Below are 576,716 nucleotides of genomic sequence, written 5' to 3' on the forward strand. Positions count from 1 at the left end.
AGCTCGGTTTGTCAGCATTTTGAAAAACCCTAACTTAACTCTGGTGCCGTGTCACATATAGAAATTTTTTGATATTTGCAACCATAGTAAAACAAAGACTTATATTTTTGATATTCATTTTATATATTTAAATGCCATTTAACAAAGAAAAATCAACCAAAAAAATGAGTTTGTGTGTCACCTCTGACACGCGTGTCATAGGTTCGCCATCACTGGTCTGCCCCCTTGCGAATACAGCAGACTAGAGCCGCTAGCAGCCCGTGATTCTAGCACACAACTGTGTATAAGACGTGCTTTGATTACAGAAGATAACACAATCAACGAAGTGCATTTATTAGGAAGATAACTCCAAGTCATCACGAGTGGCGACCGCACAGGGAAAAGATGCCTGACAGAGTCCATGGATTTCGCTTACACCACAAAAGGAGTTTTAAGGCAGTTTACTTCAACGCTGCAAAAACTACATCTGTGACAGAAACCTAACACTCAAATGTCCCCAATGCCAACAAATCTCTGAACCAGTCAAGCCGACAGCCACTGTCAGGGGCAGATAAACAGTTTCAAAAGCCACTCAACGTGACCCCGACCCAGAGGGGCCCAAACCTAGGTGGTTAATACAGATGGACCACAGCGCCACCTGTAGGCCTCCCCACACACGGTTCTATTTCACATGAACATTACATTTACATTGTGTCTTAGGAAAGCAAATGCACATTAGGTGAGAGAAAAACAGGTGTCACCATCTCGAACCACAAACAGGACTACAGAAAACACGGGGCCAGAGGCGGCTACACTGAGATACGCCGACTTTTCTGGCAGGCCCCTCGCAGGCACTGAGAGGAAGCTTAAAAATACGCGGGGGTAAGTTCCGTCTTCCCCTCCGTCGTCACCACCTGGATCAGGCTCCCTGAGCTTGGCCGGTTTTTCTCTGTGATCCAGTCATGGAAGGTTCTAGAACAAACAAGAAAAGCATTACATTTTAAAAGCAAAAATCTAACATGTGCTTATATTCCCATCAACGGCTTGTAGTCCCATCAACAGCTTGGGAGCTGCCATGAAAAGCCACTAAGGCAGTGGTCCTGAACCTTCCTAATGCCGCGGCCCTTTAATACAGTTCCTCATGTTGGGTGACCCCCAACCATAAAATTATTTTCGTTGCTACTTCATAACTGTAATTTTGCTACTGTTATGAATCGTCATGTAAATATCTGATATGCCGGATATATTTTCATTGTTACAAATTGAACATAATTAAAGCATAGTGATTAATCACAAAAACAATATGTAATTATATATGTGTTTTCCGATGGTCTTAGGCGACCCCTGTGAAAGGGTCGTTTGACCCCTAAAGGGGTCGAGACGCACAGGTTGAGAACCGCTGCACTAAGGCACCCCGGACACATAACCAGGTCCCCATGATTTCAGCACTTTACTCCTTCTACTTTTCGAGTGGCAGGAGCTGGCAAGATTTGAAGGTTCATTTTTGTATTTTCCTGCATTGTTGGAATATGTTATAACACAGTGGTATGATTTTACGTAATTTAAAAAAAAAGCACTTTAGCCCTGACCGGTTTGGCTCAGTGGATAGAGCGTCAGCCTTCGTACTAAAGGGTCCCGGGTTCGATTCTGATCAAGGGCATGTACCTTGGTTGCAGGCACATCCCCAGTAGGGAGTGTGCAGGAGGCAGCTGATCGATGTTTCTCTCTCATTGATGTTTCTAACTCTCTATCCTTCTCCTTTCCTCTCTGTAAAAAAATCAATAAAATATTTTTTTTTTATAAAAAAAGCACTTTAGTTCATACGCTGCTATATTACCTTCCCAGAAATTTGAAACAGAGAAAGAAGAAACTCATTTTTTTTTTTATAACAAACATATAAGGAACACCTACAACTGTATCAAGCAATGGGAAAAAAGTACAAAAAATGGACTTTTACAATAAAATACATTAAATGCTAGAACAGGGGCATTTACTAACTCTGTGTGGGGAGGGGCAACCAACCCTACTTGAGGGTGTCAGGGAGAAAAGGCATCAGAAATCCAGGAGGTTGAACACAGAGCTGATGCTTTTTAAAACCTCTCCTGTGGCTGTTGAGTACACCATCCCTCTACCAGTCCCCCATCCGGGACTCTGCACCCCTTTAACCGGACAGCACTCAGAGCTCCTGGGACATTCCTGAGTGCCAGGCTGGGCCTTCTGGACCAGAACTGAAGTTCAACTGCCATGTCTCCGGAGCTCCACCCTGAGTGTCGAACAAGCCCGGGGAAGGGACAGGATCCAAAAGCCAAGCGCCACTGCAACTCCCTGACATCTGCGATAGGTCATGCCCCTGTCTCTGGGGGCGGGGCAGGGCTGGGACACTCTCCCGGCCCATGGACGCCCCCCCAACTGTGTAAGATTCACACTGATGTACCAGGTACACTCAGAGGCCAGTGAGCTCCCAGGCCACCCGTGTGGCTATGCGCAGGGGCACAGCGAGGGGCTGGAGCCGCCCGGGCACTGGCATTAGTATGTCTGTGATACTCACTCCACGAGGAAGTCCAAGGGCGTCCAGGAGCTGAAGTCGGCCTCGGGCATGGACTTCCTGTTCATCGGGGTGTCGAGGGTAATCCTGCGGTGCAGAGATAAGCCTGTCATTGGTATCTCCCCTCGGTAGCCCGGCCTCCTCGGCCAGGAGAACACACCGAGAGCCCCCAACACCACGGCTGGCAGCATCGCACGTGGAGGTATCACGTGGACAATCAGAGCAAAGCCAGGAAGCCGCTGCACACACAGAGGTCAAGTCCGAGTGCAATTCAGGGAGGCGCTTTGTGAAGCCCCCATTACGAAGACAGGAACCAAGTGGAAGACCCACATTTTGCCTTATTTTGTTAAATACAGTCTTCCCGACCGGCATGGCTCAGTGGTTGAGCACTGAGCATTGACCGATGAACCAGGAGGTCACGGTTAGGTCAATTCCTGGTCAGGGCACGTGCCCAGGTTGCGGGGGGTGTGCAGGAGGCAGCCAATTGATGATTCTCTTTCATCATTGATGTTTCTCTCTCTCTCCCTCTCCCTTCCTCTCTGAAATCAATAAAAACGTATCTTTTTTTAAAAAAAAAAAAAAAGACAGAACTACAAGTATTCAAATAAAATGTGTGAACTAAGCTGAATCAGGGAAAAGGGGGAAACAGATGGGAGGAAGGAAATAAAAACAAGAAAGAGGCAGGACAGACAGACCCGCCCATCGGCCAGTCCACCACTCTGGCCGCCAGGCTCACCAACACCAGAAGAAGGCTCTTCAGGGGTGAATTTTAGAGCCAAGGTGAGGGCACACACGCGTCCCTGGGGAAACGGCTCCAGGCCACGGGGACTCTAGGCAGAGGTGGGCAGGGGGGGCAGAGCACTTACGGGAGCACCGCGATGGCCGCAGCCCCGGGCGGCATGCCGCTGTTCTTCCCCGCGAGGCTCTGGCACAGCTGATGGACGGCGCCCTTGGCCATGCCGTAGCCGATCATCCCTGGGAAATGGAGAGAAAACGGTTCCGTGAGCACTGGCCACCGCTGGTGTGCCCGAAGGCCACCACGCCAGGGTCCAGAGGAGGCCAGGAAGAAGGGCAGGATGGACATCTATGGAGAGAGCATGGAAGGCACGTAACGTTTCAAGTGCACCGACTGTCACCTGACAGTTAACGTTTACCACAAAAGCTGTAAGTTGAGCCTTTTTATTTTTACTGTTGAGAACATCAAGGCTCAGACAGGGTAAGTGACACGCCCAAGCTCACACACACACACTTGCACTGACGCCCGCCCCCACCCACCCCCACCCCCCAGAGGTGAAGGGCCAGTCAAGAGCTGGGTTCTGAACCCCCAGATTGTTAATTGCTTGTGAGCAAAATCGAGCTGTCATTTGGAGTCAGGCTGCACAGGTTCAAATCCAAGCTCTTCCACTTACCACTAAAGAAATCCTGTGCTAGTTCTCATTGCCTTGCTAGCCTCAGTTACCTCATCTGTAAAATGGGAATGAAGTACTTAATTCTGAGCTCAGCACACAGTAGGTGCTCAATAAATGTTTCCCATCAAATTCATAGAAGTAACATGCCCAGGCGTCCACCTCCCTGGGTAAAGTGTGAGCAATGCTGACATACGTATACAACGCTGCCCACTAGTCTTCGTTTGCCCCCACTGACCAGTGAATGCTTGCTGCCTGAACAAGGCGCGCCTTTCCTTAGGCCAGGTTTCCGCCTGCTCTGCAGACATATGGCAGGAGCAGGGTCTCTCCTCTCCACAGTCCCCCACACACCTAGCTGTGGACGCTCACTAAATGCTGTGAACACCTCTCCTCCTCCACAAAACTTCTTCAGGAGTCAGCAGCCTCTTTAAAAGCTCCCGGCAAGCATGCTCTTGAAAGCAAAACAGCTGAGGAGGCAGCAAAGGTCCAGAGGGAGGTGGGGATCACATCCCTGCCGAGGAACCAATCACTGAACTGCTTCCACAGCAACCTCGGATTGCAAAAGCAGGTCAAGGTCTCAAACGGTTATTTAGAAGCATAAGCAGAATATTTCACCATCCCAGGCTTCTCTGTTTAATCAGGGGCCGGGGGCCACCAGTGGTAGAAAGATCGCACAAACTCTGCAGGGGTTCAAAGCATATGACTCTCATTCATCCAGCCCCGACCCCAGCACACTCCAGCGCTCACTCTTCATTCTATTCGAACAACCTGAGAGAGGATCTGATGAAGAAAGAAACAAGCGCCCAGCTGGCGTGGCTCAGTGGTTGAGTGTCGACCTATGAACCAGGAGGTCATGGTTCGATTCCCAATCAAGGGCACATGCCCAGGTTTCGGGCTTGATCCCCAGTAGTGGGCATGCAGGAGGCAGCCTATCAATGATTCTCTCATCATTGATGTTTCTCTCTCTCACTCTCCCTTCCTCTCTGAAATCAGTAAAAATATTTTTTGAAACAAGCAACCCGCAATCCTAATGGTTTAATTCTACAGAATTCTACACAATGCAAGTAAGGACATCATTTGCAAGAAATTCTGGAAAAAAGTATTTTATAAGAAGATAAGTACTTTCTTCCCAATTATAAAATGATCAAGGTAGTCAGTCCCTCAAGACTGATTTCCAAACACAACAAAACAAAAGCGATCACTAGCATTTAACACAGTTTATCCTCCAGAAGGTGACCTACAAATACAGCCTTGGAAATAAGAGGGTGGGTTTTCTCAGTATGTTTCCGTTTTTGAACAACTTTTCTTGGGTTTAAAGGATGACAGCCTCTTCGTCATTTACTTTCAAATTATACATAGATTTCCCCAGATTTTTCTAGGGTCTGAACCAAAGCTGAAAAATTTCATGACTCAGATAAATTTAACAATACCTAACTCAGAACTTAAAGATGAACACAGTTATGAACATCTGCAGCAAACGTAGCTGAGCAAGAGTAAGTCTGAAATAATCATGCCAGTTCACTTTTACCACTGACTCCGTCATACCTTTCTAAGCCATTCACATCCATTAAGGTGTTTGCAACTCCTAACTGCCACATAGAATATTTTATTATTTATCCCCATTTTACAGATGGCACTATTGAGCCTTAGAGAGGTTAAGTAACTTGCCAAATATCACACAATAGGTGGCAAGATCACCAGAGACATCCAACCTGTGCAGTCCCAGAGCCTGCACTCTTAACCAGTATCCAAAACTATGAACAAAAAGATATTTACAAACCAAAGGAAAGTAGGAGAGTGTTCTGTCCTTCAGAAAAATTAGTCTTTCAAGTCTTGGGGTTTTTTCTTTTTTAAATGTCAAGCTGCTACTCATTTCGCTACTTACTTTCCAGTGCCTGTTCTCCGTCACCTTTAATAAAAACCAGAACTCAACCAAGCTAGCATCTGACATTTACACAGCTTTAATGATTGCAATAGACATGGACGGGTGAGATCATAGGCTCTGAGACTCGTAGTAAAAAAAACAAGAGACAAGAAATTGTTGGTTCCTAAGAGCCTCGCAGTTCAGCGAGTTGCATTAAAATGGAAAAAGGTGCCCTAGCTGGTTTGGCTCAGTGGATAAAGCGTCGGCCTGTGGACTGAAGGGTCCCAGGTTCGATTCCGGTCAAGGGTATATGCCTGGGTTGTGGGCTCGATCCCCAGCGGGGGGTGTGCAGGAGGCCGCCAATCAATGATCCTCTCTCATCATTGATGTTTCGATCTCTCTCTCCTTCCTTCCTCTCTGAAATCAATAAAAAATATTTTTTTTAAAAAAAGTGGAAAAAGGTGCTCAAGCTCTCCAGCACACCAAAGAGGCCGAAAAGCAGCCCCCGCTTTTATTAAAGAAGAGTTCCACTTAGGTAGTAGAGGTGGACACTTTCTGCCTCTGGGCTGTCCCCCGCAAACCGGCACTTAAGTTCCTTTAACCCTACCTGAAAGGGAGTATTATAGGTTGAATTGTGCCCCCTAAATTCATATGTTAAAGTCCTAAACCCCCGTACCTCAGAATGTGACTGTACTTGGAAGTGGGGTCTTTAAAGAGGTCATCAAGTTAAAATGAGGTCATTAGGGTGGGTGCTACCGGTGTCCTTATAAGAAGAGGAGACTGGACCCAGATGGGCACAGAGCATGCAAGGACACAGGAGAAAGACAGCCATTGACAAACCAAGGAAAGAGGCACCAGGAAGAAATCAAGAAATCGACCCTGCCGAAACCGGTTTGGCTCGGTGGATAGAGCGTTGGCCTGCGGACTGAAGGGTCCCAGGTTCGATTCCGGTCAAGGGCATGTACGTGGGTTGTGGGCACATCCCCAGTGGGGGATGTGCAGGAGGCAGCTGATCGATGTTTCTCTCTCATCGATGTTTCTGACTATCTCTCTCCCTTCCTCTCTGTAAAAAGTCAATAAAATATAAAAAAAAAAAAAGAAAGAAAGAAAGAAAGAAATCGACCCTGCTGACACCCTGATCTTGAACTTCCAGCCTCTAGAATTATGAGACGAGTGTCTGTTGTTTAAGCCGCAGGGGAACTTGGTTATGGCAGCCCTAGGACTAACACCAGGAGCAGAACATGCGAACAGAACTTGGATCTGCCTGATGCACTGGGAAAAGCACAGTTTAGAAGTGATGGGTTCTGGTTCAAAGCAAGGTTACAACTTACTTACCGCAGAAACCCAGGCAAGTGAATGAACCGTGCTCCGCTCTAGCTCCCTTACCTACAAACTGAGAAAGATCTCGAATGCCATCGGCCCCAGGATCCCATGAGAATACACGGAAGTGAACTGGCCTACGAGAAACTGGCCCTGTGCTGGGCACCTCGCACCTGTTAAGGCCTCCAGCGCTTACAGCTGCTCCTCAAGGCCGACGCTACTGTCACTAGTTACAGCGACTCCGGCAGAAATCTGGTCAGATACGGGATTTGTTCAAGGCCACCCATCTAGGACGAAGAATGCACCCCGGCCTCTCTTACTCTATCACCCACACTATTCTCGGGGGCCGAGCTGCTTCCCTGGGACACATAAGCACAACGTGATGGCGATAATACATGTTTATGATCTAACTAGAGGCCCGGTGCACAAATTTGTGCACGGGGGGGGGGGAGGGGTCCCTCTGGGTGGCCTGCAGGGATCGGGCTGAAACCCGCACTCCAATGCCGCCTGCGGCTCCTACCTGCCGCTCCCGCTCATCCCAGCCCCACTGTGCCTGCCGCAGGCTGGTGCCCAATCAGTCCCGATAGGGGGAGGCTCGTGCTGCCACAGCAATGCTCACCAGCCATGAGCCCTGCATCTGGTGCCCTCCCAAGGGGAGTGGCCTGCTGGATCAGGCTGAAACTGGCTCTCCGACATCCACTGAGGGGTCCCGGATTACGAGAGGACATAGGCCAGACTGGGGGACCCCACCAGTGCACAATCGAGCTGGGGAGAGACCATGGGAGGGCTCCAGGAAATGTCCAGCCCATCTGGCTAAATCCTGATTGGATGGACCCCAGCAGCAAGCTAACCTACCAGTCGGAGCATCTGCCCTCTGGTGGTCAGCGCACATCATGGCGGCTGGTCAATAGGTTGACTGGCTGCCCCCTGGTGGTCAGTGCACATCATAGCTAGCGGTTGAGCAGCCTTAGCATATCATCAGCATGTTACACTTTGATTCGTTGTTTGGTTGTTCTGCCGTTTGGTATATTTGCATATTACCCTTTTATTATATAGGATTTGTACTTACTCCAGCACCATTCATACCCAGAGTGGATCATGGATAAATAAACCAGACTGGAGGGGGGTAAAGGGGCAGATGGCAGCATTCCTTAACCACCAGGAAGATGAGGAATTCAGGAAGCAAAGGAAGCAAAACCCACCCACACAAAGCACCCCAGAAGGGAAAGGGCTTCAACATTCCCCGTGTCATCGAAGTGCCCCGCAGCCCCAGCGAGCAAGCACTAGCACTCCCATTTCACAGAGGGGGAAATGGAGGCTCACCAGGAGTCCCATCCAGGGCGGCCTTGGCACCCGCCAAGGTCAGGAGGCCTCCATCCTTGAGGTGCTTGGTGGCCAGGTGGCTGGAGATGGTGGACGTCCACATGCTCTGCTTCCACATGAGGTCGCAGTTTTTGAAGAGAGCTGAGGGAGGAAACACAGGTGGGCTCAGCCTCGGCAGGAGGAGCCTGACAGCTGAGTCGCTCAGGGCGCAGACACTGGGGAAGCACCAGCCTCTCCCACCCCGACAGGGTCTGGTACGAGCAGCAAGGGCTCTGAGGTCAGAGACACAGGTTCGAATCCAGGCCACCAGTCCCAGCTTACTCACCTGGAAACTGGCCACATTTCAGCCAGCAACTGCAGACTGTGAACAGTCTGCAGGACTGCCCATCAGAGAGGGTCCTGCTTTAGGTGGGCGTTAGGTTTGTAATAGAACCTGCATGCCTAAGTCAGGTTTGACTGATGATAAAAAGCTGAGGGGCCATTACCACAAGGACATAGAGGGCTTTCACAAAGCTACATCATTTTCAAGGCCAAAAGTTTAATGCTGACTTTAAAGACCCTTTAAAAGAAAGCTGAGCCCTGGCCAGTGTGGCGCAATAGTTAGAACGTCAGCCCACACACCGAAGGGCTGCAGGTTCGATTCCGGTCAAGGGCACATACTTGGTTTGCAGGGGTGCTCCCTGCCCCCGGTTGGGAGGCAACCAGTCGATGTGTCTCTCTCACATTGATGTTTCTCTCTCTCTTTCTCCCTGTCCATCCCTCCCTCCGTTCCACTCTCTCTGAAAAGCAACAGAAAAAATATCCTCAGGTGAGGATTAACAAAAACAAAAAAAGCTGAAATGATAACATTTCACACTTACTTTAACTCTCTGGCCTCACTAAAAATGCAAGAAGAAGCAAGTAGTGACGTGTAACTTTGGCAGCTGGGCGGGCGGCTGTCCCCTTCCCCCCCCACCACAAGGCACAAAGATCCCAGTGAGGCTGTGCCCATGGCCCAGGAAGGAAGCCCCCATCCAGCGGGGGTCTTCCCCCAGGGACAACCAGGGATCGTGTTTCCCTGCAGAAAAGGACTAGAAAAAAACTGATGGACCCACACTTACCACTCCTTGTCCCCAAAATACACCAAGGGCCACCAGGGTGTTTTGCCCAAACCCCACAAAATATCAGTTTCACATCCTGCCGGGAGCCGGTCCATGCTTGCTGTTTCAAGGGACCTGGCATATATGGCATACTGTTCTTAATATGTTTGCTCACCTTCTTGGCACTATGTGTTTTAACCAAGGTCTCTGAGAAAGGTTGTTTCCCCAGGTAGGGATTTTCCCCTGAAGTTAGGGAGGGAATAAAACCTCTTAACTAAGTGCCAGGTGGGTAATTAATCACTTTAACTACGAACAATTGTGCTTAAGCTACATAATCTTTACTCCCTGGAATGAAGATAAGAAACGCCCTAACCTTTGTAATAGAGATTGATAGGATTGAATCAACTGGTATAAATACAGATGCAACAAGACAGCAAGAGACAGAACTCAGAACACAGGACTTAGAACACAGAACTTAGAACACAGAACTAAGAAGACAGAACCTACACACAGAACTCAGAAGACAGAACCAAGAGAAGACAGAACCTACACAGAACTAGAGACAGAAGAACTTCGCTGGAGAGAACATGGCAAAAGATCCTGGACTGAACCTGACTACAGAAATGGGCAAGAGAACCTGACTAGAACCTGGTGACTGAACCTGGCTGGAGAACCTGGACTGAACCTGGCTGGAGAACCTAGCAAGAGAACATGGACACAGAACCTGGCTGGAGATCTGAAGCAGAACCTCTCTGGAGATCCAGACCAGAACTTGGCTGGAGATCCTGGCTGGAGATCCTGGCTAGGCTGCTGATCAACTGAACGCTGCCTCCATGTCATTCCTTCTTTGCCGACTCCGTCCACACCTTTGGGGACCCCTGGACCCGCTGGGGTTGGACCCCGGCAACATCCAAGTGTGGTTCACAGAAAATCAATTCCTTTTTACACAGCTTTGGCTAATACATGTAGAAGGAATGACAGAATTAGGACACTACCATTCTCCACCCCCGTCTGGAATCACTGACTCGGGCAGGGATAATCCATAGATGCTTAACACCCTTGGGTTATAGAAATCTGGGATTCGCAAGGTGTTTGGGAAGAGGATACTTACACACGATGCCAAAGCACAGTCCCCCGGGTTGCTTACTAATTGCAAACAGAAAACAGACCTTTACAATGGAAGCCTATCAGCGGCCACCTTAACCCATTGGCAAACGGGGCATCACTGGGGGTGATAGGGCCATCTGACATGGCGACAGTCCCACTGGGATTAGTAAGAAGTACACATGACTCAGGAAGAATTCTCACCTCCAAGATGCTTAACCTGATCCTAAGCAAGTCCCAGACCTAAATTCCAGTGCACCGGAAATACTCGGGCTAGATGAACTAGGTAAAGACACCTTAGAGAAACAGTGAGATACATTCATATGAAAACTGCCCTGCCTCACCAAGTGTATCACCTGGGGGGGAAAAATTCTACATTAAGAGACTAAAAACAACAACAAAAGGAGGCATAAACCCTGATGTTTAGGGGGGGAAAAACCCTCTAAAAGCTCTGGAATAAATTGGGGAATTTGAATGCAGGTTAGATATTATTAATCTTACAGAATGACTATTACTTTCCTTAGCTATGATAGCAGTATTATGATGATGTAGGAAAACGAGCATATTCTTTGGAGATGCATGCTGAAATCAGCAAAGTGTTCATTTACTTGCAGCAAGTGGTTAACAAAAAAATGCCCACACAGAGCACCCCTGCGGAGAGCCAGGGAGCACGGACAGCAATGTCAGCAGTTACCGAATCCAGATGGAGGGGGTGGGTGCTCCCTGAACTCTTCTTCCAGCTTTTCCGTGTGTTTGCAAATGTTCATAATAAAAAGTTGGAAAATGGCCCTGACCAGTTTGGCTCAGTGGAGAGAACGTAGGCCTGCAGACTGAAAGGTCCCAGGTTCAATTCCAGTCAAAGGCATGTACCTTGGTTGCGGTCACATCCCCAGTAGGGAGTGTGCAGGAGGCAGCTGACCCATGTTTCTCTCTCATCAATGTTTCTAACTCTCTATCCCTCTCCCTTCCTCTCTGTAAAAAATCAATAAACTTTAAAAAAAGAGTTGGAAGATGTACTCAGCATTGATACAAGCTCAATGTTGAGTCCTTCTGACATGTGGAAGGATCTCTCCAAGTCATACACATCCCCCGATCCCCAGGAATAAGCCCTGTGAGATTAGGGCGGGAACAATGCTGATTTCATCCTGCCTTTACACCTCCAGCTCAATGTCCGCTCCCCTAACCCTGTTGATGGGGAGTTGCTTCTCCAGCTGTGAAAAGGGGTAGTCGTCCCTACCTCACAGAGCTACTCTACAGCGTCTGGGAGACACGCAGGGAAACATCTGGCCTGGCACACAGAACCGACCCAGTCCCCGCCCCCCGGACAAAGAGCAGAGCGGAGTGAATGATCAACTCGGAAAAGGACTCACACTTGGACTTGGCATTGCCCCCGGCCCAGCCTCCAGCCACACAAAGGATTGCGTCCACCTTCTCTTCACCCAGGAGCTTCCCGACATCAGCAGTTACCTGAACCGAAAAGGACGGAAAGAGGCGTAAATCGCCCGGGAAACCTAAACAGGCTGACGCCTTCAGACACATCAGTTTATTTTTCACTTTCTCCGAAGACGGGTAACAGCACCTGGCAAGGAACACTTTGAAAACTAAATGTAGGACAAACCTACGATGACCATTTGGGTTAGTAAAGCCCACCTACATTTCAATGTGATTTTTATAAAGCAATCTAGAATCTTCTTTTTAATTTTTATTGATTTCAGAGAGGAAGGGAAATAGAAACATCAATGATGAGAATCATTGATCTGCTGCCTCCTGCATGCACCCTACTGGTGATTGAGCCCACAACCCCAGCATGTGCCCTGACCAGGAATCAAACCGTGACCTCCAGGTTCATTGGTCAATGCTCAACCACTGAGCAACACCGGCTGGGCCCTCCCTCCATTCTTAAGCCTTGTCCTGTTGCCAAGAGCCCAGAGCCCAGAGCCCAGGGGCTGGAAGTTGGATCACCTCCCCTGACATCTGTTCTACTTTTTAGGAAAGCAGGAAGCCCACAATAACAATGCAACTGTTTGACTTTTTTTATTTTTTACATCTAGGCATTTTTAAATTCCTCCCCCTTAAATGTTGCTTTCTGCCCAAGTTTTCTATAAATAAATGTCATGCCTTCCTGGCTTCTGCATCTCTTCACTGTCACTAGTGAACTGCTGCCCAGGGGGCCAATTTTATATGTATTAGGGTTGAATTTCCTCTTCTAGAGCTTCACAAACAAAAACTAGATGTTGTGCTATTGTCCAGAAAATTCCTAACTGGGGGATGGAGGGGGGAGGAAGAGGAAGAGAAGTTAAAGAGTTTAAAAGTTCTGTAGAGTCAAGTCTCAGATACAAGCAGCTTCACATTCAAAAAGCACAAAGACATCAGCATCCGCAACTAACAAGAGCAGAGGAGACACTGACTGCAGGAACCACTCTGCCAGCGGCTCTCAGAGCCCAGGGCTCCCTTGCACTTAATTCCAGCTTTGGTTACTTTATTCGCATGGAGCTGCTTTGCTGCAAGGAAGGCAGCTTAGCATGCAGTTAGGAGAGCAGGCATCCAACCCCCACTGCCCGGTTCAAATCCTGGCTGTGCCACCTCCCATCTGTTTGACCAGAGCAAATACCAGGGCCTCTCTGTGCCTCAGACTCCCCATTCCTAAAAGGAAGATAAATTAGAAACTTTGTTCTGAGGGGTTACAGACATTCAGCAAGTTAATGTGAATAAAGCCCTCAGAATGATGCCTGACACAATGCCATGTCCATTAAAGCCAATAGTGCAGGAAACATCGGGACCAGGTTATGGAAAGTAAGGAAAGAGGCCTTGGCCAGTGTGGCTCAGTCGGTTGAGTGCTGTCCCAGGCACCTAAAGGTCTCTGGTTAAATTCCCAGTCAGGGCACATATCCAGGTTGTGTGTTCAATCCCTGCATACAGGAGGCAACCGATCAATGTTCCTCTCTCACATCGATGTTTCTCCCTCCCCCTGCCTCTTTGTCTAAAATCAATAAAATAAAATAAAATAAAAACGTATTTTAAAAAGAGAACAGTAACAGCAGCAAAAATCTACCTTCTGGAATAAGGCAGCTGGCTTTTTATATTCTAGCCCCGTGGTCAGCAAACTGCGGCTCGCGAGCCACATGCGGCTCTTTGGCCCCTTGAGTGTGGCTCTTCCTAAGCCTTAGGAGGACCCTAATTAAGTTAATAACAATGTACCTACCTATATAGTTTCAGTTTAAAAAATTTGGCTCTCAAAAGAAATTTCAGTCGTTGTACTGTTGATATTTGGCTCTGTTGGCTAATGAGTTTGCCGACCACTGTTCTAGCCTATGTCAAACCGATGCTTTAGAAAGACGAAGTGAGCAGGACAGCATGCTCATGGGTTTATTTTAAATTTATACATGTGCATGTCTGGAGCAATGGACTGAAAGGAAATCTCACAACACGTTAACTGCATAATGGGACTAGACACGATTTCCCCCTTCTCTTTATTTTACTCTACTTCCTATATCAGACATGCATCACTTGTAACATTTTTAAATGTGTTATAAAAAATGGCTAAGGAAAAAAAAAAAAAAAAATGGCTAAGGACCACAAAACCTCCGGCCCGCAACCGTGTTTAGATTACTCGGGAAAGTGCAACTAAACAAAAAACAGAGCCTGGACTTATTCACGTTGTTCATGAGTCGTTCACAAGTCTCTTGTTGGGCGATTCATGCTCCTCCACCAACCAAATAGCGTATGTATCTGAAACTCAGTCCCTTGGCTGTAAAGGGGGCTGCCACCCCTGCCGCCTGCCTCACAGGGTGCCTGTGTAAACACAGCCCATCACACGAAGAAGGATGTCACTTCCTGGGGGATGTGGGCTGGAGCCCTGGCGCCAGGACCCCAGAAAGCACGTCCTTCGGGCGGTCTGTGGGAGCCACTTACGAGCATCTCAGCTACTGATACCTACACATCCATCGAGCTGCTGAGAGAGCTTCCTGCTGGGGAGGAACATTGTCTCAGGGTCACAGGGGGGAGTGCACCAGTGACTGAAATATTTACAGTTTTTGTTTGATTTCTTGGTTATGATAAGCACATCATTGTATAATTCAAAATAACCTGTTTCATTGGTATTCTTGCTTTGAACTAGGGATCTCCACTTTTTTAGAATGCACCCTAAATAAGTAATCAGAGATGGGGACAAGGATGTTCACCACTTGTTAATGGTAAAAGTAAAAAATTACAAAAATGTTAAATGTACATGTGGAAACTAAAAATTGTGGCCAATCCACAATATAAAAAAATTACATGTTGACACAGAGGGTTTTTATTTTTAAGAGATTGAAGAAGTACTGAAATGAAATAAAATGTTATTTAAAAATGTTAAAAGCTGATCATAAAATATCAAACACAAGATGATTTCAATCTGTAACACTAATAGGATCCATAGGAAAGACAAGAAAATCGGCCCAAATGTGAATACTCAGCTAGCTAGACATAAATTATGGGTAATATATCTTCATTATATTTTTTCCACTTTTTCCAAATTTCCCTCAATGGGTACACATGGCTTTTGTAATTAGAGAAATAATACTCGAAAAAGGGAAGGACACATGGCCAGTGGAGACCTATTCCCAGGGCTCCCCCGACACAGGCTTGCGGGGGGGGGGCCTTTTCTGGAATTACCTGGTCAGCCTGCTCGGTAAACGAGTCTGTCATTCTAACGATGACACTCGCGCTGGCCTCTTCATTCTCCACCACGTCGATGCTGGCCACCCACTGGAGTGAAGAAGGAAACAGCTTTGGTCAGAGACAATAGTTGCGATTCCTTTAAAGATCCATGCCCAGAAATGGGGGCTGTGGGGGCAGGTGACAGGCTTAGAGGAAAACCCACTAGAGAAAGGATCCAGCTACTGACCTCTCGCACATACGGGGACGTCTGACCTAAGCCAGTCTACCCCAGCCCAGCTCAGCCCAGCCCATTCCGCCTCCGAACTCCTCATCTTCCTCTACTTCCACTCTCAACTCTGAAAGCCAAACCCTGAACTTCCAGAGAACCCCCCGCCCAACCAGGGTCCGCAAACTTTTTCTGTAAAGGGTCAGAGAGGAAATATTTTCGGCTTTAATGGCCCTATGGTCTCCGTTGCAACTGCTCAACTCCTCTGTTATAACGAGAAAACAGCCACAGGCCACAGGCGAACGAATGAGCGTGCCTGTGTTCCAATAAAACTTCAAGTGCCAAAGTATGAATTTCATATAATTTTCACACGTCACAGGATATTCCTCTTTTAACCTCTTTTCAACCATTGAACAATGTGAAACCAGTCTTAGCTCTTGGGCGGTACAAAAACAGACAGCAGGCTGGATCTGGCCCGTGCAGGGCGAGAGTTTTGGACCCCTGCCCCCAGCACAGAGGGAGGGAGATCAGGCAGACCAGGTTTGAATCCTGCCTCTGTCATACAGTGGCTTTCTCCAGCTCATGCTCTGCAGAGGGTCCTCGCCTGCACAGTGGGGTTAGCAATAAACTTGGTTAGTGTGAGAATTAAATGAAACAGAGAAGGCTGCAGCTGCCAGCCCAGGTACACATGGCTCTTACTCGGAGAGGGCCAGGGCCCTGAGGCCTGAAGGCCCGGAGATAAAGATCTCTATCAAGCTTTGGAGAACACAGCTTCCATTCAAGAACACTCACCACTTCTGTCACCAGCATGGGAGAGACTGACACAAAGACAAGGTTCCATCCCAGAGCTCCCAGGAATGAAGGGAGTGGGGACAAAGGTAAATCAGTTCACAAATCAAAGGTAAAGCAGTGCCTCCATCAGGGGGAAGTGCCCCCCCACCCCGAAGGGGAAAGCACAGTCCTCGCATCTGTAACCCGTGGATACCAACAGGACTACGTAGTAAAATTACTGCACAGAATAAAAGAAACGAAGAGGACGTAAGGGATCTGGTATATAGGAACACAGTGCCTGGCCTGGCTGGAATCCTTAAACCTTACAATGGTCACCACCTCCCATCTATGCAGACTTCCTAGCTTCCAGAGCAGGTGTGCGGCAGGAAGGGGTGGTGTGTTTAGAATTCCTTAGAAGCATATTCCTATACCAGAGTCTGAGCCAGAAGAAAACCCTGGGACCCTCTCTCTCTGGCCCCAGGGCACCCTCACCCAGCAGCTGCTGCGGCTGTGCTAACTGATCCCTCAGGACAACTCCCCAGAGCTCCAGCATGGACTTTGAGCGAGTGACAGCTGCAGCAGGAAGACACAGGGCAGTCTCCACTGGGAACGCACTGATCCCCGCTGCGAGGCTGGGGTCAGGGTTCCTGGCCTGCGACCAGCTCTGTTCCTACATGGCCACCTTCAGGGAGTAAACCTGATTTGCAAAGTAACTGAAATCGGCTACTCATCAAAGAAGCTTCCTGTGTTTGAAGGGCTGAGCCTTCGCAGTACCAGGTCCAATGGAGCTAAAAGAGCAGGAGTCTAGATCAGTATCTCAATAACAGAGGGGAGAGGAACTGCTCTCCCCTTCTAGATTCTTCCAGCTGGCCTAATAATGAAATCAACATGAGATAATAACAAGGGAAAATAACTAAATTTAATTGCATATGTACATATGGGAACCCCACACAGATAAGGGCAGAAACAGAAAGTTAAAATGAAGTATAAGTTACATTCTGAGCTAAGGATGAGGCTACGGTACCTTGGGGACTCAGAGCGGCGAAAGGTCATTCAAAGGACATAAGAAAAGCAGATGTTCAGTAATCAGAAGTTTGCACTGCCCTATACATTGGTCCTAAAAAATATTTTTCTGGTGATGACTCTTATTACGAGCAAGGCCCCTAATTTAAAATTTTTAAGGGAGAGGTAAAAGTTTCTCTTGAACCCACAGGGTCTCTAGCCTTCGGTTCAAAATAATTCACGTGCCAAAGTGACATATCTTGGGGAAGCCTCTCGTGAACCCCTTCAATATACAAAATAAATATACCAATAATAGCTAACATTTAAACATCTTTTACCAGGAGTCAGGTAAATTTACACGCTAGGGCACCAATGACCTCATTTCATCCTCACAACTCCCCTAAGGGGCAAATACTATCATTATCCCCATATTACAGACGAGGAAACGGGTTCGTGGAAGTTAAGTTCACGGTAGCAGGACTAGTAACCAGGATCAGGCGGCAGAGTTTCCCAATCCTTCCTTCTTCTCTCTCCCTGGCCCCTCACCTGCGCTCCTCTTCCTCCGGCTCTGCAATTCTCCCCTGAGTCATGCCGGGCTTCCCGGGACCGGCGGCGGCGGAGACCCAGGGGCAGCCGCCCCCACCCGCTTGGCGCAAAGGCCGAACCCACGGCCGGGGTGGGCGCACACGCGGAGGCCGGAGCAGACGTGCAGACTTGTGTATGCACTTCCAAGCACCCGTGTGGGGGCGGGGGGGCACATGGACCCCCAGCTTCCTCCAGACCGGCCTCCCAGGATGCACCGGAAGGCCCCCGGCACCCCAATCACCATCGCCCCCGACCGCCACCCAGGCCGCCCCTCCAAGGCACAGCCCGGGCGCCCCGCCCGCGGACTCACCCAGTTGCGGGCCCGGAACGCCTGCACGCAGCGGGAGCCCAGCGCGCCCCGGCCGCCGTACACCAGCACCCGGCGCGCCTCGCCCGCCGCCGCCGCCATCCTGCGCCTCCCGCGGGTCCCGCTGCTCCGATCGCCCGAGCCCGCACGCCACGCCCCTGCGCGCCCCGCCACGCCCCGCCCCGCCCCGCCCCGGCCGGCCAACCAGCCGAGAGGAACCGCGCCCGCGCGCCCCGCCCCGCCCCGCCCCGCCCCGCCCCGGCCGGCCAACCAGCCGAGAGGAACCGCGCGCACACCGCGCCCGCGCGCCCCGCCCCGCCCCGCCCCGGCCGGCCAACCAGCCGAGAGGAACCGCGCGCACACCGCGCCCGCGCGCCCCGCCCCGCCCCGCTCCTCCCCGGCCGCCCAACCAGCCGAGGGGAGTCGCGCGCGGCCGCGACCCGCGTGGCGCCCGCTGCTGCCGCCTAGCGCGCGTCCTGGCTCCGGGAGGAAGGCGACCCAGAGGGGCGGGCGCTCTCGGCCGCGCCCCCAACCCGGCGGGCCCGCCCCGGACCGGTGCGTCCGCTGAGCCCTGCAGCCTGCGGGTAGGTGCGGGGTTCTGGCGTGCAGGGCGCGGGGCTAAGGCCGGAGCGGTGGAGAGCAGGAGGGCGAGAGTGGGATGGCCCCGGCCGTCATCTCAGGATCAGAGAACGGGAGTCAACTGGCGAGAGAAGGCAAACCACGGGTGAGAACATATGTAATACCTTCATCAATAAAGAAAGAAGAAAAAAAAAGTACGAATTGACAATTACAAAATAGTCCTGAGGATCTAAATAAAGTACATCATAGGAAATATAGTCAATAGTATTGTAACAGCTATGTTGTACACCTGAAACTAATAGAATATTGTATGTCAACTGTAATTAAAATATTAAAAATTGAGTTAAAAACTAAAAAAAAAAAAAGACAAACCACGAGTAATACAGTTTTCCTCTCAGAAGGAGTGAAGGCTACTGCCTGGCCACCCTGCTTAACAGCCTCAGTCTCCTCGCCAGTTAAAGGGGAATATAATGGCCTAGCTGCCTTTGGTTTCGGAAAGGGTTTTAAAAGCTGGTACTACAGCTGTGTGGCTCTAAATAGTAGCAGGAGTTCAATAAATGCCGATTGAGCATTAGTAATATTGACATTTTTGCCACCACTTATGTTACAATTCATTGGGCCTCTTCGAGATTGTGAGTTCCAGGCTTCTTGCATTTTGGGAGTAAGGGGGCTATTTTAATATCAATTTGGGGGGCATGTTTAAGCATTAAAATTTACCAAACCAATGATACAGAAATTGTAGCATACTGTAGTTTAAGTGTTTGTATCTCCCAAATTAATAAAAATAAATACTGCTTGCTTAAAAATATGAGTACGTAACAGGCCTCTGGTCTGATAGGAACACAAGGCCAGTGGTGTCAAGTCCTATAATATTATCCTTAGACCTCTGTGACTGTGTGTAAGCCCCACCAAATGGTACCACCTGCCTCACCAACAGGCATTTTCTCTCTTGCAAATAGTTCACTCTGTGCCCCTCATACAGGGTTTCTCAATCACAGCACTGTCGGTTCTGTGCAGGCCATGGGTTGGGGTGGGCGGTGGGCGATCTGTCCTGTGCCTTCTAGGATGCTTACCGCATCTCTGGTCTCTACCTCCAAGAGGCCAGGAGCAGCGCCCCACACCCTGGTCATCACAATCAAAAATATCACCAGGTATTTCCAAATGTACCCTGGGAGGTGGGGGAGGCAAAATCACCCTTGGTCGAGAACCGCTGTCCTAACTCTGTTGTAAGCTTGCCAGCAGGATCCCATATCACACACCTTTGTGTCACCCTCCACACAAACACAGGGCCCTGTACCCAGCACACACGCACCTTTATGCAATAAACTTGTGCCAGATACGGCATGCAGGAATACGTCATGAGGGAACAGGCTGCATCCTGTAACTCGTTTTATTATCAGAAGCTTCATTACCGGCAATAGAATTACTGGGAGACTGGCTGGGGCGGACACCAGTTATTTAGGGCCCTCTATATGCCACGCACGTGCTGAGTGATCTGCGTGGGCCATTTCATGTGACCTCGCACCGCAGTCCTATGACAGGTTAGGAAACGGAGTCATGAGAGTCCCGGACACTTGCCCAGAAGAGTAGGAATTTGAACCCAGGCCTTTAATGGTTCTGCTCAACCACATCTCCAATGTCATGCCAAGGGCTTGTTGGGAGTCAGTTGTTTCACAGAGAGTTTTTCTAAACAGAACGGCTTCACCTCTGAAACATCAAAAGTTGACAGAGGCACATCATTTGGGGCCAGAATGTGATGCAAAAGCATTGCGCATGTCCTGCCTCTCAGAGCACGCTTCATGTTAAAACAGAATGTCATTATTGGCAAAGTATCCATGTGTCAAGAACTCTTTTTTTTCTTACTTTATTTTAAGTTTTATTTCCCAATTACAGTTCCCTTTCAATATTATTTTGTATTAGTTTCAGGTGTACAGCATAGTTTACAAAATGTCCCTCCCAATATTTCCAGTACCCACCTGACACCATACATGGTTGTTACAATATTATTGACTGTATTCCCTATGCTGTACTTTGCATCCTCATCACAATTTTCTAACTACCAATTTGTGTTTTTTTAAATAAATCTTTATTGTTGAAAGTATTACATATGTCCCCCTTCTCCCCCCATTGGCCCCCTCCAGCCCCCCACCCCCCAAGCACTCTTTTATATGTAATTTGTAATTTATTACCAGAAAAACACTATTTTAAGGTCATTGTGATGAAGATGAGCTATTGCAGGTCAAAGACCTGACCCTCAGTGTTCTCAGGAGAGAAATGGCTGGAATAGTCAGTACATCCCCCGTCCCGCCCCACCCCCACCCCGCCTCCCACAGAGGATTACGGTGCATCAGGGTGGGCAAGCCCTGGGAAAGCCCTTTGCAGGTGGTAGAGCTCTGCAGAAGCTTCCAGGGCGGGGGGAGGGGGGGGCTCTTCTTTGTGTTCGTTGTAGAGACACCACAGACGTGAACCCCAGTTATAGGGAAGGGACCTGGCTTTCCATTCTCCTGTCCCGCTTCCCCCTCGGCACTCTCCAGCTGAGGTCCCCGAACCTCCTGTTGGTTAGCAAGGAACCCCCCTCAAGACTTCTGTGACCAAAAAAGAATTTTTCCATGACGCTTCTGCCCAATCTTGCTCCCCAAAGCCATTGCCAGTCTCACAAGACACTTTTTTAAAATATATTTTATTGATTTTTTACAGAGAGGGATAGAGAGTTAGAAACATTGATGAGAGAGAAACATCGATCAGCTGCCTCCTGCTGGGGATGTGTCCACAACCAAGGTTACATGCCCTTGACCGGGATCAAACCTGGGACCCTTTAGTCCACAGGCCAACACTCTATCCACTGAGCCAAACCGGTTAGGGCTGTCTCACAAGATATTAAGGTAACATTTAAGCAATAGACCACAAGTCAACATTTTTAAAGCTACAGTATAAGAAATAAGGTACTTTCTGCCCTAACCGATTTGGCTCAGTGGATAGAGCGTCGGCCTGCGGACTGAAGGGTCCCAGGTTCGATTCCGGTCAAGGGCATGTACCTGGGTTGCGGGCACATCCCCAGGGGGGGGGGGGGGGGGGTGCCGGAGGCAGCTGATCGATGTTCTCTCTCATCGATGTTTCTAACTCACTATCCCTCTCCCTTCCACTCTGTAAAAAATCAATAAAATATATTTAAAAAAAAGAAATAAGGGACTTTCTTTTCTAGTGCCTGCAAATTAAAAGAAAAAGAGAGGAAGAGCCCAGCGGGGGGATCATTATTTGCTAACACGTTGGAAAATCACGTTCCTTTCCCATTTCAGTGATGCTACAGGCAGGAGGCGGAAGAGAGGACTGTAGTGCGGGACCCGGGCTGCAGTCTTACCCATGGCGGATTCACCCAGGGATACATCCAGGAGCCACCGTAAAGCCCAGTTTACACACGTCAGTTAAACGCCTTCGGCACAGGAGTCATCCCACGGTATTTCTGACAGCGGTGACATCTTAGAGGAAGAAGTGCCCTGCACGCATCGGAGTGATCGACATTCGATACCATGTATTGTTGGCAATATTCAAGGGCTAGTCATGCCACTTTCTTCCTTCCGCTTGGGCATTTTGGATGATTGCTGGTGTCCCTTTATAGTCAGGTCTGCCTGGTTTTGCCTGCTAATAACATCTTCGTCACGAAGAGGTCCACACCAGGGTTATTTAAATACTTAAAACGAGGAACAATTAAACCCTGGGCTGAAACATTAGTCTAGTGGGAGGGATAGGGTTACTTCCTTCAGTAACACACTCATCTACCCTCTCAGGTGAAGACCGTCTCTCAGAGGCTCAGGGACGTGGTTGTAAACACCGGCCGTGGACGCAGGCGCTGAGGGAGGACCGGGGGATGGACTTGGGATCTTGAAATGGTGGGTTTTGAAGAGCCGACCTCGGGCCAGAGGGTCATCGAGTGCCCGGAAGATGTCAACAGCCCCCGCTGCGGCTCAGACGCCTGGGGGGTGACCCGCACCCACTAGGATGCCCGGATGGTTCAAGAAGGTGTGGTACGGGCTGGCGTCTCTACTCAGCTTCTCCTCCTTCATCCTCATCATCGTTGCTCTGGTGCTGCCCCACTGGCTGAGCGGGAAGATCCTTTGTCAGACGGGAGTGGACCTGGTCAACGCCACCGACCCAGAGCTGGTCAAATTCATTGGGGACATTTACTACGGGCTCTTCCGAGGGTGCAAGGTGCGGCAGTGCGGGCTCGGGGGCCGCGAGTCCCAATTCACGAGTGAGTACGTTCGGGGCAGGAAAGATGCTTTAGATTCTAACACTTATTTTTCCAAATCGGGAAGGGTGCTTCTGTCTAAATGTGGAGTTTGACTTCTGCCTCACCCTGAGACACAATGACAAAGTCCACACTCACCCAGGGGTTCTTGTTCGGCACTAAGAAGAGACCTTTTTTCCCCTGTGAAGGCTCGTAGAAACATTAGAAATAGGGATTTGTATTCCTTTTCGTTTACCACTATTAATAATAGCTACTAAAATATTGAGTGCTTACATGTGGCAGACATTCTGCTAGTGCTTCACACAGCTGGTCTCTTAAGCCTTACAACAAATTTATTAAGAGGGAATTATTAACGATCCCATTTTGCATAGGACTACACTGAGGCTCAGAGAGGTTGCATAACTTGCCTGAGGCCACCCAGCCAGGAAACAGCAGAGCAGAGAGGGACTTCATGGCCACACCCTCTGCCTCAGGCTCTCTCAGCCAGTCCCATAGGCAGGTGAAATAGGCTGCCGGCAGAAACCAGCCATCAGGGATCGTGGCAACTGCTTCTACTTCTGTTTATATAAAAGCTTGGTAGTCTGCCTGGCTGGTGTGGCTCAGTGGTTGAGTGTTGACCCATGAACCGGGAGGTTATGGTTCAATTCTTGGGCAGGGCAGGTGAGGGGCATGCACAAGGCAGCCGATCAATGATTCTCTCATCATTGATGTTTCTATCCCTCTCTCCCTCTCTCTTCCTCTCTGAAATCAATTTAAAAAAATTAAAAATTTTGTAGTCTGAGAAAAGCAAATGGGCTCTGTGCTGGGCTCTGGAATCAGACTACCCCGGTTCAAAGCCTAGCTTGCATGTTTGCTGGCAGGAGACCTCAGGCAAGGCTTCTGGCCATGAACGTGGGCGGGCACGAGCATCGGCTGACAGGCACTAGTGCTGGCTGGCATCCAGTGTCACGTCAGAGCTGCTCTGGATGTAAATAGAGCAGGACTCCATGACTGGTCTTCTGGAAAGAAAAAACAAAAACAAAAAAGGCAATATCCTGAAAGCCTTTGGAGTCAGATTGCTGGTGAGAACAGCGTTCTACAAAATACAAAATCAAAATTACTCAACATATTGCTGAGAATAAAGAATTTTATTCATTATTTGATTTTATATTTCAAAATTGTAGTTCTTAAGAACCTGATCAGGGTTAGTATCTTATTAAATGTATAAAGGCAGAAGCTGGGCCATTGACAAATACTCTAATACAAATTGACATCATTTAAATACCTGAAGGAAATACATATTTTGTTACATGCATTCAAGAAAATAGGAATAGTTGCATTTACCTGGCAATTAAATTAGAATGGGATATTGAGGATATTGGAATATATAGCTCTATTAAAAACATAACATAGCCCTGGCCAGATGGCTCAGCTGGTTGGCATGTCATCATGTACAACAAAAGATCAGGGGTTCGATTCTAGGTCAGGGCACATACCTAGGTTTCGAGTACGATCCTCAGTCTGAGCACGTATGGGAGGCAACTGACTGATGTTTCTCTCTCTCAAAATCAATCTTTAAAAAACACCCTAGGGTGAGAATTTAAAAAAAAACAAAACATAACATAAAAGGCTGAACACACACACACACACACACACACACACACACATGAACAATGAAATAAAAATAAAGGACAAGTTAAAAGGAAACGCCCCAGAGAACCAATTTCCAAACCAATCATAGAGAAAACCAAAGAACTATATGGTTGACCCTGGAACAACATGGGGGTTAGAGGTGCCAGTGCCCCACAACTGTAAGTTGATGCCATCTGTTTACAAGATGAAAATGGTCAGCATGTAAGTGGACCTGTGAAGTTCAAATCCATGTTGTTCAAGTGTCAACTGTAGCCCTGGCTGGGGTAGCTCAGTTTGTTAGAGCCACGTCCTGATACGCTGAGGTTGTGGGTTCCATCCCCAGTAGGGGGCACATACAATAATCAACCAATGAATGCATAAATGAGGAGAACAACAAATTGATTTATCTATCCATCTATCTATCTAAAATCAATCAATCAATAAAAATTTAGGGGGAAAAAGCCAACTGTATATTACAACCAGTTAAGATCCTTTTTCATACCTAAGGACACATGACGCAATTTCATCTTTTGATTTTTCTCCAATCTTTTGCTACTGGAATGAATATCCAATATACTAGTATACAGCTTTGAACATATGTGGGTGTGCTCTCGTGAAATCACTTTGATAGAGTTACCAAATTGCCCTCTCAGGAGAGTAGAAGAATTACCAAATTGCCTTCTCAGGAGAGTATATGAATTAATATTCTACACTGTTTGACACCTTTATCAACACACTGTATTAGCAAACTGTTTTATCTTTGCCAATCACATAGTGATTCTTTTCTACTTTAAGTGTTTGGTGAGGATTGCGATGCTAGTCATGTTCTCAGGATTGCATTTCAAAAAAAGAGATGAGTCCAGCGGCGTGGCTCAGTGGTTGAATGTCAACCTATGAACCAGGAGGTCACAGCTCTATTCCCGGTTGGGGCATATGCCCAGGTTGCGGGCTCAATCCCCAGTGTGGGGTGTGCAGGTGGCAACTGATCAATGATTCTCTCTCATCATTGATATTTCTATCTTTCCCTCTCCCTTCATCTCTGAAATCAATAAAAATATATTTTACAAAGGAAGAAAGGGATAATGAAACAAGTAGGTAACCAGGCATAGGTACTATGTTTGGAATAAAAAAGGGCTGAAAGTGTGAAAAGAAAAACAAATGTATATTAGGGGTACTGAGGTGGGAAGGAAGGAAAAGGGAGCGAGAAGCCTTACGCAGGAAAATCCCTTGGAAAGGAGTTTATTTTCCAGGGTACGGTTTCCAGTGCTGATCTGATAACCTGGTGGAGATAACTGTAAATGGAAACACTCCCAGACAGGAAGTTAGATCAAAACTAAGGACATAGACATGGAGTGTCTGGAAACTTCTGAGTGGAAAGGACACTTTAAAGGAAGAAGGACCCAAAACGCTCACTCTCAGGCCTGGGAGACACCCACCTTCCATGAATAATGGGAGGCAGTGAGCCAGCAAAGGCCCCAAGGGGAAAGGAATGGGGTTGTGAGGTGAGTGGACCCAGGAGAGCTTTGAGTCCTGGATCCTGAGGGGGACAAAGAGGTGCTGGTCAGTGGTATCAAATGATGAAGGAGGGACTTTGGAGTTCAAAGACAGACCCCAATTTGACCGGGAGGTATTCAGTAGAAACCCTGGGATAGTTGCAGACGAGTGGGTCTGCCCATTTCTTTAGTGTTCCATCATTTTGAAGTCTTCATGTATAACTACAGAAAATAGTGATCTAAACTCTGTAGGCTACACAAGACTATAATCCTGTGTGTAGAGTTCAGGGTCACCTTCCCCAAAGATAAGGGAGTTAATGTCTCCAAACCTGTGGGGAAAAGGGGTTCATAAAATCAACCACATATCCTTGTCACAAGGATGGAAGGAGAGAACAAATGTAAAATGCTCAGCCACTGACTAATGCTCAGTCAATGCTGATTACCCCCAATTCATACACTATGCAGGTATCATTACCCCCATTACACTGATAGGAGACAGGATCTGCAAAGTCAGAGAGTAAAAATAGCAACTGCAACAACCACAGCCACCTTTTTGGGGAACTGACTTTTTCCCAGGCAATATTTAAATTATTCTGTTATGATACATGCTTTAATCTTCACAGCTAGAACATAGTGGCAAATATAGAGAAAACAAATACCAATACTCAATTATCCTGCCACATGCATATGGACATTTTCAGAGTAGTGTGCAACGTAATTGAGTGTCCACCAGACATGGGGAAATAATGTCTACCTTGCTGAGTCATTATGAGGGATGCACAGTGATGCTCCTTGCTTCCCATAGTGCCCACTGGTGGGCGCTATTATCATCCCTACACACTTCACTTGATCCGCTGGACAATCTTGTAAGATGGGTATGAAGGGCAGGGTTTAGAGCAGTGGTTCTCAACCTGTGGGTCGCGACCCCTTTGGGGGTCGAACGACCCTTTCACAGCGGTCACCTAAGACCATTGAAAAACACATATATAATTACACTAGAGCAGTGATGGTGAACCTATGACACATGTGTCAGAGGTGACACGTGAACTCATTTTTTTTGGTTGATTTTTCTTTGTTAAATGGCATTTAAATATATAAAATAAATATCAAAAATATAAGTCTTTGTTTTACTATGGTTGCAAATATCAAAAAATTTCTATATGTGACACAGCACCAGAGTTAAGTTAGGGTTTTTCAAAAAACGCCATCACTGCACTAGAGGCCCGGTGCACAAAAATTTGTGCACTCGGGGGCAAGGGGGGGCCCTCATCCCAGCCTTTGCCCTCTGGCAGCCTGGGAGCCATCGGGGGATGTCCACTTGCCAGCCGGGAGCAGGCCTAAGCTGCAGTCGGCCATCCTTAGCGCTGCTGAGGAGGCAGGAGAGGCTCCCACCTCCACCGCTGTACTGGCAGCCGTCAGCCTGGCTTGTCGTTGAGCAGAGCTCCCCCTGTGGGAGCGCACTGACCACCAGGGGGCAGATCCTGCATTGAGTATCTGCCCCCTGGTGGTCAGTGTGTGTCATAGTGACCAGTCATTCCCAGTCATTCTGCTGTTAGGGTCAATTTGCATATTACCCTTTTATTATATAGGATAGAACCCTGGTGCATGGGTGGGGGCCAGCTGGTTTGCCCTGAAGGGTGTCCCAGATCAGGGTGGGGGTCCCACTGGGGTGCCTGGCCAGCCTGGGTGAGGGGCTGAGGGCTGTTTGCAGGCTGGCCACGGCCCCTAGTCCCAAGCTCCCAGTGGAGGCTGGCTGGAAGCAGGTATCTGGGATTTATTTATCTTCTATAATTGAAACTTTGCAGCCTTGAGCAGAGGCCACAGCCGGCCAGGGCAGGCTGAAAGCTTGGCTTTCTCCATTGCCGGGGCAACCAAGCCTCCTGCTTGCTCCAGCTCTGTGGCTGCCAGCCGCCATCTTGGTTGGGTTAATTTGCATATAGTCGCTCTGATTGGCTGGTAGGCGCGGCTTGGGGTGTAGCAGAGGTACAGTCAATTTGCATGTTTCTCTTTTATTAGATTAGATATTGTTTTTGTAAATAATCACTATGCTTTAATTATGTTCAATTTGTGACAATGGAAATACATCCTGCATATCAGATATTTACATTACAATTCATAACAGTAGCAAAATTACAGTTATGAAGTAGCAACGAAAATAATTTTATGGTTAGGGGTCACCACAGGAGGAACTGTATTAAAGGGTCGCGGCATTAGGAAGGTTGAGAACCACTGGTTTAGAGGATCCTATTTGACAGTTGTGGCAAATGAGCAAAGCTGAGATTTGAACCCAGATCTTTGGGTGCCAGATCTAGGCTTCACTCGGCTACATCCTGCTACCCTCTTCACACATATGCCTGAGACCAATCCTGATTTAATGAAAGCAACTCTCTTAACACATATTCAAGCTTTGCAATCGTCCCTCTTTCAGTGACTCTCTTGCCAACCTCTTTTGCCAAAGAGACGCCTTCTGCCCCACCTGTGTGGCTCAGTCCTTGAGCATCCACCCATGAACCAGGAGATCATGGTTCAATTCCTGGTCAGGACACATGCCCAGATTGTGGACTTAATTCTCTCTCATCATTGATGTTTCTATCTCCCTCTCCCTTCCTCTCTGAAATCAATAATCCTATATAATAAAGATGTAATATGCAAATTGTTGTTACGTAATGACAGACCGAGTAAGGACTAGATCACGGATCAGCAGGAGGGTGGGGCAGCGAGCTACAAACGGGCAGCAGATAGCTACAGGAGGGGACAGGGCAGCAAGCCAATGAGAGGGGGGAAAAAGCGGGGAGGGGGAAAGGGACAGGGGCAGCTACAGGAGGGTGGGGCAGCAGCCGGAGAGCTACAGGAGGGCAGCAGTGAGCTACTGGCACACAGATTCATGCGCAGGGCTACTAATATATATATATATAATGCCATCTGGGTTTATATGCACCAGCTCACACCAGACCCCAGGGCTGTGCAGTCAATGCACTTTAAATTGCCAACAGGACACATTTAGAGTTTGCATTCTCCTCAAGGAAGAGAGGATGGTTGGACAACTAACAAGTGGCAGACCCGGAGGCCATGACTAGCTCCAGCTCTTTGAAAGCCCAGCACTTGCTGCCCCGCCCTCACACCCTCTAGTAAAGCCTCCGTGGTATGCAAACTTGGGCCCTACGAACTTGAGCTGAGCTCTGATGTTGACATAACGGCCGTGTCCTCTCCGCAGTCTTCCCACAGCTGGTGAAGGAGCTCAACGCGGGCCTGCACGTGATGATCCTGCTGCTCCTCTTCCTGGCCTTGGCCCTGGCTCTGGTCAGCATGGGCTTTGCCATTCTCAACATGATCCAGGTTCCCTACAAGGCGGTCAATGGCCCCGGGGGCATCTGCCTTTGGAACATCCTGGCAGGTAAGGAGGGCCCCTGGGGGAGAAACTCGTGTCTCACCGTCACTAGGCTGAGTTCCGCCTTCACTTCCCTGGGTCTATAGCCTTCCTGACGGGCACGGATATCCTCCTTATTAAACGAGGCAGAGTCTCTGTCACAATAAAGGACCAAATGGTTAGAGCGCATGACTAGGGGCTGCTGCTGGGAGGAGCCCTCATGGATGACAGGAGAGAAGAAACCTGGGGATTTCACCTGCCTGTTTTGTTTAAACCTCACAACCTCCATGCAGCGGTTGCCAACCTTTCGGACCTCACGGACCACCAGTTGGCGACCACTGAATGAAGTATTATTAGCCCCCTGTTTACAGATGCGGAGCCCGAAGCTCACGCATAAGATCACACAGCAGTGAGTAGCAGAGGTGGGATTCCACCCCAGGTAACGCTGAGGCCAAGCCCTTTGCCTTTTCATTAATCCTTGGTCTCATTGATGACCATTGCGCCCTATTTTCCAAGCCAAACACCAATACAAAAGGAGTGTGTGTGTGTGTGTGTGTGAGAGAGAGAGAGAATTTGGGCGTATATTGATACATAGACATTAATTCACATTTAGTTCTAAACTTTAAAAAATCATCTGTAATGAAAATAACAAAATCCTGAGAAATGAGGGCCATCTCAGAAAGCCCAGGTCCCATGGGCAACGTGTTCTAGCAATAATCTGCTACCTTTACCTGACAAGGGTGACCATGAAGTACAAAGACAGATACTGTTGTTTGACCCTGTATTAGAATGCATTGTCAGTAAGTCAGTTAGCACGTAGTTGCCTGTGTCTGAGACTGTGGCCATCCTTTAGGATCACTTCTATACATGCTTGACCCCCTACCTGGGCTACAGGTGTCCCGTTCACCTCTGCATGAACGCCCACAGTACTGGCGTGGAAAAGTGCTCAGTCCTGCTTCCTAAGTAAATGCTTATCTCTGTCAATTTCCTTCCTCAGAGAGACAATACTCTCAAGCTCCACTGACCAGGGTACTAAAAAAAGGTATTTTGACAAAACTTTAGCATCAAAGGGCATAAAAATATGAATATCGTCGTAGCTGGTTTGGCCCAGTGGATAGAGCGTCGGCCTGCCGATTGAAGGGTCCCAGGTTCAATTCCAGTCAAGGGCCCATGCCCAGGTTGCAGGCTCGATCCCCAGTAGGGGCCGTGCAGGAGGCAGCTGATCAATGATTCCCATCATTGATGTTTCAATCTCTCTCTCCCTTTCCCTCTCTGAAATCAATAAAAATATATGTTTTTAAAATATGAATATATTTTTATGAAACAATTCCAATGGGAATTTTTGCTAAGGAAATAACTGGAAAAGATATTCATAAGAAGGTGTTTGCTGCAGTGCTTTCTAATATCAAAAATTAGAAGCAATCTAGGTACCCAGAAATAAGATCACACTTAATCAAACTGAATTAAATTAACTAAGCATGTTGCTAGGATAAAATACTATGTACCAGTGTAAAGTGGTACAGTAACAGAATATTTGACAACGCGGGGAAATGTTCAAGTAAGGGGGGAAATCAAGTGTAAAACGGTTAGAGTGCCATAATACTGATTTTGTTCAAGAGAAAGAAATCCAAAGAAATACACTAAAATGTTTAAAGTGTTTATACCTGGCTTTTAGGATAAAAGTACATTTGTATTTTCATCTTTCTGATTTTTTCTGGTTTCCAAATTTTCTTCAATGGAGATGTAATAATCTAAACAAAAAGCATAGTAAATGTGTTTTTTTTTTGAAATACAAATAAAATCAAGGCAGTAGGAGAGAGAGAGAGAGAGAGAGAGAGAGAGAGAGAGAGAGAGAGAGAGAGAGAGGGAGAGGGAGGAAAAGAGAGAGAAAGAGAAGTTAAAGTTTGAAGCAACAGGTCGGAAACATATGAAGCTTGGAGTCCTTTCCGTTTCCCCTCTACCGTCCTTTCCTCCTTTTCTCATCTCTTCTTAATCTAAAACATGGGAAGAGGATCATTAAAAAGCAGAGAGCAGTCTACCCTCTGTGGAAACCCCGATCCACACATAAGATATTCTTTTTTGTTATTGTTGTTAATCCTCACCCAAGGCTATTTTTCATTGATTTTTGGTGAGAGTAGGAGAGAGAGGGAAAGACTGAGAAGCATCACGTGAGAGAAACAAATCAACTGGTGGCCTCCTGCATTAGCCCAACCAGGGCCTGGGCCAGGGAGGAACCTACAATGGAGGTGGATGCCCTTGACCGGAATCTAACCCAGGACCCTTAGGTCTGCAGGCCAACACTCCATCCACTGAGTCAAACCGGCTAGGGCCGTGGTCGGCAAACCGCGGCTCGTGAGCCACATGCGGCTCTTTGGCCCCTTGAGTGTGGCTCTTCCACAAAATACCACGTGCGGGCGCACATGTACAATGCAATTGAAACTTTGTGGCCCATGCGCAGAAGTCGGTATTTTGTGGAAGAGCCACACTCAAGGGGCCAAAGGGCCGCATGTGGCTCGCAAGCCATGGTTTGCCGAGCCGCAGTTTGCTGACCACTGGGCTAGGGCATTTTCTTTTTTTTTTCTTTTTTTAATATGTTTTATTGATTTTTTACAGAGAGGAGGGGAGAGGGACAGAGAGCCAGAAACATCGATGAGAGAGAAACATCAACCAGCTGCCTCCTGCACACTCCCCACTGGGGATGTGCCTGCAACCAAGGTACATGCCCTTGACCAGAATCGAACCTGGGACCTTTCAGTCCGCAGGCCGATGCTCTATCCACTGAGCCAAACCGGTTAGGGCTAGGGCATTTTCTTATATCTTCCCACATCGCCCTCAGGGTCTACATCCTAATCCTAAACAATTTAGAAATTGAACTAATCCAGATGTGCACACCCTAGAAAGAACGGCACTGGGCAGGAAAAAAATTAGAGGGGTCAAGGGTGAAAGCCCATCTGATCTGAAGCTTATCCTCTTTCTGCAACATCGCTCACCTCTCACACCGTGTGGGCTATCTGCCGCTTTAAAGAGCAATTTAAAATTTGTGTCTCCCTAAGGGCTTTTTTATACATCTGTGGGGTTTATTTTTTAATATATTTTTATTGATTTCAGAGAGGAAGGAAGAGGGAGAGATAGAAACATCCATGCTGAGAGAGAATCATGGATCAACTGCCTCCTGCAAGTCCCCCACTGGGGATCGAGCCCACAACCTGGGCATTTGCCCTTGACCGGAATCGAACCTGGGACCTTTCAGTTCGCAGGCCAACGCTCTATCCACTGAGCCAAACCGGCTAGGGCTCCCTCAGGGCTCTTTTAAACCCAAAGCGAGTTTGTTGCCTCAGAAATGCCACCTCCCATAAAGTCGTTACGACTGACGAAAGGAGCTGTGAGTGAGGGCCACCTTTCTGGGTTGCAGGTGGCGTCGTGGCCTTGGCCATCACCAGCTTCATGGCCGCCGTGAGATTCCACGACCTGACGGAACGCATCGCCAACTTCCAGGAGAGGCTCTTCCGCTTCGTGGTGGTGGAAGAGCAGTACGAAGAGTCCTTCTGGATCTGCGTGGCCAGCGCCTCCGCCCACGCTGCCAACTTGGTGGTGGTGGCCATCAGTCAGATTCCCCTCCCAGAGATTAAGACCAAAATAGAAGAGGCCACAGTCACGGCCGAGGATATCTTGTATTAATAGCCTTCTCCTGGCCGCACCCTCTCCTCAGTCAGTCTGGTGCAGGGATGGAGGCCTCATCTTTGTTGCAGGCTTCGCCATCCAGAATGTCCATGATTTTGGCAACGAGAAGAAGGCGATGGGAGGAGGGAGGCTGGTACCTAGGCCAGAAGAGGAAAACGTTCCCGGATTCCTGGCAGCTCTGTCCTTCTCTCTCAATGACCTTGGACTTGAACTTGAAAACTTTGCATTTGCCAGCTGTGTGACATTGGACAATTCATTTCACGTCTACTTCTCAGTTCCCTCATCTGTAAAATGGGGATAAGAATGACCTCACCTGATGTAATGGGGTATAATGTTGCCAGGCTTTGGATATTTTAGAGCATTTCACGAATATAAGACACTGAACACTCTAACAGATGCCTGTAGACCCTGGTCTATTCCATGCATTATGGCGGGGGGGAGGTTTGTTGCTGTCCCTGCCCTCCAGAAACACTGGATCTTTCCACCTGACACAGGAACCAGAGAGAAACAATAGCATTAAGAATGAAAATAACTGCCTTTTCTTAGTGATTACTACATGTGGAAAATTATTCTTAGAGTTTTAGGTACATTAGGTTCCCACTACAACCATAGATTGTCAGTACAACTTTGTATTTCCATTTTTATAGATGAGACTAAGGCACGGAGAGCTTGGGTAACTTGTGAGGTCGGGACTTGAACCCTGGGAGCTGGAGCCGGGTTTGCATTCGGAACCACTTCGCTAGGCTGTCGTCTGACGTGTAAGCAATTGCAGCGCAGTGTGTGTGACCAGTGCTGTCACAGCACAGACATAGAGGGTCGAGGACGGAACGAGTTCCTCGGGAAGGGAGGAAGGGATGTGGGATTAAAGGAAGTGTCACACCGGAGACATTGGATCTGAACTCTGAAAGGTGAGCAGAGTTTTTCCAGTGTTGAAGGAAGCAGGGCTGGGCAAAGGCATTCCAGGATGTGTCCGTGATGAGGGGAGGCACAAGGTATGAAATTACAAGGGGAACGAATTCACCGGTTGGATAAACCCAGCTGTTTTGTGTTGGGTTTGGGCTTTCCTACATGGTATTGTGATGGTTAATTTTATGCGTTGACTTAGCCAGGCCACAGGACCCAGATGTTTGCTCAAACACTATTCTAGATGTCTTTGTGAAGGTATTTCTGGGGTGGGATTTACAGTTAAATTAGTAGACTTCGAATAAAGCAGATTGCTCTCCATGTGTGGGTGGGCCTCATCCAATCAGTTGAAGGCCTTAAGGAAAAAGACTTTCCAGTCCCAAGGGAGAGGGAATTCTGCCAACAATCGCCATCAGACTTAAAATGCACATCTTTCCTGGAACCAGCTCACCTCACAGATTTTGGTCTTGCCAGTCTCCACAATCATGTGAGCCAATTTCTTAAAATCTCTCTCTCTCTCTCTCTCTCTCTCTCTCTCTCTCTCTCTCTATATATATATATATATATATATATATGCACATACATTCTATTGGTTCTTGTCTTCTGGAGAACCCTCACTCATTCAATCGTATTAATTTATTAATTCCTGGGGTGGATCTTTTCCCAGGTCTCCTGTCTTCATGCCAAGTAAAAGTTATCTAATCCCCCAAATTAGCTCCTTCTTACATGACACCTGATTTGGACTCTCTCTGCCTTTGCTTAATGCGAAGTGTCCATGGCATTGTTCTGTTCTAATTGCTTATGACCCCCTATGGGGCCCATCTGTCTCTTCCAGCCCTCAATCCCCATCCCAGACACAGCTGCAGTCCTAGTTAGTGGACTGATGTCACTCATCAAATATGCAGATGGCACACGGCTGGAGTGGATAGTTAACTCGATAGGTGATGAATCCAAAAGATAGTGGCAGACTGCAGTGCTGTCTCAAAACACATGGAAATGTCAATGTCCTACTAAGTTTAACGTACAGTCCTGCTGACAGTTGAAAACAATCAATAACATAAATCCGGGACACTCAGGCAACAGGTTATAATGATCTGTACTCTCTCTAAACTGTAGTGGTGTAAGTGCTATAGACAACATTTTTATTTGACTTTGATACTGAACTATGCAATTGGATTAAATGGAAAAAAACCCACCCATGTAAACATATAATAAATTGAAATTTTATTAGAAGGCTGAAAATGAATGATTTCACGTGGACACAAAAAGAGTAGTGATAGATCAGGTCCTATTATCATGTGCCTGAATGTAAGAGAAAATAGATGGTGAATGGTATTTTTTAAAAAGTCAGATGCCAAGTTCAAAGATGTATAATATTGTTTTAAAAAATGCTCACCCATGCCCAACCGGTTTGGCTCAGTGGATAGAGCATCAGCCTGCGGCCTGGAGTGTCCCAGGGTCCCAGGTTCGATTCCGGTCAAGGGCATGTACCTTGGTTGCGGGCACATCCCCAGTGGGAGATGTGCAAGAGGCAGCTGATCGATGTTTCTCTCTCATCGATATTTCTAACTCTCTATCCCTCTCCCTTCCTCTCTGTAATAAATCAATAAAATATATTTTTAAAAAAATGCTCACCCTATTAATTGGTTATCTTGACAGTTTAGGACTGAATATTCCTAATGCAGTGAAAACTGTATCCAAAACTGTATATTTTTATTGATTTCAGAGAGAAATAGAGAGTGCGAGAGAGATAGAAACATCAACGATGAGAGAATATATCATGGATCAGCTGCTTCCTGCAAGTCCACAACTGGGGGTTGAGCATGGAAACCTGGCATGTGTCCTGATCAGGAATCGAACCATGACCTGCACCGGCCAGACTAAAAATATGTTTTTATTGATTTTTTTTTTTTTGAAGTGGCAAGTTCTGCTTTTTTGATGTCTATAAATCTCAATAATTGAATATTGTAGAATTATGTAGATCTCAGTTTCTGACAGCAAGTGAGGCTATAGCAAATAAAAGGCGGCTTTTATCTTGAAAGACTATTGAGGATGTCTGAAGACTGGGCGCGCATCTGTCCAATACCTGTCCATCTTTTAGTTCAGCTTAGGAACTTCAGGACCCGAATTTTGTCCCATTCTTCTCTGGAGTCAAGTATTGGAGAACAAGTGGTACAGACAGGTAATCAGGGCCACTTGAAAGAACTAAGAGATCATCATGATTTTTCAAAGATTAATGAATACTGCCTGCGTGTTATGGTCAATTTCCTATTTGAGAAAATTTGTGGAGGACTTACTAGTATGCCTAATGTGGTTTAACACTATACCTGAGATTAGAGAATGGACTGCAGTCATTCTTATTGATATTTTTTTAAGAGAGAGAGAAACATTAATCAGCTGCCTCCTGCACACCCCCTGATGGGGGATGGAACCCAGAACCTGGGCATGTGCCCTGACTCAGAATTGAACCCGTGACCCTTTGGTGCAAAGAATGACGTTCAACCAACTGAGCCACACCAGCCAGAACCAACTAGAATATAATAAATCTGAAGACAGTAATGGGGTGTAATAGTAAAGTTCTAAAAATAACCAATGATTAAACTAAACAAAGAACATAAAAAACAAAAATCTGAGATACCACCCAGAGATGAGGGTCAGTATTAGATCAACTATCGTGCTCATTTTTTGTACTGTAAGGGCAGTCTTGGAATAGAAAATAGGTGGGCATTACAGTTTAAGAAATGAAATATATCACCATTACGTTTCTGTTTCTTCAATTTTCATTCCCTCCTATGAAACTTTATCTTTGTTCCCTACCGAGTGTACAAAAAAGATATTGATGATATTTGGAAATGTATCAAGAAGACAAAATCATTCGTATATTTTAGATATCTCTAAAATTTGACTGCACTGTTGAAATGAAATGCATCAGCATGTACATCTGAGATGATGATGATGTCCTTAAAGTCCAAACTCCCATAAGAAAAACAATGCTGAGAAATCTCCAGCTCAGAAACATTGATGAATCTAAGATTTTTGCTATAATTTAGCATAATGATAATGTAACTGATCAGAAATTTTCTGGAAGGGGGCTATTTTCATGTTCTAAATAGCTGATTGATCAAATTTATCTGATTTATAGAACTGTAGTGCATTACAGTTCAGGACTAAAGGAAATTTATATATATATATATATATATATATATATATATATATATATATATACACACACACACACACACATATATATAATCTCCCACGTTCAAAGGCTGTTAAATCGCGTTCACCCATATCTTCAGAAAAAAGTCACTTCTACTGTTGTGGTAAACAACCCGCTTCCCTATTTATAATGGTCTGGCCCTCTAGCACTTCAGTGTGAAATTATAGCTAATTTGCCTGCAAATGTCAGGTGGTCATAATAATCTGGCCACTCAGTGTATAGTAAAGTGTGATATTTTTAAAGCAGGTAATAAATTTACTCAAAAATGGCTTTTCAGCATTATGTATCATTTTATAGTTAATTAAGGCATCTAATCATTATGACTTCAATTACAAATATCTAATTAATACAAAATTATTTAGAATATTAAATTAGAAAATGTATGTTACTTTTGTTACATGTTGGTAATTTATCATTGAATCGGTATTTTACAACCCTACTAGTATATTGGATTGTTTATTTTTGTTTCAAAGTAAAAGAATAGCTTTTTGGCTTCCAAATGGTCAAATAAATCATGAAAGTGTTAATTTGCCCAGCAATTTATATCTATACTTGATACTGTATAAGAACTCTAGAGATGTGTTTATCAATTTTAGGTAAGTAATAGTGAACTTGATGGATATTTATGGTGGTGTCTTTGAAGTAATGACCCCAATTTGCTCACACCTTTCTGTATCCATGCCATTTGTTAGTGTCCTCCAGACTTTGGACTTGGTCATCTGATTTGCTTTGGTCAATGGGACAGCAACAAGCACATATAAGGCAGCAAAGACTTGAAAAGCACTTGCACATTAGTGCTTACGCTCTTGCTGTGTTTGACATGCTGCCACTATGTAAATAAGCTCTAGCTAGCCTCTGAGTGATGAGATGCATGAGACACATGGCTCAGTCATTCCCATTATTTCAGCACAGAGGAGCCAAACTCCAGACCAGAGTGAAGCCTTCCTAGATCATGCAGTTTCCAGCTTAACAATCCCAGGCAAGATCAGCAGAACCACCCATCTGACACATAGAGTTTCCAGCAGTAATCTTTTAAGCCACTAGGTTATGGATCAGCTTGTTACACAGCAATCCTATATAATAAAAGGCTATGCAAATAGACCAAACAGCGGATGACGAGTCACTATGACATTCACTGACCACCAGGGGGCACATACTCAACACAGGAGCTGCCTGCCCCCTGGTGGTCAGTGCGCTCCCACACGGGGTGCGGGGAGCGCCCCTCAGCCAGATGCCCTGAGCCGGGCTCATGGCTGGCGAGTTCAGCGGCGGTGGTGGGAACCTCTCTGCAGCAGTGCTAAGGATGTTGGACTGACAGCCATCAGTCGGACATCCCCCGAGGGCTCCCAGGCTGCGAGAGGGTGCAGGCCAGGCTGTACACGAATGTCATGCACCCAGCCTCTAGTAAACAAATGATACACTATATATAGGAAATGGACTGCAGAACAAAAACATCTTTCCAAAGAATAGTAACATTTCCTTTGAGAGTAACTAGATTTGCAGTGTAAGAGACAATCTTGAATATGACCCTCTTCTATCCTTAGATTTGTGGATAGCTGACCTAGAAATTCTAGAGATACTATATTCATTAATTTTGTTCATTAACATTTCTATTCCCCTTTCTTTTAGGGAACATGGTAACATTACCCTTTCCCATCTGCAGTTGATTACAAAAGTGGCCACAGATTATTTTTTCCCCTCTATCCACACCCTTTTGCAATGTGACTGGCAACTCTTCTTGTTAAAAGGTACTTACCCTCATTGACTCTGGGCTTGGCCATATGATTGCTTTAGCCATTTGGACTGGAGCAAATGTGACCCAAGCCAAAGCTTTAAAAGTGCCTGTGCATTAGGGCTTGCTCTTTTACTGACCTTGGAATCCATGTGAACAAGCCAAGGCTAGCCTCTTGATGATACGGGACTATTGGCCTGCTTGGCCTGTTGTCCCAGGTGACGGTCAGCTCACCCTCAGAAACAGAGTTGCCTCTCTAACGGGAAGCTAATCACAAACATCTGAGTGAGCACAGCCCAGGTAAGTTGAACTATCCAGCTGAGACCAAACAAATTGTCACTCCATGGAATTATAAGCTAAATCAATTGTTGATGTTTTAAGCCAGTGGTTCTCAATCTTGGCTGCACATTAGAATCACCTGGGAATCGTTTTAAAATTCTGATTTCTGGGCCTCATCCTCCGGAAATTCTGTTTCCTTGCTACTAATGTTGTTGCCCCACCCCATAACAAAGAAAAACAATTTCTGGAGGATGAGGCCCAGAAATCAGAATTTTAAAACGATTCCCAGGTGATTCTAATGTGCAGCCAAGATTGAGAACCACTGTTTTAAGCTATTAAGTTTTGGGGTAGTTGGTTACACCTGCAAGCTATCCTATACAATAAAGAGCTAATATGCTAATTAGACCAACCATCCAACGACCTTCCAGATGAAGCCAGGCTGTGAGGGCCGAGGCAGCCAGGGATTTGAGGACCAAGCCCCTTAAACAAATTTCATGCATTGTGCCTCTAATTATATATATGTATGTGTGTGTGTGTGTGTATATATATATATATGTATGCCAAGCGACCAGAATGTCCAGAATGACCAGTTGCTATGACACATACTGTGGCAGCCAACCAGCCCTGATCACGGCCCCCCCCCAAACCTCCCTCGGCCCTTCCCCCTGGCCGGCCCTACCCCCAATCAGCTTTCCCCCAACCCCGATTGGGGGATCAGGGTAGGGGTGACCAACCTCCCACATCTCCTCCCCCCAACCAGTGTGGCCTGATCAGCCCCTATTGGGGTGGGCCGGCCAGACCCCACCTTTACGTGAATTCGTGCACCAGGCCTCTAGTCTGATATATTACTGTCTTAAAGTTAGGCATGACCATTTGATTTGCCTTACCTAGTGAAATATGTCACTTCTGGCAGAAGCCTTTAAGAGCTGGACAGTGATTTAACATCTTTTTCTTGTCATGGTGACTGGGGAGGTTCCAGGTGGTGGTGCTCCATAAACCTGGGTCCCTGAATGGGCATGGAACAGTTCTCCCCACCCTCCTTCACACTGATTTTTGGAGGACATGGACTTTAAGTAAGAACTAAATCTTTGTATTAAGCTACTGAGGTTTTGAGTCTCTGTTACTAGAGGATAATCTAGCCCAGTCATCGGCAAATTCATTTGTCAACAGAGCCAAATATCAACAGCACTTCTTCAAAATAGACTCGCCCAGGCCAAAAACCGACTTCTGTGCGTGGGCCACAACGTTTCAATCACACTGTACGTGCGCCTGCACATGGTATTTTGTGGAAGAGCCACACTCAAGGGGCCAAAAAGCTGCATGTGGCTCACAAGCCGCAGTTTGCCGACCACGGATCTAGCCTATTCTGACTATGTAGACATTGGTGCCCGGAAGAGGTAGAGTTATGACAATGGAAAACCTAAAATATGTGGCTGTGACTCAGAGGCTCAATGGGTGGTGGCAAGGAACCTGTTAGAGGCCTGAAAGTTAGTAGTCCATGTTAGCTGTGGTAAAATATGTGAGGCTCTCATTCCTTACCTTTACCGTGGTTATTCTGACTCTGTCCCCCCACTGTACATTGAGTGTGTGTGCGTGTGTGTGAGTGTGTGTGTGTGTAAGTGTTGTACCCAGATTTCAAGATTCCCAAGAACCCACAGGGAGCCAGCGAGTCCGATGCAAAAGCAAAGAGTCCCTCATTTCGAACTAGTTCGGCTCCCCGACCACACTCCCCGATGCAACGGTAGCCCAGTGGCTGAGAGAGAGAACTCTGTGTGGAGAGAGGTTTTATAGGGGGTTGGGGTAAGGGGAGGAGAAAGGACTGTGGGCCCTGCCGATTGGCCAGGCACAAGTCGGTGTCTTGTTACACAGGATGTGGTCATATCTATGGTGACTTCCCTTGACTATCATTGGCCAGTCCAGAGAAATCCTGGGCATGGCCAGCAGTGGCTTGGCTTCCGGGAAGAAGCCTTGCTGAGCACATGGCCAAGGTAAGATGGAGGGCATAGCCCTTACCCTGGGGCAAGGTGGAGGGCGTAGTCCTTACCCTGGGGCAACGTGGAGAGCGTAGTCCTCGCCCTTTCATAAGCAGAGAGGGATGAGTCTTCATCTTTTGAGGTCTCTATATCAATAGAAGCTTATTCCTGTTCTAATATAGGGACCATCAGCCATCACCCAGAGAGCTAGACTGAGATAAATGCCATTACTGAATAGAATTTTTGGATTGTCTCACTTGTGACAGGGGTGAATATATTTTGTAGTGTAAAGAGAGTGAACTGTAAATTGGTGACTAGAAAGATGGATTGCAGTATTGTCTTCACTAGCAGAGAGGTGTGGACAAGGAACCCGGAAGGCCGGTGACCTGGCAAAGGTCAGGGCTATGCACCCCCTGTTTAGTCCAGACAATGGTAGCTGAAGCAACTTCCCCATCTATTATCATGTAAATCCTTGCTGATGGGGTAGTCTTCCTGTTACTGGAACTTGCCTGCCTAAGGGCTATGGGTGGATCCCAAACCGAATAAAAAGATGGCGAGGCCTGAGCACAAGTGGAGTCCATCCTCTTGGGATGGGCTCTCGCCTGGCCCCCCAATCTTGAAATTATTATTTCTTGTCTCATCTCTTTTCATTTGTGTGGGGCCCCTCTTCCAGATCCTGAACCCTGAACCACGTGGGACGTGCGGGAAACAAAAATAAACACATTACACACATTGGTGCTCCTCACCAGTAAATTTTGGTTATCTTCCTTCTGGAAAAACAGGATTGCACTTCCGAGCTCCCTTGAAAAATAGGCATGCCTGTATAATTTGTTTTTATCCAAGAAACGTGAATGGAATTCACTTGTATCACTTTCAGGAAGAACCAATTTGTCATTCATCTTCCTTGGACCTATCATGCAAGTGGGGAAGTTACACTGATTGGGGCTCTCCTAAATGATCAGGTTGCTTGGTGACAAGGACCTGCTCTGAAGCTCCACCTCCCACCACCCCCAAAATTTTGGACCCTTGGTTAGGGCTTGTCGCTGCACCTTAAACTACTAGACCATCCTCACTAATGTCAATTACTGTGAAAGTGATCAGAAAGCTACAAATGCTGATGGTTGGCAATTATAAGTGGGATCAGTAATTGAAACTATCCACTGATAATTCCTAAAGCACCTTCACAAGTGATGTTACTTACTTCTCCAATTGTGACCATTCTAGAAAGGTGATTATGAGATTTTAAACTTCATTTTCTTAATCTGTGAAAATGTAAAACTACATCTTCAATGTTGAGAGGTAGTGATGAGCAATGAAATACTTCCTTGTAGGAAAAAAAAAAAAAAGCAAGGAAAGGTGGATGAGGATAAACTACAAAACAGGGAGGGTAGTACTGAACTCAGAAACCAGGAGTTTCCAGGAAGAAGTGAAACATATTGCCCACATACTTGTGCATAAATTTGCAGTAATACACAGGACTTCTTAGTAAATTTTGGGTTCGGCCCCCTGCACATATACAGAAACACATGCACAATTGCTGTGGTGCAAAAGTCAAAAGTGTCACTGAAGTTTATTTTAAATGAAAAGCTCATTCTGAAGAAGAAAATATATTTTCTCTAGCATAGTGTAGCATTCATTCCATAACATTTGTAAAGTGCTAAATACCACGCCACTCACTGTACTAGGTCAGGCAAGTGAAAGATGTCACGGTACAGAAGTCTCAATGGTCGCTGTCCTCCAGGAGTTTACATTTTGCAGAGGGTAAAGAGTTTCCTCTTTGGGGGTTTTTCATCCAGTCACACCCAATGCCCTCCGTAAATAATTTTCGGTGAAAAGCCCCGCATCTTTCCCTTAAGCCTTACACATGTTCACACTTTCCGAAATCTCTTCGCGCTGGAAACTGATGTTAGGGCGGGATCGCTCTGGATATTTCGCAGTTGTTTGGGATGCGGCCCCATGACCAGCTTACTTTTTCCAGGCAGTGGCGGGATGACAATGAGCACTCCCCCCCCCCCCCCCCTCCGCCCGCCCCTCCAAATTTCCAGCACTTAAAGCACAAAGTGCAGCTTGAACCATCAAGAAGCGGTCGACCTTGCGGTTTGCACCGCCCTTCTATAGCAGAACCTAAAGAAGTTGAGGCGGCTCGGTCAGACCGGGCAACGCGAGTAGAGCATTGCTGGGCGCAGGGCGTCGGAGGCCAAGTCCACCAGAGGCGCAGCGCAAAGGAGTCCAAGGCCGGTCTAGAAGCCCAAGTGTGCAAGGAGGACTGAAGAGTGCCCATCCCTGCGGGACTACAAGGACCAGCATGCATGGTGCCGCGGGGTCCAGCTCCGCTCTGGGACTCCGGCGCAACGGAGCCTGGGAAGTGAAGTCTCCGCGCAGCCCCAGTCGCTTCGGGAAGGCTGAAGGGAGGAGTAGTTAGTCCGCTCCATCGCACGCCGGTTCCCGGCCGGGCTCGGAGCCTCTAGCTGTCGCTCGGGGATTTCGCGGGCGGCGGGAGCAGGATGGCTCGCTGGAGTAAACTCCGGGGGGAGGAGGCGGCGGCGAGGGGATGGGGAGGCGGGGTCAGCGGAAGCCGCAGGTTGCTTCCTTCTCCTCGCGCTTCTCCCAGTGGGAGCGGTGGGAGGGGGAGGGCCGGGCCAAGGAAAGGTAGTGACACGTGTCAATCAATCCCCCTCCGGGGGGCGCGCGCTGCGGAGCTCGCGCCCCAGCCTCGCGCCTGCGCCGCTCGTATGTAAATGAGGGCGCGTGACGCGGGACGCAGATGGACCAGGGAAGAGAGGATGGACTCCGCCGCCGTTGCTCAGTGCGGGAGCCACCGGTGCGCGGCGGAGAGGAGAGTATTCCGGCGGGAACTCGACTCCTGGCGCCACCGCCTCATGCACTGTGTAGGTAAGAGAGACCCGGGCTGGGCCGCGGCTCCGCGCGGCGGCGTCCGCCGCGACCCGAGGAGTTTGGGGCTGAGGGGCTGAGTTGAATCTCCCGTTCGGGTCAGTTCAATGGGGGAGCGAGCTGGGAGCGGCGGCGGCGCGGCGGCCCGGGCTCGCCTTTTGTCTGGGGGCTCCCGGCCCGGCGCGGTCCGCGCTCCTTCCCCTTCGGAGCTGTTGGGCTCCCCGGGAACTGTTAGTTCGGACCCGCTCGCCCAGCCCCCGGGGGAACCGCTCGCTCGCGCCGTCCCCCAAACTCCTCGGCGCCTCTCGCCGCCCGGCGTCCGCCCGGTCTGGAGGGAGGAAGCGGCCCCGCGGTCGGCGTCCGGGCGGAGGGGAGCCGGCGGGAGAAAGGCGGGCTGGTCCGCGCCCCCACCGGGCGCACACACACCCCCTTCTCGCCGCCGGGGGCCGGGCCGGCCGCCGCCACCGAGTTCCAGAGGAGGGCATCCCGGGCGACCCCCCGCCCCGCGGCGCTCGCGGGGCCGGGACCTCGGGGGGCCGGCGGGGGGCTCGGGGCAGCGGGGGCGGCGCCCGAGGGGCGGGGGCGCCCTCCTCTGCCCTCGCGCTCGGCGGCGGCGCGGTGTGTGCCCCTTTAAGAAGGAGCCGCTGGAGCGCTGACGGTTGGGATTTGAAGTTCTTCCTCCCTCTTTGGAAGTCTGGACGGCGGGGAGCGGGGGGACTGTTGCCATAGAGATGACACCCGCACCCCCCTTCTCTGTGCGGACGCCCCGGCGACTCTGGTCCTCTTTCGCTGTCATGTGATGGACCCGTCCCCGCACTTACCCGCACGACACCCTCCCCGCCTCCCTCCCGCGTCCTGCTGACCGTCCGTCTTCCCAGTCGGTGGGGTCGGCGTCGTTCGTGCTGCTCAAACTTCTGGGCTCGGAGCTGTCATTCTGCAGGTTGCCGGGGGCGGCGGGAGGTGGCGGGACCTCCGGACCTTCGCCGCCGGCGCTCGCTTTTCTGTCCGAGTGGGACGTGTGCTGGGAGCTGTTCTCCCGCAGGTTGGTGTCCTGGGCAGGAAGGGGGCGACGCGGGGACAGGGACGAGGGGTGCTGTGCGCGTGTGTTTTGGAAGGGGATTTGGGGTGAGAGAGGAAGGGAAGAAGTGTGGGTAGTGGAAGCAGCTGGCTCGGTGGGCGATTAAATCTTGGCACCTGGAGTGGAGGCACTAACCTTCTCTTACTTGTTTCCATCTGTTCTTGCGCCACCTCGAGCCGCCCCCCACCCCCACCCCCACCCTCACCCCCACCCCCACCCCGGTTTGTTCGTTTAGCGTCTGGAGGAAGATCCTTCTTTTTGGCTAGTGAACAGGAGGTCGCAGTAGGATGAACTAGTACAACTTCAACTCAGAGGCGTGCACTGCAGAATACGATGGACATAGGAACTATTACTAGGTGCACTTTTATGTTTAAGCCACTTACTGTTTACCCTTATAAAATAGGTTTTGGTCTTATCTAAGGAGACATTCTGGAAAATAGCTTTGATGGAGTTCTCATAAGTGATTTTAGTTTAAAAAAGTGTAGGAAAACACACACGGTATTCTTTATATAAAATTTTAAAGGTAAGTGTTATTAGTGCTTCCAGAATACAAAATGGACCCGTTTTTATTGGAAAGATCTCTTCTGCCGATAACCTGTTTAGAAATTGGGTTCATTGAATTAGGATCAGGGTAACGGCATTGTAACACTGGCTGGAGACATTGTGCCAAGTTTTCCCCGAGGCACACAATGATTTTACGATGTTTTTGGTCAATTTTAAGTTTTTGAATCCTTTGAGGTTTTTATCCCCTCATCTTTTTGCTTATGTGGGTACATTAAGTATGCTCTGTATTTAAAAATATATGTGATTTTGAAAAATAGTCAAATTTTAATTAAATACAAAATTAATTGAATTTCATGGGAAAAAGGACTTTCTGCCTTACCTACTTGGGTACTGAAGTAGGATTGGGAAACATTGAAAATTGAGTTCATGCTGTTATGTCTAACATGCAATCTCTGTATTACATTTTTAATGTAATATATAATTATACCATATTAGAAAGGAAATGTTTAACTGGGCTCTAACTATATTGCGAATTTTCCCCCACAGTCCCAGCCTTAGTCAGGAGACCTAGTAAGACCCGTCTCATACTTTTGTTTTTGCATTGTTATTTTTATTTTATTTTTTTAATTTTTTAAATACATCTTTATTGATTTCAGAGAGGAAGGGAGAAGGAAAGAGAGATAGAAACATCAATGATGAGAGAGAATCATTGATTGGCTGCCTCCTGCACATCCCCCACTGGGGATAAAGCCCGCAACCCAGGCTTGTGCCCTTGGCTGGAATCGAACCTGGGACACTTCAGTCCGCAGGCTGACGCTCTATCCACTGAGCCAAACCAGCTAGGGCGCATTGTTATTTTTAAATAAACAATGAAACTCTCTTAAACAAGAAATTCACTTGTTGCTTGGGTTTTTGTTTTTTTCAGTACCCTATATGTGAAGCATCTATTCATAGTGTGAATTGGGATTACATGTAGTTTGTGTACTTATTTCAATTTATCTTTTGCTATTAATGTGCTTACATTCAATATTTCACGTTATAAACATTTGCAAACCGACATTCTTTTTCCTTTGCATGTTTGTATCTGTGTGTATATATATGTGTATATATAAATTTCCGTATTGCATATCCAGTGCTCTTACGACTTGAAATCGTTTTTATAAAATATGATCCTTTCTGCCATTGGGGGAGAAAATTTTTCAAAAGTGTTATTTTTAAATAAGGAAATTGTAAGCAATGTCTTAGGATTGTACCACAAGTTAGTATTAATCCAGTCGTAATGTTTTAAATCTCAATTCCTAGAATAAGTCTTTCATTTGATTCACTTATAACATATATAATATTCTACTTTTATGGGGGGAAAGTTCATCATCCTTGTAGTTAGCCAAGATGTACCAAAACACCACATTTCTGAATTCAGTTGAGTTAGCCACACTTGGAGTTGGAGAGGCTTCATTGATAGAGATTAAGATACTTCAATTGTGTGGCACAAGTACCCCAGGCATTTCAAAACAAATAGATGTTAATGAGGAATGGTATTATTATAGGTGCTTTTTAAGAAGACCTAGAATTTTTGAGCCAGGCAAAATAAGGAATGGAGAAGGAAAAGAAGGAGAAGCCTATAGAGGCAAAGAAAAAGGAATGAACAGAGTGTTTTGGGAATAGAGTTGAGACAGTTGAGACAGCCCTCTCTACCTTACTGGAGTAGAGGGTATACTAGTGGTAAAAGAAGCTATGTAAAGTGGAATAACCTTAAAATTTATTTTTTTAGTCTTTCATTTTTAAAAATAGTATTTCTTCTAATTTCTACCTGTACATATAGAAGTTGATTTCACCTATCAGGGAGGGGATTAAGATCATCTGATAAACTCTTTTATAAATCTCATATTTATATGAACACTAGTGGCCCGGTGCATGAAATTTGTGCACATTAAAAGGGGATTAATTAGAGGAAATATTTTAATATTGCTATTTGCCCTTTCTCTATAATAGAAGTGTCAGAGATGAAAGAAAATTAGTAAAATGTATATGAAAATCCTCCTCTTGTCAGAGTCTGGGGCACACTGCGGGACTCAGAGTCAAGTCCCTGCACACCCGCGGCGCCTTAAAATTGCGCGAGACCCAAACCCAGCCGGCCCCACCCTTGTCAAGCCCTGCTGGGAGTGGGCACAGCCTCAGGTCCCCCGTCAAGCCCCATTGGGCAGGACGCAGCCTCAGGTCTCCCAGCCCAGCGCTGAGTGGGGGGGTGCAGCCTCAGGTCCCCCGGTGTACACGGGGCAGGGAGCACAACCTCAGTTTCCCCAGCACACCCTCAGGTCCTCCGGTGCTGGGGCGGGGGGTGCAGCTTGAGGTCCCCAGGCCCGAGCCAGAGGGCGTGTCTTGAGGGCCCCTGGCCCAGTCCAGGGGACATGGCCTGAGGTCCCCTGTCAAGCCCCGCCAGGTGGGGGGCGCAGCCTCAGTCCCCTGACCTGGCACTGGGGTGGGGTGTGCGGCCGGAGGTTCCTCGGGCCAGGGCAAGGGGGTGCGCCTTGAGGTCCTCTGTCAAGCCCTGCATATCGGGGGGCACAGCCTTAGGCCCCCCCGGCCTGTTGCTGGGGCAGGGGCGCAGGCTCAGGTCCTCAGTCTGGGGCGCGGGTTGCAGCCTCAGCCCAGAACCGGGGCCAGGGGGCTGCACCCTGAGTTCCCCCTTCAAGCCCTGCCAGGCGAGGGGCACGGCCTCAGATCTCCTGGCCCGGAGCTGGGGTGGGGGTGTGTGGCCTGAGGTTCCTCAGCCTGGTGCCGGGGCCAGGGGAGCAGCCTGAGGTCCCCTGTCAAGCCCCACCAGTTGGGGGACGCAGCCTCAGGTCCTTGCTGATTGCTTGTTAAGGCTCTTTATGGGAACTCGGCCTCCACTGTGTGTGCTGCCATCTTGCGTTACTGAATCCCTGCCTCCCCTGTGGGCGCAGCCATCTTGACCATTATGGCATGACAGCAATTTGCATATCCCTTTATTAGATAAGATATCACATTTTCCTTATATTTGTCTCTTTATCCTTTTAGTCTCAAAAGCGTTTTTTCCCACATACAGTTTTTCTGTGTAGTCTGTATCATGATTTTGCTTTCAAATCATTGTTCTATCCGATACAAAAAGCTTTTTATTTTTGAGAATCGTGGAATTTTTATTATGCTATGAGCATGTAGACAGCTACAGTGGGCCCTTGACTTACAAATGTCCTGACTAACGAGTTTTTCGAGATATGAGCCATCTCTTGGCCAATTTTTTGCTTTGAGTTGTAAGTTAAAATTCGGGTTACGAACCAGCTTCAGATACCCCACCGCTAGTTGGCGCAGTGAATGTCACAGTGACCGCCACAAATTCAGCCCAGCATTCAATTCATTGTGATGGTGAAAATTGATTTGACATACGAGTAATTTGAGTTACGAGCTCCGTCATGGAACAAATTAAACTCATAAGTCAAGGCACCACTGTAATTACCTTTCTTTTTTTTTTAAGTAGAGCTAAATCGTTTTGTTTTTTTACTTTTTTTTCTTTATTGATTAAGGTATTACATATGGGTTCTTATCCTACTATTGTCCCCCCACCCCACCCCACCCCACCCCACCCCACTCATGCTCTCACCCCCCGGTGTCTATGTCCATTGGTTAGGTTTATATGCATGCATACAAGTCCTTTGGTTGATCTCTCCCCCTCTCCGCCCTCCCCTACCTTCCCTCTGAGGTTTGATGATGCTTCTCTGTCTCTGGATCTGTTTTTGTTCATCAGTTTATGTTGTTCATTGGATTCCACAAATGAGTGAAATCATGTGGTATTTATCTTTCTCTGACAGGCTCATTTCGCTTAGCATAATGCTCTCCAGTTCCATCCATGCTGTTGCAAATGGTAAGAATGCCTTCTTTTTTACAGCAGCATAGTATTCCATCGTGTAGATGTACCACAGTTTTTTAATCCATTCATCTGCTGATGGGCACTTAAGCTGTTTCCAAATCTTAGCTATGGTAAATTATGCTTCTATGAACATAGGGGTGCATATATCCTTTCTGATCGGTGTTTCTAGTTTCTTGGGATATATTCCTAGAAATGGGATAACTGGGTCAAATGGGAGTTCCATTTTTAGGTTTTTTGAGGAAACTCCATACTGTTCTCCACAGTGGCTGCACCAATCTGCATTCCCACCAGCAGTGCACAGGGGTTCCTTTTTCTCCACATCCTCGCCAGCACTTGTCATTTGTTGATTTTTTGATGATAGCCATTCTGACAGGTGTGAGATGGGACTGCATTGTCATTTTGATTTGCATCTCTCGGACGATTAGTGACTTTTAGCATGTTTTCATATGTCTAATTACCTTTCCCTATTAAATTTACTGATGACTTTGACACCTGAGTTTTAGTCTTCCATCTTTACTCTAAACCCTGACCATTATTCATGATTGACTTTAGTTTGCTTGTTTGTTTTTTTAAGGATGAACCCTTCAAGTCATCTACTGACCTTTAACTTTCTCTGCTGCAGAAACTATCCGTTATGCCTTTTCTTTAAAAAAAAAAAATTAGCAAGGTTTATTAACATATAATTTAGAGAATACAATTCTATGAGTTTTAACACACAAACAATTGGATAACCAATTTCTCAATAAACAAGATATAAAACAGTTCCATTATCCCTAAAAGTTGTTTTGTGATTCTTCATAGTTATTTCTTTCCCTACGTAACGTGGCACTAGCAACCATTGGTCTGCTCTGACTCTATAGTTTTGCTTTTCCCAGAGAATAAATAAGTGAAATCATTAGGTATATGCTTTTGAGTCTGGTTTTTTCATTTAACAATATGCATTTGATATATATCCATGTTGTTGCATGTATCAGTAGTTTGTTCCTTTGGCTATGTAGTATTCCATTATACCAGTTTGTTTTTTCATTCAATGGTTGAAGGACATTGGATTGTTTCCAGTTTGGAGTAAATATGACTGAAACTCTATGAATACTTGTGTATAGGTGTTTGTGTAAGTGTAGTTTCCATTTCTGTTTGGTAAATATTTAGGAGTGGGATTGTTTGATCATGTGGTAGTGCATGTTTAAATTACTAGAAATTGTCAAACTTTTCTAAAATGGTTGTGTCATTTTGCATTCCACCAGCAATTTATGAGAAATCCAATTTAGTAAACTTGTATAAGGTTAGGCTATATATTTTGTTCAATATACAATAGAATGACATCTTAAAATAGTTTGTTTGCATTGTTAATTTTTGGAGTCCATTGATCACAGCATAATAGAACTAGATTATCTTAGTAAAAGAAAGAGATTTGAGGCTTTTTCGCTCTGAGGTTTTACCCAGTAGGAAAGTCTTTTCGATAGTGTTCTTGAAAGTGTTCTCTGGTTCTAGTTCATTTACTTTTCTGCCTGGAATGTCCACTCATGAGAACTAGTACTGAATCATTTCACAAAGATTTTATTAAGTGCATATTTCCTAAGTTCCATGATAACTACTTTGTCAAATCTAAGACATCATAAGTTACTAGGGGCCCAGTGCACAAGTTCATGCACCTGAAAGGAACTGTGGACCATGAGGCTGTGGTAGGCACAGGGGTGGGTCTCAGCCCATCCTCTGTGCCCCCGCCCAGCCCCTCCTGCCGTGGCCCCCGGTCACCTGTCTGCCCACAGCCCCACTCCCACCGCCACCACTCCCACACGCTGATGGCACTGGCCCTGGTCATACCTGCTGAAGGCACTAAGCAGTTGGGGCCGGCTCCAGCAGCAGGTGCAAATGGCAGCTGCTGGCCTGATCACCCCTCAGGAGCAGGGGGAGGTGGAGAAGCCGTGAGGGACGATTGGTGCCGGCAGCTGCCAGTCACTACTGCTGATGGCACCGAGCGATCGGGACCTGCGCTGGGTGCTGGCAGTGGTTGTGAGCAGCAGCTCTGGCGCCAGTCATGGGTACAAGCGCCGGGCGGGACCACAGAGCATGGGAGTAAAGAATTTTCAGTAACCACCAGAGGCTCACCCTCTGCCTTAGTCTGGCGCCCCTACTCACCTGCTCCACCATCCCGCTGCAGCTGACAGCCACCTGTTCTGCACACACCCCCTGGTGTCATAGGGACCGGTTGTTCCGCCATTTGGTCTATTTGCATATTAGCCTTTTATTATATAGGATAAGATGTATCATTTCTTCATGTTCTATGTCACTTTTTTTTGTTTTGTTACTCTGACACATCGACTTGAATATGCATCTTGATTATAGAGATGTTAACATGTCTTTTTAAAGCGTGATTTATGGAACATTTCTAGAGTAGTATTTCTGCATTTTTACAATTTAGGACTATCACTGAGAAAATATCCTTTATCTTTCATTTTTCAGATCTATCATTCTACTTTAATATTTTCCCTCCCTAATTTAAGCATTCTTTAAGTAGCTCCTTTTCTTAATTTCCCAGTTATTTTGCCATTCTGGTCATTTTCCTTTGGATGCCTTGTAGTTTATAAAAAAACTGCTTAAAATTTAATATAATACAGATTTCAAAAAGAAAATTGCAAAATCTTAAAATTAGTATATCCAGAAAGTAGGACACTATGTAAGTTCGTGAACGAGGTTTTTAACTTGACAAGATTTTCAATAATTTTTTAAAATAGTCCATACCCATGAATAAATTATTTTCATGATTTTTACAAGTAGGTTAACATTTTATACCTTATATTTTTTTTAATCCTCACCCGAGGATATGTTTGTTGATTTTAGAGAGGGGTAAGGGAAGGGGGGGGAAACAGGGGGGAACATCGATGTGAAAGAGAAACATCACTTGATTGCCTCCTGTAGGCGCCCCTACAGGGATCAAACCCACAGCCTAGTTATGTGTCCCAACCTGGAATTGAACTGCAGCCTTTTTGGTGCCCTGGATGATGTTACTACCAACTGAGCCACCTGGCCGGGGCCATCATACTTTTCATAGCAAGAATTTCTCTCCACTGGCACTCATTTACTCATTTTGGTAATTGAGGTTCAAGATGCTACTTTTTATAAACTAAAATAGGTTGTTAACAAATATAAACAGAATTATACATCTTTTCTAGTTATTTTTCTCCTCTCGACAAAATTATTACAAAAGAAATCTGCCCAGAATAATTTAACCTGGGAATATTTCTAAATGACAAAAATGTTTACCTGTTTTAGTAGTGAACATTTACATTTGAATGTTTCTTTATAATCATGTAATTTCTGATAGTTATTATATGACTGTTTATTATGTTATGTATTTCCTAGTTCAAATTAATTCAACTAAAGGAAAAATGACACCTTATAGTATGTTAAGTTTATAATTTGCTGATTCCTATAGAGTTTATGGTTTTTTGTTATTGTAAAATTAAGCTTTCTTTCATAGTTAATATTCTTTTCTTTCTTTAATAACACAGGTTTTGAGAGTATTTTAGAAGGGCTTTATGGACCACGGCTACGAAGACACCTCAGTTTATTTGAAGGTAACGTTTTATTTCAAAATTTTAACCTTCTGTCCCATTTAACAAATGAGAAATGGATGTTCTACACTAACTTTATACTAAACATGAATTTGTGTTTTGTTTAATTAAAAATATTTTAAATGAATACATAAGTGATCCAAATATTCCTATTATTACATAATATTATAATCTTTAAAAATTTTAGATACTGATTCAAAATTGTAAATGAAGTTTGTTTTGGCTCAGTGGTAAAATTTGATTTTTGTCATTTTATACATTACATTCCCTGACTTATTCTTAAAGAGGACTTAAAAGGATTCAGTTGCCTGTTGCTTATGATACAGGCATTCTAGAACTTAGATTGTCACTCTGAGAAATCCTGCCACATATGTGTTCAGAGTTTTCTATTTATGTGTAGCCTCCTCTATTTATTATAGCCCACCCTTCCAAATATTGTTGCATAAATCCTGGTATAAGATTTTGATCTGTATTATAATTGCTGTGGTAGCATAGTTTAGCTGTTTTACTGCTTGCTTGGAAACCTAGAGCACTAGGAGAGAACATTTTTGTAGGCATGCGAAAGTTTATAGTACAGTTCATTTACAAAATGGGTAATGCTAGAATAGATTTTCTAGTTTGATTTTGATTGAATTATTTCTGTATCTTGTCACTTTTCAATGCTAACTCTTTTACCTTCTGCCCTACTCTGGTACCTTTCTTTCTGTTAAGACCAAAGTCCTATCTAGTAGACTTAAAGGCCCTTCCCTCTGTGTATGTAAGTCTGTTGAGTTGAGGTAGTTACAGTGATAGTTGGTGTAGTCAAAAGTTTTCTGCTCATTCTTTGTTAATGTTGAGGAGGATGATTGAGCTATGAATCATAGAGCTGACAGTATCTATGCAAGATCATTTGTCCCAACCACCCATCTTCAATCAGATGAATGATATCCATGCAGAACATGACAATAAGGATCAAGATTCCAAAATATTCCCATTCCAATATTTTATCATTCTTATGGCTAAGATCTTTATCTTCTTATCTTTTAAACTTTCAACATCTCTCACTGTGTCATAGCTTAACACTGAATTAAATATTTTTACCTGTTATAAGCAAAACTGACTATAGTTTCACCTTTTTTTTCTGAGCTTATAAATAAAGGAAAAATCTAAGAAATAAGAGTTTAACCTATGCTTGGTATTTCTCCAGCCTGCTGTTTTTCATTCATGTCAGAAGGCAGCATTATACTTAATTGCTTTCTGATAACCCAAAGTCCAGCTTGTGATTTTTAGCCTCTTGCTTTCATTTATTTACATATATAGTTCTGAATATATGTATGAATTTATGTTCCTTCAGAAATTAGTTATTACACAAAGGACAGAATGTTCTAAGGAAATAAATACATGTATTGTGTTTTTTGACGATTATTTCTTTTGTGTACAAATAACACATGTTCATTTTAGGAAATTAGAATATATAAATGAGCCCAAAAGTAAAAAATCAGTCCATGACCCACAGATAACCTTTAACATTTTTATAATTAAGTTTAAATGTAGGTGTGATGCCGGGAGCCGGTCCATGCTTACTGTTTCAAGGGACCTGGCATATATGGCATACTGTTTTTAATATGTTTGCTCACCTTCTTGGCACTATGTGTTTTAACCAAGGTCTCTGAGAAAGGTTGTTTCCCCAGGTAGGGATTTTCCCCTGAAGTTAGGGAGGGAATAAAACCTCTTAACTAGTGCCAGGTGGGTAATTAATCACTTTAACTATGAACAGTCATGCTTAAGCTACATAATCTTTACTCCCTGGAATGGAGATAAGAAACGCCCTAACCTTTGTAATAGAGATTGATAGGATTGAATCATCTGGTATAAATACAGATGTAATAAGACAGCAAGAGACAGAACTTAGAATACGGAACCAAGAGAGCCAGAACTTAGAACACAGAACTTAGAACACAGAACTTAGATTGAGAGAACATGGCAAAAGATCCTGGACTGAACCTGACTACAGAAATTGGCAAGAGAACCTGACTAGAACCTGGTGACTGAACCTGGCTGGAGAACCTGGACTGAACCTGGCTGGAGAACTTGGACAGAACCTGGCTGGAGAACCTAGCGAGGGAACATGGCTACAGAACCTGGCTGGAGAACCTGGACTGAACCTGGCTGGAGAACTTGGACAGAACCTGGCAGGAGATCCTAAGCAGAACCTCTCTGGAGATCCAGATCAGAACTTCGCTGGAGATCCAGACCAGAACTTGGCTGGAGATCCTGGCTAGAGATCCTGGCTAGGCTGCTGATCAACTGAACGCTGTCTGTGTGTCATTCCTTCTTCGCCGACTCCATCCACACCTTTGGGGACCCCTGGACCTGCTGGGGTTGGACCCCGGCAGTGTGATAGTACAGGAGTTAAAATAGACTGGTAATTCTACCTTGTTAATAGCTTTTGCATGATGTTTGTAGTTTATTATTTCACTTTTTTTTTCATTTGATCCACAAATAAGTTAAGTAATGGTGGGATCCTTATTTTATAGGTGTGGAAATTTAAAAAAACAAAACTTTACGGCTTGACTATTTACAGCTAGTAAGTTCAAGTCCTAGATTTTCATAGACTTCAAACACAGTTTTCTTTCCTTTATTCTGTACTGGATCTTATGTTCCTATTTGCTGCCTTTTCCAAGTTCAGATAAATAGCAGGAATATTTCTGGACCACTGCCAAAAATCAAGGGAAGCTATCACTACACTTTATATTCCAAAAATTATATTGTCTTCTATGTATTATCTTCAAATGTGTGTTTGGATTGATGCAAGAGTATTGTAAGGGCTGATTCTAACTAAATTTTGCTCATAATCACTTCAAAAACAGATAAGTCTATTTTCTGTCTAGTTTACCAGAAACATGTTAAACTTCATTATGTATTCAAAAGTATGAGAGTAAATTACTGTGGTACACCAGTGCTTTTCAAATTAGTCCTAGTGTAACTGCCTCAGATTGATAATGGTTGCTTTATGGTTTGAGGCTCTTCATATGAAGTTATTTGGAAAAAGAAATTGGCAGGTGGCGGGGGCTGGGGGGCAGTTCTTTTACAGGGAGTAAGTTTCAAAAATCACTGTCTGTACTAAGTATAGTTGGGAGGACAATGTTATATCTTCAGAAAACCTTTCATCACAAAATGTTCGTTTCCCACAAATATTCTATATTATAGTAATCTAATCTAATAAAAGACAAACATGGTAATTAACCGTAACCTCCGACAGGCTTCACATTGGCTAATCAGGGCGATATGCAAATTAACTGCCCAGAAAGATGGCGGTTAACCACCAAAAAAGATGGCAGCACACATAGGCGCAATGCTGGGAGGCAAACTGGGAAGGACGGAAGAAGCTGCCTGCTGCTGACGGTTATTGGAAACCAAGGCGGCAGGCAAGAACCGGGCAGCCTTTGCCCGGCCCCCCAAGCATAAATGGAGAAGCGGGGGCCTTTGCCCCGCCCCTCAGGCATGATCGGAGAAGTGGAAAAGCCGGGGCCTTTGTCGGGCCCCCCCAGGCATGATCGGAGAAGCGGGGGCCTTTGCCCGGCCCCCAAGGCATGATCAGAGAAGCAGGGGCTTTGGCCCGGCCCCCGAGGTGTGATCGGAGAAGCAGGGGCTTTGGCCCCGCCCCCAGGTGTGATCGGAGAACTGGGGCGCTTTGCCCCGCCCCCCAGCATGATCGGAGAAGTGGGGGCCTTTGTCCGGCCCCCCAGGCGTGATCGGAGAAGGGGGGGGCCTTTGACCGGCCCCTCAGGCGTCATCGGAGAAGAGGGGGACTTTGCCCGGCCCCTAGGCAGGATTGGAGAACCGGGGGGGCTTTGTCCCGCCTCCCAGGCGTGATCGGAGAACCGGGGGGCTTTGCCCCGTCCCCCAGGCAGGATCGGAGAACCGGGGGGCTTTGCCCCGTCCCCCAGGCATGATTGGAGAACCGGGGGGCTTTGCCCGGCCCCCCAGGGTGATTGGAGAAGCGGGGGCCTTTGCCTGGCTCCCCAGCCATGATCAGAGAAGCGGGGGCCTTTGCCCGGCCCCCCAGGTGTGATCGGAGAAGCTGGGCGGGGCAGGGAAGAGGCAGCACTGACACCTAAGTAGATTGCAAGGACCTTTTAAACTGTGCGGGTAAAACCCCGTGAGACCAGGTCCTGATGCCCACATAGATTGAACTGCAAACCCCCTGAGACCAGGTCCTAGCTGCCACATAGATCGCGAGCACCTTGCAAACTGCACTGGTAAAACCCCATGAAAATAGGTCCTGACTACCAGGTAGATCGCGAGCACCTTTCAAATGCAAACGCCATGAGAACGGGTCCTGGCTGCCATGTAGATTGGGAGCACCTTGCAAACTGCATGGGTAAAACCCCATGAGAATGGGTCCTGACCACCAGGTAGGTAGCGAACATCTGTCAAACTGCAAACCCCATGAGAACAAGTCCTGGCTACCACCTAGATCGCGAGCACCTTTCAAATGCAAACCCCATGAGACCAGGTCCTGACTGCCACGTAGATCGCAAGCACCTTTCAAACTGCAAAGCCCATGAGACCGGGTCCTGGCCGCCATGTAGACCTCGAGCACCTTTCAATCTGCAAACCCCATGAGAACAGGTCCTGACCGCCAGGTAGATCGCGAGCACCTTGCATACTGCACGGGTAAAACCCCATGAGAACGGTCACATTTGTAATACCTTAACTAATAATAAAAAAATAATAAAAATAAATAAATAAATAAAAAAACAAACAAACAAACAAAAAAAACCCCATGAGAACGGGTCCTGACCACCAGGTAGATCGCGAGCACCTTTCAAACTGCAAACCCCATGAGAATGGGTCCTGACTGCCAGGTAGATCCTGAGCACCTTTCAAATGCAAACCCCATGAGACCGGGTCCTGGCCCCCACGTAGATCGAGAGCACCTTGCATACTGCACGGGTAAAACCCCATGAGACCAGATCCTGACCGCCCACGTAGATCAAACTGCAAACCCCCTGAAACCGGGTCCTAGCCACTACGTAGAAAACTCCATAAGACCGGGTTCTAGCCACCACTATGTGGGTAAAACCCATGAGACTGGGTCCTGGCCTCTATGTGTGCTGCCACATAGATCTTGGGGGGCCAGCAGCTGCCTCTTCCCTGCCTCCCTCCTCGTGTCCCACGCCGGTGATCAGAGAAGTACCTGTATTTTTTTTCAAAGTACCTGTATTTTTAATAATTTCTTGACAATGTAAAAGAATTTTACATTATGACCCAAGGGTGGTGGGGTGAGGAGAAGGAGCAGCAGAAAAATCCAACAAACAAAAAGGGAAACAGAAATGCATGGTGGAAGGGATTTGAAGGGTGGGTAGGGGCATTGCCCAACTAAAATGCAATTGGTTTGTTACTGAGTACTATTCATGGGAAGACAGCATCCTGACTCCTTCTCTATACAGAATATTGGGAGTAAATATGATGCATCCAGGTGGGAATATGATTGGGGGTTGGAAGACAGACAGGGAAAGAAGTCATAAATAGACACTAAGAGAGTTACTGGCTTGCTGGATGCAAATACTGAGTCTCCAATAGTGATAGAATAAAAAAGTGGGGGATATCTCTGGAAGATTCAAGAGATAGGGGGCAACTCTTCTGTGGTTTTGACTTGCCCAGCAGATTTCCACATACACACATGTACACGCCTATGTTTGCATGCACACACATATACACATAACCGACTGACCTCCCTGGAAGCACAGAAGAAGAAGCCGCCCACCTTTGGTCCTGGCGCCAGCACCTGCGGCTGGCTGCAGCCCAGGAGACGGACAAGCCACCCACCTGAGGTCCCAGGCTGCAGCCACCCAGAGAAGCTGCCAGCCCTGTGGTCCAAGGCACCAGCGCATGTGGCCAGGGAAATAGGTTCCCTCTTCTCTGACTGCAGTCATTACTTCAATATTCCCTTTCTGAATTTCTCTCCTGTGCTGCAACCCAACTCCACTTTTCATCAGAAGGATATGGAACAGAGAGAGCAGTGTTAAAAGCTTACATTTTTAAGCCGGTAAGGTTGGTACTTAAACATATACATGGAAAACTAGAGTCTTCCTTAAGGTCACAAAGGCTCCAAAGGACAAGGACAGCGCATGACCTATTACATCCAGCAATCCATATAGGGACTGAAAACTTTGCAATGATGACAATTACTGAAGATATGAATCAACTAAAATAGTTGACAGGGACAATTCTTCCATCTTTGAAAATATCTACATCAAATCTGTTTAAATAGATTTGCATCTGCATAACATAACACATTCTGACAAGACCACCACCACCACCACCAATGTGGTCAGTGTTGTGCCAATAAATGTTTAATAACTGAGGGACACCACCCCTCCCCGAGTGCACAAATTTTTGTGCACTGGGCTACTAGTCCTATATATTAAAAGAGAAACATGCAAATTAACAGCCCCTCTGCTATGCTCAAGCCACGCCCACAACCCAATCAGGAGCAAGTATGCAAATTAACCCAACTAAGATGGCGGCGGCCACAGAGCTGGAACGAGGAGGAGGCTTGGGTTGCCCCCGGCGATGGAGGAAGCCAAGCTTCCCACCAGCCCTGGCCAGCCCTCACCTCCACTCAAGGCCACAAAGTTTCAATTATAGAAGATAAATAAATGCCAGGGGGGGAAAAAAGGAGAGGCTGGGAGCTTGAGTCGCCGGGAGGCATGGCCAGCCTGAAAACAGCCATCAGCCCCTCACCCAGGCTGGCCACACCCCCATGGGGTGAGGGTCCCCACTGAGGGGCTTGGCCAGCCTGCAAACAGCCATCAGCCCCCTAGCCAGGCTGGCCAGGCACCCCAGTGGGGACCCCCACCCTGAAGGGGGTGTGGCCAGCCTGAAAATGGTCCCCAGTCCCTCACCCAGGCTGGCCAGGCACCCCAGCGGGAACCCAACCCTGATCTGGGACACCCTTCAGGGCAAACCAGCCAGCCCTCCACCCGTGCACTAGGCCTCTATCCTATATAATAAAGTTATATAGGATAATAGTAATTATCCTATATAATAATATGCAAATTGACCCTAACAGCAGAACGACTGGGAATGACTGGTCACTATGACACACGCTGACTACCAGCGGCAGATGCTTAATGCAGGAACTGCCCCCTGGTGGTCAGTGCACTCCCACAGTGGGAGCTCTGCTTAGCCACAAGCCAGGCTTGTGGCGGGAGCCTCTCCCACCTCCTCAGCAGTGCTAAGGATGTCCGACTGCAGCTTAGGCCTGCTCCCCGCTGGCAAGTGGACATCCCCCGAGGGCTCCTGGGCTGCCAGAGGGATGTCTGATTGGCAGCTTAAGCCATCAGGTGGACATCCCCCGAGGGGTCCCAGACTGCAAGAGGGCACAGGCCGGGCTGAGGGACCCCCCCCCCCCACCCCTCCAGTGCACAAATTTTTGTGCACTGGGCCTCCAGTTGAATTATAAAGGACCATTCTTCTGGGGGGGGGGGGAAAGTCATGTTGTGTGTTGAATAATATAACTTGTTTACCTGGTTTTTGCTCTAACTCTTGCAACAAGCCTTTAAACAATGTAATAAAAATCTGGTCTGACTTTTTAGCTGTGGATTTCTACTTTTATCTTGGACAGCATTCCATGTTCTCAAATCTTTGGGCTTTTCTGGTGCTTTATTCCATTTCTGTTTTTTATGTTGTCTTTCATAATATGCAGAATTTATTCCTTTCCCCCATATTTCTTTGTTCTGATTTATTTCATAGTGAAAATAAAAAATTAATAGGCAGTGATAAATTGAATCTTGCAGAGGCTATATGAACCTTATTGCTAGAAAATTAATTTATAACCGGCTCATTGTTCTTGCTACTTTATCCCCTAATAGTGCAAAAATACTCTCCTTACAGCCTTCTCTGTTTATTTCTTTCTAGATGTCACCAGTTTAATTTAGGTGTTTTCCCCTTACTGTTAGTAGCTAGTTTTTTTACATGAGCCATTGCTCTGGAGAGTGGTATTTTTATTTATTTTAATAAAGTTAGTGTATTTAATGAATATTTTTCCCTCTTTTAAAGACTGTGAGCCAGAAGAACTGACTGACTGGTCTATGGATGAAAAATGTTCACTTTGTAACCTACAAAGAGAAGCAGTCAGTGTAAGTTTCAGTGCTATGAAATTATTTCTAAACTATTTGCACAATTGTAACACAATTTTTAAACTTAATTTGTTTTGAAACTTTGTGACTTATAGTAGAATATAAATACTTGATTTTTGGTAATGAGAAGAAAATTAAAGTCTCATGTTAGAAGTCTAACATTTAGCTTATCTAGTAGGTGAAAATCCCAAACTACTCATCTTTCTTGCTTATTTCACATTTCTTTCTCATAGCTCCCTAACTCATGAAATCAGTTCAGATCTGTTTGTATTTTCATAGACAAGGCTGATGATCTTGGAGGCCTGGTTTGGTCTGAGACCATCCTACAGGCTGATTTCTCAGGAATCAGTAGTTGGAGGATAATGTGGTACTACATTTTAACTTTCTTCTTTCTCTTGAAGTCTTTTGGGTATCGTAATCATCTCCTGTGTAAATTATTAAAATATTAGTGTCTACTCTAAACAGGGTATAAACTAGACAAGCAGCAGCATCTTGTATGGTTGGATCTTAATTCTTTACGTACTGTTGTGAGAGGGCTGAGAGGAAATGAGAACTCAAGAACCTGTACCTATTTTGGTCAGATTAGTAGGTAAACATAACTGCTTTGTTGTTAAAATTCTCATTGCTGGCATGTTATATAGTGAAATTATTCAGCAATATATCTTATCTGCTCTTCCCTCTTTTTTGATTATAGTTTTGCTAAAAAATAAGGCTAAGTTGGCCCTCTGTTAGAGCTAAATTTCTTTTTTCCTGACTCCTGTTTCAAATTTAATATTCTCTATACAATTTGACATATTTAAAAGATAGAACAAATGAGCATTTAGAGAGTTAAATTTTTGCCATTTTTAATGGAATCCCACAGTTAAAAAGTGATTTTTTTAATGTTGGTGTTTTTTTATATATATATAATTTTAGGATTGTATACCATCTCTTGATTCTTCACAGTCAACACCAACAGAGGAACTATCATCTCAGGGCCAGTTCAACACTGAAAAGATTGAATGCCAAGCAGAAAATTACCTAAATGCACTCTTTCAAAAGAAAGGTAATGTTGGTACACATTTTTTATGCTTCTGGTGTTCCTTATTTTGTTGCTGTTTTCAAGACTTCAGATGTTCTTTCATGTTTAATAAGTGATAGATATATTACATTGCAAAACTATCTTTAGAATAAATTAAGCATTTATCAGCTGTTTCTTTGGTAGCTTGAGTATGCTTACTTGACATTAAAATGTCAGTATTCTTTTTAATCCCTGTTTATCTAAACTATATATAGTGGGGCCTTGACTTACGAGTGTCCCGACTAACGAGTTTTTCGAGATACGAGCTGTCTCTTGGCCGATTTTTTGCTTTGAGTTGCGAGCTAAAATTCGGGTTACAAGCCAGCTTCAGATACCCCACCGCTAGTTGGCGCAGCGAACGTCACAGTGAACGCCACAACATCAGCCCAGCATCACGTGTCTCACTCGTTCACTTTAAGCGGTTAGCTCTTAGTTGAAGCATCAGTGTTGTGCTCGCATTTGTGCTTGCAGTTATTTTGCAAAACTTCGTTTTTTCAACCATGGATCTGAAGAAAGTAAGTGCGAAGGACAGTGCTGAGAAGAAGAAGCGGATGATGTGCATTGAATTAAAGAAAGAAATTATCGAAAAACATGACCAAGGTGTGCGTGTAATCGACTTGGCGAAGCAGTACGAGCGCAGCACTTCTACAATCTGCACCATACTGAAGCAAAAGGAGTCGATACAGGCTATAACTCCAGCCAAGGGCGTTAAAATAATTTCTAAACAGCGGACATCTATCCATGAAAATATGGAGAAGCTGCTAATGGTGTGGTTAACGGAGAAGCAGCTCGCAGGAGATACCGTGACGAAGGCTATTATCTGCAAGAAGGCGCGAGCTATTTACGCTGATTTGCTGCAGCAGACCCCAGGCACGTCAGTGGACGAGGCATCAGGCGAGCCATTTAAAGCCAGTCGGGGCTGGTTCGAAAATTTTAAAAAGAGGACTGGCATTCACTCCGTTGTCAGACATGGTGAGGCAGCGAGCGCGGATATAAAGGAAGGTGACATCAAGGAGCTCATCGAGGAGCACTCTGAGGAACTGACAACGCAGGAGCTAAAGGAGCTACAGACGCAGCAGCACACGGAGGTTTTGCAGGAAATAGATGACACGGAGGAGGAGGAGGAGGAGGAGGAGGAGGTTATCTCTATAAGTGAGATAAAGGAAATGTTGGGAATGTGGGAGAAACTTTCAGACTATTCAAAAGAAACACCCAGAAAAAATTGTAACTGGGCGTGCTATGGAGCTATTTAATGACACTTGCCTAACTCATTTCAGAAATATTCTGAAAGGGAGGATGAAACAGATCTCATTGGACAGGTTTTTATTGAAAACTCCTGTAGATGAAAGTGATGAAAGCGTGGCGAAAAGGGTAAAAATCAGCAAATAAGATTCAGTTATTCAGTTCAGCCTTTCTCCTCCAACTCCATCAGCATCTTTAAGTTGTTTGATCTCCAAGGTAAATGCTGTACGTTAAATTTAATAAAACAAGTTTATTGCACTACATTCTATTCAGTATTGTGTTTTTATACAATATTCGTTATTTTTAAATACATTTTTCTTATTTAAAAACATTTAACAAAACATTTGCGGTGTTTTTTGGGTGTCCAGAACGGATTAATGGCATTTCAATTCATTGTAATAGTGAAAATTGATTTGACATACGAGTAATTTGAGTTACGAGCTCTGTCACAGAACGAATTAAACTCGTAAGTCAAGGCCCCACTGTAAACCAAATGAGTCTTGTTTCATTTGTTACTTTACTTGCTACACATTATCAGGCAGAAGTAGCTTTACATCTTCGTTACCTGGGGAAAATATAGAAATATAGAATCTTCCATTTTTTGTTCTTGGCCATTTCTACAGTAGTAGAGTGTCTTAATTTTCACCACATAGTAAGTCATGGTGTAGAGCAGTGGTCGGCAAACCGCGGCTCGCGAGCCACATGCGGCTCTTTAGCCCCGTGAGTGTGGCTCTTCCACAAAACACCACGTGTGGCGTGCACGTACAGTGCGATTGAAACTTCGTGGCCCATGCGCAGAAGTTGTTTTTCGGCCTGGGCGAGTCTATTTTGAAGAAGTGGCGTTAGAAGAAGTGGGGGGTGTCGGTCAGTCGGCGGGTGGGCGAGGGGAGACGCAGCTCAGGCGGGCCGTGGGATACGCTGCATGGGGGAGGCGCGCGCAATTCATGCATGAGTTGAGTGAGCCAGTCAGTCAGCAGTTGCATCCTTAAATCGCGCGTGGGTGACAAAAGTACCTACTCGAAGCATAAAGTTACCTGTATTTTTCCAACCAGCTGCAAATCCTACAGGTATTTTTGTCATCAGTTTAAGAATTGTAATTATTTTGTGTTGGTGGCTTTATTATTATAAAATGAAACATTTTTTTAGGTGCCCTGTTTGACATGGCTACAAAGAAGAAGCAAAGAAAAACGGAAGACGAAAACCGTGAATTTAAAGTTGAATGGACTGAGACTTTCGCGTTTATTCAAAACTTAAATGGTCTTCCGACCTGTCTTATTTGTCAGGAAAAATTGGCGCATAACAAGAAATCAAATTTGGAGAGACACTTTACAACTAAACACGAGTCATTTAGTACTAAATATCCTGTTGGTGATGCAAGGAAGAAAGCAGTTGAGGAACTTCAGAAGAGTCAAGAAAAATCAAGTTCTGTATTTAATTACTGGATGCAATCTTCCAACAATGTTAATATTGCAAGTTTTGTGGTTATTCAAGAGATTGCTAAGAGAGGAAAACCATGTACAGACGGCGAATACATAAAAAGTTGTTTTATAAATGCATCTGAAGAGCTATTTCGGGATTTTAAGAACAGAGCAGATATTCTTAAAAAAATTACAGAGTTACCATTGTCTGCTAAAACAGTGAAAGATAGAACAGTCCAAATGTCTTCACATATAACCAACCAGCAAGTCGAAGATCTTAAATTGGTTTCAGCTTTATCAATAGCAGTTGAGTCTTGTGACATAAATGATACAGCGCAAATTTCACTTTGTGTACGATTTATTTCATCTACAGGTCCTAAAGAAGAACTTTTAGGATTATTGCCACTCAGAGGTCAAACATGTGGAGAGGATATAGCAAATGCTGTAATTGAGTGCATTGAAAAACATCATATTCCACTCGATAAAATTGTCTCAATTTCAACAGACGGGTCGAAAAGTATGACCGGCGTAAGAAACGGGTTTGTTGCTATTTTGAAAGAAAAAATTAATCACGAGATACTTACTTACCATTGCATCATTCATCAAGAAGCGCTTTGTGTGCAGACATTTCCAGAAGAAATTTGCAAAGTTATGGAATTGGTGATTAAGATTATCAACTCCATTATAGCTAAAGCTCTTAATCATCACCAATTTAAAGAATTTTTAGTTGAAATGGAGAGTGAGTATGCAGATCTTCTACTGCATAACAAGGTACGTTGGTTATCAAGAGGAAATGTTTTAAAACATTTTGCTTCCTTATTAACAGAAATTAAAGCATTTCTCCTTGAGAAGGGTGTTCACTATCCAGAACTAACGAACGATCAGTGGATCCAAAAATTTTATTTCATGGTAGACATTACATCTCATCTAAATCAGCTTAATCGTAAACTACAGGGGAAAGGAAACACAGTTTTTTCGATGTTAGAAGAAGTTATTTCATTTGAAAACAAATTATCTCTTTTTGCTGAAGATTTTGAAAGAGAAACTTTGATTCACTTTCCAAGCCTGTTGAAACATCGCCAAGAAAATAATTCTGATATTGACATCTGCTATTTCAAAACAACACTTTTAAATATGAGGGAAGCTTTTCTGAACAGGTTTCAGGAACTCAGAAACAGCAAAGCAACGTTAGCCTTTGTTAAAAAACCTCTCACTGCTACTGTAACAGAATTAAATTTTTCTCCCTTTAATATTGACATTGGCAACTTTGAAATGCAATTGCTGGATTTAAAAAATAGAGAACTGTGGAGCTCAAAATTTGAACGTCTTTGTGCTGATATAGAAATATTGGAGAAAAACAAATGTGAACTTATTTCACAGCACAAGTGGTCTGCTTTGAAAGACCTGGAGAAGGAGGACATGTTGATTTTTAACACCTGGAATAGTATTCCTGACACATATAATCAACTGAAAAAACTAGCGTTTGCTGTTCTTTCCTTATTCGGGTCTACATATTTATGCGAACAATCATTTTCAAGCATGAACCTTATGAAGACTAAATTGAGAGGTTGTCTTATTGATGAGAACCTGGAATCGTGCCTAAAGTTAAAAACAACAACATACAAACCTGACTTACCCAAACTTTCCAAGGAGATGCAAGGCCATTGTTCACATTAGTGTTTGTCAGTCATTGTCATGATTTAATTTTATGGATATTGTAAGGTAAATTGTAAGGAATTTAATTTTATCAATAAATATTATCGTTATTAAGTATGATATCAAGTTTTATTCAACGTACCTATAGTTTAACTAAGACTTAAAACTTTAACTAAAGTTTATTTAGTTAATTTTAGGGAACGTTGTGGAGTGAAAGAAGATGTAGTGTCGAGGATTGAGAAAGGTATGTTGAGATGGTTTGGACATAGAGAGAGGATGAACGAAAGGAGATAGACGAAACAAGTACACAAGACTGGTGTGGATGGGAGAGTTGGAAGAGGTCAACCTCAGCGAACGTACCTCAATCAGATTGAGGGCGTTTTTAGCAAAGGCCAGCTTAGAAGTACCCTAATTAAGTTAATAACAATGTACCTACCTATATAGTTTAAGTTTAAAAAATTTGGCTCTCAAAAGAAATTTCAATCATTGTACTGTTAATATTTGGCTCTGTTTACTTAGTTTGCCGACCACTGGGTTATATGAATAACATCTGAGGATCTGGGCACATTTATTCATTCAACAAGTATTGGAACTGATCTAGGTGCTGGGAGTAGAGGAATGAGCGAACAGAAAAAAATCCCTGCCCTCCAGAGATTTCCTTCTCTGAGCAGCTGGGGATAACGTGCTGAGAAAGTGTGTGATGGAGCCACTAAACCCTTAGCCCAGCCAAACTCTCACCCTGATGGTGACCTCAGGCATGTGCAGACTGTCACGAAGAGACGGTGAATTTGCTTTTGCTCCCAATAGCAGAATTACGTTATCAAGATGGTAACCTTGATCGGATGGAGGTGTTCCAAGGAGCCGAAGGGCAGGCTTTTGTTCAAGTGTGTGTATTTCTGGCGAGAGAGTTCACAGCTTTCAAAAGAGTTTCAGAAGTGTCTGTAGCACCTTAAGAGTTTTAAACCACAACCCATCAGGGCCAGCTGCAAAGTCGCCAGAGCTAATCAGGTCAACACAGTTCACTCGCATGGTCACCCAAGTGTGGAGAGAAAGTGTAGCTCCTTTAGTTTGACTGTAGCTAATGACCTGGTCATTCATACGATCTCTCTAGGGAATGCTAAGCCTCCCTGGGATACAGCGGCTATTCCATCACTTGCCTTCTGAAGGTGGCTCTCAGGTTATGGAAGAGGGAGGCACCCACGCACATACTTCTGGCCTCCTGCTGGCTCTGGGACGTGCACTGGCTAGGTTCACTGGGCTCCTGACTCCCTGACTGCCACTTTCCCTGCCAGCCTCCCCAGCGCTGTCTGAAGCTGGAATAATTCGTGAACGTTCTTTCAACTGGTCCGAGTCTAGTCACTGCCTGAAGGCTTGTCCTCATCTTGGATCCTGCTGGCCATAGACACCTGAGTGGCCAGCAAGTCCTCGCTCACTCCAGCTCACCTGTCTGCTGGTCCATGCCCAGGCTCTGCTGCAGAGTCACCTACCTGCCTCAGCAGCCCAGGAGCCCTGCTCCCAGGCATGGGGGGGGGGGGGGGGGGGGGGGGGGGGGCGCGTCCTGGGCTCCTCTCCATTTCCTCTTACAAAGTAATTAAGGTGATTCACAGACTATTAATCTCCCCTCGAATTGCACTTAAGTTTCCTGCTGCTAATATGATATAGTCAAATATGAAATAAATTCCGTTTTAAAATTTAAGTCTCCAGACAATTAAAAATTCAAAAGTTAAGTCACAGAATAGTCTGTAAGTGGTATGAAATAGTATATAATTGGTATGAAAGTAAAATCTCACACTCAGAGCCCATTGAGATGGTTATATTCCCCCCACACCTGGAAGAAACTCGCGGAACTCACTTCCTGCCTAGTGCTTCAAGAGGTCTTGACACTAGCCGCAGGTCCATAGGGGAACATGGTCCTGTGCCTTAGGTGCTGCCCAGCCCTTTTGGGGTCACCGTTTCCTCATTCGGAGAATGAGAAATCTAGACTGCATGCTAATGACCACCTAGTGTACTTTACGTACTTCCTTCCTGTGTCTGACAACAGTTACTCAAGATACATAATGCTATCTTTATTTTACAGACTCCAGCGAACTTAAGTAGCTTGCTCAAGACACATCCTATATAATAGAGGGAATATGCTAATTGACCACCACGCCCTCACAAGATGGTGGCGCCCACAGCCACAAGATGGCAATGCCCAGTCCCCTCAGCCCCACCAGGGGGATCAGGTCCTCCTGCATGCCCCACTGACTGAGACTCAGGCAAGCAGAGCCGGCCGAGGCACAGGCAAGCCTCAGATGGTGGCTGCCCAGCCACCCAGGGCCAGCCTGAGGCGCTGCCGGCAGTGGCAGCAGCAGAGGTGTGATGGGGGTGTCGCCTTCTCCTGATCCCCGGGTCACCTCCTGCCCCTGAGGGCTCCCGGACTGTGAGGGGGCAGGCCGGGCTCAGGGACCTCCCCCCCACCTCCAGTGCATGAATTTTCATGCACCGGGCCTCTAGTTACTAATAAAGAATGGCTGAAGGATTCAATCCCCATCTGCATAGTGTCAAGACCACCATTCTCCCACTATCCCATGCTTGCTTTTCCTGAAAGATTCAAGAAACTCCTTCCAGGGTTTCTGCAGATGGCCGTGCAAGTTGCACCTGCCCAAGGGGTATCTGCTCAAATCAAATCCATGTTCCCCTGGCTGTCATGGCCTGAACGCTCTGGGATGCTCCCACCCAGAGAGGAAGTCTCTTCCTTACGCTCACCAAGGTGTCTACTAGGCTCATAGTGCTTTATCCCCGTCCGTGTAAAGTCCAAATGTTCATTATAAAGATTAGTTAATGACATGGATTACAGCATGATAATGATGATGATTACTTTTCATATGTCCCTTAGAAGTATCATATCATTGATAGATTATCACTCCCCATTTTCCTTTTAGTTGTGCTTGTTAAAGTAGGAGTAGGGCTTCGTAAGAAACCTATGTTATCATGACCCACATGAAATTATTGCCGAATAAATTAGAGTTTATGCTCTCCCTTGCTCAACTGCAAGGCACCAGTGAGCCAAAAGGTCACATGCCAGGCTTTGTGCTGAATTCTCCACACGAATCCTCTCATTTCATCCTCACAAAAACCTAAGTAGTTACTCTGATCACTAGCTATTGAGTTAAAGAATTAGAAACCTAGTTTTCTCCCTTGTAAAATAACCAGCTTGAATAAGATGATCTCTGATTTTGCTTTTCACTCTAAAATGTTTCTTAATCTTATTTTAAAAATTGATTTTAGAGAGAAAAAGGGGGGAAGAGGGGGGAGAGGGAGAGAGAGAGCTTGCCTTGAGGGCTTCCATCCAATTCCAAAGGCGGGGACACTAGGGTACGTCTCAGGGGAGGATCTCAATAGAATGTTCATCATTTTCTCAGGTGTGTCCTTTCAAGGTCATGGTCTGGGGGTCATTAGTCAGTGCACCTGGCTCTGAGGTCAGCCACTAGGACAGTGATGGCGAACCTATGACACGCATGTCAGAGGTGACACATGAACTCATTTTTTTGGTTGATTTTTCTTTGTTAAATGGCATTTAAATATATAAAATAAATAACAAAAATATAAATCTTTGTTTTACTATGGTTGCAAATATCAAAAAATTTCTATATGTGACACGGCACCAGAGTTAAGTTAGGGTTTTTTAAAATGCTGACACGCCGAGCTCAAAAGGTTCGCCATCACTGCACTAGGACCTAGATGTACTCAGAGAACAGACCTTGTGAAGACCCAGGCCGTCTGCAAGCCAAGGAGGCAGGCCTCGGAAGAAACCAGCCCTGCTAACACTTGGTACTCAGACTTCCAAGCAGTGAGACATAAATTTCTGATGTTTAGAAACTAGGATTCTGAGGTTGAATGACTTTTTAAAAACTGAAGCGGTGTGATCACTTTTCACCACTAGGGGGAAGCAGTCCACTGGCTCTCATTGCATTGTGTCCTGGGCTGTGACCATTGGCTGGACAGGAGACCTTGAATGGTTCTTCCAACTCAGATTCAGTCTGATTCTAATATGCAATTCCAAATTTCAATCAAATAGGAAAAGCCCTTTTACATTTTAAATAAAATTCCTGGCTAATTATTATGGATGTCATTTCTCAGGGGGGTATTGCAGGACCCCAGAAGATAGAAACTGCTAGAATGTTAGAGGTCTTCTATCTTCCAGTCACCTGTAAAGTCACAGCCACAAAAGGTTTTCTTTTTAGTCCTCTAGGGGCACAACAATAAAATGCTTGGTTAACTGATAACTTATCCTATCTAATAAAAGAGAAACATGGTGATTAGCCGTACCTCCGCTACCCTTCCCATTGGCTAATCAGGGCGATATGCAAATTAACTGCCAGCCAAGATGGCGGCCAGCAGCCAGGCAGCTTGAAGCGAACATGAGGCTTGCTTGCTTCAGTGACGGAGGACTCCAACGTTCCCCGCCTGCCACTGCCGGCCTCTGAGCTTGCAGTTTGAAACATTGTTACAAATATAGAAGCTAAACAAAACCCCAGAAACCTGCTTTCAGCCAGCCGGGATCTCAGAGCTGGAGTTGAAACAGTGTTTCGATAATAGAACCCAAACAAACCAGATACCTGCTTTCAGCAGCCGAGGCCTAAGAGCTGGAGCCAAGCCTCAGAGCTAAAGCTGGCCCAGAATAAAAAGAAAAAAAGGAGCGATTGGGAGCTTCAGTCACCCGCCAGCCTGAAAACAGCCCTCAGCCCCTCACCCAGACTGGCCAGGCACCCCAGTGGGGACCCTCACCCTGAAGGGGGTGTGACCAGCTGCAAACAGCCATCATCCCCTCATTCAGGCTGGCCAGACACCCGAGTGGGGACCCCCACCCTGATCCAGGGCACCCTTTAGGGCAAACCAGCCGGCCCCCACCCGTGCCCCAGGCCTCTGTCCTATATAGTAAAAGGATAATATGCCTCTCAGCACCGGGATCAGCAGAGCCGCGAGGCCTCCCGGCACTGGGATCAGCATGATGGGGCAGCGCCCAAACCCCCTGATCGCCCTGCGGCTCTGTGTGTGACAGGGGGCGGGGCCACAACCTCCCTATCTGCCCTGCTCTGTTCGTGACAGGGGAAGGTGCCCCAACCCCCTGATCAGCCCTGCTCTGTGACTGATAGGGGGGAGCTCCCCAACCCCCTGATCGCCCTGCGGCTCTGTGTGTGACAGGGTGTGGCGCCCCAATCCTCTGATCGGCCCTGCTCTGTGTGTGACAGGGTGCGGCACCCCAACCCCCTGATTGGCCCTGCTTTGTGGGTGATAAAGGGCAGCACCCCACCCCCACCCCCCGCCCCCTTACAGGCCCTGCTCTGTGTGTGACGGGGTAGAGCCATAACCTCCCCATCGGCCCTGCCCTGAGTGTGACAGGGGGCGGTGCCCCAACTCCCCTATCAGCCCTACTCTGTGAGTGACACGGGGGAGCTCCTCAACCCCCTGATCGGCCCTGCTCTGTGCGTTACGGGGGGAGCTCCCCAATCCCCTGATTGACCCTGCTCTGTGTGTGACAGGGTACGGAGCCCCAACCCCCCTGATGGGCCCTGCTCTGTGAGTGACGGGGGGGCAGCTCCCCAACCCCCTGATGGGCCCTGCTCTGTGAGTGACAGGGGGCGGCGCCCCAACCCCCTGATTGGCCCTGCTCTGTGCGTGACGGGGTGGCGCCGCAACCTTCCCATCGACCCTGCCTTGACTGTGACAGGGGGCGGTGCCCCAACCCCCCAATCAGCCCTACCCTGAGCGTGGCTGCGGGTGGCATCGCAACCTCCCCATCTGCCCTGCTCTGTGCATGACGGGGCAGCGCCCCAACTCCCCAATTGGCCTTGCTCTGAGCCCGACCAGGGGCTGCACCTAGGGATTGAACCTGCCCTCTGTCACCCAGGAGCAGGCCTAAGCCAGCAGGTCGTTATCTCCCGAGGGGTCCCAGACTGCGAGAGGGCACAGGCCAGGCTGAGGGACCCTCCCTCCCCCCTGAGTGCGCAAATTTTTGTGCACCGAGCCTCTAGTCAAATATAAAAAGAAAGGGGACAACCCTGACGGGATCAATTTTTTTTTTTTTAATCTGGAAAGGTTCACTCTTTAAAAGTTATAATAATACAAACCAAGAAAATTTGGAAAACACAAAACTATGAGAAAGCAAATAAATATTAACCCAATATGGATATTTTAATTTATTTTCTTAAATGATTGATACCTTAAATCTTTTCTGGAATAATGAAGCAGATGGATGGATGATTACACAGGAAACATCTCAATAGTTTCTAAACCTGAGCTTTAAAAAACTAAATAAGAATCTACTGGGGACAGGGAGGAGAGAGGATAATAGATTCGTGTGTGTGTGTGTGTGTGTGTGTGTGTGTGTGTGTGTGTGTGTATGTTTTTTCTCTGAGTTCTCTAGTTGAAAGTTTAGATGTGGCATTTGGAAACTACTGATGTACTCGAGTTTGTGGGTGGTGCCACAGAAAATATTCAGGGCCAGCAAGGTTAAGTTTCACTAACCCAAATTTCCGAGGCCAAATTGCAGTTAAAGTAGTTTTTTAAAAAAGAAATGGTTTTGCAATAGGAAAAATTATAGAAGGCATGTATTTCACACATTGACACCTAATGATACTTCCTTTTTTTTTCTTTAAAAAAATATATTTTTATTGATTTCAGAGAGGAAGGGAGATGGAGAGATAGAAACATCAATGATGAGAGAGAATCATTGATCAGCTGCCTCTTGCACGCCCCTCACTGGGGATCGAGCCCGCAAGCTGGGCATGTGCCCTTGACCGGAATCAAACCTGGGACCTTTCAATCCTCAGGTCAATGCTCTATCCTCTGAGCCAAACTGGCTAGGGCGATACTTCCTTTTTTAAGTCAGCAATATTTATTAGAGGAAGGCGTTTATCTGAAACCTCCACTACTCAGAACAGTTTGCCGCTGGAGGTATAAAGAGAACAAACTGCTGAACAAGGGAGTAAGCGCTATCACTCACTCATGACCTTCATTCACATTACAAGGAAGATTATTCCCCAAGAAGATCAAGGTCAGGGGATTATTGAAGGAGGGTCCCAGACCTGATAGTGGTGAGAATAAGAGAAGACGATTCATCTTTACTCTTAGCTCATGGAGGCCGGAGAATGCAAGGAAACACTTTAAAAGGCATGTGGGCACACCTTCAAGTATAAAGACCTTTAGATTCGGTTCTTGTAAGTAAGCAGGACTAGATTCCCTTAAGGCTGGATGACAGGGGAGCTGGGAGGGGGAGGCCAGTCACCCCAGGTGAGACTCTTGCCAAAAAAGGATATTAAGACCAGAAGTATCATCTGGCCAATTTGGTTCAGTGGTTGAGCATCGACCCATGAACCAAGAAGTCATTGGTTCAATTCCTGGTCAGGACACATGCCCGGTTTTCAGGCCAATCCCCAATAGGGGACGTGCAGGAGTCAGCCAGTCAGTGGTGTTTCTCTCTCATCAATGTTTCTACCTCTCTATCCCTCTCCCTTTCTCTCTCTCTAAAAATCAATGAAAAAAATTTAAAAAAGACCTGAGGAACAGAAAGTTCAAGTGGGCTTGAAAGCTAAGACAAGAACTACCTGGTTAGAAAGACTCATAGTTGAGACCTGAGTCAGGTAGAGACGGGAGACAGGTATGGAAGGGAGAGGACTGTTATGATTCACTGGCAGCCAACATGGCACTCACATCAGGAGCTGCTGAGAGCAAAGTCCACCTGCCTGGGCCAGCAGCCTGACTCAGAGGTACCCAGGGACCATGGAGCCTCAGAAAATCCCCTCTGGAGGTCAGAAATGAGAAGGTGCTTAAGTGAGACTGCTGCTCACTGGTTCACGGGCCAGCAGCATCAGCATCTCTCTCTCCATCTCCCTTCCTCTCTGAAATCAATAAAAATATATTTTTTTTAAAGAAAAAAAAAGGAAGTATCATTAGGTGTCAATGTGTGAAATACATGCCTTCTATAATTTTTCCTATTGCAAAACCATTTCTTTTTTAAAAAACTACTTTAACTGCAATTTGGCCTCGGAAATTTGGGTTAGTGAAACTTAACCTTGCTGGCCCTGAATATTTTCTGTGGCACCACCCACAAACTCGAGTACATCTCTAATCACCAGAGAGCTGGTTAGAAAGGCAGAATCTCAGGCCCTACTCCAGAGCCATTGAATCAGAAAGTGCACTTTTACAGGACCCTGGGGCCATTCTAAAACTCGAGGTTAGGAGTTCTAGACCACCCAACCTTAGTGGTGAGTCAATGGCACCAAGAGTGGCCACTGCAGACGCATTCATTCATTAACTTAGGAAGACGTCCGACCTGAGGGGTCCTGATGCAAATGCAGAATTAGCAGAATCAATAGGTTAATGACGACACTCCGTGCAGATTAGAAGAGTACGGGGATCTTAGACTGCTCAGGGTACAGAAGTGTAGCATTACATTTATATTCACTGGTAGAATTGATAAAAATGAAACAAATCTATTTCTTGTGTATTTCACTTGTCAAAGGCAAGTCAAAATATTGCCTTAACTCTAGGAAACTCACGACTACAGGTGTTGCGTGCTCACGATGCTTCAGGCATTCTTTCTCGCACTTCACAAATCTCCTCGTCCTCGAATTCAGTCCCTACATAGATTCAACTGGCCTCCACTTCCACAAACTGCATTCCGCTGCAATTGTTGGGCATTGGTTTTCTAACTCTGGAACTAGATTCTGTGGGACTCAGAAACACATTTCTACAGTTCTCACATTTCAGAATCAGCCGGTTAGCTTTTGAAAAATACAAACTTTCAACTCACCCTCTTCGAGATTCTGAGTCAAAGAGTCGGGGGTGAAACCTGGAGCGCCCGTCTCTAGAAGCACCCCAGGGAAATCTTACACACATGGGCCACAACTGCGCCCTGAGACACATGGGTCTAGTGACTAATGATCGCTTCCTACCCAGAGGCCTCCACTTCCCCGGATGTGAGGGGGCGTTAACTAGAGCAGCCCCAGAGATGCGCTGGCTTTACAAGCGCCTCTGTTACACCAGTGATGCCAATGAAATCGGGTTGAAACAGGGCAGAACTTGGACTGACTCACCTGGTGATGCTTCACTGGCAGGATGGGGTGCCTGGAACTTGAGCCTCTGCCACCTGGAGAGAACAGTGACTTAGGTGAAGCCTAAGAGGTTAGGGATTTTGTATTCTCCAGCAATTCTCTCAGAAAACTGTCCCAATATAACCCCGCTAGAAGCAGCAGATTGCACAATGATAATTTTTTTTTTATTTTTTAAATATATTTCTATTGATTTCAGAGAGGAAGGGAGAGGGAGAGAATTAGAAACATCCATGATGAGAGAATCATCTATCGGCTGCCTCTTGCACACCCCACACTGGGAATCGAGACCGCAACTAGGGCATATGCCCTGACCAGGAATCGAACAGTGACCTCCTGGTTCATTAGGTTGAGGCTCAACCACTGAGGCATACCTGCGTGATGCTTTGATTTTTATGTAAGGGGATTAGAAAGGTGTCGATATTTTTGGGTGAAGGAGAGTACAGCCATGATCCTTGCAGGTCAGTTAGGCAAGAATGCCTCCCAGTTACTATGGGAGGGTAGGTCCTATTTAATGGGGAGGCACCTCACACTCACACGCATGGTCTCTGCACTAGGAAATGCGATGGCAGGTACATCTGCGACAGTCACTCTGATGAGGAAAGTATCTAATTTCTCTGCATCAAGCATTCACCTTTGAAAATGCAGGGGGCACAGAAGAATTACTAGCCTTGGTTGGACCCTGTCGATGTATAAACACTCTCCCCAAAGTGGTTATCTCTACTGATCAATTTAATTCTCACAACAGCCCTTAGCGGTGGGTACACAGAGGAAGGAGGCAGGGAAGCATTGAATAATGTGCCCAAAGTCACAGGGTCAGGTGGCTCTGAGGGGAGCAGTCTGGCGCTCGAACCCAGTTTACTACGACAGTGTCTGTCTGCAATACATTTATGGCATTTATTTGTTCTGGATTCAAACCCTTTGCTGATTCCACGGACTGCAAATATCTTCTCCCAGGCTCTAGTTTGCTCTTTTATTCTTGATGTCTTTTTCTTGAACAAAAGTTCTCCATTGCAATGGAATTGGATTTATCTATCTTTTTTTTTATCTTGTGGTAGTTTTTGGTTCCCTATTTAAGACAGCTTGACCTACCTCAGGTTCACCAAAATCATCTACTGTGTTATCTCCTACACCAGTGATGGCGAACCTTTTGAGCTCAGCATGTCAGCATTTTGAAAAACCCTAACTTTACTCTGGTGCTGTGTCACATATAGAAGTTTTTTGATATTTGCAACCATAGTAAAACAAAAACTTATATTTTTGGTATTTATTTTATATATTTAAATGCCATTTAGCAAAGAAAAATCCACCAAAAAAAATGAGTTCGCGTGTCACCTCTGACATGCGTGTCATAGGTTCGCCATCACTGTCCTACACACTGACTTGGAAATGAGTTTTGTGTTTGATGTGAGGTAAGGGTTGAAACTCCCTTTCCCCCTCATGGATATCCAGCACAACCAGCTTCATTTATTAAAAAAGAGTGCAATAACACAGCTCCGCAATACTACCTTTAAAATAAATCCAATGTTCAGATAAGAATGCTAACTCACTTTTCAATATCAGTTTGGCATTAACTAGTGCACAAAATAAATGATATTGGAATACGTTTTCAATTTCAGGAGATTTTACTAAATATCTGATCACGATACTCTAATCCCACATGTATTTAAATTTAGATGTATGCCTCCACTGGTGAAACTCCATGAAGGTTTAATGCACCTCTATCCTATCCCAGAGCTTTCCAATGTTGTGTGAGGAGAAAATTGTTCTCTCGGGGCGGTGGGTGGAGGGTAAGGGAGAGGTTAGAAATGAATGCAGAGAGGAAACATATGAATCCTTCACCACATAAACTCATTTGTTCAGGCCAAAGAAAATCACCAGTTTCTCTCCCTCCCCCCACCCCCCACCCTGGATTTTTCTGGACTTGTAATGTGCTAACACCTAGGGAGCTGCATTAAGAAGCATTTCCCATATTCATCGGACCACAAAGTCTTTTGATCTCAGATCACAGGGCCTCCATTCTGTTTAATGAGGAGTAGAGAAGCCATTCTGTTCCTGCCCCAAACCTGTAAAGTCACCTGCGTCTGACCTCATTCCTTCCCTCCTCCTCTGTTCCTGGGGCTCACCCTCCAGTCTAGGATTGTTGTTGTACACTGGGGAGAGCTTGTACTACATGGTGGCTGAAGCAAGGGAGAGAGGCAGAGAATTCCCATGCTGTTAGAGGTGGAAGCAAGATGACTTGGTGATGGGCTGCGTTGAAGAGTGAGGGAAAGTGAAGATTTAAAGGTGACGCCTAGCCCTAACCGGTTTGGCTCAGAGGATAGAGCGTCAGCCTGTGGACTGAAAGGTCCCAGGTTCGATTCCAGCCAAGGGCATGTACCTTGGTTGCGGGCACATCCCCATAGGAGGTGTGCAAGAGGCAGCTGATCGATGTTTCTCTCTCATCTATGTTTCTAACTCTCTATCCCCTCTCCCTTCCTCTCTGTAAAAAATCAATAAAATATATTTTTAAAAAAATAAAAATAAAGGTGACGCTTAAATATCTAGCTTGAGCAACAAAGTGAATGTCCTGCTTTAAAAAAAAATTTTATGTTTGTTTGTTTTAATATATTTTTGTTGATTTCAGAGAGGAAGAGAGAGGGGAGAGAGAGATCAAAACATCAATGATGAGAGAGAATCGTTTACCAGTTGCCTCCTGCACAACCCCTATTGTGGACTGAACCCACAACCTGGGCATGTGCCCTTGACCAGAAACAAACCTGGGACTCTTCAGTCCATAGGCCGACACTCTATCCACTGAGCCAAACCAGCGAGGGCTGTTTGTTTTTTTTAAAATTGATTTTAGAGAGAGAGAGAGAGAAAAAAAAAACATTGATGTGAGAGAGAAACATTGATCAGTTGCCTCCTGCATGCACCATGACCAGGTAAACAGACACCTGGGTATGTGCCCTGACTGGGAATTGAACCTGCAACCCTTTGGTGTATGGAGGACACCCCAACCAACTGAGCCATATTGTCCAGGGCAGATGTCTTGCTTTTAACTGAGATGGAGGACACAGAAGCAGAAACAGCCCTGGTGGGGATTAAGGAAAGAGGCAGCAGAGCAAAACGGTCCCACTGTACACGAGTTGAGTTTGAAGGACTTTGAAACATCCAAGTGGAAATGGGCACTAGGCAGCTGGATGTATGGGTCTGGAGCTTGGGTGAGTCATCCTGGCTAATGATACCAGTTTTGCAAGCAAAAGCGTATAGCTGGAATGTAATTAGGGGGATGATAAGATTGGCAAGTAGGGTATTTATGCTTGGATGATATGAGCACCACATACCTAATCTTGACGAAGCCCTATCAGACAGAGGAAAAGAGACTGGAAAGGTGTGGCCTCAGAGGTAGGAGATAAAGATACTTGTTAGAGGACAAGAGTGGTCAACAAGCTAAAATGCTGTTGAAAGGCCAGTGAGCAAGAATAAGGACTGAGGAGAGTCCAGTGGATTCTGCAAAGTGGAGATTACTTACCTTGACAAGAGCAATTTCAAAGGTCATTTCCATCTTCACCAAATCTTGTAAAAATGGAGGTTACTCATGTCACTCCTCTGCTTTTCTGATTTACAGTATCTGAGAAGGGATCTGGTCTCTTCACTTCCAACCAGTCATTTCCTGTCCTACAATTCTCTGCTCCTTTCACACTTGCCTCCTTGTTGTGTCTTTAAAAAGCCAGGAAGGCTCCTGCCACAGGGCCTGTGCGCTTGCTGTTTGCTCTGCCAGAAGTGATGCTCCCCAGATTTCTGTCAAACTCACCCCTTTGCTTCCTTCAGGTCTTTGCTCAAATGTTACCTTTCATTGAGGCCTTACTTGACACTCCATTTAAATCACTTTTGTTTCCACTCAAGCCCTTTCCATAGTTCCTACTTTATTTTTCTTCACAGCACTCATCACCATTGACATGCTATCTATTTAATTGACTGACTTTACTGTCAGTCATCCCATCCTCCTTCAAAAGTAAGTTATATGAGGGAAGAGATTCTGTCCACTTGTGTGTCCCCAGAACCTAGAACAATGCCTATAACATAATGGGCACCTACAAATATTTGATGAGTAAATTCACTAAAATTTTCAGCTGATGAAACTGGTTTATCCTGATATCCCCGAGGGACCTTTCAGGAAAGGTTGGTGGACTGAGGGCTGCTCATTTCTTTTGAGCAAAATGAAGAAGAGCTGCCCCCATTTTCTTCCATGATCTTGGTTCAAACTCCTCTTCCTCTTCCTGTGTCACCAGGACCTGCCCATCCAAGGTCTTCGAAGTCACACATTGTGTCTCTGCACCTTCTCCTTTCCTTTCTTGCTGTTACTACCCCGTTTCAGATTCATGAATGGAATAATGATGCAGGAAAAGGTAAATATGGAGAACATAAGCTAGAGAAAATGCTTCAAATAAGTTTGGCTGTAAAGAAGCAGAGAGAGGCGGTTCCTGGTGGGGACTGTGGGTGCCAGGGAAGCTGAGATGTTTTTGTTTGTTTGCTATTTTTCCTTTTTTTCTTAGCTTTTTACTTTACAAAAAGTATTGCTTCACAGAAAATTGGAAAGAGAGTACAGCGAGGTTCTGTTTGCTCGTCACTTGGTTTTCCTACAAATACATAACCACAGCACAATATCAAAACCAGGAGATCGACGGTGGTGTAACCTGCCTGTATAATTCCTTGCTACTCTGTGACATGGGCAGAGGAGCAGTTTGCTCATCAGATCAGTCATGGGAAGGACTAGGGCATTGTTTCTGGAAGCTCTTTTCTTCGGCCCTCATGCCTCCCTTTTATTACACCCTTCTGCTGAATCAGCCACAGTTGGCTTTGCTGCCAACAGCAGCCTCTGTTAGCCTTTCAAAATCTTCCTTAATCCAGCATCACTGTCTTTTATGACCACCTTTTATTCCAGGCCTAACCCCTTCACCCCAAGCCAAGCCAACACCTTCGCATACCCCTCCATATCCTCATGTCCTCCTTAATCATCTGCATTCTTTTCATGCTACTGGCTCACTTCACGCTTTTTAATATTTTGCATTTATTATCTGAAGGACACAAGTGGGACCTATCCTGTTCTTTAATTGTCAGTGTCACATCTGTTAGACCTTGATCATGCATTCATTCAAACATTTTATGAACACCGTGTTTGTGTGTGTGTGTGTGTGTGTGTGTGTGTGTGTGTGCCAGCCACAGTCTAGATCAGGGGTGGGCAAACTTTTTGACTCGAGGGCCACAATGGGTTCTTAAACTGGACCGGAGGGCCGGAACAAAAGCATGGATGGAGTGTTTGTGTGAACTAATATAAATTCAAAGTAAACATCATTACATAAAAGGGTACGGTCCTTTTTTTTTTTAGTTTTATTCATTTCAAACGGCTGTAGTTTGCTCACGGCTGGTCTAGATTCTAGATTTAGAGATAAAAGTCAGGGCTCCCAAGAGGCCTCAGGGTAACAAACAACGGTCACACAGGTGATTAGCACTTTGAGACAGGCTGCTCTGGGGGCAAAGGAAGGGCACATGACCCAGATGTGGAATATCAGTGAAGGTTTCCTGGAGGACATGTGATAGATCTTGGTCAAGCAGTGAAGGGGGCAGAAAGAACTGGAGCATACACCCAGGTAACTGTATGAACACTGTCGATTTTTATCTCTTTACTAGAGGCCCGCTACACAGATTCCTGCACCGTTGGGATCCCTCGGCATAGCCTGTGGGGATCGGGCCGAAAACCACAGTCCAACACCGCCTGCTGCTCCTGCTCATCCCAGCCCAGCTGTGCCTGCCATGGCCACTGTTCGGTAGGCTCGCTGCTGCTCCACTGCGGTCTCCAAGCTGTGGCGGCCAGCTGTGAGCCCTGCGTCTGGCATGTGTTGGTCAGCTGAGTGGTGCTATTGCTGTGGGAGCGCGCTGCCCCTGGTGGTCAGTGCGCATCATAGAGACTGGTCGACTGGTTGTTCGGTCGCTTAGGCTTTTATATATAGAGGTAGTCATCCTGTATCATGTCTCTACTAGATCATAAAGTCTTTGAGGCCAGGGACACAAATTCTGTTGTATCCCACAGTTTCCAACAGAAAAATACAGTAAATACTTTGTACTTAGAGTTTGATGGATGACTAACTTTTACATCCCAACGTGTTCAATATAATTCTGTTCAGTAAGGACAAAAGTTTTTTGGACGCTGTGGAATTTCTTTCTCCCATATCCCATTAGGCACATGAAAATGCACATGCTGTGGTCCTTGAAGCAAATGAGGGTATGCCAGGAAGCAAGTTATTCCTTGTGGGAGCAGCAGACAAGTAAAATGAAGGGAACACACTCAGTTGAGTGGAGATAGTGACAACTCTGCACCATGGTCGCCTCTGAAGTTGACAGACAAGGTTGGGAGACAGGTTTTAGCCCTTAATTTTTGGTTGTGGAAACTGCAGCTTGATCTCATTGAAACTAGAGTTCTAAAGTGATTACAAAGATTTCTCTCTGTTTAAAGAGAACATAGGGGACTTCTGGAGAGTTTGCTGAGTTTATGATGCAACTCTTCTTTAACTATCTGAAGGAGGTGGAAGCCAAAGAGGACTGTCATTCCTGACTCTCAGGAAAGGACAATCACATCTCTCCGGGGCCAGCCCTCTTCTAGACAGTCTCTCCTTTCTGAGACTCAGACCAAGGCAGAGACTGCGCACTTGGGTTCTGTACCCGCCTACCCGCCCGCCCTGAGCTAGAGCCAAAGACCCAGTTAAAACTAGGATCAGGTGTAACATGTAGGACGGCCTTCGGATGCCTCCTTGAGCTTCTCATGTTCTCTGAATTGCATTCAGCCGTGTACATTTTTACCACACAATATTTTAAACACCGTTAAAAAAAATAAAATGTATTAAAACATTGAGCACTATTCACAAAGCTCCTGTCTTCAAAACAGTACTTGGGGTAACTGCCCTACAAAGTTACACCTTTGGACCAGATGTAAGTTCAAAAAAACTGAAGAAAACAAAAGGGCAGGAACTAAAAAAACAACTCTGTAGGAGCCTCATTCCTACAATAAGACCTCTACTGTACAGCCACGTGCATTTCCTATTTCCCGGTGTTCCCCAGAGCCCCCCTTCCATCCCGGCGCCTCCTTGCCTGAGAGCCGAGACCCCGCCCCCGCTAGGGCGCTGGGAGGAGAGCCCCGCCTTTCCGAGCCCCACGGCACGTGCACGCGCACGATGGCAACCTGATCCCAGCCACGGCCTCGCGCCCATCTCCCCGGACCACCCAGGCTTTCGGGGCAGAACCGCTCGCCCCGCCCCCATGTACCCGCTCCTCCCCTAAGGCGCGCCCCCCCCGCCCGAATTAGAAAGCCCCGCCCCTAAACGCCCTCCAGCCCCGCCCACTCCTTGGTACCTGCCCCGCCCCCTGAGCGCGCGCCCGCCGCCCCGAAAGCTCCGCCCCCAGCCGCGCGCCCGCCCTCCATTCGCCACGTGCTCGCTGAAGGGCGGTGCTGGGGGCCGAGCCGAGAAGATGTTCTTGCTGCCTCTTCCGGCCGTGGGGCGAGTCGCCGTCCGACGTCTCGGGGTGAACCGTTTCTGGAGCCGAGGTTTCGGCACCGCAGACATGACGAAGGTGAGAGGCGGCGGCGGGATCCGGGGCCGCCCCAGGATGCCCTGCCCGCGGGCGACGGGGGCTTCGGGATGGGTCGAGGTCGCGGTGAACCCGGCTTCACCGAGTTGCCAAAATGGGCACAAAAGAAGAGGTCCCTCCCTTGGCAGAGCTCAGTCTGGGCACGGCCAGGGGTGGGGGCTGCGAGCACCCCGCGCATCTCCAGCCGGGCTTGGGTGCTGGGGTCCGCACTCCGGGCGCGCGAGCATGGCCCCAGCTGCCATTTCCTGGGCTCCCACTGTGTCATGCCCTTACTTCATTATTTGGGTAGTCCTCGCAGTAACCCCGGAAAACACGGTGCCGGTGTTGTTCCCCCCTTAGCTAGGAGGGAGCCCAAGTTTGCTGAGGCGAAAGGTCATCTAAGGTCCCAGAGTTGGTCTGGGCTCACCACCCGACCCGGTCCTCCGCTGCTGAATTCGGCCGGGAAAACGTGGGTAAGCTGCCTGCAGGGTTTTCTACGGGGACACAACGCCTCTAGGGAAAAGGGCTTTGCAGAGAGACCCATCTCTGCGTGAGATTAAAAGGAGAGGTCTCCGGGAAGAAACGCCTTCTGCACCCAATTGAACTCCAATTGAACTGGAAACGATTACGAAGATCACTGTTGGGCTGTGGAGGACCTGGGAAGGGGAGTTTATGGGTGGGAGGTGCACAAGATTGGGAGTCCAGAAATAAGCGACTGTCCCTGGCGAGGAATGTTCTAGAAAGGGCTTGAGCTCGGGGCTCAGGTTGTGTCAAATGGCGGGGGGACCAGACGCCTGTCCATGCTCTTTCCGGTATCCCACGACCACGTCCTCCCCAGGTAACACCGCCGTCCCTTCTCCAGTTCCCCACTTGGCTCCATGGGATCCCAGGAACAGCCGCCCTAGGAAAGCTAGAACCTGCAAAGGTTACCAACACCAAGGAAGCCCGCTTTCTTGGATGAAAGGACACGACTTGGTCTGAGTGCCAGTGTGATTTTGTAGAGAGGAGGGAGGCTGAGAGGAAGGTGTCAGGGTTCTCGCAGAGCTCAGTTGCACCCAGGCTAGTATGTCAGACCAGGTTTTGGTTTCCTCCTCTGTCAGGTGAGAAGACTGCACATTCTTTCCATCTCTCAGAGTTGCCTCCAGGCAGAAAACGTGTAAAGTCATAACTTGCCGGGCAAAGGCAGATAGCGGTTTCTGTGTTTACGTCCTCATTTCACTTACCTGAGGCCCGAGGGGGTGAGTTGCTTGGTGTTGGGCAGGATGCTCTGCTCCTGCCCCTCTCTGAGAAGTTGCATCTTTTCCCTCTTTCAGTCTATGACAGTGATGGTGAACCTATGACACACGTGTCAGAGGTGACACGCGAACTCATTTTTTTTGGTTGATTTTTCTTTGTTAAATGGCATTTAAATATATAAAATAAATATCAAAAATATAAGTCTTTGTTTTACTATGGTTGCAAATATCAAAAAATTTCTATATGTGACACGGCACCAGAGTTAAGTTAGGGTTTTTCAAAATGCTGACACGCTGAGCTCGAAAGGTTCGCCATCACTGGTCTATGAGCTGGGCCAGAGTTCTTAGTTTTGGCAGGTGCAGCCATTGGCTGTCCTGGGGTAGCACCCCTGCTTATCCGAGATTTGCCTTTGAAGGTTGTAGGAGAGGGAAAACTTCCTTTTGCTCTCCTGGATCCTGTGGCTGGACCGAAGAATTGAACAGACATCAGATGAACAGGAGAAAAGCAAACAAGTTCTGTTTGGTATTTTCGTGGATATGGGAGTCTTCGGGAGGAAAATAAAGACTCCAAAGCCTTTAGGCCCCCAAATGGATATACCTTTTTAAACAAAGAATGAAAAATTGTGGGGCAGTGATAGACAAAGGGGCTTGGGCTAGGGCAGTGCAGTGTGACACTGTGACTAGGAAATACATGTGGGGAAAGTATTGGAAGAGAAGGGTGATTTTAGTAGGTTTGTTTATACAGGTCCATTCTGCTGTCGACTCCCAGTCTCTGGCGATAACAATGTCCTCTTGCTAGTACAGAGAGAGCACCTTTCCCCTGGGAAATTTCATGGCCTGCTTTTGGGTAGAAAGTGGGAGGTCAGAGAACCCTTCCTATGTCTGTCTCCCGGGTACTGGTACCTGCAGCTCAAAGTAATATGACAAGTTCGGCATATTGTGGAGCGGCGTGTTCTGAACCCCTCTGACCTGGTTGCAGATGGAATTGGCTTTTTTAAACAAAACACCTTTCTGCTCTTATTTGACCGTGAAGGAAGGCCTTTATGTTGTGAGAACCCCTGGGAAAGGACCATGAAGCCCCAGGATACATAGTAATTCCAGTCTTGCTTGGCAAGAATTGGAAACATGTAGGCAGCATGTGAGTGTAGCTGACTCCCAGTACTACCTGCTTTTTTGGTTTTGTTCTCTCTGATGGGGACACAGTTTGCATGGAATTATTTGCTCCTTCCGGAATTTGGGGACCCAGATTAAGTCCCCCCCCCCCCACTCTTATTTTCAGGGACTTGTTTTAGGAATCTACAGCAGAGAAAAAGAAAATGATGTGCCACAGTTTACAAGTGCAGGAGAGAATTTTGATAAACTGGTGTCTGGGAAGCTGAGAGAAATTCTGAACATGTAAGTATTTGCCTACAGGTTCCAGGTTTCAAAATGCCTTGAAATAAAATAGGGTATTTCTTCTGTGCTCTGTTGTTAGCAGATGAAAATTCTCGGAAGCATGCTGGGCACTGTCGGTCATTGAAAGTGAAAGCGGGTGCCTCTGGAATGCACTTTGGTTCCTTGTGCTTCAGTATGGGTGGGTCTCCAGTGCTGGGAAGTCAGGCCACTTCAGCCATATTGCAGAGTTACTGTGAAAGACTGACCCAGAAGGGTCTGGAAAGTACCAGATTTCCTCAGTCCACCGTCCGGCCTCAGATTCACTTCCCCCCACCCTCATCCTACCCCCCACCCTCATCCTACCCACCAGGTCGCCTTCCCACAGCCTCTCTTTCTTCCTTTAGTTCCCCTTTGCTTATGGGAGACCTGGGTTGCTGGACTAGTTCAGAGCAGCCTAAGGGGGCCGCACCCTGCATTGCTTATCTGCAGTTTAGGGCTTCTCAAATGTGAGAGTACATGCCGGCCACCTGAGGGTGCGACGAGAATGCAGGTTCTCATTCAGTAAATCGGGTGGTCCTGAGATTTTGGCCTCTCTCGGATTCGCCAGCATCTAGAGAAGGTGGAGAAACACTGGGGTTTCCCAGTCCCGAGCTGCACGAATAGAAGTGTCAGCATAAGCCTCTGCAAGTACATCTTGTTCAGATCATAGATAATTTCTTGCATCTAATACATGTAGTCTAATAATGAGAGAAATTGCCTGATCATCGGATAACAGAATTCGCACCCCCACTTAATTTTTAGCAGTCACCCACTAGCGGACAGCCTTCCCCTGTGCCTTGATGAATTCATTAATCCCAAAGCTGACCTGTTAGAGTGCAGAACAGCCTGGCCTTCCTGATCGATAACTCTCAGCATTGCCACCTGGTTGGTTTGGAATACCACTGCCTGGTATCCCATTTGCAGATTAGCCCCCATAAATGACCTCCCACCAAACATACTGCAGTCAGCCCGGCCCCTGAGGCTGATGTCTTTATTAAAAAGAATTACGATTCTGCTCTCCTCTGCAGCCACGCATTGTCCATCCACGGCATTGCTTTCTGTATTTGTTTTCAAATAAGTTGGTGTTCACTCTAATAATCTATATGCTAAGTAGTTTTTGAGCTAGAATTAGAAGTGCTGCATCTGAGAAATCTGGCCCGAGAAAATTCTGTATTTTGATAAAAACATAAGTGCAGCAAATTCACAGAAGCAGCAGAGTATTATTTTTAATTTAAATTTTTATTTTTATTTTTGGCAGCAGAGTATTTTAATAATGTTAAATATATGCAGTTGAAAATTCTCGGAAGCATGCTGGGCACTGTATATATCACTTCTCAAAGGAACAGAGCAAACTAATGTTTTAAACAACTATTTCTTCTTGTTTCAGATCTGGACCTCCGCTGAAAGCAGGCAAAACCCGAACTTTTTATGGTCTGCATGAGGTATGAGATGAAGATAGGTTTGTCAAACCGTTAGTGAGCACCTACTATATGCCAAGGACTGTGACTGCATGGCCGGGCAGAAAATGTTGTATGGGATTGTGTCCTAGTATTAAGCCTTAAGTATTGTTTAAGATTGTATAGAGGTGACTTGCTGTCAGAAAGTATCGCCTCTCCTGTATCGCTTAATCTGTAGTTTCTTTTGTTTGCTGTGGGGGTTGGGGCACTCTTACATAGTAGAATTATTTACAGGATTGTCCTCACCCTCTACTTTTCAAACACACTTGTTATGAAATTTAAACAAAGTACAGGACTCAAAAAACCCAGCAATCAAATTTGACGCTGATTTTACCATGTGCTAAGGTTATGGTAGTTGACCTCAGAGACCATTCCCTGTGGAAAAGAATGCTTTAAAGATATAAAGTGGCAGATTTTGTGTGTTTCTGGAACAGGACTTCTCCAGTGTGGTGGTAGTTGGCCTCGGCAAAAAGGGCGTTGGTGTGGATGACCAGGAAAACTGGCACGAAGGCAAAGAGAACATCAGAGCGGCGGTTGCAGGTGATTTTCCTTTTAAGGTTTGATATTGGTGGAGATTCCTAAGGACCTACTCTTTAAGATTACTCTGTCTCCCCTCTTTTGGTCCCCAGACCATCACCACCCCTACCACGTTCACAGAGAAATAACTCATCTGCATGCGCAATTTCCCTTACCCGGCGTGCTCGGCCTTATATTAGATACAAACGGGGAGCTTGTGGAATTTTATTTTTCTGTTTCTTTAGCTTGTGTTTGGAGGTTTCACGGCCATTTGTTCATTCCCACAGAATTGACCTCAGAGGTTTTATTTTACTAGAAAGCTCTGGTGTGTTGATTTTCCCCCCCTTTTCTAATGCAACTTTAAGCCACACGGAGTCATCATATTTACAAATCAGAGAAAATGGATGCAAAGTGTGGGGTGCTTGTTTATCACTAGTTGCCAAAGGCCCCAGCTCCTCATGTGGCTGGTTTAACCATTGAGGTAGGTGCCTTTAGTCCCTGCAGAGCTGAGTGGCAGGACGAGGCCCTCACTGCAAACGCTGGTTAAGAAGCTGTGAGCAGCATTGCTGGGGTGGGGAGAATTAACTCCATTGGTCTTTGGCCCCCTGTGTACCATACATGCTTGTTCAATGTACTTTCAAAGTTCATGGTGACTGGTGATGTCATCCTTGTGATTTGGGAGTTTTGCTGACCTGATCTTAATAAAGTGCTGCGTTAATAATGGACTTTGCCCAGTCCCTTGGATGTAATTTCCATCTCATCACTTTGTCATTTTTAATCTGGCAAGTTCCTGGTGACTAGGACACTTCGCTTCATCAGGAAATCCTGGTGTTTCAGAAGTAATACTAGTTAGTAATCAGAGTAGCTCTGTGAGGAGCCAGACCAGTCATTTTATCCGTCAGCCTGTCCTCCCTGACCTCTAAGGTGTGTGCACACCCTCCTTTTATCTCAGAGGCATGGAGGCTCACAAAGGCCAAGTGTCAGAACTGGGATTCGAAGCCCGGTCCTGGTGTTTTCTCGGCACACTGCACCGTGCCTCTGCTATTCACGTTGTCTCTGACTGACTCCGATTTTCTGGTTCCTCTGTCCTTACGAAGCGGGGTGCAGGCAGTTTCAAGACCTGGAGATCTCTTCTGTGGAGGTGGATCCCTGCGGTGATGCCCAGGCAGCTGCGGAAGGAGCAGTGCTTGGTCTCTATGAGTACGATGACCTGAAGCAGAAGAAGAAGGTGGCCATATCAGCGAAGCTGCATGGAAGGTGAGGGAGCGAACCAAGATTGGGGTTGCATTCCTGGTGTCCTGACAGCCGGGCCTCCTGGACATGAGCTGCCTGCCTTTCAGTATCAGGCACTGCTGCATGGCCTGTCGCCATCTCCGCCGTCACCTTGGCCATTTTAAGAGTATGGTGCCTGTCCCCACGTTCTGCTCCTGGCTTTCGTCATGTGCGTGTCCCCCCATTACTCCCTGGCCCCTCCATGCTTGCTGATTACTAGGAAACCACACTGGGTTGGCTGCCCAAAGAGGAGGGAACAAGAGACCAGGTCCCAGTGGGTTTCAGCCCAGACAGTTCCCATTTCACCAGCACCTGCTGGCACTGTGCTCACCACCGGAGCTACACAGATGAAGGGATGCAGTGCTGGCCCTCGTGGTCTCCCGGAAAAACTCACCTCTCAGGAGATTATTGAGAACCTACCACCTTCCAGCTCTGTTCTGGGTTTTGGGAAACAAGGTCCCTGCTGTCAGGAACGGACCATGTGAGCCCTTCAGGAGATGGTGCTGTGGAGTGGGGATCTTGGCACAGCCTGGTGGTTGGCAGCTATGCTGTCGTGGTTAAGAGTGAGGGTTCTGCGACCCATCAGCGTGGCTCCCTCACTTACTGGCTGGCACCTCAGTTCCGGGCCCAAAGTGTCTCAGTGCTCCGTTTTCATTTGCTGAGTGGCATCGTAATTCCGATTTCATAGGGCTCATGACGATCGAAAGGCACAGCTGGCGAGTAAACCCAAACGAGCTCTTGGTCCAGCCTTGCTGCTCACATGAATTCCTACTGTGCACAGGAAGAGCTGGGGTCGAAACATGGCCACATCTTCTCTCTGTTAAAGCTGATTCTTGCCCTCTGGTGGGTTGGCGTTCGGAGCCCTTCCCAGGCAAAAATTAGGCAGAAAAGCCTTCAGTTCCCCATCAGCATTGAGCGGTACGTCCTCTACAGTTAGCACTCAGAGCGGCGTCACTCCTGATGCAGAGAAGGGGGACAGAATGGCCTTGCTGTGGAAACCTCTGTCATCAACTTGAGTGGTGGATCAGGGCCTCCAGACCCATCAGTCCAACCCCTTTTTTTATGCTGATGAGGATTCTGGGGTGACATGCTCACCTGGATCTCCCAGCTCGCACAGTGGGGGCCATGTTTTCTAGCTCTTTGCACGCCCCTATCGGCCACCCTGGGTCAGATCCCGGACAGTGAACCCAGTCCCCCGGGTCCACCATCTGTGTAGGCTTCCTATTTTTACAAGTTGCGACATGTCAGTGTCTCTATAGGTTGTCTGACAGTGACCCTGTACTTCCTTCCGCCAGCGGTGACCTGGAGGCCTGGCAGAAAGGGGTCCTCTTTGCTTCCGGGCAGAACCTGGCACGCCAGTTGATGGAGTCTCCTGCCAATGAAATGACACCAACCAAATTTGCCGAAATCATTGAGAAGAATCTCAAAAGTGCTAGTAGTAAGACAGAAGTCCACATCAGGTACTTCAGGATGATGTCTCAGACTCACAGGAAGCTACAGCCAGGAGGAGCAGGGGTGCAGAGACCCCCTTGGGAAACCACAGGGAGCAAAGGGCAGCCGGCCAGAACCAGGGAGGGACAGGTGGGCGTAGTCTAACACATTAAACTAGACACTGCGCCAGACCCACTCGGGTGTAGGCGTGTACAAACCAAGGAAGTACAGTGCTTCCAGGAGGGCAGCCCTTTCATAAAACATCCAGGGCTGAGTTTGTGAGTAAAAATCCCCATATGATACATGTAGACTTGCTTCTTTTGAAGTGGTTTTTTTATTGCCATACCTCCCATTTTTATATTCTTTTTTTTTTTTTAATATATTTTTATTGATTTCAGAGCAGAAGAAAGAGGGAGAGATAGAAACATTAATGATGAGAAAGCATCATTGATTGGCTGCCTCCTGCATGCCCCACACTGGGGATTGAGCCCACAACCTGGGTATGTGCCCTGACTGGGAATCGAACCCTGACCTCCTGGTTCATAGGTCAACGCTCAACCATGGAGCCACACTCGCTGGGCCATTTTTTTATTCTTTTCCCTCTGAAATTCGGTGGCCACCTCTCCATAATGCAGTCCTACTTTAATAGTTTCAACGAGTAGATAAGCAGTCAAGAGGAGCATTCCTTGGATATGGCTACTGCTGGTCGGCCTGAAGGGGTGTAGGATTTCCCCCGGCCTAGTTACAGTGGATAGAAGGCAGTACAGAGCCCTTTTGTACCCCAGCCCGGAAGAATAGCGATGTGGCCTCTGCGGTCTGATTGGCACACAGGACTGTTCCCGTTCTATTACCCCTGTTGGTCCTGTGCTTGTGAAGTAATAAGTAATTAGTTTCTCTACTACAATCAGACATCTGGAACTGGGATTGAAATCTGAGAAATAGTGTGACAACATGGAAAAGACTGGATTCCAGCAACTATAAAAACACAAAGAAAGAGGATATATTTATATAAACAGAAACAGTAAAGTATAGCTTTGCTGTGTTTTTTGTTGTTGTTGTTGGTTGATTGTTTTTGTCTTTTTTTAGAAATACCAAAAAGTAAAGCAATGGACCCCTAACTATCTTTAAGTACCCTTTATGGTCTCAGCCTTATCTGTACACTAAAACTTTAAAAATATGTGAGTAGGTGGGGGGGGGGGGACCAAGTAATTATTTATTGACTATGCATTATTATCTGACATTATATTATGTACCAGGGATGAATTCTCGTAGTAATTCTGTAGCTGATCTTTTGAGGGAGGTGTAATTGACCTAATTTTATAGATGAGGAAACAGACTCAAACAAGTAATTTGCCCAAAAATGAGAGCAACTAGAACATGTTAATCGAAGCACTGATGTATGCATATTTTAACAGCTTGTACATTAGACTTTGTTAAACATGGATGAGCTTTTTCTGAGTTATTTTGAAATAGAGACAACAAAGTGTATTTACCTTTTCCCCTTTCTATCCTGTAGACCCAAGTCTTGGATTGAGGAACAGGAAATGGGATCATTCCTAAGTGTGGCCAAAGGGTCCGATGAGCCTCCAGTCTTCCTGGAAATTCACTACAGAGGCAGCCCCAATGCAAGTGACGCGCCTCTGGTGTTTGTTGGGAAGGGAATTACCTTCGATAGGTAGGTCTGTATGGTATCTGTGCTTTGTGTTTTGGTGAATGCTTTGCATGCACGTGTATTATTTGATGTATGGTTGGTTCGCTTCCAAAGCATAGTGTTTGGTCATCTCGTATATGTTCACTTTGTTTTTTGTTTTTTTATTTTTATTTTTTTCATATATGTTCACTTTGAATGTGTTAAGTTGCCATTTATAAAATGTTTACTGTGTATCAGAGACTGTGAGGCATTTTACATAGATTAGCCCTGACCTGACCCCTAGGAAGTAGGCACTGCGGACCTTCTACAGGTAAGAAATGTGCTTATTGGTCATTGGTGTGTCTTTAGTGCAGTGTCTGTCAAATCTTTTGCTCTTCTTAGAAACGTTTTTTAATAAGTGTATTCTAGATGCAAGTTCTTTTTCAGATGTATACATATTGAAAATACAGTTTTCCTATTCTGAGGCATGCCTATTCGTTTTCTAAGTGGCACCTTTCAAAGAGCAGTTTTAAATTTTGATGAAGTGTAATTTATCCATTTTCAGTTTTATCCATTTTCATTTTCAGTTTTATCCATTTTCAGTTATAGTTCCTGTTTCTTTTTACATTTAAGAAATGATTGCCAAAGTCTGTGTGTGTTTTTCTGTAAGTCTTATGGTTTTAGCTTTTAGGCTATGATCCATTTTGATTTTTTGTGTATGGTGTGAATGCATTGAGGCTCTTTTTCCCCTTTTTTCTTTCTACATGGATATTCATTTGTTTTAACACCATTTGGTGAAAAGACTATCCTTTCCCCATTGAACTCTGCCAGTACCATTTTGAATCAATTGACCATATAATCGTTGGTCTATCTCTGTTCTGTGTCCTTCCATCAGGACCTTGTGACCAAGTATCTTGATTACTGCTGCCCTGTCCTGAGTCTAGTAATTGAGTCCTCCAGCTTTGCTCAGCTATTTCAAAATGACGCTGGCTGTGTCCTTGGCAATTTGCATATCAGTTTTAGAATCTACCATTTTTTTATACACATCTGCTGGGATTTTGATTGAGATAGACTTTTTATAAAATAAAAATTTGGTAGTTGTATGCGTAATGAAATGAGAGGATAAAACTGATATAAGGAGACCTGAGTATGTAGGGCCATGACACACATCTGAATGACAGACAGTGGTAGCCTCAACTAGGATGGATGCAGTAGAAAAGAAGTGGATGCATTCCAGAGAGATCTAGAAGATGAGCAAAGATAACTGCTGCTCTTTGGTTACTTTATTTTTCATTTTTTAAAAATATTTTTTTATTGATTTCAGAGAGGAAAGGAGAGGGAGAGAGATAGAAACATCAATGATGAGAGAGAATCATTGATTGGCTGCATCTTGCACATCCACTACTGGGGATTGAGCCTGCAACCCTGGGCTGGGAATCGAACCATGACCTCCTGGTTCTCATAGGTTGATGCTCAACCACTGAGCCACACTGGCCGGGCTGACTGGTTACTTTAGAATGAGAGTCCTACACATAGAGATTGTAATTCCCAGAACAGAAGTGGTCTTGAGAAAAAAGTGGCGTGTAGGTAGGACACCTGATGAACCAGCGTGCTCCCTTTGCCCCCAGGGGGCTATTCCTGTACTTCTTGGACCAAGAATGTGTTTCTTATTCTGAGTCAGTGGGTAATCATTAATTCTAGGTGTAAGCGACAGCCTTCTAACTGTCAAGTGCTTCTGCGGTGAGTGAGAATTAGGACCTGGTTTGTTATGAAAGAGACCTCCATGCAGGGAGTAGACCATCCAGAGTCACCAGGGCGTCAGCAGCAGATCCCAGAACTCGAAGTCGAAACCCCAACTCTGCCCAGCGTGCAAAAAAGCAAGTGCTTTCTGAGTTCATGCATCCAAAGCAGAAAGTCACTAGTTAATTATAGAGGCCTATTTGGGAAGTGGTTTCGGTTTCTTGCTGATTGAAACCCTTGTCAGCTCTCATGTGTGAGCGCTGTCCTCAAGGCTTTGGGTCAGCACCTTCCTTTGCTGGTCCTGGTTCCAGTTGCATTTTGCCATTAGCAGGACCTAGCACACCTTGGGGTGTTGGAGGGAATTGTTCTCCCCGTCCTTCTGTGGGGTAAGACCCTCCCAGTCTTCTATGAGCTTGTCGGCTCTCCTTAATAGGTGGTGACTTTCAGGACCAGTGAGTTGATTTGAGTCATAAAATTTGCTGAAGAGACAAATCTATGTGGGGCCAGGAGTTAACGAGCCAATACTGAGGTGGAATTTGAGTTGCGTTGATGACACGATGTAGTGTTTTAGGGGCACCATTTAAATTTAATTCAAATAGAAACAAAATGAGCTAAGACCCCCGTCTGTAGTTTTATAAAGACGGCAATATCATCTTTGAAAATGTTGCAGTCATTCAGATTCTCGATTAGAAATTTGAATTTCTCTGCCAGGTAGATGGTGCCTTTGTGTGGTAGCTAACCCTCAGTGTATGCACTCTTTTTTAAGACAGTGGCCCTCTTCTTTGTGTTAACATCACACGTTGTCCGTTTCCCCCATAGTGGTGGCATCTCCATCAAGCCTTCTGCAAATATGGACCTCATGAGGGCTGACATGGGAGGAGCTGCCACCATCTGCTCAGCCATCGTGTCCGCTGCCAAGCTCAATCTGCCCATTAACCTCATTGGTGAGTGGGCCAGGGGGTGGTGGGGGGTGTCCTGGAAACGAGTCCAGTGGTAGAACTGAGATAACACACATGGTTTCCTCTCAGCCGAACAGATCAAGAAACGGTTTTGAAATAGCTTTTCATCAAGCAGAAGCTATTTAGCTGGAATAAGTCTTTCTTGTCTGGACTGATTGAGTTAACTGTACTTTGCAATCATGGGCTGTAGCTAGAATAGATTTGTTTTACTTCTGCAAAAAGTGGTTAGCAGTCAGGGGCACATCAAGTCAAGTTTGTGGTTTCCTCCAGCAGAAGGTGCCCAGTCGTCAGGGTGGAAGGACATGGATGATCATTTAGTGATTACAGCATAGGGTTGTGGCCGATTAAAATGCCACAACACACAGGAAATGCTTGAAACTGAAAAAGGGCGCTGTACACGCAGCTCTTGGTGCAGTGCACGATGCCAGAATCAATGCTGGGAGTCTGCCGTGTTTCAGAGAAGTGGGGAGGAGGGGAGACCTGCCCAGTGTATCACCTCCGTAGCACGGAAATTAGAATGGGATCCAGGTCTGTCTGACATCCCCCAGCCCCCTTTAATATCACAGTCCCCTTTTTTTGCTAAAGTATAAGTAGCAGACATCCTGACTTATCACCCCTGAATACTTCAGCTTGTGCTCTTAAAAAGGACATTCTAGGTAATGACAATATCATTATTATTTCCAAAGACTGATACAGTAACCTAATTCAAATTTCCCAGTTGTCTAAAAAATGTTCATTGTGTGTGTATGTATACACACACCTATTTATTTTTTGAAAACTAGGAGCTAGAGAAGGCTCACACATTGCCTGTGATTGCCATGTCTCTTTAATTTTCTTTAATCTAGAACCCTAACCTGCCCTTTTTCCCTCTCATGACATTGGTGGTTTTGAAGGGTCCAGGTTCCAGGATTTGGATTAATTTGGTTGTTTCATGATAGAATCAGGGTAGGTGATGTGTTCTGTTGCTGATAGGTATGTCACTTGGGTCATGGATGATGCTACATTTGATCACTTGGTTAAGGAGATATGACCTCCTTAGAAGCCTGCAAGTTAGAGTAGATCAGTCCTTTTCATGGATTTTTCTAAAGATATAATTTACCTGCAAACACATCAGAGTAAAGTAACGGCTGTAGATGAATGACGAAATTTAAGAGTGGCATGGCATGCCTCCGATGGCCCGCCAGGGGCATCTCTCCTGTGGGTGGCATATTTGGATGCAGCACATTCCACGTTCCTTCATTTGTTTTTTTCCCAATAGGTTTGGCCCCTCTTTGTGAAAACATGCCCAGTGGTAAGGCCAACAAGCCTGGAGATGTCGTTAGAGCCAGGAATGGAAAGACCATTCAGGTTTGTAAATGGAAGACACAGCCCTCCCCATTCTGGCGTTCCTAAGGGAACCCCCAGCAGCCTCACAAACGCACCGTGAACGGGTGCAGAGTGCAGACTCCATGTAGGGGGGAGGTGTATTCATTTCAAGAGGCTTTTCATGCAAAGTCAAAAGTATTTCTTTATGGGAATTCTAAGAATGTTTTCCTACCTTATTCCTTCTACATCCTGTCAACTATACACACAGAATACCGTGAATTTGCAGTGAGCCCCTCAGAGCACAGCAGAGCAGTGAAAGTACAGCTGTTTTTTTTAATGCACCTGTGCCATGATCAACTCTCTCCATGTAGGTGTGTGTGGGGAGGGGGGAGGACACTGTCCTGAGTCATGGGCACTGCACTTCTGGGTACATGGGTGTACACACGCTGCCCATAACCATCGGGCCTCTTTGAAAGAAGGGAACCTGTATATGTAAAGTTGTTGAAGCGACAGAGTTCTTGGGTTTGGAGGTTCAGGCTGCCACCTCGCTGTCATTTTCTTAAACGCTTCAGCTTATTTGTTTTTGGAAATCCTGAAATCTTTACCCCTTCTGTTAGAAACTTGTTGATATAATGGACCAGATACTTTCTATTGATTTCAGCTTCCAGAGTCATCAGCTCTGGTACAGGGGCTATTAACTTATATTTGCTCCTCAGATTAATCATATGCCTTATTCTAACTGAAGTAGAAGCATGTTTTTGAAGCTCGGTGAAAAACATCGCACCAGCTCTTTCTCACTTTTGAGTTGAGTGTCTAGTTCTGATGTCCGTGCTTGTGCTAACACTCTCTTTTACCTTCCTCTTTGCAGGTGGATAACACCGATGCCGAGGGGAGACTCATCCTGGCCGACGCGCTCTGTTACGCGCACACCTTTAACCCAAAGTTAATCATCAATGCCGCCACCCTAACAGGTCAGACAGCCTGCTCGCCCTGCCTTTGTGTGAGGAAAGTCTCCTGTGTTGGCGCAGAGCACACGCTGTGCTCAGGGCAGGGTTTACTGAAGTTTGCATTCAGAGATCTTTCACCAGCGCAGTTGTGTGGCAGTTGTAAACCGCTTTGAACGTGCCAGACTGTAGCTTTAAAACAAGAACTAACAAGTGGGTCAGATCAGCCCTTCCAGAGTGATATCTAAAAACAATATTGAGAGACGTTTTGTTACGACGACCATTTGATACAGATCTGAAAAGATAAATCCCAAAATCAACAGTTTTTTGAAATTAATCATGATGTGTCTGATGGCACTGAGCTCTCTGAACTTTTTTTTTTTTTTTAATATATTTTATTGATTTTTTACAGAGAGGAAGGGAGAGAGATAGTGAGAAACATCGATCAGCTGCCTCCTGCACTTCTACTGGGGATGTGCCCGCAACCCAGGTACATGCCCTTGACCGGAATCGAACCCAGGACCTTTCAGTCCGCAGGCCGACGCTCTATCCACTGAGCCAAACCGGTTTCGGCTCTCTGAACTTTTTGTACTAGACGTTATACAGAAATAAAAACATTGTGGGGGCGGGGGGGGTAGCAAGATCCTCATTTAACGTAGGCAGGGCTATGTGTTGTGAAGCAGGTTGGCTTTAAGGCCAACCCAGGGTGACTCCCAGCTGTGCCCCTTACTAGGCCGTCAGCCTTGGGCAAGTTACTTGACCCCTTGAGCATCAATACCTGAGGGCACATTTGTTTGCCCAATTGTGAAGGATCAATACCTGAGGGCACGTCTGTTTGCAGAGTTGTGAAGACTGGAGGGAGTTTTGGGCAAGCCCCTTTAAGATAGCGCCCGCATAGTGCGTAAAATCCTGAGGGGCTGACAGCGGGCCTGGCCTTATTGCAGAAACCCTGTGTTCATACTCGTTCATCCAACAGTTCTCTTTCTGGGGATTCATTCCGTCTGTGCCTCTTTGAAGATTAAAATTCAGAACATTTTTCATCCTTCGTTCTTATTCTTCCCCTGGTCATGTGAGCCTGCACTTTAGCAGAGCTCTTCGCCCTCTGTGTGGGTCTGGCAGTGGTGCACAGATGTACTGCTGAGTCCTTTCTAAAGCTGGCATTAAATTATGTAACTTCCTAGTCTTTGTTTCCCTGTTCAGTTCAGCCAACGCTTTAAGCTGAATGATGGAGGTGCTGGGGTGGGTGTTTGGGAGCCATGATGAGGTGGGTGGTAACACATCTTTCTGTAAATGAGGAATCACAGCCCCCTTTCTTTCCCAGTCTGAGGGTTTAAGAAGGTTTGAAATTGAAAGTTGGCCCAGGTAACTAAGGACAACCTAATGGGTGAGCCCTCAGACCTCCTTGGCCATTGCCTTGGCTGAAGGCTGTGTATAATTCACTTCAGTGCCCCAAGTACTCACTGAGTTCCTTGTAAGTTTGAACTGGGGTTAAAGGGGAGAATGAGAAACAGTTTCCAACCCCGAGTTCATGGCAGAAGGAAGTACATAGTCTTTAGAGAGAACGAATCTGATTTTAAAACTTACTCTCTTCTTAATAGCATGCAACTTTGGACAGTTACCTCATCTGTAGAAGAGGTATAATAGCCCCTTGTTCATAGAGGGGTTTCTGAAGTATATCTAAAATCATCTTTAGAGCCCTGGTCCCAGTTGGATCATCCTATATATTAAAGAGCTAATATGTTAATTAGACCGAACAGCAGAACAACTGTGCGGATGACGTTCTGGATGAAGCCAGGGCTGTGGGGGCTGAGCCCCTTGCACGAATTTGGTGCATCAGGCCTCTAGTATTAAATATCAAGTTATCATTTTCTATTCCTTTAAGAAAACATATCATGTTCTTGTTTGAGGTTAGTGCTTATCTTTCTCTGAGACATTTAAACACTGATGCAAAACTTTTGGGGTGGATAGGAATGTTTTGAGGACAAATGTATAAGTATGGAAAAACCACTGACTTTAAAACTAAAGTATTAATGAGTGTGTGTACCCCAAGTCACATAGGCAGGGATTAGCCAACACCTGTCATAGTAACTGGTATACAGCGGGTACATATTTAACTGTTAGTGGCTGGGGTTAGAGGTGGGCCAGAGCAGATGTGAGTGGCAGTCAGCAGATCCTCTGACAGCTGAAGTTGCAGGTGACCAGCATAAGCAGCTGAGTTAAAAGGTGCGTGGGAGCCTGTGCAACTGGGGATTTGAAGGGCTGGGAGGTCAGGCACCTTGTCTGAGAAGCACTGGGGTCTGATGGAGGAGGCATCACCGAGTGGAAGGAAGCGCATCCCAGCAGCCAAGAGCACACGTGTGTGGGGGCTCATGGGGGCAGCAGCGGTGAGTGGGATGGAGAAGAGCACATTTTGGCTGGGGGGTGCGGTGGGTGACCCATGAGGCCGACGTGCTGATAGGTGCCAGACCCAGGCTGGCCTTGGCGTGTTGCAGGGTTCTGTCCTGAGCCAGTGCAGTAGGAAGTACTGAAGAGTGTTAAGCATGGAGACAGTAAGGTCATGTTTGTACATGAAAGGGACCCTCCTGCAGTGTCAGAGCGGATTGGAGAAGGGCCATTGGGCTACTGAGCGGTGTGTAGTTGATCCCTGTGGATGTGTAAATGTGTGTTTTAAAGATGAATATCACAGTATCTACGATTGGCTTCAAAATCTCTTGGGTATGGGGTGTAGATGAAACAAGTCTGCTATGAGTTGATCGTGTTGATGCTAGCTAATGGGTACCTGTGTGTTCATTATGGTATTCTTTTTACTTTGTGTATATTTGAAATTTTCTACAAGTTTTGTTAAAAGACTATTATAATCTAGAGGTAGCAGTCGTGGTGGAGGGAAGTGAACATAGGTTTGAGAGAATTGGGAGGGAAAGGGTAACAAACCTGAAAGAACAAATGGCCCAAACAGACCCAAGTTGCCAAATGTCCTGCAGAAGGCACAGGGGGGTCAGACACTGAAGGGCTGCTCCCTTCCCTGGAAAGAGACAGTTTAATCACTGTGGTGCTGTGTGTGGTCAGTGCCATTAACCACATTCACAAAATGAAATGATGGCTCTAAACTTTATTTCTGAAGTCAGCCAATAGGACATAGCATTGTTGGAGAAGAAAACAAAGATGAAACAAATGAATATGATAAAATAACAGACTTTTTTAAAAAAAGGCATCAAACTCTTGTAGCAGATACTTACTGAGATGTGATTTGAAATATTGAAAAATTAGAGATGCCTCAGTACCCAATAAGTAAATTTTGGTATTTCTACTCAGTGGACTTTTGAAATCATTAAAACTACGTTCAAACATCCTATATAATAAAAGGCCAATATGCAAATCAACCAAATCGCCAAATGACCGGTCACTATGATGCACACTGACCACTAGGGGCACATGCTCAATGCAGGAGCTGCCCCCTGGTGGTCAGTGCATTCCTGCAGGGGGAGCACTGCTCAGCCAGAAGCCCAGAGCCGGGCTCACAGCTGGTGAGCACAGCGGCGGTGGTGGGAGCCTCTACCACCTCTGCTGCAGGCGGGCAGTAAGAAACGAGGGGTCCTGGACTGCAAAGCCCCGGACTGCGAGAGCCCTGGACTTCGAGAGCAATGTCTGACTGCCAGCTTAGCCGGGGTCCTGGACTGTGAGAGGGCGCAGGCCAAGCTGAGGGACCCTCTTCTCCCCCCCCCCCCCCCCCCCGCATGAATTTCGTGCACCGGGCTTCTAGTTTGTTTATAAAAGAGGAATGAAACTTTAAACATAAAAGGAAGAACATGTATTTGGACATATACAGTGTGGTCTTAATTATGGTTTTCTTTGTTTAGAAAAAATCTGAAAGGAAATATTAAAAAATGTGATGGTTATCCCTGAGATGGGGTTATTGGTGATATTTAATATTACTTCTTTTGCATTTTTCTCTAATAATTGAAGGTGAATTGTGGCTTGAGAAACTGGAAAGCTATATAGTGTAAGGATTTCCTAAGGTTATCTATTTCTGGAAATGAGGGGGACATTTAATAGGGTTAGAGCTAAAGTTTTGGTGGGAGTAGCAGAGAGACCCATCGTGTGTGAAGAGACGGAACATTGACCCAGAATATGTGTCTTGCAGGTGCCATGGACATAGCTTTGGGCTCTGGCGCCACTGGGGTCTTTACCAATTCATCCTGGCTGTGGAACAAACTATTTGAGGTAGGAATAATACATAGAGACCTAAATTGTGGAGATGGTTATTCTAGCCTTAGAATGATAAAGTTCTTCAATCACTGTGTTAGAATGATTTTTGTGCCTTTGAATAGAAAATGCAATAAATTTGATTCATTATGCTTTGGGTTTTCTATAAATGTCTCAAAATAATGGGTATGATACCACCCTCATCCTCTCCTCCAGTAGCCTCACAATGACGTGACAGTAACTCCCAAATACCATGGCCATAGAGTCTCTGAGGTAGAAAAGGTAATGCGGGCAGCTTTGTAAAGGAAGTGGCCTTTAATGAATGAGTGTCATGAGCAAAGTAGGCAAGCATATAAACAGGGCTCGCCTGGTCCATGAGTAGGGGTGATAAGGATGCCTCCGGCTGTGCCTCCTCTGCGCCTTCACAGCCAGCCTCCTCCAACAGCTGTCTCCTGTCACCACCACCCCTGTCCCGGCCCCCGGCTTTCACTCACTGCCATCAGCTTTCCCCTGCCAGCCTCACTCTGTTAGCCTCGCTTAGACTGTGCAGAGGCCGCGTGTAACGCTGACCTTTTGGTGACACCCCATCTTGGCCTCTGTGATAGTCTCTGGTCCCTTTCTTCACTGACTTCTCTGCCAGTGTTTTCCTTTGTCTACCCCTTTGGTGGGTGTTCAGTCACGGGCCACCGGCCCTTCCTGCTGTCCACGGTCCGCACTGGAAGCTCATCTGTTCCGGGGCTTCAGCTCGCCCCTCCGATGATTAGTCCCATCTCGCTCCCGAACTCCAGGCCCTGCATCCACTTGGCTACCAGGCAGCTCCATGTGGCACCTCATTCTTTCAACAAGTAACTGTGCCAGTAGGAGCAAATACAAAATGTCCCTGACTACATTCTTGATGTTGGTTTAAGGTCCTAAACTTCTTTTCACCCTGAACTGCTTCCTTTTCATCTTTGTCTTCTCCCCATTTGTGAACCCCCACCCCCTCCTCCATGATATCAGCTCAGTTGTCTCCTCCCAGGCTGGGCCGTGGGCCTCCCCTCTAGCCTCCCCTGCATCCAGTGTCTCTATCTTAGCACCCACGACACTGTCAGGTTTTTAAAAATATGTAGGCAACTTTGAAAAGAATCAAAGTGGTATGTGCAACATTATTTAAATAACTGAGACCCTTAATATTAGTCTGATGATATTAGCAAATGCCCTACAAATTTGTGGGATTGTTTTATAACATACTTGTTTCTTCTTATAATTCTTAAGTAAATGTTTTAATTAATAATAAAATGATTGTGGAACCTGCTATGTAGCTTGATGTTCTAGAGCAGTGGTTCTCAACCTTCTGGCCTTTAAATACAGTTCCTCATGTTGTGACCCAACCATAAAATTATTTTCGTCGCTACTTCATAACTGTAATGTTGCTACTCTTATGAATCGTAATGTAAATATCTGATATGCAGGATGGTCTTAGGTGACCCCTGTGAAAGGGTCGTTCGACTGCTAAAGGGGTCGCAACCCACAGGTTGAGAACCGCTGCTCTAGAGTAATAGGTCAGAACAGCTCTTTTCTTCCTGCATTGAACACCCACATTCAGAGCCACGTTTACCTAATCCCTTACATCATCCACTCTTCCAACTTGTGCCTGTTCCCTCTGTAGGCCAGTGTTGAAACAGGGGACCGTGTCTGGAGGATGCCTCTCTATGAACATTATACAAGACAGGTTGTAGACTGCCAGCTTGCTGATGTGAATAACATTGGAAAATACAGGTATGTAAATGAGCTATAAAAGTGCATTTTCCCAACCAGCATTGGTTGCCAGCGTGACCATTTTCAGTTTTAGTTCTGTTCACAAAAGGTTTAACTGTCCAGTTTTCTTTTGTAGTGCTCATAAGCACTAATTTCTAATGTCTTTAATTTTAAGGCATTTCCCAGTTGGTTCTCAAAATTTTGCATATTTTCAAATCTAAAGGTCATTTTTGACAAATGGTAAGGGAAAGAGTTGGATAATATAGGAATTCATTGCCTTGGGAAAAGGGATATGGAATTTATCCTTTACTGCTTAAAGCTATGTCTAAAGCCCTGGCCAACACGGCTCAGTTGGTTGGAGTGTCATCCTTGCACCAAAAGTTTGCAAGTTAGATTCCTGGTCAGGGCACATACCTAGTTTCAGGTTTGGCCCTCGTTTGGGGCACATACGAGAGGCACCCAGTCAGTGTTTATCACTTCAATGTTTCTCTCTCTCTGTCACTCTCTCTCCCTTCCTCTCTCTAAAATCTATAAACATATCCTCAGGTGAGGATTTAAAAAAATTAAATCTATGTTTGAAGTAAGTATGTGGAAGTGATTTCTGGGTTAACTTCTTAATAGGTCTCATAAGCTTGACTTTTGCTCTCTGGTCATAGACTCTCCTTAGCAAGAATGGAGGATCTTAATAAAACGTTCTGTGCACGTGCAGATGAGGTAACAACCATTTCTGTCTTTTCAGATCCGCAGGAGCATGCACAGCTGCAGCGTTCCTGAAAGAATTTGTGACTCATCCCAAGTGGGCACATTTAGACATAGCAGGCGTGATGACCAACAAAGACGAGATCTCGTATCTGAGGAAAGGCATGACCGGGAGGCCCACGAGGACCCTGATCGAGTTCTTGGTTCAGTTCAGTCAAGACAGTGCTTAGTTCAGATACCGTAAAACTCCTTCATTCCATCTTAAGTGGGCAGTTGAGCTTCAAAATATTTTGCAATGAATGAAAATCTTTTAAAGGAAAAAAGGATGCTGTTTAAAAATGTAGAACAAAATGAAATTTCTATGCCTTGATTTGTTTTCTCATTTTTATGCAGAGATTTTAAAATGTAAAGCTAGTATCTTGCTTGGAAAACATTTTTAAGATAGCCTATATATGATGATTGAATTTTTAAAAAACTAATCACTTTTCAGAGTATATGTTTTTAATTGAAGAGCAAAGTTGTATTTCAGATTTGTGATGCCAGGAACATGAGTTACTATGAAGTTGTCAGAAACAATAAATCCAGCTTTTTGCGCTCCTTGGTGTGGCTCTGATATTTCCTGACGTATTACTACTATAAACCCAGTGATGACTGTAACAGAACCCATCTCTTTGGCGTTGTTATGTGAACTAAGTGAGTTGAGGCACAGGGATAAAGGTGTTATCTCCATGTTAATCGTCACTTTAGGGCACTCTGTGAGCTTACCAGTTTATGACGAGGTACTATCATCCCCATATAGCAGATGAGGAAAACGAGGCACCGAGAGTGAACAGCCCGTTCTGTGCAGACTTTGAAGACAGCTCTCCTGTTTTATTCTGGCAGGGGGTGAATCAAATCACCATGAATAGGATGTGTGCCCTTTTTTTTTTTTTTTTAAGACTTTGAGACATTTGTCAGGAAAAGCTGTTTATGGAGTTACAGTCCTTGGGTTACATCGGACTCGACGTACATTGTTTTATGGTTACGCCATCTCCCATTTATTTATTTAAAAAAAGTTCCATCATTTTGACATATGTACATATGCGCTTTATGCTTTTTATTACTTATTTACCACAAGTAAAGGTCAGGAATTGTTATCTTTTAAATTTTGTTTACTGTTTCCCTTCATTACTGCTGTGTCTGTGATCCATGTGAGTGACGTAGGTTCTTATGTAGGTGGGTTCCGATTTACGGCAAAAATCCCGTTACGTCGCCGTAGGAACAGATCTCTGACGTAACCCGAGGACCTACTGTATTTTTAATATTTTAAAAACTTGACATCTAAGATGAAGTTGTGTCTAAACTGGTTTACAGACAGGGAAAGGAAATGGCCATGCATATTCATGCTATTAGAGTTAAAACCAGGCAGTAAAGGTCTTCCTCCAGGTATCCCTGTACAGAAAGGTGGAACTACCAGCTAGTGAAAAGAAACTGAAATCATTTAGATTCCTTCTGGGTGACTGAGAAGGCCAGGCAGGGATATGATGGAAGGCTTTCTATCAAAGGCCTTTTAGAAATAAAAGAACAATGGAACCCCTGTGTTTACTCGAGTGTGAGATACAGAAGGCTAGGCACAGCCCTGGGTTCATGTGCTTATCTAATCTGGTTGATGCCCATGCATCCAGCTGCCGGCATTTCACAGACCCTTGGCTGATCCTCAGAGCCACGACCGGAGGCAGGTGGTATCTGAGTCGGTTTCAGTGAGGACTGGCTGGGCATGGCTGTGGGGAGCAGCAAACCCAAAGCAGCAGTAGGTTAGAACCATAGTGTTCAAAGGCGGCTGAAAAAGGGAATCCAAAACAAGCAGCCCCACAGGCTGGAAATGTGCGTCACCACCAGGCCTCAGGCTCCCTCAGTCCCAGGTGGCTGCAGGGACAAGGCTGCAAGAAGATGAGGAAGGGGGGGAGCAGGGATGAACGTATTTTAAGGAGCTTTCACTCAAGTCCCACATAACATGCTCAGATCATCAGCCAGAGTAAGTCACGTTACGCCAGGGATTTGGGGAGACGATTAGCTGATGAAGGAAGGGAAAAGAGGACAAGAGACTGGCCACTAACAGTCTGTGACACCACTGCGGAGATGAGGAAACTAAATCTAGTGAATTGCTCATGTTTGTGAACTAGAACGTAGAAAAAAAGGTTAGAACCCAGATCAGTGGATCTGCAAAGCCCAGTATCTGAAACCATACCCTGTCACTTGGTATGTCGGTTAGCATTGGGCTGGCCACTTCCTTGGCCCTTTCTCTACTGCCCACCATATTCTTGAACTTTGGGCTGGCTACTCCCTTTCGTCACTGAGGAAATGTTGGCCTAAACCCCAGTGATGGTGAACCTATGACACACGTGTCAGAGGTGACACGCGAACTCATTTTTTTTGGTTGATTTTTCTTTGTTAAATGGCATTTAAATATATAAAATAAATATCAAAAATATAAGTCCCTTGGGTGTGGAGAGAGCAGAGCGCCTGAAGAACAGCTTCTCTGTGTACAACACGTCCAGCAGCAACTTGGGCATACTCCCCACGGGTGGCAGAACACTATGGCCTCCTGTGACATTACGCCCTATACATAAAAGAAAAACAAAAGAAAAGAAAAGAAATATATAAGTCTTTGTTTTACTATGGTTGCAAATATCAAAAAATTTCTATATGTGACATGGCACCAGAGTTAAGTTAGGGTTTTTCAAAATGCTGACACACCGAGCTCAAAAGGTTCACCATCACTGGCCTCAACCCTGATACTGTACAAATCACACTGGTCTCTCTGTGTGTGGACTACCAGTTTACTCTCAGGTTACTGCCTGATTACTCCTGCCTCCATTTGCTTACCTCTGCTTCTATACTGGGAGAGGCTATTTTTAAACAAATTACATCATGTCACTTGTCTTTTCTCACTGCAACTCCCTACACACATTATCTCTTCTCAGTAATCTTTCCAAGGTAGTGTTCTCCCATTTTTTTACATGAGGAAACGTGTTTTCAACAAAATCCAAATGTGCTCTATTCTGGGGTGAATCCAAGAGAGGTACCACTAACCATTGAGGCAACTTACTCATGGTTAGGTAAACAATGGGTACAGTGTTTTGAGCCAGACGTTTAAGGATTTATACTCTAAAATAATATTTATGTTGCCCAGCTGGTGTGGCTCAGTGGTTGAGTATTGACCTCTGAACCAAGAGATCAAGGTTCGATTCCCATTCAGGGCACATGCCCGGGTTGTGGGCTCGATCCCCAGTAAGGGGCATGCAGGAGGCAGCCAATCAATGATTCTCTCTCATCACTGATATTTCTATCTCCCTCTCCCTTCCTCTCTGAAATCAATAAAAATATATTTAAAAAAATATTTATGTTAATATGTAATGCTTTTAAATAAAATTTTTAATTCTTAGTTTTAATAGGTAAATATTTTACCAATTCTCAATTTGAATAGGTAAATATTGGCCGACATCATCCATATAAGCAAAAACATTTGGAGTCCCCAATAAAATTTTGGAATGTAAAGAAAAGGATCCTGAGATCCAAAAAGTCTGAAAACTGCTGAAGTAGACTAGTTCCCTCCTGGGATTCTATTTTTGTTCATTCAATCAACAAAAATTTATGTCTATTTTATGCCAGACACAGTTCTAGGTGTTGGGAATCCATGTGAAGATAGGCAGGCCCTGATTTCATGGCGCTTGCATTCCAGTTGGTGTGTGTGTGTGTGTGTATGGCAGCTTAGTCAATGAAGAAGAAAACACACAAGTAATTGCAGGTGATGTGTAATGGTGAAGTGTCTGAGAGTGTGGGTCTAAGACTGAGGCTAGGAAGATGACCTCTGACCTGAGTGATTGGCAAAGGGAAGCCCCTGTCTCTGACCATTTCTGCCCTGCCTCACTCACTCTGGCCCTGCTGGCTTTTCTGTGATTCCTTCAATATGCCAGGCAGGTTCCTTCTTCAGGGACCCCTCTGTCTAGAAAGTTTCCTGGCTGAATTTTGTCTACAGCCCACTTCTCCCTGGAGTAGCCTTTTCCAACCACCTATCTCAAATCCATCACTACTAGCCATCTCCTGGCCAGGATACATTTTTTTTTTTGCCTTAGCATTTATCTCTACGTGATATTGCCATATATATATATATATATATATATATATATATATATATATATATATATATATATATATATATATAATATATATAACCTCCCACAAAAACAATAGTAAACTCCATAAGGGCAGAGACTTGGAGTGATCGCTATAACACGCAGATCATCAAATGTTATCTAGGACATGGAGGGCTCAATAAATGTGTTGTATGATCACATATATAACTAAAATTAAACAATAAAAATATATTTACCTTCTGAAAAAATGAATAATCAGCTGTTGGAAGCAAGTTATTAAAATAGTAGCACAGTGACTTTCTGGTGTCACGATAAGGATCTAACGGAACAGTGCCAGGCACATAGATAGGGAACCTCAACAATGTTAGTCATTTTTGTTACCTGTCTCTCCCCAGAAAGAACTGTCCTCGTTATATCCACGATGGCTGGATTAGTAGCTGGTGCACAGCAAGCTCTCGTAAATATTTGTGGAAGGAATGGGTACCTCCAGCTGTTTGCAGCGGGTAAACAGAGCCCATAGACCAGCGGTTCTCAACCTGTGGGTCACGACCCCTTTGAGGGTCGAACGACCCTTTCACAGGGGTCGACTACGACCATCAGAAAACACATATATAATTACATAGTTTTTGTGATTAATCACTAGGCTTTAATTATGTTCAATTTGTAACAACGAAAATACATCCTGCATATCAGATATTTACATTACGATTCATAACAGCAAGATTACAGTTATGAAGTAGCAACAAAAATAATTTTATGGTTGGGGGTCACCACAACATGAGCAACTGTATTAAAGGGTCACAGCATTAGGAAGGTTGAGAACCACTGCCAGAGACTCTTGGCCAAAGTTACTCCAAGCGTTAAGGACAAAGTCCGGCCTCGACCCGCAGCATCGTGACTCCCGCGGGAGAACTCAGTCCAAGGAATGTATTCTCTTCTCTACTCAGCTGTGTCAAATGCGGTCAAAGCCCTTGATTCTCAAGAAAAAAAAAGAAAGGAAAAAGCCAGATCCGGCGCGCGGGGAAGGAAGAGGAGACCAACCCCCAACAGCCCGTTTCCCTGACGCCCAACCAACACCTGCCGGTGCGGGGAACTGCCACGTGATCAGAGGCATCACGTGATTCGCGGACCAGCTGCTGCGCAGGTGCACTAGGCCCCTTCCGGCCATTTCGGAAATGGCGGCTCCGCTGGGAGGTATGTTCTCCGGGCAGCCACCCGGTGCCCCGCCCCCGCCGCCGGGCCTCCCGGGCCAGGCCTCGCTTCTTCAGGCCGCGCCAGGCGCTTCGAGATCTTCTCCGAGTACCTTGGTGGATGAGTTGGAGTCATCTTTCGAGGTAAAAGGAGCCGTGGGAGGTCTATGTCCCATCCTCCCACCGTGCCTGAAATGTAAGCTGCGCATGCGCAGGTCATCTCCATCCGCCATCCCCGCACCCCGCTTACAAACGGGGAGACTGGCTCCGAGACTGGAAGTCGCTTGCTTTCGCCTCCACAGTGAGTGGGACCCGTGCTCCACTCGGGGCAGCTGGCGGAGACGCGCGAACGAGCCGTTTCTGGGGGCACGTGGGCTTGAAGCCTTCCAGGTTCCCACCGGCTGGTCCGCCCCTCCCCGCACCCCTGCGTGTGTAGCGCCGGCCCGCCCTCTCGGGGGCGCACCGTTACCCGCCGCGTCCTGCGCCCTTCCCGCTGGGCTCCACCTCGCAGCGACGCTGCAGTCGTGGGGCCCTTGACCTGAAACGGGCCGATTTTAAAGGTGTGCGGAGCTCGCTGCCCGGGTCGGGAGGCGGGGCAGCTGGGGGTGAAGGAGGGCGGGGCCCTGGCCGAGATGACCCCAAACAGGAATCGGGCCCAAGGAGCACCCTGGAGCCCCAACTCCAACAGGAGCCCTCATTCAGAATGTCCCACAGGACGGGGGGTCTTTTTCTGATTTATTGAACGGTTACAGGGAATTGCCTGGGGGGATATTGTGATTTTTCTCCGTTAAATCAAATGGTGGCACCTGCAGGCAGAAGGGCCCGCCCATCTCGTCCGTGGCCTCAGTGTGGGCCCAGGTCTGCCTGCCTCCTGCCAGGTGCGCGTGCTTCGTGCTGGCAGGGCCCTGCTCTCCCGGGGTTTGGGGGTTCCTTTCTGCCCCCTGTGCCCCCCCCCCCCATCCCGTCCTCTCTCTGGCCCCGCGGCGGTGTTAGGCCCTCTGAGTGGACAGCTCCCCGGCTGAGGCACACACACACCTGGATCCGGGGCCCTTCAGGGAGGACTCCCTCTTCGGGGCTTGTTTTTCCCCTGACGCCGACCTGGCTCTTCTCCTGGGCCCTCCAGTGGGTCATTAGCGTGTGTTTATTGAGCGCCGCTTCGTGCCGAGCACAATCCCTGCGCATGGTGAGCAAGGCAGGCAGTTCTCCCGTGGGGGCAGCTGGTAATGGACTGAAAGCAGGGGTGAATGGCAGTGGGAAACAGGACGGCGGGGCTTGGTGGTGGAAGAGGAGAGGGAGAGGGCCTGCCCCAGGAGCTGGTGGTTTACCCGAGTCCTGAGTGGGTGGTGCGGGTCCTGTGCGCATCGGAGGGAGCAGCCGCGGGCAGCACTGGAACAGGGTTCCGGGCCCTGGTGTGGAGTGAGCGAGTGGGGAGAGCAGTGGGGGGCAGGAGAGACCGGATGGGGTGCCGACCGATTCCAGCCGCCTCATCCGCCGGCGCTTCCTCCCTGGGCCCAATCGAGTCAGTTTACCACGTGTCTTCACTGGCATGATGTCTGGTGTGCAAACCAGATGCTATCAGCTCATTGAATGGCTTCAGGGGGAGCCGTATCTTACCCTAAAGTAGGGTTTTTGATGTGCGAATGACATTTTTTTCCTTCTGTGATATGTTTTGGTCACACAGGCTTGCTTTGCTTCTCTGGTGAGTCAGGACTATGTCAATGGCACGGATCAGGAGGAAATCCGAACTGGTAAGCATGCCCTCTTGTTAGACCTGGTTCTGATGGCTGACTTTACACTTGGTGCGTTTCAGTCCTGCTGGTACCCTCAGAGAACTGTTGTGGGGACGATTTATGCAAATTGCTCATATACTGCTGGTTCTCTGTTCAGTTTATTTAATTGACATCTTGTCATTCATGACGAACCATTCACGATGAACTTTTCATAGCGGCATTAGGACAAAGACCAGTAGTGCGTACTGCTTTTAAAGTAAGTGTTGTTTAGTGTTTAAATAGGTGTGACAGTCTCCTGTGCTTCCTCCTCGCCCAAGTCCTGTCCTCAGAGGTGACCAGTGGTTCTGGTTTCTTTGTACTAGATTTTACATGTTAGGTTTTAACTGGAATCATGCTTCTTGCTGGATCTCTGGATCGTTTTTCTTAAGAAGTGTGCTGTAGTAAGTCTCTTATTTACCTGATAAAAGTACAAATTATCTGCTATTTAATGTTGGCTAACGCGTGGAAGGCTGGGGGTATCATTGCTGTGGCCAAATTTAAAATCCCAGATTACATCTATGAGAAGGTGATGTTTTGATATTCGGACTGTTCATGTATGGGGAGATATTTGTGTCGAATATTTTTTTTGACTTAATATTTTGTGTGTGTTTTTTTAAGGTGTTGATCAGTGTATCCAGAAATTTCTGGATATTGCAAGACAAACAGAATGTTTTTTTCTACAAAAAAGATTGCAGTTATCTGTCCAGAAGCCAGAGCAGGTTATCAAAGAGGTATGACCTCCGTTATCTCCTCACCTTTCGAAAGAGCACACGTTGTCAGGGTTCCGTCTCTGCTTTAAATGAAATCCCTTTTCCATTAGCTATGGTAGGTCTTTATAGATTGAGTACAAATGTTGCTCGTTGTCAGTGTTCGTGACAACCTGGACAAGTAGTGGAGGAAAGGGGGTGGGGGAATCAGGGCTTCAAACAGCATTTTCATATGCTGGCTGTCATGGAAGGTGTTTCTTAAAGGAAAGGTACTGCTGCTTGAAAAAGGTCGGAAAGCCAGTCATGGGACTCACTTCGGACAGGAGGTGTGATCTGTGCAGCCCCAGGTGCCCATATACAGGAAGGGCTTCGCCCGGCTTTGTCCAAGGAACCCCAAATCAGTGTTCCGGCCCAGGCTCCTCCAAGCTCAGGACTTCATTGTCTCAGTCGTGTGAAGCGGGGCATTTGAAGTGTGTTGGGGTGGCCAGGATGACTGGAGAGCTGCAGTGGCATGTCGTGTGCTGGGCCAGGACCTGCCCCCTGCAGTGGGGAAGAGGGAAGACTCGTCCGCCCAGACGGCCAGTGGTGCCTCTAATGCGAAACACTCAATTGAGATGAACGTTTTGTGGGCAGGGTTTGAGTAACTACTTCCACAAGCTGACGAATTAAAGTGTTTTTATTCAATGATATCCCTGTTGAGAAGGTGAATGGTGAGGGGATACTCTCATAGTTCATTACATCAGATCAGTTCCTGATTTGAATACTTCAGTAGTAACATAGGGGTGTTCAATAGTAATTGAATAGGTGTAAGTAACAGTTTCCTGTTACTAGCTTTATCTCTTGATAAAGAATTACAATGCTAGTATTCACTAAAAAAACTCCTGAAAATGAGACCTTAACACTTCCTAATATGAAATGTTAGAATAGCGATTGTGGATTCTTTTAAACAGTTGTTCCTATGTGTTTCAGATTCTCACTGTCTTTCAGGTTCTCAGCAGTAGCCTTTGGACAGAGATATTGAATGCCTGGGACCAGGGTGGGGAAGAGACTGGTTTCTTTTGGCTGCTCTTTGATACTTTGGAATATTATAACTTGGGAATTACTTATTAAAAGAAAATGGATTAAGAATAAAAACTCTCCATGTTAGGCAGACATTTGCCATTGGAAGAGTTGCTTTGGGTTATTCAAATAGTGGAGCCAAGCAGAGTCATGATTGGGCGTGGTGTGGTTTAATAGATTTTCTTTGTTTTGAATTTACTTCTTAGTGCTCTTAATTATGCAGGGACTGCATTTGCTTCTCACGAGGTTGCTCTGACTTCGTCACCTTCACTTGCAGGATGTCTCGGAACTGCGGAACGAGCTGCAGCGGAAAGACGCCCTGGTCCAGAAGCACCTGACCAAGCTGCGGCATTGGCAGCAGGTGCTGGAGGACATCAACGGGCAGCACAAGAAGCCCGCCGACATCCCGCAGGGCTCCCTGGCCTACCTCGAGCAGGCGTCGGCCAACATCCCCGCGCCTCTGAAGCAGAACTGAGGAAAAGCCGCAGGAAAGGGCGCTTCTCAGCGGCATGGCATTTTGGAAGAACTCCGCCAGAGAGTGGGGCGGTCTCCGCTGCACGCTCCCGCCTAAAACGCTCCCGTTTTTGTAAGCTCTTACCTTATTACTACTTTATAGAACGCGCATGGCTTTGGTAAACCAAGTACATGTTCGTGTTCCGGACAAAACGCAGACTGTTGGTGCGACGCCCACCGCTAACGTTCCTTTCTGTTTCTTTTCCTGCGTGTTTTATTTTTTAAATGTTCGTGTGACTTAATCTGTTTGCATTTTCAGTTTTAGATTAGTTTGTATCATGAGGGAAAAGCTGGTCTGGTCTGTGAATCAGAGGATGAGGATTTGGGTTGCAGGCCTTTTATCTTAATTAACCCCCAGTGGCAGTAGGCACAGATGTGTAAATTTGCCACCTTTCCAGACTGTGAACTACCTCAAGAAGAGGAATCTAATACAGCAATGTTTGTAACGCGTCCAGAGCTCTCAGAATGGGATCTTTCGTAAATACTCGGAAGAGGATTGTCATAGCCTAGGTTAGTGCAGTGATATTACAGTAGGATCCTTAAGTTGATGTTGACTTTTATTTGTGGTAAGTTTATATTTTGTGTGATGCCTGCTTACTTTTTGGGGTTGGGAGGCTGCAGGAGGAGCAGTGATGCGTAAATTTTGTCACATTGTGCAGTGAAGCATCAGTCTGAATAGCAGACCCCCTGGGGCAGAGGTGAAGTGTGAGGGTTAGTCTCCCTTTGTTTTGAGTTTTGTTTGCTTGTGTTGTTTGTGTCTTGCTTTTGTGGAGCAGAAATCTCCCATAAGGAAGGTTCTTGCTGATGGGTGGTGGTGATAACAGGGGACAGGGCCTGGGTGGGGGGGGGGAGGGGGGAGCGGCCTGCAGGGTGACCCTCGGTGACTTCCTCTCCACAAAGAGCATGTGGAGCCTCAGCATTTGGGAAGGTGCTTTACCCTCTCGGTGGTCACACGGGCCAACACGATTCTTTATGGAGACGCTGCTGCTGAGAAACACCCCGAGGGCTGTGTCTGGCTGTCTCTGAACTAGGCTCTCCTGTCTTGGTTGTTCAGTCTCTGGCTAGATTACATCCCCTTACCCCCAACAAGCACCACTATCTCCTGAACAGGCAGTGCCTCTGGGGCTCGGTATCTTGACTTGTTTTGTTTTCTCCAGCCTTGAAGGCCCCTCCCCTTAAGCACTGACATCTGCTTGTCGTGCTGGATGCTCCCTGAAGCCTCCAAATGCCCTCCCTGCTGCCGCCGCCCCCCCCCCCCCCCCCCCCCCAGGAAACAGCACTTCCTGTCTCCCATCAGTCTTGCTTGGTGCTCCCTCGAGGGTTAGTAATTTGTATGTGTCTCTGTGCCCCTCGTGAGAATTAGGCATTATTTTCCTCTGAACATGCAGAGATCATGTATTATCTCTTCTACATAGTACTTGCTACCCGTTGTTGTTTGTGCATGTGTGGTATACAGCCTGAGGCCACGTAGTCCCCTCACTGAACATGTGTGAGTTAAACAAAACTTTAAACGAATTTTTTTTCTCAGATAACATGACTTCAGGGTTGTTAACCTGGCCAGCTCATGCTGATTAGAAGCGCTGATTAGCAGCTTTGGATTTCTTCATTAAAAAACAAATTAAACATTTAGGCATCTTTCAGTAATAAAGCGGTTCTTGGTGACAAGTTCAGGAACTGTCCTCCTTGGTGCTTAGTGAAAAGACTTTGAATTAATGTATGTATCAGTTATTGCCATTTTTTATTAAATTCAAAAAGTTTCTAGCAAATAAATAATTTTTCAATTTTTTCTGTTTGTAAATATCATTTTCCTTTTAATGGCATCTTGCTGGTTGGTTGATGAACATAGAAATCCCTCCTTCAATGAGAAATAAGCCATCAGCTGGGAGTTCCCTTGTCTCCTCATTCCCATGATGATAGAAGCATGCAAAAATTTAGTTAACACACATGTAATGATTGGGTAGGATCTAGAAATTTAACAAATCTTTTTCACTCACCTGCAACAAGAAAGGAGTCCAAACAAATGCAGAGTGTTGAGTACAATCCTGTCCCTGCAGCAGGTGTTACGCCGAGGTATGGGACAGCAGAATGAAGGGAAGCCTGCTTTGCTAGTCATCAGGAGCTGCAGGGTGGGAAAAGGTTGCAGTCAACAAAAGTAGAATTGTGTGCAGTCTTTAAAACAAGATACAAAGTCTTACAATGCTCACTCTGAGCAGGAAGCAAAAGACAACAATATATTGATACTGAAAAATAATACGGTACGTTACAGGTATGGTAAGTATTTGCAGTTAAAAAATTATCTTATTGGGGCCATGTGTTTTGATTAGGTAGTCAATTTACCTTTAAATTAGGAGTTTTGAGATGTAATGCATTTCTCTCAAAAGGACATAAGTATGTAAGAGGCCACTTTTTATTTGAAGATGATCCGATTGAGGTCATTGTGAACTTTCCATTTCTAAGTACAGTCTTCATCAAATTTCACCCTTCTTTTGGAAAATCAATACAAGTCATAACCATTTTTATCGCCCAGTTGTTTAAAGTTTTATTCAAAGAGCAAAGATTTGACAGTGCCTAGAATAAACAACTGTTCATGGGCCACCTTGCTGGGCCAGCACCAGAGGACAATACATTTTGCCCATTAAAAGATGTATTAAGTTTTGTCAAATCACACTGCTCCTTCAGAGGGTCCGACAGTTCAGTGTGGGCTGAGCAGGTCAGCACCGTGGATGGCCACTACCTGTCCCCTTTAACCTACCAAGCATCCATGCAACGGGGGTGCAATGCATCATGAGGCAAATGGCCCAAACCCAGAGACCAGAGGTTCAGTAGATATTTGACTTGAAAGAACAGATAATCTAGAAACCTTCACAAATGGCCAATTGGCATTGCAGATTGAAACGGGGGTATGACGGGGCGGGGCTCAGTTATTCACAAATCCTGGCAGTGCTTAATTCGAATTCGTGATTGGGATCATTGCCATATTATGTTGCTTAATCCTCATAAAGGCCCCTTCTGAGGTAGGTGTTATCCCCTCTATTAGCTACTTCACGTCCAGAATTAGGAAATCCAAGTGTCAAGGTCTGTGGCTGTTCAGTCCTAGTAGCTTCGATTTGCTTGTTTTGTGTTTTAATTGGCTTTCCTGGTTGTTCGGAACTTTGTTTTATTCCCCTTCTTAATGAGGTTCGCTGTGCATCTTAAATTACATCACTTACATAGGAACACTTTTCAAGTGGATTTGAGTTGCATCCTCGAAAATGAAATCCCTTTCAAAGCAGGCCGCGGAAACCACAAAGCGGAGCGCAAGCTATGGACACGAAATACTACAGGCAGGCCGTCAGTAACATTCACATTTTCCGATGATGTTTTCGGGTAACACGGGCTCCTTTTACCCTGACGCCAAGGGTTTTTAATGAGCCGGTGCCACAATGAACAGTATGAAATGTCAGTGCCAAGATTTGTTTAGCTATTGGATGCAAATCATATTACAAAGCAGGTTATTTGGTTGATTGATTTTTTAGTTCATTCCCTCAGATGTTTTAAAAGAAATTTTTTTTCAAATGTCCTTTCTGTGATGGGTCCCAAGGATCACTTTAGAAAGAAAAGTACTTGGTGAACCATTCCTGGTGGGCAGAGCCCTGTTTCTGCTGGACTTCTTTGGGTTGGGCTGTTTCACCATCTTGTGTCCTAAACAAAAAACAACAACAAAAAGGATTAGATGGTTTTGCAGTTTTGAAAATTACTCAGAAAACATCTTAAAACCCCACCATCTTTTCAGGGGACGATAACTGCTTCCTTGCTCTTCAAAAAGTGCTGGAACGTGACTGGCCAACATTAGCATCTGGAAACCAGCTGTGAAGGGAATGTCTAATTCAGATTTGAAGACCAAAGGTTCTCCATTATTTCACTTAAGATCATGAGGCATATTTGCAACATTTATTCCAGGCACAAATCTACATATATAAAACCCTAATATGCAAATAGATTGAACAGCGGAACAACCGAACAATCAAACAACTGAACAACCAGTCGCTATGATGTGTGCTGACCACCGGGGGCGCGCACAGAACATGGTGGGCGTCAGCAGCAGGCAGCAGAGCACGGAACATGGCGGGCATTGGCTGTGGCATGATGGTGGAGCAGGTGACCGGGAGTGCCAGACTAAGGCAGAGCACCGGTCGCTGTCATCGGAGTGAGCCTCTGGTGGTTACTGAAAATTCTTTGCTTCCACGTGCCATGGTCCCACCCAGTGCTCGCACCCACAGCCAGCACTGAAGCTGCCACTCATACCCACTTGCCGGCGCCCTGCACCGATCCCGATCACTCAGCACCATCAGCAGGTGCAAGCGGCGCCTACCTGCCCCAATTGCCCCTGAGGGCTTCTCCACCTCCCCCTGCTCCTGAGGGATGATTGGGGTCAGTAGCCGCCGCTCACACCCTCTAACAGCGCTGGTCTGCTCGCACCCACTGCTGGCATCAGCCCCAATGGCTCTGCACCGTCAGCGGGTGCAAGGGGGGCCAGCACTGTCAGCATGTGGGAGCGGTGGCAGCAGGAGCAGGGCTGCCGGCAGACGGGACTGGGGACTGCGGTGCAGGAGGGGCCAGACGGGGGTGTGGAGGATGGGCCGAGACCCACCCCTGTGCCCACTGCAGCCTCGCAGCCCATAGTTCCTTTCAAGGTGCACGAATTCGTGCACTGGGCCCCTAGTTAATAAATAACACCCCTCCCCCCCACCACCACCAAAATAAAAGGGTAAAAGAGGAGCATTTGAGATATTGCTCCCTAGCATATGTTGTCAGTTTGGTTCAAATAAACCATAAAAATTCTCTAAAGGAACAAAAGAAAAAGAAGAAAGAAATGGTTGATCAACACAGCATTATAATTTATGGCTTCTTTAAAAGTTATCTACTGTGTTCCAGCATCACAATGAGGCTGTGAAATTAGCCTCATAAATTGAAAAGGGGGAATAGTTAGCAAGCAAGTATGGTGTACACTGGATGAATGGTCTCTATCTGCAATTTTGGCGCTTCATATACAGCAACTAGAGCCCTGGTGCACAAATTTGTGCACATTGAAAGGAAATTAATTAGAAGAAATATTTTAATATTGCTATTCGCCCTTTCTCTATAATAGATATGTCAACCAAATTCACGATCGACAATGACAGATGGAAATGCATGTGATTGGCGCCGATATATATATATTGAGAGAGAGAGAGAGAGAGAGAGAGAGAGAGAAACTTGCTTAATTAGACCTGCTTTCTGGTTTAGCTAAACTCTTTCCAGCCCAGGGAAGCACCCCAACTTCTCTTTCAGGTAATTATCAGCAACACAGCAGTAAATATCAACATGAAACAGATTATTATTGTAGATCAAGCAGGGAGAAAAAAGGATGAAATATTTAACTGCAGCAGTGTTTGACTATATTCTGCGCAGTGAGAAAACTTTAAGTTATTTTCAAGGTCCACCATTTCTTATTTCTTTTCAGTCCGGTCAAGTTTCTAAGCTTTCTAAATCTCTGTTTTCCAGCTAATGAAAAGAAAATAGGATTCCACCAAGTCTCCTATCTACCTGCTCCAGGAGTTCTGTGAGGATCAAATGAGATGAGGCACAGGAAAACGCTTCACAGACATTTGGTTAAAGTGTAAAATGTTTGCACCTGGCTATAAAGCACGTCATGTTCCTGGGCTGAAGAAACGCCAAGGAGGCTAGTCACTAGGGAGAAGAAGCCGGGCGCTATGTGACGTCATTACCCAGTGCCCACAGCGACTGTTCCCTGGCTGGGCTGGGCTGTGGGCTGCATTATGCGCCCTGGGGTCTCGGCAGCATCAGCTGCGATTTGGTGGGCTGTCCCTCTGGGGTGTGGCGGGGCCTGTGTCCCACTTGGGAGAAGCTAAGTGCTGCTTTGTGGGCGCCAGGTCCGCGGCGCCGTTTCTCTGTAAATGGCCAGTATGAGTCATGGCAGCTCTTGCATTGAGTGTCTTCCTCCTGGTGGTCAGTGCATGTCATAGCGACCAGTTGGACGGTCGGACACTTAACACATTAGCTTTTTATATATATGTAGATGGGAAGATAGCCTTAAACACAGGTATACAAGTATGAGATGAACCCGGGAGGTGGCTCTAGCAGTTAATACAGGGATGTGCTGGGGGCTCCAGGCCTCAGGTTCCCTAGCTGTGAAACAAAGGGCTGGCCTCATTCAACGACTGACCACCTGGAGGTCCTTGCAGGCCAACACTCATCGAGATGCATGCCGCCCCATTTGCCCAAACAGCCGTGGGCAGGCAGGGCCTTAGGAAAAGGAACATTTTAGGAGTGGCCCTTTCTGAAATGCAAACTTCAAAGCCCAGAATTAAAAATTTTGCCTCTGAATGGATTCAATGCCTCATCTATGAAAAAAAAAGGGGTGTGTATATGTGTGTGTCGGGGGTGGGGGTCCTGGAATGTGGTACCAGAAATAGTCCCTCTTCTAAAGAATGGCACATTCTCTGCCTTACACAGTCTTGCCGGGACTGCCATTTTCCCAGGCAGGCCTTGACCTGCTGCTCTTTGTATCTGTCCCAGTGCCGGGTACTGCACAGGTGCCAGGACAGAATTCCAGTTTTCCTCCTATTCCGGGAAAACGGGATCACAGCGCCTGCCCCTACCTGGTGGCCGCTTTCACGTCTAGAGACTGGGTGGGCTTGTAAGGCCGACCAGGCCCGGGGCTTGGGTCCAAGCTGGGGGACTTAGTGATTGGCGGGGCGTTGATCCGGGAGCTCAGGTCACCGCTCAGAAAGTTCTTTGCGTAGGAGGCGAGGTTGGGCACGCTGACCACTCGGCTGGGCACGTCCTCCATCTTCTTTTTCTGTTTGTGTTAAAGGACAGGCCTCTTAGCGTCGCCCCAAAGAGGTGTTATTGTAAGAGTCAATAAGACCCACCCAACCAAAACAGTGCCCGTGAGGAGGCAGTGCTTTTATTTACGTACTTCCATATTATTTTTCAAAGCATTTTCCCCTCTAACCTATTTTGTGTTTTAAAAAAACACATGTCTGCCGAAACCGGTTTGGCTCAGTGGATAGAGCGTCGGCCTGCGGACTGAGAGGTCCCAGGTTCGATTCCGGTCAAGGGCATGTACCTGGGTTGCGGGCACATCCCCAGTGGGAGATGTGCAGGAGGCAGCTGATCGATGTTTCTCTCTCATCAATGTTTCTAACTCTATCTCTCTCCCTTCTTCTCTGTAAAAAATCAATAAAATATATTTAAAAAAAAAAACAAAAAAACAAAAAACACACATGTCCACCCACAGTCTCTTCTCTGAAATTCCTGGGGACAGATGTGTTTTGTAATTCAAAGACCTTTGTTTAGATTTTAAAAGGCCACACAACACCCCCCAGCAGGGGCTGGACCCATCTTGTCCTCAAATGCATGACTATTTCTGAAGTGAAACTTACATTTTGTCACAGTAAGAAGGATATGTAAAAATCATAAGTGATCTTATCTCAGGTCAGCTGATACTAGATTTATTGTTCTGTGAGCCATTAAAAAATACTACTTTTTTTGAGCTTTTAGGATTTGTGATAGCAAATGAGAGATTTGGTGAATATTTTTATTGTAACAAATTCCATAAGTATATAAGGAAAAAAATGTTAAGAAGTGGAAGATTCCTGCTCTTCCTACCACCAATTACTGTTAGAGCCACTATTAATAGTGACACATTTATTTACAGAAAATTTGGAAAAGACAAAAAAAAAACAACCCATAAAAAATAAAAATACACATCATCTTCCTAGCCAGACATAAACACTGTTTAAGCATTTGGGTTATTTTCTGTGGGTCCTAGTGAGTCTTCTTTTGACCGTCTCCCAGCCATTGGTAAATACGCTGCAGGTGCCTTGGGAAAATGAAACCAGCAGATTGTGCAATGCACCCGAACCAGCAGAACCGACCTACCTTCATGGAAGGGGTCAAATACCCTGGGTGAGGGTTGAAAGAGAAGGACCGATTCCGGTGGGACATTGCGCTGGGGAACGCTGCGTAGTGAAATCTCCTCTCCTCCTGGAAAAAACAGCACGACTGCGTCTAAATGAGCCTAACCACAGGGCCCTGGGCGGCTGTGTGAGGGTGGAAGACAGAGAGAAGGAAAGTCCTGGGGAGGGGAGGGAAGCCAGGCGAAAGAGATGCCATCCAGGGAGCTGTGAGGAAGCGCCTTTACTCCTGGGGTCTCTGTGTCCCGGCCCCTCTTGTAAAGCAATGGGCCAGCTTATTTGGAATGCCTTAGGGAAGTTAGAGACGCAAGTGCTATCAGCACCTGAGAAGAGCACTGCAGGAAGTTAACAATTAAAGTGCAGAAAGTCAATAAGGAGGCAAAGCAAGCAGGCCCCCTGGTACAACCTCTGTCTGGCTAATGTTGTTAATGTGTGCCACTTTTTCTTTCCATCTGTATTATTTTTAAATAAATGGCTACGAGGCCGTGGTGGATGCCTGATACAGAAGCAGAGGGAGTCAAAGAAAGCTTTTCCCTTCAAGGGACCCAGGGGGTGGCTTTGCTAACTGGAAAACAGGTGGTCATTTTTACAGAAGATGGATATAGAGTAATTGGCTTGCTTGAATCTGCTGAAATTCAAACCTAAGGCGAGCCATTCTAGATCTTCCCAAATTCTGTTGGCTAATAAAAAAGAGTGATATCCGCCATGGGCAGATGCTGTGGGGCCTGGGAGCAGAGAGACTTTTTTGCCTTCTATTTTCCTGTGTTAATTTTTTTTTAGTGAGTATGAATTCTTTTGTAGAAAAATAACCAAGGATCTTTTGTAAGGTGGTTTTATGGTTATCATCATTAACACTTGAGGTGCCCAGTGAAATGCCAGGTGCAGGGGAATGCCCCTTCCCTCCCCCCTCTTCCCCGAGGAACTCTCAGGCACCCGCGCAGGGCCCCCTGGTAGCCAACAGCCTCACCGTGAGCTGCTTGATGATCTCCTCTCTCTCCTTCAAGCGGGTCTGCAGGCGGCCTATGAGCTGCACGTCCTCCGGCCTGGACTTCTCTCCGGAATCCTTCAGTCTGTTCCAAGCAGACATGCAGTTAGCCCCTCACTGCGACTACTCAGCCACGAGCAGGGGGAAAGGTGATGACGTGGTAGGGACGCCACTGGTGGTCAGCCTGGCCAGAAACTCTCTCTGTGCACAGGAGGGGAAACTGAGGCCCAGAGAGCTTACCCAAGATCACCCAGTGAGCTGGCTACAGAGCTCGGGGTGAAGCCCAGGACCCCAACTCCCAGTGTGACCTTTGTGAGTCCCCCCCAGGGCTGCAGGGCCCAGGAACCAATGGTGAATGTATGCACACAGATGCTGCACACAGTGGGGCTTCAAGAACCAGGGATGCTTGGGAGAGGAGGCCTCAGCAGGAAAGGGCCCCCACCTGGCAATGCCCAAGGCTCTGCTAATACCGACGTGGCTCTGGCGCCATCTGCTGGCCGACAGGGAGTGTGGCATGTGCAGAGCAGTGAGGGCAGCTGGTACCCATAACTCTTTCAGCCTGAAGCTGAGAAAGAACTCTCTGGATGGTGGGGAGAGGGAGGGTTAGGGCTGCAGATGACCCATTGCATATGGTTGATAAGAGGCTAGGTACAGCGGTTCTCAACCTGTGGGTCGCGACCCCTTTGGCGGTCGAACGACCCTTTCACAGCGGTCGCCTAAGACCATCCTGCATATCAGATATTTACATTACAATTCATAACAGTAGCAACATTACAGTTATGAAGTAGCAACGAAAATAATTTTATGGTTGGGTCACAACATGAGGAACTGTATTTAAAGGGCCAGAAGGTTGAGAACCACTGGGCTAGGACTTTGGGGTGAGGTGAGTTGGGCTCTAATCCCAGCTCTGTTTTTTTTCCAGCTGTGAACTTGGGTATGCATTTCACCTGAGCCTCAGTTGTTCCTTTAAAATGGGCGTGACATCGGGTGGTTGCTAGGATTCAATGAATGACTGGCACGTGGTAAGTACCCATTAGAGCGGAAATTCTGTTTCTTTGTTATGGGGTGGGGCCACAACATTAGTAACAAAGAAACAGAATTTCTGGAGGATGAGGCCCAGAAATCAGGATTTTAAAAAGATTCCCAGGTGGTTCTAATGTGCAGCCAAGGTTGAGAACCACTGTCTTAGAGAGAAGATGGTAAAAGCTTCCGCTCCAGATTTCGGATGATCTGCTTTGTACTACAGACAGTGGAGGACAGTTTTTAAGAGGGCAAGCCAGGGCCCAGGCAGGGGACATTTAAATTCACTTGGTGCTGCTGGACCTGGTCTCCCTGATGCTAGTACCCAGTCCTCCAGTCTCTTAGCAGCCACAGAAAGTAAGTCAGACGATGTTACTTCTGCCTAGAGCCTTGCCATGGCTTCCCAGTGTGTTCTGAATACAGTGGGGACTTGACTTACCAGTGTCCTGACTAACGAGTTTTTTGAGATACCAGCTGTCTCTCAGCAGATTTTTTGCATTGAGTTGACAGAGTAATTTGAGTTAACGAGCTCCTTAACGAGCTCGGTCTCAGAACGAATTAAACTCGTAAGTCAAGGCCCCACTGTATATCCAATCTCCTCCCTGCTCACTGTAGCATTTCCTTCATCCCTTGGAGTTACTCCACCAACCTCAGGTTCTACCACTCACCCTCTCGCTCATTCCACGGAAGCCACAGGGCCTTCTGGTTGCTCAGGCTTATGAAGCAGACCCCGGGGCCTTTGCACTTGCTGTTCTGTCTGCCTGAAATGCTCGTTCTCCAGATGCCTCTCTCATTCCCTCGCCCCCCTGTGCGTAGATGTCACCTCCTTAAAGAGGCCTCGTTGCCCACTCTTGCCACTCTCTAGAAACTGATGCTATTTTTTCCCCAGCACTTTCACTACCGATATGAAGTTAAATATTTGTTTATTTCTTGTTAGCATCCCCATCATTTGTGAGTTCTATGAGAACAGTTTTTGTTTTGTTCCCTCCATAATCCAGAGCCTAAAACAGTAAGCCCTGACTAAACATTTGTTGAATGAATACATTAATGCCTTTTGTATTATCCATAATAATAAAAGCATAATATGCTAATTAGACCAGACAGCCGAACAATCTTCTGGACGTCATTCCAGACACCCTTCCGGACAAAGCTATGGCGGCGGGGGTTGAGGCAGAGGTGGTTAGGGGTGATCAGGCAGGGAGGCAGGTGAGTGCTTAGGGGAGATCAAGCAGGCAGGCAGAGGTGATTGGGGCGATCAGACAGGCAGGCAGAGTGGTTAGAGGTGATCAGGCAGGCAGAGTGGTTAGGGACAATCAGACAGGCAAGCGAGTGGTTAGGGGCAATTAAGCAGGCAGGCAGGCAAGTGGTTAGGGGTGATCAGGCAGGCAGGCAGTGTGGTTAGGGAAGATCAGGCAGGCAGGTGAGTGGTTAGGGGAGGTCAAGCAGGCAGACAGAGGTGGTTGGGGCGATCAGGCAGGCAAGCAGTTAGGGGTGATCAGGCAGGCAAGTGGCTAGGGGCAATCAGGCAGGCAAGCGAGTAGTTAGGACAGGGGTGGGCAAACTTTTTGACTCGAGGGCCACAATGGGTTCTTAAACTGGACCGGAGGGCCAGAACAAAAGCATGGATGGAGTGTTTGTGTGAACTAATATAAATTCAAAGTAAACATCATTACATAAAAGGGTACGGTCTTTTTTTTTTTTTTTTTTAGTTTTATTCATTTCAAACGGGCTGGATCCGGCCCGCGGGCCGCAGTATGCCCATGGCTGGGTTAGGAGCAACCAGGCAGGCAGGCAGGTGAGCGGTTAGGAGCCAGTTGCGAGAGGGCTGTCGGACATCCCCCAAGGGGTCCTGGATTGTGAGAGGGTGCAGGCCGGGCTGGGGGACCCCCAACCCATGCACAAATTTTGTGCACTGGGTCTCTAGTCTCTCTATATAAAAGCCTAAGCAACCCTTACAAACTGGTCAACTGGAACAACCGTAATGACTGGAACGACCAGAATGACTGGTCACTATGACATGCACTGACCACCAGGGGGCAGATGCTCAATGCAGGAGCTGCCCCTGGTGGTCACTGTGCTCCCAGAGTGCTACTGAGCGGCGGCGGCAGGTGCAGCGGGGCCAGGATGAGCGGGAGTGGTGGGGCACCTGGCCCCGGCTCGGGCTCCTCCCCAGCCGCCTGCCGCTTTGGCATTGGTACATCCCTCGGGGGATGTCGGGCTGCTGGTTTCAGCCCGATCCCCAGTAGTCTGACATCCCCTGAGGGGTCCCAGATTGTGAGAGGCTGCAGGCTAGGCTGAAGGATCCCACCCATGCACGAGTTCATGCACCAGGCCTCTAGTCTGTCCATAGGAATAATAATTTCCACCTTGCAGGACTGTGTTGGAAGAGGGCCAATGCTAATAAGAAAGGTAGCCTTGATCCTTCTGCTTTCTTCCCAGTGTGAGGGCCAAACCAAGCCCATGAGGCAGTCTTACTCCTCACAGATTCCCAGGGCCCTGCACGAAGGGGGACTGCAGTGTCATAACGTGACAGGTGACCAACCATCCCAGTTCCTCCGGGGCTGAGGTACTTCCTGGGACTCAGGGTTTCCAGTTTTAAACTGGGAGAGTCCCCTCATAAATGGCACCTCGACTCTTTCCCCCCTCACTTACTCGGTTTCCAGGGCAGCCAGCTGGGCCTGAAGCCGGGCTTGAACGCTGCTGAAGTCGGCCACCATAGCCTGCATCTCCTGCCGATGTTCCTGGCGTAGCATCTCCACCTCCCGGGCCTGCTGGGCTTGCTGGTCCTCCTCCAGCTGCCTGCAGTGGATGGAAGCACAACTGGGCTGACCCAGCTCTAGGGACCCCCCTTTTGGGCGCTGGGGTTTTCTCCCCCTTCTGCTGGGTGGCCAGGTTTGGAGACGATGGGTCCAGGTAGGTTATGCATCTGAGGTCAGGACACCGTGGGAAGGAAGCCTGGGGTGTGTGAAGTGTGGGGTCCAGGATAAGCCCCTTCTCTCTTGTGGAGCCCCTTCTCAGCACTCCCACCCCAGCATTCCATGAGGGAGAAACCTCCTCATTCCATGAAGAACAGCCTACAGGGGGCAGGAGTAGGAGGCAGCTCTGGAGGGGAGCCCTGGGAAGCATTTTCTCCACTCGGGGCAGGTGGGGAGGCCTGGATGCAGAGATTCTGTATCAGAATTACTGAGAGTTGGACTCTGAGACCTCGGAGATCCCCAGTCCAGGTGGAAAGGCAGGGTGGGTGGGGTCAGGAGAGCAGCGTGTAGAGCCGGGTGCCATGTCTGTCTGCCGCCTCCTCCATCATTTCCTAGCTGTGTGACCTTGGGCAAGGTATGCCCGGCTCAGTGTCTTCATCTGTTAAGTGGAGGTGACGACTGTGGCTACCTACAGGGCCAGTGCAAGAATGACCCTGTCCATACATGTCCAGAACAGTCTGTAGTCCAAAGCAGGTGTCCAGGCATCAGCCATCACTTTGCTTTAACCTAGGTGTGGGGCCCCTAAGGGGCCTACAGACAAGCCTCAGGGGTGTGTCTCCCTCAGAAAGTAGGTGCATATTTTTGTGTGATACATTCTTCTCCCATGGGAGGGACCATTGTTTTCTGAACTGGAAGGGGCCATCCCCCAAAATGGTGAGGAGTCCTTACCCTGCTCCCACCTCCTTTTCCAGTGTCACGTGGTGAGTCCTTAACTGAAATCGAGGTGTCTCACCTTAGCCAGGTGGGCCCATATCTGTTCTTAGATGAGCATTTCACTGGCACAACTACTTTCACTTGAACAACTGAGATACAATCCTTGGAAAATATGAACTGACAAACCTCCCTCAAGAAGAAACAGATAGCCTGAAAAGTCCTATAGCTATTAACGAAGTTAAAATTGAACTCATGAACTTTCCAAGAAGTGGGGGAGAGGGGAGGGCTGTGAATTCAGGACTGATAATGAGCTATCCAATCTGGACTAGGTAATGGTAATGCCACAGGTTACCGAGTGCTCCCCCAGGCCAGGGGCCTCTCACATACAGTGCCCTGCCGTCTGCAGCAGCCCTGCGAGGTGGTGCCATCTCCACTACAGAAGAGGACAGTCTTGGAGAGGTTAGCTGACTCGCCCAAACACAGCTAGTTAAGGGCACACAGCACTGTCTGCCTAAGGCTGGTTTTGAGGATACCTGTGGTATCGTTAGGTCTGATTCCATAAATTCCCTGATTTATAGAGAAACTGAGTTCCTGCCTCTATTTCAGGGCTAATCCCTGCATCAAGGGAGTAATGTCAGTGAAGTGCTAGCGGATTAGGGAGTATTTTCTTTGGGAAGGTGCTCTGGGGGGAATCCCAGGCTCCCCAAGCGGCAGTGGAGGGAGGGAAGGGAGTGAGAGAAGCCCTGAGGCCCGCAGACAGACCTGTGCTGGTCACGGAGCTGCAGCGCCTCCTGCTGGTGCTGTTCCACCTCGGCCTGCAGCTGCCGCACCGTGTCCTTGAGCTGGGAGTTCTCCCAGAGGAGGCCACCCTCGCTGGGAGTCTGCTCAGCGGTGCCCTTCGGGGAGCCTGTGGGGCCTGGGCCGCCCCCACCCTGGGGAGAAGGTAGCCAGGAGAGATGTTTTCAGGAGGCGCAAAGGCGGACATGGCCCAGATGTGCTCCTCCCAGCCTCCAGCCTCCACAGCAGTAGGGCGCCACTGAGGGCGACATACAAATGCACTTTATGAATGCCTGAAGCAGGACTGGGGAGAGAGGTCTGGGCTCTTAGGAGGTCACTGTGCTTCCCAGCTCGGTGGGAATCATGGATGTGCAAGCAGGGGCCAAGGGGCCAATGGGCCATGTCTGACCAGGAAGCTCATGGAGAGTGGGCCCTGAGCTGGGGTGACAAGGCTGCTTCCACCATGGGAACAGGGAGGTCTAGACGGGGAGAGGAGCTCAGAGACATCCCCCTGCAGACCTGAACAGTGAGTGGGGGTTGGGGGGGTGGGCACGGACTGGCCATCTTTAAGCTCTGCCTGGTACCAGCACCCTGAGAGGCTGCTGTGTCTGAATTAAAAACATGTAGAACTTGAAACCTGTGTTTTGCTTTACGAAGAGGGGAGTCTGCAGGCTCGCCAGGGACCCCCTAGCAGGAGGAGACGGGTCCTCCCCATTTCAGACAAGTACGCGGGCCTCTCCTTTGGGAGTTTGCAGTAGCCTTCACTCCTTGGAGAGGGGTGGGGTGGGTGGGCCAGGGCGCTGACCTCGGTGGTGTTGGCGTGGCCCTCGCTGTCCCCTGCACACGGGGTGATGGGCTGCCGCCTGTCAGAGCTGCCCAGAGCCTTCAGCTCAGCCTGCAACGCCTCCAAGTCCTTCTGGTGCTCAGAGCAGGCGGCCTTCTGCTCCCACAGCTCCTGCCTCAGGGACTCTGCCAAGGAAGAGCAGCGAAGGTCAGGTGTGTGCAGCGAAGGTCAGTGAAGGGTAGGCGCACTCAGCAAAGGTCAGGCGCACGGGGAGGCTGACGTCTGTCCTGGGGTAGGCGCTGCTGAAGGCTTTGGGTCAAGTTCTCCAAACTTATTTCAAGATGACAGTAACAAGAGTTCCATCTGCGGTGCTAAACCCGGGCAAACTGTTCACAGAAGCCCTACAACCATCCTATCAGTACTACCCCTCTCCTTTTCATGGTGTGGAACCCGGGCCTCAGAGAGGTTGAGCGAGGAGCCCAGAGCCACACAGCTAGGAAGTTGTGGAGTCAGGATTCCACGAGTCCAGTGGTTCTTCCTCCCTCTGCACCACCTTGGAGACACTGCCAGGTGTTAGGAAGGTGGCGGGTTCGGGTGGGACAGCCTGAACCAGCGCTGAACCCTGAGGCAACACTGGGCCTCAGCCCCAAGTCCACAGACCGAGAGGAGAACAGGGAATTACCAATGACCAGGGCCTCTTCTGGGGTTGCAGGTCTCCAAGTCTGAAATTTTGACATTTATGCCAACCCTTAAGGGGAAAGGACATGGGTTCCCCTTCCCCTGGGTGTGAGGTCTTGGCTGGAATGTGGGGGCAGGAGCTGGCATGTTATCCCAACAGAACCAAGTAAAACCAGAATCATCCGAAGAAACAGACATGCCCTCCTCAACTCAGGGCAGGTACAGCCAGAAACTCCCATTTCTCCTGAGGGTGATGCTGATTTCCAGGGGTGCGCTGCCGTGATTGAAAGTCAAAGAAAGCAAGCCTTTCAAAATGACTATTTTCTGATAGAGCACACGCTACTCAGTGACCTATTTATTTTTTTAAAAAAGAAGATAATTTTTAAGGACTAGCATATTTAATGCTTTTCTATTATGGACTTTTGAGACTATATTTTAGTTATTGCAAATGACTTTTGAAATATTGTTCCAATAATTCCTTAAGCTATAAGATAAGCACCCGGCATGGGCCTCAGTACGTAGCAAGTGCTCAACATATATTTGTAGAATAAACAAATGATGTTTAGAGTGAAAATCAATGATATTGTGAAAATGTATTAGTTGTGAGAGGTTTCCCATATACCTACTAAGCTTCTCTCAAAGGTATAGTATATTAAACACATATAAGAGCTTAATATATTCTGATGACATTATGCTGAAAAACTTACTTGGTCATGTTTTCTCCCCAATAGAATTTTAATCAAGCAACTTCTCTAGCTTCTTTTCTTAAAAAAAAAAAAAAAAAAAAAAAAATCCAGACACTGCCCCATTTTTGCCATTATCACAAAATGGCAATAAAACCCTTTAGCAAAGCATGAACTGTAGTGTACTCACTACTCTCCCCTCTTCTCCCACCACTCACCCAACCATCCACTTATCCATCCATCTGTCCATCCATCCATCCATCTACAAACCCACCTATCCAACTATCTACCCACCTGTCCGTCCATCCATCCATCCATCCATCCATCCACAAACCCACTTATTCATCTATCTGCCCACCTGTCCATCCGTCTGTCCATCTATCCCCCACCCATCCATCTATAGATCCGCTCATCCATCCATCCACCCATCTATCCAGCATGTCTGGGTCCCCACCCCAGTGTATCACTCACCCTCTCAGCCCTCGCACACTGACCTACACTGCAGGTCAGGTGTGTCTCACACAGACAGTGAAGGCCTCAGCTCCCCAAACTTGCAGAAATCTTCAGAATGGAATGAGAGGTTGAGGCAATCCCAGAAAGTCCCGATATGTTCAATAATAATGATCATGATCATTCACTGGGCTCATGCTATGTGTTACGTGTTTTATATTTAATATCTCACCAAATCCACGTTACAACCCTATGAGGTAGGGCAATTGTAACTCCATTTTATGAAAAAGGAAGATGAGGCTGAGAGCGACCCACCCCAGGTCCCCAGGTCTCACAACTAGCTGCTGGCAGAGCCAGGAGAGTCGCCCTGGCCTGTGTGCCTCCTCCCCCTGCCCCCTTGTTGTCCCCCTCCCGCTGCCCGCCCCCCCCCCCCCCCCCCCGGCTTCCCACTGCCCCTGGCTCCCCATGCGGAGCCCTTAGGGGTGTGGCTGGTGTATACCTAGCAGCAGAGCCTGATGAGCCTGCATCCTCGCCTGCTCCCCCTGGACCTCTTGTTGGACCTTCTCCTCCACAGCCTGGCCCTCCACCCGGAGTGCCTGCTGCTGGATCTGGAGGCCGCGGCCGGATTCCTTTTCCAAGAGCTCTTCGGTGGCCTGTGGGGGAAAGTGGGAAGAAGGAAGCATGAAATTGGGCACAGCAGGGCAGACCTGTCCCCTCTGCCAAGTTCCTCCTCCGAGCTGGGACTGGTGGAGCACTCACCACTCCCTGGTCAGGGCTTACCAGTCTCCTCCCCGACCTGCCTGGGATGGCGGCGAAGGCCTGGCCACAGCAGCCATCCTGGACCATGTGAACCCAACCCTGGTCCACAGCTGACGGGACTAGAGGGCACCCCTGGTCCAAGCTGGACCGCTCACTGGGAATTGGGTGTTAGGAGGCAGGAAGAGAGAGAACAAGAGAAAGAAACAGACAGACACCGACTAGATGCCTTCAACATGAACATTCTCAGGAAAACAGCCCTTTCAGCACCTGATGTTAGTTAGGACTTCTGACCTCCAGAACCGTAGGGTAAGAGCTGCGTTGTGTTAAGCCACCAGTTTGTGGTCATTTGTTACAGCAGCAATTGGACACCAATAGAGTTTCTTTCTCTTTTTTTGGCAACAGAGAGTTCCAATCCATACATTTTGAAACGAGAAACTGAGGCTAGAAGAGATAAACCCGCGTTTCCAAGGTCGCACAGAAAAGATGCAGGAATCATCACCCCCTCCTCCTCTCCTTTTCTTTTTACAGAGGAGGACACGGGCTCAGCAAGGTGAAGTGACCTGCCTGACGACAGGGAGACAGGGGGTGGTGGAGCAGGACAGGGTGGAGGCAGGATGGCAGCCATGGGCTGCAGTGTCTACTCCCTCATGCAACCTCTGGGAACAGTGAGAAACGGGATTTCCACCTGAGGGGACAGAGCCTTCCTGGAGCCTGAGGCAGCTGACCGAATGCCGCAGCGCCTGGCCTTGCCGATCCCCAGCAAATGGGGAGACGCGGTCTTACTCCTCCCAGGGGAGGCTCAGTCCTCTGGGGTGAGTTTATTGAATAAGGCAGCAAAGGCTCCCACCATTCAAACTCTCTGATTGTTCCTCCTCTTACTGCAAGACTCACAGAACTCCATCCCCAGTGAAACAGGAACGGAGAGACGGAAGCAAAGCTTTGCAAAAGACCTTGTTGGAGAAGCTGATGGCGGCAGCTCGCTGGTGGAGTCCGTCTCTGGGTTGTGTGAGCCAGAGCTGGTCCATAGTTACTGGTGAAGCGGGAAGAAGCCTCCACAGAACAGGTGAGACCCCGGTGGGTGGTGCTCAGAGAGCACGGGGCACCCATGCAGGCGTGAGGGCTGGAAGGTGTGCTGTCATCAGAGACCCCCGGAAGGTGGTCATTGTGTTTGGGCCAGGACTTTGAGGTCACCATGAGGTCACCGAGGCAGAATATAACCTGATGTCCACACACCACTGCACAACTGCGCAGCAGAAGCCAGAAACAAAGCAAAACGTAGCTGCCAGAACCAGAAAGAGAAGCCTCCTTCCTCCTGAAAGGTGCCTCCAGCGCCCTCTCCTGGCAAAGCTTAACACTGTGCTCTTTGCAAAGGAGCAATGCTTCAAGAGTCCAGAGCAGCCGTGGGCAAACTACGGCCCACGGGCCGGATTCGGCCCGTTTGAAATGAATAAAACTAAAAAAAAAAAGAGACCGTACCCTTTTATGTAATGATGTTTACTTTGAATTTATATTAGTTCACACAAACACTCCATCCATGCTTTTGTTCCGGCCCTCCAGTCCAGTTTAAGAACCCATTGTGGCCCTCGAGTCAAAAAGTTTGCCCACCCCTGGTCCAGATCATGACCGCAGGACAGGCGCTGCAGCGTGAGCTGGGGTCTGGGAGGCAGTACACTGAGAACAGAAGGCAAGTCTAGTATTGGATAGGTCTGGTGACTTTTACTTCCCGGTATTTGATGTCTGGTGACTTTTATTTGATTCTCACACCGTGCTGGCAGTCGCCTGCTGCCAGAATCAAGGCCTCAATGGGTGTGATTTCAAGCCGTGTTGTCACAAACCTGCTGCTGAGAAGCATGTACACAACAGACACTCGAAGCCAAGCTGGGAGATGAAGGCTGTTTCCACGTCACCGGGGAGGTGGACTCAGGAATCCTGTTTCTATTCACTGTTTCCAGCCGCCAGGACACCAGAGACGGGGCGTTCTTCTCACAGGAGACGAACCCCCTCCCCCCGGAGTAACGAAGGACCCCAGTGTGCGTCTAAGTCCTCCTCCAGCCAAAGCACACTTCTGAAGGAGTTCCACATCTAACCTTCAGCCACCAGGACTCAAAGTGGCGACTCCGTCTACATGTGCAGCTGTCACATCAAGAATCAGCTTATGTATAGCAGGAAGTGCTAAACATCAGCCACAGGCAGGCGTGTGAGGTGCAGGAAGGATTAAGGTGAATAAAAAACAGTTCTTTATTTTAACAAACTTGTGGTTCAGTGCGGGGGACCAACAGGCCATGTAAATGACAAAAACAACCCCCCTCCTCTCTCTCCTACACATTGTTTACCTGGCATTTTGGACCAAAGTACATCATTTAATATACATTTTATTGATTTTTTACAGAGAGGAAGGGAGAAGGATAGAGAGTTAGAAACATCGATGAGAGAGAAACATCGATCAGCTGCTTCCTGCACACTCCCCAACTGAGGATGTGCCTGCAACCAAGGTACATGCCCTTGACCGGAATCAAACCTGGGACCCTTCAGTCCGCAGGCCAACGCTCTATCCACTGAGCCAAACCCGTCAGGGCAAAGTACATCATTTAAAAGGAGCTGGGTGCTATTTAAATATTTCCCAATGGCCCTAGTCGGTTTGGCTCAGTGGATAGAGCATCGGCCTGCGGACTGAAGGGTCCCAGGTTCAATTCCAGTGAAGGGCACATGCCCGGGTTGTGGGCTCAATCCCCAGTAGGGGGCGTGCAGGAGGCAGCTGATCAAATATCCTCTCATCATTGATGTTTCCATCTCTCTATCCCTGCCACTTTGAAATCAATAATATATATATATATATATATATATATATATATAAAATAAATAAATAAATAAGTACAGTGGGGCCTTGACTTACGAGTTTAATTCGTTCCGAGACCGAGCTCGTTAAGGAGCTCGTTAACTCAAATTACTTTGTCAACTCAATGCAAAAAATTGGCCGAGAGACAGCTGGTATCTCAAAAAACTCGTTAGTTGGGACACTCGTTAAGTCAAGGCCCCACTGTAAATGCTTTACAAATGGACTTGACCGTGGAGGTCAAGAGTTGGCTAAAAGAAGGCTTTCAAGCCCATCAATCCTTATTTCAAATGTGCACTCTGCTCTGAATTCCAAATGGAACCGTCCTCCGTCTAGCAGCTCCTTTTCTGGTTATTTGCTTGGGACCCTCCCAGGGAGCTCCCCCCAGGGCCAACCCTGAGTGTCTCCTGAGTTACCCACCCCTAATCCGCACACTTGGGTACCCGCCCCCCCGCTCCCCTCCACCCCAGGCATTTTCTCGGGTTCAGGTCAGCACTCTCTCTAGTGGTAAAGTGACCTGGGTATTAATTGTGCACAGAAAAATAAAGAGTGCTGCTTCTGCTCCAGCCACCCACTGCAAAAGCCTCCCCCTACTCATCCTGAGCAAACAGCTGGCTATTTTCAACCTGCGTTCACGGCGGGTCTTCGTCTTTCCTCTTCCAGGCAGTTCACCTCTTCCAGATTGCTTCTATTTTAAAGGGACGCCCACACGCAGGAAATCCCCTCGAAGGGGGTATTCAAAGTCATTCTCAAGGTCAGCTGACCACCTTTCAAAGGTGCATTACGTACATCTGAAAATAGAACACCTAATGCACTGGGCTTTGGCTGAGTGGTTACAGGGGGCTGTAATAGATGCTATAAAGTCACTTCCATTTATAGAATGTTTAAGAGTTTTGAGAAGTGCCTTCGCGTGCTTTCTTCAGTTCGTCATCACACGTCTGTGGGGAGTGGAGGGCGGGGATCATCACCGCCACTTTCCTAACAGGAAGCAGTATAGCGACATGGCATACAGCACAGGCCCTGGTGCTGCTCTTGGTGCCTCAGTTTCCCTGTATGTGAAACAAGGGTAATGATAACACTTGCCGGACAGGATTGTTGTGGGATTTGGGGAAAGCACTGTGGGCCTGGCTCACTGTTAGAGCCTTCTGTGTGATGCCACAGGGGTACAGGGGAAACTGCTCTCAGACAGGTGTTCGGACCTGAGGTCCCCACGCAGGTGTGGGGTAGAGCTGGGGTGGGATCCATGTCCTAACCCTTCGAGCGGAGCTGTGGCCCTCCCCGTGCTGCCTTCCTGGGCTCCAGCCTGGAATCTCCCCAAGGAATGCATCTCCAGGGCAGCCCACCGTGCTCCCTGTTGGATGGGACCGGCCCCCTCAGCCCACCGTGCTCCCTGTTGGATGGGACCGGCCCCCTCAGCCCACCGTGCTCCCTGTTGGATGGGACCGGCCCCCTCAGCCCACCGTGCTCCCTGTTGGATGGGACCGGCCCCCTCAGCCCACCGTGCTCCCTGTTGGATGGGACCGGCCCCCTCAGCCCACCGTGCTCCATGTTGGATGGGACCGGCCCCCTCAGCCCACCGTGCTCCCTGTTGGATGGGACCGGCCCCCTCAGCCCACCGTGCTCCATGTTGGATGGGACCGGCCCCCTCAGCCCACCGTGCTCCATGTTGGATGGGACCGGCCCCCTCAGCCCACCGTGCTCCCTGTTGGATGGGACCGGCCCCCTCAGCCCACCGTGCTCCATGTTGGATGGGACCGGCCCCCTCAGCCCACCGTGCTCCATGTTGGATGGGACCGGCCCCCTCAGCCCACCGTGCTCCATGTTGGATGGGACCGGCCCCCTCAGCCCACCGTGCTCCATGTTGGATGGGACCGGACCCCTCAGCGCACACCAGATGGAGGGTAGCAGCCCTTTGTCGTCTAGGGACACTCAGGGTGTCCGTGATTAAGGGCTCAGTGATCATTTGTCTGCTGACCCCCAGGACCCTGACACCCTCGATTCATATGGCCCCCGTGAGCAGGGGACGCTTCTCAGGCCTGAGGGAGCTTGGGCAAGCCCTGGGCTCCCTTCCCACTGGCCTCAGGGTTTTCGCCTCGGGACTTTCACTGTGTCCTCCCCTGCCATGTCCCTTCCTGGTGAAGTCCTGCGCCACCTCAGTGTCCAGGCACAGGCCAGCAATGTCACTGTGAGGCTCCTGGGTTCCCTGGGCAGAACCTCCCTCTCCAACAGCATCTTCCCGTCAGTATGAAGCATGTATCACACCAGTTGTTAAGGACACCCATTCCCCCACTTGACATGGGGCTCTCCAAGGCCCAGGCCCAGGCTCATTCCCCCGGTACCCAGCCCCTGCCTCGCAGAGTGACCGCTCACATCCGTGCCCAAGTGAAATGGCCTGAATGATCATTAGCACAAGTGACTCCCCTTTTTCTCTGGAGCAGGGGCAAGCAGGGGGATCTATGAGAACCTCCACCACCTTTGCCCCGAGTTCTGTGCGACCAGGCACCAGGGGAGTCTTCCAGGAAAAAGTTTCCTTTCGGAGTTACCAAGGCTGGACTGGCTTTCTGGAAACCAGTGAATAAAACGATGACCCCGAGAGAATCAAGGGGACGAGACAGGAGAGACCAGGACAAAAGGCTCAGGGACGTCGCCGCTAACTCTGGTGGGACGGAGACACACTCAGGCTTGGCAGCCTGCCCTCGGCAGCGGGCAGCGTGTGTGGAGAGCCAGTGAAAAGTCTGCTCTCGGTTGGCGTCATTAGTTAAATCCTTTCTGACTCACGGAAATGCGGTGGCAGAACAGCTAAGGGCCTAAACACCAACTCCCGAGTCTTGAGGAAGCTTTAATGTCGCAGCGCCCGATCCGGCAAGGATGTCACTGGGAAGCTGTCCTTTTACACCCTGTTCGGATGTCCCTGTTTCCACCCCAAGATCAGCCATGGGTTGTTCAAACCCCACTCAGCCTCCTCCTTTCAGACTGACCTGCCCCTTGCGATGCCCGGGGTCGGGCTGCTCACACATCATCTGGTGAGTGACCCTGGGAACTTCTCTAGGACTTTGTATTTCCAGGGCCCAGGCAAAGCTTCGGCTCACTGGGCTGGCATGTCGGCTTGCCGCCAATATTTTTAAAAAAATATATTTTTATTGATTTCAGAGCGGAAAGGAGAGGGAGAGAGAGATAGAAACATCAATGATGAGAGAGAATCACTGACCGGCTGCCTCCTGCACACCCCCTTGCCCTGGGCATGTGCCCTGATGGGGAATCAAACTGTGACCTCCTGGTTCATGGATGAATGCTCAACCACTGAGCCACACCGGCCGGGCTTGTCACCAATATTTGAAGAAATTACAAACATCCTCCGATTGGCCAAGCTCAGAAAGTTTTGTAGCTCAGTGTTGGCAAGGTTGTGGGGCCACAGCACGCCAGAAGGCAGAGTGGCAGGCCTATCGAAGTTAAAAATGCACGCACCACCCCTGGAAGTAACACAAGGAGTGCTGAATGTCAGCTGTAATTGACAAAGAAAGACGTCCACGTGCCTTGGCCCCAGCAAGTGCTACAACGGAAAGAATTAGCACCTGCTGAGCATTTGCAGGGGTAGGTGTGCCTCCAACACTGCGGCACAGTAATTCACTTAGTCCTCACAAACCCTCAGAGGCAGGCGGAGCATCCACCCATCTCACAGACGAGGCAGCTCCAGCAAGTGGCCTTCAAACCATGTGTCCAAGGTTCCCCTGCCAGTAAGAACACAGGTGCCTGGTTCGGGGGTGAGCTCGCTTAACTACTGCACTGCACGATACCCCTCCACAGTTCTGTACTATCTGTTACCACTGAAATATTTATTGTCTATAACAGAAAAGCTAGGGTGGCCCAAATATCCAGCATAACGGAGGGTTAAATATACTGTGGTTTTTCTGTTCAGGGGAACACCAGACAGTTGTTGTTTTTTTACAGAAACCCATAAATTTGATATTTGATATGGAAGTGTACTGATGGGTTACAACCTTGAAGCTAGAGAAGTGTAAGTTAGAAAAAGCAGAGTGCAGGAGAGTATCCTAGCATTTGTGGGGGGGAAATGCCTGCATATGCACAGTATGGCTCTGCAAGGAGAAATTAAAGTAACGAAGAAATTTTAAAAAAGCGAAACAAGTAGACAGGGAGCTAGGGGGAGGGGCGTGCTTGTCGCCGCACACCTGCCACACCTGCTGAACCCTGCACCAGGTACGGAGTGGATTACCTATTTGAAAAGAACAAAATAAAACTGATTTAAAAGAACAAACGACACCTGCAAAGTGCATCCTAAAGGCCTAACAGAAAACACAGCGCCGGAGATGCACTCTATCACTGCATGTCCACATCGTGTTAACGCGGTCTGTGTGTGCGTATTTCTTCCCTGCACCGGCTGCTCGGAGGGGCCAGCCTAGGACTCCACAACCGACTGTGGAAGGAACGAATAGCGCGATGCTAAGTTGAACCGCGTGGACCTGACATTCATGAGGTTGCCCGCAGCCCTGAGTAGCCCAGGGGTCTGTGTTTCCCTCTGGAAACTGAGCTCCGTGCGGACGAGCTGGGAGAGGCGTGGAGCAGGACCTCCCTCGGAGCCCCAGGAGGAACCAGCCCTGCCGACGCCTTGATTTCGGGCTTCTGGCCTCAAAGTGTGAGACAACAGGTTTCTGTGCTCTAAGCCACCAAGTGGGTGATGGTTTGTGATGACAAACCAGGAAGGGCATACAGCCACCGGAGCCGAACAGAGACTCACAGGCACCAGTTTCTGCCCCGGAGCAGCATCCCTAGAAGGGCAGCGAGTGAGCTAGCATGGGAGCAGCTGATGGCAGGGAGGGGGAGGGAGGTGGCCTGGGCATTGTTATGACTCTTAGGCTTCGTGCTGAGCAGAACCAAAGGCCCCCCTGGGCCCAGGGCCCCTTTCTCTGCCGGGCAGGCTGCTCTCAGCGGAGAGAAGAATCACCTGACAAGCCTGCTCTTTTTCACACCCCGTGGAGAACTGCTTAGGACTCTGTTTTGTTCCTGGCTTTTACAGAAGGATTTTGTAGTGATTTATTTTTTTCCAGGCGTTTTGGCAGCTCTGAGGGGGACAATAAAAAAGCCCATTAATGCCAGCATGTGCCACCAGAGACGCTGGAGTGCTGACACATCCTTAATTAAAGCCGAAGGAGCCGGGGCTCACCTGGGTCTCCAAGTCGCCGCGGGGCGGGTAGTTCGGTTCCGGGGGCCCGTCCTCGCCTCTTCGGGGACATCCCTTATTCTGTTGGATGAATTCTTCCAGCCTTAAAACCTAAAAGAGAGGAACAGAAATGCTTGGCAATGACACCCGTCTCCTGGACGTGGCCCTTATTTGGGAGTTCCTTCTCCTGGGTCCATCAGTTCTGGGGACAGTGCCCCATTAGACAAGTTCAAATATGCTTCCGGAAAGGCCATTCCTTTTTTTAAAAAAATATTTTTATTGACTTCAGGGTGGAAGGGAGAGGGAGAGATTGAGCCCGAAACCCGGACATGTGCTCTGACTGGGAATCGAACCAGGACCTCTTGGTTCCTAGGTGGATGCTCAACCACTGAGCCACAGCAGCTGGGCCAGAAAGGCCATTTCTAACCAGCTGGCTGCGTAGCGGTCCCAGAAGAAGCCGAGCCTGCAGGTTTGCAGGAGTCCACACCTCCCTCACGTGACTTACATGCGCCTGGCTACACTGGAGCTGCTTTTCATTGGCTTCCACACCATTTCACACCATTTCTTTTCTTTTTTTAAGTTCATTGGTAAAGAAAAGAAACAATATGTAATAATTATACAGATAAATTGAGAGAAGAGTAGCTGGAAGGTGCTATTACATTATAAAGCCTTAATTACGATAATTATTATCCACTAACTAATTGTCAAGTGTCAGTTTAACAGGCTGGCTTCGCAGCCTCAGACTTTGAAAGGAATGAGGCCAATAACCATAAAGGAAACTCAGACACCGCTAACAAGTCTTCATAGAAAGCAGAAGACTCTTCAGGCACCGTGCTAGGTACGTGGAGGGGAGAGGAAGGGAGTGAGAGCAAAATGGTAAAAAAATATCATCCCTGCCATCAAGAGGCTGTCATTTTACGGCAAAAGCAGATGCATGTTTCTAATCACAGCACACATACAAAATAATAACAGTACAGTGGGGCCTTGACTTACGAGGGTCCTAACGAGTTGAGATATCAGCTGTCTCTCGGCCGATTTTTTGCATTGAGTTGATAGTAATTTGAGTTAACAAGCTCCTTAACGAGCTTGGTCTTGGAACGAATTAAACTCGTAAGTCAAGGCCCCACTGTACCATTAATGGCATGTTGGCTCTGTGCCAGGCCAGGACCTAAGCATTTTACAGTAACAGCTCTTCTAATCTTCACAGCTACTATGAGGTAGGTACTACTGGGTACTATTACCAAGAACTTACAACAATACACTCTGTCTGGGGGAGTCGAGGGCAGCCTGGGGGGCAGTGAAGGATGACTAGGAGTCCATCAGTGGCAAGGGTGAGAAAAGGCATTTTGAGCAGCAAAGATCGCAGGTGTAGGGGTAGAGGGTGGGTAGGATGTGTGTGAGGACTGGAGGAAGGTTCCATGTCAGAAGGCCTCGTACGAAGAAGTAGACAGGAGGGGGCAGAGTCCTGGGGGATAGTGATGGTAAGTTAGGTTGGGTCTGAACTGTGAAAAACATGAGAATTAAAGATTTTAGAGGCCTGGCTGATGTGGCTCAGTGATTGAGAGTCAACCCATGAATCAGGAGGTCGTGGTTCAATTCCCCATTGTGGGCTCAATCCCCAGTGGGGGCGTGCAGGAGGCAGCCAATCGGTGTTTCTCTCTCAACGTTAATGTTTCTATCTCTCTCTCCCTCTCTTCCCTCTCTCTGAAATCAATAAAAACATATCCTACTAATATGCAAATTGACCGAACAGTGGAATGACCAGTCACTATGACGTGCACTGACCACCAGGGGGAAGATGCTCAATGCAGGAGCTGCCCCCTGGTGGTCAGTGTGCTCAGCCAGAAGCTGGTCTCACAGCTGGCGAGCACAGCAGCAGTGGCGGGAGCCTCTCCTACCTCTGCAGCAACACTAAGGACCCCTCAGGGGATGTCCACCTGCTGGCTTAGGCCCACTCCCCCTGGGGCTCCTGGACATCCCCTGAGGGCTCTTGGATTGCAAGAGGGTTCAGGCCGGGCTAAGGGACACCCCCCTCAAGTGCACAAATTTCATGCACTGGGCCTCTATTTTTTAAAAATTATTTTAGGGAAAGAGGAGTAGACCTTGAGCAGACTAGGGTTTTGGAGCACTAGTTCTGGAATCGGCTGACCTGGCAGAATGGGGAGGCGGGCCATACAGGGCAGGCTCTCAGGAGACTCTGCAGACCATCCAGAAGAACTGCAAGGCCATCAGAATGTCTTCTCGGCTTTACATAATGAATATTTGGGGGAGGGATATTTAAAGGCTATGAAACCACTTACACTGCATCTTGCGAAGGCTTATGACATATTTAAGGGAGCTCTGTGAGATTTGTTTACAAGCAGGTAAAGAAAACGGAGCCTGGGCGAGTCAGTCTGAGGGTCTTAACCAAGGCATTGGTGTAGAGAGGGGAGAGGACCCAGGGGCTTTCGTGGAAGGACCCACAGGACTTGATAACCTGACTGGATGTGATGGTGGGGCAGGGTGGGGACTCAGGCTGAGGACAGCAGAGCAGGAGAGTGGATGTGGTCAAGGTGACCCTTCCATTCCTGGCTTTGGTAGGTGGGTGGATAATGACACCATTAAGGTGGCAGAAGAAATGGAGGTTGACGAGCAGCCTGAGGCACTCTGTCCATGGGCAGTCTCCGGGCCATGCCCAGTAAACACTCAGGTTCTGAACGATGCTCGGCATCACAGAGGCCACATGCTCCACTAGAGGGAGTATCAGCACAGTGGTCCACAGTGGGGTCTTTAGAGCCCCATCACCCGGATGAATCCCAGATCCACTACTTTGTTACCTGTGTGACTCCGAGGAAGTGATTCACCTTCTCTGTTCCTCAGTTTTCTCCTTTGTAAACCGGAGATACTAACAGTACAATGGTTGTAAGGTTTACTAGTACGAGTTAGTAGTGTAAACTGCTTAGACAGTATCTTAACTGAGGAGGTGCTTAACACAGGTTCACCGTTGTTATTGTAAACGGAGAGGTCCTTAGGGGCATTCTGAGAAACAGGCAGGTGATGGTCCAGGTGTCCAAGTCAGAAGCAGAGGGGGCTGGTCCCACACACATATGTGAAGCCCTCCCGAGCTCTGCAGGGCGGGGTGGTCCAGGTCCCATATGAAGATGGCAGTATAGGTCAACAGGGAGGGAGGGAGGGAGGAGAGGAAGGAAAGGAGTGAGGAAGGGAGAAAAGGAGGAGAAAGGAAGAGCGAGAAATGGGCCTCTTTGCTGGGCAGCCCACCTTGGGCTGAGATGGAACAGAAATCTCTATAGCAGAGACTTTCCACCAAGACCTCACCTCTAGAGCCCCTGACATACCAAGTCATGTCTTGCTCATCTTTTTTAAAATATGCCAATTTGTGAGATAGAAAAATGGTTAGAGCCCGGCTGGTGTGGCTCAGTTGGTCACCGGTTCAATTCCTGGTCAGGGCATGTGCCCAGGTTGTGGACTCGATCCCTAGTAGAGGGCAGCCGATTGATGTTTCTCTCTCATCCATGTTTTTTCTCTCTCTCTCTCTCTCTCTCTCTCTCTCTCTCTCTCTCTCTCTCTAAAAATACAATAAAAACATATTTTTTAAAAAAGAAAAAGGTCAGAGAAAGAGTGTGTACTCCTCACTCAGCTGAAGGAACCAACACATCACAAATACAGAGGCAGCCCTGTGTTTCTCCAGCCCATCAGCCTTGCTCCCTTCTAGAACTAACCACTGCTCAAGCCTGGATGCATCCTCCTCACGTGTGTCTCTGAACTGAACTCCATTTCATGTACCCTAAACATCGTAATGGTTTTGGACATGGCTCTGGATCCGTCAAAGCTCCCCCGGGAGGCTGTGATGCACGGCCTGGGCTGAGGAACCAATTTCACGGGCTCCTGTGGGGTGGCAGGTGCAGGGCTCGTCTGGAGGGTGTGAGGGAGGGCAGGGGAAGGAAGGAACCCTCTTCACAGTTTCGTTTTTGTCTAATCAGGCTCAGGGGTGAACTCTGTTTCCAGCCCCTTCTCCTTAGTGACATGGCAACCGCTCTTTGAAACTTTGACCTTGGTCTCTGGGTGGTCTGGGCAGGTGGGCCCATGAAGCAAACTGTTGTTCATCTGGTCTACATCCAATGCCTACCCCTTTCTCCCTTGCCTCCCTCCACCATGGAGGCCTGGCAGCTGAATCCATGCTCTCCCAGGCGGGCCACCTGGCACAGGTGTTACCCACGGGAGCAGGAGTCCGCTGGGCTGCTGCGATTGCTCTCTGCTGCCTTCTGGCGTGGGCAGGCCTGGTCACCAGTGCTTCCGTTTCCTGGTTGAAATTTGGACCTGACAACGGGTGTGGCAACAGACACCAGGAATCTGAGCCGACTTCTCCATTTGATGCAACAGGCTCAGTGCCCAGGGCCCACGATATTTTTAGGGGCCATGAAAATATTTTAATTCCTTTCAAAATCACAAGAAAAAAAAATATAGCCTGGCTGTATTCGTCTTTATAGGAATGCAGTCATAAAAAATAATTTTTAATTTCTGATCAAGGAAAGGAGCCATGACAGCAGGCATGTCTAATGCCCACAGAAGTGATAACGAAGCCAGGGTGTGAAGGAGCGATCAGCACCGCAGCTTGACCAGCTTGGTATCATTTGGCCACAGAACCAAGACCAGCAGCCTCCTGCCTCCTTCTCTCATGTGAGACATTAAGTGCCTCTTTTATAAGCCTCCATAAATCAGGCTCTCTGCTAGCTGTGGCTAAATTTATGCCCTGAGACAGCTTTCTTGTTGTGCTGAGTCCTTTTGTTTCTTCCGAGGATGCTGAATGTGATAAGGTCGGGGCAGCTCCCTGAGATTCCCGGCACCTCAGTTAACCAGCAGCTCCGAGGACCCAGAACCCCCCTCCCACACCCTGCATTGATTCGAGACTTACCTGGAGCAGAGAATCCTGGAGCTTCACATTTAGGGCCGCTTTCTCTTCTTCTAGCTGCTTTATTTCATTTTCTGATTTCTTCTTCACTTCTTCCAACTGTTCTTCTACTTCCTAAATGGTGATGAGGAGAGTTAGCCACACAAGGCACAAAAACATGGACTGGACACACCCTGCCTGATTCCCAAAGGGGTCCAACGAAGCTTATGAGAGTCATAAAATACTGAAAGGAAAAACAGCAATATGGTAGACAACGATAATCACATTAAATGTAAATGGTCTAAATGACCTCCAAAAGTCAGAGGTTGTCAAAATGAGTAAGACCCAGCTATACCATAAAAGCTCTTTGAACAGAAAGATATAGGTCGATTAAAAGTAAAGAAAAAGATTAAAACGGACCATGAAACACTGACTATGAAAACAATAGAATGACTATATTTGTATCAAAGTAGACTTCAGGACGGCAGTATTTCACAAATGATTAAAGGGCCAATTCATTCAGAAGACATAATAATCTTTATCTAATAAATAAGTCTGACTTTACATAAAGCAAAAGCTAAGGAGAACTATAAAATGTGACAATTTAAATGTGAGATTTCAGTACTCCTTTCTCAGTAATCAACAGAACAAGTACAGAAAAATTAATGAGGAAATAAAATATTGAGCAAGACTATTCAGCACTTATAGAACACTCCGCCCAACAGCAGTAGATCCATATTCTTTTCAAGTGCACAAGGACCATCCATCAAGACAGACCATATTTGAGCCATAAACAAGATGAATAATTGAAAAGGAATGAAATTATAGAGTCCATTCTTTGACCACAAGGGAACTGAATTAGAAAGCAACAGGAAAGGTCCCAATATTAAGCAACATATTTCTAAATAACCAAGAGTATTTTTTGGAGTTGATAGAAACAACAAGTTGGGAAAAATTTTTTAAGAAAATTATTCAAATTTATAATTATTAGTAAAAGTAGAAAGCAGAGGTCTAGAAAGGTTTGGGTGATTTCGTCAAGGTCTGACAGTGAGTCCGTTTCCCCAGACTCAGCACTTCCTACACACGGACTTGAGTCTATGTTTGAGGGCATGGAAGATGGTAAGTTCCTTGAAAGCATGCGTGATTCCTCTATCTCTGCACTGCTCAAAGCACAGGGCACACGTTCAATAAATGGTAAACACACAGGGAGTGGACAGTGGCAGGTGAGGACCTGGGGCTGCTCCCCAAGGCCGGGGCAGTGTGTCTTCCGTTACACCACAGAGGACACATCTTAGTGTCTTCGCAGTCAGGCAGGCTATGTGACTCTCAATCACCTAATCCCCCAGGCTCCTCATCTGCGCAACAGGAAAACCTCTGCCTCCAGGGCTGAGATAAGGAGGGACCCATGGAGCGGAGGGCTGTCGTTCCTTTTGGCTGCCCAGCACCCGATTCTCCTCCAGGTGTTTGGGATACATCAGAGCCCTCCTTCCGCCTCAGACCCCGAGAACACCAGACCTACCTTCCCAGGCTTCACATTTAGGGCTGGTTTCTCTTCTTCTAGCTCAGTGGTTCTCAACCTTCTGACCCTTTAAATACAGTTCCTCATGTTGTGACCCAACCATAAAATTATTTTCATTGCTACTTCATAACTGTAATGTTGCTACTGTTAGGAATCGTCATGTAAATATCTGATATGCAGGATGGTCTTAGGCGACCCTTGTGAAAGGGTCGTTTGACCGCCAAAGGGGTCGCGACCCACAGGTTGAGAACCGCTGTTCTAGCTGCTTTACTTTGAATGAAGCCAGAGATACATACAAGTGGGAGGCACCTGGATCTGGCAACTTCAGTTTCCAGGGCGGCTGGACTGGTCATTCGAGAGCAGCACTGACCACTGGAATTCTGTGGTGATGGGTCTAAAATAGACTATCCAACATGGCAGCCACTAGAAACATGAGCACTTGCAGTGTGGCTAGTCCCACTGAATGTCACATTTTATTTAATTGTGATGAATTTAAATGTAAACAGCCACGTGTGTCTAGTAGCTACTATGTAAGACAGCATGGTCCTCTAGGCCATGTCCAGGATCCGGTACAGGTGGTGTCAGCAATGAAAACTGCAGGTCTGGGCTCAGAGGTTGGGGGCTGGGGGGTGGGGGGAGTGTACTCACCAGTCTCTCAGTAACTTTGGATATTCCTGGCTGGGTAGCTGCTCAGTTTCCTGGCCTTCCAGAAACCTACTCATTACTGCCCATTACTAAATTCCTTTTCTGCTTAAACTCCCCAGGGTGGGTGTGTGACACTTGCCACCGGGAATCCTAAGCTATACAACCAAGATGTGGAATGCAACAGGAGCTAGCACAGCCCAGGAGGCATTCAGTAACACTCTCCCTACGAATCGGTGCAGGCAAGTGCTTATTCTAGGATGTATGCTCTATTCTGTCTGTCAAGATTACGTGGTCATAGGATGTAATTCTGTGGACGAGGAAGACAGGCAGTCCTTCGGGGGCAACTCCAGCCACCTGTAGTGTCTTCCTCAGGTTAGGGTAGCATTCAGAATACACAGTACACCCACAGCAAAGGCCTCAGAGAAATATTGCCCTCTTAACTCTAGAGGGGAAGACACTATCTATTTTTAGTCCATGAACCCTAGATTTGGGGCCTCTTCAAGGTTTTACCTAATCTGCATGGCCTAATTTATATAATGTATATCCTCAGTTTATAGAAAATACCAAAAAGTTAAAAAAAAAACCTGGCCCCCCTCCAACCCAGGAGGAAACACAATTTATTTCTACATGATTCACTTCCCAAATAGACTCATGACCCCTGATTAAGGCTGAAGTGGGATTTCTACACTCAGAGTCAGGCTTGGCTGATGGGTTACCAGGGCAACCTGCAGCTCCCGGAGAGCTACTGTCCCTCCCACTGACTGGGGCTCAGGATGGAACGACTGTGAGTCTGAGAACTGGATTTGTGCGAACAGTCACCGCTTATGGGGAGAAAAATGCTTTCAAAACAGTTGTTTCCTACCCAGCACAGGAGTGGGAAAGCATGGGCCCTGGAGTCAGGCTGTCAGGGTTTTTTGTGTTTTTTAAAAAAATGTTTTTATTGATTTCAGAGAGAGGAAAGGAGAGGGAGATCAAAACATCAATGATGAGAAAAAAAAACACACAAAAAAAACATCAATGATGAGAGAATCATTGATGGGTTGCCTCCTGCACGCCCCCTACTACCTACTGGGGATGGAGCTCACAACCCAGGCATATGCCCTGACTGGAAATCAAACCATGACTCTTGGTTCATGGGTTGACTCTCAATCACTGAGCCACACTGGTGTGGCAGGTTTTAATACTACCTCTATCACTCACTGTCTGTATTAAGCCTCAGTTTTCTCACCTCTAAAATGGGCATATGAACACTCATTTTGTAATATTGTTAGGGAGGATTAAGTGTGTTAACAAGAATTTAGTGCTTTATAATATTACTAGAGGCCTGGCGCACAAATTCGTGCACGGGTAGGGTCTGGCTGGCCTGCTCAGATAAGGGCCGATTGGGCAGGGCCGACAGCGGGTAGGGGACTCAGGAGGTTGGCCGGCCGGCCCCGCCCCCAATCGGGGTTGGGGGGGCCGATCAGGGGTGGGGCTGGCCCGGGGGAGGGGCCACGGGTGGTTGGGGCCGCAGTGCAAGTCATAGTGACCGGTCATTCCGGTTGCTTGGCTTTTATATATATAGATCAGACATGACGTCACACAGTGCACATGGTAACTAACCATAGCCACTGTTTATTGAACTTTCACTACATGCCGTGCACTGAGCTAAGAGTTTAGACATAATACCACATTTAATCCACATAACAAGCCTTCAAAGTATGAAGCCTTATTTCAAAATCAGGTTTCAGAGAGGTTAATGGCCTGTCCATGGTCATACAGCTAGTGGGAGAGTCAGGACTTGGACCCAGGACTAGTCTGGGCCTTTCATGAGTTCATTTATTTATCCAACACATATGTACTGAGCACCTACTACTCTTAACCGTCACACAACACGGCATTCCTGTGACATATGATCATCTTTCAGGGAAAACTGAAATTGATGGTAGGCTCTGGGGTATAAAGAGGCTTTCTTGTAATACAGTTGTCTCCCTTTATCTGCACTTTCGCTTTCCGTGGTTTCGGTCACCCACGGTCAACCACAGTCCAAAAATATCACATGACAAATTCCAGGGCCCTAGCCGGTTTGGCTCAGTGGATAGAGCGTCGGCCTGTGGACCAAAGGGTCCTGGGTTCAATTCTGGTCAAGAGCATGTACCCTGGATGCAGGCTCCTTCCCGGCCCGGGCCCTGGTTGGGGCTCGTGTAGGAGGTAACCAATCGATGTGTTTCTCTCACATCAATGTTTCTCTTTGTCTTTCCCTCTCTCTTCCACTCTCCCTAAAAATCAATGAAAAAATATCCTTGGGTGAATATTAAAAAAAAAAAGACTCTTTGCTCTAGCCGGTTTGGCTTAGTGGATAGAGCATCAGCCTGCAGACTGAAGGGTTCCGGTTTCGATTCCGGTCAAGGGCACATACCTAAGTTACAGGCAAATTCAACTCCACTCAGGCAAATTCAAGACCACTAGTAGCAACTATGGTAAACAGTAGCTTGGGAAAAATATCCTTGGGTGAGAATTAAAATAAAGAATGAAGCCAGAGGTATCACACTATATGACTTCAAATTAGAAAAAAAAAAAAATTCCAGCAATAAAACTATTCATGTTTTAAATCATGTCCCATTCTGAGTAGTGGGATGAAATCCTGCACCATTTCACTCTGTTCTGCTGGGACGTGCCTCATCCTTTGTCCAGCGTCTCCAAGCTCCCCGCCCATCAGTCACTTAGCAGCCGTCTGGGTCATCAGATCCACTGCCATGGTATCACAGTGCTTGTGCTCGAGTCCCCCTTATTGTACCTAATAATGGCCCCAGAGCCATCCACATAACTTTTATTACAATATATTGTTAAATTGTTCTGTTTTATTATTAGTTACTGTTGTTCATCTCTACCAGGTCTAATTTATACATTAAATTTTATCTTAGGTATGTGTGCTCAGGAAGAAACAGTGTATACAGGTACTATCCACGGTCTCAGGCATTCACTGGGGGTCTTGGGATGTGTCCCTCATGGGTAAGGGCGATGACTGTAATTAAAGGTCCACCTATGTTCACAATAACATTTACCGTTTTCCTAAAACATTCACGTAGGCTATTTGCTTTCCCAGCAAATGGGAGAGACGAGGCTTTGCGTTCCTCCTCAGCAGAAAGCCGTCCCTTTGCTGGGAGGTCGGAACAGTACCCAGAGGCTGAGAATCCCGCACACTGCCAGGCCTCCACGCAGTACCTGCACCCATGCTGTGCTTATGCAGCCCCAGGCTCTAGCATGTGCTTTGCTTTTTTCACATGGATCACCTCATTTAATCCTCCTACTCTATGGGGTGCTGTTTTCATCGTGTTTTATACATGAGGAAGTTGAGGCTGGCAGAATTTCTCTCTGAGGGGGCCCAGGTTAAATAACCGCTCTGGTCATGGAGCTAGAGGGTGACAGGGTTGGGATTTGAGACCAGCTGTCAGCCAGGCCTGAGTGTTTGCTTCATATTACTTCTCTCTGTTTTTGCTGAGTGGAGTTGAATCTGCCTGTTAAACGCTCTGATGACACAATTGTAGCCCATGTCAATGGCTCCAGGCCCACTGTCTTAGGGTGTGACAGGGGGGACTTATAATCTAATAAATAGAGCACCTGTATTAGTCTGCAAAGTAATCATATTATTTTAAATCTTAGAACACATATATATGTGAATAGGGGGTTACGTTTTTCTTAAAGTTTCCTCTTCATGTTTAAACAAATATTTTTATTGAATTCAGAGAGGAAGGGAGAGGGAGAGAGATGGAAACATCAATGATGAGAAAGGTTCATTGACTGGCTGCCTCCCGCATACCCCCCACTGGGGATCGAGCCTGCAACCTGAGCATGTGCCCTGAGCAGGAATTGAACCAATGACCTCTTGGTTCCTGGGTTGATGCTCAACCGCTGAGCCACACTTAGCTGGGCTTAAAGTTTCCTTCTCAAGGCCTGTGTGAAGCCATTAACTGAGCTGTGAATTCAGCATGGTCAGGCCGACCCACCAGGAATCAAAACATCATCTCACCAGCATCATTTCATCGCCTGATGACTAATTTTAATAGCTGACGTCTGCGGACCCCCAGGCCTGCATTCCTCACCCCATGCCCTTCCCCTTTATAATCCTGTCCCCTGAATCTTGCTGGAAGGCAGGATTTGATGCTGGTAAGGGCCCTAATGTCTTCTTGGTTGGCTGGCCTTCTCAATAAATGCCTAATATGAGTCAACCCTGCCTTCGTTATTGGACACAGCGACAGGCAGCCCGAGCCCAACGGGGGGTTTCCCGGTAACAGGTGTCCCATCCCCTCCAAAGACCCCAAACCTCCTTTGGACGGAGAACTAGCTCAGATCTGCACACAGCAGGAGCTCAGCAAACAGGAAGGAAAGGGGAAATAAAAGAGGAAAGAGGGAGGGAAAGAAGAGGAACCGGAAAGCATCCGTGAGAGCGACCTCACCATCTGCAGCCGCTTCCTGTCGGCCTCCGCGGACGAGCGCACCGACTTGATTTCCGCCTTGTGCGTCCTCACCAGGTCCTCCAGGCGCCGCACCAGCTGCTCTTTCAGATGCTTCTTCTCCTCCTCCGTCTGCTGTTTGAGTTTACGAAGGTCCTGTTCGTACTGTTGCTTCAGGTGTTCCGTCTCCACACCCGCCTCTTTCTCCGTCTATAAAAAGAGGGCCCCGTAAACCTGCGAAGCGGGGTGATGAGCAGGGGACCACTGTTTCTTTTCTGTGCAACTTTTACAGTGTTTATGTACTGGTTTACAGCCTGTTTCACAAGATGCAATAAAGTTTATAAGACTATATATTTGATATTGGTAAGAGACTTGACTTTATGCACCATCGGAAAAGGGCTCTTCGGAATAATAGTGGATCTATTGTCACAGGCTCAGACAGGCCCATTACATAGAGCAGGGGTGGGGAACATCCGGCCCACGGGCTGTATAAGGCCCAAGAAATCGTTTGGTCTGGCCCTGCCAAGGCCTGAGGGGTGAGTTAATTAAATGTTTGACCAAATACAGCAGGCTAATTTTTAAGCTGAGAATTTTGTATGGCCTGCGAATGGTGTTATAAATATCTAAATGGCCCTTGGCAGAAAAAAGGTTCCCCACCCCTGCTGTACAGGTTCCCAAAGAATGCTTTCTTTGTTTGAACTAGGAACATACAGAGGGGACACTAAGCAAGTTTCCAGTTTCCCAGGAGTCGATGATAAGGAGTTTGGAGAATTCTGCTACATTCTCAGTCTCCTAGTTTTCAAATGCCATGAAGTTGGTGGGAAGTTGGCTGGAATCCAGACCCACACACCCACCCCTGGAACCATGGCACCTGCTGCTTCCTGATCATCGTGGTTAGGGATTGAGCTCTCACCTGAAGCTCATTCTAGCAAAGCCCCGTGTCCCCACCCCCAGGGCTGGCTCACACACACCTGCGTGTCTGTGCCTCCTTTCGTACGCGGGCACTCCGTGGGAAGGTTCTCATCCTGCTGAGGACGGGGACTGCGGGCTTCCACGTCGTTTCCTTTCCCTAAGGCCTCATTCTCCGAAATTCGCTCGGTCTTCATGTCATCTACGAGCAAAAGGTTCATCATCATTTGGAATGCCCTTGGCCTTGACCTCAGTCTGAGTCTGAGGCCTTCCGCCACTGAGTGCCATGCTGCTATTCAACCCTTTTGCCCACCACTCCCTACGTAACCCCTGCTCCTCGGCCTCCCGACGCTCAAGCACGGTCTAGTCCAGTGATGGCGAACCTATGACACGCGTGTCAGAGGTGACACGCAAACTCAGTTTTTTGGTTGATTTTTCTTTGTTAAATGGCATTTAAATGTATAAAATAAATATCAAAAATATAAGTCTTTGTTTTACTATGGTGGCAAATATCAAAAAATTTCTATGTGACACGACACCAGAGTTAAGTTAGGGTTTTTCAAAATGCTGACACGCCGAGCTCAAAAGGTTCGCCCTCACTGGTCAAGGTGGTGATTGCCACCTTTGCTCGAGCAGCACCCTGGGCTCAGATAGTTGTTCTGCTCTCCTTCTTAAACTACTCATCTTTAATTTTTGTGATTGTTTTCCAAAAGTTAGAAAAACTGAACATGTCCCTGGGCATATGTACATTCAAAGGTTTTAAGCTAAAAGGAATTTAAAGGATAAGACAAAAAATAAATATAACTAAAACTGCTCATTTTCTTCCCCTGTTCCCCTAGGTACTCATTCCCCACTTCAGAGACCGCCGCTCTAAACCCTCCACACCCTCTGGTTCCTGCTCGGACCTCTCCTCCTCTGCGCCTTTCCAGGCCTCCGGGACTCCTCCTTCCCCGACACTGCCTTCTCCTCCTGCCTGGGCCACGCCCCGGAAGCCAAAGCCTGGGCTGGAATGTCACCGTCCTCCATGCCCCCTGCAGGCAGAGCCCCTGCTGTGTGCCTTTGTTTTCTCTCCCAGCCAAGCTGGTCACACTGTAGGTATTAGAGAACTTTCTGAGGACGGAGCCCAGTGGGAGGCACGTAGGAATCAGATATTCTTAGACACAAGCACCAGCGCTATCACCAACCAGTCTGGCTGGCCCTGACCTAGCCGTTTTCCCTCTCAGACTCAGTTCCTCAGCTGTAACATGTGACGCTGACACCACCCAGCGCACAGAATTATGGGGAAGACTCAATAAGTCACAGTGTGAGATAATGCTAAACGGGTAATGTGTATGGTGGTTACCAGAGGAGAAGGGGGTTCGAGGGAGGATGAAGAGGAGAAAGGGGGATGAAGAGGGAAAAGGGGGTCAAATATATGGTGACAGAAGGAAACTAGACCTCAGGTGTTGAGCACACAACAGAGTATACATATGCATTAATGAAGTTGTACAACTGAAATTTATATAATGTTATTAACCAATATCACCTCAATAAATTAAAATATTAAAAAGTATAGTGTTGTCTAAGTGTGGGGACAAAGCCAGTGCTGAGAGGTGCGGGCACGGTGGTGGGCTGGTGGGGCAATATTTGGGAGCAAGGGGTCCTTTCGATTCACACCTTTTAGAGGTCTGGCCTGCAGCAGCCTGAGGTGCTGGCTCACCTGTGTCCTCCATGGACCGGACTGGCCCACCAGGTGGGGCCGATCAAACTGCCCTGCCCCTCCACTCCGCTCCCAACCTGGCGGCTAACCTTCCCCCTGCAAGGAAATCGTTCCAGGGTCTCACCGGTTTTCTGTGCCCCGTGGCACTCCTGCAGTATTAGTCTGTCTTTGGCCATGGCCAGCTTCTCCCCAAGTTTCTTGGCAGTGCTTTTCAACTCCGAGTTCTCCTGTCGAGCCTCCTTGAGCTGCACATCCAGGTCCTAAACAGACAGATGGTCTCATTCTACAGTTCTGGGTAGAGACACCCTCTGCACACAGAGCCAACATCAGGTCTGAATGGTGGGGACGCCCTTAGTCTCTGGAATTCAGTGGCCCAGGGCTCAACAAATCCCTACTCATCCTCTGATTGGCTGTGTGACCTTGGGCAAGTTACTTAACCTTTCTGTAGTGAGGATCAAAAGAGAGGAAGTGTCTGGGACAGAAAAAATACTCAGGGAATATTAGGAATAGCAGCCTCTGCTACTTTTAGGGGTAGGGGTCTGTAAGTCTGTGGGGTTCACATAACTGATTTAGTGGTCTGGCTCTCTACAAATACAAAGCCCCAAGGATTTTAGGGTAGGCAGGTTGTTATGGGTGAGCAGGGTCTTTAGAATTAGGCTGACCTGAGTTCAAAAACGTACAGTGGGGCCTTGACTTACAAGTTTAATTCGTTCTGAGACTGAGCTCGTTAACTCAAATTACTCTATCAACTCAATGCAAAAATCGGCCGAAAGACAGCTGGTATCTCAAAAAACTTGTTAGTCGGGACACTCGTAAGTCAAGGCCCCACTGTATTGGCCATGTGCCCAGCTAGGCCAGCCCTTAAGACTCTCAATTTCAGTCTTGTCTTATCATCTGTAAACTGGAAGTCTAAGCTCTCTGAAGTCAGGGGCCAACATTAGCTCACCTCGTGTCTCCTGCCCATAGGCCTGGCCTGGCACATAGTAGGTGTTCAATAAATACTTGCTAGATACATGTGGTTGGACTCAATGGAGATAATAAAGCTCACTTCGGTAGAAGTCGAGTGCTCCTCACAGTGCCTGACACATAGTAGGTGTGCCTGACACATAGTAGGTGTGCAGAATTAGGGGCTACGTTTATGCTCCCCTTGGGCAGGTGGGAGGGGATCTTGCTCTACCTGGATCCTTTCCTTCAGCTTCTGGGCGTACTTCTTCAGGTCACTGATCTTGCGGCCTCGGTGCTCCAGGTCCCCTTCCAGCTTCCGGACCTGGGCCTGCAGGGCCGACTCCTGCACCTGGAAGTTCCTGCGCAGGTCGGTCTCCTTCTCCTGCCACTGCCACAGGGCCTCGCTCACCGACTGCTGCATGGCCTGCCGGATGGCCTCGTTCTCCCGCTCGTAGGTGGCCCGCAGCTCCTCGGCCTTGCGGGCGTAGTCCTTGCTCAGCTGCTGGTTCTCCCCTCGCAGCCGCTCCACTTCCAGCAGCACCTCCCGCATCTCGGGCCCGGAGCTGGGCTCTGCCTTGGGGTCAGGGCCCTCGGGCGGGAGCCGGCCCCACGGGGGCGCCTCCTGGCTCATCAGGCGGCGCAGCCGCTTCTCGTAGTCGGCCTTGAGCTCCAGCATCTCCTTGGACAGCGAGAGCACCCGCTCGGCGTGCTCGGCCTCGGCGCGCAGCTCCCGCTCCTTGGTCTCCAGGCGGCACGAGGCCGACTGCGCCAGCGCCTCCTGCGTCAGCCGCCGCTGCAGCTCCAGGGCGCCCTCCAGCGCCTGCACGCGCTGCCGCAGCGCCTCCTCCCCCGCGCGGCCCTGCTCCTGCAGCAGCCGCGCCTCGGCGTCCGCCACCGCCTGGCGGAGCTCCGCCTGGTGGGCCTCCCGCAGCGCCTCCAGGCCGGCCTCGGCCTCGTCCTGGCGGGTGTTCAGGGCGTAGATCACCTGCGGGAAGAGCCGCAGAGCCAGTCAGTGTGTGCGCGCGCGGGGACCAGAGGAATCCTAGACGCAGGCGGGACCCCCAGAGTAGTACCTGGGAAGAGGGTGTGTGTGGAAGTGATTTATTAGAAATCGTGCCCAGCCCTAGCTCAGTGGACAGAGCGTCCGGCTGCGGACTGAAGGGTCCCAGGTTTGATTCTGGTCAAGGGCACATGCCAGGGTTGCAGGCTTGATCCCCAGTAGGGGGGTGCAGGAGGCAGCCAATCACAATCAATGATTCTCTCTCATCACTGATGTTTCTATCTCTTTCTCCCTCTCCCTTCCTCTCCGAAATCAATATAAAAGAAATTGTGTCCAGGAGAAACCTGTAAGGGAGCAGGGAAGTGGGACAGGGTGGACGCAAGAAGGGGGTGATAATACAGAAAGGGTGTCCATGGCAGTGTTCCCTAGGGACTTCTGCAGTGCTGTGGGGATCAGCTGGGCGTTCAAAACTTTAATTTGTTCAGAAAGAACACTTGGGATGCAAAACACAGAACATAGAATTCAGCTATACATAGAAAGGATTCTACCCCAGATCAAGGGGGAATGCACCTCATACACCATAGTAGGTACTCATCACAGTAGAAACTCATACATAGTAGGTACTCATACATAGTTGGAACTCATACATTGTAGAAACTCATACATAGTAAGTACTCGTTTCCCAGTAGGTACTCACACACAGTAGGTACTCATACACCGTGGGTACTTATACACAATAGGACACATACACTACAGTAGGTACTCACACACAGTAGGTACTCACACACAGTATGTACTCATACTCAGTAGGTTCTCATTACACAGTAGGAACTCATACATAGTAGGTACTCATACACAGTACTCATACACCGTGAGTACTTATACACAATAGGACACATACACTACAGTAGGTACTCATACACAGTAGGTACTCACACACAGAAGGTACTCATACACAGTAGGTACTCACACACAGAAGGTACTCACACACAGCAGGTACTCACACACAGCAGGTACTCACACACAGAAGGTACTCATACACAGTAGGTACTCACACACAGAAGGTACTCACACACAGTAGGTACTCACACACAGAAGGTACTCATACACAGAAGGTACTCACACACAGTAGGTACTCATACACAGTAGGTACTCACACACAGAAGGTACTCACACACAGTAGGTACTCATACACAGTAGGTACTCACACACAGAAGGTACTCACACACAGTAGGTACTCACACACAGAAGGTACTCATACACAGAAGGTACTCACACACAGAAGGTACTCATACACAGAAGGTACTCACACACAGAAGGTACTCATACACAGAAGGTACTCACACACAGAAGGTACTCATACACAGAAGGTACTCACACACAGTAGGTACTCACACACAGAAGGTACTCATACACAGAAGGTACTCACACACAGAAGGTACTCACACACAGAAGGTACTCACACACAGTAGGTACTCACATACAGAAGGTACTCATACACAGTAGGTACTCACACAGAGAAGGTACTCATACACAGTAGGTACTCACACACAGAAGGTACTCACACACAGAAGGTACTCATACACAGCAGGTACTCATACACAGCAGGTACTCATACACAGAAGGTACTCATACACAGTAGGTACTCACACACAGAAGGTACTCAAACTCAGTAGGTAAGCCTGCCACATGAACATCAAACTCATTTGTTTATAAAAAATGCTATTGTTTATTAAAAATCTCCACTTGAGTACCTAACGTGCATCTCAAATTTAACCATGGATTTTTCCTTCAAAACCTGCTCTTCCTACAATATTCTCCATCTCACTTCTTCCAGTTGCTTAGCTCAAATTTTAGAGCGGACCAATGAGCACGTGGAAAGATGCTCAGCATCACTCATCCTTAGAACCACAGTGAGATACCCCTTCACGTCCATTTGGATATTTATTGTAAAAATATAATAAAATTAGCCTTGATGAGGATGTGGAGAGATTAGAACCCTGTGCAGTGCTGGTGGGAATGTGCAATGGTGCAGCTGCGGAAGTGATATGATGATTCCTCATAAAATTAACCACAGGATTACCAATAATCCAGCACTTCCACTTCTGGAATTTCAGTTCCAAAACAACTGAAAGAAGGGATTAGATCTGTACACACAAGTTCACAGCATGATTCACACTAGCCAGTAGGTGGGGACAACTCAAGTGTCCATCAACAGATGAATGGATAAACAAAATGTGATATATACACACAATGAAATATTATTCCGCCTTTAAGAGAAAGAAATTCTGACACATGCCACTACACGGATGAATCTTGAAGACATTATACAAGTGAAATAAACCAGTTACAAAGGGACAGATATCATATGATTCCACGTATATGTCCCTACAGCAATACAATTCACAGAAACAGAAAGGAGGACGGTGGTTGCCAGGGTGTGCAGGGAGGAGGGAATGGGGAGTTCATGGTTAATGGGTACAGTTTCCCTTTAAAGATGAAAAAGTTATAGAAATGGTGGTAATGATTGCATAACAATATGACTGTAACTAACACCACAGAACTGTATGCTTAAAAATGGTACATTTTGCCGAAGCCAGTTTGGCTCAGTGGATAGAGCATCGGCCTGCGGACTGAAGGGTCCCAGGTTCGATTCCGGTCAAGGGCATGTACCTGACTTGCGGGCACATCCCCAGTGAGAGATGTGCAGGAGGCAGCTGATCGATGTTTCTCTCTCATCGATGTTTCTAACTCTCTATCTCTCTCCCTTCCTCTCTGTAAAAAATCAATAAAATATATTTTTTTAAAAAGGTACATTTTATGTAATTTATATTTTAGCGCAATAAAAAATTGTCTAAAAATTTATTGAAGTCACTCACACCCGACATCCACTCCATCAGCCAATCCCAACTCTCTCCACTTCTCACCATTTCACACTCCCCTTAATCTGGGCCATGAGCACCTCTCACCTGGACCACAATGGCCTCTTCATCCTGTTTTCTATCTTGCCACCTAGAGTCCGCTAAAGTCAGTCACCTGTGTCCCATCACTGCTCAAACTCCCCTGATGGCTGCACAGTGCACTCAGGAACAGCCAGAGCCCTGGGCTGGGGAGTGGAAACGCCCGGGAAGTGCAAAGGTCATGTGGTTGCTGTCCCTTCCTGTATGGAAATGGCTCGGAACCCGGCCCACACGAGGCTGGGCTCCTGCAAGCAAATGGGCTTGGAATGGATTTCTCGATGGAGTCCAAGACGCTAATTAAAATCTCACATCACCCATCAGAGAGCTGTTGCTAGGCGCTTGGCTGCACCAGGCATCGAGCTGTGAGGCATTAGCTTCTGAGTAATTGAAGCCCAACTGTCTCCCAAACCAAGTTCGATGGAGAAGTAGCTGAAAGGTGAGGGCTGTCTCTCCACAAGGCTCTTAATTAGAGCCCCTCCTCTTACCAGCCGAGGCGAACACTCACACAGACAGAGGCCAGCCTGCCTTCCAGTGAGTTTCAGCAGCAGCAGATGCGGGACCTGGAAAGGGACCGGCTTGTCTTTCTGATCTTGAACGACTTGTTTGCAGCTTTGGGAAGACAAAGACTAGTCACAGCTCCCTCGGTTCATCAATCTGATCAGTAGATATGCATGGGTGTTAGTGATGCTTCTTCTGTGAATAAAACCAGTACAGAGGAATCTTAACGCCTCTCACAGAAAATATTTTAACAGGGAAGTAATCCAGGTGGGAGCCGCAAAATCCAGGAAGGCAGGCCGGCCTGTGTCCCTGTGAGTGTTCGCCTCGGCTCTAAGTAAGGGCCTTGTGGTTGAACATCAACCTATGAACCCAGAGGTCACGGTTCGATTCCAGGTCCTGACACATGCTGGGGTTACCAGCTCGATCCTCAGTTGCAGGGAGGGAGGGGGGCATGCAAGAATTCTCACTCATCATTGATGTTTCTATTTCTCTCTCTCTGAAATCAATTTAAAAAAATTGCGTGAACTCAAAAGCAGAAATAGCCACTCCTCAAGTTTACCAGGCTGGCCTCCATGTTCCAGTCTCACCAGACAGACAATTAAACAATAATTGTTTTTGCCCCAACAGTTGGCCACTAAGTTCCTTTATTATTATTATTATGCTTGAAATTTGTGCACGGGGCGCAGCCCTCGCAGCCCCGGCTTTGTCCGGAAGGTCGTTTGGCTGTCCGTTCTAATGAGCATATTATGCTTTTATTATTATAGATTATTATTATTATGCCAGTTGATATCCCTCATCATTTATTTTGGGATGTGCTAGGCCCAGGAGAACAAATGAGGACGGAGCTCAGGGCTTCCAGCTCCTTCTATGGGCAGTCAGTGCAGGCAGGTCCTGCGGGTGGATGGGGGTGGGGGGTAGGGGGGTGGGGGGGGAGTGCACTGAGCAGAGCAAGGAAGAGCTCTGGTCAGACCTGGGCCAAGGTGTGCGGGGGAGCGAAGGATGCCACGGGAGAGCTAGGAGAAATACTGATTTAAGCCTCAGAGAGCAGATCTCAGCATACTAGTGTAGTTATTTTTATGTGGTCGAATTAGAGGGGATTTTAATTGTTAAAATTTTTATTTTGCGCCCTAACCGGTTTGGCTCAGTGGATAGAGCATCGGCCTGTGGACTGAAAGGTCCCAGGTTCGATTCTGGTCAAGGGCATGTACCTTGGTTGCAGGCACATCCCTAGTGAGAGGTGTGCAGGAGGCAGCTGATTGATGTTTCTCTCTCATCGATGTTTCTAACTCTCTATCCCTCTCCCTTCCTCTCTGTAAAAAATCAATAAAATATATGTTTTAAAAAAAAAAAAATTTTTATTTTGCTGTTTTGCATTTTCTAATTTCCTACAAAATATATATTACTTGGTAAATTAAGATGATCAAAGGAAAGGGAAATTATAAAATATTTTTAAAACCTCAAAATGATATGAACAATTTAACCATGAGACTTTTTTTTTCTTTATTGATTAAGGTATTACACATGGATCCTTATCCCCCCATAGCCCCCCCCACTCATGCCCTCACCCCCCTGGTGTCTGTGTCCATTGGTTAGGCTTATATGCATTCATACACGTCCTTTGGTTGATCTCTCCCCCTCACACCCACTCTCCCCTACCTTCCCTCTGAGGTTTGACAGTCTGATCGATACCTCTCTGTCACCATGAGACTTTTCTATATTTATTATTGTATTTGTTAAAAAGGGAAACGTATTCACATGAATGGTAACTTCGAAGGCTTCCTCCTTAGATGCCTGTCATTGGCATTCTTTCAATAACCAAAGAGCCAATGTAAGGGTGACAGCTATAAAAATAAACCCTTCTCAACTTAGCGTTTCATTTCCCCGCGTTGCTCCTGACCTCAGTTCAGGCGCTCTGGCCCCAGGGAGAGTGCTGAACTTGCAAAACCATGGGCACAGCGAATGCCACGCTCAGTCAACCTGCAGATGACGTTACAAGCAGCACAAATGCAAAAGCAGCAGGTGTCTTTAGGACACATACCCATGCAGGGTACTGAACTCATCGTGTGTCAGATGCACAGAGAATCTCAGAGCGCTGAATTCAGGATGAGTTCAGAGCGCTGTATAAGGATGACTATTCTTACAGTTTCCAAAATGTGGGGTACTCAGCAGCCACTTTTAAAAAGGTATAAATAGCCACAGATGGTTTGGCTCAGTGGACAGAGCATAGGCCTGCAGACCAACGGGTCCTGGGTTCGATCCTGGTCAAGGGCATGTACCTTGATTGCAGGCTCCTCCCCAGCCCAGGCCCTGGTCAGGGCTCGTGCAGCGGCAACCAGTCAATGTGTTTCTCTCACATCGATGTTTCTGTCTTTCCCTCTCTCTCCCACTCTCCCTAAAATCAATGGAAAAATATCCTCGGGTGAGGATTAACAACAACAACAACAAAATAAATAAATAAAAAATAAATAAATAAATAAGTAAATAAATAAACAAACAAACAAACATAAATAGACGATGATGGTGGTGCTGACAGTGAGGACGATCCTGATAATACTGACAATGGCAACTAACTCTTCCTCAGAGTTTACAAGATGCCAGGCACTAGGCTCACAGCTTAATACACCCTCTCTCATCTGATTCTCACAATAATCCCATAGCAGGTAAGTCTCATCGTTGTCCAGCTTTACAGATTGGCAAAACAAGGCATGGAGTGGTTGGGTAATGTGACTGAGGTTATGGGGCTGGTTAGCAACCAAACCAGGACTCGTTTCCATTATCACTCTGGACCCTGTGTTCTTAACCACTGTGTAAACCATCGAAGGAAAACAGGAGTGCCAATTAAGTACTAAAAGTAAATCCTAATGTTGTGATTGGTAGGATATAGGCTAAGCTGATACAAAAGACTCCCCCAAATACAGAGGGTTAAGTAAGGTGGAATTTATTCCTCTCTTTCTCATAATAGTCCCACACCTGGTGCTGGTCAGATGTGGGTGGGAGGCTCTGGTCGCTGATCACTCAGCTCTGCCACCTTCAACGTTCATCAGTCCTCAACCTGCAGCTTCTGTTATCTGGGCCCAAGGCCACTGTCATGTTTGTTGACTTTCCCACCAATAAGAAAGGGAGATAGAGGGGGTCCAAGGTAATCAGCTTGTGCTTAGGCTGGGGATGGACTGGTGCATACATCACCCTTCTCACCTCCCATTGGCCTGCACTTAATTCCATAGCTGCAAGGGAGGCTGGAAGATGCAGTCTCTGACTGGGCTGCCATATGACCAGTGAAAGCATAGTTGTTTCTATTACTAAAAAGAAAAAGGGAGACAGCCTCTTTCCCCCATTCCAGTGCCTTAGAAAGTTAGAGCTAGATCTTGCCTTTCACCCAATCTACACCAGCTGTATTACGTGTAAATGACAAAGCTGAGGCTCAGAGAGTTTAGGCCAGTGATGGTGAACCTTTTGAGCTCGGCATGTCAGCATTTTGAAAAACCCTAACTTAACTCTGGTGCAGTGTCACATATAGAAATGTTTTGATATTTGCAACCATAGTAAAACAAAGACATATTTTTGATATTTATTTTATATATTTAAATGCCATTTAACAAAGAAAAATCAACGCAAAAAATGAGTTCACGTGTCATCTCTGACACGCGTGTCATAGGTTCGCCATCACTGGTTTAGGCCACATCCTTCATCTCCTCAGGGCAGAACTGAATCTAGAGCGTGCCCCCTGATTTCTAATCCAAGGTTCTTTTATTCTAAATTGAGTCTTCAGATTAAGTTGAAAAGGTTACCATCACATTTCTAACTTACTCCAGTAAAACGCAATGACCTTTAAAAAATGATACATGACTGTGACATTGCTCAGACATTGAGCTGAGTTTCAAAAGGAGTCAAGAAATGTTAAAAAGAAAGGTGATATATTCATAGAATTTTAAGATCGTATGCACGATATCACCAAGACCATATCTTCCTCATTTCATAAATAAGGCAAGTTTGGCCCCAGGAGCCTACTGATTTCTACATGGTCACACAGCTTCTGTGAAAGAGCCACAGTTGGGCCTTTATCTCTTCATTTTTAGCATTCCCTCCACTGAACCTCTAAGTCCCTCATGAGAAGGATAAAGGGCCTCAGAACACCCTACAATTGGAGCCCCTAAGACTCCCAGGAAACCCCACTTCTATCTCCTTGGGCATTAGCTACAGAATCTTTTGTCCTTTGAACTGGCTCATATTCAGAAACCAGCTAGTTTCAACTCATGGAGGTTCTTCCCTTCATCAAGTACCATGCTAGGGGCAGAGGGATGCGGAGCTACAAAAGCCCTGGTCCTTGCCCTGGGAGCTTACAATTTAGTGGCAAATACATAAAAACCACCATGAAGATGTGTAAAATGACATAGTGGCTGGATATAGCATGGTGGCTACTTTATTTATTTTCCCAGAAAACACTAATCCATACACCATCAGTGACGGACTCTGTGAGTAGGTATTCTTGGCTGGGCTGGTGATAGAACCCCAACCAAAGTGATTGACACCTGATGGGTATATGATCCAAGCCAGGCCAAGCAGAGTCCTCCCTGGGACTTTATTCAGTTTGGAGAGAATCTCTCTAGCGGATTGGGTCTGAAGATTGAAAGGATGTGAACTCAGAGTGACCTGTCATCTTCTTTTCTATAACATGCTAAAAGCCAATTAATAGGAAAGAATGAATGACTCTGCTATACAGACCAATGCAGAGAGATGAGGGGGAGAAAGAGTTAAAGATATCCACTTTCTGTCCGTGGATTCATTCTTCGCTTCTGGCAGACAAAGAATCCGGGTTCCAGTCCAAAAATTCGGTATCATCACCATCACCACATCCTCATTATCACCACCACCACCATCTTCCTCCTCCTCCTCCTCCTCATCAGAATTAACATTTGCAGTGTTTACTTTATGCCAGGAATGGTAATGGCTCACAGCATTGCCTGGGGGGCTCCCCACTGCCCACTGGATAAGAGGGTGCTCCTTAGCCCCACATTCAAGGCTCCACACAAGCCAGCATCAGATCCTGCCACCATCCTGTCAGGCCCCAAGTGATGGCGACATTGGGTTACACGCTGGTGCCTAAACAAACCGCACACGTTCAGACCCTCCCACTTCTACTCACACTTCTCCCTCTGTCTGCCCCCCATGCCATTCTCTCCCTGGTGAAATTTTCTTCCAGTTCCTGATCCAATGTCACCTGCTTTCCAAAAGCTCCTCCCCAGGGGATTATTCATTTACTTAGTCCCTCAGCACACAGCTGGGCACCATGAGCTCTCCCTCCTAACCAGAGGACAGGAACAGAGATGAGCATTCTCTTACTGGTATTACTTTCTTTTCTCAAAGAGATTGGGGGTAAATGTAGACTCTCCTCTCTGCTCCCCCATGTCCATTCCTCTTGTGGCACCAGATCCTGTTCTGTGGCAGAGATGATTCACGCTGGAAAGGCAGTCTCAGACATGCAGTCTTTCCATCCCTGTTTGACACATAAGAAAGGGCTTTGGGCCGGGAACAGCTCCTTACCTAAAGACCAAGGGCCCACAGAGCCTGGGCAGGGTTTCTCACCTGTGTAAACAGATCTTTCCCCGTTTAGGTTTAGGATCAATGGGTGATCCTTAGTTCTGCTGAAGCTGGGTGTCCATGGCCCTCAGGCGTGCTCCCAGCTGTCAGTATTCCCGACTCCAGGAGGGAGGGAGGGTTAGGGATTGTCCTGGCTGCACAATGGCCATGCTGGCTGCTGGAGCATTCCCTGGACTGGAGACCCACACACACTGCTGGAGCTGATCTTTCTCACTAAAGCATTGGCTGTTCGATGCAGTGCTTGACTGAGCTGTGTTTTCCTTGGCAACTCCAACAAGAGGACTTCGTGGGCAGAAGTGTTTGGACTTCTGTGCCTGGTCGCCGGCAGAGTGAGGATCTTTGCTTTCGTCCCCGGCACTGGTAACCAGTGAACGGCGTTCTGCTCCGCAAGCTGCCTCTCCCTAGAATCTCAACTTTTAGTTGATATCCTGCTAATAGACTCCATTTTCTAGAGTCTCTGGCAGCTGGTTGTGGCCACATGGCTGGGTTCTACTTAAGGAAATCTTAGCAAGAGTATTCTGTTGGGCCCTAACCGGTTTGGCTCAGTGGATAGAGCATCGGCCTGCAGACTGAAAGGTCCCAGTTCGATTCTGGACAAAGGCATGCACCTTGGTTGCGGGCACATCCCCAGTAGGGAATGTGCAGGAGGCAGCTGATCGATGTTTCTCTCTCATCGATGTTTCTAACTCTCTATTCCTCTCCCTTCCTCTCTGTAAAAATCAATTAAAAAATATATATATATTTTAAAAAAAGAGTATTCTGTGGGCCTCCAGGAGGCCTCCTTGAGTGGGAGGGGTGGTGTACCCTTCCCTCCGCCCCTTTGTCCCAGCAGAGTGGAGAGTGGGCGCCATGGCCGGAGCTCCAGCAGTTCTCTTGGACCATGAGGTGACCTTGAGGAGGCAGCCTTGCAGCTGGCACAGCAGAGCAGAGAGATAGAAAAGCAGGAATCCTCCACCACACCCGGAACTGGGCACCTCTTTTCCGTGAGAGAGGAACGCACTTTCATTTGTTTGGGTTTTTCTGTTGTACGTAGCTGAGCCTGACGTGAAATAATAAAAAGTCCATGTTTTGTCTTGCTCACTTTTGTAGCTCCTGTACCTTGCACGGTGTTTGGCACAAACAGAGGCGCTCATGAGAAATGTCTGATCAGTCGTAAACAAATTGGGTATGTGTTTAATGGCCCACACCACAAAGACAACAGGAAATGGGTATTATGCCTGCGTATATACAGCATATGTAGATATTTCTAGTTCAGGGGACATTTAGGGGTTAGCTAGGCATTTTCCACTGTGGCTCTTAGGACCCAGCTGGGCTGCTGTTCACACTCTTCACTTCTTGAGATAACACACCCCTTGCTTTCCCAGGAGCCCTGCTGCCTGGCGGGCCTCAGTCAGGTCACACCAGACAGACAGGAGGAGTGGCCGCAGGAAGCTGCCTGGGGGAGGTGAGGGAGTGGTTTCAGGATGATCCTTATTTAATTGTTACAAAAATAACTGTCACCAGGAGCCAACCTCCAGGTCCCCGGCGCTTTGTAACACCCAGTCTTGTGGGGACCTGCGTTTTATATCATGTGTTTCTTTTCCAACACAGCGGGCCCCACTGTGACTCTGCATGCACAGCCGGCTGTGAAACCACGCTGTCCCCTGCCCTGCAGTTTTGCAGCTAGTGAGGACAAACAGCCAACTGACGGTTTTTTCTTAAAAAATATATACCCACCCCCAATTTCTTTTAAGGAGAAATTGCTCTTAGGCAGTGAAATATCTCTCTCCGTATGCACACATTCCCCTTTCATTCAATCATTTAGAGAATATTTGCAAGAACCTGCGATATGCCCGGCACGGTTCACGGAGGTGAGGGTACCAGCACAGACCGAAATCCTTGTGCCCGCAAAGCTTAGCACTCTGGTGAGTCAGACAATCAGCATGTGAAATAAGTAAAATAAACAATTTGTTAGGTAGTGGTAAGTGCTAAATAAAAGAATAAAGCAAAGAAGGAATGTTGAGGGGGTGGAGTCAGTATTGTACATGGGGCCCGAGGGAAGGCTTCATTAACGTGTGAATGAAGGTCTGATGAGGATGAAAGAGTGAATGATGAGGGTCCAAGGGAAGAGCACTCCAGCCAGAGGAGCAAGAGTCCTAGAGGTGTGTGTGTGTGGGGGGGTGGGTGGGGGTGGGGGGGGGAGGGTTCAGGGGGAGGGGCGGTTCCTGGATTAGCAAGGAGGCCAGTGCAGCCGGGGCAAAGTGAGCAATGGGAGAGCAGCAGTGGTGAGAGAGGTGGGGCCAGGTCATGGAGGTCCCATAGGTCAGTGGTCGGCAAACTCATTAGTCAACAGAGCCAAATATCAACAGTACAATGACTGAAATTTCTTCTGAGAGCCAAATTTTTTAAACTTAAACTATATAGGTAGGTACATTGTTATTAACTTAATTAGGGTACTCCTAAGCTGGCCTTTGCTAAAAACGTCCTCAATCTGAGGGGTCGACCTCAGTGAACGTACCCCCACTTCTTCTAATGCCACTTCTTCAAAATAGACTCGCCCAGGCCGAAAACCGACTTCTGCGCATGGGCCATGAAGTTTCCATCGCACTGTACGTGCGCGCCTGCGTGGTATTTTGTGGAAGAGCCACACTCAAGGGGCCAAAGAGCTGCATGTGGCTCGCGAGCCGCGGTTTGCCGACCACTGCCATAGGTCATCGAAGAACTTCGGTTTTTACCATGGGAAATGGGAAGCCCTAGAGAACTCCGGGCAGGGCAACGTGATCTGATCCCATTTTCTAAAGATCACTGGGCTGCTGTGTTGAGAATGGGTCCACCTTCCACCAGCCACTCCCCACCTTCTCCCTCTTCGTTCCTTTGCGGATCTTTTCCCCAGGCCACTGCAGAGCCGAGAGCCATCTTGTGCTCCTTCCGTCCCCATCAGAATGTATTTTTGGACTGTGCATGCCTGGTGTCTCTGAAGCTGAGTTGGCAGCCAGTACCCCCCCTCTGAAGAGTGTAGGGTTGCCAATAATCACGTGGCATCTTATGAGCTGCACGTCAGGGATGCTGATTCATCTACGGCCTGTTAGCACATGGAAGACTCAGTAGGACCTCTTTTTGCTACATTCTTTGAAAAGCAAGCTAAGGTGAAGAGGGACCATGGAAAGCAATTCCTAAGATACCCTAAGGATGTGAGAGTGAAAGCTGCCTTCCGGTGATTGAGAGGCCTGAGATAGATAACTGGGAACCGGCATTCAAGCTCTGGAGCAGGGGTTCTCAACCTTCCTAATGCCGCGACCCTTTAATACAGTTCCTCATGTTGTGGTGACCCCCAATTTCATGTTACAAATTGAACATAATTAAAGCATAGTGATTAATCACAAAAACAATAAGTAATTATATATGTGTTTTCCGATGGTCTTAGGCGACTCCTGTGAAAGGGTCGTTCGACCCCCAAAGGGGTTGAGACCCACAGGTTGAGAACCGCTGCTCTAGAGTCTGCCCTGGAGTTGGAGAACCAGCTAAGCAAGCTCCTGCTAGACCTGAAGACCATAGCTTCTGCCAACCAAGTACCTGGATGAACAGAAGAATGAAACAAACTACCGGCAACGCCAGCATGTATGTCATAAGGAATTAGAACAGCAGGCCTGGGAGGAGGAAGCCCCATTGGAAAAGCCTGTGGAAGTGCTAGGTGAATAGACCCCACACCGGAAGGCAGCAAAGCAAGTCTTCCCCTTGTAGTAGGTCCCAAATCAGCCACTTAAGAATCTCAGTCATCTCCATTGGACAGAAGATTGCCTTCCTTTGTTGGTGTGTGCACAAATAAATTTTTTTCGTATTTAAAAAAAACGTACTTTTGGATTCTTCCATCATAGTCAGCAGCAGATGGCATTGGGAACAGATTCATACCCAAGAAAGCAGATGAGGTTGTGGACATTCTGTTTGTTATTCTGTCTCCCACAACTACCCCAACAACTCTCTTCCTTCTCTTTTTTTTTTTTTTTATTAAATATTTTGATTGATTTCAGAGAGAAAGGAAGAGAGAGAGAGAGAGAGAGAGAGAGAGAGAGAGAAACATCAATGATGAGAGAGAATCATTGATTGGCTGCTTTCTGCATACCCCACACTGAAAATTGAGCCCACAACCTGGGCATGTGCCCTGACCAGAAATCGAACCGTGACCTCCTGGTTCATAGGTCAATGCTCAACCACTGAGCCATGCTGGCCAGGTCTTCCTTTTTCCTTCTTAACAGGCCCCCAGTTATGTTTAAGCAGCTGCTCCCCCGCACAGTCTGGGAGACGCAGGGTAAGCTGACCCCAGGCCGGCTCCACTCCAGCAAAGGGTGTCCGTGGGTTTTGGCCATTTGATACAGAGCAAACACAACCCTAGACTCAGCTCTAATCTCCTCCCTCATGTTTACTGAGGCTGTCCCCGGACAATTTGATAGGCTTCCTCAGGACAGGCGGGCCCTGCTCCAGGGCCTGGGACAGGAATAGCAAGTCTGGGCGGACGCACTCTGGCAGCCCGAGGAGGAAAGCTTTGCGAGATGAATGGCGGCAGTGTCGCTGGCTCTTCCCGCTGTATTAATTTCTCCTTTAGACGAAAGCTGACCCATTTTTCCAGCCCACGGCTCTAATGGACTTTTTATTCAGAGGCCATCCTTCCCGCATAAAGACCTGCATTGTATTTAATGATAAGCCTTTTAATGGAATTTGCTATTTCTGGGTCTCTGGGAAAATGCCATTAACGAGCTTGCAAGAGCGAGGGCTGGCAGATGTCTGAGGGGCGCGCTTCTCAAGGGCAGACTGCCCTGGCAGGAAAAGGAACAAAACCCAGAAGCAGGTTCTTTTTCACTCCTTGGAACTGGTTTGGCTTAACGGCAACGGTGATGTGGGCACATTTTCCAAGACAGATTGATCTCCCCACAGCAGGGCTCCTCACCTCACACTCCAGTTTCTTAACAGGCGCTGGCCCACTGCAGGTCTGTGGGGTGGCCGATGTCAGCCTGCTCAGGGTGCCCGGGGGCTTGGCCTAGCTGTGCACTCTGCTGATGATTTCACTTGGACTGGGATACCGGAAGCATCTGTGGATGACAGCCCAGTAGAAGCATGCATGGAGGACGTTGTGGGGAGGGGGTGTAGCATGAAGAGAGCTACATACTCTGCACCATACTCTATCTTTTCAATATATTTTTACTGATTTCAGAGAGGAAGAGAGGGAGAGATAGAAACATCAATGATGAGAATCATTGATCGGCTGCCTCCTGCACTTCCCACACTGGGGATCAAGCCTGCAACCTGGGCATGAGCCCTGAGTGGGAATCGAACCGTGACCTCCTGGTTCACAGGTCTACGCTCAACCACTGAGCCACGCCAGCCTTACTCTTTCTTTTATTGCTTGGAGCAATACAGTTCTGCCCCCAAACCCAGCAGGACAGAAGCTTTCTGGTTAACCAGTGGTGCCCTCAGTCACAAAATACTTCATTGCTCATCTCGTTACTCCACAAGGTCCTTCCAAGCAGCACCTCCACCTGGGAATGGCTCGTGGAACCACATGGAGTACTTCTCTTAAGGTGGGTTCTGCAATTTTGGCATCATCCCTGGGCATTTGGTGTGATGTACTGGCACCCAGCAATTCGTTAGCATCCTTATAGATGCAACTTTGCTGGCCCACCCAGCATTTAATATGTCTCCTAATGGCACCCCCTTGTGACCTGGCACTAATGGAGGTGCTAAGATATATAAATAAGGTACAAGGTGAGGTCCTTGTCCTCAAGGAGTAAACAGTTCAAATTAATCCAGCTCATATTATTGAATGTTAATGGGAACAGGGTGCTATGTAAGAAGCACTTAAAAGTTCAGAAACGAGGAAGGCAAAATAGAATCCGATTATCTTTTTGTTGTTGTTAATTCTCACCCAAGGATATGTTTCTATTGATTTATTTTTTAAAAAAATATTTTTATTGAATTCAGAGAGGAAGGGAGAGGGAGAGAGAGATAGAAACATCAATGATGAGAGAGAATCATTGATTGACTGCCTCTTGCACGCTCCCTACTGGGGATCAAGCCCACAAACTGGGCATGTGCCCTTGACTGGAATCGAACCCGAGACCCTTCAGTTTGCAGGCCGACGCTCTATCCACTGAGCCAAACCAGCTGGGGCTCTATTGACTTTTTAAAAAAGAAATTTCTTATTGAATTTTTAGAAAGAGAGGAAAGGAGAGGGAGAAGGAGAGAGAGAGAGAGAGAGAGAGAGAGAGAGAGAGAGAGAGAGAGAGAGAGAGAAACATCAATGTGAGAGAGAAACACTGCTCAGTTGCCTCCCATTCCCACCCCGACTGGGGATTGAACTTGCAACCTGGGTATGTGCCCTGACTGGGAATTGAACCCACTGAGAACTTTCAGCAAGGGCTGGTGGTCCAACCAACTGAGCCACAAGGCCCAGGGCAAGCCCCAGTTTGGCTTGTTCAGACTGGATTCCGCAGCATCACCTGCACTTGTTTAGAATGCAAATTCTCAGGCCCCACCTTTGACTGAATAAATGACAAATGCTGCAGGTGGACCTAGCCATTTGTGTTTAACAACATTTGAGCAGAACGAGCCTACAGAACTTCTAGAAAAGTAGAGGAAATAAGACAAACACACAGTCCCTCGGCTACCAGATAGGGTGATGGACCAGGAACTATCACAGACACCGTGCGAGGGCCAGGGGCCTGCAACAATAGTTTTGATTAAAGTCACAGTCACCAGTGGAGTTTTGAAAATGCATAGTTGCCTCAGCTGCACCCAAAGGTTTGAATCCACTGGTTTTAATCCCTGTTAAAACTGTTCCTGAGGTGACTGACAGCTATCAGAGGAGAGCACCCCAGTAGGGGTCTGAGAAGGAAGAAGCCCTTCGTTAAGCTCTAGAGCAGCGGTTCTCAACCTTGGGTCGCGACCCCTTTGGGGGTCGAATGACCCTTTCACAGGGGTCGCTTAAGACCATCGGAAAACACATATATAATTACATATTGTTTTTGTGATTAATCACTATGCTTTAATTATGTTCAATTTGTAACAATGAAAATACATCCTGCATATCAGATATTTACATTACGATTCCTAACAGTAGCAAAATTACAGTTATGAAGTAGCAACGAAAATAATTTTATGGTTGGGGGTCACCACAACATGAGGAACTGTATTAAAGGGTCGCGGCATTAGGAAGGTTGAGAACCACTGGTCTAGAGGATGTTGTGATCGAAAGTCAGCGCATTTGATTCCTGTGGATGTCATAACAATTCACCACAAATGCATGGTTTAAAGCAACAGAACTCTACTCTCTCACAGTCCCGGAGGTCAGAAGTTCAAAGTCAGGGTGACTGCAAAGCCTGAGGCTGTGTGCGGGGGGAGCACCTGTTCTTCGCCTCTTCCAGCTTCTGGTGGCTCCAGGTTCCATGGCTTGTGGCCGCATCACTCCAATGCCTCTGCTTTGGTCTTCACACAGCCGTGGCCTCTTCTGTGTCTTTTCTGTCCCAAATCGCCCTCTGCCCTCCTCGTAGAGGTAGGAACACAACCAGATAACACAAGCAATGTCACCCACACACGTAACTCAATCATCTCTGCAAAGACACTTTTCCAAAGACGGCAGCACTCACAGGTTCCGGGGACTCGATAACTTTGGGTGGGGGTGGGGGTTGGGGGTGGGGGGGTTGGTGGTCTCCCACAGCGACGATCAAGAGAAGACAGCATTTGCCAAGTGCACAGTCAGCACGAAGCAGGAAAAGGCAGAGCCGTCTCCTGGGCTTTGAAATTTTAAGAAAACAAGAGCCAGGAGTAGAAGTGTTATGGTAGCTGCTCAGGATTCGCAGGCAGGGCCACATCTTTTCAGGAAGATCTGACACCCGTCCTGCCTCAGAAGACGGGGCACAACACTATTTCTGACGATGATGTCAAAGATCCGCGGCCGGTCTTTCTGCTGGCTGTGCTGAAGGCTGCACAGCTAAGAAAAAGGCTTCCTCGTGAGACAGGGACAAGACGGGGGAATCGCTGGTGTGCTGTTGGTACCCCTGGACCCTGAGCTGGGAGAGAGCTGCCGGTTTCGCTGATGCCTTGAGCAACCTGGGAGCACTCCCCAGCTACATCCTCCTGCCCGGAGGCTCCGAATACAGCAGTAGCTTCAAACAGGTCCATTACACAGTCATAATGGGAACTGACAGCCTGAGCCCGGGATTATGTCACTGCGGTTTGAAAATAATTACCCCATTGTCTCCTTAACGATGAGAGTTCCTCCCACAAAACTGTGCCAGTGTTTGGATTGTAGGAGAAAAGCTTGTAGTAAATGCCTTTTAAGAGGGCAGGCTTTGTAGTTCACAGCTCAGGACCTCAGCTCATCTTGTCTGTGAGGCTGTTTTCAACTGATCGCTAAACACTCCTTGCCGGGAGCCGGTCCATCCTTGCTGTTTCAAAGGACCTGGCATATATGGCATACTGTTCTTAATATGTTTGCTCACCTTCTTGGCACTATGTGTTTTAACCAAGGTCTCTGAGAAAGGTTGTTTCCCCAGGTAGGGATTTTCCCCTGAAGTTAGGGAGGGAATAAAACCCCTCAACTAAGTGCCAGGCGGGTAATTAATCACTTAAACTACGAACAATCATGCTTAAGCTATATAATCTTTACTCCCTGGAATGGAGATAAGAAACGCCCTAACCTTTGGAATAGAGATTGATAGGATTGGAATCAACTGGTATAAATACAGATGTAACAAGACAACAGGACACAGAACCTAGACACAGAACCTAGACACAGAACCGAGACACAGAACCTAGACACAGAACCTAGACACAGAACCTACACAGAACCTAGACACAGAAGAACTTCGCTGGAGAGAACATGGCAAAAGATCCTGGACAGAAACTGGAGACAGAACCTAGAGACAGAACCTAGCGAGAGAACATGGCAAAAGATCCTCCACAGAAACTGGCCACAGAACCTAGAGACAGAACCTAGCGAGAGAACATGGCAAAAGATCCTGGACAGAAAATGGCCACAGAACCTACAGACAGAACCTAGCGAGAGAACATGGCTGAAGAACCTAGAGACAGAACCTGGCTACAGACCCTGGATAGAACATGGCAAGAGAACCTGACTAGAACCTGGTGACTGAACCTGGCTGGAGAACCTGGACAGAACCTGGCTGGAGAACCTTGCGAGGGAACATGGTTACAGAACCTGGCTGGAGAACCTGGACAGAACCTGGCTGGAGAACCTAGCAAGAGAACATGGACACAGAACCTGGCTGGAGATCCTAACCAGAACTTCGCTGGAGATCCTAACCAGAACTTGGCTAGAGATCCTGGCTAGGCTGCTGATCAACTGAACACTGTCTCCGTGTCATTCCTTCTTTGCCGACTCTGTCCACACCTTTGGGGACCCCTGGACCTGCTGGGGTTGGACCCCAGCAACTCCTCTCTCCAGGTCTCTCTCCTCCAATCTCTCTGATATTCTTTCTCAAGAGTCTATCTGTAACAAAGGTGAGCGCTGTGCACGGAAACTTATCTGAAGGAAATAATCTAGCAAGTGTGCAGGGATGCCGCCTCAAGAATGCCCATCAGCATCCTATATAATAAAAGCATAGTATGCAAATTGTCCCCTGGACCGGGAGTTCCTCCGTGAGTTTAACCAGAGGGCGGGGCCAGCCTGGGGGAAAGGAGGGAGGCCCCACTGGCAGCCAGCAGTCATTAGGGACCATACCAGTGCACAAATTTTGTGCACTGGGCCTCTAGTGCTGATTATAATAATGGGAAACTGGAATCAATCAAAATGCCCACCAGTAACTGTCCCTGCCTATCTCAGGGAACCTTCCTTGATCCCTCAGATTGTTCAGTGTGTTCATATTTCTCGCTTGGCAGCACATCAATATGGCAACTCACCTTTTTTTAAAAAAATTCTCACTCGAGGATATTTTTTTCCATTGATTTTCAGATAGAGTGGAAGGGAGGAAGAAGGTGGAAAGAGAAGGAGAGAGAGAGAGAGGGAAAGAGAAACATCCAGGTGAGAGAGGCACATTGATTTGTTGGCTCTCTCATGTGCTGCAACCAGGCCAGGGATTGAACCCGCAACCAAGGTATGTGCCCTAGACCAGAATCAACCCTGAAACCCTTTGGTCCTTGGGCCTATGCTCTAAATAACCACTAAGCCATCGGCCAGGGCAGTAATTCACTTTTTGTATTAAAACAGTAGAAGCTCTTGTAACCAATCTCCATTCAACCAACATGTGGATAACTTAATACTCTTCCTCCTTCCGCTGGAAAACTACCACACGTCTGCTCACATTAATGATCCCCTGTTAATGCCAGTGGTATTGCTATTGTAATTATGTAATTCAACACCGTACTAGATCAATTATATATGAATGTCAAAGTAAGGTGCTGTTCCTATGGAAACTGGGGTGAATGCTTTGGGAAGACTCAGTCAAGGTGATACTAAAGAAAAAAACATAGTCCCAAGTTAGGTGTGACAGAGAAGGGAAACTTTTAAAGGTTTGGAAGGATTCAGAACTCAGGTTTGAATTACATAAGACTTTCACATGTAACAAAATATTCTTCTTCTTTTTGACATTTTTTCAAGCATTTAAAATTGTAAAAACTGTTCTTGATTCACAGCCATACAAAAACGGGCAGTGGGCTGGATTTGCCATCTGGGCTGTAGTTTGCTGACCCCGCTTTACATTAAGAATATATACATTATGTTTTGTAAGTGTTAGGTTTTTCTTTTATGATTTTCATTTTTAATTATTCAAAATGTTCAAATGACATTTAAACAAGAAGGCTGCTATTTTGTTTGGTCATATCCTTCCTATTTCTCTTGCGTGTAAGATCCAGGATAAGGGTTTTACCTGGCACATAACAGGTGCTGCAGAAATGTTTCCTAAATGAACGAAGTGAAATTATTCAATAGTCATACAATGGGGTACTCACACAACCATTAAAAACTAGGTCAGAGCCCTGGCCGGTGTGGCTCAGTGGATAGAGCGCCGGCCTGCGGACTGAAGGATCCCAGGTTTGATTCCGGTCAAGGGCATGTACCTTGGTTGCAGGCACATCCCCAGTGGGGTGTGCAGGAGGCAGCTGATTGATGCTTCTCTCTCATCGATGTTTCTAACTCTCTATCCCTCTCCTTTCCTCTCTGTAAAAAAATCAATAAAATATATTTTTTAAAAAAACTAGGTCAGAGAGTTCAAGATTCATTGTGAAGGGAGGAAAAAAAAAAACAGGTCACACAATAATATTGCATAATATAAGCCTATTTAAGAAAGCTCTACGTCTATATATGTATGGGAAACAGGATAGTAGGATATATTAAAATGTTATTAGTTATAGAACTATAGTTATAATAGGTTGGAGGATGCTTTAGAATCTTTTCCTTTTCCCTTACCCGTATATTTGATTTTTCTTAGATAGGTATTTTCTGTGTATAACTGGTCACTGTTATTTTTATTTTTCCTTATAACACTAGTGTCCTGAAGGAATTTGCATCTGACCAAATGGAGGCACCAGTTTGGTCAAGCCCTGCGTCTGTGGTCAGGGGCTGGATGACCAAGTCCGATGTTGGCCTGGGAGGGGATGGGGGAAGCTACCCGCTTGTCACACGGGTCCTTTTCCACTGTGCTCAGAAAACCAGGAACTCCTGAGCCCTGGCCTGAGAAAGGGGGCTCCCCACTCTCCCACAAGATGACCGTGCGCAGCCACGGTTAAAGTTTGGCGTTTTATCCGAGGAGAGACAGGTGGTCCCAGAAGCGTTTTGGTCATTAGCCTCTCAGTGACCTGGGTACCAGCCTCTAACCAGGCCCTGTGTCAGGCACTGGAGGTTCAGGAGAGAACAAAGCAGACAGAAACCCCTCCCCTCATGGAACTTCCTCTGGGGAGAGGAGAAAGCAATAACCAGATAGCGGGGCAAAGGGAACAGCAGGGGCACCGAGGAACTCTCAGGGGGCAGGGGCCCTGTCTGAAGAGACGTGAGCCAGGCCCAGTTGGCAGAGCCAGGATCCCGCAGAAGAAACCAGGAGGACGAGGTCCAAGCAGCACGAGCCAGCCACACGCAGGCCTGAAAGAAGGCGGGTGTGACCCGGAGATGATGCCAAGAAGCGGATAGCAGCCACCTCGAGGGACCATGACAAGAGGATTCATTCTAGGTGGACAACGGCAGTCCAGGCGACATGGCGGCCACGGTGGTTTTAAACAGGAAAACGAGATGCTCTGATTTATAGTGTAAAAGATCATTCCTGTCCCTGTGCGAGAGGGCAAGGGTGGGCCACGAGGCTGCCAGGGCCACGGCAGGGACGAAGGGGCCTGGACTAGGATGGCTGTGCAAATGGGAGAGGGAAGGTGGGCCGGTGTAGTAAACCACCTGACTTGTTTCAGAGCTGGATTTAAACAGGAGAAAGACAAGATTCAGCTTGTTTATTTCATTTTAATTTTCTCTACATAATTTTTATATCTGTACCATACAGTTTGCCCATTTACTGTGTACAAGTCCACGGGTTTCAGTTTACTCACAGAGTTGTACAGCCATCACTGCAACTGACTTTAGAATCTTCTCATTACCCCCCCAAAACCCCTGCGTCCCCTAACCGCTCTCCCCACCGTACTTTCCACCACAGTTATGTACCCATTCAACGGATGGACATTTAGTTTATTTCCATTTGGGGGCTATTATGGATAATGTTGCTGTGGAACCTGTGTAGCAGTTTTTGTGCAGGTGTATGTTTTCATTTCTCTTGGGTGTGTACCTAGGCATGGAGTTGTTGGTTTCTATGACAACTCTCCGTTTTACTGCTTGAGGAACGGCCGCACTGTTTTCCAAAGCAGCTATGCAACATGGTACATTCCCACCGGCAGTGTCTGAAGGTTTTAATGTTTTGTTGTTGTTGTTGTTGTAATGTTTTTATTGATTTCAGAGAGAGGAAAGGAGAGGGAGAGATAGAAACTTCGATGAGAAATACTCATCAGCTGCCTCCTGCATGCCTCCTTCTGGGATGGAGCCCATACCCCGGGCATGTGTCTTGACCAGGAATTGAACCTGGTGACCTCCGGGTGCATGGGATGACGCTCCCACCAACTGAGCCACACCAGCCAGCTGGAGTCAGTGTTAAGATCACACTGGCTGCTGTGTGGAGAACGGACTGGAGGAAGGCCGTGTGGGAGTGGGGGGAATGCAGAGACCGGAATGGTTACGCAAGTGGTGGCATTTCAGTAGGGTTCAGAGATACCCAACTTAAGGTGTTCTTCATGCTGTTTATGGCAAAAATATTTTTGCGAGATAGCCATCTTTGCATCATGAATCACATTGTTAAATTAAAAGATTCCAACGGAGAGGACTTGTTAAAACAGATCTGCAGTTTTCAAATCTAGAATCCTAAGGCAGACTGGTACAGAACAGCTTACCCACCTCCCCAAACAAGCTCCTGCAAGCAGCTCAGGGAGTCTGGGTGCAATAAAACCTCCACACCTCCAAGCCAGGAAAACACGGGCGCAAGTGGCACCGGCTGCTGAGGACTCCAGCGGCGGCAGGGAAGGGCTGGCCTCGCTCTAGGCTGCTGGTTTTGACAACTGGGCAGCTTTCTGTCCCTCATAAGTTCTTCCAGGTCAGGGAGCAAAGGCACACCAACATCCATCAAGCTCACCATGTGCCCGGCCTGGGTGAAGTGCCCCACTTACACTCCTGAAGTCTGCGAAACCTCACAGCAAGTCACCAAGGAAGAAAGAATAACTGTTCCCAATTACAAGGTGAGCCCTTTGGACTGGAAGGTCATAAAGGCCTCTCTGAAGAGAAGGCATCTTAGCGGATACCTGCCATGTGAGGACCAGGCGGAAGAGCATTTCAAGGTCAACCCCAAAATTGTCCATTAGCTTTCCAGGCATCTTCACTCTTATTCACAGGTAGTTTTAAAAAAATGTATTTTTATTGATTTCAGAAAGGAAGGGAGAGGGAGAGAGAGATAGGAACAACAATGATGAGAGAGAATCATTGATCGGCTGCCTCCTGCACGCCCCACACTGGTGGTCGAGCCTGCAACCCAGTAATGTGCCCTTGACCGGAATCGAACATGGGACCTTTCAGTTTGCAGGCCCACGCTCTATCCACTGAGCCAAACTGGCTAGGGCCACAGTTAATTTTAAATCTGTATGTTTAGAACAAATAAGAGTAAGAAGTATCCCTCTAGAAATACGTCAAGTTTAAATTCATTTAAGAGGTAATTTCAAGCCCAGCCAGAGCGGCTCAGTGGTTGAGCGTCATCCTGTGCCAGTTCGATTCCAGGTCAGGGCACATACCTAGGCTGTGGTTTTGATCCCCAGTTAGGCCAGGTACAAAAGGCAAGTGATGGATGCCTCTCTCTCACACTGATGTTTCTCTCTTTCTCCCTCTCTCCCTTCCTCTCTAAGCATGTGCTGGGTGAGGATTTTTTTTAAAAAAAGGCAACTTTGAGTAGAGAGTACAGATCTTTTTCCTTACTATTTCTAATTTTATACTCAGTGCCTTTTCTCCATAACAATACCCCCTACTCCTTCTCTACCACCTCCTTACCCATCCCTACCCACCCCTCATCCCCTCCAATACCACTGTTTCTGCTTATTATATGTCTTGGTTGACATTGGCGAGGTTCTGGGACATGGCAGACACAGCTCCCTTGATCTGGTTGTGCTGGAAACAATGGCTTCAACCTCCAGATCTCCCCCTGAAAACAAAAGCATCTACGGATACAGGAGCCCCCCTTATCCATGGGGGTTATGTCCCAAGACCTCCTGTGAATGCCTGAGACTGTGACAATACCAAACCCTATACATACTATGCTTCTTCCTACGCATGCATACCTGTGATGAAGTTGAACTTATAAATTAGGCACAGTAAGAGATCAACCACAGTAACATAATGAAGTAGGACAACTGTAACCACAGGCTGTAATAACAGTTGTGGGAATGGCTCTGGGGTCAGCATTACGTGAAATCAGGGTGACTTGGACACCAGCAGTGGCAGGTCAGGCGACCTCAGAGCCTAGACAGCTCTTAAGTGGCTAGCGGGTGGGGATGGATCTGGAACCCCCTGTTGTCCTAAATGACTCCTCTGTGCCCACTTTACAGCTTAAAGCTTCAGTTGTTCTGAAACAGTGGTTCTTACGCTGTGTTAACGTTAAGAGCTCTTTGGGGCTTTGGAAAAACAGGAATGCCTGCCACCACTCTCCCCTCTCCCTCTGAGATGGGGCCTGGCCTTACATGCTTTTGTTTTTTAGAAATATTTTAAAACATGGGGGAGTGGGGGGGGGGATGCCAGAAAAAAATAGTACAGTGAACGTCCACACACCCTTTACCCAGATTCATCTATTTTTTTAAAAAATATATTTTATTGATTTTTTACAGAGAGGAAGGGAGAGAGACAGAGAGTTAGAAACATCGATGAGAGAGAAACATCGATCAGCTGCCTCCTGCACATCTCCTACTGGGGATGTGCCCGCAACCCAGGTACATGCCCTTGACCGGAATCGAACCTGGGACCTTTCAGTCTGCAGGCCGATGCTCTATCCACTGAGCCAAACCGGTTTCGGCCAGATTCATCTATTTTTTAATAAAATGCTTGAGAGTAAGACATCATATGCATCTCCTTAAAAGACATTTTCAATGTGCATTTCTTCACAATAAAGACATTTTCTGCCCTACCCGGTTTGACTCACTGGATAGAGCATTGGCCTGCAGACTGAAGGGTCCCGGGTTCGATTCTGGTCAAGGGCACGTACCTCAGTTGCAGGCTCCTCCCAGGTCTGGGCTCTGGTCAGGGCAAGTGAAGGAGGCAACCAATCGTGCTTCTCTCACATTGAAATTTCTCTCTGTCTTTCCCTCTCCCTTCCACTCTCTCTAAAAATCAATGGAAAAATATCCTTGGGTGAGGATTAAAAAAAAAAAAAAGACATTATCTTACAGAGCCACAGTGTAGTTGTCAATGGGGGGAAGTTTAACATTGGCACAAACACTTGTACTTTCTCTCTATCATCATATTCCAATTTCTCAGTTGCCCCGGTAGCATTTTTCCATCTAGCACAGAATCCAGTCTAGGATCAGGCATGAAGTGTGGTTGCCGTCTCACTCGTGTGCTTTCAAAAGCTCTCCAGGTGGATTTAAAATGTGTCCTGGTATTTATTTACTTGCACGAGGTAAACATGTATTAGCTGTTTACCACGTGCAAAGTATCATGAATAAATTAAGGAGTTTTTTATTTTAAGGGCTAGACTATATACCAGCAATTTTCAACCTTTTTCACCTATCAGAGATACAAGTAAAATAAAACTTATAGAAAGTTTAAATACGAAGAGATGACAAATACAAGATAAGTAATCAGTTACCAAAAGAAAGGTGGTGTTTCAATAACAATATCAAAAATGCCTAATCTAAACAATTAGCATGAAAATGGTAAAAAGAGGCACAACAGAGTAAGAATCAACTGTGGTTTCCAATGCAGAACATACTTTGAGACATGCTGCCTCCTACGTGCTAGGGACCATGCCTGCTTTCTTCACTGCCATATCTTCAGTGCTTGGCACACAGTAGGTGGGCCATACATATTAATGAGTGAACTGATTGCATTCTATTCAAATGCTCTGTTTATGTGTTTGTCATACCACAAGGGGAGGGGCCCTGTCTTACTCAGTTTTATGCCATCAATACTCAGCACATAGTACGCATTCCCTAAATTCACACTAAACTCAAGGTTCACCTCTCCCACAAAACCTCTCTGAACTGTTCTTACTCATAATGACTTTGTTTATACTTCTATAGAACCGATCATTTGAAACGCGCAATTTAGCAACTGATTATGCAGTAGTGTCTTTTAGTTTTTTATTGTCTAAAGCTTTACACATGTCTCCTTTTCCCGATGGACCCCCCTCCCGTGTCTTTTAGTTTCTGATCCAACCTTGTTTCTCCAAAAATATTTTAGAGAGGATGACTTACACTTTTTTTTTTAAGATTATTTATTTATTTTTTAAAAATACATTTGTATTGATTTCAGAGAAGGGAGAGGGGGAGAGAGAGAGAGATAGAAAGATCGTTGCCAGAGTAGAACATGGATCTGCCGCCTCCAGCACACGCCCCAGTGGGGATCCAGCCCGCATGTGCCCCTGACTGGGAATGGAACCGGTATCCTTTCAGGGCACAGGAAGATGCCCAACCAAGCCATGATGGCCAGGGAGCCTTATACTGTTTACAGTACCTTGAATCAAGAATATCAATACTGCCCTAGCTGGTTTGGCTCAGTGGATAGAGCATTGGCCTGTGGACTGAAGGGTCCAGGGTTTGATTCCGGTCAAGGGCACATGCCTGGGTTGCAGGCTCGGTCCCCAGTGTGGGGCATGCAGGAGGCAGCCGATCAATGATTCTCTATCATTCTTTCTATCTCTCTCCCTCTCCCTCTCTGAAATCAATAAGAATATATTTTTAAAAAAGAATATCAATACTTTTGGGGGTTGATATCACTTCCCGATGAATGTAGATTAGGTCGGTGGTGCCAGCAGCACCTGCCATGGCCTCCAAGGAGTATCTCCGCGCCCCTTTTCCATCCTTGACTAAAGAGATCACTATTTAGAGACAGGCACATGTGTAAGAGTGTGGAGAAGTTAACATGGGAGCTGGGGGGCGGGGAGAGAAGGCAGCTACTGTCCAATTCCTGGTCTCTCCCCACCTGGCAATATGGGAAGGAAAATGCCTGCAATCCTACAAAAAAGTGGGCGTGGGAAGTGGGAGGGAAACAGGGAAGAGGACAGAGCCTGGTCCTGGAGTTTGTTATGAGATCAAGAGGAAACCCCAGGGGAAACAACTCAATCCAGGCTCTGGGGGCCTTGGGTAGAAGGCAGAGAGGGATGTTGCTCATCTACCCACAAGGCACAGCGGGGGACCCACCACAAGGAGCTCCTAATCGGGAAGCCCCAGGGGCTACTAAAGGGCAGAGTGGTATCTCCTTGCTGGGCTTCTTAAGGAAGGCACCACAGTCCGTGGAGGTCAACCAGGGCCCTGGGATGAGGAGAGGAGATGAGTTGGCTGACCTCCCAAGGTCCTTTGTAATCCCACAATTAAATGGTGAATCCTGCACTTGCTTATTTATGCTCCCACACACATCCGCACCCAGTTTGATAGTAAGTCCCCTGGGCTGCCTTCCAGGTTTAGTTAGGGCGCGACGCAAGCTGATGGCACTCAACAAACGACTCAAATATTTGTTGTAAGAAAAAAAAAAAAAGAATCAAGTGTTTAAATAGGGCGCACATGGCCTCCGCGACTGTAAAGTACAGCGATGAATAAAATCACAACATTCCAGGCACGATCACTTGAGCAGAGCGGGCAAAGGGAACACACACACACACACACACACACACACACACACACACACACCAGCACTGATTCAACCGGATTCGCATCCCCACCTTGGGAGCAGACCACCTGCTCAGCGCGCAGGCTGTGGGAGTTTCCTTGCCAAGGAACCTCTCTGGCAGCTGCTTTAGGTTGGTGCCGCCAGAAGGTCAAGTCACCAAGATTTAGGACCGCTTCCCTTCCAGGGTGGCCTCCGAGACAAAGTTTCCACCTGGCTTAGGCCTGGGCCTCCCCTGGGCGCGTCCGCACCCCCTCCGGACCGGGGAGCCCCTAGAGCGCAGCCAGCCTGCTGGCAGGCTTCCCCTTACCTTGGTGAGCTGCGCTATCTTCTTGCACATTTTCACGTGCATCTCGGGGTCGCAGTCCATTCTCCCGCAGGCGCGCCCGTGGGCATCAGCTTTGGAGCCCGGGCCAGTCCCGGGTGCATGAATTTTGCTGTTGACCGCAGAAGCCATCGCTGAAACGCGTCCAGCGCTCCCGGCCCCCGCTCGTGTGCTCGCGGCCCACGGTGTGCACGTGCGTGCGCGCGCGGGCGTGTGAGCGTGTGAGCGTGTGCGGGCTTTATCGGGGAGGTGGCACTGCGGTCCGCCCGCCCGCCCGCACCGCCGCGTGGCCCCCGCTCCCTCCGCCCGAGTGGCCGCCTGCCAGCCACCCGCGCGCCCGCTCCCCCTCCTCCCGCGCTCTCTCCCGCTCGCGGGCTCTGCGGGCACCCGCACCCTGCGGCGAGGCGCCGAGGACCCGCACGTGCCGCTCGCAATGTGCGCGCTGCTCCCGGCCCGCGCGGGTTTTGCTGGCAGTGGTAGGGCTGCCGGACCGGAGACGCCGGCCGCGCGGGTTTTGCTGGCAGTGGTAGGGCTGCCGGACCGGAGACGCCGGCCGCGCGGGTTTTGCTGGCAGTGGTAGGGCTGCCGGACCGGAGAGACGCCGGCCGCGCGGGTTTTGCTGGCAGTGGTAGGGCTGCCGGACCGGAGACGCCGGCCGCGCGGGTTTTGCTGGCAGTGGTAGGGCTGCCGGACCGGAGACGCCGGCCGCGCGGGTTTTGCTGGCAGTGGTGGGGCTGCCGGACCGGAGACGCCGGCCGCGCGGGTTTTGCTGGCAGTGGTAGGGCTGCCGCGACCGGAGACGCCGGCCGCGCGGGTTTTGCTGGCAGTGGTAGAGCTGCCGGACCGGAGACGCCGGCCGCGCGGGTTTTGCTGGCAGTGGTAGGGCTGCCGGACCGGAGACGCCGGCCGCGCGGGTTTTGCTGGCAGTGGTAGGGCTGCCGGACCGGAGAGACGCCGGCCGCGCGGGTTTTGCTGGCAGTGGTAGGGCTGCCGGACCGGAGACGCCGGCCGCGCGGGTTTTGCTGGCAGTGGTAGGGCTGCCGCGACCGGAGACGCCGGCCTGGGAGAGCTTTGCGCTGGCGGGGCGCGGCGCTCTCGGACACGTGGGTGTGCCCGGCTCTAGACTCAGCGGCGACGGCCCCCGCCCGTGGTGGGCATCCCTGGCTAAGAAGGGAGAAGAGCCGGCCGCAGCCTCGGGCAGCCCGTGCGCACGCTCAGGGAGGAGCCCCTGACGATGTGCTGCTGGGTGAAGGGGGTGACGAGGACCCGGCACCTTCCCCAGCTTCCTCAGCCAGAGGCTCTGGGGCCTTGGACCCTCGTCCGAGGGCGGAGGTGGGGGGCGCGATGCCCAGACAGGTGCAGGGAGGTGAGAGCGAATATCTGGAACGAGAGGGGGCACGGGGGGCCGGGGTGCACGGTGTGGCCCCCACAGGGGCTGCAAATGGGTGTCCTCACCTCCCCCATCTTGGGGAGGAGCCGGAGCGTTGCGGGAGGATTGCCAGGGATCACCAAACAAAGGGTAGAAGGCAAAGCGGGGGGGGGGGGGGGGGGGGGTGGGACGCACAGTGCGGGAGGCAGGAGGAGCGCAGAGAAAGTAAGTGGAAAGGTAGGAAGGATGGTGGGAAAGGAGGCGGTGAAGAGGAATGGAGGGACTGAGTAACAGATGGAGCTGAAAACCTAAGTAAATCAAGCCCAGCGAGAGTGAAGTGACTCGTCCTGATCCATGACCCTGGATTGCGAATTTGTTCGCCGAGTGGAGAGGGGAAGGGGCCACATGTCTTTGTGGCTCGCTTTCTCTGGTTTCAAACCGTGGGCTTTTAGGGAAGTGACAGCACCCCATCCAGATTCTCCGAAAGTGTGAATAATAGTGTCATCATCATAATAAGCAATTAGCATGGTTAATATATTTCCTTTTACAAACTGCCTTATACCAAGAATTTTAATCTCGACAAAGCAAGCAAGCTTCAGAGTCTCACAAACCACAACCCCATGGCTTTGCATTTCTGTGAAACATCTATATAATTTTATTTTTTAAAAATATATATTTCTTTATTGATTTCAGAGAGGGAGGGAGAGGGAGAGAGAGAAACATCAATGATGAGAATCATTGATCGGCTGCCTCCCGCACGCCCCCCCCCCACTGGGGATCGAGCCCACAACCTGGGCATGTGCCCCTGGCCGGAATCGAACCCGGGACCCCCCAGTCCGCAGCCAACGCTCCATCCACTGAGCCAAACCGGCCAGGGCTAATTTTATTTTTGAACAATACAGTTTTGTTAAACATCTTTTTGAGTGAACAATTCAAGAAATGAATACACAGTTTAAGTTGACACTATGCTTTTATTGTAATCCTAACACACATTAACTAGTACTGAGGTTGCAGTATATCAGGTCTTCCATCTCATCTGCACAGGAGGAAAATAAACATGAAACATACCAGCATGCGCACGGAGGTTATAGTATGTCGACATGAAACCATGGAACATGGCATTTTGGGATACAATGTTTTGTGGCAAAATTATAGCCAGATTATCGTAAACATTAATATAATTACCATGAGCTCCATAATGCGAGTCTAAGAACTCTAGCATTGACAGTCTTTTTTTTTTCTTCATATTCCTACCTAAAATTCTTAGTGGTAACAAAGGTGTGAAACAGGCATAAAAGGGGGGGTACATGGGCTAAGAGCAATGGCACAAGCAGTCTTTCCAATACCTGAAATATTTAATGACCAACTTGCAAAGTACGTTAGATTTCACCTTGGGGTTAACAGGCAGGGAATGAATCTGGCAGCTCAATACTGTTGTCCCCTGGTCTTTCTAGAGTCCAAAGGTAATTAAATCATAGAATTCTCCAACATTCAAAAATGAACGGAACAAAGCTTTTTAACTGTTTATTACAAAGCAAGAGTGTTCTGTACTTAGCAACCTCACATGGTTTTAACTGAATTGAATTTGGTAATATGGATGACCTATGTATGGTTGAATATTTCAACAAAGCCATTTCTCAATTTCCCTTTCTGGAATGGACCACTGCTCTCTTTTTAAAAAATTTAAATCACTTACGGTGCTCATGCAATACAAATCTAAGTATTGTCCAGAATATTGACATGGAGCTAGGACTCCTCAAATTTTGCTAAACATAAAAATTATCAGGAACTTGTTAAAAATATTTATGACTCCCCACATCAGAAATTTTGATTTAGTGTGTCTGGGTAAGGCATTTTAAACAATTGCTTCAGTGATGCTGTTGTGGATGGTACCAGACCCCACCTTGAGAATTGCTTTAATGGTGCAACCAAACCTTGTCATGTCCCTCTATGTATTTTTGCTTTATAATTTATGCTATGACACGGCAATTTGACTCCTACCCAAGAGGGATGAGTGCACATACCCACCAAAAAACACAGGTATAAGAATACTTATTGCAGCTGTATGTGTAATAGCCAAAAGTTTGAAAGAATAGTCAACAGCAATAAAAATATGGACCACTGATACATGCAAACACCTGGATGAATCACAAATGTTACATTGATGAAAAGCTAAGCATAAAACAATACATGATCTCATTCATATGAAGTTGAGAACAAGCACAACTGATGGCTGTTTAAAAGAGTGGCTATTTCTGGGGGAGGTACAGACTGGGAAAGGGTGCTAATGAAAAAGAAACGTTTTGCTCTTTGATTTCAGTGTATACATTGTGATATGAGTGTATCCATATGTGAAAAAACATCATGTACACTTATGATTAGCACACTTTATGTACTTCACTGTAGGTTTATTATTCCTTACTTTATAAGAAAGGCAGAAGGACAAATTGGTCTGGCATGGTTTCCTTAATGGATTTTTGTTGTTCTTAATCCTCACTCAAGGATATTTTTCTATTGATTTTTTTAGAGAGAGTAGAAGGGAGAGGGAGAGAAGAGAGAAACACCGATGTGAGAAAGATTAGTTGCCTCCTGCACGCACCCCAACCAGGGCCGGGGAAACTGCAACGGAGGTACATGAACTCGACTGAAATCAAACCCGGACTCTTCAGTCCACGGGCTGACGCTCTATCCACTGAGCCAACCATCTAGGGCTCCTTAATGGATTTGATGACAAAGAAAAAAACACATCACCACACAATCATATGCAATTAAATCAAAATTTATTCTGAGAACACATAATCCTATATAATAAAAGCCTAATACACTAAGTGTCCGGTTGTCAATACAACCAAAGTGTAATATGCTAATGATATGCTAAGGCCACTCAACCACTCTCTATGACATGCACTGACCACCAGGGAGCAGATACTCTGACCGGTAGGTTAGCTTGCTGCTGGGGTCTGGCCAATTGGGACTGAGTGAGACAGGCCAGACCGGCTCTGGAGCCCTCCTGCATTCCCTCCCTGGCTGGCCAACATCCCACGTCCCTCCCCGGCCCCAATCATGCACTGGTGGGGTCCCTCGGTTTGGCCTGTGCCCTCTCACAATCCTGGTTGAGGGACCCCCTCTCCCAGAGTGCATGAATTTTGTGCACTGGGCCTCTAGTAATAATATAACAAAGTACAGAAAAAACCTCAAACATAAAACTCATAGGAAAAAAATCTAAAGTGCTATGTAGGAGTATATTATGGATCTGTCACTGGATTTAACTATATTTTGATGGCAAAAATAGTATGGAAGATAAAAAACTATGACACTTCAAAATATTATTTTTAAAGATGTAGATAATTCATTATGCTTTTGACCCCAAAAAGGTAAAATCGAAATGAAAAACTCGTTGAAATGACTGCTGTAGATTATGCATCATTTTTATAAACATTTTTGAGACTTGCCTAAGCAAGGGACAGTTTCTTTTACAAAATAAATTATTAAATAATATTTACTTTCTGAAATTTCTGCAGTGCACACCTTATTGGAAAGTCAGCACTTATTGCAACTGTGGTTTATGATGCCTAAAGGATCAATTTGCTGACACTACATTTGTACTATATTTTAAAGTGACTACTAAATCTTCCTACTAAAATTGTAATAATTACATTTAAAAAATAAAAATTTCAGATTTTTGTGACAGTGACACCCATCCAAACATGTGTATTTGGTATATTTCTAATTGTCTCATTTTATTACTAACCTAGTTTTCTATGTAATTATCTTTTTTCCCTAATTTCCCAATATCTGTCTCATTCTTTTCTACATTTTCCATATACTCACTTTGTCCCAAGTTTTCTCGAGACCTACTTCCTGAAACCCCATCCTACTTACTTGACACAATAGTCATCCTGGGATTTTTCCTTCATTGTATTCCTTTGTGAGATCTTATGTTTTCAGGATCCCACGCCTTCTTTGATTACTCCTTTGTTTTGGGGAGGCACATCCTCCAGTAGCCTAAGAAAGGGTACAGGGTAAGGTAAAATTCTGAGACCATGCAAGTCCTGACCTTTATTTTAGCCCCATACTGGATTGGCTGGATATAGAATTCTAGATCAGAATTTTTAAATTTGAAGGCCTTACTTTCATAGTCTTCTAACACCCAGTGTTGCTACCAAAAAGTCTAAATGCCATTCTTAAAACACCATTTTCTGTAAACCTTGTTTTCTCCCTTGGGAAAGCTTTAGGATCTTTAACCCTGGGATCCTAAAATATCATGATGTGCTTTTGGATTTTTTTAATTCATTGTGATGGGCACTCAATAGATTCTGTTAGTTTAGGAGACTCATGTCCTGTTTTTGGGAAATCTTCTTTTTGTTCTCTATTCATCTTTCTCTGTTCTCTCATTTTGAGGCTATCAGAGGTTGCTTCCCATTCTGATCTTATTTTCCTATTTTTCATCTCTGCCTTTTTATTCTACTTTCAGAAATTTCTTCAGCTTATCTTCCAACACATCTACTGAATGTTTAATTTTGACTTCCCTATTTTTCCCAATACTTTTATTTTCCGATTCTTCATTTTTTTATAGCATCCTGTTATTTCATGGAGGCAATTTATTCTCCTAAATTTCTGAGAATATTATAGCTTCTTTGGGAGTTTTATGTTCCCTGCACTATTTCCTGTTTTTTCCCCCCAGGTTCTTTTGTTTTGGTACTCATCTTTCATTGTTGAAGGTATCCTCAAATGTCTAATGATTCTTAGCCACCAATTCATGGTGAGTTCAAGTGACTGAAAGCCGTGTCTGAATGAGCAGGGTTTCACTGCTACAAATAATCAAGTGGCCAGTTGTTTTGTTTCTTTTTTAATTGTTAATTTCTGGACTGGGTGGACAGGGCTGGGTGCAAGCCTGGCTACCAGATTATGTAGCTGGTGGACAAAAGGGACTGATGGCTCATAATGTTCAGAATACATTCTCTCATCTTCCTGTTTTCAGGATAGTACCTCACTACCACTGTCCCCCAGGTCCCAGTTCTTAGTCTAATTGGGACTTTGGTTCAATTTCTCTAGAAACAAGCCTCCAATCTTTGGCTAGAAAGAGGTATAGTCACCTGGCTACAAAAGGAGGGCACAAATAAACTTTTCAAATAATCCCCTTGCTTCCAACTCTGCTCCTCACCCTCACCTTTCCGGGTACCTTGTGCTTCAAATCCCTGTGTCTTTTGGGGGCTCTGGTAGGAAAAGATAGGTGATCCAAATTTGTGGACTTTTCCTGAAATGAAGAAGAGCTGCCAGAACTGTGCTACTTATCAAGTATTAGAATTAAAATACTTAATTTTCCCTTCATTGCAAAGAATGAGAAAGTAACTCTTTTAAACACACAAAACAAGAAAACAACAAACCCAATCTACTACCTTTGTATGCCATTGTCTTGTGAACTTAGCATACACAACCTAAGTCTGTGTAAAATATCTATTTACTTTATATCCTTAGCTGATTTTCCCTTGCGGGGCTTAACTATTGGAGTGTACCTTCACATGAACTTACACATTTGGATGGCTGCCCCGCTTTAAAACATTTTAGAGCCAGTATACAGATTAAGCTTATTGAATATGATCAGAGAACAGAAATAGTATCAATAGCCAAATGATTTGGGATAATTTATCTTGGCTCAATATATTTTAAAACAAATATCTTATGTATATAGTATCTTATTTAATTTTGCACTCCCAGTATCTGGATTATAATTCCTAACATAATTAGATGAATGACCAAATTTCTAACTAGAGATATTTAAAACTAACGGGTTGTCCCAAAAGATAATGAGTTCTCTAACAATGGAGCCAAATATCAGATAATCATTTATTAAAGATGTAGGAGTATTATGCATATATGTATAACCCATGGACACAGACACTAGTGTGGTGAAGGCCTGGGATGGGCTAGAAGGGGTCAATGGGGGAAAAATGAGACATATATAATACTTTCAACAATAAAGACAATAAAAATTTTTTTTAAAAAAGGAGTATTTATGTATCAATAAGAAAATAACCCAAGTGACTTCTAAGGTCCATAAATTGCTCTAACAATCTACTCTAACACTGTTTTCATGAGAGCAGTTTAGTTGGATAGTTGTGATAGGAACTCCGGAGGATAAGCCCCCAAAGCTGACCTAACATCTGTCCTCCTCCTGCAATGCATTGATGTTTTTTTCTTAGGAAGCTGATGGGTTTAAAATACATGATGTGGTCTTCTGGGCTCAAGGTATTTGGACAACGTCAACAAAAAGGAGGCTGCCTATCTGTTCTGTGAGAGAATACCTTTAACATTAATGTCCACTGGTTTAGAAATCCTGTTTCCTTAGTCCTTTGATAAGTATTTCTATAGAGAATAAATGTGCCCTTCTTTATCCTAATTATGGTGACTGCACTTGACCAAAGGCACATGTAGGGTGAGTATGAAAGTGGTAAATTCACCCCTAACCCCACATCCATGACACACAAAAAGAAGTGAAGGATTAAGGCTTATTCGGGTGCCTATCCTTTTGTGCAACCTGGAATTACTTAATGTGTAAACAAATGGGTTCAAATGTGGGTCTTGACAACATCTCACATTATCCTCTTCAAGTATGTTTCTTTCCCAGAGTTGCCAAGTCACCTCCTATCAGAGACACTGTATAGACACAGGCACTACATATACTGATTTTACTTAGCACTTAGTGAATGTTGAATATGCCTTAAGCACAGCAGGATCTATTTCATTTGTTGAGAATAAATGACCATACTCTGTTCAGCATGTACAAAGCTGTTGGTTTATTCAGCTGCAAAGTTGGGGAAAGGATTCCTTTAGGAGTGAATAGCAAAAACGTGTTTATGAGCAAGGCATTTTTATACATACACGCACACATGCAACACACACACACACACAGAGAAAAAGGAACATATATAAGTACATAAACATCAACATATTTTTAGATTTCTCTATCTTTCCCACCTCCCCTTAAAAAACAGATTGTAACATTTTAAAAACCAGTTTCACAGGAAACATCTACATAGGAACAGTTTCTGATACATTCAGTTACACTAACAGTATGATACGGTTTCAGTTCAATAATTTTCCACTACCAAACATTTTTTCTAGCCCCTCCTTTTTTTTCTTGAAGACAACTAAGGCTCAGCAGAAATACCCATTAGGTTATAAACATCCTTCTATCTCCTAAAGTTGCTACACATTTATAGACTTTGTGATTCCATTAATGCTTTAAGGTTTTGATGCCATAACTGTAGACAGTTATGGAGAATAGGAAAAAGCAAAACTAAAATAAGGGTGTATAAGATAAATCTTTAACAATCTATTTTCTGAATCCTTTAGATGCCGTCAACCAGGATCATACAGTTTTCAGTCTTTATGGTGTGAAAAGATCTAACGGTCTCATGCATTTTATTTATGTTGACTTCTACATTTTGACTCATCTAAATAAACACTGCAAGGCCCATTTACAAGAGTACATATACTTCCTTGTTCAGATAGATCTAAAGCTAATCTGTAGGAAAACAATGAGACTAAAAAACTCTAACTTCAGGCTATATTAGGCTGAGACTTTCCATAGTAAGGTTCTTTACAGTTAGAAGCGATCCTGGAAAGTTTGCAATGGATGGGAAAGTGCATTAAGTGCTGCTCCAGGAAACATACAGACTGAAACACTTTAACCCACTAGCAGTTAGTATAGAAAACATAAATGCTCTCTTAATAATCCTTTCTCTTTGGTCTTTTGGAATGTATTTTATTTCCTCTTGACTAAAGTCTGGGTGCCAAGACGCAGGAAATATATTTCTTATAGAACAGGTGCCTGTTTAATGCCATGTGCAGACCTATCTATATAAAAGCTGTGAGATAAATCATATTCCCACCATTTTCTTTTGTAGTTATTCAATTTTAACTACCTCCCTAAAATTAATGTCAGAGAAGAGTATGCTTAGGAAGGTACTATTGGGAGTAGCTAACCTCCCACTTTCCACAATGGCTGTTGTGAAGGCTGGGTAAGAAAAGAGAGAGTAGCCTACTCTGTCCTTCCCATTAATCATTAGTTAGAGTCTATTCAGTCAGGCAGAGTAAATTGGGGGGAGAACTGAATGAGGAGAATAGTCAATTTATTTTTTGCAACAGTCCCTTTTTACGAATTCTCTATTGAAGTTCTTGTTTTATCCACAGGGTCTGTCAAAGTGAGTGCTCACATGCATATTTTCTGTAGTTGACTGACGGGCCTCTTGGATAGATATTCAGCTTGTCAGGACAGGGCAGTTTGGTTGAGAAGGCATTCCTTTCTCAGCTCTGGGCTGTGTAACTTGTACTACTTTCTCAATCAGAAACATAGGACACCAGAGCAAATGGTGAATCTTTACAGTGATGCAGTTAGGAGTTTGTTAACTGCCTTTTGGAAGTCAGTGTAAGAGTAAGTGGTGTTGATGGGTTCAGTGCGGGTTGTTTCCTTAACTGTTTTAGTTAACCAGCCACAGCAACAACCAGAAACACATGAATTAGGGATCTGTTTTAGAAATTCAGGGATGGGAGTGGCTCTACTCAAGGTTCGGCTTAACTGTTTGGTGGCAAATTGCAGTGCTCCATTTAGAGTGGCGTGATCTCTGGAAAGCCGGCTGGGACTTGTCAGCGGCTTTTGAAAAGGTGGGACTCCACAAGAAGCCAGAGGTGGCCACTCAGGAATCGGCTCCAGTTTGGGTACACAATGGGAGCAATAGGAGAGTCTTAGACCTATCTCTCGAAGTATATGGACCGGTGTGTCCTGATCTAAGAGTCTAGCATGATATAACCAGGAATTAGGATTTAAAGGTCTCCAAGTAGTTGAATATTTTAAAAGGCACTTAACCTGCCAGGCAAGACTCTCCAGACGTGTCAGGTTGGGCACCACAGGGTCCTCTTCTTCAGAGTAATCCCAATCTTCCCCAAAACTCTCATTTAGGTAGTTAGCACTTTCTTCTTCCTCACTTTCTGATTCTGTTAAGCGATCAGGAGAGGGAATTCTGGGACCCATAAGGATAGGAAAGAAGGAACCAGAAAGAAGTAACAATTGAAGCCAGCAAAACACTAACACTGGCAAATAGAACAAAAGATGAAAAATCCTTTCACCAAGATTAACTTGCCTGTTTCTGAGTCCGTTACACACACAGTATGCCTTTGACTTGCACCACTATGCAGTTGGAGATTATGTTGTATAGTCTTCACTTACAAAGAAGACATCTCGGTTCTCAGGACCAGTTCAGTGTGTAAAAGTTAGTCACTTACCAGCGGCACAGGTCAGAGTCTCTCCTTTAAATCCTGGCTACCCAAGAAGAGAAGGGGTCCTCATATAGGCAAGCTGATTTTCTTAGTGTGGTCTCACCTGGCTGTGATACTGTGAAGAGACACTTGTGTCCTCTGTTTTGTTGTCAGGGATATTATATCTACTTGGTAATGAAAAGAAGCTCAGTGGTCGGCTTCATAGTCTGCTGGTGCAGCAAATTTTGTGCAGGGGATGGTGGGATGAGTTGTCAAGGACATCTCCTATGAACGGATCCGACGTTTTCCATAAGTGGTACAAATGCCCTTGGAAACTGGTGACTTAGCTGTTGGACTATCTGGAAAGGTAGCCTTCACCTGTAAATGAGAAGACTAGACACGTGATATTAAAGCCTGAAAGCACTAGGTAACATTACTGTCTGTCTAGCTATGAGTATCCAAGAACATGGATGCTGAACAAGAAATCTTCTTAACTTTCCCATCTCTATTTCATAGGCTTAGGCAGATTTTCCTATTGGGAATGGTTCCTAAAATCATAAAATTGGGAAGGAGAGCCTAGGCCCATTTTAATCCTTTGTTGGTACATATCTGGGCCAGTTTTTTTTTTTTACATATGCAGTTCTAGCCCAGATCTTCCACAAAGCAGATCCCTTATGTCCCACACTCCAAGTAGAGAGCTATAAAACTATTTTACATTCTTTTGCCTTTAGATATGCTTGGTGGGATTAGTTTTAAGATACGTGTCCTGCTTGTACAGCTGCTAGAGCAGTGGTTCTCAACCTTCTGGCCCTTTAAATACAGTTCCTCACGTTGTGACCCAGCCATAAAATTATTTTCGTGGCTACTTCATAACTGTAATGTTGCTACTGTTATGAATCATAATGTAAATATCTGATATGCAGGATGGTCTTAGGCGACCCCTGTGAAAGGGTCGTTTGTTTGCCACTGTGCTAGATATTAATTAGGACTTCTGCTGGGACCCAGAGGTGGTAGTCATGTGACCCCACTCTACAGATATGAGAAGATGGCAGGTATAAATCTAAATATAATAGGAATTACACTGAATGTAAACAAGTTAAACTCACAATTAAAAGGCAGATACACTGAATTAAAAAAACGAAACAAGACTCAATAATATGTCGCTAACAAAAGACATTTTAAAGCAAAAAAAAAAAACCACACAAAAGAAACCACGCAGAAAGGTTAAAAAAAATGATGAAAAAATATAGCAATTTTAACATACAACAACAAGAAAAGATTTTAAGCCAAAAATTATAAGGAACAGAGATGGATGATAATATTGGTAAAAGAAATTAAATAAAGTGATATACAGTTAAATCCTCACTTAACGTTGCTAATAGGCTGTGCATTTTTAAACAAAATGATGTTACCATAGGCTAATTGATATAAACAAGAGTTAGGTTCCTATGGCATCTCATCAACATTATAAGGAAGTGACCTTGAATGAAACGATGTTATTCAATGTTACTGAGGACTTGCTGTTCTTATCATATATTCACCTGAAAACACATACTCAAAATTTCTCAAGTAACCACTGATAGAACTGAAGGGGGATATATAAGCAGAGATACAAAAAGCATTAAAAACAGTTAAAATATTAACATACTTTGAGTATTACATAAGTAAACAGAACAATACCAACCAATACAGTGGGGCCTTGACTTCAGAGTTTAATTCGTTCCGTGACGGAGCTCATAACTCAAATTACTCGTACGCCAAATCACTGTGACGTTCGCTGCACCAACTAGCGGTGGGGTATCTGAAGCTGGCTCATAACCCGAATTTGGCCAAGAGACTCGGCCAAGAGACGGCTCATATCTCAAAAAAACTCGTTAGTTGGGACACTCGTAAGTCAAGGCCCCACTGTAGGTATTTGAGTATGCACACACACAAATAGATCATGCATAAGGTTATAAAGTATAATTAGGGTCATTTCATTCAGACTAAATCTCTGACCACAATACAAAAAAAGCAGATATTAAGTGTTACTTAAAAGTAATCCCCTGGGAAGGGCGGGTTCAGGGTGGAGGTCAATGGGAAAAAGACAACAAAGGGACATCTGTAATACTTTAAATAATAAAGATAAATTAAAAAGAAAAAATAATCCTATGCTGAGACATAAATGATTCAGGGGTTAAAATGGAAATTATAAAGGATATTAAAAATATTAATACCGAATAATAATATAGACTACCTGCAAGGCATAATTTATAGGACATGGCCAAACCAGTACATAAAAGAAATGTATAGCTTTGAATACACTGATGAGAAAAACAAGGAAATTTAAATATCTACAAGTTTAAAAATAAATAAATATCCACAAGTTAAGAATTCAAGATAATGCAAAAGAGCAACAGCAAAATAAGGCAGGAAGGAAATAATAAAGGCAGAAATGAAATTAGTATATAAAATAGTAATAAAGACAGATAAAACTAAAATATTTTCTGAAAATATGAAATAAAAAACAAAACTGGCAAGACTTATCAAAAACGTTTAAAAATAACAAAGACTAAAAAACAAACAAACAGGACATACTAAAATAGGAAATTCTAGATGAAATGGCTAAATTCTAGAATAAAACACTGAAATTCATACAGGAAGAAACAGGTAACTTTAATAGAATAAATTAGTAAGTATTAAAGAAAGGTAAAAACTACCTATTAAAAATATCAAGACCCTATGGTTTTATAATGGAGTCCCACTAATTCCTAGAAGATTCATATCTATTTTACATAAATTGTTCCAGAAAAAAAGAAAAATATGTATAAACTGACTAACTCCTTTATGAATATAATAAAATATTAATTCTAAACCTAGATATGAACCAAATAGGAAAAGTATAGGCCCATTTCACTTGCAAAAATTCCAAATATTACCCAACAAGACTAAATGTGTATTAAAGAAAAGAAAAATATGTTATAATCAGATAGAGCTTATCCCAGGAAAAGACTTTCCCAACTTGGGAAAATTTCTAAAATAAGTCAATAAAGCAAACAAATAAACAACAGATAAATTTATCAACTGTGGATATTTAACCTTTGTTAGTTCCTGATCAACACCTATTCATGCTTTAAAAATCAAAGTAAAACATTCTTACCAAACTAGCAAAAGAAAGTTACTTTCTCAACTTGGTAAAGGTTATTAACCAAAATCTTTTAGCAAATAAAGGGTGTCCCAAAATTCACGCAAGAAGTAATTTTGATAGAAAATACAGGTTTATAATTAAAAATTGTAAATTTCTTATTGATACAGTATAGGGTTATGTATGGAATAGCATATCAGGTAAATGGCCTCCACAGCTTTGCTGGCACATACCACACTCTTTTGTTGAAATTTTCCATGACCGTTTTGCATAAATGTGGCTGAATTTCGTTGATACAGCACTCAATTTCCTCCTTCAAGGCATGGGTGGTCGTGGGCTTGTTGGCATAAACCTTAGACTTCAAAATACCCCAAAGAAAAAAGTCCAATGGCGTTAAATCGCATGATCTGGGCGGCCAATTCTGATCACCAAAATGGGAAATTACACAACCAGGAAATGACTCATGCAGTATTGAATTGTTTCTCGGGCTGTATGGCATGTGGCACCGTCTTATTGAAACCACATGTCGTCCACATCCATATCTTGCAATTTAGGTACAAAAAACTGGATTATCATGTCGTGATAGCGAGCACCATTAACTACTGTTGCCTGAACAGCCGCATTTTTGAAGAAGAATGGTCCGATGATGCCTCCAGCCCAAAATCCACACCAAACAGTGACACGTTGTGGTTGCATTTGTTTCTCAACAATCACTCGTGGATTTTTCTGAACCCCAAATGCGACAATTTTGTTGATTAACCAAGCCATCAAGATGAAAATGAGCCTCATCGCTGAAGATGGTTTTGTTTGAAAAATCAGCATCCACTTGCTGTTGTTCCATAATGCATTCAACGAACTCTCTTCGCTGTGCATGGTCAGTAGGCTTCAGTTCTTGAGTCAACTGAACTTTGTAAGCAGGGTAATGCAAATCTTTCGTGAGAATACGCTGTAGAGAGCTTTTTGAAATGTCCAATTCTTGACCACGGCGCCGAATTGATGTCCCTGGACTCTTAGCAACACTCTCACGAACTGCTTCGATGTTTTGTGTTGAACGACTTGTTGAAGGACGGCCAGGGTGTTTAAGATCACTAATTGATCCAGTCTCCCTAAATTTTTTAATTAATCTCTTCACAGTTGATGAAGTTAAATCACTATTCCGACCATATTTTGTACGAAAATTGCGAACTGTGGCTGCCAAACCTTCATTATTTTTAAAATATTGCTCAACAATGAAAATGCGTTGTTCTTTTGTGTAGCGCTCCATTTTTAATAACCCTGAACTGTCAGCTGTCACGCTTTTTTTCCCGTTGGCAACACTTTACGGCACAAATGGCGTAAAATTCAAATCTTGCATGAATTTTGGGACACCCTTTATTATCCTAAGTGAGAAACTTTAGATATATTCCCTTAAAAAAAAAAAGAAATTAGATAAGGATGACTATGAAGATTGATAATGACAAAGAACCAAAAGTTCTAATCGATGTTATAATAAATTTAAGACTAACATGTAAATAATTAAAGCTAATAAAGAGCTCAACAAAGTTTCTGGATCTGAGATTAACCATGTATGAATAGTCATTAATTTATTTATATAGCACATTATTTGCTACATACTATTCTAGAAACTGCTTAAATGTTAACTTGTTTTAAAATCTCCTACAAACCCTATTAACCCTTTTCGGTCCAACGTCGAGGCTGACTCGACACACCAGGTGCTAGGAGCAGGTCCAACATCGAGGCTGAAGTCGACACCGCAAACCGGTTCAACATTCAATCCTGTCAATTAATTTGGACCAGACTGTTTGAATTCCAAAAATAAAATTGGACTGCAAAGGGTTAAGATAGGTACTTTTATTGTCCCCATTTACACACGGCTTAAGCTACTTAGCCAAGGTCACACATCTACTGATAGTCAGAATTTGAGCCCAGGGCACACTTAATTTCTATACCAGTAATACTAACTAGAAAATGCATCACAGAAATACCTTTCACAAGGTAAATTACAAGGTCAAAAAAATATGAATTTAATCACATCAAAATAAGAACAAAGTTTACAAATCAACAATAAGAAGTAGCAACTTCAGTAAAGAAATGGGCAAAGGACAAAAACATCCCATTTACAGAAGGGAAAAGCCACAAGTTCTTAGCCATATGAGTAAAGGGATACCACTTTATTCCATTAGTTTGGCAAAAAATTAGAAAGCTGGACAATGTCAGTGAGGAGACTAAAGGGACCCCCTTTAGAAACCAACAATTATAGGTTGGGAGAACCTTTCTGAAGAGCAATTGGCAGCACTACTTAGCCAAACTATTTACACACCTCATGATCTAGCAATTCTACTCTTGGGTAAATAAAGCAAAGAAATTCTCTTAAGACCAACATGCATTCTGGTGCTTTATCTTTGATGGTAAAGAATTAGAAGCATTCTAGGTTTCCATCACTGGAGGAGTGGCTAGGTAAAATGTGATGAAAACACATTAAAGTATACACTGCAAATGGTTGGACTAAAAAGCATAGCTCTAAATGGAAAAAGCAAAACCCAAAATAGTAAATCCCATTTATGCCATTCTGTAGGAGTGATTTAAAAAATGAGTCAGTAGGCATCTCCAGTTTCAAATACACACTGAGTTGTAGTAATAAGGTTATATAGTATGGTTTCATGTCAGTATTAGTCCTTTAAAAAAATATTTCTTTGGCTTCTATACATTCTATTTATTTACTTCAGTTCCCAACAGTGTCTGGTACATATTAGGGACTTAGCAATCTTTTTGAAAAAATTACTGAGGGAATGAAGAAGGGCTGCTGTAACTGTATGTACAAATATGTTCAATTTTTATTTGAGGGAGCCAAACATTCCCAAATTATACTTAACTGACTTGTTAATATGTTGGACAAAAATACATTAAAGTTTTTTAAAGCAAGATCAACAAAGATGATGCTACTAAAGCAATATAAAGGAAACTGTTTATAACTTCATCTTTAAGAGAAACAATGCATACAATTTCAAGTTTACAATATTACCTAGTTCAATCTGAAAAAGAAAAATTCAAAACATACCATAAGTCTTTATTTTATTGAGACAGGAGAAGCTGTTGGCTTTTAATTCTTCTGTCCTCTTGTATTTTTATTATTTTCCTTCCAACCAAATTCCATCTGCAAGATCATTGAATACATTTCAGTTAATTGCATTACTCAAAACATGCTGTAAAAGGCTCACTCAAGTAGAAATAAGACAATAAGACAAAGTCTTTTTGCAGGCATATGTAAATTCTAGAATGAACCCATTACTGTTTTTTTCTTTATATCCCATGTGCAGAGTTTTCCCATATCAAAACTGAATTACCACACCTATTCTATATATGCTCATGTATAATTTACCTTTAAAGATTGGGTTTTCTGTAATTTCAGAACTAAACAGCCTTACCATACAAATTCTTTAGTTTTGTTATTTCTTCAACTAAGTTTCCCAAGGACAGGAAAAGATTTATTCCCAAAGTTGCTATTATTTGTTCTTTCCCCCCATAGCACTAAAAGTAAAATTCAAGAAATAGGTTAAGCTTCAAGACAATGAAACTATGGTGTTTAAATTGTGATGTAGCTTTTTTTTGTTGTTTACCAGCTTTATTCAAGTATAATTGACAAATTAGGTATTTTAACATGATGTAATATTTTGATAAATGTACTCACTACAATTACCACAATCAAACTAATTAACATTATCACCTCAGTTACCATTTTTTGTGGGTGGTGAGAACACTTGAGATCTACACTTTTCAAGTTTCAACTACACATACTAATTACTAACTATAGTTACCATGCTGTACATTAAATCTCCAGAACATACTCATCACTGAAAGTCTATACCCTTTGACCAGGATCTCCATAGTCCCTCCACCTTCCAGCTACTGGTAACTTCCATTCTACTGTTAAAGAGTTTGAATTTTTTAGATTCCACATATAGAAGGATAATGCAGTATTTGTCTTTCTATATCTGCATTATTTCATTTAGCAGAATGTACTCTCGATTGATCCATGTTGTTGCAAATTGTAGGATTTCCTTCTTTTTAAAAGACTGCATATTCCATTGTGTGTATCTCACATCTTTATCCATTCATCCATTGATGGACACTTAGGCTGTTTCCACATATTAGCTACTGTGAATAATGCTGCAGTAAATGTGGGAGTGCAAACACATCTTTGAGATAGTGACTTTATTTCCTTTGAGCATATATACCCAGAAGTGAGATTGCTGGGTCACATGGTTGCTCTATTTTTAATTTTAACTGAGGTGATAATGTTAATTAGTTTGATTGTGGTAACTGTAGTGAGTACATATATCAAACTATCACATCATGTTAAAATATCTAATTTGTCAATTATACTTGAATAAAGCTGGTAAACAACAAAAAAAATGCTACATCACCATTTAAACACCATAGTTTTACTGTCTTGAAGTTTAACCTATTTCATACTATTTTCTAAAACGGCTGTATTAATTTACATTCCCACCAACAGGTATAAGGTTTCCTTTTTCTCACATCCTTGCCAACATAGTTTTCTTTTGACTTTTTGATAATAGCCATCATAACAGGTGCCATGTATTATCCTATTGTAGTTTTGACTTGCATTTCCCTGATAGTTAGTGATGTTAAGCACTTTTCATATACCTGTTGGCCATTAATATGTCTTCTTTGGAAAAATGTCTATTCAGATCTTTTGCTCCCATCTTTAATTATTTTTTTGATATTGAGTTGTATGAGTTCCTTATATATTTTGGATATTAATCCCTTTTGGAATAAATGGTTTGCAAATATTTTGTCCCACTGCAAAGGTTACCGTTTCATTTTGCAGTCTATTATCTTTTAAAAACGTTTCTAGATTATAATGTTCAAAAAGTACTGAAAATGTTATTAATCCTAAAAAAAAAAAAAAAAAAAAAAAAAAAAAAGAAAAAAGAATTAAAATATAGTTAGGCTGACCTCTGGTGGCCAGATGCCTCATCCTTTGGTAACTGACAAAACTGTATGAAGTTGCCCCTGGCTAGTTTGGCTCAGTGGATAAGTGTACACCTGTGGATTGAATGGTCCCTCAGACTGAATGGTCCCAGGTTCAATTCCGGTCAAGGGCAAGTACCTTGGTTGCGGGCTTGATCCCAGCCCCGGATGGGAGACAAACAAACGATGTGTCTCTCTCACATTGATGTTTCTCTCTGTCTCTCCTCCTCCCTCCCACTCTTTAAAAATCAATGGAAAAATACTCTCGGGTGAGGATTAACAACAAATGAAGTCATTTCTCATTTGTGGCAAGACAGCCAACTAAAATACAGTAAAGGAAATAATATTGTTAGAAACTTCAAACAAAGCAACGAAGGTAGTAGGCACCCAAAGCATAAAGAGAGCTGAGCAAGTAAAGGCCATACAATAAGAAAATGCCTCCAAATATTAGTTTGTTCTAGTAAGTTTACCAGTTGATTGACTTTACATAAAAAACAAATGGAATATATAGAGGTTCTCAAAGTAAGAATAGTTCTGTACTATCCGATACTAGATTCACTTGCTCTAGGTATCTACTGAGCACCTGAAATATGGTTAGTGTAAAATAATGCCCAATTTCAAAGACTTAGCAGGAAAAAATGTAAATTATCTCATTAATTATTTATGTTGATAACATGTTGTGGGGTTAAGGAGTGAATACCCTTTCTAGGCTTCTTTCACCACAACTTTCTGGGCAGTCTACATTTAAGCTATAGTGAGTTTATAAATGTTATCAGTATCCATGCATTCTTAGGCCTCCACATGTTTCCTCTAACTTAAGTAAAAATGCTTTTTCAGGAATTAGACACCTTGATAATTTTGAAATTATGGGCAACCCAAATGCTTTCACATTCACTACTTTGAATACCTAAAACAGAGGTCCTCAAACTTTTTAAACAGGGGCCAGTTCACTGTCCCTCAGACATTCCACACATGCACACTGTGGGCCCGGGATGAGTCAGCTACTAAGCAGGACAGGCAGCGGCAGCAAAAACACCCAGCGAGCTGGATAAATGTTTTCGGCGGGCATATGTGGCCCACGGGCCGCAGTTTGAGGACCCCTGACCTAAAATGTTTAAGGAATTAGGAATATGAAGAGAATGGATGAATAAATTATAGCATATTCATATAACAGAATATTATAGCAAACTGTGCCTCAGTTTCCTCATCTTAAAAGAAGATAAAAGTTACTTCACAAGGGTTGTTTGTAAAGATTAAATGAAATAGAAACCAAGATGGCGGCATAGGTAAACACCGGAAATTGCTGCCTTGCACAACCACTTCAAAAATACAACTAAAAGACAAAATGGACATCATCCAGAACCACAGGAAGGCTGGCTGAATGGAAATTCTACAACTAGAAGGAAAGAGAAAAGCACACTGAGACTCGGAGGAGGTGCAGAAGTGAAGAGGTACGGAGGTGCTGGAAAGGGCTGGCAGCTGAGGACATGGTTGTCTTTTTCAATTGGGAGGGAGTCTCAAGCTCCCGACTGCTCTGAACTCGTTCCAGGTGAGTCTTTGGGGACCCAGACTCATATGGGGAGAAACTGGACTGTCTGGCATTGGTCAGAACTTGAGGGCGGCTTTCTCTCAGAGGTGCTTGCAGCGAATACCGGGACACTGAGAAGCAGGGCCTCTTAGGAGAGGACTGAGGAGCAGCCATAGCTGTTTGCTCCACCCTGTTGATCCCCTGAAACCCCACCCCACCCAAGCTGTGCACAGAGGCTTTTGCATATGAAAGGCCTGGCCCTTTGCAATCTGAAATTACCTGACAAACTGCAGCTGGATCAGAGAAACCCAGAACATCCAAAAGAAGGCCCAAGGCCCCAGAGCAGCTTGCATTGCTTCACAGCTGGGCTCCTGCTGGGTATCCTCAGGCAGAGGCTAAATTAGCACCTCCTTAGATCCAAGAGCCAGAGTACCCAGTGGTCAGAGTGGGACCATCCAATTACAACTCCTCAGATCCATAAGGGACACACTCAGGGGGCAGATTCAGTGAGCACCAAAGCCCCACTGAAGCAAATCTTGCCCCAGAAGAGTGTCTCCAGCACAGAAGTTCTCCCACTGCAGACACAGCTGATTCTCACAGTCAATTGGCCTGGAGGTCAATTCCTCCCAGTGATCCTACAACAGCCAAGGCTTAACTACAACAAGACTGTGCACAAAGCCCACAAAAGGGTGCACCAAGAGTGTCCACCTCCGGTAATTGGGGAGGCTGACCCACTGGGCCCTATAGGACACCTAGCACAGAAAGCCACTCTATCAACACAGGGAAGCAGCCAAAACGCGGAGACAAAGAAACAGGTCACAAATGACAGAAATGGAGGAAAGCAAACTACTGGATATAGAGTTCAAAACCACACTTTTAAGGTTTTTCAAGAATTTTCTAGAAACCGCTGATAAATTTAGTAAGACCCTCAATAAGTCTAGTGAAACCGCCGATAAATTTAGTGAGACCCTCGAGGATATGAAAAAGGACCAACTAGAAATTAAGCATACACTGACTGAAATAAAGAATATTATACAGAATTCCAATAGCAGACTAGAGGATCGCAAGAATCAAGTCAAAGATTTGAAATACGAAGAAGCAAAAAACACCCAACCGGAAAAGCAAAATGAAAAAAGAATCCAAAAATACGAAGATAGTGTAAGGAGCCTCTTGGACAACTTCAAGCGTACCAACATCAGAATTATAGGGGTGCCAGAAGAAGAGAGAGAGCAAGATATTGAAAACCTATTTGAAGAAATAATGACAGAAAACCTCCCCTACCTGGTGAAAGAAATAGACTTACAAGTCCAGGAAGCGCAGAGAACCCCAAACAAAAGGAATCCAAAGAGGACCACACCAAGACACATCATAATTAAAATGCCAAGAGCAAAAGACAAAGAGAGACTCTTAAAAGCAGCAAGAGAAAAACAGTCAGTTACCTACAAGGGAGTACCCATACGATTGTCAGCTGATTTCTCAACAGAAACTTTACAGGCCAGAAGGGAGTGGCAAGAGATATTCAAAGTGATGAATAGCAAGAATCTACAACCAAGATTACTTTACCCAGCAAAGCTATCATTCAGAATTGAAGGTCAGAGAAAGAGCTTCACAGATAAGAAAAAGCTAAAGGAATTCATCACCACCAAACCAGTATTATATGAAATGCTGAAAGGTATTCTTTAAGAAGAGGAAGAAGAAAAATGTAAAGATACAAATTATGAACAACAAATACACATCTATCAACAAGTGAATCTAAAAATCAAGTGAATAAATAATGTGATGAACAGAATAAATTGGTGAATATAATAGAATCAGGGGCATAGAAAGGGAGTGGACTGACTATTCTTGGGGGGGAAGGAGTGTGGGGGGGTGCAGGAAGAGACTGGACAAAAATCGTACACCTATGAATGAGGACAGTGGGGGGGGGGTAAGGGCAGAGGGTGGGGTGGGAACTGGTTAGAGGGGAGCTATGGGGGGAAAAAAGAGGAACAACTGAAAAAAAAATATTAAATGAAATAAAGTGCTCACACCAATGTCTGACACCTAAGTGTCCACAGATGTAAGTTCTTATTATGAAAATATCAATATGAATAAACCTCAAAAACAGTACTGATTGAAAACGGGAAATTGCATATTTGAATATTCATATTAGAACATGACAACAATTGAGTATACTTATTCAGAGATGGATTATAAATTATTAATATATAAAAATTAACAGTGAATTTAGAAAATCCATTACTACTGGCTCTAACAGTAAAGTGCTCACACCAGTATCTGGCACATAAAGGTCCACAGATGTAAGTTATTATTATGAAAACTAGAAGCCTGGTGCATGAAATCCATGCACTCGTGTGTGTGTGTGTGTGTGTGTGTGTGTGTGTGTGTGTGTGTGTCCCTCACCAGGCCTGTGCCCTCTGCAGTCCGGGAACCCTCGGGGGATGTCCAACTAATGGTTTAGGAGCAGGCCTAAGCTGGCAATTGGACACCCTTAGTGCTGCTGTGGAGGTGGGAGAGGGTCCTGCCACCGCTGCTGCACTCGCCAGCTGTGAGCCCAGCATCTGGCTGAGCGAGCACACTGACCACCAGGGTGCAGCTCCTGCGTTGAGCGTCTGCCCCCTGGCGGTCAGTGTGCATTATAGTGACCGGCTGTTCTGCCAATCAGTCGATTTGCATAGTAGCCTTTTATTATATAGGATATCAACATCAATAAACCTCAAAAACAAGACTGATTGAAAAAAGGAAATTAAATACTTGATTATTATTAGAACACAAAACAATAGAGTATATTTATTCAGAGATGTATTATCTATTATTAAAACAAAAATTCAGTGAATTCAGAAAATCCGTTATTGCTGGGTAGGGAAGGTGATTCAATAGGAAAAAAGATGTTTGGGCAGCTCTGTAATCTACTTCTTTCTTTATACATATATTTTTCATTGATTTCAGAGGAAGGGGAGGGGGAGGGGAAGGGAGGGAGAGGGGGGAGAGAGGGAGGGAGGGAGAGAGAGGGAGAGAGGGAGGGAGGGAGGGAGGGAGGGAGAGAGGGAGAGAGAGAGAGAGAGAGAGAGAGAGAGAGAGAGCGAGCTCAATGATGAGAGAGAATCACTGGCTGTTTTCTTGACGCCCCCACTGTGGACTGAGCCTGCAACCCCGGCATGTGCCCTGACCTCCTGGCTCAGGTGGAGGCCGGCTGTAATCTATTTCTTTAGATGGCTGAGTACCGAGATACTCACTCTGGTTTGATATAATTCACTTTTTTTAAAAAAAGTTTAAAGGCCTAGTTCCCCCCGAACGCAGCGCTCCAAATTTCTTTATCTCAACGACCCTGCAAACTTCGAGCCATTCTGCTCTCTCCGAGCACACGGTCGCTACGCACTTGGTGAACGAGGCCCGGGAAGCTGGCGCGCCTGGAGGAGGCTGCCTCAGTTAAATGTGCCTGTGTTCGCGGGGTGCCCCGCCCGCGCCCCTCCCCGCACACCTCCCACCGGCCGGGGCCCAAGGCTGGAAGACAGCGGCCCGCCGCCAGGAGGGGCCCTCGGGACGGCGCCCTCAGCCCACCCGGAACGTCTCCCTTCGCGGCAGAAGCCAGGCCGCGGCCCGGCCCTCAGCACCCGCTATCTTTCCCTTTTCGACGGAGCTCCAAACGAGTCCCTCCTCCCGGCCTCCCCTGCTGTCCTCCCGCTGGATTCCCCTCAGCAGACTCCCGTTCTCACCCAAGGAGAATTTTTTTTTTTTCGCCTCACGCCCTGCCGCACAATCAGGCTAAGCCCAGCGCCGCCACTCCGCTCGCCCTCTCCGTCGGGTACTACTTCCGGGCGAGCCTTCGCCCCGCCTCTTCTGAGAAACGCCACTTCCTACCCGAAAACGGCTGGAGAAACCCTGAGCGCACGCGCCTCAACCGCCATGTTGGAGGTGTGTGATCGCTCTTCCCGCTCCCGCCTCCCGCTGCCGGCTCGGCAGTCTCGCGACATTTCCCACTCCCGCGGGAGTTGTTTAAACGCTCTGGCGGTAACCACGCCCCGCGAGCTCCGTGGCCCGCAGCGGGGAGTCGGAGAGGACTCTGCGGACTGGGCTTGCGGTCAGTGGGTCCGGCTGCAGCCGAGCGCAGGCAGGACTGGTCCTCGCGGAGTCGCGCCACCATGGGGGCCGAGAAGAGGCTGCTGTCCATTAAGGAGGCCTTCCAGCTGGCGCAGCAGCCGCACCAGAACCAGGCGAAGCTGGTGGTGGCGCTGAGCCGCACCTACCGCACGGTAAGCGCGCCCGACCGACCCGAGGCCCCTCCGGACTCGGCGCGCTGCCAGCCCCACCTCCTTAAACCTCGCGTCCTGCGGGGATCCCCCCCCCCCCCTCCCAGCGGCCTCCGGCGCGGACCGTTATCCTTTGTAGGCGGCGAACATGGGAGAGAAACGTTTGCGGGCACCGAGGCGACCTGGCACCTGTGTTGGGTGGATACCGAGCTGCGGTTCACCCCGCCGACCGTCACTCCACCCATTCCCACCTCTCCCCATGGTTACATGGAATCAAATCGCCAAATAGCAAGTTCATTATCAGGGCCTGGCTCTTGCTATAAATGTATAAACACTTTGTTTTGAATGGAGCCGTGAGAAGACTAGAACAATGAATTTCGGGGAAATAAAGTATTTTTGGGGGGGGGTCCAAGAAACATTGTAAGTCAATCTAATAGGAGTTGAAGATGTGAGACAGATGTGAAAGTTATAGCAAAAGGAAGTTTCTGCGCAGCAGGAAGGCTAAATAGGATCAAGCATGAAAGCCACTGGTGATCTTGAGTTCACGAAGCATATGTTTACTAAACTGGTACCCAGGCATATTGAGAATGAAAGGATGTTGGGGTGCGGGGGGGGGGGGAGGGAAGGACCCCTTTCATTGTCAAAAGTCATGATTCCCCCCCCCCCCCCGAGAAGTATTTAATTTCTCAGGAGAGAAATTCATACACATTTATTTCCCTTTCGATGGTTTGGCTAATGCAGAGTTTTCTACATGACTCAGTTTGTCTGAGTTATGGCTCATGCATTGAGCATTCTTAGAGTAATGTTGGTAACATAAGGATTTTATCAGTGCAGTTTGTGAAGGTTTCTTTTGTGCTTCAGATGGAGGATAAAACAATTTTTCACGAGGAGTTCGTGCATTACCTGAAGTATGCTATGGTGGTCTACAAACGTGAGCCAGTTGTGGAGAGGGTGATAGAATTTGCAGCCAAGTTTGTTACTTCATTTCACCAGTCAGATGTGGAAGCCGATGAAGAGGAAGACGGTGGACTTTTAAATTACTTGTGTACTTTTCTGCTAAAGGTATTATGAAAACTAGAACTTGGGGGAAGTAATTGCAGAAAATTTTACTCTATTAAAAGGGCCAGGGGAGTTTGTATATTTTAGAGATTGACATACCTGGTAAATGACAAAATGCCTGTAAAGGAATCTGCTTTTTATAGGAAACACTAAAACTGTTGTTAAGATAAAAAGGTGGACCTTTTTAAAATTTTTATTTTATTGGGGTGACACTGGTTAACAAAATTATACAGGTTTCAGGTGCGCAGTTGTGCAACACAAAATCTGTACACTGCATTATGTGTTCACCACCCCAAATCATGCCTCCATCCATCATCATTCCCCCCCCCCCCCCACGCAATGCCCTATAAAAGGTGGACTTTTAAAATAACACCAGCATTAAATTTTTAATGACCTCTCTAAACCAATTCTTCCATACATTTAAATGAGTCCTCTACTTTAGAAGTAAAGTAAGAGTTCCCTACAAAGAGGAATATGCTCTTCTAATTTAACAAACACTTCAGACTGTATTTTTGAGAATTTATATGTTTTTAGTATGCATATGGATCAAGGGAACATAGTTTTTCTGCAAGTATTGAATTGTTGTAATTTCTTGAATTCTAAACATACAGAGTTCAATGATATGTGATTATTTAGTAATGGTATGTGACTACATTTTGGTTTGTATCCATTTCAGTCTCATGAAGCAAACAGCAATGCTGTTAGATTTAGAGTATGCCAGCTCATAAACAAACTCTTGGGAAATATGCCAGAAAATGCCCAGATTGATGATGATTTGTTTGATAAGATTAATGAAGCCATGCTTATTAGATTGAAAGATAAAATTCCAAATGTGAGGATACAGGCAGTTCTGGCTCTTTCAAGACTTCAGGATCCCAAAGATGATGAATGCCCAGTGGCTAATGGTATGTGTTGCTACCTAAATTCTTTTTCAGTTTTGTTGACTTTGTTAAATTATCAGTAGATCAATTTTTTATTATGAACTATATATATGTGAATGTATCCTATATAATAAAAGCCTAATATGCTAAGTGTCCAATCGGCCTGTCGGCTGTTCAACCAATCAGAGTGTAATATGCTAATGATATGCTAAGGCCGCTCAACAGCTCCCTATGACATGCACAGACCACCAGGGGGCAGATTGTCAACACAGGAGCTGCCCCCTGGTGGTCAATTTGCTCCCACATAGGGAGCCCCATGCAGCCAGGCTCATGGCTGGCGAGTGCAGCAGTGGTGGCGGGAGCCTCTTCACCTCCATGGCAGTCGGACATTCCCCGAGGGCTCGCAGACTGTGAGAGGGTGCAGGCCGGGCCGAGGGACCCCCTTCCCCCTTGAGTGCACAAATTTTGTGCACCTGGCCTCTAGTATGAATATAAATGATTAAAAAAGAAAAAACAAAACCCGCCCTAGCCCGTTTGGCTCAGTGGATAGAACGTCGGCCTGCGGACCAAAGGGTCCCGGGTTCGATTCCAGTCAAGGGCACATGCCTGGGTTGTGGGCTTGGTCCAACATGCAGGAGGCAGCCAAACAATGATTCCCTCTCACCACTGCTGTTTCTATCTCTCTCTCCCTCTCCCTTCCTCTCTAAAATCAATAAAAAAATATTAAAAAAAATAAAATCAATAAAAATATATTTAAAGAACACCCAAGAAGATACCACCCAACTTAAAAAAATAGAGCATTATCAATAACTTTGGAATCTAACTTACGTCCCACGCCACTTACATCACTCTCTCAGAGATAATGATTATCCTGGATATTTTGGTGTGAAATGGTACACATAATAATAGTGTGTAACACACGTTTAATAAACATGTACTTGATTATGAGCCTGGGGAAAATTTGAGATGTAGAGGTAAATACATATTTAAATTCAGGAATGGATTTTGTTTTGGCGAGTAAAACCAGAAGTTATTTCTTTTCAGAACTCATTAAAAATCAAAATAGTAATGGTTCTTCATAAAGCCATATTAGTTAGTTTTCCTTTTTGTTTAAACAATTAACTACATGTGCATATCTAAGTAATGTTAAGCTTTGCCTATCATTTTGTATGCTATATGTGTCATACTATATTTTTCTGTATTCTTTATTTTTAATTGTAGCATTCATTCATGTTGATCTGTATATTTGCTGTTTTATAGAATGCTGTGGTATGAACATAACACAGTTTATTATTTCTAATATTGATGGACCTTCTAGTTTTTGGTTATTTTGCTTTAAAAAACTTGTTTCTATGAACTTACATGTGGTTTTTAGTGGACAGGTTAGAGTTTTCCTAGGGTATATATGTGCATTCAGCTTTACTAGACAAGATACAAGTGTTCTGTAAAATAGTGTACCAATTAATAGTCCCAATAAAAGTCTTCATTGGTCTATATCCTCTCCAATGTTTAGTATTGTCAGATTTAAAATTTTTTATTTATCTGGGTGTGTGATATACTAGTATGTCATTGTTATGTATCTTTTTGGAAATTAACAACCAGTATTTCTTCTATTATATAATTCCTGTTAATGTGTTCTCCCTACTTTTCTGTTGGTTTGTCTTATTGATTTATTGGAATTCTTTATACTGTGAATTGTAGATCTCTTCCTATTTTAGATGGCTTATTGTTTCACTCTTTTGGGGATGTCTTTTGTTGGACAGAATTCCCAATGTCAAAATTATCACTCTTTTAATGTTTTGCACTTTTTTAAAAAAAATACATTTTATTGATTTTTTACAGAGAGGAAGGGAGAGAGATAGAGAGTTAGAAACATCAATGAGAGAGAAACATCGATCAGCTGCCTCCTGCACATCTCCTACTGGGGATGTGCCCGCAACCCAGGTACATGCTCTTGACGGGAATCGAACCTGTGACGCTTCAGTCCGCAGGCCGACACTCTATCCACTGAGCCAAACTGGTTTAGGCTGTTTTGCACTTTTTATCTTTAAGAAATCTTTCTCTACTTCTGGGCTCATAAAGATAGCCTAGGTATATTTTGGGCACTCTTCTGTTCATTTTTCTCTTTGTCCCGGTTACTAGCTTTATAATCAATTTAGATAACCAGTGATAGTGGATATTTTTTGGTGTGAAATGGTACACATAATAATAGTGTGTAACACACGTTTAATAAACATGTACTTGATTATGAACCTGGGGAAAATTTGAGATGTAGAGGTAAATACATATTTAAATTCAGGAATGGATTTTGTTTTGGCGAGTAAAACCAGAAGTTATTTCTTTTTAGAACTCATTAAAAATCAAAATAGAAATGGCTCTTCATAAAGTCATATTAGTTTAAAAGTAAACTGCCTACTATACTAGACATTCTTCTAAATCTTGAAGAGTAGCAGAGACATAATCCTGGTGGTGGATTTTCCATGTTCTGTAAGGCTGTTTGTTTTTGGTTTAGCCTTCATGCTCAATCCATTGAGTAATTTCCTATTCTGTCCTTATTAAGGGAAGTTGACAGAAGAAAATCTTAAGCTAGAATAAATATGTCAGACTAAAAAGTGATATTTTTATCATTTTAAAGATACTATGCAATATCAAAATGTGTGATATGACTGTGGTTAAAGAAATATTTCTTTAATGTACTAAAATATATTGTTTTATTTTTAGCATATGTTACTTTGATTGAAAATGATTCAAATCCAGAAGTTAGGAGGGCAGTGCTATCATGTATTGTACCATCAGCAAAGACTTTGTCAAAAATTGTAGGACGCACCAAGGATGTGAAAGAGGCTGTCAGAAAGCTGGCTTATCAGGTAAATAAGTTCAATATCTCTTGTAGGCATATTCTTAAAAGACAAAAAGCCATATTTTTAAAATACTTTGAAAAATATTTGGCAAATAATAATGATTTCTTTAATTGAGATTTTTATGTTCGGAGAGCATAGGTAATTTAAGTAGAATCTTATTGCATTAACTGCATTACCAAATATTAATTTTTTGGAGATTTTTGCGTCATTTTCTTAGATGAAGGTGTTATTGCTAGTTATGAAATGTAAACTATGTTGAGTTTAATGACCATTTTAATATTATCTCTTTAAGGTTTTAGGTGAAAAGGTTCATATGAGAGCCATGTCCATTGCTCAGAGAGTAATGCTCCTTCAACAAGGTCTTAATGACAGAGCAGGTAAGATAGACATCTTCATATACAAAACTTGTAGATTCTGAGTTCAGACTTAAAAAATTTAGGAGACAGGTTTCCTAAATTAAGTCAAATAAGCCTATTATCTCCACAACCTGTAAATATTCATCTTGGTGTATTGTATATAAAACATTTTCTAAAGTTAGAGATCTTGATACTTAGAAGGAACAAAGCTTGTTTCAGTTTTCCTGTGTTTTACAGATGGAGAAACTATAGCTTAAGGCTATAGAGCTAATTTATATCAGAAATAGGGCATGATCTCTTTTTCAACTCTCCTTTATTAAAATGCTATCTTGCCCTGGTCTGGTGGCTCAGTTGGTTGGCGCTCCCTCCCATACACAAAAAGGGTTGTCATTGGAATCCCAGTCAGGGCACGTAGCTAGGTTGTGAGTTCTCCAGGGAGTTGGGGGTGGGGTGGGGGTGGAGGAGCAACCGATTGATGTCTTTCTGTGTGTGTCTGTCTCCCTCCCTCCTGCCTTCCTGCCCTCTAAAAATCGAATGAAATCATATCCCTGGGTGAGGATAAAATAAAAATGCTATCTATCCCCTTTGTGGGTATCTTGATATGAATGTTTTCTGTGCATTAGAAACAACAGTCAGGAATGGTCATCCTATATCAGTGATGGTGAACCTTTTGAGCTCGGCGTGTCAGCATTTTGAAAAACCCTAACTTAACTCTGGTGCCGTGTCACATATAGAAATTTTTTGATATTTGCAACCATAGTAAAACAAAGACTTATATTTTTGATATTTATTTTATATATTTAAATGCCATTTAACAAAGAAAAATCAACCAAAAAAATGAGTTCACATGTCACCTCTGACATGCGTGTCATAGGTTCGCCATCACTGTCCTATATAATAAAAGCCTAATATGCTAAGTGTCCGACCGTTTGACCATTCAACCAGTTGCTGTAATGCACACTGACCACCAGGGGGCAGACGCTTCCACTAGTAGGTTAGCTTGCTGCTGGGGTCCGGCTGATTGGCACTGGGCGAGATGGGCTGGACATATCCTGGAGCCCTCCTGCGGTCCCTCCCTAGCCCCAATCATGCACCAGTGGGGTCCCTCGGCCTGACCTGTGTCCTCTCGCAATCTGGGACCCCTTGGGGGATGTCAGAGAGCTGGTTTTGGCCTGGTCCCCGCAGGCCAGGCCAAGGGACCCCACTGGTGCATGAATTGGTGCACTAGGCCTCTAGTACTAGTATAATTTTCTTAGGTTTTTTTGTTGTTTGTTTTTTTCCTCTTCCTCTTAAAACTAGAGAGTCTGTTTATAGGAATGATGAGGAATAATCTAGTTTAAATTTCCAATCTGTGTAAGAAGGCTAAGGTAGCTTAATTTTGCTCTAGCAAGAAAACCTGAGTTTGAAAACATTTTTATGTCACAGGACTAATGATTAGTATGACTTTAAAAATTAATAGGTTTGTTCAGTGGTATATGCTTGTATGATTCACTACTGGAAATAGCCGCATGTGTAATAGATAAGTCAGTTAACAAGTGAAATAATAGGTAGTATTATGTAGTCTAGACTAAGACCTGAAGCTTACTGGACCCAGGGAAGAAAGAATACAAGATATGATAATGGTTGTGTATTTGATTCTAACCCTTCTCATTTTTATTCAGAAATGGGCATCATAGTGATTTTCGCAATATCATTGTACTTCTGTTTTTTTCATTGGCATGCTTTATTCTGCTTCTTAGTTTCTTTCTATTTTTATTGTAAATGTTAACTTTATGTTAGCACTGGTCTGATAAATTAATTAAAATAGACAAAATACAGGAAATGGAAGCTAGAGGGAGCCTCTGTTCATCTGTGTTTCAAATGACTTAACAGAGGCTGTGAAACAAGCAACACAAAAGCATCTTCTGCAAGGCTGGCTGCGTTTCAGTGAAGGAAATATATTAGAGTTGCTTCATCGGTTGGATGTGGAAAATTCTTCTGAAGTGGCAGTCTCTGTTCTCAATGCCTTATTTTCAGTGACTCCTCTTAATGAACTGGCAGAAATCTGTAAAAATAACGATGACAGGTATATAAACTATTCATTATTTGAAATGTGAGACTGATGAACTTCTATAATGAAAATTAGTTCCCTCCCCCATTACTTCAAATTGCATCAATACTTTTTATCCCTTTTATTTTTTTTTTTTTTTACTCTGGTGGACATCTCCTCCCCCCCTTTTTCCTCCCTTGTGTAAGAACTCACTACTTTTTCATAGACTACTTTAGCTGCATTTTTAAAAAAATTTTTTCCCTTTATTGATTAAGGTATTACATATGTGTCCTATCCCCCCATTGCCCCCCACCCCCACCCCCGCCACTCATGCCCTCACCCCCCTGGTGTCTGTGTCCATTGGATAGGCTTATATGCATTTTAGCTGCATTTTTTATTGTTTATTTTGTTACTTTGATTTTTGCATTAACCTACCATGGAAAGTTGAACAACATACATCCTATAGTTTGCTCATTTGATTTTTATTTATTTTTTTTGTTTAAATATTTTCATTCTTTTTTTGTGATAACTTAGTGACTTTGCAGTTTAAAAGGATAGTGGTTTCAAATCAAGTTTGCTTCTTATTCCTATTTTTATATTCAGTTCAGAATTTTAACTGGATATTAAGATCATGCTTCCTTTTATTTTCTCCCTTTTAAATGAAGGAAATTGATTCCAGTGGAAACATTAACTCCTGAAAATGCTTTGTATTGGCGTGTCCTTTGTGAATATTTGAGGTCAAAAGGAGATGAAGGTGAAGAATTTTTAGAGCAGATTTTGCCAGAGCCTGTGATATTTGCAGAGTATTTACTCAGGTAAAAATTTTTCCTTTGGAATGTACTTGTGTTGCCTCCATGTCAGTCTCTCAGCTCCCTCCCTCAAAGGCAGGCTTGATTGGAAATAAGTTGAAAACCATTTTTTTTTTGATAGACAGAGATAAATAGGTAAGCACATTGAGTCTTTCTGAAGAAAGAGTAAAGTCAGTATGTTTAGGGATATTTTCTGATAACTTAAGATGTGATTATGTACATTTTTCCATGAAATTGATGATGATGTGTTACTCTAAAATTGGTTAGAAACCTTTTCTAAGTGCCAGATAGCAAATATGTGAGAGTCTGTGGGCTCTGCTGTCTCTGTCACAGTGACTCACTTCACTGTGGCAGTGCAAAAGCAGGCAAAAACAAGAGAGAATGAATTAGTGTGACTGTTTTTCGGTAACACTTTTATCGATTTTATGGATGCTGAAATTTGAATTTCATCTGATTTTCACATGTATATATTTACACATGTATATATTTTCACATATATTAAACTACTATTTAAAAATGAAAAAATCTTAGCTTGCAAGCTATAGAAAAAAACCAGTAGGCTGTATCTCATGCATGGGCCATAGTTTTCCAACTGACAGGGTAGCATTTGTGGCCAGTACTTAAGACTGTAAGCGTTTGGCTTTTGTTTTCAATTTTTTTTCTTAAATTATTTAAATTACTCTAATTTTATTTATTTTGCATTAAAATTATACAAATAAAATATGAATTCATTTTTGTCAAAATTCCAATACAGATATACAGTATATATGTGTATATATATATATATACATATATATATATATATATACATATATATATATATGATAAAAATGTGGAATTTCCTCTTTTATCTGCTAATTCCTCAATCAGTGATTTCTTTGGGTTAACAACTAAACAATTTGGGGTATATACTTTCAAACCTTTCTCTACATTTACATACATGTATACTAAATGCAGAAATGCTTTTTTAAAATATAGCGCACTATACATAATTTTTTTTGTTTTTTTTAACTACTGGTGTCTGAGATCATTATATGTTGGTGCATATAAATATATCACAGTCCTAACAGCTTATCACTCCATAATGTGGTAGTGTCGTTTGAATTTACTCCTCTGTTAATGGACATTTTATAGGCATTTACAATTTTCACTGATGTTATAAGTGTGTTAAACTTCTTTGTACATTTTTATGTATGTTTGAGATTTTGTGGGGTTGATTCCCAGAGTGGAATTGCTGGGCCAAAGATTATATATATTTTCATAAATATTGGTGTATAGATTTTTAACCTTATGTTTTGATGCATTTATAAAAGCTTCTATATAATATGAATTATAGAACTGCATTTTCTTTGCATAAAACATACTATTCTGCTTTTGATTATAAATGTCTCACATATAAATTAGGGAACAAAGCTCTAAATGCATTTGAGTCTCATATGCAAAATATTAAATTCAGGACAAATATTTTAAATGTGAGCCAATATGAAAACTTAACAGTTTGAGCTCATAGTAACATCATGAAAAACATGTGTAAATTTACTAATGGTAATTATTTCAGGCTTTAACATTTAGTCAGAATATTCATTATAATGCTGTTTGGATCGTGTTGAAATGTTTCCAAAAGAAATGCGTTTAATGTAATGCTTATTAATATGTATTAATATAGAAGAAATAAGTGCTTATAGAAGATATAGAATATATTAAAAATATGAGAAAATGTTAAATATTTAAATAACAGGGGAAACCTCATCAAAGACTGCTTCACAAATTGATTAATTCTTAGTTCATATTCACATGTATAGAGCGTGGTTACTTACATTTCCTTTGTCATTTAATCTGTGAGTTTTGAAATAACTTCAGTCAATTTGTTTTTTTTTTACCTACAGAAAAGAAAACTTTAAAAGTTGTATTTTAATTATTATTGAAAGAATACTTAAGAAATAGAATGCTTTTCTTTTTGGAGCAAAATTACTAGGTAGGATTAATTTACTCAAGTAAAGAAATAAAATTAAGTGGAAAATTGTTTCATGATAGTCTCAAGAATATATATTCAGGCATTTTGTAGCAAGAAGAGTTAATTACTCAAGGGTAGTTGATGGTGCTACTCAGTAGCACCTACACTAAAATAAAAACAATACAGAGATTAGTAGAGCCCCAAGCAAGGATAATACAAATTCATGAAGCTGTCTGTATTTTCCTGATTTTTAAAAGGTCATTGTATTCATGGATTGCTTGTGTAATTACTATTATTATTACTACTATTCTTTTAAACAAAATAGTGGTTAATTAGGGATGATGGAAGATCAGCTCTTTATGAAACTGGATTTTGGAAAATGGATTCAGAACTTTAAAATTGAGAATACTAGTGACATATACCTGAAACAAATATAAAATACTGAATATCAAGTGTAATAGAAAAATAAAAAGATTAAAATAAAAAGATTAAAAATACATTTGATGACAAAAGAGTTCGTAGGTCAGCAATTGATTCTAATTATCAAGAATACTGTTGACATTGAAATAGTTATCAGATTGAGAGAACTAAAATATGTACCGCTTGAAAATTTCCCATAGTAAATTTGAATCTTCAATGAAAATACGTTTTTCAAATTCTGTTGCTTCAAGTCAATAAATTTCTGTGCAAAAAAATTCAGGATGATAGCATTGGAATTTACTCTGTAAACCAAATTAGTACCACATGGTATAAACATCCATATATTTGGATTACTGTGAACTGAAAAAAAGACTCTCGTCACCTAATGGGGAGCTGTTTAATGTTTCTTAATACATCCTACATTTATTAATTTTCTTGTTTTAGTTATATTCAGAGCATTCCAGTTGTTGATGATGAACGCAGAAATGATTTTTCTTACATTGGACATTTGATGACAAAAGAGTTCGTAGGTCAGCAATTGATTCTAATTATCAAGTCTTTGGATACTAATGAAGAAGGAGGAAGGTATGTCTAAATGTTAACTGTAGAATTTGTTCTAATTCTATATTGAAATATAGCCTTGTTATAATATAATTAAATATACAGAGTGGGCAAAAGTAGGTTTATAGTTGTTCCTATGGAAAATCAGTAAAAATACAAGAATAAACTGTTTTGTGTACTCACAAATGTAAACCTACTTTTATCCACCCCTGTATTTATCCTAGTTCTCTAACATGTTAAAAAAAGTATTCTCTCTCCTCATATATATGTAATATATAAAAGGAAACATACTCTTCTCTCTCTCTTTGTCTCCTCCCTCCCCTGGAGTGTGTGTGCATATAAAATATGTGAGGTCTTTTTTTTCAGGAGGATTCTTTATTTTTTTGTTTACTTTTAAATTTTATTTTATGAGGTCTTAATTCAATTTCTTTAGAATAAATCAATGAAATTGCAGGTTTATGCATAAAAATATATTTGTCTTCATGACAGGGCTAGTAATACTATCTAAAAGGTTTTATTCACTTCTGGTATTTTGTCATTTCATTATGTTGATTTATAAAAGATTATAAGGCCATTTATGATTTTTTTTTGCAGAACATAAATTTTTGATCTAAAATCTCCATATATTTTTTTGTCTGTAGTGATAAATGTAACAAAGAACTGAGACAAATGTGATTTAAGTCTGCAGAAGAGGAGAAAAGTTAGAGATAAAATGTGTTTCTGCTGTCATATTTAAATTAAAATAGTTCTTTTTGAATGCAGGAAACGACTGCTGGCCATTTTACAGGAGATTCTTACTATACCCACAACCCCAATGTCCCTAATTTCTTTTCTTGTTGAGAGACTGCTCCACATCATTATAGATGATAATAAGAGAACACAAATTGTAAGTAATTTTCTTCATTGTTGATAAAATTAGGAGGTTTTGGTTAATGACTGAGGATTGTCTTTTTTTTCCCTTCAGTACTTTTGCTTTGTCTTTAACTTTTAATTTAGTCCTCTCTCAAATCAAATCAAATCTCTCTCTCTCTCTCTCTTTCTCTCTCTCACACACACACACACACACACACACACACACACACACACACACACACACAAATATCTCCTCCTCTTAGAATACTTACCATTGTGTTGTATCAATTTGAAATGCAGCCCGTTAGGGAAGAGGTGACTTTGGGCATGGTCACTAGAGTATTTGAGAGCTGGCTCAAGTTATACATACCTGGGTTCAAGCCCCCTCTGACATTTTCTGGCTTTGTGATTTTGAGCAAGTTATTTAATTAAGATTTTTTATTTGTCTGCGAAATGGAATAACAATCAAACCTACCTTTCATGAACTGCTTTGTAAATACAGAACTAAATGTTAGTATAATATTACTGTTGCCAAGTGTTATTTTCTCTGGGGTAGCCAAAAAAGACAGACCTTTATTATTGCTTTTTGTAAAATCTTAAGTTAATTCACAGGTTGTCTTTTCCAACCCCTTCCTATAAATACATACTTATACATAAATCCCTTCTACGACATTCCTAGTTAGTGGTTATCCAGTGTCTGCTTAAGTACCCTCATTTGGGATGTAGCCTTTTCCTGAATTGGCTAACTCCAATAGCTCTGAAAGGAAAGTCTTTAGTTATGCTGTTATTATTTATGCATTGTATATCCAGAGGAACAATAGGAGTATTCTATTTCTTATATTTAGCTCCCATGAAACTGAATAAGGGAGGGAGGTGAAAATTTTAAGCAGAGAATTTTAGTTTTATGCTACCTAAGGTTTTAAGCACAATATTCATTTTTTCTGTTTCGCAAGCATTATTTGAGAACTTATCTTCAGTATCTGTGTGCCTGTTATCTTCCATAATAATTAGTTTTTAGTCCGATGTATTTGGTAATTTTTTTCTAAAATTGTCTAGCAAATAGAATGTGTACCATTTTTACGTGTATATTTTGCTTTATTTTTCAAGAGATTCTGGATACTAATGAGTTGTATGTCATTTTCTGAAATAGAGCATATATTACAGCGTGTATGCTGAATTATAACTTTACTTACCAGGTTACAGAAATTATCTCAGAGATTCGGGCACCCATTGTTACTGTTGGTGTTAAAATTGATCCAGCTGATGCAAGAAAGAAAGAACTCAAGGTAAAATCTCTTATGAATTAAAGAAATGCTTGAATATACTAGTAATGTAGTTCTGCAAGTCTTTTATTCCCTCTTGCTGTACATTTTCAGAATTGTTCTCACAAGGTAAAATTATTGATTAACCTATATAATAAAAGGCTAATATGAAAATCGACCGAACGGCAGAATGACCGGTCGCTATTACACGCACTGACCACCAGGGGGCAGACGCTCAAGGCAGGAGCTGCCCCCTGAGGGTCATTGTGCTCCCATAGGGGGAGTGCTGCTCAAACAGAAGCTGGGCTCACGGCTGGCAAGCGCAGTGGCGGTGGCGGGAGCCTTTCCCGCTTCCACGGCAGTGCGAAGATTGTCTGATGGCTTAGGCCCGCTCCCCTTAGGGAGCGGGCCTAAGCCGTCAGTCAGACATCCCCTTAAGGGTCCCGGACTGTGAGAGGGCACAGGCCGGGCTGAGGAAACCCCCCTCGAGTGCACGAATTTCGTGTACTGGTTCTCTAGTTAAGCTATAAGAGTATCTAAAATGTTGTCAGATTATGTCAATCAGAAAGATTTGCAGGTCTCTATTTCAGGAAGACTACAACTTTGTATATGCCTGGCTTAACTTCTGGGACATTGAGATGTTATATTGTACTCTTCAGTTTGCTACAGATTTTCATATTAATAGTTTTTGTTTGGTATTTACACAATCAATTTATATCTTTCCTAGATGGCTGAGATAAAAGTTAAACTTATTGAGACAAAAGAAGCTTTGGAAAATTGCATTACCCTACAGGATTTTAAGCGAGCATCAGAGTTAAAAGAAGAAATAAAAGCATTAGAAGATGCCAGAGTAAACCTATTGAAAGAGACAGAGCAGCTTGAAATTAAAGAAGTCCATATAGAGAAGGTATAGATAACTTCTTTGTACAAAATTTCAGCTGATTCTTATCTCAACTAAACTGGTTTTTTTCAACCCAGAAAGCTGCCAGAATATATTTACTTTGGAGGGCTTTTTCACAGTACCATGAATTAATATGAAAATATTTTTTCCCCTCCTGTTCCTTTCTATTTTGTACTTTGAGAGGCCTTAATTAACTTTAATTATTGTAGCTAGGACTTTATTTGCCCCCTCATGTGCTAAAGTCTTCTTCTGCCCTGGCTGGTGTGGCTCAGTTGGTTGGAGCGTTGTCCCATGCACTGAGAGGTCATGGCACATACTAATGCTGAATATATTGTGTTTCATTTTTAGAATGATGCTGAGACACTACAGAAGTGTCTTATTTTGTGTTATGAACTGTTGAAACAGATGTCTACTTCAACAGGGATAAGTGCAACCATGAACGGCATCATCGAGTCTTTGGTATGTTGGTGGCCTTTGAAGCTTTATTTTAGTGCACTCCTTCCTCACTTTATAAGTAAAATTTTCTCTGGGGTTTAAAGGAATGAAAGGATGACCATTTTAAATATCTGGTAAATATAAATGGTAAAAAAAAAAATGGCAGTGGTTGCAATAATGTTGTGAAGATTAAAGGATCTGGTATATTGTTAATTCCTTTAAACATTGTGAAAAAATTAATTTATGCTAGAAAGAGATATTGAATATTTTAATTCCTTTAGTATTGGAATCTTGCTATATAGTAAGAGTAGGAAAAGATACATGGTGAGCCCTGTGAAAGGAGTTTTTTTATTTATTATATATTTAAGAGACTTTTTATTAAAGTAGCCCTTCATAGGGAATCTCCATTTTACTGCGCTTAGGGACATAAATACTGCAAGAATCTAGAACAGCATTGTCTGATAGAAATATCATACAAACCTCATGTGACTTTAAATTTTCTAGTGGCCATGTTTAAAAATAAAAAAGGAACAGGTGAAATTAATTTTAATATCTTTAACCCGATCTACTCAAAATATTATAACTTCATCATTTACTCAGTATTAAAACTATTGAGATATTTTAAATTCTGTGCTGACATACTAAGTCTAAGAGCACATCTCAGTCCGAACTAGAGACATTTCAAGGCTCAGTAGTCATATGTGGTTAGTGGCTACAGTCGTAGACATTGCAGCTGTGGAGTCTTCTTTTTTAGTTGTGTACTCATCCAAACAAATTTTGGATGTGTTTAAGTTCTTCCAGGATTCTCCCAAAATTGTTTTTATTTGGGATTAGTGAAAAACAGCTAATGAATGTGATCTAAAATTCAGATTTTGGGTTGTCATGAGTTTCTTAATTCAGCAAAGAAGACCAATTACTGTTTATAACAGTTTAGAGCTTTTGATTAAAACTAGATTCTATTAAACCATTAGAATTTATTATTATTTTTAGTGAAGCAGATGTCATCAGTGAAAAGTGATGCTTTTAAGGTTCTACTTGCATACTTCATGTCTAGTAGTAATTGAAGTAGTAAATATATACAATGGTGAGGGAAGAAAGAACACAAAATTGAATGGTCATAAAGATTTTAAGTATATAAACCAGCTACATGTGGTTATTAAAAACTAGTTTAAACTGAGATATGCTATTAGTATTAAAACATTGGGTTTTGAAGACTATAAATTACCTTAAATTTTAAGTATTGATTACATGATTTATGATAATATTTGGGTTATATTGACTAAAATAAAACATGCTAAGATTATTTTCACTTGTTTTTACTTTAATATGGCTATTAGAAAATTAAAAATGACTTACATGGCTTGCCTTATAGTTCTACTGGACAGCACTGAGTGGGAGGCATCACAATCAGACCAATTAAATAAGCGAGAGCAAAGGGTAGCATAATATAAGATGATACTGAGGAGTTCACAGTGAGAAATTTTATTTGTCCTGTTAAGGAGTTTTATCTTCGTTCTCTGAGCATTGGGAAGCCATTGAGAAAGTTTTAGCAGGTGGAGGAGGAGGAATCTCATGATCAGATTATTTCACTCGGGCTGTATTCTTCTGTTTAGCAATTTAATATTTACCTTTTCAATTGGAAATTGAATTCTTTGAGTTAATATGGAAATGTTGGTATACAAAAATCATACAAAAATTATTTTGAACGTTTTTAATATAATATTGTAAACTTCTTGTCCTGGTAAAAATTATAACCTCTAATTCATTTTAGATTCTTCCTGGAATAATAAGTGTTCATCCTGTAGTAAGAAATCTGGCTGTTTTATGTTTGGGATGCTGTGGACTACAGAATCAGAATTTTGCAAGTAAACACTTTGTATTGCTCTTACAGGTAGGATTTATCTTGTGACAAAATCTTGATTGTTTTTTCTAATATTCAGAATCTGTGATGATAATGCTAGTACTCTAAATTTAATATTATTGAAAATGATGATTATGGTGACTTTTAGAGACTCAATTTTTATCTTTTGATTTTTTTTATTCAAACATCTCTGTAGAAAAGGGGTGAAATGTCAGTTATTTAAGGATTTTTAAAATTAATCATACAGTAAATACTTATTGAGTGCAAGTTATATGCCCAGCTTTATTCTAGGCTTAGAAAAAAATAGGGTGGTACATTTTAGAAGAGAAAATACAATGAAAAATAAACAATATATAGTACAGTAGGCATCAGTGATTCTGCTAGTAATTCTAAAGGAAGTTCTTGTTTACTGTTGTGAAATATAATGGCTTTTAGGTGACCAGGAAATAAAATTGTACATTTTTAAAGAGGTTTTGCTAAGAAATTAGAACAGAAAATTCTCGACTTCAGTTTCCTATATTTTTAGGAGTTTAGGGTCTTGAAGTGTTAGATTGACTCTGGTCATTACTTTTTTTTTTTTTTTTTTACAATTAAAAAAAATTTATTGGGGTGACATTGATTAATAAAATTATATAGGTTTCAGGTGTGTAATTCTATGACATATCATCTGTATATTGCATTGTGTGTCCACCACCCAAAGTCAGATCTTTTGTCACCATATATTTGACCCCATTTACCCATTACTAACCTTCCCTCCCCCTTTTCCTCTGGTAACCACCATACTGTTATCTGTGTTTATGAATTTTTGTTTGTTTGTTTTTCTTGTTCATTTGTTGCTTTCAGTTTTATATCCCACATATGAGTGAACTCATATGGTTCTTTTTCTGAGTTATTTCACTTAAGCATGATATTCTCAAGATCCATTCATGTTGTTGCAAATGGCAGTGTTTCATCTCTTCTTATGGCTAAGTAGAATTCTATTGTATATATGTACCACATTTTCTTTATCCAGTTGTCTATTGAAGGATGCTTTGGTTGTTTCCATGTCTTGGCCCCTGTGAATAGTGCTACAGTGAACAAATGGGTACATGTACTTTGGAAATAAATGTTTTCAAATTTTTTGGATAGATACCCAGAAGAGGGGCTGCATTTTTTTTTTTTTTGAAGTGAAAGAAAAAATCTTAGTAGAACATTTGATAGTGAAGGGTTCATTTATGTCTAACTTATGAAATAGTTCTTTTTGGCTCTAAAACTGAGGTAAAACATTCTTTAAAAGGTCCTATATACCATTGTGAATGCTGCGAAAAATTGTAAGTTGTTGTAGTCAAGTTGGAACCCTGACAGAGGAGATTGACAGTTATGCAAAATTTCTAGTACGGCAGCAAAGGAAATACCATTGAACTCTTTAAAAAATATTTATGTTCACTTGACCTTTATAGAGGAAATGTGAATTTTGATCCTTTTAACTTTTGTTGACATAATATCAGTAATAATAATAATGTGGTTTGGTCATTTCAGACAGAAAAAAATGGAGTATGAATGTAATGCTCAAGAGTGCCCTGGAGTATTTTGTAGTGATTTAATACTAAGTCATCCCTGTGAGAGCGAGCGCGAGCGAGAGCGAGGAGTGCGCTGTGGGAGCCTTGGTTCTGTTTGCGCCTGTATAATATTCTGTAGTGAAAAAGACTTGTCAAAATCACGTTGATGTGGAAGATAAATGAATATTTCTTATCAAGACTATTCCACAATTTTAACTTCTTTCAAATCAAACCAGTCAAGAGCAGCCTAGTCATGGAATTAAAGTTTTATTTTAATTTAAACAACTTTGATCTCTAAACTTACTTTTTTCAGGCATTTGCTATTAATATTTGCTTGAATAAAATAACTATTTTTTAAATTAAAAACGTTGTTTGTGAATGCTGTATTCAAATGAAATAAAATGAGTTACATGTGAAATTTTGTACATTCTAAAAGTAATCAATATAGTCAAGCAGTTTATCACTCACCAAAACTTAAGTCGTTAAAGATTATAGTAAATCTCTTTATAATAGAAATATTCAGCTCTATTTGTCATGGTTGTGAGATTTGTTATGTAAGAATTCAGTTTTCTTATATCAGGATAGATCACACAAATTGCCAGGCTTTCCAGATCACCTCCAGTCCAGTTCACTGAAAATGGAATTCACTGTTAATGAAATCTGAAATTAGCTAAGAAGAGAAAATCAGAGTTGAACATTTTTTAAAAAAATAAAAGGAACAAATAATATAATTCAGCCTGACACTAGTTCCAGACTTTTTTGACTGAAGATGAACTTCTTCTGAAGAAAATATAACTTATGGTACAAATAAATAAAAACAATAACCAAAAAATGGAAATTTCAATTGGTTTTGAAAAATCTTCTATGTAGGCTTGACACTGTTCTGAAATTAGACTGAGAAAATAAGATACATGTTAATTTTACGCAGCATAACCAAAGTTTACTGAATTCCCTTTTTTTGTTGGGGGCTGTTTCAATTTAGGTTTTGCAAATTGATGATGTGACAATAAAAATGAGTGCTTTAAAGGCAATCTTTGACCAACTGATGACATTTGGGATTGAACCATTTACAACTAAGAAAGTGAAAGCCGTTCAAAGTGAAGGTGTAGAAATAAACACTGATGAAGAGCAAGAGTCAAAAGAAGCTGAAGAAGTGACTGCTACAGCCAAGAATGTTCTGAAACTTCTCTCTGATTTCCTAGATAGCGAGGTAGGAAATCATCACAGCCCTGTTATTCCGAATTGTCATTTTCAGCATGTATGTTTATGTTCCTTATAATGTTTAGGCTACAGTTTAAACTTGGCTGACATTTAAAAATTTTGCCTTTTGACTGTCATAATTAAATTCTACTTTCACTTCCAGTATACCTAGCTCCTTGCTATCAAATTCCATGTGCCAAGAACTGCAGTGTAACAAAAATGAAATGACTATTGGAAGGGGTTGCATTCATATTTTCATCTTTTTCCCTGTCTTTGCGATTTGTGACTTAAAATATTTTTCCCCCAAGAGTCTTAAGAAATATTGATTTTTTTTTTTACTAAGGTAAAATTGACATAACATGAACTAACAATTTTAACTTGAACAATTTATTGGCATTTAGTACATTCACAATGTAGTACAAGCACCACCTCTAATTTTAAAAAAATGTTTTCATTATCCCAAAAGGAAAGTTAACCCATTAAGCAGCTAGCCTATTTCCCTTCCCACCAGCCCCTGACAACCATGAATCTGCATTTTGTCTCTACAGATGTAACTATTCTAGATATTTCATATAAATGGAATTATATACAGTATGTGACTTTGTGTCTTTCACTTAGCTTGTCTTTGAGGATCATCTATGTTGTAGCTTGCGTCAGTACTTCTTATAGCAGAACAATATTCCATTTTACATACACGCCACCAAGAGTTTAGCTGTTCACTACCTTTTGATTATTGTGATTTGATAGTTCTGCCTTTAACAAATTCATAACAACATGAATGATTTTGGATAGTTCAGATAAAAATATTGTAGGACAGGCTACATTTTAAAGCTTAAAAGGAAATACAAATAAAACATTTCTTTTAATGAAAATCATTTTTATTAGGTGTCTGAACTCAGGACAGGCGCTGCAGAAGGACTAGCCAAGCTGATGTTCTCTGGGCTGCTGGTCAGCAGCAGGATTTTGTCTCGTCTTATCTTGTTATGGTACAATCCTGTGACGGAAGAGGATGTTCGACTTCGACATTGTCTAGGCGTGTTCTTTCCCATGTTTGCTTATGCAAGCAGGTATTTATTCAGCCCTATCACTGAGTCAGAATCTGATTTGAAGTTAAATTCACATTCCCCAGGATCATATCTGTAGTATTGTTTTGTTTATTTTTCTTCAGTGTTAAGTGGTGAAATAAGAACTTACTAGAGTTTATCTACCTGAATTACTTGGTTCTTTCCAGATGAAAATGCACTGTGACTTGATGGGTTGAATTTTATACATAATACTAGAAGCCTGGTGCATGGATTCATTCATGGGGTCGGGGCTCTCAGCCTGGCCTGCCCCCTCTCCCAATCCAGGACTCCTCAGGGGAAGTCCGACTGCTGGTTTAGGCCCCCCATTCCCGCAGGCCTAAATAGCAGTCAGACATCCCCTGAGGGATGTAGCTGTGCACCAAGTGGCAGGCAGCCAGGGAGGAGCCTGAGCCGGGATCAGGTGCTGTGCCGCTTGCACTCATCCCAGCCTGCTGCGCCTGCTGTCACTGCCCAGTAGTGCTGCCGCGGGGTCAGGAGAGGCTCCCGACGCCATGACAGCTATGCTCCCCAGCCGTGAGCCTGGCTTGTGGCTGAGCAGTGCTCCCCCTGTGGGAGCACACTGACTACCAGGGGGCAGCTCTTGAGTTGAGCATCTGCCCCCTGGCTGTCAGTGCGCATCATAGCGACTGGTCGACCAGTTGTTCCATCGGAATGGTCACTTAGGCTTTTATATAGATACTAGAGGCCCGGTACACGAATTTGTGCATGGGTGGGGTCCTTCAGCCTGGCCGGCTATCGGGCCGTCTTGCCCAGACCCCATAGGGCCCAATTGGGGCTGGCTGGGGTGAGGGACTGTGGGAAGTTAGACGGCCGTGGGAGGTTGTCTATGGGAGTGCACTGACCACCAGGGGGCAGCTCCTGCATTGAACACCTGCCCCCTGGTGGTCAGTGCGCATCATAGTGTTCAGTCTACCGGTCGTAATGATCACTTAGGCTTTTATATATATATATAGATATTTTTAAGAATCATGTGCTTTTTCTTTGAGAGTATACTTTCAAATTGTTTTTCAATAGGACTAATCAGGAATGTTTTGAAGAAGCCTTTTTCCCAACTCTGCAAACACTGGCCAATGCCCCTGCGTCTTCTCCTTTAGCTGAAATAGATATCACTAATGTTACTGAGTTACTGGTAGATTTGACAAGACCAAGTGGATTGCATCCTAAGGCCAAGAATTCCCCAGATTATCAGGTGGGTGTGAATATGTCAGCCTATGGATGGTAGGGCTGATTAGGATGCAGGTCACTGTTTTTTGTTTTTTTTTAAATAATCCCTCTGATGCCTTGAATAGAAGATACATTTTGATCTTGAGATTTCTGGGAAGAAATATGTTAAATTTGGTTTTAGACATTTTGCATTTGGGATGATGGCAGATAATTAGTTGGAAATGTTTGTTAGATGTGTAGGACTGTAGTATAATCATGCCATTTTCAATTTACAAAGATTTTTCTCTTGCGTTTCCAGGCCTTAACAGTTCATGACAATTTGGCTATAAAAATTTGCAATGAGATCTTAACGTGTCCATGTTCACCAGAAATTCGGGTCTATACAAAAGCCTTGAGTTCTTTAGAACTCAGTACCAATCTTGCTAAAGATCTTTTGGTTCTGTTGAATGAGATTCTGGAGGTAAAGTAGTTTCTAAGTACTCTTATGTATATATTCTTATCAAAGTAAAATTATACATGTTAGCATACTGTGACTTTGCTCATTTGAAGTAAATATTTTCTTCATAGTTTAATAGAATTTTAGAATGTCTTAAAACAACTTGATACCAGCATACAGCTTTTTTGCAAGATTAGAAAATGCTGTATTTAAAAAATGTTAATGTTTTCTATTATAGCAAGTAAAAGACAGGATATGTCTGAGAGCTTTGGAGAAAATCAAGATGCAGTTAGAAAAAGGAAATAAAGACTGTGGTGAGCAAGCTGTGGCAGCACAGGATGCCAGCACAACCACGACTGTGTGTGAAAACGAAGAGGGTAACAGCAAACTAACCTGAATAAGATTCTGTCCTTCTCATCTTTACTGAGACACATTTTTTTATCTTATAACATGTGGTTGGGTTTCAGAAATGAAAAGGAAATTTTTCTAATTAATCCCCTTGGGAAAGCATATAACTGCTAAGTGTTTATTCTACTTTTACAATTTTTTGGTGTACATTTTTCACCATATGACTGGGAGTTTTGCTTACTTGCCACTATTCACATCTTTTGGAACACTGATTTATGATAAATTTTCAATAGCTGCTAATGGGGCTGGTTGTGATTTCTGTTTTATGAAAATTTGACTTAGACCATTTAAAATATTTCATGAGGCTATTTTTTATTTACATTGTTGCATATTTCCTGTAATAGAAAAGAATAAAGAAGTATGTGTAACTCCTCTCAAGGATGTAAAAGCAACCCGAGCGCCAAGATCCACTCAGCGGAAGACTGTCAGAGGTAGTGCACGGATGAACTAATTTTATAAGACAACTTTCCAAGTTGTTTTCCAATGAACTACTTACTTTGCAAGTTTCCTTATCTTTGTTTCCATAGGGAAAAATGTCTTAGGTATTCTTTGCTTTTTAATTCTTTCAGCTGATAATTAGGTTTTGCTTTGTCATCTAAAAGATGGTCAGTGTTGCTCCAAGTGCTTTGGTATGAAATATGATGCAAAAGATCATATTGTAAAGGATTATTTGGATTAAGGTGATTTTTATCAGTAAATGATCAGTGATGATTTTATATTATTAGTTATGTTCTAGTCTTTATATGGTTAAGCAATTTTGTATCTTTTATTTGCCTAGTATTTTTCTGAGTTTCTGTTTTCCTTTTTTCCCCATTTTATTTTTCCCCAACGTAATTTATTTCCCAAGGGATATCCATTAGGGGACTTGTTGGAATAATGTAAATGTTGACTATTAGGGGATCACTTGGGAAAAAATCTGTAATTCAAGACTTTTTTATTGTTTTATTATGTTATTACAAAAGCAATGCATGCTTATTACAGAAAATCAGGAAATACATCCAAGCATACCAATATAAAGAACACTAATAATACCACCCATGAGCCAACAACATTTTAATCCTTGAAAATGTTTTTGAGGTCTTTTTCTTATGCATTTTATATTTTTGTAAATAAAATCTGTCCATAATATTTTGTAGCTAGTCAGTTAATTAAGTGTTAATTGCTGGGTGTCCCAAATTAGTCCCATATTGTTGGATATTTTCTTGGGGATAGTTACATTAGAAGTTTAAAAGCAAATACGTAAGGTTTATTGGTGAAAAACCAACAAGTCTCACATGAAAAAGTAGGGTTTACAAATTTCAACCAAATAATCATATGAAAAATATAGTTTTAATAAGATTGCTTTTAGTTAGATACTATCCCATTAGACTACCACCTTTTTTTTGACAGCTCAAACTTTAAAAAATGTATTGTTATAAATGGGGAGCATCCCAGGCTAACCTTTGTCTTCTTAACCTTGTAAATTTCTAGCAAGTAGAATTTTTGCAACTTCCAAAAACAACGAAGATTAATTTTTATACTGAAATATGTTTTAGAACATATTTGGATTGGCCATGTATATGTTTGAATATTTTCCAAGAAGCCATTACTTTATTGATTCAAGTTCTGTTTCTTTAGGACCTGTTATGTATGGGCTTAACCTTCCTACCTTTCTGCTTTAATTTTCATTAGCTTCTCCATACACTGTACTATAAGCATAATAGAGGTTCTTTCTTTACATAACATGTTTTTCACATGCGTCTTTCCTCATTATTAACTGAAACTTGCCTATTTATAACTTAATTTCCCCTTGCCTATTATCAGAGCTTATAAAAGAAATTAATAAATTAATAAATTTTAATCTTAAGTTCCTTTTCTCTGTTGATAATTGGTATCAAGGAGGAAATGTGTTAAAGAGGGAAAATAAAGGACTTAGGTAGCCCAGAAATAGATTAAAAACAATTAAGCAATTGATAATTTTGATAACAAACTGTCTTTAAGGACGGAGAAAAGTGACAGCTGCAGCCAGGATTAGCAGGAGACGACAGACTTCTGAGGCTGACTCGGCAAGGTATGTTATGCATGTGTAGAGTATGTAGAGGTCTACTTTTTTTTTTGGTCTAGAAGTAGAAAAAAATTGTATGGTGCTTCTACTGGGACAGAAAAACTCAACAGATAACAAGATAATCAGTGAAAACCATACATGGCTATGTCTTGGACTCCACTATCAAGAGCATTTGACTTCCTATGGCTTATTTGCTTTTTCTATTAGTTGGCATGGCCTTTACTACTAGGTAGTCATCTTTAATATGTTCGTTCAATTTATATTTCCATGTATTCTTCTAATTACATGGTCATGTGTATATGACTCCTCTAATCTTGAATTAGCAACTCTTGAGATTTTAGGTTTGGGTTCTCTACATTTATACTTACAGAATAATTCTGCCTATAATTTGGGTATATTAGTATAGGGCTTATATTTGGTTTCTGCCAATTAGCCACTGTTGGAAGCCAACAGTTGTAGCTCTCTTGCATTCATTTATTCATTGGTAAAACTGTATACTTTCAGTATATACTTTCAGATTAAGTTTTGACTAAATTTAAAAATCTTTTGGGGAAACATGCTGTTTACAGTGTTTTAGGATTTTATTGCCTAAATCAAAAGAACTTAATTTTTTTCTTCCATTTCTTAAATTCTCAAAAAAACCCTCTTTTGGGCAGTTGTTATGGTCCCTGTTTAACAACAACCTTCACTACAAAAGTTTTTTTTCCTTTTCCTTATGTATAACACCAGGTTCCACATAGATATAAAAAGAAATTAGCTACGTTTCCCATACTTTCAGTTTGCTGGATAGCCAGTCAAAGTGTTTTGGTTTTGGTTGAGATTTTAGTTTTAAGCTTACTGGAATCAGGATATCAATTACACACTGTCAGAAACAGAAAACGTTTTATTTACAAATAAACTGTGGTTTTAAAGCTTGTATTTAAATTGGTGTATTTTCAAAATCTGTTTAGTGATCATGAAGTTCCAGAGCCAGAATCAGAAATGAAGATGAGATTACCAAGACGAGCCAAAACAGCAGCACTAGCAAAAAGTAAACTGAACTTGGAGCAACTTCTCAATGAAGATATAAATTAGGCGAAGAGATGATGGAGGTGGAGTCCTTTTACAAATGTCTTTTACAATTATTTTAGTTCTTTGTTTAATAAACTTAACCCTTGTGTCAACATTAGAAAAATTTTGCCTGATGTCTTATAGGACTTTCTGCCATGTGATTCCATGTGACTTTGGCCTGTATGAAAGCATCATGACACGTCTGTCAATGCGCTCCACAAGCCATCTGCATCAGTCACAGGGATTCCATCAGAATCTAAAGTGGGCCCAGGAACCTGGTTTTTAAACTGGCTTTCCAGATGATGCCTATGAACTCTCACATTTAAAATCATGGCATTGTGGGCAACTTTTAAGTGTAACTAGCTAATAGTTTGCATTTGAGAAACTTATGGCAGATCAAACACAGATGAAACCATTTCCAATCTCAGAACACATTTAAAAAACAACACCCCAAGGGCAAGTGAAGTACCACAAACTTGCTAGAAATGAGCTCACTTTCAGGGAGGAGGGCTAGTATAATGAACCAGAGTCCTCATCGTCCAAGTTCAACAGTTCCCATTTTGATTTTGTTTTGCATTTCTTATACTAAACACATTTTTGATATGCTGTCTGAATGGGTAATTTCTTTTCCTAAAATGATGCTGTTCCCTGGGCTGGGGAGATGTTCACATGTACATTTTAATCATATACTTGCTTTCTGTTTTTTTTGGCATAATACTATTGTGGATAAAAAATACTAGTGGGAAAATAATGTGACAGGAAGTCCTCTACATACTAATTTATGGGCGTTATTTTTTCATTATCAACTTATTTTCTGAAATTGGCACTTGCCTAACTTATGAAATGTACTGTATGAAATCAGTCCTCTTTCCTCAGGCAACACCCAACAAAACACCTTTTCTTATCCATCTGTTAATTGCCTTTTCTCTTTATTATTCAGAATAGAAATGCCCTAACTTTGGATCTGTTTTAATAATTGTGCTTTATTTATCAGAGGCCATTTATTTAAAGTGATGTTCTAAGATGGAGCTGAAGATTGTTGTGCTTTTTAGAACCAAATTGCTATATTACATACATATATATGCGCTTTATAAAACTCAAAAATATAAAAGGAGCCTGAAAGTTACAAAGAATGCTTATTAAGCAAAAAGCATGATGATAGTGATATAAACAATGAAAAATAGGTGAGTTCCATTCTGTTGGCTCTTTTTCTGTGCTTCAGATTCTTTATGTAAGTCTTCTTTTGTTAAATCCCCATTTAAAAAATTTTTGTTTGGGGGCGTGTGGAGTAGGGAGAAATAAGGACTTAAAATGTCCACAAATTAAATTCCATTTACCTCATAGCCAGGCTATCAAAGAGACTACCATACTTACATGGACCACCAAATCAAAGCTTTCTTTATCTGGCTGGGGGAAAAACAAATTAAGCACCAAACCTTTAGTATTCTTACTGTTCAAGTTTTAGACACAATCACATAAGCCATTGCTGAAGCTATGCTTTTGCACTTTTAGAGTTAAAGGTAAGGAATATCCTGATTTAAAAGAAAAAATCCCTTTCCACTTTAAAATAAATGGCTAAAATACCATAAAATCAGTAGATGTAAATCCATTTACCATTTTTCTTTCAAAAGTGGTAACTTACAGAAACCAAATAGTATTCTTGTCTGTAAGGGGCACACATTTGCTGAAGAGTAAATGTGCAGTTGTGCTATTGTTCTCACAGACTTGAAAGGTTTAAAAATACAGAGAAAGAAAACTGATCAGCTCAAATTCTATGAATGGAAACATGCTACTTGATAAACTGTGATCAATTTCTCTCTATATATATAACGTTGAAAATGATATACTTCTAAGAGAGACCTTTGCCTTTCACCAATTCGAGGTAGTTGGTATCCACCAGCTTTATAACTGTTCATGGGTCAGGTCATCATCACGAATCTTTACACTTCCAAATCACGCAGTACGTCATATATTAAAACTTTGTGCACAGAAATAAAATTGGGGACAACTATGTATTTAAACTTAGGGCATACAAATTTCACAAAATACCATTAAAGAGAAACATCAAAATCCATCTGTACTGCAAAATTCCACAATGGTCTGATGTAAAACATGTAAAAAACATACAAAGAATATAATCAAAGTGATTAATGCTAATGATATATAAAGACAAATCACAGGACTAGAAATATTTCAAGATCAATTGGTAAATGCTTATTGTTCAGCAGAAAGAATATTGACGTACAAAATAAGGATAGTGCAAGGAGAACTGCAATCTATTTCTCTTCACTTGTGAGATTTTGGTTTTGAACTGTACAGCTTGCTAGAGATGCTGTCAAATTCAGATTCCATTCAGTGGGATGATTAAGGCACATCTTAATGGGGTTCAAAGGGCTACTTGCTGTATTCCCATCAGACAAATTCAGTTTCTCATCATTTTTCATTTGTAGCATGCTGGAAAAAAAAAAAGTGTAAAGCATTTCAGTTTTACTTCGGTTTCAAAGAAATTATCAACCTTGTAAAAGAAAATTTAGTTTTATTATTGGGACCTCTAAACATTAGAGTGGATAGAGCATGTATTATCCTGAAAGTATTTTTTTGTTTATAAATAAATCCTGCCTCCTTACTGAACTGAATACACAATAAGCCAGGTACTTGAGAAGTCAGTCACTCAGATACCACTGGATAAAGATCACTGCATTTACAGATTTCGTCAGTATATTTCAGAACTGAACTTGGCAGGATTCGTCCCTTTTAACTTGTCCTTCAGCCTACCATGAATCAGAGCCACTTTGAGACAAGAAGGAATTAACCTTTGTTGAATGCCTACTAGGCACATTCACATGTATTATCATTGAATTTCATAACAAGCAAGGTTAGTATATTCATCCTCATAATAAATGATAAAAGTCAGTCTTGGAGACTTATGTACAAATATGCCTGAGGTTATGAACTGGACTACAGTCCCTGCTCTTGCCATTATGCCTGCCTACTAGCTCTCTGATGAAAATCTTTAGACTCACAGAAACTTGAGTGTCCACTCGACATGCAATGCACATGTAATCCTGAGCCTTAATGAGTCAGTTCACATCTTCAGATGTGAACATTGTTTATAAACTAACAGCTCACTATACATTAGCTGATCCTCCTTAAGCTTTATGTAACCACACAGGTCTATGATCCTGTTAGTAAAGACGAAAATGAGCTGTGTAACTAGTATTAAGTGACTTGGAGTTGGTAAATGGCAGCAGCATCCAGACTTCAGTAGCATTTCCTGATGTCATTTAAAAATAGTAAATCAGTGTTGGTGAAAGTCAGAGGTGGGGTGAGAGACTGGTGGAGGGGGAGGAAAGGGGAGAAAATGGGGGACATCTGTAATCTCAACAATAAAAATAAAAAAATATAGTAAATCACTTAAGCCAAAACATAGAGATGTGAATAATAGGATTCTATTTAAAGTAAATCATGGCCTGATATGTGACAAATCAGAGATCCAAAACAACATCTTCATTCATATCAGAAATTTTAACTGATTTTTGATAATATTTACATTGGTTACTATTAGACTGGTGTGTCCGCATGGACCTCAAATTCTTTTATTTTTCAAGTTGACAAAGCTCAGATAAAGCAGTAATGTTTTCCCTTCCTCCAAGGACTCTAGTCTTCAAATTTTTATTATTTGTGTTTACAAAACAAAAAAATCTGATGTACACTTCTCTGAGAAACTCTAAGGCAGGCCATGAAAATACAATTATATTAATTGTGGTAGATAAGTACATCAAGTATCCAACAAATCATGGTCATAAAAACCTTGTTTTCCATTAAGTTATTTGACTGACAAAGGTGTATTCATTACAGAAGAATACTTTAATAACCACAGGATTCTTTGCAATACTGTAAAGACAGTTTTTTAAAGAAAACTTCTAGAGAGTGTAGTCTAAATTTGGGCACACAAACTCCAGGAAGGCACAAAACTACATATGCATAGGAAGAAAAAAAATGTTAGTGCTAATACAGATTGACATGTATAATTAACAAATATACACTTAAACCTAGAATTCTGTCAAAATCTCAGCAATGTTTACAGTAGCATTCTTGAGAGTAAAGATTTAGGGGAAAGAATGTAAAGACCCGGATTCTAATTCTGACACTAATAATAATCAGTCTTATTCACCTTGGACAAATAACTTTAGCCCCTTTCAGTTTAATTTTCCTCATCTGTAAGAAAAAAAAAATGACAACTTCCCTGCTTACCTTCTATATTCCTGATGATCTAATGAGAGCCCATTAACATGCTCAAACCACACAGAGCTATAGAAAAATGCGAAGGGTTAGTTAACACTGTATTTTGGTGAGAGGAGGAAGAAGCTGGAAGAGAGGCTCTTACTGTAAACTAGATGGTAGGTGAAAACAAGGGCAAGGGGTGTAGAAATGCTTATCTCAGCATCTGTTTTTAATGTCTCAGGGCTTTAATCCACCCTAAATGACAGCCTCTATACCATTTGAATGGAAGCTTATAGAATACTAGAGGCCAGGTGCACAAAAATTTGTGCACTCAAGGATGGGGAGTCTCTCAGCCCGGCCTATGCCCTCTTGCAGTGTGGGACCCCTTGGAGGATGTCCACCTGCTGGCTTAGGCCTGCTCCCTGGGGGATCAGGCCCAAGCTGGCAGTCAGACATCCTCTGGAAGCCCAGCAACCTTCAGTGGATGTCCACTTGCCAGCGGGGAGCAGGCCTAAGCTGCAGTCGGACATCCTTAGTGCTGCTGAGGCGGGAGAGGCTCCCACTACCACTGCTGTACTGGCAGCTGTCAGCCTGGCTGTGGCTGAGCAAATCTCCCCCTGTGGGAGTGCACTAACCACCAGGAGGCAGCTCCTGCATTGAGCGTCTGCCCCTGGTGGTCAGTGTGTGTCATAGTGACTAGTCATTCCCAGCCTTTCTGCTGTTAGGGTCAGTTTGCATATTACCTTTTTACTATATAGGATAGAGGCCTGGTGCATGGGTGGGGGCCGGCTGGTTTGCCCTGAAGGGTATCCCGGATCAGGGTGGAGGTCCCGCTGGGGTGCCTGGCCAGCCTGGGTGAGGGGCTGATGGGTGTTTGCAGGCTGGTCACACCCCCTTTAGGGTGGGGGGGTCCCCACTGGGGTGCCTGGCCAGTCTGAGGGGGCTGAGGGCCGTTTTCAGGCTGGCCAAGCCCCCCTGGCTACGGAAGCTCCCAGCCTTTCCTTTTTTTAAATTTTTTTTTTTTTATTCTGGGATTTATTTACCTTCTATAATTGAAACTTTGTAGCCTGGATGGGCAGGAGGGAAGCTTGGCTTCCTCCATAGCCAGGAGCAACCCACTCCTGCTCGCTCCAGCTTCGTGGCCACGACTGGCTGAAAGCAGGTACCTGGGGTTTATTTACCTTCTATAATTGAAACTTTGTTGCTTTGAGTGGAGCTCAGAGCCGCCGTGGCAGCTGGGAAGCTTGGCTACCTCCATCATTAGGACAACGAAGTGTCCTGCTTGCTCCAGCTCGTGGCTGCTGTCCGCCATCTTGGTTGGGTTAATTTGCATATAGTCGCTCTGATTAGCTGGTGGGCGTGGCTTAAGGCATAGCAAAGGTACAGTCAATTTGCATGTTTGTCAGTGTAGACTAGAGGCCCGGTGCACGGATTCATGCACTGGTGGGGTCCCTCGGCCTGGCCTGTGGGGATCGGGGCCAAAAATGGCTCTCCAACATCCCGAGGCAGTGGTCGGCAACCTGCGGCTCGTGTGCCACATGCGGCTCTTTGGCCCCTTGAGTGTGGCTCTTCCACAAAATACCATGCAGGCGCGCATGTAGTGTGATTGAAACTTCGTGGCCCATGCACAGAAGTCGGTTTTCGGCCTGGGCGAGTCTATTTTGAAGAAGTGGCTTTAGAAGAAGTGGGGGTACGTTCGCTGAAGTCGACCCCTCAGATTGAGGATGTTTTTAGCAAAGACCAGCTTAGGAGTACCCTAATTAAGTTAATAACAATGTACCTACCTATATAGTTAAGTTTAAAAAATTTGGCTCTTAAAAGAATTTCAATCGTTGTACTGTTGATATTTGCCTCTGTTGACTAATGAGTTTGCTGACCACTGCCCTGAGGGATCCTGGATTGCGAGAGGGTAGTCCTCGCGTGACACACCCCAGAATCAGGCTCCCTCCTCCCTGGTTCCAGGTGCGTCACCTGAGAACTGCAGCTGCTAAGTCACCGCAGCTCGGCAGCTCCTGCGTTGTGTCTGCCCCCTGGTGGTCAGTGCGTGCCATAGCTACTGGTTGGAAAGTGTGCCACCTGGTGGTCACTGTGCATCATAGCTACCGTTTGGACGGTTGCTTAGGCTTTTACATATATAGATATGCATTTGCAAAGTATAAGAGATGAAAATCTTTTGTGGGTCATAGAAATACAGTTATCATTTGTGACTTAATGGTTACTGGTAATTCTAACAAAAAAAATGTTTTAAAAATCCAGCTCTAATAACAAACTTGCTTTATTACTGGAAAAATGTTATGGTTCATACAGACAACACACTTTCATGCAAGCTAGTAACTGTAGGAAACAATAAAGTTTAGTGTGATTAAGGTCTGAAAATATTTATGGAGCAGTTGCTGTATGTCAGGCACTATGCTAAAGGTCTTTTTTACATTACCTCATTCAATTCTAACAGCAACACATTGAGGCTCAAAGAAGTAAAATGACTTATCCACGTCACAGAACTGGAAAGTAGAAGTCTTCAGGACCTATGATCTATGACTGTACCCTGCATACTAACTCTTGGGTTGTAATGTTTTCATGATTCTCCATGTTAATATCCATTTATATACTACTTCAAAAATACTTAAAATATGGTAAGTGTCTGATCTGCAGATTTCAGACAGAAAGGTATCCCAAAGGGCTACAGCGATAACTAACTAGGTGAGCTATATATTTAGAGTATGAAGTTTCCTCATATTTAACTAAATAAGGAGCTGCTAGTCATATCTTTCAGTTTCTCAAGGTAAAGAAAGAAAGTGTTAAGGCATAAACTAATATTTTTGAAAGCTACCATTTAGGTTGGGTTTCACAAACATATTGATCTTTTCAAAGGGAGAAAGAAGTCAGTTGTATGCGGGGGAGAAACTGAATTCTGTGTTGGGACTTGGAATTGCAATAGCTACTAAAGTAACTGAAACCATTGAATTTGAACTCATCTGAATTTTAACTTCAAATTCTGGAGTTAGGTTACTTTGATGAGTTACTCTATTCTTTTGCTATCACCATTTTCTTCTTATTCCTAACCCACTCCAATCTGGCTTCTAGGTCTTTCACTCCATGGAAATAGCACTTACTAAAGTGACCAATGATGTCTAAGGTATGATGTTTAAATCAACTTTTTTGCCTTCCTAACATTAAACACAGTTGACCATTTCTTCTACTATGGACTTTACTGTGTATCTCCCATGTTTACATGTTGAAGCCCTAACTCCCTATATGAAAAGATACAGGGCCTTTAGGAGGTATTTAAGGTGACCTGAGATCAGAGGGTGGGTCACTATTCTGATGGTATTGGTATGTCTCTAAGTCAGAGGTCTTCAAACTTTTTAAATAGGGGGCCAGTTCATTGTCCCTCAGACATTCCACACATGCACACTGCAGGCCAGGGACGAGTCGGCTGCTAAGCAGGACAGGCAGCGGTGGCAAAAACACCCGGCGGGCCGGATAAATGTTTTCGGTGGGCCGCATGTGGCCTGCGGGCCATAGTTTGAGGACCCCTGCTCTAAGTGGAGGATACACCAAAAAACAGGAAGGTGGTCATCTGCAAGCCAGGATGAGAGCTCTTATAGAAAAGGAACCCTTCAGACCTTGATCTTAGATTTTCCAGCCTCCTGAACTGTGAGAAAATAAATTTCCATTGTTTGCCACACAATCGATGGTTTTATTTATTAATTTACTGTTATTTTTTTTATGGCACCTCAAGAAAAGTAAGACAACCTCTTTCTTGAAACATTTTTTTTTTTTTGGCTTTTGAGACAAAACACAATATTGGCTCTCCTCCGCCTCTTGTTTCTACTGCAGGTCTTGCTCTCCCTGGCCAAGGAATGTTGAAATTTCTCAAGGCTGAGTCTATCTAGGCTTTCTTTTCTCCTTATCCTATAATCTCTTAGGGGTTCTCCTCCTAATCAGTTTCAGTCAGCAACGATATCCTAGATGTCTCCACCCCACCACCGCTATGCAATACTTCTTCAGAAAGCATTTTTCTGAGTACTCAACCTAAATAGCTCCTCTGAGAAATTCCTTAAATCTTCTGATTTCATTACCAGAATTTACCACTGTCTTGTGTTTTCTATTTTATTTTTCCTCCCACTAAAATACAAACTTGGTGAAAGTAAAGATGCTTGCTGGTCATACTATTTTCAGCACCTAGCATATAGAAACTGGATAAATATTTATTTATTTATTTAAAAAATATATATTTTATTGATTTTAGAGAGGAAGGGAGAGAGAGAGTTAGAAACATCGATGAGAGAGAAACATCGATCAGCTGCCTCCTGCACACCTCCTACTGGGGATGTGCCTGCAACCAAGGTACATGCCCTTGACTGGAATCGAACCTGGGACCCTTCAGTCCGCAGGCCGACGCTCTATCCACTTAGCCAAACCGGTCAGGGCTGGATAAATATTTATTAAAAAAAAAATCTGGGACTTCTGGCCACGAAGAAGAACTGAATTTTATTGTAAGTTGCTCACCTTAAGCAACTTACAAAAACAGACACAATATATGAAATACTGTTTTTTGTTTGTTTTTAAGACTGGGTGACAGAAATTGCAAGATGACAGTGATCCCCGAAAGCAGGGATGCAAAGGATGTTAAGTGCTGAATTTTCTCTGGCTACTGCTTGGCGAGTTTCCAGGCCCCAGTCTAGGGAGAGGAACCCAAAATAGCTTAGTTTGGAAATCTTCCTGAAATGAGAAGACAAACTTTGGAGGTGAGGGAGCCCACGTCAGCTAGATTTTGTGGGTCAGTACAGGAGAGAGAGCTGTACAGAAGGAGCTCCAGAGATCTATGTAGGGTTCCCCTGGCTTCTGTAGATACTGATTTGTGCATGATTGTTTCCCAAGGCTTTGAAAAAAAAACTACTGAAAAGGACCAGGCAGAAAATCCCTAGATAGAGACTTTATAGGATTAGATATAATCTATGTTCCCACCAGCAAGAATGGAAAGACCTTCTAATACACGGGCAGGATACAGTCTTCAGGTATTGGTATTGCCTACCAGGTGGCATAAAATTAGCTCTAGGACAGGGTTTCTCAACATTGGAACTACTTATATTTGGAGTCAGATGATTCTTTTTTTTAAAAAATATATTTTATTGATTTTTCACAGAGAGGAAGGGAGAAAGATAGAGAGCCAGAAACATCGATCAGCTGCCTCCTGCACACCCCCCACTGGGGGCGTGCCCGCAACCAAGGTACATGCCCCTGACCAGAATCGAACCTGGGACCTTTCAGTCCGCAGGCCGACGCTCTATCCACTGAGCCAAACCGGTTAGGCAAGTCAGATGATTCTTTATTGTGGGGACTGTTTTATTATACATTGTAGAATGTTCAGCAGCAACCCTGGCCTCTACCCTTTAGGTGTGGCAATAAAAAATGTTTCCATACATTGCAAAATATCCTCTGCAGGACAAAATCATCAACAGTTGAGAAACACTGTACTAGACTAAAGGCTATTCTGGCTTTGCCTAACAATGCTCAAAAGCAACATTTGAAAGAATAAAAATGTTTCTCAAAAGTTAATGATGCCCAGAATAGAACCCTAATACATTTAAGGCATTGAAAAAAAAAATCCAGCATACAATGCAAAAGTGACAATGGCTAGCATCAAATCAAAATTTCCAGGCATGCAAAAAACAGGAAAACATAGTCCATAATGAGGAGAGAAGTCAATCAATAGAAACTGACAACACAGGCTGTAAAATCAGCACACAAGGAAGTTAATGCACGTTATTTTAAATAGACTCCACACAGTCAAGAAATTGAAGAAAGCACAAGTATGAGGAGGATGTATATGGCAGATACAAAGAATACTAAATCTAAATTTCTGGAGGTGAAAATACAAGCGTATGAAATGAAAAATCCCCTGGAATTTATCAACAGCAGATTAGACAATGCTAGAGAAAAGGTTAATAAACTTAAAAACACAGAAACAGTATAATCCAAAGTAAAACAAAATAAATGGACAAAGCGTATTTTACAACCATAACTGAATTAAATTATAAATCAGGAGACATTTCTGAAAGAATAAATTAATGGGGGTCTAGATTTCTATATTTATATAACATAAAAACAAAGTTAGAAACAAATGAATTTTCCAGGTTGCCTGAAATTGGAATTGTGGGGAGGTAGAAGCCAAGGTTTTGTTTAAAATTAAACAAACAAACAAACAGAAACACAAGATAAAACCTGGCAGGATGAAATCATTCAGATACCTAGTCTGCTTTTATTTTTGTAATTAAATGACAGGTACATTCAGCAGACTTAACGTTGTAATCACAGAGTGCTCAGCTCCACCACAAAGAAAACTGTAGAAAGCCTAGGAAAGTGAAGTGGGGAGGGATGGCAGCCAGTAGAGCTGAACTAAGATTCTGAATTCCTATATGAAGAAATAGAAAAGAAAAAAGGGGCAGAAAAGGAGAGAAGAGAACACTTGGGGAAGAACATAAGGTGTGAAGCACCAAGATCAATCTCTTTCCAACAGGTGGTAGGGCCTGGTTAAGGAAAAGAAGGATGACCCTTGAACTTACCTCATATAGACAAAGCAGGTCTGGAGGCTGCAGGGAGAGAATAAAGATTTACAAAACAATAAAATTGGCACTCATGGCTCCCCTAGCATCACTGCTGGATGCAGACAAGTCCTGTCCCATAGAGAGAAGGCAACACTACCTGCCAGAAATACACTGCATTGTATGGGAGGAGGGAATGGAACAGGAGGGAGTGGATGGTGTTGGGTATGAACTGGATATAATAATCTACTAAAAAAAATCCAATGACTTTTTTCTAGCCACGCATATAAAAATTCTATTGATATAAACAGGGGTAAGCACACTTTTTCTGCAGAGGGCCAGGTGAATATTTTAGGCTTTGGGGGCTCTATATGATCTTTGTTGCAACTACTCAGCTCAGCTCCTGTGGCACAGAAGACGTGTCTATGAAAGGGCACAGTGGTGCTCCAACAGAGCTTCACTTACAAGTGTGCCATGGGCCAGACTCGATTTAGAGAATTATCTTTGAAAATAATTTTATACTCCATACCCACTGGTATGGAAAATCAGCCACATTATCTTTCTTTAATTTATACTTAATTATGTTGCCAAAGTAAAAACAATTGGAAATATTTGTTGATTGAAGGGAATGGTTTTCCATGAAAGACATGGAGCAATTAGTGAAGCAGGATATCCTAAAATAACTCAATGATGGTTGACAAAGTAATGGGATATAAGATATTCAAGAAAAAGTCTAGAAAAAACACCAAGACAAGGAATTCTCAAAGTAGCTGATTTATCTATATATATAAAAGCCTAAGTGATCGTTACAACCTGTCGACCGAACACTATGATGCGCACTGACCACCAGGGGGCAGACACTTAATGCAGGAGCTGCCCCCTGGTGGTCAGTGCACTCCCATAGCCAACCTCCCACGGCTGGCTAACTTCCCGCAGTCCTTCCCCCAGGCCAGCCCCTATCGGGTCTGGGCGAGATGGCCCCAATAGCTGGCCAGGCTGAGGGATCCCACCTGTGCACGAATTTGTGTACCAGGCCTCTAGTAGTTTAATAAATATTATGGTAAAAATCAGAAGCTTTTCATGACCTAAAATTCTTCTCTTTACTCAGTTCCTATGAAAATGACAATAGGGAAAAAATTAAATTGTAAAGAGAATAACTTAAAAAATTCCTGATTTCATTATAATACTTTAAATAATGGAATAAAAGTTTTAATAGTTTTACCTAAGGCACTGGCAATTAGCAAAGTGGTAATACGAAGTCCATATAAAAATGAATGTCAATGAATTTACTAATTTTTACATTAATCCTACCAGACCTGAGGCCCTGAACCTAACTGTCCCCTATACCTGGGCTCCTGAGCATTAAAGAGAAAAAAACCAACATGATATAGAAAAATGTTAGTTACATGCAAACAAGTGGTTAGAATAAGATGGAACTTGGAGACATTGTAGAAAATAGGTCTACCTTTCATCTACCTTTCATCTAGTGCCAATATTCCACCTTTGTGTGGAAATTATTGAAAAATCAGTACAGCAGTCTGGTAGGGTTAAAATATCTCTCTTCCTTTCATCTAGTTCTGACTAAGTTAAAATTGTGGATTAATTGAATTGAGAAGACACTGATCTCATATTTAAATTCACAAATTATTTTCTCATGATTTGCAATACCTACAGTAAAGCCACCTGAATGCACTGCCTCCACACTCTGCCTTTAATTCAGCACTTAAAATCCTATACAATAAAGAGGTAATACGCAAATTGACCATCACTGCAACACACAAGATGGTGGCCCCCAGGTGGACACAAGATGGCCACCACAAAATGGCCAGCAGGGGAGGGCAGTTGTGAGCGATCAGGCCAGCAGGGGAGAGCAGTTGGGGGCGACTAGGCTGCAGGGGAGGGTAGTTAGGGGTGACCAGCTGGGAGCGACTAGGCCTGCAGGGGAGGGCAGTTAGGGGCGACCAGGCTGGCAGAGGAGGGCTGTTAGGGGTGACCAGGCTGGCAGGGGAGGGCAGTTAGGGGCAATTGGGCCGGCAGGGGAGTGGTTAGGGGGTGATCAGGCTGCCAGGCAGAAGCGGTTAGGGGCAATCAGGCAGGTGAGCGGTTGGGAGCCAGCAGTCCTGGATTGTGAGAGGGATGTCCCATATTGGAAAGGGTGTAGGCTGGGCTGAGGGACACCCCCCCCCCCCCCCCGCATGAATTTTGTGCACCGGGCCTCTAGTCCTATATAATAAAAGGGTAATATGCAAATAGACTGGACAGCAGAACAACCGAACCAACCAAAGTGTAATATGCTAATGATATGCTAAGGCTGCACTCTGTGACGTGCACTGACCACCAGGGGGCAGACAGTGGACCAGCCGACCAGTCACTATAACGTGCACCAGGGGGCAGATGCTCCCACTGGTAGGTTAGCTTGCTGCTGGGGTCTGGCCAATCAAGACTAAGTGAGATGGGCTGGACACACCCTGGAGTCCCCTCACTGGTCCCTCCCAGCCCGATCGTGCACAGGTGGGGTCCCTCAGACTGGCCTGCACCCTCTCACAATCTGGGAACTCAAAAGAAAATAACTAAAATTAAAAAAGACTACATTATTATTTCCAATAGTCATATTCCATTATCACCTCAAAAATCATGTCTTGTAATTAGCCCTTCACGTACCCCATTTTGTGGTCCCCCCTCAAATATATACTGCATGCTATTAGAAAAGACTCTTTAGAATTACACCTTGATCATATAGTTTCTCATTATTCACTGAATGAATTCTTGGCTTGATCTCTTTGTCCTTCTATTATACCCACTTGGTGGTCCCAATAACTATCAAACCTACGGGTCCATCTTTCTCCATGCTTACACTCTGGCTGCAGAGATAAAATCACAAAACTGTTCAATACTGTTATTTCTTGAGACAGTATTTTTAATCTTATCCACATTATCAACATCCATTATAGAACTCTTGATTCATAGAAAATAGACTCAAATATCCTCAATATTTTGCCTATCCTATATAATAAAAGCCTAATATGCTAAGTGTCTGGTTATCCGTTCAACCAATCAAAGCGTAATACGCTAAGACCACCCAACTGCTCGCTATGATGTGCACTGACCACCAGGGGGCAAGACACTCCAACCAGTAGGTTAGCTTGCTGCTGGGGTCTGGCCAATTGGGACTGGGTGAGACGGGCTGGACATGCCTTAGAGCCCTCCTGTGGTCCCTCCCCAGCTGGCCAACCTCTGCATCCCTCCCCAGCTGGCCAGCCCTGATAGGCTCCAACTGGGACTTGGCGAGACAGGGCTGGACATGCCCTGGAGCTCTCCCGTGGTCCCTCTCTGGCCCTGATTGTGGGGTCCCTTGGCCTGGCCTGTGCCCTCTCCCAATCCGGGACCTTTCGGGGGATGTTGGAGAGCCGATTTCAGCCTGATCTCGCAGGCCAGGCCGAGGGACCCCACTGGTGCATGAATTTGTGTGCCGGGCCTCTAGTGAATTTATAGAGTGTTTTATGTCCTCATACATACCCCACTCTTCTTATGTTTTAGGAAAGAAGTGACCCTGATGGCCAAGGCTAATCTCGCTAATGATGCCTCATAACATCCAATAATCAACTCAGGGGCTTCCACCCAACTTTCACTGCTTGCCATCTCATTTTTGTATCTTCAACCTTTTATTTTCCACTGATCTTCCTATTAGCATTTAACATTTTTTAAAAACCTGCCTTTAACAGGGCTTCCGTTTCATTACTTCCCTATCTCCTCTCCAATCATAGCCATTTACAGTTTCTGTGCTAATTTCCTTCATTTCTTCGTCCTGCATGTACTCAATCATTAGGTTCCTTGCTCTGTTAGCCCACAAAAACTGCTTCCTCCCAAGTCAGCTATAATTGATCTGTTATCAACAGTCCACACTGCTATTTTCTCCACTGTTGTGACACATTTCCTTTTCATCGCCCTCCCCTGGTTCCCTCTCACCTCCTGACTAATCTCATCAGTCTATTGTACACATCTTTTCTTTTCTCCATATTTTGGGGCTCTGAGATCCTAGGCTCTTCTCATTTCACCTGAATAATCTCTCCCACTCTCATGGCTTCAATGACTTGCTGATACCCAAATCTTTATCTCTAGCTCAGACTTCTCTCCTGAGCAAAAAGGCCCTATTAACTAATTGCTTTCTAAACACCTTTTCTTGGGTATCTCACTGAATACCTCAAATTCCTTATGTCTAAAATCGAATACCCTGAGTGTTCTTATACCTCAGTGCAATTACTATCATTTGTCCAGATACTTAAGCCAAAAACCTGGATGTCATCCTTTATTCCTCTACTCTCTAAGATGTATTGATTCTACTTCACAGAACTTTCTCTCAAATACATCTATTCTTCTCCATTAATGTCACTATTAGGGCTCAAATCATTTTTTTTTTTTTTATGAACGTACAATTTGGACGAAGCTTCCCTAGGTAGCTTCATCTTTTGCCATTTTCCCATTCACCCCCTGCCCCATCCTTAATCCCTATTTTATGACTCAGCTATTTGGACAAAATTATGTAGTGTTCCAAACAAGCCTTTTTTGTCACCCTGATTTTCCACAAGCATTTTGCTTTGCTGAGACACTCTCCCAACTTCTTTCTACTACTTTGGCACCCTTCTAATCTCAGCTTAGATATAACCATATAGGAATCCTTGCTCAATTCTCCAAACCTGGGTTCAATTTCCCTCCCATGTGCTCCTACAATCCACCTCCCCTGCAATCATAGCACTCATCTTTCCACTGGAGTTGCCTATTCACTGTTCCCCAAGAGATGATGAGCTCCGTGAAAGAACAAACCATGACTTTAACCCTTTAGCCATTAAAACATATACTATCCCTCTTAAAACATAAAATACACTGTATTTGTTGGATAAATAAATGATGTCAGTCTTGTTTATCTACTTAAGTAGAAAGAGAACTTTTTGAACCTGCTGCATGCCTAAGAGCATAGTGTAGGCATTCATTAAATATTGAACAAAGAATAGAATGGAATTGTATTTCTTCTTCCTCCTTTCCACGTCTACAGATATATAGCAATACAAATGTAGTAAAGTATAAATCTTAAAACTCCTATGTATTAAACTATATCTGAACAGTTAATTTTGAAATGTACAAAAATAAGACATTCATTCATGGTAGAAGCAAAACTTTCCATCAATAGAAATAGTCTATAATACATTATATACACTGAACTAGAATCTTTCTAGAAAAGCCCTATTGTTAAAAGTCTCTCAAGTCTCCACTCACTAATTATTCTATGAAAAGAAGAACACATATAAAACTAATAATGAATTTTAGTGTCATTTCCAAAAAGGCAAAAAGAAATATGAAATACCAAATATCATGAGCAAAAAAATAATATTTCAAGAAACATTTAAAAATTAAATATAACAAATATTGTGTCAAATACAACTCTACAAAAATGTCTGATTAAAAAAAGAATGTTAAAAAATAAAGAAGGAAAGTTATCAGTAAAGGATAAATAAAACTTTAAGCAGAACAGGAAAATAGTACTAATAATTTTTAAAATGTAAAAACAAGGCTTGCTCTAATACTAATTTTCTTTTTACATAATACAAAATGATTTTGAACTTAATTTGAAAAGTAATAATTAGGCATCTTCCATCTTATTTTTCTAGGGTAACCTAATATTTAGTGCGATGAAGAATCATATTAAAATAAATTTTATACTTAGACCTTAGGAAGATACAATGGCTAAGAAGCTGAAAGGACAAAATACAGTTCTTTTGTAAAATGAATTAATGCAAACTACCTTTGGTAAACTCAAACAGCATGAAATGAGGATGGTATAAAGAATTAAAAACGAAACACTACTTTATTCTCCACTCATGACAGTCTTTTAAAAAGATGTGTGTATATTTTTAGGTGACTTTTTTAAAAAATCACTATCAGGCTTCCCTTTTTTTCCTGACATACTATTTGTTATGATGTTATTTTTAGTTATCCTGAAGGTAAAAAACAAAGAGTATAACTTTAGATTTGATTCTTGTTTCAGAATGGGGACTAATTTTAAAATTTTAATCATTGAATTTAGTTAAAATTTTTAATCACTGCATGTTAGATATTATTGAAACAGGTATTTTAAAGTTACCTCTTCAGTTAAATAATTGGCTCTAGGGGGCCATAAAATTCAAGTTTAATTACTACTTTTAATATTTTAATGTAAGATCTGATAGTACTTTTTTCACTTATAAAAATGTTTTAAAAGGTAAAAATAAAGTCACCGATACCTCCCCAACCCCCAGAAAAATCCCCTAAAGTATACAATGTAACAATGCAATCACATGAAAAAAATCCTTAAATTTCCAGTGTAACCTGGCACTCTTTCGTGTCAAGAAAGAAATCTACAAGCACTACCATACTTGTACTGATCTTGAATTATCAATAAGCAGAGTTAGAAGTGGCTACATTAGCAACTAGTGTTCATGGCCCATTTCTGCTAGGTTCTAAGAGTAACAGTTTCCCTGAGGCACCAATGTCAGGTTAGTATAACAGAGAAAAGCATATAGCTGCTTGATGAAGTAATTTCAGTTTGCATTACCTTAAAATTATCTATATATGACTTTCTCCCTAGATAGGCTATGGATTATCTCTTGAAATAAATCCTTATCTTTATATCCATGCAGTCTAGTTCAGAGTCTAATAGGAATAAATCTATTCAACAAGTTTGATTAGTTGAAAAAAAAATTTTGTTCCTTGACACTATTTAAATAAGCTGAGTATTAAAGTGGTTCACAAAGCAGTACCAAAGGGCATAATGACTTAATGGTGAATGTGAGACTGATATCCTAGAATTATTATATATGTTATAGCCTTTATTAATTTAGTAATGAGACAGAGTCTTCTTTCCACATGTCTGATCTCAAAGCTATTATCAGATGATAAACATAAATTAATCTGTAGTATAGTAAGTTTTAGATTGTTACTTGGGCATATTTATCTATCAAATTGTTTTCTGTATTTTATATTAGATTATATTAGATAAAATGCAAAAGTAGATAATATAACTTTTATATTAATGGTACATGCTTAGAGACTTTCTATGTCTCTACTAAATATATTTTAATTTGCTTGAAATACTGAACACATTATATGTGGGGAAGTGCACTGGTACATTTAGCAGCACCTAATTTCACGAGTTTCATACTAGGTGCCAAGAAATTAGGTTGTCCAAATATTTTGGAAATAAATGAAAACTCAATCAGCTGTTTCTTTCTACCCATTATCTTATACTTTACTCAAGGCACCTACAATGAAACTTTAAAATTAAGTAGAGAAAAACTTACCTACTTGGGATTTTGAATAATAGTTTGCCATTTGTCCACTGTTGCAAGACTGTCGTTTATGTCTTTTTGTTGAAATTTCTGTGGTCTTCCATGGTGGTCTTTTTCTTTTCTTCAATTTGCTAAGAACTTCAGAGCCATCAGGGGTCTTGTCATAATTAACACATTTATTTAATTTACTACTGTCAAGTTGGCCAGGAAATTTATCAGCTGCAGGACTATTTGATTTAGCATTTTCTATTTCTTTAGATTGCTTTTTAAAAGAATTTTGCCTAGCAGAATGGGATCTTAAGGTAAAGCGCTTTGATTCTTCCATATGAGTCTGATGATTACTTCCACTGTTAACAGATTCAGGTGAATAAATGATTGTATTTAGCTTAAAAGTATTTCTGTGTTCAAGGTAGTTGATTTTTCTCAAAAATATTCTACAATCTTTTAAGGTTTTTGACCTCCAATTACTTGGACATACATTTCCTAGTCTTGGTCCCCTTTCAAAATCTTTTTGGCTGCAATTTGTTCCATTTTCCTTTGCTTCCGACTTATATTTATTCTCTAAACTAGCATGTGTTCTAACGTCAGACACTGCCACCCTCTGTTGCAAAAAGTCATTCCTGATCTCAGGTGGCAAAATAAACTGATTACCTACTGCATTTTTTCCTTGGAGTGGGATATCAGCATTTGGTCCTCCCTCAGTCTTACTAAAAAACTGGTTCTGGCAGTAAAATCTCAGGCTCCTCCTTTTAGAGATCCAATTAACTGTTCCGTGGTTGTGCAGCTTTCCCTCTCTTCTCCACCTTTCATGTCGCAACCTCTTAAACTCAGTTCTTTTGAATCTACCTAGTGTTAAATTATTTTTCACATTTAAGAGTGGAGAGCTAACCATTTTATGCAGTATATGCAACTTCCCTGATTTTGAAGGAGAAGATAGTGCAAATTTTTTAAAGTGCTTTCGGAAGGGGCTGGTATTAAAATCAGAGTATTTGGTCCCTAATTTAATTCCTCTGGTATTTATTACTTCGAAAGGGTTTCGAGCATTTGCTTTTCTAACTAGTGAAAGAGACTGTGTTTCTGTCGTTTGCATAAACCAGGTACAGAGTTCATTCAAATCATATTTTTTCTGAAAAAGCATTTTTACAGGTGAAACTTCAAGTTCTACAAGACAGGTTTCCAAAGGGTTTGCTATTTTGAGATTATTACTTTCAGTGTCTTCCCTTTTTGTATGAACATAATTTTCAGCTTCATCTCCACTGACTTGTACCCAAGCATTTGTAATTTGCTCATATCTATTATTTAATGCCTCTAATAAGGAATCGTTCGAAGCAGAAGCAGCCCACCACCTGAGCAAAGGGTTTGATGAAATTATAGGGTCCAAAGATACTTCAGAAATGGGTATTAATTTATCTTCCAAACATTTTTTTGCATTCCTTAAATTTCTAGCTCCTGGTGTACCTTTGGGAGCTATTTTTAACCTTGACTGCCTATTTTTTTCCTTCTGACTTTTGCCTTTCTGCAAATGGAGTTTATATGATTTATGAAGCAGAGTATTTCTATAAATAAGTGAGCTAGAAGATGCTAATGAATGTAAGAAATGCAGAGATGGTTTTCGGTCCCTAATAGAATGTCTCAAAGGTATAGCAGCAACCATACTTTTTGATCCATTCTTGAATAGGTCAGCTTCAGCGTGCCTTGTATCCATCTTATTGCATTGAGAAGCATACTTTTCTTCAGGCAAACTTTTTTCCAACATAGTCTCTTGTTCTAAAGGAGGTAAACAGCTGCTAATACTCACTGCTCTCTCCTGAGGTGAAATTCTATTAATAGTTACAGATATACCAGAAATTTTCACTTTTGCAGGTCTACCAGGCTTCCTAATTATTGCCAAAGGCTTCTGATTTGGTCGAACAATGCTCTTAGAAGGTTGAGGTATCACAGACTTGTTCTTGATAGGTCTAACATATTCAAAGCCCAAGATCTCACTTTCAGTTGTCAAACTTGAAATGGCACTTATTCTTTCACCCGAGTCAAGTTCAAATTCTCTAATATTTCTGAGATTATTACATTCAGTTGGAAAATCAGTAACCTTATTGTTTAAAGATGTAACATTGCTTATGCTTACACTTCCTTCAGAAACATGCCTTTTAGTTCTTCTTGACCTTCCATAAATAACAGTTACAGTAATAGTCTTTTTATAAATACCTTCCTTTACTTCTGATAAGGGAGATTCTGGGCTTTTCTTTCCAGCACTAAAGGACTCATTTTGGCAAATGGTAATGTCTGTTTGATCAGTTTTCGGTTTGGGTGGTCTTCCAATTGGTCGCTTAATCTGTTTCACAACCTGGGGACCTATTTTTTTAGGTCTACCTGGTTTTCTTTTAAAAGATGAATCAATTGCACTGTTTGAATTTTCCATAGGTTCTTCCTGTGGCTTATCGCTATTTGTATGATCGATAAACATTTCAGAAGATTCTGCTGTTTCTGTTGCACAATTTAATTTTAGTTCTTTTTGAAGGGTGTCACTACCATTACGATTAGAACTAACATTTTCCAAGTTAGCATTTGGAATGTCCTCATTTGTTTCTGTTTTTTTTTCAATTATATGATGGTTTGGACATTTTTCAGAAGAAGGAAAATCAATGTTTGATTCAGAATTATTGACCGAAGTTAAAGTATATTTGACTCCTTCACTGCTTTTAACCTCAGATAAAAACATGAGTTTGATAGGACTAGAATAATTGGAAAAAGAAGAGCTTTTGGTGGCTTCATATTTTGTTGGTATATTCTCAACAGAGGAAATCAAGCTACCTGTATCTAAAATAGATGACTTTTTCAGATTATCAAGTCTTTTGTTATTCAAATCTATTGGATTGCTTTGGATATTGTTGGATACTGCCACAGATTTTGATAAACTCTGCTCTTTGCATGTCATTCTACTTACAGTAAGAGTTATATTTCCACCAGCATTTTGATCTTTACCATCAACTTCTTTCAATTTTTTGGATGCTTTATATCCTTCCAACAACGACTGATTATTCCAAGACTTCTTGGCCATATTTATTGTATCTTCCAAACGTTCCACAATAACTTGTAAATTAGAATTCATTGCAATTTTGTTTAAATCTATACTGTGTGAGCTTTCAGTTTGAATACATTTCACCTGATCTTTTTTTTTTGTAGATTCAGAAACCTTTTTGGCCTTAGGGGATTTTTTGAGAACATAATTATTTGTTACATATATAGAATACCATCCTGGAGGCACAATATTTCGTTTAGTTCTGCTCAAAAGTCCAGGAACATCACATTTCAAAGAAGTTTGAGTATTTTCTAGTTTTGAATTCTCATGATTTTGCAAAAAACTTTTTCCAGCTGCAGATTTCTCCTGTGAATTTCTTATGCTCATTTTCTCAGGAATAGTTGTTTTGAAGTTTTCTGAAAATGTGTCAAAAGCCAAGTTAGTATCTAAATTATGAAGGGGTAGTTCCAAGGACTGTAATGCATAATCTGGTGAAAATGATATTTCTGCATGATTGCTGTCTTGAAGGTTTTTAGAATTTTGTAAAGAAGGCCCTTGGCAATTATAGAATTCTTCTTTGTCTGTTGAAAGTATCACATTATTGCATACCAATTTCCTTGAAAATTTTTCACTGCATTTTTTTCTTACAAAGTTTTCATCAAGACTAGCAAGTTCTCTTTTTATCTGTAAAGCCTGCCTTCTAAACATGGGTGAATCAGGAGAGTGGTGCATTGCAAATAATGTTTCTTGACGCTTTCGAAATCTTGTCTGAATAATTTTATTTTCTAGCTTTTTATCATGTTGACTCAGTAATTCCATAAAACTGTAATCACTGGCCTTTGCATTATGCAAGAGGGAAGTTATTAAATCTCTCAGTTTTAAATCATTATCTGTATTACAATCACTGCTAGATAATTTTATAAGGTTTGTCGTATCTGTAGTTTCTATTGATTTTAATTTTTCATTAATACGATCCATTAAATCTTGAAAAATTACAGTAGTTTCACCTTTTTCATGATTTGTAGTACAATTATTGCTGCCTTCCAAGAGCAAAGAATCAGAGTTACTGGATATTTTGGTTTTATGTGTTTTACCTTCATGATCATCTTTGTCATTACTTATTTCTGCTGGTGTGAGGAATGGAGGTTGGTTAATGTTTGTTTCAAGTCTGTTATTTTCTAAGGCTGAAAGCTCTGAGATGACATCTTTCAATTTTTCAAATCCTTCAGTCTGTACAGGTGATAATGGTGGGGGTGAGGGACTTCGAGATCTACAAATATCTTCAAGACTAACCGAAACATCACTGAGTACTTCCCTTGATGAAAAAGGAGTATGAAAGGCCGATTTTGTAGAGTGAATGTTTGGAAACAGTCCAGAACAGCACCTGTGAGAAGTATAACTGTTTGCAATTCCTCTATTCACTACTGTCTTAATGTGTTCAATAGTTACAGTTTGGCAAGACAAACAATGTAAATCTTTAATACAGACTGGCAGAGGCACAAAACTAGGGCTTTGTCTTTCATTTTGTAAACACCCTCTTTCTGCCAGCCTATATTCACAATGACAGAATAGACCATGTATATCATCTTCAATTAGAGGCTTTTGAGATTCTGAAGACACAGTATAAGATGTATTACAACAGCAAAGAGAAGCAGCATTCTGCTCTTGGACTAGAAATTTCAACATTGCCAAAACTTGTTGCTGGTGATGTATGCACAAAGATTCCAAAACTTTGCTTAATGCTGATTTTCCTTTTTCCATTTTAGTAGCTTCCTCTGATTTTGCATCAACAGTTGAACTAAAAATAAAAATCAAACAAAAAATGAATTACAGTAAAAATATCAATATTATAAGGAGTTATAATTTTAACAGAGTTTGAACAAAAGATATTTTGATATTGCTGGACTCCTAATTCCTGTAGAACTGCAATAATGGCATCTTGATTATTGTTTAGCAAAAATATACTGAAGCACTGATGATAATTTCCTGTGACAAATGAGTCAAAACAAAGCCCAAATTTTTTGATATAAAAGCTGATGATTATAGATATGACTATATTTATAGATTGTTAATGTTTAGTTCTTTGAATATATTAAGAATATTTAATGGAAAGTGCTTCACCAGGAGTTAAATTTTTTGTAAACATTCTGTTATTTTGATAATTATCAGTCTGTATTACTGCAAATAAGAAAAATAAGATGTATGAGAAAAAGCTTATCTTTATTTAAATATATATTTTTTCAAGGTAATGGAAATACAATTATTAATAAAAGCTTTGTCACAAGAAAAATTAAGGGATTTAGATTTCATAAATAACAAAATATCTTTTCTAAGATTAAGCTCCAGGCATTTTAACCTATTAAGAAAATAATTTAAGCTATTTAAAAATGAAATCTATTTTTAATTGATTTTAAATACTAAAGTAATTACATTGAAACTAAAGGCATTACTTACCTAATTATTTAATTTCAAATGGAAAATGTCCACTTCAGAAACTAATATACATCTAATTTTAGCTAAGGCTCATTATTACTTAGCAACAAATGTAGAAATCTAAATTTTTTTTTAAATCCAACTACCAGCAGTAAGAAGATAAAATATATAAAAGAATTCTGTTTCAGAAAAGTATCCATTTAAATTAAACATATCACCAAACTCTGTACATGAAAATAGCCTCCCACTCCTGACTTGTTATATTTGTTAGTGCTAGTAGCTCCTGGTTTGCAAAAATTTAGGGTTGGAATTGGGATATGCTGATTATGAATTGCTACAGAAGAATGTATTTTATTTTAAAAAAAGTTATGTTCATGTATATTAAAAATTAGAGAATTTTTCTTTTAAAATGAAAAGTGAATTTTTTTATTTTGTTCCCTAAATATCACTTAATTTGTTTCACAGTTAAGTATGCAATATTTTATCTACATTTTATAAAAATTGTTATTTGAATAGGAAAAATACCAAAGCAAATTTTGAACATTAGATCAATTTTTTTCAAGGAAAAACGACAACACTTTACTAGATTCAACCAATATTTCACTAAAACTAGCATATGATTTAACATAAATAGTTATCAAAGTGAGAATAGATATGAAATTACAATAAAACTTCTTAAATCCACTGCCACCTCTAGACAGATGAAAATAGGACATGACCCCTGTAACTTTTCCTTTCTGAAAATAAATTTTCATAAGTTTTATCATGGCTGGGAGTGTAAAATGATGCAACTAACTCCCAAGATTCAATATTAGATCATTTAAAAAATATATGTAGAGAATAAAAGCAGGAGGAAATGTTAGCTATCACATATAAATATAAAAATAAAATTATGCTCTTTTTCAGCAAATTAAACATTATAATTTTCACATAAGCAAATGAAAACCCAGAAAAGTTCTGATAAGCACGATTCAACAGTTTCTTTAGTTATGTTATGGCCTATTAAACATATCTGTGACTAACCAGTTAAACAGAGATTTGACATGGTTCTAAAGAAAATACATTACACTGTATTTTAAGGATTAATATGCTTGCCTAATAGTTCCTGAAATGCTTAAGTGATTTTTTCTATTAGTAAAGCCAAGTAAAATAATAAAAACTAATGACTAGTGTTAACTATTCTGAGCTGCAATAATCTTGAAAACCACAAGATTTTTATATTTCTCTTCTGACATTCTAAGGATATCTATCTTTTAAAAGAGTTTCTTATTCAGTTTATTACTTCTATTAATGACATTTAAAAAACACCACAGTGGCTAGTAATTTCCACCTAATGCTATATGAAGAATAGCTTAATAAAGTTCCTAATTAGATATTCAGATTAGATTAGATTCAGTTATTAGATAACTAAGTCCTCAAATCATAAAACTACACAATATGCTTGTCTTCAAAACTTTTTCATATTTAATGCATGTTAAAATCTCAAAACCCAATATATGAAACCTAATATAAAAAATAGTTGAATACACATACGTCTACAATCTAGAATTTATTCCCAAATGATTACATAAAGGTTCTAAGATTGTACCTTTCATAGATGCCTTTTTTTGAATGCTAAGAAAGTTTCAAACCTTTTGCTATTTGATTTAGAAACCAAAACACCCTGCCTATTCTTTCTATGTTACTATCCGTTTTGCCCATTACAAGTTTTGTTGTTGAGATAGTTTTGGAGAAAGTCAATTTCTAATATTTAATATTAATAAAATTGCTTCCTAAAATGATTAAAGAAGTCATGTAGTCAAGTCTTTTTCTTTGCTTTTCTTTTTTTTCTTTTACTGAATGAGTAAATCAATCACACACAAACAGTGTTGTAAATTTAAGTGCAAAAGCATTGAAGTGCTTTACTACAAATTACAACCTAGAAACACGTTAACTGAACAATTAAAATTCATACAATCAGATTTAGATATATAACAACACAAAGTAGGAACAGAATTACAGTACATTACAACACAAGACAGATACATGAATTCATTAGAAAATATTGTAATAAATAATTCATGAATTATAGTGCAATTGATTTATGCATAAATATAACTAATTGCCTAACAATCAGTTTATATTAACAAAATCTGTCAAAATCAAGGCAGCACAGAGTTTTACTAAATTACTGCGACAATGAAAATACTGCAATTAAAAAACAAATACAAGTATTTGTACTGTAAACTAAAAAAATCAGTCTCACTAAAGTTAGTATACAATTTAATATAAAATTGTCATTAGCTACCAGAAGTGGTTTAAACAACTTTACTGAACAGTAGTTTTCTAAAAACAGAGGCACTGTTTTTTTCTTTTCCTTCTTTTTTTTTTTTTAAATATAAAATACTTGAGGAACATTCAAATAAGTAGAAAGCACATAAGGTTTGCTTTCACCTTCATTAAAAGTCTGCTGAAACTGGATATTTCAGAAAATTGTCAATTGATAAATAGTAACTGGTAACTAAATTCATAAAGTACTTTGAAAGTTTAACATAAAGAACATCTTAATAGAATCACTGGGGAGAAGGGGCACCCATAAATTTCCCTGCCTTTCCTAGTTTGTATAATCAAAGTTAACTCAATAATTAGAAACACTTTGTTTCTTTTCAAAGTCATGGGTTATTACCTATAAACTATCAAAAAATATTTAATTTACTATTTCTGACCAAAAATAAATAATACAAGTACTAAAATGCTGCAAATGAACTATAATATTACCTATAAAACTACTGATCACTGTGAAGTCAATAGCAAAATGATCCCTGATTTTATGAATCCTGTAAAGTTTTTGGTCAGGTCATCTTTTAAATGATATAAAAGTTCTGTTAAGTATCCCTTTACTATAAACTTCTCAATCAATTTGTTAATGTAAATATACTGTGAGGAATAAAAAAGCTCAATACAATACAAATGTTATGTAATGCATTCAAGCCCCCAAATTTTTGCAAGTAAAATTCTGTATAAAGAGGTCAATAAAATTGTGTTGAAACATTACTTTATCTTTAACTTTGTTTTTTAGTGGGAAGAGGGGTAATAGATTAAATAATCCAAGTTCTGGCCCTCACAAAATATGGCTTAATTCTTTAAAAAGAAAGATGACCCTGACATCTGCTGTTTTGCAATCTATTATGTATACTTTCTTGAAAAAGAAAAGAGCAAGAGGATTCATCATACCCTACTATGCAGGTAACATTAATAGCTAAAGAGTGTTCAGTGTAGATCTAAGAGACCAAATAACTACTTGTTTAGTTCCCACTCTTCAGTTTCTTTAAACATATGTAAGCAGTTTTAAAATGTAATAGCTGAAAATCTCTTTAGTATTACATGTATATGTGATTATTAGATACACACAAACACAAGTGTAAAAACACAAGTATTTGACAAGGTGCACTTTTTTTTTTAAATTCAGCTTTTGGATTTACAAAAAGTGGCTTAGAGAAATGATTAAAACCTGAATTTTAACAGAGAAAAGGGGCACTCAGAGAATTTTGAATATATGAAGCAAATCCCCATTCTTTAAATGGAGGCACATGCTTTATAATATAATATTTTACTACTAAAACGGCATACTCCATAAAACCAACATGGATACTCTGAACCACATTTTTAAACTGCTATATAAAAATTACTGGTCTCTCTACGAGTCTGGTAAAAGTTAAAATGCACTGCCCAGCTTCTAACTACCCAATTAGTAGAGTTTACATTACTGAAAGTTCAAAACAGCTTCAGTGTTAAATATTTGTAAATCTATTCAAAACCCTGAACAAACTGCAAATTTGGTTATTAGCAAAATGATAATGTTTCGCCCACCAAAATGAAATCTGTAATTCATTTTGATAAACTGAAAATGTTTTGAAATGTCACAGCAGCAAATATATTAAAGTTACACTGAGGTTTTTCAATAGTAGGAGTGTATCACAATCCTTAAAATTTAAAGTAGTCATAACATCAACTAACCAGCACATTTAAACCAAAATTATCATTCTCAAGCTTTTTCTGTGCACATTATAAACATGCTCTAAGTTGCATTCCAACTTTCTTTTCTAACCTTACAAATTAGCTTATTTTTCAAATAAAAAACAAAATTAAATTATTTTAATAATTAAATTTAAATTACTTTTTGTTCTTAGTATTCCACCTTATATTAAAGAATTCTATAGCTGCTGGGGTTAACCATGTGTCAGTTTTTAAAAAAAAGCATATATCTTATAAACCCCAGCATCCTGCTAAATCAACTATTAAATGATAAATATTGAATTTCATTATATATATAATTTAAGGTTTTCTTTTCAATTCCTGGTGGATGCACTTGAGTGCATTTCATATTTCATAGAATGCACTACAGTGTACTAATACTGTATATATTAATTTTTCTTAGTATGGAGATAGGTCTCTATTTAAACTTTGATTGGTTGTTTGACATACTTACAGTGATTGTAAGTATGTTATATTAAAATGTCTACAAACGATTAGTATCATCTTTCCATTATAAGATGGTTCAACTGAATGGCTGGAGTGGTCTTTCACCAATAAAAATGTTTCACTTGACAATTACTTGTTTTCCCACAACGCTTTATGCTATTGACTACTAAAGAAAACCTGAATCTTTTTCACCTATTTATACAAGGATTAAATACAAACTATCAGAAGTAAGCAATTATATAATCTGTCCACAGTGAAAACCCTGAATAAAACTTTTTTTTCAAAAGGCATGTAAGTGGTTTTTGAACTGTAAAATTTCATGTCTCCTGTCAGAGTGAGCATCTGTATTTCCCACATGTGTGTATATAGACATACAAATACACACCTGTGCACACACACACACGCAAACACACACACACACAAACATTTTCCTAACAAGTAATCTACACAGGCTTGCTGCTGTTTTTGCAGCTGCCAGTCCCTGAATCTGTCATATTATATAACCCAGTGTCTGGTAATCGGAGTTTCTTCTTCGGAGGAGTCTTCAGTGTTCCAGATCTTTCTTTTACCTTGTATTCTAAAGTGCTGTGAGGTACCCCATAAATTCCTTGTGCTTTGGAAACACTCATTTTTCCGCTCATTACCATTGCAATAGCCTCTTCCATTATTTCATGATCATATTGCCGATAACGGCCACGTTTTTTCCTGGGCTGCTTATTATCTTTTCGATCCAATCCATCTTCAGTATTTTCAGAGGTTCCATCAACTGTTCCATTTTTAGAATTAAGACACAAAGGAGAGAGGTCCCCATGTATAAAATAAGAGTCAACACTTGAGTGAGTTATGGGCCCAGAACATTCTATTTTGTTCTGTTTAGGGAGTATATTTTTCAGTTTTTGGAGAGCTGATCCTTCAAGGACGGGAGAGGTTTTGGAAACTTGATACACAACATCCAGCAGACCAGGACCATCAGGTTGTGGTTTTGAAACAGAGCTTACTCGTAGCTGAGGAATTTTTAACTGTACAGTAGGATGTGAAGTTTCATATTGTAGGCTTTCATTTTTTTCTTTAAATTGAGTAACCATTTTCTGTAGAGTTAACTGATGGAGGTAACTGGAAGCTGTTGGGAATTTTAATTCTGAGGTTTCAAGTAGATTGAGTTTACTTTTTTCTGTGCGCTCTGCTTGAGCTCTTGCCCACAAGGCTACTTTCTGCAGCACTGCACAAGTTTCTTTACTGTCTTTATATGAATAACTATCATTGAAATCTCGAGTTTTGTTTTTAAAAGATGCAGGCTTCCCTGCTGGTAAGGCTTCTAAGTGGAGAAGTAAAGTTTTTTGAGGTATGCCATAAAGTATGCCTGCTTTATTTATGTCCAGTGCTCCAGACTGAATGTCTTTCAAAGCTTTTGAGAGCAAACCATCTGCAAACTCAGCACTTCTTTCCACATAGTCCTCTCTGTTTCTGTGTAGTCTCCTGGATGGATGGAATGAAACGATGGTAAACTGATGCATGAGAGACTCTCACACAGCTATGGAAGGGGAGGGTCCACTCCTTTATTATACTCCTTGCTTAGGTAACATCACTGCTTATACACTTTTAAGTCTGTGAGATGTAGTAGTTACTCCTTATCAAAGCAAACGCTACAGTCCTGGTAGGACAATGTGTCAATCATACGGTGGCCTCAACAGGCAGACCTTCCAAGAACATAAAATCCTAATTCAGTATTTGTAAAAATATTCTCATGATGTTGCTATTCCTGACAGATGCTTGCAGAGCAACACTTAGATTTTTTACTTGTACAATTAGAGATCCATTATAAAAAAAAAACCCAACCCAAATCCTAAAGGAGTTTTTGTTAGTAGAAACGTGACGTTACCACTAAACAAGTAATAAAAGAGTCAACCCCTTTAAAGGAAATTTGTAGCAGTAAGAATACTTCCAAACACAATATCTCATATTTCCACAAGACCCATTTTTCTCTAGACAAAAACTTACAATTGGAAACAAGTAGATAAGTTATATTTGGGTAAAAAAATTTTAGATCTTGTAAATGTTTTTTTCTCTTTCCAATGTATCATTGTAATTTCAAAGTTTCTCAAACAGAAAGCTTAATTTACCTCATGATTCAAAACCTACTACAGCTTTAGTTTAAACAAATTACACTCTACATCTAAGATTTAAATGTGACAAAAAAGCTTTCTGTGTAGTTTGTTAATGGGAAGATGCAAGTTACAAAAAAAAATCCAAAAATCCAACAGAACAGCATTTCACTACTAATTACTTATTAATTTAGTAACAGATTTTAATCAAAGCATAGAAGGACTTTTTGTGGTGATTACTAGATATATTACATAGTCTGCCACCACGCCTAAAGCATAATGGAAAAAAACACAAACACTATAAACTAACTATAAGAATTAGTTAAGTACAGTACTTTTAAAATTTATTGTTTTTAAAAATTAAATAGTGAAATTACATATTTCCCTTAAATTTGTCTCCTGAATATGGAATTTAAATCCTCTTTACTTGTCCTGCTTCTTAGTTTGTATTCTATGGTTAAGTTGGTAGTTCATTTTAGTAACATGAACTAAAGTTTGGTGATTGTTCTGATAACTTTTCTTTAACAGAAAGAATAAAAAAGAAAGAGAAAGGACAAAATGGAAGGTATGAGAGACAAACACTTATGAGTGACAAAGCCTCTGGAGGAAACTATATATGTCAATCTACTCAGAGTAGCATTACGAGTTCTCTGCAGAGATAATTTTATATTAATATTAAGTTATATTTCCTGGATATTGCTTACCCAGCCATTGAATTTTCAGAAGGATCACATATGGATGACTCTTCAGATTTTATGCTGATTTTCTTTGTAGAGAGATCTAACACTCCATCCCCTATAATTTTTGCAAGAGAAAAAACTTTATATTTGTAACAGATTAATGAAACAAACAGGCTATGATATAAAACCTGTTTAAAATCAACCCTTTGTCACCTTTCCCACTGTTTGCAGTGCACAGCCATCTGACTGCTCATCCATGACTGTTTCTATTCAAGGCTGCCCAGATGATACTTTGGGAAAGTAGGAATGATGTCAATTGCACAAAAGAGAGCATAGAAAATATGATAATAAGTAAGAACAATAATTAGCATTTATTAGAACTAACAATATGTGGAACATATACTTTAGGTAAACTGTGACTCTGCATAACCAGTGTGTTTTTAGAAATTACAGTGTAAAATTTTACTATTTTAAACAACTGAAATGAACAACAGTTGAGTCAGTGCCTATATAATATGTCATGGTTATATACGTGATTGAATGAAGATATAACTTATAACAATATAACACTTTAGGAAAAATAGCAGCTAGAAAACACTGCCTAAGTATTTGTTATTAAAAGATAGTTATTTTAAATTACTATTATAATAGTGAATTTACATGAGTAAGATTTCAATGATTCAGATATACTGTAATAGGACAACTTTAGGATCAAGGAGAATAAAAATAAACTATGAATTTATAACACATCAATAAATAATACTGTTAATACTACTATATCTTTACTGACAGTTAAAAATTGAAAATTTAAACTGTAAGAAAGGAGTCATTATAAAAAACATATGCTTAAAAATATACTCAAAAATACTGCTGGGTTTTTAAAAAACAATCAAGTGGGTTTTACTATTATTATACAAATCTACTTAATACTTACGTGCCCTAGCAAGACACAAAGATGAAAAAAATAAGAACATATCTCGCCCATAACATACTATGCATAATTCAATAATAATTTTATTGAGTGCTTAGTATGTGCAAAGCACTATTTTAAGAATTTGGAGAGCAGCAGTAAAAATGGCATACAAAGTACCTATTCTCATGGTGCTTAGGACCTAGTGAGATAAGTCATACATACACCACCCCATCACCACCCAACATATTTTAGATTGAGGATAAGGGCTCCTTAAAAACAAACAAAGAAGAGTAAGCTGATATTTTTCTGGCTTCAAGGATTGACAATAATTTTCTTAACTTGTGTTAATAAAAGCTACTTGTTTTATCTTTCTGAGTCAAACACTTATTTGGTATCCTCTATAAGCACTTAAAAGGCCCTTGCCCCCTTTCCTCTGTAAATTATGGCTCTTCTTTCAATCAACTATTAGATAAATCCAATATAGTTCTCATCATTCAGGCTCTTATGAAAAACAGATCTCTATATAGTTAAGTACAAGATTCCATTATATTTATCACATATATTACCTTTTCTTTTTCCCCAGTTACATCAACAATTGAAGATAAATCAATTTCTTTTTGTTTTTCAACTAAGTGTAAAAAACTGAATAGGAAGTGTTTACTAAATGTTCTCAGCTGTATATTTTTAAAAATAATTTTTATCATATACATCTCTTTATTGTATACTTTGCTTTTAAGTTGCTTTTTAGGATTCTCTCACCATATACTTTATTGTGAAAAGAGACTGAGAGCAACTCAAATTTCTTTTTTTATAAACAAAAGTCAAATGCAATACAAAAGCTCAAATTTAGCACTTCTTGCTAGTCCATATTACATAGGCTAATCACAAGTAATATTACTTCTAAAGTTTATCTATAAATATAACATTACATATATTTAAGAATATTAAAACATAAAATTATATATTACACAAACACAAAAAGTCTTACCTTGCTGAGTATTTTGTTCTTGCATTCGATTCACAGTGAGGTCTAAGGGGCCTTCCTGCTCTTCCTGAAGGGAGTTTTCTGCTTGGTTCATTTGGATACTTTTACATATTAGACTTGGTCCAATTGAACCATTTCTATTCTCTTGAATTTTACCACTTTTTGAAATATACTCAATTGCAAACTGACGTATCATCTTTTTCATTAATTCCTGAGCAACTAGGGGAATGTTAGGATCACAGTTCTGAGGAAGATCTAGAGAAGAAATAAGTATAATAAGCATTAAAAACGGAAACGCAAAATAACAATATTTAAACTTATCATTTTTATTACAAATTAATAATTTCAGAAGTCTTTTTAGTGTCAGTCTGTAAGTGCTAATGGTTCCTAGGACTTTGCAATAGAAACCCTGTAGATTTAATTAGTATTATGATAACAACTTCAAACTTGGCACATTTAACCATTTCTTCAAAATAACATTTTTGTTCACAAACTAAAATATAAGTAAGAAATTAAGACATAGAAAGCTCAGCAATATGTCCAATTTTTAGATTTTTAATTTAAATGTGTTCTACTAGATATTAAAACACTTTAGTATGTGAATATAAACTATATATAACCAAATAAATTTTAACTTAATATACTAAGTGCATGCATTAACTATTAAAGAAAACATCTAAACTTTCATGATTGTTAATTACTATTTAATTCTTCAATTCTGTCAAATATGCATTTCTTATACAGTTTAAATGTCATCATCAAGGATTTATTTTTCTTTTTATATATATTTTTATTGATTTCAGAGAGAAAGGGAGAGAGAAAAACATCAATGATGAGAGAGAATCATTGATCGGCTGCCTCCTGCATGCACTTTTCTAGGGATCTAGCCCACAACCCCAGCATGTGCCCTTGACCGGAATCAAACCCGGGACCCTTCAGTCTGCAGGCCGATGCTCTATTCACTGAGGCAAGCTGATTAGGGCTGGATTTTTTTTCTTTCCTCAACATTTTATACTTAGAAATTTAAATCAGAAACAATAAAATAAAGAACAGTATAATCACACAGACAGCCTTGACCAAGTTTCAAGAATTGTTAGCATTCTGCCACACTCACTTTCTTTTAACTTCTTTTGGTTTGCAGAACTACTAAAAATTGTAGAATTATGACATTTCACTCCTACATGTTTCAGCAAACATATACTAAGATTCTCCTATAAAAATGGCAATATCATTATTAAGTGCCTTAATTAATCCTTGATCGCCAAACATATTGATCAGCTACAACTATAATGATCAGCAATGATATTCAGTTCTACTTGAAACTTGTACAAGAGGTCAAAACAGTTGAATGATTTTAGTGAGAGGTACAGCATAAAGACAGACCAGTTATGAACATAGCATATAATAGTGATAAAGTATTGGTATTGGGGAGGGGGGTTGTTGGTGGCTTTTCACATACACTTCTGGCCTCAATCCAATGCTTTTATTTACTCTGTTCCTTCAAAGGTAGAATGGCTGGTAAATTGGGAAGTATGATTATACTTGATTAGGCTCCATAGAAGTGGTCCTACTTCTTGAGATACTAGTAACTAGTTCAATGCTCCTTAAATGCCTCAACTCTTACCCAGGCAGATCAGTGTTATGTTAATAGGTCTGCATTGATCCAGGGCTGTTTGAGACAGAAGGGTCAACTCTCTTTAGTTTGAGGGTTCAGTATTAGCTGGAGAACTTGCCTAAGACATGTGAAGGCAAATCTTTGAACTAGTATTTATTGTTACAGATCCCAGATTCTAAAATGCAAGAATGTTTGAAAACATACTATTTGGAGGTGAGAAGAGGCAACAAACACCTCCACTGTGATCAATTCCATATTTGGTAGCAAAAAGTGACCTATGATAGCATGAATCTATTTATGGTCCTTGCAGAAATAGAAATATATTTGATCAATGGTGCTGAACCAGCTGGAGATGTTACATAATAAACTTTTCCATTATATTACATCTTTAAAAAATATTTTAAAATTCAGAAGAAACATCTGAGAAAAGGGACTGTGGGCCTATTTAAAGAAGTTAACATTTTAACCTTTACATTTATTCTTTGACCCAGTAGGAAAGAGAGACAGTATTGGTTTGGGGGTACTGGAGAAAAATAGACTTAGCTTATCTCCATTTTATAGTTTCTTTGTTCACAAAAATGGAAATAACAGAACCTTGAAAATCATAATAGGACTTGTTCACAGCATATTTTTTTTTTTTTTAAAAAAATATATATTTTATTGATTTTTTACAAAGAGGAAGGGAGAGGGATAAAGAGTTAGAAACATCGATCAGCTGCCTCCTGCACACCCCCTACTGGGGATGTGTCCGCAACCAAGGTACATGCCCTTGACCGGAATCAAACCTGGGACCCTTCAGTCTGCAGGCCGATGCTCTATCCATTGAGCCAAACCAGTCAGGGTGCTCACAACATATTTTAAAATTATATGAGATTGCAGATCAAATACTTGACATTTTTACAGTGTGGTAAACATTAGCTCTTAATTATAGTGGAAATAACAAGATAAAAAGATGCAAGCTAAGCAATTATATTTTATTTAAATCACAAGATGTCAAATAAGTAAAAATATTAAGGCAAATATAAAATTATTAACTGGGAAAATAAAAAGGACATAATATCTAAGCCCATGTGATATTTTTTGGTATAGCCCAGTGGTCGGCAAACTGCGGCTTGCGAGCCACATGCGACTCTTTGGCCCATTGAGTGTGGCTCTTCCACAAAATACCACCTGCGGGTGCACACGTACAGTGCGATTGAAACTTCGTGGCCCATGCGCAGAAGTCGGTATTTTGTGGAAGAGCCACACTCAAGGGGCCAAAGAGCCACATGTGGCTGGCGAGCCACAGTTTGCCGACCACTGGTATAGCCCATTACCACATGTAACCTAAATAAAGTGATTTACCAAAACAAAAAATTTCCATGCTGCCCATAAGGATTTCAGTTTATACCACTACTTGATTATTACCTCCAGGAATCTTTGAAGGTTTCTGTGAACAATCTTCTTCACCTTTTTTCAAGCCTAATTTTGCTTCACATTATGTGTTAAAAGGAAATACTGAATGTACTTCTAGGTATTTTGGTTAACTGTTCTGTAATTTATTGATCAATGTCACCTTAAAATTTAGAATAATTAAATTTTCCAAAAAGAGCAAACAAATACTTTATGATTGAGTTTAGAGCTAAGTTTTTAATGCAGAATAGATATCACTACTCTATTCAATTCACCTACTCAGATTTTGCCCCTTTATATTGGGGAATAAGTCTATGTGTGAAACCAAAGGACTTGGCAAAAAATAAATTAAAAAATAAGATAAAAAAGAGAAAAAGAGAGACAATAAAAATGCTGCTCAGTTGCTAATTAGCTAATGAATCTTCTAAATTACATGTACAAGCTATTATAATTACATAAAGCAAATGAGTTAATTAAAGATCTAGGCCAGGGATTAAACTCGTTTTGAAAGATCAGGCAAATAATAAATATTTGGCTAGAAGATAAAACGTTGCCACCTGGAAATGGTGTCTACTGCTCTCAAGAAGACAGAAGAGCCTGGCTGGTATGGCTCAGTGGTTGAGTGTCAACCTATGAACCAAGAGGTCATGATTTGATTCCTGGGCAGGGCACATGTCCGGGTTGTGGGCTCAATCCCCAGTAGGCGGTGTGCAGAAGGCAGTCAATCAATGATTTCCTCTCATCATTGATGTTTCTTCTATCTCTCTCTCTCTCTCTCCCTTCCTCTCTGAAATAAAAAATATATTTAAAAAAAAGACAGAAGAAACTTATTTTTGCCCTATCTTTTCTTTTCTCAAATTTAACTAATTCAAAGTTTAACATGCTCTTTGTGGTAGCCAGTATCAAGACCGTCTGCAATGATTTCCACATCTTGGTTTCCTATTGCTGTGTAGTTCCTTCCACATTGTATCAGGGGTGGTATGTGTGATTAATAGCATAGCCCAGAAATGTAACTCATTTCTGATATTAGGTTATATAGGTATGTGGTTTCTATCTTGGATACTCCTGAATATTGATGTTCGCTGCCTCCTCTCTGCTCCCACCCTTACTCCATCCTTGCATCTCTCTCCCTTTCACTACAATTCTGGAGGAATCCATACTGTAAGCAACCCTATACTGAGGCTCATAAGAGTTTGATGTTCTTGAGCCAAATGAATGAAACTGGAAGAAGGTACTCCAGATCAATCAAATGCCATATGACTGCAAACCTACCTGACCCCTTGATTGCTGCCAAATGAAAAACTGCCAGAAACATCCAGCTGAGCCTCTCTCAGATTTCTGGCTCAGAGAAAATGTGTGATAATAAATGTTTGTTATTTTAAACTGCTAAATATTGGAGGTAATTTGTTAAACAGTAAAAGAAAAATAATAAGATTATAGTATACATTGGTGGGATGCTGCTGTATTAAAACCTAAAATGTACATATCGCTTTAAAACTAGACAGTGGACTTTGGGGAGAGTATTAAATATAAGTCTGAAATACATTGAAGAAATTGTGAATAGAAGCTTCCTGGTCTTTGATAAAGCTGGAGTGTGAAGACTTGTAGAAAAATGAGGTAAATGTTATTGGAAAGTGAAGGAAAGAATATACTTATGTAGTGGCAAAAAGACAATACTTGTTTGTAGTAAGTTGGAAAGTAAAAAATGTGCCTAATGAATTGGGTCATCTATTTAGGGAAATTTCTAAGCAAAGTGTTGACATGCCTTTTGATTTCCTCTTGCTAATTATCTATACTAATAAAAGCCTAGGTGGTCCTTGCATTGTCACAAGATGGTCAGCAGGGGAGGGCAGTTGGGGGTGACCAGGCCTGCAGGGGAGGGAAGTTAGGGGTGACAGGCCTGCAGGGGAGGGCAGTTGGGGGCGACCAGGCCAGCAGGGGAGGGCAGTTGGGGGCCATCAGGCTGGCAGGGGAGGGCAGTTGGGGGTGATCAGGCAGGCAGGCAGAAGCGGTTAGGGGCAATCAGTCAGGCAGGCAAGCGGTTAGGAGCCAGCAGTCCCGGATTGTGAGAGGGATGTGGCCTAAACTGGCAGTTGGACATCCCCCGAGGGGTCCCAGATTGGAGAGAGTGCAGGCTGGGCTGAGGGACACCCCCTTGTGCACGAATTTCGTGCACTGGATCTCTAGTAGTAAAATATAAGGAGAAAGATATATACTAAAGGAAGGACTATTAAATAAACAAAAAAACAGGTCTTAATTGTTTTTGAAAATTTTCAGTCAATACATATAGTAAATGAGTCTAAAATTAAGAAAGGATGAGAGCCCTAGCTGGTCTGGCTCAGTGGATAGAACATCGGGTTGCAGACTGAAGGGTCCTGGGTTCGATTCTGGGCAAGGGCATATATCTCAGTTGCAGGCTCAATCACCATACGGGAGGGAATCAATCAATGTCTCTCTCTCTCACATTGATGTTTCTCTCTCTCTCTCCCCCCCTCCACTCTCTCAGAAAAATCAATGAAAAAATATCCTCAGGTGATGATTAACAAAGAAGAAAGGTTGAGCAAAGGCTAAACCAGGGGAACAACCAGGAAAATATGCTTCAGAAAGCTGATGGGTTTTCTCCAAATTTGACCTTCTTAATAAAGTTTTGGGTATCATTTGAATTTTTCATTTTCATTGTTTTGTGGGAGGAATTTCACTCCACTCTTCCAAACAAAGAACTTTGGAAGTAACCAAAATCTTTTGAGAAAGTGTCTATTCAAGAACACTGGTTAAATCTCTGTAAAAACAACAAGCTATATAACATTTCAAATTGCCCTATTCCTATCCGCCCAAGATAGTTCTGAGGTAGCCTTCCCCAACACACTCACAGTTCCTAAGCAAAGACAGAATCTCATGGTCCTAGAAATTTAAGAAAATCTCTGTTCAATCAACAGTTAACAACTACCTAACTAAGAAATGTCAGTGGCCACAAAATAAGAAAAGTGACTTCACAAATCAGTCCAGGAAAGTCACTTACCAAATAAGTGACAATAACACACAGTAACAACAACAAACTCTGAGGTGCGGGATAATTTGATTCCCATGGCTGTCACATTGTATTATTTAAAACATCCAGTTTTTGAAACAAAACATTATGAGAAATGCAAAGCAAGAAGTAGGGCCTATACCAGTGGTTCTCAACCTTCTAGCCCTTTAAATACAGTTCCTCATGTTGTGACCCCCAATCATAAATTATTTTCGTTGCTACTTCATAACTGTAATTTTACTACTGTTATGAATTGTAATGTAAATATCTGATATGCAGGATGGTCTTAGGTGACCCCTGTGAAAGGGTCGTTTGACCCCTAAAGGGGTCGTGGCCCACAGGTTGAGAACCACTGGCCTATACAAAGGAAGAAAAAAGTCAATAGAAAATGTCTCTGAGGAAGTGGAGATTTGGACCTATTGGATAAAAAGTTTAAATTAGCCATTTTAAATATGTTCAAAGAACTAAACGAAACCATGTATAAAGGAATAAAGGAAAGCATCAGAAGAACATCTCACTAAATAAAAAATATAAATAAACAGAAGTTTTTAAAAAGAACCACACAGAAATTCTGAAGTTGAAAAGTACACTAACTAAAATGCAAAATTCATTAGATGGATACAATAGCAGATTTCAATTGACAGAAAAAATAATCAGTGAGCTTGAAAGTAGGCCAATTGAGTTTACCCAGTCTCGGGGGAGAATGGAAAGAAGAAGGGAATAAAGGAAGAAAATCAGGCAGGTAGTAAGATAGGTAGAAAAGAAGAAGGGAGGAGAAGGAAAAAAGGAGGAAAAAAATAAAGACAATGCCAAGTTCTCTTTTAAAGAAGAAATCTAAACAGAGCCTCAGAGATCTGTGAAGTGTACCAACATACACAAATGGTAGTCCCAGAAGGAGATAAAAGAGGCACAAATATTAGAAAAGATGTCCCAAATTTTATGAAAAACATTTATTAACATATCCGAAAAGCCCAATGAACTTCAAGAGGAATGAAAGAGAAGTCACATTTGGATGTACTTAGACACATTTAGATGCATTCTAACCAATCGATCAAAAACCCAAGACAGAGTCAATCTTGAACGCAACAAGAAAAAAATCAATTCATCACAAACAAGGAACCCTCAATGAGATTACAGCCAATACCACATCAGAAGTCATGAAGTCCAGATGTCACAGTGGGATGACATATTCAAGGAATTGAAAGACTGTCAACCAAGAATTCTATTTTTAGCAAAACTATCCTTCATAAAAAAAAGGAGAAATTTAGACATCCTCAAATAAAACAGATTTTTTTTGGGGGGGCTAGCAGACCTGATCTAATGAAAGGACACTAGACAGTAAAGCAAATTCACACAAAGAAATAATAAGCACCAGTATAGTAACTACATAGGTAAAATAAAATATAAACATATTTGTAAATTATAAATGTATTTTTTTTTTGTTAATCCTCACTGGAGGATATTTATCCATTGAGTTTTAGAGAGTGGAAGAGAGGGGGAGAGATAGAAAAACATCAGTGTGAGAGAGACACATTGCTTGGTTGCCTCCTGGGGCCAAGGGTGGAGCCTGCAACCAAGGTATGTTCCCTTGACCAGAACTGAACCACAACCCTTCAGTCCATGGGCCAACACTCTAACCACTGAGCCAAACTAACTAGGACTATAAATGTATTTTTTTGTTTTTAATGTTTTCCCTCCTATTTAATTTAAATGATAACTGCACAAACCAATAATTATGAATCTGTCTTGGTGGACAAAGAATATCTAAAGATATAACAGAAAGGACAATACAACATAAAGGAGGAGAAATGGCATGGACACATGTAGAATCAAGGTTTTTGTATACTACTGATATTAAGTAGGTATTAAGCTGAACTAGATTGCTGTTTATTAAGATGTTAATTATAATTCCAAGGCAACCACTAAGAAAGTAACTGAAAACCATACAGTAAAAGAAACAAATCATTAAAATGGTACACTAGAAAACTGTTATTTAACACAAAAGAAAGTAATAATGGAGAAATAGAGAAAACAAAAAATATATAAAACACTAAAAATAAATAGTAAAATGAGAGATGAAAATCCTACCTTACCAGTAATTATAATAAATGTAAATAAAAAGGAAAAGATTGGCAGAATGGATTAAAAGTATAATCTAACTATATGCTGCCAAAAGAGACACTTTAAATTTAAAGACACAATCATGTTAAAAGAAAGGATGAAATACAGTCAGACCTCATATCTTGAACATCTCTCATCTTGAATGATTTGGTTCTCGACCAAATTGTTCACAGAAAAAAATGTCTGGGTTGTAGAACCAAACTTTGGTTTTTGAGCTGACAACCCTTTCATGCTAATACCTCAGCATGATACAAAGCTTCTCCCTGGCAACAACCAAAGGAGAGAATGCTTTTGTTGCTAGTGAAATCAATGATAGCACAATTTTAAAACATAAAGAGGCCATCAAGAGTGCTAATGTTGCTAAGGGTCTGAAAGAAGCAATGATCACAGGGAATTGTTGATTTGGATAAACAAAAAGCAGTAAGCCAGTGACAGTATTTCAGAGGTAGTGATGTATGTTCTGCATGCTAACCTGAAAGACTCCCCTGGAACGATTGCCAAAAGTGGTTCCTTTAAAGGCTAGTAGAAGGTAGTTTGAAAAATTTAAGAAAAAGTGTTTATTTATAGGTTGAACAGTATATATTAGAGATGCACTGTATATAAGAAAGGTTAAAACAAGGAATCATTTGGGGGTCTGGAACAGATTAATTAAATTTACATTGTTTCTAATGGGAATCACATAGTAGGTAGCCTTCTCAGATTGACTTCTTTCACTTACTAATATGCATTTAAGGTTCGTCCGTGTCTTTTCATGGCTTGACTACTCATTTTTTTTTTTTAAAGCTGAATAATATTGCATTGTCCAGATGTATCATGTAAATAGTAGTAACCAAAAGAATGCTAGGGTGACAGAAATACAAAGGATTGTAAAAAAAAAAAAAATACTATGAACAACTCTATTCCAACAAACTGGCCAACCTAGAAGAAATGGACATACTCCTAGAAAAATATGACCTTCCAAAACTCAATCAGGGAGAATAAAAAAAAACCTGAATAGGCCAGTAACTATGGAGGATATTGAAGCAGTAATAAAAAAAACTTCCAGAAAACAAAAGCCCTGGGCCAGACGGCTTCACAGGAGAATTTTACTAAACATCCAAAGAAGAACGAAAACCTATTTTCCTCAGACTATTCCAAAAAATTCAAGAGGAAGGAACAATTCCAAGCTCTTTCTATGAAGCCAGCATTACCCTAATCCCAAAACCAGATAAAGACACTACAAAGAGAATTACAGGCCAATATCTCTGATGAACATAGATGCTAAAATCCTCAACAAAATCCTAGCAAATCAGAGCCCTCATTACATTAGAAAGATCATACACCATGACCAAGTGGGATTTATTCCGGGGATGCAAGGATGGTATAATATCCGCATATCAATAAATTTGATACATCACATAAACAAATTGAGAGGTAAAAATCACAATCATATCAATTGATGCAGAAAAAGCATTTGACAAAATACAATATCCTTTCTTGATAAAAACTCTCAGCAAAGTGGAAATAGAGGAATCATACTTCAACATAATTAAAGCCTTATATGACAAACCTACAGCCAACATCATACTCAATGGGCAAAAACTAAAAGCATTCTCCCTAAGAACAAGAACAAGACAGGGATGTCCACTTTCACCACTTCTGTTTGACACAGTACTGGAAGTGCTAGCCATAGTGATCAGACAAGAAGAAATAAAAGGCACCCAAATTGGAAAAGAAGTAGTAAAACTGTCATTATTCGCAGATGACATGATATTGTACATAGAAAACCCTAAAGACTCCATAAAAAAACTACTAGATTTAATAAATGAATTTGGCAATGTAGCAGGATACAAAATTAACACTCAGAAATCTACGGGTTTTTTTATACACCAATAATGAACTCACAGAAAGAGAAACAAACAAACAAAAACAATCCCATTTACCATTGCAATAAAAAAATTAAGATACCTAGGAATAAACCTAACTAAGGAGGTAAAAGAGCTTTACTTGGAAAACTATAGGACACTGAAAAAAGAGATAGAGGAAGACATAAACAAATGAAGAATATACCGCAGTCATGGATAGGTAGAATCAACATCATTAAAATGTCCATACTACCCAAAACAACCTATAGATTCAATGTAATCCCCATTAAAATACCAATGGCATATTTCAGAGACCTAGAACAAATTCTCCAAAAATCCATATGGAATAAAAAAAGACCCTGAATACCTGCAGAAATCTTAAGAAAGAAGAACAAAGTTGGAGGGATCACAATACCAGATATCAAGCTATATTACAAAGCCAGTGTTCTCAAAATTGCCTGGTATTGGCACAAGAACAGACATACAGACCAATGGAACAGAACAGAGAACCCAGAAATTGACCCAAGCCACTATGCTCAATTAATATTTGATGAAGGAAGCAAGGGCATACAATGGAGTCAAGACAGTCTCTTCAATAAATGGTGTTGGGAAAATTGGACAAATACATGCCCCCCAAAATGAAACTAGACCACCAACTCACACCATACACAAAAACAAAATGTATCAAGGACTTAAACATAAGATGGGAAGCCATAAAAAGCTTTGAAGAATCCATAGGCAGCAAAGTATCAGACATATGTTGTATCAATATCTTTACCGATACAGCTCCTGGGGCAAAGGAAACTAAGGAGAAAATAAACAAATGGGACTACATCAAAATAAAAAGCTCCTTCACAGCAAAGGAAACTATCAACCAAACAAGAAAGTCCGCTGAACTGGTTTGGCTCAGTGGATAGAGCGTCGGCCTGTGGACTGAAGGGTCCCAGGTTTGATTCCAGTCAAGGGCATGTACCTTGGTTGTGGGCACATCTCCAGTGGGGGGCACGCAGGAGGCAGCTGATTGATCTCTCTCATAGATGTTTCTAACTCTCTATACCTCTCCCTTCTTTTCTATAAAAAATCAATGAAATATATTTTAAAAAAAAGAAAGAAAGCCCACTGCATGTTATATCTGATAAGGGCCTCATCTCCAAAATTTATAGGGAACTCAGACATCTTAAAAAAGGGAGATAAACAATTCAATCAAAAAATGGTCAAAGGACTTAAATGTACACTTTTTGAAAGTGGACATACAGAAGGCCAAGAGACATGAAAACATGCTCAAAGTCACTAGTCACCTGAGAGATGCAAATCAAAATGATAATGAGATAACATCTCACACCTGTCAGAATGACTATCATCAACAAATCAACAAATGACAAGTGCTGGCAAGGATGCGGAGAAAAAGGAACCCTAGTGACTGCTGGTGGGAATGTAGACTTGTGCAGCCACTGTGGAAAACAATATGGAGTTTCCTCAAAAAATTAAAAATGGAACTCCCATTTGACCCAATAATCCCACTTCTAGGAATATATCCCAAGAAATCAGAAACACCAATCAGAAAGGATATATGCACCCCTATGTTCATAGCAGCACAATTTATAATAGCTAAGATTTGGAAACAGTCTAAGTGCCCATCAGCAGATGAATGGATTAGAAAACAGTGGTACATCTACACAATGGAATACTACGCTGCTGTAACAAAGAAGGAACTCTTACCATTTGCAACAGCATGGATAGACATGGAGAGCATTATGCTAAGCGAAATAAGCTAGTCGGAGAAAGATAAATATCACATGATCTCACTCATTTGTGGAATATAATGAACAACATAAACTGATGAACAAAAATAGATCCAGAGACAGAAGCATCGAACAGATCGTCAAACTTCAGAGGGAAGGTGGGGATAAGGTGGGGTTGAGGAGGGGTGGAGGGAAGAGATCAACCAAAGGACTTGTATGCATGCACATGAGCATAATCAATGCACAAAGACATTAGGGAGAGTGAGGGCATGTGCTGGGCAGTGGGGGTGGTCTGGGAGAGGTCAATGGGAGAAAAAGGAAATATATGTAATACTCTATGTAATACTTTAAACAATAAAGATTAAAAAAATAAAATAATGCTAGGGTGGTTATACTAATATCAGACAAAATCTATTCTAAGACAAAACTGTCATTAGAAACAGGTCTTTTTATAATGAAAAATCCCAAATACATGAAGAAGAAACTAACAGATTTAAAGGAAGAAATAGAATATTCAATAGTAATAGTTGGACGCTTCAATAAACTACTAATAATGGATAAAAAAGTAGACAAAAGATCAACAAGCAGAAGACATATATAAACCAACTATACCTAACAGACATATATAAAGCACTCTATACCAAACAATAGAATATATTATTTTCATCAAGTACACATGAAAATTCTCCAAGACAGACCATATGTTACATCACAAAACAAGTCTCGATCAATTTTTAAAAACTAAAAATATACAAAATGTTTTTCAAAATTAAAGAAGTGAAAAAAATATCAGTGACAAAATGAAACGTGGGAAATTAACAAATGTGAAAATAGAAAAACATACTCCTAAATATCTAATGGATGAAACATGGAGTCACAAGGGTTATTAGAATACACTAAAAGTTGAATGAACAGGAAAACACTACATACTAAAAGGTATGAGGTATAGCTAATAAAGCAGTGCTTAGAGGACAATTTATAGCTATAAACACATACTAGTATAGTTAAAATTCTTTTTTTCACATTTAATGACCCAATAACCTAACAAGGGGTGTGCAAACTTTTTGACTCGAGGGCCACAATGGGTTCTTAAACTGGACCAGAGGGCCGGAACAAAAGCATGGATGGAGTGTTTGTGTGAACTAATATAAATTCAAAGTAAACATCATTACATAAAAGGGTACGGTCTTTTTTTTTTTAGTTTTATTCATTTCAAACGGGCTGGATCCGGCCCGCAGGCCGTAGTTTGCCCACGGCTGTCCTAACCTTTCAACTTATGAAAAAATAAATTAAAAACTAAACCCAAAGCAAGTATAAAGAAATAAAAAGTTAGAAAAGAAAAAATAGAGAATGGAAAAACAATAGAGATCAATGAAACCAAAACATGATTCTTTGAAAAGATTGAAAATTTATAAAACTTTAGACTACCAGAAAAAAAACTAGAGAAGATTTAAACTGTGAAAATCATGAATGAAGGAAAATATATCACCATTATCATTAAAGAAACACAAAAGATAATCAGAAAATACCATTAAAAATGTTACCTAATTAGATCTTCTAGATCAGCAGTTCTCAAAATGTGGGTCGCGACCCCTTTGGAGGTTGAAAGACCCTTTCACAGGGGTCGCCTAAGATCATCGGAAAACACATATTTTCGATGGTCTTAGGAACCCAGACACCACTCCTATATCTGTCTCCAGGCGGGTCTGCACACATGCAGATATGCCCACATACGAATACCTGGCATGATGACATCATCGCTCCAACCCCATCACATACACCCCGTACAGATACAGGTGTATGTGACAGCGTTGGCACCATAATGTACTTATGCAGACCAGTCACACGTGTGTAGAGAGCAGCTACTGTGTAGAAAGCAGCTGCTGTGTTGAAAGCAGCAGTATTGGAGGTAAAATGACACTTCATGAATTATAATTACTGAGTAAATGTAAATTCATGTACTGTAAAATCATCAACTACTGCAAAAAAAAAAATATCTGTACCATGGGAACTTAATCTGGATGCTGACTGGTCTTTTTATATTCAGCTGTGGTTGATGTGAATACTGCCCCCTTGTGATAGTAACAGGTATGAAAAACCAACAACACAAAGACTGGTAAATCATAGGAAACTTTAATGAACTGTATTGACTGAACTATGCCATGTATCATCTTTTGTATTATTAAAGCTATTGTTATATATTATTTTCATTAGCAAACCATCCCATGACAATGGATCGTGTAGAGAAGAACGTTAAGAAAAGAAAATATAGTGAGGATTTTTTACAGTATGGTTTTACCTCAATAATTACAGCAGGAATTGAGAAACCGCAATGTGTTATTTGCTGTGAAGCTCTATCAGCCGAATCTATGAAGCCGAACAAACTAAAACGCCATTTTGATAGCAAGCATCCGAGCTTTGCTAGCAAGGGTACCAACTATTTTAGAAGCAAAGCTGATGGACTCAAGAAAGCCAGACTTGACACTGGTGGCAAGTACCACAAACAAAACATAGCAGCCGTTGAAGCTTCATATTTGGTGGCACTCAGAATCGCCAGAGCTATGAAACCTCACACCATTGCTGAGGATTTACTGTTGCCAGCGGCCAAAGACATTGTTCGAGTTATGATCGGAGACGAATTTGTTACAGGATTGAGTGCAATTTCTTTATCTAGCAACACTGTCCGCAGAAGAATAGATGACATGTCTGCTGATATTCTTGATCAGGTAATCCAGGAAATTAAATCTGCTCCACTTCCAATATTTAGTATCCAGCTTGATGAATCTACAGACGTTGCAAACTGTTCACAGTTACTGGTTTACGTGAGGTATATTAATGATGGCGACTTTAAAGATGAGTTTCTTTTTTGCAAACCTCTTGAAACGACAACTACTCCACATGATGTATTTGACACAGTTGGTTCATTTCTAAAAGAGCGTAAGATCTCTTGGGAAAAGGTTTGTGGTGTTTGCACAGATGGTGCTCCAGCTATACTAGGATGTCGATCTGCATTTCAACATTTGGTACTGAATGAGTCACCAAAAGTCATCGGAACTCACTGTATGATTCATCAGCAAATATTAGCAGCAAAGACACTGCCACAAGAATTACAAGAAGTAATGAAGCGTCATAACTTGTGTCAATTTTGTAAAGGCGAGCACTTTATATAGTCGACTGTTTTCGCAACTGTGCAACGAGTTGGATGCGCCGAACAATGCTCTGCTAGTTCACACTGAAGTGAGATGGTTGTCGAGAGGAAAAATTTTAAAACGTGTTTTTGAGCTTCGTAATGAACTCAAAACGTTTTTTAATCAGAAAGCAAGACCACAGTTCGAAGCACTTTTCAGCAATAAAAGTGAACTGCAGAAAATAGCTTACCTGGTTGACATCTTTGCCATCTTGAATGAGTTAAATTTATCACTGCAAGGACCAAATGCAACATGCCTCGATCTGTCTGAAAAGATCCGATCATTCCAAATGAAACTTCAGCTTTGGCAAAAAAAATTGGATGAAAATAAAATTTACATGTTGCCTACCTTATCTGCTTTTTTTGAGGAACATGACATTGAACCAGACAAAAGGATTACGATGATAATTTCTGTGAAAGAACACTTGCACATACTTGCAGACGAAATTTCATCATACTTGCCAAATCTACCTGACACCCCATTTGCACTTGCCAGAAGCCCATTCACAGTCAAAGTTGAAGATGTTCCTGAGACAGCACAAGGGGAGTTCATTGAACTTATTAACAACGATGCAGCGAGAACTGATTTCTCTACAATGCCAGTTACAAAATTCTGGATCAAGTGTTTGCAGTCATATCCTGCTCTGTCTGAGACTGTGTTGCGCCTTCTTCTTCCATTTCCAACAACATATCTTTGTGAAACAGGGTTTTCCAGCTTGTTGGTTATCAAGTCTAAATACAGAAGTAGACTTGTTGTGGAAGATGATCTTCGTTGTGCTCTTGCAAAGACTGCCCCGAGAATTTCTGATCTGGTGAGAAAGCAAACTCAACCTTCGCGCTGACGTTGGCTTTTTACGCATACTGTCACATAATGTAGCAATGTAGTTTACTGTTGTTATATTAAGACTGTTACCCATGCTACACCATGCTTCAAGACAAAATTTCACTTATTTGTAATTAGAAATAAATATTTCACAATATATAATTACGTATTGTTTTTGTGATTAATCACTATGCTTTACTGATGTTCAATTTGTAACAATGAAAATACATCCTGCATATCAGATATTTACATTACGATTCATATCAGTAGCAAAATTACAGTTATGAAGTAGCAACGAAAATAATTTTATGGTTGGGGGTCACCACAACATGAGGAACTGTATTAAAGGGTCGCGGCATTAGGAAGGTTGAGAACCACTGTTCTAGATGAAATGGAAAAATTCCTAGAAAGACAAAACTACCAAACTAATTCAAGAAGTAATATAAAATGTAGCCCGGCTGGCATTGCTTATTGGTTGAGTGTCGACCTATGAACCAGGAGGTCATGGTTCATTTTCTGGTCAGGGTACTTGTCTGGGTTGCAGGCTCAATCCCCAGTAGGGGGTGTGCATGAGGCAGCTGATGAATGACTCTCTCTCATCATTGATGTTTCTTTCTCCACCCTGCGCGGTCCCCACCAGGCCCCCCGTAACAACAGCTTGAATCAGTAACCAAAAACTTGCCACAAAGAAAGCCCAGTGACAGACAGATTAACTGGTGTACTGTATACTGTTACAGTTAGACACTTAATGAAGAATTAACACCGATCCTTCAACAACTCTAAGAAACACTTCCCAACTCATTCTATGAGTCCAATAAGTAGCCTGATATTAAAAACAGAGAAAACAACAACAACAACAACAAAAACCTGCATGAAAAGAAAACTACCTAACCAAATAAAAAAAATATCCATTATGAATAGATACAAAAATCCTAAACAAAAGACTATCAAACAGAATCCAGCAACCTAAAGAATACAAGGTCAGTTCACAGATAAAAACCAGTCAGTGTCCTGTTTTTGAAAACTTCCTTATTTTGGGGCATACAAAAAATATCCTATATCCACTTTCTACTCTTCCTGTCCCTGGTGTAGTTAGAATCTACCAATATTTCAAATATCCAACTTTTCCTTCATGTGGTAGGGATTGTTATTTAGGCATAAGTGTGGTCATTACTATTTTATTGTCACTGCTTATAGAATCTCTGGCAGGCAAAGCTTATAAATGCCACACACAATATTTCCCGTGTTCTGTATTATCAATATGATAATACATCTTCCACAAAAATTAACTCAAAATAGGTAATATACCTAAATGTAAAGCACAACTATAAAGCCACTAGAAGATAACACAGGAGAAAATGTTGGTGACCTTGGGTTTGACAATGACTTTTTAGAAAAAAAAAACATAATGCATAAAAATATTAAGACAATATTAAAATTTAAGAATTTCTGGTCTGTGAAAGACTGTTAAGAGAATGAAAATGCAAGCCACAGACTGAGAGAAAATATTTGCATAATCTGATAAAGGGGTCTTATGTCCAAAATACACGAAGAACTCTTAAAACCAACAATGAGAAAATGAATAACCCAATGCAAATGGGTTATAAATGTGCAAAAGATCTGAACAAGCAACTCACCCAAAGAGATATGCAGGTAGCAAATAAGCATATGAAAAGGTGCTCAATATCATATGTCAAAAAGGAACTGAAAATTAAAATAATAATGAGATACCACTTAGAATGGCTGAAATCTAAAACATTGGCAACAACAAATTCTGACAAGGATGGGGAGCAATAATAGTTCTCTTTCATTGCTGGTGGGAATGCAAATGGTACAGCCACAGTGGAAGATAATATGGCAGTTTCTTTTTTTTTTTAATATATTTTTATTGATTTCAGAGAGGAGAGGGATAGAAAGATAGAAACATCAACGATGAGAAAGAATCATTGATTGGCTGCCCCCTACTGGGGATTGAGCCTGCAACCCAGGCATGTGCCCTTGACTGGAATCAAACCTGGGACCCTTCAGTCCACAGGCTGACGCTCTATCCACTGAGCCAAACCAGCTAGGGTAATATGGCAGTTTCTTACAAAGTTCAACAGTCTTATCATAGGATCCAGGAATTGTACCCTTAAGGTATTTATGAAAATGAATTGAAAATATAGCTACACATAAACTAGTAAATATTTATAATTGCTAAAATTAGAAACAACCAAAATGTCCTTTAATAGGTGAGTGGATAAACAAACTGTGGTATATGCATAGCATGGAATATTATTCAGTAATTAAAAGAAATGAACTATCAAGCCACACCAAGGGGAAAAAAAAGGAACCTAAAAAAGGTTACATACTGTAGCATACCAACTGTATAACATTTTGGAAAAAAGCAAAACCATGGAGAGAGTAATATCAGTGTTTGACATAGGTTGGGGGCAAGGGGTAGAGGGACAAATAGGTGGAGTAGAGGGAATTTTTAAGGCAGTGAAACTATTGTGTATGACACTGTAATGGTAGATACATGAAACTGTACATCTGGCAAACCTCACACAACTGTATAAGACACAGAGTGAAGCTAAGGTAAAGTATAAGACTCCATTTAATAATAATGTATCAATAGTAATTAATCAACTGTAAGAAATGTAGGGGGAAGGAGGGAGCTCGAATATGGTGATGGGAGAAGATTTGACTTTGGGTGGTGGGCACACAGTATAATATACAGATCTTGTAACATAGAAACCCACACCTGAAACCTCTATGTTCATGCTAACCAATGTCACCCCAATAAATTTATTTTTAAAAAAAGAAATGCAACACACTAACGAAAGATTGTTAGTAACAGAGAACACTGAGGGGGGCGGGGGGGAGGAGATGAATTTTCCACACTTTCTGCAAACCTAAAAATGCTCTAAAAAATAACCTCTATTAATCTAAAAAACAAAACAAAAAACTGGATTAAGTGAAAAATTCATCTGACTTCTTATACTTTTCTTCCTTTAAAAACTATTCAGTAGATGGCACCAGAGAACCTTTAGAATAAGAAATTACAAGATGGCATTGTACTATTCATAAAGACTAGTTTCGATGTTGATACATGCTTTGAGACTGTATTTATTCATTAATAAATATAATTGCCATTCTTGAAAAAAAAAGATGTGTTACAGACAACTAAATTTAGATGCAACTTATATAATTCCAGAAGATGGTAAATAATTATGGGACTCTAGGAAAGCAGATCTGAAGAATTATGTTGCAAGAGTGATTCTACATTGAGTAAATAAAAAAGGTGCAATGTTAAGCTATTTAAAAACCAAATCCTAACTCACATTTTGACAACTACATAACACATCCATCTGACACTTCTTGACTACTAGTGAGCAAGTATCTCATTAGTAAATTGTCTTTCTCCACAGGCTAAAAGCATTTACTAACTGTGTCATCAGGGCATTTAAAAATTCTTTTCATCCTCAAGCTAGGACAGAAAAAGTATTCTTTTTCTAAAAAGCAGAGGGTAAAAACATACCTACCAAGCAACCACTGCTTATCCACCCACGAACTTTTAGACTGACAAACCAAATATGCAGTTTTATATAGAACAAATGAGGTAGCCCTGACTTATCTGTAATAATAAAAGCGTAATATGCTAATTTGACTGGATGTCCTTCTGGACGAAGTCAGGCTGCGAGGGAAGCCCTGGTCCCGGGTGCCAGAGGGAAGCTGGTGCCGGCAGCCGGGGGAAGGAAGGCCTACTCTTGCATGAATTTCGTGCATCAGGCCTCTAGTAAAAAATAATCTCTTCCCCCATATTCTTACTATTATACAGGTATCCAGGTTTTCTGTACTTTATCCATTAACAAAGATCAAACACTATAAACTGCCACTTCAGTGGGGATAGGAGAGAAAATGTGGAAGAAACAAGGGAATCAAAGAAGTATTTTGGGGAAAAAGTAAAATGTATTTTTACTTTTCCAAATTTAGACTTCAATTCTCACAAAACCAATTATCTAGGATAGTAATATAAACAAGTACATTAACCTTTGATTACCATTATAGACTTCTGTATACTCCTGAATTACTATTTAACATTTATTTCCAAGAAAAAAATACTACTCAGAGTTCCAAACAAATTAGTACATTTTTGGAACATAGTTTAACTGTAGTTGTGGAACAACAGAAATGGAAAATACAGCAGGAATACTCTTGCCCCCCAAATTAAGAGGTATAGCTAAGCCATATAAAAAGGAGGTTCTTTTTCCCCCCAAATATATTTTTATTGATTTCAGACAGGAAGGAGAGGGAGAGATAGAAACATCAATGATGAGAGAGAATCATTGACTGGCTGCCTCCCACATGTCCCCTAATGGGGATCAAGCCCGCAAGCCAGGCATGTGCCCTTGACCAGAATCGAACCCAAGACCCTGGAGTACAAAGGCCGATGCTCTATTCACTGAGCCAACCCGGCTAGGGCAAAAGGAGGTTCTTAAGTCATGATATTAATTATCAATTTATTTATTGAAAAGCCTACCTACATATTTCTCAAATAAAAAGAACTAAAGAATGATAAAGTGGAACAAATCTGGTCTAGTTTTATATCTAGCATAAAAGCAGCCAGGGGTCATTTGGCCTGGGTCTCACATTTAAAAACTTGCCACATATTTAGAATAAGATTATATATATTTTATGCAGGATTGAGAAAAGGCTATAACCTTACAACTTCAAATTTACAGCCATCTACTGGACTACCTGGATAAATCTAATAATGATCTCGTGAAGACAATTTTATTTCATTTTGTAAATGTGTTTAAAGTTAATTTGTTACAGAAAACACTTAAAATATACATCAGTTTAAAGCCCATCTTAAAAAAATAAACTTGGAAGATTCTCAACTTTTCAGAGATCCCCTTTTTATTTTCTTAGGTGTTAGCTTAGTTTCACCCACGTGTCTAGTTTCTTTAGCTACCACATGGAGGATATTGAAACTTTATTTTCAACGTCACAAAGCACTTCAACAAGATTAAAGCACTATTCAACAAAAATACAAAATACAAAACATTACTAATGCTCTGATAAAGTCTGTGCATATTAAATTTACAAAAATCACATACATATCAATAATTGAAGGCAAACAACCCAACTAAAAATGAGTCAATAATCTCTCTATTTAAAAGCCTAAGTGACCTTTACGACCGGTCGACCGGTCACTATGATGATGCACTGACCACCAGGGGGCAGATGCTCAATGCAGGAGCTTGCCCCTGTTGGTTAGTGTGTTCCCACAGTCAACTTCCTGTGGCTGACCAACCTCCCGCAGTTCCTCCCCCAGGTCGCTGGCCCTGATCTGCCCTCATAGCCCCGATTGCCAGCCAGGCCAAGGGGCCCCACTGGTACATGAATTCATGCACTGGACTTCTAGTATTCTAATAACTATGTATGGTGTCAGATGGGTATGAGATTTATAAAGATGATCACATAGCAAGTTATATAATGTCTCATCACTGGGGTGTACATCATAAACTAATATACTGCATGTCAACTGTAAGTGAAAAATAATAAATGATTTAAAAATGGGCAAATGACTTGAACAGATTCTTTTAAAAAACATAGAAATCACCTATAAGAATCTGAAAAAGCGCTCAATATATGTTATCAGGGAAATGCAATTTAAAGCAAAATGAGATAGCATTTCAAACATAATAGAATTAGCTAGTAACAAAAATTGCTAACAGTAGTTGCTGACAGGGATCTGGAGCAACTAGAACTCTCATGCATTTCTAATGAGTCTAGGCAGTTTCTAATATATTTTAACTATACATTGACACTATGTCCTATGAATTTTCCTAAAAATAAAGAAACAGTTGTCCAAAAGAGTATCATAATGTTCATAGCAGCCTTATTAATAATCTCTGGTGACTTATTAATAACCCTTGGTGACTGATTAATAACCCCTTTCAGATCAAAAGTGATTCTTGCACATTAATCCTCTGTGAGTGGAAAGGTGTCAATGGCACTGATTAATAAGAAACACAGGAGGAAAAGAATATGTTTAAAAGTAAAACAGGTTTAGCTTAGATTCACTGAGCTTATTTAAAATTCCTCCCCCAGCATATATATGGAGATGTCTAGAAAATAGCATGGAGCTTGGAGAGAGGTTAAATGTTAAAGCCAAAAGAGGGAATGAGATAGGAGGGGGGAGTGGAGAATGCATATATGTACATAAATATACACATATATGTGTATATAAATTCTAAGGACACAGTCCTGAAGTTATGACATTCTGGGGACAGCTTGAAGACCAAATAGTAAAGGAGGTGGATAGGATTCTTACCCCTTATTGTGAAAAGGGTCCTTTGGTAGTGTGGAGGAAACTATGGGCACCCCAGAGTCATGTTTTCAATACTCAAATATATAGGATTAGGAAAAAAACCCAAGCATAGTAAATATAATTGTAAAAAGATATTTTTAATTGAGATACAGGGATATGTGCTTTTTTCTTAATGAATTAAAATAGAAAATCTGGTAGAGTATAAGTTTACTATGTACCATAATTTCAAAGCAGTGAGAATATAAGTAATAAGATATAATATGACATGGAAATATCTATTTATTGCTAGACCAGGTATTACTAATGTTACTACTGCTTGTTGTCAAAATTTATATTTGAAGAAAATGTTAAATTTCATCTGAGGGTTAATGAAAGTAAAGGTATCATTTTTCCCCCATTTAATTTCATGGACCTAAGAAAAGCCTACCCATGAATGTGTTGGGAAGTATCCTAGGTTAGAACCCCTGAGCTAGGAAGTAAAATTAAAGAGAAAGAAAAACTTGACAAAACAGTATCTTGGAAATTATAGCAGCAAAATGGAATGCTATTTTTAAACTGCCATGATAAAATACCATACCCACTGTTTCATTTCTTACAATTGTTAAGTAGAATGAGAAGTCAGACAGAGAACAACACGTTAAGCAAGTTCCTGAATATTTTCAGAAAAATAAATCACAACTATATTTAGACTAATTTATAAAAATGTATCCCCATTAGGAATCACCACCATAGACTGCCAATACAATGATCATTCTATGTACCAGACATTCTACTCCCAACCTGCTTCATCCAGCTTCTACTTTTTATACAATCTACTTTTATATTCTGCCATGAAAGCCAGCGTCAGAACAGATGAATAATAATGACACATGTCTTTCAGCTGGCCTAACTGCTACCCTAGGGATAGGAAACAATCTAACAGGATACTGAACAAACAGGAGGGGTGAACCATTTTCCTTTTACAGGGATGCAGTCAGGCAAGTTACTCTAGGTACACTACCTCTATGCTCGTATTTCTCTATATGATTGTGTTATATAAAAATCTGACTAGAAATTATTTGGAATGCTAAGACATTTCCCATGACAGCCTTTTTTCTGCCTCCTCAGTGGCTATGACACTTGCTATTAAGTAGGATCAATCTCTGACCCAACAAAGTAGTTGTTTAGATAAAGCCTTTCTTATACCACAGCCATCTTTAATAGAGCATAGAAGTATCAGTCCAGAGGATATTGTGGGGAATGATGGCTGGCAGAGGCACAAGTGTTTGCAGAACACACCCACTTGTAGAACATACCCACTGTAACCAATGTGGCACTCAGAGAGATACCAACATCTCCAGACAAGCATTTAGATCTGCTAAAGCTGGGGCATTCCTGGGAATAATCGAAAAACAAAAGTGTTAAAAGGAGACTCCCTAACAAAGAAAATCTAATACAATAGAGTAAAACCCAAATAATGTTAAAAAATTTATTCTAAAGAGGTTTGATAAAAACTACCATGGACTACTATAGGATTTAAATGTACTCTTCTCTGGGCATGACAAAACATTTAGAATCTCTAATTGCTACAGTAATGGGCACAAAGATAAACTGAGGAATGAGGCTTAATACTCAACTGACCAGGTGAGAGAAACAAAGAGAACACAGAACCACAGAATCTCTGCCTTTATAACATTTTAGGATTGTGGTTTTTTTTTTGGGGGGGGGGGGCTGATGGTTAGGGAGATAGAACCACATTATCATAAGAATTCATACAACTAGAGGGAGAACCAAGATGGCGGCATAGGTTAACGCCGGAGTTTGCTGCTTTGAACAACTACTTCAAAAGTGAAACCAAAAAACGGAAGGGACATCACCCAGAACCACAGGACCGCTGGCTGAGTGGAAGTCCTACAACTAGGAGGAAAGAGAAACGCATACGGACATTCAGAGGAGGCGCAGTGCTGAAGTCAAATTCTGAGGTGCGGAGTGCGCAGAGCATGCTTGCGGCGGAGGGCGTGGTTGGCGTTTTCAATCGGGAGGGAGTCGCCGACTCTGAGCTCCAGATCCGGGCGAGTCTCTAGGGACCCTGACTCAAACGGGAGAAGCGGGACTGTCTGGCTTCGGTCAGAGCGAGTGCAGCTTTCTCTCTGAGCTTTGCAGTGGGTGCTGGGACTCAGAGAGGCAGAGCCCCTGGGGACAGGACTGAGAGCCGCCATAACTGCTCTCCCTGTTGATCCTGTGCGACCCGCCCCGCCCAAGCCCTGCACACAGGCATTTGCCGGATAGCCTCAGGCAAAGGCTAGATTAGCACCTCCCTAGAGGACAGAAGTTCTCTCACTGCTGACACAGCTGATTCTCATAGCCACTTGGCCTGGAGGTCAAACCCTCCCTGGTATTAGCTACAACAAGGTTTAACTATAAGACTGCGAACAAAGACCACGAGGGGGTGCACCAAGGAAGCATAACAAAATGCGGAGACAAAGAAACAGGACAAAATTGTCAATGGAAGATATAGAGTTCAGAACCACACTTTTAAGGTCTCTCAAGAACTGTTTAGAAGCCGCCGATAAACTTAATGAGATCTACAAGAAAATTAATGAGACCCTCGATCTTATATTGGGGAACCAACTAGAAATTAAGCATACACGGACTGAAATAACGAATATTATACAGACTCCCGACAGCAGACCAGAGGAGCGCAAGAATCAAGTCAATGATTTGAAATGCGAGGAAGCAAAAAACACCCAACCGGAAAAGCAAAATGAAAAAAGAATCCGAAAATGCGAGGATAGTGTAGTAAGGAGCCTCTGGGACAGCTTCAAGTGTACCAACATCAGAATTATAGGGGTGCCAGAAGATGAGAGAGAGCAAGATATTGAAAACCTATTTGAAGAAATAATGACAGAAAACTTCCCCCACCTGGTGAAAGAAATGGACTTACAGGTCCAAGAAGCGCGGAGAACCCCAAACAAAAGGAATCCAAAGAGGACCACACCAAGACACATCATAATTAAAATGCCAAGAGCAAAAGATAAAGAGAGAATCTTAAAAACAGCAAGAGAAAGAAACTCAGTTACCTACAAGGGAATACCCATACGACTGTCAGCTGATTTCTCAACAGAAACTTTGCAGGCCAGAAGGGAGTGGCAAGAAATATTCAAAGTGATGAATACCAAGAACCTACAACCAAGATTACTTTATCCAGCAAAGCTATCATTCAGAATTGAAGGTCAGATAAAGAGCTTCACAGATAAGGAAAAGCTAAAGGAGTTCATCACCACCAAACCAGGATTATATGAAATGCTGAAAGGTATCCTTTAAGAAGAGGAAGAGGAAGAAAAAGGTCAAGATACAAATTATGAACAACAAATATGCATCTATCAACAAGTGAATCTAAGAATCAAGTGAATAAATAATCTGATGAACAGAATGAACTGGTGATTATAATAGAATCAGGGACATAGAAAGGGAATGGACTGACTATTCCTGGGGGGGAAGGGGTGTGGGAGATGCGGGAAGAGACTGGACAAAAATCGTGCACCTATGGATGAGGACAGTGGGTGGGGAGTGAGGGCGGAGGGTTGGGCGGGAACTGGGATGAGGGGAGTTATGGGGGGGGAAAAAAAAGAGGAACAAATGTAATAATCTGAACAATAAAGATTTAAATTAAAAAAAAAAAAAGAATTCATACAATTATTATACTAAAAGGAAACCCTTGCTGCACCCGTTATACTTCCATGTTTCTTTTCTTACAGCCTATGAGGTTTTAATAAAAGCCATGACCTACCACAGCTTAATGTAACTATTTATCTATATGGTTTTCCTTAAAAAAAATGTATGAACATATTCTCTTTCAGTCCAAAATCATTTTGCCCCTCCTCACCCTTCAAGCTTCCCGTGTTTTTTGTCTCTGTAAAGCTATGACCAACCACTGTATTAGTCAACTCTCCTGTGACTACAACTTTTCCTATTAGACCTTTAGCAATTAAATATTCTTTGTAAGTCAGCTCATCGATTCTGGACTCTGAAGAATCAGTCTCTAAAATCTTCAGAGTAGTTCTTCAAATTTTGTTGAACATTCATCTCATCAATTAACAAAATTGATAATGTACCTTAAAATATGTATATTCTATATAAATTACATAGACATTCTTATTATGAACCACATATTTCAAGGCACAGCATATACTTGGACAAGGTTTGTCATTGACAAAACCTTAAACCCTACTTTTCAGACTTAATTCAGTAACTACAAAGTAGAATATGTATATCCATGTTACCTTGGCCATGTAAATTACAATATATCACAACACTCAGAACACAAACCAAAGAATGAGCCCATTAGAAATATGTCACTAAGCTGGTGTTTCATTTACATTATATTAATCTTCACAGTGATATATCACTCAGTAACCTGATCAACATAACAGCTATTTAATTAAAAAAGCAACTAGCAACACATTTAGTTTTGACTCTGTAGCCCATATTCTTTTTTCCACCAGAAGCTACTACAGAACATGGTATATCTATCAATGATTAAAACACTAAAACCTAACTAATATCTTGTTTTAATAAAACTATTTTTTAGTGGGTAACTATAGACAACAGAGTATAATGCCTCTTCTCTATATGAGAAAACTAAGTCACAAAAAGGGTAAGCAGTTTGTCAGAATCACATATCTAACATATGGTGGGGCATAATTTGAGTCAACATTTGTTCAATGGTAGAGCTTATGCTTTCCCCGTTCTACAGAGAATATAAACATTTTATAAGACTTCACTCAAAACACTTTAAGGAGGAAAAGACACACACATAAAAATGTAAGTTCATATGGAGAAAGGCATGGTTGCTACTTAGTACTAACAAATGAATGAACTCTAATCAATAAATAAACTTTATAAAACTATCTGTACAGGATGTGGATATAATGTACAATTAGCCAATAGCAAATAGTAAAATGTAGCTGACAGTTCATAATTATATGTAAACTAAAAATAGTGAGATGATAATTTATAAAACTAATTTATCACATTTCACACCCTCTGCTAGAGTCCTGGATTCCTTATATCTCAGTAAGTGACATTCAAAATTCATCAGCCACTCGGGTTCCAAAATAACACAGAGAATAGGTAATTCTTTAAAACAACTTTAACTATATCACCTATATATATAGCGAGCCAGGGGCTGTCACATCTGAAACAACCGAATGGACGACTGAACAGGCTGAGTGGGGTGACAAGGCCGGCAGGGGGGTGAGGGAAACCAATCAACTGAGCAGCAGGCTGTGTGGGGCGACCAGGCTGGAAGGGGGGTTAGTGAGGGACGATCAAATGACTGAACAGCAGGCTGCGTGGGGCAACCAGGCTGGCGGGGGGGGGGGGGGCAGTGAGGGGCGACCAGGCCGACAGAGGGGGCAGTGAGGGGTGACCACGCCAGCAGGGGGGGCAGCTGAGGGTGACCAGGCCGGCAGGGGGGCTGTGAGAGGCGACCAAGCCAACGCGGGGGAGGCAGTTGGGGGTGGCCAGGCCAGCAGGGGAGCAGTTGGGGGCAACCAGGCTGGCAGAGGAGGCAGTTAGGGGCGATCTGGTCAGCAGGCAGAGGTGGTTAGGGGTGATCAGGCTGGCGGGGGGGGCCAGTTAGGGGTGATCAGGCAGGCAGGTGAGCAGTTAAGAACCAGCGGTCCTGGATTGTGAGAGGGATGTCCGACTGCCTGGGGATCGGGCCTAAACTGGCAGTTGGACATCCCCCAAGGGGTCCTGGATTGGTGAGGGTGCAGGTTGGGCTGAGGGGACTCCCCCCACCGCCCATGCACGAATTTTGTGCACCGGGCCTCTAGTATTAAATAAAACAAAAAGGAAAGCATATGTGTTAGAGCATATTTAACAAACTGTTATTTGTATAAAAATTGCATTTTTAAAAATGATCTTTTTTGTGAAAACAGGACTCAAAATTATAAGACAAAACCTTTTATAAAAGAGTTGAGATGTGGTTGGTTTATAACTCAGGTGCTTTTTGTTTTGTTTTTACACTGTAGTTTATCATCCATAAAACTAAAATATATGAAAAAAATTATCTGGGAAAAAAATAGGTGACCAGAAACATCTCTCCATCTCCCTTTTTATTTTATTACACATGAAAACTTCAATCCTTGACCATTAAAAGTTTTCTTTTCTTCCTTAAAAGCCTTAATCCTGAGATCCTAATATTACCCAATTTAATGTTAGGCTCTCTTAAATTTGCAGGCAGACTATAATCAGGTTTAAAGTTTTATAGTTGAATACTAAGAAGAAACATTTTTAAGAATTCTAAATTAGACTTGTGGGGGATGGGTGGAGGTGGAAGAGAGCACAGAGATAAATAGTGATGAAAAACATAAAAAATAGAGTTGCACATGCATTATTTATAAGGATAATGAAAATTTTGTGTATTTATGCTTTATAATGTACAATTATCCAATAGCAAATAGTAAACTAGTAAATCTTTGGAAAAAAGTAGGCAAAAGAATTGTCTGAAGCCATCTAACAACCCGGTCTTTTAGGCACATTCACAACAGTTAACACTTTTTAAAGTATACAAACTAATAAATGTTGTGGTTTAATTTAAAAAATTTAAAATACCATGAACTTGAAAACCTGATGCAGAATTTAAAAAGAAAAAACATCAGAGAAAATCTACTCGAAGGCATGTAGATTTTCCAAGAAGTTTTAAAAACACCAAAGCCTTATTTTCACACATCTAACAAACACAAAATCTGTGGCAGAAGAACTGAATGAATGTGTAAACACCAGTTCTCATAAAAATAAAAAACGTTTTTAAAAAAATCTTTATTGTTGAAAGTATTACTTATGTCCCACTCCCCACCCACCCCTCCACTAACCCCTTCTAGCCTACTCCTGCCCCCTGCCTTCACCACACTTATTGGCTGTGTCCATGGGTTATGCATAGACATATACAAGTTCTTTGACTTCTTCCCAGCCCCCCACCCCAGTCTTCCTTCTGAGATTCCGCAATCTGTTCCATGCTTCTATGTCTCTGGATCTACTCTGTTCATCAGTTTATTTTGTGCATTAGATTCCACATGACTGATAACATGTGATACTTGTCTTTCTCTGACTGGCTTATTCCACTTAGCATAATACTCTCCAGGTTCCTCCATGCTGTCTCAAAGGATAAGAGATCCTTCTTTTTTACTGCAGAATAGTATTCCATGGTGTAAATGTTGCACAGCTTTTATTTTATCCACTCATTTACTAATGGGCACTTGGGCTATTTCCAGATCTTAGCTATTGTAAATTGCACTGCTATGAACATAAGGGTGCATATATTCTTTCTGACTGGTGTTTTGGGTTTCTCAGGATACATTCCTAGAAGTGGGATCACTGGATCAAATGGAAATTTCATATTTAATTTTATTGAGGAAACTCCATACTGTTTTCCATAGTGGCTATATCAGTCTGTATTTTCACCAGCAGTGTACTAGGGTTCCCTTTTCTCCACATCCTTGCCAGCACTTGCCATTTGTTGATTTGTGCATGATAGCCATTCTGACAGGTGTGAGGTGATACCTCATTGTCATTTTAATTTGCATCTCTCTGATTAGTTACTTCGAGCATTTTTTCATGTCCCTTGGCCATCTGTATATCCACTTTGGGGAAGTGTCAAATATTTAGGTCCTTTAACCCATCTTAAAACATTATTTCATAAAACAAAATTTTAGGACACCTGAATATATTGCAACTGAGAAGGTGAAAGCTTACCAGGAAACTGGTTTTGCATCAATTTTTTTTCTCTCTTTATTGTTGAAAGGATTATAGACGTCTCATTATTTCCCCCATTGACTTCCTCTCCGCCCTGCTTCTCACCCCCAGGCCTTCACCACACCATTGTCTGTGTCCACGGGTTATGCATATGTGCATATAAGTCTCTTATTAATCTTTTCCTACCCCTGCCCATCACTGCCCTCCTTTCCTCTGAGATTTGCCAGTCTGTTTCATGCTTCCATTTTCTCTGGATCTATTTTGTCAGTTTATTTTGTTCATTTTTGAGTAAGCTCTTCCTGTAATTGTTTGGCCTCTTGGCAAAACTCCTGAACCACATTGCTATATGACATCCTAAAACTTGTTAGGAAACTGAGACATGTTATTCCACCACACATGCATGCAGTGTGCATGAACATGCATTTTTTAAAGATTCCAATTTTCATCACTTCATATCTAAAATGAATTATTTCCTAAACTGAGTGGCAAATATCAACCATATGTTGAAGAACGTCTTCTATGTTTTTGTTTTATGTCTTTGACCAAAACTCTATTCAAGGAACTGAAAAGATAAAAGTTAAGATATTCTTTGCCTCCGAGGAGTCCAAAATCTACTAAAATCAATACTCTTGAGGGGATATGATAAAATTTTATTTAAAACAGATAAAGGTAAAATTACTTTGTAGAATCAAATTCATAACCCTTTGTGGTCCAATTTTATTTTTGAAATTCAAACAGTCTGGTCCAAATTAATTGACGGGATTGAATGTTGAACTGGTTTGCAGTGTCGACCTCAGCCTCGACGTTGGACCAAAAAGAGTTAAATGTGTCTTAAATAACCCATAAGTGCAGTATATACATCAGTTAAGGTCTGCGTTCCCACACATTATTATCTATAAATATCTATATCAATATACAAAACGCTAATATGCAAATAGACCAAAAGGTGGAACTGAACTGGTCGCTATGACCACCAGGGGGCGTGCACAGAACATGGCGGGCATCAGCCACGGCGGGATGGTGGAGCAGGTGAGCAGGCGCACCAGACCAAGGTGGGGTGCCAGTCGCTGTCATTGGGGCAAGCCTCTGATGGTTACTAAAAATGCTTTGCTCCCACATGCTGCGGTCCCACCTGGTGCTTGCACCCGCAGCCAGTGCCAGAGCCACTGCTTGCACCTGCTGCCAGTGCCCAGTGCCAGTCCCAATCGCTTGGTGCCGTCAGTGGGTATGAGCGGCAGCTGCCAGCCCTAATCGCCTCTGAGGGCTTCTCCACCTCCCCCTGCTCCAGAGGGGCAATCAGGGCAGCAGCCACCACCCGCACCTGCTGACGGCACTAGTCCTGCCCACACTCGCTGCTGGTGTGGGCCCCAACCGCTCTGCACTGTCAGTGGGTGCAAGCGGGGCCAGTGCCATTAGCACGTGGGGGCAGCAGCAGTGGGAGAAGAGCTACCAGCAGAGAGGAGACCGGGGGCGGGGTTATGGCCGGAGAGGTCAGGCAGGGGCGCAGAGGATGGGCTGACATCTGCCCGTGCCCACCCAAGCCTCGTGGCCCACAGTTCCTTTCAAGGTGCACGAATTCGTGCACTAGAACCCTAGTTTATAATAAAACAACTTTTAAACAAGAGAATCACACTCTATTTGCAGAGCTACTTTAAAGCACAGGAGGCATGTAGAAACTAAGAGCTATTAAAAAGACGTAAATGCATTTATATCCCATCTCATGGTCCCTAGGGTGTGTATTCTGACCAAGTAGAAGATTGGGTAGATATACCCACATGATTCAGAATATTTTTCACACTCAATGTGAAATATCTGCTATGGTATGCTTATGCATTTGACACTTCTAGATGTAGGATTTATGAAATCATTGTTATAAAATGATATTGTAAGTCACTCAGGCTTAGGTAAAAGGATCACAAAAAAACCCCCACAATGAATAGAGTATGAAGGAAATGTTGACTGTAAAGCAAAAAGTCTTACAACTTGCTAAGGAAGCCTTGCTAAGGATTTAATGAAGTGATAGTGAAAATGTTAAAGAGCTGCTAACATCACATAGTGATGATTCACAAGTACGTGACATCATATCTTTAAAGGAAATTTCAGAACCTGTGTGTGAATGTGTTGTTATAAGTAAGTTTGGTTATGGAATGAGAAGACTCCTCACATTAAAAAAATGAAGCTGCAAGCAAAATCTTGGGTGACCAGGAGTTGAAAAACTGCAAGTGAAAGGAACTTAAATAGTTCATCCATTTGCTAGCTTCATTATATTATTTTTTAAATCCCATTGCCTTTTTTATAACTTCACCTGATGGTTCAGAACGAATGACATGGACGAACATTAAACATTTAATACTCCTATTCACTATTTTACCACCCTCCTTTGGTTTAGCATTAACCACCAAAGAGCAATAGAAATTAAAGCCTCCATCTCTTACTAACATCCTACTTCAGGTGGGCAACTCTATAATCTATTAAACATTTTTTAAACTTTATTTTTATTGTTTGCACTATTACAGATTCCCCATTTCCCACCCACTTTGCCCACCTCCACCCACCTCATCACCCTCCCTTTCATATGGCCATTACCACACTGTCTGTCTGTGGGTTATGCATAATTAAAAAATTTTAAATGTCTTAAAAAAATTTATTTTACTACATGCTACTGGCAATCATTAATTATCTTACATTTTTCATTATTTATTGCATTATAGTATATGTTCCTTGGTCAAATTATATTTAACCAATATTTCTTTGTATGTAAAGAAACAGACAAATAATCCCTTACCTGCTTTAAAATTTTATAATTTTAGATTGGTCTTAAAAGGAAAATAAATAACGTATAAAACTGAGGAATAAGAGTGGCAATCATCTACCACATGCCTGATCTAAAATTTTTTAAAACTGGTATTTTTAATTCTTAAAACTTATTTCCCCTAGGATTTCTGTAGTTTGCTATCTTAATTTTTTTTTTTTAATATATATTTGCTTAAATGTATCTCACTACTCTTTATAAAATTTCAATCACCACCTCTTTTCTGGCAGTCCCCAGGCTCCTCTTCCCATTTGTTTCCACAGCATTTACATAAAGGGTGGGGCAAAAGTAGGTTTACCTTTGTTCATATGGAAAATGATATAATAAATAATAAGAATAAAGTATGTTTTGCATACTCACAAATGTAAACCTACTTCTGCCTCACCCTGTATTCATACATATCGAGCAAGAGTGTGAGAGGTGTGTGTACATATATATAACACAAATATAATTTACTTGTTTACTGTCTGCCTCCCCTCACTAGAACATAAAGGCCCACGAGGACAGGGATGTTTTTTACCTTTTGTTCCTGGAACAGTTCCTGGCATGTAGATCCATTAGAGGATCTTTGTAGAATGAATGAACTTCTCTAATCATGAACCAAAAATATGTTTTATAAAGCCCAACACACTAGTGTTGATTTGGGACAGTCATACTCAGGGAAAGAAAAAGAGGGCTACAAAAGTATCTTTTATGAATACAGAGGTTTTAGTTCAGCAATAAAATAAAGGGAAAATTAAGAGAAAAGACTGAGGACGTAGGGGATTTTGCTGATCAAAGACCACAAATTCCAGAAGACACAAAAAGAATTTGGGTGCTTGTAAAGGGTAGATGACTGGGTCAAATTAAAGAATAAAAAAGACAAAAGAGGTAAGAATCTAGGTGATGATGAGTGACCTGGTAGTTGGCTTTTAACTCCTGCTATGGATGGTGTTGCAGGTAGAAAGGTGATTTTCCCAAAAATGCAAAAATCTTAAATTCAGTTCTAATTATAGGTGTGTTCTTACAATTTCATTCATGTCCTCAAAGTAATGTAGTTCATAATGGTATGTAAATTATTTTATGGCACTAACATACAGTTTCCTGAGAGTTCCAAAAAGGCAAGAAGTATAAGAAATTCAATATATGACCACAACTGTATCATAAAGGCACATTAAACACTTAGGACCTAAATGAATCGGGTCAAATTTACAGTTACTCAAAGATGCCTGCATTTAGAGAAAAGTAATCTAAAAAATTAATACTCCTGTTTCTAAGAAGTGAAATGCTATATCATCAGTCATAAGGGGATGGTGAGCAGTATTAATATCTATTACATTGCTATAGTATAAAGCTTAAAGTTTAAGAGTTTAGCAGGCAAAGGGTCTGTGTTCAGAAAAGGCCTGGAAAACTTTATATAAAGCCTGGCTATCAATTAATTTAAGGGGGAAGGGTGGATTAAAGCAGCTTTCAACTAAATGCATCAAATACATCAAGAAAGCCTTTTAAAAATATATATATATATTTTATTTTTTACAGAGAGAAAGGGAGAGGGATAGAGAGTCAGAAACATCAATGAGAGAGAAACACTGATCAACTGCCTCCTGCACAACCCCCACTGGGGATGTGCCCGCAACCAAGGTACATGCCCTTGACCAGAATCGAACCTGGGACCTTAAAGTCTGCAGGCTGACGCTCTAGCTACTGAGCCAAACCAGTTAGGGCTCAAGAAAGCCTTTGGAAATAGAAGGCCAGGCCCGGCCAGCATGGGTCGGTGGTTGAACATCGAACCAGGCAGTCACCTTTGATTACTGGTCAGGGCAATTCCTGGTATAGGGTGTGTGGCAGGCAGCTGATCAATGATTCTCTCTCTCATCATTGTTATTTTTGTCCATCTCCTTCTCCCTTCCTCTCTCTGAAATCAATAAAAACATAATTATATAAAAGGCTAAGTGACTGGTACATATGACGCGCACTGGCAACTTAAATATAAACATTGACTTGCGAATGCGCAGTACATATAAAGCTCTTGCTGGCACCAATCGCACGCGTTTATTTCGATCTGTCAGTGATATTAAATTATTTCTTCTAATTAATTTCCTTTCAATGTGCATGAACCTGTGCACTGGGTCACTAGTCTATCTATCTATCTATATATATATAAAAGGCTAATATGCTAAGTGTCCCTCCCTCTGTCCGACTGGTCGCTATGATGTGCACTGACCACCAGGGGCCAGATGCTCAATGCAGGAGCTGCCGTGACATGCACAGAGAAATGGCACTGCGGACCTGGCACCCACAAAGTAACACTCAGCTTCCCCCAAGTAGGACACAGGCCCTGCCACCACCCAGGAGCAACAGCCCATCAAATCACAGCCAAGGCTGCCAAGACCCCATGGTGCAAAATGCAGCCCACAGCCCAGCCCAGCCCCGAAAAGGTTGCTGTGGGCACCGGGTAATGATGTCACATAGCAACGCCCAGGTTCCTCTCCCTAGTGACAACTAGCCTCCTTGCAGTTTCTTCAGACCAGGAACACAACTTGCTTTATAGCCAGGTGCAAACATTTTACACTTTAACCAAATGTCTGTGAAGCATTTTCCGTGCCCCATCTCATTTGACCCTCACAGAAGTCCTGGAGTAGATAGATAGGAGAATCGGTGGAATCCTAATTTTCATTAGCCGGAAAACAGAGATTTAGAAAGCTTAGAAACTTGACCCGACTGAAAAGAAGAAATGGTGGACCTTGAAAATGACTTCAGGTTTTCTCACTGCAGAATATAGTCCAACACTGCTGCAGTTAAATGTTTTACCGTTTGTTCTCCCTATGTGATCTACAATAATAATCTGCTTCATGTTGATATTTACGGCTGTGTTGCCGACAATTACTAAAAGAGAAGTTGGGGTGCTTCACTGGGCTGGAAAAAGTTTAGCTAAACCAGAAAGCATGTCTAATTAAGCAAGTTTATTCTATATCTATAAAAAGTTGACTCGTGCATGCGTGATACACATAAAGCTTTCACTGGCACCAATCACATGCATGTATTTCCATCTGTCATTGTCAATCGTGAATTTGGTTTACACTTCTATTATAGAGAAAGGGCGAATAGCGATATTAAAATATTTCTTCTAATTAATTTCCTTTCAATGTGCATGAATTTGTGCACCAGGTCACTAGTTAAGAAAATAAAAGGCCAGAATAGTAGTTACATGAATGCTAAATATGTTGGGGGTAAAAGATAAAGCAGGAAAAACATTATTATTTTGATTAAGGATGGTTTCATTTTATTACATATTTAGCAGTACGATGCATTCAGCTACTATGTGCATAATACTGTGTGTCCAATGTAGTCAAATCAAGTAGCCTTCAAATCAAGAGGAGACATCTTCCTGAATAACAAACCAGTGACTTACACTGCTTCAGTCGATCAGAGAATGTGAAGTTAAAAGTCAAAATAATTTCGTGCACAGCTCTTGGGGATGGCGTTAGAAAAGGCCTATCTATACGCTTATGTTTATCACATTTCAAAACAAATAAGATGACTGATATTTAAACTATACACAGTAATTAAGTACAAAGTAGAGAAAGGTAAACTATATATACATGCTAAGTAATTTTCTTCTTTAAACAGAACAAATAAAACTGCTGAATATGTAAAGAAACTGGAAAATATGTAGACAGTTTATCTTAGTATTCATCCATCCATCCATCCATCCATCCATTTATTCATTTATTCATTCATTCAAGAAATAGTTACTGAAATCCAGAATTGTGACAAGTACTGTTCTAGATACTAAGGATTCTGCAATTAACAAAAGAAAGTCCCTGCTATCAAGACACTTTCACTCTACTCTAGCATTCTAGATAATTTTAGGATTAACTTCTAGAAGAAAATTCAATTCTGAATAATTTCTAAAGTAAAGAAGAAGTACAACTAGTTAAGTTCACCTCTGTACTAAAATTTCCCTTTCCCTGATTCTATTTATCAACCTGTAAGATTATTTTTGAATAGCTTCTAATTACAAGGGATCATCCAAACAGTATGTAGCTTAAATAAGTTTCCTCAGTTCTATTTCTAAACACTGTAAGGTAGTGATTTTCAACAGGTGTACTGCAAGAATTTTTGAAACATGTAATACCTGACTACTCAGAAGCATTGACCTCTTTTCTCTTAGATTATAAAAAACAGTAATAATAAAATGACAACAGCCAGCACAATAGCTGTCTGGTGTGAATGAAACAAAATTACACCTATTTTTTTGTCAGAGTGAAAAAAATATACTATATATGCATATATATATATATACACACATATATAGTATATACATATATATGTATGTGTGTGTGTGTGTGTGTGTGTGTATATATATATATATAAATATATATATATATATATGCCATGAGATGAAAAAGGTTGAAAATCATTACTATAAGGCAGTGGTTCTCAACCTTCCTAATGCCGCGACCCTTTAATACAGTTCCTCATGTTGTGGTGACCCCCAACCATAAAATTATTTTCGTTGCTACTTCATAACTGTAATTTTGCTACTGATATGAATCGTAATGTAAATATCTGATATGCAGGATGTATTTTCATTGTTACAAATTGAACATCAGTAAAGCATAGTGATTAATCACAAAAACAATACGTAATTATATATTGTGAAATATTTATTTCTAATTACAAATAAGTGAAATTTTGTCTTGAAGCATGGTGTAGCATGGGTAACAGTCTTAATATAACAACAGTAAACTACATTGCTACATTATGTGACAGTATGCGTAAAAAGCCAACGTCAGCGCGAAGGTTGAGTTTGCTTTCTCACCAGATCAGAAATTCTTTGGGCAGTCTTTGCAAGACCAAAACAAAGATCATCTTCCACAACAAGTCTACTTCTGTATTTAGACTTGATAACCAACAAGCTGGAAAACCCTGTTTCACAAAGAACTGTTCCTGGAAATGGAAGAAAAGGCGCAACACAGTCTCAGACAGAACAGGATATGACTGCAAACACTTGATCCAGAATTTTGTAACTGGCATTGTAGAGAAATCAGTTCTCGCTGCATTGTTGTTAATAAGTTCAATGAACTCCTCTTGTGCTGTCTCAGGAACATCTTCAACTTTGACTGTGAATGGGCTTCTGGCAAGTGCAAATGGGGTGTCAGGTAGATTTGGCAAGTATGATGAAATTTCGTCTGCAAGTATGTGCAAGTGTTCTTTCACAGAAATTATCATCGTAATCCTTTTGTCTGGTTCAATGTCATGTTCCTCAAAGAAAGCAGATAAGGTAGGCAACATGTAAATTTTATTTTCATCCAATTTTTTTTGCCAAAGCTGAAGTTTCATTTGAAGTGTTCGGATCTTTTCAGACAAATCGAGGCATGTTGCATTTGGTCCTTGCAGTGATAAATTTAACTCATTCAAGATGGCAAAGATGTCAACCAGGTAAGCTATTTTCTGCAGTTCACTTTTATTGCTGAAAAGTGCTTCGAACTGTGGTCTTGCTTTCTGATTAAAAAACGTTTTGAGTTCATTACGAAGCTCAAAAACACGTTTTAAAATTTTTCCTCTCGACAACCATCTCACTTCAGTGTGAACTAGCAGAGCATTGTTCGGCGCATCCAACTCGTTGCACAGTTGCAAAAACAGTCGACTGTTTAAAGTGCTCGCCTTTACAAAATTGACACAACTTATGACGCTTTTCATTACTTCTTGTAATTCTTGTGGCAGTGTCTTTGTTGCTAATATTTGCTGATGAATCATACAGTGAGTTCCGATGACTTTTGGTGACTCATTCAGTACCAAATGTTGAAATGCAAATCGACATCCTAGTATAGCTGGAACACCATCTGTGCAAACACCACAAACCTTTTCCCAAGAGATTTTATGCTCTTTCAGAAATGAACCAACTGTGTCAAATACATCACGTGCAGTAGTTGTCATTTCAAGAGGTTTGCAAAAAAGAAACTCATCTTTAAAGTCGCCATCATTAATATACCTCAAGGTAACAAGTAACTGAACAGTTTGCAACGTCTGTAGACTCATCAAGCTGGATACTAAATATTGGAAGTGGAGCAGATTTAATTTCCTGGATTACCTGATCAAGAATATCAGCAGACATGTCATCTATTCTTCTGCGGACAGTATTGTTAGATAAGGAAATTGCACTCAATCCTGTAACAAATTCGTCTACGATCATAACTCGAACAATGTCTTTGGCCGCTGGCAACAGTAAATCCTCAGTAATGGTGTGAGGTTTCATAGCTCTGGCGATTCTGAGTGCCACCAAATATGAAGCTTCAATGGCTGCTATGTTTTGTTTGTGGTGCTTGCCACCAGTGTCAAGTCTGGCTTTCTTGAGTCCATCAGCTTTGCTTCTAAAATAGTTGGTATACTTGCTGGCAAAGCTCGGATGCTTGCTATCAAAATGGTGTTTTAGTTTGTTTGGATTCATAGATTCGGCTGATAGAACTTCACAGCAAATAACACATCACAGTTTCTCAATTCCTGCTGTAATTATTGAGGTAAAACCATACTGTAAAAAATCCTCACTATATTTTCTTTTCTTAACGTTCTTCTCTACAAGAACCATTGTCATGGGATGGTTTGCTAATGAAAATAATATATAACAATAGCTTTAATAATACAAAAGATGATACATGGCATAGTTCAGTCAATACAGTTAATTAAAGTTTCCTATGATTTACCAGTCTTTGTGTTGTTGGTTTTTCATACCTGTTACTATCACAAGGGGGCAGTATTCACATCAACCACAGCTGAATATAAAAAGACCAGTCAGCATCCAGATTAAGTTCCCATGGTACAGATATTTTTTTTTTTTTTGCAGTAGTTGATGATTTTACAGTACATGAATTTACATTTACTCAGTAATTATAATTCATGAAGTGTCATTTTACCTCCAATACTGCTGCTTTCAACACAGCAGCTGCTTTCTACACAGTAGCTGCTCTCTACACGTGTGACTGGTCTGCATAAGTACATTATGGCGCCACCCCTGTCACATACACCTGTATCTGTACGGGTTGTATGTGATGTGGTGAGCGAGATGATGTCATCACGCCGGGTACTAGTATGTGGGAGTATCTGCATGTGGGCGGACCCACCTGGAGACGGATAGAGGAGCGGTGTCTCGGTTACTAAGACCATCGAAAATATGTTTTTTTCCGATGATCTTAGGCGACCCCTGTGAAAGGGTCGTTCGACCTCCAAAGGGGTTGCGACACACAGGTTGAGAACCGCTGCTATAAAGGCATTAATCGCTAAACCTATTCAATCCACATAAAGGTAAAATGGAAACCCATGAGAAATATAGAATATTTCTCATAGGTCCCTTCTAGCCTAGCTAATTAAAAGAATTCTAGTCCTAGGCTGCTAAGTAGCAGAGAATAGGGTTTCTCTACTTAATGCTTAAAAGGATCTAGATGCTCCTCACACAGGACATCTTATACCTTTTAAAATTTATTCTTGAGGACTCACATGTTCATTACACAGAACTGAAAGACACTTAACTTCTGTGTAGTTTATTGTCTCTACCTGTTAGATAACTGTACCTACCTCTTAACATTGTTTAACTAACTGAGATAAGGAAAAAAAGGGCTTAGTGCTCAATCATAATTGATGACATTCATTATCACCATCCCCAAAACCACTGTTAGAAAAGATAATATGTAAGCTACAATAAGGATATTAACAGATTTCTTACGTTTTGGCAAGATGATCAACATGCATATGTCACTCAAAATAGTAACAGTTTTAAAGTGTCAGTAACACTAATGTTACTAATACCCAGTAACTAAATGTTCAAGTTTGGGAAATTTTCAGGAATCCAATACAAACTTACCCAGTAAGATGTGCTATTAACATATTATTTGCTACTCCAAAGACTCAGAAGTACTTACTGTCTTTTAAACACATTTTTTGGCCTTTTATTTCAAAGTAGAGTTAATAGAACTAACTACACAAATGAAAATGTTGAGACTATTTACAAGATATTACTATTCTAGCCTATTCCTACTCAGAACATATTGGAAATCTCTAAAATGATTTTATTCAAAGAAAATTAAAAAACAAATAATTGCCTGGCTCGTGTGACTCAGTGGTTGAGCATCAATCCATAAACCAGGAGATCATGGTTTGATTCCCAATCAGGGCACATTTCCTGTGCTGTGGGCTCAATCCCCACTAGGGGGCATGTAGGAGGCAGCTGATCAATGCTTCTCTCTCATCTTTGATATTTCTCTCTCTCTCCCTCTCCCTTCCTATCTCTGAAATGAATGCTACTAAAAACATATTTTAAAAAACCCCACACACAACAAAAACAACAAAAACCCAAGTAGAAAAATTGTTATGTTTAATTAAATCTGAAAAATTATGAACTAAAAGTAAAAAAATTAACAAATATAAGACCGAAAGTAAAGCAAAAATACTAATAAGAATCTTTCATTTAAAAACTCTGTGATCCTTCAAAAACCTTGAAAAAAGCCAAAAATCCCCAAATGGAGTGGTCACTAAATATCCATGAATACTTACCCACTAGATCCAGATGCTTGAATCCACCAAAACAGTCACAAGTTTTTACTGATTACTATAATAGGGCAGTGGAGCACAAGTTAACTCCATACTATCCCAAATTAAAGGTTATTATTACTGATAACTCCAGCGACCATTACAAATTACTCAAAGGAAAAGGAGATTGAATAATGAGTTCCAAGGTGAAACTTACTGTGTGCATGTGTGTAAATGTGTACATTTCCTCTAGTTCTCTTAGTGATATAAATCTGATAATATAATTCTTCTTGTAAGTGTAAATATATTGGCAGAATAACATTTTTAAAACTAATGCTATAAAATTCCTAAAGAAAACATGTAAACTATTTTTCATATTGGTTCAGATAGAAATTTGAGAAAAGAATTTGTTGTTTAATACATTGTTTGTGGGGTAGTTTTATCGCACGCTAACAGGTGGCGTCGGCCATTTTTGCTCATTTTTTGCGCAAATGGCAACATTCAGTAAAATTATGATAACTTTAGTTTACGTATTTATACGTTACCTGCATTCTACCGCTAGTCTATAAAAAACATATTAATACGTGTCCCGCGCTCTACTACCAGTCAACGTAAAACGTATAAGTAAAACGTATAAATACGTTTCCCGCATACAATGTGTTAAAGACTGCCTATTTCTCAACACAGTATGTCAGTAACACAAGAAAAGATTTTCAGTCCCCTGCACTAAATATATATATATATATATATATATATATATATGTGTGTGTGTGTGTGTGTGTGTATATCTATATCTATATCTATATCTATATCTATATCTATATCTATATCTATATCTATATATGTATACTAGAGGTCCAGTGCACAAAAATTTGTGCACTCGGGGGGGAGGGGTGGTCCCTCAGCCCGGCCTGTGCCCTCTCGCAGTCTGGGACCCCTCAGGGGATTCTGGCTTTGGCCTGCTCCCTGGGTGATTGGGCCTAAGATGGCAATCAGACATCCCTCTGGCAGCCGGGCAGCCCTTGGGGGATGTCCACTTGCCAGCAGGGAGCATGCCTAAGCTGCAGTCAGACATCCTTAGCGCTGCTGAGGAGGTGGGAGAGGCTCCCACCACCATCGCTGTACTGGCAGCCATCAGCCTGGCTTGTGGCTGAGCAGAGCTCCTCCCATGTGAGAGCGCCCTGACCACCAGGAGGCAGCTCCTGCATTGAGCGTCTGCCCCCTGGTGGTCAGTATGTGTCACAGTGACCAGTCATTCCCAGTCCTTCTGCTGTTAGGGTCAGTTTGCATATTACCCTTTTACTATATAGGATAGAGGCCTGGTGCACGGGTGGGGGCAGGCTGGTTTGCCCTGAAGGGTGTCCCGGATCAGGGTGGAGGTCCCACTTGGGTGCCTGGCCAGCCTGGGTGAGGGGATGATGGCTGTTTGCAGCTGGTCACACACCCTTCAGGGTGGGGGTCCCCACTGGGGTGCCTGGCCAGTCTGGGTGAGGGGCTGAGGGCCGTTTTCAGGCTGGCGGGCAACTGAAGCTCCCAGCCTCTCCTTTTTTTCTTATTCTGGGATTTATTTACCTTCTATAGCTATCACTGGAGCTGAGAGCTGGCTCCAGCTCTGAGGCCCAGCTCCAGCTCTGAGGCTGCGGCTGAAAGCTGGTATCTGGGTTTTTTTAGCTTCTATAATTGAAACATTGTTGCCATCACTGCCGCTCTAAGCCCTGAGGCCGAAAGCAGGTTTCTGGAGCTTGTCTAGCTTCTATAATTGCAACATTGTTTCTTAGAGTGCAGTTCAGAGGCCGGCAGCGGCAGGCGGGGAACGTTGGCTTCCTCCATCGCTGGAGCAAGCAAGCCTCCTGTTCATTTCAGCTGCATGGCTGCCGGCCGCCATCTTGGTTGGTAGTTAATTGCATATTGTCCTGATTAGCCAATGGGAAGGGTAGTGAAGTTACGGTTAATTACCATGTTTGTCTATTATTAGATAGGATATATATTTATATAAATAAATATAAATATGTGTGTGTGTGTGTGTGTGTGTGTGTGTGTGTGTGTATATATACATATATATATATATGTATATATATATATATATATATATAATTATTATGTTAGGCCTTTTAATATACTAGTGATTCTTCTAATTGGAAATTCTCATATTTCAACACATAAAAGACCTCCTAACATTTAAGATGATACAAAAGCCTGCTTTCTTAAAGATGAGGACTGTTTTCAATATTATTAAAACTTGCAAGTTAACAATTTAACAGAAAATATTTGATATTACCTAATTTCAAACAGGATTAAAAGCAAAACCGGGTCAATATCTAGAAGAAGACAGTAATGTTTTTCTCAAGCTCTGGAAGTTGGGGTTAGAATGATCTCCCTCCCATCCTGTATTCCTCTACACCATGACTTACTATGTGGTGAAAATTAAGACACACTACTACTGTAGAAATGGCCAAGAACAAAAAATGGAAGATTCTATATTTCTATATTTTCCCCAGGTAACGAAGATGTAAAAGCTACTTCTACCTGATAATTTGTAGCAAGTAAAGTAACAAATGAAACAAGCCTCATTTGGTTTATATAGTTTAGATAAACAGGAATTAAAAAAGAATACTGACATCTTAATGTCAAGTAAGCTACTCAAGCTACCAAAGAAACAGCTGATAAATGCTATAATTTATTCTAAAGACAGTTTTGCAATGTAATATATCTATCACTTATTAAACATGAAAGAACATTTGAAGTCTTGAGAACAGCAACAAAATAAGGAACACCAGAAGCATAAAAAATGTATACCAACATTACCTTTCTTTCGAAAGAGTGCATTTAGGTAATTTTCTGCTTGGCATTCAATCTTTTCAGTGTTGGACTGGCCCTGAGATGATAGTTCCTCTGTTGGTGTTGACTGTGAAGAATCAAGAGATGGTATACAATCCTAAAATTATATATATATAAAAAAACACCAACATTAAAAAATCACTTTGTAACTGTGGGATTCCATTAAAAATGGCAAAAAAAATTAACTCTCTAAATGCTCATTTGTTCTATCTTTCAAATATATCAAATTGTATAGAGAATATTAAATTTGAAACAGGAGTCAGGAAAAAAGAAATTTAGCTCTAACAGAGGGCCAACTTAGCCTTATTTTTTAGCAAAACTACAATCAAAAAAGAGGGAAGAGCAGATAAGATATATTGCTGAATAATTTCACTATATAACATGCCAGCAATGAGAATTTTAACAACAAAGCAGTTATGTTTACCTACTAATCTGACCAAAATAGGTACATGTTCTTGAGTTCTCATTTCCTCTCAGCCCTCTCACAATAGTACGTAAAGAATTAAGATGCAACCATACAAGAAGATGCTGCTTGTCTAGTTTATACCCTGTTTACAGTAGACACTAATATTTAATAATTTACACAGGAGATGATTACGATACCCAAAAGACTTCAAGAGAAAGAAGAAAGTTAAAATGTAATACCACATTATCCTCCAACTACTGATTCCTGAGAAATCAGCCTGTAGGATGGTCTCAGACCAAACCAGACCTCCAAGATCATCAGCCTTGTCTATATAAATACAAAACAGATCTGAACTGATTTCATGAGTTAGGGAGCTATGAGAAAAAAATGTGAAATAAGCAAAAAAGATGAGTAGTTTGGGATTTTCACCTACTAGATAAGCTAAATGTTAGACTTCTAACATGAGACTTTAATTTTCTTCTCATTACCAAAAATCAAGTATTTATATTCTACTATAAGTCACAAAGTTTCAAAACAAATTAAGTTCAAAAATTGTGTTACAATTGTGCAAATAGTTTAGAAATAATTTCATAGCACTAAAACTTACACTGACTGCTTCTCTTTGTAGGTTACAAAATGAACATTTTTCATCCATAGACCAGTCAGTCAGTTCTTCTGGTTCACAGTCTTTAAAAGAGGGAAAAATATTCATTAAATACACTAACTTTATTAAAATAAATAAAAATACCACTCTCCAGAGCAATGGCTCATGTAAAAAAACTAACTAACAGTAAGGGGAAAACACCTAAATTAAATTGGTGACATCTAGAAAGAAATAAACAGGGAAGGCTGTAAGGAGAGTATTTTTGCACTTTTAGGGGATAAAGTAGCAAGAACAATGAGCTGTTTATAAATTAATTTTCTAACAATAGGGTTCATATAGCCTCTGCAAGATTCAATTTATCATTGCCTATTAATTTTTTATTTTCACTATGAAATAAATCAGAACAAAGAGATATGGGGGAAAGGAATAAATTTTGCATATTATGAAAGACAACATAAAACAGAGAAATGGAATAAAGCACCAGAAAAGCCCACAGATTTGAGAACATGGAATGCTGTCCAAGATAAAAGAAGAAATCCAGCCCTGGCCAGTTTGGCTCAGTGGATAGAGCGTTGGCCTGCAGACTCAAGGGTCCCAGGTTCAGTTCTGGTCAAGGGCATGTACCTTGGTTGCAGGCACATCCCTGGTGGGGAGTGTGCAGGAGGCAGCTGATTTATGTTTCTCTCCCATCAATGTTTCTATCCCTCTCCCTTCCTCTCTGTAAAAAATCAATAAAATATATTTAGAAAAATAGAAGTAGAAATCCACAGCTAAAAAGTCAGACCAGATTTTTATTACATTGTTTAAAGGCTTGTTGCAAGAGTTAGAGCAAAAACCAGGTAACCATGTTATATTATTCAACACACAACATGACTTTTTCCCCCCAGAAGAATGGTCTTTTATAATTCAACTAGAAGCCCGGTGCACAAAAATTTGTGCACTGGGGGGGGGTCCTTCAGCCTGGCCTGTGCCCTCTTGCAGTCTGGGGCACTTCGGGGGATGTCCACCTGATGGCTTAGGCCTGCTCCCCGGGGGAATGGGCCTAAGCTGGCAGTCAGACATCCCTCTGGCAGCCCAGGAGCCCTTGGGGGATGTCCACTTGCCAGCAGGGAGCAGGCCTAAGCTGCAGTCGGACATCCTTAGCGCTGCTGAGGAGGTGGGAGAGGCTCCCACCACCATTGCTGTGCTGGCAGCCATCAGCCTGGCTTATGGCTGAGCAGAGCTCCCACTGTGGGAGCGCACTGACCACCAGAGGCATCTCCTGCATTGAGCGTCTGCCCCCTGGTGGTCAGTGTGTGTCATAGTGACCAGTCATTCCCAGTTGTTCTGCTGTTAGGGTCAATATTACTCCTTTATTATATAGGACAGAGGCCTGGTGCACGGGGGGAGGGCCAGCTGGTTTGCCCTGAAGGGTGTCCCGGGTCAGGGTGGGGGTCCCACTGGGGTGCCTGGCCAGCCTGGGTGAGGGGCTGATGGCTGTTTTCAGGCTGGTCAAGCCCCACAGTGGGGACCCTCACCCCATGGGGGTGTGGCCAGCCTGGGTGAGGGGCTGATGGCCGTTTTCAGGCTGGCCACGCCTCCCGGCGACCGAAGCTCCCAGCCTCTCCTTTTTTCCCCCCTGGGATTTATTTATCTTCTATAATTGAAACTTTGTATCCTTGAGCAGAGCCCAGATCCTCCTTGAGCAGAGGCCACAGCCAGCTGGAAGCAGGTATCTGGGATTTATTTATCTTCTATAATTGAAACTTTGTAGCTTTGAGTGAGCTGAGGGCTGGCCAGGGCTGGCGGGAAGCTTGGCTTCCTCCATCGCCGGGGGCAACCCAAACCTCCTGCTCGTTCCAGCTCTGTGGCCACCGCCATCTTAGTTGGGTTATTTTGATTACTCGCTCCTGATTGGCTTGAGCGTAGCAGAGGGATGGTTAATTTGCATGTTTCTCTTTTATTATATAGGATTACTATAATATAGAATATTTGTGGAAAACGAACATTTTGTGATGAAAGATTTTCTAAAGATATAACATTGTCCTCCCAACTATACTTAGTATATACAGTGATTTTTGAAATGTACTCCCTGGAACAGAACTCTCCCCTCACCCGCCAATTTCTTTTCCCAAATAACTTCGTATGAAGAGCCTCAAACCATAAAGCAACCATTATCAATCTGAGGCAGTTACACTAGGACTAATTTGAAAAGCACTGTTGTACCACAGTAATTTACTCTCATACTTTTGAAATACATAATGAAGTTTAATATGTTTCTGGTAAACTACACAGAAAATACCCTTATCTGTTTTTGAAGTGATTATGAGTAAAATTTAGTTAGAATCAGCCCTTAGGATACTGTTGCATCAATCCAAACACACATTTGAAGATAATACATAGAAGATAATATAATTTTTGGAATATAAAGTGTAGTGATAGCTTCCTTTGATTTTTGGCAGTGGTCCAGAAATATTCCTGCTACTTATCTGAACTTGGAAAAGGCAGCAAATTGGAACATAAGATCCAGTACAGAATAAAGGAAAGATAACTGTGTTTGAAGTCTATGAAAATCTGGGACTTGAACTTACTAGCTGTAACTAGTCAAGCCATAAAGTTTGTGTTTTTTAAAATTTCCACACCTGTAAAATAAGGATCCCACCATTACTTATTTGTGGATCAAATGAAAAAAAAAAAAGTGAAATAATAATTATAAACTACAAACATCATGCAAAAGCTATTAGCAAGGTAGAATTACCAGTCTATTTTAACTCCTGTGCTATCACACCTATATTTAATAAGGTTAGTTTGCAGAAGGCAGATAATTTTAATTTAATATCCGCTTAAGATATTAAACACGCCTTTGTAAACAACCTGACAAATCAAAAAGTTTATGCAATCTATACAATTATAAACCCAGAAGTGTAGTTATATATATTTATAACTTTTTTCAACCTTTCACTCTGTCACTGGAACAGAATCATACATTTACACTCTTGAATGCAGGATCATGCAGTGTCTTACTAGGGAGCCAGAGCTCTCCGACCAATGGGATGAATAGGGAGAAGTGACAGTATCCAATTCTAAACTGAGGAATAAAAATGCATGGTAAGTTCACCTAGTTCTCCTGAGCTTCCACCATCCAACACGTGAAGAACTTGCTTCATATAATCATTACGCCTTCAGTCTGTGACCTGGAGTCATGAGGTGATGTGATCCCCATCCACAGCCTAGAGTTCAGTGAATCTGATCACGCATAAGCATGAAACAGATTTTGAAGCTGTTTGTTATGCAACATTAGTGTAGCAAAAACTTGACTCATATGTTAAGCAGAAGATAATTTTGATAGATCAATGAAATCTAAACTGCTTTTTTATTATAACTACATGAGTGGCGAATATGAAAGCAATCTAGCATTGTGATTTTTGAAAAATAGGTGGTAGGCTAGGGAAGGGGTATATCCGAAAAATCATTGTAAGGTTTCATGAAGTTTCAGTGATAAAATATGTTGATTCAAAGGATAACTGGATTAATTAAAACCATTATCAGTTGTAAAATAAAATTGGGCATGCTGAGATTATCCTCATTTATTTCAGAAGTCCTTCAAGGAAATGTTAATTAAAATAAATCTCTACATAGTTAAATAAAGAGCAATGAATAATCAATGACTACATAAATGCCAGTAAATTTTGCTGGATTCAAAAGATCTATGACTTTACAAATATTTAAAAATTACTCTTTCTCCAGCAACTTTTGATTTTTGAGTCCAAATAAACAATGGTAGGATTATATATATATACACTATATATGAAAACAGATTTTGAAAAATCAACGATAGACCCGATTTCTCCCTCTGTACAGGTTGTCTGTTCATGTCATAAAAATTAAATAAAAACTAAATAAAAACAGAACATAATCATTTTCTCTCTCACATACACTTTGACAATGAATCAGGTATCTTCTTTAAAAAAAAGTTGTCTCTCATTTTGAAAATTTTAAAACATGATTGTATAAGTTCAAAAGGGTCAAATTGTGTACTTTACAGGAACAACCATACTAATGTCATGCCCTAGCCAGTTTTCTCAGCGGATATATAGCGTTGGCCTGCGGACAGAAGGGTCCCAGGTTCGATTCCAGTCAAGGGCACATGCCCAGGTTGCGGGTTCTATCCCCAGTAGGGGGTATGCAGGAGGCAGCCAATCAATGATTCTCTCTCATCATTGATGTTTCTACCTCTCTCTCCCTTCTTCTCTGAAATCAATAAAAATATATATTTTTTTAAAAGGGCAATGTCATAATGAAAACTGATAGTAAATGAATGACCATCCTTTCCACTGCGGGTAAGTACTCTTGTAGTCAGTTTCCATCAATCATTTACCCTAATCTATCTTGGAAAGATAGCAGACTTTGAAATTAGAAAACCTTGGTACTAAACCATGGGTTTTCCACATTCCAGATGTCGCCTTGGGCAAATTGCTTTCTCTGAGCTTCAGTTTCCCTCTCTGTAAAATGATGATAATAATTGCAGCTTAAGGCTGTAGTATAAATTAAATAAAAAATATGCAAAACACCTAATAAGCCCTAATAAGATTTTACTTTTATTTTATTTTAAATAATAACACTTCTTTTGAATGTTTTTATTGTATTCAGTAGCCTTTAACCATAGGAAATAAATCTGGAATTCCCAAAGACAAAACCCAATGAAAAGTGAAAGAAAAATACTGAACTGGATTTTTCATGAAGGTCATGAAAAAGTGATTATCACTATGTTGATTTTGAGGTAAGAGACTGAAGAGTGGGCAATTTTAAAATAATTTTCCAAGGGGCTGGGAGGAAGGAACTGTAAAGGGGGGGAAAATGGGAGATATCTGTAATACTGTCATTAATAAAAAATATATTTTAAAAAAGAACTTAAATAATTTAGCCTGTAAAAAGATAAAATAATTTTCCATTATGAAACTACATATTAACCATATTGAAAAAAACAAAAAAGAAAAACTATTCTTAATCCCATCAGCCAGAGATAATGATTAACACTTGCAATATGTCCTTCCAATTTATCTATGCCTTTTTAAAAATTAGAAGCAACCGATTATTTGAGAAGATCAATAAAATTGGGGATAAATCTCTAGCCAGAATAAGCAAGAAAAAAAAACCCCAGAAAATAATGGGAAATAAATGATGGGCCATCACTATTGGTCCTGTGAATATTAAAAGAATATTGTGAACATTAGTTGTCCACAAATTTTATAACTTTAGATGAAATGGATGAATTACTTGAAAGACACAGTATACCAGATTTCACACAAGAAAAAATAAAGAAGCTCAATAGGTCATTTCTATTAAAAATTTAAAATCAATAATTAATAACCTCTCAAAACAGAAAGCTTTAGCCCAGATGGTTTCTCCACAATCTGCTCCAGAAAAAGGAAATATTTCCTCACATACTCTGATTCCATCATTACCCAAATAGCAAAACCTGTCTGAATAGATACCTCACCCAAGGAGATATTCTGAGAACAAATTAAACAAATGAAAAGGCACTCAACATCATATTCCATTAGAGAATTGCAAATTAAGAAAATACTACACACCTAACAGTATGGTTGAAGTCCAATACACTGACAACATCAAATGGTGGTGAGGACGTAGAGCTAAAAGAAATGGTGGGAACGCAAAATATTATGGCCACTTTTGAAGATAGTCTGGCAGGTTCTTCCAAAGCTAACCATGGTCTTCCCAATGCCATGGTGCTCCTAGGTATTTACTCAAATGAGGTGAAAAAAAGTCCACACAAAAACCTACACACAAATGTTTACAGCTGCTTTATTCATAACTAGAGGCCCGGTGCACAAAAATTTGTGCACTCGGGGGGTGGCGGGGGGGGGGGTCCCCTCAGCCCAGCTTGTGCCCTCTCGCAGTCTGGGACCCCTCCGGAGATAATGACCTGCTGGCTTAGGCCTGCTCCTGGGTGGCAAAGGGCAGGCCCAATCCCTAGGTGCAGCCCCTGGTCGGGCTCAGAGCAGGGCCGATTGCGGAGTTGGGGCGCCGCCCCGTCATGCACAGAGCAGGGCGGATTGGGAGGTTGCGATGCCACCCTCAGCCACGCTCAGGGTAGGGCCGATTGGGGGGCTGGGGCACCGCCCCATGTCACACTCAAGGCAGGGTCGATGGGGAGGTTGCGGTGCCACCCCGTCACACACAGAGCAGGAGAAATCAGGGGGTTGGGGCGCTGCACCCTGTCACCCACAGAGCAGGGCCCATCAGGGGGGTTGGGGCTCTGTACCCTGTCACGCACAGAGCAGGGCCAATCAGGGGGTTGGGGCGCTGCCCCCTGTCACGCACAGAGCAGGGCCCATCAGGGGGTTGGGGAGGTACCCCCTGTCACGCACAGAGCAGGGCCAATCAGGGGGTTGAGGAGCTCCCCCCTGTCACTCACAGAGTAGGGCCGATAGGGGAGTTGGGGCACTGCCCCGTCACACACAGAACAGGGCGGATCAGGGGGTTGGGGCACCGCGCTCTATCACCCACAGAGCAGGGGCGATCAGGGGGTTGGAGCGCCGCCACTGTCACACTCAGGGCAGGGCCTATGGGGAGGTTATGGCTCTACCCCATCACACACAGAGCAGGGCCCGTGGGGTGGGAGTTGGGGCGCCACCCTCTATCACCCACAGAGCAGGGCCGATCAGGCGGTTGGGGCGCCGCCACTCTCACACTCAGGGCAGAGCCAATGGGGAGATTATGGCTCTACCCTGTCACACACAGAGCAGGGCCGATCAGGGGGTTGGGGCACTCCTCCGTCACACATAGAGCAGGGCCGATCAGGGGGTTGGGGCACCACACCCTGTTACACAGAGAGCCGCAGGGCGATCATGGGGTTGGGGAGCTCCCCCTATCAGGCACAGCGCAGGGCTGATCAAAGGGTTGGGGCGCCTTCCCGTCACGAACAGAGCAGGGCGGATAGGGAGGTTATGGCCCCACCCCCTGTCACACACAGAGCCGCAGGGCGATCAGGGGGTTTGGGCGCTGCCCCATCACACTGATCCCAGTGCCGGGAGGCCTCTCGGCTCTGCTGATCCCGGTGCTGGGAGGCCTATTACCCTTTTACTATATAAGATAGAGGCCTGGTGCACGGTTGGGGGCCGGCTGGTTTGCCCTGAAGGGTGTCCTGGATCAGGGTGGGGGTCCCCACTGGGGTGCCTGGCCAGCCTGGGTGAGGAGATGATGGCTGTTTGCAGCTGGTCACACACCCTTCAGGGTGGGGGTCCCCACTGGGGTGCCTGGCCAGCCTGGGTGAGGGGATGATGGCTGTTTGCAGCTGGTCACACACCCTTCAGGGTGGGGGTCCCCACTGGGGTGCCTGGCCAGTCTGGGTGAGGGGCCGAGGGCTGTTTTCAGGCTGGTGGGTGACTGAAGCTCCCAACCGCTCCTTTTTTTCTTTTATTCTGGGCCAGCTTTAGCTCTGAGGCTTGGCTCCAGCTCTGAGGCCTCTGATGCTGAAGGCAGGTATCTGGTTTGTTTGGGTTCTATAATCGAAACACTGTTTCAACTCCAGCTCTGAGATCTCGGCTGGCTGAAAGCAGGTTTCTGGGGTTTTGTTTAGCTTCTATATTTGTAACAATGTTTCAAACTGCAAGCTCAGAGGCCGGCAGCGACAGGCGGGGAACGTTGGAGTCCTCTGTCACTGAAGCAAGTAAGCCTCATGTTCACTTCAAGCTGCCTGGCTGCCGGCGGCCATCTTGGCTGGCAGTTAATTTGCATATCGCCCTGATTAGCCAATGGGAAGGGTAGCAGATGTATGGCTAATTACCATGTTTCTCTTTTATTAGATAGGATTAGTGCAATCATATTTATGCAACTTTAATTAGAAGTCTTTTTAATTAAAAAAAAGCAAGAAAGAATTTTCCTATGAAATTTGGAAAAAAGCTAGAACATTAGGGATGAGAAAGGGCAATGAAATTATGTGCCTATATAAGAGAAAACGATTGAGTTCCAAAGCTTAGCCAATTTTATAAATACCCTACCAAGGGAAAAAAAAAAATGCACAAAAGTGGAAATAAAGTACAAAATCTGGAATTAAAAAATAAATGGAATAAGATATACAGCAGTAGGGTATGAAATCAATTAATTAATTAAATTTGTCATAATAGATCCAAAATGTAATATTGTGCAGCCATTTAGAATAATGACCAAGAACTTTATATACCCAAATGATATACTAGTGTACAAACATAGTAGATACAAAAACTATATACTATATGGACAGTTTATACTACTTTAATAAAACAATAAATACATACAAACATATTTTAAACTTAATTATAAAAATGTTAAAGGCTATGTGTCATGGACTAATTTTTTACTTTTGGGCTCATTTATATTTTCTAATTTCCTAAAATGAACATGTGTTATTTGTACACAAAAGAAATAATCGTCAAAAAATAAAATACACGTATTTATTTCCTTAGAAAATTCTGTCCTTTGTATAATAACTAATTTCTGAAGGAACATAAATTCATACATATATTCAGAACTATATATGTAAATAAATGAAAGCAAGAGGCTAAAAATCACAAGCTGGACTTTTGGTTATCAGAAAGCAATTAAGTATAATGCTACCTTCTGATATGAATGAAAAACAGCAGGCTGGAGAAATACCAAGCATAGGTTAAACTCTTATTTCTTAGATTTTTCCTTTATTTATAAGCTCAGAAAAAAAAGGTGAAACTATAGTCAGTTTTGCTTATAACAGGTAAAAATATTTAATTCAGTGTTAAGCTATGACACAGTGAGAGATGTTGAAAGTTTAAAAGATAAGAAGATAAAGATTTTAGCCATAAGAATGATAAAATATTGGAATGGGAATATTTTGGAATCTTGATCCTTATTGTCATGTTCTGCATGGATATCATTCATCTGATTGAAGATGGGTGGTTGGGACAAATGATCTTGCATAGATACTGTCAGCTCTATGATTCATAGCTCAATCATCCTCCTCAACATTAACAAAGAATGAGCAGAAAACTTTTGACTACACCAACTATCACTGTAACTACCTCAACTCAACAGACTTACATACACAGAGGGAAGGGCCTTTAAGTCTACTAGATAGGACTTTGGTCTTAACAGAAAGGAAGGTACCAGAGTAGGGCAGAAGGTAAAAGAGTTAGCATTGAAAAGTGACAAGATACAGAAATAATTCAATCAAAATCAAACTAGAAAATCTATTCTAGCATTACCCATTTTGTAAATGAACTGTACTATAAACTTTCACATGCCTACAAAAATGTTCTCTCCTAGTGCTCTAGGTTTCCAAGCAAGCAGTAAAACAGCTAAACTATGCTACCACAGCAATTATAATACAGATCAAAATCGTATACCAGGATTTATGCAACAATATTTGGAAGGGTGGGCTATAATAAATAGAGGAGGCTACACATAAATAGAAAACTGAACACATATGGCAGGATTTCTCAGAGTGACGATCGGAGTTCTAGAATGCCTGTATCATACAACAGGCAACTGAACCCTTTTAAGTCCTCTTTAAATTCCCTTTACAGGGAATGTAATGTATAAAATGACAAAAATCAAATTTTACCACTGAGCCAAAACAAACTTCATTTACAATTTTGATCAGTATACTAAATTTTTTAAAGATTATAACATCATGTAATAATAGGAATCACTTTTATGTATTCATTTAAAATATTTTTAATTAAACAATAACACAAATTCATGTTTAGTATAAAGTTAATGTAGAACAACCATTTCTCATCTGTTAAATGGGACAGAAGGTTAAAATTTTGAAATAAAACGTTACCTTCAAATAAACTGAGGTCTCTTCGTAGCCGTGGTCCATAAAGCCCTTCTAAAATACTCTCAAAACCTGTGTTATTAAAGAAAGAAAAGAATATTAACTACGAAAGAAAGCTTAATTTTACAATAACAAAAAAACCATAAACTCTATAGGAATCAGCAAATTATAAACTTAACATACTATAAGGTGTCATTTTTCCTTTAGTTGAATTAATTTGAACTAGGAAATACATAACATAATAAACAGTCATATAATAACTATCAGAAACTACATGATTATAAAGAAACATTCAAATGTAAATGTTCACTACTAAAACAGGTAAACATTTTTGTCATTTAGAAATATTCCCAGGTTAAATTATTACGGGCAGATTTCTTTTGTAATAATTTTGTAGAGAGGAGAAGAATAACTAGAAAAGATGTATAATTCTGTTTATATTTGTTAACAACCTATGTTAGCTTATAAAAAGTAGCATCTTGAACCTCAATTACCAAAATGAGTAAATGAGTGCCAGTGGAGAGAAATTCTTGCTATGAAAAGTATGATGGCCCCGGCCAGGTGGCTCAGATGGTTGGAGCATCATCCAGGGCACCAAAAAGTCTGCAGTTCAATTCCAGGTTGGGACACATAACTAGGCTGTGGGCTTAATCCCTGTAGGGGCGCCTACGGGAGGCAATCAAGTGATGTTTCTCTTTCACATCGATGTTCCCCCCTCTGTCTCCTCCTCTCCCCTTTTCCCTCTCTAAAATCAACAAACATATCCTTGGGTGAGGATTAAAAAAAATATGAGGTATAAAATGTTAACCTACTTGTAAAAATCATGACAATAATTTCTTCATGGGTATGGACTATTTTAAAAAATTATTGAAAATCTTGTCAAGTTAAAAACCTCATTCACGAACTTACATAGTGTCCTACTTTCTGGATATACTAATTTTAAGATTTTGCAACTTTCTTTTTGAAATCTGTATTATATTAAATTTTAAGCAGTTTTTTGATGAACTACAAGGCATCCAAAGGAAAATGACCAGAATGGCAAAATAACTGGGAAATTAAGAAAAGGAACTACTTAAAGAATGCTTAAATTAGGGAGGGAAAATATTAAAGGTAGAATGACAGATCTGAAAAATGAAAGATAAAGGATATTTTCTCAGTGATATTCCTAAATTGTAAAAATGCAGAAATACTACTCTAGAAACGTTCCATAAATCATGCTTTAAAAAGACATGTTAACATCTCTATAATCAAGATGCATATACAAGTCAATGATGTGTCATAGTAAAAAAAAAGTGACATTTTTTCACATAGAACATGAAGAAATGATGCATCTTATCCTACGTAATAAAAGAGAAACACGGTAATTGGCGTACGACCGCTACCCTTTCCATTGGCTAATCAGGGCGATATGCAAATTAACTGCCAGTCAAGATGGTGGCCGGCAGCCAGGCAGCTTGAAACTAACATGAGGCTTGCTTGCTTCAGTGACGGAGGACTCCAACGTTCCCCGCCTGCCGCTGCAGGCCCCTGAGCTGCAACTCTAAGCAACTATGTAACAACTATAGAAGCTAAACAAAACCCCAGAAACCTGCTTTAGTCGGCCGAGCTTCAGCCAGCAGGATCACAACATTGTAAGCAAAGGCCAGAAACCTACTTTCAGCAGCGGAGGCCTAAGAGCTGGAGCCTCAGAGCTAAAGCTGGCCCAGAATAAAAAAAGGAAAAAGAAAAAAAGGAGCGGTTGGGCGCTTCAGTCATCCCCGGCCTGAAAACAGCCCTCAGCCCCTCACCCAGACTGGCCAGGCACCCCAGTGGGGACCCCCACCCTGAAGGGTGTGTGACCAGCTGCAAACAGCCATCATCCCCTCATCCAGGCTGGCCAGGCACCACAGTGGGGACCCCCACCCTGAAGGATGTGTGACCAGCTGCAAACAGGCATCATCTCCTCACCCAGGCTGGCCAGGTACCCCAGTGGGGACCCCCCCCCCAATCTAGGACACCCTTCAGGGCAAACCAGCCAGCCCCCACCCGTACACGAGGCCTCTACCCTATATAGTAAAAGGGTAATATGCCTCCCAGCACCGGGATCAGCGTGACAGGGGGCAGCGCCCAAACCCCCTGATCGCCCTGTGGCTCTGTGTGTGACAGGGGGCGGGGCCACAACCTCCCTATCCACCCTGCTCTGTTCCTGACAGGGGAAGGTGCCCCAACCCCCTGATCAGCCCTGCTCTGTGCCTGATACGGGGGAGCTCCCCAACCCCCTGGCCACCCTGTGGCTCTGTGTGTGACAGGGTGCGGCGCCCCAATCCCCTGATCGGCCCTGCTCTGTGGGTGACAGGGTGCGGCGCCCCAACCCCCCCCCACCCCACGGGCCCTGCTCTGTGTGTGATGGGGTAGAGCCATAACCTCCCCATTGGCTCTGCCCTGAGTGTGTGAGTGGCGGCACCCCAACCCCTGATTGGCCCTGCTCTGTGGGTGATAGAAGGCAGCCCCCCAACCCCGATGGGCCCTGCTCTGTGCGTGACAGGGGGCAGCACGCCAACCCCCCTGATGGGCCTGCTCTGTGAGTGACAGGGGGCAGTGCCCCAACCCCCTGATTGGCCCTGCTCTGTGCGTGACAGGGGGTGGCGCCGCAACCTCCCCATCGACCCTGCCTTGAGTGTGACAGGGGGTGGTGCCCCAACGCCCCAATCGGCCCTACCCTGAGCATGACTAGGGGTGGCATCACAACCTCCCGATCCACCCTGCTCTGTGCTTGACAGGGGGCGGCGCCCCAACTCCACAATCGGCCCTGCTCTGAGCCCGACCAGGGGCTGCACCTAGGGATTGGGCCTGCCCTCTGCCACCCGGGAGCAGGCCTAAGCCAGCAGGGCGTTCTCCCGAAGGGTACCAACTGCGAGAGGGCACAGGCCGAGCTGAGGGACGCCCCCCCCCCCGAGTGCACAAATTTTTGCACACCGGGCCTCTAGTCCTATATAATAAAAGGCTAATATGCAAATAGACCAAATGGCGAAACAACCAGTCCCTATGACACACATTGACCATCAGGGGGCATGTGCAGAACATGTGGGCATCAGCTGCGGCGGGATGGTGGAGCAGGTGTGTGTGGGCGTCAGACCAAGGCAGAGGGCGAGCCTCTGGTGGTATTGAAAATTCTTTAGTCCTGTGCTACGTGGTCTCGCCTGGTGCTTGTACCCACGACTGGTGCCAGAGCTGCCACTCAGAACCACCACCGGCGCCCAGCACTGGCCCCGATCACTTGGTGCCATCAGCGGGAGTTGCAGCTGCCTGCACCAATTGCCCCTCAGGGCTTCTCCACCTCCCCCTGCTCCTGAGGGGAGATTGGGGTTGGCAGCTGCCTCTCCCACCTGCTGCTGGCAATGGCCCTGCTTCCATCCGCTGCTGGTGCTGGAGCCACCGCTCATACCACTGCCAGTGCCGGCTTCGCTCACACCCGCAGCTGGAGCCGCTGCTCGCACCTACTGCTGGTGCCTAGCACCGGTCCCGATCGCTCGACATCATCAGCGGGTCGAGCAGCAGCTGCCAGCCCCGATCGCCCCTGAGGGCTTTTCCACCTCCCCCTGCTCCTGAGGGGTGATCAGGGCAGCAGCTGCCATTCGCACCTGCTTTTGGCGCCGGCCCCAATTGCTTAGTACCTTCAGCAGGTATGACCAGGGCCAGTGCCATCAGCATGTGGGAGTGGTGGCGGTGGGAGTGGGGCTGTAGGCAGACAAGTGACCGGGGCCACGGCAGGAGGGGCTGGGTGGGGGCGCGAAGGATGGGCTGAGACCCGCCCCTGTGCCTACCACACCCTCATGGTCCACAGTTCCTTTCAGGTGCATGAATTCGTGCACTGGGCCCCTAGTAACTTATGATGTCTTAGATTTAACAAAGTAGTTATGGAACTTAGGATATATGCACTTAATAAAATCTTTGTGAAATAATTCAGTACTAGTTCTCAGGAGTGGACATTTCAGGCAGAGAAATGAATGAACTAGAACCAGAGAGTGCTTTCAAGAACACTATCGAAAAGACTTTCCTACTGGGTAAAACCTCAGACCGAACAAGCCCCAAATCTCTTTCTATTACTAAGATAATCTAATTCTATTTTGCTGTGATCATGGACTCCAAAAATTAACAATGCAAACAAACTATTTTAGGATGTCATTCTATTGTATATCGAACAAAATATATAGCCTCAGCCTACATAAGTTTACTAAATTGGATTTCTCATAAATTGTTGGTGGAATGCAAAATGGCACAACCATTTTAGAAAAGTTTGACAATTTCTAGTAATTTAAACATGCACTACCACATGATCAAACAATCCCACTCCTAAATATTTACCAAACAGAAATGGAAACTACACTTACACAAACGCCTATGCACAAGTATTCATAGAGTTTCATTCACATTTACTCCAAACTGGAAACAATCCAATGTCCTTCAACCATTGAATGAAAAAACAAACTGGTACAATGGAATACTACATAGCCAAAGGAACAAACTACTGATACATGCAACAACATGGATATATTTCAAATGCATATTGTTAAATGAAAAAAAACACATCAGACTCAAAGCATATACTTTATGATTTCACTTATTATTCTCTGGGAAAAGCAAAACTACAGAGTCAGAGCAGACCAGTGGTTGCTAGTGCCATGTTACCTAGGTAAGGAAATAACTATGAAGAATCACAAAACAACTTTTAGGGATAATGGAACTGTTTCATATCTTGTTTATTGAGAAGTTGGTTATCCAATTGTGTTTGTGTGTCAAAACTCATAGAACTGTATTCTGTAAATTATATGTTAATAAACCTTGCTAAAATTTTTTTTTTAAAGAAAAGGCATAACAGTTTCCGTAGCAGAGAAAGGTGAAGGTCAGTAGATGACTTGATGGGTTCATCCTTAAAAAACAAACAAGCAAACTAAAGTCAATCATGAATAATGGTCAGGGTTTAGAGTAAAGATGGAAGACTAAAATTCAGGTGTCAAAGTCATCAGTACATTTAATAGGGAAAGGTAATTAGACATATGAAAACATGCTAAAAGTCACTAATCGTCCGAGAGATGCAAATCAAAATGACAATGCAGTCCCATCTCACACCTGTCAGAATGGCTATCATCAACAAATCAACAAATGACAAGTGCTGGCGAGGATGTGGAGAAAAAGGATCCCTTGTGCACTGCTGGTGGGAATGCAGACTGGTGCAACCACTGTGGCGAACAGTATGCAGTTTCCTCAAAAAACCTAAAAATGGAACTCCCATTTGACCCAGTAATCCCACTTTTAGGAATATATCCCAAGAAACTAGAAATAGCAATCTGAAAGGATATATGCACCCCGATGTTCATAGCAGCATAATTTACCATAGCTAAGATTTGGAAACAGCCTAAGTGCCCATTAGCAGATGAATGAATTAAAAACTGTGGTACATCTACACAATGGAATACTACGCTATTGTGAAAAAGAAGGCATTCTTACCATTTGCAACAGCATGGATGGAACTGGAGAGCGTTATGCTAAGTGAAATAAGCCAGTCAGAGAAAGATAAATATCACATGATTTCACTCATTTGTGGAATACAATGAACAACATAAACTGATGAACAAAAACAGATCCAGAGACAGAGAATCATCGATCAGACTGTCAAACCTCAGAGGGAAGGTAGGGGAAGACAGAGAGGGGGAGAGATCAACCAAAGGACTGGTATGCATGCATATAAGCCTAACCAATGGACACAGACACCAGGGGGGTGAGGGCATGAGTGGGGTGGGGTTGGGGGACAATGGGAGGATAAGGACCCGTATGTAGGTCCCAGCAATCAGATCCTGAGAACCACTACAGTACAGGAAACTGGGATCTTAAGCCAGCCAAAGGAACACTCACTTTTTCATTTTTATTTCGTTTTTTTTTTTTATTTCTTTGTTATCTCTTTTTTTTCTTTGTTTTCCTGTTTTTGTTAATTGCTTTATTTTCTATTTCTTTTCACATTATTTTTCCATCACTCTATTTTATTTTTACTGGCTATTTTATACCATTTTTGAAATCAATTTTTTTGTAAATTTACATTATTTTTTCTCATTCTCTTTCCTCTTATCCACCCATCCCCTTTCTACTTCCTCTATACTGAACTGAGATCCTCCCCATATTCATCCAATTCTTAACCTTATCTTCTATATATAAGCTCAGCATCTACAGATTCTGCCCCCACCCTCTTTGCTGGGGGTTTGGTATTTGTATTTTTTTTTAATTATTATTATTTTGTTTGTTTGTTTATCTATTGGTTCTGTGGTGTTTATATATAATCTCCTTTTTCTTTTCTCTCATCTTTTTTGCTCTCTTCGATATCACTTACACTCTATTTTCTCACCCCTAATTCTCTTTTCTCAGGTGGTCACTTATAGTGGGGTTATTATTGTTGTGAATACATTCGTTCTTTGGTCCGTCCCTTTGTGTTGTGTACTGTCGAGGTGAATTTTATCCTGTCTGGCCAGGTGCTAGAGAGTGAGCCTCGTAACCAGAAACCTGGAGAGGAAACTCCATCCACAAATGGGTCAATAACACCCCAGACCCAACTACAGAGGCAGGAAGAAGGCGGCAGTGAGGGAGAGAGTGTGAGTCAGTGAGGGACCAAAAGAGGAGTGTGTGGTCATGTGGGATGTGTGTGTATGTGAGTGAGGCACAGATAGATCCCGCAGGACCTTTGGACTCGCCTAACTAGGCAGCCTCTGCTACCGTTGTAAGCAGCTCCGGGAGGCCGGCTCGCCCTCAGAAGCCTAGCGTTTTTAAGGGGAGAGCTGCTGTAACTGGGAGCCAGGCCTCACCCCCACCCAGGGTGCCCTCAGATAACACCTGGGATTCTACAGACACCCCTGCCAGGGACCTGCTACCTCAGCTGTGGTCCCACGGTCAACGAGTCTCAGCCACCCTGGGCAGAGGCTCCTATGAGTTCTGAAGCGTGCTCCCCTCTGACCGGCCCAATGCCTTAGCCCGGGGCACTGCAACCACGCAAGCAGCAGACACGTGAGCAGTCCACTCCTGTCCAAGGAGGAGCAGCCCTGTGAGCAGCCTGCCCCAGGCCTAAGAGCAGAAGCCTTACGTGGCCTGCCCCTGCCAAAGAAGCAGCAGCTGTCAGCTGTGTGAGCGGCCCGCTCCCTCATCCGAGGAGCAGCAACCACGTGAGCAGCCTGCCCCGTCTGAGGAGCAGCAGCCGCACAAGCAGCCTGCCCACGATTGAGGAGCAGCAGCCCCACGCAGCCCGCCTCCATCCGAGGAGCAGCAGCTGCGCAGCTCACACCCTCCTCCTGTCTGAGGAGCAGTAGGTGTGCGAGAAACCTGCCCCCATCCAGGGAGCAGCAGCTGCACGAGCAGCATGCCCCCATACGAGGAGCAGCAGCAGTGTGAGCAGCCCATACCCATACAAGGAATAGCATCACTGCGAGCAGCCCACTCCCATTCAAGGAGCAGTAGCTGCCCGAGCAGCCTGCCCCAGTCCGAGGAGCAGCAGCCACACGAGCAGACCACCCACGTCCGAGGAGCGGCAGCCCTGCATAGTCCACACTGGTCTGAGGAGCAGCAGACACACGCAGCTTGCACCTGTCCAACGAGCAGCACCTGGGTAAGCGGCCTGCCCCCATCCAAGGAGCAGCAGATACATGTGCAGCTCGCTCCCGCCCAAAGAGAAGCAGCCACACAAGCAGCCCATCCCCCGTCTGAGAGCAGCAGCCAAGCAAGCATATAGACCCCATATGAGGAGCAGCAGCTGCACATGCAGCTCACTCCGCCCCAGGAGCAGCAGCTGCCCGAGCAGCTCGCCCCTCCCCGAGGAGCAGCAGCCACACAAGCAGACCGATCGACCACATCTGAGGAGCGGCAGCCCTGCGCAGCCCACACTGGTCCAAGGAGCAGCAGCCAAACCCAGTCTGCACCTGTCCAACAAGCAGCAGCTGGGTGAGAATCCCGCCCCCATACGAGGAGCAGCAGCCACACAAGCAGCACGTCCCCCATCTGAGGAGCAGCAGCTGCGCAAGCAGCCCGCACCCGTACAAGGAGCAGTAGCCCTGTAAGCAACCTACCCCTGTCAAAAAGGCAGCAGCCTCACGAGCAGCCTGCCCCATCTGAGGAACAGCAGCAGCGTGCAGCCAGCCCGGATCCAAGGAGCAGCAGCCACGTGAGCAGTCCACGCCCATCCGAGGAGCAGAAGCCATGTGAACAGCCCACCCCCACCTGAAGAGCAGCAGCCTTGTGATCAGCCCACCCCTGTCCAAGGAACAGCAGCTGTGCAATCAGCCTCACCTACCAGCCAGAAGAGACACCACTGCTGGGAACAGCACCCACCAGAGGAGCTGCTGCCAACTGAGGAGCAGCCACTACCACAACCATGTGAGGAGCAACTGCAGCCCGAGGAACCACTGCCACCCAAGGAGCAGCCCCTGCACCACTCGACATCTAGATCAATCAGTGCGACCAAAAATGGGTAGACAAAGAAACCCCAAAAGGAAAGAAAATGAGGAATTGCCAGAAAAGCAGCTTAGTGAAACAGAGTCATGCAATATGTCAGAAAAAGAATTCAGAATAAGTGTCCTAGAGTGCACAAACCGGAAGGAGGAAAACATCCACAACTTCTGTAAGAATCAAGAAGAAATGGATGAAAAAAATCAATAAATTATGTAAGAATCAAGAAGAAATGAAGAGCAATATAGCTGCAATAAAAAACACCATGGAAAGTTTCAACAGTAGACTAGGAGAAGCAGAGGACCGAATTAGCGAATTAGAAGACCGGGAAGCAAAACACACCCAAACTGAACTGCAATTGGAGAAAAAATTAAAAGACAGGAGGAGAGCCTAAGGGAGCTATGGGACAACATGAAACGAAGCAACATACGAATAATAGGGGTGCTAGAACAACAAGAAGAGGAGCAAGGGTTAGAAAACCTATTTGAAGAAATAATGTTAGAAAACTTCCCTCAGGTGGGAAGAAAAAAGTCACACAAGCACACAGAGTCCCAAACCAGATGAACCCAAAAAGACCCACACCAAGACATCATAATTACCATGGCAAATGTTCAGGACAAAGAGAGAATCTTAAAGGCTGCCAGAGGGAGACAGAAAGTTACATACAAGGGATCTCCCATTAGATTATCAAATGATTTCTCAACAGAAACACATTAGGCCAGAAAAGAATGGACGGAAATTTACAAAGTGATGCAAAGCAAGGGACTGAATCTAAGAATACTATACCCAGCAAGGCTATCATTCTAAATTGAAGGGGAAATAAGAAGCTTCACAGATGAAAAAAGGCTAAGGGAGTTTATCACCAACAAGCCAGCAGTGCAAGAAATGCTAAAGGGACGGGTGTAAAAAGAAGAAAAAGCTAAGAAAGAAAACAGGCACAAAAAATAAAAATGGCTACAAATAAGTACCTTTCAATAATAACTTCTTTTTTATTAAATATATTTTATTGATTTTTTACAGAGAGGAAGGGAGAGGGATAAAGAGTTAGAAACATCAATGAGAGAGAAACGTCGATCAGCTACCTCCTGCACAGTCCCTACTGGGGATGTGCCTGCAACCAAGGTACATGCCCTTGACTGGAATCAAACCTGGGACCCTTGAGTCTGCAGGCTGATGCTCTATTCACTGAGCCAAACCAGTTAGGGCTCAATAATAAATTTAAACGTAAATGGACTAAATGCTCCAATCAAAAGACATCGAGTGGCTGAATGGATAAAAAAACATGACCCATATATTTACTGTCTACAAGAGATCCACCTCAGAATAAGGGACTAACACAGACTGAAAGTGAAGGGTTGGAAAAAATATCTTTCAGGCAAATGGAAGTGAAAAGAAAGCTGGGGTAGCAATACTTATATTGGACAAAATAGACCTCAAAGTGAGGGCCATAACAAGAGATAAGGAAGGCCACTTCATAATATTAAAGGGATTGATACAAGAGGATATAACCCTGATAAACATATATGCACCCAATGCAGGAGCACCCAAATACATAAGATATCAAGGGAGAGATCGACAACAATACAATCATAGTAGGGGACTTTAATACACCACTGACATCACTGGATAAATCCTCTAGACAAACAATCAGCAAAGAAACAGCAATGCTAAATGACTCACTAGATCAGACGGACTTAATTGACATCTTCAAAACATTTCACCCCAAAGCCATGGAATATACGTTCTTCTCAAGTGCACATGGGACATTTTCAAAAATAGACCACATACTGAGTCACAAGCAAAGTCTCCCCACATTCAAGAAGATTGAAATCATACCAAGCATATTCTAACTCCTTAATGGCATAATATTAGAAATAAACTACAATGAAAACAATCCAAAACACTCAAGCACTTGGAAGCTGAATAGAATGTTATTAAATATTGATTGCTTTACCAATGAGATCAAAGAAGAAATTAAAAACATCCTGGAAACTAATGACAATGAAAACACAACAATCCAAAACCTAGGGACACAATGAAAGCAGTCCTGAGAGCGTAGTGTATAGCTCTACAGGTCTACCTCAAAAAACAAGAAAAAATGGTAGTAAATCATCTAACTCTACAACTCAAAGAATTAGAAAGAGAGCAACAAGAAAACTCCAGAGTGAGCAGAAGGAAGGCGATAATAAGGATTAGAGCAGAAATAAATGACATAGTGGCCAAAAAGAGAATACATAAGATCAATGAAACCAAGAGCTGGTTCTTTGAAAGGATAAACAAGATTGATGACCCTCTAGCCAGGCTCACCAAGAAGCAAAGAGAGAGGACCCAAATAAACAAAATCAGAAATGATAGCGGTGAAACAACAACAGACCCCACAGAAATACAAATGATTGTTAAAAAATACTATGAACAACTCTACCCCAACAAACTAGACAACCTGGAGGAAATGGACATATTCCTAGATAAATACAACCTTCCAAAACTCAATCAGGAAGAATCTAAAAATCCCAATAAGCCAATAACTATGGAAGAAATTGAAGCAGTCATCAAAAAGCTTCCAGCAAACAAAAGCCCAGGACCAGACGGCTTCACAGGGGAGTTTTACCAAACATTCAAGGAAGAACAAAAACCTATCCTCCTCAGACTATTCCAAAAAATTCAAGAGGAAGGAACACTTCCAAGCTCATTGTATGAAGCAAGCATCACCCTAATAACAAAACCAGAAAAAGACAACAGAATGAAAGAGAATTACAGGCCAATATCCCCCATGAACATAGATACCAAAATCTTCAACAAAATCTTAGCAAATCGGATCCAGCAGTACATCAGAAAGATCATACACCATGACCAAGTAGGATTTATCCCAGGGAAGCAAGGATGGTACAATATCCGCAAATCAATAAACGTGATACATCACATAAACAAATTGAGAGAAAAAAACCACATAGTCATATCAATTGATGCAGAAAAAGCATTTCACAAAAATCCAACATCCATTTTTGATAAAAACTCTCAGCAAGGTAGGAATAGAAGGATCATACCTCAACATAATAAAAGCCATATATGACAAACCCACAGCCAACATCATACTCAACAGGCAAAAACTAAAACCATTTCCCTTAAGAACAGGAACAAGACAGGGATACCCACTCTCACCACTACTGTTCGACATAGTACTGAAAGTAGTAGCCATTGCGATTACACAAGAAGAAGAAATAAAAGGCATTTAAATTGGAAAAGAAGTAGTAAAACTGGCCTTATTTGCAGATGACATGATATTGTACATAAAAAACCCTAAAGACTCCATCAAAAAACTTTTAGACTTAATAATGAATTTGGCAATGTAGCAGGATACAAAATTAATGCCAAGAAATCTATGGCATTTCTATATAGCAACAGTGAACTTACAGAAAGAGAGACTAAAAAAGCAATCCCATTTACCATCACAACAAAAAAATTAAGATACCTAGGAATAAACTTAACTAAAGAGGTAAAAGACCTCTACTCAGAAAACTACAGGACATTGTAAAAAGAGATAGAGGAAGACATAAACAGATGGAAGAACATACCATGTTCATGGATTAGTAGAATCAACATCATTAAAATGTCCATACTGCCCAAAGCAATCTATAAATTCAACACACTTCCCATTAAAATACCAATGGCATATTTCACAGACCTAGAACAAACTCTCCAAAAATTCATCTGGAATAAAAAAAGACCTCGAATAGGTGCAGTGATCCTGAGAAAGAAGAACAAAGTAGGTGGGATCACAATACCAGATATGAAGCTGTATTACAAAGCCACTGTTCTCAAAACTGCCTGGTACTGACACAAGAACACACATATAGATCAATGGAATAGAATAGAGAACCCAGAAATCGACCCAAACCAATATGCTCAATTAATATTTGACAAAGGAGGCAAGAACATACAATGGAGTCAAGACAGTCTCTTCAATAAATGGTGTTGGGAAAATTGGACAGATACATGCAAAAAAATGAAACTAGAGCACCAACTCACACCATACACAAAAATAAACTCGCAATAGGAAAAGGACTTAAACGTAAGATGGGAAACCATAAAAATATTAGAGGAATCCAAAGGCAACAAAATCTCAGACATATGCTGAAGCAATTTCTTCACCGATACTGCTCCTAGGGCACTGGAAACTAAAGAGAAAATGAACAAATGGGACTACATGAAAATAAAAAGCTTCTGCACAGCAAAAGAAAACATCAACAAAACAACAACAAAGCCCACTGCATGGGAGAACATATTTGCCCATGTTATCACCAATAAGGGTTTAATCTCCAACATTTATAGGGAACTCATACAACTTAACAAAAGGAAGATAAACAATCCAATCAAAAAATGGGCAAAGGACCTAAATAGACACTTTTCAAAAGAGGATATTCAGAAAGCCAAGAGACATATGAAAACATGCTCAAAGTCACTAATCATCTGAGAGATGCAACTCCAAACAACAATGAGGAATCATCTCACATCTGTCAGAATGGCAATCATCAACAAATGACAAGTGCTGGCGAGGATGAAGAGAAAAGGGAACACTAGTGCACTGCTGGTGGGAATGCAGACTAGTGCAGCCACTATGGAAGACAGTATGGAGTTTCCTCAAAAAGTTAAAAATGGAACTCCCATTTGACCCAGTATTCCACTTCTAGGAATATATCCCAAGAAACCAGAAACACCAATCAGAAAGGATATATGCACCCCTATGTTCATAGCAGCACAATTTACCATAGCTAAGATTTGGAAACAGGCTAAGTGCCCATCAGCAGATAAGTGGATTAGAAAACTGTGGTACATCTACACAATGGAATACTATGCTGCTCTAAAAAGGAATTCTTACCATTTGCAACAGCATGGATGGAACTGGAGAGCATTATGCTAAGTGAAATAAGCCAGTCAATGAAAGAAAAATACCACACGATCTCACTCATTTTATGGATAATAAAGACCATTATAAACTGATGAACAAAAATAGATACAGAGGCAGAGCAGCATTGAACAGACTGTCAAACTACAGCGGGGAGGCTGGGGAGGGTTGGAGGGGCGGGGGGTAAGAGATCAACCAAAGGACTTGTGTGCATTCATATAAGCATAACCAATGGACAGAAGACACTGGTGGGTAGGAGAGGCCAGGGGAATGCCAAAGGGGGGGGGGGGACATACGTAATATTCTTTGTAATATTTTAAGGAATAAAACAAAATTAAAAAAAAAAACTTGAAAAAAAAAAGAATGACCAAGAGTCCAGCCTGTGTGACTCAGTGGTTGAGTGTCCACCTATGAGAAAAAAAAAACACCCATACGTAATATCTTAATCAATAAAGGAAAAAAAGGAAAAAAATAAACCATTTAGCCCTACTTAAGAAAGAAAGGTAATTAGCAGTCTACATGCTCATAGCATACTAAAAATTCCACAATTCTCAAAAATAAAGCTTTCTGTATCAGACAGAACAATGATTTGAAAGCAAAATCATGATACAGACTACACAGAGAAACAATATTTGGGGAAAAATGCTTTTGAGACTAAAAGGATAAAAAGACAAATATAAGGAAAATGTGATATCTACACTAATAAAAGAGAAAAATGGTAATTGGCGTACGGCGCTACCCTTTTCATTGGCTAATCAGGGCTATATGCAAATTAACTGCCAACTAAGATTGGCAGTTAACTGCCAACTAAGATTGGCAGTTAACTGCCAACAAGATGGCGGTTAATTTGCATATGTAGGCACAATGCAGGGAGGCGAAAGGGAAAGCAGGAAGAAGCCCCCTGCCACTGACAGTGATCGGAAACCCAGGGGGGAGCTAAGAGCTGGGGGGCAGGGCAAAGGCAGCCCCAGCCGCCCCCCAGCCATGATCGGAGAATCAGGCGCCTTTGCCGCCCTGGCCAGTGATAGCAGGAAGTAGGGATGGAGCCAGCGATGGGAGCTGGGCACGGTCGAAGCTGGCAGTCCCAGGAGCTAGGGGTCCCTTGCCTGGGCCTAAAGCGAAGCCCACGATCGCCGGGCCGCTGCAGCTGTGGGTCCCCGCTGCCCAGGCCGGACGCCTAGGCCAGAGGCGTTAGGCCTGGGCAGGGGCGGAGCCTGCAACCGTGGGGAGCTGGGGGTCCCCTGCCCAGGCCTGACACCTCTGCCGGAGGCCTCAGGCCTGGTCAAGGGGCCGATCCGGTGATTGGTGATCGGAGGGTGATGAGGGTCAACTCCTCTGGCCGAGGCATCAGGCCTGGGTGGGGGGCGGAGCCGGGGACTGGGGGGATATGATGGTCCCCTTGCCCAGGCCTGAAGCCTGGGTCAGAGGCGTCAGGCTTGGGCGGGGGGTGGAGCAAGCGATCAGAGGGAGATGGGGGGCCCCTGCCCAGGCATGATTCCTGGGCCAGAGGCCTCAGGCCTGGGCGGGGGCCAGAGCCAGTGATCGGGGGTAGGTGGGGGTCCCCTATCCAAGCCTGACACCTCTGGCGGAGGCGTCAGGCCTGGGCAAGGGGCCGATCAGGCGATCCGGGGGTGATGGGGGTCTACGCCTCTGGCCGAGGCATCAGGCCTGGGCGAGGGGCAGAGCCAGCAATCGGAGGGGTCTGGGGGTCCCCTGCCCAGGCCTGACGCCTGGGCCAGAGGCATCAGGCCTGGGCTGGGGGCAGAACCAGTGATGGGGGGAAATGAGGGTCCCCTGCCCAGGCCTGACGCCTCTGTCAGAGCCGTCAGGCCTGGGCAAGGGGCCGACCCTGCGATTGGAGGGTGATGGGGGTCAACGCCTGAGGGCTCCCAGTATGTGAGAGGGGGCAGGCTTGGCTGAGGGACACTCCCCCCCCCCCAGTGCACGAATTTCGTGCACTGGGCCCCTAGTCTTATCTAATAAATAGGGAATATGCAAATTGACTCTCATGCCATAATGGTCAAGATGGCTGCGCGCACAGTGGAGGATGAGTTCCCATAAAAAGCCTTAACAAGCAATCAGCAGGGACCTGAGGCTGCGTCCCCTGCCTGGTGGGGCTTGACAGGGGACCTCAGGCTGCTCCCCTTGCCCTGGCGCCAGGCTGGGGGACCTCAGGCCACGCACCCCCGCCCCAGCACTGGGCCAGAAGATCTGATGCCGCGCCCCTCGCCTGGCAGGGCTTGACAGGGAATCTCAGGCTGTGCCCCTGCCCAGCGGGGTTTGACGGGGGAACTCAGGGTGCACCCCCCCACCAGCCCCGATTCTGGGCCGAGGCTGCGCCCCTGCCCCAGCACCAGGCTGGGGGACCTGAGGCTATGCCCCCCCGCATGCGGGGCTTGACGGAGGACCTCAAGGCATGCCCCCCCGCCCGGCCCGGGGGACCTCAGGCTGCACACCCAACCCCAGCGCCAGGCGGGTGACTGAGGCTGCGCCCCCCCCTCCTGGCGGGGCTTGACAGGGGACCTCAGGCCGTGTCCCCTGGACTGGGCCAGGGGCCCTCAAGGCACGCCCTCTGGCTTGGGTTGGGGGACTTCAGGCTGCACCCCCTGCCCCAGTTCTGGGGGACTTGCTGGGGAACCTGAGGCTGTGCCCCCCGCCCAGTGTACACCGGGGGACCTGAGGCTGTGCCCCCCACCCAGCGCTGGGCTGGGAGATCTGAGGCTGTGCCCCCTGCCTGGTGGGGTTTGACAAGGGTGGGGCCGGCTGGGTCTGAGTATGGGTCTCGCGTGATTTTGAGGCGCTGCAGGTGTGCAGGGACTTGACTCTGGGTCCCGCAGTGTGCCCCAGACTCTGACAGGAGGATGATTTTCATATACATTTTACTAATTTTCTTTCATCTCTGACACTTCTATTATAGAGAAAGGGCTAATAGCAATATTAAAATATTTCCTCTACAATCCCCTTTTAATGTGCACAAATTTCATGCACCGGGCCACTAGTGTTCATATAAATATGAGATTTATAGAAGAGTTTATCAGATGATCTTAATCCCCTCCCTGATAAGTGAAATCAACTTCTATATGTACAGGTAGAAATTAGAAGAAATACTATTTTTAAAAATGAAAGACTAAAAAAATAAATTTTGAGGTTATTCTACTTTACATAGCCTCTTTTACAACTAGTCAACCCTCTACTCTAGTAAGGTGTTCTTATCCTGTCTCAACTCTATTCCCAAAACACTCTGTTCATTCCTTTTTCTTTGCCTCATAGGCCTCTCCTTCTTTTCCTTCTCCATTCCTTATTTTGCCTGGCTTCAAAATTCGAGGTCTTCTAAGAAAGCACCTGTAATTACACCATTCCTCATTAATATCTATTTGTTTTGAAATGCCTGTTTGGAAATACTTGTGACACACAATTGAAGTATCTTAATCTCTATCAATGAAGCCTCTCCAACTCCAAGTGTGGCTAACTCAACTGAATTCAGAAATGTGGTGTTTTGGTAGTTATACCTTTCAAATTTGAATATTTGAAATCATAAATATGTTGGGAAATCTATTGTTTTCATAAGCCATAAAGTACCATTCTAATATTTGGCATCTAAGTCTATCCCATGATAGTCTCATTTAGCTGGGTAGATTAACAAACCCCCAACTAAACAAGAACAAAAAAAGATGCATATTATTAAAAGCTGCTTCCAGATCTTTGATTTGGAAAATACAGTCACCAAATCTATTACAAAAACACAAGAATTTGTCTTTTATCCCTTTCCTAGGACAAAAGACCAATCCTACCCAAAAATTTTAGTCTTCTCCAACAACAACAAAATAATCATATTTTTCTTTATCTTCTCTTTGGCCCACTAATAATACAACTTCTGAAGGCCTAAACTTATGCTGAATTGAATCTCTCCCTTTCCTGGTCAAACCAAGTAATGGTGAGATACAGGGATTAGTGGGTAACTAAAAGTAGAGCAGTGGTAAGACTTGTTAATGAGTATCCATATTATAAACTCCAGAATAGGTTTCCATGCTGAAAATTTCTGCATTCCCCACTCTGCTTATCATAATGCTAATGATTAAAGTTGAAGTGATGGCTACAAATGAAATGCTAAATTTTTGTAATGAAAATACATTTGATGCAATGCTTTTCTAGTTAATAAATTTACCTTCAGATGGATTCTTGAGTTGCTAGAGTCAATTCTATGTTTTAAAATCTGATTAAATGTATGCAATCATCATTCAAGTAGCAAATCTGGTAACTTTGACCTACATAACTGGCTGTCTTTTCCTACAGTCACAATTATTTACTGAAGTGCTTCTTCAGTTAGTATTCAAGTGATAAATCCATTTAAATATATCTTTACTTCTATGGTGGTGAATCTATGCACTATCCTATCTAATAAAAGAGAAACATGGTAATTGGTGTATGACCGCTACCCTTCTCATTGGCTATTCAGCGAGATATGCAAATTAACTGCCAGTCAAGATGGCGGCCGGCAGCCAGGCAGCTTGAAACTAACATGAGGCTTGCTTGCTTCAGTGACGGAGGACTCCAACGTTCCCCACCTGCCTTGCTGGCCTCTGAGCCTGCAGTTTAAGAAACAGTCTAACAAATATAGAAGCTAAACAAAACCTCAGAAACCTGCTTTCAGAGAGCCAGGATCTCAGAGCTGGAGTTGATACAGAGTTTCGATTACAGAACCGAAACAAACTAGATACCTGCTTTCAGGAGCGGAGGCCTAAGACAGGGGTGGGCAAACTTTTTGACTCGAGGGCCACAGTGGGTTCTTAAACTGGACTGGAGGGCTGGAACAAAAGCATGGATGGAGTGTCTGTGTGAACTAATATAAATTCAAAATAAACATCATTACATAAAAGGGTACGGTTTTTTTTTTTCAATAGTTTTATTCATTTCAAACGGGCTGAATCCGGCCCGTGGGCCGTAGTTTGCCCACGGCTGGCCTAAGAGCTGGAGCCTCAGAGCTAAAGCTGGCCCAGAATAAAAAAAAAAAAAAAGAAAAAAAGGAGCGGTTGGGAGCTTCCGTCACCTGCCAGCCTGAAAACAGCCCTCAGCCCCTCACCCAGACTGGCCAGGCACCCCAGTGGGGACCCCCACCCTGAAGGGTGTGTGACCAGCTCCAAACAGCCATCATCCCCTCACCCAGGCTGGACAGGCACCCCAGTGGGGACCCCCACCCTGGTCCAGGACACCCTTCAGGGCAAACCAGTCAGCCCCACCCATGCACCAGGCCTCTATTCTATATAGTAAAAGGGTAATATGCCTCCCAGCACCGGGATCAGGAGCTGAGAGGCCTCCCAGCACCAGGATCAGTGTGACAGGGGGCAGCGCCCAAACCCCCTGATTGCCCTGTGGCTCTGTGTGTGACAGGGGGCGGGGCCACAACCTCCCTATCCGCCCTGCTCTGTTTGTGACAGGGGAAGGCACCCCAACCCCTTGATAAGCCCTGCTCTGTGCCTGATATGGGGGAACTCCCCAACCCCCTGGTCGCCCTGTGGCTCTGTGTGTGACAGGGTGCAGTGCCCCAACCCCCTGATCGGCCCTGCTGTGTGTGTGACAGGGTGAGGTGCCCCAACCCCCTGATCGGCCCTGCTCTGTGGGTGATAGAGGGCGGCGCCCCAACCCCCTGATCCGCCCTGCTCTGTGTGTGACAGAGGGCGGTGCCCCAACTCCCCTATCGGCCCTACTCTGTGAGTGACGGGGGGAGCTCCTCAACCCCCTGATCGGCCCTGCTCTGTGCGTGACGGGGGGAGTTCCCCAACCCCCTGATTGGCCCTGCTCTGTGCATGACAGGGGTTGGCGCCGCAACCTCCCCATCAACCCTGCCTTGAGTGTGACAGGGGGCAGTGCCCCAACTCCCCAATCAGCCCTGTTCTGAGCCCGACCAGGGGCTGCACCTAGGGATTGGGCCTGCTCTCTGCCACCCGGGAGCAGGCCTAAGCCAGCAGGTTGTTATCTCCCGAGGGGTCCCAGACTGCGAGAGGGCACAGGCCAGGCTGAGGGACCCCCCCTCCCCGCCGAGTACACAAATTTTTGTGCACCGGGCCTCTAGTACTTAATATAAAACTTTACAGACTGAAACTAAAATTAGTAAAAAATTTCAATATTTTGTGTCTTCTAGAATCTTGTTATTAAAAACTAATTCTTGTATTTAAATACAACAGACATTAAGGCAAAAGGCAAGAGGTCAGACTTTTGGGATGGGTGACAGGAAAAGATAGTGTCAGGGAAGGTTTTCCAGAAATAATGTTATGCAAACTGAGTCTTAGTGAAAGAATGAGAGTCAGCTAGACAAAACATGGAAGATCACATTACACATTTAGAAAAGGAGAACATCATGAATAAAGTCATAGGGAAAAGAGAGCTCAATACCCTCAAGAACAGCACTTCACAATATAACTTTGTGTAATGATGGAATTTATCTGAATCTGTGCTCTCCAATACAGGGTGGGGCAAATGTAGGTTTATGGTTGTTGTATGAAAAATAATACAATAATTAGTAAATAATAATACAAGAATAAACAGTGTGTTTCACATACTCACAACTGTAAACCTACTTTTGCCCCTCCCTATTTGGAGTTGAAAAACTTATTTTTACATTTTATTTAGTTTTGTTAATTTAAATTTGAACAGCCATGTCAAGAAACTAAAAAAGTATGGCAAAAATAAAGACTGTGATGTGAAGGAAGAGCAGCATAAAAGGCTGAAGAGATATGCACAATACGGATCTTGAAAGGGCTAGCATGTTTTGCCAAGCAGTTAATTTTAACCTGAGAGCAATGGTAGGCCTTTAAGTAGTCAAGAGACAGGATTAGTTTTGCATTCAGAATAGATCACTCAAGCAGCAGTACCAACAGACTAAAATGGGAAGAGAATAAAGACAAAATGGTTAGAACACTTGCAGAAATACAGCAAAAGAAACAGAACATAAATTTAGAGAGAAGTTTACTTAAGAGAAATAGGATAACTTTTAGTGATATAATACAATAAAATGGACTAATAATGATACCACAGCTTCATTATTTTAAGGTGGGCATGCGAGAAGTAAATACTTTATCACCGTAAAAGTAAAGATACACTTAAATGGACTTATCATTTGAATAGTAACTGAAGAAGCACTTCAGTAAATAACTGTGACTCTAGGAAAAGACAGCCAGTTATGTAAGTCAAAGTTATCAGATTTTCTACTTAAATGATAATTGCATACATTAAATACAATATTAAGTAGAGCAGTATAGAAGAAAACTTGATATGTCTTCAGATACCGTCCTACCTCCTACCCACCACTCTTGCCAATACTCAAACCCTAAAAAATGCCACACTGTATCCCACCTCAGGCATCTACACAAAGCTGTTCTGTCAGCCTACTACACACATTCCAACCCCTATTCCCATCCCCAAACATGTCTGGATAAATCCTACTCAATCTTAAAAAAAAATTATGGTTTTAAGAATCACTGAAACTGTAAAATTCCTAGAAAAAGCACAGGAAAAAAGATTCTTCACACTAGTGTTGGCAATGCTTTTTTTGTATATACCAAAAGCGCAGGCAACATAGTAAAAAGAAACATGTGGGACAACATTAAACTAAAAAGCTTCTCCACAGCAAAATAAACTAGCAACAAAATAAATAGGCAACCTACAGAAAATATTTGCAGCCTTGTACTTGGTAAGAGGTTAATATCCAAAATATATAAAGAACTCATACTACTCAACAGCAAAAAGCAAACAACCTGATTTTAAAAATGGCAGAGCAACTGAACAGGCATTTTTTCCAAGTTAGAAATACAATGGCCAACAGGTTCCTGAACAAGGTATTCAGGGCAATCAAATAAAAACCACAAAGAGTTCAGCCAGCGTGGCTCAATGGTTGAGCGTCAACCTATGAATCAGAAGGTCACAGTTCAATTCCTGGTCAGGGCACGTGCCCGGGTTGTGGGCTCGATTCCCAGTGTGGGATTTCTAGTTGGTAGCCAATCTATGGTCCTCTCGTTATTGATGTTTCTATCTCTCTCCCTCTCTCCCTTCCTCTCTGAAGTCAATAAAAATATATTAAACAAAAAATCACAATGAGATATCACCACACCTATTAGAATAGCTGTCATAAAAAAAGCAAAGAGGAAGTGTTGGTGAGGATGTGGAGAAAAAAGGAGCCCTTGTGCACTGTTGGTGAGAATGTAAATTGGTGTAGCCACTATGGAAAACATTATGGAAGTTCCTCAAAAAATTAAACATGAACTATCAAATAATCCAGCAATTCCACTTGTGAGTATACATCTGAAGGAACAAACCATCTCAAAAAGATATCTGTAACCCTATGTTCACTTCAGCATTATTTACAACAGCCAAGGCATAGAAATTACCAAAGTATCCATTGATGGATGAATGGATAAAGAAGATGTGGTATGTACAGACAATGGTATGTACAGGCAATGTACTCAGTCACAAGAAAGAAGGAAATTCTGCTATTTACAACAACATATATGAATCTAGAGCAGCGGTTCTCAACCTGTGGGTCACAACCCCTTTGGGGGTCGAACGACCCTTTCACAGGGGTCGCCTAAGACCATCAGAAAATACATATATAATTGCATATTGTTTTTGTGATTAATCACTATGCTTTAATTATGTTCAATTTGTAACAATGAAATTGGGGATCACCACAACATGAGGAACTATATTGAAGGGGTGTGGCATTAGGAAGGTTGAGAACCACTGATCTAGAGGATACTATGCTAAATGAAATTAGCCAGAGACAAATACCATATGATCTCACTTATATGTGGAATCTGGGGGTGGGGGTGGGGGAATCAAACTCATAGAAACAAAGAGTAGAATGGTGGCTACCAGGGCTAAGGGCTGGAGAAAATGGGGAGATGCTAGTAAAAGAATACAAGCCTTTCATTATAAGATGAACAAGTTCTGGTTATCTAATGTACAGCTTGGACATTATAGTTAGTAATACTGTGTTGTGTACTTGAATTTGCTAAGGGAGATTTTTAGCTTTCTCTCTCTCTCTCTCAACTGAGGTGACAGATGTGTTAACCTGTGGTAATCATTGCACAACATATAGATATTGTTAAATCATGCTGTACACTTTAAATATACATACTGTTATTTGTCAATGATGCACCAATAAAACGAGGGGAAAAAGAATCACTTCCTTAATTTAAAGTTTCATCTAATTTAATTGATTTAGACTAGAATAGACCTATTGTTATATGTTGTATATTATATAATACTTTGCATTATTCCCTTTGGAGCGCTTACCACAATTCCATTTAATCATATGCAATTTGTAAAATTTCTCTTCCCAACTAATCAATTATTCATTTAACAAATATTTTTATGTCTATCAGGTGTTCTAGAAGCTGGGATACATTGGTGATTAAAAAGAGTAAAACATTCTCCCCTAACTCAAACTGGGGAAAAGGAGTGATAAGGGGAAAAAAATCAAGTAAGTTTTTATTTGATATTTTCACTTAATAAGTGCCACCACATTTTCATGTCATCTTGCCTGCTATGCTAGCCCCAGTACTGGCTCATATCAGGCACTCAAATATTTGTTTGAGGGAAAAATGTCACTTTGAGAGCAAAGACATTCATTCTCAAAATAACTTTTAGAGTACATCCCAATTTTAAAGTTAAAAACTGTTATTAATAATAACAGTTGGTGCATGAAATTCGTGCAGGCCTGGCCTCTCCGTCTCCTCCTTCCCTTGCTCCCTCAGCACCCTGCTGCCGCTGCAGGTTGCCCACCATGTTCCACGCTGCGCCCCTAGTGGTCAGCGCATGTCATAGCGAGTGATGGAACTCCTGCTCTCCCGGTTGAACTCCCGAGTGCACAATTTGCATACTAGCATTTTATATATATAGATTATCTTTCTTCACATTGAGTATCATTCTGAAATTAGCCATTTCTTCACTTACAGCCTACCTTGTTCTAAGAACCCATATTTGTGTCTTATTTAGTTTAGTGCTTTTTCTATTTCTTAAAATCTAAAACACTTTAGTTTTAGTCTAACAACTGCCTCTTTCTTAAGTGTTTTTCTACTATTCTGTCTTTTCTGAGAGCATATGTCAAATATATTTTCCATTTTGACTTAATGGTTGTAGTACCTTATTAATAAAGGTGTCTCTGCTACAAACTTTTGTAATCTCCATAATCTCCAGACATGAGCATACATATGGAACTACTGGTTATCTACTGGTATCATGGATGCTGCTAAACACCCTACAATGCACAGGACAACTCCTCACAACAAAGAACTGCTGAGCCTAAAATGTCAATAGTGCCCAGATTAGTTCAAAGTCAGTATTAAGGAACTAGATCAAATGTCTGAATAGGTTAAAAAAAAAAAAAGGAAACCCAAAGAATACCTTAATTATATACCTTTCTCTCTCTCTACACTTATATAACAAGTGGAAACCAAATTGGTCATAAAGAATTCCTGAGGAAAAGCACATGTATAAGATAAATGTTTACCCTGTTCAAGACTTAAACACAATTGATTTGATAGTGGAATAATTATTTCACTGTATTTAAATGCTTCTTGGTTACTGTAGGAAACTAGATATATATAATTAATTTACTCCTATCTGAGTTCACAGGCACAAATTCAGGAAATAGAGTATGACCAGGCTGTGTTCAAATTATTTCCCTTTATCTTTTACTAAGTTTGTAAGTTACTCTTATAAGGTTATAATACAACAATGTTCATATTTTATAGCATTGATTTTTAAGCAAACCTAATAAATAAACCAACTAGATTTATATTCAAACTAGAGGCTCAGTGCACAAAATTTGAGCACTGGTAGGGTCCCTAAGTGGCTGCCGGATGGGTACTCCCTCACTTCCCCCAGCCAGCCCACCCCCGGTGGAACTCCAGGAAGAACTCTGGTCGAGGGGACAATTTGAAAAGACAAAAAGAGGGATGAAAAGACAAAAGAGGGGGTAATTAATATGTTTTAGGGAGAAAACATATTAATATAAATATAAGCTTTGTCAAGCATTTAAAACGGAAAAACAATATGCAATTTCTTTGAAAGACACCAAGTACACAAAGTATATCTGACTCTTGCACTGAAATAACTTATAGAAAGTAGACTATGAATACTTTATAGAAGACTGACACCAACAGAAAAATTTATACTTCCAGATTAGAGGAAGCAGAATGGGACTGGCAAATGACAGAAAAGAATTTCAATTCCATCTGTCATGATTTACTCCATTAAGATGTACATTACATTACTCTCTAAATTTGTTGGAAGTTTGATATAATCAGTTCATAAATGGAAAAAAGTTTTATAATTCCAAACTGTAAATTTGTTACCTTAAAGATTCACCTCTATTGAACATTATTTTCAGCAGTACAGAAATATGAAGTTTACTGGAATATCTCTAATTACCAAGGCTCTTATAATGGATACTGGAATCACTGTTCTTTTTTTAAAAGTTGTATTTATTTGTTAATCCTCACCTGAAGATATTTTTCCATTGATTTTTAGGGGAAGTGGAAGAGAGAAGGAAAAGACCGAGAGAAACATCATCAATGTGAGACAAAATACATTAATTGGATGCCACCTGCCTGAGGCCTTACCAGGACAGGGTGGGGGAGGAGCCCGCAACCAAGGTGCATGCCCTTGATGGGACTTGAACCTGGGACCCTTTGGCCCATAAGCCAACGCTCTATCCACTGAGCCAAACCGGCTAGGGCTAGAATCATTGTTCTAATAAACTTTCACTATCTAAAATGGCATAAGACTATATTAATTCTGCTTAAAACTCTCCAATGGGTCCCCACCGCTTATAGGAGGTTCTAAGATAGCATACACAGCCTTTCCTGAACTAGCCCCTGCCTATTCTCCAACCTCATTTTACATCACTTCATAAGTAAATTGCATGCCACTTATAAGAACAACTAACTCATTACACTGTTTACACATCTGAACTTTCTTTGTTCACGGTCAAGTGTCACATCTTCCAAACTAACCTAAAACATTTTCTTTCAGCTTTCTAACTAGCTGAGTAATCAACCACATTAAGCAGCAGTTTGTTCATGTGTAAAATACACAGATCTGCTATACAACAAGTACCATCTGAATGGTATAAAAAAGACTTTTCCAATCTTATTTGACAGAATTCATTGTTACCAGCATCACATTCTCCAAGTATGTTTACATCCTAATTTCGGACATTTTCTTTCTTCCTTTTTTTTCTTCTCTCTCTTTTTTTTTTTTGATTGAGGAAAGGGAGCTAGAATGTTTAGGTCAGTGATGGCGAACCTATGACACCTCTGACACGCGAACTCATTTTGGGTGACATACATCGACAGAGACAAAAAATTGCATAATTCAAATATTTGTCTCTCGCAACGGCCAGAGTTGGGCATCACTCGAGTAATATTATTACTCACGTTACTCATGATCAATAATGCAACTCTAGCCAAAACCGGTTTGGTTCAGTGGATAGAGCGTCGGCCTGTGGACTGAAAGGTCCCAGGTTCGATTCCGGTCAAGGGCATGTACCTGGGTTGCGGGCACATCCCCAGTAGGAGATGTGCAGGAGGCGGCTGATCGATGTTTCTCTCTCATCGATGTTTCTAACTCTCTATCTCTCTCCCTGCCTCTCTGTAAAAAATCAATAAAATATATTAAAAAAAAAATAATGCAATTCTAAAACCGGATGTAAACATGTACATCGGTGTTGCGTAGCAAAGATACATAGTGAAAACATCCAAGATACACTGTTCCAATATTGACATTAATATAAAAAGGTTAAGAATAAGTGTCAGATAATTGATTACAGCACCATATATTTGTTGGTTATACATACTATCTTTGAACTGTTTTGCACCAGGAGTCAGTGCGACAACACTGCAAAAAGTTAATAGGTAAGAAACCTATCAACCTTTTATAAAAAACGCCGTGATTTATATTTATTTTTGCAGCCTTGTGATGGAGAATCAAAAAAAATAAAAAAGCAAGACTGAATGATAAAGGAAGTGGAAGTAGCAGCAGCCGACCCTTTCAAGACATATGGACCAAGATGTATGGGATTGTCAACAGAAACAATAGATCATTGTGCATACTGTGTAATGAAACGGTGGTAAGCAGAACGTGGAATGTAAAGAGACATTTTGAAACTAATCATTGTCAGCTCTTGAAAAAAAGTATCGATGAAAGGAAGGAATACATTTCTAGGCAGCTACACCTCTATAAAAGTCAATCAAATTCCATCATTAAATTTGTAAGATGCTCTACAAATTTAACATCAGCAAGTTACTGTATTGCTCACTCCATAGCTCAGCATGGAAAAGCCCTCAGTGACGGAGAATTTATTAAGGAAACATTTCTAAGATGTGCACCAGCTCTATTTCACAATATAAAAAATAAAGATGACATTATTAAAAGAATTTCTGAGTTACCACTCAGTAGAAATACTATCAAAGACAGAAGAATAGATCTTAACAAAAACGTACAACATCAATTAAAAAAAGACTTAAATAGTTGTAAATATTTTTTGATTTCTCTTGATGAAACTACTGATGTCACATCAAATGCTCGGTTGGCCATTATTGCTAGATATTCTGATGGTCTCACAATGAGAGAAGAGTTGATAAAGTTAGAATCAGTGCCAATAAGTACATCAAGAAACGAAATATGTAAGGTTGTTATAAAAACATTCAGTGACCTAAACATTGATATCTCTAAAATTGTGTCAGTCACGACAGATGAGGCACCAAATATGGTGGGGAAAAAATGTGGAATTCCTGAAATTTGTTTATGGAAGCTATTAGACATCCACCTTTTCATTGCATTATCCATCAGGAGGTATTGTGTGCCAAATCGGGATTCTCAGAATTGAATGATTTAATGTCAGTTGTAACAAAAATTGTGAATTTTATAGCTTCTTGATCCCTTCACAAGCGAGAATTTTCTGCACTTTTACAGGAAGTTGATTCAACCTACAGTGGACTACTGATGTTCAATGATGTGAGATGGCTGAGTCGAGGTAAAGTACTTGAGAGATTTGTGGAGTGCTTTGAAGATATTACGGTATTTATTGAGAAGGAGGATCTGACAAACTTTCCTCAGATCAAATGATCATAAGTGGGTCAGCAATTTGATGTTTTTTACAGATCTCTCTGTTCATATGAATGAACTGAACTCAAAATTACAAGGTTTTGGCAAAAGTATTGACGTTATGTTTGGATACATCAAATCTTTTCAAAGTAAACTTAAAATTTTCAAGCGATATATTGAAACTAAAACTTGTAAGTATTTTCCTCAGATAAAAAAGTATTTCGAGAAGGCCACTACAACGAGTATAATAGAGTCCATACTTATGTACCGGAATATAGTAAATTCGTTATTTGAACAGTTCAGCGAAAGATTCAACCAATTTAGAAGCCTAGAACAGACCATTAAAATGTTAAATATCTGGATGTAGTGATGTAGTTGTTTAGAATACTCTGGAATTAAAGGATTTCCAATGGATGCAAATTGACGATTTAGAGATGCAACTTGAAGATTTTCAAGGTAGCATTTGGACTCGTGTTTGTCAACTTAAGGCTGATACTTGAAAATTTGGAACGAAATCGTTTGACTAATGAAGAAGGGTGCAACTACGAACAAGAAATTTTGAGTGCTTGGAACAGAGTACCTGACACTTTTAGTGACATAAAAAATCTAGCGATGGCTTTGCTAACAATTTTTTCACCAACATATTTTTGTGAGACTTTGTTCTCAGCATTAAATAATATTAAAACGAACAAAAGAAACCGGCTAACAGATGAAGTTAGTGGCACTTGCTTGGCCTTAAAGTGCACCAAGTATGAACCTGCAATCAAAGAATTCGCAGACAAACTTCAGCACCAAAAAAGTCACTAATTTCTAGTTTTCGTGCCATTTGATTATCATTGTTTTTATTATTTTTTTTCCTAAATGTACATTGTTTTTCTGTTTTTGTTCATTTTATACATATTTTTGGTTGATTTTTCTTTGTTAAATGGCATTTAAATATATAAAATAAATATCAAAAATATAATTTTTTTTTTACTATGGGTGCAAATATAAAAAAAAAATTATATTTCTATATGTGACACGACATCAGAGTTAAGTTAGGGTTTTTCAAAATTTTGACACGCCGAGCTCAAAAGGTTTGCCATCACTGGTTTAGGTACTCGACAACAGAATATTATTGCTTCTGTATTATCCCTAAGACTTGTTATAGTGATTCTCCTAATAAAAGTAGTTGAATTTCATGGCCTGACAGAGGATTTGGCTAAAAGGGAGAGAGGGACCATTTTTTCCCAATAAAGAGGCAGAAGAGTTGTTGTTGTTGTTTTAAATATATTTTATTGATTTTTTACAGAGAGGAAGGGAGAGGGATAGAGTTAGAAACATCAGTGAGAGAGAAACATTGATCAGCTGCTTCCTGCACACCTCCTACTGGGGATGGGCCCGCAACCAAGGTACATGCCCTTGACCGGAATCGAAGCTGGGACCCTTGAGGCCGCAGGCCAACACTCTATCCACTGAGCCAAACCGGTTAGGGCAGCAGAAGAGTTTTTAATAAGAAAGATGACTAATGTAAAAATGAGTATTTGTGGGAAATGAGAATACTTTAGAAAAGACTAAAATAGGTGACAAAGTCTTCATATGGTCAAAAACATTTTTGTTAAACTCCTAATAAACACCTGCCTGATGCTCATAGTTTAGTGAGGAAAAAAGACAAACTCAAGAAATATATAGAATGACTGAGATGAGCAAGAATGGAGAGATCAAGCCTAAGAGACTTGGGAGAAATAAGATGGTAGAAGGTACACTGTTATTATTATTTAATTGGGGGGTAGGGACAGGCACAAATGTTAATAATAGGCATAGTGTTAAAGCAAAGATGAAAATGTTAATTTCAGAGAAAACAAATTCATAATAAAAAAGGCTAATAATAAAAAAGAAAACACTATTATAAATTAAATTATCTCAAGTATAAATTAAGTATGAGATAAATAACTTGTAAAAATAACCAGTTTGGAAAGCACAAGAAACTCAAAAGCACATTATACTATAAGCTCTGGCGTGGTATCTCAGTTGGTTGTCCTGATACATCAAGGTTGTGGGTTCAATTCTTGGTCAGGGCACTACAAGAATCAACCACTGGATATATAAAGTAAGTAGAACAACAAATTGATGTCCTCCCCCTCCCTCCCTTCTTTCTAAAATCAATCAATAAAAAAAATTTTTTTTAAAGCACAATATACTATAAACTCTGGCTTATTTCAGTGGCTTAACTCTACCTGAATTCAGTGACTTAACTCTATAAAAGCAAAGTTTTTAAAGCCACAAGAGTATGGGGGCAAGGAGGAGAATCCATGTATCTTGAAATCTCACTTTAGATAGTTTATCATTCATAAAATTCCCTTTTTGGCTCCAAATCTTTTGGCTATTTCCAAAAATTCAAGACCACTCTCAAAGAACAAAGAACATTATTTGCCACAAATAAAGTTATGTATTAAATGTGCCACAAATTATTTTTTAAAATTTCAAAAATACTTTAATACAATAGCTATATGGTAGAACAAAATTACAAAAGGGACAACAGAGATGCCTGATAGATTTTAAAATGTTAACATAACTTGGTAATAATCCTCTTTTTTATCCTTACCCAAGGATACGTTCATTTATTTTTAGAGAGAAAGGAAGGAAGAGAGAGAAAGGAACATCAATGAGAGAGAGAAACATAGATTAGTTGTCTTCCTTATGCACCCTAATAGGGGATGGTACCTGCAACCTAGGTATGTGCCCTGACCAGAAATCAAACCCACCACCTTTTGGTGTATGGGACAATGGTCCAAGCAATTGAGCCACCTAGCCAGGGCAATAATCCATTTTAAAGTAACTAACTCTGTACATCTAACTAAAGAGAATAAAATAAAGGCAGAGAGCAATTAAGTATATTAACAAATTTCCATTATACAGGGGTGGACAAAAGTAGGTTTATAATTATGAGTACATGAAACAGAGTTTATTCTTATATTATTATTTATTGTACTATTTTCCATACAAACAACTATACACCTAACTTTTGCCCACCCCTATATTTATGCCTATTTTTATTTTTTAGCAATGAAAGAGTGAAAGTATTATAAAACTCATTCACTCAACATTTAAATACACAGCGTGTGCCAAGATGACAAGGAAGGAGAAAACATGGTTTTATCTTTACACACACACACACACACACACACACACACGCACGCACGCACGCACACTCTGAACTTTGTGGAAAATATAGCATAAAAGTTTATGACAAAAAAAAAAAGTTTATGACAGAAGAAAAGAATGACATCAGTGCACACAGAGTCCAAATCCAAACCTGGAGAGATTAGGAAAGTTTTCCTGCAAAAAAGGAAACTTAGCCCTGACCGATTTGGCTCAGTGGATAGAGCGTCGGCCTGCAGACTCAAGGGTCCCAGGTTCAATTCCAGTCAAGGGCACATGCCCAGGTTGTGGGCTCAATCCCCAGTAGGGGGCATGCAGGAGGCAGCTGATCGATGTTTCTAGCTCTCTGTCCCTCTCCCTTCCTCTCTGTAAAAAATCAATAAAGTATATTTTTAAAAAAGTGAAATTTAGTTAGCTAAAATAAGGCTGAAAAATATTCCAGGAGTTAAATTAAAATAAAAAAATATATAGTGTATAAGAATATCAACTGTATTGTTTGTAATAATGTAAACTGGAAATAACGCATATATATTTCAAAACAAGAATAGATAAAAAAGCTATAACATATTATTAGAGTATTATAAAGCAATGAAAATGAATATAGGCAACAACATGAATGATTTTCTCAAATATAATACTGAGTTAAAGAAGCCAGACACAAGAGAATAAATGCTACACAATTCAATTGAAATAAACTTTCCAAATATAGGCAAAAATAATCCATGGTATTAAGAAGTCAGAATACTATTCACATTTGGGGAGGAGGGAGAATTTATTACAGTGATGGCGAACCTTTTGAGCTCGGCTGCTGGGGTCCAACCCCAGCAGGTCCAGGGGTCCCCAAAGGTGTGGACGGAGTCGGCGAAGAAGGAATGACACGGAGACAGTGCTCAGTTGATCAGCAGCCTAGCCAGGATCTCTAGCAGGATCTCCAGCCAGGATCTCCAGCCAGGTTCTGTGTCCATGTTCTCTTGCTAGGTTCTCCAGCCAAGTTCTGCTCTGGATCTCCAGCGAAGTTCTGGTTAGTATCTCCAGCCAGGTTCTGTGTCCATGTTCTCTTGCTAGGTTCTCCAGGTTCTCCAGCCAGGTTCTGTCTAGGTTCTCCAACCAGGTTCGGTCACCAGGTTCTAGTCAGGTTCTCTTGCCAATTTCTATAGTCAGGTTCAGTCCAGGATCTTTTGCCATGTTCTCCCCAGCAAAGTTCTTCTGTCTCTAGAGAACGTTCTGTGTAGGTTCTGTGCCTCCTGGTTCTGTCTTCTAAGTTCTGTCTTCTTACATCTGTATTTATACCAGTTGATTCCAATCCTATCAATCTCTATTCCAAAGGTTAGGGCGTTTCTTATCTCCATTCCAGGGAGTAAAGATTATGGAGCTTAAGCATGATTGTTCATAGTTAAAGTGATTAATTACCCGCCTGGCACTTAGTTAAGAGGTTTTATTCCCTCCCTAACTTCAGGGGAATATCCCGACCTGGGGAAACAACCTTTCTCAGAGACCTTGGTTAAAACACATAATGCCAAGAAGGTGAGCAAACATATTAAGAACAGTATGCCATATATGCCAGGTCCCTTGAAACAGCAAGCATGGACCGGCTCCCGGCACTCGGCGTGTCAGCATTTTGAAAAACCCTAACTTAACTCTGGTGCCGTGTCACATATAGAAATCTTTTGATATTTGCAACCACAGTAAAACAAAGATTTATATTTTTGATATTTATTTTATATATTTAAATGCCATTTAACAAAGAAAAATCAACCAAAAAAATGAGTTCACGTGTCACCTCTGACACGCCTGTCATAGGGTCGCCATCCCTGGACTAGGTAGAGGTAAGAAGGGACCTCTTAATCTGTGGTGGTTATAAGAACAGGTTAACTTTGTTGAATGAAGTTTAGGATCTGCATACTTTTTTTCTATGTAGTAATACTTTTTAAAAATGTTTACAAAAAGAAGTAACGAAGAGCAGTGCTTGAGGATCCAAAAAGGGTTAATTGTGACTCCTCTGTAAAATACTAACTACAATACCTATGCTCAAGATTATTTTGAGGATTAAAAGGTAGATTACATGTAAAGTGCATACCTGGCACAAGTACTAATACGTGTTCAGCAAATGTTAGCGGCTATTACTACCATACTACTATTTCTGTGCCACTGATGCAGGTGCTTGATGGTAGTGCCCAAGGTAGAATGATAAAGCCATATTATGAAGTAAGACTTTATGCTAAGATCAGTGGGGAACCAAAGATTTTTACACAGAGAACAATATGATCACATTTGAGTTTAGGAAAATTATAGGTAAGAAAAAATATAAAGCTTTTTTTGAAAGATGTCAAGAAGAGACTGTCAACAAATCTTGTAGGGAAGTCCAGTACAGAGAAAGGAAGAATGAAAAACACACACACTGATTTGAAAATCGAGATGATTAGTGATGTTGAGCAACTTTTCAAATATCTGTTGGCCATCTGTATGTGCTCTTTGGGGAAATGTCTATTTGGGTCCTCTGTCCATTTTTTAAATTGGATTGTTGTTTTCTTTATTATTTTTTTTTTTTTTAGGGTTAAGTTATATGAACTCCTTATATATTTTGGATATCAATTAACCCCTATCTTCTCTCACTGAGTTGTCTTTCATTTAGTTTGCAAAGTAAACTGTGCAAACTTTTTAGTTTGATGTAGTCATATTTTATTTTTTCTTTTGTTTCCCTTGCCTGAGGAGACATATCCAAAAAACTATTTCTATGAGTGATGTCGAAGAGTTTACTGCCTTTATTTTCTTCTGGGTGTTTTATGGTTTCGTGTCTTACTTTTTTTTTTAAGTATATTTTATTGATTTTTTACAGAGAGGAAGGGAGAGGGATAGAGAGTTAGAAACATCGATGAGAGAGAAACAATGATCAGCTGCCTCCTGCACACTCCCCACTAGGAATGTGCCCGCAACCAAGGTACATGCCCTTGACTGGAATCGAGCCTGCGACCCTTGAGTCTGCAGGCTGACGCTCTATCCACTGAGCCAAATCGGTTAGGGCTCGTGTCTTACATTCAAGTCTTTATTCCATTTTGACTTTATTCTTAAGTACTAGAGGCCCGGTGCACAAAAATTTGTGCACGGGGGAGAAGGGTGTAGCTCAGCCTGGTCTGTGCCCTCTCGCAGTCTGGGACCCCTCAGGGGATGACCACCTGCTGGTTTAGGCCCGCTCCCCGGGGGATTGGGCCTAAGCTGGCAATCAGACATCCCTCTGGCAGCCCGGGAGCCCTCAGGGGATGTTCATTTGCCAGTGGAGAGCAGGCCTAAGCTGCAGTCTCACATCCTTAGCGCTGCTGAGGAGGCGGGAGAGGCTACCACCACCACCACTGTACTGGCAGCTGTCAGCCTGGCTTGTGGCTGAGCAGAGCTCCCCCTGTGGGAGCGCAATGACCACCAGGGGGCAGCTCCAGCATTGAGCGTCTGCCCCCTGGTGGTCAATGTGTGTCATAGTGACCAGTCATTCCCAGTTGTTCTGCTGTTAGGGTCAGTTTGCATATTACCCTTTCTTATACAGGATAGAGGCCTGGTGCATGGGTGGGGACTGGCTGGTTTGCCCTTCAGGGTGGGGGTCCCCACTGGGGTGCCTGGCCAGCCTGGGTGAGGGGCTGATGGCTGTTTTCAGGCTGGCCACACCACCTTTAGGGTGGGCGGTCCCCACTGGGGTGCCTGGCCAGTCTGGCTGAAGGGCTGAGGGCCGTTTTCAGGCTGGCCAAGCCTCCCCAGCGACAGAAGCTCCCAGCCTCTCCTTTTTTTCTGGGACTTATTTACCTTCTATAATTGAAACTTTGTAGCGTGGAGAGGAGCTCAGAGCCAGCCAGGGCTTGGCTTCCTCCATCGCCAGGGGCAACCCAATGCTCCAGCTCAGTGGCCATGGCCGGCTGAAAGCAGGTATCTGGGGTTTATTTACCTTCTATAATTGAAACTTTGTTGCCTGAGTGGAGCTCAGAGCTGGCCAGGGTGGGTGTGAGGGAAAGCCTCCTGCACTCCAGCTCCATGGCCACGGCTGGCTGAAAGCAGGTATCTGCTTTCAGGGTTTATTTACCCTCTATAATTGAAATTTATAATTATATAATTATAATTAAAATTATATAATTATAATTATATAATTATAATTTCAGGGTTTATTTACCTTCTATAATTATAATTTCAGGGTTTATTTACCTTCTATAATTGAAACTTTGTTGCTTTGAGTGTAGCTTAGAGCTGGCTCCAGCAGGCGGGGAACCTTGGCTTCCTCCATCACTGGAGCAAGCAAGCCTCCTGCTCGTTCCGGCTCCGTGGCTGCTGGCCACCATCTTTGTTGGCACTTAATTTGCATATCTCACTGATTAGCCAATGGGAGGTGTACCGAAGGTATGGTCAATTACCATGTTTGTCTATTATTAGGTAAGACTAGAGGCCTGGTGCACAAAGTGCACTTGGGACTAGGGGGTCCCTCAGCCCGGCCTGTGCCCTCTCTCAGTCTGGGACCCCTCAGGGGTGATCACTTGCTGGCTTAGGCCTGCTCCCCAGGGGAGGGGCTGATGGCTGTTTTCAGGCTGCCCGCACCCCCTTTAGGGTGGGGGTCCCCACTGGGGTGCTTGGCTAGTCTGGGTGAGGGGCTTCGGGCCGTTTTCAGGCTGGCGGGTGACTGAAGCTCCCAGCCTCTTTTTCTTTCTTTCTTTTTTTTTTTTTTAATTTGGGATTTATTTACCTTCTATAGCTGTCACTGGAGCTGAGAGCCGGCTCCAGCTCTGAGGCCCGGCTCCAGCTCTGAGGCCGCGGCTGGCTGAAAGCAGATATCTGGGTTTGTTTAGCTTCTATAATTGAAACTCTGTTGCCATCACTGGCGCTCTAAGCTCTGAGGCCCCGGCTGGCTGAAAGCAGGTATCTGGGGTTTGTTTAGCTTCTATAATTGAAACATTGTTGTTTCTGGAGCTCAGACCTGGGCCGTGGCAGGCGGGGAACCTTTGCTTCCTCCTTCACTGGAGCAAGCAAGCCTCGTGCTTGCTTCAGCTGCATGGCTGCCGGCCGCCATCTTGGTTGGCATTTAATCTGCATATCCTGCTGATTAGCCAATGGGAAGCATAGTGGAGGTAAGGTTAATTACCATGCTTGTCTATTACTAGATAGGATTGTATGAGAAAGTGGTCTAGTTTCATTTTTTTTTGGCAGGTATCTGTCCAGTTTTCCTAATACTACTTAATGAAGAAACTGTCTTTATTCCACTGTACATTCTTGCCTCCTTTGTCATGGATTAACTGACCATACAGGTGTGGATTTATTTCTGGGCTCTCTTTTCTGTTCTATTTTCTGTGTGTCTCTTTTCATGCTAGTACCATGCTGTTTTGATTAATACAGCCTTGTAGTATAATTTGATATCAGGTAGCATGATACCTCCAACATTTTTCTTCCTTTTCATAATTGCTTTGGAAAATCAATGTCTTTTGTGGTTCCATATAAATTTTAGGATTAATTGTTCAAGTTCTTTGAAAAATGCCATTGATATTTTGATAGGGATTAAACTGAATCTGTAGACTGCTTTGGGTAGTATGACTATTTTAATAATGTTAATTCCTACTAATTATCAGGACAATGTAAATTAAAACCACAATGAGCTATCACCTCACACCTGTCAGAATGGCTATCATCAATAAATAAACATCAGTGTTTCCAGGATGTAGAGAAAAAGAAACCCTACCACGCTGTTGGTGGGATTGTAAACTGGTACAACCACTATGGAAAACAGTGTGGAGGTTCCTCTAAAATTTAAAAATAGAACTAGCATATGACCCAGCAATTCCACTTCTGAGTATTTATCTGAAGAAATCCAAAACACTAATTAAATAAGATATATGTACTCCTACATTCATTGTAGCATTATTTATAACAGCCAAGATTTAGAAGTAACCTAAGTGTCCATCAATAGAAGAATGGATAAAGGAGATGTGTATGGTGTGTGTGTGTGTGTGTGTGTGTGTGTGTGTGTGTGTGTGTATATATATATATATATATATATATATATATATATATAAAATGGAGGATTTATTTATCTATTTAGTTACCATTTGTGACAACATGGACAGACCTCAAGGGTATTATGGTAAGTGAAATAAGTCAGACACAGAAAGACCAAGACCATATAATTTCACTCATATGTGGACTCTAAAAACTAAAATAAATAAACAAAACAGAAACAAACTCACAGATACCGAAAATAAATTGATAGTTGTTAGATGGCAGGGGGTTGGAGGACTGGGTGAAAAAGGTGAAAGGGATTAAGTACAAATCACTAGTTATAAAAATAGTCACACTACAGAACAGGGAATATAGTCAATGATATTGTAATAACTATGTATAATGTCAGATGGGTACCAGACTTATCAGAGTGATCACTTTGTTAAGGCATACAAATGTCTAATCAATATGTTGTATACCTGAAATTAATATAACATCGCACTGTTGACTATAATTGAAAAACAAAATTTTTAAAAATCAATGTGTAACAACTTTTGACGGAATAGCTTGTAATTTTCTCAAGGTTACACACAGTTAATAAGTGACAACTAGAATATAAGGTATTCAAAATTCACAATTTACTACAAAATCTCAATTTAATACATTTTATATAATTGTAACTTTAAGCACACAAATGGCAAGAGTACATTCTCCTCAATTTCATTAAAATTAAACTAACAGTACTTATTTTTTTAAAAGTCTCCTGGAATCAAAATTGTTATTACTAAAGGCAACTTACACACATGTGTGTATCTACATATAATCTAGTTATCTATAAATATATATCTATCATTCTATACTTTCTAAAATTCAGATTTTCCAAGGCCATAAATTCATTTGGTATGAGTTTTTAATAAACACCCAAGATATAAGTACTACCAGATTATCATAAGTGCTGTCCAATATAACATTAATGTGAAAATATTTTTAGTAAGTTAGTGTTATATGAACAGCAATCAAGTAAGATGAATGATCTGAGGGATTTTGACACATTAGCTATTAGAAGGGAGAGAGGAAGGTAAGAGTGACAGGAAGGGAGAGGAGGAGGAATAGAGGGGGAGAAGAGAGAAAGGAGAAGACAAAGAAAGAAAGAACAGGCTTCTGGAGACTAGAGCTCAATTTTTTTTGGCTTAAAACCATATCATATGCAACCCAAAATTGCTTATATTAAACCTAAATGCAAGCAGTAAAATATCATGAACATCATAATATTTTTCACAACTCTGGCATAAATCCACAACTACTGCACAAAATGTGTAATCTGGGTTCATTCACTTTAGATCATAGAATGGATTATAGCATTCAGACAACCAACATATAACATTTTTGTTCCGACTGAAAACTTTCATATCAAACACTAGGTCAGAACTTGTTAATACTGTTAAAGCTGGATCACAGGAATATGGAGATTCATTATGCTTTCTTCCATATTTGTATATATTTGAAATTTCCCACAATGGATTTTACAAATTACGCCCAGTTTTTCAAACAGTCTCCCAGGAAAGTTACTTTTGATTTCCCCAAAGAGTAATCAGGGTTTGCATAGGGTTGGTATAAAACAGAAAATTGAAACACTAAATTCACTGAATACATTGTGTAAAGAGGCATTCTTATGAACCTCCCCACTTAAATACAAGCTAACAAAAATGTCACTTGACTCCCAATTAAACATCAGAGTAAGCTTAATTCCTCCAACTTTGTTCTTTTTCAAGATCACTGTTGCTATTCAGGGTCTTTTGTGGTTCCATATCAAATTTTGGAATATGTGTTCTACTTCTGTGAAATACGCCCCTAATATTTTGATAGGAATTGTGCTGAGTCTATAGATTGCTTTGGGTAGTATGGACATTTTAATTATGTTAATTCTTCCTATTCATGAACATGGAATATGCTTTCACTTATTTGTATCTTCTTCAGTTTCTTTCCTCAGTGTCTTATAATTTTCTGAGTACAGGTCTCTTGCATCCTTAGTTAAGTTTATTCCTAGGTATGTATGTTATTCTTGTTGCAGCAATTGTGAATGGGATCATTTTTTAGTTTCCCTTTCTTATAGTTCATCACTAGTATATAAAAATGCAACTAATTTCTGGATACTTATTTTGAATCCTGCTACTTTACTGAATGCATTTATCAGTTCTAGTAGTTTTTGATGGAATCTTCAGAGTTCTCTAATAGATAGCATCATGTTATTTACAATAATGACAGTTTTATTTCTTCCTTTACAATTTGGATGCCTTTTATTTCTTCTTGTTAGCTAAAGATAGTCTATTCAATAAATGGTATTGGGAAAATTGGACAAATACATACAAAAAAACGAAACTAGACCATCTTCTTGCATGTACACAAGAATAAATTCAAAATGAACTAAAACTTAAATGTTAGACTTGAAACCCTAAGAAACCTAGAAGAAAACATAAGCAGTAAAATCTTGGACATTTCTCATAGCAATATTTTTTTCTAATATATCTCCTCAGGCAAGGGAAACAAAAGAAAAAATAAACAAATGGGACTACATCAAACTAAAGAGTTTTTCACAGCAAAAGAAATCATCAACAAAATAAAAAGACAATCCACTGAATGGGAGTACATATTTGCCAATGATACATCTGATAAGGGTTAAAATCCAACATTTATAAAGAACTTACAAAACTCAACATCCAATAAACAACCAATCCAATTAAAAAATGGACAAAGGACATGAAAAGATACTTCTCCAAAGAGGACATAGAGATGGCTAATAGTATATAAAAATATGCTCAATGTCACTAATCATCAGAGAAATGCAAATTAAAAATCACAAGGGGGCTATCACCTCACACCTGTTAGAATGGGTATCATCAATAAATCAATAAACTAATGGTGGCAAGGATGCAAAGAAAAGGGAACCCTTGTGCATTGTTGGTGGCAATGCAGATTGGTGCAGCCACTGTGGAAAGCAGTATGGAGTTACCTCAAAACATTAAAAATGAAACTGCCTTATGACCCAGGGATTCCACTTCTAGGAATATATCTGAAGAAACCCAAAACACTAATTCAAAAGAATATTATGCACCCCTACATTCATTGCAGCATTATTTACAATAGCCAAGATTTGGAAGCAGCCCTGCCGGGAGCCGGTCCATCCTTGCTGTTTCAAAGGACCTGGCATATATGGTATACTGTTCTTAATTTGTTTGCTCACCTTCTTGGCACTATGTATTTTAACCAAGGTCTCCTCTCTGAGAAAGGTTGTTTCCCCAGGTAGGGATTTTCCCCTGAAGTTAGGGAGGGAATAAAACCCCTCAACTAAGTGCCAGGCGGGTAATTAATCACTTTAACTATGAATAATCATGCTTAAGCTACATAATCTTTACTCCCTGGAATGGAGATAAGAAACGCCCTAACCTTTGGAATAGAGATTGATAGGATTGAATCAACTGGTATAAATACAGATGTAACAAGACAGCAAGAGTCAGAACTTAGAATACAGAGCTTAGAACACAGAACTAAGAAGACAGAACCTACACAGAACCTAAAGACAGAAGAACTTCGCTGGAGAGAACATGGCAAAAGATCCTGGACTGAACCTGACTACAGAAATTGGCAAGAGAACCTGACTAGAACCTGGTGACTGAACCTGGCTGGAGAACCTGGACAGAACCTGGCTGGAGAACCTAGCGAGGGATCATGGCTACAGAACCTTGCTGGAGAACCTGGAGAACCTAGCTGGAGATCCAAACCAGAACCTCTCTGGAGATCCAGACCAAAACTTGGCTGGAGATCCTGGCTGGAGATCCTGGCTAGGCTGCTGATCAACTGAACACTGTCTCCGTGTCCTTCCTTCTTCGCCGACTCCATCCACACCTTTGGGGACCCCTGGACCTGCTGGGGTTGGACCCCGGCACAGCCCAAACATCCATCAGTAAATGAGTGAATAAAACAGCTATGGTACATTTACACAATGTAATATTACTCAGCTGTGAAAAGGAAGAAAATTTTACCCTTTGCAATGGCATAGATGGCCTGAAGAACACTATGCTACGTAAAATATACCAGTCAGAGAAAAACAAAACTGAACCAACAAGCAAGATAGAGACAGACTCGTAGAGAGCAGGCAGACAGCTCAGGTGGAGATGCTGTGGGTGGGTGGGGAGTGGTGGTGGTGGGATTGAGCAAAAAAGAAAAAAAACCCTCATGGACATAAACAATGTGGTGATCGTTGGAGGGTGGTGGAGGTGAAAGAAGGTATAGGGGGATAAATGGTGATGGGAAAAAAATTAAGTAAATAATAAATATCAGAATAAAGACTAATTCCTTAGGACAATATATTTTCTAAAAGTTCACAATTTGGCCTTAAGCCAATAATTTAAAAAAAACCCACAAACAATGTTATACTTTCATGCTTTTGTCTCTGATGCAAAAGGAAGTCATTGCTGGATTGAGAGTGGAATAAATATGTCATCAGATTTTTGTAGCACAGAAGATTAAAGAAGAATCAGAGCATAAAAGGGGAAATCATGAAGAATTTTGCAGTAGTCCTGGCAAAAAAAAAAAAAAAAAAAAAAGTACGACTGACAGACTGGAGTGGAAATGGAGGGAAAGGGTGTACTTAAGATATATGTGGAAGTATAACCAATAATAATTGGTGGCTGGGTGTAAGAGATGAGAAGGAAGTGAAAGATAACTTCTATTCTCTGACTTGTGAAACTAGATGTCCCGAGATGAAGAACACCATAGGAACAGATTTGTTATTTGGTAGAAGGAAATCAAGAGTTCATTCTTAGATATATTAATATTTAGGATATCTGAAAGACATACAAGTAAGTGGAGAGAGATCAAGTAAATCAAATATTGAGATAGGCTAGTGACTGGGAGGAGATAGAGAAAATAAAGGTCAAGGAAGTGTTTGGGTTTTCTTTAAAGACAGAATCATATGCCAAAGCTATGGGGATCTAAACCTACAGTGAGCCATGTTACATTCACTCTACTGACTTCAACATAATTAGTGAAAACTGACTTGAGGGAGTCTTTCCAATTACCTATATTTACTATAAAATCATGTACATATCAAAAAATACAACATAAAAGTTAGTCTAAGTAAGCTAAATTTTCCCAAACAAATAATAGGGATCAAATTTGGGAGGGGGGGGGGGAGACAAAACACCACCCCACAGATAATCAAGATCCAAAACCAACTCTCAGCTGTCAAATATTAAGAATACAAGAATGCAGAAGTGCCACATTATTCATGAAGTAGAAGGAAGAGCCTTTGACCTACTATGAAAGCTTAGAATTTATATGACTAGAGAGAAATTTCCATTCTATAGTTGATTGCCTTAGAGTTCATGCAACAACTGGCTTTAAGGCAAGTTAGCAAACCTAATATGTTGGTCTTAGACACACAAGCTCATTTTTTTGGTTGATTTTTCTTTGTTAAATGACATTTAAATATATAAAATAAATACCAAAAATATGTCTTTGTTTTATTATGGTTGCAAATATCAAAAAATTTCTATATGTGACACGGCACCAGAGTTAAGTTAGGGTTTTTCTTTTCTTTTTTTTTTTTTAATATTAAATCTTTATTGTTCAGATTATTACAGTTGTTCCTCTTTTTTCCCCCCATAGCTCCCTTCCACCCGGTTCCCCCCCACCCTCTGAACTCACCCCCTCCACTGTCCTCATCCATAGGTGCACGATTTTTGTCCAGTCTCTTCCCGCATCCCCCACACCCCTTCCCCCCAAGAATAGTCAGTCCACCCCCTTTCTATGTCCCTGATCTTATCTAATAAAAGAGAAACATGGTAATTAGCGTACGACCACTACCCTTCCCATTGGCTAATCAGGGCGATATGCAAATTAACTGCCAGCCAAGATGGTGGCCGGCAGCCAGGCAGCTTGAAACTAACATGAGGCTTGCTTGCTTCAGTGAGGGAGGAAACCAACGTTCCCCGCCTGCCTTGCCGGCCTCTGAGCCTACAGTTTGAAACATTGTAATAAATATAGAAGCTAAACAAAACCCCAGAAACCTGCTTTCAGAGGGCAGGGATCTCAGAGCTGGAGTTATACATTGTTTCGATTATAGAACCCAAACAAACCAGATACCTGTTTTCAGCAGCAGAGGCCTCAGAACTGGAGCCAGAGCTAAAGCTGGCCCAGAATAAAAAAAGAAAAAAGAAAAAAAGGAGCAGTTGGGAGCTTCAGTCACCCGCGAGCCTGAAAACAGCCCTAAGCCCCTCACCCAGACTGGCCAGGCACCCCAGTGGGGACCCCCACACTGAAAGGTGTGTGACCAGCTGCAAACAGCCATCATCCCCTCACCCAGGCTGGCCAGGCACTTCAGTGGGGACCCCCACCCTGGTCCAGGACACCCTTCAGGGCAAACCAGCCAGCCCCACCCATGCACCAGGCCTCTATCCTATATAGTAAAAGGGTAATATGCCTCCCAGCACCGGGATCAGCAGAGCCGTGAGGTCTCCCAGCACCAGGATCAGTGTGACAGGGGGCAGCGCCCAAACCCCCTGATCGCCCTGCGGCTCTGTGTGTGACAGGGGGCGGGGCCACAACCTCCCTATCCGCCCTGCTCTGTTCGTGACAGGGGAAGGCGTCCCCACCTCCTGATCAGCCCTGCTCTGTGCCTGATACGGGGGAGCTCCCCAACCCCCTGACCGCCCTGCGGCTCTGTGTGTGACAGGGTGCGGCGCCCCAAACCCCTGATCGGCCCTGCTGTGTGTGTGTGACAGGGTGCAGCGCCCCAACCACTCCCTCCCCCCCCCCACGGGCCCTGCTCTGTGTGTGACAGGGTAGAGCCATAACCTCCCCATCGGCCCTGCCCTGAGTGTGACAGTGGTGGCGCCCCAACCCCCTGATCCGCCCTGCTCTGTGTGTGACTGAGGGCGGTGCCCCAACTCCCCTACTGGCCCTACTCTGTGCGTGACAGGGGGGAGCTTCCCAACCCCCTGATGGGCCCTGCTCTGTGCGTGACAGGGGGAGCTCCCCAACCCCCTGATCGACCCTGTTCTGTGTGTGACGGGGGGAGCTCCCCAACCCCCTGATGGGCCCTGCTCTGTGGGTGACAGGGGGGAGCTCCCCAACCCCCTGATCGACCCTGCTCTGTGCATGACAGGGTAAGGAGCCCCAACCCCCCTGATGGGCCCTGCTGTGTGTGTGACAGAGGGCAGCGCCCCAACCCCCTGATCCGCCCTGCTCTGTGAGTGACAGGGGGTGGCGCCGCAACCTCCCCATCAACCCTGCCTTGAGTGTGACAGGGGGAGGTGCCCCAACCCCCTAATCGGCCCTACCCTGAGCATGACTGAGGATGGCATTGCAACCTCCCAATCCGCCCTGTTCTGTGAATGACAGGGGCTGGTGCCCCAACTCCCCAATCGGCCCTGCTCTGAGCCCGACCAGGGGCTGCACCTAGGGATTGGGCCTGCCCTCTGCCACCCAGGAGCAGGTCTAAGCCAGCAGGGCGTTATCTCCCGAGGGGTCCCAGACTGCGAGAGGGCACAGGCCAGGCTGAGGGACGCCCCCTTCCCCTCGGAGTGCACAAATTTTTGTGCACCGGGCCTCTAGTTCTATTATAATCACCAGTTTATTCTGTTCATCAGATTATTGATTCACTTGATTTTTAGATTCACTTGTTGATAGATGTGCATTTGTTGTTCATAATTTGTATCTTTACCTTTTTCGTCTTCTTCTTCTTCTTAAAGGATACCTTTCAGCATTTCATATAATGCTGGTTTGGTGGTGATGAACTCCTTTAGCTTTTTCTTATCTGTGAAGCTCTTTATCTGACCTTCTATTCTGAATTATAGCTTTGCTGGATAGAGTACTCTTGGTTGTAGGTTCTTGCTATTCATCACTTTGAATATTTTTTGCCACTCTCTTCTGGCCTGCATGGTTTCTGTTGAGAAATCAGCTGACAGTCGTATGGGTACTCCCTTGTAGGTAACTGACTGTCTTTCTCTTGCTGCTTTTAAGATTCTCTCTTTGTCTTTTGCTCTTGGCATTTTAATGATGTGTCTTGGTGTGGTCCTTTTGGATTCCTTTTGTTTGGGGTTCTCTGCGCTTCCTGGACTTGCAAGTCTATTTCTTTCACCAGGTAGGGGAAGTTTTCTGTCATTATTTCTTCAAATAGGTTTTCAATATCTCGCTCTCTCTCTTCTTCCGGCACCCCTATAATTCGGATGTTGGTACGCTTGAATCTATCCCAGAGGCTCCTTATACTATCTTCGTATTTTTGGATTCTTTTTTCATTTTGCTTTTCCAGTTGGGTGTTTTTTGCTTCTTCGTATTTCAAATCTTTGACTTGATTCTTGCGATCCTCTAGTCTGCTGTTGGAACTCTGTATAATATCCTTTATTTCAGTCAGTGTATGCTTAATTTCTAGTTGGTCCTTTTTCATAACCTCAAGGGTCTCACTAGATTTCTTGAGGGTCTCACTACATTTATCGGCGGTCTCACCAGACTTTTTGAGGGTCTTACTAAATTTATCGGCAGTTTCTAGAAAGTTCTTGAAAAACCTTAAAAGTGTGGTTTTGAACTCTATATCCAGTCGTTTGCTTTCCTCCATTTCTGTCATTTGTGACCTGTTTCTTTGTCTCTGCATTTTGGCTGCTTCCCTGTGTTGGTAGAGTGGCTTTCTGTGCTAGGTGTCCTATGGGGCCCAGTGGCTCTGCCTCCCCAATTACCTGAGGTGGACACTCTTGGTGCACCCCTTTGTGGGCTTTGTGCACAGTCTTGTTGTATTTAAGCCATGATTGTTGTAGGTATCACTGGGAGGAATTGACCTCCAGGCCAGTTGGCTGTGAGAATCAGCTGTGTCTATGGTGGGAGAACTTTTGTGCTGAAGACACCTTTATGAGGCAAGACTTGCTTCAGTGGGGCTTTGGTGCTCACTGAGTCTGCCCCCTGAGTGTGTCCCTTATGGATCTGAGGAGTTGTAATTGGATGGTCCCACTCTGACTACTGGGTACACTGGCTCTTGGATCTAAGGAGGTGCTAATTAAGCCTCTGCCTGAGGCTACCCAGCAGGAGCTACAAAGAGATCTGCAGATTCCCCTTCCTTGTTTAGGGTTTGGAGGTGCCCAAATGAGGCCCAGCTGTGAAGCAATGCAAGCTGCTATGGGGCCTTGGGCCTTCTCTTGGAAGTTCTGGGTCTGTCTGGCCCAGCTGCAGTTTATTAGGTGATTTTCAGATTGCAAAGGGCCAGGGCATTCATATGCAAAAGCCTCTGCCACAGCTTGGGTGGGGCGGGGTCTCAGGGAGTCAACAGGGCGGAGCAAGGAGCTATGGCTGATCCTCAGCCCTGCCCTAAGGGGCCCCTCATCTCAGTGTCCCGGTAATCGCTGCAAGCACCTTTGAGAAAAAGCCGCCCTCGAGTTCCGAGTTCTGCCTGCTGCCAGACAGTCCAGTTTCTCCCTGTATGAGTCTGGGTCCCCAGAGACTCACCCGGAACTGGAGTTCAGAGCAGTCGGGGCTTGTGACTCCCTCCCAACTCAAAAAGACAGCCGCGTCCTCAGTTGCCAGCCCTTGCCGCATGCGCCTCCGTACCTCTGCACTTCTGCACCTCCTCTGAGTCTTAGTGTGCTTTTCTCTTTCCTTCTAGTTGTAGAATTTCCACTCAACCAGCCTTCCTGTGGTTCTAGATGATGCCCATTTTGTCTTTTAATTGTATTTTTGAATCTGTTGTGGGAGGCAGCAATTTCCAGTGTTTACCTATGCCGCCATCTTGGTTTCTCTCCAAGTTAGGGTTTTTCAAAATGCTGACACGCCAAGCTCAAAAGGTTCGCCATCACTGCTCTCAATACTGACTCTACTACCTCTACTATGAAAATATGCTGTTGTGTATCCTATCATGGATAACAGTCCCACAATTCAATCTGGTCTCCTAAAGAGAAGCCTGGAAATGAGTCTCTATTCTTCCTCCTTCTCCTGTGTGCCCTTAGTTCATCAATGACTAAAATCTGTTGATTATAACACCTCATGTCTTTTGAATTCTTCCCCCCTCCTCCATTTCTATTACTACTTTTATTTCAGACCTTCATAATTTCTTGGTTGGGCTATCTTGAAGAACTCCTGATTGATTTGCCTTAGTCTCCTATTACATTACTGGTAAATTAATCTTATAAAACTACAAATTAAACTATATTACTCCCATGTTTAAAACCCTTGAATGGTTTTCCTCTACCTTTAAGATGAGTTATTTAACTTCCCTATCAGTAAAGTGGGGGAAGATAAAAATAGTTCCTGCTTATATAACTATTGTGAAAATCAAATGAATTCAAGTGTAAGCCCTTAATGAATAATCCACTGTAAAATACAATAATTAAAAATACCAATACACCAAGGTTCTGGGTTCAATTCCTGGTCAGGGTACATACAAGAAGCAACCAACGAATGCATAAATAAATGGAACAACAAATCGATGTTTTTCTCTCTCTCTCAAAATCAATCCATACATTTTTAAAAATAACAGTAATTACTACTGTATTCTGCTCACAAGTTTCTCCACAATTCAACTTTTATTTCTCTTTTCTCATTTTCCACAATCGTCCTATAATTGGTGTAGACCCATACAAGAACACCTGATCCCTCTCCTTTATACCACAACTTTAATAATGTATATGCTTCTATTATAGCCTTTACCATATTCTATAGTAGAAGAGCCTTGTCTTCACTACAAGATTGTGCTTCATGAAGACAGTGAAATGCATTAAGTCCCCTAGCACAGTTCATGGCCCATAAATATTTACTGAAAAAAAGTATGAGAGGAAAAGATGCACAAAAGGACTCTGGCAGATAGCCATGCTCCCTTCAACCATGATAATCCTATTATTCTTGAAATAAAATAAAGTAGTACTTTTAGAATAGGTCTAAAGAATGAGAGTCAGCAAAAACTCACTTTATAACTGAGGAGGAAAGGATCTGTGTGTTCAGAATGATGAGAAGAATGAAGATAAGTTAGTTAACTTAGTAAGACAAATTAGATAAAGTAATGTGTACTCACTCAATCTTGTTAGGGACTAAGTTGTTTTCATGGCCTTCAGGCTAATAGCTCCTACTTTAGACATGCTAATCATTAGAGGGATTCTGCTTGGGACTTGCCTTTTACAAAAATAGCCCCTCCCATTTTCCCTTCCCTTGACATAAAAGAAGCCTGAACACTCTACTTTCTTAAGATCGATTTGAGGTAATGCTAGCACTCCCATCTTCTTGGCTGCTGCCTCCTGGATCAACAAACCTTTCCTTACTCCAAACTGTGACATTTTGAGTTTTGGCATTTCAGAAGATCAGGCACACATATTTTGGACTAGTAACACTCATAGGGAAATTCCACCCTACTTATAAGTTATATTTATGCCAGAATAGATATACTAAAAGGTCAAGTAATAAGGCAAAGGAGAAAAAATAGGTAATAATTAGGCTGATCCCATAATATTGTTGAAATTATGTTTGAGATTTTACCAGGGCACTATTTTCTTATACTCTTAAATGGTGAGAAATAGAGTGAAGAAATAAAATGGACCCATTATATTCAAGCTGGTAAATTACTAAAATCAAGTAGGTTGAGACATCATGCAAGGAATCTCTTCTTTTTTTAACTAACCTGGGAACTTTAACTTGCATCAATGTCTGAATTACATCTAAATTCCAGATAACCCTCTGGTTAACCCCTGAAGGACTAAGGAAAGAATATTCATGTATCTAGACTATTATTCAGAACATTAGGTCATCTCGAGGATCACCATCTTCAGTTAGTCCAGAAGCTAAGGATGCAGGAATGATTCTTTTTAAGAAAGTACTTTTTATATAAGAACCATCAGCTTTTCTTTCTTCTTTGGGACACTCTATTGCCTAGTTGTATTTCAAGTTTGCAAACCCAAGATCCTTGAACAAATCACATTTATTTCTAGCCAAAGCCTCCAGACCCTTTTGGGGGTTAATTTGACAATAAGTACAGAAGAGCACAAGCAAAGAAAAGTTAAAATGAAATAATAAATTTTAATGAGCTATATTCCACTTCACCATTTGTCATTCTTGGGATAAGTTCAAAAGATATGGAAAGGTATGGCTATAATTTTTGGAACTGGGATAGAAGGTTAACTTTATATCCAGACAAAAACACTGACAATCTATGCTGGGAAAAATCCTTGTCCCACTAACTTCATGCTCTGTCCACCCCCTGTCCCCCAGGCATACAAATGTGTGTTGTTGTTTTTAATATTTTTATTAATTTTAGACAACGAGGAAGGGAGAGGGAGAAACAGAAACATTAATGAGAAACATCAATATTGATAGGCTGCCTCCTGCATGCCCCCCAGCACATGCCCTGACCAGAATGAAAACAGTGACCTCCTGGTGCATAGGAAGATGCTCAACCACTGAGCCACACAGGCCTGGCCAAACAAAATGTGTTTTAACTGTTATTGGTAAGGCTCTGAACAACAACAGGCTATTTGTAGTTAACTTTTTGGGGAGTCAAAATTTATGTGGATTTTGGACTGCACAAAGGATCAGCACTCCTAACCCCCAAATTATTAACACATTGTTTGCGGGTAGTTTTTATCGCACGCTAACAGGTGGCGCAGGCCATTTTTGCAGTTGAATAGATTGATTACCGTTATACCTGGAAGTACATACATAATTCACCATTGTATGTGTTAGAGAACCAAATTTTGTCCTTTGGAATTCGTATATCTGCATGTTAGCATCCCTTTAGAGCAATAAAAAAGTATAAAAATAAATGTATTTATATGTTACCCGCATTCTACCGCTAGTCTATAAAAAGCGTATTAATACGTGTCCCGCGTTCTACTACCAGTCAACGTAAAACGTATAAATACGTTTCCCGCATACAATGTGTTAAAAGGTTAACTGTATATAGGCACACACATTTACTTCTATATTTCGGTACCTTTCTCTATAGATAAAATGAAAATCAGGATTTCACACTAATATCTCCAATTTCTAACTCAACACTATAGAGAGCATTTAAATTTTCTCCATATTTATAACACTATGCAGACAGTGGGAAGCATGGCTCCCATTATCATTAATATTGGTTACAACAGGAAGACCAGGCAAATTAACAAATCTCCCGTATGGCTGCCTTCCCCTCCCCACACGGATGCTCTCCTTTTATTTCTCCCTGACTGGCCTAACACTTTCACATCTCTTCCATGAGTATAACCTTCTCACTTTGTTCAGGCCTTTATTCCTCATGCTTGGCACCCCTCCTACAAGAATACCCTTCTCATCCTGCTCAAGCTCTAACATCCCATACTGAGCTTGCCTTTCAAAGGATACCTTCTTCTTCCCACCCTTAGGCTCTGACATCTTGTATTAGAATGCTTCCATGCATGGATTTCATCCTCACCCCAGCTAAGCCTCAGTACATCCACACCAGTCTACCCTCCTGCATGTGGATGCCTTTCTACAGCCTCACACCACCTGCTCCTCCACACAGATTCCCTTCTCATCCTCTTACCCTATTCAAGTCTGGACACCCCTCCCTGGGAATACCTGATCCACACCAATATCAAGCTACACTCTTTCAGAGATACCATACTGACACTGTTTGGGCTCCAACATCTTGTAGCAGTGTGCCCTCTTAGGGAGACTGCTCCTCACCCCTCATAATTCCATCAACTCTCCCCGCTCTTGTCAGGCTCTTGATATCCCCCTGCCCTTCTCACATATCCCACCTGGGTAGACACTTACCCTTGTTTGGTTCCTCCTGATAGTTTTAACACTGAATTGTTCAGAAAGGGAAGGGGAAGAAGACAGGAAGAACTGATGACATTTTAAATAAAGATACCAGTGAATAAGTTGCACAAGTACCCATAACAGAAGTGATATCTTGACTTTCATCTTCTCCTTGTTTTAATTTTTCAAGTTGTTCGGAGTCTAACTAGAAAAGAAGGGCACCATCTGAGAGTAATTCAGCAATTTAATATTTTAATTAATATACTGAATATATAATAGACTGCTCATTTTCCCAACTTTTACTTAAAAGGGCTAATTCAATTTGAGCACCTTTAAAACTATTATGACAAAACCCCCTCAAACCTGAACCAACAGCAGATGTTCAAAATGAAAATAAGCAGACTTATCTGATCATGCTTTTTACCCATAAAAAAACTTCAAAGGCTCATAATTTCTTCCCTATGGAGGCCATAATTTATACTTCCAATCCTACTTCCTACGCCCATCCCATATTCCAATGATAGTTGATTGCTGAATAGTTTCAGAACATATTATCATTTAGACTTCTATACCTTTGCTTATTCTATCCCTCTGCCTGTCCCCTCCAACCTACTTTCCTGCTGGATCATTTAACTTAGGGATCAGCAAACTGTGGCCTGTAGGCCAAATCCACCTATTTTTGTAAGGTTTTTTTTTTTTTTTTTTTTCCTTACTGGAACACAACCATGCTCATTCATTTATGTAATGCTTACGTGCTACAATAGAGACCATGTGGCCTTCAAGGCTAAAATATTTATTATCCAGCCCTTTACAAAAAAAGTTTTCCAAGCCCTACTTTCACATAGGCTTTTGTAGCCTAGTAATTTCAGATCCTTCTAATCAAAATTAATTGCTCCCTCCTCTACCTTTCCATTATATTATACCAACTCTAATGCTTAACATCCCTGATAATTGTAAGCTCTTTAAAAGCAAAGTCTAAACTCTATTCCTAATGTAGACAATATATTTTTTTTTGGTCCAACCCGCAGTTCCCACCTCTCCCAACACTTATCACATTCTTGGGGGGAAGTATTTTAGAAGAAACTTCCGCCCTTTTTCTCTATCCCTTATTCAGTCCTCCCAAAGGAAAGATGAATGACTAATACTGGCAACATCCTGATAGTGGGATGGATTAATGTTTTAAAGGTCATTTTTCATGCATGACCTCCTGCTCACTTTGTCTAGATAGATATACCTACCAATAAGCAAATCACATGGTAAATTCACTGGGGTAGAACTTATTTTACCTGTAATTCAGAAGAGGCCCATAGCTCCAGCTGCTCTGTCTTTGATAGATTGGTAAATTCAATCCAGGGGGTTAAGAAGTAAAGAAGTCTCCGATGTCTAATTTTGGTCTCAGTCCAAGTCAAGTTCTTCAATACAAACTTATCATTTAGAAAACTAGTATTTTTTAACCAAGCTCACAGGTATAGAGAACATATTGGTGGTTGCCAGATGTAGGGAATTGGGGGCAGGTGAAATGGGTCAAAGGGTACAAATATCTAGTTATAAAGTAAGTCACGGGGATGTAATGTATAGTGTGGTAACTATAGTGAATAATACTGTATTGCATAACTGGAAGTTGCTAAGAGAGTAAAAAAACCCAATCAGCTAACAAAGTAGAACTCAAAATATCTGATGATTGAGAACTGTAAATTAACTGAAAAAAAATCATTCCTTTAAAATGTATAACACACTAATGCCACACACATCATATCTTAGTGATAAACTTATTGGGAAAATGTTCTTTGAAGAAAAAGAAGAGATACGTTTAGAATCCACATTCAGTGATTCAAACCAACCCCATCCTATTATTCATCTAATTTTTCTGACTCAATATTTTATTATCAAGTCTCAGCTTAAGTAAACATAAAATATCATGAATATTATTGACTCAAAAAACTATTCTTCGTATTACCTAGTATTGTAATGGTATCTCCCATCTAAAAAAACCCCACAAACATCCCTATACTCCAGATCCTTTCAATTACTACTCCATTTATCTATTCTTCCTTAAAAATATAACTTCTCAAATGCATAGTCTACTACAAACGTCATCTTTATTTATACACTTAGTTACTTTCTAACCTATTACAATATGGCTTCCATTCCCCACCACTATGCTGAAATTTATTTAGTTAAGATCACCTAGAATCTCCATGTTGCCAAAAAAATGTACACTTCCCTGTTTCATGGTAAGTGACACCTCATCAACATATAACAATCTCTCTTTATTTTAACACTAGGGGCCCAGGGCACGAATTCGTGCACCCTGAAAGGAACTGTGGGCCCATCGTCCACACCCCCGCCTGGTCCCTTCCACCACGGCCTTCCTCATCCCGTCTGCCAGCAGCCCCACTCCCACCGCTGCCGCTCCCACATGCTGACGGCGCCCATCCCACTTGCACCTGCTGACAGCGCAGAGCGATTGGGGCTGGTGCCCGCAATGGGTGCAAGTGGCAGCTGCTGCCCCGATCACTCCTCAAGAGCAGGGGGAGGTGGAGAAGCCCTCAGGGGTGACGGGGCCGGCAGCAGCAGATTGCACCCGCTGACAGCACCAAGTGATCGGGACCATTGCCCAGTGCTGTCAGTAGAAGCGAGCAGTGGTTCTGGTGCCAGCTGCGGGTTCGAACAGCAGCTGCCGGCCCCAATCACCCCTCAGGAGCAGGAGGAGGTGGAGAAGCCCTGAGGGGCCATCAGCCGCTGCTCACACCTGCTAATTGGGGCCAGGCGCAGGCGGCAGGCGCAAGCGGGGACAGTGCCAGCAGCAGGTGTGAACGCTGGGTGGGATCGTGGCGCGCAGGAGCAAAGAATTTTCAGTAACCACCAGAGGCTCACCCCGATGACAGCGACCAGCGCCCTGCCTTGGTCTGGTGTTCCTGCTCACCTGCTCCACCATCCCGCCGCAGGCAATGCCTGCTAAGGTTAGCGTGCGCCCCCTGGTGGTCAGCGCACGTTATAGCGACTGGTTGTTCTGCCGTTCTATTTGCATATTAGCCTTTTATTACATAGGATAATTCTCTCTTCTTAGATTTGGTGATACTACTCTCCCTGCTCTTCTACTTAGCCAACAGACTTATTTTCCAGTGTAAAAGTTCAGCAGCCTTACTAATCCTTTGCCCCCAAAATGTTAAGATTACTTAAAGCATGGAACTGAGAACTTTACTTCTCTCATTATACTATTTTTTACCCCTGTGTGATCTCATTCATTTCCATGGATTTAAACATGATCTTTATGCTGATAATTCCCTAATGTATATATTCAGCAGAGAAACCACAGCTATGTAAGCATTACAGCACCTTTCATTAAAAACAAAATGTAGTGAACACATGAGGACCAATATTATCCTAGTTTCAGATTTCCATCTGTGAAAGGTAAAATGACTTGTGCCTAAGGTTAAGATGATGGAGGTTAAGAAAGGAAGTGTGCTCTTTCAATTCTTCATTCTTTCTATCATTTAGTCCCTTGTTTATTTAAATACTAGAGGCCCAGTGCGTGAAATTCGTGCACTCGGGGGGGGGGGGGTCCCTCAGCCCACCCTGCACCCTCTGGCACTCTCGGAGCCCTCGGGGAATGTCCAACTGACAGCTTAGGCCCACTCACCACGGGGGCTTGCCTAAGCCGGCAGTTGGACACGTTAGCGCTGTCGTAGAGGCAGGAGAGGCTCCTGCCACCACTGCTGCACTCACCAGCCATAAGCCCGGCTCAGGGCTTCTGGCTGAGCGGTGCTCCCCCTGTGGGAACTCACTGACCACCAGGGGACAGCTCCTGCATTGAGCATCTGCCCCTGGTGGTCAGTGCGTGTCATAGCGACCACGGTCATGCTGCTGTATGGTCGATTTGCATATTAACCTTCTATTATATAGGAGGAAGTCTATTGGACAAAGTTACTTCTTATCTACACACACCATACACATGCATCAGAGAAGAATTGGATTTGAATTAATGGAGAAAAGATCTCAAAACTTGTTTTTCAATAAATACTTAAGGAAAGACTCCAGGTTACAACTGAATTATAAAGGTTAGTATGTAGGGTAGGAGATATGACTAAAACAATACTCAAAATTTTTGGGCAATGGGTGTAATAGAGAAGTAAAAGTAGATGCAAATGGTTGTGCTGTCTAAAGAAAACTAGAAAAACAAATAGGAAAGAGCAGTCTGGTAGACTATGATCAACTAATTGAAAATGGTTAGGAGCCTTACTTGATGAAAAAGAACAAATGGGAGATACTACTGCTTTGTAAACTATAAAATCAAAGCAGCTATTTCAAATAATGATTTAATGTAAGGTTATAAGCTAGACTGAACGACAGTAAAACCAGCAATGCAGATACTGATATAAACAAGAATCTTACCTGAATCTGCTCAAGTGTACTTACTCTATTAGAAAAACTGAATCCAGGAGGTATTTTAAAGAAAGTAATAATATTTTCTTTAAAATAATGTGGCAACACATTAGGGTAAAGAAAAAAAAAAGGAAGCAAATATAAGTAAGCAGGATAGGGTTGTTGCCAAGTAGGAAAAACTCTATGAAAGGAAAGGAAAGGAAATGAGATGTTTAGAAAAATGATTCCAGTCTGGCCACTGTGACTCAGCGGTTGAGCGTCAACCTATGAACCAGGAGGTCACGGTTCCATTCCTGGGCAGGGCATGTGCAGGAGACAGTTGATCGATGATTCTCTATCATCACTGATTTTTCTATCTCTCTCCTTCTCCCTTCCTCTCTCTGAAGTCAGTAAGAAAACATTTTTTTAAAAAAAGTGATTCCTCTTAAGTTTTATTTTCTAGAAAACAGAAAATTTCTGAAAGCAAAATTTTTATTTAGTTTTAATTAAAAACAAAGTGTCATTCTTCAAATACAAATATGACAAATATTTTGTTACCTTAGTTTCCTAGTGGGAGCAGTAGGTTGGTCTGGGCCTATTCACACTCTCCTATCTATATTCTGTGGTGGGAAAAAAAACAACTCTTTTGAATGAATTACTTGATACTACGGTACATTCAAACTCAGTATGGACTCTCACAATGTGAAAGTTAAATGGGTCTCCAAAATGTTGAACCTATGAATTCGGTGCTCTAACCAACTGTTATCACCCACGAATGCTGGCCATTTGATAAGGATTACTATCAAAAAAGGAACTCCACACATAAAAAATGTAGGTTATTATAATTAAAAGACTGGATTTACTAATAAGGAAAAAGAAATTACATATCCAAATATCAGCATGCCTTTGTTGCTCCTCCCAGGACAGCACTGTGATAGAACCACCAGGGTTCAAAGTCATACAAGTCAGGGGAACATACAGGACACAATAAACACCAACTTATCACTGTGCAAAGCCAAACAAGAAGGCATACATGCATGTGATCAGCCAAGGAAAGTAGCATGGACATGAAGAGACAGCTCCACGAAGAAAGGATGCTATACTATGCTCCAGCCTGTAGCCCGAATCTACTATCTGCAAAAACACAAAATTCACACAGGTGGCAGAATTTTACACTTCCAAGTATAAAATAATTCAGGAGTACTCAGAATTTCAAATCTTGCATGCAAAATTCATTGATATACTTATTTTACAGAGATATTTGGATGTATATCTTACCATCCAACTACTCATTATATTCTAAGTTCCATTTGTCTAATGTATGCTATTAGGCAGTGTCATAGTTTACATCTTTTTAAGTGGATAAAAAACTTGCTAATGCTTGAAAAAATAGTTGTATAGCCAAGGTTTTAGGGTAGTTGGCCCACCACACCAGTCCTTATCAAATCCAGATTTCTAAGTGAATCCACTCTTCTGGGATTTATATTGCAACAGTGACAGATGAACTAGACATTAGTGAAAAGTCAAAAGAGGAGAAAGCCAGAAGCAGTCAGAAAGCGCTATTAGGTTGATCATCTAAAATTTTATTTACGGGCTATCCCATCTTTAACTATTCAGCTCTAGGAAGTACTCATATAACTTCTTCAGAGGTTAAAAAAAGAAATAAACATTCTCTGACATTGATACTGCTGATTATAGATGGGGCAGGTAGTTTGGAAGAAAGTCCATTCTACAAACACTTGCAGAGTGCAGATCTCTAAGACAGTTATGAGGTTACCAGGAAAATTTACTTAGAATGTAATATCTTTTGGTCTCATATACAAAATGCTAGGGTTCGGCTAAGTCCATGGTCGGCAAACTGCAGCTCGCGAGCCACATGCGGCTCTTTGGCCCCTTGAGTGTGGCTCTTCCTAAGCCTTAGGAGTACCCTAATTAAGTTAATATCAATGTACCTACCTATATAGTTTAAGTTTAAAAAATTTGGCTCTCAAAAGAAATTTCAATCGTTGTACTGTTGATATTTGGCTATGTTGACTAATGAGTTTGCCGAGGCTAAGTGACACACTGTGATTCTTAAACTATGACTCTAACACCATGGAAAACAGATCATTCAAACCCTTACTATCTTTTCTTCTAACATGCCTCATGATCTTTTTATTGTTCATCAGCATTCCCACCAGAAAGAATCTATTGGCAAAACTCAAAACCTGCTAATATCCAGTGTAAATCAACAACAGCAAAATTTATGGAATGCTATGTGCAGATACATATTAACATATATTTCCCCCCAAATTACATATTGATTACAAAGGGATAAGTGATGACTTTCAAGGGGAAATATGGGGAATAATGCTTTAACCAAATTTTCAAAGCTAACAATATGAAGCTCAAGATATGATGTCCTAGCATTAAGAAGCACAGAACATCTCTTCAGAGGTATTACTGGCCAAAAAAAAAAAAAAAAAAAAAAAAATGCATAACCAATCTAATCATGAGAAAACAACAGACAAATTCAAATTGGGAGACAATCTACAAAATAACTATCCTGTACTTTTCAAAAATGTCAAGGTCAAAAAATACAAGAGCAGCTGAGAAAGTGTTCCAGATTAAAAGAGACTAAAGAGATGTGACAACAAAATGCAATGCCCGATCCTGGACTAAGGAAAGGAAAGCTTACAGATAAAACAAGAGAAATAGATAAAATTTGAATATGGATTATGATTGAGATAACAGTATTATGTTAATATTAAATCTCCTGGTTTTAATAACTACACTGTGGTTAGGTAAGCACAATGTCTTTTATTTTAGAAAATATACACTTAAGAATTTAAGAGTAAAGAAGTACAATATCTGCCAACTACCCTCAAATTATTTCAAAAGAAGATAGGATGGATGGGTAGATAGAATGATATGGATATAAAGCAAGAATGATAAAGCAAATGCAGCAAAGTAAAATACAGTTAGTGAATGTGGGTAAGCATATATGAAGTCCTTGTACTATCCTTCCAACTTATCGTGGAAGTTTGAAATTATATCAAAATTAAAAGTAAAAAAATCAAAACAATAAAAATAAAAAACTTGGCCTATCTCCCAGATCAAATATCTTAACAGACTATACAAGTTCTGGTAATGTTTAAAATTATATTGATGCATTTCTTTTCTCCTGGACTTTACTGTGTTTTAAATTTTATAACTTATCAGTTACTAATTCTATTATATATGCCACAAGATTCAGGACTATACGTTATACCTCAATATTACACCGAGCACTAAGATACTGTTTGCTATATCCAATAAGCACTAAAACATCTGTTAGATGAGTATACTCCAAATTATAGCACAGCATATGATGATTATAGAAAAATAATTAAATTATAAAAAGTACCACATTGCAAATAGAGGTATTGAGACACAGAAAGTATAGGATACCTCTTAAATTATAAAAAAAAGAATAAATCATAATCATAAATCTAAAGAGATGAGTTCCACAAATAGAGAAAAGTAAACATTTTCCTTATCAAGAGTTATACATCTTAGCTAACTACAAGGATGATGAACTTTCCCCCATAAAAGAAGAATATTATATATGTTATAAAAAAGTGAATCAAATGAAAGACTTATCCTAGGAATTGAGATTTAAAACACTACTACGGGGTTAATACTGAGTTGTGGTACAATCGTAAGATATTGCTTACAATTTCCTTATTTAAAAATAACGCTTTTGAATAATTTTCTTCCCCAATGGCAGAAAGGATCATATTTTATAAAAACGATTTCAAGTCGTGAGAGCACTGGATATGCCACATGGAAATTTATATATACACATATATATTCACAAACATACAAACATGCAAAGGAAAAAGAATATGTCGGTTTGCAAATGTTTATAACGTGAAATATTGAATGTAAGCACATTAATAGCAAAGATAAATTGAAATAAGTACACAAACTACATGTAATCCCAATTCACACTATGAATAGATGCTTCATATATAGGGTACTGAAAAAAACAAACAAAACCTAAGCAACAAGTGAATATCCTGCGTAAAAGAGTTTCATTGTTTATTTAAAAATAACAATGCAAAAACAAAAGTATGAGACGGGTCTTACTAGGTCTCCTGACTAAGGCTGGGACTGTGGGGGAAAATTCGCAATATAGTTAGAGCCCCGTTAAACATTTCCTTTCTAATATGGTATAATTATATATTACATTAAAAATGTAATACAGAGATTGCATGTTAGACATAACAGCATGAACTCAATTTTCAATGTTTCCCAATCTACTTCAGTATCCAAGTAGGTAAGGCAGAAAGTCCTTTTTCCCATGAAATTCAATTAATTTTGTATTTAATTAAAATTTGACTATTTTTAAAATCACATATATTTTTAGACACAGAGCATACTTAATGTACCCACATAAGCAAAAAGATGAGGGGATAAAAACCTTAAAGGATTCAAAAACTTAACATTGACCAAAAACATCGTAAAATCACTGCGTGCCTCGGGGAAAACTTGACACAATAATGTCTCCAGCCAGTGTTACAATGCCGTTACCCTGATCCTAATTCAATGAACCCAGTTTCTAAACAGGTTGTCGGCAGAAGAGATCTTTCCAATAAAAACGGGTCCATTTTGTATTCTGGAAGCACTAATAACACTTACCTTTAAAATTTTATATAAAGAATACCGTGTGTTTTTTTCTACACTTTTTTAAACTAAAATCACTTATGAGAACTCCATCAAAGCTATTTTCCAGAATGTCTCCTTAGATAAGACCAAAACCTATTTTATAAGGGTAAACAGTAAGTGGCTTAAACATAAAAGTGCCCCTGGTAATAGTTCCTATGTCCATCGTATTCTGCAGTGCACGCCTCTGAGTTGAAGTTGTACTAGTTCATCCTACTGCGACCTCCTGTTCACTAGCCAAAAAGAAGGATCTTCCTCCAGGCGCTAAGCGAACAAACCGGGGTGGGGGTGGGGGGTGGGGGGCGGCTCGAGGTGGCGCAAGAACAGATGGAAACAAGTAAGAGAAGGTTAGTGCCTCCACTCCAGGTGCCAAGATTTAATCGCCCACCGAGCCAGCTGCTTCCACTACCCACACTTCTTCCCTTCCTCTCTCACCCCAAATCCCCTTCCAAAACACACGCGCACAGCACCCCTCGTCCCTGTCCCCGCGTCGCCCCCTTCCTGCCCAGGACACCAACCTGCGGGAGAACAGCTCCCAGCACACGTCCCACTCGGACAGAAAAGCGAGCGCCGGCGGCGAAGGTCCGGAGGTCCCGCCACCTCCCGCCGCCCCCGGCAACCTGCAGAATGACAGCTCCGAGCCCAGAAGTTTGAGCAGCACGAACGACGCCGACCCCACCGACTGGGAAGACGGACGGTCAGCAGGACGCGGGAGGGAGGCGGGGAGGGTGTCGTGCGGTAAGTGCGGGGACGGGTCCATCACATGACAGCGAAAGAGGACCAGAGTCGCCGGGGCGTCCGCACAGAGAAGGGGGGAGAGGGTGTCATCTCTATGGCAACAGTCCCCCCGGCTCCCCGCCGTCCAGACTTCCAAAGAGGGAGGAAGAACTTCAAATCCCAACCGTCAGCGCTCCAGCGGCTCCTTCTTAAAGGGGCACACACCGCGCCGCCGCCGAGCGCGAGAGGGCAGAGGAGGGCGCCCCCGCCCCTCGGGCGCCGCCCCCGCTGCCCCGAGCCCCCCGCCGGCCCCCCGAGGTCCCGGCCCCGCGAGCGCCGCGGGGCGGGGGGTCGCCCGGGATGCCCTCCTCTGGAACTCGGTGGCGGCGGCCGGCCCGGCCCCCGGCGGCGAGAAGGGGGTGTGTGTGCGCCCGGTGGGGGCGCGGACCAGCCCGCCTTTCTCCCGCCGGCTCCCCTCCGCCCGGACGCCGACCGCGGGGCCGCTTCCTCCCTCCAGACCGGGCGGACGCCGGGCGGCGAGAGGCGCCGAGGAGTTTGGGGGACGGCGCGAGCGAGCGGTTCCCCCGGGGGCTGGGCGAGCGGGTCCGAACTAACAGTTCCCGGGGAGCCCAACAGCTCCGAAGGGGAAGGAGCGCGGACCGCGCCGGGCCGGGAGCCCCCAGACAAAAGGCGAGCCCGGGCCGCCGCGCCGCCGCCGCTCCCAGCTCGCTCCCCCATTGAACTGACCCGAACGGGAGATTCAACTCAGCCCCTCAGCCCCAAACTCCTCGGGTCGCGGCGGACGCCGCCGCGCGGAGCCGCGGCCCAGCCCGGGTCTCTCTTACCTACACAGTGCATGAGGCGGTGGCGCCAGGAGTCGAGTTCCCGCCGGAATCCTCTCCTCTCCGCCGCGCACCGAGGGCTCCGGCACTGAGCGGCGGCGGCGGCGGCAGCAGCGGCGGCGGCAGCGGCCATTCTCTCTCTTCCCTTGTCCATCTGCGTCCCGCGTCACGCGCCCTCATTTACATACGAGCGGCGCAGGCACGAGGCAGGGGCGCGAGCCCTCGGCGCGAGCCCCGCAGCGCGCGCCCCCCGGAGGGGGGTTGATTGACACGTGTCACTACCTTCCCTCGGCCCTGCCCTCCCCCTCCCACCGCTCCCTCCGGGAGAGGCGGGGAGGGAGCGCGAGGAGAAGGAAGCAACCTGCCGCTTCCGCTGACCCCGCCTCCCCATTCCCTCGCCGCCGCCGCCTCCTCCCCCCGGAGTTTACTCCAGCGAGCCATCCTGCTCCCGCCGCCCGCGAAATCCCCGAGCGACAGCGAGAGGCTCTGAGCCCGGCCGGGAACCGGCGTGCGATGGAGCGGACTAACTACTCCTCCCTTCAGCCTTCCCGAAGCGACTGGGGCTGCGCGGAGACTTCACTTCCCAGGCTCCGTTGCGCCGGAGTCCCAGAGCGGAGCTGGACCCCGCGGCGCCATGCATGCTGGTCCTTGTAGTCCCGCAGGGATGGGCACTCTTCAGTCCTCCTTGCACACTTGGGCTTCTAGACCGGCCTTGGACTCCTTTGCGCTGCGCCTCTGGTGGACTTGGCCTCCGACGCCCTGCGCCCAGCAATGCTCTACTCGCGTTGCCGGGTCTGACCGAGCCGCCTCAACTTCTTTAGGTTCTGCTATAGAAGGGCGGTGCAAACCGCAAGGTTGACCGCTCCTTGATGGTTCAAGCTGCACTTTGTGCTTTAAGTGCAGGAAATTTGGAGGGGGTAGGGGAGGTCACTGTCATCCCGCCACTGCCGGGAAAAAGCAAGCTGGTCATGGGGCCGCATCCCAAACAACTGCGAAATATCCAGAGCGATCCCGCCCTAACATCAGTTTCCAGCGCGAAGAGATTTCGGAAAGTGTGAATATGTGTAAGGCTTAAGGAAAGATGCGGGGCTTTTCACCGAAAATTATTTACGGAGGGCATTGGGTGTGACTGGATGAAAAACCCCCAAAGAGGAAACTCTTTACCCTCTGCAAAATGTAAACTCCTGGAGGACAGCGACCATTGAGACTTCTGTACCGTGACATCTTTCACTTGCCTGACCTAGTATAGTGAGTGGCGTGGTATTTAGCACTTTACAAATGTTATGGAATGAATGCTACACTATGCTAGAGAAAATATATTTTCTTCTTCAGAATGAGCTTTTCATTTAAAATAAACTTCAGTGACACTTTTGACTTTTGCACCACAGCAATTGTGCATGTGTTTCTGTATATGTGCAGGGGGCCGAACCCAAAATTTACTAAGAAGTCCTGTATATTACTGCAAATTTATGCACAAGTATGTGGGCAATATGTTTCACTTCTTCCTGGAAACTTGTGGTTTCTGAATTCTGTACTACCCTCCCTGTTTTGTAGTTTATCCTCATCCACCTTTCCTTGCTTTTTTTTTCCTACATGGAAGTATTTCATTGCTCATCACTACCTCTCGACAGTGAAGATATAGTTTACATTTTCACAGATTAAGAAAATGAAGTTTAAAATCTCATAATCTCCTTTCTAGAATGGTCACAATTGGAGAGGTAAAATTACTTGTGAAGGTGCTTTAGGAATTATCAGTGGATAGTTTCAATTGCTGATCCCACTTATAATTGCCAACGATCAGCATTTATAGCTTTCTGATCACTTTTACAGTAATTGACATTAGTTAGGATGGTCTAGTTCTGTGGTCAGCAAACTGCAGCTTGCGAGCCACATGCGGCTCTTTGGCCCCTTGAGTATGGCTCTTCCACAAAATACCACGTGCGGGCATACACATACAGTGCGATTGAAACTTCGTGGCCCATGCGCAGAAGTCGGTATTTGTCTGGACTAAATATTCGGTGCATAGCCCTGACCTTTGCCAGGGCTTCAAGAGTCACCAGCCTTCCGGGTTCCTTGTCCACACCTCTCTGCTAGTGAAGACAATAGGTGGCTTCCTGCCGGGAGCCGGTCCATGCTTGCTGTTTCAAGGGACCTGGCATATATGGCATACTGTTCTTAATATGTTTGCTCACCTTCTTGGCACTATGTGTTTGAACCAAGGTCTCTGAGAAAGGTTGTTTCCCCAGGTAGGGATTTTCCCCTGAAGTTAGGGAGGGAATAAAACCTCTTAACTAAGTGCCAGGCGGGTAATTAATCACTTTAACTATGAACAATCATGCTTAAGCTACATAATCTTTACTCCCTGGAATGAAGATAAGAAACACCCTAACCTTTGTAATAGAGATTGATAGGATTGAATCAACTGGTATAAATACAGATGCAACAAGACAGCAAGAGCCAGAACTTAGAACACAGAACCTACAGACAGAACTTAGAATACAGAACTTAGAACACAGGACTAAGAAGACAGAACCTACACAGACAGAAGAACTTCGCTGGAGAGAACATGGCAAAAGATCCTGGACTGAACCTGACTACAGAAATTGGCAAGAGAACCTGACTAGAACCTGGTGACTGAACCTGGCTGGAGAACCTGGACAGAATCTGGCTGAAGAACCTAGCGAGGGAACATGGCTACAGAACCTGGCTGGAGAACCTGGCGAACCTAGCAAGAGAACATGGACACAGAACCTGGCTGGAGATCCAAAGCAGAACTTCGCTGGAGATCCAGACCAGAACTTGGCTGGAGATCCTGGCTAGAGATCCTGGCTAGGCTGCTGATCAACTGAACGCTGTCTCTGTGTCATTCCTTCTTCGCCGACTCCATCCACACCTTTGGGGACCCCTGGACCCGCTGGGGTTGGACCCCGGCAGCTTCCCACACCAATGATTACTGCAATCTACCTTTCTAGTCACCAATTTACGGTTCACTCTCTTTACACTACAAAATATATTCACCCCTGTCACAAGTGAGACAATCCAAAAGTTCTATTCAGTAATGGCATTTATCTCAGTCTGGGTGATGGCTGATGGTCCTTGTATTAGGACAGGAATAAGCTTCTATTGTTATAGAGACCTCAAAAGACAAAGAATCATCTCTCTCTGCTTACACACACACGCGCGCGCACACACACACACACTCAATGTACAGTGGTGGGACAGAGTCAGAATAACCACGGTAAAGGTAAAGAATGAGAGACTCACATATTTTATCACAGCTAACATGGACTACTAACTTTCCGGCCTCTAACAGGTTCCTTGCCACTACCCATTGAGCCTCTGAGTCACAGCCACATATTTTAGGTTTTCCGTTGTCATAACTCTACCTCCTTCCGGGTACCAATTTCTACATAGAATGGGCTAGATTATTCTCTAGTAACAGAGACTCAAAACCTCAGTAGCTTAATACAAAGATTTAGTTCTTACTTAAAGTCCATGTCCTCCAAAAATCAGTGTGAAGGAGGGGGGGAGAACTGTTCCATGTCCATTCAGGGACCCAGGTTTATGGAGCACCACCACCTGGAACCTCCCCAGTCACCATGACAAGAAAAAGATGTTAAATCACTGTCCAGCTCTTAAAGGCTTCTGCCAGAAGTGACATATTTCACTAGGTAAAGCAAATCAAATGGTCATGCCTAACTTTAAGACAGTAATATATCAGACTAGAGGCCTGGTGCACAAATTCACGTACAGGTGGGGTCTGGCTGGCCCACCCCAATAGGGGCTGATCAGGCCGGCTGGTGGGGGGGAGGAGATGTGGGAGGTTGGCCAGCCCCACCCCAATGCCCCAGTTGGGGTTGAGGGGAGCTGATTGGGGGCAGGGCTGGCCAAGGGGGAGCTGAGGGAGGTTTGGGGGGGGGGGCGATCAGGGCCACAATCGGGCTGGTTGGCTGCCACAGTATGTGTCATGGCAACTGGTCGTTCTGGTAGCTTGGCATATATATCCTCCTATCTAATAAAAGACAAAAAGGGTAATTAACTGTACCTCCACTACACTTCCCATTGGCTAATCAAGGCGATATGCAAATTAGCTGCCGACAAAGATGGCGGTTAATTTGCATACACAGACTCCAAGCGATGGAGTGAAGCCAAACAGCCCCTAAGCCACCAAGCAGCGAGGCCTCCTGGCACTGGGATCAGCGGAGCCGTGAGGCCTCACGCTCCCCGGGATCAGCGGAGCCCACAAGGCCTCCCAGCCCCTGGAGCAGCATGACAGGGGGTGGTGCCACAACCCCCTGATTGGCCCTGCTCTGTGGGTGACAGGGGGCAGCACCCCAACCCCCTGATCCGCCCTGCCCTGAGCATGACAGGGGGCTGCACCCCAACCCCCCCCATCATCCCTGCTCTGTTCCTGACAGGGGGCAGCGCCCCAACCCCCAGATCAGCTAGCTCTGTGTGTGACAGGGGGCAGCGCCCCAACCCTCCGATAAGACCTGCTCTGTGAGTGACAGGAGGCGGCACCCCAACACCCCCCCACATCGGCCTTGCTCTGTGCGTGACAGGGTGCAGCACCCCAACCCCCTGATATGCTGGCTCTGTGCGTGACAGGGGGTGGTGCTACAACCTCCCCATCGGCCCTGCCTTGAGTATGACAGGGGGCAGTGCCCCAACCCCTCAATTGACCCTACCCTGAGCGTGACTGGGGGTAGCATCACAACCTCCTGATCCGCCCTGCTCTGTGCATATATTAGAGGCCCAATGCATGAAATTTGTTTAAGTGGCTTGGTCCTCACATCCCTGGCTGCCTTGGCCCTCACAGCCACAGCTTCATCTGGAAGGTTGTCTGGATGGTTGTTCTGCTGTTCAGTCTAATTAGCATATTAGCTCTTTATTATATAGGATAGCTTGCAGGTGTAACCAACTACCCCAAAACTTAATAGCTTAAAACAGTGGTTCTCAATCTTGGCTGCACATTAGAATCACCTGGGAATCTTTTTAAAATTTGATTTCTGGGCCTCATCCTCCGGAAATCCTTTTTCTTTGTTATGGGGTGGGGCAACAACATTAGTAGCAAAGAAACAGAATTTCCGGAGGATGAGGCCCAGAAATCAGAATTTTAAAAAGATTCCCAGGTGATTCTAATGTGCAGCCAAGATTGAGAACCACTGGCTTAAAACATTAACAATTGATTTAGCTTATAATTCCATGGAGTGACAATTTGTTTGGTCTCAGCTGGATAGTTCAACTTACCTGGGCTGTGCTCACTCAGATGTTTGTGATTAGCTTCCCGTTAGAGAGGCAACTCTGTTTCTGAGGGTGAGTTGACCGTCACCTGGGACAACAGGCCAAGCAGGCCAATAGTCCCGTATCATCAAGAGGCTAGCCTTGGCTTGTTCACATGGATTTCAAGGTCAGTAAAAGAGCAAGCCCTAATGCACAGGCACTTTTAAAGCTTTGGCTTGGGTCACATTTGCTCCAGTCCAAATGGCTAAAGCAATCATATGGCCAAGCCCAGAGTCAATGAGGGTAAGTACCTTTTAACAAGAAGAGTTGCCAGTCACATTGCAAAAGGGTGTGGATAGAGGGGAAAAAATAATCTGTGGCCACTTTTGTAATCAACTGCAGATGGGAAAGGGTAATGTTACCATGTTCCCTAAAAGAAAGGGGAATAGAAATGTTAATGAACAAAATTAATGAATATAGTATCTCTAGAATTTCTAGGCCAGCTATCCACAAATCTAAGGATAGAAGAGGGTCATATTCAAGATTGTCTCCTACACTGGAAATCTAGTTACTCTCAAAGGAAATGTTACTGTTCTTTGGAAAGATGTTTTTGTTCTGCAGTCCATTTCCTATATATAGTGTATCATTTGTTTACTAGAGGCCGGGTGCATGACATTCGTGTACAGCCTGGCCTGCACCCTCTCGCAGCCTGGGAGCCCTCGGGGGATGTCCGACTGATGGCTGTCAGTCCAACATCCTTAGCACTGCTGCAGAGAGGTTCCCACTGGTGGAGAGGTTCCCACCACCGCCGCTGCACTCGCCAGCCATGAGCCCAGCTCAGGGCATCTGGCTGAGGGGAGCTCCCCATGTGGGAGTGCACTGACCACCAGGGGGCAGCTCCTGTGTTGAGCATGTGCCCCCTGGTGGTCAGTGCGTGTCATAGTGACTTGTCATTCTGCTGTTCGTTCTATTTGCATAGCCTTTTATTATATAGGATTAGAGGCCCGGTACACAAAAATTTGTGCACTTGGGGGGGAAAGGGAGGTCCCTCAGCCCGGCCTGTGCCCTCTCGCTGTCTGGGACCCCTCAGGGGATGACCACCTGCTGGCTTAGGCCCGCTCCCCAGGGGATTGGGCCTAAGATGGCAATCAGACATCCCTCTGGCAGCCCGGCAGCCCTTGGGGGATGTCCACTTGCCAGCAGGGAGCAGGCCTAAACTGCAGTCAGAAATCCTTAGCGCTGCTGAGGAGGCAGGAGAGACTCCCACCACCACCGCTGTCTGGCAGCCATCAGCCTGGCTTGTGGCTGAGCAGAGCTCCTCCCATGTGAGAGCGCCCTGACCACCAGAGGGCAGCTCCTGCATTGAGTGTCTGCCCCCTGGTGGTCAGTGTGTGTCATAGTGACCAGTCATTCCCAGTCCTTCTGCTGTTAGGGTCAGTTTGCATATTACCCTTTTACTATATAGGATAGTGGCCTGGTGTATGGGTGGGGCTGGCTGGTTTGCCCTGAAGGGTGTCCCGGATCAGGGTGGGGGTCCTGCTTGGGTGCCTGGCCAGCCTGGATGAGGGGATGATGGCTGTTTGCAGCTGGTCACACCCTCTTCAGGGTGGGGGTCCCCACTGGGGTGCCTGGCCAGTCTGGGTTAGGGGCTGAAGGTCGTTTTTAGGCTGGCGGGTGACTGAAGCTCCCAACCTCTCCTTTTTTTCTTTTTCTTTTTTATTCTGGGATTTATTTATCTTCTATGGCTGTCACTGGAGCTGAGAGCTGGCTTTGGCTCTGAGGCTTGGCTCCAGCTCTGAGACCTTGGCTGCTAGAAGCAGGTATCTGGGTTTGTGTGGCTTCTATAATTGAAACACTATTGCAGCTCCAGCTCTGAGGCCTGGCTGGCTGAAAGCAGGTTTCTGGGGTTTGTTTAGCTTCTATAATTGCAACATTGTTTCTTAGAGTGCAGCTCAGAGGCCGGCAGCTGCAGGCGGGGACGTTGGCTTCCTCCATCACTGGAGCAAGCAAGCCTCCTGTTTGCTTCAGCTGCCTGGCTGCCGGCTGCCATCTTGTTTGGCAGTTAATTTGCATATCACCCTGATTAGCCAATGGGAAGCATGTCGGAGGTATGGTTAATTACCATGTTTGTCTATTATTAGATAGGATTGCTGTGTAACAACCAATCCATAACCTAGTGGCTTAAAAGATTACTGCTGGAAACTCTACATGTCAGATGGGCAGTTCTGCTGATCTGGCAAGGTTCTGCTGATCTTGGCTGGGATTGTTAAGCTGGAAATTGCATGATCTAGGAAGGCTTCGCTCTCGTCTGGAGTTTGGCTCCTCATGTGCTGAAATAATGGGAATGACTGAGCCATGTGTCTCATGCATCTCATCACTCAGAGTCTAGCTAGAGCTTATTTACATAGTGGCAGCATGTCAAACACAGCAAGAGCATAAGCACTAATGTGCAAGTGCTTTTCAAGTCTTTGCTGCCTTATATGTGTTTGCTGCTGTCCTATTGACCAAAGCAAATCAGATGACCAAGTCCCATGTCTGGAGGACACTAACAAATGGCATGGATACAGAAAGGTGTGAGCAAATTGGGGTCATTACTTCAAAGACATGACCATAAATATCCATCAAGTTCACTATTACTTACCTAAAATTGATAAACACATCTCTAGAGTTCTTATACAGTATCAAGTATAGATATAAATTGCTGGGCAAATTAACAGTTTCATGATTTATTTGACCATTTGGAAGCCAAAAACCTATTCTTTTACTTTGCAACAAAAATAAACAATCCAATATACTAGTAGGGTTGAAAAATACTGATTCAATGATAAATTATCAACATGTAACAAAAGTAACATACATTTTCTAATCTAATATTCTAAATAATTTTGTATGAATTAGATATTTGTAATTGAAGTCATAATGATTAGATGCCTTAATTAACTATAAAATGATACATAATGCTGAAAAGCCATTTTTGAGTTAATTTATTACCTGCTTTAAAAATATCACACTTTACTATATTTCCTTTAGTCCTGAACTGTAATGCACTTCAGTTCTATAAATCGGATATATTTGATCAACCAGCTATTTAGAACATGAAACATAGCCCCCTTCCAGAAAATTTCTGATCAGTTACATTATCATTATGCTAAATTATAGCAAAAATCTTAGATTCATCCATGTTTATGAGCCAGAGATTTCTCAGCATTGTTTTTCTTATGGGAGTTTGAACTCCAAGGACATCATCATCATCTCAGATGTACATCCTGATGCATTTCATTTCAACAGTGCAGTCAAATTTTAGAAATATCTAAAATATATGAATGATTTTGTCTTCTTGATACATTTCCAAATATCATCAACGTCTTCTTTGTACACTTGGTAGGGAACAAAGATAAAGTTTCATAGGAGGGAATAAAAATTGAAGAAACAGAAACATAATGGTGATATATTTCATTTCTTAAACTGTAATGCCCACCTATTTTCTATTCCAAGACTGCCCTTACAGTACAAAAAATGGGCACGAGAGTTGATCTAATACTGACCCTCATCTCTGGGTGGTATCTCAGATTTTTGTTTTTTATGTTCTTTGTTTAGTTTAATCTTTGGTTATTTTTAGAACCTCACTATTACACCCCATTACTGTCTTCAGATTTATTATATTCTAGTTGGTTCTGGCTGGTGTGGCTCAGTTGGTTGAGCATCATTCTTTGCACCAAAGGGTCACGGGTTCGATTCTGAGTCAGGGCACATGCCCAGGTTCTGGGTTCCATCCCCCATCAGGGTGTGTGCAGGAGGCAGCTGATTACTGTTTCTCTCTCTCTTAAAAAAATATCAATAAAAGCACATTTTTAGTCTGGCCGGTGCAGGTCACGGTTCGATTCCTGATCAGGGCACATGCCAGGTTTCCATGCTCAACCCCCAGTTGTGGACTTGCAGGAAGCAGCTGATCCATGATATATTCTCTCATCGTTGATGTTTCTATCTCTCTCGCACTCTCTATTTCTCTCTGAAATCAATAAAAATATACAGTTTTGGATACAGTTTTCACTGCATTAGGAATATTCAGTCCTAAACTGTCAAGATAACCAATTAATAGGGTGAACATATTTTTAATAATATTCTATAATTTTTTAATATATTTTTTATTGATTTTTTTAAAGAGAGGAAGGGAGAGGGATAGAGAGTTAGAAACATCGATGAGAGAGAAACATCGACCAGCTGCTTCCTGCACACTCCCCACTGAGGATGTGCCCACAACCAAGGTACATGCCCTTGACCGGAATCGAACCCGGGACCCTTGAGTCCGCAGGCCGATGCTCTATCCACTGAGCCAAACCGGTTGGGCATGGGTGAGCATTTTTTAAAACAATATTATACATCTTTGAACTTGGCATCTGCCTTTTTAAAAAATACCATTCACCATCTATTTTCTCTTACATTCAGGCAGATGATAACAGGACCTGATCTATCACTACTCTTTTTGTGTCCACCTGAAATCACTCTCCCAGCCTAACTCATTATCATTTTCAGCCTTCTAATAAAATTTCAATTTATTATATGTTTACATGGGTGGTTTTTTTTTTCCATTTAATCCAATTGCATAGTTCAGTATCAAAGTCAAATAAAAAATGTTGTCTATAGCACTTACACCACTACAGTTTAGAGAGAGTACAGATCATCTAGGTCAGTGGTCGGCAAACTCATTAGTCAACAGAACCAAATATCAACAGTACAACGATTGAAATTTCTTTTGAGAGCCAAATTTTTTAAACTTAAACTATATAGGTAGGTACATTCAACTTTAAATTCACGGTTTTTGTCTTCCGTTTTTCTTTGCTTCTTCTTTGTAGCCATGTCAAACAGGGCACCTAAAAAAATGTTTCATTTTATAATAATAAAGCCACCAACACAAAAGAATTACAATTCTTAAATTGATGACAAAAATACCTGTAGGATTTGCAGCTGGTTGGAAAAATACAGGTAACTTTATGCTTCAAGTAGGTATTTTTGTCACCCTCGCGAGACTTGCGGACGACAAGACTAGCACTAACCACTGCACAATGAGACTGCTGACTGACTGGCTCACTCAACTTGTGCATGAATCGTGGATGCCTCCCCCACGCTGCGTATCCTGCGGCCCGCCCGTGCCACGTCTCCTGTCGCCCGACCCACCTACACCCCCCACTTCTTCTGAAGCCGCTTCTTCAAAATAGACTCGCCCAGGCCGAAAACCGACTTCTGCGCATGGGCCACGAAGTTTCCATCGCACTGTACGTGCGCGCCTGCATGGTATTTTGTGGAAGAGCCACACTCAAGGGGCCAAAGAGCTGCATGTGGCTTGAGAACCGCGGTTTGCCGACCACTGATCTAGGTCAATGCCCTATTTTTGCAGAGAGAGAAATTGAGGCCCAGACAGGGTGAGCAATTTATGTAGGCTACACAGCTGATAAGCAGTAGTACCCAAACTAAAGATCAGATTTCCTGATTCCTAATCTTGACTCTTTTTGCTATAATTAAGCCATCATTTTTGAACACTGACATACATTATTAATTCATTTAACCTTTATCATAACTATATACAGTAAGTACTACTATTGTTATCCCCATATCACAGGGAAGGAATTAACAAATTGGCTCAGAGAAGTTAACTTGTCCAACATCTCTCAGCTAATTTGTGGTAGAACTGTATTTTAAATTTCTGTCTTTCCAAATTTAACCACTTCTTTACACTGGAAAGCAGATTTCAAGGTGACAAAGCTGTCTTGAAAGGAATCAGAAATGGAGGAACTTGGACTTGATCTGATTTTCATGAGGGACAGTGATATTTGCGGGGAAGACAATGACACAAACACAAAAGCATGGTCCCACAGTATTCAATCTATCACTCAGCCAACCTGGGGTGTTTGCTGCTCCCCATCTGATACTTCCGTGCTACTCTACTCTCATGGAATTATTCAATAATTCCCAACTATATGATAATTACTCCTTTCTGTGCTCTTAAAACATTTTATTTATATATTTTCCCATTCCTCTTACAGTCTTCTATGTATTGTAATTGCTGTATTTGTGAATGTATTTTATTGTTTCACTCTCCCACCTTGAAGATTGTGAAGTCAAGGCCTGAGTATTCATCATTTCTGTATGCCTGCATTCTACGTTTAGTTGGTAGCAAAGACACTTTTGTTGAATTAAAATGAAAGGGATTTCTAAAATAAAATATGAAAGAGCTAGGTCTTTCACCCACATACCCACCATCATTCTATTCATAAATCTAAACTTATTTTTCATCCTTGATGTTAAGACAATGACAAAAATAGATGGCATGTTTATAATTTACAGGAATTATATTCCAAACCAGAAATTAACATCATTTGGCCTTTCTGCTTGTTGAAACTACTAATATAAAATAAACCACAATGTCTTATATAAATAAAGCATATCACTTACTAAAACATCTTAGGGAAAAGAAATATTAACAATTTATGAATTTTAAAATGGTTTTCCATGCTATTGATAATATTTGGGTTTGGTCTTCAGTTACAACATATAGAAAATGTTTATTTTGATATGAAAATAGTACAAAATACCAATATTTGGTAAAGAAACCCAACAATAAAGCTCTGAAGTGAAATCCAATGAACTGAATACCTTCATTTAAAATAATTATCATAAAGGTTTATTAAAACAATGAAATATGATAAGGATCTATATTAATGCCAACCTAGAGAATAGAGGTGAAATAAAGATAGAAAAGTATGAAGCAATTCAATTATACTATGATTTAGCCTTATAAAATAGAAGAGATAGAAATTAACTATGACGTTGGTAGAGTGTTAGTACCTTTTAACTTAGTGGTCAATATGTCAAGGTCATATAATATTTGAGGATTTAAATTATAATAATAATCTTATAGTAATAAGATTTAAATTATAATTAATAATCACTTATGCAACAGTGAAAGGTAAAGAAAAGTTTAATATTATCCTATTATAGGCTTTCAAATTTAATAAGCAAAGTCACCTGATCATATTCTTATAAAGTCATTAATCTCTAAACCGAACACTTGAAAGAAAAAGAAATCTAAATATAAAACTCAGCAACTATTTTGAATATCATTGGTCTCCAATCCCTGTTTCTCCATTGTTCCCAGAAAATAGAATTTCAAGACAAAAGTTAGAGGTGAGAGCATGGCTGAAAGCCTACGGCTTGGTTGAAAGATTGTGTAAGAAGCTGTGAGAACCACCCACCTCCTCCTCTAGCCTCCCTCTCCATACGTGCAGCCAGGCATATTTATCCCAACCTTTTTTGTTTTTTTGTTTAAAGTATTACATATGTCTCCTTTGTCACCAGTTGACCCCCCCCCCCCCCCTCGGCCAACTGTGTGGACAAGGAACCCGGAAGGTTGGTGACCCTTGAAGCCCTGGCAAAGGTCAGGTCTATGCACCCTCTGTTTAGTCCAGACAATGGTAGCTGAAGCAACTTCCCCGTCTATTATCATGTAAATCCTTGCTGATAAGATAGTCTGCCTGTTACATTACGATTCATAACAGTAGCAATATTACAGTTATGAAGTAGCAACAAAAATAATTTTATGGTTGGGTCACAACATGAGGAACTGTACTTAAAGGGCCAGAATGTTGAGAACCACTGATCTATATCATTTAAAATTTTCTTGTAGTTGCATTTAAAATGTAAAAGTGAAATAAATTTTAAGAATATATTTTATACTTGTACACATCCAAAACATTATCAACATATAATCAATATAAAAGTTATTAATGAGATATTTTTACATTCTTTTTTCCACCACCATTCTTTGAAATTCGAAGTGTATTTTACACTTCCAGCACATTTCAGTTCAGATTAGCCACATTTCATAGTCACAAGTGAACAGGGGCTACCAAACTTGGCAGAATATTTCTGGACTATGGAAGCTATTATATGTTATTAAGTAGCGTTAGTCTCCCAACCAATTTCCCGTCTTAAAAACCTTCTTTTCATTTTAGCCATCTTTCTTCCTTCAATCAAATGGTATAATGCATCAAACAGGACAATGTTAGTTTATTCACAGTCTTATGATTTGGAAAAGGGAATAAGAATAAGTCACATATTTTTTATTTTTCAAGAGTAAGAGCTGAAATGAAATGGCAAATCACACTGGTGCTATCATTCAGCATGAGTTAAAGCCATATGAAACAGATGATCACATCTTGATGACAATTATGGTACTATTTGGCAGGAAAAAAGTGAAGAAAGAATTTGGCCTGGTAGCATTAAATAGCTGCCCAAATAGGTTCTACAAGGAATAGGGAGAGTGAGAAGAATCAAGTTACCCACATGCAGCTAATGAAATAGTTGCATCATGCTGTTGGGGGAATCTCAATTGCTAAGATAGAATGTCTGTTAGCACACCTTCATTCCTAAAAGAGGTCTGCTTTGCACATACAGTACTCACTTTAGAGAATAAATCTTCAGATGTACTTCTTTGTATGTTTAAAAAGTAGGCTCTTTTTCTATTATGAATCCCTTGATCCAAACGTTTATTTTGGCACCTTGAGGATTATGTAAAATTTATTGCCGAAGCAGCATTTTCTGTTCAAGCAGTGGTTTCCAAGCACTTTTTAAGAAAGATTAAAAATAAAATAAAATAAAATAAAAAGCCCTCTAAAATGTCAACTACTTTGGGGTGGATTTTTAATTATATTTTCAATTCAAACAAAACTGCAGTATATATAAAAATGTGACAGATTTTTGTTTTGCAAATTCAGCATCATTAGAATTTATATTCAGCTATAAAAATACTGTTCATTTTCATGGAAATGCCTTAACTTGAATTTGTATAAACTGAGAGATTTAATTTTCAAATGTCAATATTTAAGGTATATACCATATCATAAAATATATCTTTTAGTCAGAAAGCAATACTCCATACATAAAAATTCAGTGAACATTTTGGGCACCTAACTTTAGTCAGATACTACTCCAAGTGCAGGGTCTTTGGTGTTGTTACAGTATCTAAAATTGTTATGTTACTTATTTGTTTAAGGCCTGATTCCATAAAGTAAAACTCAAGGTACATGCAAGCAGGATCTTGTCTGTCTTCTTTATAGTTTTATCCACACCCAGCACTGAGAACATAACTCATAGTAAATAAGTATTTGATAACTACATGGGGTTTGATAATGAGGCCAATGCTATGAAACAGCACACAAAAGGAGAGAGAGAAACCAAGTTCTATAACGAGCTCTGTCTAAAGCCAATAACCTTGGACTAAAGGGTGAGAAGAGAATAAAACAAATGAAAGGCAATGAGTTGAGGGGAAGAGGGATGGAGTTTAGAAGAGGAAAGAGCATTCCAGCCAGATGATCCTATATAGTAAAAGGCTAATATGCAAATAGACCAAACAGTGAAACAACCGAACAATGGAACAACTGGTTGTTATGACGTGCGTTGACCACCAGGGGGTGTGCACAGAACATGGCAGGCATTGGCCATGGCAGGATGGTGGAGCAGGTTAGCGGGGGCACCAGACTAAGGTGAGGTGCCGGTCTCTGTCATCGGGGTAAGCCTCTGGTGGTTACTGAGAATTCTTTGCTCCAGCATGTGCCGCGGTCCCGCCCAGTGCTCACACCTGTTGCCAGTGCCGGCCCGCTCACACCCACTGCTGGTGCCCGGCGCCGGCCCCAATTGCTCAGTGTTGTCAGCGGGTGCGAGTGGCAGCTGCCAGCCCCAGTTGCCCCTCAGGGCTTCTCCACCTTCCTGGGCTCCTAAGGGGAGATTGGGGCCAGCAGCTGCCTCTCGCACCTGCTGCTGGCACCGGCTCCAATCACTCTGCACCTTCAGTGGGTGCAAGCAGGGCCAGCACCATCAGTGCATGGGAGCAGCGGCAGGAGGAGGGCTGCAGATAGACAGGGGGCTGAGGGCCATGGTGGGAGGGGCTAGGCGGGGGCTCAGAGGATGGGCCAAGACCCACTCCTATGCTTACTGCAGCCTTGAGGCCCACAGTTCCTTTCAAGGTGCACAAATTCATGCACTGGGCCTCTAGTATGAGACTAAAGGCAAATATTGCATGCTGAAGGGTTAGTTTGGGGAAGACATAAAATGACAATAGATAGACTCTGTTTTAAGTATTTTTAAAATAGATCATCTTAATGTATATCTCACAATAACTACAATTTGCTTACAGTTTACTCAGGTGATAAGTGACAAAGCCAGAATTTGAACCAAGTAAATTTAATTCCTGAACCTATCCCCTTAATCTCAATCCTGTATTAACTCCAGGAACATATGTTCAGGCAACCAGTTGCTTCTATAAAACAATGAAGCCAATTACTTAACACATAATAAGTACTCAGTGAGTGTTCTTCAAATCTCCACTTTTTAAAATTGAACATCTTTGAAAGACTTTGGCTACTAAAAGTTTTTTAAAGGATTAAGATATGTCATCAATGAAGGACCATGACCAAAGTTTGGAAGACAATTCTAGACTAATTATCTCAAAAATGTCTTCTTGCAGTATGAAAAAATGATTAGACTGGGCTTTAGTTTTTTCTTAGTCAGAGTTTCTTTATTTGCACGTAACAGAAACCCACACAAAATAGCTTAACAGAAGGGGCAATTTATTTGAAGTAATCAAGGCTATCTTGGGGAAATCCAACTACCAGAAGTAGAATTGTGTTTTGTAAATCTAACAGGATTTGACCAGTGATCCAAATCTACTCTTTATCTCTCTCTTCTCTCCCTAGAACTGCAAAGTCAATTATAGTTTGTATATCTGCCTCATTATTTCTCATTCCTCCTCCTTCTATAGTTGCTCAGCTTCTCTGTGTACAAGGCAATGGAGAATAAGGGAGCAGATGGCTAATCCAAAAATGGAGTCCCAGTTCTTAGTATGTAAGCTCAGCACCTGCAGATAACTGATGTGTGCTCCTTATTTCAGGTTCTCAATGACAAATTCCCAGTAGAGAGAGTTCAGTAGTCCACCTGGGTTTAGTGCTAACCCTGGTCTAATTGACTATGGTTAGGCCACAGAATGGACTCAGTAAAAAGGCCCAGAAAAGGTGAAGTGGGTATGGGAGATGTCCTCAGAGAAGGGGAACAGGAACTGGGCATATGTACCAGATGTGTTTACTATGATTTCAAGGTGACAATCTTAGGGGAGATGGTCATTTAAAATTATTATAAATTCTTGAGTATTTTCTTTAGAAAGCCAGTTTAATTTCTTTATAGTTACCTTGTCTTTACAATTTGTGGAATTTTGGCAGAGTTAATGTGCAAATAATTCATAGCTGACTGTAAGAGGGTAGGATAAATTAAGTATATGAAGATGAAACCTTACAAAATCATAACAGTAGGTACAGATTCATCATTTTTTAATATTGGAAACAGGAGAATTTTAATTATCACATTCAAAATAAGAGATAAAATAAGAGAGTTCAGAAAGGTAACCAATAAACATTCCAAATTAGTCAATATATTTTCCATACTCCCAGCAATAATTACTGAAATAAGGAGAAGGAAAACTGGAATAAGAAATAGACCTAAGAGTAATGTTAACAAGAGTGTAATATCCAGAAAACTATGAAACGTTGCTGAGAGATAATTAAAAAAAGACTTAAATAAATAGAGAGAGATACCATGTTCATGGATAAGATGGGTACAGTAGATGCAAATTTGGAAGGCATGCACAGATGAGTGCATATCCAAGCCTGGGCCAAATGCAGTACTTCATTTCCCTTGTTAGAGTAGTTAGTCCAAAAGTTGACTGCTCAAACCAAACAGGAGCTTTCAGATACCATTTTGAAATTTTCAAAAATTAAAGCAAGAGAGATATTCCACTGGCTTTTAGGTCTTGGAACTGAAAGAATAAATCTGGGTCTTCTGGAAGTCATGTGCCCTACCATTTGGAGAAAAATCTATCTGTGATAGCAGAGAACAAAGTCCAGAGAGACAAGCAGTGATGAGACTTAAAGTCAGCAATATCCTGGAGGCGTCAGCCCCCTGGTTCTAGTCTCTGAGCTCTCCAGAGCTACTTTAATCCTTATTTTATTATTTATTTATTTCTGTGACTACTTTAGTAACCTTCCAGGAAATCCTTAAATCTTTTAAAAAATATCTTACAACATTTATTGAATATCTAGAAGATTTGAAGTATGAAAGGGATTACTCTATTTGAGGGAGATTCTCCTTTGCCGACTTTGCAGAAACATGGGCAGCCTCTGGGAGCTAAGAGTAGCCCTCAGCTGGCAGTCAATGTAGACTTCGGTTCTACAACCAAAAGGACCTAAATTCTGCCAACAATCTGAATGAGCTTGAAAGCAAATTCTTCTGAAAGAAAGGCTGCACAGCTAATACCTTGATTTCAGCTATGCCAGATCCTGAGCAAAGAACTCAGGCACATCATGCTTGGACTTCTGACCTACATAGCTATCAGCTAATAAATGGGTACTGCTTTAGGCTGCTAAGTTTGTGGTAATATATTATGCAGCAATAGAAAACCAACATATTAACTTTTTGGAAAAAAGTAAACATGTTCAGCCTTTGTATTATATTTGGTCAATATTTGTATTCCAAGAGGAAGCATGTGATGGTGTATCTTGGGTCATGGATGTGCTATTGGGAGTTGGGGGTCTGATCACCTTGATTAACAGTTCCAAATGCAATAAAAGAGAGGTAATTATGTACAAGAAAATTGGGGCAAAGTTACTAAAAGAGCAAATGTCCACAACAAACGTGTAAGGGGAGAACCTAGAGAAGGGATCCAGTGAGAAGATCATTTCAAAAGTACCATATGGGGCGAAGAGATATTGGAGTAGGATGAAGGAGATACTTACTGTACGGAAACAGATACACAGTTGATGATTCGGGGGATGCACATAGTGATTTGCGGGTGGTGACATGACCAGGCAGTAAAGCTGGTTTTATAGGAAGGTGTAGTGATGTATGTTGTTTTTGGTTTCCCAGCACCCAAACGTTCTTTATATTTTGGAAGAACCCCAAATAGGAATCCTACCTTCCACCATGGGAGCCAGAAGAAGTGTGTGCAGGAAGTCATGTGTCCTACCATTTGGAGAAAATCTATCTGTGGTAGCAGAGAATAAAGCCTAGAGGGACAAGCAGTGATGATACATAAAGATTACCTCTCCAAGCTTCTACATACAGTAGCTAAAGCGAAGGCATGCCACCTAGGCTGGGCTCATCGGATGCTTCTATCTGGAGCTTTGGTTCTTGCAGGAATGATAGATTGGGGTAGGAATGGTTAAAGATTATTATTTTGTGGCAGAGCTGTGAGTCCAGAAGGATGAGAGTGTCTGGTGGTGATGACACAGGGACAGCATCCCTAGCTGCCTGGGTCTGTGGTGGGGTTGTGGCTGTGTCTTTGATCTCCTTAGTTTCTGCCTATTTTCTGAGGCTGGTTCTCCAGCCCTTCCATCGATCCTGTGAGCTAGTCCACATAGACTTCCAATCAATTCATTTTCTACTTAAGCCAAGAGTTTGTTCCTTTGGTTTGGAAAGATGGATGATGATGTACAGAGGCCATAATAGGGTTGACAGTGATTGGCATTTTAGTTATGACATGTGAAAGCAAATAGCATAACAGTCACATAGAAATGTCCGGAGTCAGCTGGATATGTGCAAGGAGTACGTGCATGGAATCTTGGTGGAGATGGAGTTGGTTGTTATCTACCTAGATGTGATTAAGGCAATTATGACAGTGGAAGAGAGAGAGAGAGAGAGAGAGAGAGAGAGAGAGAGAGAGAGAGAGAGAGAAGAGAGAAGAGAGAAGAGAGAAGAGAGAAGAGAGAAGAGAGAAGAGAGAAGAGAGAAGAGAGAAGAGAGAAGAGAGAAGAGAGAAGAGAGAAGAGAGAAGAGAGAAGAGAGAAGAGAGAAGAGAAAAGAGAGAAGAGAGAGAAGAGAGAGAGAGTATTAAAGGAGAAAAGAATACCAAGGGCTAATCTTTGGGTACCCCATAGTGAAAAAATAGAAGAAAGGAATGAAAAAGAGTAATCAGTGAGGTGGGTGGAAAGACAATACAGTTCAATCATATATATTTAGCAAGGCGAGAAGTTCAAGGAGAAGTTGAAGGGTCAAGTGGGTCATGAAGTGTTCAAGAATGATAAATAGGTATAATGTAGTCCATCAGTCATTTGAAGCATATAAAAATTATACATATCAAAGCAAAATATAACCTATGTGGTGCTAACCCTTATTTGAATGCCTATTATATGGTGGGCCCTGTGATAAACACTCTATGTATATTATTGTATGTGAAATAGATAATATTATCTGCCTGGTGTGTATAAAGAAACTGAAACTAAGTGAAATGAAGTAATATACCTGTGTTCCCAGGACCAACAAGTTTCATATCTAGGACAGAAACAGGTTTGTATGATTCCAGAGGTCATTTCCTTAATCACGCCACTACATGGAGTGGCAACATGACTGTATTTGAATGGAGACCTCAAAGGTGAGCTTGCCATTGATATAACACACTCATCTCTCATTCCCTCTGCTATTGATTCATTTGCACCTTGCGCCATTTTACAGTTTCATGCTACTGGATCTTTGCCATTTACAAATGCAGTCAGATAGGGCTCTGTTTATGTTTGGATTGTGATTATGTTTGGAATCTTTGGAATAGAATGATTCTTAGTACCAGAAAGTTGATAGAATTTTTGTAAAACATGGAAACCTCTCCCCTCATATTTTGATTGTTTCAATTTAAACAAACTTGTACACTGCTTTCAACAATTTCCAGAAAATAGATCAGAAAATTGATAAAAATCATGTATGCAATGATTTATGTAGCTGTACATATGTTTACATATATGCAAAATACATCTTTAATACAACATTTTAAGTCTACAAAAAAGAAAAAAAACTTTCAGAAGTCATAATTTCCCTTGCTTTTCCCCTCTCCTTCCCTTCCACTCTAGCATAATAATTAGTTTTGGACCTAATGTTAGACCTCTTGGGTCTAACATTCTTGGCTGTATAACTTACTGTTTGGCCTTAGGCAAAATATTCAACTACTTTGAGCCCCTGTTTTCTCTCTGGAGTGAAGATTATAATTGTACTTTATTGAGTTCCTACGAGAACTTAAAGAGATATGTTGGGTAGAACTAAGAATAGTGACTGATACACAGTGAGTCCTCACCCAATGTTATCATTATTCCAGGTTGCTTCACTCTCCATTGTAGGAAAACTTGTTTGTTGACCTTGGTATGTAGTTTATTTAGAGCCTTCAAATGTCTGCACCCACCTCTCTCTCCCACCTGCTGCCTTCTCCTTTCCATCTTTCCATGTTTCCCATTTCCTCACAATAAGATTTAAAAAGTATTCTTGTGTGGCCATCCTAACTAACCTTATGAATATAACCATTTCATTCACTCAGGTGTTTTCTCAACTCCTAAGTCAATTGTTTCTCATAGCTGCATCAACTTATAGTTCCTTTGTACATCAAATTTTATGTGTATTCAAGTTATTTTTCCCATTTCTATTTTTTGTTGTTATGATGTGTTGGAAAGATAGCTGGACTAGTGTTCTAAGAACTTAAGTGACAATGCCTCGTCTGATACTCACTAGAGATGTTGCTTTGGACAAATCCTTTATGCTGCCTGGGTCGGTCTCATTTTCAACTTCAGGAAAATAGGGATTGGCCTAAGAATAAAAGCTAACATTGAATGATTTCTGTAAGCCAGACGTTGTTCCAACAGTTTTACAATAACCTATAAAGTAAAATCTATAATTATGACCATTTTACAATGACAAACGGAGGCTCAGACTGCTAACTAGTTTGCTTTAGCTGAGCCAGATTTATTTAACATTTGAGTTTGTACTTTTATATTTATGATGATCCTAGAAAGTAATAAATTTCTTGGCATCTAGACTGATATTTTGTTTGTTTTTTTAAAAATAGAATTTTTTTGTTTAAATCAGGGACCAAGTGCCTTGATTCCTACCAATCTACTTGAAAACTAAAAGTGTTAAGGTCTACTTTGAGGAAATGAAGCTAACCAAATTTTGGGCACACACACACACACACACACACACACAACCCTGATATAGGTGGAAGAGCATTATCAACATTTTTGAAAGAATGCAACTCATTTTTTTAATCGTTGGTTTCAAAAAGATTTTTTTAAAAATATAAAACTTAGACTTTTGAATTTAAAATTCGTTGGGGATTTTTAGTTCTTTTTGTGCATGTAGAACTAGGTCACTGAGTAATGTTCAGATTTTTTTTTGGTTGTTAACCTTTAAGAAATTATGTTGACTTTGAGATAAAGAGTTGTATTTTTATCTCAAAAGTATGATAAAGATGGTAAATTGGTGTTTACACAGTCTAAGAAAAATAGACCATTAGAGAACCCAGAGCTGGGCTATATTCTACAATCAAGCTGGTTAATTTTCCCATAATGTCAGGAAACTAAATAAAATTTAAGAAATTTTAAGGCCTCTCCATCCTTCTTGAATGCCCCTCTCTAATAGGAATTATTCAGACCACTGAATAAGAATATGATTGCCTTCCAGTGCTAGTCAAGATTCTAGAGAATTCAAGCAAAATATTCCCTAACCTTTAGAGCAAATGGGTTTTCTTTAGCTTGATTTACTCTGCCCATCAACATTTCCCAGAATGTTATCCACAAAACATTATTTCTTTCAAAAAAAATTCTGTGTTTAGATATATTTGAGTAAGTCTGGGGGAAGCAAAACTGAAAAAAAAAGTTTAAATTGTACTTTTTCTTAGAGTATTTAGAATCAAAAATACATATAAGTTTTTGATCAATAAATATTTTTAAAACACTTTCCATGGACTAGATACTGTACTACTAGCCTTTGGGGTATAGTAGAAGCATCATTTCTGCCCTTAGGAAAGTAAGGGCTGGTATGCAGTTCTTATACTTATTTTTGGCCTTTTTTTTTTTGCCTTCCCTTCTTTTTTTTTGGTGTGTGTGTGTGTGTGTGTGTGTGTGTGTGTGTGTGTGTGTGATCTCTGGAGACTATTTTTCTGAGGAATGTGCTTTGGGAAATGCAGGACTATAGTTATTAATTGATCCCCTGGATATTACTTTTCTCAGTGATTTCCCTAGAAGTCCAGATGCTCAAGAACAAAGCCAGGATGAGCAAGCAATGAGGTAGATTCAACTGTTGACTTTACACACCAGTCTTCTCTGAGTGCACCCAGCCACGGTGAGACCAGCACTGGGAGCATAGGGACAAGATGGGAAACAAGTACTTGAAGCAGTGAAATCTTTCAATGGTTTAATGTCAACAGAGATGCTGATGGACAATACTTATATTTGGAAGTTTTCAAAATATCGATTACCAATTTGACTTCTAATCAGAGTGATTCTGGGGGTGCAGTGCAGTATCTTTTTTCCGGGTAGATTCCTCCAGGTAGGGAGGTGCCACCAGGAGGCTACTCTGTGCTCATAGGGTTAAAGGACTCTGGTGATCTTTTCTTTGTGAAGGAGAACCAAGGAGGCAAGGGTTTGAGATGGGGAGAGAGAGCAATGTGGTTGGATAGGAGAAGGACATGAGTTAGTAATGCAAGAGGTTGGGGAGCTGATATTACTTCCAACCTGAGGCCAACTAACTTAAATCTTACATAAAACTGTAGACCTGCTGTCCATAGAACCCTGACCACTACTTTACAAAACGAGTGACTAGTTTATGATAATAGGGTGGCATCAGGAAAGGACATGTTTTCAATGTTAGATAGACCTGGATTTGAAACTAAGCTGCTTCATTTTTTATTGGGTGGCCGTGACTGATAATTATTATGCCCTCCACTATGTGCAAAAGCCCTGTGAAGAGGTTACAAAGATGGAACAACAGGAACTTTGTCCTCGAAGAGCTTATGCTTTGAATGGGAGATAAGGCATGTACTTTACCCATGATAGAAGGTAAAAAATGAATAAGGATCAAAGAGTGTTATGAAGTGCCTTTTAACCCTATATTTTCCATTTAAATTTCATTTGTTTGAAATAACAAAGGCCTTTCCAGCATTTGAATATTGTATCACTGTGAATCCAATTTCTTAAGAAAAAAGTATTTTGTTGTCAAACATATCAAAATCACATCTATCTATCTGCACTTTGGCTGCATTTCTAGCAAGTTTTGCTTTTTTTTGTTAAAATTAGTCATTAGTTAAACAGTTAATTTTAGTTCTACTAATAAATAATTTGAATAATGTATAGTGCTTTCTAGTTTTCAACCTGCTTTCATATCTATCTTCTCATGTGTTCCTTCTAACAGTTAGATGTGGTACGAAAGATGTGGCACTCCTATTGGACAGATGAGGAAACTGAAGCACAAAGTCATTGGGTGACTTACCTAAGTTCAGCAAATGAGGTAATAAAACCAAAGTTTATTGGTTCCAATTCCTGTGTTATTTCTTCCAGACTGTGGTTTCCCAACTTTTGGGCTTCAGAATCTCAGAAAAGCTACAAATTTATTGCAAGAGTTTAGTGAATCCAAACATACATTGAAAATGAATGGTAGTCTAAAGAAATACATTCTCATGCATATATTCACTATTATTTCTCCATGCAATTAAGATGCTATTGTGAGACTCCGTGAGGCAGTGGCGGCTATGGTGAGAGGATGAACAAGTTCGAGGCATTGAAAGATGATGACAGTGGTGACCATGATCAGAATGAAGAAAACAGTGCACAGAAAGATGGCGAGAAGGAAAAAATGGAACGGGACAAAAGTCAGAGTAGCAGCAAGAGGAAGGGACCAACAGAGGATCCCCTGCAGTACAACTACACTTTCTGGTACTCTAGGACAGTGGTCGGCAAACTCATTAGTCAACGGAGCCAAATATCAACAGTATAATGATTGAAATTTCTTTTGAGAGCCAAATTTTTTAAACTTAAACTATATAGGTAGGTACATTGTTATTAACTTAATTAGGGTATGCCTAAGCTGGCCTTTGCTAAAAACGTCCTCAATCTGATTGAGGTACGTTCGCTGAGGTCGACACCTTCCAACTCTGCTATCCACACTCGTCTTGCATACTTGTTTCAGATAGACGAGTGTGGATGAGAGAGTTGGAAGGGGTCGACCTGGGCGAATGTACCTCAAAATAATGTACCTCCCCCGCGTTGCTTATCCCGCACCCACCTGCACCACGGCTCTTGTCGCCCAACCGACCAACCGACACCCCCCACTTCTTCTAACGCCACTTCTTCAAAATAGACTTGCCCAGGCCGAAAACCAACTTCTGCGCAAGGGCCACGAAGTTGCCATCACTCTGTACCTGCGCGCCCGCACGGGGTATTTTGTGGACGAGCCACACTCAAGGGGCCAAAGAGCCCATATAGCTCGCTGACCACTGCTCTAGGAGAACCCCCGGCCCACCCACCAGCTCACAGAATACGAACAGAATATCAAACAGATTGGCACCTTTGCTTCTGCGGAGCAATTCTGCAGGCTTTACAGCCACATGGTACGTCCTGGGGACCTGACAGGCCACAGGGACTTCCATCTCTTCAAAGAAGGAATAAAACCCATGTGGGAGGATGATGCAAATAAAACTGGTGGCAAGTGGTTTGTTTGGCTGTGGAAGGGCTTGACATCGAGTTGCTGGGAGAATCTCATCGTGGCCATGTTGGGGGAACAGTTCATGGTTGGGGTGGAGCTCTGTGGGACTGTGGTCTCTGTCTGTTTTAGGAGAACATCATTTCAATATGGAATAAGGCTGCCAGCGACCAAGCAACCACAGCCGAATCTGGGATAGCTTCGGCGAATGCTTAACCCACCTCCCAACACCATTAGGGAATACAAAACCCACACCGATGGCACTGGGCCCCGAAAGGCTCCTTTTTCAAAACCTCTGGAAGCCACGGCTGAATGTGCTATGACCCTCTCCTGCTCATTGAAGCGGGCATCAGCGGAGTCTCTTGTTCTGTCAGCGTGCTACCTGGAAGATTCGTCTGTCCTGGACAAGAGGAATTGGAAGAGCATTTTATGTTTTAACAACAGGCTGACACACAGCAGCTACGGCAACAGCTGAGATCATTTAATAAATGGTGCTAAACTAAAAAAAAGAAAAGAAAAGATGCTATTGTGATAAATATAATGTAATCTCATTTAAGAAGGTAATTAACTCATACCTTATCTGTTGTTATGCATTTTCTTCAACCATCGTATAGAGCGTCTATTATTATTGTTATTATTTCTTTTTAAAAATATATATTCTTATTGATTTCGAAGAGAAAGGGAGAGGGAGAGAGATAGAAACATCAGTAATGAGAGAGAATCATTGATCAGCTGCCTCCTGCATGCCCCACACAAAACCCGGGCATGTGTTCTGATGGGGAATTGAACTGTGACCTCCTGGTTCATAAGTCGATGCTCAACCACTGAGCCACACTGGCCTGGCATTGTTGTTATTATTTTTAAATTGGAAAAGGAATCCTTGCTGCCTACTCCTCCAGAAGGGAAATTATCAATTATTTTAAGTAAAATGCAAATAAATCCACTGAAAACACTACAAAGAAAGCTAGTTTGCTTCTTTCTTTCTCTCTTTCTTTCTTTCTTTCTTTCTTTCTTTCTTTCTTTCTTTCTTTCTTTCTTTCTTTCTTTCTTTCTTTCTTTCTTTCTTTCGTTTATTTTTAAAAGAAACTTCTAGCTGGTTAATGCTTCGAAAGCCTGTAGTTTCTTTGTAGTCTAATGTGCTATTTTTAGTCTGCACCCCAAGGTCTGGAATTCTCATATTGACCCAGATGACCAAATTTTCTTTCTGACTAAGCTGTTGATGAGACAGGATATAGAAGTCTGTTTCTATCTTCTTTTTGCGATTGCTCTTAGGAGATATTAAGTATTTATAAATAGGGGATCCAGAAAACACACAAAAAATCACCTTATAATGTTATATCAGATTAAACAAATAACTGGTTCTGCTACTGTTACATAAAATGATAAAATATTTCCATTTAAATCCTCAATAAAAAAGTCGCAGCTTTTAATTGGGGTTTTAAAAAATATGTATTATCTGGGGCCAGAAAAAAACAAAAAACAGTGGCAGACTATAGGGAAGAAAACCACACAGGAGAACAGTGAAGTAGGAAAGAGAATCATACCAGCCCCCTCTCTCTACTCCCCTTTGCCACAGGTCCCTCATTGTGAGGACACTTTGCAAATGAAAAGAAGCACTATTAAGAATTATGCTGGTATATCCTGGACAGTATCCCCCTAGCAAACTTGGAACCGTGGTCTTCTTGCTTATCACCACAGACACAAACAATTAGGAATTGGCTTCTGTAAGGTACATTTTAAAACAGTTGAAAAATTTTAGAATTCCTTTTCCACTCTCTCATACTTGAACTTTGAGCCCCTGTAATAGCAAAATGGTATGCAAGTTTAGTTGCTTTATTGTTCAGAGATGGTAAGATTAGAAATGCCTTCAAAATAGGTTAGAGTGATAGCAGTATTTATCCTTGTTTGCTCTTTTATAAGTTTTAGTACTACAGATATGAGGCTGAAAGAAGGAAATCTTGCCAAACATGCAAATGAAGGAGAATAATTACAGTCAAAGTTCATTTCCATTAAAAATGTGTTTTATTTTCTAAGGAAGCAAAACTTAATTTAAAATTTGTTGCAAGAATTAATATGAATATAAAGTTTCAAAGTGTTTAAGGTCTTTCCCCAGTTTTCCTTCATTAAGCTCACTGCTTCTTGTACTCTGTTTTTTGTTCCATTAATTTCATTTGTTCGTGCGTTGCCACTTGCTGCTGGTTATTGGCTAATTTATAAAGAAAATGATGAAAATGGTTGACTATTCAGATAACAGAGATTTCCCTCTGGAAAGTGGAAGATGTACCGAGAGTCCTACAGAAATTACAAAAGTATCCAAAAAATAATTTATAATAATTTTGAAATAAAGAGAAGACACAATGTGCTTTCATACCCAGAAAAGAAGGCTGATGTAATCACATAAATACTCTGACATCTTTTCAGGAATTTAAGGAGGCCAGAACATTATGATTAGAACCTGTTTGATATTAAAAGAAGAGGGAAAGCAGCTGGTAAAACTGAAAGAATATACCTAGTTGGATTTTATTTCAGGCTTTTAGATAGTTTATATTGTGTTTTTTTTATTCATGCAAAATTTTATATTTAAAAACATTGTGCTGTGCTTAAGAGAAAACAATATTCAGTTGATTTTCCCCTCTTCTAGGAATATGTCCCAAGAAACCAGAAACACCAATCAGAAAGGATATATGCACCCCTATGTTCATAGCAGCACAATTCACCATAGCTAAGATCTGGAAACAGCCTAAGTGCCCATCAGTAGGTGAATGGATTAGAAAACTGTAGTACATCTACACGATGGAATACTATGCTGCTCTAAAAAGGAAGGAACTCTTACCATTTGCAACGTCATGGATGGAACTGGAGAGCATTATGCTAAGTGAAATAAGCCAGTCAATGAAGGAAAAATACCACATGATCTCACTCATTCATGGATAATAGAGACCATTATAAACTTTTGAACAATAATAGATACAGAGGCAGAGCTGCCTCAAACAGATTGTCAAACTGCAGCGGGAAGGCCGGGGAGGGTTGGGGGACAGGAGGTAGGGGGGTAAGAGATCAACCAAAGGACTTGTATGCATGCATATAAGCATAACCAGTGGACATAAGACACTGGGGGATAGGGGAGGCTAGGGGACTGTCTAGGGCAGGGGGGGAAAAATGGACACATATGTAATACCCTTTGTATTACTTTAAGCAATAAAAAAAAATATTCAGTTGATTTTCATGATTTACGGTGGTTATTTCTATAAAGTCACCAGAAACACTGAATTATCTGCTCCTGGGGGGAAGTTCAGGGTTAGTGTCCTATGGAAGCTCTGGTCACATTTCCAGCGTTGATCAATACATAACCTTGTTTTTAATGTGTGTCTCTGTTTAAAGCCACCTTTTTGATATATATATTGTTGATTCATTAACATTGAACTCATGGCCATCAGCACTGTAACCCATGCCTGAACAAAGCTTACCTAAGACATATCACAGACTTCTTGTGCTTAAGAACACTAGACAGCACTATAGCACTATGTGTGGGGACCACTTTAAACAGAGAAATCACCTGCCGGCCCACTTCCCCCCGCCCCTTCCCAAGAAAAAGAGCACAAAAATGAGAAAACTACACCATGAAACAGACACTTGTTTACTATGAGAGCTGTCTTCTTGTTTGACCTCAGTGGGAACGTGCACTAAATTTTTCCAACCGGTGCATGCCTACAGATGACCATGAAAGCCCTGTAACTGCGGATTTGAGGGTTGCAAACAAATTGTACTGAGGAGGCAAATATGTAAATACAGAATCCGTGAGTAAGGAGAATGGACTATATTATGACACGTGTGTCAGAGGTGACACGTGAACTCATTTTTTTTGGTTGATTTTTCTTTGTTAAATGGCATTTAAATATATAAAATAAATATCAAAAATATAAATCTTTGTTTTAGTATGGTTGCAAATATCAAAAAATTTCTAGATGTGACACGGCACCAGATTTAAGTTAGGGTTTTTCAAAATGCTGACACGCCGAGCTCAAAAGGTTCGCCATCACTGGACTATAACATATTCACCTTAGTGTCACCTTTCTGTCACTGGTAAGTACAATGTTGCTCAATCCGTACATGCTACATAAATGGAAATAGTGTCCCTTAATTTTTAAATCCTAATTTTATTGTCCTATTCTGCTTTATGCTCTTAAGAAGTTTGTGGTATACTAACTTTAAGGTGAACATTTAGAAGAATATGAGTGCCTGTTTAGTTAAGCTCACAATCTTTGCCCCTTGGGAGTTAGAGATATTGCTCCCTTGTTTCTGGCATCTAAAATTAATGACAATTCTGATGCCAATCTACATTTCATTCCTTTGTAACATAGTTGTTAATTTTCTCTCCCCACCACCCCCAGTTGGAAGCCGTTAGGATTTTTAAAATTTTCCTTGGAATGCTGAAAATTCATATGTATTTAGATACTTTGAATTGGAACATCTATATCTTTCTTTGGTTCTGGGAAGTTTTCTGCTTTTATTTCATTTGTTATCTCTTCTCCTCTATTCTCTCTGCTATTATTTACAGAAATCCTGTTAAATGAGTTCAAAACTTCTGAATCTAGTCAACATAACCAAGTTTCTTTTATACATTCCCTCCCTGTTCTTTCTTACTGTGTCTGGAAGCACACATTGGCTTAAATTTCCAACTCCCATATTTATCTTCAGTCTTATCCATTATTCTCCTCGGTCAATGTGTTGAGTTGTTTTTTTGAAAATGGCATGTATTCTTTTTTGAGTTAACTTTTATTTATCATTTATCACTTTTTCTGCATGTGGATATCCAGTTGTTCCGGCACCATTTGTTAAAATGATTATTCTTTCTCATAGAATCATCCTGTACCCTTGTTAAATATCAGTTGACCATAAATGCAAATGTTACTTTCTGTACTCTCAATCCTATATCATTGATATATATGTCTATTCTTATATCAGTATCACACTTTCTTTTTTTAAAAATATATATTTTTATTTATTTCATGGAGGAAAGGAGAGGGAGAGTGAGATAGAAACATCAATGCCGAGAGAGAATCATTGATCGGCTGCCTCCTGCACACCCCACACTGGGAATCTAGCCCACAGCCTGGGCATATGCTCTGACTGGGGATCGAACTGTGACCTCCTGGTGCATAGGTCAATGTTCAACCACTGAACCACACCATCCAGGCAGTATCACACTGTCTTGATTACTATAGCTTTGTATTAAGTTTTAAAATAAATAAGACTTCTAACTTTGTGGGGTCCCCCCAAGATGATTTGGCTTTTCTGTATCCCTTGCATTTCCTAAGGAGCTTTAGAATCAACTTGTCAGATTCTGTAAAAACTGCAGCTGGGATTTTGATAGGGATTGTATTGAATCTGTAGATCAATGGGGGGCATATGACAATGTTAACAATACCAATTCCAATACCAAGTTCGAGTCCATCAATCTGAGATGTCTTTCTGTGTGTTTGGATCGTCTTTAAATGCCTTCAACAATGTTTTGCAGTTCTCAGTGTACAACTATTACACTTCTTTTGAGAATGAAATGAGGAGCTATTAGGCAATTTCAAGCAGAAGAGTGAGGTGATATGATTTATGTTTTAAAAGGATTCATGTGATTTATGTTTACTGAACAGGTCTGGTTTGGAAGGCCAAAAGTTTCATTTTATCCATCTTAAGTTTGAGACGCCTGACATCTCCAGTAGAAATATTGAGCAGGCAAATTGAATATAGAGTCTGGAGTCCAAGGGAGAGGTCTGAGTTGGAGATATAAATTTTGAAATTGTCAGCACATAGATGGTATTTAAAGTAATACGTTTGCATGAAAGCCCTAGAGAATGAGCAGACACGAGGAAGAGGTCCAAAGATTGAAATGTAGGGCTCCAGCATGAAGGGAAACCCACAAAGGAGCCTGAGAAGGAGTATCTTAGAGGTAGAAAGATGACCAGGACAATGCGGTATCCCAGGAGCCAAGAGAATGAAGTGTTGAAAAGAGAAGAATAGTCAACTATGGAAAATAATCCAGAACTGGTGTGTGCAGAAGGGAGAGGGGAGAGAGAACTATTTGGGGATTTGTCCCTGTGTTTCAGCTAAGAACGTTTTTCTTTCTCCCCAAATCCTCTGTAAGTTCAGCCATGTGGTGATGTAAGGTGATGGGCTGGGTTGGGCGCCATGGTTGACTTGTTTTTGGTATGTGTAATCCCCCTGTCCCTCTTCTGCCTTGATTACCGAGGATCCTGGCGAGGAGCATTTCCATGGGGATGTGTGCATTTGCTATGCCTGGCATGTAGACAAGTAAATACAAATGCTGCTTTATCAATTTACAGTACAATTGCTCCATGGCCAAAAGCAGAGTTGGAAGTCTGCCTCCAATTGCCTCCAGGATAGAGGCCAAACTCCTTAGCATGCCATATCAGTCTTCATCAGATGGCTTCGTTTCTTGCCATCCTCCCACTTCTCCACCTCCTCTACCTTCCCCCACGACTCTTCTGCCCACCGCATACCCCCATGCTCCACTCACTCAGACCTCTTGCTCTCCTCTAGGCACACCGTGCTCTTCTATGCCTCTGCCCCTTAGGTTGGCAATGCCCTTCCCTGCTTTTGGGCTCAGGAAGGTACTGCCGGTCCTTGGAAGCCCTGCGCATGTGGACTTTCCACCCTAGAGGCTTTCTGGCCTGTAGGCTGCAGGACCTAGTCCTCTGCCTGCTGCCCGCTCTCCTGTTGCATTCCCACATTCTATTGAAATGGTTTATATGTCTGACATTTCCACTGGATTTTATAGTCCTCAAAGTCAAGGAACTTACTTTTCTCAGTATCTCCAGCTCTGTCAGGCACATAGTAGGTATTTCATGATAATAACAGCGAACTTAAGAGAAATAAAAAACTTAACAGCATGCTTGTCTCTGTGCTAAGTGCTTTTGCATGTATTTTTTTTCCAGTTTATCCTAAAAAAGATAAGGTTTCCTATTTTTGCCACGTGATAGATGAAAAAGTGAGGTTCACAGTGGTTATAAACTCGCTGAAGGTTATATAGCTTATATTTCAAATCCAGTTGATTGCAGGGCTCAAGTACTTAAATTCTGTTCTATACCCTTAAATAAAGGAGAAAGACAGGCAGGGTTATGATTGAAAGTTCTTTTTTGGTTTTCTGGTCCCAAACTCCCACATTTCATCTCTTATTCATTTTTAAACTAATGTGCTTTGCATCTTCCCTCTTTCAAAATGATTATGTGGCATTATTTCCTTCTTCACATGTATGACAATAGTCCGATTTGTTTATCCAGGAAACGTTAAGTAGGGATCTGTACACCGGGCATGCCCACACAGACGACTGGAGCCCGGCCTGAGTCTGGGCAAAGGCTCCCACAATCAGGAGTGGTGGAGTGGGAGAGGAGGGAAATCAGTGAAGAGGCAGGCCTCCCACATCGCACAATTCCTGGAGGAATCTATCTCATTGTGATCTTTCCTGAGTGGTGTACTTGGGGTAGATGGCTGAAAGAGATGGATGAGTGTGATGATCAATTGTATGTGTCAAGGTGGCTAGGCTATACCCTACAATTATTAACCACTCCTCTCGGTGTTTCTGTGAAAGTCTTTTGCGAATCTGAGTAATATCTACAATCACTTGACTATAAGTGAGGGGAGATTATCCTGAAAAAATCTGGGTGGGCCTGATCCAATCAGTTGAAAGACCTTAGAAACAAACTGAGGTTTTCCTGAGGAAGAAGAAATTTCACCTCTGGACTGCAGCATCATCTCAGGCAGGGGAGTTTCCAGCCTGCCTTCCCAGCAACCTGCCTAGCCAGCACCTACAATTGTGTAAGCCAATTCCTTGCAATCTCTCTCTCTCTCTCTCTCTCTCTCTCTCTCTCTCTCCTCTCTCTCTCTCTCTCTCTCTCTCTCTCTCTCTATCTATATATATATATATATATATATAATCTCTTTATCTCCTTATATATATCCTACTGGTGGTTGTGTGTGTGTGTGTGTGTGTGTGTGTGTGTGTGTGTGTTTTGGTGAAACCTTGACTGAGACAGTGAGCAAGTAAAAAAGGGGTCTATAAGAGAAGCCACAGGGGGAAAAAATAACTGAGTAAGGAAAGGGAAGAATATAATACAGTATAATAGATATGTGAAGAGGGGTCAAGGAGTGGAATTGGAGAATTCACTGTCATCCTTTAAGACTCTGCCTCAATGCTTCCTCATCCACACTGCCTTCCTCTGCCTCCTGGCCTAGGCAGTTGTTCTTACTCCGCCTCACCTGTTGTCAACGATAGGATAATCCCATGCTGGTTTGTTTGTGATTCCCCACTCTCCTTCCCCATCCCTGGTATGTGAGTTTTGAAACCTCAGGATACAATTCATCTCTTTATCTCTAGCACTTAGCTCATCATAGGAGCTGAGTAAACATTTATTGATGAGTGAAAAGGAGTTCACAGCCTTAGGTGCTCAGAGACGCCCAGCCCAAGCCAGACCACAGACCAAGGAGGGCTTTCCTGAGGAAGCAGCCCCTGAGGACCATCAGAAGGGAAACTGCAGCCAGTTGTTCTGGCTCTCTTTCCCTCCATCCATGTCTGGCGCCTTCAGGAGCACACAGTTCGCTGGGTCCCCTTCTCTGCAAGGTGGTCTCACCAATGTACTTCTGGTGCCTCTAGGAAATGGTAGGCAGTGCTTCTTACTTGATACTGCTTCATTGGAAGACTCGCTGGCCACCTTGCACACACTGGCAACTCTCACCTGGCATCTTGGTATCTTGAGAGGCCTGTGGATATTTCCATCTTCACCAGTGACTTTCCCTGGGCTCCTTTCATTCTTCTCTTTGGTGGCACCAGAGTTTGAACCATTTCTGGAGGACACAGGTGTGCTGGATGGATGTCTTTGCAAGGTGAGATGCAAGAGCCCTTCCCTGCAGTAAAAAGAGAGCAGAGGTTCTTCTAGAGGTAGAGCACCCACCCTAGGGATGCTCTGATGGGGTCCAGGGAGGGACTTCCTCCTGCACATGGACTTTCCCCTCAGACAGTCTGGATGTATGATTCACTTCCTGGTAATATACAGAAAGGAAGGAGAGAAGCCCTTTCTTCTTTTAGGGATCTGCATCTTTTGAACTTATTTTGTTATGTTAAAATAATATGAAGGAAGAGTGAAGGAGAGAGTAAGTAGCTCGCAGGCTGAACTTTTAGGATCTTCTAACCATCACCCTTGAAACTCACCACTGCCTTGGATGAAAAGGAGGGTAGATATTCAGTTGAAGGCAAATACCATTCCATATGAAGTCTAATATGCTCTCTTGACGTATCTTATGAAGTATGGCCTGGCAATAGTTCCAAACCCTCAAGAATGTTAAGCTGAATTACTGAAAAGAACAAAAATTTGACAAAATGGTCCAAAAAAAAAAAAAAAAAAAAAAAAAAAGGAAAAGAAAAGAAGGAAAATCTGGAAGAGGACTTCCTGGGACTTTAGGTTCAGGGTTAACTGTGCCTAAATTGAAATTAAGAGGGATTGCGGGATTGTTGAAGAATATACCAGAAAATAAGTAAGTCATTTATATTTACACGTATTTTCCAGTCTAAAGTCAGGACACAGTTTACAGGGACAAAGGGAAGAACATTCTCAACTGAAGCTGCTTTGGGAAATCTGGGTCACAGAACCAGTGAAAAGTGAAGAGGGTGAGAAAAGGCGAAGGTAGATGGATAGGTAAAGGATAGATAAGCTGTTGATCCTACCAGTCCTGCTTATCTCTTGTGGTGGATGTTCATAATTGCTAAACTGATATTCATTCCTTTTTTCACACTAACTGAACCCTTATTTTGTTGTGTGTAAATATGCCTCACTCCAAAGGACATTTCCCAGCCTCCCTTTCAGCTGTGAGTAGCCACAGAACACAGTTCTGAACGATGAGATGTAAGCAGAAGTTGCTGAGAAGAGATCCTGAGAACATTCTTTGAAAGGAAGAGAATTAGCTGCCGTTTGTCTTTCCCCTCTTTTCAACGAGAGGATGGACTCAACATTTAACATGAAGAAACAGTCTTGCCACAAAGAGGCAGCATGAGAATAGGAGACACCTCGAAGGAAGAATGATGGAGTGGAAAATCAGAAAGAACCTAGGTCCTTGAGAGCATCAGAATGTTACCATACATTCTTGGACTGTCAAACGGCGGACTTGTTTTTTATGAGAAAAATAAACTCCCTAAATTGTCTGGGTTATTATTTTAATGGTTTCTTCCAGCTGACCTCCAACTTCAATAGATAGACCTCTTAATTAGAGTATTTTCTGAGCACGCCCAAAATTCTTTTAAGCAATGACTAAGAGCAAGAACTGCAAGAACTAATAGGATCTCTGCTATACCAATAAGAATGTAAATCTTCATAGGGACTCAAATTTTACTAGAGTTTTTTGGATAATCACTTGGTAAGGTGTATACATGTCTAGTGACTATGTCATGCACCCAATATTGTATGTCAACTGTAAGTGAAAAATATTTAAAAAATAATATAAACTTTGGTATATAAACCTTTCCTAAGTAGATCTCCAATGAAGTTGGTGCTGACACTTTGGTTTCTTTCTTAACTCATAGCCCTGTGGCTAAGCAGTGGCATGACGAAATGAAGTCAGAGGCCTCATGTTTAAGAATTCTGTAGTTGCCATCAGTCCATGTAATATTGGACAACTCTCTTAACTTTTTTGTACCCTCTGTTTATTCATACATAAAATGAGGCTGACAATACCTATCTTGTAGGGTTGTTGTGAAAGTGGAATGAGATCTGTTGTATATAAAATTTAGCCAGGTTCTCAGCATGTTGTAAATTATTTCCGCAGTAGTAAACGATGATTATTATTTCAAATACATTTTTAAAAGCTTTACAAATTGCAAAGAGTATACAAGTATAAAGGATCAGTCTTCTGATTATAACTGTGCCAGTTATTAAGTTACCTTTCAGCTCCAAACCCTCCTTTCTAGACTCAGCTCCGCAATGTTGGGGTTAGGACTCAGCAAATGCCATTGGGGTTGCAACCATTCCACCCCTCTTCCATCAGGCAGCAGTAGAGGGAGACTGGGAGGCTGGAGGAGGAAAGGGGCAGGGTCCTTTCCGTCTACTTCCTGTTCTGTGAGTTGTGCTCCAGGGGCTCTACCCGTAAGGCTATTTCTTTCCATAGTCAGAATTGACTCCATGTTACAGCTTCTCTGACACTTGGAAATATTGTTTCCCCTTCAGAGTCACCAGCCACACATCCATTTTGTTAATGTATTTATTATGCACATATTTATTTTTCAAACTTGAACAGATTTATTTTATTGAAAGGGATATATTTTGACAAGAAAAACCATGGAGCAGAGAGGTATGGAATAGGAAAACACAAATGTAGCTGTTTCGCTAATTGTTTTATAACCACAACAAATTAAGTGCAGAGAATGCCCTGTAGGAAACAACATAATAAAAGTTCAAAGGTCTAGGTGTCCCTTAGGAAAGGCTGAACATGGCAGTCTCTGCTGTTTGGGATTTAGGCTGCAAGTCTTGTTTTGGGGTGGATCATGGGGTGTGTAGCACAGTCCATGCTTTTGACCAGATTTGAACAGAAGAATGGCCACTTGGCCCAGGTAGAGTAGAGGAAGTGTTTGGTTTTATGTGTCATGTAACTACTGGAGTTTCTCAATTTGGGTCATGATATCTTCCTCTATGTCAGTGGTTCTCAACCTTCCTAATGCCGTGACCCTTTAATACAGTTCCTCATGTTGTGGTGACCCTCAATTTCATTGTTACAAACTGAACATAATTAAAGCATAGTGATTAATCACAAAACAATATGTAATAATATATGTGTTTTCCAATGGTCTTAGGCGACTCTGTGAAAGGGTCATTTGACCCCCCCAAGGGGTCGCGACCCACAGGTTGAGAACCGCTGCTCTATGTTATATTTCTCCAGCGCCTGAGTGGCACACTCCATGGAGTCCTGTTGCATCCTCTCTAACATATCTGCATGCTTGATCGTGGCCTCTCGGTCATGGCTCATGGTTGCCTTAGAGCAGGGGCTGCCCTTCTGCAAAGGTCTCCTGCCAGAGGGGCTGGCGAGGCTCAGCTTTGGCCCACACGTCCTTTTCAGAAGTGCCTTCTTCTTAGGGTCTCAGGCCCATGGACCTCCTTTCCCTCCACCAGCACCAGCTGATCCCCACTCCCTTAGATCTTTGCTTCAGCTCTGCAAGGCTCCTCCTCCAAGCTTCTAAATTTTGATTAATTTCAGCTTCTCTGTTCCTAAACCCTCGGGGTATTAGCTGTTTCCTGCAGTTGCTATCTCTGAGCTAGAGCCAGCCCATCCATATTGGCTTTCTAGAGTTGATTGCTAAAATGTTGGTAGCTAGAAATCTGCCATGGCGGGAATATATACATCAGGGAAATTGGCCAATGCTATAAATCAGGTTTCTCCCACCATAGAACTGGTTGAACTGAGCAGCTCACCACTACCGTAAAGTTCTCTTTTTACTCCTTCAGTTACTTAGTTAATCACTTTATATCGAGCTAGGAGTACTTTGTATTCATTCCTCTCTGGTCAACTAACTAGTGTGGTTTCTATATCCTGGATGGATCCTGAATGTAGAGCTGTGCCTCTACCAACCCAGATGTACTCCAGGAAAACTGGTAAGTGTGTGCAGTTTTTTGTTTTGTTTTGTTTTGACAAATATCTTTTGTAAAAAGTGACCGACACTTGGAATTTTTATAAATATCCAATTAATCTTAGTTGTCTTACTAACATTTGTTAACATTGATAACACGAGTTGATGCTGGCTCAGAGCCTCCTGTTTTAGGACATAGTTGGTAATTCTTTTCTTTATGTAGAGAGGAATGAGATATAGCCACTAACCATATTTTTGCTGAGCAAGGAGGATGGCATGTTTCTTGGGGGAAAAAACAAGAAACAAGTCAAATCATTTTAAAACATGTTCGGGTACATTGGGTCATTAAAATCTTATTATAAATCCTTTGTAAATGAGATATTCATTCCCTATTCTGGCACTGGTATAGATTTGATTTCACAGTCGGGTTTCTAAAAAGCGAGGGATACTTGATATCTCTCATTCCTTAAGATATGTACCCTAGATCTTGGTAAGGATACACTTTCTGTTAAGGCTTTTGATCCCAATTTTAACAGCATAATTTTGCTTATTAGACTTGGAGAAACCTGTCGTTGGCTCTCCAAATCTTTGATCTTGCTCAGCATGTCTATGAGGTTCCACAAGGTTATATTCTGAAAAGAGATGCCAACATTCTAACATGATTATCAAAATAACTCGTAAGAAAAAGCAAACTTTTCACACAACTGCTATATTTAAAGATGCCTTACTTCCAATAACATTCATTAAGCGACCATCTGTTTGCCTTTGATCATCATCTGGACCACTAATAAGCGAGTTTAATCTGAGCAATGTTATTTGCACGCTACTTCTAAATTTAGTGCTTTTCAAAGAAGTTGCAAGGCTGGCCTCCAGGAAATATTGGCTTTGATGTAACATCTGGTTTTCAGGGAGTTTCTGTGTAGTGCCCAACTGGGGGTGGACCAAAGGGCAAAGGGAAACCAAGTGACTTGCCCAGAGTCATGCAATTAAGTTAACGACTTAACCTGGATTACCTGTGGTTTCTGTCTGTGGCTACAATCCTAGCCTGTGTCTGTTTCCAGTTCTATATGCTGTATGAATATGTGCTGTATGTGCAGACATACCCACCCCCAACTGAACATGCACAAACAGACAAATGTGTGGATCTGAAAGACTAATTATATATAGATTTATTTATTTGAGTCTTTCCTTTTGGTGTTTCCTTTCCATATTGTAAGAAGGAAAGAAAATTTTCTGCTTTATCCTCTCCTTTATAAACAATTATTTGAAATAACTGTAAACTGAAATTGCCTGCACAAACTTCTCTACAAGTGAACTGACCTCGTTCCTTGCAAGGGAAATGGTGGGTTAAAGTGAGAGGACTACTCACTTGATTGAGGGTGATTGGAAGGCATCAAGATTTAACCTTTTTCCCTTCTCAATTGTTTTCTCTGTCTCTTCCCTCCTTTTTCCTTCCCTGGGCCGGGCATCTCAGAGCTGACAATGCCTAAAATGCATAATTATAAAGAAAGTTTATAGTTATGATGCTTTTATTATGAAGGCAATTCTTTCTTGTTACTTTACTAGGTCAATACGTTTTATAATCAATATGTGATTTTAATATCCTTGTACTAATTATAACAATACATTCAATCCAATTAGTGCTTTTAGCTTTAAAAGTATTTGCACAATTTTGGCTTAATTTAATCTTGTCAGGCTTTTATTATAAAACAGTTTCCATATTATGTATGCTTAGAATTGTTTTCGTATTACCTAAAGGGCCACTCTCAACTTTTGTACTGCTAAGTATACCTTACTACCTTATAAATTAAGAAAATTAAAAATCTAATCTGACAAATTGGGGCTTAAGTCTCAGCTTTACCAGCTGTGTGACCTTGGGCAAATTATTAGATCTTTCTAACCTTAAGTGTCCTCATCTGTGAAAATACCTATCTCCTAACACTGAGACCATGAAATGTGATTACGTGTAGGGCTGTTAGTACAGTGCTGTGACACACTGAAAGGTCAGGAAATAGTCTTCCATTTTTTTCTTGTTCTTTTTTTTTAAAAATATATTTTATTGATTTTTCTACAGAGAGGAAGGGAGAGAGATAGAGAGCTAGAAACATCGATGAGAGAGAAACATCGATCAGCTGCCTCCTGCACATCTCCTACTGGGGATGTGCCCGAAACCAAGGTACATGCCCTTGACCGGAATCAAACCTGGGACCCTTCAGTCCGCAGGCCGACGCTCTATCCACCGAGCCAAACCGGTTTTGGCTTTTTTAAATTTTCTTTTATAAATTACACGAGCATCCTGGGCTGGTTCCTGCTTGACTCCTAGAGATTTTATGAAAATCTGGTCACAGTGAGGTGAGAGGTGGAGGTCTTGGAAGTCTTAGGAACCTTAGAAACCGCAATTAGAAAATTAAATGAAAGGTGTGCTAGGGGCTTTTGTATCTGTCTGGACAAGATCTCTTCCCTTTGCTTGGGGTGATGCTAACCTGATTCCCTTAAAGGAAGTTCCTTTTGCTCTTTTCTGTGCAGTCTTGGGAATGCTGTCAGCAAAAGGACATGCCCTTCCTTAGCCAAGGGCTGGGCATGAGACCCAAGCCATTTCCCACATCCTTCTCGTTGGGCCTCCTCTCCTGGGAAACCGAATCCTGGAGAAAAAACACAAGGCAGAAAAATGGTTGAGGCCACTTGGGGCCCTAAAGTGACTTCCCACCCAGGAGGTCATGCAGCACAGAATGTCTCAGATCAGACTCGGGCGCCAGAGAGCATGGGTTCAAACCCCTTACCTTACTAAGTGACCATAATTGGGCAAGTTATTTAATTTCTTTATGTCTCAGCTTCCTTATCTCTAAAATGGAGTCATTAATAGTACCCAACTCACAAGGTTTTTGTGAGAATTTAATAATCTAGACTATCTAAAGAGGTAGGATGTGCCTGGTGCGTATGAAATACAGTATACGTTATAATTACAGCTGTTAATATTTATACTACTAGAACTCTGTTCTTGCCATGATACCTTAGTTCATGTGGTTCTTAATCCTGGCTCTCTAACCTTCCCTTTGGTTTGGAGAGCTATCCAATATCCCTTTTATACACTTCTTTATTGCCCAAGGTAGCCGGAATTGGTTTTTGTTGCCTACAACCATATGATCTTCAGCAATAAGAAGGACATGATAAACCATGACATCCCATCCACTGTTTTTATAGTTTTTTTAAAATATAGATTAGAAAACTGGGCAAAATCTCTTCACCGATATTGCTTAGCATATAAGTGTCAGTATTTGGATTAGAGTCTGACTATTCTGACCACTACTCATGGACTTTCTTTACTGGACTAAGATTATGCTTATTTTGTCTTTACCTTTTCTCTTTTTTTAAAACAACTCGACTCCCAGCTCCTTGCATTCAGTCTTCACTTCCATTGTTTAATTGTGCCTTGCCCCTCATTTGACAGACCAATGCAGTTATAACTTGGATATCACTGCTATTTAGGGACTCAGTTGAGACAGATGTGTGGTCCTTGCCCCATACTTCTTTCTAGTAGTCACACTCCTGTGTTTTCACTTTGAAAAATTTTATCAATTGGCTTATTCATTAGTTGGCTAATTAATTTATACACTTATTCAATCAGTAAATACTTACTGAACATCTATAACATTCTAGGAATCATTCTAGATACTGGAGATATGGCAATAGACAAGATGATGTGCTTTACAGCAAGGAGTTTATATCCCCAGTAGAATTATAGACAAATAAAGAAAATTATAGTAGTACTAGAGGCCCGATGCACGTGCAAGAGTAGGCCTTCCTTCCCCGGGCTGCTGGTGCCGGATTCCCTCTGGCACTTGGAACTGGGGCTGCTTTGCTCTGGCCTGCCGCAGCCAGGCACCTGCCCACGCCTCCTGGTGAGTCTTGGTCACTCCGCTTTACAGCGTGTGGACCACAGGCCTTTTATGATATAGATGTTACACAATGATACAAATGATCAAGGGTAAGAAGGTGGAGAGGAAGGGTTTCTGGGTCATAGGATATTAAGGAAGCAACGTTTGAACAGACACTTCAATGAAGTGAGGATGCAAACTCTGTAAATAACTGTAGGAGGAACATTCACTGCAATGTACATATGCTTGGAATGCTTAAGAAATGATGAAGAGGCCAGTGTGGCTGGAGAACAGCAAGCAAGAAAATTAGTGAGATCAGAGAGGTAGGAGGAGCAGACTGTGAAGGGCTTTGAATTCATGATAAGGGCTCTGGATATTTTTCTAAGTGTGGTGAGAACAGTGATGTCCTGGAGACTATTTCCACTACTCATGAGATCAGACTACTACCATCTCTTCCCATCCCTGTGTTTGGGGATGTCATGCAGGTTGTTAAGCGTTGACCCATACCACTGGATGGGATGTTCTTGGAGGGTTAAGAGGAGAGTGGCACAATCCCATTTATCTTTTAGAAAGATCACTCCGGTGGTGCTGTGGAGAACAGCTTATAGGAGGCCAAGAGTGAATGCAGGGAGTCAGAAGTTTGTTGCAATAGTCCTGGGAGTGTGATGCTCAGAGTTGGGGAGTAGTGGAAGGCTATGCATGAACTAGTGGCATGTAGGATATAGTTTGGAAATAGAGTGACAGTATATGCTGATGAATTAAAAGAAGGGTGTGGGTGAAAGAGAGGAGTAAAAAATTACTCCAAATTTGGGTTCTGAGCATCTGGACTGATGGGGTGCTGCTTCCTGAGACAGGGAAGGCTAGGAAGTGGCAGATTGGAGAGGGAACTTACCGTATTTTTCCATGTATACGATGCCCCCATGTATAATAAGATGCACCACCCTCCGCCCCCCACTTTTCCAACCCCAATTTAAGAACTCAACATTTTAAACATTTTGCTGCTTTTCCTTTTAAGGCCTTCTTCTTTTTGGCATCTTAAGCAGTTGTTCTTCCTGTTTTCTCCACTGTATGTTCACACATACAGTGGGAGGAGGTCCAAATTGTCTCTCTGCAGCTCTATTTCCATGCTCTTTTGCATAGCTGATTACATTCAGCTTGAATTTTGCAGAGTAAGACAATCACTTACCAATATTTATCTTTTTATATTTTGACATCTTTATGAGCTCAGAATGCTCTGGTCCCTGTTGTATCTGCACACTCTCCACCTCCACCTCCAATTATGGAATCAGATGATGTCAGTAACAATAAAGCTTATGTTTGGAGGAAGCCTGTTCGATGAGGTATGGGCAGCTAGGCACCATCCATGCAGCTCCCTCCTCAGGTGACTTTGCGTGTAAGATGCCCCTCAATTTTCAGTCTAATGATTTTAGAAAAAAATATAGCGTCCAGTCTATTCAAAAGTTGTAGTTTGGATTTCTGTTTCCAGGGTAGGGGAAACCCTCCCTCCCCCCAAAACAATAACAACAACAACAACAACAACAACAACAACAAACAAACAAACAAGGAATAAAGAAGAATAATTATTAGGAAGAGTAACTATTGTTAAAAGGCCAGGCTAAGAGGAGGATAGAACTAGGACATTATCAAATTGGCCAGCTTATTACTGAGAGTGAAGAACTGGAATTGAAACCTTTGAGGGCAGGTATTAGCCTATTAGATGAAGAGTTGGTCACTTTTTTATTAAAGTACTAGAGGCCCAGTGCATGAAATTTGTGCACAGGGTGGGGGGACCCTCAGCCCGGCCTTCACCCTCTTGCAATCCAGGACCCCTCGGGGGATGTCTGACTGCCAGTTTAGGCCCGATCCCTGGCAATTGGACATACCTCTCCCAACCCAGGACTGCTGGCTCCTAACTGCTCACCTGCCTGCCTGCTTGATCACGCCAACCACTCTGCTTGACTGTCTGACCTTCCCTAATTGCTCGCCTGCCTGCCTGATCACCCGTAACCCCCTCTTGCTTCGGCCTCTACCACCGTAGCTTCATTCGGAATGATGTCCGGAAGGTCGTTCTGCTGTCTGGTCTAATTAGCATATTATGCTTTTATTATTACAGATAAATAAGTTTCTGCCTAGGAAAATATACCTCTTGCATGAACACCTTGAACAAACATAGATGCAGAAAATAAAAACATTTAATTAATTGTTTTAATAAAAATTAATTATTAATTAATATTTTAATTAAGTATTTTCTAAGCTTCAGCCAGATTCTCTCCAATGTCTTAAGACATTACTGATTACTATAAGGTTTCTACTGAGTGTTTTAGGCCACACTATTACACTGGCAAAAGTATGGAACAACAGTTAAGAGAAAAGGTTCTGGAGCTCAAATGCTTGGATGCAAATCACAGCTCTGTCTATTGATCGCTGTGTGATGGGGTGAATTGATGGAGCAGTCCCTTTGTGCAACTTGCAGGTCTCACAGCAGCGGGGAAATACATATGGCTAACCGTGTGTTAATTCTTAAAGTCTCTTTTCAAAAGTGACTAATGCGAATTTAGGTCACATTTCATTGGCCAAAGGCAGTTATGTGGTCAAGCCTGACATCAACAGGGTAGGGATATTTCAATCTTTTCACAAGACCAAGCCTGATTTCAGTCCCCTTCAGGAAGTAATGGTACATATTTTGAACAATAAGACAGACTTCTTGAAACTAATATAGGTATAGCGTAATACATGGACCTCTCATAAATCTAATGACATATGATCTTAAAGCTGTGAGTCCATGTTTATTACTACTGGCAGTATCAAGGTTCTCTTTAAAAAAATGAAAACTTCTCATGAACCCCTAGAAGGAACAGACCAGAGAATTAATTCGTGGCTGCTAATTAGAAGAGAATGGCTTTCCAATCTTCGGGTTTTAGATGGTGCTTTAATAGTGATTTCTTTCGGAGGCCTGCGTTTCTGTGGTTCAGTGCCTAGGTTTTAGAACTGCTAGCTACTGCTTGGGTTTCTTCCCTGGCTGCCCACAGATGTTCTGCAGAAACTCTGCCCCTCCTCTCATCCCCTGGGCCTCATCATGTTTCTGTGAAACGAGGTAGACCAGTTGTCATCCACTTGACTCACAGTCATGTTGTGAGGACTAATGAGTTAAAGTTTGTAAAATGTCTTCAGCTCTGAAAGGTGATAAATAGAAGGCATCATTATTGGTATTTTCCCATCTTTATTTAGACTTGAAAGGCCTTTCTAGTCACCTTTGCAATTTTGACATAAGCCAGATACTGTGGTGAATTTCATTTGTTTTACTCTCCTCTGTTTGACATTTTTTCTACCCTTATCCTGTCACAGTGACTTACTTTAAAGAAGAAATGTCAACCTTAACCTTTCATGTCTCTATCTGTTGAGATCTTTGGCTCATCTTATTGTTATTTTGTATATTTTATTCTACTATTTACAAGAATATGCTCTCAGATCTATGCTATTAGCTAAGTAACACAGAGGCATAAAGGATAAACTGTAGTCACCTCTTTATTCCATAGTGTGCCTGGTAAGTTTATAGGATGGTTCAGTGATTAACCAAGATTATTCACAAATAAAGGCTTCCAGTGAGCACTTGATTGGAAAGTCTCTTTCCTAATTTAAAGTAGAGTTCAAAACAAATGTTTATTAATAACACATTCAATGCATTAACATATAGTCTCCATCCCTGGCTTTGACCAGATAGCATGCAGAGAAAGGTGAGTTGAGAGAGAAATATTCTCTGCAGAGTTGTCATTTTTAATCAGCATTACTGTGTCCACTAGGATTTTTCCTTTGCGGTATAAAAATAAAATGTAATGTTTCTCCATCCAGGCAAATTTGTTTTCTTTCAAGAATATTCAAATAGATGGCTTCCATTTTCACATTTTCATTCATTGCCACTGTAAGAGCAAACCTTTCTGCAGGTTGTCATTTCTCTTTTAATACTTGCCTCTGCAAAGCTGACTCTCATTAGCCCCATCCAACTCCAATCATTACTTATTTGACTTTCCTTTAGCATCAGTGGAGGGAGGGTGCTATGGTAGATAATACCACTGGAGAGGGAGAGAGAGAGAGAGATAGAACATCAATGATGAGAGAGAATTATTCACTGGCTGCCTTCTGCTCACTCCCTACAATCTGCAACCTGGGCATGTGTCCTGACTGGGAATCAAACTGTGACCTCTTGGTTCATAGGTTGCCACTCAACTACTGAGCAACACTCGCCGGCCTTAACAAATATATATTTTTTAAACAAACATTTCTAAGGTGCATACTAGATGTGGGACTATCTTTCACACCATCCAGTATTATCTATCAAGTATCCAGTGAATCCTTGACTCATAGCAGTTCATTCAATATGTGGTGATTGAGTACAGGAATGGGAGAAACCAGGGACTGCTTTTATCAGTGATCTTTACATGGTGTGTGCAATAATAGACTGGCCATGGCGTAGGCCTTCCTGGAAGGGAGTAATTCAATATATGCTAATTTCTACCTCACAAGCATTTTTTTGAGAGTTAGAAATTAGATGCATGATTGTAACTGTTTCCTTAGGCTGACTAACTGCTTTTATTTTTTGTTTGGAAGACGTGTTTAAAAGCTGAACAATGTTAATGACAACGAGTATCATTAATCATTACTCAGATTTAATTAAGCAAGCATGCTAAATTGCTCAATGCATTATTCTATTTATGCTCCTAAAATCCTCTGTGATTGATTTTGGGCAAATTACCTTCTAGTTTCTTTACCCAGGCAGTATGAATGATCTTGGTTACCTTTCCGGATTGTTATAAGGGCTAAATGAAGCTATGTGGTCCTCAGACAAATATTTACTGAATGCCTCCTATGGGTGAGGCATGAGCCAGCTCCTGGCGGAAGAGCCATGAAGCAAATGTGACATTGTCCCTGCTCTCATGGAGATTACAGTCTAGGGAGGGAAACCTATGAAATGATATGGCTTGCTATTTAATTCCAGTTGTGATCAGTGCTGCAAAGAAAAAATCAGGGGTGCCCTGAGGGAGTATTTCTGGGAAACTGACTAAGAATGTGGAGTCAGGGAAGAAAGTCTCCCTCGGGAAGGAGACATATAAGCTAAGACCTGAGGATGAGTAGGAGTGAGAGGTGGGGAGATTCAGGGAACAACATTCAGAAAGAGGAAATAATCTCTGGTGAGAGGAAACTGATGTAAGGCTGTGGTTGGATTTTAGTGAGCAAGAGAGAAAGGGATGCCTGTGAGCTGGGGGGTCAGGGTTTTGTAGGCTATGGCAAAGAATTTTGGCTCATTTCACTTAGCATAAAGTTTCCTCCATGTTATAGCATGGCTAAATAATATTCCATCATGTTACATACCGCATTTTCTTTACCCAGTCATCCATTGATGGGCATTTAGGTTGTATCTTAATAAAATTGGAAACAATATTTGGAATCTACTTTATGGGTTATAGAAACCATTGAAACATATTGTGTACATTTTTATTTACTTTGTACTTGACTCTAATAGCATTGGGAGAAAAGTGTAGAAGACCTTTTCAGGGAAACCATTAGGAGGCTATGGTAGTTGTCCAGATAAGAAATGCTGGTGCTCTGGGTCCAGGGAGGTGTCCACGGGGATAGAGAGAAGGGATGCACTGGACGTAGGTTAAGGAGAGAGAGAAGTTAAGGATAACACCCCAGTTTTCTGATATGGGATATTGAGTGAAAGGTGTTAGAGGTGTCTTTATTGAGAGATGAGACACTGGAGGAGGAGAAGATTTGGGGTAGATAGAACACTAGGTTCATTTTCAGGCATGTTAAGTTGGAGGTGCCTGTGAGACCTCTGAGTGAAGACAATAGATATACAAGTGCACATATAAAGGTTTAAAACTCAGAAAAGAAGTGGGATGGAGAATAGATTTTGATGTAGAAGGGGTGGTCATTATAGTCATGGAATGGATGAGGTAGTTTAGGCAAAAGATGCAGAGTAAGAAAAATAGAGCATCTAGGACTATGCTGTAAGGAATATCAGTATTTAAAAGTTAAATAGAGTAGGAGGGATAGGCCAAGAAGGCTATGAAAGATTGGCAAAAAAGACAATAGGGAAATTAAGAGTGTGCTGTCACAGGATCAAGCAAAGGGAGCTTTTAAGGAAAAAGGCATGAATGGGCCCAAAGGATATTTTTAGAATGATGGAAATGTTCTCAAATTGAACTGTGGTGATGATTGCATGATTCTGTGAATTTACTAAAAAGAATTAAAATTTACACTTACAGTAGATGAATGTTATGGCAAGTAAATTATGCCTCAATAAGCTGTGCTGGAAAAAAAGAAAGAAAGAAGGCATGGTAACCATGTTGACAGTTGAAGAGTGATTGAGACAGGTGAAGACCAAGAAGCATCTTTTTTTCCCCATGAAAAGGAAACCATTAGATGGAAGGGTGTTTGGAAGGAGTTGAGGAGTGAAGATAGTGGGTGCTGACTGCTCTTCAGAGACACTAACTTGCTTTGAAAACTATAAATCACATTATATTATGTTGCAATTTTACTTTTCTAAAGCATAACAAACTCTTCCCTTAGAACAGTGATTTCCAAAGTGGTGTGCAAGGGGAAATATTAGAATTGGCAGGTATTAATTTCGTCGAATAATAAGAAAAATTAATTTAACTACCAATTTGTAATATATGGATGGACAGTTAGTTACTGTTCATCTGTACGTTTTCATGAACAGTACGGATGGTGTTGGGGGAAAAGGTGGGAGGGTGGGCACAAAGTGGAGGGTGGACAGCGGTACTGGCCTTGTTAGCTTGTTCACTTTCAGTGAAATGTACATTCCAGGTCATGCTTGTGGAAGAAGCTTCGAAGTTATATTATCAGGCTGTCATGAAACAAACTTTAAAAAAGTGGACATTTCTTTAAAATGTTCCTGTAATTAAACCACATTATTAAAGAGAATTTTAATAATTTAACTACAAGGAACAAGAATGCTCCCTCCCCTTCTAGTATAAGTTATCTGTCAGTCACATTACAATCTCAAAACAATGTTTTGAACTGGCCAGAAGTTGGCCAAAACACTTGAAACAATTCACAACGAATTGAAATATGAATCTCATCCATTGTTGTTACTAAAGGTAGTTCTGCTTATTTTCTATTGTGTTCAGTGTGCCTTTGCAAGCCCTATTTTCCAGCAATACAAATAGTTATAAATCCACTGAAACCAAATACTGAATGAAATTGAACTCAGAAGCAATCTTGGAATTGCTGTGTCACAAAGTATTAAGCCAAGGCTTAGAAAAAACAACAACAAGCATAATCAATGCATTACTGGCAACAACATTAATATTAATTATTTTGTTGAGGGCAAAATAATGCAGCTAAAAATATGTATATGCTGCCCCTGTAATACTTTTATTTCCCACCTTGGCCAGTCCAGGACAAACACTGAAGACAGTAAAGTGTCTTTATACCCTCCTCCCTAGTTCCCATTAGTGCCCGTTTCTCTAATCTAACCTCCTTTGCATATGCTCCTCCTAATCCATCCTATGTGAGATTGCTCATGAGGTCAGTCCTACTTATTCTCTGGGCAATAATGGTAGCTCTAGGTGCCACTCCTAAAACCTTTCTTCTCCTGCTCTGTTTGGGAGGGTGTAAACAGACAATGCATACAGAAATTCTTAAAACTCTGCTTAGCCACTGACCCAAAAATTCCACGTCTAGGAATTTACCTTAAGGGCACTTTCAGAGCATCCCACAAGATTTAGCTTTAAGGATGTCACATTGCTGATGATACAAAAAAAAAAAATTAGAAACATTTAAATGCCCATTACACAGGGTTAAATTATAGTACTTCCACTCAATGGATGTTTTTCAGCCATCAGAAATGATGTTGCAGAAGAACATTTATGGACCAAGCCACTAGGATATACAACATTTAGTGAAAAAAGCAGGGTAAAAAAATATGTATTTGATTCCAGTATTAGAAAAAAAAGATTATGAATAGAACAAAGACTGGAAGGATATGCATGAAAACATTAAGAATCATTACCTTTTGATTAGGGTATTATGGGTGATTTTTAATTTCCTCTTTGTGCTTATCTAGATTCTCTGTATTTTCTAGAAAGAACATAACATGTGTTACTTTTGTAAGGAGGAAAAATAAGTTATTGAAACAATTTGCTTTTCTTCTCCATCACTCCCAAAGAATGGACAGTTGAGATGATTAGGAATATCAGAGTTCCCAGTGAGATCATTATTGCTTGCAAATGGCCTCTCTGATATTCAGGACCCTTTCGGTAACCCAGCACCTCTTTTCAGAGCAGGGGGAAGGGCAGTGAGCATGGAAGCATCAGTCACAGTCACTGAGCATCCATCGCTGCTGAGCATCCACCTGGGTTCTTGGAACACAGCAACAAACAACATGATGCTCTGGCCTTGGGAATTTTACCTTGAGCAAATGCAGCCAATTAATAAATAGACCAACAAATCTATGTGTCAGGTGTAACGAGGTCTATGGAAAAATATAGGTAAGAAGGTAGAGTATGATTGGCGTGTGTGTGTGTGTGTGTGTGTGTGTGTGTGTGTGTGTGTGTGTGTATGTACTTGTGGGCTACATTAAATAGGAAGATAAAGAAGGCAACTCTGGTAAGGTTATATTTGTGCAGAGACCTCAAAGAAATAATGGATGGGCTCAGGTGCTTATCCGTTTTTTCTAGGCTGTGGAAACAGTCAGGAAAAGGTCCTGAGGTAGAAATATGCATGTCAGGTTTGAGGTACAGAAGTGAATTAACATATGACCCAGCAATTCCATTTCTAGATCCATGCTCAAAAGAGTCAAAAGCAGCATTCAAACAGATACTTGTATGCCAAGGTCAATAGCAACATTATTCAGAATAACCAAAAGTCTGATATAACCCAAACATCCATCAATAGGTGAATGGATAAACAAAGTGGGTATAGACTTACAGTGGAATATTATTCAGCCTTAGAAAGGAAGATGAAATTCTGATACATGCTACAATGTGGATGAACCTTTAAAATGGGCTAAGTGAAATAAGCCAGACATAAAAAGACAAATATTGCATGATTTCATTTCTATGAAGTACCTAGGAGAATCTGATTCATAGAGAGAGAGAGAGTGAAACAGAGATTAACAGGTGGAGCTGCAGAGTTATTGTTTAATGGGTACAAAATTTTTGTTTGGGATCATAAAAATAGTTCCAGAAATGGAGAGTGATGATGGTTGCTCAACACTGTGAATGTACTTGATTCCACAGAATTGTGTGCTTAAAAACAGTTAACATGGCAAATTTTACATATATTTTACCACAATTAAAAAAACGATAGTGGCTTGAACTAAGAGGCCGAGGAGGTGATGGGAAGTGTTGGATTTTGGATATATTTTGAATGTTAACCAATGGGATTTTCTGATGGTTTTGATTTCTGTGTGTCAGAACGAGAAGAGAATCGGTGATCATATCAAGTTTGTGGGCCTGAGAGCAACTGGAAGCATGGAGTTACGATTTCCCGAGATGGGAGGCTGTGGGATGAAAAGGTAAGGGGACCAGGGAGAAGTTTTAGATGTGCTGTATTTGAGATGCTTTGAAGCATCCAAGTGAAGCCTGGCCGCAGTGGCTCAGTTGGTTAAGTGTTACTCATGCACTGAAAAGTTGTTGGTTCGATTCCTGGTCAGGGCACATGCCTGGGCTAGGATTTGATTTCCAGTTGGGGAGCTTATGGAAGGCAACTGATTGATGTTTCTCTCCCCTCTCCCCCTTCCTCTGTCTAAGCATGTCCTCGGGTGAGGATTAAAAACAACCTACAAAAAACATCCAAGTGAAGATGGTGAGTTATCCCTGTGCCCATCACTGGTCCATCCAGCCAGGCCTTCCCTTTGGAAATCCATTAGGACCTTATAGGGCCTGTTATTTAAGTGAATATGTGCCCCTGGCCAGAGTGGCTCTGTGGCTGAGAGTTGACCTATGAACCAGGAGGTCCTGATTCAATTCCCAGACAGGGCACAGGGTTGTGGGTTCAATTCCCAGTGTGGAGCATGCAGGAGGCAGCCGATTACTTATTCTCATCATTGATGTTTCCATTTCTCTCTCCCTCTCCCTTCTTCTCTGAAATCAATAAAAATATGGAAAAAATATGTCAGTTACCTAAATTATCTGTCAGATTTTATTTGAATGTATCCTGTGAAACAAATAAACACATATAGAGATAAATAAATATGCGAATAAAAGAAATCAAACCATATTTCTAGGATGAAAGAGAAAGATGTGGTGTTCTGGTGATTATCCTTAATGTAGAATTTGTGGCTGTGCAATCCGGGGCTAATTGCATTTTTGAAATCAGTACATCTTGTTCATTATCTTTTATCATGAGGTGTCCCTAATTCACTTGGTGCTTCAAATAAAGTTTAATGGAAGAATCTCAGAGTCACCTTGATCTTCCTTACCTGACAAATTAAGGTAATATAATACTCAAATCTAACCCAAGATCAAAGTTGTAAAATAGTTTAATTTTCATCTGTGTTTTGTGTTGGAAAATAATTTTACTATTAAAGGACAGCTGTAGACTGCTAATGACTTGAATACAGTTTGACTGTTTTCATGAAGTGCTCTGTGGGATGTCAGAATATTTAATTCAGGATGTTAAAAACATCCCAAAATGTCACAATAATTATATCACAGCAGGCAATTAAAACACTGGAAAATGCCAACTGACTAAGAGTGTTCCTTGTTATTTAGGAAACTATTAAGAACCTGACATATAAAGTAAAAAATGCTAGTTATAACTTTCTATTTTGATAGACAGTTTCATCATCATATATGAAACTGATGCTTGATACAGCCAGGGTCACACTAAAAATACAGCCCAAGGAAGAACTAAGGAAGAGATCTCCACTTGATCTTAAACTTTATAAAATCTATATTCACTCATTATAAAAAAACATTGTTTGGTCTTATATATCATACCATATGTGCTGCAATATCCTCCATACAATGGTTGTGTTAATTATGTCATATGTTGGCAGCCTTACTTGATCTGATTTTGCCATCCTGAATTATGGGCAATGGAATTATGCCCTTGTTTTTCAAATTGTACTTTTGTAAATCCTAGTGGATTAACAATGTAATGCTGAAAACCAGGGGCAGTGTTTGCTTAATCCCTGAGGATTAGAGTGTCATTCTCAGTGGGGATATTAAGAATTGACTAGATGAGCTCGAAGGGAATATATTCAGGGAGGGTGAGGGACAGAACGTAGAATGTGTCCAAGTCCCAAGAGTTTAAATGCAATTACTGACAGTATGTTATCTTGGGTATAGGTGAGCAGCTTGCTCATGGAACTCCAATATTTGGAAAACTGTGCTAATGAAAAAAGAATCCATGGTTAACCTGAAGCTGCATTTTTGGGAGCTATGTCTGAATTTAAAATGGGTCACTTGAAAGGTTGAATGTTATCTTTAATCAACACACTTAACAAGGACTGGTTAAGATATATAGTTAGCACCACAGCATTTATAGAGAGCCAGAATTATTATAATCAGCATCATTTTTGATTTTGGTAAATATTAGGGAAAACAATCACCCTGCCTTCAAGAAATGAATATGACTCGAGGTAGTTTCATAAGCATCTAATGTGATGTTCAGCAGAGTGTAGCTGTTGAAACATTTTAGTTTCTTCTTTCCTGTGTGAAAACAGACATCAACACAAAGAACTGTGGCATAGAGGTAGCATTTGGGCTGAGTATTGAAGGATAAATAGACTAGAGAGAAAAGGAAGACAATTTTTTTGGAATAATGTTCAAACTCAGGGCAGATTTCAGTATTTATACAATTTTGGGGGCCCTCTTTCAGAAGAACAACACAAACTTAACACAAAAATCAGGAACAAACTTACTTAAGAATGAGAAAAGAAAAACAACAAATTGCACATTAAAAATCTGACAAATACCACAAAGATCCTAAAATTTAAAAAGATTTTTTATTTTTTGAAATTATCTACCTGCACTACTAGAATACAGGATGTGGCAAAAGTAGGTTTACAGTTGTGGGTACATGAAACACAGAGTTTATTCTTGTATTATTATTACTTATTAACTTTTGTATTATTTTCCAAACGAACAACTGTAGACCTAATTTTGCCCCACCCTATATTTTTTTTCATTTTTTTTAGCTGTGTACTATTTAATCATCTTTCATATGACAATGATTTTATAATATCTTCTATAGAGAGTATAAGTTGATAATTCAATGTTTTCTTTAGCATGGTAATTTAATCAAGCTATGATTTTAAAAAAAACATTATTGATATTTTTAAAGAAGTTTTTAAGAAAAGTTTTCATTTTAGAAAAGCTTCACAACCTATTATTTATATGACTGTTGTCAAATTTGGGGAAGCACCTATTAAATTCTTCCAAATGTGTGTTGTAAGATTTCAGGACATTTCAAATTTTCTTGTTTAGTGTAATCTTTAGTGCCAGTAGTGTTTATGAAACACATTAAGCAATTTCTCATTGATGTCCTCTCTGAAGTAAAGAAAGTATTTCGGGTCAAATTAGCAAGAAATTTAAGTCTTTTCCCAATGTGCTCATATAACTTATTCCTCTTCATTAATTGGGTTATTGAAATATTCAAGAACCTATTCATTATGTCTTTTCAAAATTTATTTCTCCTTCTTAATCATTTCATTTAGTATGATCTTAAAGGTTGTTACAATTTGATTTTCAGAGTCAGAATGAATTTTATTGATTTCATTCCTTTATTGCTTGTATTTCATATTTCCTTATTTTAATTTGAAATTTATTAGTTATTTAAAAATAATTTAAAAGTGATAAAAGAAGATACCTATCATATGCCCCCAAGTTAGGAGTATGTAATTCCTCACTTGTTTTATGGATATGTTTTCCAAATGACAATTAAAAATTGTGTATCTAAACTTTATCAAGTGTGCAATTCTAATAAAAAAAGGAAAACACCTCTCTTACACAGAGATGGTTTGGAATAAGTTCACCATATTTGGAAATGATTATGAACAATAAATCCAAAGTAAACATATAGTCAACTGCACTTCTCTCAGCTAGTTACCCTAAAAATGTCCTCACCACTCCAATGCCACCTGACACCAGAGAAAAATTGACGGCCGGGAAATCAGAGCAGAATAGACAGCTGTCATCATCAATTTCAGTGGGCGTGTCTTTCTTTTGCAAAAATTTCGAAACCCCATGACTCTATGAATCTCTTGCGAGGGCTGTTCCCAGGGCCTTGGAGCTTAAGATTCATTAGCTTTAAGGTAATTCTGCCTTTGTCTAAACTTCTTCATATAGCTGTTTATGATCTGGCTTCTGCTCACTTCTCTAGCTCAGTCTCTCATCATTTTCTTCCCTTGCTTTCTCTGCCTGAGCCTTATTCGGTCTCTCTCAGTTCCTGACTCTGACATGCTCTCTCTTCCCCCAGAGTATTCATTAGTACTATTCTTTGTCTGGCTAAATGTTTGTTCTCCACGTGTCATTTTAGAAGTCCCTTAGCTTTCCCTGGCTACTCAAGTCTAAGATAAATGCCTCCTGTGTTTGCTCTCATGGTATAATATGTTAACAAGAAAAACAACAATAGCCAGTAATGAATAATTCCATGGTTTAATGTAATAAGTGCAATAATTAAAATCTGAATCATATCTATTTAGTATGTACTTGTTTTCTCATCTGTCTCTGCCATTAGAGATAAGTTATGTGAGAGAAGAGACCCGTCTTTCTTCTTATCTATTGAAACTCCATTTCCAGGCCCAGGTCCTGGAGCATTCAGTAAATATTTACTGAAATGTGAAAGGTGGAATATTCCAGGCTGAGGAAATAGTATCAAAAGAAATAGAAGCATCAAAGATAGTATAGAATAGTAGTTGGGAGAATACGTTCAGAACTCAGATGTTCAGGCCTGTCAGCTCCATGACCATGGGGAAATGACTTAACATTTCTATGCCTCAGTTTCCTCACCTGTGAAATGAGCATAATGCTAGTACCTACCTCATATAGACTCTGAAAATTAAATAGATCAAGACATGTAAGGTGCTTGGGACAATACCTAATACATAATAATCACCTAATAAGTATTACTTATTATAACATTCATAGCTTAATCCCAGTGAAAAAGTTTACTGATTCTAAAGTAATCACCCTTCAGCTTTCATATCACCTGACATTTACAAGCAGTCACTTTTGAGCTAGTGGACTTTAGAGATCATTGATCTTACCTCTTCATTTTACGAAGAAGGAAAATGTAGTGCAGGAAAGCCAGACTAAAATCCAGGTCCTGACTGATCAAGCCGATGACCATGGTTAATTCAGAACCAGAGGCTTAATGTGAATTGGGAGGTGAAGGTGTTTGAGCTGTCCCCCTAAAGATGGTGGTTGTGCTTCAATGCTGTGGAAGCTGTTGCCTACTTCAAGGACCTATATTACCCATTACTTTGACTAATGTGGGTAACAGGCTCCGGAAGAGCAATGAAAAGGGCCACAGTAGACTTCTGATTTGTAATCCAGTTCATACCAGCTTGACTTGGATGTGATAAAGGCCAGTGCTGTGGGTAGAACATCACCAAGATGATTCTGGATTTTGGCTCTTAGCCTCCACATCAAAAAGCTGCATTAATGAGTCTCCTCTGAGTGTATATTCTGTTTACTTCTACATGCCAAGACCCTCTAAGCAGGAGGAGGCTGTCCTTTTGTGGAATTTGGCCCAGAGGCGTATGAGTTCTAGGAGAATGGAGTATCTCAGATTTTAGAGCTCTTGTGCTTAGAGAGGCACCACATATACAGAGTTACAAAGAAGCTATTCCCTCCCTGCCCCACCCCCCGCCTAAAATCTTTGACTTAGGTGGCTGGCTTTGAAATTCATCACACTATACTGCGATGATTTTGCATGTCCTATAAGATGTTGCTCAGACAAATAGCAGGACTCCCTAGTCATATGTAATTTTGTTAGGAAGACTGTTTATCACTTCTGCTCAAACGAAGTAATAGGATCTTATCTAAAACATGGATATGGTCTACTGGATTCTGCTATCTCTCTTTAACAATAACTGGAAAGGGCCCCAATTGAACTCAGGCCTTTGAAACATAAAAGGTTGGTTGGGAAACATAGAATGGACAATAAGGAATGAACTATGCTTATTTTACTAAGCTCATATTAATATACCCAGAATACTGCATATAGTACAAAGATAACTAGATATAGAGATTAGATAGATAGATAAATAGATAGATAGATAGAATGGACCAGAATAGGTCTGGGTCTGGTTTTAACCTATCTTCAGAGTGCTTGTTGGTCAGCAGTGCCTTTGTCAGATTACAGTGTCTGTTATTTGTCAAATATATTTTAAAAAATATTTATTGAACTCTTACTATGTGATGGAAGCTGTGCTATTATCATGTATGTGCAGTTCTCATCTTCAGGCAACTTACTTTTGAAAGAGGCTGTTGGAGGTCCTGTGACCTGAGTCAGTTAGGGATCATTATTATTTCTTCTTATTGTTCTTTTATGTCCATGTTCATTCCTCTACTGGACATCCTCCACGGGACTAATTGCTTCTTGATATGAGAATGTTTTTCCTCAGCTTAGAGCAACTTCAGTTGGTTAAAGTTCAATCTTTCACTATCAATTAGAATTCAACTACTATATGTTTATTGCATTAGCTCTTTCCATTTTGACTTGCTATTGTACAAATTTAAGCAATGCAGGAAATAGCACAATGAGAGAGCCTCTGACTGATGCTTTTTTTTTTTTTTTTTTTTTTTTTTTTTTTTTTGCCTATGATTGCTGAGGTGGGAAGAAGTTTATAGTTCATTTTGGTTTGGAGCAGGAAAAAAATGATATATTCACAGTTGGGTGTTGCCTAGAAGATTACTTGCTGTCCCTCTCAAGTCCTTTCCTTTAGTCCTGTTTCCTGTCGCCTACAAGCAGTTAAATTCCCTCAGAATAGATAACATTTAGAACTAAGAGCTGTTCCTTGTGAAAAAAGCGCAGTGCTCCTGGACTCTTCCTGTTTAAAACCTCATCTAGTCTCTGTGTGAGTAATACTTAAATAAAGGTGTGTGAAGGCTGAGTCATGACTATAGCGACTAGGTCATTAATTTGGTTCGCTTATAATCTCAAGTATTTTTACAAAATTCCCACCTTTATACCATGTCTCTCTGTGTGTACATTGTCCAGATTTAAATCTTACATTTTTCTCTCATGTAAATATTTTTTTTACCGTTTAGAGAGAGTCTTGCTATCATTCTCTTCTGATCTTCAAATCTGCCCAGTGAGTGATACAGCAGGAGTGTGTGAGATGACTACCCAATGACAGGTTAGGAGTCTAAAGCTCAAATAATTGAGTAGTGTGAAGTAAGGAGTGGAAATTGCCTAATTAGGTGTTTTTCTTCCTAGAATCTTTTCCCCTTCCTTTCATCAGTATTTCCATGTTTCACTTAGAGACCCATGCCTTCCCCATCTTCTGTCTGTGTGGACCAAAGGGGCCTCTGCTCATTGTTTCAGGGGTGTATTTTGTCCCAAAGGTTTAAGACAATCGCATCTTCATTGTCTGGCCGAGTGATGAGTTCAGAGTAGGCAAGTGACTGACTCAGGCCCATCGGAAGAAATACTAGTCTTTGGGGGAGAGGCATGGGATCCTCTTTTCCTCTGGGCTTGGTATTGGGAGGAGATGGGGTTCGAGTCTTAGAGGAAGCCAATAGAGCAGAAGGCAATGCCAGATAAGGAGAAAAGGGAAACCATGTGCTGGTAACACCATTGATGCAGGTAAACACGTACACCAGCCACACCTCAAAGTCAGACTTATCTTTGGGTTTTTTAGTTATGTGAAAAGTTGGTTTTTGCTTCAACCTGTTTGGGTTTGCTTTTCAGTCTCAGCTGGTATAAGTCTGTAGGTGAACAAGCGACAATTCTAGTTTTCAATGATCACAATTTCCCAGTCTGAGAAATGGAAGTGCTTCTCTAGCCTGTGACAGCTCTGCGGCCATTATTCCATCATGATTCTCTGATGCTCATCAAAGCAGCTTCCTGAGACAATTTGAGCTTACGCTTGGGTGTAGTGTTTCTTTCCCTTTGGGAAATACTTAATTTTTCCCAGGCTGATAGCGCCTAGGAAAGATTTATTGTAAGTAAAGATTACTATTCAGAAATGGCTATGGTGTCATCCTTTAAAATGTTAATAAAAACATCGAAGGACTCAGTCAAAAGTCAACACCAGCTAGACTACAACCAGCCTTACAGAAATCTATGCATTATTTTGGCATTAAATAAGTTGTGTCTTAGTATAAAAAGAGAGTAATTTCCCTTCATGACAATAAATGTGGCCCCCAAGATTTAGTCATGAGAATGTAATGCTCTGTTGTTTAAGGTTAAGAAAAAAATGGTATTTACATCATACACTGAACTGAAGAAGGGCTGGGTGACGGGGGAAGAGTCACTTTTAAAACCACCCCTGTCCTCACAGAAGAGAACCAACTCTTCAAAGTTGCCAGGTGGGGATGCTGAATGGCGAACAGGAGCAAATTGCCAATTGCTTCATGGCCCTCTTTGTTGCATTGTGAAGTTTTTGATAAAATGGCATAAGTATCTTACTTAAATTCTCATGACAAATTAAATGTTTGGGAAAGGGTTCTAGAAAGAGATTTCTTATGGTGCCCTGAACACCAGGGACTTTCATGTTTCCATACTTTTGCACGTGCAGTTCCCCCAGCCTTAAATGCCATTCCTTGCCTTCTCCACCGAATGAGTCCTTCAGACCTTTCAAGAAATAGTTCAAGAGCTTTGTTTTTTTTCCTGGCTTTTCCTCTAGGCATTTGATTGCTATGTCCATGTTTCCATGACCGCAACTTGTCTATCTATGGTTGTTAGAATTGGTCAAATCTATTGAGCTATTTCTCTGCTCCCTGTCTCTGCCAGTGGCCTTTGAAGACCTTGGGTTCAAAGACTTGCCTGACCCTGTAAGAGCCCAATACAGGTTTGCTGGATGAAAAACCTTAGTGGCCCTCATTTGAGCAAACCTTCTAACCAAATGATGCTGGCTACCCATTTTGAATGCCTAATAATGGCCAGACAATTTATATACACTGCAGTTAATTATAATGAACTAATAATATAATTTAAACTAATTATAACTACCAATATAATTTAAAGATATCACCTTTAATCCTGCAAAGCGCATGTTATCTCTCTCCCCATTTTGTAGACGAGAAAACCGAGGCTCAGAAAGGTTTAGAGCAGTGGTTCTCAACCTGTGGGTTGCGACCCCTTTGGGGGTGGAACGACCCTTTCACAAGGTCGCCTAAGACCATCGGAAAACACATATATAATTACATATTGTTTTTGTGATTAATCACTATGCTTTAGTTATGTTCAATTTGTAACAATGAAAATACATCCTGCATATCAGATATTTACATTACGATTCATAACAGTAGCAAAATTACAGTTATGAAGTAGCAACGAAAATAATTTTATGGTTGGGGGTCACCACAACATGAGGAACTGTATTAAAGGGTTGCGGCATTAGGAAGGTTGAGAACCACTGGTTTAGAGGGTTGCCGGAGCTGTCACTATTAAGTGGTAGTGCGTCGATTTAAAGTCTGTGCTCTTTCCTCCACATAACGTCTCCAACTTCGCTTGAAATAGTTATTTTAAAAAAATTTTAAAAATGCTTCCTTTTCAACATTCCCTGAATATTCCCTTGAGGGCTCTGTTTCCGGCTAGATTCGTGCTACCTGCTTCCGTCTGCGAAATCAAATAAGCTACTTTGTGCAGCTCCTTCCTCAGGAAATCTGGAAAACGGAGCTGCTCTTTCTAGGAACGCGCACAATTCATCTTCATTTACTGGCCTGGCTTCTGATTTTCAGCTTAACCCATTGTGGCTCATGTTCCCAGGCTGGGGTTGTTGGCCTCATCAGTCTAAAATAGTTTTTATTCCCAGCAAACAGAATCAGGAAGTGGAAGCAGATTTTTGGAAAAGCCTGGTTAAGAAAGAAGCCTTTTTTTCAGTAATAGGAGCCAAACAAACATTTTGATTCAAATGATCTAATTCCAGTCCGTGGCTCTGCTCTGGCGGGGTAGATCTGGCCCGCACCTGTTACACCCCGCAGTGCACTTTGCCCTGGTGATTGCCACATGCCAGGTTGTGAATTTGACCTGCTCTGGGTTTGGGTGAGGTTTTCATCAGTTGGGAGAGAAATCAGGAACAAAACGAGAGTATTAAGAGGAAATGAGGAATATGCCTCTGAATTTATATGTACATATGCACATCACACACGCACACTTTTCACAATCCCTTTTTGGTAAGGATTGTTTTTTTATTCTGAGATGATTCCTTTTGACCACCTTTTGGCATTAAAATACCCTTTCTCTTAAGAACATGGTCTGAATAGAGGATACTTTTCTTAATGCCTTAAGCTGCCTGACAAAATAAAAATGTCATAGGAAGCCCTATCCACCTTGATTTGTAAACACATTTTATGAGGCCACGACATTTCCGAGGCTCGGAACCACGTCTCCCTTCCTCTCCCCTGCTTCGCTGGTTGGCCACAGATAACAAACCTGCTCCCAAAGAAGGGAGACTCACGTTTGCAAAGTGGATTCTCTGGACTCTAGTCTCACCGGCTGTCTTTTCCCTTAAGTGGCAGTTAGAATTTGATGCCTTGTTTCATTCACATGGATTTATGTCCTAGCTAATAAAAACAACGTCTAACCATGCCTACCTGAGATAGGAAGAATCTCTTTCTATTTAGATATTGCAAGAATGTACACATAATAGATGCTCAGCTGTTTTAAAAATAGATTTAACGTCAGGAACTTGGGGGCGAGGTGCTGGAAATTAATAAGATAATGATGACAACAGACTAAAATTAATATTTATTAGGTGCTTTCTATACACTAAGCACTATTTTAAGCATTCCACATGTATGACTCACTTAATCCTCTCAATAGTAAAAAATAAGGTTTTATTGTCATTGCCTTGGTTTTACAGGGGAGGGGACCTGAGGCAACAGAGGGTTAAGTAACTTGGCTAGAGTCACATGGTTTTTTCTTTCTTTTTTTTTTTTATATTTTATTGATTTTTTACAGAGAGGAAGGGAGAGAGATAGAGAGTTAGAAACATCGATGAGAGAGAAACATCAATCAGCTGCCTCCTGCACATCTCCCACTGGGGATGTGCCCGAAACCCAGGTACATGCCCTTGACCGGAATCGAACCTGGGACCCCTCAGTCCGCAGGCCGACGCTCTATCCACTGAGCCAAACCGGTTTCGGCACATGGTTTTTTCTTGACGTGGTGGGATTTGAACCCAATAGCGTTAGCCTGAGACCTGGGCATTACTGGCCACCACACCATGCTGCTTCTTGCAAGGACAGTTCTGACTGCTGCATCTGGAGAAGAATGACAGCAACAGCAGCAGCAAACTCAACAGCTGGAATTAGGAGGGTCCCAGGGCGGCATGTGTGCTAAGGGCTTCAGGCCGATTATCTCACGCCCACAACTCTATGCTATCTGGGCTCCTGTTCTCACCCTTTACAGATGAGGAAGCTGAGGCGCAGAGGTCTCGAACGCTACGCCCAAGACTGGGTAGTGGCAGAACCTGAAACTCAAGCATAGGTTTGTCTGAATCCACACCCCTTGAGCTATGATGGTGAACTTGGATGAGCGGAAGACAGGGGGGCAGGAAAATTCCATCTCCGGGCTCCCCAGCAGCCGAGCAGCCACGGCCAGGTCCCTGGGCTCCTGAGATTATTCCCTCATCTATAAGGAGAAGGACATCTGTGTGAGATGCTTGATAAACAGCAATGTGCTGTTTAAATGTCACTTATTTAAACATGTGGCAGAGGCTGGTTCCATTTCCTGTTCCTCTGAGCGTCTCTGGAGATTCAGAGAGCTCACTGCCCTTCCTCCTGCTTCGCCTGCTAGCCTTCCCTCTCAGCAGGCACCTCAGGAAGATGTGGCTCCTGGTGCTGAGTAGCTCTAGGAAGTGCCTTTCGAGTTACCAGTCACCTAGAGCCACAGAAAGACAATCCAGACTGACAAGCACCGTGCTCATTAGGCAGACACTCAGCTCTGTGCAGTCACAAAGATATTAAGAAATGATATTTATAGCTGACCTTTCAAGATTAATAATTCCCGTGAAGGAGAAACCGTGGTATTCAATGTAATTAAAAAAACCCAACCTTGAGTGTTGAAGGAAATAATTATTTTACTGTTTGTAGTACAGTTTGCTACATTTATTAAAAATTTAATAAAATGCCCATGCATATTATCAAACTTAAAAGACAGTGATAACGGAAAATCAGTTTGCTTCTTTCAACTCAGATGTGTGGTATTCTTATGACTCCTAATTATTTTCATATAGTCTTAAAAATATGTGTATAAATCTTGTGATTTGAGAAGCAAAGTTCCATAATGATCAGTTAGTAGAAATTTAAAAAATGGATCTTTAAGTCACACTGAAGTCAATTGCTAAAGCATTCATGATTTTAAATGCTAGGAAATAGAAATAGAAAAACATGAAATATTAACATGTTCCTTTTCCTTAGTTTTTGATCTTCCCATATTCTCCCTTTTGACTCCGCCTTAGATTTGACAAGTAATATCATGCTCAGATATTATGTGTCTGGTGTAGATCTTCCTGGCTTTCTTATTGCCCGGAAAAGGCAAGAATTAGGAGAGTCCATTTTGTCTCCAAATAACTGCATTCTCATTGAGGCAACGTCAGTGGAAACTCCTTATACCGCATGTAATTAACTGCTTTGTGCTTTGATCATAAAGCATGCCAGACATTGAGTGCAAAACCCGAACAACCTTTCTAAGTGGGATGGGTGTGGCGATTCTGAGGTGGGAAGGGGGAAGGTAGAAGCTGACAGGACAGTGTTTGGGAATGTTTGCTTGAGTACTTGATGCTTTTGGATTGTTGTTCTGGTAGAGATAAAAGCTTGTTACAAATTAAACAGAAAAACAATTAAAATAGTTGCATAAACATAAAAGCATTTTCTGAATAGAAAGATTTCATCTTTTCTTTTTAAAATTATAAATTATTATGAAAACATTTCAGAGGGATTATTAGAAAATAATCGCCATGAACACACCAAATAGCCATTTTATTTGTGCGTATTACTTTAAAGTCCTTGTTCACATTTATAATAATAAAAGCATAATATGCTAATTAGACTGGACAGCTGAACGACCTTCCGGACGTCCTTCTGGACATCCTTCTGGATGACCTTCAGGACCAAGCCAGGGCTGTGAGGGCCAAGCCCCTTGCACAAATTTTGTGCATCGGGCCTCTAGTATGATAATAAGAATTTTCAGTTTTATGGTACTTAAAAATTTTAACTGACATTACACTGACTTCATTATTACCACTATTAAAGTCTTTTTAGTGCCTTGATTTGGTTAGTCACTACTTATTTAACCATTACCTTATTTTTTGATAATTAGATGTTTTGTTCATTTATTTTGCTCTTCTAGAAGTGGCAACTAGACATTTTAGATTTTCTAAATATTTTGTTTCATTATTCCTACAATTGTCTTTGTATTTTTGTATCCTGCTTTTTGCTTTTAAAAGTATGGTCTTGGCTGTAGCTGGTTTGGCTCAATGGATAGAGCATTGGCCTGCAGACTGAAGAGTCCCCGGTTCTATTCTAGTCAAGGGCACATACCTGGGTTGCAGGCTTAATCCCTGGGTGCATGGGGGAGGCAACCAATTGTTATGTCTCTGTCACATCTCACATTCATGTTTCTCTCTGTCTGACTCTCCCCCTCCCTTCTACTCTCTCTAAAAATCAGTGGAAAAAATATCCTTGGCTGAGGATTAACAATAATAAAAAAAGTATGGTCTTGAGAACCATAATTAATATTTAAGCAATAGCCTAAATATTGCTTATATAGATTTTTTTTCCTGTGGTGAGTTATTTCTTTTGTTCAAATTTTCTTCCCTCTGCCCCAGTTACTTCCCCCTCCCCCATATTCTCATGATGAAGACCTATTGATTATTTAATACCCAGCTTTAATATTTTTTTGCTGCGCCTTTCATTGATACTGTCGAGCAGTGTTTATCCTTTAAACATTACCTCTTTATAGCAGGGAGTACATTGTAGCACAACAATGTTTAATTTCAAGAATATACTGCCCCTGCTCCACTATGCTTTTGTTGAGAATGGTCCCTAGGCACATTTTGTACATATACTCCAGCTTCACAGAACAGTTTTGAACAAATTCAATATTGATTGTATAGCTGAATGAGTTAAATAAAAGAGCTGACCAGGACCTAAGTTTATGTATTAGAGGAGTTCAGGGAAGGAGAGACCTAAAGGGCTGGAGGAGGAGGAGGAGGAGGGGAAAGGTAGGAAACCTGTTTCTATTGAGCTTTGTTATGTACCAGGCACTATGCCAGGTACTTTACAGACCTTATCTCATTTAACACCGAGAACAACTCTTGAAGTAGGTCCTGTTGCTGTCATATTGCAGGTTGCAGATTGCAGATAAAAACATTAATGTTCATGGTGATTGAGAAATTGCATAAGTTCACTCCATTAACAAGTGCCAGAGCTGGAGGAGAGATAGAAGAAAGGGCGTTTTTCTGACGTTCAAAAGAAGGAATGGTTGAGCGGATTCTGTGTAGGCCTACGCACAAATGCAGATGGCAGTGACCAGTTGGCATTTATAGGTAACCAGGGAGGTCAACCTAGCTAACCTACAGAGTTTGAATGGGGGTGGGTAGTCGGTGTTCATGATGTCTCATGCCTAACAATCCATAAGTCATTAAGGCCTCTGTCTGAGGAGAAGGGGTTAAGGTTCTGCTGAAGGGCGTGTCTGTATAAATAATGGTTACAGATAGGTTGGCCTGGGCAACTCCTGATACCCAAGGCAGGCTCTGTTCTCACTACTGCTCTGTTACTAGATGATTATGCCTGAGCCCATAGGAATTAATTCACATTCATTGCCAAGAGCCTTTGGGAAGGCCCAGCTGAGAGTGTTAATGAAACAAAAGAGATAGTTGAACTAAGGACATTAGTTTAAGATGGAAAGAAGGCTCTGCTAACTTGAAGGATCACATTAAAAATCAAAATGTGTTATTTAAAAGGAAAATAAGGTTAACAAAATTTGTTATTAAGTTTTCATTTTTCTTCTGTAAAGGAGTGCTTGTAAAATAAAATAGAATTTTTAGGCATGGGCAGTGTCTTAGTCTGTTCAGGCTTCCATAACAACAATACCATAGACGGGTGGTTTATAAACAACAGAAATTTATTTAATTTATTTCTCACACTTCTGGAGGCTGGGAGGTCCAACAGCATTGCCCTGGCAGATTTGGTGCCTGGTGAGGGCCCCACTTTCTGGTTCATAGGTGGCCATCTTCTTGCCATAATCTCACGTGACAAAGGGGCTGTGTTATAAGGAGATGGCAAGAGTGAAAATCAAACATTTGGGGATGAGTTGAACAATGACAGAGTCAGATGCAGTGCCCCTCGTCAATCATTTCTGAAAAAAAAAAAATCTAGATGAGCTTGATTGGCTTAGTCAAGATCCCAGGCTTATATATGCTTACACTCAAACCGTCTAAGCAAGGTGGGCTAGAAAAAAAGGAATTTTGAATTCTACCTTTGAGAGGTGAGAGTCATAATTTAGGGCTTTCCTCAAATATACAAAAGCTGTTCAGAAGATGCTGGGAGAGCCAAAATATCATAGGCCCACTACAGATAGAAATCCTCTTTGAATCCACTTCCATCTCTTTTTTTTCTGGGTTAGAGAGAACCACGAAAATAGTGCCTAGGGCCACCGTGTAAAGATGTGTTGGCTGTGAACTGCACGACTTCTCAGCGTGTGCCAGCGGTTCTCAACCTGTGGGTCGCGACCATCAGAAAACACATCCTGCATAGCAGATATTTACATGACGATTCCTAACAGTAGCAACATCACAGTGATGAAGTAGCAACGAAAATAATTGTATGGTTGGGGGTCACCACAACATGAGGCACTGTATTAAAGGGTCGCGGCATTAGGAAGGTTGAGAACCACTGCTTTGACTCTGCTATGAACGGCTCCCCTAGAGCCAAGCAACTTGGAAGCTCTCAGTGAGCTCCTTGCAGTTACAATATTAATTAGTAAGAAAAGAATTATCAAGTGCCTAGCATGATTCAGGGACCATCCTACCACAGGACAATGGAACAGTCCAGAGCATGGGTTTGAATTTCACATCTGCCACTTATTAGTCGTGTGGTATGGACAAGTTATTGAAACTCTTAGAATCTTATTTTCTTTGTAAAGTGAAGGTGCCTTTACTTAGGCAATTAAGTTGTTATACATGCCTAACCCACTGTGAACGTGCCAGGAAATGGCAGATATAAGTATGATTCATAGGCATTTCTCATATAATTCCATTACAGTCTTATAATTTAGCTCTAATTCATGGGGAAACTGAGGTTCAGAGAACATAAGGCCGACCCCAGGTGAGATAGCTGTGGGGTGGCAGAGCATGAATTTCTCCTCAGATTTGGGAGCTTGTGTTCATGCTATACTGAGTTGATTTTTACACACATCCAAGGATGAATCTTCAATCTAAAGTCCTTTTCCTCTGAGCCTCTCTTGCCATGTTCAACATAAATATTAATGCAGCTACCATCTGCCACCATGTAAAAACACTTGGTCAAATCTATTTTAGCAAATGAAGTAAAATTGCCTTTTATTTTGTTTAATATATGTATGTGTTATGCTTTCTTTTGACCATCCAGTCCGTTTTTGAAGTGGAGTTTGGTTACCAAGGGAACGAGCATACAGCACTAGTTTTTTTTTTTTTTTTTTTTAAATTAGATTCAAGTTCAAAGTTGTTAGAATTGTTGGCTGAATTTCAACTGGTGACCACTTATTGACTGGAAAGTAACATAATTTCACTTTTTTTGGTATAAAAATAAAACTTACAGTGAGAGAAAATGTAAGGAATTTATGAGAATTGGTGAAAAATAAAAATCTTTAACTTGCAGACATTCGGCTTGCAGCTAGAAGCTAGCTAATCGATATCTTTACTTCAGACTGTATAATCCGCACATAAGTCTTACTGCTTTGGGAAATGTTTTATATGTTTTTAAATGGAAATAAATTTCACATGCCATGTTGTAGGAGATCTATAGCCATTAATGGTTTTCTATTCCTTTTTGGAGTGGCACTATATAAAGTCTAAGGGATCTTGCCTCTCCCTAGACTCATCTCTCTTTTTCAATAAGCCTGGGTTTAAGTTCAGTGATTCACAACTCTCAAAATGCAACACATGTTCTTATAAAAATAATTAAAATTAAAAATGAAATAAAAATTTCCCAAAGTTCCTTCCTCCACCTCTAGGATTACAAACAAAGGTCAGGGCTGAGATCCAACCTGAAGTGACACAGGATTTGGGGAGCTAAAGGCATGAGTCAAAGCAATGTTTGCCTGAGAACTGTGAGGCTCCTGTACCAAGGGGTATACCGTGACAGCCAGTCTGAAGGACTGTAGGGATAGAAATATGAAGATTCAGAATGAAGAGTTTGGAGCCAGACTCAAAGGTTAGGAACCTGATTTGCATATGAATGAGGGAAAGTTGGAAACCATTTGTTTTACTTTAATGGTGGCAGGGCCAAAGAACATATATGCATAGTCCATGGACACAGACAACAGTGTGGTAATGGTTAAGGGGGAGACAAAGGAGGAGAGAATGGGGGGTATCTGTAACAGTGTCAACAATATAAGTGAAAACAAACAAAAACCCCCACTGAAAACAAAAACAAACACAGAAGCAAAACAAAACAGAAGAAACTTGGGTTGGTCAGATGACATTAAGAGATCAGTGTTAGGCAAACATGTCCTCGCAAAGCATGCGTTATAGTTTTTGTCATCTTTTATATTAACAAGAATTAAGTGGGCCATCAGGACTGTCTTCAGTCTGGCTTTCTAAAAGCACAGCCTGAGAATATGGAGTCAAGGGAGGTATGTTAAGCGGTCCACTGCTGAGTTTGGAACTGAGAGCCAAGTATGTAACTACCAACATGTTAACTTAATGGGTTTGGGAAGGGAGATGACCAATTATGTCTGGGAGTTAGAGACACCAAAACAGAACACGCAGGATGGTAATAAAGGCAGGAGGTGCCCTGAAGTGCTGGATGTGGCCACAGAGGCAGTTCCTAATGTGCCTGTGGCCAGGTTTGTTAGAGCTACTAGTACATGGGAAGTTCTTACGGGCTCTCAACCAGTTTTGACCAATTGGACCTTAAAGAATGGGTAGGGTCTGATGGAGAGATATAAGGGGCAGGACATTGCAGTGGAAATGTGCCCAGGATGAGCCAATATGGGGTAATGCCTGAAGAGTTTCATACATCTCTTGAACCTATGGCCCCTCAGCTGTGTGACACCAACATTATGCCATTTAAGATTCACTCTTTGGTACATTTGGGCCCTTTCAGTTGAACCCTTACCTTAGCAAATACGGAGATTATAAAGCCAGCTGTTGGTGATGCCATGAGTTAGAAGGGCAGTCATTAACATTGTTCTAAAGAGTCTCCCTCACACTCATAACAATGTCATTCTCTGATTGATGGTGAAATATCATCAGAAACAAAGTGGCCTTGGCCTGTCCTCTAAAGACACTCAGACTGAAAAGATGAGGACTTTTCAGGATGTTCACTGGAAGGCCAAGTGTTTTCAACCTGGAAAGGGCAGTGGCAGTGAAGTCCAATGCCTAGACTGGGCAAATGCAGAAGAGAGAAAGAGTGTGCAAGGCCAGTAATTAGAGGAGAAGGAGCAGGTGAGCTTCCAAGAAGTAGTCGTGGGAGCAGGAAAGCCTGAGTAATGCAACAAAGAAGTGCAGAATAAAGATAATGAGACTATGTAAGCTGCAACCCACACAAGATGACCAAAGGAGAAGAGGCCACAGGCAGAGGGAGCAGTCACACTGACCGGCCATGCCCAGGGGAGTGCATGGACCAACTCTTGGTGGGAGGGGGGACTGGTGGTCAAAACTAAAGCACAGGTGATTCATGTGTATGTAACATGTATCTTGTTTAATATTTTAGCAAAATAATGTAGTATGTATAATGTTATTCTTCATTAAAAATTACTAGCTCCAGTGGAGAATACTAATATCTTTTTTTTTAAAAAAAATATATTTTATTGATTTTTTACAGAGAGGAAGGGAGAGGGATAGAAAGTTAGAAACATTGATGAGAGAGAAACATCGATCAGCCGCCTCCTGCACACTCCCCACTAGGGATGTGCCTGCAACCAAGGTACATGCCCCTGACTGGAACCGAACCCGGGACCCTTGAGTCCGCAGGCTGACGCTCTATCCACTGAGCCAAACCAGTTAGAGCGGGGAATACTAATATCTTAGTGAAATAATTCAATTTGGGTGGATTTTACCAGCCTCCTGTCCCCTGGATTAATATCGAGACTGGACAGTCTTTCCCAGTTTGAGTCTACCTATGTTTTTATTCTAATAGGAATGAAAGGACGTTGGGTACTTACTTGTGTACTTAAAATAAAGGATCTTTGAGTAATGGAGTTGTATATAAGTGTAGACAAGCTGCCTATGCTTAAAAACACTTCGCTTTGCAAGTGCAGCAAATTGTAAATTTAATGACAAATTCAAACAAATAAGTCACTCCATATGCACTTGCCAATGTGTGCATATACAATGTGTCGGAAACAAATAGAAATGGACTAAAATGTACATATGGACATGTAAATTTTTCACATTTGAAAAATATGACCAAGAACATTAAAGTATTCAGAGGGGCCCCTTTTCAAAACAGTTGACTTAAGACTCTTTCCACCTGCAACAGACTATTGAATTGTAAGAGGAGAACTAGAGAAATCTACGTCGTTGTCCCCCAAAACAGGTGCCCAGGCTAGTGCTCTGGTGGAGGACAGTTCTGAGTGAATTGTTGGTAAATTATAAGCCTTCTGGAAGCCCTGAATTATTAGATTTAAAAGAGCAGGCAAGCATAGTCGTCAAGTAAATGCTATATAATCTAGTTATAGTTACATATGGTGCTGTTCGATAATGTAAAAAGCATGGCATGGAGGCATAAAAATGCACCTTTGAATAAGATGCACAGAAGAATAAACCTTGGCTTTATTGACTTTAATACTTGTGGTTTTTTTACTATTTCTGAGTGACCCTGGAAATCCATGAACTATAATCCTTTGCCATTTTGCTGAGGCATGTGTAGTATAGAGCTTATATTAATCACAGAATTTATGTTCATAACTTTGTACATTATTTTGTTTCTGTCCCTGTATACTGCATTGGAAGGGGTCAGTTGAAAATTTTCAGTTATACTTATTCCACATTTATGGGAGAAATTACGTGTTACAGTGACATTTTAAAACATTTCTCCTGGATGTTAAGGGTCTAGGGCAGGGGTCCTCAAACTTTTTAAACAGGGGGCCAGTTCACTGTCCCTCAGACTGTTGGAGGGCCGGACTATAGTTTAAAAAAAAAACTATGAACAAATTCCTATGCACACTGCACATATCTTATTTTAAAGTAAAAAAACAAAACGGGAACAAATACAATATTTGTATTTGTATGTGGCCCGCAGGCCATAGTTTGAGGACCCCTGGTCTAGGTATGCATAAAGCTGTTAGAAATATGTCTCCATGTATAATAGAAATCCCGAGAGGGGGAACAGAACCTGACAACTATGACTTGTTAGATCACACGTGTGAGTGGTCGATGTGTAATGATAGAAGTTATGGGATTTGCTGTCTAAAGCTGTTCTCTACTATTGCTTGTGTGTTTAATTCCTAAAGACTGAAAACTGTTTCAAGGAAATAGGAAGGCCAAAACTGTAGGTCAAGTTCTAAGAGCATGGCAAGGATTGAGGGCATTTGGCAGCCAAGAGAGTAAGGGCATGTAAGACGGGGATTGAAGAATGAGCAGAAGTTCACAGGAACAAATGTAAGCAATGTAAAAGAGGAAGACTAGAGATCGGCATATTGCCTGGAATTGCAATCTCCAGCTTTCTTACTAGGTGGTTGTTTAATCTGTTTAATTTCTTTTTGAATACTGCTTTAGAGATGAGACATTCTGTTTGGCAGTAGCTCTAACATTCTAAAAGTTATCTTCTTTTATATAATGACACAAATCTAATTTTTTATGCATTGGCATTAAATAATTCCAGATATGCTTCCTTCCTTTTTTTTTTTTTTTAAAATATTTTTATTGATTTCAGAGAGGAAGGGAGCAGAAGAGAGAGATAGAAACATCAATGACGAGAGAGAATCATTGATTGGCTGCCTCCTGCATGCCCCCACTGGAGTTTGAGCCTGCAACCTGGGCATGTGCCCTGACGGAATCAAACCGTGACCTCCTGGTTCATCTGTCGATGCTCAACCACTGTGCATGCCAGTCGGGCCATGATTCTTTCTTTAAATACATATATTTAGTGAGGACCTGCTTTGTGTAGGCACTGTTATTGGTGTTGGGTATACAGTGTTAGCAAGACAGACAAGAGTTAAACACATGGAGCTTATATTTTAGTGAGGGCAGACAAAAAATATGCAAGGAAATAGTGAACACAAACAAAAATATCAGAGAGGGACAAGTAGTTAATTAAGCAGGGTGACATCATATGGAATGACTGGGAGGCCAAGAGAAGAATTCTGACATGGTAATTTCCAAACAAGGCAAAGATTGGATTGGGTCAGGTAGGGTGGGTGGGGAGCCGAACTTCAGTGTGTTAGAGGAGCTTAAGCAAGGCTTTTATGGCCAAGTGTAGTATATGAGGCAGCAAGTAGCCCAAAGATGTGGATGGAGAGAAAAACAAGGGGCAGGCCACCTAGGACTTTGCGAGCCAGGAAAGAACTTGGCTTTTATTTTCACTGTGATTGGAAAGTCATTAGAAGTTTTAAACAGGGGGGAAAGGCCATGCTATGTACATTATAAAATGCTCACTCTGGTGGCTGGGTAGAGAATGGATGATGACACCAGGGGCTGCAGTGATAGTTTTGGTAAGAGGGTAATGATAACTGGGGTAGGGATGGTAGTGATGGAGAGAGAGAGAAGCGAGCACATTAGAGAGATGTCTTGGAGGGCCTGATGGATAGATTGGACATTGAGTACAAGGAGAGAGGGGTCAAGGATAACATTTAGATCATTGGCTGGCACAATGGATGGTGCTTCTCTTCCTGAGGGGGAATACACACTGTCATTCTTTGTCTGTATTGAAATATCACAAGTGTATGGTTTACAGATGTATTTGACATATTAAATGAAGGGCAATTAGTAAGGAAGATGTCTCCCATTATAGAGTTTATTCTACTTTTGCTAGAGTTCAGACATGTACAACTATCTTAAATTTACCTAAAAGTTTAAATTCATTCAAAAATCTGAAGTAGTTTTAGAGACAAGATGTTTATAGAATGCATTAGTAGTTGCTTAATACGTTAAGACCTCATAGACAGTATTTAACAAAGAAAAATCACACATTTTGAAAGTTTTAAAATAATGTGATAACTATGGAAGATAAGGTGACAAAAGAAAAATATCCTGGGGAAATATTTTAATGGATAAGACTTATAAAGGGTTAATATCCTAATTTATAAGGATTCTTAAAAATCAATTAAAAAAAACCAACCCAACCCTGCCAAATACTAAGAGAATTCACAAAACACGAAAAGGCAATTTATAAAAGAAATGGTCAGGGAGGGCTGTTGCCGGGGCTGGGTGAAAAGGGTGCAGGGACTGAGAAGTACAAACTGGTAGTCACAAAACAGTCACAGGGATGGAAAGTACAGCATAGGAAATATAGTCCATAATCCTATATAATAAAAGCCTAATATGCTAAGTGTTCAGTTATAATCCTGTCTCATAAAGAGAGGATAGGCAAATTGACCTTCACACCATCACAAAGATGGCTGTACCCGCACCTGAGGCTGAGTTCTCTTAACGAGCCTTAACGAGCAATCGGCAGGGACCTGAGGCTGTGCCTCCCACCCAGTGAGGCTTGACAGGGGACCTTAGGCTATGCCCCCTGCCCCGGCGCCAGACCTGGGGACCTCAGGCCATGCCCCCCACCCCGGTACCAGGCCAGGCGACCTTAGTCCATGCCCCTCACCTGGCAGAGCTTGACAGGGGACCTCAAGGAGTGCCCCCCACCCTGGTGCTGGGCCAGGGGACCTCAGGCAGCACCGCCTGCCTGACAGGGCTTGACGGGGGACCTCAAAGTGTGCTTCCCGCCCTGGCCCAGGCCGGGGGACTTCAGGCTACGCTCCCCGCCCCATCATTGGGCTGAAGAACTTGAGGCTGTGCCCCCACCCAGTGCTGGGCTGGGGGACTTGAGGGTGTGCCCCCCACCTGGCAGGGTTTGATGGGGGTGGGGCTGGCTGGGTCTGGGTCTTGCGCAATTTCTTTTTTAAAAAAATATATATATCTTTATTGATTTCAGAGAGAGGAAGGGAGAGGGAAAGAGAAATAGGAACATCAATGATGAGAGAGAATCATTGATTGGCTGCCTCCTGCATGTCCCCTACTGGAGGTCAAGCCCACAACACAGGCATGTGCCCTTGACAGGAATTGAACCCGGGACCCTTCAGTCCATAGGCTGACACTCTTTCCACTAAGCTAAACCAGCTAGGGTCTTGCACGATTTTGAGGTGCACGTGGGTGAGCGGGGACTTGACTCTGGGTCCCATGGTGCCCCCCAGACTCTGACAGGAGGAAGATTTTCATATACATTTTACTAATTTTCTTTCATCTCTAACAGTTATATTATAGAGAAAAGGCAAATAGCAATATTAAAATATTTCCTCTAATTAATTCCCTTTTAATGTGCACGAATTTTGTGCACCGGACCACTAGTATGCTAATGATCCGCTAAGGCCACTCAACTGCCTGCTCTGATGTGCACTGACCACCAGGGGGCAGATGCTCTGACTGGTAGGTTATCTTGCTGCTGGGGTCCAGCTTATCAGAACTGAGTGAGATGGGCCGGACATGCCCTGGAGCCCTCCCACGGTCCCTCCCTGGCCAGCCAACCTTTCACATCCCTCCCAGGCCCCAACTGTGCACCGGTGGGGTCCCTTGGCCTGGCTTGTGCCCTCTCACAATCTGGAACCTCTTGGGGGATGTCAGAGAGCTGGTTTTGGCCCAATCCCGCAGGCCAGGCCAAGGAACCCCACTGGTGCACAAATTCGTGCACTGGGCCTCTAGTATTATGATAACTATGTATGGTGCCAGGTGGGTATTTAAAATGTCAGGGGACCACTTTGTAAAGTATATGATTGCATAACCTCTATGCTGTACTCATGAAACCAATCCTATATAATAAAAGGCTAACATGCAAATTGTCCCCTCAACCTAGAGTTCAACCGGGAGTTCGACTAAGGATCGGGGCAGCTCGCCAACTGCCCATGGCCCCTCCCCTGGCTGGCTTCACCCCTGATTGGCCCCCCCCCCCACCCAATTTGGGGCTGGACCGACTGGCCAACCATCCAGGCCCCTTCCCCTGGCCGGACCCCACCCATGCATGAATGCATGCATTGGGCCCCTAGTAAAAAATAATATTGAATGTAAACTGTAATTGAAAAATAAAATAAAAAAAGAAAAGATCTAGAACAGGAGTCACCAAGCTTTCAGACCTCACGGACCACCAGTGGTCCACAGACCGCCAGTTGGCGACCACTGGTCTAGAACATGAGAGAAATTTCCAGCACACTGATAATCAAATCATTCAAAATTATGAAACAATGAGAAACAATATCATAGTGAATAAGAGCACACAAACTCTGGAAGTAGAATTATTGAGACCTACTAACTGGGTAAACTTTCTTTGCTTTAGTGTCCCTACCTGTATGTAACATGGGGGTCCTAGAAGTGCCTATAGCAATGATGGCAAACCTATGACACGCGTGTCAGAGGTGACACGCGAACTCATTTTTTTGTTTGATTTTTCTTTGTTAAATGGCATTTAAATATATAAAATAAATATCAAAAATATAAATCTTTGTTTTACTATGGTTGCAAATATCAAAAAATTTCTATATGTGACACGGCACCAGAGTTAAGTTAGGGTTTTTCAAAATGCTGACACACCGAGCTCAAAAGGTTCGCCATCACTGGCCTATAGCAAGGTTGTTTTGAGTATTAAATGGGTATTAATATAGGTAAATTGCTTCAAACAGTTCCTCAGATATAGTAATTGCTATGTAAGCTTTAGAAAGTCTTTATATTATTACTGTTTAGTGTCTAATTATTGTTAAATGTTTATAAAATGACAAGGCCTTGCCCTAACTGGTTTGGCTCAGTGGATAAAGCGTCAGCCTGCAGACTGAAAGGTCCCAGGTTCGATTCTGGTCAAGGGCATGTACCTTGGTTGTGGGCACATCCCCAGTAGGAGGTGTGAAGGAGGCAGCTGATCGATGTTTCTCTCTCATCGATGTTTCTAACTCTCTATCCCTCTCCCTTCCTCTCTGTAAAAAACCAATAAAATATATTTAAAAACAAAACAAAATGACAAGGCCTAATATAGGCTAGATGGGAAAAATGGGCATTTTCATACATTGTGGATGAGAGTATAAATTGGTCCATTATTTCTGGAAGGAAGTTTTACAATATATCTTAAAAGTTTTAAAATAAATAAAATCCTTAATAAAGAAAATTTATTTTGTGGAATTTAGTCAATGATTCATGTGCTTGTTTTTTGTTTGTTTGTTTGTTCATAAAGATGTTCACAGGAGGATGACTTATAATGGTAAAAAATTAGCAAAACTTGACTTCCAGGTAAAGAGGTGGTTTGAATATATACATTTAATTTCACCCACTCTCTAGACCAGGGGTCCTCAAACTACATTTTGTTTTTTTACTTCAAAATAAGATATGTGCAGTGTGCATAGGAATTTGTTCATAGTCCGGCCCTCCAACGGTCTGAGGGACAGTGAACTGGCCCCCTGTTTAAAAAGTTTGAGGACCCCTGCTCTAGACTTCATTATAACTACCGTAAAAAATTACTTTTTATTGAGGTAAAATTCCAATATAAGGAAATACACAAATAGTAAGTGTATAATTTGATGTGTTTTAGAGAAATGTGTACACCTATGTTGCAAAGCTTCTAATAAAAAACATTTCCACCTCCCTAAAAAGTTCCCTCATGTCCCCTTTCAGTAAATTCTCACATCCACAGGCTAAACTATTTAGATTTCTATCACCACAGATTAGTTTCACTTGTTCTTGGACTTCATGTAAATGGAATCATACAGTATGGATTCTTTTGTGTGTGGCTTCTTTTCTTCAACATAATTCTGAAAACCATTTCATGTTGTTAAATCAGCAGTCTAGTCCTTTATGCCTCTTTATTCCTATAGTCTATTTTTTATTGCTGAGTAGCGTTCCATTTTTTTAATAGACAAGAATTAGTTTACTTATTTTCCTATCGATGATATTTTGGTTGTTTTTTACTATCATGAATAAAGTTGTTATGAAGATTCTTATGCATGACTTTTTGTGGTTATATGTTTTCAATTCTCTTGGGTAAAAACTTAGGAGTGGAATTGCTGGGTCATAGGGGAAGTGTATGTTTAATGTTATACTAAACTGCTCAACAACTGTTCTATAAAGTGATTGTACCATTTTATATTTTTACCAGCTTGTATGTTGTTTAATGTATATTGCTTCATACCTTTGCAAACATGTCAGTGTTGTCATATTTTTATTTATTTACTTATTTTATTTTTTTGTTAATCCTCACCCGAGGATATTTTTCCATTGATTTTTGAAGAGAGTGAAAGGGAGAGGGGAGAGACAGAGAGAAACATTGATGTGGGAGAGAACATGGATTGGTTGTCTCCTGCATGCTCCCTGACCAGGGCTGGGCAACCTGCAACCAAGGTATGTGCCCTTGACCCGAATCGATCCCGAGACCCTTCAGTCCGAGGGCTGATGCTCTATAAATTTTTAAAATTTAAACTATGTCTGCTAGGTGTGAAGTGCTAAGTGTAATTTAAATTTACATTTCTTGGCTCACTAGTGATGCTGGGCATCATTTCATGTGCTTATTGGCAATTTACACATCTTCAGTGAAGTACCTATTCAAAACTTTTACCGAAGGTTGTAAAGATATTCTCTTGAATTTTCTTCTGAAAACCTTATGGATTTAGTTATACATTTCAGTTTTTGATCTATCTCAAATTAATTTTTGTGTATGATGTGAGTTAGAGGTTGAGGTTCATATTTTCCATAGTTCTTTTTAAAATTTAAATTCTTTATTGTTTAAAGTACTACATGAGTCTCCTTTTCCCCTCATTGACCTTTCCCTAGCCACTCCCACCCCCCAGCACATACCCTCACCCCCCCTACGGTCTGTGTCCATTGGTTACGCTCATATGCATGCATACAAGTCCTTTGGTTGGTCTCTTACTCCCTTACCTCCCCCTTTCCCCTCATTGACCTTTACCTCCCCCACTTCCCTCATAGGTTGGACAGTCTGTTCAATGCTTCTATGTCTCTGGTTCTATATTTGTTTATCAGTTTATGTTGTTCATTATATTCCACAAATGAGTGAGATCATGTGATATTTATCTTTCTCTGACTGGCTGATTTCACTTAGCATAATGCTCTCCAATTCCATCCATGCTGTTGCAAATGGTAAGAATTCCTTCTTTTATACAGCAGCGTAGTATTCCATTGGGAAGATGTACCACTGTTTTTTAATCCACTCGCCTGCTGATGCACACTTAGGCTGTTTCCAAATCTTAGCTATTGTACTAAATTGTGCTGCTGTGAACATAGGGATGCATATATCCTTTCTGATCGCTGTTTCTGTTTTCTTGGGATATATTCCTAAAAGTGGGATTACTGGGTCAAATGGGAGTTCCACTTTTAGTTTTTTGAGAAAAATCCATACTGTTCTCCACAGTGGCTGCAACAGTGTGCATTCTCACCAGTAGTGCATGAGGGTTCCTTTTTGTCCTCATCCTCATCAGTACTTGTCATTTGTTGATTTGTTGATGATAGCCATTCTGACAGGTGTGAGATGGTATCTCATTGTCGTTTTGATTTGCATCTCTCAGATGATTAGTGACTTTGAGCATGTTTTCATATGTCTTTTGGCCTTCTGTATGTCCTCTTTTAAAAAGTGTCTATTTAGGTCCTTTGCCCATTTTTTGATTGGATTGTTTATCTTCCTTTTGTTAAGTTGTATGAGTTCCCTCTAAATTTTGGAGATTAAAACCTTATCGGAGATAACATTGGCAAATATGTTCTCCCATGCAGGGGTCTTTCTTGTTGTTTTGTTGATGATTTCTTTTGCTGTGCAGAAGCTTTTTATTTTGATGTAGTCCCATTTGTTTATTTCCTCCTTAGTTTCTATTATCCTAGGAGCTGCATCAATAAAGATATTGCTACAACATATGTCTGTTATTTTGCTGCCTATGGCTTCTTCTAAGATTGTTATGGTTTCCTGTCTTACGTTTAAGTCCTTTATCCATTTTGAGTTTATTTTTGTGTGTGGTGTAAGTTGGTGGTCTAGTTTCATTCTTTTTGCGTGTATCTGTCCAGTTTTCCCAACACTATTTATTGAAGAGGCTATCTTGACTCCATTGTATGCTCTTGCCTCCTTTGTCATATATTAATTGAGCATACTGGCTTGGGTCGATTTCTGGGTTCTCTGTTTCCCATAGTTCTTTTTAGTTGTCCCAGCTCCATTTATTGAAAAGACGTTTCTGTTCCCATTTATATCTTGGTATATTCATTAAAAATAAATATATTGTACATGTACAAGTTTTTTTTTTCTGAATTTGATATTATGTTACATTGATCTATTTATCTATGTCTGTATTTCATTCTATAGAAAGGGTGAAAGGGAAAATGGAAGGTCTGAAGCTTCCTTTTAAGGATGTGAATTAGAAGTTGCACACATCACTTCTCCTGTCCTACCAGTCAGAACATGGACATTCCAAGTGTCTTAGCTTGGGCTGCTATAACAAAATACCACAGACTGGGCGGCTTATACATAGCAGAAATTTATTGCTCACAGTTCTGGAGGCTGGAAGTCCAGGATCATGGCACCAGTATGGTCAAGTGAAGGCCCTCTTCTGGTTGCAGAATTCTCCTTTAATCGTGTAGAAGAAGATACCCTAGGGATGGTGGAACAACTAGATAGAAAGATCTGGAACTTTGCTTTACCGCATAGAGAAGAGCTGCCTACCTGCCAAGGCTGAACAGCAGCTCTTACAGAAGGGAAAAAGAAGCCATTTTGTTTAAACACTGTTATTGTCAAAGCAGTATGTTGTATGTACTATTTTTAAAATTCCTTTTTAAACTTAATATTGTGTTGAAAAATGCTTTATTTACCCTTAAACATTTTAATGGCTAATATTCATGGTGCAGTTATATCATTATTTAACTAAGCCCCTATCATTGGGCATTTAGGTTGTTTCAATTTTCTATGTTATAAATAATACTGGAATGAAAATTCTAATTCTATAAATATTTATACATGTACATGTATATTTACATGTATGCACATGCATATAACCACACAGTAAACACACATATATGTATATGCATGTAGGTGCACAAAGAGATCTCTGATTGTTTCTCTAAAATAAATTACTATAAATAGAATTACTTGATTAAAGGCCTCTCACATTTATAAGGCTTTTAAGATTGGCAAGTTGAGTGCTCATACTTCTGCACTAATTTACCCTTCCACTAGGAATATATGTAGATTGTTATCCAATGTTGAATATTTTTGAGATATAATTTGCATACTCTAAAATCCACAGATCTAAGATCTTAATCTCATACGTTTTAACAATTGTATACACCCATGTAACTGTCACACTAAAAAAGATAGAGAACATTTCCATTACCTAGAAAGTTATATTGTGCCTCTCTCCTTCGTCCCCACCCCACAGAAGCAAGTGCTGTTTTGATTTCTAACTTTGCCTATTTTTTGGACTTCATATAGATGAAATCATACAGTAGGTATTCTTTTGTTTCTTTGCTTTCATTTTTGAGATTCATCCATTTTGTTGCAAAAAGCAGAGTTCTGCTGTATGAAATGACTACATTAAAAAAGTCTGTTCTGTTGATAAATATTTGTGTTATTTCCAGTTTTGGGCTATTATGAATGTGACTTTTTGTAAACATATGTGTTTCATTTAGTTACTCTTCAGTAAATACCTAAGAGTGGGATTGCTGGGTCCTAGGGTAGATGCATATTTAACTTTTAAAGAAACTGACATGCAGCTCTCAAAAATGATTGTACAACGTTAAGCTCCCTCCAGCAATGCATGAGCGTTTCAGATGCCTCCATCCTGGCAAACATTAGGTATTATCAGTCTTTTAGATTTTAGTCATTCTGGTGGCTGTGGGAATGTTGTTAGATTTTCCTTTTTTCTAATGATATTGACTGAGCTCCTTTGTAAATAATGACTATTTGTATATCTTTTGTAAAGTTTTGTTAAAGTTTTTTTGTCCATTTTTACAAATTGAATTTCCTTTTTATTATTGATTTATAGGCGTTTTTTAAAAAATATATTCTGGGTACAAGTTCTTCATCAGATACATGTTAATTTTTTTCTTCTAGAGAGTAAGTTATGAGCAGAAATTTTAATTAGAAAGAAATTCAGTGGATTGCTTTTTAGTTTTATACTTAGTTGTTTCTTGTGTATTCTAAGTTTTTGTGTATCACAAGTTTATGAACATATTATCCTACATTTTATTTTAAAAATATTTTGGTTGTAATTTTTCCAATACAGTAAATGATCCATTTCAAATTAACTCTGTTATTAGAATGAGGTAGGGGACAAGTTTCATTTATTTTCTGGTTTTTTTTTTTTTTTTTTTTAAATAACAGGTTTTCTATTACATTGGTTAAAATAACTCTGTTTTAGATTTTGCCAATGATAAGTACAAATGGCATTTTATTGTTTATGCCTTGATGAATCTAGATTTTGAACTCTTCCCTGAGTTTTCATGTTCCTACAACTTTGAGTCAGAGATATTCCAATAGCCAATCCCAAAGGACAGACTTCTCAACTTCAGCAAAATATCTCCTTTTCTTTTTGAAAGGTATGAAATTGCCTCAGGACTGATCTAGTGACATCTGTGTCAATGAAGATCAGAAAATACTCAGAAGAATTATTGCCAACCATCAATCTATTTTAAATTAGTAAGGATTTAGACTGACTCATGAAGCATTAAGATGGCCATACTTGTATGATGTTGTTCAACTGGAAGAGGTTGAAATTTTCAAGATAAATTAACATAGGAAAAGACTAGTTATACCAAATACTAAAAATAATGTAATAACTGTTAAATCTGAAAAGCACGAGCTATGCTTCCTAGGGAAATAAATGAAACCTGTTTAAAATACATTTAATGAATATATTAAAGAACAGAGGATACATTTCAAAGAAGCAGTTTATGCTGACAAGTTAAACCAAATTACTTTGGCCATTTTGCCCTTAGCTTTCCATGACCTACAAAATAGAGGAGCCATCCACATGCTGTCGAAATCTGAGTTTCTCAGAAAAGGGTAAGTCTCAACCCTGTTGAGTTTGATTATACTGTACATAGACGGGCTAGAGCTCTGAGGAGAGTCAAACATTCACATTCATTTTGGAGAGTTAATGTCTGCGAAAAGTGACTAGCTAAGCAGCTATAATAATCCCAATTGAGAGTACATTTACATTTTTCTAATAATACAATTCATGTAATTCTTTATGTAAATCTTTTCCACACACTTCTAGATATTTGGCTCCCATATGCTCTATAAAATCTCTAAAACGAGCTCAAATTTTTTATCAGTTAATTTCTTTCCATGACCTCTAGAAGTTATGCTGTATCATAATTTTTCCTTCATTTTCCCCATCTTCCCCCCCCCCAACAAATGTAAGGATTATTATTTTAAAATATTTCTCACATATATCCTATCATAGTTTGCATTTTGTGACTCACTACCTCTTTATTTCTTACTAGAAGCCCAGTGCACAAAATTCATGCATGGGAGGGGGTGTCACTCAGCCCGGCCTGCGCCCTCTCGCAATCTGGGACCCCTCGGGTAGGGTCCCTAGGCCTGGCCGGCAATCAGGGCCTATCCGGGCTTTCCTTCCCCCGGCTGCGGGCAGCTGGCCCTGCCCCTGCCTCTTCCACTGCTTGCCATCTGTGCAGCGCTGCCTCCTTCCTCCCCCACTGGTCGCCTCCCTCTGTGTGTGACAGGTGTGGGGTGTGTTAGCTTGGCTAGTTTAGGCCTCCTTCTGCGGGGTGATCGCTGGACGGCACTGCACACCTGCTTCACCGTCGCTGGCGAGTGGCCTGGGCCTCCCTCTGTGAGGTGATTAATTGCAGGGCCCCCAGATTGATCACTGTGTAGAGGGAGGCCCCCCCCCCCCCCACAGCGCCACTGGCCTGGTAGCCTGGGCCTCCCTCTGTGGGGCAATCATGGGCGATGGTGGGGCCCCCGACCAATTGCATCACACCCGCCTTGGCTGGCCTGGCACCAGTGCGTGTCATAGCGTGGTCGTCTGGTAGTTCTGCTGTTCGGTTGCTTGGTCAATTTGCATATTATGCTTTGATTATTATAGATTTTCTATTTGGTGACTCAGAAATAAGGCCAGGCTTCAATACAAAGGCAAGTAATTGCCATAAGGTGACCACTGTCACAATTTCCCCCAAGGAGCTCCATCTTGTTAACTGTTTGAAATCGCCTAGCACATTTTTCTTAAGGGATTTAGCATTTAGTTATTTTTCAGTGCTTTTTATGATGCTGACAAATTACTTTATGTTTGAGTAGAGTTCTTGTAATATCTGTGACAGCAGTTCTGTTAAAACACTTGAAAAGTGTGCTCACTCATTATGGAAATTTTGAAAGCCGATGTCCCTTCAAAAATAGTGTTTTGCTTTGGAAGCTATGCAAAACAGCTCAAATTTGGGAACGTCATTGGGAACAGTCCTTAGAGAAACCATTTTCGTTTTCTAATTGGAGAATCCAGGACAATGTTAGTGAAGCCAGTGGACACAGCATCACTTTGTCTAAGACAGTTCTAACAACGCCTTCTAAAAGGTCCTAACAATGTATCCGCCGCTTAAAGCGTTGCAGCGCCTGAAATGCAAAGCATTGGGAATCCAAAGGCTGAGTTGATCCTTTCTGACAGAGGACAGAGGCCAACAAGCCAACCCCAAATGGTCTGATTAGAAGCCCTGCGTTATTAACAGCCACCTGCATGTCTTGTGTGGCCCTTTCTGTGTGTGAAATAGGGCCAGCACTATGTGAGTACTTAAAAGCTCCTTTCAAAAAATTTAGAGTTCTTATTGAGACATTCCCCTGCAGTACAGAGAATAAGACAAACCAAAGTATTCATGGCCAGCCCCTCCCCCTCCTCATTTTCTTATAATATGTGTGAGCGATTTACAACCAGATTGGCATGATGCCATACCAGCACACTAGAAATGTTTATTGTAGATTTAAAAATATTCTATAATTCACGAAAAGAAGTTCAGCTCTAGGAGCTAAGAAAACAATGTTGTGTGTCTCCATCAAGATCATAGTCCTAAATTTATTCTGAAATCTAAAGGAGTCTTCTCCCACAAATGCTAATTCCCCAGGCCTCACATTCAGAAGTTTTATTATTTCTTCTTTAGGAGAAACTATTTCTAAGCAGATATTTAATGTGTGTGTGTGTGTGTGTGTGTGTGTGTGTGTGTGTGTGTGTTTTTCAACTAGGAAGTAACTGGTAAAGTTACCTATCCATTAATTCTTGTAATAGGCATGAGTCTTATAACCAGGTGATGCTCCCTTTAATTCTGGATGATAGCATGGCTAGTTTAAGAGAACATATGTGTTTAGCCTATAATTTTAAAAGATTACACAGATCACCAGTAGTGTCCAAGAGCACATTTTCTTGTTGTGTCCTTATGTTTGGGGTGTTATATAAGGAAATCTAGATTATTATAGAGGGGAAACTGGCCCTGATACCTTCAGAAGTCCCCTCGAGCTCTTAGATTCCACGATTTTGTGAGTTTTAGTTTTATTTATTTTATTTTTATTTTTCAACTACAGTTGACATTCAATATTATATTAGTTTCAGATGTACAGCATAGTGGTGAGACATTTATATAACTTACAATGTGATCCCCCAATAAATCTGGTACCCACCTGGCACAATGCATGACTATTACAATATAATTGACTATACTAGTGTTCCCTATGCTGTACTTCACATCCCTGTGCCTATTTTGTAACTGCTAATTTGTACTTCTTTCACCCAGCCCCCAAACCCCCCCTCCTCCCGAGTTTTAGTTTTAAAATGCTGTATGCAAGTCAGTGAAAATATGTAAAGCTACTCTGTAAATTCATATAAGAATATTCAAAGATCTAGAATTAAAAAAGTTTACATTTGCATTAAAAATTTCTTTAATGATTTTGCTTCCTACATATTGCACCTGTAGAATTCGTATCACTGCTCTACACGCTCTCTACTTCCCACAACACAGAATCCTTTCTTTTGAGATTTCAAACCTAACTTCTCAGAGGTTTAATTTAATACTTCTTCCCAAATGTAACTGGTGTATTCAGGTTGGTATAGAAATCATTGATATTCCCAAATGTAACATTCTGAATTCCCACAGGCTTGTATATTAGCAGATAATCCATCCAATCTTGCCTTAGAGACTCTCTGCTGATAGCCCTATAATCCCCGGGGGCTTACTGGCATCTAATTGATCACTTCTGTTTTTTTTCTTTTTTTCTTTTTCCGATCACTCACAAAAGCAGCCAGAACTCACTCTCTGGTTCTTTTGAGTTCAGAGGACCTGGTAATCCCAGAATATCATCCCTTGTCTGTGTTGCTCTTGTTCTTGATGCCACAAAACCCAGTGTGCGTCTCCGTGTGGCTCTCCATGGCCGGGGGCTTCAGTACCTGAAATGTGCCAGGCCTCTCTGGAGCTCGGTGTCTGTGTCCAGTTGGTTTTAGCTGTAGAGAGAGGAAGAAGTCTCTCTATTGTCCAGTCTTCAGACTACATTTTCTGGTTTAGGATTACTTTTTTCATGGGATGATTGAGAGGGAAGATGTATCCCCTGCAGGGAAGTCCTCATTTCCCACCTCAGAACGTGGTTTGGCTTCAATGGACCTGACAAGACAATTAGGAACTAACCTGATATGAATCATTACAGGGTTATGGGGTCATTATCACTGTCAACTTCTTAAGTACGGACAGTCTAATGAAGGGATTTACTGAGTTGATATGTGCATGGGGAAGGAAGTGAAAGTGTATTGAAGTCTCATTTTTTCCCCTATTCAAGACTATATTTTCTAATTTTTAAAAATCCCAGTATCTCAAAATTTTAGACTTCCAAAATGACTCCCAATTCTAAAACACTCTGTTTAACAATGATTATTATAAATTGTACACAGGTTTGGAATTTATTCACCAATAGTTGTTTGGTTCTGTTCACTGAAATAATATATATGTGGTATCACATTTCATTAAGACCATAAATATTTATTTCATGTCTACAATGTGTCATCAGAGTTATAGATCCTCTGGAGACCATGAAGAGTAGGAGACAACTCTGAATAAAACTGTTTGCATTTGAAAACCCAGGGTACAGTGGTCATAATAATTAATCACAATACAAAATCAAGAGATACAACAATAATAAATATGAAACTGTTTATTAAAGATTGTTTTCAAAGAAGTATAATAAAATTCTATGGAAATATAGATAAAACTGACAATTATTTTAACAGCTGTGAAAATTAGTATGACAAAGAATTTGAACACTATTGCTTATAAAAAAGAAAACAGATTTCTCAGAGAATTTCTGCTTTCCTCTTGGCTATGGCAAAATGTTGCTGCCTTGCCTTCTTTTCTTACTCTCCACAAGCTGTAGTATGAAAACAATCCTTTTATTAAAAGAACTAGAAATGTTTTGATGCAGTAGTTCAAGCTGATGAAGCAAGATCTATGGATTCATTGTTTAAGTAGTGCTTTACATAATTAGAAGGTACGGTTTCAGGGATGTTGACACTGAAATAAAATTTAATTGCCGATTTCATTTACATCCATGACTACTGACATGGAGAGATTAATTCTTTTGTTTCAAAAGTAGATGTTTGTTGCTTTTTAAATCGTGCTTTGCAACATAAACTAGAGATTTTATTTGATTTCATGCTGCTACCAGAAATGACAGGGAACTAATATTTTTTTTTAAGTCACGTAGTACTTTATGTAGACACTTTCCATGCATTCCCTCACTTAATTTTCACAACTCCAGGGGAAGCTTCTCTCTATTCATCTATCCACTCATTGACATACCCAACAAATGTTTATTGAATGTTTATCGTACATAATAATGTCAATAATAACAAAAGGTGTGCCTTGGGAGTAAAGGGAGAAGTCTGTGTCCATGATTTCAGTGATTGGAAAGGCAGAGGGCTGGTCCTGGACTTAATATATCACTGGTGCTAAAATCCCTGCTGATCCCAGTCTCAGGGGAACTATTGTAGAAGACTGCAGTGAAGACAATGATCAGGGATTTCCCAGGATGCTGCAGTTTATTGTCTATGCTATATGGACAGTCAATATCAGGAAAGAGGCCCTTTTGCACAGGCTGATGATATTCTCTCACAATGGTAAATGAGATGGTTGTTGTGGACAGAGAAAGCAGTACTTGTAATCTGAGGGAATACCTAGGAATTAGCATGGACTGAGAGTTACAGCATGGGATTTGAGATGTACTAATTAAAAAAAAATTTTTTTTTCAGGAACTCAGGGCCTTTATTTATTTAATATGTGCTTGTTTTTTTTAAATTGAGGAAGAGGGAGAGAGAGAAAAAACATTGATCGTCTGCCTCCTGTACAGCCCCCCCTGGGGATCAAGTCTGAAACTAGGGCATGTGCCATGACAGGGAATGGAACCTGCAACTTCTTGGTACACAGGATGATGCTCAACTGAGCCACACCAGCCAGAGTGAGAAGTACTAATTTAGATTAAAAGAGTGACATCACTGTGTACCCCAGGATAATAAGGTTGGATGAAAGGGTTATATAAATGTGAAGAAAGTGAAGTTTTGAAAAGTCATTCATTGATAAGCAAAGAAACTTGGATTCAAATCCTGGTTTGTACTACTTTCTTGGGCAACATTATTTTAATTTATTTTTTAAATTTAAGTATAGTTACTATACAATCATACATCGGTAATATTAGTTTCAAGTGTACAATATAGTGATCCAATATTTTTACACTTTATAATGTGATCACCCCACTTATTCTTTTTTTTATATTTTATTGATTTTTTAGAGAGGAAGGGAGAAGGATAGAGAGTTAGAAACTTCGATGAGAGAGAAGCCTCGATCAGCTGCCTCCTGCACACCCCCTACTGGGGATGTGCCTCCAACCAAGGTACATGCGCTTGACCAGAATCGAACCTGGGACTCTTCAGTCCCCAGGCCTACACTCTATCCAGTGAGCCAAACTGGCTAGGGCCACCCCACTCATTCTTATAATCATCTGCCACCATGTAAACTTACCACAATATGATTGACTATATTCCCCTTCCCCTTTCCCCCTCAACTCCCCAACTTCTCCCTTCTGGTAAACATCCCTTTGGTCTTTGTTTCTATGACTCTATTTTTGTTTTGTTTTGCTTGGCAACTTTTTAAACCATTTGTAGACACTTATTTGAAATGCTTGCCTTGGAATTTGCTTTTGATACTGCAGGAACAAAATCTGTATAAAGTGGAGTATATTTTTGTAACAGCAAAATAGTGAGTAAGTCATTTCAAGTTGTACTCTGACTCTCTGTCCTTTGTTCATATTGTACTATTCACATATTAAGAGACAGAATGTCTCTATGACTTAATTATGACGAGTATAATAATTGAAAGTAGGTGATTATATTGTGCCAGAGGAGATAATTAAAACAGGAATTGCACTATTAGCTGGGCTTTTAGTACCATGCATTATCCTTATGAAGGATGTTGTTATGATTACAACTATACGTTGCTCAGATAAACATATATATACAGAGTCAACACCAGGTCAGAGGGCATTAAGATGTACATTAGAGGTAGAGGCACCCCAGAGATATGAATACTTCGGAAATTTTACAAATGTAAATACAGGTCCCATTGACTTTGTTTTTGACCAGTAGTTTCAGTGTCAGTAGGAAGGACAATTCTTCCTGTACCTACAATTTCACAAACTAACCATATCTGTGTAACCGGCATCCAGATAAAGAAACAGAATATACTTGGTCCTAGAAACCCCACTGTGCCAATACATATCCTGATTTTCATTCCATTGCAATCTTTAGAGGAAATTTTTAAATTTGTCTCTCATGTTCTTGATTACTTCTCCATGTTTGCTAATTTTCTTTCCACCAGAAAGGAAAATACCTCCACATTATAATTTTTTTTTGCCCTATTACTTCTTAACAACTTGAAGTCGTGAACAGAAGAGAGAATTTAAAACTACATCCAGCCCTGCAACATGAAGCTAACACAACAGCATCCTATAGGAAGGCAGTATTCTTTTCCCCGAAAGAGACAGAACATAACGCTGAGAAATAACATAGTACTTCACTTTAAATAGATTTGAGAGAATGGTGCTTTGTGTCTTCAAGGTAGCTTATACACAATCTAATGACAAAGTTGCTATGGAAACTATTGAATGATAGAAAAAAAAACACTTGCATAAAATTTGTATAATTCATGGATTTCTGAGAATTTTCAGCTCTATAATTATAATGCACAGAACTTCTTGCCCAGTGGGCCAATTTTGTATTTGGTAAACATCTCTTTTTGTCTATAAGTGCTGAAATACTTCTTCTGTTGATTGAATTACTCTGGAAAACCTGCCTGGAGTTATCAACATTCTGTTTTGAAGGTTTGAAATTGTTAACTATACCATTTTTATATAGAAATGCACACACATATTTTTCACTTATTTAAAGAATCAATAAAGCCCCACAGATAATTTATATTATAATATAAAGGTGTTGTTTAGCCCTTTAGAAATTTGACAGGGACAGATGAGCTGTGGCAAACAAGAAGATACAATTTAGAAATTAACACACTACACATACTAATTTTCGACTGCAAACTGGAATTAAAAACAGTTTAGAAAAGATGGTAGGAATCTATGTCCTAGGCCACAGCTATTTTCACCCTCCTTTTCAAAAGACCAGGAAGCATGAATTCATTAACTCGAGAAACATTTATTAAAAGCTTTCTTTGTTTTAGTATTCTTCAGGCACTAGTGTATAGCTGAAAACAAGACCTTAGGAGCAAAATTACTGTACATTTGAGCAGTGTTAGATGATAAACAAACAAAAATACTAGCTCGTCATAAGTGCCAAGATGAGAGTCAAATAGAAGGGCTATTTATTTTGCTAGTGCGTGGTCACAAAGGGTCTGACCAGGAGATTCCATTTGGTCTGAATCCTAAATGGCTAGAAGGAGGCAGGTGGGTGAAGATGGGAGAACAGCACCCACAGAAAGAAAAGGCTAAGGTAGTGTTCTAGGACAGTGATGGTGAACCTATGACATGAGAACTCATTTTTTTGGTTGAGTTTTCTCTGTTAAATGGCATTTAAATATATAAAATAAATATAAAAAATGTAAGTCTTTGTTTTTTTAAAAAAATATATTTTATTGATTTTTTACAGAGAGGAAGGGAGAGAGATAGAGAGTTAGAAACATCGATGAGAGCGAAACATCGATCAGCTGCCTCCTGCACATCTCCCACTGGGGATGTGCCCGCAACCCAGGTACATGCCCCCGACCGGAATCGAACCCAGGACCTTTCAGTCTGCAGGCCGACGCTCTATCCACTGAGCCAAACCGGTTTCGGCATAAGTCTTTGTTTTACTATGGTTGCAAATATCAAAAAATTTCTATATGTGACATGGCACCAGAGTTAAGTTAGGGTTTTTCAAAATGCTGACACGCCGAGCTCAAAAGGTTCGCCGTCAATGTTCTAGGACATGGTGGGCTCATTTCTCTCTCCCAAGAACTGTATGTTGCTTTTGGTGCCTGGTACCCACATCCACATGAAATTCAGGGATCACCCCATTGCTGGACCTTTGGAGTATGACTTTAAAAGGGGAGAATTGTTTTGCCCTTTTTGTTGACTACCTTCTCTGCAGGCATAGTTGATGCTTTGAGGTGATCTTTCCCTCCTCTCACACAGAAACAAGATCTAACAGCTCAGCATGCACCCTTTTCCTTGTATATCTTTGCTTTTTCTTTTCCTTTCCATCCTCCTCCTTGCTGGCTAGTGTTCCCTTCTTTCTTCCCTCCTCTCCCCCTGCCTTTCCTTCTTACCTCCTTCCCTGCCTTTCTTCCTTCCTCTATTCCACAAATATCTGTGAATTGCCCAGGGTGTGTGCACATGAGGAAGGCACAATGAAAGAAGTTTCATGGGAACAGATTCATCCGTTGGAGTTCACCACGAACAGGTGGTCCCCATCCAAGAAATTCAAACACACAGCTTGCTTCAGCTTTGGCTGATTTTCTGAGGCAGAATTTGAAGGTCCCAGATTCCCAAATTTCAAAACACAATAACCTCTTCTGTTTGTTTCACTTATTACAGCAAATGTCTCTCATTTGTGAGATCAACATTTTTGGCGTGTGCATTTTGAGGTGGGAGTGTGGGGGAAAGTGTTATGCCAACAGTCAGGGGAAAGGAAACTCTGTTCTTTATGTATGAAAATAGTGACTAATTCCTTTACATCAGGTTGGCCTTTGGGATATTGGCTTTGAAAACTTCACTCATTGGTGGGGGGAAAAGACAACAGACAGGCAAGTGAAACCATAAAGAAGTACAAAGTGGAGCATGTGATAAGGATAAATGTTAAGACCTATCATAGCATCGAGCACATCCAGACAGGAATATATTTTAAGCATTTTTATAGAAATTGTGTAAGTGGGTAGGGAAGAGTTACTGAATCTGTTTGACCCACTCTGGACTTGCATTTCCTAGCCTCTGCTCTTCACCAGTGTCCCTTGACTTGCAGGTGCATCACTCCAGTGACATGACCATGCTCCTCTTGTGTGTCTTCACACCGCCTTTCCTCTATGTCTGTCTCTGTGTACAGATACATCCTTTTTACAAGGACACCAGTCATATTGGATTAGAGCCCATTTTAACTTGATTACCTCTGTAAAGACTGTTTCCAAATGAAACTACATTCTGAGGTCCTGGGAGTTATGGCTTCAACATAATTCAAACCATAATAACCACATAACACGGATGTTTCTGGTCCATGGGCAGCTTTCCTCTCCATGATGATTTAGGAACCAGACTTCTCCCACTTTGTGGCTCTGCTGTCCCTCAGACTTTGACATCATGTGTGTCCAGCTGCTGAAAGCAGGGAGTGAGGGTGCTTTACCTCATTTCCAGGGCGTTCCAGAGGTGGAACACATCCTCTCTCCTCACTCACCACTGGGGAGGACTGGTCCCCAGGCTCCACCCAGATGCAAGGAGAGAATGTGAAGTGCATTCTGCTGGGCAAGGCTTCTTAAGCCATTTGTGGTGAAGAGCTGGTGTTTCTCTGAACACTTCATCCCAGACCAGCATTTTATACACTCTTATTAAAATGTATTATATTTAAAAATGAATTTTAAAACATACCAAAGAAAAGATTTTTTGATCATTAAAATTTAACAGACATAAAAAATTACTCAAGTTCCGTGTTTATAAAGACTTAAACTCCCCATTTGCATGCTCACTCTCACTGTGGACCACTGACAGCTGGAAGATGGGCCCACACTTTGAAAAACATTGCCTGACACTGTGGAGGGGAGCGGTCTTAGTCACTTTAGGCCGCTATAACAAAACAGTGCAGACAGGATGGCTTGCCCAGCAGCTGTTAGTTCTGGAGGCTGGGAAGTGAGGACTCTTCCCGACCAGAGAGCGATCCAAGTCCCATCTCATCCTCTTCTTACAAGGGTACTAGTTCCATCAAAGGGGCTCTACTCTCATGACCTCATCCAAACCTAATTGCCCCCCAAAGGTTCCACCTCCAAACACCATCACATTGGGGGGTAGAGCTTCCATATGAATTGGAGGAGGGTACAGAAGTATTGTATTTATTGCTTAGATGATTATTTCTGCCTTACTCTGATAACCCCTGCTACTTACCCCACCCCTGCCTTAACACTTTATTATATTGGAATTATTTGTTTGGCATTTGTTTTTTTACTATTCATCCCCTGGACTCCAAGTTCTGTGAGGGCAGGAACCACATTTGTCTTGTTCATGCTGTGTCCTCAGCACTTGGCTGAGTGCTTGGTATAAAGTTGAAGATTATTAAATAGTTGTTAAAATTCTGTTTCTGGTCTGTACCTGGAATAATCCCTAAGAAAATATGTTTACCTAAAATTTGTGAAATTAATTCACGGAACAGAAGCTCTGTTATTTTTAAATGTTGTCCTCATGTCTTGTTGATCAAACCCTGGTGCTCTCTGCCTACATAATGAAGACAGGAAGGCTTTCCTTGGAAGAATGAGCTTACTGACATGACAAGCAGGTGGTCAGGCTGCGTGGTTGTCGTGGGTTAGGGCAAGGAGAGTGGCAATAGTTGTCAGAACTCGGAATGCACACAAGAAGAATGATTTTGTAAGCAAAAATAAGAATATCCTGCTAAAGAAGTAAATATTTAGAAAAAAGGAAAAGGCCCAGGTAGTGGCAATGAGAACTCTCCTAGGAAGATAGAAAAATAAAAACTGTAGATAAATGATGTTAAAAACATGTAGCTGTGGAGAATGGAATGCCGTTGAGTTCTGAAAAGGATACATTTTGTGAGTTTTCTAAATGCCAAATTCAGATGTGGCCCCATTAGTCAAGCAAGAATCTAATAAAAGACTCAAGTAGAATTATTTACAATATTTTTCTCCAGCAGCTGGAAATTATTGTTCTTCAGTAGAGAACTTGGGTGGACTTTTTTCTAATTTGTTTCTTAGAGTCTTTCTCAAGAGTCTGGTTGCTACATACAGAAAGGAATGTATTAGCATACACACAAATAGCTACCATTTACTGAGAGCTCACTTCTGTCTGGTACTGAACTATGTACTTTATATGCTCTGTTCATTTAACTTCCACAACAGTTCTCCAAGGGAGATTCTATTATTTTCTCCATTTCATAGGCAAAATAACTAAATCTATAAAAAGTTAAGTGATTTGCCAAAGTCCCAGAGCTTGTAAGTAAGGAATATATACCCAGTTATTAATAACTTTTTATTTTAATACCAAATTCAATCATCCAAAAGTCATGCTTTCCTCTAAGGACAAATAACCATAGATGTCTTAAAAAAAAACCCCAAACCCAATATATTTTTATTGATTTCAGAGAGAGGAAGGAAGAGGGAAAGAGAGATAGAGACATCAATGATGAAAGAGAATCATTGATTGTCTGCCTCTTGCACGCCCCCTAGTGGGGATTGATCCTGCAATCCAGGCATGTGCCCAGACCAGGAATCGAACCATCACCTCTTGGTTCATGGGTCAATACTCAACCGTTGAGCCACACCAGCTGGGCAACCATAGATAATCTTTTAGTTTTAGAAAAAATGACATCCTCTGTAAACATATTTTTTCTTATTGAAACTCTTTATATTATTATTATGTGATCTTATATTAGGTGCCGGGGTCCAACCCCAGCAGGTCCAGGGGTCCCCAAAGGTGTGGATGGAGTCGGCGAAGAAGGAATGACACAGAGACAGCGTTCAGTTGATCAGCAGCCTAGCCAGGATCTCTAGCCAGGATCTCCAGCCAAGTTCTGGTCTGGATCTCCAGCCAGGTTCTATGGCCATGTTCCCTCGCTAGGTTCTCCAGCCAGGTTCTGTCCAGGTTCTCCAGCCAGGTTCAGTCACCAGGTTCTAGTCAGGTTCTCTTGCCAATTTCTGTAGTCAGGTTCAGTCCAGGATCTTTTGCCATGTTCTCTCCAGCGAAGTTCTTCTGTCTGTAGGTTCTGTGTAGGTTCTGTCTTCTTAGTTCTGTGTTCTAAGCTCTGTATTCTAAGTTCTGACTCTTGCTGTCTTGTTACATCTGTATTTATACCAGTTGATTCAATCCTATCAATCTCTACTACAAAGGTTAGGGCGTTTCTTATCTTCATTCCAGGGAGTAAAGATTATGTAGCTTAAGCACGATTGTTCGTAGTTAAAGTGATTAATTACCCGCCTGGCACTTAGTTAAGAGGTTTTATTCCCTCCCTAACTTCAGGGGAAAATCCCTACCTGGGGAAACAACCTTTCTCAGAGAGGAGACCTTGGTTAAAACACATAGTGCCAAGAAGGTGAGCAAACATATTAAGAACAATATGCCATATATGCCAGGTCCCTTGAAACAGCAAGGATGGACCGGCTCCCGGCAATTAGGTTATGTTGTACTATACCATATTGTGTTGTTAATTTTTGGTCATAATGATTTTCTTCACTGGTCACTGTTTGAATATGACATCACTTCACATTTTCCGAGTCAGAGGAAGAAGAGATTTAGATTAACAACGCCCAAGATCTCATAGGCAACCCACTGCTCTCACATAGTACGTACCCTCAGGAGAAGCTCCTGAGCAACAGAGAAAAATGTTAAACTCCAGCGACGATAACCCAGCAAAATACGATGTTAAAACAATGTCTATGGAAGATGGAATTCTGATGGAATAAAAGTTATTGCTGCAAGAAAGGAGACGATAGCGACTTTCAATAACTCAATTTCTTTCCAGGAGCTAACGTATGTTTTAAATTCATAAGTTTTGTTGTGTTATTCCTTGAGTTTCCTGTTTAGCAATCGTATTGATTTAAGATGGTTTGGCCTTCCCTTCCTCCTTAAAGCGAGAACTAACTCAGGTTGTGTGTTCCTTTCCTTCCTTTCCTTCATATCCTCAGGTGTGTGACAGATGTGCACCCCACTTGCGTGGCACGCATCCTGGGAAGAGAGCCTGGAAGGTACCTTGCTTGGCCTAGTGTCTGGGATACAGTAAACTAAGATACAATATGCGGTGCAGCCTGAAAGTATTAGTGTAGCTTGCTCTGGGTGCACAGATGAGGGAATTCGTTGTATTTCTGTGGATGAGGGAAGGCTTAACACAGGAGGAGAAACTGAAGCTGTACTTTTGAAAGCACCAGACCAGCAGTTCCATGAAGACAAAGTGTAAATCTATTTTTACCACCATATTACCCAGAACTTACCACCATGTTTGATACACAACAAGCACAAAATAAATATTTACCAAAAGAATGAATAAATGGATAAATGACGGAGAAACCACTGTGGCATGGAGGGAAGACATAAGGACTGTGGAGTTGAATATTCTAGGTTTGCTTTCTTTCTGGGTTTGCTTCTGACCAGCGATGTGGTCTTGGTGAAGTCACCTAACCTGAATATTAGCTCCCCCACTGTGAAATGGAGAGAGCAAAGCAAATGTTCAGATACCATTGTGAATGTCAAATGAAGTCAAATATGTCAAGTACAACAAAATTAGGAAATTAATATATTTCAGGGTTTTTTTTTTCAATCCTGAATTTATAAAAATTTATTTAATAATATACCTTTAAGCATCCTACATTTTACAGTGGCTCTTTCAGATTTTCCAATTACCATTTCAATAAATCTTTAAAGCAAAAATAAACTTAGCTACCATTTATCCTATCTAATAAAAGAGAAACATGGTAATTAGTGTACGTCCGCTACCCTTCCTGTTGGCTAATCAGCGAGCTATGCAAATTAACTGCCAGCCAAGATGGTGGCCGGCAGCCAGGCAGCTTGAAGCTAACATGAGGCTTGCTTGCTTCAGTGACGGAGGAAACCAATGTTCCCCGCCTGCCTTGCCGGCCTCTGAGCTTGCAGTTTGAAACATTGTTACAAATATAGAAGCTAAACAAAACCCCAGAAACCTGCTTTCAGACCACCGGGATCTCAGAGCTGGAGTTGATGCAGTGCTTCGATTATAGAACCCAAACAAACCAGATACCTGTTTTCAGCAGCAGAGGCCTCAGAGCTGGAGCCAGAGCTAAAGCTGGCCCAGAATAAAAAAAGAAAAAAGAAAAAAAGGAGCAGTTGGGAGCTTCATTCACCCGCCAGCCTGAAAACAGCCCTCAGCCCCTCACCCAGACTGGCCAGGCACCCCAGTGGGGACCCCCACCCTGAAGGGTGTGTGACCAGCTGCAAACAGCCATCATCCCCTCATCCAGGCTGGCCAGGCACCCCAGTGGGGACCCCCACCCTGATCCAGGACACCCTTTAGGGCAAACCAGCCGGCCCCCACCCATGCACCAGGCCTCTATCCTATATAGTAAAAGGGTAATATGCCTCCCAGCACCAGGATCAGGGGAGCTGCGAGGCCTCCTGTCACGGGGATCAGCATGACAGGGGGCAGCGCCCAAACCCCCTAATCGCTCTGCGGCTCTGTGTGTGACAGGGGGCGGGGCCACAACCTCCCTATCCACCCTGCTCTGTTAGTGACAGGGGAAGGTGCCCCAACCTCCTGATCAGCCCTGCTCTGTGCCTGATAGGGGGGAGCTCCTCAACCCCCTGATCGCCCTGCGGCTCTGTGTGTGACAGGGTGTGGTGCCCCAACCCCCTGATCGGCCCTGCTCTGTGTGTGACAGGGTGCGGCGCCCCAACCCCCCCACGGGCCCTGCTCCGTGTCTGACAGGGGGTGGCGCCCCAGCCCCCTGATCAGCCCTGCTCTGTGCCTGATAGGGGGGAGCTCCCCAACCCCCTGATCGCCCTGCTCTGTGTGTGACAGGGTAGAGTCATAACCTCCCCATTGGCCCTGCCCTGAGTGTGACAGTGGTGGCGCCCCAACCCCCTGATCCGCCCTGCTCTGTGCATGACAGGGGGGAGCTCCTCAACCCCCTGATGGGCCCTGCTCTGTGTGTGACAGGGTATGGAGCCCCACCCCCCCCCCCGATGGGCCCTGCTCTGTGCGTGATAGGAGGCAGCGCCCCAACACCCTGATTGGCCCTGCTCTGTGCATGACAGGGGGTGGCACCGAAACCTCCCCATCTGCCAGGAGCCGGTCTATCCTTGCTGTTTCAAAGGACCTGGCATATATGGCATACTGTTCTTAAAATGTTTGCTCACCTTCTTGGCACTATGTGTTTTAACCAAGGTCTCCTCTCTGAGAAAGGTTGTTTCCCCAGGTAGGGATTTTCCCCTGAAGTTAGGGAGGGAATAAAACCCCTTAACTAAGTGCCAGGCGGGTAATTAATCACTTTAACTATGAACAATCATGCTTAAGCTACATAATGTTTACTCCCTGGAATGGAGATAAGAAACGCCCTAACCTTTGGAATAGAGATTGATAGGATTGGAATCAACTGGTATAAATACAGATGTAAGAAGACAGAACTTAGGAGACAGAACCTAGGCACAGAACCTACACAGAACGTTCTCTAGAGATAGAACTTCGCTGGAGAGAACATGGCAAAAGATCCTGGACAGAAACTGGCCTCTGAACCTAGAGACAGAACCTAGCGAGAGAACATGGCAAAAGATCCTGGACTGAACCTGACTACAGAAATTGGCAAGAGAACCTGACTAGAACCTGGTGACTGAACCTGGCTGGAGAACCTGGACAGAACCTGGCTGGAGAACCTAGCGAGGGAACATGGCTACAGAACCTGGCTGGAGAACCTGGAGAACCTAGCAAGAGAACATGGACACATAACCTGGCTGGAGATCCTGGCTAGAGATCCTGGCTAGGCTGCTGATCAACTGAACACTGTCTCCGTGTCCTTCCTTTTCGCCGACTCCGTCTACGCCTTTGGGAACCCCTGGACCTGCTGGGGTTGGACCCCGGCACCCATCGACCCTGCCTTGAGTGTGACAGGGGGTGGTGCCCCAACCCCCCAATCGGCCCTACCCTGAGCGTGACTGAGGGTGGCATCGCAACCTCCCGATCCACCCTGCTCTGTGCCTGACAGGGGGCGGCGCCCCAACTCCCCAATCGGCCCTGCTCTGAGCCCGACCAGGGGCTACACCTAGGAATTGGGCCTGCCCTCTGCCACCCGGGAGCAGGCCTAAGCCAGCAGGTCGTCATCTCCCGAGGGGTCCCAGTCTGCGAGAGGGCACAGGCTGGGCTGAGGCCCTGCCCCCCCCCCCCCCCCCCGCCCAGTGCACAAATTTTTGTGCACCGGGCCTCTAGTTATTATATAGTTAGTGGTATATAAAAATATTTTCTCTCATAAGGACAGAAGATGTCCTTTTTTTTGGCTCATCTTAGGCAATTTTGATAAATCCAAAAATGTGAAATCATTTTCTAAGTACAAATATTGATATTTTTCCTTATAGTTGTCTGTATTTATTTGAAAGGATATGTTCAGTGAGTCTAATATTATGATATATGAAACTAGACTTTCAGAGGCACAAAGAGCTGATCACAAGGTATCCAGCCTTTTCCATGATTTAAGACCTAGTGCCCATTCAATCTCCCTTTCGTAAACACTGAAACCTGGCATTTGGTGTTCTAGCAGTGTTAATAAAACACACTCTAAAAACAAATTTAAGTAAAAAGGAATTCCATTTTTTTGACAGAGAGACAGGAAGGGAGAGGAATATAGAATCGAGCCCACTATGTGGGCATGTGCCCTGACTGGAATTGAACCATGACCTCTTGGTTCCTGGGTTGAGGCTCAACCACTGAGACAGACTGGCTGGACAGGAATTTCATTCTTTACTTTCATTTCTAAAAATATTCAAAATATTCAAATATATACTGCAGTAGGCAGTATTTTAAGATGGCTGCCAAGACCTGTGAATATTACCTTACTAACCAACTGACTTTAAGTTAATCAAAGGGGGAATTATCCAGAATGGGCCTGACCTAATCAGACTAACTTTTAGAAGAAGAAGTAGCCTGGAAGAGAACAGAATGACCCATGTTGTGAATTGGCTATGAGACATGAGGCAAGGAACTATGGGAAACCTGTAGACATTGAGAATGGTTCCCAGCCACTGACAGCTAGCAAGAAAATGTGGACTTTTCAGTCCTCCAACCACAATTCTATCTTTTCATGATTAAAACATGTTCACAATCCTTTTGGTACTTTGGGGATAGAAATAGGATCAGTACAATCCTGGAGATGTATTACTTGAAATTTTTATATCAATCAGACTAATTCTCTAACACAGTGGTTCTCAACCTTGGCTGCACATTAGAATCACCTGGGAATCTTTTTAAAATCCTGATTTCTGGGCCTCATCCTCTGGAAATTCTGTTTCTTTGTCACTATGTTGTGGCCCCATCCCATAACAAAGAAGCAGAATTTCCGGAGGATGAGGCCCAGAAATCAGGATTTTAAAAAGATTCCCAGGTGATTCTAATGTGCAGCCAAGGTTGAGAACCACTGCTCTAGCATCTCTCACCATTATGCAATATAACTGCAAACAGATTATTTGGTTGAAGTGCCCTTTAATCTTTCCTAGATCCCTGTCAGACTTTTATGGAAATATTGTGTTCTGTGTTAGTCTCAGTCTATTGATGGTGATGCTGCCTCGCTGTCTGCTTGAAATGCCTGCGGGCACTCACCTTGGCCTGCACTGCTTGTGGACAGTCCCCACTGACATTTCTCTACCTGGAGCCAATGTTGTGGCAAGAGCAGCCCTTCTGGTTCTTACTGTAATTGAAAGATGCACCTCGGCAACAACTATCAGGGACATTGAAAAAATAAGGTTTAATACTCAACTCTGGAGTGTCTTGCACACCCAGGATGACAGAGCGAGGTCAGGGGGGCGGGGGGAGAGAGAGAGAGAGAGAGAGAGAGAGAGAGAGAGAGAGAGAGAGAGAGAGATGCCTCTTAAACCTGTGGTTGGGGTGCATAGGGTTTCTTGGGTTCACTCTTTATTGATTAATTTAAAACATAAGATTGGAGACTAAAGTGGAAGGAAAAGGCAGGGTCAGTCAAGCAGTCATTTATCTAAGTCACCCAGTGCTTTCTAAAAAGGGAACTTCACAACTGGGTTGGGTTGGCCTGGCTGTTTATCTAGTAGCTGGCAATGTGTTTATTAGAGATGGATGTTTCTGAAATAGATACCTCAGCAATCAAAAGCTTAATGACAGGCACTTACACTACAATAAAAAACGCTAATTGTCAGACACTTACACTACAAATTGTCATTGTCTTTGTCGCTTTAGTTGTTTGCTTTATTCACTAGATTGTGATTCCTGGAAGATGAAGATTTGGTTTAGTTTTTCTCTGAATTCCCAGTTCCTGGAATAGGGCCTAATAAGCAAAAGGCATCCAACTGATGTTTTCTGAACAAACGAATGAAGGTAATAATGTCCGACGGTTGTGGGAAATTGGAAGGGAATAATGGGACTGTAGACTAAACATAGAACTGAGAACTAGAAGTTTGGAAAGAAACTTGAGATTATTTCCAAAGTTCTCATTAGTTCTATAGTTGGTTAGTCACAAACCCAAATGTGGATATGTTGGCCGACTTCTAGTTTCTGCTTTTACTATACCAATGTAGTTAGGAGATGTTTAGGAAGGACATCTTAATTTTTATTTATTGATTGATTTTTGAGGAGAGAGAGAGAGATCCATTTGTTGTTTCACTTATTTATGCATTCCTTGTTGATTCTTATATGTACCCTGACGGGATCAAACCCACAACCTTGGTGTATCTGGATGATGCTTTAACCAACTGAGCTCCCTGACCAGGTCTAGGAAGGAAATCTGAAGGAGAGGTGACAGACAGGAGCAGGAGACAAAATAGAATAGGAAGTTCCAACTGAACTCCCCTCTGGAGAGGGGAGAGGGCTGGAGGCTGAATTAATCACCAGTGGCCAATGACTTAATCAATCATGACTACATGCTGTAGCCTCCATAAAGCCCCTGAGGTATGGGGTTCAGAGAACTTTGGGATTGGTGCTGGGAGGGTGCACACCTGGAGAGGGCACAGAAGCTCTGTGCCACTTCCCCCATACCTTGCCTTATTGCGTCTTTTCCATCTGGCTGTTCCTAAAATTTATAAGAAATTGGTAGTCTAGTAAGTAAACTGTTTCCTAAATTCTGTGAGGTGCTCTAGAAAATTATCAAACCTAAAGGGGGGGGGGTGAGAACCTCTGATTTATAACTGGTGGGCCATATGCGCAGGTGACAACCTGTCTAAAGAGGGACTGAGTGCTTACCTTGTGGGCTCTACCCCCAGGTAATGTCAGAATTGAATTGTAAGACACCCAGCTGGTGTAAGAGAATTGCTTGGCTGGAGAAATCTCACACACATCTGGTGTCAGAACTATTGGAAATAAAGTATGGAAAAGAGTTTTTCCTTTCAGTACCCATACAATGGATTTCAGTAGGGTTCATTAATGGTCCTAATTCTTCACTTCTCCATATATACAGGGTGAGCAAAGATAAGTTTACAGTTGTTTGTATGGAAAATAATACAATGACTAACAAATAATAATAATACAAGAATAAACTCTGTTTCTTATACTCACAACTGTAAACCTACCTTTGCCCCACCCTGTACATGCCCATTGCCAAGTGACTTTGTGGTTTACCCCATGAAAGAGGCAGAGTGTATTTCCCTACTCCTTGGTTTTGTGTTCAGACACATGCCTTTACCAACAGAATGTTAACAGGCAGGAAGTGACCAAAGGCTTGAAACAAGCCTGCATGATTGAGTTTGCTCTTGTTACCAGGAGCAGGATGATAGACAAGCAGAGCAAGAGACTAGTTTCTACAGCTGAGCCCATTCTAGGGTCTTCTGACTTTGGATGTGTATGAGCCAGGGTGAGGGCAGTAAAACTGCTCAACTGAGCCCAGTGCAAATCAGTCTACCCACAACCATGAGATGAAGACTGGTAAGTCTTTATTATTGTCTGCTGCTGAGGTTGTGATATAGTCCTATTGTAGCCATAATTAACTTATAATGGATTATAGCCAGAAATGGGAAATACAGATGATGGGGAGGGATGTTGGCAAAGTTTTCTAGGAAAGGAATTGTGGGAGTTCAGGATTGCATTTCAGTGGCAGGGCAAAGCCAGTGAAATGCCGCATTTGCATGTTAGACTTATAGGGGTGTCCTTTGACACCTATTTCAGTTTTAGATGGCAATATCACATCCTAAAAGTGATTAAATTACTTTCATTTTACAAGGACCAAAGAATCATGAACCAGCACATTTCCTGAAGTATGCTATGCAGATTAGATAGGGATAAATGGGAAATAAGATAAATATGTTTCTGACTCTTAATTATTTCTGTATAGTTGAAAAATTAGAGGAAAATCCACTTTATTAAAAGATGGAGAGCTCAGAGTCATTTGTGATATTTGCACAATGAAGGGCATTTGCTTTATGGGGAGAGATGCCACTTTACTCCATCAACACATTTGCCTGTATAATTAGAGAACTCACCGCTGCCAAATACATTATTGACTTTAAATTATGGGAGAAAATTGAAATGCTCTTGGCTGGATAATTTTCAAATTTCTCTTGATTTAAATCGAGAGGCTCAATCCTGGGCAATCGCTCCTTTCTTTCTTCTCTCCTCCTGTAGCCAAGTCCTCTACCTCTAGCATCCTTAGATCTCTCTTCTTTCATTTCTTTGCCTCTGGCTAGGAATTTCCTGCCTTTACCTTCACTATGATCACATTCTGATTCTTCTTATTCATAACTCTTCTCGCATCTCTTTTGTTCCAAAAAATATACTGAATTTAGGTGGGTAAAAGCCAGGATCCCCAACTATCTGAGAAGAAACCAAACTGCTATAGTAAGGAGACCCCAAACTAGAGGCTCAAATAAAAGATAAATTTATTTCTCTCTCATTTAATGTTCCAGATAGAAGGAGTAGTCTAAGACAGGAAATTCCTTACCAAGTCAGCCAGGAATCCAGTTACTTCAATCCTGTTGCCCCGCTACTGACTCTGGCGTTGTCCACATCTGCATTTCTGACGCTGGTATTTTATGGCCACATTGATGTTTCAGTGTTTAGGAAGAAGAAAAGGGAAAATCAGAGGGAAAGTGATTCCCATTTAAGAAAGTGATGTAAAAGTTGCACGCATCACTCCCCTTTATATTCCACTGATAATAACTTAGTCACATTGCCATATTTAACTGCAAGGCAGCCTGGGAAATGTTCTATCCAGTTGATTGGCCACAGGCCATGCTAAACCATTTTGGTGGGGATGGGATATTAAAAGGAAAAAAAGGAGAGACTGGACATTCAGGTTATTTAGCAGGCTCTGTCACAAGGATTCTTTAATTTCCCTAGAAACGCACACATGTTTATTGCAGGAGTGCTTTTCTGTAATAGCAAGATTCTGGTGCTGGACCCATCAACTAGGCAGTAAATGGCCCCCTTCCTTAACTGAACCTGTCAACTAACTACTTAAAACAAAAAAAATGAAGACATTGTATACCTATAAAATATATTGGACAAAATTATAGAATGTATTTTTTTCCTTTAGAAATATCGATTTGAGCCGAGACCGGTTTGGCTCAGTGGATAGAGCGTCGGCCTGTGGACTGAAAGGTCCCAGGTTCGATTCCGGTCAGGGGCATGTACCTGGGTTGTGGGCACATCCCCAGTGGGGAAGTGTGCAGGAGGCAGGTGATCGATGTTTCTCTCTCATCGATGTTTCTATCTCTCTCCCTTTCTCTCTGTAAAAAATCAATAAAAAAAAATATATATATATAAAAAAGAAATATCGATTTGAAAAAAAAGTTCAAGTAAAAGTTTGTCAAAGCATCCTATATAATAAAGAGGTAATATGCAAATTGACCATCACACCCTTGCACAAGATGGCCACCCCCATGTGGTCACAAGATGGCCAGCAGGGGAGGGCAGTTGTGGGTGATCAGACCAGCAGGGGAGGACAGTTAGGGCTGACGGGCTGGTAGAGGAAGGCAGTTGTGGGCTACTTGGCTGGCAGGGGAGGACATTTGGGGGCAACCAAGCTGGCGGGGGAAGGCAGTTGGGAGCTATCGGCCGGCAGGAGAGGGCAGTTGGGGCAACTGGGCCAGCAGGGGAGGGCAGTTGGGGGTGATCGGGCTGTCAGGGGAGCAGTTAGGCGTCAATCAGGCTGGCAGGGGAGTGCTTAGGGGGTGATCAGGCTGGCAGGCAGAAGCAATTAGAGGCAATCAGGCAGGCAGGTGAGTGGTTGGGAGCCAGCAGTCCCGGATTGTGAGAGGGATGTCCGACTGCTGGTCAGACATCCCCCGAGAGGTCCCAGATTGGAGAGTGTGCAGGCTGGGCTGAGGGACACCCCCCCCTCCACCCCCACCCCCCCCCAGTGCATGAATTTCATGCACCGGGCCTCTAGTATTAATATATTTTCTTATCTCTAACTAGAGGCCTGATGCACAAAATTGCAGCCCTGGCTGCCTCATGGCTCCTCGGGCCTGCTCCCTGCCCTCTGGTCATTCTGCTGTCTGGTCTAATTAGCATATTAGCTCTTTATTATATAGGATTCTGTGCCACCAAATGCTAAAGCATCTTGGAATTGTTTTTTCCTTATATAATTGCAACAATAAAGATCCTCATATAATTTTCTAGTTTATCTGGAAAAACTTTGTGGGGGGGATTTGAAAGGAATGGAACCTTTTCATTGCATTTTGTTCTATCTATTTCTTTTTTTTTTCTGTTCTATTTAATTCCACACTATTGAGTTCCTCCCTCCATCCCTTCCTTTTTTCATCCCTTCTTGCCTTCCTCCTTTCCTTCTTTAGTTTCTATTATAGCAATTAAGGTTCAGTCAGGAAGCATAAATTATTCAATTATTTATTATTAAACAAATCTATTGAAGTATAATTGATTTACAGTAAACTGTGCATATTTAATGTGTAAAATTTGATGTTTTGACATATGCGTACACCTGCAAAAACATCACCACAATCAGGATAATGAGCATCTTAATCACCTCAGTAGTTTCCTGTGCCCCTTTATAATCTCTCCTCCCCAGCCTCATCCTCAGGTAAGCACCACTCTGCTTTTTGTCACTGTTGATCAGTTTACATTTCCTAAAACTCTATATAGATGAAACAATGCAGTATGAGTTCCTTTTTTCCTGTCTTCTTTCATATCGTAATTGTTTTGATTTTATCCATTTATAGCATGTATCAATAATTCATTCTTTTATATTGCTGAATAGTTTTCACATGTAGATGTATCACACTTTATTTAATCACCTGTTGAGGGACATTTGGGTTGTTTCCAGTTTTGGGCTATCTACACTAATAAAAGAGAAACATGCAAATTAACCAACAGTCTGTCACTCCGCCATGCCGCTACACATCCTAGCCAATCAGAGTGACTATGCAAATTAACCCAACAAAGATGGTGATTAATTTGCATACACAGGTGCAGAGTGAAGACTGAAGACCACTGAAGATGGTGGCGATCATGGAGCTGGAGCAAGCAGAAGGCTTGGATTGCTCCTGGTGAGGAAGGAAGCCAAGCTTCCCGCTGGCCCTGGGCTCCGCTCAAGGAGTGGCCCTGGCCTCTGCTAGAGGAGCTGGAAAAAAATAAAGGAGGGGCTCTGGCAAAACCCATAGCCACAAGATGGTGGCGCCCAGTCCCCTCAGCCCCAGTGGCATGCCCGGTCCTCTCAACCCCGTGGGGTGGGGGGGCGGCAGGCCAGCGCCACCTGCCCCCAGTCCTGTCAGCCCCGCCTGCCAGCAACCCTGCAGAGAGCAGACAGCAGGGCCTGCTTGCCTGCTGGCCCTGTTGCCGCAGCGACCTAGAAGCAGGCCCTGTTGTTTGCTCTCTGCGGGCACACTTGCCCGCTTGCCACACTTGCCTCAGTCCCACCGGCCTGTTTCCAGCGAGGCCTCTGTGAAGATCCCACCCTCCCGGCACTCCTGGCTCCGGAGGAAGTGGGCGGCACCATAGGCATTGCGGAGGGCAACCCGGCTCCCTGTGTGCTGAGGGCCTGGGAGGACCCCACTGACAGAGGTTGCACTGCCTGGCAAGGAGGCAGTTGCAGTGGCAGAGGCCCCCTCTAAGCCACCACCCTCGCTCTCACCCTCGCCCTCACTGCTGGCTGATCCCAGGTGCAGCCTCCTGGCCCAGAAGGTGCACGATTGCAGGGACAACCACCATGGCGGGCCACATTGACATCCTCCTGGCTGCACTACGTGGGTTTGCAGATCTGCGCAGGCCTCCGCTGAGTGCATCCTCTCCCCCACCCTCATGTGTGAATGTTCCCCAGCGCGCTGTCACCCATGCCTGCCCGCAACAGTACGGGACCATGGTGTGCGCATGTTCCCCCCGCCCCTCCGCTGCACTTCCCTCAGTCCCACTGTCCCTGAAATGCTCTCCCTGACCTGTTTCCAGCGAGGCCTCTATGAAGATCCTGCTCTCCGAGCTCGCCTGGCTCTGGAGGAAGTGGGCAGCACCACAGGCATCGTGGCGGGCAGCCTGGCTCCCTGTGTGCGGAGGGCCTGGGAGGACCCCCCCCAACAGAGTTACCACCTGCCCAGCGACCAATGGCCCTGCCCCTTCCCAGCCAGGAAAGAGGAAGAGGGAGGCAGGGAGGCAGGGAGGCCTGGAGGACTGCTGAGAAAAACAAGAGACTGGGTGAGATCAGGCCAGCAGGGGAGGACAGTTAGGGGTGATCAGACAGGCAGAGGCAGTTGGGGGTGAGATCAGGCCGGCAGGGGAGAGCACTTGGGGGCGATCAGGCAGGCAGGCAGAGGCAGTTATGGGAGATCAGGGAGGCAGGCAGAGAGGTTAGGGGCAATCAGGCAGAGGCACTTAGGGGTGATCAGGCAGGCAGGTGAGCGGTTAGGAGCCAATTAGAGAGGGTGCAGGCTGGGTTGAGGGACCCCCACTCCCCATGCACGAATTTCATGCACCAGGCCACTAATTATAAATAAAGCTTCAGTGAGCACTCATGTACTGGTCTTTGAATGGATATATACTTTTATTCCTTTCGAGTAAATACCTAGGCTGGAATAACTGGATTATATGGTAGGCATAGATCTAACTTTTTAAGAAACTGTAAAATGTTTTCCAAAGTGATTGTACCAGTCTTTTTTAACTTTTGCCTCTCCAATAGTGGTATCTCACTGTGGTACAATGACTAATGTTGCTGCACTTTCACTGGCTTATTTACCATCTGTATGTATTATTTGGTAAAGTGTCTTTTTTATTGATTTTTGTTTGGGTTTTGTTTTCATTTTTTTCCAAGTGTTGCTTTTTGTTTATTGATCAGACATAGTGGCTTTGATTTCTAGATGTGTTTTCTTGTTATTTAACTTTGGGATTTTAAAAATATATTCTAGATACAATTTTTTTTAGGTGTATAATTTACAAATATTTTCTCTCATTATGTTGCTCATCTTATTCTTGTAGCAGTGTCCTTCAAAGAGCAGAAGGTTTAAATTCAAATGGAGTCCAATTTATAATTTTTTCTTTTATTGACTAAGAAAAATGTATTATATCTGAGAAATCTTTGCCTAACTAAAGGTTCCAAAGATTTTTCTCCTGAAGTTCTATAGTTTTAGGTTTTACATTTAAGTCTATGATCAATTTTGAATTAATTTTTGCATTTGGTGTTGTTCCAATCCATTTGTTGAAAATAATATATTTTTTTCTCCACTGAATTGAATTTGTATTTGTGTTGAAAATGAGTTTTCTATACATTTGTGGGTCTATTTCTTTATTCTGTTTTATTTCTGTATAATTATGTCAACACCACGCTCTCTTTATCACTGCATCTTTATGTCATGAAATCAAACAGTTTGTTTTCTCCAACTTGTCCTCCTTTTTCAAAGTTGCTTTGACTATTATAGGTCTTTTGCATTTTTACATGAAATCTAGAATAAACATGTCAAATTTTTGTAAAAAATTCTATTTGGATTTTGATTGCAATTGCTTTGAATTCATAGATTAATTAAGGAAGAATTAACATGTTAAAAACTAGAATCTTCTGTTCCATGAACATAGTATGTCCATTTATTTATGTCATACTCAATTTTTTAAAGTAATGTTTTGTAATTTTTATTGTACAGGTTTTTCATATATTTTGTCCCATTTATCTCTAGGTATTTCACATATTTTGAATCTATTGTAAACTGATTGTTTTTAAAGTTTACTTTCTGATTATTTATTGCTAGTGTATAGAAATATAATTGCTTTTACTTGGTTTATCTAGTGTACTAAAACTTGCTAAATTCATTGATTGATTATAGTAACTTTTATAAATTTACTAGAAGCCCAATGCACAAAATTCATGCAAGAGTAGGCCTTCCTGCTGGCACTGGCTTCCCTCTGGCACCTGGGACCCAGGTTTCCTTTGCAGAGGGAGGCCCTGCCCACTTGCCGCAGCCCGCCTGCCACTGGTTGGTTGCCTGGGCCTCCCTCTTTGGGGTGATTGTGGAGCCCCCTAACCATAGATCGCCCCACCAGCCAGTGGCATGGGCCTCCCTCTGCGAGGGGATCATGGGGCAATGGCGGGGCCCCCGACCAATTGCATTGCACCTATCTTGGCTGGCTTGGTGCCAGTGGGTATCATAGCATGGTCATTCAGAAGGTCGTCCGGTCTAATTAGCATATTACACTTTTATTATTATAGACTGTACTTCCTACATAGATGTTTATTATCCACAAATAAAGGCAGTTTTACTTCTTCCTTTCTATCCTTAATATTTAAAAATTTTAAATATTGCCTTTTTTCACCGGCTAGAATCTTGAGTAAAATGTTGAATAACAATGAGGAGAGCAGACATTCTTGCTCTGTTACTAATCTTACAGAGAAAGCATTCAGTCTTTTCTCATTAAGTATGATGCTAGTTGTTGGGTTTTTGTAGGTGCCATTTACTCCTTTTATTCCTAGTTTTCTGGTAGGTTTTCTCAGGAATGGATATTGCATTAGGTAAAATGCTTTCCTTGCGTTTGTTAAAATGATAATGTGGCTTTTATCTTTTAGTTTGTTAATGTTTAGTTTGTTACAAACATTGTATTACTGTAATAAACCCCACTTTTATGTATAAATATATATTTTATGTATTATTAAGTCATGCTATATTATCCTTTTCATATATTGTTGGATATTGAATAGTAGCTTTATTGGCATATAATTTGGATACCATTAAGCTCACCTATTTAAAGTATAAAATTGAATGATTTTAATTATCTTAGAGTTGTACAACAATCACCATAATCTAACTTTAGAATATTTTTCATGACCCGCCCCCCCCCAAAAAGAAATCCTGAACCCATTATCGATCTCCCTCATTCAGCCCCTCCACACAGCACTAGGCAACCATTAATCTAATTTATGTTTCTATAGATTTGCCTTTTCTAGACATTTAATATATTAAAGCATACAATATATTGTCTTTTGGCTTCTTACACGTTGCATATTGTTTTTGAAGCTCAGCTACTTTATAGAATGTGCCAGTTAATAGTTAAATAATAGTTAATTGCTGGAATATACGGTAACTATGTTTAACATTTAGAGCAACTAAAAACTATTTTCCAAAGTGGCTGCTCCATTTTGAATCCCCACTAGTAATGTATGAAGGGTTGATTGGATAAAATTTGTTCAGAATGTATTCATCTATGCTCACAAAGGGTTATCAGTTGTTTTCTTGTAATGTTCTGTCTGGTTTTGGTATCAGGGTAATTATAGCCTCATGGTCTTAGTTAGGAAATAGTCTCTCCTTCTCAGTTTTTTGAAGGAGTTTGTGAAGATTGGCATTATTTCAGATTATCTATTTCTTCATATGTAAAATTTGATAATTTTATCTTTCAAGGAATTTCATCTAATTTGAATTTATTGGCATATAACTGTTCCATGTTCTCAAAGAACAAATTTTTGTGGTGTTCTCCATTTATTTTCTACTTAGTTGATTTCCACTAAAATCTTTATTATTATTATTATTTTTTTTTCTTCTACTTACTTTGCTCTTATTTTCTAGTTTTTTAATGTGCAAAGTTTATTTGAGGCCTTCTGTCTTTTTTTAAAGATAGGCATTCAGTGCTAAAAAGTACTAAGTTAATGGCACCCCCCAAAACTTTGATATATGAGGTTTTCATTTTCTTCCAGCACAGTCAAAACATTTCCTAATTTCCCCTTTGAAAAATGTCTTTGATCCATGGGTATTAGAAATGTGTTATTTACATTTCAAATATTTAGGCATTTTTCAGAAATGTTTTTGTTCCTGAATTCTAATAAAATTTCATTGTGGTCAGAGAACATATTTTTGAATTCATTGAAAAATTTTAATGACCCAGAGATATGACATATCCCAGTAAATATTCAGTGTGCATTTTCAAAACATGTTTATCTGCTGTTGTTGCCTGGAGTGCTCTATAAATGTCAATTAAATCAAGTTGGGTGAAAGTGTTGCTTAAATCTATGTCCTTTACTGCTTTCCATTCTACTGATTATTGCTATGGACTGAATTGTGTCACCCACAAACTCTTATGTTGAAGTCCTAACCCCCAGTGGGATGGTATTTGAAGACACCAGAGAGCTTGCATGCCCTCTTGCTCTCTCTCTGCCAGGTGAGGACACAGCTAGAAGGTGGCTGTCTACAAACCAGAAAGAGAGCTGTCACCTGTACCTGACCATGCTGACACTCTGATCTCAGACTTCCTGCCTCCAGAACTGTGAGAAAGCAACTTCTGTTCTTTAAGTTACCAAGGCTGTGGTATTTTGTGATGGTATCCTGAGCTGACAAAGACCGTTATTGAGAGAGAGATATTGAAATATCCAATCAAAATTATTATTTTTCTTTCTATCTTCAGTTCTGTCAACTTTTGCTTCCTACGCTTTGAGGCCCTAATATTGGAAGAGCCTCATGTAAACGTAAAAATGTAAAAACTAAATGTAAAAACTAAAATTTTAAAACTCCTAGAACAAAACATAGAAGCAATTCTTTGATCTTGGACAGGCAAAAGTTACTTAGGGCACAATAATCATGATTCAGAAAGAAAAAAAATGGATAATTTGGGATTCATCTCACAATTAAAATCTGTTCTTATACAAATGAAAGGGGAAGGCATGGACTGGGAGGAAATGCAACAGTACATAAAACTGATAAAAAATATTGCATCCAGACTATATAAATGAACTCTTATAACTTAGTAGAAGACAACTTATAAAAAAGGGGGGGGGCGAGGTTAAAATATTTGAACAGGTACTTTACAAAAGAAGATATATGACTGGCCAATTAACAAAAAGATGCTAAAAATCATTAGTCATTAGGAAATGTAAATTAAAACATAATACTTAACAAAAGGAAGGTAAACAATCCAATCAAAAAATGGGCAAAGGACCTAAATAGACACTTTTCAAAAGAGGACATACAGAAGGCCAAGAGACATATGAATACCTGCTCAAGGTCACTAATCATCCGAGAGATGCAAATCAAAACGAGAATGAGGTACCATGTCACACCTGTCAGAATGGTTATCATCAACAAATCAACAAATGACAAGTGCTGGCGAGGATGCGGAGAAAAAGGAACCCTCTTGCACTGCTGGTGGGAATGCAGGCTGGTGCAGCCACTTTGGAGAACAGTATGGAGTTTCCTCAAAAACTAAAAATGGAACTCCCATTTGACCCTGTGATCCCACTTCTAGGAATATATCCCAAGAAACTAGAAACACCAATCAGAAAGGACATTTGCACCTCTATGTTCATAGCAGCACAATTTACAATAGTTAAGATTTGGAAACAACCTAAGTGCCCATCAGCAGATGAGTGGGCACATAGTTAAAAAACTATGGCACATCTGTACAATGGAATACTACACTGCTATGAAAAAGAAGGAACTCTTGCCATTTGCAACAGCAGGGATGAACCTGGAGAGCATTATGCTAAGCGAAATCAGCCAGTCAGAGAAAGATAAATATCACGTGATAACACTCATTTGTAGAATATAATGAACAACATAAACTAATAAACCACAATAGAGCCAGAGGAAAAAAATATTTTAGAATATATAGAAGTAATCCTGTTATTTGCAGATTTTTAATATTTTCTGCAACTTTTGTGATATTATACTATGTTAATACAGTTTTGGTAATATATTTAAAATGTTTTTTCTTGAAATATTAATTTTTATTGCATGTAACATTATTATATTTAAAATCATTTTCTGGAAATATTAATGTTTATTGCATGTAACATTAAAAAAATAAAATAGATAGGTTTTTACATTAAAAAAGATAATAAAATACTTATGTAAACCCAGTGGAATGACTAAAATTACAAGGCTGATCACACCAAGTGCTGGTGAGGATGTGGAGTAACTGAAACTTGCAAACACTGATGATGGGAATATAAAATGGTACAACCTATTCAAAACAGGTTGACACTTTCTTATAAAGCTAAGTGTACAACTACCAAATGACTCACCAACTTCACTACTAGACATTTATTCAAAACAAATGAAAACAAATGTCCATTCACTGACCTGTATGTGAATGCCATAGCAGTTTTATTTATATTGTCCCCAAACTGGAAACAGCCATATGTCCAATGGCAGGTGAATAGATAAATAAGCTATGGTGCATTAATACAAAAAGTAGTTATCAGCATTAAAAAGAAAATTGCTGATTCTTATAACTCCATGGGAAAATCTTAATGACAGTATCCTGAATGAATGAAACCAGACATAGAAAAGTTCATACAGTATATTTTCAACTTCATGAGATAATTCTAGTAAAGGCAAAAGTAGAAAAGAGAAAACAGATTATTTGTTTTTTGAAACCTTGTTTGGGGAGAGGTATTCACTGCAAAGGAGCACAAAGTTACTTTTGGGGTGATGAAATTATTTGTATTTTAATTGGAATGATAATTATATGTTAAAAGTCATAAAACTGTACAATTAAAATGGTAACATTTTATTTTACATAAACTCAATAAAGTTGATTAGAAAGAAAAATTAGAGGAGCATTTTGAAATGGATTAAATCTTTGACCTCAGTGGAGGGGCCCCAGTTGCCTGGTATTTGTGTCACTGGGGCTGCTTCCACAAGGGTGGGGAAAAAACACCCCAATATGGATGCTGCTGCTGTGCCAGGAATAGCACGGCCAGAGGTGAGGAAGCATTTTTAAGGTACTGTTCCTCTAGGAATCGGGAGCAGACAGGATGTCCCCAGGAAGCAAACAAGAATGCACAATTGCTAGCTTCCTCCTCCAGCCCTGTGTTCTCCCTTTAGTGACCCCTGGAGCAGAAGGTGGGTACAGGCCCAGCCTCAATCAGTAGGAGCAGAGTGGGTTTGGAGCTGAGAGGCAGTGGCCTAAGAACAGCACACTGATCAGTGGAATAATTCCTGTGATCCTAAAAAAATGGCTATATATGAAAGTCTATTATATTTAAAACATTAGGTTTTTGTTCTTCATCAGCTGATCCTCCATTAATAAAATATTTATTGAATAGCTAGCAAAAACAACCAATCAGTACAGCACAGTTTATCTTGGTTATAATTACTTCATTGAGTGTAAGTAAGAACTCTTTCATTGAGGTTTCTGATTTGCAGTGGGTTCCTGAAAGGTTTTATGAACTTGATGTCACTGAATATTATTATCAACTAGAGGCCTGATGCATGAAATTCTGCAAGGGGCTTGGCCCTTGTGGCCCCAGCTGCCTCAGCGGCCCCATGACCCCGCCCCCTGCCCACTGGTTGTTCCGGAAGGTAATTCTGGAAGGTTGTTCTGCTGTCCAGTCTAATTAGCATATTAGCTCTTTATTATATAGGATAGGTTTCTCAGGAGACACAGGTTAATGTGATGCTGCATGGGAGAAGTAGACATTCAAGTTGTTTTTCAAGGTCATATCTACTCTCTTTGAATGACAGACACAGGTAATCTATACTAATAAAAGGGTAATATGCTAATTATACTGGGTTAACTGGACATCTTCTGGTCGCCTGGTCCTCCTTCTGGACAAAGCCACGGTGGCTGGGGCCAAGGCAGAGGTGGTTAGGGGTGATCAGGCTGGCAGAGGAGGGCAGTTAGGGGCAATCAGCCTGGCAGACAGAGGCAGTTAGGAGTGATCAGGCAGGCAGGCAGAGTGGTTAGGGGCAATCAGGCAGGAAGGCAGGTGAGTGGTTAGGAGCCAGCGGTCCTGGATTGGAGAGGGTGCAGGCTAGGCTGAGTGACTCCAAAGCCCCCCCTCCCCCCCGCACGAATTTCATGCACCGGGCCTCTAGTATACTATAATTCTAAAAGGTGCTGGATCAGTGTTTCACCAGGTCACAATTTCATCATCCAGTGGCTAGTGTCTAAAAATTTACAGTTGCAGCAGAGACATTGATATTAAAAACAAACAGAAACTGGCACATTTCCTTATCTGTCAAGCAGTGTGCTGAGCTTTATAGGATGGAAAAGGGTGACGAGGTGAGTGTTTGCCTTCAAAGGAGCTTACAGTTTTGCGGGGGAGATAAAGCATGTGCATCAATAGCTCTAACAAAGATGAAGATGAGCTATGGCTATTCTAGGACGATGAGAAAAAAATTCTGAGGGTGGTCAGATGGAGGATGAATCATTTCAGATGGGGTTGGGAACTCTTCTTTGGGGAAGTGGTATTTCAACTGGTAACCGCCTTTTCTTCTTTTCTGAGTCCTCTGAAAGGCTTCCTCTTTTGGGGAAGGCTTCCCTGATCCCCAAAGCAAATGGGTGATGGTCCTTCTGCTCTGTTTCTATGAAGTCAAACCTAACCCTCATTGAACACTATTATTATGGGCCAGACAGGCACTGGCCTAAAGTCCCAATGTAGGCATTATTGCTTGTAACCTTCACAGTAACCCTATGAAGTTGGTCCTGTTGTCCTTCATTGTACCAAGGAGAAAGGGGAGGATGAGTAAGTTGCTCATTGATAGAAAAAAACGCCCAGATTCCAATCTAGGTGACCAGACTGTGCACTGATTTATCACCACCAACTGCTTTTTGCCCTCTTTCCCTGTGAATGAGCCTGAGCTAGCCTTCTGGGTAATGGGAAGCCACGTGGATGAGAACCCTGGTGACTGTGGGCATGCAAGGGAGGCCCAGCTGAGATCAGATGAGCTGAGCCCAAACCTCTGACCTACAGTTTTATGAGCAAAATAAATGGTTGTTGTTTTAAGACATTAACTTTTGGGGTAATTTGTAAGGCAGCAAAGCTAACTGATAGATAATCCCAGATCTGCTACTAACTAGCTATGTAACTTTGTGCAAACCATTTAATCAATAAATTCACTTTTTTAAAAATATATTTTTATTGATTTTTTACAGAGAGGAAGGGAGAGGGATAGAGAGTTAGAAACATCGATGAGAGAGAAACATCGATCAGCTGCCTCCTGCACACTCCCCATTGAGGATGTGCCTGCAACCAAGGTACATGTCCTTGACCGGAATCAAACCTGGGACCCTTGAGTCCACAGGCCGATGCTCTATCCACTGAGCAAAACCGGTTAGGGCAATAAATTCACTTTCTTTCCTTGTGACATGGGGATGATAATAACATATTATGGGACAATTGGGAAGATTTCATGAAATGATGTGCATAAAACAGAGCCACGGTGCTGGGTACATGGCGAGGGCTCAATAAACTGGAGCTATTACGATGACAATTTCAGGCCTTTTCAGCTTGTCCCCTTTGTCTAATTGTTGATTCTATGTGAAAAAATGGTGAGGAGGTTATTGCTTAATAGGGCACGGATGTTTTATTAAGAAGCTGTCTTAATTTTGCTGCTGGCATGATGCCTCATGCAGGGGGCAGATATTTTGTTAATTAAAAATTTAAAAGTACATAGTCGTCTCTTTGGAATAAGTCTATATATAACTCTGCAAAGCTGAAGCTCCAAAGCAGAGGATATTCACAAAGGTGTGGCTTGAATAACAATTGCGATTCACACAGAATGTACGTTGTATTTGAGATGTTGTGGATGAGATTATGTCAAAAAGTGCAGGATAATAAATGGCTGAATCTCATCAGTTCACATAAAATCGACGTGCGGGGCCGTATTCCAGATGCTTGATTGCCGTTCTTTAATATAACGAGCTGCCAATTCCTTCCTCCAGCGCAGGACTGACAGACTGTAATGCAATCTGTTGGTGCTGTTTGACGGTGATTCTCAGGCATTCCCTCCACCGCTAAGGAATGGAAACCTAAGCACGAGGCTTTGCAGGGAGAACTGGGTGTCAGTTTTGGGTGTCAAGGCCATTCCCATTGATATTAGGAAATATGAACTATCAGTTAAAGAGTGGGATTTGAGGAGCTTCACAAGGAAGCAGAAACTGGCTTAGAATATTACACAGAGCAGCCGATAATTAAATTACAGTGTGTATTTTACTGAACAAGATGCCATCATCGGAGACAAAGGAAAGCTGATAAAAATGAATTATAGGGAGATTAAAAGACCATAAAACCTCAGGTTTGATGAAGCCTGTATCTTTAAATCTTTGGACAGAGATGAGGCTGGGGAGGAGAGGTTTGGTGTGGCTAGGAAGGTAAGCTTGCCTTTGGAGTATGTAAGAATGAGCTCACAAGTCATAATGCTACTGATTTCTGGTTAGTAAATATAGTTGCTTTAAGTTGATATTTAGGTCTTATTTTATTTACTCAAATTATAAAAATAGTACATATACACAGGTGGTAGTATGGTATAGTGGTTAAGATTTAAAGTTGGCCTACCTGTGCTCAAATCTTTCAGAACTGTGGTATTTGAGAAAGGTTATTTCATCTCTTTAAGACTTACGTATATAATTAGGGATAATAGTATACTTCATATGTTTGTTTTGAGAATAAAGTGATATAAAGCATGGAAAGTGCTTAAAACAGATATTAACTATTAAAAATTGGAGAAAATTTGGAAAAGAGTAAAGATAATAAATAAGAAAAAATACCACCCATCATCTAGAAAAGCATTTACCATCAATTTTTGGATGTATTTCTTCTTGGAGTTTATGTCTTTTTAAAAAGGATATTGGTGAACTCAAACAAACTCAGAGAAGATGGCATTTCTATTAGAAAGTTTCCTTAGAGAGAAAATGGAAAATAAGATTGGTTAATTCAAAATGAATGAAAATATGTATATTAGAGCAGGTAGGTTTTATTTTATTTTATTTTTAAAAATATATATTTTATTGATTTTTTACAGAGAGGAAGGGAGAGGGGTAGAGAGTTAGGAACATCGATGAGAGACAAACATCGATCAGCTGCCTCCTGCACACCTCCCACTGGGGATGTGCCCGCAACCAAGGTACATGCCCTTGACTGGAATCGAACCTGGGACCTTTCAGTCTGCAGGCCGACACTCCATACACTGAGCCAAACCAGCTAGGGCTAGAGCAGGTAAGTTTTAAAAAAGAATATAAATTCAGAAGATGCACTGGGATTGAAGAATATTTGACTATGCAGAAATCAGAAATAGTGAGATATCTATATATAATGACTTCATAAAAATATCATGACATAAGGCACAAAGGCCAGTTGCAGGAAAATGTATTCAACACTTATGTTACAAATAAAATAAAAAATTTCTACAAGTAGATAATATGAAATTGAATAGGAAAAACTCAAATGATTCAAACTAAACTGGGTGGTGGAGGTGGTGGGGGTTGGGGTCTCACTTTATCTATACTTTCGAATTATTTACAAGAATGAGACAGTCATGTATTGTTTTGTATGATTATTAATAAATTGAAAAGATTAAAATTTACATAAACATTGGTATAAATTTATAGGATTTTATAGGAGAGAAATGGCACTTTTGATTGGTTGGACATATTTTCAAAGAAGTATCTAATTTAGTAAAAGGTATTGTAAAACATATTCAGCACAATTAAGCAAGTTCGTTTATGAACAGAAACATACCCAAATATAAAATAGGTTTTTCAGCTTTGATTCAGACGTTTGACTCTATTTTCATTAAGGAGGTTCAATATTTTTTTTTAAGGATCAGAATTGCTGGCTTGCTTACATTTTTGCAGGAGGAGGATTTTCAAGATTTTGATAACACTTATTTAGAGGTTCAGCATGTAGTGACCTCTTCCTTGAGAAGGTAATACAAGGGACTCAGGTCCTTTGCATCTTGACTCTTGCCTTGCTCATCTGGTTTGCCAGTTTCTTTCAGGAAATTCTAAGAATCCATAATCAGGGGTAGGGAACCTTTTTCTTGCCAAGGGTCATTTATATATTTATAACATCATTTTTGGCCATATAAAATTATCAACTTAAAAAGTAGCTTGCTATATTTGGTCAAACATTTAATTAACTCTCCCCTAATGCCTTGGCAGGGCCAGACAAATGATTTTTCAAACCTTATAAGGCCCATGGGCCAGACGTTCCCCATCCCTGCACTGGACCAATGGCTCTTTTTCCCCCTCAGCTTTATTGAGATATAAATAACATATACATTTGTGTAACTTTAAGTGCAACAATGTGTGCTTTTAAAATCTTTACCCAAGGACATGCCTAGAGAGAGGAAGGGGGGCTGGAGGACAGAGAGAGAGAGAGAGAGAGAGAGAGAGAGAGAGAGAGATCAATTGATTGCCTTCCATATGTGCCCTGACCTGAGATCAAACCAGCAACCCAAGTATGTGCCCTGACCAGGAATCGAACCGGCAACCTTTTGGTGCAAAGGGCGATGCTCAACCAACTGAGCCACTGAGTTGGCAAGGTACACAACATATTGATTTGAAATAATCACATAATGCAAAATGATTAGCACCATAATGTTAGTTAGCACCTACATCACGTCACAGAATTACCATTCTGTTTTTTGTGGGGAGGAATTTAAGGCCTACTCTTTTAGCAGCTTTCAAGTATATACTAGTAATACAGTATTTTATCTATAACCACCATGCTATACAATAGATCCCAAGAACTTATTTATCTTATAACTGAAAGTTTGTACTTTCCTTTTCTCCCTACTTCCCAGCCATCGGTAATCACCATTCTGGTATGTTTCTTGAGTTTGGCTTTTTTTTTAGATTCCTCACGTAAGTGACATCATACACTATTTGTCTTTCTTTGTGTTATTATTTCACTTACAATAATGTCCTCACGTTCCATCCATGTTGTGACAAATGACAGGATGCCTTTTCTTATGGCTGAATATTATTCATGTATATGAATAATATTTTCTTGTTTCTGATGTTAAGTTTAGAAAAATAGGAGTTTCTGGTGGGCTGAATTTGAATGGTTAATTCCTTGGCCTGTTCAATAAATTATAGATATGTTATTACATATTTCTTCTAGGAAGGCAGTAAAGGTTCAATAAAATTGACAGATTTTTAAACTCCAATTTGACAATGTCATTCTCTTGTTTCAAGTTTTTTTGAGCTATATGCCCACTTTTACTATAATTTTGAGCATTTGAATTTAGAGATACAAACTTACCTTCAATTATTCATGTATTCACTTTCCCGCTGCAAATATATATTGAGAATTTACATGTACCAGTCAAATAATAATTTTTAAATGTGAATAACTGTACCCAAAGTGCTGAACATAAAAAATGTAAATGTTATCTATTAAAATCCTTCTTAGCCTGAAGTGAAATTGCTCACTCATATAATCAGTCCCATTAGGCTGTGAAGATTTGATGGTTATTTAATAAATTTCAGTCATAAGGTCAAATGGACAGCTGATGCTGCAGAGCTGGTTTCCTGGATCAAATGATCTGGTTTTGTTAGCCACAAAGACCAAGTTAATCGAGAATTTGCAGATATCTACTTCATTTTGTGTTGGGTAGACACAGCAGAGACGGGCAAGGAAGCTGAGTTTTAAAAGGCAGGATGATTCCAAAGAAAGGATAACACTGTGGGAATGAACACAGTGTCATGTGGAAGAGCATTGATTATACAAAGCCAGATGGCGCTGGGTGATGGACAAGGAGGACCAGGTATCTGAGGCTCAAAGAGAGTCAAGGTGTCTGCTGGGAAGCGGACAGAGGGCACTTGCCAAATGATTAGTCTTTGGAGAAAAGTCTGAGGTGTGCTGGTGAAACAGGAAGATTCCGTGTAAGATGGAGTGAGCAGATCTCTGAGCCTTCTCTGATGTCAGATTTGGTACTTTTGATTGTTGCCTAGAGTTAGTGACTGGGAAGCCTAGCAATAGATTTTGTATGGAGCATCCAGGACTGTTTTTAGGTGTAGAGATGGGTCAGAAATCCTAGATTGTTCAGGATTTCAGGCTGTGGTCCTCAGGTGCAGGGCCTATGTCTAGTTCACCGTTGCATCCTGGGGCCAAGTCCTGACCCCAGATCTATGAGAGTCACTAAAAGTGGTTGGATGCCTGCATCTTTTGTTTCCCTTATTACTTTTCAGATAAAGGTCCCTCCTGGGTAAACTCTCTCTATAATTGGGGAGAACAAGAATATCGGAGAAAAGGCATTTGTTTCAGCAGAGATATTTTACCCTGGGACATCATCTTTAAAATTTAATAACAGACATCTGACCATGGTACAATAGGTTTAAAGAACTTTAAAGGGTTTCATTTTTTTTTTGTTACAAATATAACTTTTTTCACTGTACATACTGATTTATTTAATATATATTAAAGTCATCAGAGGTTATTTTTTAAAAAGTTCAAAAAAATTTTGGGAAAAATATCTTGACTAGAGCATGTAAGCCTGATCCCCCCCTGCCCCCCCACCGCCCCCTCCCCTCCACCACCAAACATCCATATGTCAGCTTGGAGTGTGGGATGGGGGAGAAAAATCTGAAAGACTGAACAGTTTTTTTGGAATCATCCAAGAAGACACTAAGATACCTAAAGCAAATATCAAGCACAAATCTCTCTCAAACGTTTAATGATGGGGAGGGAAACTGGCCTATGCTCCCTGATGGGCTGGAGTCAGTTGGGTAGGAGGATTGCCTGTGTGTCTTCCAGCCCGAGCTCCTATCTTTCTCTCTATACCCTTCCCCACTTCTGAAAGACCAGTCCAATGAGGCATGCGGTTGCAGTAGGGCCTTCACTTCATGCAGCTGACTACACTTGTGCCGTCTCAGTGTAGGTAGGCTCACTTAACTGCCTGCTCCTTCTCCTTTGCCTCCGATACCTTCTTCTTCAAGACAGCTCATATGTTACTTGCTCTCAAGTTCTTCACTTCCCTAGGCAGGATTTCCCGTCTGGGCACACTGTGTTGTAATGATTTGCTTTAGGTCTATCTCCATGGCTAAGCTGTGAGTCGGTAAAGAGAGCACTTTCTGATTTACTGTTGTGTCTCCAGTGACAAGTAAGGGCTTGACCTATAGAAAGCGTTCAATACACTGAGTGACTAAATTACTTAGACTTTGAAGTCTCTGCATTGGGAACCTGTGGCTTTTCAGCGTTGACTGTGAAAGGGACATTCTAAGGTCAGGATGAAAAATCCATGTATTGAGCCCAACAACTAAAGACACGAGTGGAGTTCAGGCTAGTGTAAAGAGCTCCACAAAAGGTTTGCCCAACTGCTCTAAAAGCAGGCTGATCACGGTGATTCTAACATACCACATGCAGAAAAGACACTGCTTCTGGCCACTGCCCCATGATCTTAGGATAGTCAAGTAAAAAATCCAGTTACTTAGATTTATACAGTGCTTTATAGCTTCTGAGTACTTTTTCTAATTGATTTCACTTGATACTTATAAAATACTGTGAAGTAGGTATAGATTTCCATTCCCATTTTAGAGATGTAAAAACTGAGGGTCAGTGATGATGAATGATTCTCCTGGGTCACAGAAACAGTGCTTTCTTCATTCCACTTTGGCTCTGAGGAGATGCTGTCTTGTTACCTGTCTAAGCAGAGCCATCATATACCTCCTGTGATGGAATAATAAGAACTACCATTTATCAAATGGCCATTTTGTGTCAGATGCTGGGTCAAACACTGTGCATTGACTCATTTAATGCTCACCAAAAGCACTACTGTTATTCCCATTTCATAGATGTGGAAACTAAGGCATAGAGAAGTTAATCAACTTGTGCACAGCCATACAGCTGCTAGGCAGCAGTGCTGAATGTAGAATTCAGGCAGTCTGAGTTCAAAAGACACATTCCTAACCACTCTAGCACACTGTCTTGCAAGAATACAGGTTCTAACATTAGATCACCATGTTTAGAATGCTGGCTGCTACTCTTGCTAACTGGGTAGCCTTGGCCAGCTTTCTGATTTATAAAATGAGGTTAAAAATAAAGCCAGGAATAAAAGAATGAAATATGCCAACATGCCTGACACATAATAAATGTTCAACAAATATTAGTTGTTATTTTGGCAGCAGATATTCTTTTCTCCATTCCTAGATGACTTGATGGTAGGCAGTGATGGGAAGTCAATTCTTGGAATGTTGAGTATTTGATTAATGAAATCAGAACATACCAGATGAGAACAGAGCCATGAAATTCACTCTAAAGAGACAATGACGTCCTAGCAGGTTTGGCTCAGTGGATAGAGCCTCGGCCTGCAGGCTGAAGGGTCCCGGGTTCGATTCCGGTCAAGGGCACTTGCCCAGGCTGTGGGTTCGGTGCCCAGTAGGGGGAGTGCAGGAGGCAGCCGAGTAGTGATTCTCTCTCATCATTGATGTTTCTCTCTCTCTCCCTTCCCCTCTCTGAAATCAATAAAAATATATTTTAAAAAAAGGAGATAATGACTTCCAGGCTCACAAATCTGATCAAAGTTTAACCAATAAGGTGTGAAAGAGTATGAGAATGGGAGAGCAAAGCTCAGCATGGAAACCCATAAAAATGTTTAGAGAGGCCACAATGGGGTGTATGCATCCAATACTGTTAGGGGAGAGAGTGACCCAACCTGGCTATCCTCCTATCTGGTTACGTGGAGGATATATCAATTTGAGGTTAAGCACGAATCTGACTCCTATGGATTAATCTGATGGAACATTTACTTTTCTCACATTACGTCTGGAAGTCTGGCAATAGATCACCTGAGGCTGCTACCACCCGAGACCCTGCCTCCTCCTGTGTTTCCGCTCTGCCATCCTTGGCTTTCATCTTCATGCCTGCTTCGTGGGAACAGGATGGCTGTTCTTTCTCTGTCCTTTTGTCTACATTCAGGTAGGAAGAAGAAGGCAGAAGGCAAAAGAAGGAAGAAATGACATTTATATTTGGAAATGAGAAATCCCAAAACTTCCACTTCTAAGCAGACTTCTGCTTATATGTCATTGGCCAAAACTGTGTCATGAAGAGCTATTGAAAAAGAAAAGTGCATGGGAAATAGATGTTGCTTAAGCAATTGTGCAGCAATTTTGTCCCCATTGGTCCACTCTCCAATCTTTTCCATCTCTTCTGCCTCTATAAGGTGTCATCATCAAGTTCCTAGGCCTTTGGCTTCCAATTGGGTTTTGCTAGTGGAGCCCAGGCAGGAGACAGAAGGGGATTAAGAGAAGGAGAGCAGGGCATATTTCCTTAGCTCCCTCCTTGAAGGATTATCCAGAGGTGGCTGTGCCCTTGACCAAAGATCACAGCTCCTCTAAAATGGCCCTCTATAGAATCCTTTCTTTGTAATTTAAGTGGCTATTCCTCCCCAGTCTCTTTAGGCTTATAGAGTTGTAACAAACCCAACATCATGCACTTCCCCTACACAAGTGGTCAGCAAACTCTAGTCAACAGAGCCAAATATCAACAGTACAACGATTGAAATTTCTTTTGAGAGCCGAATTTTTAAAACTTAAACTATATAGGTAGGTACATTGTTATTAACTTAATTAGGGTACTGCTAAGGCTTAGGAAGAGCCACACTCAAGGGGCCAAAGAGCCGCATGTGGCTCGCGAGCCACAGTTTGCCGACCACTGCCCTACACCATACCCATAGTTTTGTAAATAATCCTTTTATTAAATCCTATTTAAATCATCCCAATTTGCATGTGTGCTATTAGTTATTTGATGGGAAGCAACTGATAGAGAAATCATCAGTGCCTAACACTCAGGGCATATTCCTATATTACTATGGAGAAATGGTACATTCAGTATTATAGTGAATGACATAATTTATTTAGCCAGCATTTATTGAGCACCGATATAGCAGAATATGGTGGTAGATAAAAATCCATTTCTTGCCCTCAAGTAGCTCACAGTTATGTAAACATTTACATCACCCCATTTACTCTCCTTGTTCAGTTTCTAGGCTTGTCAAGTCATCTCTAAATTACAATTTGGCTTTCTGGTAACTTTTCCACAGGGGTCAAATTCACTTTTCATGCTATCTCAAGACACAGTTGATTAATAATTATATATTCTCATTGAAAATGAAGACATATAGAATGATGCTTGAAAGCAAGGATTTTGGAGTCAGATGAGCATTCAAAAGTCACCAGATGGTTAGCCTTGAGGAGTTACATAATCTCTGTGGCCCTGAATAGTATTACATATAGGTGGACTATACTGCATTACTCCCTCTGATTGTTGTAAAGACTAAAGGAGTTCAGGTACACAAAGCTCTTACTTAGCTCAGTGTCTGGTTCAATAGATAAGTGGCAGCTATTCTAGTTTACACATTACTTTCTTGTATGCGTGTTACAAGCAATCTGTAAATGATTGGTCATCTCTTAAGAGACTTGTTTCCTGACCTGCAAAACTTAGGAACAGACTCTCGTCTGTGATAAAGTCATTCACCCAGAAAATATTACCAAGGAAGGTTCTCTCTGGGTAGCCTGCAAGTTAGTCTCTAGCCTTTGCTTTGCTTGAGGATGCAATCCACAAGAAAGTCCCAGTCCTTGGAAGACTGGAGTCTGGAGACTAGATTTAATTCCAACAGATAAGTAGAAGGTATGTGATATTTTAAAAAATATTTTTATTGATTTCAGAGAGGAAGGGAGAGAGAGAGAGAAACATAATGATGAGAGAGAATCATTGTCTGCCTCCTGCATGCGCCTGGGGATCAAGCCCACAATGCAAGTATGTGCCCTGATTGGAGAGTTGAACCATGACCTCCTGGTTCATAGGTCGACACCCACCTGCTGAGCAGAAAGTATGTGATTTTAGCTAGAGGAACAGATTGAGAAGATATAGCTAGTCTGATCTGAGCAGGGAGAGAAGGTTTAGAAATTCCAGAATTTCTCCCACTAAGACCTTGATTAGTTAAGACTCTAATTTGAAAGAATCTTGAAAGAATTTCATCTTGTTTGACTGTTGAATTCCCATAACCAAAAAGCTTCAAATAAGCCCAAGAAGCTCTCAACATTAAGAATCCACAGAATAAACAGCATTGTACTACTGCTCTCTTATGTGGTTCTGATTACACATTGTTTATAATTTAATAATACTTTATGGTTCCATAGCAGATTATAGTTTTCAAAATATTTTTACTAGAATGATATAATTTAATCCTTATAGCAACACTATAAGGCAGTCATGATGATCACTCAGTTGTAAATTCAGTTCGGCTCAATTCCATGGAACATTTATTGAGCATCTACTATGTGCTGGCATTCTGCTAGCTACTGAAGTTTAACTTTCTTCACACATAAATGAAGACCACCCAAATGAGAACAAGCAAAGGTAATTTATCCAGAGCTTGCTATGGAAAAGAGTCAGCCACCATCACTTGTGTTTGGCAGGACTCAAAGACAGGATGAGGAGTGGGAAAGCTTCATAGTGAACAAAGAAGAAAGTTTAAGTTATGCCCTGATTGAAGGCTATTGCTATGGAGAAGTTGGAGGAGGGCTGTCTAGACGATGGGCAGCCTGATTTATGAGTCAGGGAAACATAATTGGTCAGTTCTAGTTGAACCTGAATTGGGAATGGGGGGAAAATTAGGGAAGCTCTATTGTTGATCAAGTCCTGGCTATTGTGGATGGATTGCTACAGAGCTTGTGGTTTTGTTTCTTGGACTGTTTGTTGCAGACATTGTGGGTCAGAATTCTGTTTCTGTAGGTGGTCTGGCTATTTTCTGTGTGTATATTCAATCTCTCAGTAGTGTAGGTGACAAATTCATAACACCACGAATGGGCCACAAAGTAGGACATGAAGAGGAAATGAAGACATAGGCAGGGAGGTTAGCAGACTTTCCTGAAGTCACTAACAAAGGCGAAAGGAACAGCAGTATTTAATCTGGGTTTTCTAGCTATGCTCTGTGCTCTTCATGGTCATAGGTTTAGGAGTTTAAATTTAGTTTAGGGAAGATGTGAGCAGAGACTTTCTTTTAGTACAGGAACAGTATACTTCTGAGCAAGAGTAAAATTTCCCCCTTACATCTTGTCTTGGTGTGGCTGAAGATGGTGATCAGTGAAACACCTTTGTTATTTGCACTCAAAGTTTGACAAGAAAAGCCTGGTGGGATAGCAGAGATGCTGCAGACCCAGCATCAGGCCCCCAGTTTACCAGCCCTAGGCCTCCTTTCGGGGACTACGTGACCGTTTTCGGTTCTCCTGAGGATTTTCACCATTGTTTGCTAACCTCCCAGAGTCTCATTTCCTTTTTGGTTTTAACATCTGCTTTCCATCTTATTGCACAGCACATCTCCCTCAGCCATCCTTGGAAAGTTTGACAACCATGGTGACCACCCTTCCCATATTATAGTTTCACAAATTCTATCTTTATTTTTCCCTCACTAAACAAAAACTTACTAGGCAATGATTAGGTGATAGGGACTCTTCTAGGTGTGGGGAATACAGAGGGGAAAAGACAGTAGAATCCCTGCCTTTGTGGTGCTTACACTGTGGTGGAGAAGTAGATAAGATACAGATAAGTAAATAAATAAAAATATTGTGTTATGTCAGGTGGTGATAAGTGCTATGAAAAAGGTCAAAGGAAGTAGAGTATGTTGTGTGTGTGTGTGTGTGTGTGTGTGTGTGTGTTGTGGGGGCAGTTGCTTTAGGTAAGGTGATCAAGAATGATCTCTCCAAGGAGGTGACTTTTAAGCCCAAGATTGAATGGAAAGAGGGAGTGAGCCATGGAAGTTCTAAAAGAATATCATTCCATTATTGAGACTAGCAAGTGCAGTTCCTGGAGGCATTGGTATATTTGAGGAATAACAAGAAGTCCTGTCAGGCTATGGTGGGATTAGAGACGGGCCTTGTGAAGCTATAGTTTAATAACTAAATTTTTCACCTGAGGAAGATATGTCAGTAAAGACAGAAAGAGAACATTTTTTTTTGTTAATCACATTGGTTAAAGGAACACAGACAACTGATGCTCATTGTTTTTTTTAGTATCAAGGATGTATGTGGCTCTCCAGCCCATTGCACCTTCCCATCAGGAATACTGTAATGTGATTTTGCCTTAACAAACTTTGAGAAGAGTCATTATTTATTTTTGTTGTATTGTGTTTTTTTTATGTGCACATCCTTGGCCTTCACCTGAACATGTATAATGCTCATGCGCCTGCAATTGTATAGTCAACAGAGAAAGAGTGAGGGGCATAGAAAGGACCATGGCATGAGTGTGGAATATTCGGTAGACACTGTTGGGTTGCCTTCCCACCACCACTTCTTCCTTCTCTAATAGCACTATTCGACCCTTTCATTTAAGAGGTGCTCTTTGCTGCTCCACATCAACTATGGAGTTTGAATAAGAGCTGCCATCCTTTTGTGGAAGTTTCCCTCACCTACAACCTACCAATGTCATGTTGACTCCTTAGCACAGTTGATGATACCAAGATGGACAGTTGACTTACACTGAGCCAATTAGAGAATTTTCATAGTTTTTTTTGGGGGGGGGCTGGAGCTAGAGAAAAAGATTTATACCGTCTTGAAGTGCAAATCCTACAGGTTGGGTTGGGGGTTGAAATCTGTTGGTAACTATGTTCTTTGCTTTGTGTACTTTGTCAGGATGAAGCAGACACATCAGTGCAATAGTAAAAATGAGTGGGGTCTGGTGGCATTTTATCTCTGGTTCCATTAATCTTTGAAGCATGGCTGTGTTTATTCTTCCCTTGGTTAGCTGAAATTTCAAAAACATTTCTCTTTTTAAGCAGATTTGAGTTGCCACTTTCAATGGAAAGTGTTCTGGCAAATGCAAAATACATTAAAGATATGCCATTTTGAGCTAGGGTACATTATTTTTTACATTCAAAATTATGGTTATAAGTGATCCTACAATTACTTGATGTAATGCTTAGAGTCAACTAGAGCAATGTTTCTCAGACTTCAAAGTGCATACAATTCACCAGGGAATCTTGTAAAAATGCAGATGCCAATTCAGTAGGTCAGGGTGTGTCTAGAGAGTTGGAGTTCCCAGGGAGCTCCCAGGGGCACTGCAAGTTTGAGAAGCATGGAACTAGACAGTGTGTATGTAAAGCATCCAGCACACAGGTATGATGGTCGTAGATGCCAGCTGTTAATACATACCCTACTGAGCTGAGTGAAAACTTTCGCATCCACATTGGTCTATTGAGGTTCAATAATGAAATGATGTCAATTGAGAGAACAGTTTAATACTTGGCATTGTGAGGTTTACTCATCAGAAAAACACACTCCTATATCTTTTTAAGATTTGAAAATGTGCTTAACACATTAAAAAGTCTTTGACAACCTGGAACCTAGTCTTTAGAGAGATTGCCTGGTTCCGTGGCAGGTGTGATCATTCCCGGAGCCACACAGCCTGGGGCTGGAAACACGCTCCGTTCATTTCCAATCCTGTGTACCAAGAATGTTCTAGTTCTATCATCCATATGTAGTGGGTAATTTTATGGTCACATGTGCAAATATGAAATTTTCTTTGTCTCGCTATTAACTGAGCTAAGTGTACCTTTTAAGCCTGTGTCCCTTAAGAGCAGAAAATTCAATCTTACTAACCTTTGGCAAAATCAAGTACATTTTTCTTAGTCTCTTTTGGATAAAATTTACTCAATTCAAGAGTCCTCCACCTACTTCTATTCTTATTCTCTTCAAGGACATTTCAGTTCTGGAGGGCTCCTGTGTGGTCCAGATGTGGCCTTTACTTCTCATCCTTGGTCTTTCTCATTTCTGTGTTGGCATATTTGTTCTTTGGCAATCTAGACCTTATCTGTTAAATTATCTACTGCCCCTACTCTCTGGGTTATTGCAGACCATTTTGCATCATTTTTTTTTCACTGAATAACCTCTCTAGGTCAAGTGACCAATTCTCAGTAACTTCTAAACCCTTCTTGGGGGGCGTGGGAAACATTTAGAAACTCTTCAGTTTCTTAAAGATGCATCTTATCCATCTTTTATGTGATTACTCAGTAAATATCAAATGTCTCCTGTGTAACAAGCACAGTGCTGGACACTAACACCGATATTCTTAACCCTAACTTAGTGCTTAGCATATAATAGATGCTTAATAAATGTTTACTGAACAAATGGATATTTCCTAATATGAAAAAATTTTAGAAAGAAATGAAAGTATTTAGATAGATGTTTTCCAAAATAACAACCAGTCATTCATGAGAATAAATAGAAATGTTTCAGAATACTTTATCTAATACAATCTAATCTCCTTGAGGGTGGAGTGAAAATGTCCTTTGATATCATAACAGGACACTGAATATATTTGATGTTCTACAGAGGTCAGACGATGGGCAAAATGTTCCATAGTGCTACGTTGTGGTATCATTGATTTATTTAATTGAATTCTTGATTTACTTAAACCTTAACTTGTTTTTTCTAAGTGTCACTAATTCCAATACTTGATTATTCACGACCATGACAATTCCTTACTCCAGCTCATTTCCCACCCCCTCACTCCTACTTGGGCTACACCAGTTCCTGTGTGTGCATTTTTTGGATTAGCAGCATTACTGATGGACAGCATGCCAGGGAACACCAGACACATTTATAAATATGGAACATGTCTAATTGTGTTGTTTGACATCTTTGTCCTATGTTATTCTTGGGTCTTGGAGGCTTTTGTAGGTGAGGAGGATTGGAGCTACTTAAGTTTTGTGCTTTTTTAAAAATATATTTTATTGATTTTTTTTTTTTTTTTTTTTTTTTTTTTACAGAGAGGAAGGGAGAGAGACAGAGAGCCAGAAACATCGATGAGAGAGAAACATCGATCAGCTGCCTCCTGCACATCTCCCACTGGGGATGTGCCCGCAACCCAGGTACATGCCCTTGACAGAATCGAACCTGGGACCCCTCAGTCCGCAGGCCGACGCTCTATCCACTGAGCCAAACCGGTTTCGGCAAGTTTTGTGCTTTTAAAAAAACTTTTGTTTTGTTTTGCCTAAACATGGGCTTTCAACTCTATGATGACTAGGTAGTAGATAGCTAATATTGGGGAATGTGATGGTTTAGGAAGAGGCTTTGTTTGGATAAGACTTATAGATTACCTTTGCTCAGGAAACACCTAAACCTACATGGAGTTTTACCAGCTTTTCTTGTGCCTCGGCTGGAGGTGGGCAGAAAGATTCCTTAGGTAGCCACTACCAACAATCAAGTCTTATTACTTATAATTTTCTCCCTCCATTAGTTTTTTGAAATTTAATGTCTTTTTATTGAGGGTTAAAAAAGCTTGTACAATATAATTTATCCTTTCCTATTCTAAGTTGACATAGCTTTCTTATCTAAGTCTTCAAGCCATTAGTTTTCTACCAAACTCAATTTCCTTTCTTTTAAGCCTAGCTTTAACATAGACAACTTTAGATTTCAAGACTATTTTCTGAGCTTTGGATTAAAACCAAACCAAACCAAACCAAACATCTATTCAGAGACTCCTTTGCCTTCCTGGTTTTTATCTGCATTTGCCCTCCTTGCAGGGTAATGAAATCACCTACTCAAAACCTAGTGGGTCACTGGGCAACAGGAAGAGAGAGAGAGAGAGAGAGAGAGAGAGAGAGAGAGAGAGAGAGAGAGAGAAACATCATTCACAATCCTAGAATTTTCTCCCTTCGCATGTAAAAGGGGCAAAGCGTCAAGAGAGAGGCAGACAAGGCACAGGATGACCTTCTCCAACAGGAGCATTGGTGCCTCTTGGGCTCTCAGAAATGTGCTGCAAAGTATGGAGAGGAAAGGATAAAGGCAGCAGTCACACATATAAGCAGGCAATCAACTTTACTGACTGGTAACTAATTTAAAACATGAATACTTTTACAGTAAACCAAATGTTTTACATGTATATATGTACATAGAACACACAAAATTTTCTCTGAATTTCAATAGAGCACCCATAATTAAAATATCCAGCTTGTAGGGGGCTACTTAAGCCTTTCCCCTTAGCCCTTGAGGGTACCTGTTGGTGCTTTGCTGCCATTAGGTGTATGTAGAGGATCTCTTCCAGAGGCGCTGGGGGAAGGGAATTGTTCTAAACTGCTTGGCTGTGTATTAACACAATTCTCCCCTTCCCCTCAAAGGAAATCGTCAATCTTTATCAAATGGCTAAAGCCCAATCTGTCTAAGAGAGGGAGCTGGCCGTGCTACAAGAATCCACATCTCTATCCTCCCAAGTCCCATCTGTGCCCCGGATGTCACCTGGAGAGATGGTTTTTGGAAGGGCAGAACAGGGACAGGCCAAGGACAAAACGTGGGCGAGTCAGTCCTTGCCTTCTTGCATTGTTCCCGACATTGAGTTGTTTATTTTAACTCCCCTTTCCTGTGCCTTTAAAGGCTGCTTTCTGAGGTTCCAAAAGCTTCCTGAGACCGCTAGCAATGCTGCCTTGTTACCTATCTCTGAACTCTTTTGAGGTAGAACCCTGAGATATTTGCTTCTCTTCCCAGGATTATATTTCTAATTTTAAGGTTATTTCTAATGGAACATGGCTGAGAAGAAACACAGAAAATAGTAATTTGTCATGGAGTTCCCTTCCCCCTACTAACACACACTCACACACACACACACACACACACACACACACACACACACGCTGCAAATGGGAAAAATGTTTGAAATAGAGGCAGACTAATTATCTAGGTTGGAACAGGGCCAGAATATTGGTCATTGGATTCTCTCTCTCCCCTCCCCAGTTTCCTTTCCTCTCCCTTCTGTCATCTTTCCCCCAACCATCAGGTGGGTGGGTGGGTTGCTGGCTGGCTGCTGGTTGGCAAACAGAAATAGTTTAGGAGCAAGTGTTCTTGGGGTATGTTCACTGAAGGATGAACCAGAGCAACAAAGAATGATTTTTCTCTCCACGTTCGGCCTATTTACATCCAGGGAGAGCAGGTGGGGAGATGTAATTTGTAAAGGACTGAAGACATAGAAATATAAATCTGAGTAAGTGATAGTAATATTTCCCAAAGTAAAAAGATGGAATGTAGAAGTTAAATAATCTTGAAGAAACGTGAGTGGGATGGGAAGTATTTTAGCCAAAGAGCAATAAATAAAGGATGTACATATCCGCCACAGCAGACAATAAATTACTCCATTCCCGGGGGATGCGAGGCTGAATGTAGACAACTTGAAAGAATGGATTTCACTATGAAATGGGCATGAGGGTAATTAGAACCCATGAAGTTGAAGGCACCAGAAGAGGAGCAATTTAAATGGCCCGGTGTGTTTAATGAACTAGTCTTTTTCTGGCTGGTGAAATGTCCTTATATTAGCAGCATCATATAGTTCATACCAGGAAACTGTGCTCACAGATTAATTCACTCTTAAGATACGCCCAGTGAGTGTTACAATTTGTAATCTGGGTTTCAAAGCTGCAGTCTGTTGATGCTCAGACAGTTTAAGAGGATTTGTTCAATAAGCAGAGATTTGTCTTGCAACAAGACTGTCTGGGCCACCTACAGAAGAAAGCAAGCTGAACTTCGCAGACTTGCCTTTGAAGCTTTTTAATAACAGCTACTGCAGATCTTCCTTTCCACGCCTACTGCTGGCTTCTTTTGGGCTACACAATCCCTTTGCTCTACCCAGGCTGGGTCCTTACCGCCAAAAGCACCTGTGTGGCTGATTCTGGGCAGTGTATCTTGTCTGATGCTCTTTCTTTCATCAAAAAGACTTTTTCTTCTCCTTGGTCAATCTGGGTACATGCTTTTTTTGGGAGGGGGAAGGTGGTTCTCCTACTAGATGAATATCGTATAAAACATCTTCATTCTGTGATGACAGAGTCTGCTGGTTGGAAGAGAGGAATATTGAACGTTACCTACTGGAGTCAGTCCTCATTGCATAGTGTGGTGGGAAGGACACAGCCTTGGAGCCTGAGCTCCATTTGGTAACAGTTGCTATTTCCTTTAGATCTTGCATTAAGTAATTACAGTCACTGTTTCATTTATTTCTCTTAGCAATCCAAATGGAGAAAAGTGAAGCACAGAAAGATTAAATAACTTGCCAGGGTGATGCATTGAATAAGGAGTCAATTTGGAATTAATAACCCAAATCTTTCTGATTCCCATGCCTGATGCGTATGATGTCTCTGGCCTGGGCAAGATATTTGCATTTCCAGTGCTTTCCAGGCCACATTTATCAATAGTAGACAAGGATTCGAGATTAAACACTTAATATAACGGCTGACAATATTAAGTGCTTCCTCAATGCTAACTAGGTTCTTATTAGTATTCATGTGGTTGTTTCACCCCTTGCTATTCAGAGTTCGGTCTGAGGACCGGAGCATCAACTTCACCTGGGAACCTGTTAGAAATCTTGGCAGAATCTTGATCTGACCCCAGACCTTCTGAATCAGAAGCTGCATTTTAACAAGATCCCCAGGTAGCAGATCTGCATGTACTTTATAGTTTGAGAAACACTGGGCTACCCCATGCATACCCACTGAGAACCAATCTTGCTACCTCTTATTTCTTTTCTCTTTTTTTAGACATATTTTCACACAGAAATATAACAAGAATAGTACAAAGGACTCTGGTTCCCTTTAGTGGAGAATGGTATTTAGAAATTAAGATCCATGTGCCAGGTGTGCTCCAAACCACAGAATTCCTCCCAGCCTCCCCCTTTTTGTATTTGTAACGCACTTCTCTGGTGGTGAAAAGCCTGGAGCCATTATCCCCAGGATGCTTATGTATTTGTCTCCCTCCCCTTGTGTGTAACCAATGTCCTGACTGGCCGAGCTTCCCATTTCAGGGGTCCTGACCCCCGCCAGCTCACCACTAGACCTGGTGGTGTTACTGGACTAAGGGGGTCCATTTGCTTGCACACAACAAAGCCCAATAAGACACAAATGAGTTTGCAACAAAGGAAGTTAGTGTTTGTTTTTAGGCAGTTGCCCAGCCCAGAGACACAGATGAGCTAAAGCTGAAAGACCAGGGGATTTGTTCTATAGGGGGAAATCACTAATCATGGTGACAACGGAGTTAAGGTTATGGTGTCTACTGATTGGCCCCAATCAAGGGTTGGGGTCCCTGATTTGTGCATCTGGTCCTGATGTCAGACACGACGTTGCTTCATCTGGTTTGGCTGCTCTTCTGGGCCTGGAGCTGAAACACAGCTGGGGCCTCGATATTATCTCTAGTTTGACTGAATCTCTGTGTCTGTGGTCAACAGGCCCAAGGCTTTGTTCCTAAGAATATTTGATGTTGACCAGAAGGCTTATGATTAAGGGAGTGGTCCTGCAAGGGAGAAGGAGGTAGCTGAGTCAGGGTACTGAATGAGGCCAGTTTGAATCAAAAGGAAAGGCTAAAAGCTCATATTAAAGAAATAAAGTTTCTACATTGTTACTGTGGCCTATTATTTCCTGAGGCAGATCCTTGTCATGCAGAACAGGTCTTGCCAAGACAAGGTTCTTTCTTATATTGAGCCAAAGCCGTACTCTCATATCTTCCTCTCCCCTCTTTTCCTACTTGGGTGCTGGCAGTGTAAATGTGCTCAGATGTCATCATGAGACATTTTCTCCCTGCCAGAACTGCTCAAGTTGTGTTATCTCCCATTGCCTCAGTTTTTCCATTTGCGAAACTAGGAACAACATACCTGCTTGCAGGTGATTGAGGACCAAATGGAACAAGAATATGAATGGCTTAGCTGAGTGCTTGGTCTATATTAATGATAAAATAAAATGACCTTCCTTCCTTCCTTCCTTCCTTCCTTCCTTCCTTCCTTCCTTCCTTCCTTCCTTCCTTCCTTCCTTCCTTCCTTCCTTCCTTCCTTCCTTCTTTTCTTCCATACAACATTTCTAAGTACCTAATCTGTGTTTGCATGCCAGTAAACAAAACAAATATAGTTTTTTTCTCTCATAGAACTTACAGGATAGAGGGTAAATAGGTATTTAAAAAAATCACCTAAATATGCGATTAGAAACTGTAATAAGTATGTGCTGTAGATGCGGGGATACAGGAGTACGCTAGATGGAGAAGAGCCCTGTTCTCATGGAGCTTATATTCTAGGGGATGAGAAAAATAATAAACAAGAAACAAATAAATACATGTATAAGTTAAATTCAGATAATGGTGACTGTTGTGAAGAAGCAAAGGCAGAATGATGTGATTATAATGGGGCGAGGGAAGCCTCTTTGGACTGGGTGGCTGTGGGAGGCCTCTCTGATGAGGTGGCCTTTGAATGAAGCCCTGGAAGTCAAGTAGTCAGCCAAATGAAGATAGGAGGAAGAATGTCCTAGGAAAATGGAATGGCTGGCCAGAATGAATTTGTGTGTTTGAGGAGTAGAGAGAAGGCTCATGTGACTAGAGCTCAGTGAGTGATGGATGGATGGATGGTCTGAGACAGGGCTGGAAAGGGCGGTACAGCTGCTTCATGTGCATGGGTGGGGAATGTCTGGCTCTTGGGCTGTATAAAGCCTGTGAAATCATTTGGTCTGGCCCTGTCAAAGCATTAGTGGTGAGTTAATTAAATGTTTGACCAGATATAGCAGGCTAAATTTTAAGTTGATAATTTCATATGGTCCACGAATGATGTTATAAATATCCTCATGGCCCTTGGCTGAATAAAGGTTCCCCATCCCAGATGTCGTGCCTTGGAGCCCACAGTGGGCTGTTCTGTGCCATGTCACTATAAGCAAGAAGTTCATTCTTTTGATGGCTCAGTTTCCCTGCCTGAAAAAGGGGGGGGAGTCACTAATATTCTTCAAGCTAACTTCATGAGGTTTGTTGTGACTATAAATCACGAGGAAATAAAAGAATTTTGTAAATCACAATGTGATTGTTGTCATGTCTAGTAGGCCTTCCATAAAACTCTTGGTGATTAAAGAGACCAACAAAAGAATAAGATAACAAAGGAGCAAACGACAGCCAACTATGCAGTCTGTCTTTCTCATTCCTAAGAGGAAAGAACAAGAGGTGCTTGGAAAAGGGCTTCAGACTTGAGATCACAAGAGAAAAAAGCTTTTTAAGCAAAGACATGGATTTTTAGGATGCATTGTCAGCCAAGCAGATAGACAGCATTTCAATGGCTTGACAAAAACACTTTCTTTAAAATGCACAAGTAGAAAGGTTAACAATTTGAATCTATCTTGACATTTCCGAGTGTGGTCTCAGGGCTGTTTTCTTCTTTGCTTAGGATAATTACTTTTCATATATGATTGAGATTGCTATTTCCTGGCTGGACCACCAACCCCGGAGTGGAGCCTGAGTGTGAATGTCAGTGGGGGCAGTCATTGGGCAGCATCCACACCGTTGTGTTTTTCTCTCCTCTACCCTTTACCTCCTCACACAGGTTCGTGTGACCTGGTCATCATGTGGGTCATGGTGGTCTCACCCCATATTATCATGGCCTGGTGATCATGTGGACCATTGTGAATTTGGACTGGAGCCTATCCTTACACATGCCAGAAAACACTCGCTAGATTGAGTAGATCCTGTGTTCCATAGACACCGACATTGCTCTCTGAGGAGCTTGGAAAACCAGCACATCCAGTGATCTTGATGAGTTGGGTTGCTTTTAGGGAAAACTGTAAGAAGGCATATGATTTTGCCCTGTTTTTCTTTTCTTTTTTTTAAACCAGTGCAGTGGTGGATATCTTCCTTTTATTCCTCCTGATTTCTTCTCCATTCTCCTTTCCCTACTCTCTGAGTAGGCTGACTTATATGGCTTATATCAACAGGGCTACATTTGTGTTTTATTTGGGAGCAATGGGCCCCTGGCAAGAGATGGAGGGTGAGAGAAGAATATTATTGGGATATTTTTACTTTTCCAACAAGGTCTCTTTGGACTGAATGTACCCCTGACAAGGTCATTGCCTTTCACGAGAGGGTTAACCCCAGAGGCTGACCTAACATTACCTCCTCCTCTGGAGATTCTGGTGATCATACCCTCTCTTTCCTCTTTGGGCCTCTGAGTGCTAACAGCTCAGTTGCATGGTTGGCTCCAGGTTATTACACTGACCATTATGGTTCCCATTCACCCCACTTTTGTTAATAGCCCCTTTGTAAATAAACCCTTTTCAAATCATCCTGTTGTAAGTGTCCCATCTGTGTGGGACCCTCATTCATATCAGGGCTATAGGCTGGCTGATAAACATGGTCTGTGTTTGGAGGCAACACAGTGTGGTGGAAAGAGCTTTGAGTTTTTCTGGACAGTGTTTGAATTTAGTTTTGTTACTTCTAAGTTTGTAACTGTCGGCACATTTTATGTCTCTGAACTCAATGATAAAAATAGGATAACAAGACCTCTTTACGGAGTTGTTTTGATGCTTATAAAAAATGTCTGCACACAGTAGAGCCTCAATAATTGCTGGTTTGTCCCTATTCTCACAAGTGTTTGTTCATATTACAAAAAAAGCCAAATGATAGATTAGGAGAACGACAGGAAAGCTGGTGAAAGGTTGAGTTAGGCCAATGTCTGAAAGTCTCTTCATCCAATGCCAGCACTTGCTTGTTTTCCCAGCAGGCCCCTCTGCAGAATGGGGTGCTGAAGGGGGCTGCATTTCTCCTCAGGTCAGTGACACACTGGCTCTGATTGGAGGAGTTCTCAATGGCCACGCAGAGCAGAACTCAGCCAGCCCAGCTGCTGTCCCCAGGTAGGGAGAGCCTTGGCTCCTGTGCTCAGCAATGATGAAAGGGCAAATGCTGGTGATGGGTGGAGTGTGAATGAGTTCAAAAATGCCTCCTAGACTTGGAATCTTGTTGAACTTCATCCGGCCTCCTTTTGGATGCCACTCTCACAAATTTTTGTTCAACTCTCTCTTACTCTGCTTCCATTTTTGGCCCCACAGATCTACTCTCCATGATAACCAAGCGTCTACCTTTTAAGAGCAGAGCCAAGGGCTACTTAGAGCAGGGACAGACTTATACCATATTCTAGATCTATCTACAAATCCATTTCAGATCAACACACAATTTAAGAAAAACTGAAGTCTTAGGCAAATTCAATACACATGTTGTAGCATCGCCTAAGTGTCCTGTTCCTCAGTACTTCCCACAGGGAAATTCTGGAGCCCCCCTATGCTGTTCTCTATTATCTCTCAGCCCTTACCTCATCTTATACCAGTGAACCCTGCCCTGTTTTCCTCCAATCTCCCTAATTTAAATGCAATCACTGAAATAACAGTACTGAGTGTCTGATAGATACAGAGCAGATATATCATTTCTCACTTTCCTGGGAGCTTCCAGAAAGCTACACACAGCAGGAAGCTTTAAGGGTCACCCACTTTTCTTCTTCTTCCCTCTTATTGCTTCTACTAACTCAAAAACGATTTACTAACCCTTTGAAAATAGCTGTTTTAAACTTTTACACCTCCCCAACAAACACACATGTTGTCCTGCATAATGAATATTCTCATATATCATACACTTCTGTGGGCATACATTGATTGGTTCATCGTTTACATTTAACAAATGCGTTTTGGACACCTTCTATGTGTCAGGTTCTGTTTTAGGCAGTCATGAGGGCCTTGCCCTTGAGGAGCTTCTATACACAGCTACTATGTCTGCCCTCCCCCCCCTCCCCCAACCTCTGCTAAAGCAACAAAGAAAATCAAATCAAATCAAAACAACAACAACAAAAAAGAGAAGTATCAACTTTGCTTTGAGGATAGAGAAAGGGAACCCAATAATTGCAAGTGGCTGAAATATACAGATTTAATGCTCAGATTCTGGAGCCAGACCACCTGGGCTCATATCTAGGATCTAGCACGTAGTAGCTGTAGGACCTTGGGACAATTACTTACCTCCTCTGTTTTTGTTTTCTTATCTGCAAATGAAAGTATCTATAGCGCTATCTGGAGTTGTAAGGACTTATGGTGCCAGTCATGTACAAGCCCTCCATGAAGTTTGTGTTTTAAGCCCATGAACAATGATTGAGTGAGGGATGGCTAATACTACCTTCCAAGCACACCTCTAAAGCCCTTCTATGTGTTGAAGCCTTCACAACCACCTTATAAATAGGGACTATATTACCATGATGATGAAATGAAGACACAGAAAAGCTAGGTAACTTGCCTAAGATAACACAGCTAACATGTGCCTGTGGTTGGACTTTGAACCTGGCTCATCGGGTGCAGAGTTTGCTCTTTTCATTACTCTATACTTTTAAGGTGCTGGGCCTTTGATCAGTTAAAACAGGCTTTGAACTATTTGTACCGGTTCCCTCTTCAGTAAGGAAACATCAGAAAGCACATTAGTGAACATAACCTCAGCATTTTTTATTGTGACCTCCCTAAGACCTTACCCTTTTCCTCACAGAGCAGACCTATTGGGACCCTCACTGAGGGGTTCAAGGGCTCTGAGTCCATGTTCAGTGAAGCAAGGAAATTGGACATATTCAAATGAAAGTGCACAGCACTTGCATCTTGTTGGGTTTTCCACCTCATGTTTCCCTCTGGGATAATTTCATGTCCCTGTGACGGTATTTCCTCATCATTAGTGTGAATTCGTGAGTGCTGGGATGTGTAGTCCTGTCCCTCACTCCTCCCTGCATGAAAGGGGAAAAGCCATTTTCATCTCAGATTGCAGGGACATTCTCCTATTCCTGCCACATACACAGGTCTTCGGTGACCTTTGCATTTCCTATCACCTCCAAAGGAATCTGTTTTTGGAGGAAAAGTGACATGAGCTGCATGCATTATACATAAACGTGAGGATGCCCCATTGGCTTATGTTACAGCTTTATGGCATTTTTCATATTTCTACTCATTTCTTAATATAGTCTAATTTATGTACTTTTTGACCACTGCCATGCATTCAACAAATATCTCTATTGGGCTGTCCATAACAATGCCTAGATCTGCTTCCTGTGAGGTGGTAATTAATTCAGATATGTCGGCACAGGAGAGCATTCTACAGTCTCCTCTCCAAGGTTCTCTTCTCAAAATGGGAATGTGAAAGATTAACACATTTAATCAGTAGACACTACATCCATTTGTTCCTGAGGCTGTCTGTTCAAAAGGGAGATACGCATTTTACAAGATGTAATTCTAATTGTGGGATGATAATTTTAATGATATTTCCTTATAATGTTCATAGGCATGGTATGGCAGTTTGGAATGGTACTATTCCATAAAGCAATTCTATAAGAATGCATTATAAATAGATCAAATAATCTCTATCTGTCTTTACCTCTCTGCCACACACACGTAATACATATATAGGGATGGGGCAATGGTAGGTTTACAGTTGTTCATATGGAAAAGACAATAATTAATAAATGGTAATACAAGGATAAAGCCTGTGTTGCATGTATTCACAACCGGAAACCTATGTTTGCCCCTATATATGTATGAAGTCAGACATACCTTTTATAATATGCAATGATACACACGCTCATTCCCATCCTTACACTCACACAGCACTATGGCTCCAAAGGGTGGGTGACATTTTCTACCCCTGTTGATAGAATTATATTGGTTCATCCTACCCCTGTTCCTGGTTGCTGTGATGACCTCTCACTGGACTGTCTTTCCTTTTACTCTCTCCTTGTAGAGGTCCTTTCCTCCCTTGAAAGTCCATATCAAATCCCACCTCGTCCACAAAGCCTTCCCTGATTTTTCTAGCCCACTCAGTCTCTCTCCCTTGTTTCTATTCATGTAGGATTCATGGTCATAGCATACAATTGGGTATCACACTTATTGTCTCATTGCTTCAGGTGAATTGTGTTCCTCAGATAAGATTAAGGACCCATGAGGAACTCTGATGATATGTAACTACCAGTGCCTGGAAGAGTGTAGGTTGTCCAACACTTTTTGAATTAAAATTTAGTTATTAAACTAAAATTTAAAATTTACATTAAAATGAAAACTTTGTTGCTTCCAATGTTGCGTACTAAAATCTTGTGCATTCTTCATAAACTTCAGTGCAACACTGGAGCAGTGTAGCTGATGCCAATAAAGAGTTCTTTATGTGATGCCTTGATAAGGAAGGACACAACCTGCAGTAAAAGAGTAATCTTCAAAACACAGGAACATGGAACATGTGTAGCCCCAGACAATTGCCTCCTCCCCCCAGCATAGAACAGCTAGTTTTTCATCAATGTAGTTTTCATGAAGCTATATGGGCGGGCGTAGGCTTTGAGGGTATTTAGAAAAAATATCTGTCTCCCAGGAACTCTTAGAAAGCTGGCTTGCAGTCAACACTGCTTCTGGGCCACCCTTAGCAGAGCAGGGAGAAGCTGATGAATGCAAAGCGCAGGGAAGCAAGTGTAGGAGCCTGCGATTTCTGTCCTGGTGTGAAGACTGTCTTCTTCAGTGGCTAGGGTACTGCCTGGCCCCCCAGGAGGGACTCAATGAATATTTATCGGATTAATTTAGATAGACTTCACAAATACTGATGTCAAGCAAGTTTTGCGATTTCTTAGTCTGTTGATCGCAAATATTCATGCCAGACAATGTTTCTGGAAGGAAATGCATCAGTGCAATGCAAAGCCCAAGGCAGTCTTTGCATAGCCAGCTGGCCACGTTTTTGGTGTTAAGCACTGACATGCCCTATAGATCACTCAAGGGGCCAAATGGTTCACTTTCCCAGTTTCAGGACCAGTTAGGAGCTTGATTAAATGTGCCAGAGTCAGACCTGTCTCTCCTGATCAGCTGGTGATTCCTGTTTCTTGCTTCCATGATTTACCGTTTTGCCAGGAGAAAAGGCTTAGAATGCGGGGAAGCTTGTAACAGGTGTAGTGTATGTTCTTGTTTTTCCTAGGCGCAGATGGTACTGAAAGAAGATCATCTCTGTGGGGCCATTACAGGATAATGCGCAGGAATAAATAAGCACAGCGATAAGTCTCAGCAAAGATAGCCGGGTCTCAGGGTCGCTCCCACATTTACAAATGGTACATATACATCGAGCGGGTTTATCTATAAGCTCAGGAAGTCAGATTTAAAACTCTAGTTCTTTCCTTTTTATTTTCCTCCATAAACAATCCTCCTCCCCCACTCCCCCCCCCCTACACACACACACACATACACACATTCAAACAAGCCTACTTCTCACTGGAATTATAGGTAGTGTATTAACAAGGAGCTAAATAAAGTGAAGTTCTCTGCTACAGAGCTTGGTACTAAAAGGGAAGAGGTAATTTTCCTTGGAGATTCTTCCCAGCCCCCAACAATTTCTGTTTTTATTTTAATGGGTTGGGTGGGGCTTGGTCTTTGATCTTGGCCTCTTAAAATCCAAAGAAGCAGAGGAAGGTTAATTTCAGCAATTCTACCCTAATGCATGCCTGCTGTTCTGCATGAAGGACACTGCATGAATATCATTTAACCTGGTATTGGACTGAAGATATGATTATGTTCTTTTGTGCAAAGGTAATTCTTATCTTTCCTGGAAAACAATTAACCCCCATGGGCATTAGTTTTATATACATTCATATATTTGTGTATTCACATATATGCATATATACGTATATTCGGCAGATTATAAATTTCTCATATTTAAATACCTGTTTAAATTGGACAATGCCAGGGCAGTGTTTCAGCAGGACCTACGCTCATCTTCTCCCTCTCCTTGTTTAAATTGTATTTCCTAATACCCCAGCTTCAGCTGTATTTGAAGAATATTGTTCCCTTGGCCTAATGCAATTTTTTCCACATGATGTATTCTTAGTCTGTCCCTTATCTTCCCTTCACTTGCTGACACCACTGTTTAGTCCATTTGGGGCTGAAATGCATTGGAAGCAAATAATACTATTTTAACATTCTGCCTGATTCTTGTTCATTAGCAAGAGATTCTGTCCAGCCGTTTGGTTAAATGGCCTTTACCCTTTTAAGAAAAAAAAAAAGCGCAAAGAATTCTGTTATGTCTTTGACAAGAGAGGTGATGCACAGATACAAGCTTATCAAAAATAACATTTTCCAAAGCATCTGACTGTGTATATGTGTGTGCGTGCACATGTGTGTGGGTTTATACATATAATCGTGCATCCACAACTAGATTAATTTTTTTTTATTTCTCAGCACTGTAATCATTGATGCTTTCTGAAATCTCATTAAGCATCTAGATCTAAGACCTGATGAGTTTCCTTTCCTATATTTAAAAATATACACTGAAAGCAAGTATTTAAAATGTGGTTTTTGTATGGTTGAACTGTACATAAACATAGGCGTTTGAACTATTGTTAACCTCTGCAGTGCAAATGTCTGTGGGCCCCAGTGGGTTAATCTTTGATTGCTTGCTCTCCCTGCATCCTTGGAATTGAAAGAAGCCTGCACAAGGAAGAACAAAAACAGACGGTCTTTGTGATGTCACGTGCATCTGCCTCTAAATTCCAGTATGGAACATAAATGCAACAAGAATTGAAAGAGAAAACAGAAGAGAGATGGCTCTTGAACTGGGCTGATTTTATTGTAAAGCTCTAAATTAATTATCTCTTCAGGTTTGCAATTTTTCAAACATGGGGTGCAAGTACGGGTGGTGATGGGGTGCGCAGGGCAAAAGAGGACTCACAAACATTGGCTAAATCTGAAGAAACACCATGTCATTCCCCTATCCTACAATTTGGCTAAATTGCCAAATAACAACCACTGGGGTATAAACCAAGTTAAGAGAATGATGTGGTATGGTTTTTCTTTTTGTCAAGGCCTGTGTCTAATAGTAATGAACGTGTAGAGAAGGCAACGTTATTGTAGTGCAGATCATATTCACTGAGCTTATTAAATAAAAACAGCCCATTCTACAGCTGAGAATCACATAAAAAAAATCTTTGCTTTAGTTAGATAACATAATCTGAATTTCTCTTATCATTTACCATGGCTAATTAGCCCTAGCTTCATTTCATAGGCAATCTTTAATTATTGGTATTTTTAATTTACTTTAAAAAATATTATCATCTTACCTTGAGTGCAATTATCCATTCCTGTCTAGTGGGAGTAAATTTGCTCAGGAGTTACTGCAAGGTAAACATGGCTTAGAGACCATAATTTTGCTATTGTACTTGTCTAGTTAATAAAGGGAGGCATTTTATTTTCCCCTGGTTACCACTTGCACTTTGTTCAGTAATTAAGGAAGTAAGTCGGTGCTCCCACATTTTAGCCTTTCTGTAACCCCTGCAGGTTTGTCCAGAACGCCAGGGCCAGTTTTGTTATGGTGTTGGCTAGTTATGGAAAAGCCTGGGATGACAGCAGAGAGGATTGTAATGGCGATACCTTAAATTAGTATCAATAATTTGATCAGTGTCTAACACATAAAGGATATTCTGCCTGAGAATAATCTGCAGGTTCCTTTCAGCATGTATGTTTCAGAGTTCTCAGAGACAGCTCCTCCATCCACGATGCAATACATTAAAACATGCGCATCATCTCTGTGTATTTTTATGTATCCATTTCCTTAGAGGAGAAGCTGCATTTTGCTGTCAGATGAGGGTTTGAATCCTAGCTCTACCACTAATTAGCTGCGTGCTCTTAAGCAAGTTCCTTAACTCTTTTCTGGAAGGTTTTGTTTCCTCGTGTATAGAGTGAGGATAACGATATTGCTTATTTCATAGGATCAGTGAGAGGATTAAACGAGGCAAGGCATATAAAATGCTAGGTATGGTGCTAGACAAATACTAAGAGGGTTCTATAATATTGTCATTATTCCCATTGTTTAAAGTGTTTTATATATAGACTGTGTGTTGGACTATAAAGTTGCGATGCTGATTTTTGAACGATGTTCATGAAATTATTCTACTCGTTTTTCACCTTGTGAGTACAAAGCACAGTTATAAGCAATCCTTGGGAAGTCCACTTTTCTGTCTTGTTTGACTCACACTTTGAGTCTCCACCCAGATGTTCCCCCTTCCCGGAAGCTCTTCACCCACTCCCTCCAGCTGGGACCCTTACTCCGTGTGGCACAGCCTCTAACCCATCTCCACGAAGGCTCTGTCACTCTCTGCGTCTTGTGACTTGCTTCCTGCATCTTCCTCTCCAGGAGGTGCGCTCCGCGTCTTGTTTACCTTGGCATTCCCACCGCTTTGTGCACGTGTGGTCATAGCAAGAAATCAATAACGGTTTCTTGAATAAAAAAGTGAAATATAAAATACTGTTATTTATGTATGCAAACACCAATTTTTTTTCAGTGATATTGTTCTTTCTTATATTATTTCCCCCTTATCTTTAACCATGGTTTTGCTTCTAATTCAAGCCATCTTTGGAACTTGTGACATACCCTTTAAAAATGAATACCATGAAGCATGTAGAATTATGTGTCATTGTACTTATTCCCTCATTTAGGTAGAAATTTAGCTGGGTGGGGAAGCAAACTTGTCCAAAACCATTCATTACATTTTAAAAAAATCTGTTTTAGTCAGTTTAGTCCATTGTTAAGGCTAAAATGAAAAAAGACTAGCAGAAGAGACATGAAATGGAAATTGTCACCCAGGGAATGCATTCTTTATGGAATTTTATTTGCTACTTACTAATTGCTTGGTCTTTGCCTAGTGTCTATGTCAGCAAGCTATGTTGCTCAAGTTTCTGGAAAAGCCTGGAATCTTATAGAATGTAGCCCAAACTAGGCAGTTACCTTAGGCTTCTCTGTTCTGACTAATATATGAAACCAAGAAAAATAAATTATTTTTTTAACTACAGGTGAGTCTTTAATGAATGTGCACATAAAGACTTAAAAGATGAACCTACCTGAAAGTTAAAAAAAGACACACACACAACTAATGGTAACTGACTAGCTATCTCAGAGGCAAGGAGAAAAACAAATGCTTACAGGCAGATTTTATGTAATTTATGTAACATTGATTATTTTTGCTTTATATTTCTTTAAATAACTCACTCAGAACAGTTGAAAACAACCCCTTTCTTCCACTGAGGAAATATATTTCCTTGTTTGTGGAAGGACTTGCTAGATTGCTACCACATTGTAGGTGATATTTTGTGTGATAGCAAAATCATGTGAAACTCTAAGTACATGACACTTTGAAAATTAGCTGCAAATAAAAAATGCTATTTTACACTTATTAGATAACATCAATAACTACCATATTAAGAGCTGAAAGTGCAATCTGGGTTTAGCAGTGAGGTTAATATTTGTTTTTCCTTAGCCTGCCCTCATTTACCATCCATTCACCTTTGTTATGGACTAGGTCTAGGCACACGGAACACAGAGATGATCAGGGCGTGGTCCATGTGTCAAATAGCTTATGAATACAGTACAGGAGAAAAGAAAACTATCCAAATCACCATGGTGAGCTCCCTAAGGCAGGGACTGAGCTGTAGGCATCTTCGGAGCCCTGTATGTGTGGGAGAATTTGAGAAGGCCTCTTGGAGACCTTGGTCTTAGAACCAGCCCACAAAATATGGGTAGGTCTTTGCCAGAAAGAGAAGGGCAGGAAGAGAGAGGAGGACATTTCAGGTAGAGGAAATGGTGTCAGTCAGTTGTGAAAATGGACACTTTGTGTGGTAGTGTTCGCAGCACAGGACATATGGACTTGGCTAGAGTAGGCGACACATATAGGGGAGGAATGGGAGAAACACCTGAAATTATGGGTTCATCCCTGATCATGAAGACACTTGACCGCATTGGCTAAGGGATTTAGAATTTGTTCTGAAGGCATAATTACTAGACATGCCGACAAAGAGAAGTGGCAGGATCGGCCATGCTTCAGGAAGACTCCTCTGGCAGGATGCGCATGTCCTCAAAGAAATTCTCAAATCCTTAGTATGTCCTATCAGTCCCTGCCCCTACTGCCTCTCCAGTCTCCTCTCCTGCAATGGTCCCTCTTGCTGTCCAGGCCCACTGGGTTCACTTAGCCTGGGGGTGAAGGTACCCCATGCTTACTGCTTCTCCCACACACTTCCATAGCCTGCTAATAACTACTTTTCACAACTTAGCTAAATGTCACATCCTTAGGGAAAATATCCATGACCACCAAGTATCTTTTCCTTTCTATTTATCACTTATCCCAATGGTGGAATTACTAGATTTAAAAAGTTAACAGAATCAGAATGTATTTACCCCAGAATAAAGAGAAATATTTTATGTATCTAGTTGATTTTATGCAATGATTTATTGTTTGCAGTCCTTGGATTAGAAAATAACACGTCCTCTTCCATAACGACTAGCTATTATGTGGAGGTTTATAATTTTCATGTTCACATAAGCATGATCTTCATATCTCACATGACTTCAAAACACCCCTGGGGAGTGTGTAGAGCAGGTGTTACCTGGTTTTACAGAGTCAGATGAGGGCAGAGAGGTGACTGGCCCAAGGGCATGGATGTTGAGTAACAATCTGGGACTTTATCCCTTCTGACTTTGAATCCTGGTCTTAATTTTTTTTTTTAAAAAAATTACAGTTTGCATTCAATATTAATTTGTATTATTTTCAGGTGTATAGCATGTTAATTAGATAATCATATACTTTACAAAGTATTCCCCCCAATATTCCAAGCACCCAACTGGCACCATTCATAGTTGTTACAATATTATTGACTCTATTTCCTATGCTGTACTTTACATCCTCATGACTATTTTGTAACTACCAATCTGTACTTTTCAATCCCTTCACCTTTTTTCACCTATTCTCCCAACCTTCTTCCCTCTGGCAACCATCAGTTTGTTCTCTATATCTATGAGTCTATTTCTGCTTTGTTTGTTCATTTGTATTGTTCTTTAGATTCTGCATATAAGAGAAGTCATATGGTATTTGTCTTTCTCTGATGCAAATGATAAAATTCCCTTCTTTTTTATGGCCGAGTAATATTGCATTGTATATATGTACCACAGCTTTTTATCCACTCATCTATGGATGGGCACTTGGATTGTTTCCACAGCTGGCTATTGCAAATGACACTGCACTGAACACAGGCGTCCATATATTCTTTCAAAGTAGTGTTTTGGGCTTCTTTGGATATATTCCCAGAAGTGGAATTGCTAGATCATAAGGCAGCCCCATTTTAATGTTTTGAGGTAACTCCATACTGCTTTCCACAGTGGCTGCACCGATCTGCATTCCCATCAACAGTGCACAAGCTTCCCCTTTCTCCACATCCTCTCCAACGTGTTGTTTGTTGATTTATTGATGATAGCCATTCTGACAGATGTTAGATGCTATATCATTGTAATTTTAATGTGCATTTTTCTGATGATTAGCATCTTTTCCTATATCTATTGGCCATCTGCATGTCCTCTTTGGAGAAGTGTCTATTTCTGTCCTTTGCCCATTTTTTAATTGGATTGTCTGCTTTATTTGGTGTTGAGTTGTATGAGTTCTTTATAAATTTTGGATATTAACCCCTTATCAGATGTATCATTGGCAAATATGTTCTCCCATTCAGTGGGTTGTTTTTGAATCCTATTTTTTTTGACTGGATTGTTTTTCCTCTCAAATGGAATATCATGAAGAGAAATTAATATAAGTGTAAAAAGTGCTGTGTAATGTGTAGCATAAGCAGTCAATATTCAATTAACATATGGAGAAATGGTGAAAGAATAGAAAGCCCACAAAAACAACAGAGTGGAATAAGATAAAGGCTTTGACTCATATCCAACTTGTTAGAGAGCCACAATTCTTTTGGTCAATTTGAAAGATTACCCAGGAGCAAAGTATTTACATTTTGCCTACATAACCTCAATTTCTATCAGTAAATTACTAGCCTTCTTTGCAATTAGTCATCCAGCTTTTCAACCATATGAGCAGCGGATTTATTTTGTGTTGCAGGCAGTTCTGTTGAGAAGATGGGCAACATATTATAACCTGGCTATGCCTCCAGGTAATATGGGGGAGGGTTGGTGGTGGAAGGGTGAGGCAGAAGCTGGGATTATCATCTCAAGAAGTTTTCTTATTGTTCAGTCAACCGATTGATATTCAGGCTTTGTCCTAAAATTTAGTTTAAATGCACTGTTTGAAAGTTGAGAGATTTCTTTCTATTGGTATGTCTGGCTCAAGGCCAGATGGACAGGGGAAAGCAGAGTGTGTCCTAGAAAGCATCAAGGGGGTGATGTTTAGTTCATCATTTGCAAGATGGGATCCTGAGTGGCAGACAGATTTAATTACTTGGAGTTCACTAGAAGGTGCTGTGATCTGAAGCAGGAAGGCGCTGTGGACCAGAGCCTGGGGAAACAGAAACCAGAGACCAAAACGTAGGAAGAAGTGGACATGGAACAATGACTGATCCTGCCAGAGGATGTTGCTATTGCCTAGGGTTATGCTCACTGGATTGTTGCAGGGATATGCCTTCTTGCCCAGATAGCTCTAAGTTGCCATGAGCATCACAAGTCAAGCTCCCTACCCTAGTTCCTCCTAAGACTTGTTCAGTAGTACCACCAAACCTAGACATCATATGCAGCAAAGTTTCTATGGGCAATACAGTCAAGATTTCAATTTGGCCTTTCATTTTAGATTAATGTTTAGCTTCCTAACTTGTCTTCCTGTTCTACCCTTGATTTGCTTCAGGAATATCTCAAAATGGAAGTTAGAGTGATCCTGTTAAACAATGTAAAATCCTGTATTTTTGCTCAAAACCCTTAGATAGCTTTTCATTTCACTCAAAGTAAAATCCAGAGTTCTCAAGATATTTACTCCTCATCCTTACTTATAGGATCTTGCTCATTGCCCTAACCTCACTCACCTGCTCTGCCGGGAGCCGGTCCATCCTTGCTGTTTCAAGGGACCTGGCATATATGGCATACTGTTCTTAATATGTTTGCTCACCTTCTTGGCACTATGTGTTTTAACCAAGGTCACCTCTCTGAGAAAGGTTGTTTCCCCAGGTAGGGATTTTCCCCTGAAGTTAGGGAGGGAATAAAACCCCTTAACTAAGTGCCAGGCGGGTAAGTAATCACTTTAACTATGAACAGTCATGCTTAAGCTACATAATCTTTACTCCCTAGACTGGAGATAAGAAACGCCCTAACCTTTGGAATAGAGATTGATAGGATTGGAATCAACTGGTATAAATACAGATGTAACAAGACAACAGGAGACAGAACTTAGAAAACAGAACCAAGAGACACAGAACCTAGACACAGAACCTATTCAGGACCTAGAGACAGAACCTAGCGAGAGAACATGGCAAAAGATCCTGGACTGAACCTGACTACAGAAATTTGCAAGAGAACCTGACTAGAACCTGGTGACTGAACCTGGCTGGAGAACCTGGACAGAACCTGGCTGGAGAACCTAGCAAGAGAACATGGACACAGAACCTGGCTGGAGATCCTAACCAGAACTTCGCTGGAGATCCTGAACAGAACTTGGCTGGAGATCCTGGCTAGACATCCTGGCTAGGCTGCTGATCAACTGAACGCTGTCTCCGTGTCATTCCTTCTTCGCCGACTCCGTCCACACCTTTGGGGACCCCTGGACCCGCTGGGGTTGGACCCCAGCACTGCTCTGGCCTGATTGGTGGCTTTGCAGCTACTCAAAAGTGCCAGGCATACTCCTATACAAGGCCTGTGCACTTGCTCTCTCACTTCTTAGACTCTCTTCTGGCCTGCAAGTGTCTCCTCTGCATGACCTTCAAATCTTGGTGAGCAATCACCTTATCAGAGTCCTTTCCCAATGGCCCTACTTAAAACTGCACCTCTTGCCCTTGCCATCCTTCTTCCATGTTTTTTTTTTTTTTTTTTTTTTTTTTTTTTTTTTTTTTTTTTTTTTACTTGCCATATCCTTTACTTAATACATTTATTTATTATCTGTTCCTCCCTAAGGTAAAGTTCCATTAGGGCAGGGATTTTTGTCTTTAAAAAAATTTTGTTAACTCTTGTATCCCCAGTGCCTAGAATTATTCCAGGTGCATAATAGACATTCAATAAATACTTCAATATGTAAATAACCTTATGTTGGGCTGGGTCCTCTGCTATGTTATTTTCTACCCATCCATTTATCCATCCATTCATCCATCCATCCATCCATCCATGCAATCATTTATGACCCAATCACTCATCATGACTTCTGATGCTACTCTCCCTTTTGTTTATTATTCTCCAAGTTTATTTGCTTTCTTGTCGCTTCCTAGGAGTCTAAATTGGTTTCCTCCTGAAAGACTTTGAACTTTCCCTCTCCTTTGTCTTGAAAGCTCTTCCTCCAGATCACCTCAGCTCACTCAGATCTCGCCTCCTTAGAGAAGCCTTTCCTGACCATTCTACCTAAGTCCTCCCTTGTTTCCAACCCCAGCAACTCTGATCACTATCATGTTACCCTATTTTAGTATAATTTGGGGGATGAAATAGCACCATTCAGAATTGTTAATGTATTTATTTACTTGTGTACTGCCTTTGTCTCCTCCTGTATGTCCCCTGGTAGGATGTTAAGTTTCTTCAGAGCAGGGACCTGGTGATTGTGTTTCCCATTGTACACCCAGTATCTAGATCAAAGCCTGGAACATGTTTGATGTTTAATAAGTACTTATTGGTTGTTGATTAGAAATTTGTTTTCTGGAGTTCAACACCAGCTTTACCATTGCCTATCCCTCTGACTTGGGGACAGTGTTTAACTTTCCTATACTTCAGTTTCTTATCTATAGATGAGTTTTGTTATAGTAAATCCCTCATGTGATTGTTGTGGGGAATAATAATGATAATTATTACTACTATTATGAGCAATTACTGTATACCAAGTGCTATTTTAAACTCTACCTATATTTAATTATTTAATCCTCAACACCACTCTATGAAGCGGGTACTATTTTCATTCTTATACTTTAGATAACTCAAGTTTTGGAAAGACAGATAATATGTAGTTACTAAGAGGTGGAAAAGGGATTGAAGCCCAGGCAGGTTGGCTACAGAGCCTGTGGTTTTATATGTGCTCAGGGCATAGTAATTACTCCATAAATGCCAGCCATTATTATTATTAACTATGCAACATTACAAATGAATACACTGTAAATCCTATTATTTCCCTAAAGATGTCCGCTGTGAAACAGGCAGCTTCATTTTAGATTCCAGGAAAAGCAAGAGGAATTCACACTGATGCTAGAATATAATTTGAAAATACCATCCTTTTTTTACTTAGGGAGTAATTAAAATACATATAAATAAATTTATTTTATTTGATCATTAACTTTTATTGCAAATATAACATGTGCTATATTATACTGGCAAGTGACATCTGTTAAAACAAGATTCCAGAATGCCAGTTTGGCTTAAGTAATTCTGTGAAAGAGGTTCAATATCTGAGTTCTGGATAATTCCCCAATACAAATTTCTTGGCAAATTAGAGCATGCAGGCTTTCAAATTTGCTTTCAAATAGTTAAAACTAAACTGCAAATCCTCAAATGTCAAGGGAATACTGTGATTTTGGTTTTATACTTGTAACTTGCATTATGGACATTTATATATACTTACCAATATTTACTAAGCTGCGATATTTTTTTTTTTTTTTGCGAGCAGGTAGTAATTTTCCTAATTTTTTCTTACTATACTTATGCTAGAGCTTTGAATTTTATAGGGAGTAAACAGTTTTTACCAATCTTAGATAACCATTGTTAACTTGTACATATTTGGATCTTATATTTCATATTCAGGGAAATTGTTTTTTCTGGAATTACATCATGACATTGAGTGATTAAGTGTCTCTACATGTCAACTGTGTTTTATAGGAGATACAGCACCTCTGTTCAAATGAGAGATTTGTATTTAGACTTTTGACAAGGGCAGTGGGTCTCCCTGGTGAAGGCATTTAGAGGATGTCAGAATTTTAGAGCTGGAAAGAACTTTGGGAGTCTATAACCCAATTTTTTCCTTTTACAAATGAGGAAATTGGAAACCGGGGAGTGTAAGGGACTTGTCTAAAATCTCAGCTAGTTTCGATCAGAACTGGAGCCTGGACCCAGGTCTCTTCCTCCCCGTTTCGATGCTTTGCCAGAGCAAAGAGACAAAATGCTCCAGGAATTTTGCTCTCTTGTCACAGACAGGGGAACTTAGGAAATCTGGATGAGTGGATAGTTAATGTGCTCGTGACACCATCTGTCTCAATAACAAATGCATTTAGCAAAGTTTTCATGCATCTTGTAACTGAATCTGTTAATAAGGGTCTCTAGTGAATAGAGTTATGTATTTTAGTTTCACTAAAAGTAATAAATTTCTCTGATTAAAACTAAAGCCACAAATTGGGAAAGGCTATTTGAACCCATAAAATAGGGAAGGTATTAGATTCCAGGTGAATAAATAACTCCTAAAATTCAATGAGTAAAGACAAGACAATAGGAAAAAAGAGCAAGAGACTAAAGTGTAAGTTCACAGAATAGGACACAAGAAAGACTGTGAAATATGTGAGATGTTAAACCTCACCAATAATCAGAGAAGTGCAAGTTAAAACCACAACTAAATGACATATTTTGTATCCAACAGAGGCAATCAAAAACTGTACGCCAGTAACAAATATTGATGAGGATGTAAAAGACCAAGCGCTTTCAATTATTGTAGGTGGGGATATACATTGATACAACCACTTAGGAAAACAATTTGGGATTATGTTGTATGATTTAAAACACATGGGGTAAATGGACTCTATGCTGATTCCCAAGGATCTCCACCTCCTGGAATTTACACCATGTAAGTTCCCTCCCTTCGAGTGTGGCAGGTCTGTGACATGCTTCAGTAGACTACGGCACAAGTGATGGAATGTCCCTCCTGTGAATAGATCTCATAAAATTCTGACTTCCATGTTGCTAGCAGATGCTCTGTCTTGCTGGCTTTGATGATACAAGCTGCCACATTCTCAGTTGCTCTGCGCCGAAGTCCAAATAACAAGCAGCTGCGGGTGGAAAGCAAGTAAGGAAGTGAAGCCGCTGGTCCAGCAGCTCCCATGGAATTGAATGCCACCGAAAACTACATGAACTTGGGAGCAGCTTCCTCCCCAGTTGAACAGTCCAATGAGACCCCAACCCTGGCTCACATCTTGCTTGCAGCCTGGTGAAAGCTCCTTGAAGCAGAGGATCCAGCTAAGCTCTGTTGGGATTTCTGACCCAAGAAACTGTGAGATAATAAACATGTCTTTCTATGTTGCTACACTTTTGTGGTAACGTCATCCTACAGCAGTAGATAACTAAAATAAATTTCCTAGGTCAGCAATTCCACTCTTAATCATAAACCCTCAAGAAACTCTTGCACTTCTCCAGGAGGTAGGTGCAAGAATATGGGTAGCAGTATTATTTGTAAAAGTAAAGGTATAAACATTATATAAGAGTCCATAAATAATAAATAGTCAATGGAATAGACAGAGGAACAGTAAATGGGAATAGTCAATAGAATACTAAAAAACAGTGAAACAAATGAACTGCAACTATATACTAGTACATGAACCTGATGAAATTCACAGACACAATGTTTTGCAAGACAGGCAAGACACTGAAGAGTGCAAACAGAATGGTTCCATTTACAGATAAACAGGACAAAGCTGAACAATATATTGTTTGAGGATGCACACTTTTCCAAAAGGGAATTATAAGCAAAATTGAGATAGTTATTTTTGGTAAGGGTATTATAGGAATGAGTATTTCTATAAGACTAGATTGGGGAAGTGAACATATTTGGAACTATTGATAGCATTCTCTTTCTTAAGCAGGATTGTAGATACCCTGATTGTTTTTATAATTATACTTCATTCATTAATGTTTATTTTGTATATGTTCTTTTGTCTATATATAATATTGCACAAAAAGTAGATTCAACACTGTTTCTATCCTAAAAACATTTTGTAGAGAACTACTAATGGTGACCCTTTCATTTGATTTAACTGAGAAATGTAGCCCTAACTACTGAAAAAATTGACAAATTCTTGACCATCCCATCAGATACTTCATTGGTAGTGGATACCTTTATCTTCTAGTCTAGAGATTGGGCTTGGGAACATAGCATCTCCAAGTCTTGTAGGGGATTTTCTGGATGACGTGTAGTTCTCTTTTCCTGAGACCATTACCAAAATGATAGAATAAAACTGTCTAATAATAATTCGAGGTAGAGAGATCTGAAAAGACGTTATAAAGAAGAGAGAGTGGCTGGGAAATTTTTAGACTCAAAAGACATGAATTCTCAGATTCAGGAAATACAAAATATCCAAATAAGATTAAATTAGACTCAGTTTTTCATAATGAAATTGTGGAACACCAGAGAAAAACGATCTGAAAAGTAATCAGAGAGAAAAATCAAATTACATATAAAGGAAATATTAGCATGAGAGCTATTTCTTGGTAGCAATAAAGAAACTGGCAAACCAAAGGATATCTTCTCAAAGGCAAGGCTTAAAGGTTCTTGGAGAAGAGGCCAGTTTATATTATTAGTTTAATAATAAATATAAGTCATGAAGTCTGTGGTATAAAAGTCTGGAACAAAAGAGTCCTTGTTTTACATTTATGACCTATTAATTATGATTATTAGAGCAGTTTATATTAGTAGCTTATTGCTATGATAACAAGTGACTACAAATTTATTATCTCAAATTTTGGGGGCTTAGAAGTCTAAAGTAAGTTTTATTGGGTTAAGTTAAAGGTTTTGGCAGGAGACTTGAAGAGTGTTTTTCCTTACAGTTTCCACGAGGCTGCCTCTTCCTCCATCTTCAAAGCCAGCAATGTCCGGTTGAGATTTCCTCATACCCTATCACTTAGACACTCCTTTTCTGTAGTCAAATCTCATTCTGTCTCCCTCTTATAAGAACATTTGTGTTTTTTTAATTGGGCCTACCTGAATAATCCAGGATAACCTCTTATCACATCTGCAAATACCCTTTTACCATTTAAAGTAACATGCTCATAGAACCTGGAATTCAGAGGTTGACATCCTTGGGAAACCATTATTCAGTGATCCACAAGCAGAAAGGAACCTTCAAGGTCATTCAGTCTAAATATTATACTGTGAAGAATTCTAGATTAGCAGTGAATCCATGGACATTTGTTTCACTTTGTCGTTAACAACCAGAGTGACCTTAGGCAGGTCCCTTCATCTTTCTGGGCCTCTGATTCTTCCTTCTTTCCTTCATATATTAAATCAAGAACTGTTTTTTGAGTATTTCCTATATACCAGGTGTTATTGTAGGTTCTATAAAAATGGTGCTTATCCTAAAACTAGAGGCCTGGTGCACAAATTCGTGCACAGGTGGGGTCCCTCTGCGTGGCCTGTGGGGATTGGGCCCTAGCTCATGCCCCCAGCCTGGCATTGCCCCCTCACCTGCTTCACCATCCCACCTGCGGGGCAATCAGTTGGGGCCCGGGTCCCCTGCCACTGCCACTGGTCACCATCTGCAGGGTGATCAGCGGGGCAATCAGACCCCAGCTTGCACCCACCTTGGCCTGGCACCCCCTGCTCACCTGCTCCACTATCCCACCATGGTCCCGCTCTCATTGGGGCCCATCAGGGCAGGGCGCCTCCACTGCCGCGTACTGCCAGCACTGTCACCGATGCCCGCCATGTTCCTCACCACCCCGCTGGTGGTCAGCACACATCATAGCAAGTGGTTGAATTCCTGAGGGGACAATTTGCATAATAGGCTTCTATTATCCTATCTAATAAAAGAGAAACATGGTAATTAGTGTAAGACCGCTACCCTTCCCATTGGCTAATCAGGGCAATATGCAAATTAACTGCCAGCCAAGATGGTGGCCGGCAGCCAGGCAGCTGGAAGCGAACAGGGAGGCTTGCTTGCTTCAGTGACGGAGGAAGCCAAGCTTCCCCGCCTGCTTTGCCGGCCTCTCAGCTGCACTCTAAGCAACATTGTAACAAATATAGAAGCTAAACAAAACCTCAGGCTTCAACCAGCAGGGCCGCAACATTGTTTCAAATACAGAGGTAAATAAAGGCCAGAAACCTGCATCAGCAGTGGAGGTTTCATAGCTGGAGCCAAGCCTCAGATCTAAAGCTTGCCCAGAATAAAAAAAAAAAGGAAAAAAGGAGCAGTTGGGAGCTTCAGTCACCCGCCAGCCTGAAAACGGCCCTCAGCCCCTCACCCAGGCTGGCCAGACACCCCAGTGGGTGCCGGGGTCCAACCCCAGCGGGTCCAGGGGTCCCCAAAGGCGTAGACGGAGTCGGCGAAGACTATATACCCTCTTCCTACGGTGGAGTCCTATCCATCCCGAGAGTGGGGCTTACCTAGGGGTCCCTGTTCGGGCGCCAGATGCCGGGGTCCAGCCCCAGCAGGTCCAGGGGTTCCCCATAGGTGAGGACCGAGTCGGCAAAGAAGAAAGGACACGGAGACAGTGTTCAGTTGATCAGCAGTCTAGCCAGGATCTCTAGCCAGGATCTCCAGCCAAGTTCTGGTCTGGATCTCCAGAGAAGTTCTGCTTCAGATCTCCAGCCAGGTTCTGTGTCCATGTTCTCTTGCTAGGTTCTCCAGCCAGGTTCAGTCCAGGTTCTCCAGCCAGGTTCAGTCACCAGGTTCTAGTCAGGTTCTCTTGCCCATTTCTGTAGTCAGGTTCAGTCCAGGATCTTTTGCCATGTTCTCTCCAGTGAAGTTCTTCTGTCTCTAGTTCTGTGTAGGTTCTGTCTTCTTAGTTCTGTGTTCTAAGCTCTGTATTCTAAGTTCTGTCTCTTGCTGTCTTATTACATCTGTATTTATACCAGTTGATTCAATCCTATCAATCTCTATTACAAAGGTTAGGGCGTTTCTTATCTCCATTCCAGGGAGTAAAGATTATGTAGCTTAAGCATGATTGTTCGTAGTTAAAGTGATTAATTACCCACCTGGCACTAGTTAAGAGGTTTTATTCCCTCCCTAACTTCAGGGGAAAATCCCTACCTGGGGAAACAACCTTTCTCAGAGACCTTGGTTAAAACACATAGTGCCAAGAAGGTGAGCAAACATATTGAGAACAGTATGCCATATATGCCAGGTCCCTTGAAACAGCAAGTATGGACCGGCTCCCGGCAAGTGGGGACCCCCACCCTAAAGGGTGTGTGACCAGATGCAAACAGCCATCATCCCCTCACCCAGGCTGGCCAGGACCCCAGTGGGGACCCCCACCCTGAAGGGGGTGTGACCAGATGCAAACAGCCATCATCCCCTCACCCAGGCTGGCCAGGCACCCAAGCAGGACCCCCACCCTGATCCAGGACACCCTCAGGGCAAACCCTCCAGCCCCCACCTGTGCACCAGGCTTCCATCTTATATTGTAAAAGGGTAATATGCCTCCTAGCACTGGGATCAGCGGAGCAGCGAGGCCTCCCGGCACCGGGATCAACGTGACAAGGGGCAGCGACCAAACCCCCTGATCGCCCTGCGGCTCTGTGTGTGATAAGGGGCGGGGCCACAACCTCCCTATTCACCCTGCTCTGTTCATGACAGGGGGGAGCTCCTCAACCCCCTGATCAGCCCTGCTCTGTGCCTGATAGGGGGAGCTCCCCAACCCCCTGATGGGCCCTGCGGCTCTGTGTGTGACAGGGTGTGTTTCCCCAACCCCCTGATCAGCCCTGCTCTGTGCGTGACAGGGGGGAGCTCCCCAACCCCCTGATCAGTCCTGCTCTGTGCGTGACAGGGGGGGAACTCCCCAACCCCCTGATGGGCCCTGCTCTGTGCATGACAGGGGGAAGCTCCTCAACCCCCTGATCGGCCCTGCTCTGTGAGTGACAGGGTATGGAGCCCCAACCTCCCTGATGGGCCCTGCTCTGTGTGTGACAGGGGGCAGCACCCCAACCCCCTGATTGGCCCTGTCTGTGCGTGACGGGGTTGGCGCCGCAACTTCCCCATTGACCCTGCCTTGAGTGTGACAGGGGGCGGTACCCCAACCCCCCAATCGGCCCTACCCTGAGCATGACTAGGGGTGGCATCACAACCTCCCGATCCACCCTGCTCTGTGCTTGACAGGGGGCAGCACCCCAACTCCCCAATCAACCCTGCTCTGAGCCCGACCAGGGGCTGCACCTAGGGATTGGGCCTGCCCTCTGCCACCCGGGAGCAGGCCTAAGCCAGCAGGTCATTATCTCCCGAGGGGTCCCAGACTGTGAGAGGGCACAGGAAGGGCTGAGGGACCCCCTCTCCCCCTCGAGTGCACAAATTTTTGTGCACCGGGCCTCTAGTATAGGATAATAAGAAATAATGTGAATCGCTTCTCGGCTTTTTGGCTAAGATCAAGTGCAGTATGTGTTCTTATCAGTTTAATATCTGATATGTCCTCTATCTGAGGACATTATATTAAGTGTATTTTTGGAGCAGGGAGAGAGACTAGGAGCTTGCTCTGTCCACTCCACACATCGACCCAGTATTGCAGTACCTCCAGGAACGGTGCACAAAAAGAAAAAGAAGAAAATAAAAGAAATAATGTGCTTAAAGCATCTAGTAAGATTCCTGACATATAGTGAGAATTTAATAAATGAAAACCATTATTATGGATGAAATAAAAAACTTAGACATTTAAATGACAATGATATTGTCAGAAGTAGAGTCCAAGAGGGCAAACAGTCACTCACTGAATATTTGTGCAACGCCCACCATGTGCTTTGTGCTAGGTACTGACAACACAAAGATGCATGAACCCTCTTCCCTGCTCCTGAAGAGACTGTATGGGCACGAGGAGCTCTGCACAAGTAGAGTCCTATGAGCTCAGAGATGGAATTACAGAAACCACACCCTAGACTGATTCTGGTCTCACTCCCAGAGGTGGAATTCTTCTTCTCACAAAATGAATTATTCTCAGGAAAGATCAGCTAAAGGTGTGTGTGTGTGGAGGGGGGTGGGGGGTGTCCTACATTCTCTTTGTCTTTTGTGCTTTTGCCTCTCCCAAGCCTCACCATCTTTGTATCCCCCATTACCACCATATTCCCTTGTGGAATTACCCTCCTTTTGTGTTATTTCTCTCTCCGTCATCTGTGATCAGGAATGTCACTCTGCCCTTTGATATTTAGATCCAATTGACTATAGCTCTGCTTTTATGGTCCTAGGGAAGCACAATTCTGTCCCCTTGGGGTGTTTATAGTAATGCAAACAAATCAAGATAGGCTAGTATTCATCTCTGATTTTGAGTCCTTTGGCAAGTCTAACATATTGGTTCACTCCACGAGGTCCAGTTATTAGTTGTGTTGCTCTATTCTCTCTTCTCTGCTTTTCATTACCACTTAAATTTCTTTTTGTTTCCAAGGCAGAGAGGATTGGTATTCTCTTAATGCCTCTTTCTAATGCTTGCTCTCTAGGCAAACTTTATCAGAATACTTTCATAATCAAAGACCGTTTTCTCCCTAAGAGAAACCTGATATCAGCCACTCATTCATCAACATTAACTCAAATGTCACTTCTGGTAAATCTTTTCTTATCTTCCTAGACAATATATGCCTCCTTCCACTGTGCGCCCATAGCTTATAGCGCTTGTTATACCATGATTATTTGCTTTCATTTTTGCCTTTGCCACTTAATCTGTGAGCAACACTAGGGAGGGACCAGATTTTATTATTTTTTAAATGAATGTGATTTATTCTTGCTCCAAGAGTGAGTATCAACTATTGATTGTTGAGTGAATGCATGCCTTCAGGATCAAGGCAGTATCTTGAGACAATTAGAGGACTTCCAGAATTGGTCTGATTCCTTTGCTCAAAACTCAGAGATCCTCAAATTTAGGACTATACCCAGGTAGGCAGTCTTGCTTATTCTTTTTGGCATTCAGGCCCATGTATATTTATTTAATAAACATATGTGTCAGGAGCTTTAAGTGTTATTTCCTACCATCCTTCAGACAACGCATTTATGGGAACATCAGGATCCTTGTTTTAAAGATGTCAAAGCTGAAGTTAACTAACTTGCTCGAGATCATACAGTTGCAGAATGGATGGTAGAACCAGGGTTGAAACCCAGGCCTGCCCCTGAAGCTCAGGCTTATTCCACTGCATCACATTGTCCACCACATGAGCTCTGCAGCCATGGTGTGACCACTTGGCTTCCTTTGGGGAGTAGACTGGGGCATAAGGAAACTCAGTTTGATACCACCAGGGGATTGGTGCCTTGATGTACAAGAATTCCTGATGACTGCTGCTGTCAAGATGACTGGTGACCACTCTGAACAAAGGCCAACATGCCTTTTGGGGTGGCAGGATTTGGCTTTTTCCTAAAATAGCACAGCAAGTTTGTTTATTTGAAGTGGTTCTTTGGCATATGTCTTTATAGCCTCCCTTCTGTCTACCTTACCTATGACTTTCAACTCTCCATGGTCATTCAGTGATATTTTAGACATCCCATAGTGGTCAGTGCAACACTGGGTTCTCCCTACCTGAAGGATATTGGCAGCTTTTTTCACTGGCTTAATCCAGGGGGAGAACAGTGTCAGAAGGGCTAGAAAGTGGTGGGAGACTGTTTCCAACCAAGTGGGAGTGACAGATAGATCGGTGTCTCTCATTGATGGTTTCAGGCCTCCAGGAAAGGAGATGTGGGTTAGGAGGGAAAAGACGGCATTGTGAGAAGAGGCTTTGGAATCACACGAACCTGAGTTGAATGCTAGCTTTGCGCTATTTGTGACTCTGTGATTTGATCTCTCAGAGCCTCGGTCTCCCTTTTTAAAAATTTTAGGAGTAATGATGACCTCATGATGTTGTGAGGATTAAATGAGATAAAGCATAATGGGTCCAAAACAGAGCAGATACTTAGTAAATACTATAGCTGATTTCCATATTCAGGCTCTTGAATGAGGAAAGAAAGTACTCAAAGACAATCATCGTTTCCTCACATTTTCTGAATTAGTCCAAATGCCCCAATTTTTTTTACTGACAGGGGAAACAAATTTGAGATCCATTCTTGTCAAAGCTACCTAGAATTGCAGAGGCCATTCATCTTATTTCAATTAAGAAAAAGTTATCTTGCAGAGATAGAGCAATTGCCCCTTAACCAAATGACCAATCTTAGTACCAGTAACACTGGGGGCACCCTGACATCAAGAATCTCCTGATGTGATGCATTGCCTACAAGTGTTCTTACTAAAAGGTGTAAATGGAATCTAATCAAGTCTCTATACCTAATTTCCAGCTTACAGGAAATAGGATAGAGGATCAAGATAAATGAAATTGTAAGAAAATAGTGTAGAACAGGGGTGGGCAAACTTTTTGACTCGAGGGCCACAATGGGTTCTTAAACTGGACCAGAGGGCCGGAACAAAAGCATGGATGGAGTGTTTGTGTGAACTAATATAAATTCAAAGTAAACATCATTACATAAAAGGGTACGGTCTTTTTTTTTTTTTTTTTTTAGTTTTATTCATTTCAAACGGGCCGGATCCGGTCCATGGGCCGTAGTTTGCCCACGGCTGGTCTAGAATGTGGGATGTTCTATAAGACAACTGGTCTGGAGTCTTTAAAAAGTCAACATCATGAGAAAAGGTAGAGGGACTGTCCTAGCTTAAGAGAGTTGGCAGAGGCATGCAATTAAGTGCAAGAAATGGATCTTAACTGGGTCCTCAACTGGAAAATAAAACAGGTGTCAAATATATTTTGGGGCAGTTGGTAAAATTTGAATATTTATATATTAAAGGTTAGAAAATATGTTTGACACCCCACCTCCCCACACCTACACAACCTTCATTTCTTTTCCAACTCTCCACCCTATATTCTGAATCAGTCATTTAGTTTGTCTGTGATGGGGCCAGGGCATCAATATCTAGTAAAAATTCCCCAGGTTTAAGAAAAAATGAGGACCACACTCTTGCACCTGTGCACCAAGGGACACATACAAGCTAATTCACAGGAGCATTGCTTGGAAAATGGAAACCACCCACACGCCCATCACCAGTAGGATGGGTAAATGGTGCTGCTTATGACGAAGGAAAATGACTGCTTTAAGGCCTATGAATACCTGATAGTTAACTTTCTGGTCTCTTAAGCTGAATTCCCAGTTTTCATTTATTCTGTCCTCTTCTACTCCAGCATTAGTTGCATATTATAATAAGGACATTGCTATAAGAGCTGACTTTAACCCTTCATTTCTGCAAATTTCACTCACTGGTTATCACTTTCTCCAGAGTGAAGTGTGTCATTCTGCTCAGATATCGAATTCCCAGTTTCCAGTTTGTGGCTTTTGGAGAAAGGGAACTGGCTTGCTTCTTTAAAATCCGCTTGCAGTAGCCTGCCTGGAGTTTAAAATTTTATGGCTTATTCCATTAGCCCATGTGATATTGCCCCATCTGAATTTAGCTAACCGAGCTGCTGCCTAATTAACATTTCTCTCCACTCATACCTTTGCCTCCCTAATGAGTTGAGAATTATGTTTTCACAGTGTGTACCAGGAAGGCAGACATGTCTGGGATGACTTTCTGAGCTGATATTTTCTCTTTCTTCCTGTAAAATCCCGCTTTACTATTTTAGTCATTGTTTTTTAAAAAAATGTCCTAGATGGAAATATTATTATTAAATAAGCTAATCAGGTTTGTGGTTCCTCATAAACCTGAGTTTCAGCATTCTGACTTTCACTATCAACTTAATTAACTGGGCCTCTCCGAGTGAAAGCAACAGTGTTGTTTTGTTTCTTACTGTTGACATGTGTTAATGACTCATCAGCAGGGTATTAATGTTCATTTTCATCCAACAAGGACTGAAGACACAGCTTTCACAGTTTATTAACTTTAAGATTCCCTGGATCAGAATAATCTGTGAGGGTCTGAAGCCTCTTAAAAATTGTAATGCACTTACCTGGTGCATTTGTGATAGTTGGAGCCCATGTTTGTTTTGACAAAGGGAAGTATATTAGTTCATGGAGGGATAATGGTGTGTGATCAAAGTAAACACCTTTGGGAGATTCCAAGATAATTTCAGAAGCTGTCACTAATTAAAAACCAAGATTCAGGTGCATTTGCCACCACTAGGAAGGGAAACTGTGATATGAACCTTTGGATTTCATTTTTAAAACATTATAGGAAATAATAATGTGGCCTAAAGGAACACTAAGTATAGAAACCAAGAGGTCTGAATTTTCCTTGAGGTTTTTTTTTACAGAGCACAGTGTCTAAATTATTCAATTATTGGGTATATGAGTTAGCTTTTGCTTCGTAATAAACCATCCTAACACGTAGTGGATCAAATGACAACCCTTCCTTTAGGGTTGTCACAATTCTATGGGTTGGCAATTTGGGCTGGGCTCAGCTGGGCCATTCTTTCTGCTGGTCTCAGTTGGACCTCACTCATATGTTGTTGGTCAGTTAACAGGTTGGTCAGAGACAGGTTGGTCAGATGGAATGGCTGTTCTCTGCCCCATGCTTTCTCACATCTTCCAGGAGTTTAGCTCACTCTGGATTTTGGTGCTGGGAGCCTGACCACACAGCCTCCCTGGCTGAGCGGGAGGAGCCCTTTGATGCACATCATGTTACTCTGAGTGTCAGCTCAGGACCTGGATCAGGCGGAGGCCTCCTGGTAAAGGTAGACAAACCTGTGAGGATCCAGGGACAGCAGAGACGGGGGAGGTGAAGTGGAGGGATTTTCTACATTCCTCCAAGCAGGCCAGGCTGTTTCATGGTTTCCCTCCTATAGATAGAATTAGCTCCTCCCCTCTTCCGGGTCCTCCCATGTTCTGTATATGTTTCTCTATCCTGCAACACTTTATTGCACATCAGTGCATATGTAACTGTAGAAGGCACCTGCAGTTTTTATCTGGCCAGCATTTATTTATCTTTTGCTTGGTAAGAGTACTTTTGCTGGAATTATTGGAAAAGACTTTTCCATTGGTTTTGCCAGACCAGTAGAATATAACCCTGATTGGCTGAAAGGGAAATTGATGGTAACAGAAACCAACATGGAAGAAAGCAGAGTTGTTGTTTTTTAAATATATTTTTATTGATTTCAGAGAGGAAGGGAAAGGGAGAAAGAGAGAGAAACATCAATTATGAGAGAGAATCATTGATCTGCTGCCTCCTGTATGCCCCTTACTGGGGATCAAACCCGCAACCCAAGCATGTGCCCTGATCTGGAATTGAACCGTGACCTCCTGATTCATAGATTGATGCTCAGTGCCTGAGCCATGCCTGCCGGGCAAAAGCAGAGTTTTTGATGGAGACAGAATTCTGTAGATTATTTGAATATTTGCATTCAGAGGTGCCTAAAGCAACTGGACACTTCCAATGACATAACCACTTCTCTTTTTCATTTAAGTCAGTTTGTGTTAGCCTCCCTTATAATCAGAGTCCTGGCTAATGCAATGGTTTTTTTTGTGTGTTGTGTGTGTGTGTTGTGTGTGTGTGTGTGTAGTGTGTGTGTAGTGTGTGTGTGTTTGTGTGTGTTTGTGTTGTGTGTGTGTGTTGTGTGTGTGTGTGTGTGTGTGTTCCCCACCACCAGAGTGGGAGCTTCCTGAGAGCTGGGACTGTCTCTTTATCATCTTTGCATCCCACTCTCAGCTCAGTACCTGTCTCCTGACTCCACTTGTGTGGTTTAATGATTTAGTGAATGAGCTTAGTAGACAATGAGTCACATCTTTAATGGTAAACTCAGGATTTGGGATTTTTGTCTTTACCAGCTTGCTCACACAATTACTGTGTCCTGACCCCATATCAGCAACTGGAAGTATTTTCTCCTTGTGTCTTTAAATGTCTATTAGCTTGTGTCACTGTCATTTGATTCTTTGTGCTGAGATGCAGGGGAAACAAATTCCCTTTAATTGAGGGTTCCTGTTATGAGGACTTACATTATTGCTTGGTTTAAACAAACAGAATATTACAAAAACTGGTGATTATTGTGATGGGAAGGAGCGAACATGCTACATGAGTCATTACATCAGCCCCAGCACGATTAATGGTCTGTTATGCTGAGCAGAGAGCAGCAGGAGTCTGCTAGGGAAAAGACAAGGCAAAAGACTCAGAAACTAATTTTTTTCTCAAACTGTCTAACTTATATGCAGAGAGCTGTCACCATTCTTCCAACTGCAAAGGAAGCAACAACTTGGAGGAATTTCCCCCCCCCCCCCCCCATGACCAATGAGTGTGGGATGTAAGCTGATCCAGGTGGTTCAGGAACGTTCTAAAGAGGTATCATGACGGTAGTGATAATGGACTCGTAAGACCAGATAAACGCAGTAGTGCCTTAACATCTGCTTTCATGCCTGGAAAAAGGAAAAGTGAGAGATACCCAGTTTAAAAAGTCATATGAAAACACATTGGCTTTTTAAAAGGTTTGTCTTTTAGAGGGAAAACATAATAACCAAAGTACAAAAGCACTGGACCGGGAGTCAGGAGTCCTGGTTTCAGTTTTGGCTGAGCTTCTGTTTGGATGAACCAACTTGGGCAAGATAATTAACATTTTGAAGCCTAGGTTTTCTCATCTGCCCAAATGGCTTAGTACTTTTATAGATCACAGAGTGGTGAGTATTGAGAAAATATTGATGAAATGTGAGCAACCACACAGGTAAGAAAATTTGATCAAGTAGTAGTATTATTAATAGAAATACTGCAGGTCACATGAAATATACCTTATGTATTTTAACTAAACACAAACCCTTCAATGTTACATAGTTTCTACAAACGTAATGTGGCCTTTGGTAGCAGTATTGGAGAACCTAACATTCACAATGAATAAGAAGGTGCTTCTACTCTACCCTGGGCTGCTCAGTCCATTTCTGGAATATTATATTCAGTTTTGAAGGCCACAAATGAACAATAACACACATAACCTTGAGAATATTAACAGAAGAGTATAAAAAATGGTAAAGCAATTTGAAGCCATTGATAAAGAGAAAATTTTCAAGGAATTGGGGATGTTCCTTGAGAAGATAGACTTTGTGTTTGTTGGAGTATTAGGGGAGGCACATAATGTGCAAAGGCTGCCATATGAAGGGAGGGTTAGTCTTATTTATATTATACCAAGTAACAGAACTGAAAATAATGGAAGTAGATGAGGAGGTCAAGGGTTTGATAAGCTTTGTGTTGAATAGACTTGTGTGGAACAGCCTTGCAATAAGTATTGAATAGAGTGGCACACTTTCATCACACATAAAGGAAGACCATCGGAATTATTAGTTTTTCCCAAGTTGAAAGAGGCTGCCTCAATTCAATACCTCTGGAGGTTCATAAGTGGAAGTTTAGCTTCACTATCTAATGGACCACTGGACTAAATGGATACATGTCTCTTTTATCTCTCAAAACCAATAGTTATGTTGAGGATGAGGGTCTGGGCATACCAGTTTGCTCTGATAGGGGTTCTCAGGATGAGGGGTAGGGATGAGGGAATAGCAAAGGCTGCCAACTCCATGCATTCACAACTATTATAATCTTATCTTTACTCGAAGGTAAGAGGGAGTGGGGAACTGGAGTGTTCATGAGGGTCTCTACTTGCCCTCTGTTGTTGGGCTGAATGAGCTATGACCTGTGCTGAATGGGTCTATAGGAAGAAAGAAGATAGAGCTGTGCACCCTGGAGCAGACTGGTCCCAGGATGATCTTCATCGATCCCTCCTGTCATTTAAAAAATGAAGAATCCTTAGAGTTCAGTTTCCCAGGAGACTTCTGGGAATGACAGCGGCTTCTCAGAGGTAGGAGTCCCTGAAATGACAGAACAGTTTTGAATAAAAAACAATACTATATTTTTAATACAATTTAAACATGAACACAATTATTTTAATGCCAGTCAAAAGTTGTCCTACTACTCCTGTCTTGTGGAATACAGGATACCTGTAAAGACACAGTCCCCATATGCTTAACAATACCAACATTTTGTGTTTTTAAAAATATTTGCTTGATTTTATGAAATTTTCCTAGTTCCTGGCAGCCCCCTCAAATAACACTTTACCCAAGGGAGATACGGAGGGGATGTAGAGATTTTTTTTTCCTCCTCCCTGGGCTCTGGAAACAATATATTGTTCTACAAAAGACGGAATTGAGTTCATTGTCCGCTGCTGAAGGGATCAGCCATTTCTTTCTAAGAGCTGCCGCGGTGACATATTTCCCCTCATTTACACTGGAAAGTGGGGCATTTGCTTGTGAAACAGGTTGAAAACAATTTATGTGGCATTTCGAGAAGGTGGAAAATGAACCAGCCTCCCCCCTCCTTCCCTCCCTTTCCTTTGCCCTCCCTTCTCCCTGCTTTTTGACAGTTTGCATGTAGGTAAAGAATATTATAGCAGTAGGGAGGCCAATTAAAACCAATTACAGCCTGACTGACCTGTCACCACAATCAAATTACCAAAAGAACAGTGTAGCATATTTGGAAAACAGTTTCTTCCAGACCCTGATTGGGTGGCATTTTATTGTAGGGATCTCAGCACGATAATCACTTAGCGGCAATACCAGTTGTCCCTCATCTCTTCTGTATTCATTTTTTTCACTATTGGATCCTACTTTTTAGAAAACCTAAAAGGAGCTCTAGCTGGTTTTGTTCAGTGAATAAAGCATTGGCCTAAAAACAAAAGGGTCCCGGGTTCTATTCAGGTCAAGGGCACGTACCTTGGTTGCAGGCTCTTTCCCGGCCCAGGCCCTGGTCCTGATCAGGCTCATGCAGGAGGCAACCAGTCGATGTGTTTCTCTCATATCGATGTTTATCCCTAAAAAATCAATGGGAAAATATTCTCAGGTGAGGATTAACAAAAAAAAAAAAAAAGGAAAAAAGAGAAAATCTAAAAGGAAATGAGGAAGACATAAGAAACAAATGGGAAGGTAAGATAGAGACAAGAGTTGCCTTGGAAGCTTACGTTTCCTATTATTCTTTTTACCATATACTAGTAGTCGGTAGAGCCTTCAAACACATTAGCACAGTGTAGGGGGCCCATGTTGTCTCACTGGAACATATTTCTCCAGCCTCATTGCTCTATCACATAATTCACTCCAGTCACACTAACATTTTACTAGTTCATAAAAATTCTCCAAATCCTCAATAACTGGAAGAGCTCTGAGCTCTATTTCATTCTTCTTGATGGCTGCATAATATTCCAGGATGTCATTATACCATAATTTATTCAAGTATTTTCTTGTTAATGAAAATTAACATTGCTCTCAGGTTTTGTCACTAGAAACAAAACTGTGGGAAGCACCCTTCTACACAGATGGTTATGCATTTGTGGTTGTTACGCAATTCCAGGAGTGGGGTTTCTGGGCATAGAAAATGTAAATTTTAATCTTAATAGATGTTGTCAGCTTGCTTTCCAAAACATAAGAACATTTCATGTAGCACCAATTTAAGTACAATTTCCATCACATTACCACCAAAAATAAGTATTATAGCTATTTTCAATTTTTTATTGTTGATAATATTACAGATATCTCCCATTTTCCTCCCTTTAACTTCCCTTCTCCCGGCCTCTACCCACCACCCAAGTCTTCGCTACCCAATTTCCCATATCCATGGGCTATGCATATAAGTATATAAGCTCTTCGGTTTACCTCTTCTCATCCTCCCATCTCCAGATAGAAGTATGTCAATCTGTTCCATGCCTCCATGTTTCAGATCTTATTTTGTTGGTCAATTCATTTTGTTCATTATATTCCACAAATAAGTGAGATCATGTGATATTTGTTTTTCTCATTTTGGCTTATCTCACTTAACATAATATTTTCCAGGTCCATCCATGCTGTCCCAAAGTATTTTCAATTTTTGTCTTCTTTATGAGGGTATAAGCTGAATTTAATTTACATTTTCCTAGGTATTAGAAAATTTGAATATTTTCTAATATTGGGGGGGGCATTTGAATTTAATTTTTAATGAAATGTCTATTTAAGTCCGTTGCCTGTTTTTGTATTGAATTTTTTTTTCTTGTCAGTTTACAAGAAGTATTTATATACAGGAGTGGACAAAAGTAGATTAACTCACCAGCTGTCACCACCTAAAAGATAATTCATGAGTATGGATATAAAACAATAATAATAACAATAATAATAAGACAAGTAACATAATAATTAATAAATAAATAATAAGAATAAATTTAGTGTTTCATGTACTCAAAACTGTAAACCTACTTTTGCCCAACCCTATATGATAGCTATTACTTGCCTATGTTACAAAATTTACCAATCATTTGTCAATTGGTTGTTTGTACTAGCTTTTGCCATATACATATTTTGAAAAGACCTTTGTGTAGACAAATACCTCTGTCTTTTTTTCTTTTATTTTAAAAGTATCTTCTTGCTTCCCAATCTTGATTAAAAGGGTTTCTTTACTTTTTTTTTCTTTATTGATTAAGGTATTACATTTGTGTCCTTATCCTCCCATTACCCCCCCCCCCCAAATCATGCCCTCACCCTCACCCCCTGTTGTCTGAGTCCATTGGTTATGCTTATATGCATGCATACAAGTCCTTTGGTTGATCTCTCCCTCTTACCCCCACCCTCCCCTACCTTCCCTCTGAGATTTGAGCATCTGATCAATGCTTCTCTTTACTTTTGATTAGTAGTTTCTGAGACATTCTTGCAATGATTTTTGTCTTTTTAGCCAATTTTATTTTCTAGACAGGATACATTATCTCCATTGAATTGAGCTACTACATTTGTCATATTTTAAACATTTATATATCCTGGGATTATTCTCTATTTCCATGCTAGTATCATCCTGATTTGATTAAATGGCTTTATGATATATTCTGATATTTGATTGGGTCAGTCCTCTCAACGTTAAGTACATTACATTTACATACTAATTTTAAGGTGCTTAATGATTTTTTTTCAGATATATCTTTTCTTGATTTTATTTTAAACAGTTTCTAGGAAGAAACATCTCACAGATATGAAAAAGTATGTCATCAGTTCAATTCAAGAGGTTATTTTTAAATAAGCAGCTAACATGATATATTATCAGAGAAGGTTATTATTGAAATTACAGAATCTCAGAGTTGGAAGATGCTTAAACAATTTACATCCACTATGCTAGGAAGATTAGTCACAATTGATCCAGCAAGTACAGTTATACATTTATAAACATTTTCTGTTGCTGTGTAACAGATAATGGAAAATTTAGCGGCTTAAAACAACACCTATTTATCATCTCACAGTTGCGTAGGTCAGAAGTTTGGCAACAGTGCAACTGGATTCTGTACTTGGAGTCTAATCTGAGGTTAAGATTCTCTTTCAAGTTCATTGGTTGCTGGTAGAATTCATTTCCTTGTGGGTGTAGGACTGAGCTCCATTGTCTGCTAGCTGCCAGCCAGGAATGACTCTCAGCTCCTAGAGTCTGCCCTGAGGTCTTGCTCCCAGATAGTCTTCTTTTTTACTGTATCATTCAATTTTTAAAAGTTCATCTATATTTTTGAGTTATATCTCTTTGTCTTTTGGTCATCAGTTCTATCAATTTATAAATGCACAAATAGAGATCAAAGTAAAAGGATTAAAAAAGGTAGAGCATGAGAAGTGCAAGTACAGGAAAGCGAGTGTGGCCTTATCAATACCAGACAAAATAGATTTCAGCCCAGAGAAATCCAGAACTAAAGGGGACATTTATCAGAATGAGACAGGTGCCCCCTCCCCCACTCTCTGACAGGAGATGGATAATTTGTTTTCTGATCTATATTTCTGATCTGATCTTTGACTGAGGATGGAGCCCAATCTACACGTCCTGCTTTATGCAGGCCTGGGGTTTATTGTATGGAAGGTTCCTTCTCCATGTCACCACCAGTCCTAGTTTCCCTTGGCTTCCCACCACTACCCCCTGCCAGCTGAGAAGTCTCGGCATTTGTATTTCCTTCCCACTCCCTCTACAATATGAGGCTAATTTTTTTGGTCTCTGGGGATTTCTATTGCTTTCTGTTGAGCTCAAAAATGGCCTTTTTAATCATATTGGTTGTAATTGATATAGCATCTAGATAGTTTTCAGTAGGAGGGATTTTTCAGAATAGCTAGTCTAGTATACTGTCAAAGGGAAAGCCCTATCTCATTCCATCATTTATCAGTGACTTTGGGCAAATAAATCTCTCTGATCTTCAACTTCTTCACTGATAAAAGGAGGTAGTAATCTGTACCTCATAGTTTTATGTCAAGGAAACTATTATAGTTTATATTAAATTAAATGTTTAGAAAGTGTCTGACACATAGTAAGCACCCTATCAGTGGTAGCTATTCTTTTTTTTTTTTAATATGGTTTACATTATTAGTAAACATGATGTGATCTTTACTGAATAAAGTGGAATCATAAAGCATTTGCTGCAGGAGTTGGTAAATGATGGCTTGCAGGCTGGACACCTGTGTTTGTAAATAAAGTGTTATTGGAACATAGCCATGCCCATTTGTTTGTGCATTGTCTATCACTGCTGTTGCATATTGAATTGTTGTAACAGAGATCAAAGCAAATTTAAAATACTATCTGGCCTTTGAAGAACAAGTTCGCTGGTCTCTGTTGTAGTTTATAGGAGCAATGAATTTCAAGATTGAGCTGAATGCTAAGCTTCCTGAGGATTTGTACAAGATCTGGATTGGACTTCCCTTTGTACTATGTGGCATTTAGTCTTTAAAGTAATTCCCTTAATTACTTCCCCTTCATGCCCTCATTAGCTTTAAACTTTTAAAATTTTCCACTGTCTTAAACCCTGAATATCCCGCTGACTCCTCAAATGGAATATTTCCTCAACTATTCTTTTTATGTCTTCCACTATTAACCTTTTTTTGCTATATTCCTTCTTTTTTATTGTCTCATTATTTTCATGTCTTTTTTATATCCTCATCTGAGGATATGTTTTTATTGATTTTTAGAAAGAGAGTAAGGAGAGAGAGAGGGAGAGAGAAAGAGAGAGAGAGAGAGAGAGAGAGAGAGAGAGAGAGAGAGAGAGAGAGAGAAAGATCAGTTGCCTCCTGTCTGGGGACTGAACCCATAATCTAGGAATGTGCCCTGACTAGAGATCAACCCAGCAACCTTTTGGTGTAAGGGACAACAACACTTTAAGCAACTGGGCCACCTAAGTCAGGGCTATTTTAACATCTTTTATTGCTTCTCCTATATTTCACCTTTTTGCTTCACACAAAACCAAAAACCAAAAAATAAAATACTAAGTGCATTCAATCAGGTTTCTAATTGTGACAGTTCTTTTCGAAGTTGACTGTCATCCATGAATCTGTTGACCTTCCTTTTCATTTTAACTGCTCCTGCCCTGACTTATACCTTTGTTTCTTCATGTCTGGATAATTTTCCTGATCTGGGCTCATCTTTCCATTCCATCCTCATCTCCCACTATAATCTTCATATACCTTAAGTTCTATATTCTTGAGGTGTTTGAAAGCCTTCCATATTTTCTTGACTTTGTTTGTATGATTGGACCTGGAAGGCTGTCAACCTCTTCATTTCTCCACCCGTCATTACGTTCCAGCTCACCTTTCAAGGCTTAACTCAAATTCTCTCTCTTCCTAGAATTATTCCACTGGCTCCCCAAGCACTGTTTCCTTCCTGCTTTCAATAGCCCATGCTCCTCCATTACGTAGAGTGTTGAACCTCTTTGTCATGAATTGTATTATTCTTTCTTTAAACATCTCTCTGCCATTAGATTATAATCTACTTTAAGTGTGGCATCTCATTTGTCTTTGTGTTTGCTCACTCCCCAAAGGAAGCATGCTCAATAAAATTTTGTTAAATAAAGGAGCAAATTGAAACAGGTTCTAAATGATTTTCATCAAATTGTGAATAATTTGCTCAGACTTACTTTTTCGGGTTTGATGACACAGAAAAACAACCACAACCTCCTACACAAACACTGTTGGGCTGAGCTATTGCCGACCTTGGATGGTACACTTTTACATCCATAAATACTCCTGAGCAAGCTGCTCTGTGAAAATTTATTTTTCCTTTAGGGAGTGAGCAAGCCAAAGATGTTAATTATGAGAATGAAGAGAAAAGTCATAATCTGTAGAATTATAGCTTAGAAATCTTGAACTTTGGCTAAAAATAAGTTTATTCAGGCAGGTCTCTTCTACTCACGTTGAACAGTATAAAAGCCTCATGACCAAAGGTTTAACTACTCACTGTCTCCTGAACAGTAGATGGCATTTGGACACATATCACATGTCATCTTTACAGGGAAGGCGTCTATAAACACCATTTCTCAGGTGGGTCAGCCTGATGCTCATAAAGCTTCGTGGGAAAGGTGAGCCTAGTCTAGGGTGTGTGTGTGTAGAGCACACCAAGAAGCCTAGGTGACTTACAATACATGGATGACCTTCCACTGGAGCCATATCTGACCTCAGAGTGGACTGCAACCAGTAACTACAATAGTATGATTAAGTATTAAAGTAGAGTCATTTAGAAAGTGCAGAGAGATTGCTAACATCAATTTTCAGATGAGGAAATGAAGGCTGAGTGTCTTTCCAAGGTCATCTAGCTAATAAATGACTGAGTCAGGATTTGAACACAGTTCTGTTTTTCTCATATATGTGTATTTTTTTTTTAGAGAGAGAGAGAATGGAAGGGAGATAGAAGAGGAGAGAGAGAGAAACATAGATGTGAATGAGGCACATTGATTGGTTGCCTTCTTCACACACCCCGACTGGAGTTGGGGATTGAATCTGTAACCGAAGTACGTGTGCTTGACCAGGAATCGAACCTGTGATCCTTCGGCCTCCACAGACTAACCCTGTAACCTCTGATCAAAACCGGCCAGGGCATATGCGTGTATTTTTGATCAGCATGAGTCCACTTTTCTGATATATACATACACATGCACATACACATACACATACACATACACATATATGTTTATATATATATATATATATATATATATATATATATATATATATATATATATATTTGGCAATATGTGGTAAACATTTAAGTGGCTCACCACATGTGGGTAAATTAGGAATCTTGATCTCTATCTGTTTGTTTGACTATTGCTGTATAACAAATGATTCCAAAACTCATGGCTTAAAACAGCAACCACTTATTATTTCATACTATGTGTGGTTCAGAAAGCCAGGAATGGCTTATTTGGATTCTTCTGGCTCAAAATTTCTCACGAGGGTGCAGTTAATCTGTTGAATGGGGTTATGGTCTCATGTAGAGTATATACTGGGAGGGGCTCTGCTTTCAGCTCACTCATATGGTTGTTGGCCAGCCTGTCTCTCACCACATGGCTCTCTTCACAGGGCTGCTTCACAACACAGCAGTTGACTTCTCCCAGGGCAAGCAATCCAAGAGCAAGCAAGCAAGAGCCCCTCAAGACAGAAGCCACAGTCTATTATAATCTAATCTTTGCAAGTGACATACTATTACTCCCGCCATGGTCTATTCCAGTGGTTCTCAACCTTCCTAATGCCGTGACCCCTTAATACAGTTTCTCATGTTGTGGTGACCCCCAACCATAAAATTATTTTTGTTGCTACCTCATAACTGTAATTTTGCTACTGTTATGAATAGTAATGTAAATATCTGATATGCCGGATGTATTTTCATTGTTAGAAATTGAACATAATTAAAGCATAGTGATTAATCAAAAAAACAATATGTAATTATATATATGTTTTCTGATGGTCTTAGGCGACCCCTGTGAAAGGGTCATTCGCCCTCCAAAGGGGTCTCGACCCACAGGTTGAGAACCACTGGTCTATTCATTAGTAGCGAGTCACTGAGTCCAGTCCTCACTCAAAAAGAGGATAGTTACTTAAGGGCATGAATGCCTGGAGATGTGGATCACTGGGCTATCTTGTCTGCTTAACACAGGAATGTTTCTTAGTCTTTTTTATTATTAGCCTCTTCTAAAACCATGTTCAGTTTTCAGGCTCAGCAGCACTTGTGATTAGAGTACTGCCTAATCACTACTGCAGGCATCAGACAGAAATCAATATAATATGGCATCGCATGTTATCATTTTGAGCAATCCTCACAGCTAGTATTTCTTGATGACAGATCTGTAGGTGGTAAAGCATTCTGTTCAGATCAGTAAATTAGGTTATCATTATTACAAATGTCTTTGGCAAGACCAGAGGCTCAATATTATTTACCTATTCATTACACTCAATGACGTATTAAATAATATGTACCCATATGTCCAATAGGTATAGTTAAGAGTAAAATTTACACTAAGAAAATAGCTAGTGTGGCATGGGTTAGGAGGCTGGGACCTAGTCCTTGTCCTAGATGTGTGGACATGTTATTTAACCTCGCTGGTTCTCAGTGTTCTTATCTGTAACCCTGGTAGTTGAACAAGAGTAGGGGTTGATAACCTCCAAGCCTTCAGGGATCAGGCTAGTAATGTGAGAGAGTGAAGCGTATGTGGTATAAGACAGAGATGAGCGGTGGGACTGTGACAACAAGAGAGAGCACAGACTATTCCCAGAGGGGCCATTATTGCCATGGAGAGGTATGGGCATGGTGTTGCCATCTTTTGAATTTTCAAAATAAGTTAGAAATTGAGCCCTTTTTGTTAACCCTAATATTCATTTTAGTATTTTGTTAATACTAACATTTTCCTATTTTTAAAACTCTGTAGAGACCAAATAGTACCCTGTAGGTGGTCAGTTTGAAATCCTTGAATGAGCACAGTTTTAAGACCTTTCCAGTAAAAATATACAGGGTTTCTTCCAAAAAATGTATACACACTTTAACAGCTGATAGCTCAATTTTGAAAATGGAATGTATTATAATAAACACTGCCTTTATAATTACTCAAAGTGTTTGTATACATTTTTCTGGGACACCCTATATGTTTCTGTTTTTCACTTAAAAATATAAACTTAGGAATACTGTAATGTAGAACATATTGCATACATTGGAAAAGCATCTCATTTATAGTATTATTGTTGTAGGGTCACATAAATACATTCTTTGTCTTCCTTTGGGTTGTTTGTTTTTCCAACATTCCAATTGCTTTAGAAAGATCTACATTTCAGCTCCAAGGAATCAATAGAGAACAGTTAATGTGAAAGACACTTTCTCTCATTTCATTTATATTTGACCCTTCGTGCTGTGAGGGAAACAGAACAGGAATTACAAAATGAGAAATTTGAATGAATCTTGATGCTACCTGATAAGAAATCTTCACCACCTCAGGTCATGGACTCCATGATAACATCCATCTAATACTTGTTAAAATTAAGTCATAAATTATATTCATAAAGATTTTTATAAATAACCTCACGCAGGGTCAATGTCAACAGAAGAAATTAAAAAAGCAATTGAGAAGCCCTGATGAATGAGCTCACGGGCCCCGCAATTGACTGCTTGATTGTCAGGACCCAATTTTTACCCAATAAACACACAAGTTCCCTCGTTAATATTGATGCAGGGAAGTTAAATGGTGATACTCTTTCTGATAAAATGTCATTTTGGAAGAATTAATATGAAGATCATGCAAACAGACTTGCAATGGAAAATTCTGGGCCCTGAAAGTCATGGAAGTGTTAATTGGGAGGGAACTATTTCTAGAAGATTCCATGCACCTTTTTAATTGGTTAGGTGATAGGGACTTCTATTGTATTAATTGCAGGGAAATTATTGTCTTCATAGATTTCAGGCTTCAGAGGAAGGACACCGAACCCCAGTGAAATATGTTGCCTTTTCTGCCTTTGCATCAGCAGCAGGCCCTGACTTCCAGCTCTGCTGGGCGGAGAGTGCCCAGCATAGACCTAGTGACTTGTGCTCCAGGGTCAAGTTTGCTAATCCTCCTGCAATCTGACTCCTAGCAAACTCATTAGACAGCACTGTTGGTTTTGCCGCCTTCTAGCAAAGAGATCCTCAGCATGAACTTTGCACTGAGACCTCCTTGGTTTTCCTCCTGCTTAGGTGCCCCCCTCATTAGCTCTGTGACCTTGGGCAAGCTACTTAAGCCCTCGTACTGCCTTGACTTTCTCATCTATCAAATGGGGATAATTCTTATACATGAAATTGAGGATTAAATTAGTTGATGCATATAAAATATAAAAAGTATTCATAACACACAATAAGCATTCAGTCAATTTTAGCTATTACTGTTATTGTTGTTTCCACCCCACCATGCCTTTGTCAAACTCATAGGACTTCTCCCCTTGCTTGCCATGCCTACTGTGTCCACTGCCAATTTCTGGTGCTAAACTTACGTCGAGGTTTGTGTTCCTGATTCAGAGAGGTTCTGTCTAGTGATCCCCTTCAAAATCATCAGTGGGTCAGAATTTCTTACAGATGGCAGGAACCTGGGTTGTACTTGATAGAGGAAGGGACTCCTGGATGTATTTTAGGGAACTGGCCTACTGCAGAGCTCTGCATGTGGGCCCAAGATTCTGGTGCCATGGATACCACCACTGCCATGGATGTTAGTATCAAAAGTTTTATGGTAAGGTTCAATCTCTCTCTCTCTCTCTCTCTCTCTCTCTCTCTCTCTCTCTCTCTCTCTCTCTCTCTCCAATAAAGCAGCAGTGCTCACTGCTCTTTCTAGATTGAGCTCATGTTTCACAATCTTTTAAAATGTTTTGAGAGTCATTGTTGCCCACATAGAATCAAACACTTCCTCTTTGGAGCTGTCGTTGTGTCCTGCACCAACTTTTATCCTGGGAAAAAACAACATTTTAGTTCAACTTCTGTCCATGTCTGATCTTCTCTACTTGTGAGTCCCTTGAAGGTATCTCAAATACTCAACACAGGCCTAACATAGAATAGACCTTAAAAGATGCACCTTGAGTAAAATGAAGTAAGGTAGGTTGCCAGGAAAATGGCTCCATTAGTGAGTTGTTTTTGTTTTTTTGAAAGAGAGGAAGGGAGAGGGAGAGGAAGAGAGAAACATCGATGTGAGAGTGAAACATTGATTGGCTACCTCCCACATGTACCTCAACAGGGGATTTAACTGCAACCTGGGTATGTGCCCTGACGGGGAATCGAACCCTTGATGACCTTTGGGTATACGGGATGATGATCCAACCACTGAGCAACACTGGCCAGAGCAGTGAGGACTTTTGATGGCATTTGTGTCTGAATACAAAGAAAGTGATTATTAGGAAAGTTACTGTCACCTAGACTTGGTGCAGCTACATTTAACAATACTTGATGAGGGTCATCCAACTCAAGACTTTGTCAAGACAATTATGTTGAGTATTTTATGTTGAGAATGTAGCCCAAATTGTAGAAGAATTAACTTGTGCTGTTATTAATATTCAGTGTAAGTATAAACTCACACACACACACACACACACACACACACACACATCTCATGTAGAGTGTTGGAGTATGGCATTAAATGACCAAACTTTTACTATAGTGAACTGAATACCTTAAGTTGGAAGGTGGTATTTCTTCTGGCCTTATTAGAGTGTTCTCATCTTTGGAGTCCCTGGTTTTGGGTCTCCAATGCATTTGAACCCCTTTAGAAACTCATGTTGACCTTCTGGTCTGGAATCTTCCTTGCATCTGAGTTAATATTTTCAGTGTGAATAGGTCTAGGCTACTTGATCAATAATATTTGAATATAAATTCTTCTAGGTTTTCTGAATTGATTATAATCTGAGGATAGCAACCACATTTAAATGGCCATTGCTATATCCGTATCCAATTGTTATTACAGAATTAAGTTAAACTAGTTAAAGAATGGTGACTCTTTCTTAAGCATCTAAATGACCTCAGCTGAAAAATATACCTTTTGAACTGGTTGTGATTTTAGTTGGGGATAAAGAATTTTTTCCAGGTTGACTGATATCTGTAAGATTGTTTCCATTATTTAAATACTCTTTTCCCCCCACTCTGTTCTGTCTGTCACTACAAATGCATCATGATGACAGTAGCTGACTGAGGTCAAAGCCATCTGCTAAGGTGTCTGTTACAGTAAATATTGGCTGTGCCAGCCACATTTAGTAACACAATTTTGGTCTAGATTTGGCAACTAACCAGATATTTTTCCATGGACAGCTTTCACTATTTGAGTGGAACAAGGATAGTAACAGAAAAAAGTGGAAAGGCAGCATGGAGCTCTGGAAAGAATGGATTTGGAGTCAGGCAGACCTGGCTTTGAATTCCAGGCCCAGCATTTCCAAGCCATGTCACATTGGACAAGTCACTCATCCTCTATGAGCCTCAGAGTTCTCATCAACAATGAGTGATTAATAAATTGTGCCCATCTCATAGGGTTGTTGTATTAAATGACATTATATTAAATCTCAATAAATGTTAGCTTAAAAATTAAAACCCCGTCAATCATTGAGGTCTTTGAGTTAGGTGATTAAATCCTTTCTGCACTGAGTTTGAAGTGAATTTGAATAAGGAGACAAGTGGAAGAAAAGTCTAGAGACTGCAGTAGGATTGAATGGCAGAGAGGACTTTAGGACAGGGAGTGCCATGAAAAGAAAGGGAAGATAATCGGACATTGGTACTGTGCCATAGACCCAGAGCTAGACAGTTTACCCATATGATCTTTTTCCATTTTTAAAATCTTTTGAATTGTATATTCAGACCATTATAAAAAAATGAGAAAAATGGGGCTCTCTCAAAGAGGGGAAGGGACTTGGGAATATGTAGCAGGGAAGTGACAAAGTATGACTGATGGAATAGAGATTGATCTAAAGTTCATGGTCTGGGCCATAGTTTTCCTCCAGGGAAAGAAGTGAGGGGATATAATTTTAGAGATATTAGTCTGTATGGAGTATTGTGATAGCATTTGTCTCCAAGAAAAAAGAACCCAAAGAAAAATTCCTACAATCTTTCCAAGTGCTTTACAAAACAGATGATTTCTTAGATAATTTAAGAGACAATGTATCATTGGTTTCTGGGCTTTTTTTTTTCTTTGTTCAACATTGGCCAAAAGGAAAAATGTCAGGTTAAAATGTACTTAGGCACTTGGTCCTTGATGCCAGCCCCACCATCTACCAGAATGCCATTGGAATGAATGAGTGTCTGCTATGTGCCAAGCACTGTGCCAGGCCCTGGAAATATACAGGTGATCAAGGCAACATAGTCTTTGCTGCCATAGGAGTCTCACTCTAGGTGGGAAAACCGACCTTAAATAATTACACAGATAACTCTGTAATTACAGTGATGAGAACAGCTATGGAGGAAGAGTGAAGGTTATTAAGGTAATTATAAGGGGAGGGATAACTACATGGAGGTGAGGAGGGAATTTTCATCAGAAGCTATCCCAAGGCTATGATATTTCAGTGGAGATCTGCAAGATGAGTGGACTTTATCCATTTGAAGGGGAAAGAGCTCTCCAGTTACAGCATGTACTTGTCTCATCTGGCATGCCAACTCCTGATTTTTTTGAACACCTGCTTATGCTTTAAACTTGGTACCAATCTCAGTCTACTCTGCGCATAGTCCATTTAGGATAGGAGCTAATTGGCTTGGGCTTCAACCAGTCACTATTCTTTGCTTCTGTCACTGGCTTTGGAGCTGCTTCTATATTGCCTTCTCTATGCCTTTTGGTTTTTGCTTTCTTCTGTCTGCTTTCTGCTTGCACATTAACAATGAAGAGGAAGAGATTTTAGAAAAATACATTTTTTTTTCATTTTTAGAAAATGCTAGTTCTATTGAAGAATGGTTCCCTGAGAGGCAGAGCAAATTTAAATTACATCTCTTATTTGATATGACTGCTGGTGAACATAAGAAAATAGCATCCATTTATTAAGGAAGCCATGTGCAAATGCAGGGCATGTTTGCAAAGGCTTATTATAGTACAAGAGGCAATTGCTGCTTTGTTTATTTGGTTTGTGGCTAAGTCATTACAGTGCTCCTCTTCTATAAAAGAAAAATGTACGTAGACTGAGATGTCTCTGGCAGCATAATTGCTTCCATTTTATTTAAAGATAATCCAAATTTTGAAAACCGTTGTTGCAGTGGATATTGCTTATTTTGGTCTGTCCAGCATCTATTTGCCCTACTGTCGGAAACATCACTCCAATATTCTTAGTAGTATTGTATTAGTTAAAGTAATGCTTACTGTTGCAAGCATTATAAAAATGTGTTTCTCACTCATGTCATGGTCTCATATGGGTGTGCCTGGCTTCCACTTTCTCATTCAGAGATTTCTGCTTCTCCCACCTTCTTGACTCTGATCTCTTCTAAATTTCAAGAGTCTTCTCCTTTTAGCTGACAGGTTAGAAAAAGAGAGAGAATTAAATGTGGGATGATGTCAAGGTTTTCATGCTATTTGTTACAACTCAGTCACATGAATGCACCTAGCTGTAGCTATCCATCTCTTCCTCATGTTCAGAGTATGCTGACTCCACCCCAGAAAAGATTAATCATGTGGCTCAGCCCTCCCTTTTTCTGCTCAGGGATGGGCACATGCCCTCAGCTAGTTCAATCAAACTTGGATTCTAGACTTTTGTTGAGTGGTTGGGTAGTATATTCTTCCATAATGTAGATAAAAACAAGGGAACCATCTTGAGATGAGAGGAGAGGTAGGGAGGTGCCTTAGAGATTGAAGCCAACACCTAACAGTGAACCCAGAAATAGACACAGAGAAACCAGATTTTGGTCATTGTTTTAGTGGCGTGATGAAGCATTTCCTGAAGCCATATCTAGTTTTCCAGGCAGAGGAGTGAGTTAGCTCCCTTTTAAAATTTAATTCAATTTGAGTTATAGTTTCTGTTCTTGAAAATTTATCATCTTGCAGATTGCATCATAAGTGATACAACCATGCAAAGAGTTAGGGAATATACACTATTTATGTGACTCTATTTGGTACCTGGTTAAATTGGAGAAATGGGCTATTTCTTAATTTCAGGTATTGTAATCACATCTGATTATACACTGACTATTTCAACAAAGGCTTTATATCATGTGCCTGCTTTGCTTTTTGACTTCAGTTGGGGCAGTTCCCATTATAAACGCCGAGTTCCCTGCTGGCTACTATTTTGACTTCCGTATTCTTGGCAGTATTTCAGTGGTGGCATGCTTTTCAACGCATATTTACACTCATAAACTCAAGTAAAAATTGAGTTTTAAACAAAAGCCAAGCTAGGCCTGGGCTCAAACTTCTCCTCATGGTTACACACATATAGGCGATAGTATTTAGTGTTTTCATTTAACACTTCATAATATCTAACAATTAGTACAATGGTGTATCCAAATATGTTTAGAAATGCTTAGGTAAAGCACAGAACTTCCAATGTACAATGTTATGGTAACAAAGGGATCTTCCAGGTTTCTTTGTAACTGAAGAGTAAGCAACCAGCCAGAGGATGTGTGGCCTACATTATTAATTAGGATATAGATTTTACCTATAACTAAATAGAAAGTTTGAAACAAAATGGAAGTTTATTTCTCTTTCACAGGTAAGATAGTATGGCTTTGCTCTATGGATTCTTCAGTAACCCAGGTTCTTTCCATTTTGTTGCTCTTGTATCACTAGGATGTTGTTCAAGGATTCAAGTTGGCTCAGCAGCAGTCTGCATATCAGCTAGGGTGAATACAGAGAGGAGAAGGGAAGAAAGTATTGGTTGGAATAGGTTGGAAAATATTAGTGGCTTATTTTGTTTGTGTGGTATGTTTTTTTATGGGTCACTAGGGGTTTTGTTTCATATTTCTCTCACTCGGGAATACAAGATGATGGACCTGCATCATCTGAATCATAGGTAGGTACTGTAGCAGGAGAAGGGCAGCTGGAGAGTCTTGCATCAGCAGTTAAATGACTGTCCTTCACCTATTAACCAGAAATGATCATAGGGCCACATTTTACATCAGAGTCAGGCAGTACAACCCTACAGTAAATGTAAGGGAATAGTCCTAATGACTACCATAGAGGGAGTGCTCCTTCAAAGCTGCACACATCAGTTCTTCTCACATCCTATCAGTAAAAACTCGGGCTTCACCTAGCCAAAAGGAAGTTGGTAAATGCTAGTCTTCGTTTCTGTTTCAGTGGTTATAATTTCTGGCATTTCCATTTGAGTCTTTCTTAGAGTTCCCATCTCTCTGCTTACATTATATCTGCTCTTCCATGCTCTGCTTTTTTCATTAGAGCCTTAGCATATTAATCATAGTTATTTCACCTGGTCTATGGAGATGTTATATTTACAGAGATGTTAACTGGATCTCCAGCAGTCATTTTGGGCCATGAAGACAGGGGAGGGGTGGCACACTTTAGGTTTGGGGAAGCAGTGGGCTAGAAAGATCCTGAGTTCCTGAGGAACATGAAGTTGCAATACCATCCTGGACATTTCAGCCCGAGGCTTGTTTTATGATATAAATAAGCTTATTTCTTATTTAAGCCACTTATCAGTACTTTCAGGGTTTCTATTTCTCCTAATAAAACCCAATTCTAACTGCTATAAAACCTAACCCAAGATTAGATGCAGGGGGGAAATGGGTTCACGGGGCAGCTGTGCAGGTCTGTAGCAAAAAGAATAAACTTGATTTCTTTATTGTCTAGCTCCTTCACTAAAACAGTGACAAAATAAGAAACTCACAGCTGAGCAAGTTCTCCTTCCTAAACAAAGAAAGCAGAGGGGGAACTGTGTAAGTTCAGGTTCCTTGAGAAGCAGACAGCAACATGAGATTAAATACGTACGGATTTTACTATGAGAAACACCCGAATGAGATAAATTAATGAGGGAGCCAGGTAAGACTGGAAAGGCCATCAGACTGCTGTGCAAAAATGACCCCATGTGAAGAGAGAAGGGGATAGTGGTGGATGTAAGCTGTGCAGTTGAAAGAAGGTTAGTCAAACCCATCAGGGGGTCCTGGAGTACAAGCTAACCCTGGAGGAATCGTGTATCTCCCAGAGATGGGCCTGTCTTACTATCCCTGATGGTGCCACACTCAGTCCCTGGCCGGGGCAGCCCAGGCAAGGCAGGCCTCACACAAGCCCTGCTGAGAGTTTCAGCGAGATCCCTGTCAATTACACTCTAAGCTGAGTGCTCTTGTGAAGTGCATTCTCATGGCCATCGCAGAAGCTAAGAGTGGGCAGCTCTAGACAATAGGTACGTGGATGTTCACAGTGTGCCTCCATGCGAGGGGAATACACTCACACCAGAGTGGCAGACTCACCCTGCAGCCAACAGTAAGGGGCCACCATCAGGGTTTCCTGGGGGAGGTGAGGGAACAAGGTAAGGTGCGACCTTGAAGCAGATGCCAAAAGACCTTGATGTCGATGAAAACATGGACTAAGAGGCCCGAGGCAGAGGTCGAATTGCACTCAACAGCAGCTGCAGTACAAGGCTCTGGGCAGGCAGGTTTAGTGCCAGGTGAGACATCCAGAGCTTTGCTGTGTTTGCTGAGATTTTACATGTACAAGGGAGAGTTTCACCTTACAGGGTGAGATTACTTTAAAGTCACCTGAGAGTTTTCCCAGTGTCGTATGTGTAGCAGTGGTAATATATGATATTAGGAGATTCATAGATAAAATTATTATTACTTTTTAAAAAATATATTTTATTGATTTTTTACAGAGAGGAAGGGACAGGGATAGAGAGTTAGAAACATCAATGCGAGAGAACCATCCATCAGCTGCCTCCTGCAAACCCCCCACTGGGGATGTGCCCGCAACCAAGGTACATGCCCTTGACCGGAATCGAACCTGAGACCCTTCAGTTCCTAGACCGACGCTCTATCCAGTGAGCCAAACCAGCCAGGGTTATTATTATTTTGTTAATCCTCACCAGAGACTATTTTTCCCATTGATTTTAGCAGAGGTTAGAGGGGAGGGGGAAAGGCAAATAAAGAGAGGAGAGAGTGAGAGAAACACTGATGTGAGAGAGACACATCGATTGGTTGCCTCCCACACAGGGGCTGGAGATTGAACTTGCCACCCAGGTACGTGTCCTTAACCAAGAATTGAACCCGAGACCCTCTAGTGTGCAGGCCAACGCTCTAACCACTGAACCATGCTGGCCAGGGTGTTACAATTATTTTTAATAGTTATGTTTAAGATTCATGGATGGTCAGACATTTCTGATTACATGGTGCTTTAAAGTTTATCATTAAAATTTTATTTTTAAATTTTATTTAAATTAAAATATAAGTATTCAACACATGCAAAAAGCTTATAGATATGGCAAACATGATGAAGTGAGGTGTTATCGGTTAGGTTCATACAGTGGGCCAATGACAGGACAATGGCAAGAACCAAGGCCTGACTCTTTCTGAGGCATTTTGTTGGCTCTCTGAGAAGTACTGGCTTCCAGAAGAGGAAAGCTGTCCACAGCAGGATCTGGGTGACAGGCCTTTCAGAGAAGCAGACACACTGAAGAGTCATATCAAAGTTACAGAGTGTCCCAACGGCCACTTCTATGTGCGTATTCAGATGAATCAAATGTGAGGAGGGGAAATGCGTTTCAAATAATATCCAAAGGAAAACTGGCATTGAAATGTACACAGGCTGTGGAAAGCACTTTTTAGGAAGTAGGACCAAATCTAGAGGCATCAGGATGGAGCTAGCAGGTTCAGAGAAGATAGCAAACAATGGATGGAATCCTGCAGGGACTCCTTCCTGTTGGGCATCTTGAACTTGTCAATGGCTGTGAGAGGGAGCTTTTTAGGGGACAAAGCCACTTCTGGCAGGGACAGTCACATTGGTAGAAGGTTTGGAAGGTTTCTTTTGTATTTCCACTTTAAACTTGCGAAGGTACATAGAAAATTAAAACTGTATTTTAAGCAGGATGACTACTGGTGGGTAGGAGTCGTGTCTTCTTGAACTTGCTGTGCACACAGTGGTTGTGTAATAAGGTTCAGCAGAGAACAATTGAACGTTTGACATCATTGCTCATCAACAAGCAGAAGTAAACACTTCAGGAACCTCCCTCTTTGCCATATAATTTCTTTCCTCCTTGTGTTCCTTAAGGTATGATGCTCCATGAACCAGAATGACCTAGTGGCTTAAGAGATGCCTGGCTTGAATGTTGTAGAAATCAGCAGAGAGGGCATAGTTCAGAGGAGAGCAGGAGGATAGTGACAAGAAGGGAAATAGGTCCAGCACTGTCAGGTATTCTCATTATTTAGGATTGCCCAATAATTTAGAACCTTATCTTATTACTGAATGTCTGCTGCCTGATGTTTTTGCCCTTGTAAAGGAACTTAGGGGTTGAGATATTAATGACTTGCATGATGTTCTTAAGTTTATTTCTGCCAGGACAGGAGAAATAAATATGTCTGACTTTGCTAGTCAGACTTGCTTTCCAGGCAGCCTGTTGGGCAAAAGGTGTACAGATAGCACCATTCTCAGATACCCACACCCCTCTCAATGGGGATATGCTGTGTATTTGCTCCAAGAATTCTGGCAGGTATATCATATCAAGTCTACAATAGAAATAAAGGAAAATATTACCACAAAACACTGATTTAACTCTATGTTTAATACTAAAGGTATTTGACCCATTCTAGATATTTAGTAATTACCTATTAATTAAATATTTATTACTCGAACTGTTATAAATTGATTTAATTATGGTAACATTACGTATCCCCCTGCAGTTTGTCAATTTCTTAGAAGGCAAGGACTGTACAATAAATTCAAAGAACATACTCTATGGTTAAGAGGTAAACACTAGGGGAGACATCATGAAATCCAAGTTCTACTCTTGGTTCTATCAAGAACAGTTACGATTAGTATTTATTGCATGCTTATAATATGCTAGGAACTTTACACATGCTATCTTACTTAGTTCTCACAATGAAGCTATGTGGAAAGTACAGCAGGGGTGCCTAGTTTTCCTCCGGGACTCACTGTTGAGTTTTCTCTCCCGTGGCACACTGCTAGACCATATTTCCAGCCCTCTTGCTTGTGGGAGTGGGTCTACAACTAGTTCTAGCAATGGAGTGGGGATGTAAGTGAAGTGAGTTCTTTCTGGGTCAAGGTGAATAAGAGCTCGCGTGTTTTCTCCACACACTCTCTACATCCACAGCCTGGAGCAGAGATGGGGGTCCTAAAAAATAGCAGAGACTTGTGGTGAAAGTTATCATTCTTAGCTCCATTTCGCAAAGGAAGAAGCAGGCGATAGAGGTCAAGTATCTTACATGGAGTAGGCAGGTGGCCATGCTGGGATTTGGTGGAGTAGATTAACGTCTTCATAACCATTGAGTGGAAAGCTCTCTAAGCCTCAATTTCCTCAGTTATAAACAGAGATATTAAGATTTTCTTATAGGCATGTTATGGGGATTAATGAGTTAACACGTGGAAAAACCTAGAGAAAACAGAGCATAAAATAACTCAAAATAATAGGGGTGTGTGTGTGTGTGTGTGTGTGTGTGTGTGTGTGTGTGTGCGCGCGCACACACACACACGCACACCCGTGAACATATTTGGAATTTGGTCACATCAAGGCTGCTTTTTTATAAAGGATCCATGGCTGAAGCCTCAGAATCTTCTCATCACCCGAAGATTCTGTCCGTGACATTTGTTAGGATTTGACCTGTTGTATGAATTATGCCTTTCATGTAAGGAGGCTGTTTAGATACTAATTTGCTCTCTTGCTCCTAAGCAACCAGGAGTAGGGAGAGGGTCAGGCAGCACTCAAGCTGTGTCAGGTCAGCGTGGGTTACTGGGTCCTAAAGGAAGCGATGTTTGTCCCTTCTGAGGAACAGAAAGGGCAGCCAGCCTCAGGATGGCAGGGAGGCTGGTGAGCAAATGACCAGAAGTGCAGCACTCTTCTGAGCACCAGGAAAGCACAGTCAAGGTGCTAATCAGGAATAAGAATGCTTTGATTTTTTAAATATATTTTTATTAATTTGAGAGAGGAAGGGAGAGGGAGAGAGAAATAGAAACACCATTGATGAGAATCATTGATCAACCCGGGTATGTGCCCTGACTGGGAATTGAACGGTGACCTCCTGGTTCATAGGTTGACGCTCAACCACTGAGCACACCGGCCAGGCTTGATTTTTATTTTGAATAACAGCATTTTGAGGCAGCATGGTGGAGAGGACCAAGAGTCAGAATAGTAGGATTGAGCCTTTCCTTTAACTAATCTTTTAACTTTGGTGTGCTTAACAATTGCTATGAATTTAGTCTTCCTGTCTATAAAATGGGGATAGCACTGGCTCTGATGACCTTCCTAGAATTGTTTTGAAGCTAAAGTGCAGTCATGCTTATGGATTGTACAAATGTAAGTCCTTGTAGTAGCTGTGACATTTTTGTGACTCAGAGCGTTCGTATCTAAAATGAGAAACCCCACACTTTCAATATGGAAGAAATGATGCATTTGCCCACCTGTCTGATTGTTTGCTCACTGCATGCTTGTCAGAAACCTCTTCTGTCTTTATTGCAAGTGGTTCTGTATGGAGGACAGGCCCATGATGGTGCAGCTATTACCCTGTGAACTTAATTAGAAAGGACAGCAAAGATGGGAAAGAGCATTGACTAATTTATTAATTAGTTTGCTTGTTTGTTAAGTCAACATTTACTAAGGGCCTGGTAAGTGTGCTGGGTACTGAGGACAAAAATGGAATAAGACAGAGTCTTGATCTTGCTGCCCAATTACTCATAACAGAGTGGGAAGAACAGACACCTCAGTGGCTATCCTATACAGTGATGTAGTAGATGTAGTGAGAGAATTGATTTCAAGGGACTCTGGAAGAACAGAGGTGGGGTACTTCATATATTCTGCAGGTTGGATGTGGAGACCAGGGAAGGCTTCCTGCACAGGGTGATATCTTGAGTCTTGGAGCATAAACAGAAAATACTCAGTTAAAATGGTCTGGGGAAAGTAAGAAAAAAAGGACATTCTGGGTACAGAGACTACCACGATCAAAATTATAGAGATAAGAAAGAGCACAGTGTGGGTTGGTGCTTCTGGAATATAACTCTGTGTGTATGGGGTTCGGCAATGGGGTGGGTGGAACATGTTAGGGAAATTTTATCCTGAATGGAAACATCAAAGGGTTTTGAGCAGGTGGTGGTTGGGGGTGAGGTGGGTATTGGCAGTGATGTCAGGAGAAATGCTGTTGTAATTTATGTGAGGGATGGTAGAAATCAGAACTATGGCTGTGGCAGTTGTGACTGAATTTTGAAAAAAGCAATCAGGACATATTCTGGGTGGGAAAACTAAGCAATTCTGAGAGAGAGGCAAGAGTTACAGTTGAATTCTAGGTTTCCAGTTTGGGTGATGGGTTGATGATTTTACCACCAACTGAGATGGAGAATTCAGGAAGCAAAAAGAGATTTAGGAGAAGACAGTAAATTCAATATTGCACTTATTTAGTGTGAAAGGGTTTGGGGTTCACCCAGGTGGGATGGTAGCAGGCATTTGGAAGCTGGACAGCGCTCAGTCAGAGGGGGCTTTTGTCTCCATCCCCCATGTGCTGTTAGGACTTCCTGGGCATGCGTGGGGCGAGTTCCATATGTTTAGGGCAGGTTAGTTGTAACTAAGTTAAGGAGTTTTCATTCTTTGGAGCAGACACTGCTTTTTGCTTTCCATGGTGGCTGTAACCCAGATTTGTCTTCTCGCAAACTCTCTCCCCTTAATTTCTGGTAGTGAACCTTGGACTCTCTTGGATGAAAAGTAAAAAAACAAATGTAAGATTCTGCTTCCCATTGCAGCAAAGAGCTCTGGGCAGGGAGTTGGGATTCTCAGGTTCAAGTCACTTTTCTGCCTCTAATTCGGTATGTCAGTTCACCTGTTGGGCCTCTCCTTCCTTATCTTTTAAAGGGTGACATGCAAGTTTTGTTGCCTTGCAAATTTCATTCATGTCTTGAGGCTCTGTGAACTACCTACACAGTTTTTCTGTTTTACGATGCTGACTTTTAATTTTCAAATTGGTAAAATGTTGAGCAATAGACTATCTTAAATTAAAAAAAAATAAAGGTGCGAAATCTCCTAAATTACTGAGTTCTTGGAAATTGGTCATAAATCTGTACTCAGCACCCCTCTACTACCAGGATTTCCATTAACCCAGAGCTCTATTAGCCAGCCCTGCACACGCAGTGCAATCTCAGAGTGGGGCTCTGAGTGTATGCCCTCGGCATGCTGATGATTGATATTCATCGTGGGTGCCTTAAGGCAATGTGAGAATCCAAAGTCATCAAAGACAGAGGAAATTATGTCCAGCCTAGTTTCAAAGGTGAACTGTATTGCTTTCGCATGATTTGAAAGTCATTAATCTATGTGTGGCGTATATCATGGCTCCCTGACCTTTTTGTGGAGAGAATTTTTTAATTTCCGTGAGGCAGATTCTTTGATTAACCAGAATTTCCTTTTCCCCTGAATATATTAGATAAGAGGATTTCATGTTTACTCATGAGATCCATTGCTATATTCAGCTTAATTTTGTGCTCACGTGATGTTAAACACAAGTGAAGATGAATCTGATCTTGGAGGTACAGTGGGAAGATCTCTATATTAAAAGTCAGGAAACCCAAGTTTAAGTCTTAGCTCTGTCACTAATGAATTGTGTGACCTTGGACAAACCACTTCACTCTCTGGCCTTTGGTTTTACCATCTGTAAAATTAGAGGGTTGTAATAGGTAAATTCTAAGGCCCTTGAGGTTCTAAATTGGCATCCATATCGATTTTCCACATGCTTTGTTAAATTGGACATTGACTAAACTATAGTGTTTTACATACAAGATCTTATCTAATCAACATAATGTTAGCCCTATTTTCTAACTAAGAAAAGGAACTGAAACCTGCAGAGTTTGAATTCCAGTATTGGCTTTCAAGTTCGGTCGGTGCACTTTCCTACACATGCTCTGCTGTGCTCTCATATGGGAACACACTGGGCGCTTTGAGGACAAGAGGCTTGTGTGTCCTTGTCTCCTGAGAGGATGATCTGTATTTTGCTGTCTTTCTCAGTTTAAGAAATGCTCGGCACTGATTTTTTCCTAGCTTCTGATTGTTGCTTTCAATCTTTCCTGGATCAGAGCATGTCTCTTGGCAGCTGCGATGCTATAATATGAGGATCAGATCTGCCTGCCTGTCTCAATAGCTGGCAATTTATCTCTGGGTATTTTTAGGTGCCTCAGATAAAAGTAATATAAGTATAATGAAAAAATGGATTTCTTTCCGATACTTTGTGGCGTTTGTATAAAAGAATTAAAATCTCCTTTAAAAATATTGTTTTTCTCCAAATGTGTTCTCTGGGTGGAACTTGGTGTTACAAAACTATAAAAACATTTTAGTGGCCAAATGAATTTAGGAAACCTTTCTTAATATAGTGGGAATTCTCAGAGCCTTTAAAACAAAAATATGTTAATTGTGAATTTAAAGGATGGAAAAAGCATATGTTTTTTCCCCCAACTTTTGTTAACTATAGAACTCGTCCATCCTGTCTCCTGGCCCCAACAACAGAATGCTACAGGGCTAGTTTTTGGAAGAAGTGACTTTGAAATAATATTTTCAAGTCTTGTGTGCTAAAAGGGAGGGTGATGGAGTGTGATCATCATTTATTAAACACCTGCTGTGTGCCAAGTACTTTTATAAATGTTAGTTTATTTACTTTTTCAACTCTTTGGGTGGTCTTTTCATCCATGTTTATCTAATGGAGAACTTGAGACTCAGATAGGTTAAGAAACACAGTTCATGGCATCATAGTCTGGATTCAAGCCTACATCTAACTGTCAAGTCCCAATCGTTCACCACACTCACTGTGTGTGTTAGGGTAATGCAGTGACAGTCCAAACACTTGGGCTGAGGGAGCAATGTTCTTTCCTGTGGGGTCTAACTGCAGAGACCCATGCCAGCCAATTGGAGGCAACTTGGTGGCTTCTCTCTAGTGAGAATATTCCCATACCTTGCTGTTTTCTCTCCCTCTCTTGGGATTTCTGCAATACTCTCCTCAATATTCTGGGAAAGGGTTGTTTCTGGGTTTGTGGGCTTCCATTTTTTTTTGGGGGGGGGGCGGGGGGAGGCCTGATTCAGAACACTATAGCTTCCACTATTTGGTTCCACCTTTGAAATGGGACATTTCTTAGCTGCTAAGGAGAAATCTTAAATATGTGGCAAGAGTCATAGGCAGTTGCTATTTATGGCCACATCTTGGATTCATTTTTATGATATCTGATTTATGTGGAGTGTTTGTTTATGCAGTTCATTCTGTGACAGCGTCAGTGGGGTCATCTGGAAAGAAGGAGGCACTGGAGTCTCACAGTCCTTGGGGTGAATTCCAGCTCCGGCACTTAGGTGCTGTGAGGCCCTGGATGTGTTACTTAATGTTTCTGATCCTCACCTACCCTTCACAGTTCTAGGAGGGTTAAATTAGGCAATGCATGCAGGATCGCTGGCACAAGATAGAAGTTCACTGGATGGTAACAGTTATCACTATCAGTGGTAGACCTTCCATACCTAGCCCTTTATGGCTCAGGCTAGCTGGTGAAATGGAGATCAAAGGACAATTTCTCATGATTATTCATGGTGGGGAGAGTCATCTGCTGGTCTGTAATTTTTCTGGATCACTTCTCTCCACAAGGGGAGGAAAAGTTCTTAACCAGTTGATTCAGGGCAGGAGGCATTCCTGACACTGTCCTTCCATGGACTGAGAACAAATGAAGTATGGAGCAGTTATAAGCTCTTCTACCAAAGGGTGCAAATGAGTAACCTACAATCAGTTTCAAGGAACAGAGTTATGGCTTAACCTAGCTAATCTGCTTCCTGTACCTCAGATAATACAGGGTGAAATATGGGGGGCAGGGAGGTTAAGAAAAGATCTCATGTTTCAGGATATCCCATGGAAACTATCTCATCCCTTTAATTTTCCATCTTCTCACTACTCCCTTTTATAGTCCCAATGTAAAAAGCAAAACAAGTGGGAAATCTATAATAATAAAGGCATAATATGCTAATTAGACTGGCAGTCCTTCCAGATGACCTTCCAGATGAAGCCGGGGCTGTGAGGGAAGCCCAGGTCCTGGGTGCCAGAGGGAAGCCTGTACCGGCAGCCAGGGGAAGGAAGGCCTTCTCTTGCATGAATTTCATGCATCGGGCCTCTATGAGGAAATAAGAGACTTAAAGATAGATTTATGAGACTTGGGTTGACACTTCAGAAGAGGAACAAAGAAACAAATCAGCACTGAAAGGGATCCCTGGATTCTAGGGTGAAATTTTAAGACAATAACCAATATTTTAAAGCAAGGGAAGATGAGGAGAAGAGGAATAAGGGTACAGAATCAGCCTCAATTCCTCTTTCTTTCTGAAAATTAGATTGAAGATTATATTACACATTGGGGATATGTAATATAAATGACAAACAATGGGTATTAAAAGAGGAGATACATACTGATTTATTGTAGGGAAAAATCAAATAATTATCTAGAATTAAAAGCAATAATCTGGATCCTGGGGTGGAGAAAAGGAGGAAATAAAATGCTGATTTGGGTGGAGCAAGGGGAGGGGATAAAATGACTTGGTGGAGGAAATAGTTGGTATATTGTTTTCTCAAAGGAATAAAGAATTTTGTGATTATGAGAACAAGTAAAAAGAAAGTGGTCACCATGACATGCGAATAATAGAACTTCCAAATTAACAAGGTAAAAAATAGAATATCAATTTGATCTAAACAGCCAACACAAAGGAAAACAAAAAAAATAGTAAGGTAAAGTAAGGATTCAAAATTATCATGAAAAGAAGAAATCAAGTCATATAGAATATGGGCACTCTTAGTTTTCCCCTTTAAAGGTCAAAGATTTTTCAGTTGTATTAAAATATAAAACTAGTATATGCCTTAAAAGCTATATTTATTTCTATGTCTATATCTGTATATCTATATCCAGGTCTATATCTATATCTATCTATATCTATATCTATATCTATATCTATATCTATATCTATATCTATATCTATATCTATATCTATATCTATATCTATCTATATCTATATCTATATCTATATCTATCTATATCTATATCTATATCTATCTATGTCATCCATATCCATATCTATCTGTACTTAAAAAGTGATAAAGATAGAAAATTAAGGTGGGTCAAAGAGATACAAAAACAAAAAGGCAAATGCAAACAGAAAGAAAGCAGGCATTATTTTATGACATACATGGTTTCAAGGTTAAATGCATTGACTAAAACAGCGGTTCTCAACCTGTGGATTGAGACTCCTTTGGGGGTCGAATGACCCTTTCACAGGGGTCGCCTAAGACCATTGGAAAACACATATATAATTACATGTTGTTTTTGTGATTAATCACTATGCTTTAATTATGTTCAATTTGTAACAATGAAATTGGGGGTCACCACAACATGAGGAACTGTATTAAAGGGTCGCGGCATTAGGAAGGTTGAGAACCACTGGACTAAAACAACGGATATTATGTAAGTGCAACAATTTAGGAAGGAAATATACTTATTTGTATTTGTCCATCAAATATTTACAAAAATAAATCACTTACTTGATTATAAATTAAACCTTCAAAATTAAAAAAATAAATTTTATAAGATACATTCTCATAATTATTTTATTTATTTTTTAATTTTGGTTAGAAAATTTTTATTCTCCTCTTAAGTCAATAAAAATTAAAATTAAAATAAGTAATTAAAAGTTGACAAAAGTTTTATCTTTTTGGAAAATTCTAATAAACTTGAAATAAAAGGAATTTTAAAAGACAAATTATAAGCTGCAAAAAACCCCCACAAAACTTAGTACCCAAACCTATGGGACATAGAATGATACATAGAGAAAATTTTAGAATCAATAAGTATCTCCATTATATCTTTATCAGTAAAGAAAAAGAATATCACTTATTTTAATAAATTAATAAAATAAAAATAAACAAAAAAGAAAACAGGAAGAAGGAATTAATCAAGATTAAAATGGAATAAAATAAAAGCCCACTAAAAGTAGATACACCCACTGTAAATCTAATTGAGAAATAAATAAATTAAGTATTGAAGAGAAAGTAGACATAAGCAAAGATGAAAAGAGCAATCAGGGAATACTACACACAAACTCTAGTGGGCACTGTGGTATGTTACCCAGGTAT

The 576,716-nt window shown here is 42.1% G+C and overlaps 9 protein-coding genes, 2 non-coding genes and 1 pseudogene across 56 annotated transcripts; 8 read left to right on the top strand and 4 right to left on the bottom strand.

Annotated features, from left to right (window-relative positions):
- Positions 1–309: 309 nt before the first annotated feature.
- Positions 310–18,310, bottom strand: QDPR (quinoid dihydropteridine reductase). The gene is made up of 7 exons (XM_036329515.1): positions 18,153–18,310; positions 15,274–15,366; positions 11,991–12,087; positions 8,438–8,578; positions 3,391–3,499; positions 2,528–2,611; positions 310–951 (listed from the first exon to the last, which is right to left on the bottom strand). Exons 1-7 carry the CDS (start codon positions 18,249–18,251, stop codon positions 846–848), a joined length of 729 nt encoding a protein of 242 aa, XP_036185408.1. The 5' UTR covers positions 18,252–18,310; the 3' UTR covers positions 310–845.
- Positions 18,311–18,557: 247 nt separating this feature from the next.
- CLRN2 (clarin 2) lies at positions 18,558–35,403 on the top strand. 2 transcript variants are annotated; one of them, XM_036329537.1, is made up of 5 exons: positions 18,558–18,733; positions 22,025–22,257; positions 22,514–22,977; positions 29,293–29,472; positions 32,858–35,403. In XM_036329537.1, the coding sequence occupies exons 3-5, from the start codon at positions 22,725–22,727 to the stop codon at positions 33,121–33,123; spliced, it is 699 nt and encodes a 232-aa protein (XP_036185430.1). In that variant the 5' UTR covers positions 18,558–18,733; positions 22,025–22,257; positions 22,514–22,724; the 3' UTR covers positions 33,124–35,403. The 2 variants fall into 2 exon arrangements, with proteins under 2 accessions (XP_036185430.1, XP_036185420.1); XM_036329527.1 differs by lacking the exon at positions 18,558–18,733 and adding an exon at positions 18,742–18,873 and having other exon boundaries at positions 22,025–22,977.
- An 8,425-nt stretch (positions 35,404–43,828) lies between these two features.
- Positions 43,829–82,678, top strand: LOC118667020. 11 transcript variants are annotated; one of them, XM_036329567.1, is made up of 7 exons: positions 43,829–44,125; positions 49,535–49,587; positions 53,106–53,171; positions 61,218–61,297; positions 62,243–62,342; positions 65,391–65,788; positions 81,442–82,678. In XM_036329567.1, the coding sequence occupies exons 1-7, from the start codon at positions 43,998–44,000 to the stop codon at positions 81,580–81,582; spliced, it is 966 nt and encodes a 321-aa protein (XP_036185460.1). In that variant the 5' UTR covers positions 43,829–43,997; the 3' UTR covers positions 81,583–82,678. The 11 variants fall into 11 exon arrangements, 7 of the variants coding, with proteins under 7 accessions (XP_036185460.1, XP_036185443.1, XP_036185479.1 ...); XM_036329550.1 differs by having other exon boundaries at positions 43,833–44,125; positions 62,213–62,342; positions 81,442–82,676; XM_036329586.1 differs by lacking the exons at positions 65,391–65,788; positions 81,442–82,678 and adding an exon at positions 80,043–80,913 and having other exon boundaries at positions 43,833–44,125; positions 62,213–62,342.
- A 540-nt stretch (positions 82,679–83,218) lies between these two features.
- On the top strand, positions 83,219–104,511 carry LAP3 (leucine aminopeptidase 3). Of its 2 annotated transcripts, none has more exons than XM_036329709.1 (13): positions 83,219–83,376; positions 85,888–86,003; positions 87,409–87,463; positions 87,913–88,018; positions 89,092–89,251; positions 90,526–90,726; positions 92,214–92,372; positions 94,887–95,011; positions 96,285–96,373; positions 97,200–97,302; positions 101,417–101,496; positions 103,127–103,236; positions 103,955–104,511. In XM_036329709.1, the coding sequence occupies exons 1-13, from the start codon at positions 83,275–83,277 to the stop codon at positions 104,142–104,144; spliced, it is 1,596 nt and encodes a 531-aa protein (XP_036185602.1). In that variant the 5' UTR covers positions 83,219–83,274; the 3' UTR covers positions 104,145–104,511. The 2 variants fall into 2 exon arrangements, with proteins under 2 accessions (XP_036185602.1, XP_036185611.1); XM_036329718.1 differs by having other exon boundaries at positions 90,562–90,726.
- A 315-nt stretch (positions 104,512–104,826) lies between these two features.
- FAM184B (family with sequence similarity 184 member B) lies at positions 104,827–183,064 on the bottom strand. 8 transcript variants are annotated; one of them, XM_036329649.1, is made up of 17 exons: positions 182,795–183,064; positions 154,294–155,046; positions 153,241–153,376; positions 151,480–151,619; positions 150,512–150,718; positions 143,936–144,046; positions 139,027–139,134; positions 130,755–130,908; positions 128,466–128,629; positions 127,646–127,815; positions 125,907–126,053; positions 122,217–122,319; positions 121,215–121,319; positions 119,930–120,129; positions 115,626–116,969; positions 115,283–115,407; positions 104,827–106,513 (listed from the first exon to the last, which is right to left on the bottom strand). In XM_036329649.1, exons 1-15 carry the CDS (start codon positions 182,939–182,941, stop codon positions 116,876–116,878), a joined length of 2,739 nt encoding a protein of 912 aa, XP_036185542.1. In that variant the 5' UTR covers positions 182,942–183,064; the 3' UTR covers positions 104,827–106,513; positions 115,283–115,407; positions 115,626–116,875. The 8 variants fall into 8 exon arrangements, with proteins under 8 accessions (XP_036185542.1, XP_036185551.1, XP_036185531.1 ...); XM_036329658.1 differs by lacking the exon at positions 104,827–106,513 and adding an exon at positions 115,010–115,143; XM_036329638.1 differs by lacking the exon at positions 104,827–106,513 and adding an exon at positions 115,010–115,183.
- Positions 106,394–106,521, top strand: LOC118662293. Its single transcript, XR_004969685.1, has one exon. It is a non-coding gene; the product is annotated as a small nucleolar RNA SNORA11 (small nucleolar RNA).
- On the top strand, positions 109,207–152,778 carry MED28 (mediator complex subunit 28). 3 transcript variants are annotated; one of them, XR_004971157.1, is made up of 5 exons: positions 109,207–109,384; positions 110,922–110,988; positions 111,628–111,740; positions 113,053–113,361; positions 152,257–152,778. XR_004971157.1 is itself a non-coding variant. In XM_036329733.1 (4 exons), the coding sequence occupies exons 1-4, from the start codon at positions 109,226–109,228 to the stop codon at positions 113,248–113,250; spliced, it is 537 nt and encodes a 178-aa protein (XP_036185626.1). In that variant the 5' UTR covers positions 109,207–109,225; the 3' UTR covers positions 113,251–115,073. The 3 variants fall into 3 exon arrangements, 1 of the variants encoding a protein (XP_036185626.1); XR_004971156.1 differs by lacking the exon at positions 152,257–152,778 and adding an exon at positions 118,812–118,872; XM_036329733.1 differs by lacking the exon at positions 152,257–152,778 and having other exon boundaries at positions 113,053–115,073.
- Positions 183,065–190,951: 7,887 nt separating the features above from the next.
- DCAF16 (DDB1 and CUL4 associated factor 16) lies at positions 190,952–206,984 on the bottom strand. Of its 4 annotated transcripts, XM_036329984.1 has the most exons (4): positions 206,800–206,952; positions 199,619–199,714; positions 198,225–198,336; positions 190,952–193,814 (listed from the first exon to the last, which is right to left on the bottom strand). In XM_036329984.1, exon 4 carries the CDS (start codon positions 193,210–193,212, stop codon positions 192,562–192,564), a length of 651 nt encoding a protein of 216 aa, XP_036185877.1. In that variant the 5' UTR covers positions 193,213–193,814; positions 198,225–198,336; positions 199,619–199,714; positions 206,800–206,952; the 3' UTR covers positions 190,952–192,561. The 4 variants fall into 4 exon arrangements, with proteins under 4 accessions (XP_036185877.1, XP_036185858.1, XP_036185867.1 ...); XM_036329965.1 differs by lacking the exon at positions 198,225–198,336; XM_036329974.1 differs by lacking the exon at positions 198,225–198,336 and having other exon boundaries at positions 190,952–193,829.
- Positions 206,985–207,096: 112 nt separating this feature from the next.
- On the top strand, positions 207,097–239,838 carry NCAPG (non-SMC condensin I complex subunit G). 3 transcript variants are annotated; one of them, XM_036329953.1, is made up of 22 exons: positions 207,097–207,336; positions 208,195–208,395; positions 209,069–209,297; positions 211,995–212,140; positions 212,427–212,511; positions 214,363–214,555; positions 215,185–215,334; positions 218,147–218,287; positions 219,026–219,149; positions 220,312–220,401; positions 221,105–221,284; positions 221,627–221,737; positions 223,485–223,604; positions 226,095–226,322; positions 227,198–227,379; positions 228,412–228,586; positions 228,860–229,021; positions 229,236–229,374; positions 229,750–229,836; positions 231,386–231,455; positions 232,400–232,540; positions 239,808–239,838. In XM_036329953.1, exons 1-21 carry the CDS (start codon positions 207,226–207,228, stop codon positions 232,521–232,523), a joined length of 3,048 nt encoding a protein of 1,015 aa, XP_036185846.1. In that variant the 5' UTR covers positions 207,097–207,225; the 3' UTR covers positions 232,524–232,540; positions 239,808–239,838. The 3 variants fall into 3 exon arrangements, with proteins under 3 accessions (XP_036185846.1, XP_036185837.1, XP_036185831.1); XM_036329944.1 differs by lacking the exon at positions 239,808–239,838 and adding an exon at positions 233,494–233,601; XM_036329938.1 differs by lacking the exon at positions 239,808–239,838 and having other exon boundaries at positions 232,400–232,612.
- Positions 230,333–381,231, bottom strand: LOC118667083 (ligand-dependent nuclear receptor corepressor-like protein). 20 transcript variants are annotated; one of them, XM_036329784.1, is made up of 10 exons: positions 380,880–381,231; positions 319,959–320,024; positions 315,733–315,792; positions 310,163–310,242; positions 309,117–309,216; positions 265,187–265,438; positions 263,310–263,400; positions 250,603–255,407; positions 243,293–243,319; positions 234,819–234,953 (listed from the first exon to the last, which is right to left on the bottom strand). In XM_036329784.1, the coding sequence occupies exons 1-9, from the start codon at positions 381,028–381,030 to the stop codon at positions 243,294–243,296; spliced, it is 5,631 nt and encodes a 1,876-aa protein (XP_036185677.1). In that variant the 5' UTR covers positions 381,031–381,231; the 3' UTR covers positions 234,819–234,953; position 243,293. The 20 variants fall into 20 exon arrangements, with proteins under 20 accessions (XP_036185801.1, XP_036185810.1, XP_036185658.1 ...); XM_036329754.1 differs by having other exon boundaries at positions 309,117–309,246; XM_036329828.1 differs by having other exon boundaries at positions 309,117–309,246; positions 380,884–380,949.
- A 23,480-nt stretch (positions 381,232–404,711) lies between these two features.
- Positions 404,712–405,973, top strand: LOC118660532 (annotated as a pseudogene).
- A 134,187-nt stretch (positions 405,974–540,160) lies between these two features.
- LOC118660793 lies at positions 540,161–540,351 on the top strand. Its single transcript, XR_004969021.1, has one exon. It is a non-coding gene; the product is annotated as a U2 spliceosomal RNA (small nuclear RNA).
- Positions 540,352–576,716: the final 36,365 nt, after the last annotated feature.

The sequence above is a fragment of the Myotis myotis genome, unplaced genomic scaffold (genome assembly GCF_014108235.1).
Source record: "Myotis myotis isolate mMyoMyo1 unplaced genomic scaffold, mMyoMyo1.p scaffold_m19_p_1, whole genome shotgun sequence".
Classification (NCBI taxonomy): domain Eukaryota; kingdom Metazoa; phylum Chordata; class Mammalia; order Chiroptera; family Vespertilionidae; genus Myotis; species Myotis myotis.

What these genes read in the sequence shown, in the direction of transcription:
- QDPR (XM_036329515.1), bottom strand. Translation starts at nt 18,251, where the DNA reads ATGGCGGCGGCGGCGGGCGAGGCGCGCCGGGTGCTGGTGTACGGCGGC. An exon ending in GGGCAATGCCAAGTCCAAGT is followed by an intron (nt 8,579 to 11,990) that starts GTGAGTCCTTTT and finishes TTCCTCCCTCAG; the next exon opens with CTCTCTTCAAAAACTGCGAC. An exon ending in GCGGCCATCGCGGTGCTCCC is followed by an intron (nt 2,612 to 3,390) that starts GTAAGTGCTCTG and finishes TCTGCACCGCAG; the next exon opens with GATTACCCTCGACACCCCGA.
- CLRN2 (XM_036329537.1), top strand. Translation starts at nt 22,725, where the DNA reads ATGCCCGGATGGTTCAAGAAGGTGTGGTACGGGCTGGCGTCTCTACTC. An exon ending in CCGCGAGTCCCAATTCACGA is followed by an intron (nt 22,978 to 29,292) that starts GTGAGTACGTTC and finishes TCCTCTCCGCAG; the next exon opens with TCTTCCCACAGCTGGTGAAG. An exon ending in CCTTTGGAACATCCTGGCAG is followed by an intron (nt 29,473 to 32,857) that starts GTAAGGAGGGCC and finishes TCTGGGTTGCAG; the next exon opens with GTGGCGTCGTGGCCTTGGCC.
- LOC118667020 (XM_036329550.1), top strand. Translation starts at nt 43,998, where the DNA reads ATGGACCAGGGAAGAGAGGATGGACTCCGCCGCCGTTGCTCAGTGCGG. An exon ending in CCGCCTCATGCACTGTGTAG is followed by an intron (nt 44,126 to 49,534) that starts GTAAGAGAGACC and finishes TTTCTCTGACAG; the next exon opens with GCTCATTTCGCTTAGCATAA. An exon ending in ACACCTCAGTTTATTTGAAG is followed by an intron (nt 53,172 to 61,217) that starts GTAACGTTTTAT and finishes CCTCTTTTAAAG; the next exon opens with ACTGTGAGCCAGAAGAACTG.
- LAP3 (XM_036329709.1), top strand. Translation starts at nt 83,275, where the DNA reads ATGTTCTTGCTGCCTCTTCCGGCCGTGGGGCGAGTCGCCGTCCGACGT. An exon ending in CTTTTTATGGTCTGCATGAG is followed by an intron (nt 87,464 to 87,912) that starts GTATGAGATGAA and finishes TTTCTGGAACAG; the next exon opens with GACTTCTCCAGTGTGGTGGT. An exon ending in TGTGGAACAAACTATTTGAG is followed by an intron (nt 101,497 to 103,126) that starts GTAGGAATAATA and finishes TTCCCTCTGTAG; the next exon opens with GCCAGTGTTGAAACAGGGGA.
- MED28 (XM_036329733.1), top strand. Translation starts at nt 109,226, where the DNA reads ATGGCGGCTCCGCTGGGAGGTATGTTCTCCGGGCAGCCACCCGGTGCC. An exon ending in AGTTGGAGTCATCTTTCGAG is followed by an intron (nt 109,385 to 110,921) that starts GTAAAAGGAGCC and finishes TTGGTCACACAG; the next exon opens with GCTTGCTTTGCTTCTCTGGT. An exon ending in TCAGGAGGAAATCCGAACTG is followed by an intron (nt 110,989 to 111,627) that starts GTAAGCATGCCC and finishes TGTTTTTTTAAG; the next exon opens with GTGTTGATCAGTGTATCCAG.
- FAM184B (XM_036329649.1), bottom strand. Translation starts at nt 182,941, where the DNA reads ATGGCTTCTGCGGTCAACAGCAAAATTCATGCACCCGGGACTGGCCCG. An exon ending in AGATAGCGCAGCTCACCAAG is followed by an intron (nt 155,047 to 182,794) that starts GTAAGGGGAAGC and finishes CTCTTCCCGCAG; the next exon opens with GTGATCTACGCCCTGAACAC. An exon ending in GCGGCGACTTGGAGACCCAG is followed by an intron (nt 130,909 to 139,026) that starts GTGAGCCCCGGC and finishes TTTCCCCCACAG; the next exon opens with GCCACCGAAGAGCTCTTGGA.
- DCAF16 (XM_036329965.1), bottom strand. Translation starts at nt 193,212, where the DNA reads ATGGGTCCCAGAATTCCCTCTCCTGATCGCTTAACAGAATCAGAAAGT.
- NCAPG (XM_036329953.1), top strand. Translation starts at nt 207,226, where the DNA reads ATGGGGGCCGAGAAGAGGCTGCTGTCCATTAAGGAGGCCTTCCAGCTG. An exon ending in TTTGCAGAGTATTTACTCAG is followed by an intron (nt 215,335 to 218,146) that starts GTAAAAATTTTT and finishes TTCTTGTTTTAG; the next exon opens with TTATATTCAGAGCATTCCAG. An exon ending in TCTGAGGCTGACTCGGCAAG is followed by an intron (nt 231,456 to 232,399) that starts GTATGTTATGCA and finishes AAATCTGTTTAG; the next exon opens with TGATCATGAAGTTCCAGAGC.
- LOC118667083 (XM_036329754.1), bottom strand. Translation starts at nt 381,030, where the DNA reads ATGGACAAGGGAAGAGAGAGAATGGCCGCTGCCGCCGCCGCTGCTGCC. An exon ending in AGACCTCAGTTTATTTGAAG is followed by an intron (nt 315,793 to 319,958) that starts GTAACGTTTTAT and finishes CATTTCTTTTAG; the next exon opens with CTCTACGTCCTCACCACCAT. An exon ending in TACAAAGAGAAGCAGTCAGT is followed by an intron (nt 309,247 to 310,162) that starts GTAAGTTTTAGT and finishes ATATAATTTTAG; the next exon opens with GATTGTATACCATCTCTTGA.